The sequence below is a fragment of the Coturnix japonica genome, chromosome 3 (assembly GCF_001577835.2).
Source record: "Coturnix japonica isolate 7356 chromosome 3, Coturnix japonica 2.1, whole genome shotgun sequence".
Classification (NCBI taxonomy): domain Eukaryota; kingdom Metazoa; phylum Chordata; class Aves; order Galliformes; family Phasianidae; genus Coturnix; species Coturnix japonica.
In genome coordinates, this window is record NC_029518.1 from 84,824,225 (window position 1) to 85,398,385 (window position 574,161).

General features: G+C 37.8%; 3 protein-coding genes and 4 long non-coding RNA genes across 25 annotated transcripts in view; 1 reads left to right on the plus strand and 6 right to left on the minus strand.

Annotated features, from left to right (window-relative positions):
* PXDN (peroxidasin) overlaps positions 1–17,147 on the minus strand; it is a 71,046-nt gene extending 53,899 nt beyond the window's left edge. Inside the window, exon 1 of the mRNA XM_015859355.2 lies at positions 16,817–17,147. Coding sequence (XP_015714841.1) covers positions 16,817–17,013 — 197 coding nt within the window. The 5' untranslated portion in view covers positions 17,014–17,147. The remainder of the gene's footprint in view (positions 1–16,816) is intronic.
* Positions 17,148–30,362: 13,215 nt separating this feature from the next.
* On the minus strand, positions 30,363–308,068 carry MYT1L (myelin transcription factor 1 like). Of its 17 annotated transcripts, none has more exons than XM_015859366.2 (24): positions 298,511–299,049; positions 227,899–228,013; positions 158,381–158,560; positions 152,081–152,135; positions 151,865–151,898; positions 151,503–151,565; positions 125,402–125,775; positions 104,581–105,552; positions 100,072–100,206; positions 97,400–97,490; positions 95,023–95,130; positions 91,673–91,884; positions 85,694–85,941; positions 83,122–83,358; positions 81,393–81,514; positions 80,967–81,029; positions 80,409–80,477; positions 55,111–55,173; positions 47,984–48,067; positions 46,427–46,648; positions 37,089–37,180; positions 35,323–35,432; positions 33,494–33,637; positions 30,363–33,166 (listed from the first exon to the last, which is right to left on the minus strand). In XM_015859366.2, exons 4-24 carry the CDS (start codon positions 152,133–152,135, stop codon positions 33,026–33,028), a joined length of 3,639 nt encoding a protein of 1,212 aa, XP_015714852.1. In that variant the 5' UTR covers positions 158,381–158,560; positions 227,899–228,013; positions 298,511–299,049; the 3' UTR covers positions 30,363–33,025. The 17 variants fall into 17 exon arrangements, with proteins under 17 accessions (XP_015714852.1, XP_015714846.1, XP_015714862.1 ...); XM_015859360.2 differs by having other exon boundaries at positions 104,575–105,552; XM_015859376.2 differs by having other exon boundaries at positions 35,329–35,432; positions 298,511–299,048.
* Positions 308,069–390,694: 82,626 nt separating this feature from the next.
* LOC107312181 lies at positions 390,695–402,047 on the minus strand. Its single transcript, XR_001554425.2, has 2 exons — positions 400,020–402,047; positions 390,695–397,666 (listed from the first exon to the last, which is right to left on the minus strand). It is a non-coding gene; the product is annotated as an uncharacterized LOC107312181 (long non-coding RNA).
* Positions 402,048–447,190: 45,143 nt separating this feature from the next.
* On the plus strand, positions 447,191–448,320 carry LOC116653179. Its single transcript, XM_032443656.1, has 3 exons — positions 447,191–447,301; positions 447,490–447,569; positions 447,775–448,320. Exons 1-3 carry the CDS (start codon positions 447,214–447,216, stop codon positions 448,318–448,320), a joined length of 714 nt encoding a protein of 237 aa, XP_032299547.1. The 5' UTR covers positions 447,191–447,213.
* A 34,960-nt stretch (positions 448,321–483,280) lies between these two features.
* LOC107312180 lies at positions 483,281–500,615 on the minus strand. Its single transcript, XR_001554424.2, has 3 exons — positions 497,188–500,615; positions 487,167–487,412; positions 483,281–486,401 (listed from the first exon to the last, which is right to left on the minus strand). It is a non-coding gene; the product is annotated as an uncharacterized LOC107312180 (long non-coding RNA).
* Positions 500,616–505,237: 4,622 nt separating this feature from the next.
* On the minus strand, positions 505,238–522,298 carry LOC107312179. The gene is made up of 4 exons (XR_001554423.2): positions 515,003–522,298; positions 514,589–514,727; positions 509,310–509,446; positions 505,238–508,114 (listed from the first exon to the last, which is right to left on the minus strand). It is a non-coding gene; the product is annotated as an uncharacterized LOC107312179 (long non-coding RNA).
* Positions 522,299–533,920: 11,622 nt separating this feature from the next.
* LOC107312178 lies at positions 533,921–549,727 on the minus strand. 3 transcript variants are annotated; one of them, XR_001554420.2, is made up of 4 exons: positions 544,450–549,727; positions 538,325–538,420; positions 536,321–537,216; positions 533,921–535,267 (listed from the first exon to the last, which is right to left on the minus strand). It is a non-coding gene; the product is annotated as an uncharacterized LOC107312178 (long non-coding RNA). The 3 variants fall into 3 exon arrangements; XR_004306696.1 differs by having other exon boundaries at positions 536,321–536,368; positions 537,019–537,216; positions 538,325–549,727; XR_004306695.1 differs by having other exon boundaries at positions 538,325–549,727.
* Between the last annotated feature and the right edge of the window lie 24,434 nt (positions 549,728–574,161).

Genomic DNA, 574,161 nt, shown 5'->3' on the forward strand with positions numbered 1-574,161 from the left:
AACAGCCATCAGCATAGTAAAAACATTCAAACAGAGCAGAGCATGAAAATTGCACAAAAGAGGTTATATAATCAAGTCAGGGCAGTAACTGGATGATGTCAATGGCACTTTAATGCTGCTTTAACTACTGCCCTGTAAAAAAAAAAAAGTGTCACTTTGTTGAACAAACAAAGAGAAATCCACCACTTTAAAAAAATAAAACCAAAACCCACTTTCAGCTATTACAGTACTTACATTAATCCTCACTACTAGCACCATGATATTTTCTAGAATACGAAGGCATTGTTTTTGCCTGATTTTAAGATTTAACCTTAGCAATTATTTTACAAATAAAATCATGTCATTATCCTTTTCCTCTTGATTCATTTTCTGGATGAATTCTACCCAAGTCTAATTACTATATACAGTATGTGACTTCCTCTCATTTAGACTGAGATTTTATTGTATGTACATCAAAATTGAGCATGTAAAATAAAGCTGCCATGCCTAGATGGGAAAGTCTTGCACCGTAAATGGCTATTACAGTCGATAATATTTAGTATGCTATAATTTTAGTAAGAAAAGTAAGCACGAGGATCATCAATATACTGAACTCTGAAGAACTGGATGCAGAAACTTTGGCAGTACTCATTTGGATCACAAAAACATATTTACAAAAATATAAAAAAAATAAATCTGGGTGATTTTTATTTTTTTTTTACTACTATTTAAGTAATGCCAGACTGGTATGAATAGGTAAGACTTGTTAAAATTCACTCCAAGTTTATGCTTTAAAAATACATATCTTTATCAGGTGCAGTTTTGGTGAATGGAAAGCATGATCTAGCCTTCTCCAATAGCTAAGGATTTGTTTTAACTAACAATTATTTTGCCATTACAGTTGAAAGGAAAACATTTAAATGTGAATTCAGTGAAATGCAATGCAGTATTGTCTTACTAAGTCTGTAGATCCCTCTGTTGCCCTTGTTGCCAATTTTTCCAACCAGCTATGCAGAGCTTTTAATAAGACTCAAGCAGGATTTGCTGGATCAAAGTTTTGGGCAAGAATTACACATGGAAATCTTACTTTAGCATGATCTTGGCTCATTATCTTATCTACCCTCAGAGTTTTCAAAAATCATACACTCCAGAAAAACTTTACGTGGAAATTCAAAATGTTATAATTGTGCCTAACTCTCATGCTACATTTAAGGGGGGAAAAAAAGTTTTATTATTGGTAGACATAATTCTATTTGTGCATCTAACATGTAAAGGTGAAATCTATTTTTATTTCCCTCAGGCATCTATTTTATTTCTAAAACTAAATAATAAAAAAGATTGACAGTATAGTCATGACTCATAACCAATTATTTCTGACTAAATATCCCCAGCAAAGGGCTGCTTTCATGCCCCTTGTTCGTTCAGTGCCCAAGAAAATAGAGCATCATAGGTGTACATGATGCTGTGTTAACAAAAACACTTGAACAGCTTGCATCAAGCAAGGACTGAATGGATAACTGGCAGCCTGTATTGTAAAGAGATATTGCTTATTTTCAGTTTACTTCTCAATATTTACAGTTTCAAATGTACTTTTAAACTAAAAAAAGAAATAAAAACAAAAAAAAATTTACCCTCTGCAATACATTGAAGAAGATACCAAAAAAGGGAAAGTAATGAGTGCATGGAATACCAGGAGCCACTGCAACAGATGTTGCGATAATTAGTTTTACAGGTAATGGTTATCTAAACTACTACAGTGAAAATCCCCTCAAAAGTACTTTTTTAAGCTACAATCATAAACTAATCTTTTGTTTTCTTACCTACCATTTTGCTAAATGTTTTTGCATTTTTCTGTCTCAAGAGGCCACTTAAGTCTAAATTATCTCTCTGTGAAATACTGATATATTCAGAGGAAAGAACTGAAAGCCAGAAAGAAACATTATCGCCCTCAAGTTCTCACACAGGACATGTCCCAGAGGAGCTCCTGTCTTAAGACGATTATTTCTGACAGGGCTGAACCACGAGTTTGAGAAAAATATACATCTGTGATCCAAAAAGACCATCCATTAGGTTTTTGCCTGACTCGACTCATTTTGGTAGTTAACTTAGTCCACTGATAAAAATGGGTCTGATGCAGTGCTTGTGAGCTCTCAGTGAATAACATTCAGTATCTACAATGCCAGTGACCTTATAAAGAATGTCTTTTTTGATTCCTTCAGTTTAAAATGTCCTGTGATACAAGATCAATGTCAATCCAAAGAATGTGGAAAGCTGAAGAAATCACTGCAGCGAAAAATAATATCTAAACTTAAATCAAAAGCCTCTATTAATCATAAATCAACGTGCCACTCCTCCCTTTCTACTAGAAAGACTTTATCAGAACATATTTCCAACCAAGTAAATACTTTCCAATAATACAGCAATGGCCATACTGCACTCAAACATCCTCAGGGGTGTTGTTAGAATTTATCTGGATGCTGTTCTTATGGAATCCAAGGACATTTTATCAGTCATACAGAAAGCACTACTGGCTGGCACAAACAACAGAAACAAAAACACAGGTACAAGCATGCAGCTGCAGCCTGCCGCTGTCATACAAAGCGACAGCTCTTTCTTCTGCCACAGGGAAAATCCCAGGTCACCTTGCTGCAAAAGCTGCAGCTCTAGGGACTGGATTTTCTGCTTCCTGAGGCTAAGGACAGGCAGCCAGAGTAGATCAATTGCAATTTGTTTGTTCTGCCTTCGGCTCCTTGTACTCCTGGGAAGGCAAGAATGGGGAGTAACGGGGTTGCGTTAGAACTCTGATTATATTTGTCTCCTTGTTCCTCATCAGCACAGACAATCTCAGCACAAGCATCTCTGCATTCCTTTATTGAAAGGGGAAGATAAGTTCTTAGTTTCTGCCTATGAAGAGCACCATAATCTACCCTTACAAGAAAGGTTATGACCATAATACATCCAACACAATGGCTCTCTGGAAATAAAGATCATTCCCTTCTTTCTTGTTCCTCTCGGTACATCCATCCTAGCATCAACATAAAAATCATCATTAAAAAAATTAAGGCAAGTTTAGAGCTACTTGCCATATCCCCCTACTAATTTCCCACTCCCGCTTCCTAATCATTAGGGAAAAGGTTGTGTTTCAGAGCATGCAAAGAGAATAAATAAAATATTAATAGGAATTATATATTGGTTATATCAAATAAAAAGCCACTACATTTTACCTCTGATAGTAGACTCTAAGTAAAATAACTGAAACTTTATTTTCCTTTACATTATTTACTTCTTATTTACTTTATTTCTACTTTCTCTACCAAAAGTAAATTAGGATTGACTAGTTAAAAAAAATGTTGGAGTTTGGATACCTGCAAATTATAGATATGTCTGAAATTTCCAAATCAGTCTTTCTAGCCCTGTGTATGTTTCCTGTTATTTCAAATTCCAGTGGCCTCAGGAGATCACATTTACTTGTCATAAGTCAAGCACCGTGTTTCTTGCAGTTCTAATATTGCCAGGACTAAGTCAACAACTAATTAAAAGGCATTTTTTAATGTTTCTGTAATTATTTCATCATCTTCATAAAGTCCAAAAAATAGTCATGAAACAGACAAAAATGTTTTTACACGTAATTCCTAAGGCAAAGAAATTCATTTTCTGAGTACAAGTGAAGTCAATGTTCTGTTCTACAGCCACCTTCACAGTTTAATGCCATTTTAAGGTTACAATTCAAGCTGATGTTTCCATTTTGAATGTATCTGAATGTATTTCAACATACATTCTGGCTTTCATTGCCCCACTTACAAACAAGCTATAACCTCCTCAGCAGAGCCACTGGTGGGACTGCTCTTTCCCCAGATAAGTCCCTTCAAAGCTATCCAGAGCTGTCTTACTAAGGTTTTCCCTGAGATCATGACTATTTTGGTGACAAGGAGAGCAGCCTCAGGGACCAGTTCCCAGTTTCCCCCAGTGGCAGCAGTGGCTGAAGTAGTTCCTTCCCTCCTGCTCCTTTCCAGGCCATCCCCCTCCACTGGGGCTAGTACCATTGTTTGCATTCATCACAGCGTACAGAAGTCAGGAAAATGATTCAGAGGAAAGCGCTTGGTTTTTTGTCCCTTATTTTCCAGCTATTTTTGCAAAGTGACAGAGAAGACAATGGAGAGAAATGAGAAACTACAGCTGGCAGCCAGCACCAAAAAAGAACATAAGAACCTCTCATAGGGTGTTTCTGTGGTGGTGGTAAGGTGTTTCTCTTCTTGAATTTGTTTATGGTTTGGTTTCGCTTTTAAACATAAAAAGGTATAATCCCTATTTTATAAACTAATAATGTGGCAAAAGTTCCCCGACCACTCAAGAAGGGTGAAATAAATCACACAGGTACATACCATCATTAACAGATTAAATAGAAGAGCAACTTAAATATATTAGATTTACAATTTTCTGTTAATATTCACTATAAATATCTCAAAATAAATATATACATATGGATGTTCATGAGTACTGTCTGCTGAGAAACATTTAAAAAAACATAGTTGCAGTAATAGCACATACTCACTAATCACTTCTCAGCTATGAGTCATAGATCCTTAATAAGTTGTTGCCATTCAAAACTGTATTTTAACACCTCTTGGTAATGTATAATTGGCCAATATTTCCACAAGTACTAAAAAACTGTTGTAAAGTTGAGTGAAAAAAAAATAAAAAAATAAAATATTTCCTGTAAGGATTATATGCAAAATAATAATAAACAATAATAAATAAATAATAATTACCTGGAACAAGCAAACAACCAACCAAACATAAAACCCCCTAGACTCATGCTGAAATATAATTTTGGTAAGGCCAGGGCAGTCAGAATGACAAACACATCCTTTAAGCCAGAGGCATACAGATGCCAATTTAAAACTGGGATTTCCAAAGTGCTTAGGATGTCTAAGTAGAATTCAAGATGTTGAAGAGTCCAAGCCACAAACCTAGCCCTCAACCTCTCAAGAGCACAAACTTCTGCTGATGAAAGTTTCCTCAGGCAACAGACACTACAGCAGTGCTGCGGGTGCAGTCTCTCATCCTCAGGCACTGCCTGCTCATACCCTTGCCCTGGTCTCCAGAGGGGAAGATCCTTCCTGTGTCCTGTCAGTAGACCTAGAGATAGCACTATGCTGAATGGGCATTTGAGGTCCCATCCACTTAAGAGTTGCTACTCTGCAGTTAAAAACAGCAGACTCGCTACCACGTTTGGCCCCACTTTGTCAGAGTACCCCTCAGTTGCCATCTGTGAATTGGCAACAAAACGTTGCCTAGAAGCTTCAGCCTCTACTGCCATACCACCAACATCATAAAACAGGAGGCATTATTTCAGAGTGACCATCGTATCTGCCTACCTCTTTTATCTGTTCTCTGAGTGTTGTTCACATTTTAAGTTCATTGAAAATAGAAAACTTTCCCAGTGCTGTCAGTAAAGTGCTTCAAGTGATTTAACTTACTGCTGGAACATTCAGGAAGCAGAATAATCTGAGTTTTACAGACCTGCTTTAAGCAAAGCATAGTGGATGTCTGTACAAAGAAAGGTCTTCACAGAAAGCCTGTGAGTAATCAGCTATGCCTTCAATCTACACATAATGTTAGCATTAGCTATAAACTAAAGTCTAATGAGTGACTATTTTAATTGATTTGCTTCAGCTGAGTACCCTATATGAGTGCTATTGCATTTACTTAGTCTTCACCTAGGCCAATAAAATTAAATCGGCAAGTTAATGAATTCAATCTGGCCAGAGCAAATCACCTTCTCCTACAACCACACTGCTCCCACTGCTCTTGAGGCCCTGTCACAGCTCTACATTTCTTGAAATCAAACATCTGGGTCTTTCCATATGGAAACAGAGAACGTCACCTAGGTCAAAGAACTGAATTTTATGTTTCAGTTCACGTCTTGAAAAAACACCCTAAAATACTCCTATCTCTCAAGTTTCTCAGAGAACATTTATCAAAATGACAAACAAAACCTTTTTTTCATGAACTCAAATAACTATCTCCAAACAAAAGAGTGACAAAATATCCCTTAAAAGGCAGCCTCCCAGCAGCAACTTGTCACTGTGTGCTTTTCATACACACAATGCCATACTACCACACTGACCCTCTAGCTTTTTACATTATCTGAGCAAGGTACACAGGAGACATAAAGTATTCATTCTGCTTTTAGACTGGCTCTCTAGAGTTATCACTGCACCAGACCACACACTTTCAATAAGGAAAAAAAAAATTCTTGCCCACTTTCAAAACATTACAAGACTTTGACCCAGACACACTTTAAAGTTTAGAATATTGATGACAGATTAATTGAATCATATTGATGACAGACATATTGAAACGGTCATTAAATAGATTGCAACATCCAACATCAAAAAGTGTGACTTTACATTCAAGTGGCCACTCAAAACCATGGAAAGACAAAATATTTACCATCTGTAGAACAAGGTGGACCTTGGACAGAGGCTGTAAGCTTCTGTCAGGTGCTGGAACAGGCTGCCCAGAGAGCTGGTAGAGTGACTGTGCCTGGAGGTGCTCAAGGAATATTTAGATGTTGTATTGAGTTTAGTGGGAAAATACTGGTGGTAGGTGGATGGTTGGACTGGAGGATCTCAGAGGTCTTTTCCAAGCTTGTTGATTCTGTGGTTCTGAATTTAACTGTGTTGAGAAGTCTGAAAACCTGTACTGCATTTCACGCAGTCACAGATGCTTGCACTTGCCTGAAGATACACCAAACAAGTACAGACTCAGTCATGCTATATTTTATCTCCTATAAGGGAAACCCAAAGCCAAACAGCTAGCAGGAGCTGAAACCAGCAGTCTGGCTAACACACTGCTGACATTTAGCAGTCACCATTCTGCTTGCCAAAAGTAGTTATTACTCTTAAGGTAATGCCATGTACAAAGTATTATTGTTTTCATTTTTCAGAGCAGCCAGGCAGTAAGCAGTGTTGTAATAGGTGATGTAAGGGGAAAGAATGCTGAAAATTTTCAGAAAGATCTGGGGAGTGGTAATTGGAAAGAGAATAAAAGATCTGAAAATCCAAACAACAACAGATCATACCAGAAAAGGGAGCCATGTCATCACCATTACAACCAATTTTGGAGTTCAATTAATATAGATGTTTTTTTACTTAGGGAAACTCAGGAGAAAACCAAAACAGAACATTGCACTGTACCAAACTTTACTGCATTCATTCTAGAAGCTTTAACAGGGTATAAGAAGCCGTGCCAGGCACTGCCCAAACACTTAAGTATCCTAATCATTGCTACAAGTAACTAGTACACACATCTAGATTAAACAAAAGGGGGTGAAGCTGAGAGCACACACCAATCTCTCTCTGTCTTTCTCATGAGATGTAACACTCCTTGTTATTTGCAATAAATCAAACTTGCATTCAGTTTTATTTTTAAAAGACTCAATTGACTCTCATTAGCAACAGTAATAACTCCATACCAAAAATAAACAGAAAAAAAAAAAAAAAAAAAAAAAGTCAAATCTGGCAGCCAGATAAGTGAAGGAAGCAAAAGGAAATATTTGAGTCATTCTATTCCAGCTCAGCCAGCCTTCATTGCACCATCTCTCTGGATTGCCTTGAAACTCTGCCCATATTTGCAGTAATAAAGTGAAGTTATTTTTGTTTTGTTTTCATCAAATCCAAATGGAACAAATGATTGACAGTTTGGCTCAGTTGCTTCTGCTTTACTATGTGTATATACGCATACACACAGATACACGCTGTATGTGTAGCATGTACAAGCACAAATAAAACACATGCACACAAGACTTTAAAGTATGAACTGACTTTTTATACATAAAATTCTCTTACCCTGTGTGTTACAGCTTTTAAATGCCTCCTTATAAATGGACCTTTTTCTGTAAGGTGAAGAATTACTGTACACACATAGTTCAACTTGCTGGAATGAGACTCAGTAAATGTCTAAGTTCAGAAAGACTCAGAAGCCTGAGCAGTACTCAGGAATATAAAGCTAACCATAAGGTCACATTTGCAAGTTGAGAGTGTTCAAAATATTTGATCACAAAAGAAGTGGGAAAACTCAGAAATATGGATCCAACAACAAGTAATTGAAAAAAATACCATTCCGAGAGACAAATCAGGATGAGTGAAAATTTACAGTTCATTTCTCCATTGTTTAAAGTAAGATCGGGGCCTGAAAACATTAATAGAATATTTTTATTTTACACAATATGCAAAACAAAAATGTCCTGTAAAAGGATATTTTGTAATTCAAATAATAAAAAATGATGCAATTTTGCACACTGCACACTATTTCTCTTTGTTACTTTTTGAATAATTGTTATCTGCTGTTTTTCATAATAGCAAGAGCAATTTCTCCTATTATACTATGTCATCCTTCTTTCCATGCTTCCTTCTATCTTTACCTCTTCCTTATCAGCTATATTTTCTGCTTTATTTTCTGCGAGGCTTCTGTCCTTTTAATTTAAACCTAGTTTCTTTACAAGCTAATCTATGAACACACATCGACATCTTAACTTTTATTTAAAATCCAAATGATGAAGTTACATACATAAATGATACAAAATTGCACCGGGGGAGGGTCAGACTCAGCGTAAGGAAATATTTCTCTATTCTGAGGGTGGTTATACACTAGACCAGAATTCCAAGAGAGGTGGTTCGTGCCCCGTGCCTGTCAGTGCTCAAGAGGCCTTTGGACCTCAGTAGTAAGTTTTAACATTCAGGTTGCCCTGGAGTGGTCAGACAGTTGGATGCAATGATCTTTGAAGCTCCTGTTCAACTGAACTATTCAATAATCTCCTGCTGGCAAATGATACTCCCTTCTCTTCTCTTAATGAATACTGACATCACCTGGGAGAGAAGTCAGTAAAATCTACTCAGAAAAATGGTGGAGGTTGGAATATTTATTCATCGTGATTTCTCTTAGGCATGTGTTTACTACAATGTTAGATGAAACTCACTTCTATCCACGAGTCTCAGATACAGACACTCCTGATGATACAAGAGATAGGCATCTCCCTGTTGTTTTTCTATCAGTCTTCTTTGGGAATTAGGGCAAAAAGAGTATGTTAACTCAAGTCCAAGCATTCATTTCTTACTCTTTCCAATGACTAACTAATCCCATGTTTATCCCTGCTACTCATAAATTTCTTATTCTTTTCAATGTCCCTCGTGCCTGAAGATTCCCCAAAGCAATGGTGAAAAATAATACAATTCATCTCTTTTAATTTTGTTGTTTGGAAAAACTGAGTAGCAACTGAAGCACTGAAGTTAACAGTCAGAAGAACTGGGAAAACAAAAACATTTAAAACTGTGGGTTTTCAACTGGGATTTTCAATTGTGGGTTTAGACAGCAACACCGATCCACACATCTAGATTCATAGTTTTCTAAAAAGCTTTGGTAGAACAAGTGAAAAAGCTTTAGGATAACCACAGACCAAACTCCCAGTGACAATTTTTTGAAGCAGCTATTTGAAGCAAATATTTTACACAATCCAGATAATCATATAAGAAGATACTGGCAGCAAATGGTAAATTTTCATTGTAAAACGAAGTCACCTGCAGAGTTCCAGTTATCTGTAGCAAGTTCTGTACTGTTCAATATATTCAGAAGTAAAAGAGAGATGAACAATGAGACGACGAAGTTCTCCTTTTGACATTAATTTATTTTCACAAAGTCTGACTAGGAACGCCTGCCATTAGTTCAGAAATTAAAACGTAGGCCTAATGCACATAAATATAAAGTAACCTAGATGGAGAAAACAATGCAAGCTTGGCAAATAGAAGGATGAGGCTAGAATTCATCATTGCTAATTATTGTCAATAATTAGCTACATCTGATGATTCAATGAAAACAACAGTGCAAGAAATGAATATAGGATGCTGAGAATTACTAGGAAAGGAACAGAAAACAAAAACAAACCTTCACAAAGCTGCTCTATAATCCCCATTAACTCACATACCAGACATCTCCATGCAAACACAGCAGAAAGTTATAATTTCACCACCTCAAAACACAGTGGAGAGGGGAAGGGGAAGTTCAGATAATGAAAGCTAGGGAACGTTGACCTTTCAGTAACAAGAGTTTTCTGTTTTGAAAACAGGTTGGCACTGAGACAATGGAAAGGGACTGAATATTCACTGTCTTTCCCAACAGAAAAAAAAAACCAGAATCATAAAAATTGGAAAAGACTTTCAAGATCATCAAGTCCAATCATTAACACAATCTATTGAGGCAAGTCACCAACCATGACCTGTAGTGCCATGTCCACAAATCTCTTAAATAAATACCTCCAGGGTGACTACCATTTCCCTGGGCAGCCTGCTCCAACACCTAACCACGCCCTCCACAGAGAAATTCTTCATAACATCCAATTTAATCTCTCCTGGGACAACCTGAAGTCATTTCCTTGTGTCCCATCACTTGTGACCTGAGGAATGACATCAGTGCCAATCTCACTGCAACCTCCTTTCAGCAGTTGTAGATAGCAATGAGGTCCCTCTTCCGCCTCATCTTCTGCAGACTAAACAACCTCAATACCCCCAACTATTCCTTTCAAGTCTCCATTTATCAGCTTTATTGCTCTTCTCTGCACATGCTTGAGCAACTCAGTGTCTTTGTAGTGAGGGTCCCCTATTCCGGCTGGCTAAGCTACTTCTGATGCAGGCCAGGATGACATTGGCATGATCCATTGGTTCATGTTCAAAGCTGAGAGACACCAAGTGAGGCAAGCAACCTGGAGGCATCACACGTTAGAAGACAACAGTTTACACTCTGCAGTTTGCATAGCATTCTTTAACACCAAAAGCAAAGACAGGTAACAGCTCAGTTAGTTGAAAAGAGGCTAAACAATTTGTGGAGAAGAAATCCATCAAGATTTTCATGTACTACTGAAATTGTCTTTAGCTGAAAAATCCATTACCTGCAGATTAATTATAGGAATGAACCACTACACAATTGCTCTGTGCTACCTGCCTTTTTACAGACTGTACATTCAGTAGCCCTAAAAGAGCAGGTACTAGGACAAATGGATCGTTTGTTATACTCTCTTTGGGCATCTGTCCATTAAAAATATATGTGTTTAACATTTTAATATTCAAACGAAATATATTTACTAGTCATAAATATATTGTAGTAAAAAAGATGGAAACCAAAAATTGTATTTATTAACTGCAATATAATACAATGTATTCCTCAGGTGACATTGTATTAAATTAAATATACAGTAAGATACTTGCAGGAAATGATGGATATGATTTTACCCCATATTCTTCCCCCCAATCTTAAACAGAGAACTTGACAAAGGTTACCTCGGACATCTAAAATGGCTGTGGATCCCTAAGTAAAGACACATAAATGTAGATATTTTAATCTTAAACTGAATCTGAAGTCAGTAATAAAATTCCTATGAACAACTTTATTGAAAGGATCTTATACCATTCCCTTGCTTTGAGTAATTCAAGGAAATTGTTGTTGGTGACTCATGGCATCTCATGCAGCTCATGGCCTGGTCTAGAGTCTGACAAGATCTATGTCTGCATTCAGCTATTCTCAAACACTTCAAGGAAATCACCAGTATATATTTTTTTATTTTTATTTTTATTTTTTTTAACAGTAAGTATACATAGACCACCATGTTTTAAATGAAATCCGAAACCAGAGGCATATCTTTCATCTTTGTACTATGCATAAATTGATACTCAGCAGCCAAGTGATTGATCTTACTCATAGCCCCAATTTGAGACTACAGCTCTTCGTCCCTCAGGGCATCAAGGTGTAATTATTTGCTCTCAATTCCTTAGTCTAATGAAAGTTCTCTAAATGGTTTTCAAAGATCTGATTGGAAGCAAGAATCTGACATTTCTGAGATAAGAATGACATGAAGTTTTGCTGACTGATAATGCACCACTTGCAAACAAGTAGTACACATCATTCTGCTGTAATAGCTCAAAGATTCCTGCACTGACAGAAATTATACATATTGCCTATTTCTTTTCCCCAAATGCCTCTATTAGGAGACATAATGTAATCAACAAATCAATATAAAAATGCCATTAAGTTTCCATTACCCTTATCTCTTTGGTAATTCATTTACACTCCAGATGTATGTGATTGGAGAAATATGGTTTGGTTTTCTGTATCTTTCCAATTGTATTAAGGCATGTGTTCTTGAAAAGAATGGATTTCACTAGCACTCTGAATACACAGGAACTGATTCCACAGAAATTATCACATTACTCTGAAGCATTACTGTACTGTTTAGAAACTCTGGATGAAATTTAAAAAGTAATTCCCCTTTTCCCTTTGGATGAATCCTTGACATTTATACTACAAGATGGAAGTCAAAAAAAGGAAAAAGTTTCCAATTTGTATGCGGGTCACTCCAAAAGTAATGCCTCCTATTTATTTCCATGAAAACTACAATAGATACAAAGAGTAGAAACAGTAACACTGTTTCACAGAGCAAATTCTCAGCTACAAAATACTGCTTTTCAACACAGTCACCACCATTAGCCTATTCACAGAGATGAGATGAATGAGACGCTCTTCATTATATGGTGCGACATCTGTGCACATCTGTCCAGAATGGCTTGCTTTTCACATCACTATCATCACTGCTGAAACGCACCAGCCACCACCTCACTGTGCTCAAATTGACCATTTGCTCCATATAAACATGCAGCAAGCTTCATTAAGGGTCAGTGGGTGCCATTTTTTTCCATGCGGAGGAATCCAGTTACATACCTTTGCTTCACATGCACTTCTGTGTCAGAATCCATTTTGTCTGACCTCCCTTGTGGGGCCATCTGTCACATGTTAACAAAATGTAACAGAATATTGTTGGGAAGGTTCAGCCTCTACTGCCACACTACCAACATAAACTTTTGATGTCATGCACCAACATCACAAAATAGGAGGCATTACTTACAAAGCAGTCCTCATAGAATGTGTAAACTATCCAAATTGTAGAATATGTTGAAACTGTGTGACCAAAAGCATGGTGTAACAAGTGTCGCTGAGATTGCTGCCTTCAACTCAACTTCAGTGACTCCCTTCAATAGGAACTCACCCAGAATGATTACAATTGAAGAAGTCCTACAAGACTCTGATCACTTAAAACTGCACTTGCTTATTCAAAAGTGAGTTCTTCTGTTATGCTGTTCACGACAGACACAGGAGAGAGTCAAAGTAGCAATTATATTTAGCAAACACTATTACAAGTGACTTGTCTGGAATTGCGTTTTCCTTTTCTGTAATTTGTATGTCATCCTTAGTGCAGATCAAACCCACTTCCTTTTGTTACAAATGCTTTTGGTCAATTCTTACCTGCTTACTATGTAAGTGAGGTTCTATTCTTATTCAGTCTTTGAGCCTCAACTAGAGGGAATTCAATCATGCTCATAGAGCTAGCAAAAAAAAAAATGAATGAGAGAGTATCCAAGTGCTGCCAAGTGAAACTTTGGACAAATTTCAGTACTGGTCAAGTATGTGTACCCACACTTGTGGACAGGTTTGGCTTTTGGTCCTGTTGAGACAAGATGCAAATACTAACATATTGCTTCAACACTCAAAGGTCTCCTGTGAGAATTACAAATACGATGAGCTAGAAATGGCTGTTAAACCCACAAGGGATTTCTGTGTTTAAAATATCTTTAGGTCCTGGAACAGGCTGCCCAGGGAGGTTGTGGATGCCCCGTCCTTGGAGGTGTTCAAGACCAGGTTGGACAGGGCTCTGGGCAACCTGATCTAGTAAATGTGTATGTTTGGTGGCCCTGCCAGGCAGGGGGATTGGAACTACATGATCCTTGAGGTCCCTTCCAGCCCGGGTCATTCTGTGATTCTGTGAAAAGAGGACAGCAGCAGTTCTATACCCAGAATTTTACATTCCTCGACCACTTCAGTGTTCTCATACATACAACAATTTCTGTGGGTACACCAGTACTCACAGATAGAGATTAAAGGAACCTTCCACAACAGCACTGAAGGCATGAAGTGGTCTGCAGTCAGTTCTGGAGATGAGGCTTCCCTCTCAAGGAAAAATCAGCTTAAGGCCAAGGCTGGATAGGGCAACACGATCTACCAGTCTGCAACCCTGCCCACAGCTGTAGATTGGAACTAGATGATCTTCGAGGTCCCTTCCAACTCAATCCATTCTATGATTGTATCATTGGGATCCTAGAGCTCCTGCTACAAAAAGGATCACATCTTCTACACACAGGAGAAGTCCTCTCACGCCAGGTGAAATCACATGCTCATGCAAGATGCCATGAGCACTTCTGAAGCTGCAAGAAGCCCCTGCACAGAAGAAATCTAAGCCATGGATCCCAGCCTGCAGCAAAGAAGGGGATGTGCCAAAAAGTGGGGGAAGCAGGAAGAGTGAGAAAATGTACAGCCAGGAGTAACACTGGCAAGGTCAGCAACCAGCAATGTTATAAGCAGTTTTCAAAAGCGAGCCTGGGATTATGAGTAGACATTTTTGATATGTGGGGGAAAAACATTTGGCTGCACTGTTGTTCTGGCCCCACGCTGTTTTAATCCATAGAAAAAAATTATATGTGAAGTAGACCGAAGTCAACTCTGCTTCCAAAAATGCAATAGCTTTCAGAACCAAGGTTTGGAAAAACACAAAATAAATATATGTTTATAAACAAGACCGCACAGCAATGTTGTTACAACATTACGTCACAGGTAACCTGAGTCTTAAGAAAGAAATAAAGCACACACAAATATGGAATTTACAAACATCCAAAAAATGGGCTTAATCCATTAGTAACTGACAATCAAACTGGCACTGAAATACATACTCTTGATTTCACGCTTTTTTAAGTTTTCTTTTTTAAAGAAACTGCAGTTCCACAAAGCAGTAAGGTAAATATGGTCATTACACCACTTGGTAAATCAGTGAGCACTTCGGACAGATGCCATACTTCCTAGAACCAAAGGTAAGCAGTTCATAGCGTAGGCAAGCATGTTTACATACAATCATAGAATGATACCACAGAACAGCTTGGGTTGGAGGGAATCTTAAAGCCCACCCAATTCCAACCCCCTGCTCTGAACAGAGTTGCCATCCACTAAATCAGGTTGCCAAGGGCCACGTCTAACCTGGCCATGCTTGTGGCTAAAGAAGTTTTATCAGTGTTCTTTGTCCAAGAGATACATGCTGCCTGATTATCTTCCACTTCATCTCCTCCCCACTCCCATCCAGCAGAGCCCTAACAGAAGGAGTAACTTCATGTTTATAAAAGCTGTACTACTGAAGACTTCAGCTTATTTATAGCTGTCCCTTGACAGCTGCTGAAGAAAGGAAAATACCAATACCTAGATGAAAAGGCCCCATTACATTATGAAGAACAATGATCACCCACAGCCTACTTTGAGAATCACTGTTCTTCATCAAGCTGAAAAATAACTCCATAACTTCTTTCTGATTACTTCTGCTGCATTGCAGGAAGTACTATGCGAGAATGACCACTCTGATTTGGGATAGCAGACAATCTGATATATTAGCGGGGTTAGAAGAGTATAATGCTCACATTGTTCATACATTCTGCTCTGAGTCACTGCAAGATTATAAATACCCACCGTAAGGGGAGCTCCGCCCTGGCCAAAGCCATCAAACACTTTGTGCCACTGCAGCTCTTCTATCTCTCACTACCTCTAATGTGAAACAAAAGTTTCCCCTCAATACTCTAAAGTTCACAATTTGTATATATGTATCTTTAATTTATTTTTAACTTATTTAAGATTATTTGGACAACTACTTTTACATGGTTTCCTGTAATCTCCAGGCAGAAGGTGTTCTGTGAATGTACTTTATTTCAAATGTAAGAAACATTAACCACCCACTTCCTGAATTGTTCCCTAAAAGGCTTACAAGCGCTGCCGGACCGATCGGGCTCTGCCAAAAGGACAAGCTCCTTGCCAAGGAGGAACTCAGTTAATGTTAAATGACTGTACACCTCACATTAAACAACACTTGGAAGCTGAAACACACCGAGGCTTTATGGATCCCCTTTGAAAATACCTGACAAAATCAAAACTCCATTTATTACAGGAGGCCCAGCAAGAAGATTCCCAGGGCCAAGCACTGCTCAGCTTGCACGAGTACATGTGCGCAGGGATGGGCAGGGCTGGTGCCAGGAGCTCTGACTGCAGCAACAGCACAGGAGTGGGTCAGCAGAACAAACCCTTCCCTTGACAGGAACCTGCACGCAATGCTTCCTTAGAACTTTGTGTTTATTGTCAAGGGGGGAAAAAAACGGCTGGGAAGGTGACTGTCTCAATAAAACCAATGCGAGTGCTGAGTTTCAGCAGCGCCAAATCTTACAGCCAACAGAACCACAGCCACCGAATACCTTGGGTTGGAAGGGACCTCAAAGATCGTCTAGTTTCAACTTCCTGCCGCAATCCCGCTCCCAAGAGCCGAGCCCTGACCCTGCAGAGGACCGGATGGGCACTTCAGCTGACAGTTCAGTCCCTCCTGCTTAAAGCACAGGACCGCACGGTCCGTAGGGTTGCACGTCCTCAAGTTCGGTAGTGTCTCGAAGCGGGCAAGGCCAACATTTGAATCCCGGTTTGCTCCTATATGGACACCACGCCTCCGCAGCGAGCGGAGAGCCCTCATCCACCCGTCCCGTCGGTTCCCCTCTTGCCAAACCCTCCCTCCGCAGCCTCCGGGAGCTCCGGGCCGAGAACTCCGCAGCGGGGCCGAGCCCCCTCCCCCGGCTGCAAACAAAGGGCCGAGGCTCCACCACCGCCCCGAGTGCTTCCCCTCCCCGCCAGGTATCCCCTCCCGATCCCGGTAACTCACAGGATGGTGGTCTGCGGCGACACGGCGGGCACGCTCTCCAGCATCAGATGCATGCAGCGCACGGTGCTGCGGAAGCAGAGGCAACGGCTGGGGCACCATACGCTCCCGCGCTGCGGAGGGGGCTGCGCGGAGGCGGAGGGGGCGAGCCCCGCGCTGCTCAGGAGCAGGAGCAGCAGGCAGAGCCCGGGGGGGGCCATGCTGAGCGGACGGGGGAGGAGGAGGAGGAGGAAGTGGAGGAGGAGGAAGGGGTCCGGCAGCAGCTCCGCGCCGCGGCTGCCGCTGTGCTCGGCGGCGGCGGGGCGCTCCCCTGCCCCGCGCAGGCTGGAGGAGGAGGAGGGGACGGCGGTGGGACCGCCCCGGCCGGCTCCAGACTGGGAGCCGCCCCGCAGCCCCGAGCTGGAAGCAGAGCTGAGCACCGAGATCACGGGGAGGTGACCCTTGGGGGACTAAGGGGGGAGTGGGAGGGTAGGAGGGAAAGGAGAGGAAGGGGGGAGAAAATGGGAAAGGGAAAGAAAAGAAAGGGAGAAGGCAGATGAGAAAGAAAGACGAGGAGGAGACGCAAATAAGAAAATCAGTGCGCATCCCCAATACTCTCTATGACCACTGCTTGCAGCCACACCTCCGTCCTCTTTGCTCCCTGTCCACTGGGGCAAAGAGGACAGCACTGACCTCATGTTACCCCCGTGGGAACATGCAAGTTCTGTGCATCTAATGCCGTTCCTCCCATGTACACAACCCCAAACTGTCCACTCTCAGTGTTGGACCATATAAGTCTGTGGGATTTTCACAGATCTGCACTCAGCTGCTGTGTTCGGTTGAGTGCATACACAGCCCAGGAACTGTAAGACCACCAGGATGCATCTAAGCTTACAGGAACTATGTCTGCAGCCTCATCTGCTGCAATCTCAGCACCCCCTCAAAATACTCTACTAGATTCCCTTTGAGGTTTCTCACTCTCAGAATAGTGTCATTCTTTGACGAAGTCATGTCCAAAGCAAGCAAACACCTCGCCTCCAGTGTTTTCTTGGCTTTGACTCTCCCAAGTGAAGTCAATGACAAGTCCTTTCTGTGGTAGCTGTGGCCACAGCTCACCAATTGAGTATATATACAACACACTCTTACAGATGAGGGGTGTGACCAACTCCAGTCCCACCATAGAAATAACCCAGGGCACTTCTGCAGGGTTGCCTGTGGTCCTTTTCCTTAAAACAAATAAATAAACATGACAAAAGCAGAGACCATTCTTGGCTAAAACAGCTGTAGTGATTCTTCTTACTCCAAATCTCTCTGTGAGAACTTGGTTTTATCATGTCAGATAATTAATCCACATTTTTTCTTTTTTTCCCACACCAAACTGCACACCAAATGTAAGAAATAAAAGCCTGAGGAGCACTGTGAGTGCTGGAACTCAGTTCTGGGCCCGCTCTGGTGACCAAAACATGCTTCTATTCATGAGATGTTACATGTCTCTTCCCTAAAGTGAGACATGACTCCCTGTCTCTTAAAAAGGAGTTACCTGATTTAGGCACAGACAGGTTTTTCTTGTTCTAGAGAGCCCCAAGCCCATTAAGGAAGCCCAAATCTATCTGAGATAGGGGATGTTCAGTGCTGATAATTGGAGAGTCAAAGGTTCCTGGACTGCTCCTAATGCTCTGACACTGAATTTGGTACATTTCTAAACCTGAATGTAGAGCTGGGCTTAATCTGTTACTTCAGCACAGAAACTCAGATACACATCAGCTATTCTGTACAGCAAAGGATGGTAGGCTGAAGCAGAAGAGAGTCTGTGAGAGTTTGCTGGAGAGTTTGCTGGAGAGTTTGCTGGAGAGTTTGCAGTTAGAGTGTGTATCACCTCCAAGTGGATTCAGCAAGCATCTGCCGTGTGTATCACTGCCTCTGCATTTGTAATTGGTGCTGGACCATGTACACAGTCTGGAAATCACACTTATTTCCTGGTACAGGAAAAGCTCGGACACTTTTGACCTACACAGTGCAAGTATTGGCAGAGTTAGTTTTTGCTCCTGGAAATGCCACTCACATGAGAGCATCGTGACTGCTGTAAATCTGTCATCCCTCAGTGCCCATACAAAAAGCAGCAGAACCTGTGTGCTTAGATAATCAGATAGTAATACGGAGCTACTGCTAAGTGAGGATCTAGCTGCAGGTCACTGTTTATTACAGGGGAGTTGCATTAGATGATCTTTAAGTGTCCATTCCAATTCAAATGATTCTATGATTCTATATTTCATAGCATTTAAGAGAATATTATATTAGTTTATTTTGTGGCACTGTGGTTATTTTATGATGATTCTCATCTGAAAATAAAGAATGTAGTGAAAGCTGATTAAACTTCATGTAGGTATTTAAATTGGTTCTGAAATTCTTATAGCATCTGGGAACTTACTAGGCTATTGCATTATGCATTGGAAATATCTGATATACAGATAGTATTCCAAGAGTCAGAGTAGAAGTTCAGATTGGATATCAGGAAATATTTATTCTCCAAAAGGGCGGTGATGCATTGGCACAGGCTGCCCAGGGCAGTGGTGGAGTCACTGCCCCTGAAGATGCTCAAGAACTGAGGAGTTATGGCACTAAGGTTAGTGGCATGGTGGGGGTGGGCTGATGGTTGCACTAGATGACCTTGGCAGCTTTTCTAACCTTAATAATTCTATGATTCCCAGAGAGCAGATATTTTCCTCCAAATTAGGTGATTTAGCCTTGGCATGTTAAATAGCATCCTTGCCATTTACTTTAAGTTATGTGTAACCTCCAGGCTCTTGGCTAATGCATTATGAATTCCTCATAAGGCATTTCAGATGGAGTGTTCATGCCCTGCGGAGCCTGCTGGTATGTGAGGTGGTGAGCAATTAGCTCAGCACTGCAACAGCATAGAATATTATTGCTTCTAATTAAAACATAATGCAGATTAACCTGACATTCACTGAGATGCTGAGACTGCAGTCAATTCTGTCAGTACGCTGATTAAAGCTTCAAACGTAAAGGCCACGTTTCCCAAGGCCAAGGACTGTATCTTGTTTTCAGCCCATAAAATGCACACCAGCTTGGCAGGGAGAGAGCAGAGAAATGTGGGTGGGTGGAGAAGTCCTCTCAGAGATGAATAGGAAGATCCAAAAAAGCTTTCAAGAGATTTTCTCAAGTAGGAACGAGGGAGTTTAAAAAGATGTTTAGAGAGTGGGTCAAAAAGGAAACCCACTTTATTTAAAGCTGCATAGTAAAGTTGTTTACACCGCTGCATGTTGGAAATTAATCTCACTTTTGGAATCTCTCACATCTTCTTCACTGTTCTTCACAAGCTTTCTGTAGCATGTGAGCTTTTATCCCTAGGTTGTGATTTATTTTATGAATTAAACAAAGCTGTGCAAAAACATTTTATTGAAGGCTGTACCTTAATGCAGCTGCAACAGGAAGAAGATGAATTTCCTTCGTTTTAATGTTTGCTTTCTCAACCCCAAAATGCTGTCTATTTCTCCTTTTCTTCCTTCATAAGCAATATTATGTTGCAGTAACATAAAGAGACTAAAAAGTTTGTCTTGAACAAACTTGAGACACAAAGTACTTGTGACTGCTGCAGCTGAAATCAATAAGAAACAGCTCAATGACTTGAAGAAGAAAAGCGGGTCAGAAGGGCACTTCTTTGTGCATCTATGGCGTTAATGTAACACTGTAGCATTTAAAGGTTGGAGAAAGTCTTGCTCTTCCGTGAATCTGGTTCACCATTTCAAATTCACCATATTCTTGTCTTCTGGTTCTCACATGCTTTTGGTGCTACAAACACTAACATCACTCCATAGCTCGTACTTGCTTGCAATAACGCTAAGCACCCTTTTTGGCTTTTGAATGCTCTTACGTCCCTGTTCATTGCAGGCAACTTGGACTAGATGTTCTTTGAGGGTCCCTTCTAACTCAAACAATTCTACGATTCCATTATTGAAAGTTACAGAAAACTTCCTCCCATCCTCCAATCTGATTTACCTCTACCTTATTTTCTTTCCTAAAGTGCACTGTAAAAAAAAACACCGTATGCTGACTTTAATATTGACTGCACGCTATCCTGAATTGATGGCAGGGAAGTTTCTAATTAAACTTCTAAATGGTTTTCATACATCTTTCTGTTCCTGGTCAATTTTAATAAAAGCATTTCTATAAAAGGTGTAAGGTTATTTGTCTTCAACATGCTATAAATATCAGTGAGAAACTGACTTACTGAGTTCTCTCATTGAGGAGCTGGCCTAGCAAAAGATATTTACTCTGGAAATAAGAGACTTTTCTTTCTGAGTGCTGGGAGAAGCCCTTTACTCACTGCTAGATGTAACACAAAAATCTCCATTTCTTTTCGAGTTTCCTACTTATCTCCCAGACTTTTTGTCAAATACTGCCACTTGCTGGTTTTACTTCGTACTAGTAATTCAGTTACACGGCTTCTGCTTTACTGAGGTAGTAAAAAAGAAATGCTTTTTAAAAGACCAAATAGTTAATATATTTATATTTTGTTTTGCTAAATAATCATATAAGAAATATAGGCACAAGCCTCTTTGATTTCACTTCTACAGTTAGCATTCTATCTCTGGATATAAAGCAAGGCATTGAAGATATTTCAGCACATCTCCAGACAACTAATATTGGAAACTCTCTCCATAGACATCGGCAGAGACAGAACTGTGACTCAGTTTATCGTTTAGGACCAACTTAGCCATCAGTAACCACAACAGCTGAGAGGAACAGACTGTAAAATAACTAATCATTTATTTATATATCAAAAAGCACAATAAAAAACGTGTGAAGAGCTTTTGCTACAATATGCTTGCACAGGACCCTACACATATCTGACATTTAACCTTCAAACAACAGAAGCAAAATTCAAGATTGCTATGAGAGCATATGATCATGCCCTTCCTTTTTATTACACATGTGATGGTTTATCTGGATGGCACATGGGCAAGTACGCAAAACTCAGGGTATCAGACCAGTCAATTATTTACATTTAAAAACACTTATTCATAAGCTTGTCTCAGGTATCCAGGAAAGCCTATGTCACACTCAGGCACATACTTTGCTAAATACTGCAGGCTTCTCCATAGCCAGATGGAATATAATTTCTCTGACCATGAGCATTCAGGAGTTTGATATCTGCTGGCCCAGCAAAGAAGACTGAGGATGTTATCTGCACAGAAGACAGATATAATATCCTTCCTCTCTGTTGGCTGAAGGATTTGAGCTTGTTTCATCTGGTGAGGTGGGGGTAATGGCACAAACTGACAGCAGCTTACGACATTTAGAAGAAAAGAAAGAAATAAGTGATAAAGCCGAAACATTCCTTGCAGTGGAAGATGGTATACACAACAAGATGCAATGGTCGTAAATTGACACTGGAAATGTTTAGGTTGGACAGTGGGGGGAAAAAAACAACAGTTTTCTTCATGGTGGCAGGTTAGCAGAAACGCTGGGAAACCCCATACTGAGACATTCTCAAGATTCGACCAGACAAAACTGTGTCTGGTCTGAGGTAACGCTGGCAATGGTCCTGGTGTGAACAGGAGACTGGCCAAGAGACCTTCAGCCATCCCTTACAGCCAACATTTCTGACTAATGGCATAGCTGAAACAGTTACCAGATTGGATAAGATGTCTCATCAGCCTAAAAGAGGGCAAGTCATTAGCAGTTTACCAGTATGACACACTGACTCAGGAGTGGCCTTCACCACAGCTTCAGCTTCCAGTTCTTCTAAAGCAAAACTAACTTAAAGTAATTTCATCAGAGCAGTAGATAAAAGTCTCTAAAAATAAAAAATAAAGTAGTAAAGTGATCATTTAACAGGACATTCAAGTGAACTTTTAAAATCATTCTAACAGGTTTCCGCATTCAAAAATAAACCAGAAATACACAGTTCCTCAGACTTACAGGTTGGATGCCAAGCTATACCAAGACAAGAGAGTGTGTGTGTTTGGGTTATCAGCAGACCTTCTTCAGCTCACGCACTCTTCTCCTGCTGATCAAAGCCATCTGGAGGGTTCAGCTAGCTCAATCCTGTTCTCTCCCTCAGGGTAGTTTTGCTGTCCTCTAATTGCTCCCTGGGTTGCCTAATTCCTGTTTGATCTTTCTCCTTTAGTCACCTTTGATGTTCTGTTGGTGTTTGTTACAGGATCTCTGGTTAAGATGAAGTCATTTTTAGTGAGCAGGACATTTCTGCAGAGGGAAATGCAAGGAAATTAGGTGCTAGAAAGATAACAACAATAACAGAAGTGTACTTTGCTCTCAGTAGCAGTGAAATAATGGATCTCAATTAGTAATTGAGTTTCTGTTTTGTAACAAAAAATTTCATATCTGCCATGATGCTATCTGCCTACTGGCCATTGCATTTCACAATGGCATATCAGAGATCACCACAGCTCTCCCCAGATGCCAGGTTTAGATAAATCAGACCAGAACAGACAGCCATCGTATGAAACAAACAGAGAAGAAAATACTAGTAAAACCAGTAGCAGTGCTGGCTTCTTTTGCATGCAAAAATTAACATCACTGAACAATTATCTTCAATTACAGAGATAGTAATTATATTCTCAATGTTCTACTGTCCTCCAATAATCATAATGCCCTACATTCATTGACAAATATGATATTAGGCTATTGGTTTGTTTTCTTTCCATAGCCTGTGGAAGACAAAATTATTCCCATCAAGTTCTGATGAGAAGTGACAATATCTTTAAAATACAGCTGGGTCCATGAGTTAGGATTATGTTATCTACTCCTAGCATGTCCTTTGGTGTAAAATCATTGAGAAAATTGGAAAACTTCAGTTTTGTTCTTTCTTTTCTTTGAGTTGTTTCATTATCAGTTCTCATTCTGTTCCTGTTTCTTTTTTTATGTTATTATTTTTCTCCTAGCATAACAGCAGCTAAAAAGACCAACAGGAATTAGTGAGGATGAAAAGGGAAAATGTTCTTGTTTTAAAGTGTTATTTTTTTTTCTTCTATCGAAAAAGGAAATGTTAATAACAAGTCAAATGAAATTAAAACCGTTCCATTCACTTCAAGTGTTTTCTAGCAAAGAATTGCCATATTCCTACCTGAAATTTTAATTTTCTTCATCAACCACAAAGAATGAAAATATTTTTATTGCAGTGTGCACTGAAGGCTTTTCACTTGACAAACTGTTGGAATTCTACATAGAATGACAGTCACAGAACTGTTTGAGTTGGAAGGGACCCTTAAAGGCCATCCAGTCCAACTCCCCTGCAATGAACAGGGATACCTACAGCTAGAGCAGGATGCTTGCAGCCTGTACAGACTGGCCTTGGGTGTCTCCGCGGGGGGTCTCCTGCCACCTCTCTGAGCAGCCTTTTCCAGTGCCTCACCTCTCATCTTATTCCTCCTCAAGATGTTCTGAACTCTGTCCTGTTTAAAAAAAGCTAAATTACTCTTGTTCAAAACTTTTTTTTTTTTTTTTTTTTTTTTTATCTTCTGTGGGGTTCTTATCACAAGGAGAATGCATAGGGCCTCTTCAAAGCCAGCTCTGGACCTGCTATTTACTTTCATTTGTTCTCTTGACTTTAGTGAAATTGGGATGGTTGGTATGTTCAAAACATATTATTTAATAAAGGAGTACTAATAATGACATGGAACATATCTAAATATGTATTTTAGATATGGGCTTGTTTGTAATCAGCATTTAATTAAGTTTGAGATCTCTTAGGAAATAGTGGGTGAAATCAAATTACAGCTTTACAAAGCAAAGTTTAGCCAAAGTACATAAGAAAAATAATTTTCCATGATGCAGCTCTGTTATGACAGCTTCTGATCAAGCATAAAGATTATGCTCATGGGGTGGTTTGCACGATCTCTTTCTATAGGTATGTTCATACCATGTGAAATACTTAAAACCTCACCTGAATCGACACATCCAATCAGAGACACAACCTTTGCCATCAATATTGCTTCCTGATGATTTACGAACATACTCCAAAAAACAAACTTATTTTAAGTAATTCAAAAGGTATTATAACCCTGTACAATCATATAAGAGATGAGTGCACAGACTCAGCGGTTTAACTGACCATGCAATTTTTGTTTTCAGGCATTTATATATTTCACAATTTTGTTCTTTGTTTTCATTATTTTCCATCAGCTGACCTACAGGAAATGCAAATGTGTAGGGAAAAAAAAAAACACAACAAACAAACCAAAGAAAACACTCCTTTCTTTCTTGTGGAATGAAATATTCTTTCAGTAAGCACATCTTCCAGACCTCCTACCTGCTCCATAGGTTTAGCTTCATTTATTTTCAGAAATTGTCCTCACATTAATTCTGACAATCAAAGACACTGAAAATGTAGAGGAGGATAACAGGCAATATAATTCAACAGGTGAACATTTATATTTTTTCTTTTTCATTTTGAAAAAGTAATACGTAAGAGGTAAGAATAAGAAAATGTGAAACCTGGCATTTCTTCTCAAACAGACTTAAATTAGTTAAATCTACTGCTATTACTATTGACTTGCTAGTTGCCTGGGCAGAGCTGCAAAACTAGATTTTACTGTGAACATTTCTTTCTTCATTTTACTGTAAGTACCCCTGTCAGAGAAAAGAGAGCTAAAAGCTAAATTTCATTTCTTGGTCTAGGAGATATACCTGATCGTTTTTTTTGTTGTTTTTTTTTTTTCCTTGAGAAACCTGAAGCTGTGGAGTATAAGCATATTACATCATTTAATATGAACCCTCCAAAAAAAAATGTGTCTCGGTATGCAGACATGAGAGGTGAATAAGTAGTGTGTCATAGGTATTTCAGCTCCTTTAACTACACATTAACAATTAGGTATTACTCATGTCAGAAGGGAGAGAATGCTTCTAACTTGGCTTCAACATGTCTGTTGGTGGAGGTGCTTACATGTGATTTGATTAAACGTGAAAGTGGATCATATCTGGGGCATCCACCTGGGCAGAGCCTTTGGGCCCAGGGAGAAGGCCAGGGATTTGTGAGGCAGCCAGCTCCACTTTGGGATTACCTGCACTTATACATACAGTAGTCTCTTGTGTTAATGCTGCAACGAAAAAAATAAATGTAAGGTTTCATGCTTATGGAGAGAATCTCTCCTTGTAAATGCTGTGGACACTGAAGAAGGGGATAGAAGCAACTCCACATGTTAGGAGGTTATCAAATGGCTCATTCAAAAACTAGGAAAAGCATGCAGCTATTTGTACTGTTCCAACTACAAGTAGTCTATAAATCAATGACATTTTTACATGACAAATGACCAGAAAAATGACGTAAACTAAGCGTTCTCCAGAGCATAACATGAAGCATTTCATGCAGTGGTCACCCCAGTGACATTTCCTGCCTGAAGTAGTTGCAGCAATCCACGTCTACAGCCTCAGAGGCATCACAGGATGAGCAGCACTGGGGCAGACAAGAGCAAGGGACATTCTCAGTTGAGGCTACACAGCCTGATCCAGAAACCTGGCTCAAAGCTCTACTCTTCAGGGCAGTGCTCATTCTTTTAAGTGTCAAATGAACATTAAAAGGTTGAGCAAAATCATGGGAGCCCACAAGTATACTATTAGACAGCTAGAGAAAATTATTAATGTGCATTCCCAACAGTACAATTGGCTGCCTCTCAGACAAATGCTCAAAGGTGAATGTGCCTGGCCCTAATGTCCGGTGCGCATCAGGAAACTGCATAGAAATTTGCTTTTCTTTCAGTGATGCACTGTTTGACTTTTGAGTGTTAAGACATTCTTATTTTCAGATCATAAGAGGAGGATTCATTTCAGTGTAAGATTAAAGCTTCTCTCATCAGTGGTCGATGTTGTGCAGCAAGAGGTGGAAAAAAAAAAAAAAAAAGAAAGTCAGACTGAGCAGAACCAGAAGTTTAATGCAAAAAACAAGCAATAAATGCAATTGCTACCAGGTGAATCTCAAAAACAAAATGGCTTTATAACTTCTACTGGGCACATCTGCATTTTTCTTCCAATAGTACTGATTCAGTGGTACAAATGTTTCTGTCTTTTGTGTTATTCTCTCCAGCTTACGTACTGAAAAGAATGCTGGTGTATTTGATGGCCTGACTCTGCCCTATTTGCTTTGGTTTTTTTTACTGACCCTGCGTACCTCTTCTGCAGCTTTTCATTCGTTTTATTCTTTCTTACAGCCATTCTTGCCGACTACCCTCAGGAAGGAACTTTCACTGAACAGACAGTGAAGCATGGGGAATCCACAAGGTGTTCCTAACAGTCCATGAGAGGTAGTAAAAATTAATTAATTAAAAGAAATCAAACTTGCTGTTGTAATGGTTAAATGCTGTTTGAGATCGATGCCTTCATTGAAATAAGGTATCTGCAATACAAACGCTTGCTCCAGCCTTAGATTTGATTTTCCCTCCAACAAGTGTTAAGAACTGATTGCATACCCTCCATTACACATAAGCTCTCCCTTTGTCATGCAAGTGAATAATATTTGCATATATGAGTGACAAAAAGGGCTCAGAGCTACATGCGAACATAGTTTGTGCAGTCATTTTTTTTTTCCTGTATTTGGTAATTGTGGCAAATAGTCTCATTAATTATCTTCAATTAAAAAACAAATGACCAAAAATGGAAAGATTAATTAGCACCAAACTGATGTATGTTAAGAATTTAATCACAGGAAGGATTAAATAAAAAGAAGATTAAGTACATTGCTTAGGCAAAGAGAAAATGCTTGCTGTGTTCTGAAACCTGATTAAAATTTAGCAGTTGAACACAGATCTAGGAACCGTTATAGAACAAGCAAGAAAAATAGAAAATATAGTGTGAGGATGTAGCAATGTGGGGAAGGATTGGGGGGCAGTAGCAGCAGAGGGATTTAGTTTAATGTATGAAAGTATTGCTTGGTATTCTGGGCACAGTAGGGTCAGGAAGGATTAAGTTAAAGAAAGTTCAATGAGGATTATGCCTGCATACACCAAGAAGTACCTGCTGATCACAACAATAGGAAGACAGTCTTGTGAGAGTAGGAGAGTTGGGTTACATCTTTGGGCCAAGAGATTTATCAGTAGAAATACTAATACTTGAATGAAACAGAAACTGGAAGTGGGTATTAACTACTTCAGCTACCACTGATCAATTGACAACTAATGCAGAGAACATCATGCCCCATTGTACAAACTCCCTGATACAATAAATTAGGTCTCACTGGGCATTCTTGCTTTCTGATCACTATGATCCGTTTTACTGGAAATAAGGTAACAAAATGTCAGGCCTAAAAGAATAACTAAGTATATCCTTATAGCTGATAATGACTTGTCTTCTTCCCATGGAAGAACACTGCCATATTTATATATATAAATATATTTTTATATGTACATATATAAATATATTATATGTACATATATAAATATATTTATATATATATTTATACATTGCGTCCACAAACTTTGGACTTCAGGTGAACAATCTCATTCCACAAGAACAGGAGCACTAGACACAGGTCTAGAATACCAACCTATTTGACCTCTTGCTCATTGTAACACTATAACACAGTGGAAAGCATAGCAATGACAGTACAGTAGCAAAGTCTTTCTTAGGCTGTAGTAAGGAAGAACATGCCCAAGTGCAGTAGCTTTAAATAAAGAAACAAAAATCTGCTTACCTTTAGAAGGCCTCAGGTAGGCAGGGAACTCCAGCAAGATACCCTTGTCTCCTCTGCCAACCCTTAAATGAGGTCTGGGAATGGGTGGAGCCAGGATCCATTCACTCAGGTGCACTGCATGTGTTTGAGCCCCCCTGGGTTAGCCCTGCCTTCTCACCAGGTGCTCCATCCAAGTTCATGCCATGACTTAGCATTTCTGCTAAACCCATCTTTCTCTAAAAGCTGAATTTTGGCTATTATGGGTCTCCAAAGTTTTGAGAATTGCCTGCCACCTCTGTTCCATTGTTGTTATTTCATTTGATGAAATAATGCAATGAAATGTTTTAAACATCTCTGGTGATAAAAAGCATACGTGTGTTTAAATGACATGTAAAAGTACCTTGGTGCATCTAGAAGTTTCTTCATGTTTAATTTTTCTCAGAATTGCTTTAACTTTTTTTATTCCATGGCCTGTTTTGTTGATTTTCTTTAGTATAGTTCTGATACCAACAGAACAACCCATCTATTGGAAACATGCAGTAGACCATTAGTCTTCTGCACTCACGTGTAGGCCACATGTTTTGAATTACTGTTTGATACAGATCGTTAGAAAAAGATTACAGCTGTCCTCTAAATGATATTCACTTCTTTCACCTGTTCAGCCCTTGTAGTCTCTCTCTTTTTTCAAACTTTTCCATTTTGTTGTGTTTCTTTCAGAAAAAGTCTCACAAGAAGTAGATAAAATCAAGATCTGAGGTGAAAAACTTTCTGTTACTTCATTTACAATAAGCATAACAAGAAACTGAAGAGATCTGGGAGATCACGATTAATCATCAATTCTTATGTGACACTAAAAACTAAAATGGGTTTTTCTAAAAAGTTGCCTTACATACAAAAAATATAAATATTTTGCCTTGCGTAAAACAAATTCACACAGAGAATCATACTCCTTCTTGCTGTGATGCCTTCAGTTGCAGGTGTGATTTTATCTGCCTTTTTGTTTATTTATTATTTTGCATTCTGTTGTGCAAATTGCCCTGGACCCTTTGTATTCATGCCCTTCCCTCAGCCAACCAGCATATGCTAAAGACAGAGATGGCTGAGAATATGGCAGCTCCTGTTCTGGTCACTTAAGATGATCTTAAAGGAATTCAATTAAGAAGAATGGCATGCAGAATTAATTATTGATAACACTGCATAATGCTGGACATAATATGCATGCAATACAGGAACTAAGCATATGGTAAAGTAATAATTAAGCTTATAAATCAATTAATTGCTAATCTCCTTTGTAATTACTTTTGTTTGTTTCCCACTAAGATATCTTAATTAGATTGTTTAAAAGTGATAATGAATTTGAAACCAGTTTTTGCAGTCATAACATTGGTTAAGTTGTGGTGCAGATCACAGTTAATGTTGAACATGACAGCGGTTACTGAAGGTCACTCTTCCTGCCAGAAGCAGCGCCTACCAAAAGTGTCAACTGGTTGTTGTTTTCCTTTGCCTCTTCTGTGGATAGGCTATAAAAGCTCAGGTGTGAAAAGCCTTAATGAAGGTCAAAAGAAACTGAAAATCATCCCATCTCAGGTTCATGTTCAATTCATCATTTTTGAGTCTGAGGACCTAATTATCAGCGTACTTCATTTTAAACGTACGGTCCTTCCATTGCACTTATCAGGCCAGGGAATCACTGTGAAATTTCTGCCTAGGATGTTCTGAAATGTTAGAATAAACTTCTCCTTGGTTTTACAAATTTCTGTTGAGCGTAATTCAAAGAGGCAGTCATACATCCTGCCTGAAGAATTCCAGGAATCAGAGACCGTGGCTAGTAGTTAAAAATTATCTACAAAGATATCTGTGTAGATGCCATGCAGTAAATGAAGTGAAATTCGGAAACTGATCATAGAACCACTGTGCTACAAATGTGGCAACACATTTTTTTATTTATTTAGAGTAAGATGTGTTAACATCCAGCATGACAAAATTTGTACAAAGTTCACAATTTAAAAATGAAGTCTCACAGCAACTTGTGATTCCACACATTTATAGCAAAATTAAAATGTCAACAAATCCATGCCGTGTAGTACAAAAATAAATCAAACTTCAGTTCCACAGAGAGCACAATAAATAGTTTATACAAAATTCTGTCTTAATAAATGATTACTTAAATTAACTTAGAAATGAATATGAACAATAAGTTATAATAAATAAACTCTGATGACTCACAATAATTTCATATGAAAGGTCAGCATTCTAATATGTGACACTTTTGTGATCCCTATATAATAGTCACAGATAACTTTTGATTTGATATTATGTACCAACATTAGATGAGCAGCAGATTTGTGCTTAAAATCCCTTTCCATTGTACATAGGTGATAACAATAAGAATCCAAAACTGATACTATCTATTACTCTACTGAAAGCATTACTATACTGGCAAAGAAGCTGCAGACACAATGCAGTGGAAAAATGCATATGCCATTATGAACAATGAAAGCCCTAAAAGGAGGCTAGGGCAAAAGTACAATATATATGGCAGAAGGTGAACAACAAGCACCTTGCTTCAGCTCTCAAAAAGGCAATTCTGAGCATGGCAGCTACAACTAATAGCACAACAGAAAAAGGGCACTGTACAGATAAGATACTGCAGAGCCCCAAAGTAATTACATAATCTTTTCCCAGCTAGTTATTAAAGTCCTCGTGGAAAACTGTAAGCTTTTGTACAGTGAATAGTATAAAGTGCCGCTGGGATATACATATATTTATACATATATATATATACCGAGGTTGAGTATTGTATCAGAATATTTGTTGTGAGATCCCTGTAGTCTCCCTTAGCAATATTACTGGATTGGCCATAATGGCTTCCACTATAATTTGTTCTAGTTTAGTGTCACAAGGCTAATGACACAAGAAATTGCACACCTCCGTATGGATATATAGGGCAAGGTAAGTGCAAATAGTCAACTGGCACATTGTGGGGACAATGACCCTGTAAGTCCTGTTCTGCTAAAAATATTTTATTTTTTACAAAATCCATCTTTTTCATAACAAAATTTTAAAGTACTTTTGTACTTTCTGCATAACATCAAGACATGGAAGGAAAAAGATATGCTATCAAATTTAAATAAATTCAACATCCGTAAAACACAACACATCACCAAATTTACTACTTAAAAAAAGAAAAATGTAGTAATAAAAAGTGGTCTTATGCATACATATAGTGCAGTCATTTTGAAGAAAACAATCAAATCTTGAAGATACAAATAAGTTTTACCTTAAAATGATCCAGTTTAAAGCAAAAAAAAGTGCTGAAGTATATTTAGTTACATTAAAAATTTGATTGCATTCATTTTTGCAATAGGTAATAGTAGAACGAATACAAAGCGTATGTGGATGCTGCAGTAACGATTGTTCTCCAACTAAAAGCAAAACATAAATGCTGAAATATTAAAAATTGGATCAAATGCTTGGCCAAACAAAAGGAAAAGTCTTTACTGAACTGCATTCCCACTACGGAGAGCAGCGAATGCAGTTCAGTAATGCTAACAGAAGCAGATCATTTGTGTTTATCCCAAAACTAAAGATGTGAAAAGGCAATATTAATTTTAAAATATTGTCCTCCACCTTGAATTGGAAATACAGAATTTCTGAAAGATGAACTACATTGCTATAACAGATAATTCAGAGGGGCACTAGCAGTCCAGCAGAGGTAAGAGAATGTTGGCTCCAAAGTTTATTTGAAAATAAAAGCTGAAATCTTCACGTTGTCCACCTCTGATATAGTTCTTTTCATAATGGAAGTTCTCATATTCATACCATGTAATGCTTAGAAGTTAATTAAAAAGTGCTGTTTAAGCTGCTTTGAATCTTCTGTCAAGTTTCCATGGCTTGATGTTGTCTTACAATAAATTACCCATTTTGTATCTTACATCTAATCCATGCCATTTTCTTGGAATTCAAAAAACCTCATTTTATTGCCCCCACCACACACCATCCTCCAAAAACAAAAGTCACATAATATTTTCAAGCATTGTTCAAAAATAAAGCATTTTTGCAACCAATTCTTGCTATGAAACAATATGCACACAAAATGTATTTCTTAAATCCCATAAAATCCTCCAACATGAGGCAAAATGATAGTGTTTAAAAAGTGGCTGCAGACCGCAACATCGTCATTCAAAGCTGTTTGTTTTTTTTTTCTTTTTGTCCATTTCAGTTCAAAATACTAAAACATTTAATCACTAAAGCATTAAAAAGAATTTACACTCTATTTATTTTGATCAGCTTACCTCTTCAGAAATATATATACCCCAAAAATGTGCATACATTAGCAGCTATAAACATTACATGGCATATCACACTATGTCAGCTTATATGAAAACGTACAAAATGTGAATGTATTCAAAAAACTATTCTGCAGTTACTATCTTTAAAGCAAGACATAAAATCATTATGAAGTCTTGTAAGCATAACACTGTTTCAAACAGAAATAAATATATAACACTTTCTGGTAAATTACAGCAGCAAAAAACAAGAGGCATCCTTTTTTTAAGCAAGACTTTCACCACTATAGCAGCTGTTCAGACCTGAATTCCTCTCACAGCCTGCTTTATATTTTCCAGTAGGGCTTTATTTTCTGGACTCTGATAACGATCTTGATTTGTATACATGTCCGTCAAAGTGGTCACGTAAGCATCAAAATTTTGTTCATTGATTGGTTCCTACGAGATATTAAATAGTAGTTCATATACAACTTTTATTTTCTTAATTGTATATTCATTTAAGCATAACATATTATCAAGGCATAACTGCCACCATTTGTTTATAATATTTAAAATGCCTATTTAGTTCTTACTTAATTTTTTTACAGGATACACCGGAACGGGCCCTCCATGTCTTTGTTAGCAGTTAAATGTATCTTTATGGTTTCAGTGCTGTTACCACAAATATCCAACCGGTTGATGAAACGTAAACATAAAAAAGACATCTATTGTATGAAGTGAACTGAAGATCGCCAAATTCCTTAACTTGTGCTCTCAATCACTTACCATATGTGGTAGCTGGATATTAGCTAGACTATGAATTAAAGACTGGCTTAAATTGGCCAATTCATGAAGAAGAGACTCATTTTGCTGTTCAATTACTTTGTTCTCCTCTTCTATCGTCTTCAGGTTGCTCTCCATTGTGGTAATCTAAAATGGACAAATTTGTGTACAATGTAATATAAGGCAAGCTGTTATAAAGCATGTGCTCTTCAAAGGGAATAATAACAGCAACACCAGAGAAAGGAGAAAAATATCTGTTATTGAAACTAAAATTATAACTCAATTATACCTATTTACACTTTGTAGACCTGTCCTAACTTTACACACTGGATGACAACTGTTAACAGCTATTGCAAACTGCGCAGTGTGTGTTTGTGTAGGTTAAAACAGAGAGTAGAAAAAGAAATCAAGTGCTTGTTAGAGTCAGTCATGCTCCAATATTTACCCTAAAAACTAATTTTATGTTAGTGACCAGTATGAAGAGCCTGCTGTCAATGAAAGCTCAGCTAGGTATGGCATGGTGCTGCTGTCTCACAATAATTTAAATAGCTAGAAAATCTATTAAAAATTATAATTGAGTGTTGCCACCTAAACATTTTTTTTTTTCCCTTGGGCTGTGTCATGTGAGATGCTGACTATTCGAAAATTAATTACTTGCAGATTTTTCTTTCCCTATCTTACATTTATGTATTTCTACTCCTCTCATATTTCTGGAAATGCATGTTAAAATCAACAAATTTACTAGAAGATCTTAAATTTAAAATGTTTTCTTCCAAGTCTTATGCAAAAATGCAGTTCTTGCTTTACATTCTGGCATTTTGTCATCATTTCCCTACAGTTATGCTTTATCTCACCAGAAAACTGTAAAACATCTGTAAAATCCTATAATGATCAAATAATGACAGAGAGCCCTGAATAAAACTGAAATGAGGTATCAATATCAATTCTGCTATCATTTGGAAGTCAAACAAAAACACTCCAAAAGACCACATCCTTTCTCTATTTTTGAGTATACAAGAGGAGGAGCACAATGGACATTACACACTTCTCCACAAGCAGCAGGTAAAGAAGTAGCAAGAAACAATCATCTCTACTTCCGTTAGGATCAGTGGGCATTTAATGATTACTATCATGGAACTAAAGGCTGAAAAATACTGGGAACTGCAGTAAAGCTCACTGTTTCCATCTGTACTCAAATAAAACAGCACCAGAAGCTATGCTGGGCCATGGAAAATTTTCAGGGAAGGAATTCAATTTATTTCCTTCCTTTGACTTTTCCATCCAGCATTAGGACTGGTGAGAAACGAGAATAAAATGAGCTTTCAACATCAGCTTTCCCATGTTTTCAACAGATTTATAGGGAACCTAAAAGGAATTAAGCTGGATCTGTGAAACACTCCTGCTGCCAAGAGCTGCTCTAGGTGATGAAGTGTAATAGGTACTCTTTTCCATATCTAAATTTCCTTTGTAAAGCAAACCTGAAAAAAGCCACATTGTACATTTGGGCTCCTTCACCTTGTGACTTCTGTTAATGACTCTGATCTAACCTAATAATTTAACCACTATTAGAAATGTATACATAGCTTTATCAAGGGGAAATAAAAAGCTGATGGGTCATGCTTTTGTCATTGTTTTTGAAAGTATAATTAGCTAGGGCTCTTTTTTTTAATGGTGGTAATTGATGTGGAAATTGCATTCTGAATATTGTTTTCTGATTTTACAAATGGCTCACATATTAGTATGTGAGGAATACGAAAGACTACAATATATCTCCCATATTTCTTTTAACCAGCCACGTAGAAAAAGCACTTGAATTTAGGGCTTCATAAAACTGTTACCTGAGTTCTGAGTTTAATCATGTCAGCTTCCATCTGGGAGTTGGATTCATTTAGTTCTTTGATTTCTTCATCTAACTGTTTAATTTCTTCATCATTTTCTATACCTATACCATATAAAATAAAAGATGTATTAAAATACAAAGCTTTAAATCAGAGTTCAGCAAATTAATTACTTCCATATTTAATTTACTTCAAGTAGAAGTATTAGAGAAAAAAATACAGAAGAAGGAAATGCTCTTCAAACTTGTGTTTTCAAGTTAGAAAGTTAGATGTATTTTCCACAGCTTTCAAATCTGCAATAATTTTCCAGCATGTGTTAGGAAAATGCCTAAAGAATCAGTAAGTCACAACTTTCTTTTTACACATACTGATTTTAACACCGCATTACAAGAAAGGCACCTGTAACAATGAATTCTGCTCCACAGTCTCATGTAACTTATTTGAAGGACTAGGTTAATTTATAGATCTTCTGAAGGTAAATATCTTAACATGATAATTTTTTCATAACACAATGCTGACAAAATCATTTCCCAATGTAGTAAAATTTTGTTGATGCATTAGGATATATTGTGATTCTGCTGTTGCTTTTAATATTTGAATAGTTCAGAAGTGTTATATAATGATACTCAGGGCAATTTGCAAAATGGAAATGATGTTTTAGTTTTTTAAGAACTGGCACCAATATCTTTAAGGATTCAAAGATGAATGAACTCTGTAGGTTTTATTTATTCATTTAATTATCATAGCAAAGCATGTAACAGTCCTAGGAAGAAATATAGCTGGTTTTACTGAAGTAAAAGTCCTAAGTCCTAAAGCTAGAGAGTTTGTGTTCCCATTGGCTTGCTCTTACATATCTTTTCCCACTATGCCTCACAGCAACAAGAAGGATGCTGTGTGCCTCCGAAAGCATCCCAAATGTCTGTATCCCATTCCTGAAGCCATTCTTCCTGGATATGGCAGGTTGTAGAGGAAATTACGCCCAGATCTTTAACTCCCTGAATACTAGCAACTGAACCAACACGTTCTCCAGCTGTGCTGGCAATGTGTGCTGCAATGGCTCTTCAGAAAGCTTTTTCTATAAATGCTTCTTGGTTCTGAAACACATTTTATGCCAGGATTTAAGAAGGCAGCATATTAGGCATGGACAGTCACAGATTAAGTGACTACTTCAAGTTCTCCAAGAAAAATTAGGACTTAGGTACCTCCCAGACACGATGCTTATGTACTGCCTATTTCATCTGAAGCCCCTACAGTTTGCTTTATTTGTAGTTCAGGTGCAAGGATAGTGTCTTCACTTTCATCCAAGGTACTTGCAGCATCTTTCCTGAAACTCAAGTTTCCTTGGAAAGACTGCAGATCATTGAAGATGAAATGGAGGTTACAGAACCACAACCCCAAATGAATTCAAGGGACCTCATAAGGACTTGACACTTTGGCAATAAATTCTTTTCCTCCTTTAAATCCTGCAACAACATAAGGTCATCTATCTAACTTGGTGAATGAGATATGAATCAGAGAACCAGAAAATTACAATGCTATGCCCTACTTCGAAATATTTTAGAGTTATTTGAGTGTAACAGGCCAGTCTGACTCACTCCACTGTTGACTCAGATTTCCACAGCATAAAGCCCACTTTAAATTCTCTTGACCTTGAATTCACAGTTTATACGAAGACTTCCACGCACAGAAAAAAGAGCCTATAGTGACAACTTAAGCTACCAATGAAATATTGTACTAAAAGGTAATGATTAAAAATTTACCATTACTGGCCCGCTGCTTTATTGTTAGCATTTGTTCTCCAGACAGCTTTGCTTTCTTCATTGCTGAAGTAGCTCTGGGACATCCTGATAAACTGTGAACATTAAAAAGATTATTAATTTTGATAGATCTTTGAAACTAAATTATTAATCCAAACCTGTGACAGAAAACAGTATGAGAGATGAAGATCATGGTCATTACCTGGTACTGAAGGAGTGCGTTAGTCAAAAAAGAAAAAAAGAAATTAAGACTTACCAGTAGTTATTTCATGATTTTATTCTTTCATACAAATTCTTTTTTGTGTAAACGCTAACATATAAGTCAGATATATCTTGAACAGATAAGAACCAAGGAACAACAGTCCGATTTTCTAATGATCTTTAAAATTTATATTTTAAAAGTAGTTACTTTGTACATACACCTCCACTTAAAATTTACATGACTCCTCTTTGAGCTGCCACCCACTTTAATTAACGTGCCTAGACATTAATTCATTAATTGATGTGCATCTCATCAACTGACCCTTACAGGCTATGCTTCTCTCAGTGAATATACCGTACTGAGCAGAGTAAATTGCTATTTTTTAACTGCTTAAAAAATAAAAACACAACAGTATTTATGTGTTAGTTTTCTGTTGAAGCATAATAAAAGTTTCAGTTTGGGGCACCTCAGTACAGGAAGGACACTGAGGTCCTGGAGCAGGTCCAAAGAAGAGCAACAAGGTTTGTGAAGGGCCTGGAGAATATGACCTATGAGGAGAAGCTGAGAGAATTGGGGCTGTTTAGTCTGGGGAAAAGGGGTCTGAGAGGAGACCTTATTGCTCTCTTCCAATATCTCAAAGTTGCTTACAGCAAGAGTGATGTTGGTTTCTTCTCATTGGTGACAGGATGAGGGGAAATGGCCTTAAGTTGTGTCAGGGTAAGTTTAGGTTAGACATCAGTTATTGCTTGTCTCTGATGTTGTCAAAACATTTAACTTTTAATTACACCATACAAAATAGTCTGATGTAAAATGCAATCTCAGCAGATTTATTGTAAAAAATAAAAATAGATATGGGAAATGCTCACTATTTTTATGTAATTTTATACATCAAACAGTCTGCTCTTTAGAAGTCACATCCTTAGTGCAAATCACAAGTAAGTTTAAATATATATTCAGTCTGATTGGAACTTTTGAAACTTACTAAACAAGTCCATATTCCTTCAGGACTTATGATTCCATAAGCACTAGGACTAAAAAGTGTTACACACATGGCACTGCCTCCTGATAATATCTCTACAATATGGAACAAGTTTCTGACAAAGATGTCTGTGAGCAAAAGCATTTACTTAGGTACAGACACAACTTCCCACTAAAAAAAAAAATTAAGTACAATATGGAATAATTTAGAATTTTTATCTAAAAAGCCTAGACTACTATTATCAAGTGAAGCCATTTAGAAAAGGCAATTTTCCCAGAAAAATGTTTAAAAATTAAATTTATTTTCTCAGAAGAAAAATCAAGGTTCAACATCCAGACTTGTTACTGAGAAGATATATAATAAAACAACCCTGTCAGTATCAAGAATGAGCATGACCTAATATGTTTTCACTACTAAGTAGTAGGATGACACAATACTCCAAGCTCTGCTTCAGACTCAAGGCATGACCACTAACCAAACCTCCTCTTAAAGTGACAATGGGAGTCCTGAGGAAGATTAAGGAGGAAGTTGTGTATTTTGGGAAAAAAACATTGGTGTGGGGAAAGTAATTAAAGATAACAACAGTATTTGCATTGCAACAATTATGGCAGTTTGCTCTTATCTTCATCCTCAGCCTTTTTCTCTCCAATAGCTTTAATAGCTGACCAACCAGGGAACTCCTCAAAATGAAATTCTCTCTCAAAACAGCAAATAGGTATAGCTTATTCCAGCCCTATGCAGAACTGGATGCTAGAATTGCACCAATTATTGCACCTTCCCTGGAACCAAGGGCAGGCTAACAGGCCTGTAGCTCCCTGGATCCTCCTTACAACCTTTCTTGTAAATGGGAGTCACACTGGCAAGCCTCCAGTCTTCTGGGACCTCACCAGTCAACAAGGAGCGCTGATAGATGATGGAAAGCAGCTCAGCTATCACCTCCGCCAGTTCCCTCAGCACTCGGGTGGATCTCATCTGGCCCCATGGACTTATGGCAGTCCAGTTGGAGTAGTCTCTGACTGTTTCTTCCAGAATCACAGGGGGTTAGTGTGCTCCCCAGCCAAGACTACCAGGTCAGAGAGAGGAGTAACCTGAAGATAACTGGTCTGACTTTTAAAGACAGACATAAAGAAGGCATTCAGAACCTCTGCCTTTTTCTCATCCTATTGAGGAGGGAGTGAGTGAGTGGATGTGTTGGACATAGCTTTCTATTGTCTCTAAATCTCAACAAAGATTTAAGGAAAATGAGTCACATATATCTGAAAGGAAAAAAAAAAAAGAAAAAAAAAAGACAAACAATCTAACTAGTGATTTTGATAAAGACACTACCAATTTGAAAGCCTTTACAACTGATTCCTTTGTCACAGATTTTTCTGCTACAAGTCAAATTAGTGTGTATTCCTGCTTTGGTTTGTTTATTATATTGTAAACAACCCTTCCACTGACTTGTACACAAATGGAAAAATCTAGAGCTTATTCATTCCAGTAAAGAACTCATAAAATTAATCACAATTATCTCACTTGCCACTGCCATTATTCTCATACACATGACAAATACTGCAAGATAGAATACAAGCACTGTTGAGCTTTTCTTTTCTTTTTTTTTTTTTTTTTTTTCCTGCATTAAAAATGAATAAGGCTTTTTAACAACACTGCTGGGAGTATGCCTGTAATAAATACAGTCTACACACAACAAGGTATCGTTTATCTCTGCTTGAATGTGGATGCCACAGGGCATGAAGCTACAGCATTTCAGGTAGAGCTATGAGAAGTCCAGTACTCAACTCCTGGAGCCCTCTGAATTCCTGATTCAGCAGGAGCTGAGCTGCTGCCGCTGGTCATCAGCAACTTATCTCTCTGAGATGCCATGCTTCTTGGCTCTCACTGAGTTTCTACTATCAGTTATTTAATTTGAGAAAGTGCAGTGTGGTATATCATCCTTGAAAGCGAGCCACTGCAACAATTTACAGAAAACCTATGGAAAATGAATTAAACTGTTGGATTAAAGTGACCTGGGGTCACATCCTGCAAACCTCCTGTAAGGTACATGCTAAAATTTGAGTAAGCCTCAATTTTTTGCTGCTTGGCTATGTACATCTGACACTGCAGTAGACAGTTTATATTGGAAATTTGCTTCTGTTGGGGATGGGTGCTAGAGAGGTCCATGGTTTGAACTTAATCATGTAGGTCTGGCACTGTCAATGCAGCAGACATTTCTATACACTATACACCTGTATTAATTGGGCTTCTTTTTTTCAGGAACACTTTAGAAATGGAGGAATGCAGAGGTAAAATACAAGTAGCCCCCCAATCCACAAAATAAGCACCATCCATATGGAGCTATATTTGCATTTTGTGCCAACTTTAATGAAGAGCAGTGACTTACAGAAACCCAGTAGTGTAAGATGTATGCAAAAAACTATGTGCACAAAAGTGCATATGATCATTGAGTTGTTTAAGAGTCAAATACAATGTTAATAATGCATTTTCTTTTTCTTGTTTAGTAGTCCAGTTACACTGCAACCAATGCCTAGTCTTATAATCACTAGATTTGAAAAAAAAAAAAGTTAAATTAGTCCCCAAATAAAAGGAAAATTACTTGGGGGGAAAAAGTTTGAAGGAGATTTCTCACTAGTACTTAGCACACATTTACAAAGAAGTCCGATTTGAAACAGTGAAACATGGGCTAAAATGCTGAGCTGCAACAAGAATATACTAGTGCTGTCTTAGAGGGAATAAGGAAGAAAGGCCATCTGACTGGAGGGATCACTGACCAAGTGGGGTAATTGCCTGGGTGACTGATTTTAGCTATCACTTTTCTTAATTGGTGGTTTTTGGTTTTATTTATTTATTTATTTATTTATTTATTTATTTTGTCTCAGCAGACAGACATAGACTGGTTGCTCTTAAAGTTGAAGGAATTCTACTTGGCCTGTCAAGTGAAGAAAATGTTTTCCAAGAAGAGATTTGGGGATGTGGAAAAGTAGGAGACATGGGTCAAAATTAAATGCAGCTTTTGTATTTGGTGTGTGAAGTGTTGAAGTTTACAAAGAAAGAAAGAACAGGAAGTAAAGGAACAAGAGGATTTAACTGAAGTAATGACAATGTATCCTGAGGGCTAATTTTAGAAACATTTTAAGATGTTTATTGATTCACCACCACTGTGGGATTTTTGTTTTGTTGCTTGTTTGTTTGTTTGAAAATAAAACAAAACTCTTTTCCTGTTTATTAAAAGTAGCATCATCTACAAATTAAAGAAAGAAATATGTCCCAGGACATCTGTTAACTACAGACAGATCCAAAACGAGCCCCAGAGAAAATAGTTTTGAAATGCAGATAAATACAGATCACAGTGAAAACTACTGCTTCATTTTGTTAATGTAAGAAATCTTACTCTTTTGACTAAGCTCCAGAGCTGTTTGGTAATGTTTGAAGTTCAAGTTAAGAGATCAAACTCAATGATCAAAGTGACCCTTTCCTTGGTTTAATATTAAATCCATGAGACACTCATTTTTTTCTATGTTGAAGAGTACCAGATGTAGAGACTTCCTTATTCCCATGAGTAAATTCTCCTGCACACCTTAAAGGATGAAATCCTCTGAACAACGCCAGCAGAGATAAAGGAATCCTCCATGGCTGAGCACTCATTTTTATTTACATTCAAACATGACTGGTTTCTCCCCAGCTCCCTACTGAACTGTGAAGTAAAGGGAGTCCAGGAGTGTTAGCTATGGAGAGCTTCTGCAAACAGGGTAGTGCTGTTTGCTTGGAGATTACTGGGACTCATGTAGGAATCACCTCCTCCCCACCAGCCACACAACTCCAGCTGCCTTTGTGCTGTGTTGGAAGAAACTGTCTCTTAAGCTCAATTTCAGAATTCTTCACTCAGAAAGAATGATTTCCGATTAATGTAGTGGTTTTTAAGCCTTGTTCTCTGTTTAAAGCAGTTTTGGTGTACTTACTACTCATACCTAAATGCCAGTGTAAGAACTTTCAGTGAAGTTTTCAGTCACGATGGAAAATAAGAAGACTGATGTGTTAAGTGGCAGCTTCCAAGGCAAGCTGCTTTACAAAGCTGCTGAGGAAAGCAGCTTAGATTTAATTTCTGTTTAAATAAATATTTGCTTTGGTTTCAGAATTAAAACTTAGAACATCACCTGAGCGGCTAGAGAAAAAGTACAGCCATTCTGATTAAAAATAAAATGTAAACTTCTTGTTATCATCTTAGTGATAATTATTCACTGTTTCAGAAAGACTTCCTGCAAATAACTACTTTCTTAGTTTGGAGTGGGAGGGTTAATGTCGTACTAAAATCTGGTTGGTCAAGCCACACATAGGCTGCCATATAGAGTGAATGGCCATGATATACACAAGCTGAGAGGGCTTTAGCTTAACTATGTTTACCTGTCAGAATAAAAGAACAGAATCAGAATCAGGTAAAAAAAATAATAACATTTTAAAAATAAATTAAAAATGCAGAAATGTGAGCACTGCCAATCTGAGAGAAAAGGCTCTGAGAGTAGACTCAATTTGAAAGGAATCCCTCTGGGGCATGAATATGCAGTAGGGAAAAAAAAAAAAAGGATTAAGGAATCTCAGAATGCTGGAACTGTAAGAACACTGCTAAAGTTGGCCTTCAGCTGCACATACTTAGTCCTGTGGCAAATCTACACAATATTTTGTTAATTTAAGTTGATTAGTCAGCAGAGGCTCTGCAGGTGGGCTTCTCATACGTGACAATGAGCACTGACCTCTCAGCCCTGAACAGAGAAAGGGTTTTTGCCTGTTGCCCAATGATGAAACAACTGATAAAAATCTCTCAGTACTCTGAGGGAAAGGAGGAAAAATCAGAGCACATTACAGGTATGAAGGTGGCCCTATACATTTTGGCAACAAAGAAAGCACTTAATAGAGCAACACTGATGGGATTTTCCTGGAGGTAGGAGCCAAATCCTGGTTATCAGCCTCTCTACTGTCCCATTACAGCACATAACACATAACAACACGTCCTGAAGACTGGTGGGTTTACTGATAAGTCAAATAGTGTTGGGAAGGTGAAGACTGAGACTTGTTTATGTGTAATAGGTATCTCTAGCAACATATCTTCGATTATTTTTGGGGGTAGACAAAAAATTTCAAGCAACTTGTTTATTGACCAAGCCCAGCTAAAAGCACAGTTTCTCTACGAACTTCACTAGGCAGCAGAGAGACAGCAGGACTTGAAGAGGAAAATTTGTCCCACCTGTTACTAAAAAGCCGTGAAGCGATCTCTGCTTTTTTATAGGCTATGTCTGTAATGAGAACAAACAGGTTTATAACCAGAGAGCTTCTGCTAAGTGCCTGAAATCAAGGAGATGTCACACTGCAAGCACACGTACGAATTACTGTCTACTGTCATTTGTCAGCTCTGCACATCTAAGTGCTTTTTCTTGCTTATACTGTGCAGTCTGCTTTTTCTAATATGAATTCCATATTATTTTCTCCTTGACTTTCCCAAGGTAAATAAGCCTCTTAAGTCCTTCTAGATTAGCTCTCTGTTAGGGGTCTATCAGTTTAATAGACTGTGCATTTGATTAAAATGTTATTCCATCCTTCTTCCGGATTGTAATGAAAAGAGCTGGCAGAACTACCTGCAGTTTAAGAGCCCAACTCTTTCAAGGACCGGGCTCTGCTTTTAGTCACTTCTGACTGCTGCCAAATTTTAACTGATCTTACTGCAGTCTTTTGCAGTAGATGTCTGCCCCAGGCTCATTTTTATATTTTTTTTTCCAAATGTCATAGGAAAAGATTATCTATTTCTCAGAATTTATCTGTATACGACTGTTTTGTTTATATTGAGGAGAAAGGGGGAAAACAATAATTCAGTAAATACTTCTAATTAAAGTGAGACTTGACATTTCACAAGGTATTATTCTGAGTTTAGAGAGCAATTCTGAGTCCTCATGAAAATGAACATGGATTCGGTGGACTGACAAACCTCTGACAATCTGTCACTGGGACATGAGCAGATTATATGTGTTAGTATTTGGTGTCAGATTCTTGATTTATTTTGTCTGTATGCAAACTGGGAGCACTCTGGGCCTTTCTTTACCATCAGTCCTGTTAAGGGCTGAATGGCACAGATGAGAAGGGTGCTTGCTAGGAGCACAGCTGGTGAGACCAGGTAATCTGTTCTATCAGTGCCCAGGAGAAGCACATGGGAAGATCTATATCTAAACTACTCAACCAGACAGGGCCTGGACATAGCCTGAAGACATGTTCATATTCCACAGCTGAAACCAACTAACAAATATCCCAACATGTCTGGGCACCATTTTATTGGTTACCATTGTCCATGACCACCAAAAAACAGCTTATATGGAGTCAAAATAATTCTTACATACAGGTACAGATGTACAAATATGAGATGTTGTACCTCTTGCTCAGTAAAGGCCTGCTCTACTGCTTGTTCTGAAATAGCACAGATTCAGCAACTGATGAATAGAAATCTGGATGAGACTATATGTATTTAATTTCACATTTTTCTTCTTTTTATATATATTATTATCATATTTAATTGTCGTGATCCTCTCCCTGACATCTTAAAAATCTGCTGGCCCATTTGCATGTCCCTCATCCATCTTTAATGTCACCATGATGACACCTGTCACTGTTCATTGTAATTACTGCCAAACATAGTGAGTTTAACCAATTCTTCTGTGCTTTTAACATTGCATGACTTTCTCCCACTGAAATGAAATACAGACCTAGAAGAAGTAAGAACTAGAAAGAAGCAAAATAATTCAATGGTGGAGAGTGAACAGGCAGCCAAAACCAAAAACAATAAAGCTTTTAAAAGGCTGGACATTAGAACATTAAGAAAACTTCATTCTCTGAAAAAGCAGTTGTGCATTGGAATGGGCTGCCCAGGGATGTGGTTGAGTCACTGTCCAAGGAGGTGTTCAAGAAATGTTTTGATATTGCACTGAGGCACATGTTTTAGCAGGAAAATACTAGTGTACCCTTTGAAGACTCTACTTTGGACTAGCTCATAGTGAACTGTGTATCAGATTACAATATATGTACTTTTTTACTCATCTGACTTTACAGCATTTTTTCATTCCTTTGGTAAAGCTTCGGAATTTTCATCTTTGCACTTATTTTCAAATCTGTGCCTCAGAAACCTCTCTCCATATATACAATAATTGATTCAATAGGTGGCATAATTTTCACAAGTCACTTTGCTGTTTCAGTTTCCAAGTATTATAGCTGTTTGGATAACATAATATTAATGTATATTTACAAAAGACAGAATATAAAATCTCAAATAACGCATTAAGGACACTACTGCATCTAGCTCATATGTATGCTTAGAGAACTTTTCTGATTGGTAACAAATATTAGCTACTATGGATAAAAGAAGAGCTTTGCCCTGGCACAATGCTCACACTCAGATTCCCACCTAATGCTCCAAAAAAACCCCTTGCTTCTTCATAACCTAATGCTTAAAACAGGGACAAAATTTATCCCCAGCAGACTAGCCACTAATCTCTTAAAAGCTATGCAAAATGTTACCTCTGAAGTTCTCTTATTTTTGCTAAATTTATGTAAATTAGAGCTTTGTTTTCCTTTTGTCTAATATTTGTATTCCATTATTTTTAAATAATCTGATGTATTCTGTTTGGGTTTCTATTCTGCAGTCTCCCGACTATTTTGAGCTAACATTCTCATTACCAAATAAGTAAAAAGTATATCATATTTATAGAACTGGTCTCTGAAAATACTTTCATTGCATGCTCATTTGTGAATCAACAGTATATTCAACATCTCTGAAAACCAGGTGGATTCTGATGTGAGTTACAAAGTCTGTACCAAAGTAATTTTTTCAGTCACTCAATAAAGCAGTAGCATATTTACAGTTACTGTTGTGCACATTTTTTTTCCCTAAAATCTTCTGTGTATTATAGATTTAGATTCAGATCTCTACTTGCAAAGATTTTCATTTTACAGTTTGTGAGTCTTTATTTCCAGTTATCTAAAATGTGAATGGGAAGCCTATTTTTGAAGTAATAATGAATGTCAAAAGGAACAGAGAAATCTTGTGACAAAAAGCTGTATTCCAAATATTGTAAATATAATTTAAATAATGTAATTAAGTGAAAAATATAAACCATGGTTACTCACCTACGATGAGTAAGAAAACTACCACTAACATGTCCTGAGCCATCACATCCTGGGGTTGGACATGACATTCCTTCCGTCTTCACTGACTTCCAAGAGAACTGTGAGCCATTTAGGTACCCATCCTTTTGCCTTTTGGCAGCTAGAGGACACCCTGATGCGCTGCGATGGGATGCATATTTTCCAGTTATATGACCCTGACCATCACAACCAGGAACTGGACATCTGGATAGCAGATAGATGAGATAAACTTTATTGTCTTGCCATCATATACCTGGTAGCCTCTACAACAAAGTCAAAATAAACCTGACATGAAAAGAAAAGAACAATCATGCACTGTCGTCTTAAAAATAGTCAAGATACCCTCCAGTGAGTAGAACGACAAACAGAGCTTTGCTAATATGTAAAAAAAAAAGTTATTATTTGATAATCCTCTAGGCAGTGGATGAAGTCACAGCTGTTGATACCATGTAATTGCAACAAAAACAGTGAAAGGTATGTCTGAATTGCCAGTTTTCACACAGCACACTGCAATTGGAATGGTGGCTATGGAGCTCTACACAGTAGGGAAATTGTCCATAAAAAGTCTGTGACCACAAAATCCTATTTAGTGCCATCACTGTTACATTTTAGGTATGTATATGGATTCTAAAGCACACTTGTCTGAAGTCCTGAAAATGTTTGGCATAAACAGAGTAAGTGATGTTTTTCTGCACTAAAAGGATGTTGTCAGATTAAAAATCAAGAGTTAGATTATGAGAGATTATACAAACTCCCCATATGTTTGCCCTATATATGTAGGAAAAAAAAAAAAAAAAAAAAAAAGAAGAAGAAAAAAAAACCCACCACCACCAAAAAACAATACTCAGGGTTAGAAGGAAGAAGATAGGATCTTCAAAATGAAATGTTTAAAGAAAATATTTCAGTCAGCATGCCATTATATAGCACAGGCCAAAACAAGTCTAGTTAATTCACTTACAGTCCTACACTAAAATATTGCTGCAACACAACATGGAGGACCCAATTCTGAATGTTTCAGAGCAGTCACTAAACCTACTAGGAGCAGCAGTCACTGAGATTAGAGCACTTTGCAAGAAAAAAGCAAAGGCCTATAGGTAAGTATTTGTTCCTCTTCTTACAAACTGAATAAGCAGTTGGATTCTAAGTAGTGCTTTCATATACATATTTAATCCCTTATTTAGCATGTGTGGTTTGTCTGCAACACAGAAACGTTGTAGGGTATTTTAGGAGATAAAGATTTATGTAGCTTGTGAGTCACATATGAAAGATGCACTTAAATCGGTTTAAATTAGAGAAGATCATATCCTTGGCTAGAATAAGTCAACATGGGTCCTTAATTCATGGTCATTGAATCTGAATGGGCCAGTGGGATCCCATTCCTTGGGATTTAGAGAGCTATGTATTTTTTCTTAAGCAAAACTATTTCACACCTAAGACACATATTCTTGGATAGCTTCAAACCAAAGTATCTTAAAAGCTGAAGATATATACAACCTGTTACAGAACATGTGAAGCCCCTTAAACAATATTTGTTCTCACCTAATTGGCTCTTGGTCTTCTTTGTCCTCCTTGCTTTGTGCTATCCTGATCCCACTCTTCTTTGCTCGTGGACAGCCTGAAAGACTGAGTGAAAGGAAACATTTTAAAACACAATTTCTCACTCTTTCATACAGTTAACAAGGGATATACTTTCTATAGCAAAAACTGACAGAATGGGTAATCCTGTCCAGATTCCAAAATCAATGCTCAGTAGTTTGAATAGGAAGGATTGCAGCATACAAACATGAGGGGGAATCCAAGGAACTCTGTCTGTGATGGACGGACAAGGCTGCGAGCTCTGTGTAGACCACACACACACAGGCAGTTCCTGAGAAGGCACAGAAAATGAAGCTCCTAGCTCTCTGCCTAATAATCCCTGCAGCTGACTCAGCAGCAGCAACATCAGCTTTGTAAGAAAGTGTTTCAGTGCTGAGAGACATTATGTCCCCTGTACGGCTGAGAAGCAAGAGGGTCAGAACTCGGAGGTCTTTGGATCTGTCAGTAGGACAAAAGATTTCTTTTGGGAACACATCAGAAACACTATCAAAACTAAAATGCCATGTAAGAATCCTACAGATCTATCAAATGAAAACGGAGCATGAATTAGAGCTGTACGGTGCCTTCCTTAGAAAGAATTTAACTGCTCAGAAAGCTGAGCCCAGACAAGTTATACATTAGGCTAAAATATGTTGCTTTTAACTAAACACTAAGAACGTAGTTTTAACTACAAAAGATGGAAAAATATCTATCCATTCCAAGATCTTACAAGTTCAACTTTCTCTTTGCATATGAAAAGTTAGTTACAGAAGCAGCTTAGTGAAATTGACCATGAGTTTAAGAGATATTCAAAGATGGGCACATTTTTATTTTAAGTAGTCTCTGTTGAGGACACACCAAAAGCCATGCTTTATGCTCTCCTTACATGTTATTTCCATCTTAAAATATAAATATGTACAAAGAAATCCAGTGGTAGAGCAACACCTTCAAATGTACTGAAATGAAAGACAGCTGTATTATAAAATTTGTCTCAGAGAAATAGAGTAGATTTTCGTTTCCAGCATGACATGAAGTATTTCAGTGTTGTATGGTCCTGCAGGTCCTGTGTGCAGAAAGAAGAAACAGTGGCAGCAAAAATTTGGAATACTTTGTCTTACTAATGCCAGAGGGGACTGTGAGGTGTGAGTAGACAAAACAGCTATGCAATCATGGATGGAATTCTGTGTTGGTTAATGAAAAATAAACCATAGGCAAAAGCAGTCTGTACACTATAAAGGTGTAGATAATTCAATTAAATAGGAGGAGGAATGTTGACACAAGATACTGGCCAAGCAATTTCTAGTGATATGACGTGGCTACATTTATACTGATAAACAGAAAAAACCTAGAACTATGTCGTGACTTAAGAGCAGCAAGTTCACATCCATGCAGCTCAACCCTCTTCCTCTGTAAAACACAACAGCCACGCTCAGATTGCTTAGAGAGAATGAACTGGACACGTGTGGAGCCCCAAATAATTTCTGAGAACTGCCTGGTAGACTTTAACTGGCCCAGGGCCAGCACTATGTCAGGGCACACTATAACCATTTAATAGTGTAGACAACTGCACTACCTATACCAAGAACCAAGAACCAGCAGCGTAGCCTGTATTGTCATCCTGTTCTATTAACTAATATAAACATAGCAGGTCATTTTCCTTTTCAAAGAAAGCTGCTGTTCATTCACACTTTTATAGCACCCACCAAAGTATCCTAGTTTCCTGTAAACAAATCCCTTGCCACCGAAGAATAGCTTGCATTGAAAAAAGGCAGGAACAAAGAAACACAAGGGATTTAGAATAAGTGGAAACAAAGTATGGGGCAAGGTTGCTGTTCAGGAACAGGTTGTTTTCCTGACTCTCATGTAACACAGACTTTAAAAAGCAAAGGCAAAAGGATGGGAGTTGCAGATATCACCAGGTTATCTGTGAAATTAGTTTTACTCACTGTGTGAGAATTAGCAGGTTTTGCATCTGAAAGCCGAATATTTAAAAAAATGCCTCAGAAAGCAACACTCTTTCAGTAGGTGTACAGATGGATATGCTTGCAGATGATGACACTTTCGTAACATATCCTGAATTAAGAATTTCTTCCTTGACTAATGATTTAAGGCTTACCGCATATTAAATCAATTCAATTATCACCTATTTCTTGGTGTTTTGGTGCATCATCTTTTTGCAATAGATCTTTCTGTTTTAGCATTCTGATTTATTAAGAAATTCTCTAAGACTTTTCAGATCTTCTAAGCAGACATTTCCAACAGACAGCTTCTGAGATTATGATTAATCCATTTTTTTTCTCTCAGCTGATTCACCAAGAAGACTTATGTAAAAGATGAGACTTCATTTTAATTTTTCATCCTGTACTAAACAAAACTTATTATAAAGTAAACATGTTACTTCATTTTGATTTCAGTTTAATTCCTTATCTACGAAGATAAAAGACAATGAGAGAATTCAAACGGCAGTATATGCCAATACAACATCATGCATACATTAAATGTCTGTGTGGAACTGCAGAAAGTTATGGCAGGGTTAAATTTGCCTTTATGTACATTATACATTCAGCCATTTTAAATATAAATGATACCTAAACATCATGACAGACATCGGGAAATAAGTTTTTAAATCAATTTCTTCTAAAACTGAAAGAATTAAGTGCAAGTGCATTAAATTCTGGGCTCCCCAGTACAAAAAAGACAGGGATCTCTTGGAAAGAGTGCAGCGGAGGGCCACAAAGAAGGTGGTGAAGGGTCTGGAGCATCTCCCCTATGAGGAGAGACTTAGGGAACTGGGTCTGTTTAGCCTTGAGAAAAGAAGGCTGAGAGGGGACTCGATCCAGGTCTATAAATACCTGAGGTGTGGGAGCCATAGTGGTGAGGCTGGTCTCATTTCAGTAGTGCGTGGGGATAGAAATAGGGGTAATTGGGATGAAACTACAGCATAGGAAGTTCCACACGAATGTGCGGAAGAACTTCTTTAGAGTGAGGGTGACGGAGAACTGGAACAGGCTGCCCAGGGAGGTGGTGGAGTCTCCTTCTCTGGAGATATTCAAGACCGGCCTGGACACCTACCTGTGTGACGTGGTGTAGGGAGCCTGCTTTGGCAGGGGGGTTGGACTTGATGATCTCTAGAGGTCCCTTCCAACCCCTACAATTCTGTGATTCTGTGATTTTGTAATTAGCGAACTGTAACCTAACTGCTATACACAAAAACAGGGTGGGAAAAATTGCACAATTGGAATACTATTAAAAACAGCTACAAGCATTTTACAAGAGACAAGAAGGGCAGGAGAGGCCTCAATGTTAAGAAGTGGCAGCAAAGAGCTGCTTCTAAAAAATGACCATGATTAGGTTGAGAGCTTGTAAGTTAAAATTAGAAATCAAGTAGAGGAGGCAGGAAATCAGCATGGGAGGGATAAGAAGTAAATACACAGGCAGCAGAAGCAGGGATGTATGGCTTGGGAAGAATTCAGAGATGCTGTCTGGACATGCAGAGATAGGATCAGAAAAGCCAAGGAGTGGATGGAACTGGACTTGGCAATGGATATGAAAAATAATAAGAGTTTCTTCAGGTACACAGAAGACACAGATCAAGAAGAATGTGTCCCTTCTGATAAACGAGAAGGGAGAAATGGCAACAATGGACACAGAGAAGGCTGAGGTACTCAGTAAACTCTTCTACTGCTTGTCTTCACTGGCAGTAAGGCTTCCCACATCTCTCATGTCTCTGAACCTCTAGGTATGGGTCAGGGGAGTTAAATCTCTCCCAGTGTAGACAAAGTGCAATTTCAAGATCACCTGATGAGACTGAATGTCTATAAGTCTATGGGACTAGATGACAAGCATCTCAGGGTCCTGAAAGAACTGTCTGATGTAGTTGCCAAGCCAATCTCCATTAAATCTGAAAAGTCATGGCTGCTAAGTAAAGTTCCTGCTGACCAGAAAAAGATAAAACCCTCCAATTTTTAAGAAAGGTAGAAGAGAAGATGTGGGAAATTACATTCCAATAAGCTTAATGTCTTTGCTAGGGAAGATCATGAAGCAGATCCTCCTGGGAGCTATGTTAAGGCACATGCAAGGAGGTGATCTGAAATGGACATCACAGCTATACCAATGGCAGATTGTGCCTGATCACTCTGCTGGCCTTCCATGATGAAGTGACAGCACCAGTGGACTAGGGAAAAGCAAATGATGTCATCCACTTGGACTTCTGCAAGGCTTTTGATATGATCCCACATCACATTCTTCTCTCTGAATTGTAAATATCTGGATTTAAAGAGTGGACTATTCAGTGGATAAGGAATTGGTTGGATGGTTGTTTTCAATGTATCTATGTCCAGATGGAGGCTCATGATGAGTGGTGTCCCCCAGATGCCTATGTTGGGATCAGTGTTCTTCAATATCTTCATCAGCGGGTTGGATAGTGGGATTGAATGCACCTTCAGAAGGTTTGCTGATGACACAAAGCTGAGTGGATCTGGAAAAGCTTGAAAAATGGGTCCATGTGAACCTACTGAGGTTCAACAAAGACATGTACAGGGTGTTGTAAATGAGTTGGGGCAATCTCAGGTGTGCGTACAGACTAGAACAACAACTAATTGAGTGCAGCCCTACATAGAAATACTTGGGAGTTACAGTTGATGAAAAGCTTGATGCAAGCCAACAGCATGTGCTTGCAGCCTGTAAGGCCAACAGTACCCTGTGCTGCATGAAAAGTGCCTTGGCCAGCAGGAAGTGGGAGGTGATTGTCCCCCTCTAATCTGTCCTTGTGAGGCCCCATCTGAAGCACTGTATTCAGGCCCAAGGACCACAACAAAATAAATATATGAAGCTGCTGGAGTAAGTCCAGAAGAAGGCCACAAAGATAATGAGAGACTGGGAACACCTCTCCTATGAAGAAAGGCTGAGGGAGCTTGGCTTGATTAGCCTGGAGAAGAGAAGGTTCCAGGGAAACCTCACTGTGACATTCCAGTACTTAAAGAGAGCTTATAAACAGGAATGTGACTGACTTTTCACTGTCTGATAGTAATAAGACAAGGGGCAACAGCTTTAGATTAAAACAGGGGAGACTTACGCTAGATATTAGGAGGAAAGTTTTTACTCAGAGGGTGGTGAGGCACTGCAACAAGTTGCCCGGAGAAGATTTCCCATTCCTGAATATGTTTGAGGTCAGCTTGATCTAGTTTATGGCAAGGGGGTTGGATCTTTAAGGTCCCTTCTGACCTAAGCCATTTTATGATTCTGTATGGTATGTGCTCAGTACTGTCATAGTGGCATTTCAAATGTAAACAAATGCCTTCAATCCTAATGTACTGGATGTAATAAAAACAAGTTATTTCTGCAGTATTACTTCTTATGTCTTTAAACATATTTTATATGTACATCAAATGAAAATTTGGTCTAGCCCTCATCTGTAATATAAGAACATAAAAATTCAGTGATTAAAACTAAATAACACCTTCCAGATCATTGACTGGTCCTACAGTGACAATGCCCAGTGAGAGTTCAGAAAGTGACACAATCCTGCTAATCTTGGCAGCCTTTAGGTTTCTTCTGTTTATGACACTTTGGCTTCCTACATTTTACTGCACCTTCACTGTGCTGCCTGTTTCTGGTTAAATGACCACATGAACATATTTCTGAAATAGCAAAGTTCAGGCACCAAGCACAGTGTTGGTAGAGGTATGAACTGATAAATCCATTCATAATTCAATGTGGTTATAATTTGACCTTAAATCATTTTGAAAGTGTGATTTAATCTACACTGCATAAGTGCTTTAGAAATGTTTATATCTTTTCCTGCATAAAGCTATTTGTACTATTGATACCTCTGTGTGCTTTACAGAAAACTGGATTTTTATTGTGATCACCCATTTTTACAGCATTTAAAAATATGCTACATTCCTGATGTCTGTGTTATCTGTACTCTGACTTTAAACTTACTCATACAGGCTACAAATTTAAACTGAGACTATGTGTATTGACTATTTACAGGCAATTACAAATGTAGGGACTTGGCAAACAAAGCTAACATATACTAGTAAGCACGGGAGTAAAAAGCCTTTACTAATAAAAACTGGGTGGAATACACTGTTATTATTCAATTAAACAGTGGATAATTATTTGCAAAATATAGCGTAGCACTTCTCCACTGATTTATAGTTCCAAAATAGCCACAGAGGCATTACTAATTATACAGCCTGTGGAAAACATACCTCTAGTGTGGTACCATGGTAATTCATTTAAAGGTTACCAGCAATCTCAGTTAGTAAACATAAAGCTTCCTTTGGCCTTTGGTAAGGATCACTTTTATAGTTTAGGCAGTCAGTATGACAGCTTTTCTCCATTAATTTCTCTTTCCATTCTTCTGACTTCACAGAATCATAAGCAATTCATAGCGATTTAAAAACAAACCAATCTTTACTCTGAAGTACATTTTTTAATATCAGATGAATATCAGATGCAACAGGTACTTTGGTGGTCAGGGACATGATTTAGTGGTGGGTTGGGAGAGTTAGGGTAGTATGGTTGAGGATGATCTTGAAGGTCTTTTCCAACCTAAGCAATTCTATGATTCTATGATTTAAGACTTCAGGTGAGAGAGGCAGTAAATAAGTTCAATTCCACATTTAAAGAAATATGGAGAGAGTCTGAAATGACTGACAAAAATAAATAAATAAATAAAAACAATCGGGAAACATTCTGGAGGGAAAAAAAAATGCAGGAACAGAGTTTTAGTTCAGAAAAGCTAAGACTGCAGAGAATGGTTAAGTCATTCAGAATGTAAAGCAATATAAATTGGTAAATAATTACTTCTCTTGGCTGACAGGGAAAGGAGAAAAAATTACATTATTTTTGTACAAAGATTCTGCAAGATATTAACAAAAATCTCCCTGCCTTTTTGGATACTGAGCCATGCTGAAACAAAAATGTTACTCATTTTGTGATATGTAGGATGAGTTAGACCAACATATGTTGACATAAAGCACTCAATACTACTTCAGAGCTGAAACAGAGAAGAGAGATCTGTTGAACTCCCACACAGCCCTTTAGTTGTTTGATTTAAAGAACAAATACTTCTCTTTACATACCTTCGATGTGAAGCATAATTTCCAGTAATATGTCCAGAACCATCACACCCAGGAGTTGGACACCTAGAATAATAGTGTAAAAAGATACAGAGCAGAGTTACTGACAGTAAAATACAACTGCCCATTTTATATTAAATAAAGATTAACTATCTCAACCACTGTTTCCACAGGTGCCAGCCTTGGGGACCTCCAGCCATTCCTAAACCTAAGCTTAGTTCAACACCAGGGACAAACATACTATATTCACTCATTAAATATTTCTATTAACTACTCATTTCCTGCCCAGTCAAACACTTTCTGGATACCTCTAGCACTGGCAGATTACTGGAAAATACCAGGAGCAGCCTGACATTCCCTCACCATCAGGAATAAGTAGAGGTGACAGCAAATGCAACATCCTCAAAACGTATTCTTAGGTAATGGCTAAGATTACAGGTGAGCTGTTTTGTTTTCCATCAAGGCTTTTGTTCTAACCCCATAACACAATGTCATGAGATGTTGGTGCACCATGGAGATAACCCTCCACCACTCCAGGAAACAACGGAAATGCCTAATGAAAAGGAAATGTATAGACGGGTCTCTTGCATAGAAACAAGAACTCACCTAGCATTCCCAAACATCAAGCAACCATATACACACACCAGTGAAATTTCTAATAATACAGTGACAGAAGAGCCATCAAAGAAAATGGATGTTTCTACACTGTGAAAATGATTATGATCCCTACAGAACAAGCTAACTTACAGTGTCAGTATAATCATTAACTGGTACTTGAATGGCTACACTAAATCAGAAAAAGACAAAAGAAGAAGTAATTTATACCCATAATTTATATATTATTTATTCTCACTGGTTTACATTCATTTGAACACTTAAATGCTATGTGAATTCCAAAAATTCACTTTTCCTGTGTGTTAGTTTTGAATTTTAGAGGTGCTTTAAAGCTTCTTTTGAAGTCAGCACTCTAATTGAAAAAGCATGTGCACAATCTCAGGTGTTGCATTCTGGAACATCATTTCCATAGCATTGAGTTCATTGATTATTTGAATCCATAATTCATGCACGTTTTGGCTTTCGCCTTTTAGTTACACGTGTGCTTTCCTCAAAGTTAGCAGAAACTGATAAACTGGTTTACTAAAGTTCCAGAGACTTGAAAGTTTCTTAATATTGGGACTTCAAGGAACCTGGAATTCAGTGCATGGGCTGTCATGTTCCATTAGGCTGAACTTTAGCTCTTTAACGCCAATAAGCATTACCTACTTTGGAGGAGCTCAGCAGGGCCAAACCTCAAACATGATTAAGGCAGCTTGAAAGAGATAAATTAAACTGGAATTTGTTAAATGGTGTTCTCATATGGTCTTCTTCTGGACCAGTTCATTTATTCTATAGAAAACATAAAAATACAGTAAGGCTTCCAGGATTAAGCTAGTAAAACTTCTGGAATTCACAGGGTCACTGAAGATTCTCTTCTACATAACAGAGAGCCTGTGTGCACTGGACAAGGAACCTAAACAGGATCCTTAAGGATAATTCTCTTGATTTACATGTTTGCTTCACTTGTATACTAAGGCTTTGCCTCAATGACTCCCTATTACAATGCCTTTGCACAGGACCAAGTATGATAAGAACAGGACCCTGACTAGAAAGTGTAAGTACTGCTGGGAGTCTTAATATCTCAGGACCCACACCCACACTGACATCAAAAATTAATGTTTCTGCTTCTAGAAAGATTAAAAAAGGACTTTAAGCAGTTCCCTCTCACATACCCATGTAAGAGTACACTGAACAAATCATAGTTCTTTCCTGCACAGACCTTACCACTCATTCTTTACTGTGACTGCACATCATTATCACAGACCTTGGATTCTAGGTTGGCTACTACTTCAAGTCAAAAAAATAAATGGGAGGGGTCTTATTTTTAGTTTCTTATATTTACAATATTTCAAATACAGATATTTAGATATTATTGTATTTTTTCAGATCTACTGCGTTTTAATAATAATAATTATTATTATTTTAATATATTGATTAGGATTAAATATTTATTAAATATTTATTCAATCCCAATGTGAGGTTTAACAAGAGCAAGTGTAGAGTTTTGCACCTGGGGAGGATTAACCACATGCATCAGTACAGGTTAGGGAATGACCTGCTGAAGAGGAGCACTGCATAGAGGGACTTGGGGGTCCTGGTGGACAACAGGTTGGCCATGAGCCAGCAGTGTGTCGCTGTGGCCTAGAAGGCCAATGGGATCCTGGGGTGCATTAAAAAGAGCGTATTAAACAGGTGGAGGGAGGTGATCCTCCCCCTCTACTCTGCCCTGGTGAGGCTACATTTAGAATACAGTGTGCATTTCTGGGTTCTCCCATTCAAAAAAGACAGGGGTCTCCAAAATGAGTCCAACGGGGGGTCACAAAGATGATAAAGAGCCTGGAGCATCTCCTGTATGAGGAAAGGCTGAGTAACCTGGATCTGGTCAGCCTGGAGAGAAGAAGACTGAGAGGATCTAGTAAACGCTTATAAATAAAGGGAAATGAGAGGCAAATGGATGAGGCCAGGCTCTTCTCAGTGGTGTGTAGTGATAGGACAAATAGCAATGATCTAAAGCTTGAACACAGGAAATTCCATATAAATGTGGAAAAACTTCTTTACAGTAAGAGTGATGGAGCACCAGAACAGGTTGCTCAGAGAGGTAGCAGAGTCTCATTTTATGGAGATATTCATAGTCCATACACACCCCTACCTGTGCAACCTATTGTAGGGAACCTGCCTTGGTAGAGGGGGTTGGACTTGATGATCTCTAGAGGTCCCCTCCAACCCCTTTCTGTGATTTTGAGATCTTTCTTAATGTACAAAACTTATTTCCTACTTCCATCAAGACCAGATGCATCCCTGAAGCCTATAAATCTGTTGTACCAAAATATATGGGAATAAGATTTAACTAGATGAACTGAGTGCACTTTGACTTTAAACGTCCACTGCATGTAAATGAACAAAGTAGTTCACAGAGTCATCAGACTGTTCTGTAGTCACTCAGAGGTACACACAGATTCCTTTTTTTCTATGAATATGTGCTATTTGAAGCTTCAAATTATTACCCACAAAGGAATTCTTCAATTCTATTGAGAATAAATTATTATCAAAACAGAAGAATGTTTTTCTCATCTATTCCAATGTTTTCTCCACAGGACGGCACAATTAATAGTGTCTTAACAAAAAGGATTTGTAAGAGGCAGCAGTGTAACTGGTCAGTATGTTTTAATATTAGACAATTTCACTTCAACCATTTGGACACTCAAGAAATTTAAAAACCAGCCTACTTTTTGTGTCATTTGGAACAACAACAACAACCTTAAGCAATTGGTATTAAAGAAGAAACCATTCTGCTGCAAATTGAGATGAGAATCTTCAGAAGGCTTCGTACTGTTTACACATCAGTTTAAAATACATATTTTTGGTTAAACCAGAAGGGCTTTTTTTAAGTAGGCAAGGATCTTAGAAAGACTTTTCAGATTTTAGCACTATAAAATTTATTTCAAGTCTCACAAGCTGATACTGACTTAAATGTACAAGATGAAATGAGCATTTAGTGCAGTTGAGAAGAGTATTTCAAAACCCTATGACAGTTCTATTTACTCCTGCTTCTATTCTATGAGAACTGCTTATAGCCACTATGAAATACTAGATGCTGATGCTGACAGTCTGTTTCCACTACGATGCAACTACAGTAATTATTTGATACTCAAAATAAATTAGATAAGGAGACAACCTCAAGTCTCTGTACAGTTAGAACCATGGGACTGGATTTTCAGAATGTATTACCATACCAGGGACGTATGTTTATCCTTCCACTTTGCTATCAACTGCTAAGTAACTATAGATATCTGACTTAAGTGGTCACAAGTGCAAACAGCAATGCTTGAAAGATGCATGCATAGGTGCTCAGAAGAATAAGGTGAGGTGAGATTCGTTGTAATGGAATGCTGTAGTTAAGTGGAAAAATAGATACACAGTTTCCTCAATGACTTAAAGTGAATGTAAATTGACAGAAGCAGCTTATTTGTAGACTATCTAACAGCTCACTGAGGCAAAAGAATACTTTAGTACTGTAAAGACTGAAGTGATGAAAGGACTTTTCTTTGTAAAGAATAATGCTCAGACCATGTAATACTAGCACTCAGAATCAGAGCATCCAATAAAAGAGCTTGCCAGTGATGGGGAATCACTGTCTTGATGTCCCCTTCATTTCACAGAACATCCCAAAGAAGATCTTGTGGAAACATAAACATCAGCAGAAAGTAGGAAACACAAGAGAACAGCAACCGCTGAGGAAACTGGAATCAATATCAGCTTAGATTCAATAGCAGGAATGAAGTAAAGGAGAAAGCCAAACGGAGACAGATGACACAAAATAAAACAATTCTGCAAAGTGTGCAGCAATTAAAAACATTTCTAGGAACCTGAAGGAATGTAAAGAGATTCTCGGGACTGGCAGGGAAAAGAGATGCCCATACAGGTTCTGGAAAGGTTTGTCTAGATGCCGGCAGTTAAAAGTATTGGTGCAAGTTCAGCTCAGAAGAAAAAACAGATTACATCAGCACAGTGGACTACAAATAAGATACATACTTAAAACTCTGCTCCCAGGTTTTCATTTAGATCTATAGGCACAGTATAGATCAGGTAATGCGACATCAAATAGGTTGTTAGACAAAAGTGTAAAGGTAGAACAGAAGTTGTTTTGTCCTCATTACTTTGTATAGCTTTGGTTGAATTTTATGACATATCTCTAAAATACACCAATAAATCAAAGATATAGTAATTTGCAATATAATAAATAAATTGTCTGTTTTTTTTCCCCCCTGTTTTTACCACCAAGTGCCAGTGGCTCTTTGGAACCAGAAGAATTCTATTTTCCTTGTTAGAAGGCAGAGTTCACGGAAATTTTTTCAGTGCACAGTCTGAGCATAATCGAGGGCATGAGCTCATGCTCAGGCTCAACCTGAGGCTCCTTCTCTCTAAGAAACCCTCAGCTGAGATTTAGCAATACAATGAATTCTATTTCCATCTCAGTCAAGCCTTGTGTTCAGGGTTTGACAAGCTTATATAAACCCAAACGGAAGCCTTGGATATAGAATTATGCAAGCTCAAATTCAGCACACCACCCAGACAAAAGCCAGGTTATTCCAACATGATCACATTTTTTGCAAGTAGGGTTCAATTTAATCATGAGAGACAGTTTTAGCAACTGCTATCAGTGTAACTTCTTGTCTCCATGCTGCCCTTCCCTATGTCTCTTTCCCCTTCAACCACCCTTGGTCTCTTCTATGCCATGTGCCACATACACCTTCTTGGCTCACTGGGAGGTCATTTCAGCCTCACTGTCCTTATCACTCAGACTGATTGCCCAGTTTTCAATATGAAAAGGACATGTTGTTAAGTTATGCTGTAGTTTCTACATGATTTGGAAGGTTTGTATGTTATCTGTGTACTTGTCTTTTATCTATAGCTTTTTCACACTTAGTGGACACTCCACAGACACTCCACAAATAAAGAGGTAATAAGTCACTAATAAAAATGAAGAGGATTGCCAGTTCTGAATATGGCAAATTCCTTCTTCACTGTTCTTGTACTGAGGACACTTTATCCCATGGAACTGAAATTAAGCCATTAATTTTTCTCACACTAGCCACACCAAAAGCCATCAGGTAGTTATCCCTTCTAGAACTTACCAAACTGTACTAGTATTCAATTATAATGGGAAGATAAAAAAATATATTTTATAATCTGTTATTAGTAAGCTAGTTTATCAGCTCTGAACTCTCATGTTATTTTTATTGTATCTTTAAAGTACTTTACACACACTACACTGCGGATCCAATCTTCCCTAGTGCATTAAGTTACTACTACAATTAAATGAATAGATAGTAAACATATCCAATCAATTAGTTATTAAATATTTAAAGCAGATGTAGCTAGCCACCAAGAAGAAAAATCATGTTAAGGAATTAACCAATAAAATATACTAAAATTCAGAATGGTCCCTTAGACTGTTCTACATTGCAAAGGAACCGGAATTTAAAAGAAAATTATATCTATCTTCTCCATAGTTTTATTTTGACCACGTTGTCAATCTCTATACTACAGATATGATTTTCTGTTGGAGGTTCAGAAAGCCTAGAGAAATATAATTGTTTCCTGTGGGATTTCTTTGTAGTAGAACACAGAATATTTTTATTGTCTGGTGGTTTTTATGTATTTGGGATTCTGATTTATTTGACTGCATAACTAGGAATTCATTTTATAGGTTGGGAGGCAGGAAGACAGTCACAATATTACCTTGTATTTCTATCTTTCGTCTGACGACCTGAAAGTACTTTACAGACATTAATGGAAAAAATAACACAGTACAGCTTTGAAGAAGGGAAGGATTTAGCAGATGAAAACTGGAGCATAGAGAGGCTAAATGACTTTACACACAAGAGGCTAGAAGGAGATACTTACTCACTGTTCTGTTTGCAGCTATAAAGCTTTATCTCTTCCAAAACTATTTATAGATTCATAAACAAAATACTATTCTTTTCTAGTAAGGTAGTGCAGAAACCAAAGGTTACAAAAGCAAAAACTGTATAAATGCTTTGTTTGCAGTTGCCTGAACTGAATATGAGGAAAGAGGAGTGAACAAGAAAAGGAAGGGATAAGAAGGCTTTTCAAATTAAAAAAATTGAATTTTGTATAAGGTATGATGAGTTTATTTTATGTCTATGCTTCTATGTACTTGAGTACTTGTAAAAAAAAAAGTATGTTTGCAATACTTGACAAACAAGTACCAAGTTTATCTCAAAGAAGCAAAGAGAAAAGAAGCTTTTCTCTGTTTCCTTCCTACACCACTCAGCGCTGACTTGCATGGAGTACTGCAGAGTGACAAGGGAGATGAGAAACAGGTGTGTGGTCCTCAGCAGGGACTTCTCTGCCACAGGCATGTTGGTATCAGTCAGAGTTCTTATTACTGCTATAAAAATACCTACTTCACAGGAACTGGACTCTGGTTTTAACTGGACCTTGCTTTTACCTTCCTAAGCATTCAGAGATTGAAAGCAGTCTCTGTAAATCTCTGAATCCTATTTTCTGTCTCAGGCATTGCACTCAAGCTCTAATTAAATATGCAAAATAAAAATTCTGATGATCTTCTTCTGTATGAAGTCACAGAAGATGGCATCTGTTTTAATTGCAGTAGAAGCATGGATGCTTTCCCATTATCATTCTGTTGTTCCCACTCAGTTTTCTTACCACAGCATTTGATTCCTGAATTCCTAGAGTATTGCTACTTCCATTCACTGTGTAGATAGAAACTCTTGACGTACATGACCTATCTGAATTTGCAATGAAAACCTGTAAACTTTTGCTAGGGTGGACTTATTTTCTTGTAGTTTCAATGAAACTGCACGTCTACATACCTTTTTCACTTCTTCACTTCTTTTCATTTCTTTGTCACATTTTATTCTTTCCATTTTCCTTTTTGATGCCTCCTTCTATTTTCAACCTATTATCCTTTTCCTTCACTGGAGCAGTGACTTCATATGCTTTTGTCCACAGTTTGCTTTCCAACCATATTTCTCCCCAGTGTACCTTTTCCACATTCTACTTCTGCCTTTTCCATATCCTTTTACAAAATCACAGAATCACAGTATGGGTAAGGTTGGCAGGGACTTTTGGAACCATCTGGTCCACTCCTTGTGCATGAACATCCAGAGAAATGTACCTAGGACCATGTCCAGGTGGCTTTTGGACATGTCCAAAGAGGAGACTCCCCAATGTTTGGGCAACCTGTGACAATGCTCTGTCATCTGAACAGCACAAAAGTGCTCTCTGATGGACATATGGAACCTCTTGTGTTCCACACTGCTTCTGGTCTTGGCACTGTGAGCTGCTGAAAAGAGCTTGGCTCCAGATTCCTAGTACCACCCATTTTTCTGCCTCATTGTCATTTATGTCACTTTCCAATTTTCTCTCTGTCTCTTCAACATCTTTTATTTTCTCTCCTTTCTCTGATGTCTCCACTCTATTCCTCCTTCATCCTTTCTTCATTTCTTGATCTTTAATAACCTCAACATTTACAATTCTTTCTTCTTTCCTTCTCTTTGTTGTTTCTTTCCATTATTATTATTTTTTTTCATCGCCATTCTTGTCTTTCTGTTATTTTCTCCCATCTGAATTTATTTTTCCCTTAGTCTGCACTGTGTCTGGTTCTCTCCATTAGCTGAAATGACTGCATATACTTTGTGTCAAGGGAGAAAACACTGTTGTGAAACATATGAAACCTTAACACAGAATTTCCTGCCAAGAAACAGTGAGTCATTTTCAAAATCATAGAATCATAGTCCAGCTGTGGGCTAGACTGACACCCACCAGATCAAGGTGTCCAGGGTTCCATTGAATGCCGCCAGGGATGGGGCATCGACAACCTTTCTGGATAAACTGCTACAATGTCTCACCACCCTCTGAGAAGAGAATTTCTTCCTAACTTAAATTTTAAAGACAATATTCTTTGCCTTATTACTAATAAAAGTTGTTTCCACTCCTGTTTATAAGCTCCTTTTAAGTACTGGAAGGCCACAATGAGGTCTTCCCAAAGCCTTCTCTTCTCCAGTCTAAAAAAAGTACAACTCCCTTGACCTTTCTTCATCTGAGAGGTGTTCCAGTCCTCTGATCATCTTTGTGGCCCTCTTACGGATCCACTCCAACAGCTCTTCATCCTTCTTCTGCTGAGAGCCCCAGGTCTGGACACAGTACTTCAGATGGGTGCACCCAGACTAGAGGGGATGATCACCTCCCTCTCCCTGCTGGCCAGCCTTCTCTTCATGCAGACTGGGATACAGTTGGCCTTCCAGGCTGCAAGCACACACTGTCAACACCATCAACTGGAATTCCCAAGTCCTTCTCTGTAGGGCTGATGTCAAGAAGTTCTCCCAGTCTTAACACATATCTGTTTTCTGTACCATATACTCTTCTGTTTTCATTAAGTCCTTTCATGCTTTATCATTGGCTTCAAGAGGTGTAAAATCATGCGAGCACTAGGAGCTCCTGACAACTACTCTTAGCTTGTCTGAAGTTCATTTGGAGCATTTCAAGATGTGACAAGGACTCTCTGGGAAAAGTATGCAGATCTTAGAGGATCTTGAATCTATGGTCTCATATTCCAGGCAAAACCTGTAACCTGCTTTTCAGAAGTATACCTAAGAAAGCACGTGAAGCTACATGCTTATAAATATCAAAGTTTCACAAAGATGCATTGTAAACCAAAAATATAAACTGAACCAAATTTTGATTCATATGTTAATAAGTTTCCTATATTCAGCTTAACAAGAAGGAGTACTTAATTGCACATATTTTGCTTCAGCAAAAGTGAGAAATATTCCTTTTTTCTCATGGAAAATATTGCTAACAGTTTTTACAAAGCAAAATACTGACAAGAAAGGCATTGCTGCAGGTGGCAGGAAAATAAAAAAATAAAAATAAAAATTCTCAAATAATAAAAAAAAAGTAGATATAAAAAAAGTGTATATATAAAGGAAAACGATTTGAGGATAAACAATGGTGTCAACTCTCTCCTCCCCCAGTTGAGTTAGAATGGCAAAATGAGTGAACTGAGAAAAGTTCATCTGCTCAGTTGTCGCTGAGACTGGATCCAGGGAAGCTCCAGTATGAATGGGAAGGAGATCAGATCAGTCAAGAATCTCTCCTAGTGGAGCACTCCCAAGTCCTCTTAGAAGACACTGGGAGAAACAGAAGTTGGAAACGTGAAATTAAATGATTTGTTGTTACCACACTCACTGTGTGGTCTTTCTGTCCACAAGGAATGATGCCTAAAAAAGGCATGAGACTAAAACAATTTTGGCTCAGAAGGTTCATGAAGTAAATTCAGTCTCTTCTATCTCTGCTGAAAGAGATTCCATCTCCACTCTGTCTCTCTCCTTACCTGTAGAAATCCCCAGCCATTGAATGGTTCTGAACTGGGGGTGGCTGACTGCATACTCTTTATGTAAAGTTTAACAATACCCTGACCTTTTTTTGAACTCTGTGTGTGTGACAAAGAACATGATATACTTTTTAATTAAATGGAAAACCATTTTCCTATAAGTAGACTAAAACACATCATGCTGGCATTAAAATACTGTTGTGCAGTCACATGCACAGACACACACAAGACTTTTTAATTAATTATACTGTTTTAGAAAAAACAACAAAAAAAAAACCTGTATGTTCAGCTACCACCTCTGCATGCTGCCTGTTCTGCTAGCTGTCAGGACTTCCCAGCTTCCCCACAGCAAGTGCCACAGTGTGCTGCCACTGTTCTCACATTTAGCATCAGTAAATAGACCTTAACATGCCAGTTGCCAAAGGCATGCTAAGTGCCTAATGTGAAATCGCTCCTGTGTGCTACCCAGGGGGTGCTCCTTTCACAGAAGTTGCCAGAGGGAAGCTGTGAATCAGCTCCCTCCCTGGGCTCCTTGCCCACACTTTCTCTCTTGCCAACACTGCCTGCCTCGGAGGCAGCACTGGCCAGCTGCACATCCCCTCCTCGCAACAAGAGAGCGCTTCCTGGCACCAGGAATGAATCAGTTCCAACATATGTGAATTCAAATGTTCATTTCCAAACACATCATCCTTTGAGAAAAGCTTCCTTTTTGTAGCTAAAAAATAACATAAAATTATAGCACTAGGGAGAACAATACAGGAGGAGACAGCCCTAAGACAACATACTCTACAGCTCTGAGCAAAGCCATTCAAGTTCTTTGTCTCATAGTAGATTTCTTCAAGCCTGTGTTTGAAAGTTCATTCAAAATATGGGTAAGTATGTGTTTTTTAAAGGGCTTTTCTTCAGTAATTTGAGGTGGAGACATTTGCTTCTAAAGAGGAGCATCCTATTTCTGACTGATCTTTTAAAATGGGTAGCTCCTCAGAAGTATGTACCACTCAGCCAAGGCATGACAACATTTCCAGTCAGAGCTTGCAGAACAGCCAATAGACAGTTGATTTCACTCACTTCCTGTATGTTGGTTGGGTCACTTGAAGACAGTAGCATGGGTATTTTACTATTCAGGTATTCTTCATCAGACAAGCTGCCTTCAAAAAATCTTACAGCTGGCCACGTATTTCTATTTATGAAGTAAATGAAAGTTTTAGTGCACAATTGGATTTAAATATGTCAAATGTTGAATACCTTAAAAATAAATGATTTGAAGTAGGGATCTTTTCCCTGACAAGAGATTTACATCACAGTTAGGTCAGTAGCCTGCTGGATGCTTTGAACACCACAAAATTATCAGTATCATAATTCTAGATCTGCTGTCTCTGTGTTGCTGTGTACTCTTACATACTTTGTATCTTCTCCCCAGTGATGCTAATACCAAAGACACAGCAGTATAACCTTGAACCTGCAGATTCTTGAGTTTCCTAGAGGTTTTGGATGACTGTAAAATTCATATATCTTAAACACTCAGAAAAGTTCAGCAACTCCACAAGAAACACTCAGAAAAACTATCAGATTAGACTCCTAAAAGCAAAGGAAATAAACTAACAATCTTCAATATTCTGTGCCTTAACAAACCACTAATGTTTGGAAATGAATAGATAGAACTCAGCTTTAGCCTTTCCTTAGTTACTGTTTATCTGTTTTTCATTTGAACATAACCATTCAACTTGTACACCCTCACATAATTCATCAAGAGAAAGGCGGAGCAAGAGACAGCTGGATCTAAAGTAAAGGAGAAAGGAAAAGCTGAGTTGAAAGGATGGAAAGAATAACAGCATGAAGAGATTCAATCTGTATATTCTCTTCCAAATTAGTTCATCTAATACTGGTATGAAAGGCTGAGCCTAAAAAAGCAGTTAGTTGTGTATTTCTAGACTGTGCAATATAGAAAGAAACAAGTACCCTCTCTAAATATTTCTCTCAGCCTAGCATTATGTGTGAAAAAGCACACAATGACAGCAAATTTAATGGACTGGAATCTTCTTCACACCATTATCAGCTTCTGCTTCAAAAGAGCAATTAAGATGTTTTTCAGTGAATATTCAGTAAGTTAAGAATAATAATTTTAGTGTAAAATGTGTTTATGAGACTAACTATGTATTTAAGGCTATGATTTATCCTTTGTTCCACACACAGCCACTGTGCTATACCTGTTATTAACATGAAGAAGAGCTATTTTACCATACAGTTCCTATATAGGATGGACTTTAAAATCTCTTCTGAATGTATGGTTTCTATTTGAAAACATGTGCAATCCAGGAACAAGGACAGGTTAATATATGGAAAAGGGAGCTAACTCTTGAGGGTTTCATTTCCCCAGACAGTTGACGCAGAGGTACTACTTTCTGTTTTGGGGGTGAAGAGTCATCAGCAAGAGTGAAATCCTTCAGTTTTCATTTTATGAAAATAAACAGCTTTTTCCCTTTAGGCCCACAAACATTTGCCAGAAGCCCAAGTGAGGAAATGTGAAAATACCATGTGAATTATATCAGACTGTGAGAGGCAGTCTGGTCTAGTGAGAAGGCTAATGAACAGTATAGGTACAGGAAATCTAGTTTGTTACTGATTTACTGTTATGAGCTTACATTAATTTTTGAGCAACTTTTCAGGCATGCTGTAAGTTTTGGTGGGATAGATTCAAGTTCCATGTACGCTGACTTTGAAGCATAACTTCAGCATTTGCCTGAGCCCTAAATTACCTCAGGGCTACAATTTTCAGTGAGGTTTACTGGTACATGGAAAGGTTAGCTCTTAGTGCTAACTAATACGTAAGAGGGAACAATATCCTAAACTCTCCCCAGCACTTTGAGGTCTGTGAACACTGAGCTGCAAGTCTGTATTACTGAGCGATATAGCAGAATGGCTAGAGTCTTGGAGAACTTCACAGAAGAGGCTGCAAAAGCTGCTGCTGATTAAGAAAAATGTAAGAAACAATCTTATTTCTGTCTACAAAGACCTGGTAGGGGACTATGGTGAAAGCACAGCAAAAGCTCTCTCAGAAGTGCACAGCTGAAGGACACAGCACAGATGGTACCTTAAGCTCAGCCACTCTATTTCTATCCCTCCTTGATAGATCAACCATCAGCCAACACTTCTGTATTAAAAAGTTAAAAAATTCAATTAAAAATCATGGTTATGAAGTCCAGTTTGCAGAGCTAATAAGAGCTCAGAAATTCTCAGTGAGGTAGCCAAAGTTCACTCAAAAATTTCAAATCAGTGCAGTCAGAGACAATATTCTGAGATGATACTCTCAGTTTCTACTCCAGGCATTCATCTGCCTCCACTTCTGAGCTTCCTGTGCCTCCTGAGAGAATGTTGCAGCTGTCTGGGCAGCATTATGAGAAATAAGGGAGCTTTTAGAATGGTATTCAATTACCTGAAATGGGTGCTATTTCACCCTAGTGTGTCATACTGTATGAGGTAGTTTGCACTTAATGTGAACAAAGGAGACATCCCTTCAGTGAGGGCAAGAAACTCTGATCAGACCTTTAAAACTGTTCCAAGCTAAGTTGGAATCCAAGACTGTATTTGAACAGCACTTAAGTAATAATTCCAACTTAATAAGAATGTTCCAAGGTATCATTAACTACAGCATTTGAAAAGGAATTGTGCTTTTTATCCTCATGTGATATTCTCTAGTGTCTTTCTTTTTCTTTGGCCCTCCTTACTTTCTCCTTAAAGTTGACAAAGGCAGAAAGCCCAGGCTTTTGTACAATTTCCCCTTTTGAAACTCCCATAAGATTAGGCAGTGCATGCTTGGTTTATATTGTAAACATTTCATGAAAGAACTACTTCAATTTCTGCAGGAAGAGCTTCATAAATAGTTGTGCACAGTGCTGGAGAGGCCAGAGGTTACAAACAGGGATAAATGGCTGCACAGCACATGGGCACTGGAAGCTGCATAATGCAGTGTATAAAACAGTTTTCTCTCTCAGAAACACTTTATTCACAGTCGGGAATGCAGAGAGAAGTGCTCATACTCTTTTATACCTCAGAGTTCAGAGCTCTCATGCTCTTTAGAATTAGAAAAACAGCCTAAAGTCTGAGAATAACAACTTTGCCTTATGCACTTTTTCCCTTTATTCTCAGGATAAATGTTTACATCTTGCACTGAAACAATTTTATTTATTTCTTAAAACACTACCCTCACAAAAATTCCTACTAACTGCCCCCTGACAAGGATGTGGGAGACTAACATATGCATAGGAAAACAGCTGTCCTGATTAGCTCAGTGGAGGTATTCCTCAGCTAGTCATTACAGAGAAGAAGAGCGTCTTTTGAATTAGGGACAGGCAGAATTCCAGTCTGAGCATCCATACAATCACAGAAAATCTGCAAACTTCAAGATGACTACAGCATCTCAGGAAGGTAAAAGGAAAGAGAGTGGAACAGCAAACTGCACCTTACAAAAATATTTCCTATAGGTAGACACTTCCCAGTACTTCTGGATTGTATCTCTTACATAGAATTAGAATTATCAATAATGTTTTGAAAAGTACTGTATTTCCCTTTTTTATGCTGAAGGAAATTTATGAATGAGTCTGGTCTTAGGAAAAAAGAAATCACCCTTTCAATAAATACCATGAATTCATTATAGTTACTTTAATCTTGACTGGAAAGTGTTTTCACTGATGTAAATAAACAAAAAGTTTTTCTCTCATTTAGAAACATTTCCACTTAATTTTTGATTATATAAAGATTTATACAAAGATATAAAATGTTTGGGCTGTTCTGCATTAGCACTGCTAAGATATTTGGCACAAATTGTAAATGAATGGTCCTGATGTGTTTACCTATTACCGATTTGTAAATCAACAGCATTTCCTGTAGGTTCAGCACAGTCAATATCAACATTTGCAAAAATTGAATTAAAATCAGGTAAAAATGGTTAAAACATTCTATTTTAGATAGAAGATATGTATAGAAATTGCATTTGATCCCATTTGCATTTGATCAAATATTACTCATATTTTAGTTGGCAAAGGTTTATTCTATCAAATTGTTCAACTCAAAGAAAAGTTAAGGTGCTTCTTTACCATTACTTTATTAATTCCTTAAAAATGTTCTCTTCCAAAATAAGTAATGATTTAATAGGACTTTGTCTATGACAATATCAACATGAAACTGCCTTTGTAAAGTGTAAGGAGTGAAAACTCTGCTCATGGATCTATGCATGGAATTTGGCATTGTAAAATTGTTCTCACTCCATTAAATGCCACCTTTTGCAACTGCTGAACATTGTCTCAAACTCAAAACCAAATAAGGCAGGTGTTCCACTGAGCTAAGTGAGCTTTGGATCAGGTCTCAGACTGCCTTAAAAATACTGAAGGTCTTTTTCTGTGAATGAGTTTTGAGGATTCAACTTCGGATGTTTTTTTAAAATAAAGAAAAATAACAATTATTCAATTATTTCAGATTCTGCACACTTAAGTCACAAAGCTGACATGGGTGTTACTCAAAAACAAGGCTCTTGCCCCTCCTCCATTGTGCCTATACTTATGGAACATACTTACGCTTTCCTGACAGATGTTTCTTGATTAGTGCATCAGAGGAAAACAAATCACCACCTACAATGGTTCCTGGAGAAGCCTTGAGAAGAAACCCATAATCTATCATTTTTTTAAAAAATTATTCAGTTATTTTAATATATTGTATTTTTATGTTTTTTCCTGTTTTTTCATAACTTACTTATAACTTTTCCTAAAGGGGAACAAAAACGCAATGTATTTCTGCAGTGTCCAGCACAGACAACATTCACAGCTTTTATATCCAAACTTATTATAGAAATGCACAGTAATTAAGATAGCAAGTATTTAATTCATTTCCTTTTAAAGTATAACCTTGGTGTTACAAAAAAATATATAAATATTTTTTAAAATGGCCAAGATAGCATTTCGTGTTTCTATCTATCACGTGCCAGTATCTGCATTACAGATTTGGATCATATGGTCAAAGGTAAATTATATGTAGTTTACCTACTAAGCTGAATTCAGCATTCAGACTGCATTTAGCGCAGAGCCATTCTCGTTCTTTTAGCTTTCATCAGTTTATACAAGCAAACAAAAAATCCCTAAACTCACAGTATAGTAGGAAAAATGAGCAAGTTGTAATTTTCATACACTATCTGCTTTCAAGTGCTTTTTTTTTTATGCGTTCAAGAAAAGTGTTAGACTGACTGGCCTGGAAAAAACAGCTATTTACCTGTAAAAAAGAACAAAACAAAACAGAGAACAACTATGACTTGGTTTTTTTATAAATTGTCTATATGTTTTGATTCCTTTGCTACTTAGTGCAAAAGGAAACTGTTCCAGTATCTAATCTCTTTTGAGTACACTGTACTTATATGATCATCTTTTAAGATGACCATATGCTTTTTATAATGACACTTCCATTAAACTGCCGCCTAAAAATTTGTAAGCAAGATTCCTTTCATCTCAGCATAGTATTAACTCTTAAGTCTGAAGCTGGCATTTTAAATATCACTCTGATTGTCCACTTTACAGCTGATCACTTAAATAAGAATATGTAAATAGAATACATCTGAAAACTGCACTGAAAAACAAAAAAAGATTTTTTTCAAGGCTCTATGTTTTTTCCCTCTTGACCACAGTCCAAAATATAAATAAATAAAAACAGCAGTCCTCTTCTGTCTTTTCATTTTTAATACAGAAAACAGATACTGCTGGGGCTGAGTGCAGTGTAAGCACAGTTAAACATATAAAAATAATTAATGATGGACAATGTTAAAACACCCCTCAGAATCTAAGGCTGTTTCACACAGTATACACCAAGTAAGCTCATGCTGAAAGAGCACGGTGTCGTTATCTGTAAAAGGAGAAAAACCAGTAGACTTTGAAGCAGTGGAAATTCTGTGTGTGTTAGGGTAGAAGAGCAATTTTTACATGCAGATGAGCAAATGTAAACTCCACTTACTAGGAATACAAGAATATTGTGAAAGAATATTATGATGAGGTGTTTATGAGGGGAAGGGGAAATTTTAGGGATATAGGACATTGATAGAGATACTACAGTGCTGCAAAAAATGTGTGCCACATAAAGTCCCAATAGCACTCAGAAAGAAAATAAAGAGATGAACTTAACTGCATGGCAAAATTAGATGTTACTGTGCAGATACAGACACCAAGAAATCGAGTTAGCAATTGGCCATTCTAAGAAACAATGCAAGGGATTTTATAACTTCAAAAGATTTAAATAAGGCAATCAAACATGAATGCTAACCCAAGAGAGAAGCTGAGGGCATCTGCCCAGATCATCACTGTTGTATTTTAGCGTAACTCCACTGAAGGCAATGGAGCTATGCTAACTTACACCAACTGAGGATCCAGACAATCATATTTAAGACTTCAAGTGACAAAATTACTTCTATTTTGTGGTATATATTAAGGGTTTTGGCAAGTCTGACCAAACACAGATTGCACTTTTAATTCTCCTTTTAGTAACTGTGTAGTTTATGCAACTTCCCATGGGGATTGCCTCAGCACTTGGGATATACCACAGCATCATGTTGCAGATCTTTGCGGATCTGGATGGAATGAGCAATTGGTTATGATCTGTTGGTTTGAAGCAAAAAAATGATCAACATCACAATGGGAGTTTGCACAATAACCAAATTGTGCCAAAGAAAAGATCCCTGGATTGAATACAAGCAAATGCCAGGCTGAATGAGATAAGTGATGTGGGACACATTTAATGACAAAGAGGTACAACCAAACTCAAGGATGGCAGAGGCAACTGTACAAATGGAAAGACTCCAAGACAAGAAGGCCTTAGAGAGATTCACTGGGCATGTTAATATAACAAAACAAATTCATAGATAATCACAATCAAGTGTCCCTCTCAGAATAGTTGCTTAGGGACTGCATGGAATGGCACTGGAATGACTGACAAGAGTAGTTTTGAAAATTAAACTGAACCATCAAATAAGCATTCACACCGAAGCATTTGGTGATTAGCAAAGAGCCTAGAAACTTAGGATAGTATATTGAAAACTGCTTAAGTCATTATTGCAGATGCTAAGTTCTACTTTTAAAGACAGGCATACAGAAGTAAAAGGGATGTGGATTCCCAGTGCTTACATTCCTTCTGAAAGCAAACTTAAGTCATACAGGTTGTTTTGAATAAAAATTACTCTAATTCAGTGAACAGTCATCTGAATTGAGACTATTCCAGTTTAAAACTAAGCAGCAAATGCTTTAAAACACTGATTATAATCCAAACAGCAGAAGAAGTGTAGCTAACAATATATTTTATTTTAAATAATTAAGTGCATAAAGAAGAGGCCAGAAGCTATTTAAATATTTCAGCTGCCATTGTGCAAATTAAAGCCTCTAATTCCAGAGCATTTCATAGTATTGAAAACTTACTAAGGCCCTGATTCTGCAAGGTGCTTCATGCAAACAATTTTGTGCCTGCATGGAACATTTCACAGTATCAGAGGTACTGGTAGACAGATGGCTTGCAAGGAGCTTTTTAGAGAGTACATGCTTTTAAGACTACCTTTTAGTAATGAAAACAATGATGAAAGGGTCTTATGTAAACAGAACTCAAGTATTATTCATTTTAGAGACAAAAGTTGACAAACTTAAGTGAGAAAAATGGAATGACTCAGCCTTACCAGAGTCTGAATGGAGTTATTCTAACAGAAAAAAAAAGCCCAGCCACTTCCATATGTAAAACTTATTGCGACTATAGAGATGAGGTTGCTGCAGATGATGGGTTTCTATACAAAGGACATTATCATAACACCACACAACATGAGGTTGGAAATGCTAGGTATAACCTACAGTGCCCATTTGAGTATTGAGAAGTGCAGGAACAGAGCCCAAGGTGTTCTGTTCTGGCCAGGCATGCATGCTGCCATCAAAGATAAGGTATCCAAGTGGAAATCTGCAATAAATACAGGAAACAAAAATGCAAAAAAAACCCACTGAAACCACATGAGATTCCTAATTTCACTTGGCCCAAGGATCTAGTTGAACAAAATGGGAAAGATTATCCTTTACAGGGGAACTAATAATGGGGATCTACACTCCTTGGTTTTGTTTTTAATAATTTAAATTCAAATTGCACACTAATTTAATAACACATTATAAACCGGTTTGTTTTATCATAACATTGCAGATAAGTCAATTAAATACTGTTATTTACAAATGACTTGCTCTAGTCATTTTTAACATAATACCAAATACATAATGGCTGGTCCTTGCAACCACATTTTCCACTTAGAAGTTAGATAAAACATCAGGGAACTTAAAAATTTTTTGAAGATCCAAATGATACATAATTAACATTAAATAAGTATTGTATTATACCACAAAATTACTTACTAGACTCAGCAATGTTAGTATTCAGGAAAAAACTGAAATGACAACTTATCACACAGTAATAAATAAATGAATAAATAAATAAGAGGACATAAACAATAGAAAACTAGGGAAAGAGGAAAAGAAAGTGATAATAACAATGGAAATGGCTGTTTTTCTCACAAAAAAGGGTAATTTTCTAAGAGAAAAGTGAATTAGAACTGTATAAGGGGTCACAGCTTTTAAATGTTGGTCTTACTGAGCTCTCATAGGAGGACAGATGTAGGCTAAACAGGATACAGGGAATTGGGAAGGCAAGACAAGGCAAGGGATAGTACTCCTGTACAGGTGAAACAAAAAAGGTACACACTTCCAGAACATCTCAAGTGGACAGAGGCTGCGGGTGGAGAAACCACTTCAGCAGCTAAACAGATCTCTGCAGAAATAACTGTTCTGACTAGAAAAAGTGACTGCATACTGGGAGAGCTTGAGTATGATAGGTACTGATTAATGCCCAGTAATAATCTGGTCATCTGTCTAAAGATGGGAATGTTTTCCACAGCATTTTATTAATATATCTTATTCTTTTACATATTTTTTCTGATTTTATTTTATTTTATTTACTAGGTTTTCTTTTTTGTTTGTTTGTTTTTCCAGATGACTAAAGCGAGGAAGTAAACAGTATGTTTTTTCCGGTACTATTAATCACAGTAAATACAACACAGGTTTCTCCATCTCTGCTGAGGATATCCCTTCTTCCCAGTTGCTATATCTCATTGAGAAAATTGCAGTGAAATTATTTGGTACATCAATACAAAGTATTAAAGTTTGTAGAAGATTTTCCCCATAAGTGTAAGTTAAGAATATCCTTTCTATCCAGAAAACTATACTGTATGGAGTCATTCCTCCTTGAAGAGCTGTGGTTAAACAAGGAGAACTTCAGAGAAGATCACTTTTCCATCTAGACCTCACAGAAGACTATGGTTAGGATGACACAACTGGAAATGGTAAGACAGGTATAAAGAGAAGATAAGAGAAAAAGCAGATGACCACCAAACATATAGAAATGAGTGTAGAGTGAAATGGAAAGAAGGAGGCACAGAAATTCCAAATCTTACTTTATTATAGAGAATGTATAAAAATAGATTGAGCTCCACATTTTCAGTTAAGAAGACAAGTGGAAAATAAAAGCTTTCAGGCTTCATTGCATAGAGGGTAATGAGATTGTTCTCCACCCTGTAAGTGCCATGGGGTTATGCCAAAAGATGATCACCACAGAAACAATAATGACATGCAATATCTACATAGAGACAGGTGCTGTGGGTCTGAAATACTGCAATATTATGACTGTATCACCTACACATAAAGATTTGTTGAACTTGGTTGAACTACAAATCTTTTTGAGTTTCAGATTCTTGAGTATAAGTGTTTTCCTGGCAGAAAACTGACCCAAAGGACAAAGGATAAAAGTTGATAATTTGATAGTTAGTTTGACATTAGTCCAATCTAATACTTAGCTACCTATGGTCTCTGAGAAAGTATTGCTACTTGTACATTAAAGTAAGATGAGAATTAAATTTGTAATTTCCTTGTATTCTCTGGTAGCCACGTTCTCTGATTAGTGGGTTAACATAAATCTAAGTGTAAATGTTCTGTCAGCATGTTGCATGTTGTGTAGGATTGATTTATGGACAATCAAAATACTCGATTTAAAATTTTAATTAAGTCTTTTTTCTTTTCAATACAATTGAAAGTGTTTCAAATGATGCCTTTTTATAGTATTTATAATTCTACGGTAGGATTACAGTTCTATAAGTGAACTATAAGAACTTCTATAAGAAGTTCTATAAGAACTTCTACAATAAGCAGTTAAACAAGGAGAATTGATTAGGAAAGGTCCCAAGGTAAGATTAAACTGGATTCAACTTACAAATATTTTAATATTGGTAGCTGTCACTAGATGGGCAGTTAATTGCTTTGCCATCATAGTATCATCAATTTTTTCTTTGCCATCATAGATACTCATCAATATGTTGCTTTTCACAAGCATTATAACCGAAATATTAAAATTTGGAAGGCTTGGATTCTTGTCAGATGTTAATTTCTAAAGGGACTCTTCATCAAAATGGTAACAGAATTAAATCCAAATTATTCTGTTATTTCTATTTTGTTATGCCAATGAGAACATCGACCAGGCTGTCTAACTACTCTGACCTGTCAATAAACTGTGCACAAAGACAAAAGTTTTCAGTTGAACTTTGGGTAAATGAGGAGAGTCACACAATCTTCACAGTCTGAAATAATCAAGAAGTCTTAAAGTGAAGCATGGGTGGCAAGAAATAATTAGGATATCCCTGGGACAATTTAAGTGAGTGACAATGTCATCTTTCTGCAAGCCAGGAAATGTGAATGATGGAATGTTTAGAGGTATCATAACCAAAAGGAAAATACAGGAAAATATTTTTTTCTCTAACCTTTACTGATTCTTTAGTTATTTTGATTATGACTAGATCATAAGCATTATTAGAAGTCTCCATGGTGTGCTATTTTTTATTTCACGAAGGAGTTAAAAAAAAACCACCCTATTTAGAAAGCTGCACTATGATTTGTTTGTGTTGTTATTGTACACACAAGGATTTGTAAAATGTGATATAAAAGCTGTACTAGTATAAATGCAACATTTTCTCTGTGAGCTCTGTATAGCAAATTGAAAAAAAGTGTCTCAAATTATGCAGTAACAAAAAGTCACTACACTATACTATCAACTCCCAGCTGAACTATCAATCATTGTGTACGCTCCACAAATTAGAGAAGTATTTACCAGAAATTTTGAAGACGTTGAACTCTTTATGGATGACTGGAAATAACTGCATGAAAACCAGAACAAGGAATAAAAGATGAAGAGACAGGAATAGTAGAGATTGGAATGAGCAGGACAGAAGGGATCTCGGCTCGGGATACAGATAAAAATGCCTTTATATTTCTCTCTAAGGCCCAGGGCAGTAGTCAAATCTGCTGATTCTCAGTCCTCTTCTGCTGTCAGCAAATATCTATGAAATGCATTAGCAACATTCCCCACCTCCTTCTGGTGCCAATCCATTCAGAGTGCTACATCTTTCATTGCTGTTTTCTATCACAGTACTTCAGGTGACCTACGCAGCAGACACCAAAAGACTTGAGATGCCGGTAGGATCCCACATTATGGAATTTCTGCTTCTTTTCAGCTTGCTCTTTTTAAAAGCAAGGAAATTGCTCTCCCAAACCTCTCACACAAAAAATATAACACATGTAAATGAAGTACTTTGCAGTTTAAAAATTCCCAAATCAAAGTTGCTTATGTAGCTTTGGTTTAGCTGCTTTGTGTGCATATGCATTATCATTTACATGATCACATCTTCTCTCCTCTTAGGCAGAGAACAAGAGCAGAAATGAGAGCTGTATAAAGGATGCTATCATCCATAGGAGTCCCACATCCCTGCTTTTGAATATATGCCATTGTACCAACTTCAGTATGATGGCTGAGTAGCAGAGAACAATAAGAATATTAATGTGATGGAGACAGGGGATGGGCTGATGAGACAAGGAGCTTGAAACATGGAGAAATGTAGAAAAAAATGATAAAGAAAATAAGAGTGAATGGATCGAGTGAAAGGTGGGACTGTATAAAGAGTTTTGGGGGAGGAGAAAGTAACTGCTGTTCTGGATCACCAGACTCTATTCTGTTTTCTCTGTACAGCTCATTCCTTTTCACAAATGGTGAACCATTCGTTGTGTAGAATTGCCTAATTCCCACAGCTCCAAGAGAATTCAATGGGAAGTTGGACTTGAATATACATATAGTTTTCTGTAGAGTGAAGAGCTAGGTGAGTCCTGTAAATATCAAATTGAGCAAGTAAAATGATACAGGTACATTTTCTCACTTTAAACTAGTGTTAATACCAACCCTGACTTATTTCAGTGTATAACTGTAAGTGGAAATAAAATAATTCCAAGTGAAAATAAATGAACCCCCTTATAACCAAGATATATTAATAAGGAAACACTCAGGTGTGGTGTTAGTGACACATATGCGAGTGAATTAGTTGTCATATCCTGAAAGTACAGTTTGAGAAAAGTGCAGTGAAGAACAAACGGGATCACACATGGGATAATGAGGAAAACAGAAGAAATCCATTAGTTGTTTAGGAAGTTATTACTACCTGTTCAGTGCAACATACTATTTGTTATCCAATGGAAAAATAAGTGATCAAATAATGAAGACCTGCCTTGTAATAAAGACGCAAAAGAGATCTGAGTTAAGATAGCCTGTTTAAAATTCTAGCTTAAAATTCAACTTTCTGAAATTTGTACTAATTTAACAGAGTTTTAATGTGTTCAATAGGTACTACAATAATAACTCCTAAGTAAATAGGAACTATAGGTTAGGTAAACCTATATCTGTAATTATTAGTATAATTTAATCTTGTTTTCTTTACTTGCAAAATAAGTAGAGAAAATGGCAGAGAAAGGAGTGGGAATGAAGTTCAAGTGATCTTCCATTCTCTCTACATGAAGTAGGCTTGACTACAGATATTTAAGAAAAGTGGAGGAATAGGATAATCCTGGAACACTTTCCCAACTTAACTAAACTTAAAGGGTTAAAGCAGCAAAGTATATGCTTAAAGTATTATGCCTGCTGCCCCAACAGTCTTGTCTATGTAACAGCTTTATCTATGTAATTGCAGCTCTCTGATCATCTACAACACATGCCAACCAAAAAGTCAAGCCCAAATCTGACTTTCTCTGGGGTTAGTTACCCATACTCTGCCTATACTCTGATTATATATATATATACATATATATACATATGTTCAGTGATCTTATTTATAGCCTTTCCTCTTGCATATCACATTGTCTTCTAGCAAAAGATAACAATACGATCTGAACTGACTGTTCAGAAAAGTAATTTAAACTGGAGGGGTAATACATGTCAATTTTGTACCTCTTCCTTGCACTTAGTGACTAAATCAAATAAGACTAGAGAGATATCTAACTTCAGTAAGTTTCTCATGCTTGCTTTTTTATCTTTCCCACAAGTTAAAGTTTGTTTTTTCATCAAAGAACTGAACTCAAGAAATCCTAGTTAAGTCAGTAATGTATGGTAAAGACAGAATAATTCTTAGCATAGCACCGTAAGCTACCCATTTATATTTTTCCTACTCATTTTTTTTATTTGTTACTTAAGAAAATCTTTCCATGTTAACCATACAACCATCTCAGGAATATCACTAACTTGTACCACTAACAAACCCTACAGTTCTTCAAAAACAGAATTCCAATCATGCACATGGTGCAGGAAGACAGATCAAACCTGTCTCACAATTCTCTAACTCTCGAGACTCACAATTGTCATTTTAAAGAACTGAAAGAAAATTGTGAGGAATGCACTTTAAGCAGGGGAATAACTCAGCTGACACTAAGAAACATAGTCAAATGAGAAAATGCATTAAGCTGTTAACAGTGATATAAACTTGGGGAAGATTATGCAAGCATTAGGAAGAAACAGACTGTTTCCTCTCCCCTCTAGTCTAACTCTGAGAAATACCATCTCACTAGTTATGTAGTCAGAAGTACTTCATCAGTGTAATCTCGTGAGAATTCTCTGTTCTACCTAGCAAATTCAAATGTTCAGAAAAGAACTGGAGTTCAAACATCTAGATGAAATTTCACCGCTGTCACTTAATGAATACTCAAAAGAAAATACTTCATCAACAGATTTACACATAGACCCAGCCTGTGTGGAATTTCTAGAGAATTCACACACTTCTCAAGCACGGATCAACCACCTCTGCAGCATCTAGCAGCACTCCAGATAGACTGCATTTCTAATTTCTGATGCAACTATACACTGGTTTTGGTCAAATAAATATTTATAAGGAAAATATTTGTTATTTATATCTTACTTGAGTTCTTGTGAGCTTGTGGCCAGCATACTTCGAATGCTTTTGTCCGCCAAGGGGCAGCCAGACAAACTGTAAGACATGGTAGGACAGACAAGTAAGTTAATCTTCTCATTAACTGAACACTCCCAACAAACACAACATAAAAATTAAAAAGTAAAAGTTTGTAATGCAGAAAAGCGATGGGGCAAGTGCTGTAATATTGAATTTTGTAATATAGTTAACCCTCTGAATATATTTAGATATCAATGTTACTTCCAAAATTACATACTGTAAATGTTATTTTTTTTGTTTCTCTATGAACTAATAAAATGTAACAAAAATATTTGTGGTTCCTGGGTTAACTACTTAAATGCTTAGAATGCTTTGGAAATTTTAGTAATCTATTTAAAAATAAAAGACGCTTATACAACACACAAATTAGCATGCTTTTAAGATCAACATATACTACTCAAAGGGTTAACACATAGTTCAACGTTTTACTTTGACAGCATTGTTGAGGTAAGCTGAAAACAATAAATTGAAAAGACAGAATCCACCATGAAAAAAATGAAGTCACACCTTCTATGTGAGGCGTAATTACCAGTCACATGACCACTCCCATCACACCCTGGTGTTGGACATCTGCCACCAAACAAAAACAAAAACAGCCAAAATAGTAAGTATGTTTAAAAAAAAAAGCTTTTAAAAGTTTCATTGTTTCCAGTTTAGCTGCAATGACTGCAAGGGGTTTTAAGCATCCTAATTGAAAAGCTGCAAAATGAACAGGATTAAATGAAAATGGCGTCTCAATACAATATAGCATCATTAAGAACAAGCAAATACACATTAACTTATCACTTTACTTAACTGGCAGTTTGAAACATTTATATGCTGCAAATGTTGCATGCTCATACTGCAAGGCGTATATGTACTTGTTTGTTTAAAAAAAGACAAAAGGGAAAAGGTTAAAAGGAGAAAAATAATTTCACCTCACATTATGCTTACGTTATTAAATCCTTTTTGCTCTCTTTGCATTGAGGGTATTTGGGTTTAGGACTTGGGATTGTAACTTCACCAGGATACCTTCTTTCTTCTAGTGCCTCTTGGAAAGGATCCAAATCTTCTGGCTACAGGCAAATACATGATAATTAGTCTCAGCCAGGTTACAACAATATTATGAATTAGAGTCACCAGAGATTATCTCTTTTTTTTTTTTTTTTTTTTAATCCTACTTCATCAGAGAAAATCAATGACATGATTTAATATTCTTTTATCTATCAAACTTTTAAATAGTCCTTGCATACTTTGATGCAGTCTTTGCAGTGTGTGGGAATTAATTAGGCTAAAAGACACTGCAAAACTGGGGGAATAGGAATAAAGAATAAAAGTAGCATCCTGTTCACCAAAGAGCCATCTGATGATTTTAATAATTTAGAATATACCAAACATGAAATAAGAATGAATGTAACAAATGTAAGTTTGGGTAAAACCTCAATGGATATGTCTGAAAAATGTAATTATATAATTTAGAATTATACTCAGTAATTCAAAACCATCTATTGCAGCAACAAAGTGGTTGAATGCATTGATTTAGAGATTCCTGCAGATGGTGCTACAAACACCGCAGCAGAAATGTATCATTATGTTTGCTCTGAGAAACATTTCATATTGTATATTTTACCTTATGTTTCATTGATAAAGATAGATTTCCTAATTCCAGTGAAATTAATAGCGGAACTGTGACTAATACCAGAGATAGAATGCATGCAGTACACAGAGGAAATGTTACTTTGTTCTTAGCGTCAAAGGTATTGAGCTTAGTTTTCGGTTTTAATTAAGAGAGGCCTGAAACGTATCACACACAAATTATTAGCCCAGTTTTATAGTTTACACCAAGGAAAAACAAAGAACAGTGTACTGAAGTCTCCAAACATCTATTATATATTGAATGTAGCATTGTAAGCTTTACAGTGGATAAGAGTTGAAGCCTGACAAACAAAATCAGTGTCATTAAAACTTGTCAGCAAACTTTCTTCAGTGTCTTGGCTCACACAAGAACGGATCCCATGTGATCAATGTTTTATACAGAAAATAAGTTACTTTACTTGCCTTTTCTGTTTAAAGGGTCTTGCTGTTGTCTTAGTATTCTAACACTAACTTCAAATATCCCCTCTCTGTATAATTCTTTAAACAAAGTATTTTATTAATGCAGGCACTTTCACACACAGAGCTAACAGTAGTACATATGTAATCTAGAAGATTAGCTGAAATAGTTGAAAGCTTACAATACACTCTGATGCATTTGTTTAAATTGATTTCTCAGCAATACATACTTTCAAACATTCAGCACATCATTTATGGTTTTCAGATTCAATGGGATATCTTATCTTGAGAGCTGATTATCCCAGTATTGCACAGTTCTGCCAACTTGCTTATATAGGATATCATAATCTGGATAAAGTGAAACATCTTTACTGCAGAAAATATTTGTTAAAAAAATGATATTGTTAGAAAACATGATTCAAATTCATGGTTCAAATGCTATCTTATGCAACTTAGTCACAGATCAGATATGTGTCAGCATGATGTATTTCTAAAGATTAACCAGCAGAAGATGTTTGGTAGAAAGGCACCCTTTTAACATCTATTGTTTCCTCTTTCCCTCCAAATACAGAAATACAGTGGATTACAAAAAGTAGATTACAGTGAGAACGAAAAAATGAAGAAGACATACATTAATCTCTTTGGAATCATCTTCATCTATCCTACTGGGCTTCATTTTAGTGTAGTCCACCGGTAAGTCCCAGCAGTCACCCTCATTCAGTTGGTAACAGCGGTTGTTCATCACTGCTTGTCGTTGTGGTGACATTGGCTCCAGTGGTGTCAAAATGGTACAGCAACCATCTCGCTGCCTCTGCTTGTTCATACTCAGGTCCAACGTTCCATTTTCATCAACTTCCATATCAGGATTCTGTCAAAAGAAGAAAAATTTTCTTAATTTAGATTCACACTATCAAACTGCTACCTCTGTGTTCTTCAGTATATTTGATTGCCTAGCAGAATAATAAAACGTGTTTCCATGCCTGTATAGATTGAAAGCATTGAGCCCCCTCCTACACATAGCATGATGCTATTACACAACATTAATGCTGTTCTAGTGGATTTCTTCCTGAATGGCTAATCTGATGTTTAGGAGAGCAGGGCAGGAGCCTTCTTTATGCTCTCCCACTACCCAGAAAGAAAACAGGTGGAAAAATCAGGGTGGAAATAAGAAATCTCTAAAGGTATTTTCTTCTTGTTGTCTTTTTCTTCTTGGTCTACTCTGTGACCTCTGAGTTAACATCTGCATAATTCTTGTTGTCCTAACACCCATCTAGGTGTAGAAAAAAAGGAGATAGCATCAAATAAATTTGTTTCTTTGTGTATTTAACATTAATAGTCAGTTCTTAAATAGATACTGTCAGAGAATTAAAAAGGAACACAGGACACCAAAATAAGTCCTTTTGGACACTACTTGACAATGTTACAGGAACAGGAAATACCTATAAATTTCACTGTTCCCTCACTGCAGATGTAAGAATATCAGCATTCTGTATATCTGCCTTTATAATGAATAAATTTTGGTAATGCAATAGTTGTGACAATTTCTGTGGCAAGTGAGGCACTTAGAAATACAGGGTGAATACAGGGTAAGCACTGACTTATTCCTTTACAGAAACAAACAAGTGTTGTGTGATATTTTTGAGTGAGAGGAAAAAAGACATTAAAATGAAGATGAATTAAAAATAATAAATAAATAAATAAAGAATTTTAAGAAGCAAATAAAATAAAACTGCCCACAAATATTCAATTATCTGTTCAAAAGTGAAGCACAAGAAATTTGGTTTCAAAACTAGTATGAATGCTACTGACTCCTTCTATGCCTAGTGACTTTCTAGTAACAAAAGAGCTGCAGGAAAGCATTGTGAATGCAAATCCCTTTTTGATCAATTACTGCTTTTTCTCATAACATAAATACAGTTGATACTATACTCCTATTTTTATCTAGAAAATATTCGTTAATTCCCTTGGTGTCATTCTTTCTGTTTTTAGATAGGGCAAAACATTAGGAAAGAGGAACTTTCTGTTTCTAACATATAGACAAAAGGTATTTTATTCCAGCTTTTCACATCATGTTGATATAGAATACAGCTGTATTTTTTTACATTCCTAAAAGAGATTTATCTCTTCAATATTACTAAAGAAGTTAATGTAGAAAGCAGCATCTGAAAACAACGATTTCAGATTAAATTGGGTTTTATTGCTAGTATCTGCTGCTAGGGGCTTAGTTTCCTGTGAAATTTCTAGAGGCCTTTACATGGTGAGAGCAAGGAAACCTTTGTCTACATGAAGAAGAAAAGATGTCTGCCAGCTCAAATTCTCTCTTATAAGCACAATAAAAACCTTCCCACCGCACTGCATCTGTCTACTCAGCCATCTAGTGGTCTCCTATAGGTATCGCTGTACTGCTTGTTGATGTATATTAAATACTAATCTTTTAATAGCTATCAGAGTCAAAAAGTAATGTTTAAAATTAAAAATCAAATCTACTAAATCTTAACTGAACACTAATAGTATACTGTTTTTCTTAGTACATAAAGCTTAACAACAACGTTTATTATTAGTCTCCACAGTCATTTCATAACATACTGAGACTACGAACATGCAGAACACTGGTGACTCTGCACCTGCTAAACACCTTTGAAATCACAATCACTGGAGGATTTATTGTTTGTTTCAAATGCCTAATGCAATGAATTAAGAATTGTGATAGCATGCACAGGCAAGAATTTCTAATATACAAGCTGCATAGATTTCTTTTTAATAGATCTTACAACCTTAGGTCTCATATACGACTTTTAAATGAAATTGTATCATTAAATCTTGATCTTTTCACAAAATGTATGAATCAGCCAGTGCTTAGCAAAAATAAATAAATAAATAAATAAAATAAAAAATCTGTAGTGCAATTAATACCACTTGAGCAATTCAAACATTTTTATAATTACAGATCTCACTACTAAGAGACAAACTATAAAACGAGGGAGTACATGCTATAATGCTTTCGGTTTATATACCGATCAGGGTTTCCCACGATACTTGAGAGCAATTTCCTTTTCTTTTTCTGCTTTAACAGAAACGTGAGATTATTTTAATTTTGAGTAAAAGAAAAAAAGAAAAAGAAAGCATTCTTCCTCCTATCAGAGGCACAAAGCTAGTGCAGTAAAGACGAGTCTTCATCAACAAACAGAATTACTGATTTTTACCCTTGCACAGAGATCCTGAGGCTTAGTGGAGAGGTTCTGAGGCATCTCCCTGCAGCGGGTGGAGAGATTCAGAATAGCAGTAGCAGCCATGTGCGCTGCCTCCATGTCATGAGTGTAGTCAAAGCTGCTCTTGCTGCAGGTACTGCTGGCACTGCTGCCTCCACCACAACTCATATTGCTGCTGCTGCTAGGGGCATAACTGCTTGTTGTGCTGCTGGTTGGACTTGAATTCTTACAGTAACGTTTAGCTGTGGGAAGAAATATGACAAGTATGACTCAAAAGAACTAGCATTCTGCATAAGTGAAGAGAAAAACAAACTGCTGGAGGTGAAGTTTATAATGAGCAACAGTAACCAGTACAAAAAAAAAAACAAAAACAAAAACAAACAAAAAAAACACACAAAGTGATAAGGATGATGGCTGTATTTCTTGATTTCTGTCTGTGATTTTTATATGCTAAATATGAGATTGTATGAAATAATCCCCCATACAAATCTGTATGATGTGATCATGAATTCTTCTGACAAACAGGCTGGATTTAGAAAACAATAAAAACACAAAGAAACACTGCTTTTACCCACATATAGAGTCAGTCAAAAGGTATGATCTGCTCAGGTTGTTCAATTTTACTAATGAGGGCCAACATAACATTATAGGACCTTTCATAGCTACATGAGCAAGTATAGTTTTAAGGTCTGCACTCCCCAATGCTACTGGACATCAAGCACACTGAAGGGGCTTGGGATTCTGGACCAAAGAGCTAGCCGTATATTCTTAAACACTTCACACTTCCTAAAAGGATTTTCCTTCCTACACATACAAGCAGACTAGCCATTAGAAAGGAGAGGAAGTCAAGAACATGATGAAAGAAGAAAGTAAGCAGCCACATGTAAGTTATACCACCGATCTCACAAAGGCAAAAGCAGTGGCTGCATAAATGGAAACAAAGGTAAGTGAATCACCCCCAGCTTCAAACACCCCAAGAGCTTACAATTGTTTATAAAAACAATAAGGGCCAAAAATCCTCATTACTGCTCATATTGAGACACGGAGCACTGTATTCTGACTGACAGAAAGCACTAACACACTGACAAAGCTCACTTCCATTCTATTTAAATACAATGTAGAACTGTTGCACTGCATTAAGACATGATCCTTACAGCCATATGTATTATAATAATAATGCAAAACAGTCCTATTAGTACTCTTATTTCTCCAATACTTTCCCCAAATAAATTATTTAAAAGCACTTCTATAAAATGCACTAAGGTGTCAGCTAGACTCCAAAATTTAAGTTTACATGTTCTCATATAAAAGTCAAGGTCATAGGATATATAAATGGATATTACCGTGACTATTTCCCCTTAAGATGGAAATGTATACTGCAGAGATCACACCATATAGCACAGTATAACAATAACAAACTAGCATGCTGATTAGAGAGCTGTACAAAAAAGGTCAGACTCTAGCTAGAGCTCTTCTGTGATGGGTTCCATTTAAATGCCAGACTCTTCAGGTGCATTTGTCTGAGCAGACATACATATAATAATCTGCTCCCATGAGCACAGCCCATTTGTGAACCACAGGCTGCTGTGCTAGGCAGGTAATATTCAAAAGAAGAATCAGAAAGCAAAATATCTCTGCTACAGCTTATGTCGAAAGAAAGAAAGAAAGAAAGAAAGAAAGAAAGAAAGAAAGAAAGAAAGAAAGAAAGAAAGAAAGAAAGAAAGAAAGAAAGAAAGAAAAAGAAAAGAAAAAGAAAAAAATCATGGTGTTATTTTTACTGTAAAGGAAACAGTGTTTCACTTAATTCATAACAGATGGAATTTTCTCAGGAAAGCCACATAATGCACAGGGTGTGATTTTTTTTAAGTGAAGCAAATGATGAACATTCATCACGTTTCTTAAACACATAGTAGCACTTTTGCAGGGTATCCACTAATTATAAACCTGTAAACAATTTCTCCAGAGTTTCATTATTAATACAGTAGTCAATGGCAGTCATTAAAAAATCAGCATTAATCCATTCTTACTTTGTAATGGCATCCAAAACACACGAGATTTTTTCTATATTTAAGGAAGGAAATAATTGAATAATTCAGTTTCTACTGTGTTAACACAGCAAGCACCATGTACAGCTAAGCATGTCAAATTAGAAATATCTTTCAAAATTTATATGAACAAATAAAGTTTATGTTACTTGCAAAAGAATGCTGGTCTTCTCACAGGAGGTCACACTTAAATGAACATAAGAGATATACTACATGTGAAATCATATATGTAACAATGTGTGCTAAAGGGAGGATATAGGCAGCTTTATACACAGGACTAACCATCAGAAACTCATGCAGGCTCTGATATGGACTCCTCTGTGGCCTTGGTCAATCTATATTATCCCTTGAATTCATTTTCCCTATAAATAGAAAATTGCTTCTAAAATTTAGTTGTGTTGTGATTCACTTGCAAAACACTTTGAAGGCTTAAAGTGCTATATGCATGCCACACAGTTCTTGGCTTTTAGATAACCAATAGTTTAAGCAAAACTCAGAAAGAAATGGCCACGATTATTTTAAATTAACTATAAGTGCACATTTTAAAACAAGTCATATAGCCCAGACTGCTCATCCCATGTTAGCTTTTCAGGAGAAACAAAGATCACCAATTTATAATGAATTAAATCAAGTCCATTGCTAAGGAAGGGGAAGCTACACAGCTTCACTATCACATAATTCTGCTTCCTACATCACCCAACTCTGTGAAACCAGATTCTGGAGCTCTTCAGTCCACCTGTGCTTTAAAATCCACCAGGGAAACCAAACACAGAGGACACCTTTTCCATCAGTAATAGATACAAGTCTAATCCACTGTATTTCCATCCTGTATATTGGCTGTCTATCAGGCATGTCTAGGGGCAAATTACAGAGAACATCTCTAAGTCTGCAGGCTCCTCTTCCTAATTAACAACAGAGGAGTGGGAAAGACCTCAACAACTTAAAGGAGCAAACTCTGATATTCGGAATGGAACTTACTCAGAGAAGCCCATCCCCAGTATTGCCTATATACTGAACTTATTAAGGACATTAATTATAGTTTCAATGATCTTTATGACTTGCGCAATGAGATATTCATCACACCTTATTTCAGGTATCTGATTAATCATTACAAGCTTTCTCTATCAGCAACAGAAAAAATTAGAATTTTTGGGCAATGATGCACCTCATTTAAATGTGTACTTTAGGAGATGAATGGCATTAAAGAAGCATCTGTCTTCCTCTATGGATTTGAAAAGGGTGACTAGTTCAGATATAGGTGGTATACATAATAGAATTCTAGATATGGTCAGATGAATCCCACCCCTAACTTTTTCTCAGTGTTTTGACATAAGGTACCACCATTATTGTTGGGTTGAGAGTTCTGTCATCATCTGAGAAACTGGAAGGGCTGCACGCTGAGTCTAACTGTTCTTACATCTGTTGCTGTATACCAACAACCCAGCAAACCCCAAGATGTGGACAACCATGAAACTGGTATAAAAGATAAAGCAAATGCAGAAACACAACAAGGGCTTATTCTTCAGGAGTTACTGGAGCATCCTATCTCACAATACAAAGTATCCATTGTTGTTTGTTTGTTCTTAAAGCTTACTGAATCAAACAAAAAAAAAAAAATCAAGAAAACAATACAAAGGAGATACTTATGTTCATGTCACTCACAACCATACACTTCTTGAACATATAATGCCTTCCTCTGATGATGAAAGTACAATGTTTGCTTATGAATAAAAATAAGACTGAAGCATGAAGTTATTGATTTTTTCACACCCTTAAACTGTTTGTCATATCTTATATGGTCAGGAAAATTGACTACTAAATAGATGCAAGTTCCCCAGAAAATTTAGGCTTTCTTTCAGTATTTTCAAGATGAAAATACTTCTCAAAACAGAATCATCTGCTCTCATATAAAAGTGTATGTGCCGACACACACATAAGAAGTGTACACCCAGTATCTCCACAGTGGTCTTGGTACAAATAATTAATAATTTATTTCACACACAATTACAAGATCATTTAGAAATGCTTCAAAATTTCTCAAGGAAAAGTGGCTCTTTTAAGTTAAGAAACTCTTCCTAAAATTGCCTCATATTCAACTATTTCCAGTAGCTGTCAGCAAAATCTTTGTCCCGCTGAATATCAGCCAGGATTTTACTTCATCTTTAGGTTATTTTCCTAAGGAACTCTGAAGCCATTTGTCCATTTAAGACAATAATGATGTAGTGATTATGTAATATTAAAGATCTAGGGATTCTAAATGTTTTGTGAATTTCATTGATTGGGTACAAATGAAAACTCAAATGATGCCTGGGATCAAATCAGCATATTTGCCTGGTCAAACAACACACACATCACATGCAGCTACATTGTGTGCCACTTCCTGCAGAGGTAGAAGTATGGAGTAAATCCATTGGAAATCTGCCTTTGTCAGACAACCTGCTTTAGCTATAATGGGCAGCAGCTTTTCTCAGTACACAGGAATAACGTACGCTTGCTGTACTACCATGTATCATGTGTACTTTGTGTTCCTCTGTCCCCTGTGGCTTAGATAACTCAGCAATGAAACAAGCTTGTCCCAATACAAAAAGATTCCCAATCAAAATAAAACTCTAATTCGTATCAAAGGAAGGTGAGAATGTAGAAAAATAGCTACATTACCCAAATATCTCATTATTTAAGACCACTGTTGAACTTGTGTTTAAAGCTACTATGTATTTTCAAGTTCTGATGATTTGGAAAAGAGTATCCTTTCTAATTCTTTGCTGAAATAGTGTCTTAAATGAGAAAAAAAATATGCATTACTTGCTCAAACATCAGTAATTCAATCCATACATATGCATATTCACAGGCTCTCTAGTAACACACTGATTCTTGCCCTTTACAAGAGTAGACAGAGCACATATGCAACAGTTTTTCTTATATTGTTAGCTTACTAACCACAGTTACAGCTAGTGCATTGTCTTTAGTAATCCCCAAACCTTTACTCTGACACAGGCAAATGTGATGAGTGTATGAAAGAAGAAAAAAAGGCCCCTTTCACTCAAAAATGAGTTGCCTTTCATGGTTCTTCTCCTTTCTGATATAGTGGAAAAATATGCCTGTTGATTCTAAGAGAAAACAAAATATTCAATAAATTAGAGATATGAAGATGGGAGCTGTGTAAATGTTCCCTTTCTCTACCTGCCTAGCTTCAAATGTCAAAATCTGTGCTCAATCAACAGCATAAATTTTTTTTATATAGTATATTTATTTCTGTTTTCCTAACAAAAAAACTGGCACCTGTTTGAAATTTCATATGGTAGTAAGTGTAGTTAATTTTCATCCCCTAATCAAAATCCTCTTGCCTGATGGACACTATTGTATTCACTTGAACTGAAGCCACTTTGAGTATAATTCTACATGTAATGTGAGGTTTCCCCGAGAACTCTACAGGTGTATTCGCAAGGATAAAATGAGCACAAATGCCTCATTAAGTAAGAAGCAGAGATTTCTGAAGTGCAATGAGGTCCAGGTTTTCCACTTCCACATCCCCACAGAGTACGTATGTTATCTTTATGAGTTACTTGAACTGCTGTACAAAAATGAGAATCCTAATGTGACCCATGAGGCCACGTCTCCCAGACAGCAACATAATGCAGTGTTCCTGCACCACAAGAACTAGTTCTATTCCTTAGTTTTACTGCAGTCACAGCACATCCCAGGAGCTTAATAGCTGGAGATGTTCTTTTGCCAGTGCAACAATTGTGAAGCAAGCACCGTATAAAACAACGCTTTTTAAAAAGGCCTTTAAAAATAACTCACACATGACAGCATTCCTCATAATACTATATGAACATGAAAACATGTCTTATTTATATGATGTTTACATATACAACAACATGATTAACTGCAAACTTGTCTCTCATGTATAAGAGTGTGCACCTCCTACCATCATATCCTTTGGGGGATATATCCCTGGATTGCACCTTGGGAGCTATGGCTCTCTTGCCATAGGCATGGTTGTCATAACTGTTATATTCAAACGTAGTCTTAGAGTATTTCTCTAGTTCCTTGGCCAAGTTGGAGCGGGGTGTGGTGGTGGGGACATTGTTTCTGTAGCCATACTGAGGGATCTCCAATTGCTTAACAAAGCACATGGGCCTAGAAATTAAAGATATGTAAAGTTTGTTAGATGCAGTTCAGTTTACTGTGTTTGTGCATAATTTATAGTTCAGATTAGAAAATCTTAGTTATTTCTTGCACTCACGAGACAGCAATATATTATTGCATTTTCTTTGTTTGGTTATTTTCAGCAGACAAACAATACATATTTTCTTGAACAAAGCCTAGACAAAATTAATTCTAATACAGCTAAATGTATCCTGTATCTAAAAGTATTTTAAAATTCTATTTTAAATTACCACAGGGTTTTGCTTTCCCCTTGTAATTGCATCACATAGCAAACATTTTCTCTTTTGGGAGGTGAATCAAAGAAGGACAAGTAGACTGACAGCAGAAGTTTGAACAGATTCCTTTAAATGTCAAAAAACAAACAAACAAGCAAACCAAAAAAAAAGCACTTGAAGCTCGATTTAATTAATGGAGATTCCTCTAAATCTTTTTCAACCGAGTTGCATGCTGTTCTCCTGTACGTTTTCCATAGGAGTTAGCCTGGTTTCATTCTTCAGCTTAGAGTTCCAGGTTGATCTTGAGAAATACACAAGAGACTCTCATCATTTCTGTGGACTTTCAGCTGCCTCACAGGTCCTGCTCACCCTTAAATGCAAGGTTCGGGCAGGAGCTGCAACTCTTGCTACACAAATACCTCAAAGAAAGTTATCTGAATGTTGCTCCCCTGTCATGGGTGCTGATAGATTTTCGGTTAACCCGTGACAGAATGAATAATAAATGGGTATCAGCTAAATCTGTCTTTCCTTTAGGATCAGGGAGATCAGGAAAAGTCCCAACTGATCTCTTTTAGGCCCTTGAAGAAAGTTGTGAAATCTCAGTGAAAGAATGCTGCAGTGAACTCCTCTACTGTCACATGTTCTTCTGCATGTGGGAGCAGAAGTCGACAACTTTCAATGTATAAGGCAAGGTCAGATCCTGGAAACCTTTCCTATACAAGAAAGTGTTATTTAAATGGGTCAAAGGAAGCAGGTTCTACGCAGTGATGCTTGCCTACCTACTGCATTTAGCAGGAGGTAAAGATGATGAACAGTACACCTTAGGTGCTTCTGCTGGAACCAAGAATCATACTGTCAAGTTTTTCTCTCTCTCTTTTTTTTCTTTACTGCATTTACAACCAGAGGGAATAGAAAGAACAGCTGCAAGATCAGAAACTGAGTCAAAACCAGAAGAAGGTTGGCAAAATGGAATGTGACATCTAGTAAGAATTAGATTTTGAATATTATGCTTTTCTGAATAAATTAATTTTCATATAATTTAGGATATTTATGTAAAGATCACCCAAAAAATCCTATTAGTCATACTATTTCATTTGATTTATGTTTGCTCACTTTGGATATTTATTCCTCCAAAACACAGTGGGAGCATCTACACAATGGATATTATTTTGATTCTACCTCAAGACAATCCATGTTCAGCTAACAAAAAATGTAATTCATTTCTTGTACGTTCAAAGTAAATCCAAAATTTCTGTGGAACAGAGGTCTTATGAATTTGATTTCTCTTTAAGAAATTCTAAATGGAAGTTGGATGGAAACTGGGATGAAGACAAATATTCTCAGTTCTGAGTTCTCAGAACATCACTGTCTCCCTATTAGTTGCCTGCATGTAAATATGGTAATTAACTTCCAAGTTCTTCCTCTCAAGTACTTCAGTGACTTAAAGGTAAAAGGGAAGCAGGAGATAAGATGAAAGTGTTATCTGAATTGCTGATAAAATGTGAAACACAGGGCAGACTCACAAGCAACATTAAGACTGCAGTGCAATTTCCTAAGGAGTTTTCCTGCAAACTGGATGCTGCTTTTGAGAAGTTGCCTTCTTTGTATGTCATTCCTAAAGAACAGTGATAAAAAACACTGCATTTTTTTATTTGCCTTTTTCCACCAATGAGAAACTGTTATTCTCTTAAAAGGTCTTGTTTATCAACAGGCTTTAAGAACCTTTTTCTAAGAAAACTGCCTAAGATGCTACATGAAAAGTAGAATAATCTGAATTAGGGGCAGTTAAGAAAAAAAAACATCAAAAACAATCTGAGCAAAGAAGTCAGTAGGCCCAAGAAAAAAAGGTCCACAGATGTGAGCAATAAATCTGTGTTTTTAGTTCTACCAAAATAGTGCTTTGTTTTGTTTTTAATATTAAGGCTATATGAAGCTTAAGAGAATAAGCAAAAAATAATCTTGATAATACAAATTTTCATTTTAAGCAACCCTATCAGATCTAAAATCAAGAAGATAATCCAATACTAAGAAACTAACGGGATAAATAGGAAATGCTGGGAACTAAAGCTGTGGCACATCCTCCATGCTCCTAATGACAGCTGAGAGGGATGTACCTATCCCAGCCCACAAATACCGCAGTATCTGCTGAGAAATTCTGCAGCTCTTGGGGCATCATCAGTACAAGGCTGGAATAATCATGCAGAAGTAATATTTTTTCCACCCATATATCTCAAAAGAGGAGACAATAGTGGAAAGCTAGTTATAGCTTTGAATTAATAAAGAATATTATATGTATGAAGAGGAGTATAATTATGTCAAAATGGTTCAAGATCATATAAAATTTAGGACAAATTTTATATCTTTCCACCCTTCCTGGAAGCGAGTAGAGGAACAAAGATCTACTATCTAACCTTATTTAGGGATCTAAGCTGTATTCATCATTTTTCAAAGTGTCCTGGCAAAAATGGTCTACAATCATTTTTGTAATGCAAATAGGGCTTCTGGTTTAATTTAAACTGATATTTACTAGTAAAAGCCTGCTGAAAAAACCAAGACTTACCGGTAAATATTAGTTTATTCCCAAAAGATACCAACTTTTTTCACACTGTTCTTAGACTTTGCACTCCAGCAGTCATCTTTACACCAAACAATGCCTAAGACAAAAATGAGCTTTTCAGCTTTACATGTATTTGTCAAAATAATTACCAACCCTCCCCCATGTAAATTGAGTGGGAAACATACTCTGTAAGAATTGGATCCAGAAGCCCTAATTCTAACTCTTCTTTAAAGGAGATATATATGTATATACAATGTATATAAATATAAATTCTCAGATTAGGTGAATGTGTGATGAATTCTGCATAATAATAAGTATTATAGTGATTTCTAATACCTTAAAACCCGATCTGATGCCTGGTTTGATTTTGACACATCACAGTTCTGATGCTTCTCTTGAGCTTTAGCCAGTTTCTCTGCTGCAGCAATAGGACATCCAGAGAGGCTGCAATTACAGAAAGGAAATTTAATTTTCTTGTCCTGCGTAGTTTCACATTATAGCACTGATCCAATTACTCCTTCTCCTCCTTAGTCTGTATCAGGATGAATCTGAAGGAAAAGCCTTTCCAAAAGCTATTTGTTCATATGTACTTTCTCTAGACTCCCTTTCTTCTGTTTTCAAAGTTACACGGTAGATCTTAGAACTGTTCTTCTCTGACTGTATGTGGGTAGATCATTTATGGATGTCAGCCAGTGAACATATCAGTAAGAGAGGAGAATATAACCAGGGATCTAATGTGCAGCTCTGTCAGTAGACTTGTAACCTTTATGAATCTACAAATGTTGTCAATGAAACGACTTCTAAGGATGATTAAACACCATATAGGCCAAATTCTGCACTGCTTCACACTTTAGTCAGCTTCATCAAAAGCAAGTTATATAAATGAGTGCAAAATTTGGCCTAAGGTCTCTAAATATACATCTCAGGTATATTATTCTTTGTGATTGTTCATGACATTCAAGCACTAAGGTATGTTTTCTAATAATAGATGATGTAACATGAAAGGAAATTCTGCACTTGAAATTCAATTAAATTTGCAAATGCTAAACTGCTATTGCAGTAAGTAAAATAACCCTTTAAAAAATATTAAAAAAAAATAGATGCAGAACAGTAAAAAAATAAGTATATGATGCCAGCAGATGGTGCTCTTAGTGAAGCTGTAAAAACCTGTGACCTGACAATGGAGGGGATCCTTTCCTTGTCACGGTCTATTGCGTGCTTATGTGACCGCAGTTCTCTGTGCTCTCCACAGGAAAAGAAAATGAAAGGCAAATCAGCGCATTCCCAGATGTTCCCTTCTCTACGGGAAAAAAAAATATATACAAAATAGTGAAGCAGAGCAAAATGCCCCAAAAGCTGCAGAAGGAGGTGAGCAGAGACTGCAGACTGCTCCTTTCAGCCCTTCTTCAGTTTCCTGGCTCTGCAGAAGGGTGAGGGGGCTCTGGAGTCGTGCCAGAGGGCAGCAGTTCTCTATTGACGTGCTCTTTTCAGACACCTCTAATAATCTAGTGGATATTCAACCAGAAGTGAATGCTGCTTCAAGCAGCAGTAAATCCCATAACGCCTTCTTAGAGATTTTTGCCGCATCTAACAGCAGCATCACTACAGAGAATAAAGGGGAATCAGAGCTTATTGTACAAGGTAAGTCACCCACAAGAGTCTTCCAGGAGGCATGCAGTAAATTAATGGGGCTCCAGTAAAACAGAGCTTGACAAGACTGAGAATTCAGTACCTGTGTAGTCCGTTATGCTTTGAATTAACGATAAAAAAGGAATTAAATAGGAACCTTGCATCCTTATACCCTCCACCCACATTTCCTGGATTTTTTAAAAACTGTAAGGAATAAGCAAGACCTTGTATTTTGTGAGAATACTATGACCTACTAAAAGTTACAGCAATATTTTGAAAATTTTGATATTTATCTAAAAAAAAAAAAAAAAAAAGGGAAATTTCATCCATTCTGTAAGATTCTAATACTAATTTTAGGAAACTGCAGAAAAGTTACCTTTTTTCTTGATCTCCTTTTGACTATTTATATTAAACATTATTAGCTTTTATTTTTTAAATGTAGTGAGACATTTTCATAATCTTCCATAGATGTGAATGAGTACTTCAGGGTCAGAAGTACATTTTTAGTAGAAAAGTTAACTCTTACAAGGCTTGTGTACCTAAAATGCTGTTTCTCATGTATAAAAAAGAACCATTTTTAGAAGCAGAGTGGAAGTTTTCGTGTAAAATAATCTCTGAAGAGAGTGAAGTGTGAGGACAAGAACTCTGCCCTAGTCTTGATGATGTTGGCAGATCCTTCAGTCTCCCTCTGACATGCCCATAAGGGAGGCATACTCATTTTGTATCACTGCTAATACCAAAACAGAAAGGAGGAAAAAAAAAAAAAATAACAAACCAAAACCAGCCAAAACAAACAAACAACAACAACAAAAGAAATACACCCCAAAAGCTAAGGGTGCTTGAAATGTATTCTGCAGATCAATTCATCCATTCTGAGGCCAATGCACATTTATCCTCCTCAGAAAATACATGAAAAAATATCACTCTTTAAAGCAGATAAAGCACATGATGCACCATCTGTCAATCTCAAAAACAACACAACAGAACACACACTCACACTCCCCCCCTGCCATGGACTGCTAGAAGGGCTGCAGTTTGGAGGCACTGTTCCCTCTAGGTTGGTGTCCAGTGATGGCATCCTTACCTTCGGTGGGAATTCCTGTTGCTATTTACGTGGCCCCGGCCTGTGCAGCCTGGTGTAGGACACTTAAGAACATTTTCATGCATGGCAAGAACTTGACAAGGAGAGTAAGAGAAAACAGCAGAGTATGAAAACAAGAAAAAAAAATCAAATCCCAGTATATATGAAACCATTTTAAAACAAAGCAGGATTCATTAACAACCAGCATTCCTCAAAATACACATGACACACATAGCCAATAAAGCCTGATGAGGGAAGTAAGTATTGTGACCCTACACTCTAACACAGGGCAACAGTGGAAGTTATGAAGGCTACGGAACCTATAACCAAATGTCTCTCCAATGCAACAAAGAAGTGCAAGACTACCCACATCCTCATACAAAAACACAGAGCAAAGTTCTGCTCAACAGCAAACAGCGAGCTAGCAACAGTCCAATAAAAAATTATGGACTACAAAAATTCTTCTAGGAAATGTATGCAGTCCTAATATATGACTTTACACACACAGTATCAAGCTTGAGAATGAAAATCTGCTGCAAAGTTATACTGGTGGAACACTGGATTACTTGAAATACATCTCAATGCAACACTGATTAGAATTTGATACTAACTACAGGACAGCCCAATCAACCTAGGGCTCAGTTCTGCCCACATCCACATAGATACCTAAGCCTACAAGATAAGTAGAATTGGCCCTTTCAAGTTTTAACTTGTATTTTCCACAAACGTAAAATTGAGAGAATTTTTGTTAAAAAAGACTAAAAATTAAAAATAAGCAGGTAAAAAATTGAGGGATGGTGGAAAAATAATAATAATTTTTTAAAAAGCCACAACAAAACAACAACAAATAATAGTAATAATAAAGAAACAACCAGAAAAAAGTAACAACCCAACCTTTGTAAAAAAAAAAAAAGAAACAAGAGGAACAAGCTTAAGCTAGTAAACTGATTTACATCTGCATCCATTGCAAACTGGATGGAAAACTTACTCCTGCATCTGATTAGAGCAGGTCTTCTCTGAATCAAAACTCAAGCTATGAAGTTCCAAATTATCACAAGCTTTTTGGTAACATGAGACAGTTCCATGCTATGTGAGACATATCTGAATCCACATCTCAGAGCTGGATGACAATATAACATTCCATGGAAAGAGGCTATCCAACTCCTGCAAATTTTTTGTTTTCTCTTCCAAGCACTCAGTCTGGAAATCTGCATTCAGTTCTCGCTCACAACAAAATTCTAACAGAATCAGTGAATTCCTTGTCTAAGTAAAAAATGGAATAAATACTGTTTAGAGACTTGAGAATTCAAACCACATATACTGATTAAATGATAACCATCATCATCATCCCATCATCAGCATATTAAAACATGTATAGATGCAGTTTTACTCTGAAATTCCTACTATTTAAAGCTGTTCTTGAAACATGCTTCACAAGGCCAACATCACAGGAAAAAAATAAAAAGATGAGCTCACCTTTTCCATTTTAGTAGGTACAAGAGCATGCAAACAGTTTAAAGCTATATTCTTCTTTGATTTGCATAGTCTTCTACAGGGCTTTTTATTTACCATTTATAAAAATTAGAGAACTTTGAGCAACTGAAAGAAAACTTGTGTTACAGAAACTTACAGGGTCTTACAAAGTGAAAAATAAACCTATCTGTTCTACTGTGTTCAGAGATCAACCAAGATGCAGCAAAGTTTCCTAAAGCACTTCCTCGTTATTTCTGGAAGTCTACTATGAAAGAGAAGACTTCTTATTTCTGCTTCTCTTGTTGTGTTGATCTATTTCCACTTTCCTGTCCTTCAGAGTCTAGTTTACCTGGGAAATTGGAGATCATTATAGCCCTGTCTTAAAGTTTCCTTTTGCCTCTTAAAACTCTGTTGAAGTTAGGTCTGTAAGTGCTAATGGACAGTAGAAATTTTAGGCCCATACGATTCAACAAAATAACTCCATTTTGAAATTAGTTTCAACTTTAACTGGATCTTAGCAAGACGCCTGGGGTGCAGCAGCATAGACTAACTATCTTCAAGAGAACTATGCCATTTCTACCAGTCAAGAAGGTGAAATAAAAAAATGGAGCCCACTTCCTTATGGTTAGATCTGTGTCTGGATGGGTGAACTTCCTTTGCACAGAATCCACTGATGTGACAGGAAATTCCACCCATGTAATTCACAGGGGAATATTGCTCAAAATCCTGAGTTTTATAACTAATTAGATAGCCAAATTGTTATTTTTAACAATATCAATTAGTTTAAGATAAATTGTGTTTAAGATACAACAATAACAGAGAAAGGGGGTTGCAATTTTTTCAAATAAAATTATTCCTGTACAAAATAATAGAGACGATGTGACATTAGCACGTAGAAGTAAAAGCAGTGCACATCTTCGTGAAACCTTTTTGTCTGTTGGCTAAATAAATCTAGTTATGAATGACCTAGCATTATTAAAATCAAAGAATACAGCTTTAAAAGTTGTTGTTTTAGTGTAGAAGTTAGTAGAGAATGGAAATGATGGAATAAAGGAAAAAAATTGTAACACAGAACAGTTGACTAAGTTGAGACAAACCATACTGGAAAATAAAATTAACTTTTAAAGTAAAAAGTTTTAACAGCATGCCAGAAAAATCCTTGTAGTTTTATCCCCAGTTTCCATGAAACAATGTGAACTTACTTTCTGGAGGGACCCTATCTTTGTGTGGGCATCCTGACAAACTGCGGTGATGGGGGTAAAGCCCCGTTACATGGCCAGTTCCATCACACCCAGGGGTAGGACATTTGCTCTCTTTCTTTTCTGTTCTTGAGGGATCTATAATTTACAACAAATGTGTCAAGTGAATGATGCTTTCCACATTTCTGTAAGAAGGTTCATTTAATCATCTCATTTACTCTTTGGTAAATGTTCATAAGAAAACTAGAAGAAAAAAAAGAAACCACTACTGCTTAACACAGTTCTGGAACTTTTATCCCATTATATCATTTTCAGACTGCAGAGTCCTATGATCACAGCAATACCCATCCAGAGTGATTGGAAAGCGACCTTTTATAGCAAAGCCATATTGTCGTCTATCGATGTTCCACTGGCAAGCATCAGCTCAAGGGTGTAAGGTCATTTGGAAACTGTCTTTTTGGACTTTCCCATCTTTACATTCTTACTTGCCTGATATATTGAAGTCTACAAACGTACCATCATAGAAGTTCAGTTCCTGACAGTAGCAAACCCAGCTCCTTAGCATAACGATTCAAAGATTCTGCACAAATAAATCCCTTTTCCAAGGCTCTCTGAGTGAATTACTCTATTTTCTTTAAATTCCTTATAAAGCAGTATGAATTATGTACATAATCCTTTCTATTCAATAAATTAAGGAGGGGCAAGCATTGTAATCAGAATTCCAGAACATAACATTTGCTGGGGAAACTTGGGCCATAACAAAAATGCATGTATGCTGTTTGAATATTCATAACTTTAAAAGGTTAAGGATCTTTTAGAATGTTGTTGGATCTCCTGTCTACAAATCAATGAAAAGTCAGAAGAGACTTTTTTTTTTCCAACAAGATAAAGTTTTCTGCCAAGTAGCGGAACTGCTGGTGAAATTAATCCTGAACTAGAATGTGTTCACATACTTCATCAGCTGGTTTCCTTTTACAGAACATCTGTAAATAACATTACTAGCCTTCCAGCCCAGCACAGCACATGATAAATATCATATCACATCATCTTGACCACAGTAGTCAAACTTTGAGACTAGTACAAATGTTTACATGAGTATCAAAGGAATAAAATTCAGAATACTCTCACTGCTACCATTTTAGGTCAAAGTTAACCAATATTCCCTTTCCTTTTTTCTTTTTTTCCAGTTCAGCATCCTTTCAATACCCAGTCGGAGTTATCCTCATTTAAGTATATTTTCCTGTTCTCATCATTGCTCTGCTTCAGGATTAATGCTTTTTCCTCTGGAAAATAAAATTTTACTGCACATTTTCCATGAGATCTTTCTTACATTGAATGCCATCCCAGCTTTAACAAATGCAACCCCTCAGTGCAATTAGTGGCAATTTCAGTACTTGCAGATCTTCACACACAATCCATTTTTTAAAGCTTTAGTAAACAGAATCCAGAGCTTATTTTTCCTTGATTTCCCTCTGGTAGTTTTATGCAAATAAACTCTTATACTCCATGTCCTTCAGAAACGCCTTCATTTTAACAAAATACTTCAGCTCACTGTAAGTGATTCTCCATGTTTTAAATACATTCTTCAATTATAATACAATATTTAAAACTTAACTTTTGCAAATGGAATCCCTAATTGTGAAAGTTTTATTTTACTTAGCCTGTATGTTGACTGTAAAGTACAGTTCTTCATTTTATTCTCTTTGTTAATAAATAAATGTACATACAAGCCCATCTTCAAAGTGCAACAGAGTTATCACAACACTCCTGAAAATACCATAACCTTGTACTTAAGGAAATTGAAACAAAGAGATCAAAAAATTAAAACCAAGGCCACAGAAGGAGTGAATGTCAAAGGAGGGAGTAGAAGTTTTGCCAAATAGGCCTGTGCTGAGACCACTAGAACATCAAGCCCACAGCTACATACATACACAGTTCTAAGCAACTCTTCATGTCAAGAACTTTTGAATGTATAAAAGTATTAGATATGTGAAAAGGTAACATAAATGAAATACAAATTATGTAAATATAACAACATTTGAGGACTGTAAAAAATGTAGATGATTAGTAGACCATAACGGCTTTTTATAGATTTTAATATAGAAGAACTTTACCTACTTCATGTTGCCATAGCTCCACAGAGGTTAATGAAGCTATTCTAGTTTGGAGCAATTGAGGATCCTGACACTTAAAGTGTCAAGACAATTCTCTAATGCATTCAAGACTGTGCTCTAAAGTTATTGCACGTAACAGATCCTTAGGAGCCTTTATGGTCTAATGAGCCAGAAAAGATGCTGTATACTCTTCATAATTATTTCAAAACTTACATAAAATTGTAAAAATTTCCCATTGCTTTTAATGGAAGACATCTGATTAAACTTTCCATAACTTTTTTACAGAACACTGGACAATCTTCTGCAAATCCTTTATTGACAAAGGGGAGAAATATTGCATACTGATATTTAATTCTGCAACATTTTTTCACTCCTTGTCACAATGGCTATTTTGCCTGAGTGATGGTTGTTACAGGACTCAAAAGGTTTTTAAATTCACTAAATTTCAGACAAAAGCTCTAAACTGCAGGGAAAAATTAGTTAGCAGTCCCTTAATTGTTCAAGTCAGAAGTCTTGAAGTATTTTTTATTGCAAACCTGGGTACCCACAAAGTTTCCACTTCATCATATCATATATCTCTTTGGATATCTTTTCTAGGAGTATTTGGAAGATTATATGTGAGTTGAGAACAAATGATATAAGCAGCTGTCTAACTTAAAGCTTCCTTTCTCAACAGCTACCTTCTTAATGTAAGGAAGGAATCATCTTTTCTTTCTTGCCTTAATTAAAGAAAGCATACAACTAACCACTCCAATATGTTTCTCAGTCCAAACTTGCACTACATATCTTGGTCCAAACACAACATTCTTTGGCCCAAACGACCACAACACCCAGCACAGTCTTTTGGTTCCCTGGCTGGGGTCTGGACCTATTATCATTTCAGCCTGCAGCTCCTAAAGGGCAGGATGTTTCAAAGAAGCTCAATAATTTACTGGAATATTAAGTCCACACTACTTCTTTTTCTTTCTTGGGAAAGGGCACCTAGTGTGTGATATATGTGAACAATATTTAAAACAACATCCACGTAGAAATGCAATAAACTAAAGTTGTCTTTCCCAAATACCCAACATCACAATAGCCTGCACCAGACCATATATATGTATATTTAGTTAAAACCAACAACACTTTGCTACAATACATCTCACAAGAGTATATGACTAGTAATTTCCATGCTTATCTAAGAGACTGGACATTACCTTTCTTAAAGTTTTGTTAAAAAAAAAAATATCAAAACCTTTCTTGGACCAAGATGTTTTCTGACTACCTGAATGTCTCAGGAGGATATTAGTCTTTCAAAAAAGAGATATATAAAGAGTAGGAAAATGCTCAACATCTCAGTTCATTTTCAGAAATGAATCTATTATTACAGTAACAAATAGAAGTCCCTACTTAGCAGCTCCCAAGAAATAATGGCATGTCCTCAACTTCCACTAAAGTCAATGGGAATTAAAGGTGTTCGGTGAATTTCAGGAGGTATCGAATAATTTATACAACACAGCACTGCAGGTACAGCTGTAGATATGTTACAGAGGAATGTGGTAAAATAATTACACCATAACGAGGATAATCTCATAAATTAAAAGTATTCCGAAGTTAACCTTTAGTTTGCCTTTTTTGATGTTTTTTATTTTATTTTATTTTATTTTTCTTCTGTGTGTATATACTCTGTGTGTGTGTGTCTGTCTTTTATATTGAATTATGGTCAAGGCAGCACCTTAACTGTTTCCACAATGGAATGAAACCAGTGAAGTGGAATGCACATAAGAAATAAATTGCTATTGATCTCAGCCCAGGCCACACCATGCCTTGCATAGCAAATGGTTTCCATTACCTTACTATCTTAAGATAATTAATGTGCAGTCACTGCCCCTATCTCATGTTATCGGTCATTCTGATACTGTTCAATTTCTATCAGGCAATTCTACATTTTAGATGGGAGAGGCTTCATCAATAACTGTCATTTGATGATAATTTTATAAATCACAATGCCACCTACCCAATCCAACCTGTAAAATATGCACTTCAAAGCTGATTGACTACCTGCTACCAAAACTCCACTCTCTCACATTTTTAATAATCACTATAAAATATATTAAATATGAGAAAAATCTTTGCCTCTTTCAACATGATCTCTTGTTTATTTCCCTGAAAACTTATTTTTTCAGTTTAGCCAAATGATATCCACTGAAATACTGTGCATATTTCTAACATTGTAGAACAAAATAATTTTTAATATTCACAGCATGAAACTAATTTACAATCATGCCATACTACCACAATTTAAACAAATTTAGCATTTTGTGGAATTAATAAATTCATTTCAGAATTCTATGCAAAACTTAACATGTTCATACTTTCTCATGACATAACATACGGTATATAGAAATATTACCTTTACCATAATATGGCTTTTTGACATGGCCGTCACTGGGTTTAGGCTTCCTGTCATCCCCAGAAAGTTGTCTTGGAGATTGTTCCTCAAATGATCTCATATTATCCCTCCTTCCAGCTTCCACTGCCATTTTTTCTCTCATGGCTTTTGCTCTCTCTGTTTCCAAAGCAATTGCTTTCTCAAGCAGGGTTAAGTTACCTTTTGTCATATCAAACACTTCTTCAGACCTATCTGAAGTAACAGAGGTGGTATCATCGTCTCTTTCATGACAACCATCCTCCTTTGCACAGCTAGAAAAAGTCCTAGATCTGGGGCTCAACTGTTCTTCAAGCCTCATTAGGTTCATCATATCAGAGTAATTCCGGTCTGGTGTTCTTCCTTGGAAGTCATCTTCTTGCCTGACATGCTGACGAGTGTTCATGTTTTGCTGTTGATTTCTTTCCTGTGGGTTTGTCTCACTGAGTTTCCTAGCCAGATCAAAACACTGGTTCCTTAAGCACTCCAAACTGCTGAGACACACCTCTTCATCACTCTCCTCCACCATTTTTTCCGTAAGTCCATTGTTCACAGGCTTCCCTAACATTACAAAGTTCATATTCCTATTATCTTGCTGAGAAGTATTGTCTGCATAATTTCTATCATTAATGTTTTCTGATAGCACTACACCATGTCCTTGTGCTAGTAATTTAAGGGAGTCCACTGTTTCCCTAACAACATCACTGTCTAAGTCTAAACTCAGCTCACTTTTCCGACCAATATTTTCATTTTTGTCACTATCATCTTCCAGACTATTAGATGTATTGCTGTTCATTTCTGATTCTGTCCTGGCTCTGTATGCTGCATCCTCAGCAATTTTACCAAGATTTAACAATGACTTGGCCACCAGTTCATCGTAATTATCATACTCATCATTATTGTTATCGTCTTTTTCTGTGTCTTGCATTATTCGAGTATTGTGACAATTCATTTGATGGTCTTCTGCATAAAAAACAGAAACAAAGAAAGAAACAAAGAAAGAAAGAAAAAGGAAAAGAAAAGAAAAAAAGTGGCTACAATTGGAACTGTTGTTGCAATCACATGGACAGAAAACAAACTGCATGTCAGATATTGTTAATTACACAGCAATTCTATTCAACTAAGGCCCATGTGCAGTTAAGTTTTATTAAGTGAATTTCTCTATAGTCCATAAGGTTATTTTTGTTTTCCTGCTATTCACAAGAATTTATTTCACAGTACTGATAAGATCAAGACAATCAAAATGCTGATTACTACTACTGATAAAATATTATGGCATACAAACTTCAGCTTCTCTTTCACACCTCTAAATTTAGTCTTATGGGGTTTACTGCAACCAAGTTACTAACAGAACATAATTGCCTAGGTTTCAAATGTTTCTCACTCCTGTATATCCTGTAAATATGGTAAATGGGAAAGGAGTGAACACTACTGGTTTTATTCTCTTAATGATGAATAGCATTCACCGAAAGAGAAAAAAAATATACACCAAACAGGAAACGGTAATTTTTTTTAACACCATACACACCATTAACAGTAGAACCGGTGACTATATGCTAAGATCAAAATAACATTTTACTTAGTGGATCCAACAGTAGAAATCACAATCTCTTAGTTTAATTCCATCAACTGTGGAGGAGTAAGAATTTTAAAAGAGCTGTTATAGGAATGGAAGACAGAAGCAATTATATGCATAATGCAATTTTAAGTTAATATGCTAGCCCAAATTATATGGTTATACATGTATGTATGGTAGGGCTGCCAGCTACGACCCTGTGTAGTGTGACGTAGAGGTGCAGAGGTATTAAGTTTTTTACTTAGCTTTGCTTTAGTAACTGTTGAAAAGTAAGGGGAGAGTAAGGATTAAGACTGATCCAGTGCAAAGCCCTAAGGGTGAGATTCATTTCACCTAACTTTAGACATGAGTAAGGCAGGCATCTGTATCCCAGAAAGCTACTCAATATTCCCATCCTTGATCAGTAAAAGAGGCAGACACTTTAAGGGTATAATCCACATGATCTGGCTAAGGTATCTTCCTCAGAATTAAATGAATTACTTTCTGGAAGTGCCTGTTTCTCTTCATTGACAACAAATGGGCTCAGAGCAGATGCCTACCTTAAAGATATCTGTATTTGGTCAGATGAATATCATCCAGAGAGCACTTTCTGATATCTCATGTTCACTCAAAAGTTATGTTATTATTAGACCCGTTCTTAAAACAGATACACAATCACCAGGGCTTATTAACAAATATCTCAAGTTCTACTTTTGATTATCAACTACTCAAGCAATATTTAAATGTTTAGCATCACAAACTGAAAGGAAATTTCCTTAGTCTGTCATTATGTTGACGTGTTAGGCCAGTTTTTCAATCTATTGCAAACTCAAAGAAATCAGTAGAGATACGACCATTAACACCTAGTCAAATGCTAGTTCATCAACTTGTTAATATCGTATTTTCTGTTCAGATGTATTTGCATCAGTGGTACACCTAGATATGGAGCACTTTCTAAAGTGTGACTTTATGTTTTGGGCTAAGCAAAATGAAGAGGAAAAAGTTCAGGTAGTAGGTGGCTTGTATACTAACATTTTGATCACAGAAAAATAATTTTTGATAAAAGTAATTTTCAAGTCAGTGGACAAGAGAGTAAATCAGAGTTTTAAATACAAAGGTTAACAGCACAATAATCAATAATTTCAGCCACAAGATAGTTTTGCTTCTACACAGTGGTTAGGGATCCTGGGATGATAGTAGGCTGTAGTTAAGCAGCAGACCTGATATATGACTAGGCTACATCTAGGTAAAGGAAGCTCTACATAGAAATTACTATATATTATCTGTTATCTATTTGAATACAGTAGGAAGATAATTAGCAGGAAAGTGTATATGTTATTTTCACGTAACAAGCCAGCAGTGAGTTACCTATTTACCATCAAGGATGGTTTTATTTTAGTTGCTGTTATTCTCAAGATAATCATTATTCATATTAATGTTTCTGTCTACTATAAACTACATATATCTGAGTATCAGTTTTTATCAGTATGGGATGTCCCTTATGCTTCCTATGTAAAAAAAAATCACCCTGAATGTCTGCATAGAAGTATTTAAGGATTACTTGATAATTAGTTTGCTTTATCAGAAAATCAAATTTTTCAATATACTACTGATCAATTTCTAAAGCAAAATGTACAAATGAATACCCCTATTATTTAGGTTTAAGACTAAAATCTATTGCCAAGAAGACTGTTAAGTAGAAACTGTTGCATTTCTTGTTGCTAGATCTGATGGGCATTCAGATGTAGAAGAAGGAGTATCAAAGTAATTAAAGAAGCAGTGCCTTCAAGCTTAGCATGAAATGTAGAGAAAAATTGTTGAAATCAGTCCAGATTTAACAGAATACTGAAATAATGCATGGGGGAAAAAAAAAATAAAAAATAAAAAAAAAAATCCATAGAACTGTTCAGGTAAGAAGTGACTATTCTAAGCCAACTCCTGAAATGTTAAAAAATACATAAATAAAAAAAAAAAATTTGAGGGTTTTTTTCCTACCTAAAGTTATTTTGTGTTTTTATTTTTACATGAGTAAGAGTCATGTAAATGATTATCAAGGGAGGAATGTGTTATAGCTTGCCTCCACAACAGTAAAAAGTCAAAATATGAGTCACATACTGTATGAATGAAGACATGTAAATTCCTTTTGAGTAGGTGAAGCTGGGTGAAAGCTGTAACTATAATATTTTTTATTCTGTTTGGTAATATCCTTTTCAAGGCTCCTGCCCGTTCAGTCCTAAAAAGAAGAAGAAAAAAAGGTGGTGGAGGAGAAAGGTGTAAAACACAAATACTGGATGAGAGAGGAAGGAAAACATATTTTAATCTAGATTCATTCCTCCTCTTTCTATTTTTGTCCTTTTCTTAGATCTGCTACTTTCTTTAACAACCATTTTTTCACATGTTTCTTATCACTATGAAGCAGTTAATTCCAACAAATACACTGTTTATGCATACTGTATCATCTCCTCAATAAGTCTGTTGTATGCTGAGGCTTCTGACCTGATCTAGTGAGGCATCCTTGTCACTTATTTATTAAACTGAAAGTTTAAGTACTAAATTAGATTGAGTCCTAGTTCACTTCTACAAAATACGCCAGCCTATGTGAAAATAAGTATCTTTTATTCAGTTGTGTCAAATCTAATCTTGATTATACCTCACATTTCTATGCTTCCTTAAGAGTTAACCTGTAACTTCTACCAACCTTTACGTGATGTAATTTAATGGTTGTTCGTATAGGACTAAAGTATATAGGACTAAACAGCCTAATCTATTCCTTACAGGACTTCTGGAACCACTGACTCAAATGGTTGTTTGTTTTTTTTTTCATTTGGAGAAGCATCTAAGTGTGTCAAAAAGAAACAAGTCAGCTAATTAGGTGAAGAGCCGCTAAAGCAAGATTTGGGGTCGCATGGAAAAAAAAATATGCAACACAGTTTAAAAAGAATATTAGATTATTTTAGCCCTCATTCCCAGAATACTACAGCAATTTAGATACTAGCGAATGCAAAATTTGTTTTGTTTGACTCCCAGTAGATAAAACAAATGCTAGATCGACAAATATTAGTGAAGAGTATGTGAAATAGATTTAAGAGCTGTAAGTCTTTAGCCATCTGAACAAAACTGCACTCTTCTATTGCAGTAAAAACAACAACAAAAAAAAAATAACAAAAAAAAAAAGTAAATAATTTGATTTCTTATCACACCTTTCATCCAAGGATCTCAAAGCACTTTACAAACATTAATTAATTAAGCCTCACAACACCCCTGTGAGGTAGGTATTTTAAGCCCATTTTACAGATGGGAAATTGAGATACAAAGCAGGTGAGTGACTATGTCATACAAGGAGTCACTGTCAAATAAGGGCTGTAGCCTCTATATCCATGCTACCTCCTTTTGTTTCAATCATTTATATATGCAATCATTTTTATTTATTTTTTTTTTTTTTGACAGAACAAATGGCTTGCTATGGTTTTAGTGTAAGGAGTAATGCAAAACAGTATGTTCATTTTAGTATGATAATATATAGTAGTTAGTTTGAGAGATTCTGCAGAGAGAGGCAATGATACTCCAGTAATAATAACATCTATACTCCTATTGAAAACCAAAGAAACAAAAATTTCCAAATCTGTGGTCTGTGTATCAAATTACTCAGTTTCTCCTAAGCATGGGAAAACATGATGGCTAACAAGCTGAATCTACATGTGGTCATATAGGCTTCCTGCCCAGATAGATGGCTTCATTATCCATACAGCATCACCTGTTGTAGGACAATTCACCGCTCTTGCCACTGATTCTTAGTTCTTAAGTGCTCAGCATATGTCACTACTATGCTACCATTTCACCCTTCACCTAATCTGTAAAATGAAGTACATGCATATTTAGCAAATACCCTAATTTTACACATTACATCATATGGGATAAGGTTCTTCATACACTGAATGTACAATTGAATGGAAAAATCTTGAGAGTAAGGAAAATGATAATGTGGAAAACTTTGTGACCTTACAGCAACTTCTGTTTTGGTTACTTCTTCACTCCACACTGAAGAAAAACAGAACACATATGCAACTCTACTAAGCAAAATCTCTAGAAGATTGAATACTCCTATTGATACGAGATTTGGATCAGAGCACAAGCCTTTATATTTGCCTATTTGAGGCACACACTGAAAACTGAAGTCGACCTTGTGCAGTTTTTCGTATCTTGCAAAAACTCCTGAAGTTCTTTTACACTGCCTTAGGTAAAGACACAAACTGTTTATCTTTAAAGCTGCTGATTCCTTTATGGACCTTATATTACCTATTGACAGCAAAAAGAAAAAAAAGAAAAAAAAACCACAAAAAACTAAAAACAAAAAAATCTGTTCACTTCTGTATTTGATATACTTTGTTTATTATATTAGACATGTGTGTATCTAAATCCACCCCCTCAGACTGCTACACTTACTTATAATAGTTATAATACTAGGCTTTACTTCTTTGAATCTCCTGTAATAACTACAATATTCAAATAATAACCAACGTTCAAAGTAAAATAAATTAAGAATAGTAGTAATTAGTCATGGCAAGGATGGTCTGAGATAAAAGAACACAGCACATCACAGTAGGATTCAGTATTATAAAGAAAGTGCAAAGAATACAGAGCAAGCCTGTACAGACATTCAAAAATAGAACATAGTTTACTGGCTTACCATGTATTTTCTTCTTCTTTCTTTCTTTTTTTTTTTTTCTTCTTTTTTCTTTTTTTTTTTTACCTTGTTACATTTTTAAATTCTTATTTTCTACGTGTTCTACATTTTACTTGTTTTGCTCACTGGAAAAATAAGTACTATTTTTTTTTTTTTTTTTCTCCTAAAGACTAAAAGGCATTCTTACGGATCTGAATTATTTTGTTTGTTGAGGAGTGGTTTGTATTAAAAAAATATTTGAAACAATCAATATCAAAAAAATACTTCAGCATAGAAGGGTTTTTTAAGACTTTGGTTTCCATACAAAGCAGTGTATTCTCATCTCAATGAGATGAGACTCTCATCTCCTTAAGTCATTCTTTCAGTTTCTTATTATGCCTTATGTATGTTAGACTTACATGATTAGCACTCTAAACTCCAAATATTCACATGAAGTATTAGTAGAATACAGAGGTTCGTGGGTCATTCCCATTAATAACATAAAATCATGTAGGAATTGCGATACAGAATCGGAACATCCAGAAGAATGAATTTACAACATATTTTTTAAAATACAGTTATTTTGTAATCATCCATGTTTTCCTACCAAAAATACCCTATGAGCTACTTGACACAGGTATAAACTCTACAGTTTTGGAAGATAATCCTGAAGGCACTTGATGAAGCTCCTCTAACAAGACCACATTTGTGATATTTTTACTTCTGGTAATAGTCTCACCTTTTTTTATTTTTTATTTTTTTTCATTAAATTATCTAATTTCTGGCCCACAATTATGTGCTCAGCTTAGGATTTCTTCTTTACATCTCAAGATACTCCTTGCCTTTCTTTGATCTTAGAGCATCTCACATACCTCTGGATGCCATCTGATCCAACCCTGGCTGAAAAAAGGGCTGACTTAGAAGTTCTTAGGGTTTTCATGTCCCTGTCCAGTTGGTCCAGTTATGAATGGCTTGCAGCATCTGCAGTATTTGGTATCAAGGCACATGTTTTGGTTTGAGAAGGAACTCATTGAGAGTACCTGTGATCAGAAATGGATACTTCGAATTTGCCAAGACAATACAATATAGCCAGTGAACCTCCTCAGATCACACTTATTTGAGGACCATAATTGGGCTCAGTCAGTCCCTAACTTTTTTAACCTGATTCACGATGCAACAAATTATGAGACATCTTTAGCTGATGGCTGGTACTCATTTAATCCTATTTTTGCTCCCCAGGAAGTATATATGAGGGAAAAGAGATGCTCTCTCTCATAGATTCATAATGACTCAGTGAAGTGCAGCAGTTTCGCTCTTTCTCTCACGTTTCCAGAACTCAGCAGGGCAGCACACAATGAGGCAGCCAAAGCTATTCTCCAAATGCTGAGATACAGCAGAGAGACAGCAGGGGAGCAGAGGACCGGCTGTACTGATGGGAGAACACCCACTAAGACAGCTCTTGATATGGAGCTTCTCATGGAGCTACTGCAGAGGTTTCTCAGGAAACAGAAACCCCTACCTACATCCCTATCCAATATTATTGTTTTGCAAACGATGTAGTCTGGAGAACACATTTTCCGTTAATGTTTTCTTTTTCACGTACAAATTTGTGAAATACAGGTTGGAAACTGTTACTGTAGGCATACATAATCTCTTTTCAATAGTGTTGTTCAAGTATCTGACTGGTGTCCGTACTGAACATGTTTTCATGTGAACTAGCCATTGAGATTTCATCTACAGGCAGAGAACAAAAATAAATATGCATCCTGGGATGTGATTTTTCTTATCCTAAGCTAGAGATCTGAAATATATTGGTTTAATTATTCCCTGCAATGTATTATTTTTCTTGTCTGGCTGTAAATGAAGTTGATGGAATTTATATCTAATATGACACAAAAGGAACTGCAGGGAGGATGGAATTAAGGATCCACCCAAAAAGAATCATCTTTATATTGTAATCGTAGACAAACTTATACAGGAACAGGTTGATGGGGTATTATGGATGCTTTAGATGGGATGGATGCTTGTGATTGCATGAATTACATGGACTGAGATGTATCCTATTGGATTAGCCTGGCGTCTGTTATAAATTTAATTAATTATATTTGATTGTGCTTGATTATGCAGATTATGATAATAATCTGATGTAACTGCCAGAGGAGATAGAGGCACATCTCACTAAGACTCTAGAGAACAGGAGAACTGCAAAATGTAATATTGCTGAATTTTTTTCTTCCTGTCTCTCTTTCTATACCCTCAATGATTTCAGTGGCAAGGGACCTGGAAGGACAAAGATTTCTGTGTGAACGAATGACAGACTTCACTTCATTTGAAACGTAAGTGCTAAGTGGATTGTTCCTTTTTTCCCTATCACTTTATTTAGCTTCTTCACGTACATTATTCCATTTTCCCATCTTTTAGCAGCAGAGAAAGGTGAATAATGCCATAAAATAAGGAGAAAGTAAATACAAAGTGGAATTCGCCACTCTGGTTACAGTCATTCTAGTGTAATCTAATCAGGGGCAGGACAGGCAACCAAGCACTGATGCTTAATTATTCATACTGTTAAACTTCTATTGAAGCCCTGGCATGATTTTGATTTGAATTACCTAACATCCTTCCAACAATGTCCAGGGACAGTACAGTGGTACTGGTTAGAGATCATTCCGAGGAAGCAATCCAAATGTAGTCGTCCTATTTCAAAATGCTAAAGCATAACTATATGGACTCAAGCCATGCTGCAGCAGCTGGACACAGTATTAAATGAGTAGACTATGGCCTGTTTTATTCACAGACATAGATGTAGTCCTTGATTATTCCAGCTGAAGAGAACTGGAACAAGGCAAGGGAGTTTGTAAGTTGGAATTTTTGGAAAGCGCACTGACAGCTGGAATTTCAGAAGGAAAGACTAAGTCAAACTGGAACCTCTTATTGTAACCACACTACTCTAAACAGTCAACATCAATCATGTATACAGTGGTTCTCACAAAGCAGAAGATGGTGAGTCCATTGTGCAACTAGCTGTCAGCTACCTACAGAATCATTATATGTCTTGTTTATTTACCATTTATACTATGTAAATGAATGGTGTGTGACACTGGACATGTTTAGGATGGAGACTAGAGTACCAGAGATCAGTCAAAGGCAGGAAATGTTTGCTATGGTAACAGATCTATAGAAGTTTTTTTTTCTGTTGCTACCATATCTGCAATGATATTTCCAGTTAGGTTGTTCCAACTATCCTCCCACCTTAAAAACATACAGTCAACTTAGACAATAAACTATTAATATAGAAATTGCCACTTCCTCTTTCATGAGTGATTTCCTAATGCTGTTCAGATCTGCACTGGAATACATGAAAGATTGTCTCTCATAAAGAGAAAAGTTACGCTGGAAAAATGCAACCATCTACATATTTACATAAATCTGAATAAATTTCTAACTAAAGACATACCTTCGATCTACAATAGCAGTGGTTTCATAGACTACAGCATTGCAATCTCAGCACGTGACTTCACTGCTGGAACTCCTACTTCAGCTGGCTGTATAGAAATGACAAACTTCAAAGTGGATCAGTCAAAGTAACAAATAACCACAATAGTTGGTTTTCAAGAAAACACATACAGAAAATCTGCAGAAAGATAATCTGAACAAAACTAAACGCAGAGTCTGAGAATGGACTCAAGGAACACTGCAGGAACTATCTAACTGGAATTCACACATGAAAGTAAGGCACATGAGATTGGAGTCAATTCTGACTGAAATTACATTTTTGTCTCCAAGGATTCACCTGGTGAACCACAATGAATTCCCCCTAACACACAGTTCCCTCTCAATTACATCTTGTATGATTATTTTCAGTCTCATTAACTTGAATGCACGCTGAAGTGTACCTGAGCTACTTAAGAACCAATGGAACTAATTTATCCAACATGATTTTTTTCCTTCTGACATAAATGACAGAACATGGAATATGGTTTAGTGATGGGACACTGTTAGGCTAATGCTTGGACTTGATGATCTTGAAGTTATTTTCAAACCTAGACTATTTTGTGACTCTGTATCTGGTGTTGTATTATGTCTTCTCATTTCTAAATAATTTATTAAATGAAACTACACCAAATACTTTAATAAAACTCAATTTGTGTACATTGTTTCCACACTGCCTCCTTCTCAGTGATTTGCAACATGAAAACATCAAGCAAAACACATATTTGCAAAGGCCAGTCACCTTCTCTTTGGCCATCACAGAATCACAGAATGCCCAAGTTGAAAGGAACTCAGAAAGACCATCAAGTTTCATAGAATCAGAGAATCGCAGAATCACAAGGTTGGAAAGGACCTATAAGATCATCTAGTCCAACCATACTCCCTTTACCATACCTACAGAAAACCCCTAACCATATCTCCTAGCTCCCTATCCAGATGCCTCTTGAACACTGCCAGTGATGATGATTCCACCACCTCCCTGGGCAGGCTATTCCTGTGCCTGACCACTCTCTGAGAGAAAAGGTTCCTTCTTATATCCAGTCTAAACCTCATCTGATACAACTTGTGGCCATTTTGAGGAAATGGTCCTGTTTGTTGCCTGGCAGAAGAGGCCAAGCCCCTCCTCATCACAACCTCCCTTCAGGAAGTTGTAGAGTGCAATGAGGTCTCCCCTGAGCCTCCTCTTCTCCAGGCTAAACAATCCCAGCTCTCTGAGCTGTTCCTCGTAAGACTTGTGCTCCAGACCCCTCACAAGTTTCGTTGCCCTTCTCTGAACACGTTCCAGGGCCTCAATGTCTTTCTTGTAGCAAGGAACCCAAAACTGAACACAGTACTCAAGATGTGGCCTTACCAGTGCTGAGTACAGAGGGATGATCACCTCTCTGCTCCTGCTGGCCACACATTTCTTATACAGGTCAGGATGCTGTTGGCCTTTTTGGCCACCTGGGCACATTGTCGGTTCATGTTCAACCAAGCATCAACCAACACCCCCAGATCCCTTTCCTTTTCACAGTCATCCAGCCACTCCGCCCCAAGCCTATAGCGCTGCATGGGGTTATTGTGGCCAAAGTGCAGGACCCAGCACTTGGCCTTGTCGAACCTCATCCCATTCACCTCAGCCCAGCAATTCAGCCTATCCAGATCCCTCTGGAGGGGCTCTCTACCCTCAGGCAGATCAGCACCACCTCCCAACTTGGTTTCATCTGTAAACTTACTGAGAGTACACTCAATTCACTCATGTAGGTCATCAATGGAGATGTTAAACAAGACGGGCCCTAGAACTAACCCCTGGGGGACACCACTTGTAACGGCCCATGACCACTGCCCTAGCAAAACCATTCCATTGCCCAATCACTGTCAGGTGAAGAACCTTTTCCTAGCACCCAACCTGATCCTCTCTTAATGTGACTCCACGCTACTCCATTAGTTCATTTTATGAACACATTATTATTGCTTCTAGTTGTCTATTTCTAAATAATCAGTAATTTTGGCTCATCACTGTTCCAAAGATCAAGTTAAGTTGAGTAATCTTGGTTTTCCATGTGATTAATAAATAGTCTCAGGGAATCAACACTTACTGATTTTATATGCTTTTAAAAACATACTGCATTTCTCTCATCATAATTCTAATATCAATGCTATAAAATGCTATCAGTATGGTATAAAGTCACACTGCTACAACAGATGTTACATTACATCACATCATGAACTGCAGAAAAATGAAAGGAAAAATGTTACAATAGAATGGGCTCCATGTGAGTGTGGATATTTTGTCTAACCCTGATCCTGATCCACTATACTGTAAAATGACCCATGCTTCTTACAGCTTATTTTAATGATTCTGCACAGTACAGAATCTAGACTGCTGCCTCCATGTCTTCCTCATTTCTTGCTGTTCCAGGAAGGAATTTTAACATATTTCACTTACTCTCCACTTTACTCCCATGACAGTTTCCTAATAATTTATTTATGCTTTCCTGAAATCTTTTTTTCCTGTGTAAGTCCTTTACTTCCTTTTACAGTTGATTTTTTTGTTGTTGTTGTTTCTGTTTCTGAGTAAGATCCTTTGGCTTTTGGAGCAATATCTCTCATCATTCCATTTAATTGGCATTCCAGCTGGAAACACTTAACAAATTATTATGAATAGTAGCAGATATTTTTACACCAATTTCAAATGGAAATTCTCATGTGACTTGTATAGGTATAGTCACATTTCCATTTCTCTTGGTGATACAATTACTTCTAAGTTCGAAATTTAAACCTAGGACACACCTGAACTCTGAACCCAAACACCGCAAATACATATCAGCTGTTGAAGGCACTGCTTCTAATTCCCCCCAAATAACTCCAGTCTTAAGAAACTGCACCTATGTCCATTTAAGCCTTGAAGAATTTTAGATACTGGCTGTTTTCATACATGAGTTCCCCCCAAAAAAACAATTTGTCCGATACACAGCAGACAGAATAAGGCTTTACCATAAGCTGTTGCTTTGATTGGCTTGCTTTAAGTTACAGTTGAAGGAAGAACTCTTTCCTTCCTTCCCTCTCTTGTTCAACCCCCACTTATCTCACAGAAGGAAAAAAAAAAACAAAACAAAACAAAAAAACAAAACAAAAAAAAAACCCACTGTTTAGTATTACGGTTATTAAGGAACTAAGAGTAAAAGCTCTCCAACTTAGAACAGGTACAATATCAAATGCACTAAAAAAGTATGTTAGTCACCATATTAGAAGACTCAATACAAACTGACTAGGAAGCAGAAAACACAAGAGAACTACACGACTTTCAAGTTATTTGGGTCATGCAAAAATGTACTGCCTTCATTGTACTTAGTATACAAGGGCACTCACCTACAAGGAAAAAATGGTGTTTCTGATCTCTGCTCCCAGGACTGTTTTTGTATATTAAGCAGTCAGTTCATAATATGGTTAGAGTGTTCCTGGAGCAAGAAAGAAACACATAATGTCCTGCTTTCCCAGAAGTATGACATTCTTTGGTTTGCTACAGTTCTTGAAATTTTTTTGGAGCTGTGACAGAAGTTCTTAAGCAGAGTGCTTAAGAGTAATGCTAATCCAAAGCAGTTTCTGGCTTAATTGCTAACTTTCTGTTTTGGGAAAGAAGAAAACGTGGTGTTGAACTCCTGCTTCACTTCTTACACTCAACTCAGCTGCCTGATCTTATGTCAGTCCATCAGAATCATGCTACACAGACTTTACACCTATTGCTTTCATTTATGCACATCTAGCAAGGAAAAAAAATGTAGATATGATTTCTTTTTTTTTTTTTTTTTTTTTTTAAACTGTAAATGCAGATCTCCCATGAAGTTTCTTTGGTGTCACAACAATACTATTACTAATACTTTCTATTAACAACATAGCCTGCAAAACCAAGTTTTTGGGATAACATAAATATACACCTAATCAACTCACGTTAAGTCTGGAACTGTCAATTCTGTTAGCTAGCACAACTTCCTCTTGTAGATCCAATGCAAGTTTCTTTTAAAACAGGAACATTTAGTGCACAGAGCATATAGCATCTGCTATGGGCTCCTTGGAAATAACATAATAAAAAACCCAGCATCTCTGGCATTATGAATTCTTGACACACTTAATATTACTGACTACTTTCAGCACTTTCTCTGTGAAGTTGCTCTGTTCCAAATAATTCTGAGGATTATGATAATAACAGTGAAAAAAGCAAGTCAACTCCATCCCCACATCCATGGTCCTTCCTAACTACTATTTTACATTCTTTACCAAAGTACTTCAGGTGCCATCTTTCTCCACATTAGTCCTCTTTGCCTTCTAAGTAACTTGACCATCCTTTCTGTCCAGCTAGCTAACTGTAGCTCCAACAGGTTCCTCTCACAGACTATCCATAGAATAAATTAAATCAGAGAAGAATCTCCCATTATATAAAAGGACTATGTTATCTGTGGCAACTGAGGAATTTGCCAGGACTGCAAAATTTATTCATGAGAACAGATATGCATCAGAAGAAATGATCAGTCCAGTATGGACTTTTATTTCATTTTTTTAATCTCCTGGAGGACATATTATAGTGGAAAATTTACACCTATAAAAAACAAATGAGGTTCTCTACTTTTCAGTGTGAAAAATTACCACGTGTTCACTCTTTGGACAAATACTGTAAGTGTGGCAGGAAAAGTGAATGACTATGATGATTAAAGTTTGTCTTCAGTGCTACAATCTAAATACAAGAGGTAAACAATAGCCTATAACACTCACCAAGTGAAACTTATTTTTTAAGAATCCTTACATCTGCAGCATCAAGAAGGATTCACACAGGGTCAGTAGTCTCTGAGACATAGTAAAGTTTGGAAAATTGTACCATTGAAGCAGCACTGTGAAGGACAAAGGATTTCAAAGAGAACATAAAGAATTCATTTTTGCACAACCTGTGGGTATGTTTCCCAAAGTGCTATGTCCCACATGTGAGACTTTATACAGCAACATCAAATGATTTTGTTTGCAAATATAGGAGCAAATACCATCCATACTGAGTACACTAGTGGCTCTTAAAAGAAAGAAACAACATAAGCATCTAGCTTCTTGGCACAGTTGTGCCAAAAGTAAAAGATAACTGGAAATTAACTGTTTATTGAGAATCTGAGAAAGACTAGAAATACAGTTCCAAGGCTATAGTACTTTTCACTCTGAATCTCTTCTCCGACCCACTTAATTTCAGAAATAATTAATTTTTACTACATCATCCTGCAAGATAACAAAAAAGGGGATGTCAAGGATCCACTCTGCATTTATTTGCAGACAGAAGGATGTAAGAGAGATACAGAAAAGTCAGCCTCTATGCAGCCTTTTCTTGAGGACTGTAATATTTGAGAAACCTAAGCATCACTGCTGAGATAAATGGTTCCTTTACAGATCAACATCTCTAGCAAGATTAGATAAAGGTTTAGTCGCATATAAGCCTTGAAATGACATTACAGTAGTCACAACAACTCAAATTCAGGTAACAATGAAGGAAAGAGTCTATGTATTAAAAATACAAGTAAGCAACCCCATGCACAGCAAAAACAAATTCAGAACAAAACAGCATTAAAATCAGATGTGCTGCTAAATGTTTTGTGTGATGCTCTTAATACAGCCTTTAGTTCAGACTCCCTAAGATCCTTTACAGAATTTCTGCTTATGTCAACAGAAGTTGTTTATGGCATAGATTTGTAATCTGTCTCATCAAAGGTGAATGATTTTCCTACACTGCATAAAGCAATAACTGAATCATTTGCTCTTGAAGGATCAGAAAGTTCACATCTCATTTAAGGCCTTTTATTTGTAAAGAAAGGAGCTAAATATGCAAATCCCAATATCAGAAAAGAACTAAAGTACATTCCTAACTTTCAAATGACTGACTGCTAAAAGGTGAGAGCTTATTCTTTATTTATCCTTGTGCAGACATGTTCAGTCACAGGCCCTATATCACTCAAGAGAAGTAAAAATAACACTTAAAGAATGCCTTATCATACTTTCTTATCAGCAGCAAAGAGTAAACACCCTGAGCAGAGCAACAAGCAAAATGTACTATACTAGCATAGCAGCCGTATTAAAGCAATTCACCAACCAAACAACTGCAAATATACAAGAACTAAAATAAAGAGATTAAAATATTTTCCACAAGAACTGGAGTTACCCACTTTTCAGCTTTGAGCTATCTGTTCCAAATCTCTTAATTACATTATTTCCAATCAAAATTTTCAGAGAAAACAACTGATCTGAATGTCTCCACATGAAATAATATAAACTACCAAACATCAGATCAAATTCTAGTCTACATTAGTATCTTCAATGAAGAAAGAAGACAACAATGAAAATAGTCTTATGTGGTTGCCTGACCCAACCACTTCCATGCTTGTGTCCTTCATAACTAGATCATTAAGGCAACTTTAACTACTTATTTAGAGGAAATCAACATGACAGCTAGAATTAATGACTTTCAGTTGCAGCTCTTTCTTTCTTCTTCTTTATTTTCTGTTCTTTGTTATTTGTGAGACATCCTAAGTACAAGGTATCTTCTTTAATAAAGGAGATGAAATGATATAGCAGAAGAGTCTATTAGCAGATGGTTAATATCTGCTTACCTTCTTGAGGTTATTAGGTATTTATTAATTCTTCCTTGGCCCTAGAAAAAGCACTTCTAACCAGGCACATCTTTCCAAACAGTGAAATGGTGGTTTCTGGCCTCTTCACTTAAAGCTACAATTTTCTTCTATTAAATGTTTTGCTTATGAGGTACATGTTCTCTCTGTTCTGTTTAATTCTGAACATAATGTTTGCTAAACAGATAACCACTTTCCTGACAACAGTTTAAATATTAAATGATTAATGACAAGAAGGCTGGACAGGCCATCTTGATAATACGGAGCTGTCATCTTTATTTTATCAAGATGTCAAGTGTCTTCAGTTGCAAGGACAGTTGGAAAGCTATATGCTACCACAGCTTCCTCAGCACATGACTGGTGTTTGTGTCTCCCCTTGTTTGAAGGGACATACATAAGAACTGCAGAAGCAATCTGATGAAAGTAGCAGAAGACAGAGGAAGCATTAACTACAGTAATAACACTGATTTCAAATTATTAGTGCCTGTGTATCTGTCATGTCTAGCTCATGCAAGTGGAAGAAAAATGGAACATTCTACTACACTGTTAAAATTAATTCCATAATTTGAAAAGAAATGTGAAACCTGCTACACCACCTCTCTCTAATTTCTTGTGCTAGGCTTCATTAAAGAAATAAAATAAAACAAAAGAAAAAAAAAAAAAAACAATTTTATCTCCTCAAATTTACACTACTTGTGTTTTACAGCTCATTTTACATCTGTATTTCACCTGATAAACTAGGTACTGTATCACATATTGCTATATTCTGTATGCCAACTAACTTGAGTTGATTAGAAAATGTAAGGGATAGTCTAAAAAGTTAATACATCCTAACATTTCACTTCCAGGTAAGCTGTATTAATTTTTTTTTTCCTACCATTTATGAAATGGATTTGATTGATGAATCAAGTGTCTTTAGACCCAGAATAAGTCTGCCTCCTCCTGTCCCTAAGTCTGACTCCTCCTGTCCCTGGTGGATTATGAAATACCTGGAATACAAGCCATCTTGAATGTCTTCATGTGATATGGACTAACTGGTGCCTTGGAACATCTGTTCCGGAAGCTCCTCCAACGGAGATTTCTTTCTATAATAGAAAAGCTTTATGAAACATCTTTGGGACCCAACTACCTGAAGTGAGCTCATCTCAGGAGGAAGAACTTCCATTTGCCTTGAAAATCAAATGTGCCCTCCAGATTTTAATCCAAAGTTTCAATAGTTACCATCACAAAGAAGGGGCACTCCAAAATCAGCCTTTTCTCTTACTCTTTCATACGTTTATTTCCCATTTGTACTACAGCTTACAGATTTGCCTATCTTAACAAAGGATATCTGTTTGCCCTTTTTTTTCTTGAATATGAGGGATTGGAAAGATTCATCTTCCCTTTAGTGGTGGAGCTCAATGAACAGCCATTCACAGACATACAGATGTTTTACAAAGACACTGAATGCATTTAATGGAAACTGAAAGATGATATGTTGGCCACCGCTAGAAAATTTTAAGAATTAATTTTGATTCCATGGATTATATAGAGAAATACGACCAAAGAATTTGGGCCTCACATCTAAAAGATTATTTGAATTAAAAAAAAAATAAAAAATTGGTATTTTGAGATTTGTAAGAGTGTTTAGTGCTTTAGGATATTTTCTTATTTTTCAAGTTCTTTAGTTTTTCAATGACAAGGATAGGAAGATGTGATTTCATCACTTTACAAAGTACACTTTACTTTAACGAAAAAATAGAGCAATAAGATGCCAGTTGAGCCTCCCAAGATCAACAGTTTCTATCAGAAGATTGCACTTTTCCTATGGAATGGTAAAATAACTTTCCTTTTTTTTTTTTTTTTTTTCCCACTCATGGCTGGCTACTAGTCCTATACCTACTGATGGAATTCTATCATCAATACTTATATTATTAGCTTTTAACCTTTTTCTTCTCTTAGACAATACTTACGGAAGTTTTCTGAACTGCTTTAATCTACAGCACAAGTTGCAAAGTTTTGTTGCATAAAATTGCATTTTGTTTCTATGCAAAGGAACAGTAAGATACATTGAGACTTTCTGCTATGGTATCTTAAAAGGTGGATGGCAGTTTACTACACTGTACCAAGTAGTGACTGATTCAGACAACTCACTTAGGAACTGACAGGCCTAATTTTCTTATCTACTCAACAGACAAAGGAAGGTGCTATATTCAGTCTATGTGTTTTCAGAATCCCTAATCTTACGCTTTATTTCCCTGGAAAATCAACAGTCCAAATTCTACCAGTTTTTAGTATGCTATGAGCAGAAGAAAGTGAAACATCAAGATCCCTTTCAAAATTAATAAGAAAGAAACTATCTAAAAAATTCTGGTTTATTAATTAGCTTCTATACCTTAACAAGAACAAACTGTTTGTCACCTACACTCTTCAGCCTAGCTATTAGGAACCCCGAATTACCTTCCTCACGAATTGATGCTAACTCTATCTTTTATCTGATTATCTGATATCTCTAAGTTTGTCCATATAGTGATTACTATGTTTACTCTCAGAATATCTTATAATACTTTTCTTATAAAATTATATTATCATTTTTTCACATTTTATGAATCTTTTTTTCCTAATGACTAATATTTGTCAAAGTACTAATATACAGAGATGTTTGTAGAGATCAGCAAATTTATGTGTTATTACTGGAATAATACGTGATCCTAAGAAAAACTTGACCTGTGTGAGTTTTAATTCTAAGTAATATGCAAAGCAGCTAGCACCTCTGTAATATTCTTGCTATTCTTAACCACAGCCTACTATACATGGAAGGAAAGCAGTCAAAGAGCAACGTCAGCCATTTTTGGTTGATTAGGATGGCTAACTGCATGCATGACTGTGTTGGAATACATAAACCACTGTGTTCCATAATGACAGTATTCATATGCTGAGTATCAAGTCTGCTGGCTTGCCAAAAGCAATTTTTTTGAGCTCTTGAGTTTTGCTTTTTTTTTTCTTATATCATTTTTGATAGTGTAGATTCAGAGTTTCTCATGATAGCTGAAACCATAGAAGCAGTTGCACCATAACCTAAGTACCAGCAAGCTCAGTAACCATTATTTCTTCAAGAAACTGCTCAACTTCCTGCATCTGCCCATCAGGAAAACAATAGCAGTTGCACATCAGACTGATCTATCACAGCGTCTCATCCAGCAGAGTTCACTGCAAAATGAATTGGCTTCCTTATTGCATCAAACTCACTTAGCTGTGAAGACTGGCTATATATGTTCCAATTCTGTTTGCAAATTTAAGTAATTGAGGAAATGCTACAGGTTGAGATATCTTAGAAAATACTAATAGTCACCCAGCTGGCCACCATCTTGCCCAAGTGGAAAGAATACTTCCAAAGTCTTTCTATGAGATTTAAGATCTGACCTTACAGAATGCTGAAACAAAAGTCATACAACTTTCATACCTGGTTCCTAAGAGGAATCCAACTGAGGAGTGCTGAAAGCTTTTCTTATATTTTTATTGGTTAGAAAGGTGAATCTACCCAACCAAAAACGTGTTCCCTGGAAATGGGAACAAAATATTTTTTAGATAGCTCATTAATTTTTGCATGATTCTTTAATTTCACCCCAGTGCATTATGATGTCTGTCATCAGCATATGGACTCGTGAGTAAAACACTGATCATATATTTTGAAAACACTGGTTATATAGAGTCCAAAATCCCAAAAAAAAAGAGAAAGCTGAATCGGTTAATCACATTACTACTACAGTAATTTGGTTACTACCAGTGACCTGTATGTATAATGGGCATTAATGCCAAGGAATCATAACTAATAGATATAAATTTTAGAAGAACTTGATGTAAACCTCCCTCTCTTTCTGTAGTTTCAGTACAATCAACTAAAGTACACAGCATCCAAGTCTCAAAGAACCAAAGTATATAGTTACAGTTAATTCTGAAAAGTTTCCTGGCAGAGGGTGGGGCTGGGAAACGTGGGGAAAAATTTCAAAGGGAAGAGACCCATTTTTGCTCAGAAAATAATACCTGAAAACTTGTGACAGGTTTTATGTGGGCAGTCATAGACATTATATAAGCAGATCCAGCAAAAACACTTGCAAACAATCAGTGCAGGCATCCAGCTGTAGCTGATGCTTTGCTTGTACCTTTGTAAATATTCTCCTGGTAAATGCATGCATTAATCCACTACTACAATTATATTATATGCAAGTATTTTTTTGCACAAACATACCTCCACCCTCCTTGTTTGAAATGTGAGTGCTGGTGTATTAAAAAATATTCGGAAGACAGACTTATTAAAATAAATGTTAAGAGAACACAGTGGGGTATATTTTCAGTGTGGAGCACAGAGATTTAACTGCATGACTTCCATTAGCTTTAATGAGAATTGCACAGCTAAATCCTCACACACCACACTAGAAGATTAACCCAGAAAACACAGTGTTTACTTTTTACTAATACTCTGATTATTACCACGTTCTTCCTCCTCCTCCTCCTCCTCCTCCTCCTCTTCTTCCTCCTCTTCTTCATCCTCCTCATCTTCACCTTCCTCTTCATCCTCCTCTTCTTCCTCTTCAATCTCCTCTTCTTCTTCTCGATCTATCTCCTCATCATCCTCCTCCTCATCACCTTGATCATCATTGTCATCAGAATATTCCTCCTCTTCTTCATCCTCCTCTTCCTCTTCTTCTTCCTTTTCATCCATCTCCTCTGTTCCATCAGTTTCGTAACACTCATCTACAGAAGAGTTGTCTGCTTTAACCACAAAAGGTTTTCTTTTGGGAGCTGGTTCTTGGGGTTGCTTATCTTGCGTTTTTCGTTTTTTTGCCAAAGGACAGCCATAAACACTGTGCAAAAATAAAGTATGCAAATTAATTTATTATTCTACAGATTTCTCTAGGTCAGATTGTATAACACACATCATTTAGTCATTTATTCTAAATTCCACACCATAATTAGCTGCTGTTCTCAAAACATGTTTTCAAATTACAATACTTATTAGACAATAATGAACAAGGTGAAGAAGACTTACAAAACCTGTGAAGTGGTAAATGATTATTATTGATAAGGGTCACATCATATATGTGCCAGCACGGCAGTTACAGAACACATACAATTGTGTGGGTTTTATTTTTTATTTTCTTCTTATTTTGCTCTTTTTTAAGGTTGAGAAATTTAGTTAAAAAAATAAAAGTAAAAAAAAAAAAGCCAACAACAAAGCAGCAGATTTATCCTACCTATTAGCCAACAATACAACAATCAGGTAGAAAGCAGTGCTTCATAATTCTGTACTATTCACTAAGGTTTTGACTGTTTACAGTAAATATATGTTTGAGTGAAAAATGACTGAAAATATGAATGAAAATATTCATTCTTAACAATATTGTTTGTTGTTATTACAAATGATGAATTGCTCTTAAATGTTCAATTCTTCATTATATGTTATGAGGCTGAATAAATGGGAATGAATGCTCACCAGTGCAACAAAAACTAGCAGTTTTTACAGCCAATGTTGGAAGTGTTGTCACATAAAAAAATAAAATAATAAAATCGTTTGTCAGTACAGGAGAAACTCTTCAAAGCTTAGTACACTTTCTTCTTCAGTCATGTTAATACACCGTAACATAAGTAGCACCTTAGAGTTTTGCTCTTCTACCACAGTAGTCAGTCACCAGTTTATCAGTTGCATGACTGTGTTTCCTGAATGTGGTCTCCCTTGTTGTAACCCCTATCACTACACTTAGTGACAGCACACAAAAATTATTTATTTGCTGAATAGCTTTTTAGCCTTTTTCCTCTGATTAAGTAATTTTGTGACATTTCCACTGCTCTTTCTAGCTTTTTATACCAAGCTACTTATGTCTCCTTTTACATTATATTTTCCTACCCTTTAACGTGATTACATCTGGACACAGCATTCCCAGAGACATGTCACCAGTGCAGAGTAGAGAGGCAGGATTACCTCCCAATGGGGTTTGCTATCACCCAGGTGCAAGATCCTGCACTTGCGTCTGTTGATACTCATCAGTTTCAGCAGGGCCCACTGCTCGAGCCTGTCTAGGTCTCTCTGGATGGCCTCCTGTCCTCCAGGTGTGCTGACTGCACCACACAGCTTGGTGTCATCTGCAAACTCAGTGTGCACTCAATCCTACTATCAATATCCCTGATGAAGATGCTAAAGAGTACCAGTCCCAGTTCTGAGCCCTGGGGGACACCACTCATCACACTTTTTTGTCTCCTTTTGGACACTGGGCCACTGACCACCACTCTCTGGACATGATTTCACAACCAGTTCCTTGTTCACTGAACAAAAATCCCTATCTGTCAAATCCATATATTTCCAATACAGAGAGTTCTATGGAGGACCAGAAGGCTTCTTTGTGGTGTCTGTATCTCACTGTGGCATCCCAACAGTTACGTATCACAATTACTAAACTGCTACTTAGACAACAAGCAGTCAGTTTTATCTGGTTGCCTAACTAAGCCACAGCCTTACATAAATCTTAAGGTACCTGCTCATAGGACAGCTGGTTCAGTCTGCCTGGCACACACACTTGGGGATCATGCAAAGCCACAAAAAAATGGGTATCCATGTTGGAAAACTTGTTTTGGGAGACCTTCTTTGAGTCGCAGACACCTCTTTCTTTGCAGGAACTCTAGTTCTCTTTAGAGTCTAATGCAGTGTGTCTAAATTAGATTTCATCCTCCTTCCATTAACACTATCAAAAAATACAGAGTTCCTCCATCTAGATAGATTCCTGTCATCCTCATTTGGGTTTGGGGAATGTTGACTAGATTACATGGCATCAGGGCCTGCAAGGCCCCTCTGCGAGGTGAGGCTGATTTCAGCTGGCTCCAATGACCGCACCACAATGTTCAGCTGTCCTGCAGCCAAGATGGTGGTACCTCTTGGAAAGCATATTTAATAGAGTGTAAAACATGTGCGCTGCAGTGTTAGAGAAGAGTACAAAAAACAACCCTACACCCAGCAAGGTCAGGAAACGTAGAGGGGAGGAGGTGCTACAAACATCACAGCATGGCACAGCATGGGGATGTGCCCTGGAAGAAGCTGAAGCCTGTGGGGCAGCCTTTGCAGGGGAGCTCATGCTGGAGCTGGGGAAGAACATGAGGGGTAATGCAGAGCAGAGAGGAAGCCATGTGAACTGATCTCAACTCCTCACCCCATCCCTTTGCAGTACTTCAGCACCACAGTATGTGATAATATACATTAAAATTCAGGAGATGCATATCCAAACCATCTACAAGGAACTCTGAGAGAAGGCAGGAAGTTCTTGAGAATTGGAATTTCAAGGTGCTGTAGTGCCCAGGGAAATGGCTGGATGGTGACAGAGGAACCTGTTTCACTAAGGCGCACAGCAGGTTGCAACTCTGAAATATATGTATGGATCATGGCCTGGTTTTAGAAACCTGTACATCAATTCAATGCAATTTAAGAAGTAACATTTATTGAGTGGATGTGTCATGCCTTCTTGTCTTGACTTCCATCTTTTTTCCTTATGATGTATATTACCCTTACTGTAGCTTCTTTAATGTCAGTATCTTTAAGTGATATTTTCATAAATTCTTGATCTTTATTTCCATAGATGGGAGTAGGGTTAGCCTCAAGAATCCCCAAGATTTCATTTCTTTCTCTTATCATAACTTAGAACAGAACAAAATGCAACAGAACAGAACGGAATAGTTGTATTTGGAAGGGATCTGTAAATGTCACTGAGTCCAGCTGCTGGACTACTATGGGGCTGCCACAAATTTAAAACATATCATTAAGAGCATTATCCAAATGACTCTTAAACATGGACAGGGACAGGGCAATGATCACCTGTCTAGAAAGCCTCTTTCAGTGTCTAACTATCAATAAGTAAGCCTTTTCTAATGTCTGGTCTGAAACAGCTTTGAGCAATTATCACACACCCTGTCACTAATAAGAGGTAGAAAAGATAAGCACCTCTTTCTTCACTCCTTCTCAAGCATTTGCAGAGAGTAATGAGTTTGCCTCTCAATCTCCCCTTACCAGACTAGCTAAACCAAGTGTCGCCAGCCTCTCCCCACAGAACATGACTTCAAATCCTTTTAGCAGCCTTGTCATTCTCTGGACACTTCCAAGGACCCTAACTTCTTTTTTATATTGAGGAGCCTATAACTGTACACAGTGTTCAAACTGAGGTTGTACCAACACTAATTATAGTGGCAGAATCACTTCTTTTGATTGGCTGGTTTTTGATTGGTGTTTAATGCACCTCAAAATACAGCTTGCCTTCTTGGCTGCCCAGGCATACTGTCGGCTCATATTGAGCCTGCTGTCTATTAACACTCCCAGGTCTGTTTCTCCTGAGCCACCCTACAGGCAGTTATCTCCCAGTCTGCACCTGTGTTCGGCGTTACTCCATCCCAAAATCTAGTAGTCATTCTTGTTAAATTTCATGCTGTTGCTGATCGTCCAATGCTCCAATATACCTAAACCCCTCTGCAAAGCCTCTGGTCCATCAAGATAATTAATAGTACCTTTCAATTCAGACCTTTAAAATTTTCAGTAGTCTGGGAACTGGGGAGGAAGACAACAGAATAATGACTACATCTATTCTGATTTGGACTGTTGTTTAAACTTTGCATATAAATACAACCCTAAGAATTTTAAGGTACATATTATTAATCAAAGGTAAAAATAAATAGTCAGCATGATTTCTTGTCATTTGTAATTTTTTTTAATGGCTTTACGCTTTTTTCACATTTATTTAAAAGTATATGAGAATGTAAGATATTACTCAGGATTCAGGTCCCACTGGAAGGGCATAACCGCAATGGAAATCAATGCCAGCCAGTCAGCTGCTGGATCTGGCATGATGTTGTTATAATTACTATTTGCAACTTAGATATTCAGATAACATTGTGAAATGGACATTAGTTTTTTCATGTATCTATTCTTAGTGTCTTTGCTTGTAGAATTACAAGAGAAATGAACAGTTGTATATTTTAAGGGTGGGACTGACACAGAAGGAATAAGGAACACAGCACTTTTCAAAGGAAATCAGTTAGGCTAGGTACTTCTGATTCAGCTTTTGACCACTCTTTCACAATTTGTACAGTTTGTTGTCCATTTAGCCTACAATCCTGTATTTGGTTTTTTGCCTGTGCTTGGATTATTAGTTTACAAAGCTACGACTGTGTGGACAATTTTCATAAAACCTTTAAAATACTGTCTCTTGTAAAACCTTAAAATACTAGAGTCTTCTTCAGCTAGAAAACCCATATACCTCATATTTATCTCATATACTATAGACCTCAGAGTCTCTGAGTGTTGAAAAGTTATTACTGAAATCTTTCAGAAAGCTGGGAAAGAGGACACCAGAGCTGGAACCTACTATTTAGCTGCCCTATTTTCTTTTTCATTTTTAACCTGTTCTGCTATCACAGCCTTTGTTTCATTAATTTTTCAGATTCTGCCTCCAGGACACTTCTCTGTTTCTGGCATTTTCCCTTTGGTCTCTTTGGAGAGCATGCCGAGGGAAAGGAAGCATTCAGCCTCCCAGCAGTCTCTGCCTCATCTGTCACCGACTTCCTCTTGCAATCACATACTGAGAATACAGTCTCTCTCACTGACCTCTCGTTCCTCATGTATGTATAAAATCTGTTATTTTTTATCCTTATTAGCACCTGCAATTTTCTCCCCATTTTTAATTTTGTCTTTTGTGATCACTTCCTTTTATACTTGTTTTTAGACTTTTTTTATCCCTGCTCAAAGCAATGACTTCACTGATTTATCTGCTGTGTATGCCTTTGTCCATTCTCTTTTTTGCTCACCTTATTTCCCTCGTCAGCAATGTTTGTCTTATTTTCCCCTCGTGCTTTAACTCTCTTAGCTTTCAGTGGAATATGTGCTTGGGCTTTCTGAATATTCCACATTTGTTGACTGCATGTCTCAGTCTTTCAGAATTTATCATGAATAATTCTAGTGGAAAGAACGTTACTGAATTTCATAGCGATAAGCTCCAAGAGAACATATAGATATTAATAATTGAAGAAATAATATATGAATTTATATTCCTTAGTTAGAAGATGATTTATGGGATGTTTTAAACTCTCAAATGATTTTGCATCATTAAAAAATATAGTGTCACTCACTGTTAGATTTCTTCAACAGAAAATACACATCACTTTCCCAGAGTTGAACTCCTTGATTGCAAACATATTGTTTAACCAATACAATTTTAATGTCAACATAATTAATATAATTAATATTTTATAGCTATGACAACTAAAAATACCTGATTATATATTGTATAGGACCAGAGAAATGCGTGAAATATTACAAATCAGATTAGTGAATAATATTCTCCTTTGGATTATACACTACCACACATATGAAACGTGTGACATAACACCTATATTTGGAGGAAACATTCCTCTTAGATAGTCTGTTTCCCTCCATAGATTATCAAGGATGCTAATAACGAATCTTAAGACAGTTGTTGTAGTCGTTGTTGTTTTTTTGCAATCTAAAAAGTACCCTCAGAAACAGTGCTCTCATTGTTTCCTTTCATGTCAGAATTCATTTTAATGTAAAGCATAACATTTGGTTGGTAATAGAACCTGAAAATGTACTATATACTACATCTTCTAAGGTTATCAAAAAGCACTTAATAAAGCATGTATCTGAAGTGGCACTGAAGTGAAATTTTACCATACACAATTTGATGATAGCAAATTAGAAAAAATCTGCTTGGAAGCAGACTTCTACTTAAGGCTACAGGCAGAATGTTTCCAAAGCACTTATATTTGTCCTATTGAATAACATAAGTATTGTTTTGGTTTGCACTATACAGCTCCCAGATCTGTATGTGTTGACATTCAGGGTATTCAGAAAAAAAGGCATTTTGCAGATAATTCCTCTAACAAATACAGTCTTCAAAGAGTGTGCAAACCTAATTAATTTGCGTAATACTTCATGCTATTAAATCACCCTCAAAGGAGTGTTTACCTTTAGCTTTAAAGGACTTATACTATCAGCTGGTAACAGTTGACCAGAAAAATATGATACTTAGGTTCCACCAAATCCTATGACTTGAATATACACTCCTTGCCCTTCAGGAGGATGCCCTACCCAGCTACATGCTATTCTGAGGAAGAAGAGGAAGCCCTCTCATTCAAGCTGGACCACTGAATTGATAGCAATGAAAGAATCAAAAATTCAGAAGAGATTAACTCCAGCCTATTGATTTTCCTGCTCAACTGCAAGAACAAACTTTTTCAGCCGAGGACAATTTTCCTTTTCCTATTTAAATGACTGCTTACTGCTTATGATGACTTACGGCACATCACTACAGACAGCTATAACCTCAGCAGACAGTGACGACTGAGCAACAGTTTTCTTCATAGGAAATCATTTTATTCTCCCTATGCCACATCATCAGGAGACTTCTCTACCCCCCAAAAACATCCAGTGTAGAGCCCGAGACAAAGAACTTTGCACACTAACCAATAAGCTGTAGAAGAGAAAATAAGAAAAGCAACAGGTCAAAGCTCAAGATGGATGTGAACTTTTTTGAGATGTTGTTTCACAGAGATGGCTATTTGCAGATTACAAAACAGAGCTACGACATGTTTTGGTGCTTCCAAGCAGCCAGATTAAAATTACGCTTACTCCATCTGCAATGAAATTCTGCTTTCCAGGAACCTGCAGGCAGCTGAACCAGACTCTTGAATACTGTTCCAGAATCAGGTATCCTTCTTGGAACCACTGCACTGCTAAGCACCTTAACATTTAATGCTGCTTTCAGAACAACTGTGCTCACCTCTGTCTTTCCAGTGGGAAACAGGCACTATCTCAGAGTCATTGCATTGGAAAATCTGTATAACCATCTCCATTTTACTTATTTTTATATATAAATTTTTAAGTGGGACCATGTTACTGTGAGTTTGCTTATTTAAACTGTAAGTTGAAAAACTAAATTTAAAATACAGTAATCTCATCTCTGCAGCTATGCTGTACTTCAGGCTTTGCTATGAGCTTCTGCTTCTATTTCAATAGATCATATTATCATAGGCAGGAAGTGCTTTTTATGTACGAAGTGTCAAGAAACACCATATTTACTTCATTTTGTTGTACAGATTAGGCACGTACACAACAGTATTAGAGCTAAGTGAAAATCATTAGTTTATCTGAACTTGTCTGAACTTGACTTATACGACTGAGTGAAATGGATTGCATTCTATCATCCTCTTCTTTCTTCTAGAATTTCTAATATTTATGTACTCCTTTACTGAAAAGTAAGAAAAAATATGGAAATAATCAAAAATCATTGAATCATCATAGAATGGCCTGAGTTGAAAAGGACCACAATGACCATCTAGTTTCAATCCCCTGCTATGTCCATGGTCACCAACCACCAGACCAGGCTGCCCAGAAACACAACCAGCCTGGCCTTGAATGCCTCCAGGATTGGGGCATCCACAACCTCCTTGGGCAACATGTTCCAGTGTGTCACCACCCTCTGAGTGAAAACCTTCCTCTTAATAGTGAACTTAAACCTCTCCTGCTTTAAAACCATTCCCCCTTGTCCTATCATCATCCACCCTTGTAGGCAGCCATTCCCCCTCCTGTTTAAACACTCCCTTCAAGTATCCCCAGAGCCTTCTTCAAGCTAAACAAGCACAGTTCCCTCAGCCTTTCCTCATAGGAGAGGTGAAACTCCTCTCTCTCTATAGGAGAGGAGCATACTGGATCTCAAAAAGTAAAGGTAGCAGATGTGCTATTTACTTCACAGAGCTATAAAATCCTACTAAATCCTTGTGCACCTCAGAGCCTTTTTAAGGATATGAATAACCACAAATATACAACAGATCTACTCAGGTATATATAATGATTTAACTAAATAAGTCCTAAATAATTAGTGTCTTCTAAAAACAGTATCACAAAAAGTGCATTGGACTAACAACAGGAATATAAAACACTGGGCAAAAGTGAAATGAACTGGTATTTTGAGCTCAAAATTTAAAAGTTTTTTAAGGAATTAAAAAATCTAAATGCATACTGTTAAACAAAACCAAGTGAACTTTTTGATGTAGTTAATACAGACACAATAACTTAGTTCAAATTTAAAATATCTTCTATTTATCTGGATCCTATGCATCCTAAATGTTCAGCACCTTTCCAATCTAACTCACTAAGGCCTCAAAATGGGGTAACTGAACCACATGATGAACAGCAGCAAATTACTAGAAAGTCTACCCTCTGACTGAAGAGATCATTTCACCCATCATGAAAATCTCTGCTTACAGGAAAAGAAAACTGCCAGGAAGTTTTAGTTTTGCAATAATTGATCCACTTAAACAATAGGTTTATTCAATTAGTTAACTCTAATAGCTGTTAAGTGAAGAAAAACAAGGCACAATGGTGGAGCACAAATATGAAGGAAAAAGCTCAGCTCTGGAGAGTTCATTTAAAGCAAGGTGCAAAAAACAAATGTAACAAATCATGAGCCTATTTGGCTGCACAGGTTATCAAAGTACATGCCCTACAGTTGTAAATTATTTAGAACTATTTATGTAAATAAATCAATATAATACCTGACTGCTTCGTGAGTTAAGATGTCATGGATGGGCTTCATGTCTCACTTCCCTCTAGGCTGCTAAAATCTAAATCTATACAAGTCATCTTAAGCTCCCTTTTTAGTCAGTCCAGAGAAAGTGGAATCTCACATTTCTTAGACACTTTGAATATCTCTTTTCACTAACAATAATGAGAGTTAATGGTAATTTAACTTACATTTCTACCACTAAGGAAACTGACATATTTGATAAATAGTTTTTACTACTGAATGTCCATCTCCAACAAAGATTATACTTAGCAGATTTTAAAAACAGGCTACACAATACTTTGATGAAGAAAAAACCAAAGCTTACCTTCTCTGCACAACTACTGTATCACTTAACATGAATAATTCTCCTTCCTCCAGCACCTATCTTTTCAAGAACAGCTGCACGATATGTATCAGACAAAGCAATAGATGCACTCAAATCTTACACCCAACTCGACTGCCCAGGAGCCAAAAGCCACAACGGACTACATCTTACTACTAGACCTCTGAATACAGGGACTGATCAAAGACACTACGATAGTGCAAGAACAGGTTTCATGTCTTATACTGATTCATTAGATTAATGGACATAATCAAGTTTTTCTAAGTGGCTATTGATTCTGAATACTTCGATGTTTATGTTCATGTAACCTAAATATGTAAACATGGAAATATGCCAGTGACCCTTTTTGCATGAACTCAGAGAACACTGATTTGTGTAATAATGTCAAATTGTAAACTCCACTCCAGTTTATATTCCAGTTTAGACATCTAAACTGGAATAAAAACCCTCTATTTTTTCCTCATATAAAATTGAGGTTGGCTACCTTGAGCTAAATCAAAGCAGTATCTAGAAGCTGCCATGACATCCAGATTTGTGTGCCTCCTGTGTTTTCAACTCAGTGGTAATGACAACTCTGCTTTACAAGCAGAGGGCAGGGAAGGTTCCTTTTTCTTCATGATAACATAATATAAAATGGGAAAATTTCAGCATAAATCATTCACCAATTTGAAAGGGTTAGAAAATGCTGCAAGAGTACATACATCAGTTATAATGTATCTTTGCATAGTCACGATGTTTGAACCTTGGACACTATATGAAACATTTCTATTTCAACAGGTTAAAAGCAATTGCTTTTAAGAAATTCAGCACGCTATGCTCAAGCAATCACAAATCAAGAGAAATAAACTGCTGGACATCAAAGATGATTCACGTTGTTATACTGTCAATCATTTAACAACACGGTCAGACACACATTAGTACAATCAACACCCTCAGACACCAACTTGTTTGATCATATTTAACAACAACACAGCAGGTCCCACTATCATTCTAGCATGTACTTATGTACTGAGTAACAGAGTATGCTATCAGTTACTGTATCTCTAGTATAAGGCTAATACAATGTAACTGTCAGCTCCTGATTTCTATCATACTCCCATCATCTCTACATAAAAATACAATAGCACTGGCTCCCAGCTTCATTTTACGAGAATGACACAGAAGTAAGAAATACTGTACACTAATTTTCCTCTAACTATATCAGTAAGTTTCTTACTTATCCAAAAAGCTAACGGCTAGGGAATATGAAAAATATATAAATAAATAAATAATACTGCAGGCCAGCCTTCTAATGCAAGCACGTGTCTGTCATCAGTTAACTTCTGGAATACAGGAAAAATAAAAAAAATTAAAAAAATGACAAAACCAAAACGATACAAGCTGCAACCACTTCAGTGCTTATGTACTGGATTCTCACCTCCAGCACAAGCTACAGAACACTGGTCTTTGTACTGCATGGTTGGTAAGGAGTCATTCAAGTGTGAAATATTCTACGTTCTGGTTGCAAGAAGACTGAGATGTTTAAATCTTTTTATTTTGAAAAAAGGAAAAAGAATGTGGGTTTTTGCACACGGACAACATGATTAATCTAAGATAGAATGGAAATGACAGCATTCCCTGCACTTCACTGCATTATGAAGCTGCAGCTATAATTACTTCTCTTTAGAAAAAAAATGTAAACCATTATTAATATGCATTTAGCAAACAATATGATTAAGAAGGAGCTAAAAGGTTACTCTCTACATTATCTTTGGAAGGTGCCTTTATTCTTGATGCGTTTCACATACAAACACACACAAAACAGCAACAACAACAAAACAACAAATAAAGACTGGAAAAGTCCACTAAAATCATCTACTCCAACCACCAAACCAACTCTCTCAGTGCCACCAACCTCCAGCAACAGTGACTCCTCCACTTCTCTGTTCTAATGATTTATTACTCTTTCTGAGAACATTTTTTTTTCCTGGTCTAATGGTTGGTGACCCTGCCCATGGCAGGGAGGCTGAAACTAGATGATCTTTGAGGTCCTTTTCAACCCGTCATTCTATGACTCTATGACTCTAATATCCAAACCAACTCCCCCTAGTACAGTTTCAGGCCATTAGCTCTCATTCTATCTCTAGTTACCTGGGAGAAAAGGTTGACTCCCACCTCAGTACAACAAACTTTCAGATAGTTGTAGAGTGATAAGTTCTCCTCTGAGTCTCTTCCAGACTAAACAATCCTAGTTCCCTCAGCTGCTCTTTGTAAGACTTGTACTCCAGACTCTTTGTCAGCTGTATTGCCCTTCTTTGTTAAAGATCATAAGCTTGTAGCCCTCTTGGGCACAGACTACTTCAGTATTATTTAGTTTTCAACTATTGCTAGAACATCAGCAACTTCTATCAGAGATGCTTTAGAGAAATTCAAGGCTCCTTCTAAGCTCACACATTAGTCCTGCCGTAACTTTTGCTCTGTGTGGCAGTAATAGGGCACATTCATCAAGAGACATAAGTATAATGGCTTAGTATTTTCAACCATATAGAAGTAGAGGGCCATTATTGGGGAGCATTATTCTTCCCTCTGAGAAAATGATGCTGCATCCACCCACCATGACTTACACCTTGTAAGGTGTGTATTTGCTTGTGCTAACAACCAACCAAAGTAGACTCCTTTTGCAGCACACGGAGATTGCTTTCTTATAGTATCAGGGAGTCCTGCAGGCAGTTTTTCCACTAAGATACAAGCTCACCTATCTCAGATAAATTGGTTGAATGTATTGTCAGAATTAGAGAACAAAACTGTCTCTCTGACATTCAGTTCATTTTTTTTCTCATGGCTTTATTCATGATTAGAATAATTAGGAAAACTCTGGTCTAAAAATGAAAGCTTACCTACTGGCTTAATCACATTACTCCAAAAGCCAGATGCCTAGATAAGAGCCTTTCCCTTAATTTAGGCATTTTGATATATCTGATGAAAGGAAAGATGTCAATTCAGGCCAAAAAAATTATAATTAAATTCCATCACATTCCAGTCCAGAATAGTGAGGCTTCAACTTGACTCATATCACAATTAAAAAATATATATATATATATATTACGGTATATAACATTACTTATTATATCTGACAGTGAATTCTATTAGACTGGAGAAGAGTCTCTGGAGGAAAATGAAAATAGCCTCCCAAGGGAGTGGAAGCCCCACACAGCGTGATTTAAATGTGGCAGCTGGGCTGTGGGTGGAAATGCGGTTTCCATTGAAAATCTGCTGCCAATATACCTCCTATGGCTAGGTTTCACAGGAAAATAAGGCAGTTATCCTTCTCTGAAGATCAGCCATCTAGTTTTGAAGACAAAGAGACAGGAAAGGTAGCAAGGATCAGTGAGTGAAAAGAGAAAGGTCCAGAATGACGTACTGTCCAAAAGTGAAAACATAAAACTGGGAAATGGCTGGAAGAATAAGCGTATAGCGAGAATATGGCAAGAACATAAATAAGATTTTTTGTTCTAAAAGATGAAAGGCAAGTTTTTAGAAAATGTATACCACTCCAACAACTGCTTTTAATTATCTGAATACTTTGATGTACTGGATGTTTAAAACTTATGTCTCATTGAAAGGCATTTAGCAATGCGTTAGTCATTTTTGAAAATGGTCCCTACATAACTTGGGGCACAGATCATCAAGGGAAGATGTTAAATGCCATCAAACTTAACTTTAAAATACTTAAGCTTAGATGACCAAGTTCCTCACTGAATAAATTACCCAAAGGCAACATATAAGTATGTGACCATAGGGGTCACAATGCTCACTGTGATATAACTATGCTAGGAAATACAAAGCACCATGAAATGAACACTGTTGAAATCACTTCCTCGTTGTGGCTGTAAATCTGGTCTCTCTAGAGGATTCTTTTAATCACCAGCCTAGTTTGTTGTTGTTTTTTTCTCTCTCCTTTTCTGTTCTTTCTATAAAACCTAGAACTCCCTCCTGTCCACAGCATAGGCAGAAGATAACCTCATCCTACACAGCATTCACTGTCTTTTTAGCAAGACTCTGGCTTGGGAATTAGCATTGCCCTTGTTTCTCAGGCTGATGGAGAAACTCATGGAGTTTGTTGCTTCCTGGGTTAGCCGGTCCAGAAAGGGGACATGATGGCTATGCTGTAGAAATCAGTTATGTCCTGTATGATAGGGTGACCAGAGAAAGCCTTCTTTGTCTCTGGATTAGGAAATTCTGGGTACAATATGGGCCTACAAACCCCAAATGTTCTAGACAGTAAAAAGCACTGAGCTACACAGCTGGCAGCACCGCTGAGCTTTCATAAATGGGTCTTCTATTACCAGTCTTATCAACTGCACTCAGGATTTTTACAGATCTTTCTTTTACATTTCAGTACCAAAGTTCTCATTCAGTTGCACTCTAGAGGTTTGTGCTTATATTTTGGTTTAGACAAGTAAATGATTTCTGTGCAAATCAAATACAGAAATGTAATGGTGGAATGCTTTTCTTCTCTCATTCTGTAGCAGGTGTATGTTCTAAATAGAAGGTGGGGCAGGTATCAAAAAACATTTTAGTGTCCATAATGCTCAGAAGGTAAGAATGATCTCCTTCCTTGGAGATGTTCCAAGACTGCCTGGGCACCCCGCTCTCAGTGTCACTGCTTGAGCAGGGGTTGGACCAGATGGACTCAGAGATTCTAGTCCTGCTTATGCAAAAGATGCCTTTAATCCATAGTCTACACAGAAAAGTGTGTGTGTGTGGGGGGGGGAAGTGGGGGGGGGGGTGAAAGTTTTATTACCAAATTTAATTAACCATGATTGTTCTGATGTGTTTCTACCCAAGCAGTCCAGTGGACCATGATTTCTAAATCTGACTGACAGCTGTAATTTTCATTGAACAATCACAATCATAGTCGATACTGAATGCTTTCCCCATTTTATAGTACTGCTTAAATGCTGACATTTTAAACAAGCTAGTCAATACCATTTTAACTGTTCAGTCCTTCCTCCTACATCCTTTTAATAACTGGAAGCAGCAGGCCTGATATCTAAGACATGAAGTTTAAAAAGTAGTCAGGTTTTATTTGTATTCTTTCTAAAATGGTATTTGTTTTATAATTGTGACTCAATTCCTGAGTCTGTCTTTCTGTGTGATTTCTTAAAGACTCTTTTTAAGTCACGAGTTAAGCAAAGCCAGGGCACGTCAGTTCTGAGTGTGTCAGTAAATCCAAGGAACACCGAGGTGCTGTAGAGACAGTACTATGACTCAGAAAGTAATAGACTTTCCTTGCCAGTAGCACTAAAAGAAATTTTTAGCTCACCATTGGGGAAGGGACAGAAGACCGTAAGGACAGAAATACCTTATACTGCACAAAACTAAAAAGGGCTAAGTGTCTGTGGTTTAAAAAACAGAACTGCTAATTCCAAAGTCCTTCTTGAAATAAAGTCATGCAATTACATTGTTGGAGTTATTTCTATATCTTCAGAGATTTTCAATCTCTTCTTTTCCCTAAGCTTTTTCTTTTCCAAAGTTGCTATGACCAGTTCTGAGTCAATGTGTTATTGCAAATGCATTTCAACATCATAAGCAATATGGCCCTTAGTGTCATTTGAAATAGAATACTTAAAATCACAAGATGCGCTGAGGCCACTGTGTTAACATTTGTCAATTGATTTCAAATTAACAGTTCAAAAAGCTTTATAATGATAAAATATAGTTATTGTAATACTGGATGACTGCAGAGCAGCCACCGATCTACTTGGGAATTTATATCTTCAATTTCCCTTCGTTAAGCAGAGGATATCTAGAGAATTCTCAAAAAAATTTGCTTCAAAAACTTTTTCTTTATGTGGTCACTAGTGACATGCAAATATCTGTAAGACTCATGTCCCAGAGCATATTTATCACATATGTCATGATAAATGCTTGTAGAGGTGACTATTTGCTTGTCCTTTTCTCCTGAAATACCTCTTACAGTTATTAAGAAACAAGACACTATTAATCCTAATTGACAATCTTAGAAAATACCATGACCAAGCAAGTCCTATGAATTAAAGAGTGCATCATCTTTTCTAGCATATGCTTATTGTCACTACTGATACTCAATAACAAATACTTACTTGTTAATATTTGTATAAATGAACTTTCAACATGAGATGGATGGTCTAATGTAAAAAGCACTGGAGTAGAATTCAGAGGCATGACTCAACTCCTGGCTGTGACGCAGATTCGTCATGTGGTAGCAAAGTCATGAACTGCTGTTTACCAAGGGAATTAATACATTACAGCTCTCAGTTTCTATGCAGAGCTGTACGGTGGAATTCTAACATCCCAGTGAAGTACGATAGCTCTTTGCCTACCTAGGGAAATGTAAGCACTTACCACACAGCAGAATTTGGATGCAGAATTTGGAATGGAGGAAGCTATTTCCTATACTGGGGATTTTCCACTCCTCGACTCTATAGTTACGCGTCTGCTTTGACTTTAGAGTTAGACACAAATAAGAGAGGGAACTTGAGGGTCCTCATTTTGGACTTGAAGACTTAAAAGGTGAAGTAAAATGCATGACAGCTTTTAGCTTTAGCCTTTATTCTGAAGGCTTACTCCCTGTTTGAAAAACAGGTAAGATTTTCCCCTGGAGACATTATGAGGATGAAAATCAGTAGCAGGTGCATATTACACCTCATATTACCTCACTGAGCACCAGTTGGAGAGAAAGCATTTATTCACTATTTGTTCATCCAATTTAGTGCCCAGCTCATTACTTTATATTAAGGAGAAAAAAAGAAAAAAAAAGAAAAAAAAAGAAAAAAAAAGAAGGGAGGGAAGGAAGGGAGGGAGGGAGGAAGGGAGGGAGGGAGGGAGGGAGGGAGGGGGAGGGAGGGAGGGAGGGAGGGGGAGGAAGGAAGGGAAGGGAGGAAGGAGGGAAGGGAGAAGGAAGGAAGAAGGAAGGAAGGAAAGGAAGGAAGGAAGGAAGGAAGGAAGGAAGGAAGGAAGGAAGGAAGGAAAGGAAGGAAGGAAGGAAGGAAGGAAGGAAGGAAGGAAGGAAGGAGGAAGGAAGGAAGGAAGGAAAGGAAGGAAGGAAGAAGGAAGGAAGGAAGGAAGGAAGGAAGGAAAGGAAGGAAGAAGGAAGGAAGGAAGGAAGGAAGGAAGGAAGGAAGGAAGGAAGGCAAGGAAGGAAGAGGGAAGGAAAGGGGAGGAAGGAAGGAAGGAAGGAAGGAAGGAAGGAAGGAAGGAAGGAAGGAAGGAAGGAAGGAAGGAAGGAAGGAAGGAAAAATAAAATAAAAGATGGCAGAAGTATCTGTTCTAAGCCCCATGGACCTGAACTTATAGCCAACCACTATAAAGGGCTGATACTGGCTCTTAATGACAGTCACATCCTGTTCTATCTCATTTAGCTTTGCAACATTACAAATTTTACAATAAATCATTGACTTAAGACTGAAGCCTGAATTCTGTCACAGGAATCTTACTCTGTGGCATTATGCCACTTCCCCATACCTACCACTTGTACTCAAAAGTGCAGCACTTCTGATTCATAAAAATAAAAAAAAGGTGTAGAGTTCTGTAATCCCTCTTTCATGTAATCAGTCAATTTCAGAATTTGCCTGGGAAGGTGATTCAGGTGAGTAGCCTGATATGGTAGGTCTACTTATCTGGTTAAAGCAATCAGACTTTACAGAGTCCTGAGCTGTATAGTGCTAAAGACATCGTCAGGAGATATCTAACCTCTGGGCATTTGTCTTTGTACTGTGGATATATTTACTTAGATTTATTATTATCATCAAAGATGTCTCAGGACTACCTCTCCTTTCCCTGTCCTGAGCTGACACTACTAGAAGCAGTACTTCATACCAACCACTAATAAGAAGTGAAGTCTTTGAAAGAACTGTCTCAACTTATTGAAGAACTTCAATGTAAGTCTTTAAAGACATATCAGTGTATTTTTTTGGAAAACAAAAACAACAACAAAAAACACGAACCCCCCACTATTCTTTACTGACTTTTTCCTATAAGTGTGTTTTTATTCTCTTCTTCACAGTTTTAGGCTACATTTCCGTCCTTTATCACAAAATTGAAACACATATGAGGTTGACAGGGACCTCTGGGTCCATCTTGCTAAACCTCTGCTCAGGCAGGGATACACAGCAGCAGCTGTATAGGCAACTTTTGAAGATCTCCAAAATGGAGACCACACACCCTCTCTGGGCAGTTTGTGTCAGTGCTCCCATCACTTACACAGCACATAAATGCCTCTTGCTCCTCTATTTCAGTTTGTGGCCATTGCTTCTTGTCCCGGCAGTGGGCATCACTGAAAAGAACACGGTCCTATCCTCTTTGCACACTCTTTTTAGATATCCATGTATAAGATCTCCTCTGATCTGCCTCTTTTTAAACTAAATGGTCCCAGCTCTCTCAGCATCTCCTCCGAGGAGCTGTGCTGCAGACCCCTTATCAACACTGTGGCTCTGCATATCCATCAATGTGGACTATTCTGCTAGCATGGTCTAGTGAAAACCTCATGCAGAAGTTAGACAGAGATTCATTTCTAGTTTCTTTGTATCCTAGCAAGCTTCTTGATTTCTTGTTACCTTTATATCCTTTTGTTAGCTCAGGTAATACTGAAACATTTGCTCTCTTAAAAACTGAATACTTTAAAGAAATATCTTTTACCACTCTGACCCTGCCAAGTATTAGTGATTCTGGCAAAACTGAGATCATTCTGACTGAGGCAGAGCATAAGGTTTTAGGGCAGTGGTATTCTTCGATAGCATGCTTCCACCAATAGAAAATTTATTTTTTTTTTCCAAGTCATCTATGATAGTCATATTAGTGTGGATATTGGAGCAAAGAACAAAATTGATTTCCCTTTCAACCCAGCTGCCAGCATACATCAGTTCTTTTCCTGTCCCCAGAGCCTTGACTTTCTTTTTTGACTACACCATTTCTCAATGATACAAAAGCTGCTCAGGAAAACATGATGATAAGGAGGATGTAGGCTGCTCCACAGTACCCAGAGCCCATTGTATAAAGCTACTCGTGACTCTTCTGTTTTAGTGTAAGTCTAGTACCTATGACTGTGTCATCTCTAAAATGCACAATAACAAACAGACGCCTTAAATACTCTGAGCTTTTTAAACCTCAGACTCAGTATTTTTATAGAAGTATGTGAGGTAGAAATTCACAGAATAAAAAGAAGCAGTTCACAAAATTTGGAATAGGGGAACTGGAGCTGTTTCTAAATGCAAAACTGTTATATCATTACAAATCAGTTATTTTTTCTCTATCTTAAAAAGAAAGGTTTTTATTCAGAAAGTATGAGGTTAGAATTCCTCTGATGTCAATGCTTGCTTAAAGCAAGCATAAATATGAGAGACAGAGTTTTGGGTCCCATATATGTTTCTTTGTTTGCATCTTAAGATGCTTGAAATTATCTCTTTGTTTATAAGTGGAGTAACAGAGGCATATGTAGATGAAATGTAAATAAACTCTGTAGATCCTCTGTTCCATCAAGAAAAGCACAAATTATTCAAACAATTTATCTGCTAGGAGAAGAAAACAATCTTAGCAGGCCAACTAAATAAATTTCCCATAGGCAAAAGAAAAATGTATGTCGCTACTTCCAAGATCTTCCTGAGGAAATTATCTCCCCAGTACTATTGGGTGAGCTCAAAAAAAAAAAAAAAAAAAAAAAAAAAAAGACAGCAAAGCCTCAAAGTAGACCTTTCCACAGAAAACACTTCAGCTGCAAGTGGACTGCTGCCTCAATGTTCTCAGCACCCATCACTTCAATGTCATTTAATAACGTACAAGCCTAGGGATCCATAGCAGAAAGCTATGTGTTGGGGCAACACTCTCCTGCCTTTCTTTTGTTCCCCCCCTCCAACACCCTCTTTTATTAGGCTAGTACTCCTGGCACATGAAGACCTGGAAACCTGCCGCCACTGAAACTGCTATTCCCAATACAGAAAGGGTTATGAGGAATTAAGCTGTGGCTCTTTCGTATAGGAAACACTAGACAATGGCTGCCAGCATGCAGACCCACACACCAATTTCTGGTATATATCTGGTTGATATTTCAGACCCAACTTTGTACCTTCCTAATCATCAATCAACAATCAGACAAAGAATATATTGCCGAATCCAGACAGCAGCCAATACAGATCTCTAATACATTATGGATTCTCTGTCAGCACCTTTATTTATTGTTTGCAGCGTTCTGCTTGAAAATCCCCATGCTCTTTCATTTTATTTATTTATTTGCTTATTTAATTATTTTTCTCTAGTTGGATTTAACAAAGCAATGAAGCTCCATTTATTAACGTTTTTTACAAATCCTGAATGGTGAATTACATTACGTAAATGAAAGAAATCACCTGAGTACGTTTTTATCCTTAGGTAAATATCTTGCAGATCATTTTATCATTATTTAACATTATATTGAAGTTTGGCTATCAGCTGAGAGAGAAATAAATATACATGTTTCAACACTTCCAGTATTCAGTGGGATTTTTTACAGTACCATAAGGGGGGAACAATAAGGACCTCATTGTTTTGTGGTGTGGCTTTAACATAAATGCATCGGTGGACCTCGGGTTTTGCACATCACGCAACCATGCTCTACTATCGAATTAATGTTAAAATATGTATGTCCCCATTTCTGATTTATAATATTGTTGACAAAAACTAAAAAGGACAAGCATGCCATAAAGTTTATGGATGGAGTGATGGCATGCACAATGATATCCTCATAAAGAATAAAGGGGGAAAAGGAATTTATTCTTGCAGATTCAAGAACTAAAATACAGATAGACTGGCTGCGTGCACAGAATTTTTCATAAATATCCCACAGTGCACCCTGTTGTACAGCAGCCATACATTAATTAGAGCATTCAGCAGACACTGCAATGTGTTACACTCACCCAAGTGAATCTTCATTTTTCACATGCAGGGCCTTACTAATTAAAATCAGCTTTGCAATTAAATGTGGAAAATTGTGTTAAACTTTCAAGCATGGTTTAAGAAAAAAATGCATTTATTTTTAGGGTATTTTATTTTGATGCAAATGAATTTTCCATCAAAGTGAGACTAGTAAAAGGGAGGTATGAGGATTTCTCTTTTTTGTATTATAGATGCTCCTCTCAGTTGCAAGTTGCAATGCTCCACTATCTCTCTGCCAGTACCTGGCCCTGTTCCAATGCTTTTAGTGAGTGCTATCTGTCAAGGCATGAATAATACAGCCCCTAGGCTGTCGGCAGAATTCAAATGAGGCATACATCAGGAAGCAAGCACTCGACTTTAGCTCCAGAACATGCTCCTGTGAAGACAGGCAATTATTCACCCACGGCTGCAGCCATGGCAATCAAACTGGTGGGTGAAAAGGTATATGAAACGAAAAAATCTGAATAAGAAATATGGCACAACAAGCCAGAGAAATTCAATAATTTTCTAATAAGAGAGAGACATTTTAGTCTTTTAATTTTGAAGTTTGGGAGTCGGAATTATTTCTCTCACTCTGTTCTAAAATACAGATGAATTTTAACTACGGTATATAATGCCAAGGTAACACAAGGGTGTGGGGGAATTTTCATAATCAGAAGAATGCTGAACTCTAAGGTATTTATAGATTTAGATAAATCTGTTGTATCGAGTGTCAAATCTCACGCTCAAAAATTAAAAGACAATCAAAACAATTCTGTCTGCATAATGTATTACGTAGAAACATACAGCCTCAAAAAGCAACAAAGAGCTGGCTGATCTCAAGACATTTGTTGGTAAAGTAAAATGCAACATGTTTTATAAGGCTGGGGACAATTCAAACACTACAGATCCAGGCATTGCCCTCCTCTCCTCACTTATGAGACTTGCTTCTTTTCACCAGTGATTAATGAAAATAACCCCATGCAAATGTAATGTGAATAGAAGGCAAGTTGGGGACAATTTTTTGGTAGGTGAAATCTATGGGTTGCATTACCTCACCTGAATTCTTATTTTCATCAAATTGAAATTCATTAAATAGCGAGAGCTCTATTAGTATTTCCATTTTAAATTTGAAGGGTGTGTCATTTGGCACTAATAATTCATTCTTCACTTAAATTTGATACATAACATTTCAGAATAAAATTTCAGACAACGGTTCTTACCTGTTTTCAAATTCACACTTACACAAAGTATATGCGTTAAAAGAATCCTAAATTAATGCATACTGTTCCACATACCAGCTTTAGATTCTTTTTAGGAATCACATTTATTAAAACGCACTTTTGTCTAAGGAATGTCGTATTTTGCAAGTGATTAGTCCACTACAGAATCTAATTGCTTTTGTTACTGGAGAAACAGTTTAAACAACAACATTAAGAAGCTTTTAAAATAGGCCATTGCACAAAAGCTAAGTGCATCACAACACAGTAGTGTGCAGTGCTTACAGTCATCAGTCACATCTACCTGGTACATAACAGGCCACAGTTGGTGCTCAGTTACTTTACAGTACCTCTGGGTTTTTTACCTGTATAACTTGGACACAAAGTTGGACTTGCTTTTACATTCATATTTGTATACATAGAATGTGAATCCTTTCGTCTTTGAAGTTGAGTAATGAAACTGGCCAAGTTCCTTCTAATCACAATGCAAGTACACTCAAATCTTATTTTTTTTTCTCCAGACATTTAACTGACACACATACTGAATACAGTTCTGACAGCACAGTCCAAGTGGCAATGTTTACCTGCAATATACTGAGATGGGTTGATCACAGCTAAAAGTATTCAAAGGATGTGCAACACATTTATTATTCACAAATAATACACAGCTTGGAAAGCATAAGAGCACTGTTCATTATCATGCCACTCTCCATAGTGGACCTGGAGAGCTACTGAGGGAATAAAATAAACACTATTAGGAGTATGGCCCAGGGAGAGGCTCTGCTTTTGTGCAATTTGTCTCCACAATTACCAGTATGGGTCTATGCCACTCTCTCCCTTCCTCCCTCCCTCACATATCTTCCACAACTCATGCCTTTCTTGTTGGTTTTTCCCGCAATGATAAGCCTTTCTTTAACTGCATATTCTAGTTGATCTTAGGTGCCTGAAAATACAAATGGTACCTGTGTGAAGTGCAACACTGAGGCAATGCCTCATGCTGTTCATCCTAGATAATGCTGAAGAACCCATGGTTCTTCAAGTTTCTAGGTATTACTAAAATGCAAAAAATGATAAGATTGCTCTTAACACACTTAATTCTGGGAATTTCCCTTTAATGCCCAAAACTGGGATGCTTTTTAGCTTTGTATGCAGTCATTTGGGAGAGATGCTTTCTCCAAGTCAATTTTAAAGACGCTAGCATCTTGCATTTAAAACTGCCCAGCAGAGCAGCCTGTCTATCTTAGCTGACTTGATAGCATGACCAACTAGCAAGCTAAATTAAACACTGCACTTAAGAGCTCAGAGCAAAGCATTCACTGTCATGCAATGTTTAATTATACAGTAAGATCTTCTACAAAGAAAAATCCAAAAAGATGGAAATGATGCAATAAGCCATTGCCACTCTTATCCTATCCTAAAACCACAATTCTGTTTGGCATCTCAATGGCTTATAAGGCCTGCTTGCTTCCTTGGCCAAGTCTAGCATTGCACAGTTATGGTGTAGACCTGTGAACTTGTCAGCAGCCCATTCATAATTAATTTCATAATGAAACATTGATAAAACTTTCCCATGACTTCTACTTGATATTTTCCCAGCAGAACAATGTCTCATACCATAAATTTGCCTGAAAATCTGAAAGGATCTTTTTGTTTCAGTTGAAGTTTAACGTAGGATCTGAACACTGTTTTCACTGTAATATTGGTATTACAAAATTATATTAACAAAAATAAATTGAAAATGAAACAAAACCAAAAATCACACAGACTTCATAATGTCATTAAAAAATACCTCAAAACAGAATAATGTTAGAGAGCTTTGAATGCATCTAGTGAAAGCAAATGTATTTCATTTCTTATAATGAGTTAGTCTGATGTTCTGAATGGAAAGGTCTTAACCTCATTAAAATACTATGTGGGCCTAAATGGAATTGAGTTAGACAGCACCTGAACACATAAAATTTTTAAGATAGTTTGATTTCTTTGGAAGAAAAGTTGGATGGTTTTTCCTACCCAAACAGAAACTTAGGGGGAAAAAAGATAAATAATAAAAATTCAAGATTTTTTAAAACCTTTAATTATGAGGTAATCGGACTAAGAAAAGAAAAAATTTCTGTTTCAGGAAATAGGTGTATTGTAAGGTAATAGGTGATTATAAATACACCTAGCATATAGGTGTATTTATTTTATTAAGAAAATAAATTTTGTTTCTACACCAAATGAGACATATGTTAGTTAAATACATTTTGATTGGTAGATGGGCAATCGGAGAAGTAAAAAAACAATTTAAAAAACTTAAGAATTCTTAAGAAGAAATAATTTTTGATGAATTTCCAATTTTTATTTTTTCTACATCCACCCTATATTTTCATTTAATTAACAATTCCAAGATTCTGTCTGTTTGTGTACTGGCAAACAAGAGTCATGTTAAGAAAACAAAGTATGGAATTGATGCCTCAAGCCTGCCTGTAATCCTTTCAAACTTTCTATCTTTCCCTTCTCCCTACCCCAAAAAGCTAATATCAGACAAGCACAGGTAAAAGTTTGTGTAATTCAGAAGAAAAGTTATGTGTGTGCGTGTGTGTGTGTGTATATATATATATATATATATATATTTCGCTAAAGAATTTTGTTCTGTGTGGTTTCAAAATTATTGGTTTTGAAAACAGCGTGTAAATCCCATGAAACATAAAGAAATGAATGTAGTAGCAATCTTGTAGCCAGAAAGGACATTATAATCATGTCATTTAACTGCTAGTTCTTTGTTAAATTTCTGAAGGAATAGAAGGATTTGGTGCCATTCATTAATTACTGATGAAGGCTGTATTTACATGAAGAAATTGGAGAAAGAAAAGCATGATTTGAAATGAGAAATCACTAACAGTTTCAAAAAGAGTGGTTTTGGCTCATCCTCCTATATCAGAGTTTAATTTAATCAAATCCTTCAAACTATCACAAAAAGATTATCATTTTTTATGATTAAAAAAAAGGATTAGAAAATTAAATCTAAATAAAAACATGAAATGCTTCATATTTTAAAAATATAATTCAAAATAATTTTAGTATCAGAAACACCAATTTCTTGTTTTAATTTTGGAAGTATTTTCTTGATTTGTTCCTAAGCTTCATTCATTGTTAAGAAACAACATGTCTAGCACCAAGTGGACTGATAGCTCACTATTCTGCATTGTTCACATAAATGCCTCAAACATGAATGCATAGAACAGGACAGAAGAGGATAGGGCAAGATAAAACAGGAGAAAACAGAACAGAAGTTGGAAGGAACCTACAAATATCATAAAGTCCAACTATGTAATTTCCATTTAATTCATAAAAAACATGTCCCATGTCCTCACTATGAATCAGCTATCAAATCTGGCACTAAATATGCATTCTTCTAAGTGTAAACACCATGAATGCTTTAAAATCTGAATAAGTCAATAGTGAAAAAAATCTTAACAGTTCCAGGAGAAATTAACAGTAGTTCAAACACATTTCTCTTCACATGGCCAAGACATCAGCCATTTAAAACAGTCTGCTGTCTAAAATATGTTAAATGAAATGCACTACACACAAGAAAAATTAATGTGTCCCTGAGCTTAAACACTGATATTTTTTTTTAAATATTCCACGAGAAGCCAATATATGAACAATTTAGTAAATGAATACTTTTTTATACAGAAGTGCAAGACAGTGTCAAACATTCACATTGCAGATAAATTTAAATACTGAGTTCTAAATTGATTTAATTTAAAAATTAAAGCACATGTACATATGTGTAACATAATGCTATTATTAACACAACTGTAAACAGTAAACATTTTAATATATTTTCTTAATGCAGAACTCTCAACGTATCATAGTTCAGCATCTTGAGTAAGTATATCTATAACTATAGTGCAGTATTTGAATCCAGTAATCTTATTATCAATGGTTTTGTCTTACACTTCGACCCTTGAACCTAACCAGATGATCAAACTCACAGTGTTCGGAAGCTCTCATTTAGCTATGAAATTCATTAGAGAACAGAAATCACAATGGCACCAACATGTCAGCAAGGCCAAATTTTACTTGGTAACACACGATCAAGAGAACTGCGTGAAAAAAAACTGGCAGAAGACTGGAAATGGAACAAGATTTTTCAGTAAGAACTTGATTTAAGTTTTACATGTGAAATTCACCTCCATGGTTAAGATGGATAGAGTTGTCCTGTGAGTATTACAGGAGGGTTTAGGACCTGTCTTCATTTGCATTTATGAAGTTTTTAATTTATGTGATGTTTAAGCATTGTAGAAATTTCAAAGGTTTTGAAGAACACAGAACAATAAAGACAAATTAAAAACACTGCTTTAGAAAAAAAGAGAGAGAGAGAGAGAGAGAGAAGAAAAAGAGATGAATCCAGATAGATTCTAGGTCTGATTTCAATTTTTTATCCTTGTTTGGTTTATCAAGGTCATGCCAACTGACTTGTTTACCAAATATCTTCAATAATTATGAAAAATTACAGATATTACCTTCTGTGCCTTGCATATTTGCCACTAACATGACCACTGCCATCACAGCCAGGCGTGGGACAGCTGCAAAAGAGAGAGAATTAATTATATAGGTGCGGGTGTGCTGCAGAAAAATTATACTAAAAGCAGGCAGGAGGTATTACAGAGATGGAGGGCAACAAAGACAGAGAGAGAGAAATCAAATAACTGAAGGGAAAAAAAGAGGGGATGCTTTTTATTAGCAAGTCTCGAGGGAATTAATTTCATCAGTGCAGCAGGGCATGAGCAAACCACCAATGAACTTGAAAGTGCATTATACCCATTAAAAGGCATGAATTTTCTAAATTGCTAATGGGGATACATTTTACACTCAGAGCACTAACCTGAACAGCTCTTGTATGGCTGGTTCCACGGGAACTGCAGAGAGATGGAAAATATATAAAGATTTATCATCTATTACAAGTACCCCTCGTCTACAGAAAATTACCAGGAAGGTTGTGTAAAAGCAAGGGTCAGAATGAATCGTGCAAAGAGATTCTGGAGGATGAAGGTCACCCTGAGCGGGAGCCTTGAGTGATTTACTGAAGCAGGAGACGTACCTCGAACACCTTTGGAGCGTGTGCGATGGCGCTTCTCGTCTGCATCCACCTCCATCTGGGAATAGATTAGCAGGCAGTCAATGTTCTTATCCTGCATGCACAGACTATCAATGCAGAGACTGATACAGTCTCTCACACAATTTATTGACACTGTTTTAATTCCATTTTATCCCGTAAGGGAAAGTCCACCTTACAAAGGATTTTTCGGATCTTTGTGTTCGCTTAAAAACAAGAAAATGAAGTAATTTCTGCTTTAATCCATCCATTTGCATGCCCTGATTTCTTAGCACATTTTGTGCAACAAAGTGCTAGTTCTTACCTTCTAAAGGGTAATTCTGGTAGAGAGCCCTGGTAACATCCTTATTTTGAAACAAGGGTGCAATAGATTTCTGTACAGTTTAAAATTAAAAGTCAGTGGGTTCCTCACTATGGATTGCTTTCTAACCAAATATTTCACAATGGGAGAGGAAAGTATAGTGACAGAAAAGGAGATAAAGAGTCATCATTAGAACTTCACACATTTCATGTTATTTTGTATGGTGCTACGACCTTGGCATGTTTCATTGTTTAGATGAGCTTCTCTAGATTCAGGAATGTACCACTTGATAAAAATGGCTAAATCTTTACCTTCGTTATAAAAACAGTTTCTATCAGACATGACTCCTTTTGCAGGGATAAATATACAGAAACCCTACATCTTTCACAGGTAGGGCTGCTGATTAGAGCTGAAAGTATAAAAATTGATCTGTAGTAGTTACCATAAGGCCACAAAGATTCTTCCACATACTGCTGTCACCAGATTTCACAGGTGAAACTGCACAGGCTTAGTAGTGTTTATAATTTTGTACAGTGCAAGCAGATTGCACTGAATTCTGTTGAGAGACCATGTCCCTGAAAATCTATGCAGCATCTGCATCAACAGCTACTTTGCATGTAGAAAAAAATGGGATGGCAAGATGGATCTGTGGTAGTTTATACATAGAGATGATACTAGAAAGGTCAGGAAGCACATATGCTGACCTTGTGGCTCAGGTTCTCTCAGGAAAAAAATAAAAACAATTACCAGTTTAGAGCTCCCTTGACTCATTGTATCGAAAGGAAAGAGACAAAGCAATAAAACTTGTGGGTGGCAGGCATTTAGTGGAAAGAAAGGACCACTTTCACAAGACTCCGCACTGCCACTTTAGCTCTGCTTCTTGGTATTCATCACCTGGTTCCTGGCAGCATGATTTATTCCACTCTTTAGGGATGACCTTCTAAAATAAGCACAAATCACAAAAGCTACTATAGCAGCAGCCTCTACTTAAGGGGCTTCAATTCCAATTTGTACCTCTGCATCATCTAGAGTGTGTTTCATTAAGATACCTCTGTATAGCTGTGCGAATATATATATATCTTAGGCTCCCATCATAGTCTACCAATTGTATTATCTGAGGTACTGTAAGGTAACATATCAAGCCTCTAATTGCCAGTCCAGGAAGATACAAAAGGGCACATGCAGGTCCTCTGCTGTATTTGCTGACTCTCTGCATATGTTTTAACCTCTTGTATCAGAAATGGCATTTGCTGTTTATGCCTGCGTAACTGAACTTCACCTTGTCAGAATCGCCATCAGAGCTTGGGGAACAAGCCTTATCACTATCCAGAGGTACAGCTTTAGCACGGGCTCTGTCAGCCTGTAGGCACCTCTGCCTCCACTGCAAAGCTCTCTGTTCATTCTAAGATACCTGGCATACCTCTGGATACATGCTATGGATGCTTAAACTGAACATAATCTCTGTCTATTCTACACCTTGAGTTCACACTGATGGATTTCAACCCCTAAGTTTGATGTGCATCAACTGTATGTCCTAATTCCAAACAAACACTTCCAACTTGAGTTTCAAACTGTTCAGGGACCTACTGCATTCCTGCTGCAAAGTGAATGAGTGCCACTTGCAATTTCTGTCACGAAAATATTAAACAAACTAACAAATGGAAACAAAAATGAACAAAGATGGTTTCCTCTGCAAAGAAACCTATGTATGCAGGCCAAAAGGATTCTGTAGCAGGTTTATGCCATTACCTCACAGGAACCACCAAAAAAGGAGGGTTGTGGAGGTGTGCACACAATGTGCAGTTTAGTTCTAACACATCAGTCCTTGGCATGGGACTCTCTAAGTCCAGTTAGCCAACAGTTCTGTGTAAGAAACAAGGTTTTCAAGTTGCCCTGTCAAAGCAGATAATAGCACCTCTGGAATGCGCAAATTAGCCATCAGATTATGATACCACTCTTTTCATTTCATTAACAAGAAAACAGTACCATTCTGTAACTCATGTAACGCATAAGGCTACGTGAGAACACCAAAATTGGAATTACTTGATCTTTAGCCAATTATGTTTTTAAAAAAAAAAAAAAATTAGAAAATGTTATCTTGCATCATTTACCACTACCAGAAAGAACTCTTATAAACAGAACCTAGAAACGCTCCCCCAGCTGTTAAGGGGCACACCATGAAACAGATTAGCGTATCTTCCAAAACCTAAATAAGCGCTCTAATTCAAGAGTGCAGAGCTTGCTTTTAACTATTCTGGCAGTCAAACAATCACAGAATCATAGCATGGTTTGAGTTGGATGGGACCTTTAAAATCACGTAGTTCCAACACCCTGGCTATAGGCAGGGACACCTCCCACTGGACCAGGTTGCTCAAAGCCCCATCCAGGCTCACACTAAACACCTCCAGGGAGGGGGCATCCATGACCTCTGTGGGCAACCTGTCCCAGTGTCTCACTGCCCCTACAGTAAAGAATTTCTTTCTAACATCTAGTCAAAATCTACCCTCTTCAGCTTAAAGCCATTTCCCCTCATCCTGTCACTAAGGTGGAAAAGCCCCCATGTGATCCAGATCTACAATAAGGTCAAAGACATGAAAAAAAGACTGAAAAAGCTGCAGGCATGCATGTGTATCCTATGTAACCTGATGTTCCTCCAGAAAGGCATAAACCTGTATTTCTGACCTAGATGCCTTTTCATATATGGTAATATGTCTTGGATGCTCTAGGACATCTCAAAGGATGGTAGGTGTCTACATTTAGGCAATGGGATTTTATTTTATGTTCACTCACAGCTCTTCAGAACTCTGTCATATTGAATCTTCAGTCTTTTCACCCCAGTGTATTCATTTGATTCTGGGAGCAAGCCGTTTCTTGAAATTCTACATGACACCTATCTCCTACCAGAGGAAACCCTGAACGCACTGCTGGAATTTCTGTGGCCAGTATTCTTCTCCAAGGCCTACTATTAGCTCACACAAATGAAAACTTTCTCACAAATTTCACATGTATGTTATTCTGCATTTCTCAGAATCAGAGAATTGTAGGGTTCAAAAGGGACTTCAAGAGGTCATGTAGTCCAACCCCCATATATTTCACATGCAGATTTTCTCACATTAAACACATAAAAACATTTTATATTAAGCTTAATTGTTTAGAGGTTTTTTTGTTGTTTTTTTTTCAGTCACTAGGGTACAGGCAGTTAAGACATGTAGATAATTAAATGCTACTATTAATAAACCCCCCAAAAATAAAAGACAACAACAAGCAAGCATTTATCATTTTAAAATCAGCAGTCCCAGACATTATCCCCTCAAATTAACCAGGACTGATGGCTCTCCTAGGCATTGCTATTGATATATAACAATGCTGCAATACTTGGAAAATGCTTGGGAACTGTAGGAAAATTTTGAAATAACTACAACTGCAGCAGTCTAAACTGAGCTTTACTAAGCACTGAGAGGATGGTGTGGCACACTTACATAATTTTACTGAAATTGACCCTTAGCAACATCATACAAGAACTGATATAAGATTCAAGATAATGGCATAATTAGCACCAGCCAACACTTTATCATGGAAAATTTGTAGTCAGGTACAACTGAAAATGCTTTTTGATGGTGTTTCTAAATCTGTTGATAAAGGTAGCTAGGTTAGGATATTGTGTACTTAGACACATTTTAAACATTTCACAGTCTCTTATGCAATATTCAGTTAATAAGTACTTATAACATCACCATATTCATAATGGTTAACAAATATTTCTCCAGAAACAAATAAACAAATAACTACTTTGTGCAAAAAAAGTTTCTTTATGAAGTAATTGCAAAAATTAAAACTACATATTTAGCCTTTCAGATATAATCCCACAGTTATATGTTCTAGCCCAGTAATATTCAGTATTGTCACTGGTTCTCTGGAAGTTTATATGTTACTGAAATATGCAGATATTGCAAAAATTAGTGCATTGATAAACAATGTTGGAGACAGGCCAATTACATATACTGGCCTGAACTGCCTGGCAGATTTAACTCATATAAAGAACATGACAATTCCAAAGTGCTTTATCTATGAAGAAAGAAAGTAGACCATTCTTGAAAGACCAAAGTTCATAACCTGCAAGGCAGTAAGACTGAAGAGGATCTGGACCACCAGACGATCATGAGCAATTACTGCTTTAGCTAAAGGGCACAGTGTGATCTGTAGCTGTTCAACCTTAAAGGCTATAAGAATTTTCCAGAAAGCCACTGAGGTACTCAGATACAGTCAGCAACTTTGGTAACAGGGGGCAAGTTTTCATCCAAACCATACCTATTTTTCTGTTAGCTTGCTTGATGCCCTGTTAGAGACTTCTCAGTATATAGATTTAAGCCTGCGAGTCTCATCATACTTGGGCTGCAGATAAGCTCCCAAAAGTTTCTACAGTCAGCACCACTTTACCTATCTCCTAGCTGTGCTCAAATAGCTACCATATGTGCTTCCTCAGGGTTGCCAACTGTGAGGGATCCAGAGCTTTGGGCTCCACTCCAGGACAAATGGCAAGTTTTGTTCGCTAGCAAGGAAGTAATGCAGACTTTCTTTCCCAGCAGACAGGTAGACCATAAAATGATCCTTCTTGTTAAAACTGCCAGTCTCTCTGAATTTCTTGCTAAAGGCATGCAGCATTAGAGGTTCAGTCTGAAGCTCCAAAACTAGTTCAGATGTGTGCTTAGTGAAGTATTCCAGTTTCACTATAGCTGTAATTCACTGGATGTCTGAAAAGACATGAAGTTGCTAAGAGCCTTAAATCAGGTTTTCTTCCTTTCCAAGCTTGCTACTGTAGTGTTATTATAATGAAATGCTTCAGAAACAACTCACCAATTCCTGATATACAGCTTATTCCATAAATAACGTATTCTAATTTGCATTAAGACAGACACACTCAGCTTCTAACAGTACCGATTGAACTGTTCAGAGAAGCAATCTCAGAGAGGGTGTTTGAATACTGAGAGAAGTCAGGAAAGAATCAAAGCAATAAGATGGAGTCTAAAAGATTCTGATACTTTATACAATACATGGAATATAATTTATTCAAGAGAAAATTAAGAATATTTACGTGACCAGGGTCTGCAAATGCCCACAGTGCACAATGTTTTCCAGGAGGGGAATCAACTTTTTTGAGAGAGTAGATGTTAGCAGCGTAAGGGAAAACTATTTTAAGTTGAAGGAGGGAAGATTTAGGTTGGATATCAGGGGGAAGAATTTTACAAAGTGAGTGGTGAGGTGCTAGAACAGGTTGCCCATAGGTTGTGGATGCCCCATCCCTGGAGGTGTTCAAGGCCATGTTGGATGGGGCCCTGGGCAGCCTGGTCTAGTGCTAAATGTGGAGGTTGGTGGCCCTGCCTGCGGTGGGGATGTTGGAGCTTGATGATCCCTAAGGTCCTTTATAACCCAAGCCATTCTATAATTATATGTGATCTTACATTGAATGAACCAAGATTTAGGCTTTTTTTTTTTTTTTTTTTTTTTTTAATTTCCCTTTTTAATTTAAACTAAGTTGAAATTATAAACTATTTGACCAAACACGGCCATGGATATATTGTTTCATCTGGAGACGCTACCATTTAACAGAAGAAGAAAATAAGGTGAAGATTTTGGGAAATTAATATGTGCAGATCAAGCTAATGTAAACCTGATCTCATTGGGTATATATAAAACTTTAACTTTGCCCATGACACAAAACCTTACTTGCTTTACTTCTAGAGATCTAATCCCTTCAGTCAATGCAGAGCTTCCTACTCAACTGAGTTTTCAGTTGGAGTTAGTGAGACAAAAGTTATAACAGATCTCCCTCTTCCCCAAGTTTCAGTAGCATAGACTAAGCTTGATCTGATAATAATACCTGACCCTTAACTTATGCCTTATTAACCCCAGTCCAATAAGTAATTGCATTCTGTAACAAAACGGCTGCATTTGTGGATGAAAGAAAAGCAGAAGATGCCATTTACCTCAACTGTAACAAGACTTTTGATACAGTGTTCTTGTATCCCGTTATCACTCTATATGCATAGTCAGTCCTTTGAAATCTGTTCTCAATATTTCAGTCCTCTCATTCAGGATCTTGATTTTCACAGAAAACTTGAAAGATTCACCCAAATTTTTAATGCACTTATTTTTGATGATTGGATCTACAAGAAAAAACAGAGAAATAAAAATGTAGGAAAGAAAGTCACATTAAGAAAATACTTGAGTACTTATGGAAAGGTCAGGAAAAAGGGAAAGCACTCCCACTGTCCTTTCAGACCCCTTTCCCACCAATCTTTGTGCTTTCTTAGCCTAGACATCTGAAATTTAGTTCGTATATTTTAAAATACCCTTTCCAAATAAAACAGCAAGTTTTATAAACAATTATCAGATTTTAATCTTTCCCTCACAAAGATAACAACATACAGTTAAATCCTCTTAGAGCAGAGTTCCAGCAGATTGTTTGAGAAGACAAAAGAAGTTAAGGGCATGAATTACAAACGGACACAATAAGCATTTGATGAGACTGATGGCTAGAACATAAATTACTCCTTTGTGCAAACATTTATTAATATCAAGGACAGTTCTTCTTGCCAAAAAAACAGTAGAATATATCCTTGAGACTTGCTCACTAACTTTGCGTATGACTCATTCTCCTGCTGTAGTGCAGAGAAGGAATCCCATCCTTCATTCACACAAACACTGCTAGCTGTACCTGAATCTGTAGATGCAGACCTGAATGAGAAGACTTTGGGTAAACTCACATGTTCACCACATATTCCTTTTGTAAAGAAACACATTTAGGATTAACTGAAATATCCTGGAGGGAAGATAGGAAACACCTTCAAGTAATTCTCATTGGCTTCCTATCATTTAGAAGTGAAAAGAGCCAAATTGCACACAACTATTTTAAGTGTTTCTTCTTTTACTAGGGTGGTTTGTTGTGGTTTTTTTTTTTTGGTTTGGTTTGGTTTTTTTTTGTGTGTGTGTGTTTTATTTACCATTGATTGATATGAAGGATGAGAAAGTAAAAGGGTAACAAAAATCTGTGCCTCTTTACACTGGAGCTAGAAATTCAAAAGCACAGTTCTTGATTCAAAGGCCTTATATTAATTAAATTAAATAAAAGGGATAACTGGTTTGTATACCAGTCAGGGAAGCGGGCAGAAGTACAGATTAAAACTGAGTGTTACATTTGTGGGAAGAATGAGAAACAATAGACCAAAAAATATTTGGAACTTTTAAAACCACAACTTCTTGTGTTCATGAACAAAAGTATATAATGACACTTCTAAAGTGGGTAGATAAGCATCTGAAGCTTTTGTGAACTTTAAGAAAGAATGCAATTTGATTTGTTGATGGAGATTCTGAACCAAATTTGCACCATATGTGAGTTGCACCTTAAGTGAGAACACAGGGGTGGGCAATGGGACTGGGGGAGTCTTGGCCAGCTGTGCGCCCATACATGTGTGGGGGATATATGTTCCAAAAGACAAGTTAACATTTAACTCATGGGGTTTAAACATTAATAGCTGTCCCAGCAGGGAGACCTTGCTAGGAGTGGGCATGGTGGGGACAGTTGGACTAGATGATCTTTGTGAGCTTTTCCAACCTGCATGATTCTATGAGTTTATGAGTCTAAGAGCAAGGCGAATTTCACAGAAGTCTGTGTTCTGAATAAGCATCAATACATAAACGTACATTTACTTAATATATATACCTTGTGGTCTTTTGAGTACAGTACACCTAATGAAAGTATCTATATTTCTACTTGTCTAATATTTAGAAGATCTATTACTGTAAGCACTTTAATGGCTGAAATGTAACTGTTTTTAAAGAGCCATAACCCAGTCTCTTCTGAAATTCTCATAGAAGGTATTAGCAATACACATTCTCAAGTTATCATAAAACCCTATGAGAACAGAGGACAAACCAACTGTGGAACACTCAACCTGCAACAGCATTGAGGAATACGTAACGTTGTACCTATCATCATACACAGGACTTAGACCACTGAACAAAAATCCAAAGCACAATTGTGGAAATGCAGGTCAAAGTGGTGATAACTTCAGAGTTTTTGCTTCAGCTTTGGATCTCCTAATGACTGTAATCTTGATCACGCTGTGTTGCAACCTCTTTGCTAGCCTGAATCACACACATTCAGTTCAGGCCTAGAGGCCTTTTGATCACACCTACAAGGGTTGTGCCTGGCAAGCCGCCTGGAAAAGAGCTTACAGCTCTGCAGAATCATAAAGCCACTGATATGTCCCCACAGTTCAGCAAGCAGCAGAGTTGTAAGAGCTGTAACTCTTAGCAGCTGTAAACCAAACGATCATTACAGAAAATGAGAGAGAAAACAAAGACTTTATCTGCCCCACTTTGCTTGACAAATTTCACTTCTAGCTCTGTCACAGCAACTGAAGGACTCTGTCCTCTGAAGAGGGAATTGGACTACTGAAGTAAAAAGATGTTGCCTGTTTGCTTATCTAGTGCATGTTTTTAATCAGGTTTGAATTTACCCTTCAGAACTGACCTACATTATTTGAGCCTGTAATTAAATTGAGAAATCTGTTGGTTTGCTTTCAATTGACTCACCTTTTGAATAGGGAATATATAAAAACACTCATTCTTCTGAAGCCAAGAGTAGATGAGCTTTGAACACACAATTTAAGCTTATCTAGGATGCTCATGCATAATGTTTTTCACTGAGGAGCTCACACTAATATGTGTGATCAAAGATGTCCACAGTGGGCCTTTGTATCAGCCAAGTCATAATGTGTGCAAATAGATAACAGTGAATGTAATTATGTGACAGCATACATGCGTGTAGTTTGTGTGCATATAAAAACCAGGATAACAGCTTTTTAAATGTGGCATCTAGTATCTAAAATTCAGAAATATACCATAAATGATTCATATGCTAAAGTTCGCTGATCCAGTATAGAACCCACAGTAAACAACAGTGGCACTGATTGAGACTGACAATAACTGAAGAAAACTATGAGCATTTTAGATTAAAAAAAAAAAGCAGACCAAGGCTCCATGTGAATTGAAAACATTATTAAAAAATTTAAAAAGATGGGACTTATGCTTAAGATTTTGATTAAACGTATGTCAACTCTAGTGAACTAAGAGCATTTTAAGTATAGTGGGTATGTACAATGCAAAAAACCACAAGTATTTCACAGAAGCAAAGAGGAAACGCTTAGGAAATGACAAAAGAAAAGACCATAAAGAAAAAAGAAAAAAAAAGGAAAACAACCTAAAAAAAATTAAGAAGAAATGTTAACGAACTAAAAAAACACAAATAGTAGTCCTATCCTTGACACCCTGAGTAGAATATTCAGTCTTTACAACAAAAACAGGACAGTAACAAATAAAAATTAATTGAAGTGATAGAGCGAAATTAATTGATTGATATTAAAATTAAAGGCAGTAATATTAGCCACTCTTTATAACAATAACATCATTACATACTCAACACTAGTGAATGCCTATTTTCTGTTTTCTAGTTCCTTGTCACTTGAGAGTTGACAGCAACTAACTCAAAAACCACATGGTATCAGGAAATGTTTGCTTCTGTCAGTGCGCATTTCATTCTGCTTATCAAAGGTTATGTTATAAATAGCTTGTAGCTATTAGAAATGCAAACAATTAGTTGATAAATTAATAAGGGAGACAAGTAAAATATCAATCATAGCACTGCTAACATAATTAGCATACATTAAACTGGATCACAGATTACTGCAGCTGTTGCATAAAATGAGCACCTACTTCAGTTCTTCAATACCTTGCATACTTTTAACCCCAAAACAATACTACACAATACTCAAAATGCAAATAAATAAATAAATAAATAAATAAATAAGAAAGCAATAGTGAATGCTAATTTGTAAATCTTTGCCCAAGACATACATATAACCCTCAGCAAGTTTGCTGATGACACCAAGCTGAGTGGTGCAGTCGATACGGTGGAGGAACAAGATGCCATTCAGAGGGACCCTTGACAGGCTGGAAAACTTGGGCCTCGGGTAACCTAATGAGTTCAACACGGAACAAAGTTGCAAGGTTTTGCACTTGGGCCGGAAGAACCCAGGCACCTGTACAGCGCTGGGAGGAGTCTGTCCTTGAGAGCAGCTCGGCTGAAAAAGACCTAGGGGTCCTATAGATGAGAAACTTTAACATGAGCAGCAGTGCGTTCTGGCAGCCCGGAAAGCAAATGGATCTGGGCTCCATCAGGGAGGGGTGGTCAGCAGGGATAAGGGAGTGATCGCTCCCTCTCTACTCTGCTCTTGTGAGGCCCCATCTGGAGTACTGTGTCCAGGTGTGGAGCCCTCAGTACAAAAAAGATATGGAGATTTTGGAAAGGGTCCAGAGGAGGGGCCACAAAGATGATCAGGGGGCTGGAGCACCTCCCTATGAGGGACAGGCTGAGGGAGTTGGGTTTGTTCAGCCTGGAGAAGAGAAGGTTGCGAGGTGACCTCATTGCAGCCCCCCCCATTTCAATACCTGAAGGGAACTTACTCCAGGAGGGGAGTAAAACTCTTCGAAAAGGGCTGAAATAGCAGGACCTATGGGGAAAGTTTAAGTTGAAGGAGGGAAGATTAGGTTGGATGTTAGGGAAAGTTTCTTTACTAGAAGGGTGTTAGGTCCTGGAACAAGGGCTGGGGGGGGGGGGGGGGGGGGCCCAGGTTGGGGGGGGGGTTTTTTTGGGTGGATGCCCGGTCCTTGGAGGTGTTCAAGACCCAGGTTGGACGGGCCCTGGGCACCTGATCTAGTAAATGTGTATGTTTGGTGGCCCTGCTAGGCAGGGGGGTTGGAACTACATGATCCTTGAGGTCCCTTCCAACCCGGGTCATTCTGTGATTCTGTGATTCTGTGATAACACAAGTACAGAATCACAGACTTGTTGAAGTTTGCTGCATCATCTGGGTCCATCCAGCTCAGCCCCTGCTCCAGCAAGGATACCCACAGCACAGTGCCCAGCATCAAATCCAGATTTCTGTAGATCTCCAAGGAGGAAACTTCACAGCCTCTGGGCAGTCAGTGCTCCAGCACCAATACTGCACAGAGCTGCTCCTGGTGTTCAAGAACAACCTCCTCTGTCCCAGACTGTGCCCATCGTTTCTTTTGCTGGTGCTGGGCACCACTATTTTCAGAGCCTGGCTTGATCCTCTTTACACTGTCCCTTCAGGTATTTACAGACATTGATGAAAACCCCATGAGCATCCACTTCTCCAGACTAAACAGGTCCGGCTCCCTAAGCCCTTCCCCTCGTACAAGAGCTGCTCCCATCCGTTGATCATCTTGGTGGCTCTGTGTTGGACTTTCTTCAGTATGTCCATGCTCCTTTTGCCCTGCAGGGCCAGAACTGGACGCAGCACTCCTGGCGTGGCCCCACCAGTGCTGAGTAGAGGAGAAGGATCACATCTCTTCTGCTGACACTTTGCCTAATACAGCCAAGAATGCAGTCATCTTAGCAGCAAGGGCAAAATGCATTACATTTTTCTGTCTGTAATTTCTCTTATTTCATATAAAGTTGTTTTTAAAGCAAATTGAAAAATATAGTTTTTCTCAACTAGACATAGAAGAGACTTCATGCTTCAGAAGTTTATGCTGTCTGAAAGAGTTTTAAGATCTAGAACAAATTTTGATGATACTGTAATTCAAATCACTTAAAGCAAATACTTTTTTGTATTTGCTTTATATAAAAGAACTGCCTGTATTCTGCCCTTGGTTGAGATTTGCCTCCTGACTAAAGGTAATACAGTTACTCAACGAACAGTGGGAAAGAATCTGTTTCCTATGATATTGGAATTAGGATATTAGAATTAAAACTGAGGCTTTCAAAATTATAATATTGCATGCCTAACGTTAGTTTTGTGATATGCTGTCCTACTATACTATCACCCAATCAAAACCAATGGTGTAAAGGCTTTATTTCCATTATACATATTGTAAAAATGGGAAATTGTATCCCTTACTTCTAACACATCAACTGCACCACCCATCTAGACAGTATCAGCAAACCAGCTGAAGGTACAACATAATCCCATCATGTGTATCATTGATAAAGATGTCTCAGAGCACTGATCCCAAGATGGACCCCCGTAGGACACAGCTTATCACCAGTCTCCACCTGGACACAGTGAAGATTTCAAATCCAAATTTTCCAATTTAATGATAAGGAAGTCATGCAGGAACATCTCGAAGGCCTTGCACAAGTCCAGGTCCATTGATGCCATCTCTCCATTGTAGAAGGCCACCAGACTCATGGCTAGCAAGTCCTTGCTCAGCCATGCTCTGCTTGATTTCTCATGTTTTCCCTTCCAAGCCCTGCAATTTTGTGACCCTGTGCAATTCTGTGATACTGAGCTGTCTGGGTGAGAGAATGTTAGCAAATGCAGGTAAACTATTAACTTCCCAAGACAGAGAAAAAGGACACCCAAAATTCTGTTTGTTCTTTCCACCTATGGAAAAGCATAGAGCTAGCAACAGTAGGAAAATCTGCCTTTATACAACTTGCAGCAACAAAAAAGGCTTAGTGCTCCTCATGCTTTAGCATAGAATTGGATTAGATGATCTCCAATCCATACGATTCTGTGATTCTTGTTTTCAAGACTTTATGACACTCTTTTACACAAACCAACAGCTACCATGTCTGTAGAAGACCTTCTGAACAAGGCCTACAAATTCCTGAAGGGAGGTTGTGATGAGGAGGGGCTTGGCCTCTTTTCCCAGGCAACAAACAGGACTCGAGGAATTGGCCACAAGTTTCTACGGAAACCTCCCACCAAAGGAGGTTTAGATTAAACATAAGGAAAAACTTTTTCTCTCAGAGAGTGGTCAGGCACTGGAACGAATGCCCAGGGAGGTGGTGGAATCACCATCCCTGGCAGTGTTCATGAGGCATCTGGATGAGGAGCTATGAGGTATAGTTTAGTGGCTTGAGGTAGCAATGGCAATGGGAGGATGGTTGGACTGGATGATCTTGTAGATCCTTTCCAACCTCGTGATTCTACGATTCTATGATTCAATATAATGCAAAAATATTTCCTTGAGCTGTACATCTGTATGACTGGATACATGACGCAGTTCAGTAAAACTATCACACACACAGAAAGCTAAAACTAAGCATGTATACAAACTCATGTTGTAAATACGCATACATAAATGTATATTACAAATGAAACAGTTAAAATATCTGAAATGCACGGTATAACTAATATACTATGAGTATACATTATGCCAATAGAGTTATGTATGAGTGTGATTTTTTAGATTAGATCATACCAGTCTACATACTATGCAGATCCCTGAGCACATGACATGTCCCACTGACATAAAAACCGAAACATGCTTATTTGTTTAGACTGTAAGTCTTCTGTGGCAGTGCATATGTTTGTACAGCATTTGGCAAAATAAAACTTCTGGTCTGTGATTACAGCTCATGTGCACCAGAGCACCACAAGTATGTGTACACACATATACACACGCACTCATGTTTTTGAAGCTGAGCAGACATTTAGACGAACAACTCCCGAAGACTATGGCAAAGATGAGTAATGTGCATCCCAGAAGAACTTCACATGACAGAACCCTACTGTTCTCATGGAAACAGAGAAGAAAGCCACTAACAGCAAAAATGTAGCTGGAGATTGGCTACAGCTGCCTGAAGACAATTAAAGACAAAAACACTATGGAGAGACAGAGTTGTGAAAGAGAGGGAAATACAAATAGCCTTGTCAAAAATAGATTTTGCTGTTTAATTGGTAAGAAGGTGTTATTCAGACTGAAGGAAAAAACAAAACAAAACAAAACAAAACAAAACCAATATTGGAAAGAACTGATTCAATATAGAAAATAATTATTTTAGAAGAAGCTATAAAGTCTCCTCCAAAGACTAAGAGAAGTCTGGACATGATGGTCTTATTCAGCCTTTCCTACCTAAACTTTTCAGCGGTTTTACAGTTCAAAAATACACAAAGCGTAATATTAAGAATCCAAATTAATGAAGTGTTTCCAAAATAGAATGACATCATACAGAAACTTGTTTTCTGATGAGAAAATGTCAGAAGAACATGATCTCCTTTTCCCAGCTCAAACTGCATCAGTTGAGATCTTCAAAGACACTCCAGCTGAGCTCAGCTCAAGCACTGATCTCTCTCTCATGACTAACAACAGCATGTAAGGATATGGCAACTCTACTTTGTACTTTCTTTGTATTTAATCCATATTTTCTGTATCTTTATTTATTTGAAATCACTGAGGACATCTACGGATATTTTATAAAATAGCAGTTTTGCAAACACTGTTGTTCTTCCCTCTTTGAAGCATTCATACCCTCTTGTAAATCACAGCATAACCAGTTAAAAGGAGAAACTGTCTTTTAATCATACAGGGCATTTACAAATTGCACTTTTACATTCCTTCAGTCATAACGCCCCAATCTCTGTGCTTTTGTGGATGAAACAGTAATAGAGTATCATAGGACAGATCATTTCAAAACATAATCGGATAATCCCACTAAAACAAAAAAGGAAGGACTAACAACTATTAGCAGAGTTTGGAGAACATCACAGAATCAGAGTATTGCCATTATATACTACCTGGAGTTATCAGCTAAGTTTGAAAAGTTGCACAGAGAAAGGACAGGGAGAGTAGTACTCAAAATGGTTGTTTTAATCAGTTCCGTCTTCTCCTGATCTGTTTATTCGTGTTTTTATTCACTAAATTATTTTTCACCTCTGATTTCATCATCTCTGTTGGATGTCTACAGTAGTGCACCAGCCTCCTCGGGGGAAAAATTAGATAGTTCTATTTCTGAATTTTAGTGAAGAATACATATTTCTTAGGCTATTTCATTTAAAAGTATATTTAGTCTTATTCAAAGGTATTTTATTATTGATTGAGGAACGCACTAAAGCATTGTCTTTTTGTCTTTTGACTAAGAAAAGTCTTTGAAGTAAAAGCCATTGCAGTCATTTTTTAAGCCAATTCTACTCTTAAAGATATTAGTGGTTTTATTTTTTATTTTATGTGCACATCTGTGTGTATGTATATATAAATGCATACGTATATATATATGTACAGATATTTATTCACTTACATGCATGTCTGCCCTTTCTTTTAATGTTAATGAATCTATGTATATAGCAAGGCGTGTTTACTACATGAAGGATGCAAATATAAGTTTGAATAAAAGATAACTGTAGAAAAGAATTTCCTTAAAATATAGGTTTTAGAATGCAAATTCAGTCCTAAAACTATTTTGGTATTCACAGGCACCATGGTGATGTCTGCTTCTCTAAACAGTGCAGTACTGTAGTACAGCAATAACTTCCATGCTATAATCCTCCAGATTCTCAGGTTTCCATGGAAATGAGTGGGAATCCCAGCACAAGGGAAAAGTAACAGGCTATCCATCTCACACCATGGTGCTGGATCTCTGAACAGCCGCTACATAAGACAATTGTGGCAAGAATAAAAATATGCAGAACACAATAACTACACATAATGCCAGAGCCAAAGAAAACAATTATGACTGTACCTTAAAGGAACTCATGCAAACTCCTGCCTTAGCTGAAGCTGCCCAGGGTACTAATATAGATGCTATATGGTGTTGTGAAAATAACAATTAAGCAAGTTACAGCTAATTAAATCAAAATCTGATTTTCCTGTTACTGATTCCCCTACTTATTAAGAAGCTTATACGTTTTAAATTGCAATTTAAGTTACGGATGGCATTAAAATTCTAATTCTAATGTCTAAAGACCCAATGCCTCTGTTTGGGTTTAGAGGATTTAGACCAGTTCTTCTGTCTTGTTGCAGAGCCATGTGATTTCTGACTGTTTGATAATCAGGATAAAGAGTATTGTTGGTATGGACACACTTATGCTTTCAGTGTTAACAAACTACTGAAAAACAGAACTAGCACAATGCTTAAAGTTTCCTTGATAAAGGGAAAAAGAGTTATAGCCTGTATGACTAAGTTTTCTTACCTGACAACAAGCAAATGTGTTTCTTTAGTTGGTTTCACCAGAATTGCTCCGCTCGCTGCTGGACCGAACACACTATTCTTTTCAGACCCTGTGTGAATATTGTTGTAGGGTTCTGCAAGTATTTGGAGTACTTTTTATGAGGAAGAGCTGAAGTGTACCAAAAAATATGCTAAGCCCAGCAGAGACGCTGGCAGATAGGATGAAAATCTTTTTATAGAAAAATGCCTACCCATTCAACACTCTCCATGATATTCTCCATGAGGAAAAGAATAGCAGAGCATAACATGGAAGCACTGAATTTCAACAGAGACTGACGATAGGGCTTAAGCAAGTACCCAACATTCCTACTAAAAAATGACAAACTTTAGCCCAACTGTAAGCAGACATATGAGGCCGTATGAAGTGCAGCTTCCTTTTCAGTAGCTGTTGTTGAAAGCATCTCTTAAAGACATGGTCAGCAGACCAAACATATTATGATGTTATCTCAGTTAAATGACAGTATAAAATAGTTACCAAGTTGCACATTTATTTGAAATAGGCAGGTCAGTGTGTCAAGAACATCACACTGAGCTTTGAGCATTGCCCCACCAAGCAGTGGTACCTCACGAGCGATTTAGCTGACAATGGTTTATGGATTCATTAATGGTTTGGTTTGGCCAAACCCCTCAGCCTTTCTGAACTTCATTTACCTTTGTGGCAGGTGATAATTGCATCTCACCAAACTCAGAAAACACTAGCAGCTCTGAAATTAGGAGGGAGCAAAGACTGCAACAGGAAGGTCAAGAGCTTTTCCCAGTAGAGATAAATCAGAAGTGAAACAGATTTAAAAAGTCCACTTCTAACCCCTCATTTCTATACCTGTGCTGAATTTTGATTATATGAATACTTGCAGCATTAAGCTGTAAGCACAGTCATTGAAATTATCCCCCTTTTGGAGGATTATTTTCATTCTCAAGTAAGCATCACCTAGGTGAATTAGTGTAACTGAAGGGGGAGTGACCTGTGGTACTTCTACCTTGTATGTTTTATGTGGAGTTTGTCTCTGCTTTGCAGAATATCTATCAACCTTAGCAAACAAAGTTTTTATCACTGTCATATGGAACAAACTACTTGAAATGATATCAACGCTGTTTTCACCCTTACTTATTTTCCAAAAATAGGTAATTTGGGTATAGTAAATATGCTTAAATGCAGCGAATGAAATTGTCTTATTTTTCCTCCCAAAACTGACTTAATATTAAGAGTCCATGCAAAAGTAAAAGATTAGTAAAGTCATCAACAAGAAACATCCATGCATAAGAAGTCCCCTTGAAACGCAAACGAGTTTCCCTGTAGATAAAGCAAGTAGCATAAGATCTCATCACAACAGAGCAGAGATGGAAATGAAAGGAGAGAAGGGGGCTCTATTTCTCTGATGGTAGCAGTAGATATCCCTGCTGTCACTATGCTGATCCGGGTCACTGCCATATGTCCTTAGTTCACTAGTGTACCAAATTTATATATTGGAAGATGCAACTGTGCAACCACAGGCCAAGGGTGACGTATAATATCCCTAGAAACAGTGAACCACGCCTACACATTTTTATTACATTTCCAGCTTTATCCGGAACAGGCTTCTGAAAATTCCTTTCAATACTGAAACCATGCTTTCAGTTCTAGGCCTATTTTGGGAAAAAAACAAAAAACAAAAAAAAATAACCAAACAAAAAACTAAACATGTTTTACTTTTTTTAGTATATAAAACATTTGATTGTTAATATGTTTCTGTATCTGTCTTCATCAATCATATTCCCACAATCTCTCTATACTACAATAAATGATAATAATAAAGAACAGCAAATTATATCTACAACGGTAATTACATCAGAATATTTAAACACTGGTGACAGAAGTATTAATTACTGTATGTAACTTTTTTATATATTTTTGTACAATTAACATAAAAATATCAGTACTTGCTAAGTAAAACTATGCGCAATGAACAGGATATGATACATTCCAAAACCTGTTATTTTTAATTGCTCCTTTATGATTTGGTAGAGTCAGAGCTCTTTCTGCTGATTTAGCAAGGGACAGTCACACAGTATTTTTGAGATCCTTTCCTGTGAGCTTCTGAACACACTAGAAGTCCCTAAACTGCACACAAGGCTGTTAAAGAGAAGAATGCTTCAGGTGGGCAGGGGAGATCAGGCTGTGAGACAGAGATAGAAAACATGAGGACCTTTAGTGTATCTATTTCATGACGAAGGGAACTATGATATACTGTATTCTTATTACAAGCAAATATATAAATATTAAAATTGGGGGTTAATCAGAGTTTTGATGAGTTTATGCAAGAAAATCTGACTGGAGCCCAGGCCAGCCTAACCTCTAGTTTAGGCTGTGGCTTTCTGTCCCGTTCTCTGTCTCCCTAGTAATGCAGATGGTATCCTCTATTTTGGTTGTTATCAGCCTAAATTACTTTCTCAATTTTTCACTTGTCCCATGGTTGTGGAACAGGCAGGAGGTCAGTGATATGACCCCCTCATGTCCTCACCACTTACCAACATTCATCTTGTGCCCTCAGCAAAAGATATAAACCAGTAAAAGAGACAAAGAGGGTAATGTATGGCAAAAAAGAACAGCAACGGACTGCTAAAGTACTGAGAAGCAACCTTCTCAAGAGCACTAAGAAGAAAAGCTAGGCACAACCAGCAACGCAAGTGAAGAAGGGGCTGGCACCAGCAGCCATAAGTACACACTCTTGAACTCAGCAAGAAGTTATAAACAGAAATGTAATAAAATGTCTCTGAGGCAGGCAGGACCTGCAGTAGCAGGCAGGGGGTGGCTGACAGATAAACGGAAATAGGTTCAACTGGGAAGAGCTTGAAACAGAAAAGGACAATTTTGCCCCCAGTGGAAGAGAATAGGCATGTGTGATGACATCAAGCATATGCCTATGCTTTGCAGTACACTGCCACAAGAAGTACCCAACTCCCTCCTCTGAGATATCACCAGATGAGCTAGCTCTGGCACCAAAGGCAGAACACTAATAGTATGTTCTGTAGGGCAGTCAGACTACTTAGAGTAATCAAAGCAGGGGATAATTAGCCTTTGCTTAGTCATGGTAACACAGTTATGATTTTTCTGGATCATGAGCCTGCACAGTATTGCAGCAACATACCGTGTAGGCACGCAACAAAAAGTCAAGCATATTTCCTAGTAAAAGCAGCAAATACAAATGGTTGTTTACTCCTAATATGTAATGCAAACAGTTGTAGAGATATTTCAAGTTCTGTGCAGATGATACCCAAGAAACAAAAGAGAGATTCGTCAGCCTACAAAGACTGCTTTACCTTAAGAAATTAAGTACCTTCCCCTTGTTTCTGCCATACAGGAGGTCTATATCTTGTACACACATCCAGTGCACTGAAGTATATGAAATCATGCTATGAAATCATACTGGATGAGTTCAATTTGAAAGTACAAGCTGGAGGCACTTCCACTGCAATTCAATATGACTGAATGCAATTAATACTAGATTATGAAGTAATTTCCATGGAGTTACATGCCATTTCAAAATCAAGATGATCTCATTGTGCTATTATTCTACTGCACACAGGAGAGTAACTGCAAAGTATATTTTGTTTTAATAAAATGCTTACAAATGAAATTAATGTGTTATGCCAAAAATATGTCTTATTGAACTACAACACAAGATTACCTTCCTCTGGGTGGTTCAATGCGTCCTACTGGAAAACAAATAACATGAAACTGAATAAGGGCTGATTTCAGATGAAACTAATTTCACATGAAAGAAAAAAGACTGATGGAGTGAGGATGTATAGGTACATACATAAAACGTATAGCAGCTGCTAGAACAGACAATTTGTCCATCTACCCTAATTCTATTCACTGGCTAACATCTTGTATTTCAGAGAAAGGGATTCCCATGACCCTAACACTCCTTCTAATCTCACGAATATTTTTACTGGCTACACTTGGTGATTAACCTGGTTCATACAGCACAGCTTATAACTCCCACAATCTTTAATTTTGGCTGTGTACCTGCTAATTAAACAACCATGCAAACAAGAATATTTTCTTTTCTATTTCTTTTTTCCTGAAGTCATGCTTCATACTTGTAGCAACGAAATAAAAGGCTCAAGCTTCATTTTTCTGCAAGTTCATTTCTTCTCATGTATCTACTTGTCTAAATTCTGTAGCATACAATGAAATCTAAAATAACAGTAAAATAGTTTTATCAATTAAATTAATCATTTTCAAAGGATAATAAATATATTTAACAGAATGCCTGCATCACCTCCTGTACACACAACATGAATTGCAATCATACAGTATCACATTTTATGTTCTTATAAGCTTTTCTTGCAAATACAGCATGTCTAGGCACTTTTACAGGCCATTCTTTTATTGACTGAATAAGAAGAAAGGTGTCAATCCAGATACAGACTTTCTTTCAAGGCACTGGTCAGCAGATGGTAGGAAAAGCAATTCAATCCTCAAAAGGACCTGATGTTCTTGTTTTCTCTCTATTTTAGGATGCAAGCCCTGTTATCACTGAACAGAATGACACTTGCAGCAGGTACAGCTGACACATGGAAATATGTTGGATCAGTCTCACTAATAGGATCTATGCATTCGCTAAAGAAATCAAACAAATATGGACCATTTGGACAGGCAGGTTCAGAACCTTACTCACAGTCAATTTTCTGTGTGAACATTTGCAAGTAAAGATACCAGATGGCTTAGGCATGTATTACACTGACATGTACATAAATGTGCATGGGTATACAGGAAAAAGGATGAGCTGTGACTAAATTAGGGTACTAGATTACACATGTACTGGACTGGGCAGTGTCAGAGGAGAGGAACCCTGTAAGACAAGGAGACAGGATGCTAATGCTGAAAGAAGCTGATAGTATATACTACCTTTTCTTCCAGAAATCCATCCTCCCCACACAGATCTACTGTGTTGAGGATTTATGTGAGAAGCTCTTTAAAGCCATCAAAATTACATGCTAAAATCCTCCAAATGCTGGCTGGAAGGCTGGCTCCATTGATCACAGGTTCTGATATTAAAATTTCTGGTGGGAGTTTCATAACTGATGTACTGCTTCACTGGGTTTCACTTTGCCTGCCCAGCCAAAGTAAAAGTGCTATAGCAGCAGTCACCAGCACAGAAGGCTGCTTAGAAAGAAAACTGACAGCCTCAAAATTGAGAAATGAGCAGCACCCATGCATGGATGTACTGGTAGGAAGGCAATACACAGAGAAGAAAAGAGCACTTACTGATAGAACAAAATGTAAAAAGTCATCCTAGAATATGCATTTAAGCCAGCAGACAGAGCCAAGTTCTCCTCCCACAAGAATCCTAAGGTCTCTGAATCCACTCCAAGTCTTAACAGAGTCCTTAAAATGAAGACTTATTTGTTTATTTATTCTGAAGAAAGGCAATAGATGTTTTTTTAATAAAGGACAGCTTACTGAGAATGGGCAGAGTATGTGTTTAAGAGCAACTTCTTGGTATTAAGTATCATCTGCACAAGAAAATTGTTAAGGATTGGTGTTTTACACATCAAAGAGGTTCTGTTTCTTTATTGCTGTTTGACCTCACCCAGTTTCATGATTCTGGCCTGCCAGTCTCCCAGAACACATGAGATATGATGAGTTCCTCATGACTTCACCTCAGTGAATCTCTTTACTAACCAATCATCATGACCAATACATGTGACCGACTAAATAAACTTTTCTTCTACTGTGAATCTCCAAATATTTTTGCTTTGGAGGGGAGTGATATAGACAAAATGAGACTTCATAAGCCTCATTTCCTTATGAAACCAGTTTAAAATATAAATAGTAGAAAGGAATTTAAACAGAGACAGGGAAGAAGGCACATTTAACAATACATCCTACATAAACTGTGTGAAATGCCAGCCACAGCAGTTGTCTAACTGAATTTCTGTCCTTCCCTCCACCTGCTTTCCTTTTTCTAGTAGTCCCAGTTTATAGGATTTGAGTGAAGTGAAAACAAAGCAGCACTGTTTCCAGGTAAGTCTCAATAAAGGCTCAAGCTTAACATATGCATTTTTATATTGCTTTTACGTTATTTCTGATCCAGTCCTAAAATTCTAAGAATACACTGATGCCTACCATACAATGCTCAAGAAGGATAACGTATTACCAACCACCATCTAATTTATCCCACGCCATATGACCTCACTGGAAAGATTCGCAAACCTGAGTGAGATTTGGGTTTATCTTCCAAATGGGAGAGTCAGTGCAGAACAGAGCAATCAGAACTAATTGGCACAGCGCTTGTTTTCCTTACAGAACAATGTGACCCACAGAGCACAAGGACTCAGGAGGTGAGAGTTCTAACTTTCTTTTCGCAGATAGATTCTAGGGTCACTAATGATCTCACCTATATAACAGTGACAACTTTTTCTATTAAGTGCTTCAAAATACTAATAAAGAACTTTACTTAAAAGGTCAACTTGTGTTGCTTTTGTTCAGTAAAGGAAGAGACATCACCAGAAATTCTTTCCATGAAAACGCAAATGCAAAGGTAGGCTGAAATGAACATGAGAGGAATTACCACAGTACACTCAGAGGTCACTGTTTATTTTGGAACTTTTACCCTTATTGCATGTGTGAATCAATTGAAGGCTTTACCTACTTAAAAATAAGTAAATAAATCCTGTAGTAAACTCCACATATTCTTTTTCCAGATCACTTATTTGCTTTACTCTGTGGATGACAGGTGCTTACTTTCCAGTTAAGAAAAGACAACAAAATGCTCGTCGTGTTTATTTTTAGGTGTCTTACCCTCTGTCAAAAGCTTCTACTTGGTACCCACAGAAGCAAACCATAAATTAACTCAGAAAATATTATTAGTTTTTAAAATTGTATCTACCAGAGCTAGTTGTCACGCATAAGGTACCAGGTTGAATCCCAAGTAGAGAGAAATTGGAGTGCCCAGCATCTAAAAGCAAGTCTTCCATTTATGCTCATGCTTCTGATAACTTATTAGAAGGTATTAGTCACAGACTTCAGGGAATCAGTCTTTTTTTAATATGGAAGATAAGATCCATAGGTAAAGAAGTCATATTTTAACAAGCCAAACCACACTGCAACCAAAGGCAGTGGTATTATTAATAGTATAATGGGGTTGTATGAGGAAAGCCCAGTCACTATCTGCCAGCAGAGTACATGACTTGCCAAGGAGAGGTTTTAAAAGAATTAATTCTATTCTTTCTTCTTGCTGTTTCTTTTTTCTCCCATTAGGATTATCAGTTTTCAAGTGCATTCATTGTCCCCTTGTACTTGTCCTCTGCAGAAGGTATAAATAAGGCTATCCAAAAGACCATTAATTAATGTTTTATGTTTCATGTAATGACCTACCTTGTTTCCAAAGCCCAGCTAAGAACATTTGTGAAATTAGGGAAAGGAAGAAGTCAAATCAGTACCTACAAATAAATCAGATCTGTACTCAAAATTTCTTGGCTTTTTTTTAATTATTTTTTATTTTTTAATTTAACAGTAGGAGTGGCTGATTCACCAGAAGGCCACGCTGCCATTCAAAGAGACCTGGAAAGGCCAGAGAAATGGGCTAATGGAAATCTTTTAAAGTTCAACAAGGACAAGAGTTCTTCACCTGGGGATTGAACAAAACTAAGCACGAGGACATGCTGTGGGCACCCAGCTGCAAAGTAGCTCTGCAGGTAAGGCCCTCATATTCACCAAGTTTACCATGAGTCAGAAATGCATTCTTGGCTGCATTAGGCAAATATTGCCAGCAAATCAAGAGATGTGATCTTTCTCCTCTACTCAGCATTGGCAAGGGCACACCTGGAAAGATGTGCTCAGTTCCGGGTCCCAGATGTGGTGTCAATTCTATGAGCTAGAAAAAAAAATAAAGTCCACTGGATGCAGATTTTTGTGAGCTCAGCACTCACGAAAACACAGATTATGTTGGAGAACAGTGTTTCGTAAGTGTGAGTTCGCTCTAACAAATAGTGTTACTTTTCTCTTTGTATCCCTGGAAATAAATAAGAGGCATCACTTCCAGATGAACCCACGTACATAGATGCTGAGGTGGTTTGACTTGATACTAACTTCAATCTAGAAAACCATTTGGAAAGATCTACTCCTACCTTACAAAATTTAACAATATTCAAACATTTCTTGAGCAATTATTGAAAAACTAATACATTATACTAGTACAACTTTTAAGCAACAGGTACACAATGCAGGTATCTTCAAATTGCATGTTAAAAGGCTTATGAACTATAGTACTGTACAAGTATTAGGAAGTATTTGCTCAAAGGGAAATATTTTTTTCCAGATTGGTTCCCAGTTTAAGTCTATCCTCAATGAAATTCCTCCACAAAACATAATTTATCATAAAAATGAATTATCAGTCCAGGTTTTTTTCTCTTATTAGAAGTATTCTAAATTCTTAGTAGTTGTCAGAAAGGTTAGTTTGAGATGGCTGGAACAAATGTCATGTCCCAGTGAATGTTACCCTAACTGGCCTGTCACAGTTGTACTGTTGCTCTCCTGTGAGCCTCACTATGGAAAGAGGTCAGGTTAGTGAGAGAGACTGAGGCATCAATTGCATCAATTTCATCTAGTCTACTTAGCCATAATAAAAAGGCAAACACTACTTCTTGCTGCCAAGTTCATCTGTCTTGCTGAGGTGTATAATTATGGTCTGCCATTTCTGACAATGAACCAAGGGCAGATGCTGTTCCCTCCATGTACTTTGTAAGTACCCAGCAGAGCTGAAAAGTGTCCAATCCGAAGCACAGCTGGGAGCATGCTTTCTCCAGCCTATCCCACTGAGGAATAGTTTGCATCGGTCTCATTACTGCCAAGTCTAAGATAAGGATAACATCACATAATGAGAATAAGCAGTGATTATTGGATACTCTCAACAAAGGGAGCACAAAATGGAAGGCTCCTTATGCTACACGATGCAGACAGTTTTCAGTATGGTTTTGAAACTGCCCTACTGTGAATGGATCCCATAGAAACACATGTCCACTCTAAGTACTTTACAAGCTCAGAAGCAATCAAGTATTTCCAATGGTGTGAGTGTGAAACCACATACAATACCACAAAACCTCCTATTCCAGTCAAATAGGAGTATGTAATAGCACATGAGCTAGTAAAGCAAGATTTCAGCTTGATCTGTTGTCCTCAGAATGAGGCCGTTCATCTACTTCCAAGCTTCTTTGAACTTATGCTTCCAAAATTCTAGACAACAGAAAAGATGTGATTCTTCTCTCTTAGCATTTACCATATTGTTCCAACTAGTAATTCAGACACATACAAGAAAAAAATCCAGTATTTTACCTAGATTAAGAATATGTATTTTTAATTTCCAGCAGTGAGCCCAACTACACTCACAGAATAAAAGAATGGCTTGGGTTGGAAGGGACGTTGGAAGGAAAGATCATCCAATTCCAACCACCCAGCTATGAGTGGGGAACAACTCCCATAAAACCAGCTTGCTCAAAGCCCCATCCAACCTGACCTCAAACACAGGGATGGAACATCCACTGTTACTCTACGGAACCTGTTCCAGTGCCTCAGCACTCTCGAAGAATTTCTTCCAACTACCTAATCTAAAATCTACCCTCTCTAAGTATATAGCTATTACACCTTGTCCTGTCACTCACTGATAAAGGACTGCTACTACTTTTATACTTGACATACATTCTTCTGCAAAAATTAATCTCAAGTGTGTTTTCTTTATAGTCTTTCACAAGTCTCAACAGATTAACAGCTGCGTCCTCCCTGCTCTGTTAGACCCGCTAAGTAGATTCAATCTTACTGTATTCAATTACATGTTTTATTTTCTATGTTTACATTTGAAAACACCACCTCGTCTTTGAGGTGAAGGGAATTTTATGTGCTGAAGAAAATACCCATGACAGAATTATACGCTTCAGTGCTTGAATCTCTCCTTGCCTCAGAAGTGGAAACCCAATTTACATTTGTCACTTTTTTGTGTGTGTGTGTATTTCATTTCTATTTGCAGAGATAGATAAGCATTTATATGTTTACATAATTTATTATTTTTTCATTCATTATGTATTTAACAAGACCTGTGAAACCAGTTTGTACCTGAACAGATCCTTAAAGGGCTACACATTTTGCATACACAAATGAGGCAGAAAAAACACAAATTTGCATCATGACGTGCAGTAGCTTATAGAGCCAGAAGTCACTACCAAAATAACTACCTTATTAAAATAAGTTCTAGAGGATAGACAAAGTCTCCCAGTTCCAGAATTCTCTTCTTAACGTAGAGACTTTTGGGTTCTAAGATAGAATGTCTCCTGTATTCCACAAGAGTACCTCCTTTTACTTAAACTAAACTAAGTATAAATAAGTTTTTGTCTAGTCCTTTCTCGTGGAAAACTTTTGTTTGCTTTTAAGTTTCAATTATTAATTTCTCAACTTCATTTAATAGCTCTGTCAGTCCTCTGTCTAAATTTGGATTTTACTTTGATTTGAATAATCTTCTGAATCTTGCAATTAGATAATACTTAGTGCCCTCTTACCATTACATCATACTGGGAACTGAGACACTACTACCATGGCTTCCCCTCTCACCATTACAACAAAACTACTTTAGAAGATGTTTATGCGACAGGTACCTTTCAATCACTGTACATGGCTTACAATGCACATGCACTTTATTATATGTGCTTCTTTTCTCATTACTTCTCTAACACACTTGTATTTACCATTTAATAGATTGATGCCTTAAAATATATCTATGTGTATACACATACTCTATAGGTGTTTTTGACATGAGCTCCTCAACAACCCATGTTTTCCTTAAACACTAGGCTATACAATCAGCTGAAATATCATTAAGATGATATGACATGGAATAATTTTCTACTTTGAATCAAAAATGTGAATTTTTTGTAAAAGGTTTTTGCAACATCTCTACTGCTTATGTGGTTTTCTTTTCACATCATCTTCTGGACTGTACTACAAGCTATTGGATTTTTGTTTGTCTGAACCCATTCATATCATATACTCATATCATATTCAGTGTCAACTGATCCTTTCCTAGGTAGTTTATTCTGCCGCCTGATCTTTTCAGGATTTCTTTTATTCTTCTAACCGGTGATTATTAGTTTATCTACTTTGCCATTCTTGAATTCGCTTTCACCGACATCAGAATTTAGTATGTTTTCTTTTACTACAAAAGAACACAACTAAAGTACCAGGAAGTACAAAATGCACCCTAAATTTCAAAAGAAATCACAACATATCTCACAAGTTAGGAATAAGGATTTCTAGGACAGCATGTCAGACTGAAGAAGTAGCTTAAGGAGCCACAGATGCTAAAATCAGCAGGGAACTCTCATGGTGACTGTATGACCTCAATCAATATTTCAAAGAAACACAGAAGAGCATCAAGAACAAACCACTGTGATCTTCATAACATTTAGCAATGCTTTGGATATCAAAATTATTTACTTTGTTTTAGGTTCAGTAAACCAAAACCCACTAATAATTTTTATTTGTCATTTAGATCAACTGCTTTGGGGCATCAAGGCCCTATGGAAATTACAGTCTAGCTAAAATCACTGCTCCTTGGAGGAAAATGAAGTTACATGTTCAATAATTGTATTTATTTTGTGGCAATATTTAATAACTTCATTGCATAATTGAGGATTAACAATATGCTATTCTTTGTAAAAAGCAAATTCTATCAGAAAATAGATTATATTCACTTTGTAATGGTTGAAATCTCAGTCTCTGCTATCATAATGAAGCAGTATTGACAGAAGTGAAAGCAAAAAATTCCTAAATTTAATCCATTATTTGTAGAACACACTGTGCTAAGAACCGATGACAGCTATTCTCATGACTATTTGTACATCAGTGTGGTTCACTGAGCTCTGTGACCGTCTGCCATTTTAGGGATTCTAGGGCTCCAACCTGCAGATACCTAAAATTTACCTTTAACGTGGCTGTAAAGAATTAATGATAATAAACTAAGCAAAAATAAGTACACCTGCCAAAACTTGAAAGAAAAAGTACTAAAGGTAAAAACACAATAAAATAAATTGATCTGCAAAGGCATATATTTCTGTTTACATGTCTTGTACCAATTACAAGACAATAGCCCTTATTCAGCAGCTATTACTCCCATTGATTTCAGTGGAATTTATGCATGTAAAGCCATTCTGGTGCTGGACCACAAGACCTTTGCTGTTGAATATCTGGTATTCAGCTGTGCATGAATATCCACTGCTGCAAGGAAACTTAATCTGCTCACCCCTCTTGTAGTCTCAAACACAATTATAGGTCAGGACTATATATAATTTTAAAAGGAGATGCGTATAACTAAGATTCATCTTCTTAGCCTGAGCTTCCAAACGTTTAACATCCTCAACTATGCATACAACTGAGTTCTAAAATATAATCTGAACAGCAAGTCATAATTTTTTTCCATTTATAAATCAGTTGTTCATAATAACCTTGGAGGATTAGGAAGAAATAAGTTATTTGTTGTTACTTTATTGCTACTTGTATTGTCCTAAATTTTATGTGCTTTAAAGGCATTTTAGCCTTTAAAGCATTTTAGCATTAGCATTTGTCTGCTTGCATTAACAGGTACACAGTTTTTGTCATAGATGCTTAATGTGTCTTTTAAATTAAAAAGAGTGTATAGACAATATCCATTCAAGTAAGAAATACTCTAGTTTGCTATTTTATTCACTTTATGCACATAAATGTTACATAAATGTAACAGTTAGTTTCATTTTTCAATGAGACTACCATCCCTTAGGTCCAGGTGCAGTGGAAGTTTCTTAAAACACCAGAGTTTTTTGAAACTGGTTTTGAATAGAGAACCTAACTGTGTATCTTCAAAGAGAAAATAAATAAACAAATCAGTGAGTAAAACTAACTAGACATTTATATCTTATTACTATGCGTATAAAACTGATCTGCTCAGTAAAAGCAAACAATTCATTTCAGATAGATAAAAGGTATTATAAATAGTAGCAGTGTTCCATCTGGAGATGAAGTAGTTAACAATACCATAGCAAGAACTAAAGAGATGACACAGCACAGCAAAGGTAAAGACTGGTAGGTTACAACTTTGAACTCTCTTAAGGACTCTGCAGTATTGGCATCACTCCAGAGTTTAATTTGGGTATATTCTGAAAGCCTAATAATCTTCAGGGAATCAACCCTTGACCACCACGTGGCTAAATTGTAGTGCTTCTGCTCTGCTTTCTGTGTCTGATGCTTTTATTTTCTTTGAGGGAAACGTGACTTGTTTAATTGGGCTAGGATAGTATGCCTTACGAATCCTACACTGCCTTATTTGAGGTCTTTTAGTTATTTCACATGGACCACTGTCACTATTATCACTAATAAAACCGCAGCCCGCGTGCTGGCTGTTTGTAACATTTAGATGAATTGTCTCACATACTAGTTATTAAATATTGCCAAATTGCCAAACATAAACACTTAAAAAAAAAAAACCACCAAAACACAAGCATCCCAAACTGCCTGCCAGTAACTCTGAAAGAAGACTTAAATTGTTTTCTAAAACAAGTTTTGTGCAATTTTTTTTGTCTGAAGACTACTTTATTAAACATATTCCATTATAAATATTTGCTTATAAATAAATTCCATGAACTCTCAGTGCCAGCCAGCACCCAAGAAAGAATAATATATTTTACACGTATTTAGTAAAATGATTTTTTAATTAACATTTAGTGAAGGAAACAAGGAATCAAAATACCTTATCTGTACTTTCATTAATCTACTAATGCAAGCTATGATTATGAGAACATATTTAAGGTTATGTTTTCCTTGTGATAGTAGGATGCTGTTATTGTTTATTTGCTTCATACAAGTTTATTTTCATAATGTTTTAAGTAGCAATGTGCCATAGTGACACACAGAATAGAACAGAAGGCTTACTGTCCTTATTACATTTTTGGGTGTCGCTGTGGAAATAAATTCCTTTGTTCTCACTATCCTCAGCAACAAACATATGCATTGTTATACAGCCAAGGAGCTAAATTTAAACTAGAAATCTCTATTTGAGCAACAATACAGATTACACTCCAAGTTACCTTGAATCACAAGTACACAAGTGAACTTTCATGTGGAAATAAAGTACACCTACATATATTTTATTCCAGGCTTAAGCCAGGAATATTTTCTTCATTATGAAAACAAAATGAAAGAAAACAACAGCCCCAAATTCTAATGCATCAAAGATCAACTTTAAAAACAAGGTTAACTGCAGTATTTTATAGTACTCATCAACAAAAAATAAGATCTTAACTTAGCAAGCCCTAGTATAAAAAAAAATGTACCATGTAACACCTTCAAAGCATTATAAGAAAAAAAGCAATGTGTCTTCCTTAAATATCATGATCTACATGCAAAACTGATCTGCTGCAAGACACCTGACTATCTTAGCACAAAGGAAGACAGAATGTATCTGCTGCTTTACAACTTTGGCTTCCCTCCTCACTCATCTCCAGTCAGATGGAAATCCTCGTGTGAAGGCAGACTAGACAATTACCGTACTTTCTGTACTAGTGTTTGGGTGATGCTTCCTCTTTCATTGTATGAGGGACAACATTCCAATTACAAGAATGTTTACTATTTCTAGCTCATATCTATAGGAAGGACATTCTTCAATATCATGTAGATTGCTTCCCAGGTGAGCATTTCCCATCTGCATTGACATTGCAGTCATTTTCAGGACATGCAGGAATAAAGCAATACCAGGTATGGTACTTGTCTTTTCCACATCCAAAGCCCTGAACCACTTACCACTTACCCTGTCCACCTCTCCTCTCAGCTAGCTGGCTTTTCTTGTGCAACAGTCCGATACTTGTGATGTGAAGACAATGCAGAGGCCTCACTGTAGTCTAAGCAGGGGTAGACTGAGCAACACCACAGTTAGTGGTGCTATATCTAAAAACACTGTTGATTTATCATTACATGTGCTCTTTGTCCTTTAAATGAGTCACTAACTTCAGAACATGCAAGATCATCTTTCTGGCCCTTCACCAAACTTGGCAGTAGCTCTGAATACAGCATGCCTGCTTCTGTATCCCATCACAGTAGAGATGAAAGTTGTATTAACCCCTGGAAGCTGATGGTGACAAAAACGTTTGAGTATGGAAAACCCACAATCAAACTCATCACGGAGAACTGTAGGACCCTGCAACAGCTAGCTGAAACCAGGTGGCTGTGTTAGAACAGCACACAGCATTCAGGTACCAGACACTATCCCATACTGCTGAACACCAGAGAAGTATCACACTTTGTGCCCTCTATGATCATCAAGTGAGATCTCACATGTAATGCTGACCACACAACTGCTTGGAGCGCTGGCATCCAGGAGCAGCTGAGAAGTTACTCTTCCTTCACAGCCACAGCAACTCTACTCCAATGACTTTCCTGTCTGCATCTACCCAAACAAGATCTGAACTATTTCTGACTGACAGACTTCACAGCAAATCTTCATGTTTCAAGACTTGCTAGCACTCCTCACAAGACAGACTCAACATATGATGGACATTTTTTCAGAAATTAAAACCCAAACTCTAAGTACTTTGGGAAAAATCATTCCACCACATCCATACCCACTAACACTAACAATTCTCAACTTACCTTCTTCAAAGCTAACATTCTCTTTCATTCTCAATTCATCTCTCTCATTATTACTTTTAAAACCTCATTCCTCTTCTCCTAACCATCACAATAATTTCTCCCCCTCCCACCCCCCATCTACTGTCCTCTAAGACTAATGGACTCTTCCAAGTTTTGCCATAAAATGCAGAAAGTACCCTCCAACCCACGATGAAATTCCCTTTTCATTCATTAGGAGGACTCAATATAGAACAATTACAACTGTTCTTTCTTTTCTGTACTCTTTCCTGTCTGTCTGCAATGGCTAGGACACACTTTACAGTGCAAATGGACAGATTCTCAGTATATGAAACTGCTAGAAAATGTTAAGTTTTACATCACACTGTTTAGCTGTACCCTAAGCTTCTCTGCATGAAGGCTTATGCCATCTCCACCATCTATATTCATACACATCTTTCCCTACCCATCTGTTCCTGTTTGGCCCTCCTCCAGTAGTCATGCTAAAAGTATGACTATGAACCTGCAAAAAGCAGTGAGTAGGCACCACTGCTGTGCTCACCACCTAACATGGAGCAGTAGACAGTTGCCCCATGAACCTGCCAACTCTGAGTGCCTCACTGGAGGATGCCACTCACACAGTCTCCAGCATTTCACCTCCCTCAGTATGCTCACTGGCTCTGACACCAGATGCCTCTGCTCTGTCTTGCAAATATACTCATGGTTCCATCAGTCTTTCAGTGTCATTTGAGGATGCTTTTTTCACTTTAGGAGGCAAGAACCTGACCCAGAATAAGGGTACACAATGGTGGCACATGCCTTCCAGGCAGTAAACAAAAAGGGTAAATTTTATTCCTGTCCTGTACATCGTGGCCTCCAGTTCCTTAATCTGAAAAGATATAGAAATATTCATCAATGTTCTGCTATGTCTTATGGCTTCATGTATGTAGGTCTTCTCTATTGATACTAGAGCAAGAAATCTAGGAAGTTTGTGCGTTTAGTTCGCATCAACTAAAGTAGCAGGGGAACTAATTTCCCTGAAAATCCTGCTATGAGTTAGTGGATACATGCTATGTGATGGTGGTCTGAGATTCAGTTCATCAGGTGGCATGATGCATCTGAGTAGACCATGCTGGAGCCAGGTAGGGAAGACCCTGGACAGAAAGCATGGTAATCACCTCATTACGGTCTACATCTGCTAATCACCTGTTTCTGGAAGAAGGCATTTTGCTGTTTCTGGGTGGTGTCCCCTAAGTAAGTTAGTGTTATGATACTAGCAGTACTTTTCTCTTGTTTGCATATAGCATGAAGATGATGCATTTATGTCACCATGCTCTTTAGAGAGATTTTTCATGTCCTCCACCTCTTTCTCCCTTCCAGTTACCAAGCTAATTTCTTTCTCAGGATGTCATTTTGTCACCGTAGGCCTGTTGAGGACTTCCTGTCTCACATAAGCGTTGTCCTTCCTGACCTACTGTGTTCCCATTTATTACATAATCCCGGATTAGTCAGTTGTCAAATATCTGCCATACTAGGCTTAGCAGACAAGTAACTTTACACAAGAACTTGCTTTGCAGGAATTTGGCATAGGTCTGGAACTAGCAGTTCTCCAGTGATAGAGCATACTTATAACTCCTCCAGGGACAATAGGGACAAGGTGTTCTGGGCTAGTAGTTGCTGCACTAGCAGGCCTGACGCAGCAATGTTACATGAGGATAAATGACATACCTCATTCTTTTCTTGCCTAGACTACAGATTCTTTTAAGAAGGTTACCATTCATAAAGGCATCAAGTGTCTTAAAATAAATAAGTACTGCATGTCATGCTATCTGGACTTGTACTGGGCAGCGCATGAGGATCTTATGTTAGATTCCTTAAAAGGTACAAAAGGGTGCAGAAGGATCACAGTTTTGGTGGGGGGGGGGGGCGAAGACACAGGGATTCAACAATGCATCCAGACAGTTTAAGAGGACAACACAAAGGCCTAGACAGGCTATTTATCCTGAGGAGTGCTGTCAGAAAGTACCTCAAAAAGTAAAAACTTTCAGCCTTGAGATTATGTATGTCACAAATTTCAGGAAGGGAAAGTATCTTTCATTGTAGAGACTGAAAGAGATGGGACTGTTGGAGCCTGAGAATGAGAAGTTTCAAGGAGGATCATATCACTGTGTATAAATGCCTGACAGGGAAAAGAGAGAGAGCCTGACTCTCTTCAGTGATATCTAGCGATACGAAAATAAGCAATGGGTACAAACCTGAGTACAGAAAATCACATATAAATATCAGAATTGTTATTTTGTTTACTAAGTGGGTGGTCAAACACTGGAAGACGTTGTCCAGGGAAATGTGGAACCCTACTCTATGGGGATTCAAAGCCCAGCAGGAAACGATCCTGAAAAATCTGTTGTGGTTTGGTTGCTTTGAGTTGTGCAAGTGGATGAGGTCTTCAGAGCTCCCTTCCAAACTCAGCTCTTCTCTGACTCTGTAGTTACATATTTGGAGACAGAAAATCTTTAAGAAAGCTTCAGAGAATAGATGAGTTCCAAATAAGATTTTAGGTAGGTTTAGAAATTGTCAAGATGGTCTGAGGCTTTGAATGAACTGTAAGTATTCCATTTACCTATTAGTGTATTACTATACATTTGGAATATAACCTATATAACAATATATTCATAAACAAAGGAATGGTTAGGTGAGAATGTAACTGTTGATAGCTTCAGAAACCACAGCAAAAGTCTCAGATTAGAAGTGCAAAGATTCAAATCTCAGATGATGAACAGTTAATAAAAAACAGCATTATATAACAGCAATAATGAGTACACACATATACATGGTTTGAAAAATCAGAGGAAATTTTAAGTCAGGACCACATTTCTAGCCTGGAAATAAAAGTACTGAACTAAATATGCCAGTCAGCACAATGCAACTGTGGCATGTATACTGTGATCACTGCTCACAAATTTGACCAAGGAAGTATTCCAATTTGCTCAACTTCATCAATATGCTTCTGAGCAGCTATACGGTATCTACAGACCTACTCCTTTATAGTAAGGACTGTATTTTGATGTATCTTTGACCCCCTCCCCCAGCTGATACCAGCCTTTTTCCACAAATCAAGACTGAAATGCCACTGAGTCAGTAAAATTAACAAAAGTTATAATATATATTAATTGTTTTTATTATTTAAAGACGAGTGGCTGCTGCAGAAGAGTCTATAAATATTTCTGTGCAAAAATCTATGGAAGGATTTAATCCTAAAGCACGTTACAGCTGCTACCTACATGCTTTCTTTTTCTTCCCAAGATTGTGCTTATGAGCATTAGCCAAATACTCTCTATTCTTGCAATAATTGAGGTATGCATACCTGTTAAAACAGGCAAAAGCATCAGAATAGAAAGCATAAACACGAAGAATTTTAGTCAATGTTAAAAGGACAAACAAAAGGTTTTACAAATAGATAAGGATCAGGAGGATTTTGAGGGAGACTAGTCTCTTGGTGTGATGGATGGAAGCAAGTTGATGACAGATGAGGCACAGAGCACTGCAAAGCTAAAAGATTTCTTTGTCTCAAGTATGCTCACTAGGGAGAAAGAGGGAGACGTGCCAGAATCAGAGTGAAGTTTCCTGGAGGCAGAAAATGAATAATTAATGAAATCAAGAGTGACACCAGAATAAGTAAAAAGGAACCAGTCAGTGAAAAGGGATGTGCATTTCTAGTCCTGAATGGCTGGCATTGCAGCACTGAGAAAGAAACTGCATTTATACCTTTTAACTAATTTTGAAACTAAATTTATTAGCATCAATTGAAGAAGCATAAGGAACGAAAACAGGAACAAAAACTAGTATAATTTACCACACAGCATAGCTTATTACAGGCTACAGGTGAGTAAAGAGACGATTCAGGAGGTAAAACCTTAGAATGGTATGGATTAGGGCATGAAGAGAAGGCAGCTCTGAAATAAGTCTGTGTTGCCTAGCTGCAGAAGCCATCATTTCCATCCTGACTGCCTGAATCAAGGTAAAATGTCATAGATTAAAAGTATGCATACATCAACATGCTAGCAAGGGTTCCAATACTTGGACTTAAACTATCACATTTAAAATGATATTTTTTCCTTTTAATTTTAAATGGAAAAGTATTACACATACAATATGTATGCATTATCCTTTAATATTGCTCTGAAGTGTAGTACCAATTAAGCTAAAAAACAAACAAACAAACAAAAAAAAACCACAGCAGTGAGCTTGTAGATCAGGATTCATTCAGTATCAAATAAAAATGGATATGTATATATCCATATATATATATATGGGTATGGATAGTTACACCAGACTGAGAATATGCCAAAGAAATACAGAAAGCCCAGTATTTCAAAGTGAGATTTAAATTAGCAGAGCTCCAACACGTTTTCATCTCTTTGAAGTACAGAAAAATGTTTCTTCTCTTATTTTTATTTGCTCATATCATATTGGCCTGCTCTCACATCAACAAGTACAGCCAGTGAAGCAGGCCCCAAACTAAACACAGATTTGCAAAGGTTTGTGGCAATCCTTAGTAAGAGTTTGCCTCCCAGTTCCAGATCAGCCCTGGAAAAGACACGCTCTCTTTTACCACCAAGCACCACGTTGCTTGCAGAGTTCCTTTGTGCCAGAACTGCTCGGTGTAACTGCAGAACTGTAGTGTAAGATGAGGAAGTGTGGCACTCAGCCCTGCGTTTAAATTCACCAGGCAATCCCTTCCACTTGACAGAGACAGCCAAGAGAAAAGCTAGCAGTAACTGCTAAAACATGCCAGCTGTTTATTTGGCTTTCTTCCCTTACAGATTACTAAACAGCACAGGCTGAAACAAAGCATTAGGAATATTGGTGATTTCGTTTTGCTAGAAATACCACAGCTAGAGAGGAATATCCTGTATCACGGAGCATTTTAAAAATGATTTTATTTATTTTCGCCTACTTCTAGTAGGACAAAGAAAAATCGGTTAAATTAATGTAACACAAATAAATGAGAAAGGATCATGTTTCGAGGTGTCACAGTCTGAGCAGTCACCACATCGCTCTGTGCTGTAGAAACTGAAGCAGAAACGTAATACTCAATTTTTATTTTTTTTTTCCCATTGCTTGGTTATCTTAGTGCTCTTTTTGCTTCTTAGCAAGTTTAAAAGCAGAACACTGGAATTACTTGAGAGCTATCAGTGCATACTGTGTATCAGAATCAAGTAGTGGAGAGTGTGTAATCTTGTGCACCAGACTGACTGATGATGCAACTCGCAGCTTCAGGCAGGCAGTTAAGGTAATTGCCCATCTCAGAGGCTCTTAACACTGATTGCACTCAAGAAAGAGGCGGCAACTGGCAACATTCTCTCATTTGCTGATGTCAGCTTTATGTTGCTAACACGAGATGTATGTGAAACACACTACTCTCTACAACCCTGTTTACATGGCACAAAACGATTTGCTTACTACATATATTTTAAACAACTTCTAAATGTTCACTGGCAGCAAAAAAAAAAAAATCCAAAAACTTCCTTATTAACTAATATTAGAAGTCACTTTAAGCAACAGAATAAGTAATTTATAAACTACTTAAAAGATGTGTTCCCTTCTCCAAGCAGCTCTTGTTGCCCTAGAAGTGAAAAATGCCCAGACCTTAATAGAAATGAACTTCAGCAATTTGCTTGCTAATTGAAGCAGAGATGCCACTAAAACACAGCTTTTCTTTGCTATGTTGAAATTAAAGCTACTCTTTAAGTCTTTACGTATGCATGTGCAGTAGGCAGCAGGATCCAAAAATCTACATCTAGAAATGAATGGAACACTGAACCAAAGATGGCTGTGACACTAAGCCTTTTAATGAGGACAAATATACACATAAACGGTACGGCAGCAAATAACCAATTCATTAGTCTTTATCCATAGAACAGATAAAGCTAAGATCAGAAACAAAGAAAAAGGTTCTCATTTAACCTTGAACAACATAACTTCTAAGTTTTACTGCTACTGTTCTCTCAGTTCTGTCTTACACCTGGCACTGCCAAGAGCAGTGCCCCTTACAGCCACTGATGTTTGATGAAAACAGTTCCTCTAAGTACAAACACACAGTGGCAGCTTTAAAGAGAGACTTTCATAAACTGGCCTGATACACAGAGCCAAGTGTTCTATAGCCTTTTACATCAAACGTTACACCTATTATTTTTTTCAGACTGCTAAGATTCATTGACTGAATGAAGATACCTGTAACACAGCAGATACTGTCTATAAAGGAGGCCCAAGGCATTTTGTTCAAATGTAGGTGTCTAGACTGCAGAAGAAGCAAATGAAACCAGCCCATGCATCTTCTAGCACCCATCTTAAAGGAATTCTAAGGTAAATCCTAATTTTACACTGCTGAGGCTTTATGACTCAATAGGCAAGCAGAGCAAAGAACACAATTTCAGAAAGAATTCTGCTCTCAAGGTTCTTACACCAAACTGTTTAAAATTCTATCTTCCCTAAAATTAATCACATGACAGAGCATAGGCCAGCTGCTACACTATGTTCCTAGGGCTGTTTTCGCTACTCTTAAACAAAACAAATACAAATTATATATGTTGTGTAACACAGTAATGTGCTTAGATGACAACACTTCTCTAGTGTAGGTAAAAACATCTCTGAAGTGAGTCTGTCCTACTAATCCAAAGAATGCAGCAGCTCATAATGACTTCATGTGCCATTATATAGAACTATCACATCAGAAGATTTGGGTAAATTTAAGCACCTATTTAATACCAATAACTTCCATGGAGAGAAACACTTCAGTGCACAGCTGGACAATGGCACCAATTGCACAGAAGTGGAAAACACAACAGATGATGCTTGCAGACAAGATGTGTCCCCTGACAGGTGAGAGCAGAAGCTAACAGAAATTTTGCTTTGCTAGGGAACAGTTGCAGGAATGTCAGATAGCTGTGGCAGAGGTTAAAGTGTCACTCATGTGAGGGAACAAAGAAAATACCCCTAAGAATAGTAGAGCCTTGGTTTTACTCCTGTGCTGTCAATTTTTAATTTGGCCTGTTTTGCCAGTGATAAAACTCTCTTGATTCAAATGATCACTTCCCAGGGACTAAATTACTGCTGGTATAGAACTGACCCACAAAGCTGCTATTCCTCATGTGTTTCTAGTACTTTGCATCTATAATTTTTGCTAAATGCCATTCAGATACAAACTTTAAAAACTTGGAGTCACCTTGCTGGCACTGGTATAAAACATGGCTTTTTACAACCAGTTTTCATCCTGGACACTGCAGTTTCAAGCAGTAGAAAAGAAAGCCAGGTTTGCTCAGAAAGACATTAGGAAGCCTCTCCAAAATTATGTCAGCAGGATGTTATGCTCTTGAAGAATGTCCTATTGATGTGAGAAAACGATTCAGGCTTCAAACCTACCTCAGTCCCTCTTAGTGTAATCTTCCAGGGCCTTATGTATCATTTCACGTTACCTTCCTATGCCAAATAAGCAACTTGAATTAGTTCAAAACCTCACCTGATCTGGTTTTCTACAAAGAAATATCTGAACACTTAGTAACTCAGAAGCAAGGTCCCCACGTTAAGCAGAATATCTCTGCTCCATCTGTAAGCCCAGCTTCTACCCACAACGCCACAAGATGGCTCTGATGTGTTTGGAAGTATCCCCTGGTCGCTTAGACCTGCAGATGACAACAGGATACTGGGCTTACATGGAACAGATTGCAGGCACACTGAGGGCAAGAACTGCCTAGAAGACAGCCATCCTCTGCAGTCCTTTTTCAGGATTCTGATTAAGATTCTGTTTCTTTGTTAATTACGATATATTATAGATTAATATATTAGTTTCACAAATAACAGTTTTATATGAAACAAGGGCAGAGAGGATAAGACTATACATATATGGTACATTCAGGGACACCACAAATGATTGACAGCTCAGCCATCCTGGAGTAACAACAATGAAATTAATAGAAAATGCAGATATTTAGACAATATTCACATTTTCTCTACTCAGGACCATCAGGTTCCTCATCCATCAGCTTTTAAGTAGCTAACAGTAATAACATGTCAAGTATGTCTATCTGAGCTGTGCTGAAAACAACATTCACTTGCTAGGTTAGAATTGAAATATCCTGCCAAAGATCCACCCAGCACTGCTTGAGCCCAACAGTTAATATTTGAAAGTTACCTCCTTAACCACTTTTTGAAGAGAAAATTTTAGTTTCTGTTTCCCATGTAAGAATCTCACAGATGACAACACACAACCGCATCACAACTTCTACTAAAAATTGAAACTTCATCAAATAACAATCTCACACTTCAGGAAAAGTTAACCATATTCATATGTATATAAAATATGTATAAATTATGCATACATATAGGTATATGTGGGTCTTGCTACCAATGTTTTTCAACCATTGAGGTGCTCTTTGTCTTGATTTATGTATTCTTTTCAAGATACTTTAATAATGAGAGCAGAAAATGTCAAAGACAGATTTGTGGGGAGTGGAGATGTAGCAGGACAAGGGGAAATGGTTTTAAGATGAAAGAGGGAAGATTTAGGTTGGATGTCATGTGGAAGTTCTTTACTAGGAGAGTGGTTAGGCCCTGGAACAGGCTGCCCAGGCAGGTTGTGGATGCCCCGTCCATGAAGGTGTTCAAGGCCAGGTTGGACGGGGCCCTGGGCACCTGATCTAGTAAATGTGGAAGTTTGGTGGCCCTGACAGGCAGGGGGGTTGGAGCATCATGATCCTTGAGGTCCCTTCCAACCCGGGTCATTCTGTGATTCTGTGAAGATCACTAAGATTCATATATCACGTCACACTTGCACCATATTTTATACTTGCAGAATACATAGAAACTACGATATAATTGCAGAAGCAGTCTGTTAAGTCTAAATATACAATCTCATTAATGAATGACATGGACTGGAAATGGGTTTTATAAGTCTGTCTCCTGTATTATATTTTTTAAATGCTAATATGATAAAGATAATAATTTACATTTATATTGCAGCTTTCATCTTGATAGACTGCAGAATGCTTCCAATTACATGCACACCACAGCACACAAATCAAGCATGCAACAACAAAACAGAGAGGAAATTTAGGATTTAGGGCAAACCTTTAAACTTAAGCCATCATCATAGTGTCTTTATGTCCATACATGATAGAATAACTCCGTTTTAAGATAACATCAGAAGCCCTGAACCCACAAACTTAGTCTCCGATCATAATAGAAACTTTGTTCTCTTTAAAAATATATATATATATATATATTTATAGGTTACACAAGTTAGTCCTGCATGGAGCTGAGCTGGCATACCCATCAGAAGTACCACTACTCAAGTACTCCAAGAAGAAAAGAAAAAAAAATCCTTGGTTACAAACAATCCCTTTTGGGTACTGAAAACATAATGAAATACACTGTTCTCTTTTTTTCAGGATGAAGAGAATTGGAGGGGATAGGTAGAGAACAGAGGGGAATGGTTCAGAGAAAGTTGATTTTAATCCAAAATAAGATTGGAACAGTTCCCAGTGAAGTGATTGGTCTGATTTCTATTCAGTTTTGCCAGCCTGAGTGGGTCCCAGCATCACTATTATGCCCCAGTATCATGTGATAAGTCTCATTGAGAGAATACAGTTTACATGCTGAAAGCTGATGGTATGAAGCCTTTAGCAAGAATAATTTGTACACCTGTTTTTTCTGGAAACATTTCAAAGATGTTTCTTCTCATATGGGGGAGTAGGAAAGTGAAGCCCTGTTAAAAAGAAATGCCTTTTGGGGGGAAATGTTTTTATGAAAGGAAAAGGTAAAACAGCAATTTAAAATGTTACTCCTTCTATTGATATAAAATTTGATTTCTGCAGCAGAAAAGCTAGCTATTCCCAGATTTCTGTTCTCTGACACAGAAGTCAGTCTCACAGAGATAAGCCTTGAAATCAGAAACTAGAGATCCTAATGCAATTGTAACTTGGAATCACATTTCTGTAAGCTTACTATAATCTTGATGCCAGATTTTTAAAGAGCTTAGCTCTCATTTAGTAAGTAAATGAAGAGGTCAAGAGCTACCAGCTATTTATTTATTTATTTTAAATCAATCAAAGATGATAGTTGCAACTGCTCAGCACTTTTAAAAAAAAAAATTGGCCAAAAATTTATGAGAAAGAGCCTGGGGTAAAATGCTTTTCCCATGGGGATAAATTCTCTCCATCTGCCTTGAGCTTATAATGAGCTGCGCAGAATTTTAAAGGGGCTATGATTATTGTTTGCTTTGAGTTCTCCAGCTGTTATTGCAGGTGTATTCCTGACATCATCCAAGGAAATCATATATTGTACTTTCTTACTGTTAGCTGCTACTGGGAGAGGGTAATAGACATCATAAGCTAAAATATGCTAGAAGAAATTATCAATATAAAGAAAAATAAGCTAACTGTACACCGAAAAAAAGAAAGAAAATTATGGCTATGCATCACTTCTTCCTTCCTCAACAATTTTTACCTGTATTGATTAAAAGTAAAATTTTGTGGTCTCATCAATGTGATAGCGAAACTATCTTGAAATTATTTACACAAATATTGATACAGGCAGACTTCTTTTTAAGAGACTGGAGGCCAGTATACATAAAAAGAAGTGTTTCCATGCAATAATTCTTCATCTACTCATCATCTTGGAAGCTAACAGCATGTTAAGCACTTAACTTCTACACGTAGGGTCTTCTCAGACAAAACAGCCTGCTATCTCTATAGAGTGATTTGCTATTTATAATGTTCATTGCCGTTTTATAACATTCACTGAGTAGATCTCAACATCTATGCTATCTTTTTTTCTTTCTTTTCCCCAAACAGGATTCCAAAAAGTGAAACCTGTTGAAAAGAGGCTCCCCAAGAAACAGATGCTTTTTTGTTTTTCCAGTTAGTTTTGCCTGGAGTACATCTCAGAGATAATCTACCTGGACACCACAGCAGAGATAGGAAGCCCTAAGTACAGCAACAAAAAAAGCAACAACTATATAAAACGCAGATCTACCTCACTCTCGCCTCAAATAATGAATGCAGTCCCAATGAGCACTCACTAATTTTCCGAAGAGGTCATACAAACAGCCAAACACCCAACAGACTTTTAAGCAAAACCTAAAACTGAACAGTGCAACCACTTCTCTTAAACATTTTCTATCACATTTTTAGTACAAGTTTAAAAAGAAAGAGAACAGTACGAACTCATCCTGCAAACATTAGCATAAATAGATGTATAACTAAACCAGAACTTATTGAAATCCACCTATTACTGCTATTATTAAAAAGACGTTAGTAACAAAATTACCCATGACTTCTTATTCCTATTATAATGGTGCTTAGGGACCAGTTTCCTCAGTCAGAAGAAATATCAGATCACTGATAGAGTCCTTAATTTTTAGCAAAGCTCCTTCTGTCCTATAAAAGACAGATGTTTGATCTGAGAATGCATTACTTCAATGATCTTCCTGCTTCAATACTTTTAAACCTGTCATATTATTCTAAATACATTATCATTCACTAATTGCTAATGTATTTCTAGTGAGCACAATCAGGACAGATGTCCAGAGGGAAGAGAGGGTTCCAAATAAGTTTTGTTTCTTAGCTAGGACCAGGAGTTAATGTCATTTTCTTGTTAATATGCCACAGATTTGATTCCAAACAACTTGATGGCCATTTATAGACAAATGGATATAATAACTTCACTTTCAAAGCTTAGTTATTAAACATTATGTAGTGAAGATACTAGCACTAAATTACCTTACTCTGTATCTTTGGGGTATCAAAGTTCTAGGTCCTGCTTTTTCAGTTTCTGTTAGCATCAATAGACTCCATAAGACCATTTCTAAAAGAGAGAGTCTATATGTTCAACGATTTTGGAAAGTTATATTATTATGGAAAGCCACTATCTGCAGCTGTTATAACAGGTAACTTGCAAAACTAGAAAAGGATGCCCAGAGTAGCTGTGGATGCCTTATCCCTGCAGGTGCTCAAGGCAAGGTTTAAATGAGACTTGGGCAACCTGATCTAGCAGGTGGAAATTCTGCTTATGGCATAGGATTGGAAGTACATGGTCTTTAAGGCCCCTCCCAGTTCATACCATGCAATGATGCCAGATAGATTTCCTCTCTACTTTAACAGCAGTGTTAAATAACCCTTCATTTTGACATGACTGAGACTGCATCAGATGACACACAAATGCATTCTTATAGGCATGAGAACTGACCTAAATTTTATCCTCACCTCAGTGAATACAGAATCAGCATAAGTAATTAGTCTGTTTATTAAGAGGTTAAAAAAAAAAAAAGACAATATATAATAATCAGGTTGTATTCTCTCTTCCCTCCTACCTTAATACATCCCAATGTAATTTCCATTCCATTCAGTTTCCAAAGGTAAAGCTAGTTTAAAAAACAAATAAAAAAACAAACAAAAAAACACCCTAATCCTCTGTTTTTTGCCTTTGAAATAACTTTGTTCTCTGGTATAAAATGCTAAGGCAGGATGGGTGTCACTCCGACTCTTATTTAATCTTTACATACAACACTCTATACTCAATCTAAACTGAATTTATGTATGTCTCACTGTAATAAAATACACTCAACCTTATAGAAAAAGTAAGCTAATAAATGTTCAGGCTGGAAACTCTTCTGAATCATGAAACCACAGATTTCAATTACCCTTTTTTCTTTTTCCCTACCCCCTCTGATGAAGACCATGTTTGAATCATTTGATCATTACAACTTTACAACTGTTGAAGTGGAAAGCATCTACTTAGCTACAGCTTGCAAGACAGAAAAAAGAAGTAAAGTTGTTCTTATGTATGTTTGCATGCAATGTAAGCCCAAAGACGTCTGACCAGAAAGCAAGGAAGGGCTGAAAAATGAAAAGGATCTACTGCAGATTCATCGCTTTGTTTCACTGGTTAACTATACGCATGTATGGCAAATACTGGCTAATGAGGAGCAGACATATTTCTATGGGAAAGAACAGACCATAGGAATTGAACACGTAAGAATGATAAAGGTATTGTAAAAACTCCACTTAATAAGGATTTTCCTAAAGCAGTATCAGAATGTGGCATAGTGCTTCATTACAGTATTCGAGGCATGTTTTTCACTCCAGAACTCATTTATTATTATGCCATTTATTCATTCTGAAGACATTACCCTTGATTCCCTTGAATCTAAAGGCTGATCCCATAAAGACCCGACTAATTTGTATCCAAACAAATTAGCAGTTACAGCTCTTGTTGGCTGTATTGCTTCAGCAACTTCTTTGCAGACAGCTAGCAAACTGAATAGGGCCAGGGCACTATGGAACACAACTGTCCACATTACTTAATTGCAAGTAGTACACTACTTGGCATAGATTCAACTCATGGAAACTAGCACTCTTCCAGATAAATCCTGAACAAGTCTGGAGTGGAAAGCAAGGCTCAGATGGTTCCCAAATACATAATACAGACAAGATTGACATGCTTTGCAAAGAAGAAACTTTAGTCCTGTGTACAAAAGCTAAGCTTTGTCACTTGTCCTGCAGGCTAGACAGTGAGCCAGGGCACTTTTTATTAATCTTGCACAGACACAGATATTGAGACCAGTTTTCTTCTGACAGCATTATGACTCACTCTACTGAAGTAAAGAGATCTACAGCAGATGTGTAAAAGTGAGAGAACCAATACACCTGTTTGGTGTGTATTTTGGGGAGTGAGAAGACAGAAGATATGGCCATTATCTTCTATTAAAAGTAATACAAGTGGGGTTTGACCTACTTTCCACTAGTAACAGCATCTCCTGCATTCTGATTACCTGTCTCTTCTTGTTAAACATAAATGAGTAACATAGATTAGAATGTAAAGATTCAGTTTTAAAACTGTGATTTTTTGACCCATTAGTACCAAAAATCACAACGCAGGCAGTCAGAAGCTCATAATTTCTGTTTCCTTTTAATTTGCTGCTTGAGGAAATCAAGTTTTTGAACCAGTTTACTAGGCTTGGTTATTAGGAGCATGGCACAATCCAGTATTACAGCCCACGCAGGAATGAAAGTGCACACAAAGACCTGCTGGCTTTACATGTACCACATTGGAACGTCACCCCTTTTTACCTGTCACACATTCTGCTCATAGCATATACAAGTGAGCAGTATCTACTTGTTTGAAATTCCCACGGATAAATGAGAAAACAAACATTTCACAGCCCAAGGATACACGGTTGTTCATCATCTGGAAAAAAATAAAAAAGCAATCTGTTGCCACGAGGGACAATTCCCTATCCTGTTACACTAACATATACTACATTGCTACAGGGCTAGCAAATCACACTTTTTGGTGTTTGACTTTGTGTGTGTCTTACCTTAATGTTGTTAAGACAAAATCAGAAAGGAAAAGACACACTGGAATGAGAATTACTCTTTTACCTGTACTGTTGCCAGTGTGTCATGTATCATCTTCCTAACATAGCAAAAATAAAACACCTTTTATGCGTGTATCTATGCACAGAGTTTTATGTTGCTCATTTTCGCATCCTGAGATTTTCTTTGCAAAGCTCTTTATACATAGCTGTGATGTTCTCATCCCGACTTGTATATTTTTATGCTTTGATAGTTTATTTGGTTTTCCATTCATACGATTTGAATTACCTGGCTCCCTTTCAGGCTCAGAAGCCCTGCTGCTAATGTGACACAGCAAGTTTACAATGCTCAAAATAAACACAATAGAGCTGGGAATTACATACTCTCTACCTCACACAAAATCCAGCCCCCAAAATGAACTATCTTTCTCCTCCTCCCAGGCACATACACATAACCACACACTGTTAACAACTGTTTCCATAAACTCAACCAACTAAATCATTCAGTCCTTTAGGTACAAAGAAATTCTGCTGTGTTATCAGCTTTTCTTCATTGATTCCGACCACCTGCCCAGTCCTTCAGGAAGGTTTGTGTTATCCTATTATTTGTGTAGGACCAACCCCATCTGTTCATAATCAGCCTCTCTAGACAAAGCTGTTATCCTGCCCCACCAAAATCATGAGGAAGAACTGCCTTCTCTCTCTGACTGCTTCAGCTCTTCATATCACAATGCTCATACACAAAACTTGTCTTTACAGAGCTCTACACAGACTTTCCAGGTTGTCCCACTCTGCCTCACCAAGCTGAGCACCTGCTACTCCCAGATGTAGCAGATGTCTAAAGGCAGAAGGAGTTTCCACCCACCTAACCTATTCCTTCATCCCTGTTCCACACGTACACCTGAAAGTCCTCCAATAAAGCACAGCATCCTCTCTCCTTCTGCTCCAGCATTCATACTTAATTAATACCAAAGAGAGACAAGTTATGCTTAAAGAGCAAGATAGATAGGAGAGGAAGAGAGAACTGGAAAGAAGGGAAGACATAACAATAGACTTGGGTCTATAAAGCACCAATAATGCCTCATATTCCTTTGATTTTCATGTTGGAAGGAACATTTAGCTCATTTAGACTGATCAAGATGAAATAAAGATGAACTTCCCTGTTCTTTTTAATTCCTTCTTCTTTACCCATCTTTTTTTTTTTTTTTTTCCTTCTCTCTATCTAGAGGGAAGAAGTATCATGGATTGATATCATGATGGCTTCTAATTATGAAATAAATAAGTACATTTCGAGAGTATGTTATGATAAATTTATAAATTAGTGTTAGTTTTCGTATGCCATTTTGAGACATACCTCTTGTGTCATAATTTATTAAAAAAAAATTAAATATAATTATAGTTAAAAGTGGCATTTATTTGAAGAGGAATTATATAAAAAAGAAATAGGGAAAATACCAATATGCTTACAGTTTAAGGTACCACCTTATTTTTTACAAAGAAAAGCATGGGGAAAAAAAAATCCTACATTGTTACTTTCACTAGAGAACAGAGATTTTTGGATTGCCATTGTTACTGCCTTAACAACTAGGTTTACTTTTCCATGATCGGAATGGAAAAACTAAGTTTACACTAAGCTTAATAATTAAGACCACGAAGACCGAGAAATGAAAGATATAAAATAATTCTTTTAAAAGGCTTTTCCGCCTTTAAACATTTTCTGTTTTTCTGAGCAAATAAAAAACTCTAGAATTTGATCATATGGCCTCCTATTGTGAAGACCAGTTATCTTACCTCTTCTACTGCAATAATTACTACCTCACAAGTATGTGTAGTAACTGATGTCAGCATGAAGTCATCATCCTCTGGGTATATCAGAACTAGAGCAGAATAACGCAGAGCAGATAAGTTAAGGTATCTGAATTCTGCCTGAAGACTATGCAGCTGGTTCTGCCCCTTCTACAGAGATCCTAGATCATGACTGTCAGCTTATTTCAATCAGATGCTTAGCAGGTGATACTAACAGTACCTGGTACCATAGAGATGGTACCTGGAACCACAGAGCTTGGTTGCCAGAAACACCAGCATCAAATACTGTTACTAAAGGCAACAGAAACATGGTTTTGGTCCACCTATTGCAAGTGCTCCTATGTAACAACAATTAAAAGTGAGAAATAAATTAGAAGATTAATAATTTCATCCTCACTGGAATGTTTCAAGATCATAAAATGTAAATATTATTGCCTTAAGACAGCACTACATGATGTATATCACTTGCCTGGTCTTGAATGCCTCCCTTGAGGTGTTCCCAGGCTGGATGCGGCCTTGAGCAACCTGGTCTAAAGAGAAGTGTCCCTGCCTATACCAGGGGGTTGGAACTACATGATCTTATAGGCCTCTTCCAACTCAAACCATTCCATGTACTATGTGACACAGAGGCTGGAAAGAAGAGTACCATGATCAAGAAATTGAAGATTTTCTCATATTACTTTAGTAAAAGAGTTTTAATTGTAGTTGCATAAGCAGCTGGTTTGGGCTTTGTTTTTTTGTTTGTTTGTTTTATTGATTTGTTTTGGGTTTGTTTGTTTTTTGCTATTATGTTCTAACTGCTCAGTGTTTTGCTTTGAAAACAGTCTATATAGTACAGTTTCTGTATACTACTACATTTAAAATATAAGTAAGTAATTACTCTTGTACTGTCTAGGTACCTGAGCAAAATTATAGCCTTCACTCAGAGGGATGTAACTCACATTCCAGAAAGTTCATTTGCTTGCTTAACAGTTTGCATGTTGCAAAATCACAGAATTGTTTATATTGGTAGGGACATCTTGAGTTCATCTATTCCAGCCCTCTAACACAGTCAGCTACAGAAGGTGCCCAGGACTTCTGTCCAGTTGGGTTTTCAATACTTTTTAGAATGGATATTCCACAACCTCACTGGGCAACCTGTGCCAGCATAAGCACCTTCACACGCTTGCATTCAGATGGAATTTCACGTCTTCTCATTTTTGCACATTATTTCCCATCTTGCCACTGAGAAAAGTCTATCTGCCTCTTCTTCATTCCCTCCCCATATAGATTTATTCACAATGGTAAGTTCCCTTGAGCTTTCTCTTCCCTAAGACTGTTTCAGTCACTTCATTATTTTCCTGGCTCTGTATTGGATTGTACCAATGTCCTAGGGAGCCCAGAACTGCACAAAGCACTCCAATGTGGCCTTACCAGTTCTGATTAAGGGTATTACCTTCCTTGACCAGCTGGCAACCACCCTCCTAATGTGCCCAGGGTTCTGCTGGAACCTTGTGCCACAAGGGCACACTGATAACTCATTATTAGCTTCTTGTCCAACCAGATTCCCCTGCACTTCCCTTCAGAGCTGCTTTTCAGACAGACGACATTCAGTATATCCTGGTGACTGTGGTAACTGCTCCCTGGGTGGAGGATTTGGCACTTCCCATTTATGAACTTCATGAGATTTCTTTCTACACAATTCCCTTCACTGTCCGGGCTTATCTGAATAGTAGCACAGCCATCTAGTGTAGCTACCATTCCTCTCCAGGAAATGGATTCCCAGTTACTGAAGTTAGGCTGACCTACCTGTAGTTCCCCAGATCTTTCCTTTCCTTTTTGAAGGCAGGAGTGATACTGGCTTCCTTTCATTTTTCTGGATTTGACACAGACACCATAACATTTCAGTGATAATCAGGAGCAGTTCAACAGTAATGTCAGCCAGATCCCTCAGCACTTCTGGGTACATCCTGTCATGTCCTACACACTTATGTATGTACAGTTTAAGTGCTCTCCAACAGCCTCCTCTACTGCGGGTAAATCTGCCTTGCTCCAAATGTTTAGATTGTACACTGCCTGTGGAAAGAACAGCTTCCTAATAATAATACCTTGTGTTAATGCTGAATAAGTAATACAGAATAATACATCATTAAAGATAAAATTGGGGGTTGGACTCGATGATCTCTAAGGTCCCTTCCAACCCGCACGAGACTGTGATACTGTGATAAAATTAACGTTTATTTGCACATTTTCAGTGCCTAAACTACACAAAAACCTTCCTTAGGTTTTTTCATCACAGTGCCTGTGATGAAGTCTGCCAGATTTTATGGCTGTAATTCATGAACAAGGAAAAGCAACTAAAGGAATGAAATTTAAGTCTTACTTATTATGTTGTTGTTACTGTTGCAACACCTATTAATTTTATTACAGATAAGAATCCTCACTGCTCTAAGCAAATATAATACTATGGATTACTAGAAATCCTAATCATATGCCACATATGCAGTGAAAAAAATAACTGGCCAAAAGAACTCACAGATCACAGATTAGAGGAGGAACGACAAATATATTCTACTATATCCTAAAGAAAGTATGTCATATGAGAATTACAGCAGCTCACAGGTTTAAAAACAAGCAAATAGATGTTAAGCTACTAAAATAAATTGAGAGATATGGAATTTAGGAAAAAGAAGAGAGAAACATTGAAAAAGTTGCTGTAAAAAAGCTGTCAGGTGAGATGGAATTCAGGGGAAAAATGTTTGATGTTTCGGATATAGAAAGTGTGTGATACCAGAAGAAATATTCTCAGATATAAATTTGTTTCTGCCTGACACAGACCTTTCCCCTAATAATGATAAAAAACAAATGACAAGAAAAAGGCCATGCAGAGAAAATGTCTTACATAGCTTCATACCCAGAAAACATTCAGCCTAACTTCTCCGCTGTAATTTTGTTCTTGTTTTCTCTTCCACTTAGTTTCTTAGTCACATATTTTAAAGACCACTGTCAGAACCATGTTTATCTTGGCAGCTTTGCAGCTCTGAAACCAGAGGCACTACAGAAGTCAGGCCTACAGTCTCAGGCGCAAAGGGAACAAGGGGTTGCTTGCTGACTGCAGCACTCTTTGTCACCCCCAATAAGGAGTTCAACAAAGCCCTAGGGCCTGCCAGCCTTCTTGGAAGCAGTGTTGGTGTGACACTGGGAATTGTGGAAGCTGTGAATATAAGAATGTAAGACGTTTTAGAAAGAAAAAAAGGCTACTAGGCCAAGCATACCTGTCTGCTTTGGTTTCTCTTGCTTCTGTTGTGTTGTTGCGGTTTCTTTCCCCAGTATCTATTTCAATATTCACTTTTTTTTTTTCAGAAACAAATATATTTTTCCACATACAGTATTTGCTTACTTTCTAAAGCTCATGCCTTCTCTTTTGCAGACAAGAATCTGCTCAGAATTTATTATTTTTTACAATTCTGCCTTGTTTTGTTCTTTATTTTTTGTAATCCTTCCCAGTACCCAGGGTGTATTTTATCAATTCCTTTCATATTTTAAGATTTAATGGCTCTAATTCTCATCCTGCTGTGGGAATATACAATTAACCTGCCCTCTGTACAGTAAAGAAAAAATTCAAACACTATACTGAACAACTCTGTAAATAAAGGGTAAACACGCAATGCTAACTGATGTAGAATGTACACCTGAACACTGCACTTCATTTTGTTCCTTTCTAAAGAAGAGTGCAGTGAAGAAACATGCAGCCTTGGAAATGACAATGCACTATGAAAAGACTGTTAAATTCTTATTAGACTGTGGGACCAATAGGTGCATTTGTTTCAGAGAGGAGATGGAAAAGACAGAACACGAGGGGGACATTTTTAAAAGCATTTAGCAACTAAGATAGATTCTTAAAAATATTTATCTGTCCATACACTCAGTTCAGGGACAAGAGTATATTCCATAACATTAAAATGAAACAGTTTTACAGTGAATTAAACTTTTCAAATGATGTAACAGTAATTTTCTCCTTAATTGCACGGACGACCAGAGCAGTGAAGACGATGGCATCACTGTGCACACAGCACAGGAGTGAGGAGCATCAGGCAGCACTTGCCAGGATAACTGAGAGTCTGGAGAGACAGAGAAGGTGAAAGTTGGCTGAGGGAGCACACACAGCCAGACTGACCTCAGGGAGGCTTGGCATGGACAAAGGAGAGCAATGGGAAAAGGGTACAAAGGCTGGACCCTGAAAGCAAGCAGGGAAGTAAGGAAAGTCAGAGAGCAAAACTGATGCAAGGAGTCAGTTAGGGAGGAAAGGAGACAATCAGAACAAGAGTCATTCAGCTCCAGGCAGAGAATGCCCGGTGATAGCTACATGAAGGTCACTTGCTCTGGCCGCTCTGCAGCTGCTCCTACTGCCGGCGGTCTGTCTCTGGCTGCTCTTCCAAGCCTTCCTTAAGGCCTGCTTAGAGAGCAGTGGGCAGGGGCACCACCTGGGTCCCAGTGCCCCTGAGAAAAGTGGCCTCTCCAGAAGGCTGATGGACTCAGGCAGCACCAGGGCAGAGGTGACCATCCTACAGAAGCGCTCCCTGGCTTTGATTTTACAATCTAAAATCTGTACAGAGGAGCTTTGGTACGGTTCCTTTCTTAAGTCTTCCCCCCAGCTAACCTCTCATGCTTACTGCAACTAGATGTAGGGATTTTGACAGGAAAAAAAGAACTACAGCTATGTGTGATAATTAAAAATGTTACACCAAGTCAAAGTAAGTAGCACTAATAGTCCCTGTGTTATTTTTTTATCATTCTAAAAAGTATTCCAGGACAAAAGCAGAAGGGAAATAGTTTGATTTATCTGTGAAAAAAACAAGCTTCTTAGACATGTAAACACTCTGTTCCCTAAGATTAAATGGTAAGGCACCACAGACCAGTGCAGTTATCACATTAACCTGATGATTTATAACATCTCCTGCAAGTGGGAAGTTGTTTTGCAAATGACCAGGGAATCAGCAAGCTTATTCTTACATCTAGCAGATGTTAAATGTATATTTTTATTTGTTCTATCCTATCTCCATTTTACAATGTCTCATGATATTTTCTTTTCTGTTTGTTTTCCTCCTTTGTTGTAGGAAGGCTTAGAAGAGAGACCTCAAAGATCATCTTGTTCCAACCCTCCTGCCAAGGTCAGGATTGCCAACTACTAGATCAGGCACTAGATCAAGCTGCCCAGGGCCCTGTCCAACCTGGCCTTAAATGCCTCCAGAGAAAATAACAACACTAGCAGTACTTTGACTGCTGCATACAGTAAAATCCTGTGCAATTTTGTCATCAGTATATTTGACTTTCTACACAAACCACTTAATCACAGAATCATAGAACCACTGACATTGGAAAGGAACTCTAAGATCATCAAGTCCAAGCACCAACCCATTACCGCTATGTCCCCTCAACCATGTCCATAAGCACCACCTCTGTTCTTTTCCTGAACACTCCAGGGACAGTGACTCCACCACCTCGCTGGGTAGTCTGTTCCAGTGCTTAAGGCACTTAATGAAGGCAATGAATAAAGGAATGTGTATTCAGTAGCTCTAATATCCTGAGTTCCTGCAGGGAGCATATTAAGTAATCAACATTTCACAAAGAGTATTTTGCTTTCCTTCACAGGAATATCAGCAGAAAGGACTATGGGCTGCTGTACAGGTTTATTTAAGTCATGAGCTGCCTGAACAATGAACCTGCAAGCACAAACCCAGTTGGTGATTCTTACCTCTCTTCCTTGCTCTACTTGTATTAATATATCTGCATCTGAGAGAGGAGTAGAGTGATCTGGGCAGAAAGCAGTAGAACGTTTTCCAGCTAACTATCACTATTTTGATTTGGATCCTGGATCCTATTAACCTGTTTGCCTGTAACTGCATGCCAAGACCCATTAGCCTTTGTACTAAGTAGTTTAGGTCCAGTGTCAAACAACATGGTGCAGAAGCATCCTGGCAATGCTCTCTTATATATTAAAACCAAGCTAAGACTTCATCTAAGCTGCTTATCTGAAATCCATATTGTGGATCTGATGGAAGGATTTAGGATGAGTGAGGGCTGGAAAATGTAGAAGCAAACTGACAATGAACCAGTTTCTAATACTTTTAATCACAGACAAGGAAGAAGCTTTTAAGAAGCAAAATGTTTAAGAAAGAATGTGAAACAGAATACAAAGGATAAGCTGGTGAATAGTAAATCACACGCTGTTCAACCTACTGGATAAATTGGTGAACAGTAAATTACATGCTGTTCCACCTTCTGGGTGAATCTCTCCCTTCAGAACAGAACAAGAAAACCTAATTTGTAACTTTTTTGGAAGACACAGCAACGAGCTATGCGCATAAGCCATATAGCAGAACCACATCTGGTATGTCACATCACATGGAAGGACAAAAGGCTGTGACTTTGTCCTATAGACCTTGCAGGGAGGGAAGTGGGGCAAAACTTAGCAGTAGTCCTTTGCATGAACAGCCCAGTGTGACCTACTTCACATCACATCATACAGGCTGCAGATTTCAAGCTGTTTTCAAACCAGCTATGAAAATTAGAAACAGAATGTTTTTCTCTACAGTTTGGAACATTTTCTTCATGTGCAGCCAGCTACCCTAACTTTTGTGGCGGACCTTCTGGCTTCCAGTGGAGCAAGCAACTTTTAAAGAAATAAAAAATATTAATAATTATTTGTCTAAAACAAACACCTAACATGTTATCAAAGTGCAAACAAAACCACTAAAAAAGAAATTGTATTTAAGCTTATCAGATTTCCTGTGGTGGTTCTCTTTAGTACTTTGGAGTAAAACTGTAACTGCTGTATAATAGACCTGTACTATACAATGATGATTATGAGAGTAAATTAATGGTCCAAAGAGTTTCTGTTCTTTCTGAATATGCAATAACAATGTAGGTGTGGCAACTGCTAACCCTTCTATAAAAATAATATGACGCATCCAGCAACAGAAGCATATAGTTTAACATTACAGTTGTATAAATAACTGCAATGGCAATAGCCATTTACGTCTTGACTGAGGGTAATAAATATTATTAGAGAACTAACAACATACTAGACTTGAGAATCATACAATCATGGAGGTCAGAAGGAACCTCTGGGGATCAAGTCCAACTACTAAAGCAGGTTCCCTACAGCAGGTAACACAGGCAGGTGTCTGGATGGGTCCTGAATATCTCTAGAGAAATAGACTACATGTCTTCTCTACAGCCAAGCTACATGCAGCATACTAAGTGAAAAGTAAATATACTCCAGATTACTACAACAAATAGCTACTCTACCCTGAAGGATATCCCTAGCTCCACTCAGTCTGAGCACCCTAAGTGACTTCCCTGACTGACAGATGAATGTTTCTGATCTCTTTCAAGACTAAGACAAATAACAGATACATTTCTCCCCTCTATAGCTTATGGCTAAGACAAATATACAGCATTGGCTATCCAGGAAAGTGCTTTAAAATAAAGAGTCTAAAATGCCTCAGAGAGCTTAGAGAGCAAGAACTCCAGAATGCCAAACACTGAAAATATTGTCCTAATTAATTTAGGAATGAAAATCACTTAATTTTTAATAATTGAAAGCTAAGCCACTGACAATTATTTTCTTTTAAATGGCCTATAAACAACTTTTTTTTTTTCTTTTTTTTTTTTTTTTGACATGGAATATGAAAATGAAAAGACAGATAAGGAAATCAAAGTTACAGTCAAAAGACATGAGCAGCACCAGATTTCTCACAGCTCCCTGTAACCACTGTAAATTCTCCTGTGCTTTTGCTTCTTCTACTCCTTTTCTGAAGAGAACTCAGAGCTCACTGCAAAGTCCATATCAGACTGGCACTAAGAACCAGCCACAGCTCCCAGCATCTCCCAGCAGCAGCAGCTTTCTGCATGTCTGACTGCAGCACTGTTCTTTCTTTGATACAGGTCATTAGGCTGGGGCTCCTGTTGGAGCTATCAATGAAATGACAGCCCCCAGGGACTACACTGCTGCCAAATTCAGATCAGGGGAGTGAAAAACACATTTTCAGATCTTTTAAAAAGCAGTTTCAAACTCGTGGTTCAAACACAGATTCTCATTATGGTTCGTGGTTCTGTTCTGATTGTACATAGACAGAATCCAGCCACGGCTCTACGGCTTAAATTCATCCTCTTGAATACATTCAGTACACCCTCAGAATATCACTGTAAGAATAACACTTTGCATGTGCATTCTAAATCTCATCTGCAGAATTCCAAGGGGTGTTACAAACACCCAGGGACACATCCTGTTCTTTCTGCAGCAGCCAAAGTGCTTCTCCAGCAGAACGCCGCCAGACACACAGAGCACAGAGGGCACTACGCTGTGCAGCGAGGCGCCTCGCGTGACCCTGCACAAGGAGGTGGAAAGCGGAAGGCCCTGCCAATATAACAGAAGCTGTGGGAGTTTATGCAATTTGGGATCTGCGGAATGATTGCTGCCAACCTGTTTTCACCAAGATGATTTGTTTCGCCACCCAGCTCTCCTTCTGGGCTTAGTTGTGCATATCCAAGGCTGTAACAGATCCTAGCTCTTCTGCTCATGCTCCAGCCTGGCCAGCTACAATGCAGATTTAGTCAGGGATTAATTAGCTCAGACAGAAGATTGTGCTAACTCAGCTTTAGGAGCTGTCGGCCAGACCTGGCTTCTGGCCAGCCAGTTTGGGCAGCTCTCAGAACCAATCTCTGCCTGCCTGCACCTGAGCATGCAGCCTGGCGTCCCTGCTCCACATATAAGATGGGATGCAGTGCCTCACTACTACATACATGTAAATAATACGCTCGTTAAGTAGACTAAAAAATCAGAATCAAAGATGTTAAAAGATAACCCAGTGCTGACAGTGACAGATCTGAGCATAAAATCCAATATGTAAATGGTGCTCTGACAGTGGATATTTGCTAACAACAGTCAACACAGTCTAACAATTAACAATCACCTAACTGCAGTCCTGTTTTTAAATCCTTATGGGTAGCTACAGAAACAGCTCCCTCCTGAAAAGAGGACACTGCTTTTTCCATCAACATGCACATTTCATGACACTTTCAAGTAACGAGGTGGGAACAGTGCAGGTTTTCATGGTGTGTGTCATAGAATTACAAAGATTGGATTAGACCTCCAAGACCACCTACTCCAACCATCCACCTACCACCAATATTGCCCACTGTGTCAGTAGAGAAAAGATTCAATTGGGCCCATGCAACTCTTGGTTGGTTAACTCTGTATGTCTATAGTTTAGTGCTGGATAGAATTTTTGCCATTAACTGCCCTTCCCATTTCATCTAATTCTCTGCTGCATGAGCTAACTGGGTGTGCAGCCAATTTTCACTGCTTTTGGGGTTTTACGTGACTTTTCATGCTGTAGAGTTACAAACTACTCTTTAATTGAATTAAACACTTGACTGTGTTCATAAATGTGGAAAGAATACACGCTCTCTGCAAAGAAACAGGAATAGATACTGAATTTTAAGCTTGAAACCTCCTTACAATGCTTTTGATGTTGGTTTTGTTGTTACTAGTGTAGTGGAGATTCTGAATAGTAACTGTCTGGGGCTCTGAAAGCAAAATTTAAGACAAGAGACAAAGGAGAAGCAGGAATTGATAATGGTCCACAAGGCCTTTCATCTTTGTGTTACTAGCTCAGATTCAACGTTGCTAAAAGTTGGTAAGGTCTCCAAGCTGCTCTGCAGCTATGCAGAATTACTGCGATCCTCTGGCCCCAGCTACACTTCACTGAATGAAGGCTTTCAGTATACCACTATTCCAGGCATAAACTAAATATATCAGCAAGCATTTTTAAAAGCCAGTGCAGTTTTACATTTTTGTTATATTAGTGTATATCAATACATTGCTGGTACAACTACAGTAAATTCTACTATCGAGTTCTGCAATAGTTTCTCAACACTATTTAAGTCTTGAACTGGCCCTCACTCATGCAAAGCTTCAACTTCTGTCCCTGTTGAGGAGTTCAATAGGAATGAGTCACCTCTGCTCTGCTGTACGATACCAAGTAATCTGTAGATCAGTACTGCCACAAATCCTACCACACACATGTACATACTTTTTAAAAATGAAAAAAGCTTTTCCAAGTAACAACAGTTTGCAAGCTGACTACTCTGTCCTCCTCTTTACCCCTTCTCCCTCTGTGTCTTTCATACAGCCAACTGTCTGTTCCAGAAATCAATACACATATGCTTAGATCATGACACAGTGAAATTAGTTCTGAGCATTTACTTATGTTTCAGAAGCTCCATTGGCTTTTGAGTTTGGAAATGTTTTACATTTTTGACTACATAACTGGCATAAATGTTGATGTATCTAGGCTTATTTACACTGGAATAGGCTCCCCAGGGAGTTGGTCAAGTCACCGTCCCTGGATGTGTTTAAGAGCTGTTCGGATGTGGTGCTCAGACATATGACTTAGCAGAGGGTTGTTAGTGTTAGGGTACTATGGTTAGGTTGTGGTTGGACTTGATGATCTTTGACGTCTTTTCCAACTTGGGTAATTCTATGATTCTATGATTCAGCCTCAGATGCATATTTAATTTTGTGATGTAGAGCAAGCACACCAGGTGAACAGCATGTAAATTTTCAGGATTCTGTCTGCCTTACAGTGTGAGCGATTTTTTTACTGTATATTTAACATGGCAACACAAATCCAGAGCTACAACACTGATTAATAGATGTCAAAACACAGAAACTATGAGCAAAGGATTCATCTTTAGTTTCCTCTGTTGTGCAACTATGTATTGTAGCACCAAACTATGTAGCGGTATTTGAAATAGTGGCTAAACATTACTGTAGCAGTATCTACTTTACACACTGACAACAGATGAAAAGAAAGAAAGAAAGAAAGTAAGAAAGAAGTAAAAAAAAAAAAAACAAACAAAAAACAAACACTGATGGTGAAACATAAGACTTATTATGAAGAGGACTTCCTGCGATCTGTTTACATACTACAACTTTTCCATCTCTTATCCCAAACTCTATATGAATTGCATTATACTCACACATCCTTAAAAAGTCCCACAACCCATTCATATATGCTATTTTGCATAAACTGTTTTTCTTTGAATGCAATCAGAAGTGTCTAGCTAAAATCTGTGCAGACACCTTGCTAGGTCCTGCATAGATAAACTGTAAGAGTAAGCAAGCAAGTATGGGATCAAGAACTACACTTAAGATGTGTTATGAAGATTGGAATCTGAAAGATGGAGATATAGCATTGTTATGATAATCTGAAGAAGTCTGGGTGAAATGGAACACCCATATAACTGGCTTGACAGACAAGATGGTATCTCAAAAAAAAGGTAGTAAGAGGAGCCCAAGAGGGAAGCCCTGCTTAGATCATGCCCATCTTCCAAAGATGATCTCAAGGACTGAGCTAGGATTTATGTGTAAAGGAAAAATGGAGCCAAAGATACACAGGGATGGTGATATTCAATGAAATCAAATGTGACCACAATAGGAGGATGAACAATTGTCCAAGAGAATCATTAGGTAATTTGTAAAGAGTGGTTTCAGCTAGCAGCAAGGTCAGAAGTCAGTTTGAAGGGGTTTATAACAGCACTGAAGATCAGATGCTTCTAACAGAATAGAACATGGATCCATAAATAGCACATTCTGTGATCTTGGAGAAACAATGGGAAGTAACAGAGAGGGAAATAGGATGATTTTAGGGATTGGCCAGGTTAACAAATATATAAATGAATTAGGAAATGAAGTATGTAGATAGATATGGACATCAGAAAATCAGTATACGATGACAGTAAGCGTGAAAGAGGTAAGGAAACAGGGTAAAAACAAATCACGGGGAAAGGGAAATTTAAAGAGGAATATGTGAGAAACATCTGTATCTGCCTCAAAAGATGAAAAGAACGGTGGCATATCTAGCAGGCTGTAGGGAAACAAAAAAACACACACACACACTGAGAACAGATAAGCACTGGAAGAGGATATTTGAAAAGACTGGATCCCGTGGAATCTGGAGTCTTCATCATTCGAGGCATTTAAAGCTCAGCTGCACAATACTCCAAACAACCCCACCTACCTCTGACAGCTTTGAGCAAGAGTAGATGACCTTGAGAATTCCCTTCCAATGTTAAGTACCATGTGAATCAATGTCAGAAGGATAGAAGAATGCTGGACAGACAGAAAAACCAAGTCACAGTTTATATGGTTGTATACGTGAAGCAATTACCAGGATTTAAATATAATTTAATGTATTTAGAGTTGTTAGAGTTAGGATAATATGGTTAGGCTGTGGTTGGACTTGATGATCTTCAAGGTCTTTTCCAAGCTGGGTAATTCTATGGTTCTATGATTCTATGAAACAGGCCCTTAGGAACAGATATTCAAATGCACTTTCGCAACTGAAACTGCAGGAAGTATATACTGGAATTGCCAGGAGTGCTTAGATCTAAGTCTCAGCAATGGAGGATTTCCTATATAAGCTGCTTAACAGTCCATGTCTTTTACAAAACGCAGGCAAGTACAGTGCATGTGTAAGTCTACAAATATCTGAAATACGTATTCACGATAGGAAGGCAGAACAAAACTAAAGGACACAGACAAGAAAATTAAACATAAATTACAATTTAGTAGTTATATTTCACAGGAAAATTAAACTTACTCACGTCCAAAGGTTTTAATTACAAGGGATGTTCCAAAAATAATGCCTCCTACTTTATTATACTGGCCAACAGCAGAAGTGGATGCTGGTGTTACGGCAGTAGAGGCTTAACCTCCCTGCCAGCATTCTGTTACATTCTGTTGCTGTATGGTAGCATTCTGACAGAATGGTGTCTGACACGGAAGTCTGGATGAAGCAAAGATGTGGAACCAAATTCCTCCAGGAGAAAAATACTGATGTTTATTGAAGGTTTATAGAGACCAGAGAGTGGGTATGAGCACAGTGAGGCGGTGGGCAGTGCATTTCAGTATGTATGAAAGTAAAATCTTTCTTAAAGTCTCTTCTCCTTGAAGTGTAATAAAGATTTGATATACAAAAGATGAAAATTTCTTATGCTAATCACGACAACAAATTTTAAAGTCCTTTGTATCTCTGGAACTGAGTGAACGGGATAATAAAATAGCATCTAGACAAATTTTTCAATAACAATTGATTAACTTAATATTTGACATCAGAAAACAGAGAACAAGGCATATGAGTACATTAAAATCTGAGCCTCTATAAAGATTTTAGAAGACTATGAGAGGAAATGTGGCATGGATGCCAGGAGTGTGCTCTAACAGAATTTTAGACTTCAAGACTAGTTAACAGCATTATTCCAAAGAAGAGAATAGAAGCAGAAGAACTGAACATCTAATGAACTTCTGCACGTAATACAAAATCACAGAATCATAGAATCAGAAAACAGTTTGGGTTGGAAGGAACCTTAAAGATCATCCAGTTCCAACCACCCAGCTATGGGTAGGGAACATCTCCCACCAGACCAGTTTGCTCAAAGCCCCATCCAACCTGACTTCAAACACAGGGATGGAACATTCACTGTTACTCTAAGGAACCTGTTCCAGTGACTCAGCACTCCCAAAGGAAAGAATTTCTTCCAGCTACCTAATCTAAAATCTACCCTGTCTGACTATATAGCTATTACACCTTGTCCTGTCACTCACTGATAAAGGACTGCTGCTACTTGAATACCTGACATACATTCTTCTGCAAAAATTAATCTCACACAGGCATTTTTTTATAGCCTTTCACAAGTCTCATCAGATTAACAGCTGTGTCTTCCCTGCTCTGTTAGACCCGCTAAGTAGATTCAATCTTACTGTATTCAATTACGTTTTATTTTCTATGTTTACATTTGAAAACACCACCTCGTCTTTGAGGTGAAGGGAATTCTGTGTGCTGAAGAAAATACCCATGACAGAATTATACGCTTCAGTGCTCGAATCCCTCCTTGCCTCAGAATTTACATTTGTCACTTTTTTGGGTGTATTTCATTTCTATATAAATGCTTACCTATCACTGCATATGTTCACATTATTTAGTTATTATTTTTTCATTCATTATGTATTTTAACACAACCCTATGGAACCAGTATGTTCCTGAACAGATTCTTCAAAGTCTGTACCTTTTTCATGTATAAATAAGGCAGGTGCACCAGGAGGTACAGTGTGCTACATAGCCAGAGGTCAATGTCACAAAACAACTCCCATATTAAACCGAGTTCTTACAAAGGACAGACAAAGTCTCACAGTTCCAGAATTTGTTTCTTGAGCTGGAGACTTTAAAAAGAGTCTTGTGACTCTCAGATAGTGTGAAATACAGATGAGGAACTGATTCAGTGACACAATGCTATTACATTTCTCTTGCTTGTAACATAAACATCTCTCTTTGCAGAATCACTTATCTGAAACAAACAGCAGGCATAGGCATAATAAAATGGTTTTGAACATTCTACATCAAAAACGATATCAAAGTTGTTTATTTAGGTAACAAAAGGTTGATTTTCCAATGTTAGTATCTCCTGTCTTTCACAGCTCAAGTATCTGTGTGGGACTCAGTTGTATGAGGGACTACTCACTAGACTGTGCTAAAAAGATGAATTTGCTTTATAAAGGTTTACGCAAGTACATGGAAAGGAAAGGAGAAAGGCAGGAGTTGCATGAAAAATCCTATAGTAAAACACAGCCTTGAAGATAATACCATGTTTGTGTCGATATGTCTTTCATTTTCCTTTCCCAATTTTAGTCTGGATTGTGTGAAAGTACTCATTATGCATCACTCAACAGGAAGAAAACATATAAGAACGTTACACATCATTAGGGAGTGTAAACTCCATCATGGACAAAGCCCTAAGCATCCTAAAGCCTTACTGAGAGCTGAAAAGAGATTTTCGTGAATTCAGATAACCTTGGCAATGATAAATACAGTAGTTACTCTGAGGTTAAAGGCCCATCATTAATAATTAAAGATAAAACAAAACAAAACAAATCTTTCCTTACTCAGATCAAATAAGTTTGGCTCGACTTTCTAATAAAAATAAATAAATATGAACCAGAATATGCTTGTAAAGCCAAAAAAAAATACATCAGTAAAAAAAAATCTGTAAATGAATATTTTTATTTGAATGCAATAAAATCTCTTTCTCAAGTACTTAGAATCTGTTTCAAGTAATCAGTAATGTGATCACTGCACCACATGTGAAATACAACAGCCACAAAGGGTCCTTTCTTGCATGTACACTTAATACATAGGTTTGTACGAGCCAAGTGGGAGGACAGCATTTACTAGCTCCATGAAAATTCTTTATGTTTCTACTGCAATCAAAATCCCTGGATCACATGAGCATTTTAAGCTGTAATTTGACATGAAATGCAGACAGCATGAGACTGTCCCATTTTCTTGAACTGTATATGAAGTAAACTGATTTTCCATGTCTCTGTACACTTCAAACAGTTCAGTCTTGTTTCTTATTTTTCTGAAGGCCCATTTTTCTTTAATGGTGGCTTTCATCAGCTGAGATCTAGAAAATTCCTACCTCCTGGAGAAAGATCTCTGCTATTTGTCTTTGCTGTCCAATGTGATCTAGTATGGATAGCTCCATATTAGTCCATGTTCCGGACTACCTCTATGAAATTCTCTGACCTGCCATGTTAGTCAGCATGTACGACTACCATGTGAACAGGAAACTGCACCATGCGTTCAAAGCTGAGTGAGATGGTAGTGGCTACAGAGGCTGTGGCTGATCTAATCGTTACAGTTTTGTCTTAACCTGTCCTAGGAAAACCTGGGAACCTTGACAGTGCCTAAACCTAAGCCATTAGAGTTCACATGCTTTACAATCTAGACATGCTTTAATGCAAGTCTTCTATCAAGAAAGAAAACGTAACTTCCTTCCATGCTGTTTGAACAAGACAGATGGTTATTCCCCTAAAAGGTAGAGCTAACTTAGAAATAATTTTAAAAGATACAAGCACAGATGACCTCAGAATATGTCCTTACATACATATACCAGAGTGTATATAGGGACAGTGTGTTGAGTGATGATAAAAGTAACCCGCCCAGATGTTACTGGAATACATAGAGAAGAGCACTGTAACTCAAATGACTAATATGTGTCATTTCAGCATTAATTTCCAGGCTGCATCCAGGGAAAATCTCGGAAGCCTGGATTCAGGCAGAAGAATCTGTTTAGATTCAAGACTGATGATCACATGGAAGTGTACAGCAATGGAGAGAAAAAGTGCAAAAGCAGAAGCAGCAACAAAGTAAAAATCTAGCAGGATTAAAAAAGATTGTCTGCAAACAGAATAAGGACTTCAGTACCAGTCACTGGTGCATCACTTCTGCTTGCTATATATTGGATAGAAGTCCAAATCACAAACAAAGAAAATGAATGAAGTGCAACTTCATTCTCGAGTACTCGTAGGTTCAGTTGCAGACTTTACATGAAGAGAGTTCTGAACAACTGTACAAGGGAAAAGGAAGTGGCAGCGAGGAAAGGCAGCAGATAATGTTAGTATTTGGAACAACTGTGCAGAGAGATGAGCAATGGGCTCTTGAAGGCCAAGTAACTGAAAAAAAAGAGCCTGATAATGGATTTCTGGCTTGGGAGTCAGTGGGAATGAGAAGGATGTACAGAAACCTGGGAAGGCAGCCCAGGAAGAATGAGGGATGAAGTACAGATACTGAAAACAAGAAGGTAAAAAGTAACCACTAGGGCTAAACACACAGTGAAAAATAAAGAAAGAGAATCATAGAATAGAACCACAGAATCACCATGGTTGGAAAAAAACCTCCAAGACCCTCCAGTTCAGCCATCCACCAACCACCAATACTTCCCCACTAAACCACGTACAGCATCTAAACATTCCCTGAACGTTTCTAGGGACAGTGACTCAAGCACTCCTCTGGGCAGCTCATTCAAGCAATTGGCCACTCTTTTGGAGAAAAAAACTTTCTTAATATCCAACCCGAAAAAAAAAAAAAAAAGGTTAGCCTGAAAAAAAGGACATCAGGGGACAAGAAGTTAGTGAAGAAGAATATTAGGGCATAGCTAGAGTTACAACAGCTAGAGAAGAGTAAACAAAATCCATCAGATTTGAGCAGAGAGTTGCTAAAAAAAAAAAACATTTGGGGGACTCCTGAGAACCAAATTTTAGTCTGTCATGACTCCTGTGTCATCAGCAAATATATGTGGGGCATAAGAGAAATTTAAAAAGAATGCTGTATTTGGTTCCTCCAGCAGTAATTTTCTCAGAAGATGATTCCCTGCATCTCTTTTAATAGAAGGATACATAATGTGGGGGATTTTAAGGTTCCAAGCATGCTCGTAATCCAAATGGGTGTTAAGATATTCTTATGAGTGTGTCTTTTTAAAATCTTAAGTGGGTAGGTACTCTCTCTCTTCATACGTGGGTACTGTTTCCCTCTCTTCCTGTATCTAATTCTACCTCTGCCTCTGCCTCTCTCTGTCCTTCTCACTCTACTTCTNACTCTCTCTCTTCATACGTGGGTACTGTTTCCCTCTCTTCCTGTATCTAATTCTACCTCTGCCTCTGCCTCTCTCTGTCCTTCTCACTCTACATTTTTGCATTAACCTTTTTAACACAACCAAATCAAGGACAAAGATGTCAGAAGTGTCACACTGCCTATGTAACCTATCTTTTTCTCATCTTGAGAAGAGGAATCATGATGGAGACTAATTGTGTGACTCATATACCATTTTTCTCAGAAGACACCTGCCTCATACAGTGCACAAGATAGCCTTGCTATAAGGATGAATCAGAACAATGCACTTAAGAAGGTTCATTTAGTGAAGAATTTTGAAGAAATACGCTAAAAAATTGGGACAGCACTGGAAGATGAGAAAGAATGGATGAAGTAATGGATAGTTAGCCTAGAAAATAGGATTCTGTCCGGTGTTGCCATAAAGTCCACATGGTACAGCTGGTCACTAGGAGTATGTCTTTTATTTTCCATGTGAATTACTGAGATGAGACATATGAGTTTGCAGAAGTGATAAATGCTGGAATAAGTATGAGATGAGAAAGTTCCATATAGCAGGAAAAAGTTGAAGATTTTGGACCTAAGCACCAAGACTGGTCTTGTAGATTAGTGGCAGCTTTTGAACACAATTTCTACCTTTTCTATCTATAAAATGGAAAGCATATTTTCTTCCCATCTCAGGGGCCTGCAGTAAAACTAATTTAATGTTTGTTCATCATTAAGATGCTATAGCAATGATCACTAAGAAAAAGCCAAAAGGAAATTATTTATAATTCTGTCTTCAGAGAAGGGCTTAAATACTCTGTAGTAAACAAGGTATGGGGTCACACACTGAAAAATATTCAGAAAACAAAATATTAAACAGATGCTCATTAAGTGACTGTCACATAATCTATGAACTGAATGGGAAAGAGATCTAAGAAAAATACGTGGTCATGCAATTAAAGAACACTTCATAATACATATGCATGGGGCAGGTTAAATTAAATTGCCCTAATAAAGTTAATTCTGGCATGCATTAGCTTTAGAGTGCTTGGACTACTAAATGCAGAATTTCAATTTTCAAAATATAATATGAAGAAACTAAAAATCCTGATGAGTGAGATCTGATTAAAAGATGTACATTGACCATCTGTATTTTATTCACTCAGTTCAAAACAGAATTTGACTACTGTAATGCAATATTGGAGAATTTGTGACAACTGGAAATATTAGAATGACTGCTTCACTGCCAGTTTGTCTTCTCTAGAAAAAGAAAGTGTGGATCTTTGTTTTAGCCAGGATTTTCCTTTATCAACATAAACACCAGTAGCGGCACATTAAAGTATACAGACTATCCATATAAAATGCCACACCACAATACTTCCAGATACTTATCATTCATTATCATTTGAATCAGTGAAACTGCATGAATTAAACAAGCAATTTCTGACTTGATTCTCACAAGCAAAGAGTATATTCAGCTTCTGTTCACTTCAGCGTGCTTCCCAGGACTCCAGATAGTAGAACTGTTAATAAATGTAGAGATGAAGAATACCCAACAGTGCAGAGTAAGAGAGCTCCCTCAATGCAGACTGGATAGGACACAGAAAACAGCAATGAAATATTTGTCTCTTTCAGCAAGACTCCAAGCCTCCACACTAAAGGCTACTCCATTATTGCACTCATTACTGGTGTCACAATTTAAATTTTAATCAAACTGCAGCTTTGAAAGCCTGTAAATAAGAAAAAGACACAACCCCATAAATATGCCACAATTTTGTTGTTCTTCCTGTTGAATGAAATACAGAATTTTTTGGTGGACACCCCCTTACTGTAGAGATTTCTTGTTTTAACTGAGGATGGGTTTTATGTAGTAATACTCCTTGAACAGAATTACTAAATTGATCTTTATAAAATACTTTAAGAAAATTATGTAGACTCCATCCTGTGCTGAAGGGCCTTCCCTTAAGAATTTAACATTAACTTTTGCAACACAAGAACTTTCTTAAAGAAAGCACAGCTTGATTCACCTTAGAAAAATGAATTTAAATATTACAATATTTATAAATATTTACAGGAGGAAATGTCCAGAAATACAAGCATACATGTAACAATTTCCTTGAAATACTTCACTGAATTATTTACCTAACTCTTTCCGACAGTTGAACACTTCATTTCCATGGCAACTTCTGTGAATACATTTAGATGTCCACTTTTACGTAACACCTTCTAAAACTTCAGTTCAAGTATGTTTGAAATTCAGCACTCTGCGCAACCCAGAATGAGTTGTCCCTGACACAGGAAACTATTCAAAACATAATTTTTTTAAGAAGTTTTATAGGAGCAGACAGATTACTTTCATTACTTGCACTAAATTCCAGATAATTCAGGGACTGAAAAGAGTAGTATTACAAGAAGGAAAGATGAAAGATTTAGATATTTATTTGCTACCCCTGTCAAAACTTCCAGTGGAGTCAGTTATGCTTGTGAAGACTAGAAAGAGATTCAGCCTATCAGTCACTTTAGTGTCCTAACTCCACTGACTAAGAAAGCAGCAGAGAAACCTGCATGTAAACATCTATACTTCGTCATTTTAATCTCATCTTGAAGAAAATGCCACAATAAATTTTGAAAACAAGCTATCATTTCTAAGATATTTTACACAAAAAAGCTAGAAAGAAGCAGCTCAGACAAATAACTAGTAAGAATCAAAAAGGTGAAGCATCAAAACATATATGTTTTCACTAGCCCAGTTCAAATACATTAAAGATGAAGACTAATCAAGCTTTCACCTCTAACTTTTCTCATTGATGAGTGCTTTTGTTTGAGAAAACCATAGACTCTTTGCACATGCAGGTATTAACTATACCTGGTTATCTGATTAATAAAATTGCTCTGATTAAATATATGGACAGTGTAAAAAGTACTTAAGAACAATGCCTCTTATATCGGCATATTGATTCAGAGATGACACCGTGCTCTCTGCTTTCATTTGCACTCAAGGACATGACCTATCACATTTGTAAAACATGGCTGTATATTTAAGTACATACTGAAAGTAAAATATAATAATCATCACTGATCTTACACTTGCTCTTCCAAATTAATTGTTATTGTTATTTACACATTCAAAACTATTACAAATGTAGGCACTTAAATACTATAGCTCTGAAAGACAGGGGAAGTGAGGAAGGGATATTTAAGCCAATATCTGCATGTGACTCAAATGACTCAATTACATATGGAAATTCATCTGCTCTGTGGAATCCATGGTAGTTTTGCCCCCATTATTTTTGAAAAACGTCATCAAATCAAGTGTCAAAGTACAGATTTTGGCAGAAAAATATCAATACCTGAGCACAGTTAATCTGTTGCAGAACAGAAATCTGAACACTTCTCTTCCAGTTCATAGTTTCTTGCTTAAACAGTTGTACAGATTATATCTCTGAAGCCTGTTTGGTTTTTTGTTTGCTTGAGTTTTTCAGGGGGGAGGGAATGTTCTTTTTTTTTTTATTTGGTGTGTTGTGAGTTTGGGGTTTTTTCTTCATTTGTTGACTGAAGTGCATTTGAGATCATTTTTTGCATCATTACACTGGGTCATGAAACAACATGTCTGGGCACCTGTTAGCCTCACAAGCAATCTGCTTATTCCAGGCTGTCATCCTTGTGCTGCTCCTGGGTATGCATCTGACAATAGTCTCACAGGTTTGCTGGGATCTAAAGTTTTGCAAACAGTGGAAAAGAGAGGAATGTGAAAAAGCTGCATAGGGACTCAAGTGACCTATTGATTTTGTCTTTTAAAAATGTAAAAATGATGCTGTTCATTCCTACATGTTCCATTGAATTGCTTGTGGTTGACATTTAAAGCCAACACAACTACAGAGATCCCTTCTGCAAAATTTGTTGTTAGCACTTGAAGATACTCGACGGGGGGGTTTTCAGTTATATTGCACTAACTACTTCATTCAGTGGGAAGTTTAGTGAAACTCAGACACTAAGAGTAAAAATTATAATGATGATATGTCTTAAATTAGTCTACCAGCTTAAATTAACTGTCCAGAGCATGGCCACTAAGATGATCAGAGGGCTGGAGAACCTCTCCTAAGAGGAAAGGTTGAGGGAACTGGGCTTGTTTAGCTTGGAAATGAGACAGCATTGTGGCCTTCCAATACTTCAAGGGAGCATATAACAGAAGGGAGAATACCTGTTTACCAAGGTGAGTAGTGACAGGACAAGGGGGAATAGTTTTAAACTGAGACAGGGGAGGTTTTGGTTAGATATGAGGAGGAAAGTTTTCACACAGAGGGTGGTGACGCACTGAGACAGGTTGCCCAAGGAGTTTGCGGATGCCCCATCCCTGAAGGCATTCAAGGCCAGGCTGGACGTGGCTCTGGGCAGCCTGGTCTTGTGGCTGGCGACCCTGCACATAGCAGGGAGGTTGAAACTAGATGGTCTTTGAGGTCCTTTTCAACCCAGGCCATTCTATGATTCTATGGTTCTATATGTTCAGTTCTCAATCTATGTGCAGAGATTGTAGGTTGAGAAGAAAAGCATTTGGTTTTGGTTCTGAAATGGTTTACAAAGACAGTTTAGAGTGATGATGAGATCCTTACACACAAATTATCCACAGACGCTAGTAAAAATATGGTAGCATGGTAGCAATGTAGAATCAGTGGAATTGCTGATAATTGATGTACATAAATTATCCATTCACACAACAGAATCTACTCAGTTTTCACATCTTAAAATACTGAGAGGTGAGTGGGCAATTTTTATTTAATTTAAAGCCAAGTGACGTACGTATGAATGTTTAACTCAGAGACGTAGCCAGAAGCTCGAAAGGAAAAGGTACCTCTTAACATTATGACATTTTCCTCTGATGTGGCACCTACAGACATAGACTTCCTTTCACTTAATTTGATTTTTCCAATATATGAGCATCTAAACTGATTTCCTAGGTTTCCTTCATTCTCACTAGTATAAAATACTATTCTGAAGTTTGATTCATATGACCTATTTAGATGTGTACCTTACAAAGAGATGAATCATGCCCTAAAAGTGTCTGTTTCTCTCTACTGACTATAAAGACAGTCTAGCCAAACCAAATTGGATATAAAAGACATCTACATTAGGGCAGACAAATTTCACCCTAGAAGCCAGGAAAGGGAGCACAAAAGTGAATGCTATTTTCAGCAATATTTAACTTCTGTAGGATTCTGAAACAGAAATCACAGAAATCTATCTGCAAGGTCATCTGAGGACAATACTACCAAGAGCTGCTGAGAAGCTCTGCTCTGCACTGTTCCAAACCACAGTGGAGTAGCTCCCTCGTGAAATCTGCAAGGTGACCGAGAAATGGCACTGCCTACTCCCGCTGCTCCTTCTTGAAAATGCATTTGGATGAAAAAAGGAAACATTCAAGTGTCCCTATTCCTTCTTTATATTTTGTTTGCAATAACATTATTGAGGACCTATTACAGAGTCAAAAATTGTATTGGTATTTGCATACAGAAAGCACTGCTGAGCTTATATGAATCCGCATATGCTTTGTCCTCCTATCACGTTTCAAAAGAAAAAGAAACTAAAGTTGCTTATTATAGCCTTGATTGTCCAGAATACATGTATTTCTCTTGAATCTAGCTACTTACTGGATAAGATTCTTCCTAGTTTTTATCAAGGATATTCCTTTCCTCAGTCTTCTTCAGTATACTGACGATTAATGTATGACTGTAGAAATGTATCTGTGTACCTATTTTGTCTCATTGTATAAAAGCATTTTCATCTCTAGGCATTTTAATAAGAACTTTATTTCTGCAGTATAAAAAGTATAGTTCTGATCTAAATCAACCCCGATCCAAACTCTACTTGATCAATGAATTATTCCTATTAACTGCAATTGGCTTTCATATTAGTCTTCTTTGTCATCCTTGGCTTCAGAAGAAATAATGCATCTAGCAGCTAAGCAATACCTCATCAATCATCTGAAGCAGAGAAGGGTAAAATGAGCACATGGGCAAAAAATTTTTTTGCCTACCAAAATTTGCAACCAATTCATCAAGACAGAAGAATTATTTATGACCATAATTTAAGAAAATGGAAATCCGCTGAAATAAAGCTGAGACTACCTTCCTTTATAAAATGATAAGAGTAGTTATGACAAATGAAATTCAGCCTTAAAAAAACTATCTAGTAAATTTATATTAAAAAAACTCATCTAGTAAATTTATATTTTTCATCTTCTAATAATCCAATTGCTTCAACACATCCTAACTGTCACAAAAATTTTCGACTCTATCATCATCAGATGTCTTTTACAAAACATTATTACCAATGTTATATTTGCTCTTGATATGCAGGGATTTAGACATAACTTGTGGGGCAGAGAGGGAAAACTGTGCCCTTTGATACTGTGTTTAATTTAATTTTACATCCCACTTATTTTCAGGATGATTTATGGATTAGGTATTCTGGAAGGCCTAGCTATAGCCTAGAAAACAGGAAACATCTTTTTCTTGCTTCTTATTGGTGATATGGCCCTGCCCTGATGTTTTCAGCTTTAACATAACTGTTCTCTTTAGCCTGCTATCATCAGCAGAAGTCTGTGACAGTTGGCTGGTCCATGCAGTATAAACAACACACCTGTTCACAGGAGCAAAGATGCTGCCTAGAGCCTGCAGTTCAAAGAACTTAGTGTCTCATTTTTGAAACCACTGAGGTCTGGAGAGAGAGAAAAAGAAAAGAGTACAATTCTATGTGATGATTTCTACTACTTAATTTTACAGTGGTAATTTATAAACTGCAAATTTAGCAATGTGACATTTTGATTGATGAATTTTGCTTTTTTATAAGGTTGTATTAGGAAGACTTACACTGCGAAGAACTAATATGAACTTGTCATCATGACAGCCTATCTGTAAAACTCTGTCTGAACTAAGATAAGGTATTATTTGGCTTTCTGTATCCCTGCCATTCTACCAATTTCCTTACATAAGAATAGTATGATAAAGAAGTTGATTAGGTAAGCTAAGATTTATGACTTCTCAATTATTAGTGGAGTAACTAAGATACTGGAAAGACACCTGATTGTTCAAAAGCAGACAAAATCTCTGATCCTTAGGTCTTGCAGAATTTTACTCTATGCTTAGCCAAGAGTCTTGCAGGAAGTTTGTAGCACAGACAAAGACTGAACTCATCTTTCCCAACTCTGAGTTAATTCTCTAATTAATGGACCAGACATTTCTCATTCCCTGAGGCACTGTAGAACAAGCAGGAAGAATATAAAGCTGCCTAAGAAGAACACTGAATACCAGGAATTCTTACGCTGCCTAATTAGGATTACTTTACTATCACTTTTCACCATGGTGGTAGGGAAAAATGAATAAAACAACAGGAATAAAGTGGCTTATGATCCCTAATCTATGGTATTTTTTTCTACGGGTCTGCATCCTGTAAGGGATTAGAGTACACCCCTAAAGAGGTCAAATAAATACTTCAAGGTGTCAAGTAAATTAAAAAATACTTAAGATGTTATGCCTTTCTTGGATCCATAATACAGTACATGATGGAACTTAACATGAGACTCAGAATGCTGTTTCTATATATCAACAGCTGTAGTGAGCAATACTCAGAAAGAATAATCACACAGAGAAATGAATTTACATGAGGTTTTCAGGGTTAGTTCCTAAGTTTTAAACTAGCATATTCATTTATGGTAAGTCAACACACAAACCGATGTACATAATACTTAAATATAATAATTAATAAAACATGAGTATCTGATATTCTTCTGCACATATAAAATCATTTTTTAGATATATTTCACATGGATAAAAAGAAAGTAGTAAAAATCACATCACAGCAGGGTTAACTCTGTAAGGTTATGCCCTTGCAGAAATCTAGCAGTCAATAAGACTATGCAGAGTCCTATTTATAAAATTCCAAATGAAAATTTTTGGGAAAAAAACAAGTTAAATATTTCAATTGAGAATCTCTGGGGCTTGGGTAACTGCTTAGGCATTATCTGTCATTTATGTTGGGATAGGACTGATTTCAGTTATTTTATTACTTCTTGTTTTTTCTCCTAGACAAGTGGTTTTTTAATCGTCTTGTTCGTGTGCAAGAGTCTGCCACAGAAATGTCCTCTCACTAAACCATTTTGTTTCCTCAAACTTTGAAAGTATTTTATTTAGCAGCCCAATAAAAATTACCATGCAAACTACACAAAGCGCAGCACAATAAGTTCTATGACTTCAACTCACACAAACAAAAAAGCCTTATCCATGACTTGCACATTCTCATCCCACCTTCACTGATTATTCTACTGCATTCTTCTTAACATTCACATTTCAGATTACTATTGCTTTCCACTAATGTGTTGTGTCACATCAAATTCTCACAGTAGAATGTGGGTGGGGGGGAGGTAAATCAGTTTTCTGCTGTACGTAAGATTTTCTCTACACTAGTTTAAGTACTATGTAATTGAGTAACTGATTCACACTTTATCTTATTTGAGACAAAAATACAGTACTTCTCCACACCTTTCCTTAAACAGTATATTTCATTCCTTCTTAACTCTAAAGAACAAAAAATGCCAACATTCCTTCAATTTATTTTTTTCTTTCTTTTTTTTTTTTTTTTCTTTAACACAGTGTAAAGTTCAACACAATGCCTCACAAAATTTTGTCTGAAGCCTAGAGAGTGCAATGCACAGTGAGGAAAACTACTTTGTTAGACTGTTCTGAGACATCACTTTCACTATAAAATATGTGCTATACACATAAATTTTGACATTAATACCTGCCAGAATAAAGGTGAGGAAAAATAGAAGTTATACACATTCCTGTTTTCATTTCCTTAAAGCTTTGGTACATCATTTAAAATTACATTTAAATTTCATTTGCCTCAGTTTCCTATACTGGAATAAAGATCACAAAATTCACATCTGGATAAAGCCCTCTATTACTATAGGGAAAAATCTAAGTCTTCTACAAAGGATGGAACTAATCAGAAGAGGACTGGCATTTTTCTGATTAATATCAAATTCAGACATTCCAATTCGTTGCACTTTAGAACATACTGTAGAATTCCTGAGTCTAGCTACATTTAAAACTGACATCCACTGTCATTAAGAGAATCAACACAGACTAACATACTGTACGTATGTTTTTACCTTATCAATTATTCAGCTTTCAATTGAACTTTGTGTTGATGCTCCTTTGAGGAGTGAGACCTACGATTATTTGTGGAGCTTATTACTCAAACAAATTAGGTATTTTGATGTTCTCTTGGGAAAACATAGAAAAAAAAATACGCAGAAAAATAACTACCACAGTTGCATCTTACAATATTAGTTCACAAAGCTCTGTAAAAAATGGCTCTCCAACAGCTGCACAGCATGGAATCTGATACTAGTAGTATTTTGGATTTCTGAGCAAAAAAGGGACTTTCCAAATAAAAATTCAGTAAAAGAAAAAGGATGCAAAAAAATCTCTATGATGAGCTCCAATGGATCTGCATGTTCCATACAAATGGAATGCAACTCTACCCAGCACTTGGCAAAAGTTTGCAGGAAACTCTTAACAGATATATATATATCAAAATTAAAGCGGGTTGTAACATTACCAGCATCTGAATTTGGTTCATCTGCTTTCTGTACACTTCTAAACTTGGTGCATATACTCATTCCTTTTCCAAGTCAACAAATGATAATTGCCTGTAGGTAGGATGTCACTGAAGGAAGTCTTACTTCATGGATAAATATATTTATACCAAAGAAGTAAATTGCAAGTCTGTCAACCCCACCATTATGCATAGAAGAATCTGCTGTTACAGTTTAATGAAATAAAGTCTTCTATTTATTTAGGGTTAACTAATACTATTTTTCTGATTTTACAGTGAAGAATCCCAGCACATTCAGGTCCACATGGATTCAGGAACTCATTCCTGCTCTGTGCAACTTCAACAGCAAGAATAGTCATTTAATTTAACTATAGATGACTCTTCTAGCATGAATTGTGTGCTTAAAGATAATGCACAACAGAAATATCTGAGCTGCATTCCAGAAGTCACACAGCACCAGATAGATAAGATCACAGTGGTTACCAGGAGTAGTAAATGGGAAAAGTACTACAGGAAATGAACTCTTGTCAATAATCTAGAGAATGCTACATTTAGGTCAATTGTACCTGAAATCGTTTGGTGGGGTAATTGCTCTTTGGTCCAGACTCTGCTCTCTGAGCCTGTCAGAGTGCTTCCAGGTCCACTGGGTTGGATTCACCAATTTTCTTCCAGATTCATTTTCTAAAAGAAAAAAACAAATGTCTTTACTATATGATAGCAAGTTTATGAGGAACAGAACAAAGCGCTCACATTATTCTAACTTTTAAAAATAGGCATTTAATAAATGCATTTAACAATAGCTTTTTAAAAAATCTAATAAACAACTGAATTCCTTAGTTCCATGGAACATAAATTCATTCTCAGACTCAGACTTTTTATTTGGTCCTGCAGAGACTTTCCAGATCAGTTAGGTATTCAAGGTGATTTGGGGCAATCTTTTGCTTTTGCTGGTCACTCAATAATCAGTAAAATGTTAGAATGCCATTCTTAAATTCTACGATGTATCCTAGTGCAGCATTATTCCGGATTTCAATCCGTTTGAGTCCTGTTTGTCTGATAACACAGCTTACTGTTTCATAATTTAAGATGTTTTATGCATGTATTCATAGGACTGTGATAAATTCAGTTTTAGGAATCCAATCTAATGAGCCACATACTGACCCTTTACTGCAGTTGGCTGGATTCATACAGGTACTGGAAAACAGCACCTAGCCTTTCTGTCTTCTGATTTCTTAGAAGTAATATAATATTCTGCTTTGATAGCAAAAAACTTCCAGCAGTACTATTCCTCCTTCACATTAAAGTGTCAGTATTAATAGAAAGAATTTTAAAGTGATTAAGAGTCTCCTCTAGAAGCTATCCAGCATGTGTTTACCTTTTACACAGACAGATAAAGCATCATACTTGTACTCAATACTCAGTGCTCATGATTAGCACCTACCATAATTAAAGAAACCATTGTGATACAACTACACTGCTGAAGAACATGAATGTACTTTTCCCTTAAAAAATACAAAGGGAATAAATACTTTGCTGAAAGCTGCAGTAGGTACATCAGTTATTTTAGCCATTGTTTCTTGTGTAGAACTTCAAATTCAAAGATCCTCATTAAACTAAGTAGATGGCAATAACAGACGAAGTGTTAATGGTGCAGCAGTGGAGTGTGTCAAGAAAATAAGAGACCCTGAGGGGCTCACCATGCTTTTTATGCTCAGCTAAATTCATCAGCATTACCATAAATCTTCTAAAAGACACTGTACTTGATGTCTTACGTTTTACTTTTCAGGCAAGAAAATATTCTACAGAATTATGAAAACGTAAACAGAAATATGATTACAAACAATTATTAAACAAACTATTTTCATGAAGATACACTAGGAAGTATTCTTTTATTAGTTTTTTTCCACATTTTAGAGATAAATAAAAAGAAGGCCTTTTCATCTTATAAACAATGTCAAAATCTATGTCAAAATTTTGGTAATTTTATGTAGAAATGGAATCTTTTAACAAAAGAACCAGAGTTTACTTAATAAAATTATTTTATAAATCAAAAATATGGTGTCATTGTAGAATTATGTATAAAATCATTGCACAAGGATTCAAAATTCTTGATTTGTAGCTTATTTTCTTTTTTTCCCTTTCCAAGATGGTATTTTCTTCTGTGTAATCATTAATTCCAATAATTTACTTTTTTTAAAATACCCAGTGTTTGATATATATTTACACACGCATCTTCATGGTGGCCTTAATGCGGCTTTTCTCTTTGATTTCAGAATGAACTTCTCTAAAAGTAGGGCAGACTGATGTATTTAACAATATATGGAGATAATGACTATAATGTAATGCGCTACTTCAATTATAAACTCAACTGAAAACAATTATAAACTCAACTGAAAACAAGAATTAGCCCCACCCCACTCCCTTTCCTTCCCTCCCCCCCCCCTCCCCATAAAAAAAGGCCTGTCAAATAATGGATATGGTCAACTTTTCTGTCTACTTTTCCATTTTTGCTTAAGCAGCCTATTGTCATTTTGCAACGCAAGATGCAAGCATCGCAGAGCTTCAGCACCACGGCTAGCAGCCAAGAGCAGGGCGACGACAAAGCACCACACACTCCTCCTTGCCAGTTTGAACTCCAGAGTTTTTGCTTTCGCAGCAAAATTTGCCATACAAGTTCATTTCTCAATGCCATAGAAGCATTCAGGTCGACATACAGCAACATCAGTCTTGATTATTATAAACAATTAGTATAAACATATGAAAATGCATCACAGAACTGCTGGGGTTGAAAGGGAACTCAACAGATCATTTGAGTTCAACCCCCTGCTAAGGCAGGTACCCTACAATCATTCACACAGGTAAGCAACCAGATGGGTCTTGAATATCTTCATAGAAGGAGAATCAGTTACTAACATGCAGAGGTAATGGCTTCCTCTATGCACTCTCCACCTTCTATTTCAAATCTGAAAATTTGATTTCCCACAGCTCTCTTGCATTTATAGGGAGCTTTGCATATACAAATCAAGTTTCTCCATACGCATTATCTGTTCAGAGACCTGTGTTAATCTAAGCTTCATAAATACACGCACAGCCGCAGGCAATTTATTTGCCCTTGAGAACATGGGAAAAATGAAGTCCCCATAATTTTCTGTTAAAACACTGTTAATGATAAATATCCTTTGTTTCAGGAGCTCAAACGAAAATTCAATTACATCTGCAAAAGTAGAAATACAGAGCATAAATACACACCTGTAAGAGGCTAAAGCTGCTTACCACCTAGGAAAAACATATTTAAAAGACCAACTGAATGACTGGTCTCTGAGATGCCCTAAGCGATGAACTTATCTGACAGTGTCAAAAATGTAACTAGTAATTTATCCTTATGGGTAATACTGTTTCAGTAGCAGAAGAAAATTCCCACCAAAAAGTTAAATTCTAAATGATGCTGAGAACAAATGCCATAAAGACACCTTAAGTGTTATTAAATCTGAAGGTACAGAAGAAAAACTGAAACAGTAAAACAGAAATCTCAAGCAAACATCCAGCTTTATCCCACTCTCAAGTACACATCATCTGCCTTTAATGGGCTGTATACTTTATTTCAGTCTAACTGAATATTTTAACAGCAGCAGTCACATTAAGTTGTTTCTTGAGGTGATGTAATTAGATTTACAAGTTTTACTGGGAGAGGTGAAATTATTACAACTCTTTCCAATAGATAATTTTTTAAACCGACTTAAAGAATGAATATTAATTTATGAGACATTTGTAATGATGGGCAGACTTTAGAAGGTAACAGCCTACATGAATTTACAAATACAAAGATACAAAAGAGATACAAAAGTGAATGCTTCTCATCAGAGGAAGGAAATATCCAGCATTGTCACCTAGTGCTCTTGGAAAATTTGTAATGTCTGCACTAAAAGCAGACGGTCCATGAGCATCCTGGCTGATACTGTATGTCATGTTTTCCGATGTCAAGTGTAGCATAGGTAAGATTAATAATTAAAAGAATCAGATGCTGCTAAACAAGAAGTTAAAACTAATGAGGAAAATGCACAAGTAGCACACAGGAATTAATGGGTTGGCTGAATGCATATCTCAACAGCAGATAAACAGTTCTCACTCTGACTGTGATGAATAGTGGAGAAAATGGGAAACACCACAAACAGCTGAATGAAAAACTTCTGGACCTTCTTGACTGCAAGAAGCAATGGAGATGGTGAACATGGAAAGAAAATCTCCACAGCGTTATTTGTAGCTCTTTCGAAATGTCAGAACAGTCAGGAATCTGAAAATCTTTAAGTAAATAGCACCCCAGCTGTCTGGATGTCTAGGCTATCATCTATCCAAATGGTGTCCTCTATCTCAAATGTTTAAAATACTACAAAACAATTTATGTTAAGAGAAAGGCTATTACATTCAGAGCTGCTGATCTGGAAGCACCTCAAAAGACAACAAATAACTTTTTTGCATTCAGACTGACCTCCTCAATACAATATTGCTTAGAGAGCCACAGCAGAAGAAAGGGCAGGTAATCAAAGCAGCCTGCTAATTAAACTAAGCGTTGGGCAAATAAATGATTTTAATTTCTGGATCTTTCCTGCTGTTTTCTGAAGCAACTAGAGGTAGTGAAAAGTATCTTAAGAAATACTGATAGCCATACAAACGGAAGTGTGAAACAGATAGCACCAACTTATATATTATAGACATATACACCACACTGTTGGTTCACGGAGGGGAATGGACAACATCCAGAGAGATCCTAACAATGCAAGAGGTGTGCCCATGCAAACAGCATATGTTCCCACAACTTTCTCAGTGTAATTGCAAACAGGAACACAGACTGGGCAACGAGAAGGCCATAGGGGGTTCCTGTAAATTGAAAGTTTGACGTGCACTCACAATGTATGCCTGCAACTCAGCTGATCATATCCTGGGCTGCATTAAAGGAAGTGTAGCTGCAGGTAGACGATTCCCCCCATCCAGCCTACTCTTGTGAGACCCCACCTGGAGAACTGCATTGAGCTCTGGGACCCCCATGACAAGAAAGACACGGGCTGTTAGAATAGGTCCAGAGGGGGGCCATGAAGATGATCAGAGGGCTGGGGTACCCCTCCTATGAAGAAAGGCTGAAGAAGTCAGGGTTATTTAGCTTGGTCAAAGATCTAAGGAGTCCTTAGAGCTGCCGTCCAGCACCTCCTAAAGGGAGACTACTGGAAAGATGAGAAGCAACTCTTTATCAGGGAGAGTAGTTATAAGGTAATGGCTTGATGTCAAAAACAAACAAGCAAAGAAACAAATTTAAAAAGTATAATTAGATAAAACGAAGAACATCTTCACTGTGAGATGAACCGGAATACTTTTCTAAGAAGAATTATGTATGCCCCTTCTTTAGAAGTATTCAAAAAGAAACTAAAAATTCTTGACTAAAAAATAAAATGTGCTAAAATAAATAATTTTTGTATTAAAAGATAATGCAAAGTAAAACAAGATTACAGCTTTATTTAGACTCAAAGAGAAATCAAATAAGCCCACAACAAAATGAGATGCTACCTTACAAGATGGAACAAAATTTACAGGAATACTCCCATAGTGAATGGAGGAAAATCTACCCTGTGCCACAGGAGAAAAAGTCATCTCATCATTAGTCTAAAAACACAGCACAAGATGCGTATCCTCTTTTCTCTGGTTTTGAACGTTTTTCTCTGGTCTTTACTCTGGTGTGCCCCGGTGGCGCAGTGATAGGAATGCCGCGTTGCAATACTGGAGGACCAGGTTCAAATCCCCCCTGTGGCACAAGTGGTAGAAGTGCCGCTCTGCTACACAGGGGCTCGAATCCCAGGGATTGGACTCGATGATCTCTAAGGTCCCTTCCAACCCGCACAAGACTGTGATACTGTGTGAAGGGTAGATGAGTATAGAAAATAAAAGCAAATTAAACATCAATTCTGAAAAGAAGTGGAAGATCACAAAATGTTCACATTATCAAGCAAAAGACACAGAGTAATGTAAAAACAGGAAATGGTGAAGAATGAAACAAGATGTTTGAGTGTTGGGTCACTAACACAAGTGAGAGAAGTTAGAGGACAAGAACAGATAACAAAAATGTTGGCACACATGGCTACAAGGGAAAATCTTAATAACAATCTTGTTGTGAAGGTCACAGGAATGATAGCTGAATGTTTTTCATAATTTTTAGTATCTCAACTTGAAAAACATTAAGGTGATTCACAACATTACAGCTTCTGTTATATGCTAATACTATCCAAAAATGGTCTTTAAAATGTAATATTTGATTGTCATTCCTTATACACCCAAAATGACACTAAAATTAAGTGAATGGTATCGGGCTGTTTCTTCTCTTCCACTCAGCAAGTTTCAAAAGCACCTGCTTACTGCAGCATTTCCTGTTTCTGTGCCTGTTGCTTCTATCCCTTTCATCATAGTATACCGTACCGTCACAGACTGGCAAAGAAGTTAAAATTTTTCATGATTTTCTCAGAATGCTTTGCTTTGATCAAGGTCTCATTCTCACACAGGAAAATCTGTTCAATGCCAAATATCCCAACTAAGGATACAGAGCCTGACATCCTGTCCATTACGGACTACGTGTCCTAGACTGGTATGGTTGGTTTGTCACAGATATTGAAAAATAATGGTAGGTTTCCCTCCTGAGACTGAGTTACCACTCAAAACTTAATGGAAAACAATGTTCTGTTGCTGGGAAAGCAGGGAGACAAAAGGCTGCCAGAACTTAGATATGTGTCTCTAAGACTTCTTCAGGAAGATCAGCAAGCACAAAGGTGTCCACTTGCATCTACCCTACAGTAATAACTGTAACAGATATGATTAAGAACTGCAGACAATTCTTGTTCTTAAAAACCTGAATATGATTGTTTTCATGGCTTAAAAGACAACAATTGACCCAAATTATCACTCTCTGAGACCAAAATTCTCAAGATTTTTGAGGATATGAAACTGAATGCATAGAGTTCCTAAGAAACATTTAAAATTAACAACAGAATTTAGTGCCAATATTGAGAATGAATTAGGAGTTCTACTATGTGTGACTAAACCATGATGCATTTACAATTTCCATCTTCTTTATGTTGAAGTCAATAGAAAAGAAAAAATAAAAATCCTAATTTATTTAAATGTCAGCAGCATAGCAACTGTAAATTTAGGTAAGACACTTCAAAACTCTCCACTTGTGCTACCCAATTATCTGAGGAATGTAGTATAAATTAAAACAACTGTCAGCAGTTTCGATTGATTCTCCTCTTGTTGTCATTTATTAATATTGATATAGAGATCTATTACTGAAATGAGGGTAAGTCAAGCTCTTAAACAATAGGTGGTTTAACACTACCAGCATAGATATCTGTTTTTTTCCCGTATATTTTTTAGTAATCTACGCTACTCAGAAACAAATATTTATTACAAAAACTCAAAGGAATTCTCACTTATTTTTTCCTGGGGGTTAATCAATAAGTCTAATTAAAATTTTAAAAAAATAAAAAAAAAAAATTACTTGGGGAAAAAAGCCAACAAAAAAAACCCCAACAACCTAACATTCAATCAATTCAATAGCTCAGGACTTTTGGTAATACTGAATGCAAGGAGGAGAGGCTGTCTACTTGCCATGATTAAGAACCTTCAAGAATTATTAGAAGTTAGATGTAGATATTTCTGCTTGCCAGACAGACAGCAGTGAGGAAATATGTCTGAATCACAGCAGCTATGAATTTTTACATGCAAATTAGGTGACAGCCTAAACAGCTGTGATTAAAGGTCACCAGAATTCCATAAACGTTTCTGGTGGTTTAGGCAACAAACAGAGCAACAACCAACAGGTAATGATCAAAGTGTTGCTGTGTTAAAGAGGAAAGAGAAACATGAGAGATTGCTCAGAAGCAATACATAGTGAACATACAGCCAGAGAGGACTACAAAGGCAGATATAAGGAAAGACAATGCTTGTCATGACATGATGCAAAATTTCTGTATGCAGTTCTCATGTGCAACATGCAATGCACCATTCACTGAATTATGTAAAGATCAGTACAAAAATCATTACGGTTTTGTTTCAAACTACGATCCAATTTGCAATTGCTGATCTCTATTTCTATTGTAGAAGCCTCTGTCACTATTTTAAATGAACACTCATTTCCATTCAGGATGAACAAAATATGCTGTAGGACAACATCTTCAGGAAATAAGAGGATTTTTATAAAAGCTTTCATTTTCATTAATAAGTATCAGCTAAGAATTTTTAAATAGTTGAAAGGTTAGGGAAACATAAAAATATGAATGAAAATGAGAAAACAATTTTCCATCTCATTTACTAAGACTCCTATTCAAACAAACAAACAACAACAACAAAAAAAAAAAAGCAGAAGAAAATACTGCTTGATGAACTTCAATAACTGTATTAATCACAAATTAATCACAAAATCTAGTTAGGAACAAGCTGCTAACATAAGGTAAGACAGGTTGCAGACACTGGTCCTTTATGTAAAAGCAAATGTCAAAAGAAAAGCTCTGATATTTGGTTGTGGGCTCCCACTTTTCACACAGGCATTTCCTAAATCCATGCTTGATGAGCTTCTCCAGCTATAAATTCTGTAAATTCCCTCTGGAGCAGTGCAGAGTGTGCTTCATGAAAATGTCATCTGCCAGCGCTGCAATTACTCACACTCCAGCAATCATGTGCACAATGCAGAATGGGTCGAATTCAGGTGAGAACGAGAACCAGCAATCAAGCCTCTGGAATTGAGAACAAAGCCATTTTCTTTCATTTGCCATCAACACAACCATCAAGGCCTTAATTACAAGGCAAGTGTCAAGCCTGGCTGCTGAAAGGCTTATTATTATACAGCTCAGCTTCAAATCAGTTTTGTATTGATGAACTGAAAAAATGAGGAAGCTAGCTTAGCCCCACAAGAAAAGAAACAGGGACGAACTGATTATGTGATTGGCAGGAAGAAACAAGGCCATTTAAAAACGCATTTCTAGACAGTAAAAGAATTAGTGAACAGCACACCTAAAACCTTTCCATAGACATGTTTTCCACCTCAATACCAGATCTGGGCAGTCTGATAATTCAAAGGGCACCTTCTTCACTTGAAATTATTGTAGTATCCACACAAAAAAAACCTCATACTGTCAAAAGTCACTCCTTTGGCCACACATTTTGCTTCTATTGTTGTGGTGGTTTTTATTTTTTCTGACAATAATACATGATAGTGAATTTTCTAATTGCTCCCTTAAATTAATTGCATGTCTATCTACTGAACAAATAGAGAAATATGAACCTAACTGCACATGTATTCACAAGTCCTTGCCCAGCAATTACCTACCCACTCCAGATTAGTTGTTCTCCTATTAAAGAGATGAGAAATTATCGTTTCATAAGCAAAAATATGAACTCACATTAATTCAAATGAATTATCAATAAGAAACCTGTTGTAAGTCAAATGTCACCCTTTTTTACCATTTTCTATATATGAATTTTAGGCATGATAAAATAATGAATGAACCGTTAAAACAAGGTCTAAATTTTTAAATGGCTGTTGATGAAATATTATGGATATAATGTGTTAATATTTTTTTTCTATCTTTTGGTTTTCTCCACACCTATTTCTGACACTTTGACACTGCATGTTTAATGTGACTGGATATGTGTTCAGGTCATGGATCTGCCCTTCTGAAACCTAGGATTAATAGGCAAATTGGATCAAAAGAACTTTACCACCTATTTTACATACTGTACTTAAAATGCTGACAGTCCATAGCTCTTTCCTTACTGATATCCATTAGATATTCAACACAAAAACATTTTACTTCTTCCAGCACACCAAATCCTAAAACTCTCCATGGTCCATGCTTCAGCAGGCTATTCAAAAACTTCAATAGGAGAAAATAAACTTTAACAGAAAAGAGATGAGAACACATGACAATGATAGTCACATCTGCATTTTGGTATCAATTTCAATGGTTACAGGTAGGATTTATTTTCACTTGATATATTGATATATGTGTTATATTGAAATTGCATATAATTCATAAAAAAATCAAATGCTAACAACTCAGTTAATAACAGGATAATATCCACTGGGAGAAAAAAAAAATATATATATATATATATATATTTTACTAGGAAAAAAAAAAATAAAAATTCCAGATGGATATTTTTATTTTTAAGGGGGAAAAATAGTACTCAGTTTTCCAGGGAATATATTTGAGAAACCTTCCAGTGATTTCAATGGAGATTAGGCAGCTTTACTATCTGCTCACACTTGTACTGTATTTCAACAGTTGTTAGAATTTTTAAGTATGTGAAGAATATTGAGATACTTGAAGACACAGGCAAATGGAATTGGTCCTAGTATCGTATCTGAAGTTTACTGACATGGTTTGATGTTCTTGAAATGGAAAGACCTTTGGTTATGTAAGGGCAAAAAGAAGGCACGGTAGTAAGAAGACATGGATATCTCTAGAATGTCTGGAATAAGAGTTTCGTGTCACATGTTCTATGTACTGAGTCAAATACCACATAGCAGAATGGAATACATTATAAAAACTGAATGTAAAGAAAAAATATTAATTTTTAATAGATAAAGGACAGTTGCTATTCTAAAAATATTTACTCCAACATTCTATTCCTACAGTTAGGACAGCATGAACATTCACTTGGCAGGTAGCAGGAATACAGAGGAACTGTAAGCCAATATCTTGGATAGATACACACACGTGAATGAGCCACTGACATTTCTAAACTTGAACTTTATCATGTATTATGTACTTGAGTAAAGGAAAACAATTTTACTTGCCAAATCCCTTGATAATGCATATAATGTAGAGGGATCAACAATTACTCCTACTTGTTCCTGAAACTTTCTAAGAGAGCCTATGAGATTTCTGGAGTCTACAAAGATGAACTCAAAATGAATAAAGGAAATGGACATAACTATAATTATGTTACTTTCTGTTGTTTGAAGGCCTTCATATAGATTTAATTCTAAGAGATAATGACTGTTGAATGTTTGTGATCTGGAGTCTCTCAGTTTTGACTATTCAGCCAAAGATGCTACTGAGATTCTGAGACAACTCTGAGCTGCTGCCATGTAGAAATAATATTAATGATTACTTATGGTGGAAATCAAAGGTCACTTATCACTTTGGACAGGCTTAGTCATCCCATACACTCAAGACCTTAGAAACAGACAGCGAAGATTCAGCTAAACCGGATCTTCTCTGGAAGCATTAGATGAATGACGTAACTCAGATGAAAGGATGCTATGATCACTTTGGAGAATTTTTAAGGTATAAATTCAGTAAAATAGCTGATATATTTTGGTTTCTAAATTGTCTACCACGCTCATTCAGCCAGGTTTCTTTCATAAAATGTTATGTGGATTTTATGGCCCAATTACATCTTCACATGATAGAACTCATTCCAAAGGTCATAATTTCAGTGCATAATTACTGCATGGACAAAAAAGAACTCTATCAGATAGATGTTTTTATCCAAGTTTTTTAAACTGCTCAATATTATTTTTTCACATTTTTTTCTAAACTATTTTTATATTTTGAAGCAGTTAATGAAACTTTTATTATTAAAAACAAAAACAAAAAACTAAAAGGCACATCTGATTCTTTTTTCTCTACTCCCATCTTAAATAAGGCATATTAAGGATGGAGTACACAATATATCTTAAAATAATATTTTAGGCCTTTTATTACCACAACACAGTGCATATTAATGTAATTACAAACTTCTTTAAAAGGTGATAATAATAAACATTAATTAGAGAGCAGAGAGAGAATAGGAATGTTGAGTGGTGTGTCTTTTAAGCAAGAGGAACTGGATGAAATTTTTTAAGTTCTGTTGGACAAAATAAAACTCGAGTCCCGGAGAACAAAGTTCAGTGCAACTGCAATGCAAACTCTCTTCTGCAATATTTTCTCTCATCTTGTGTCATCTTTTTTTAAGTACTTTTACATATAGATAATATAAAAGACTTCAAAACTCTGTAAAGGCTAAAAAAAACCTTCAAAGATCACCAGTTGTGCCCTTCTGGAAGACAATGCAAATGGAATTCTTAGCCATAACTTTCTATGGACATAAGTTAAGTGCTTTCCCTCCTGTTGTCTGAAATCAATATTGGCCAATTTCCCAGCTTTCTAAACCTATTACTTCATAGGTTACTATAATGTATTGCTGTTGCATATATCATTCTTCTTTACTAAATCATTCTCTTGTCTCAGAGATCTGCATAAGCAGGGCAGCCCAGAAACAAAAATAAATAAAAAGCCTATAAGTTTAAGCAAAATGCAAAGTATAAGCTAGCATTTATGTATGCTATCGAACAACAAAATACAAGCAAATTTCAGGCTGTTTCAGAAAATATTTTTTTTTATCTCAGATTTCCAATTTGTATTACTTGGGATGAAAATGCTACACCTAAGGCGTGTAATTCAGTATTAATTCCAGGTATGTAGATACAAATTCAGTTTTGTATGTATAAAAAATAACAGCTTTTTCTACCATTGCTGTCTTTCATGAATATCCATTCTTGAATCTTTTTTTCTATAGAAAGTGACATGCTCCAGATTATAATAAGTTATTTATAAAGTAAACTAGCTCTTACTGAGTTCATCCTTACTAACATTTCACCTTACATTCTTCTACCTTTACAAAATATGAAAATATATTGGAAAATAATTAAAAATAAATAGTTGGTTTTGATGCAGTTATAATTATGGCAATTTTTCCTAAATAGAAAACCAAACAATAAAAATGCATTTTAATCAAACCTGGGATAAAACAAATGAACTTAGTAATTTCTAGGTACTTCATCCCTTAAAGTTCTTTCCTTGATCTGTCCTGTTTCTTTCTGGCTCTTCTGGTTGCCCTGTCCCAAGACAGTGGCAGTTTTGACAATACACTACCAGGCTGGACAGACAACATACAGATCAAACTCTAAATCAGCAACAAACTGATGGCACAACTGGACTTTTAGAAAGTAGGCATTATGAGGCCCTAAGAAGTATCCACCCATTCTTAGGATTCACCAGAAAGGTGCTACTGTCTATAGTACAGAGAAGTCTTTCAGTTATTCATACTATAGGCCTCTAGATACCGTACATTTTGGTAATCCATTTTTAGTATGATTTACATAACTAGCCTTACTGTTCTTCAAACGGAAGGAGCCAAACAGCTAACATTTTCTACTCAGCAGGAAGCAGCAAAACTATTACCTTTATACAACTATTTTGTTTTGATGGAAAAGAAGCAATTGTGTTCAGTATACAAGAACACAAGTACCTTTGGATAGAGGTCTCTTTGGGTTATATTCTCCGAGTTTACCATAGTAAACTGTACTTTGTTGTTTTTCATCTAAGTGCTGAACTCATTAGCCAAAGTGATAAATGAGGAAATCTCCCACAGGACCTGAGCAGGCCTGATCTCAATGAATTGTTCTCCCAGTCTGTACTCATATCAGAGACTGACCCAAGAATACTGCAACATTAGTTCTGCTAAGAACACTGCCATAGTTTAGTACATGATGAATATATAGAGCATAAAGACATAAACTACTGAGCTATGAACTTGGAGGGAACAGATTATTAGGTGAGGCACAGTTAGCCTCTGATCAATTCTGAGCAAATATCTTTATTTGAGTGATCTTTTTTTTTTATTTATTTTTTATTTGCTCTGGTCAACAATAACAGCATTTTTTTCTGTCAAAAAGTTTAGATGGAGCATCCACCGCAGTTCTACTTGCAAGTCATCTTTGAGGCAGTAAGCAACATCTACACTAAAATGAGATACATGTAACTTCTATGAAAACAGGTACAGGTCCAAAAAGCCTTCTGAAGATAGTGAGTGGCAGAGAAATAAAGTGAAATGAGGTCCATATGACTGAAATGGAAACCACATTAAAGAATCAATCCAGGTCATGGCTTTTCAGATGTTAGTGAAGAAGAGCAACCTGAACTACTGCAGTGCCACAACCGTACACAATGTGTACAATTTCCACACAGATATATCAGCAATACTTGGCTAGCTGTCTATTCTATCAGCAGTTGAGTACTAGCCATTATAGGACTCCATTCTCTGGAGGAACATAAAGGTACACTTGCTATCTTTCCTCTTATATTAGGCACTCAAACAACTTGTTTGTTTTACATAAATGTTGAACACCCTAAAAACATCCAAATTATTTTAAAAAGAGAAAAAGTCTTTTCTACAGCAGCAAGAAATGGTTTAAGGCATAATGACTGAATACAGAAAGTGAAGTATTTTACTCTCAAAGCATGGCATCTTTCTACACTTCTATCAAAGAGAAAATTGAAGCAGTTATAAATTCCTTAAAATTTCAACAGCAGATCTTTTACTTATGAACCATCAACTTTGAAACAAAATTTTAGCCCATATCAAGAGTTACCACAGTAGCAGACCAAACTGCAGAAAAACAAACACGTTTGTTCATTTATTCCTTCCAAAGTTCCAGTCTAATAATTCCATCAATCTAGTGTTCCTATGGCTAAATTAGAAACAATAACATGGTATGCAGCTCACTTCAAAAATAATGTCCCCTATTTATTTCCATGCAAACTATAACAGATACCAAGAACAAAATAACACTGTTTGGTAGAGCAAATTCTCAGCTACAAAACACTATTTTTCAACATTGTCACCACCGTTAGTCATGCATTTTTGCCAGGGATGAACAAGAGCACATAAAACTCTGCATGGTTGTTCAAAATGTGGCTTGTCATTCGGGTCTCTGTTATCACTGCCTCACTGCACTCACATCCACTGTTTGCTCTCCGGAAACAATCACCAAGTGTCAATGAGTATCAGTGGGTGCCATTTTTTCCTGTATGGTATAATTCAATTCTATACTTTTGCTTCATACACATTTCCATGTCAGACACCATTTTGTCAAAGTGTCCTGCTGCTGCCATCTGTCACACAGCATCAAAATGCAGTGGAATACCGATGGGAGGGTTCATCCTCAACTGTCATACCACCAACACTCATCTCTGATGTTAAGGAACAACATAATAAAATAGGAGGCAATGCTTTCAGAACAGCCTTCATGCTTTTTTGCCTCCTGTGATACAACACCATTCAGAACACTTCTAACCTTGACTGGGGTTACCTACTGGAAACGACGTGTCAGTCATTTTTAATGTTGTAGTATTAATCCCTACAGCAAAGACTTTAAGAGTTGAAACCTCTGGGCACAATCTCAAAACCACTGTGGCTCCCTGTAAAGGTCAGGAATCGCTGGTATAGATATTTCTTTTAAGTAGGGACAGACTGTCTTTTAATCATCATGGCATTTTCTAACTTCATCATTTCCTTTAATATTTGTTTCTTTTTCCACACTCACTGTTTTACAGGATCAGAGAACCAAAGTTATTAGGTTGAAAAGGTCCTCCAGAGGATTCTAGTCCTCCGGCTCAATCCTAGATCAATTTTCAATCTTGGCCAGGTTGCTCAGGGTTTTTTCCCATTATGTCTTGAAAACCTTCAAGGATGGAGATCCACCACCTCCCTGGAGAACCTGTTGCAATGCTTTTTCCAAACTTTTATTCTCTTAAAATGCACACACTCAAAGCTGACACATACATCAGATTAAACAGATCTGTGACCAAGACTTTGCCTACTCCCACACTTCAGGAGTGGGATTTTTAATATCTAGAAAAATAGATTAACAATTATGTTTCCATCAAAATCAGGATTTCACAATATTACGGAGTTGTGATACATACAACTGTCACATACATATAAACTTCGTTTCTTAGAATTGCTGATGTTTTGAATTTGATTGCTAATATTCCAGTATCTGAAATTGCTTGAATCAGTTAACTGACAAATTATAGACTTAAGGAATGAAGTTACTTCATTCATTCTAGTTTTATTAAAGTTTTTGCTTACTTCTGACTTTATTTAATATAAAGAAAGCATACACAAATACTGGAGAAAAACAAACAAACAAACAAAAAAGAACACTAAATTACTCCCGAAATTACTTGATAATGATCAGAGTTTCTAAAGGTCTCCTGACAGGGTTCAACACTACTTTACTATCAGATCTGAACTAATCTATCATTTTGTAATTTCAGCCATAGAATTGTTTGTCCAGAACTAATAAAGGGTCAGCTCATTAGTCTGAATCAGCTTCTTTTAGAATTAATGAAAATACATCGTGAAAGATGACTAAGAAACTATGGGAGATCAAAGAATTCAAAAACAAATAATAGGAGGAAATATTAATTCAGCCTGTTAACTGAATGAAGTCCCACCCAGTGCAGCCAGGATTTCACTCAAATATCCTTTTACAGTGCAAGACATTGCTCTTGGATTTGCTGAACCTCAAGAGGGTTACAGCAGCAGAAGGGTTACAGCAAACAGCTTGCCAGATTTTTAAGACTTTTGCAGGGATTCTGTTTTTTTTGTGTCTCAAATAGTTTCTGAATGTATTCAGAAATTCTGCGAAGTGCTTTTCTGATCATTTGGGAGTGAACAAAAATAAACCAAACTCATTCTCGTAGAGAAAAACAAAATTCAGATTTGGGTAAAAGATATATATATATATATATTAGTTGAAGAATATTTGTATTTGAGGAAACAGCTCTCCTACATTTGTGATTGCAGGCTGCAAATTCTCCTGTTCAGATTACAGACTTTCTTGTCTAAATAGTACTTGCACGTGCAAATTTAGAGTTAAAAAGTATCTAAGGGGTTTACTGGTTGTACGCTTGTGGCCTGTTCCAGGCTCAACATCCATCTGTTGCACATGCATTCAGACAAAATAGCACCAGAGGCACTATGCCAAAACAGGGATAGCAAGAGCTCACCTCAGACCAGACACTGGCTTTGTTTGTTTTTAATTGATTCCACCAGCTGATGCATTGTGTTTAATAAAAAAACAAAAAAACCAAAAAAAACAACAAACAAACAACATACCAGCACACGAAGAAAGCTATCCTCAAAAAAAAAAGTCCTGTTTTCTTTTGACTTCCAGGCGCAAGAAAAATAAGTCAAACACTTTGTTTTGCCAAAGAATTCAGTATTTCACACAAGCAGCACTTCATTGCTATTATTACAACTCTCAGAAATCACCAGAAGAATTTTTACTTTAACAATGACAACAATAAGGAAAGCATTAAGGTCATGTTTCTAGCGATTACTGCTAATTAGTTGAGAGCTCAAACCATCCTTCTAACTGTAACAGAAATAGGATTATTGTCAGTACTCTGCACTGTGTTCTGTCTCAGCAAACAAGGGCAGCTTTTACTTGTGCTGTACTCAGAATCACTAACCCGATGACCCTGAGGGCAAATTTTCATCAGCTTCACCATCATCAAGTTTTGTTCCTGGAACGTATATGATACAAGGAAGAACAAATAGACATCCTGCATACAACTCCACATTTGACATGGGTTTTGTATACGTGTATGTGGATATACTTCTCCCTTTTGCTCAGTAGAACAGTGAGAGAATCTAGAAATAAATGGCATGTATAATATAAACATGCATTCTTAAAGAAATAAATGGTCCTGGTTTGTTTCTTGATGTATTTTTCCTCTTTAATACTTGGCAGGCAGAACTCAGCTTAAAAACAGTCATGACAATTTATTTCTAATTAACATTAACCTCAGCAAATCTGACTTCTTGTCCATCCCAAACAGCACAAAGGAGGCTCCCACTCCAACGTGACATTCGGGCCATCACAGAATCCAGCTGCCAAGCTGCAGCAAATATTCATTCCACAGCAGCTTCTGGCCCCTTGGTGAGCTCCGCAGGCAGTGAAGCTGACAGCTCTGAAGTTGCCTGTGGGTCTGTCATGCAGTTAGGCTGCCAGCTGAGCTGACTTATTCTATTCAGTGCCATTTTTCTTTGACTTACCTTTGATCCTGAGATATTTGCATACTGTTATGTGCTTGGGAGAAAGTTCCCAAGTAAACCTCTTATGAGCCCTTTGTGTTTGTTCATTCCTAAAGTAAGAGGTGATATCCCACAAATCTAGAGCCATGATGTACATTACTTGTGATGTTGTCATGAAATGACCTCTCTCAATACTTACATAACAGATCCTGCAGATAACACAAATTGATTTGAGATATCCTGAGAAACTGCACAAGATCTAATAATAACCCTACAAATGATACCATACGTAACTACAGGCAGCTTTGAAGCTACACGTTAATGTATTCATGTGTAAGTTTCTTAAGAAGGCTGATTCTACTTTTCTTTATACCCTGATTACCTTACCCATTAGCAAAGGACTATCACACAGCTGAATCTCAAGCAAGCAGAGCACTGGCACACTGGGAGGGTAGTAGGAGGGGAAGACAGCAAAGAAGAGAAAGAATGCAAGCTAGCCTGAACAGCAGGAACAGGGACTGGGGAAAAAACAGCAGAGACCAAATGATGGTGAATCAAGTTCCAGGAGCATTACTGACAAGGCTAACTCTCAAGAATTCATCTAGCCTCCACAAACCATTCTGCTACAGGTAGGGGGCAACTCCTATTAGCTTTAAGAAAAACGTGCTTTTTATTTTCAGCTTGCTGTTTCATTTCTGGAAGCTACTTGTCTCAAAGAATCTTTTATTATAATACATTTCATGACAATAAAGTGATGACTCACTTTTTTTCCCTAAATATACATATTAACAATTTCCAGTTGTTATGAGTCTCTATAGTAGGTTTTAGTATGAGGTTCTCTTAAATTTCTTAATGCCAAAGTATGTAATAAACTAATTAATTCAATAATAAAATTTAATTCTCATTAAATCTGGAAGTAGCTACCTCTAAAAGATGAAGATGTTCTGATTTGTAGTGGTTTTAGCATATAAAATATTATAGGTTTCAATTCCAGAATTGAGTTCATGAATAAGTTAAAAATGAGATTTTTACTATATTTTACCAAAACTAGCCCAAAGACAAACCTAACAAAAGAGTCCAGGACTGAAAACAACTTATTACTAGCTGAGGCTCATCCAGTAACTAATCACAAGGCATCAAGTCTCTCCCTTCTAATGACTTCAAAGCAAATCATGGGGTGATTCACTACAAATCCAAAGAGATGACAAACTGTACCTGTGTCAAAATAAAACTTGTTCTGTATGCAAATATCCAGATTTCTATCAGAAGACAGAATAGACTGGAAATAAACTGGAAATTGTACAAAGTTTGCTTTGTAAAGGCTGCCAAAAACTCCATTAAACAACTACTACATCATTTGCAGAGGCTGCAACCAGCTCTTCTGCCATGTCAGTTCCAGCCAAAGGAAAGCAAGAGCATATCATGCCTTCAGTTCTCACAAGCTTTGCCTATTGGAGAACCTTCCTTAGGATGCTGAAAGATAATACATAATAAAAATACGTGCTTATACATATTGTGTTTAACATCATTCAGAGTGAAAAATCAATCCAAAATGAAAAATCGGGGTCAAATTTTTGAGGACCTTTTCATTTCATTACAATTACAGAGTCATTTTATGGAAAGACCCACCTGCTTAAAAGCTTTTAACGTATTTGTGTAAACAGTTACTTACTGCCTGACAAAGATTGCTCTAAAAGCATGTTAAAAGATACAACTGAAATTGTTCATATGCTTCAGCTTTTATGCATAGATTAAAGAAATTCCAAAAAACAAATACGTGTGAAGCTCAACAATCTGTAAATCTGAGTTCTTTTTCTCATGCATCCCACCTCCAAAAAGACTGTTACCTCTACACAGCACTGAAGTTGCAAAAATTTTTTTTCTAAAACTCCAAACATTCACAGTCTTTAAACTACACATAATTTTACCAAGTTTTACTGATCTGTCCTTTATAAAAAAGAATAAAATTTTCTTGCTGTATCTTTTTTACAACTGTTAACACATCTTAAATATCAAAGGCAATTTTCAGAAGTGACATTTCATTTTGTAATCTGATTTTGTTTAGCTCAGAAAACAGAATCACAGTCCTTAGCACTGGATCACTTCGGAATATAATACTTCAAATGAGAAAGGAACTTGTAATTGCATTTCTGTTTAATTACCTACTACACACAGTGCTTTGTTTGTGTTGACTTCATGTGCTCTCTTGTTTTTCTGACTTTCTGACAGATGCAAAGAAAGGAACGTAATTTGATCAAACAAAGCTAAGTTAGGATAATATGATTCAGCAAAAAGTCAAATTGTATGTACACCTTGAATCAGCTGACTAAGTGATACCAATTCACCATGTATATGTTTTGCATTAGGTATCCCACAAATAGATTTTCTGTATTGTTGAAATGAAGGTTTGAATGTTGAGTTTGTGATCTAGGTGGTACCCAATCCAATTGTGGAAGCAAATTAATATACATTGTGTTAAAGTGTTGTGCCTCTTTAAAAAAGCCCAGCCTACAGTGTAAATACATTCAATCTGAGAAGTAGTCTAAGTAAGTTTAAGTGTAAGTCTACATGATTTTCAGCAGAATTTGGCTTAATAAGTTAAGAATACACATCAGTATTTTCACTAGCAATTCAGCTCCTTGAATACTGAATAAGTCTTATTAATTTTGCAGCCACTCAGAAAAAATCTTTAGTTTAATAACAATAAATCCTAACACTATGGCATTACTCAAAGATCCGACATTTCTCAACTTCTAAAATCAGAATTAAGTTTAAAAAGACAGTTACTGTCACTGTGATTTTTAAATGATGCCCAATTTTCTATGCACATCATGGACAACCAAGGAAGGAAGATTACAACTCCTAATACCTTAAGGTCTGGTTTGGCATAATATGCAAATTTTTCAAATGAGCATTAGCAACAAATTTGCCAACAGCCTTTGAAACACAAGTTCAATTGAAAACCTAACTTTGCTTTACTACCTCTTTTGAACCACAAGTCAAAACAAGGGCTGTGGTGAAGAGACTGTGAGGCTACAGAGCTAGCAAACAGCAAGTTGTAAAATTTCAGTCTGCTGAAAGAAACCTACAAAACACAGCAACAGGTTTCACAGCAATAGGATACAAGAGAACTTCTCATCATGAAGCACCAGGGTCCTATTACACAGTACTGAAACAAGCCCTAAGAAGCTAATAATAAAACATACTCTGGACATTTTCAAGTATTCAACAGCTTTATCAGTTCTGTCGAAACAAAACAAAACAAAACAAAACAAAATGTAGAATACAATCTCATAAGTACATAAATCAATCAGATATATTATGCCAACAAATTAAGTGCCTTTCAATTTCTCTCTTCACACTACAACGCTCATTTTCTTCAGTTGGCTGCAAAATGTTTTCTTCCTTATTTTCCATATCTGTTTTGTCAAACTGCCAAAGGCTCTCTTGCTCTTCTCTTTGCCTTCTCCTCCTCCTATCCATCACCATTTCCTTCTCTTTCCCTGTCCCTCTGTCCCTCCCTCCCTCCCTCCATTCCCTCTCTCCCCCTCCCTTCCTCCTTTCCCTCTCTTCTTTCCTTTTTTCCTTCTCACTGAAGCCTTTGCTCTACTGGCCTTCCTACTGGTGATCCTACTCACTCTGCCTGCCTGTCTCACCCTGTCCCTCAGGCAGAGTTGTATAATCTGTATAACTGCTGCAAGGTTTCCCCACCTCCTATTTAAATTCCCCCCTCATAAATCCGCAGCTTTCCTTGCGTCAACTCTAGACCAGATCTCTCATTATCGTTCTGCTTCCCTGAGTATTTCCCCTTCCCAACAATTTACTTCCTTCCCCTTCCTCTTTTCCTCTTGTCTATCTGATCTGGTTAGACTGTTTGGAGAGAATGAGATCTGTCAGACAATATCCTGTCACACACCCATCCAATGCCACTCTTAGAAAAGGCAGTATTTCCAGTGAATTCCACCCATGAATAAGTTGCTTCCAGCTGAAAGTTATGACCCACCAATTCCAGTAACTTGATTATTTTCTACAATGAAGGCTTCCCCATGCCCAATTAAAATAGCTCTTTTCTGGTGTAACATAAACAAAGCTGAGCTGGAACAGTTCTTTTGCTGTGTGCAGACAGGAAGATTAATTAAGTTCTTTAGATGCAATAATTACACTATTTGTATTGCATTTGACTTTGTGATGCAAACAGACACGGTATATCATCAGAGCTTCTGAAAGCACATGAATCATCCAGGGAACCTCTGGCTACTGCACCCAATTATAAAGAAACAAACACATAGCTTACTTTTAGAGCATTCGTGCTATTGAACTGATGCCACAGAAAGAAGCCTGTTACCCTATTCCAAACAGCATCTAAGATGAAGACATTTCCTCCCCTGCTCCTCTTCTAGCATCACTTACCAGTTTTTAAAATTCACATCTCATTTACAACTATCATGATCTGCAGTAAGAGAACACATGGCAACTCATTTCACCATCTATTTTGTGCTAGTTCTATCCAAAATTGCTTCAGAAGATATATGTATATGAAAAATGAATTTTAAAAAAATCCACAATGTCTGCTTCATATCTCTTAGACTAAGCTTAAGTTTCGACCTTCAATGCTATGCTATACAGAGGAGTTAAAAGCCTAACGTAAATACTGCAGACATCACTAACTCCTGTAACACACAGCAACGCTTCCCCAAGGTTTACAATTTTACAGGTAGTTTTTGATTTAATGAGTGTTTCTCCACAGCTTCCTTTCAGTAAATCCCAGAAGAAGAGAACAAAAACCTAATTTTCATGAACAACTCCAGCAGAAAGTTAACACGCTTGTTTGTTTATGCTGATCAGCACAAAAGAATATCCCAGGTTTACCTGGGAGGAGACAGACAGAAGAGCAGAAAAGCTAGAAATACTCCCACAGATTTTATCTGGAAAGTGTGTCCAGCTTTCCAGTCTTGCTACATTTTGTCTCTGGACTTGGAGATTTATGTGCTTTCTTTCCTAGGTATCTCTACTGCTAAAGGTAAGGGAGAAAGCAATAACAGATATGTCCTAGATTGACCCAGCAGTAAGAAACAGGTAAAGAATATCAGTTACTGAATTTTTTAGAAAGCAAGACTACAATAATTTCAACATTCTGAAATAAGACATCATTTCATTCATATTGAAGGATTTGCATTAAAAATCTAAACAGTCTGAGATTTTCTAGTATACAGGACAATGAGATTTAACTCATTCATTCAGCTGTCTCACTCCTCACACCCCCAAAAAAATGCTAACTAAATAAAGAATGCAAGAATAGCAAACGAACAAAGCTAAAGCAAATAATGTATTACCAATACATTACTATATCATACTACCCTCAGTCTTGCTTGAGTCAAAACCAACATACTCTCAGTAAAATAGCCACAGAGCCTATGTTTCCAGCAAAAACAATTACTAGCATAGATCTACATAACTCTTTAACCACATCAACCAGATTTTCACCTGCCATTAGATATTAAATGATTTATCTCCATCCAATGTAGATACAAACATCCCTGGCATATTTTTGAATGTCAAGAGAGTCTTCAGCGAAGATACCCTGAATGTTTGGTTCGGGTATCACTGGTCAGAACTCCAGACAGACTTTGTAAGTAAATAAGTAGTACCTCAAAAACTTTTAGAGAGAATATTTTTCTATCTGCATGAAGAAAAGAGCTAAAATAAAGGTGTGCAAGTGTCTGGCAAACTAAGTGCATGGCGTCACATTGACACTATGTCACTTCACTGTATGTCACTATGCGTATCTCCCCAGGAATAAAATACATGGCGTAATTTCAATAGCAGAACTCAGACACATACTGATTTATGCTATATATGAATAATACCAAACCACTACCCTTTCAAACTGACAAACTCAGTCATGTGCCCAGCTTAAATAGACTGTGAAAAGCATCAGAAAAACCTTTTTACTGACATCCCCTGTAATCAAGATCTGTAGAGCAGTGGACAGCATCTGTATCTCAGGCAGACTGATATTAGTCAACCACTACACTATAGTTTGCAAGTAAAGAGACAACACAGTTGTCAGAAGAAAGTACAGGGAATGGCATCCTAGAATTTAAGTACCAACAGTCAAATGTAACCATCATTTACATCTTGTTTCTCAGACAAGCCACTAGAGGGTGAGACAATTGCAAAATTGATCAGATTTGAACAGGTCTGTCTGGCAGAGGGCACTAGTGCATGTTCTGCTATATAAGCAAGCAGTGCAATGCGAGGAAATGAACTCTTGATTGCTTGCGTGATTTTACAGATTCTTCTTTTCACAGGCTAAGACACAGTCAGCATTCACCATCAGGCAAGTGGAAACACGTGTTTTATGACCACAAAGCAGGGATTTTTGTTGAAGTACCAGAGTTGAGAATTCATTATAAGCACACAAAAAGATCACTTCAGTGAATTGGTAACAAGTCTGTCTTCTTCAGGTCACAGATTCAAGTGCTGAGCAGGTCACTAATGACTAAATGTTGTTACCATCAAATGCTAACAATGTACTCAAGGCCTTCCTATGAGGAAAATAATTTCATGTCTTCTGTCCCTGCAAACATTGCTACAAACCTCCATCACAAACAAATCTTATTAACATTTCTGTCAGATCTGAATTCACCATACATGATAACAGAAGCCCACCTTCCAAAGGAAATTTCAGTCTCCTAGTTGACAACATTTTCATCCCTGTAAAATCAGATCCTGACCTAGAAGTGGTTCTAGTCTCAGGGGAGTCCTAGATAAGAGAGTTGCATTGTGCCTTGCAGCTTCAACATTTATCACGGAAACGCTCTGACAGAGCAACTAGGAAATTATCCTCTGTGCAGCTGAACTATGTGGCACCCAACTATGGTTGAACAGCCTATCTAAAGAGCCTAACATTTCTTCTATCAGTCCTAGATATTCCATATTCACTGGTATTTTTTATGCAACTCTGTATTGTCAACTGCAATACAGAAGCTCCAGTTCATAGAGAATGATTGAGCAGATATTGCAGCCATCAGAATAATCTCAGCAAAGCTGCAACGGTGGCCTATATGAGTTGTCATTCATGGCTCTGTCAATAAAGAAACTGTAACAGAATCAACGTCACACAGAGCAACTTCTTCCATAAAGTGTGGCCCCTAGATTACAAAATAAATAACAAAATAAAATTCAAACCATGTTTAGAAGACCGAAGATATCTTCAAATCTGAAACAGACACAAGTGGTGAGATCAACAGCTGTGATCTTAAAGATCAGAAGACACTCGTATCAAGACAGGAAGCTATACATCAAGCTTTGAATCCTCCATGCTGAAACAACAGAACAGATTTCAGCATCACTGAGGCACTATAATGGAATGCAGTAAAATATATAAATAAATAAATAAAGAGAATGGAAAGAATTCCTACTCTCATTTATCGTGCGATCATTCTGGGATGTACTTTTGTTCACTCATATTTTACGAAAGAATGATGCATTGGAATGCCTAAGTGCACTGAGCTAGCATGACAAAAGAGACACGGTAGCTCTCACTGCTGTGGAGGAACTGCAGTGATTGATTACAGTCTTTCAGAAACCACTTGTGTGTGTGTGTGCATATGATCATCTTTCACTGCTTTTCCTTCCTTATGCAACAGAAGCATTTTTCTGTGTGTATAGGTAAGGCAGAGGAGGATGATACATTTCAAATCCCAAAGCGATATTATAGACGTGCTGGGAAATCTTACCTTGCATGACTCCGTACTTAGCAATTTTTTTCTTACAAATGAAGAAATTCAGTCTAGGGGAAATATGTGAGCGTGGATTGGTGAAATAACACAGTCACAGGACAATTTACAGGCTAGCAAATTCAGAAATTGTTGTGTTTATCTTGTATCTCACAACAGCAAGACTGTTTTTGATTGGAAAAGCCTCTGTTAAGCAGATACTTGCTTCTATACATTGTGGAAAATGAGAAGTGACCTTCCCAGCAGGGCATAGAATCGCCTGAGATCTGCAAATCACATTTTTTTCTAAAACTATTTCTTTTTTCTGAGTAGGAATCTCCCTCTGTGCATTTAGAAACTGCACTTTTAATTCTGCTGCTCCATGCAACTGTAATATCTTCCCTATCTCCCTAAATGAACTGCTTTCCATGAATCTTAAAAGCATTCCTTATCTTCAGTTTTAATTGCTGCTTACTGTTAAGCATTTTGTGGTGCTCTGGATGAAGGACATACTACAGGTGTAGGTAGAGCTGTTTGGTGGTAGGCATTCAGAAAATCTGTACACAAGACCACTTTCAAGACTAAAATGCTCGGTTCCCTCGTTGGCTAGTGAGTTTCACCAGAGCTATCATAACCCACTCATCCTCCATAAATGTTTTTGCAGAACATGGAAGGGTATTATTACAGACTTTAAAAAAAAATTCTGCCTGGATTTACAGTCAGGAATCCTGCCATAATAGCTCTGCCCAGCACTGCCAACTGATCATGCTGTCAGCAGTGGAGCACTGCAGGGGAAAAGGGATAGCAATTAAAATACAAGCACTGGAAGTAAAAGTCTATACACGAACTTAGCTGCTAGGAACATCAAGACCACAGACTTTCAAATACATTACATACAGAATTCTATTAGAAGACAGAGGAAACACTGCAAGAAAAATATATACACAAAGGTTGCTTTGAAAGTAATGCCTCCTATTTTATTACATTGATCTACATTATCAGAGGCAGATGTTGGTGGTATGGCATGAACCCTCCAGACAACATCCTGTTACATTTTGTTCCTGTGTGACAGATGGCAGCAGAGGGGCACTCTGACAAAACAGCATCTGACATGGAAGCACATATGAAGCAAAGGTATGCCACTGAATTCCCCCATGCAAAAAAAAACAGCACCTACTGACATCAACACTTGCTGAACGTTTCTGGAAAGTGAAGCGGTGGGTGGTGCATCTCAGCAGCGGTGACAGCAACGTGAAAGACATGCTATGTTCTGGATGGCCATGCACATCTGTCGTATCATGAAATGAGGAGTCATTCAGCTCATCTGCACAAACCATAGAACCCTTAGAGCTGAAGGGGACTTCTGATGGCCATCCAGTCCAACTGCCCTGCAATGAATGGGGACATGCACAGATAGATCAGGTTGCCCAGGGCCTGATCCAGCCTCAACCTAAAGTCTTCATGGATGGGGCATCCACCACATCTCTGGGCAACCTCCTCTAACAGTGCCTCACTACCCTCACTGTTGAAGATGTTTTCTCTATATCTAACCTAAATCTACCCTCCCTGAGCTTGAAACCATCTCCCCTTGCTCTATAACAAGACCCTGATAAAGAGTCTGTCCCCTTCTTTCCTGTAGCTCCCCTTTAGATACTGAAAGGCCGCTATGAGGTCATCTCACAGCCTTATCTTCTCCAGGCTGGACAGCCCCAGCTCTCTCAGTCTGTCCTCGTAGGAGAGGTCTTCCATTTCATGGATCACTTTTGCGGCCCTTCTCTGGACACACTCCTACAGGTATATGTTTCTCTTGTGCTCCACATCTGGACATAGTATTCCAAGTGAGATCTGACCGTCACAGAGTAGAAGGGCAGGATTGCCTCCCTCACCCTGCTGGCCGTGCTTCTTTTGATGTAGCCCAGGATATGGTTGACTTTCTGGGCTGTAAGGGCACACTACTGGCTCGTATCCAGCTTGCCATCCACCAGTACCCCCAGCTCTTTTTAAACCAGAGCTGTGCTCAATCCTTTCATCTCCCAGCTTGTGATGATAATAGGAGTTACCTCAAACCAGGTGCAAGATCTTGCACTTGCAGAACCTCATGAGGTTCACCTGGGCCCACTGCTCAGCCTGTCTAGGTCCCTCTGGATGGCATCTTGTCCCTGTGTGTCAACCTCATCCCACAGCTTGGTGTCATCAGCAAATTTGCTGAGGGTGAGCTCGACCCAACTGTCATTGTCACTGATAAAGATATTAAAGAGTATCGGTCCCAGCACCAAAGTCCAGGTAGATTATTATGTCGGTGGCTTTTCCCTTGTCCACTGATGAAGTTACATCATCACAGAAGGCTACTAGGTTAGTTATGCAGGATTTGCCCTTGGTGAAGCCATATTGGCTCTCCTGTATCACTTCTCTGTCTTCTGTGTGCATTAGCATAGCTTCCTGGAGGATCTGTTCCATGATAATCCTCAGCACAGAGGTGAGACTGACAGGTGGATAGTTCCCGGAGTCATCCTATTTACTCTTAAATGGGATGATGTTACCTTTATTCCAGTCAACAGACTTCAACTGATTGCCACTGCTTTTCAAATATCACTGAGAGTGGTTTGGTGACTAGAGCAGGTAATTCCTTCAGGACTCTGGGATGCATCTCCTTGGGACTCATAGACTTGTGGATGTTCAGATTCCTCAGGTGCTCACAAACCTCATCTTCACTTACAGTGGAAGGGACAGTGTTTCCCCAGTCCCCTCCTCCTACCAAACCAAATGCTTGAGTGTCGTGTGGCAAGCAGTTATCAGGGAAGATCAAGGTTAAAAAGCTGCTAAGCACCTCAGCTTTCTCCTAGTCTATTGTTACCAGCCTGCCTCTGTCACTCACTTTGGGATACACCCTCCTGGACTTTCCTTTTCTGGTTGAGGTACTCATAGAATCCTTTCTTATTATTTTTAGCATCCCTAGCCAAGTTCAGTTCATGCTGGGCCTTGGCTTTCCTGACCCCATCCCTATACAGCCTAGCAGCTTCCTTATATTTACCATGGTACCAGTTCTTTGTTTCCACTGCCAGTGCATTTTCTTCCTGCTCTTCATTCAAATGAGCAGGCTACAACAAGAGAACCATGTACAGAGCTGAATATCAGCTTCAATATGTTGGAAATGATGGTGGCAATGTTGGAATATCACAAAGTTTGTGCCAGGTGGGTCCCATGAATGCTCACACAGGAACAGAAAGAACACCATATGCAAGTTTGTCAGGACCTACTGAACCAATACAAGGCTGAAGGTGACAGTTTCCTGGATCACATCATTACCAGTGATGAGACATGGTATCACCACTATGGTCTGGAGTCAAAATGGCAATCCATGGAATAACGACATTTAAATTCCCCACTGAAGAAAAAGATGCAGCCCCCATCAGACTAAGTGATGTGCCCTGTCTTTTGGGATAGGAAAGGGGTGATTTTTACAGATTTTCCGTAAAACAGACAAACCATCAACTCTGACCATTACATCATGATGCTGACTAAACTGAAGGCTCAAACTTCCAGAGTCAGGCCAGAGAAGATGACAACATTTCTCTTGCAACACAATAACACCGGGCTCCATACTAGTTTGAAGACTGTGGAGAACATTGCAAACCTTGGCTAAATTGTCCTACCGCATCCACCATATACTCTAGATTTGGTGATGGAGTCAGACCTTCTGACTTATATCTGTTCAGGCTGATGAAAGATGGACTGTGTGGGCAATATCTTCCCAGCAACAACACCAACATAGTTGCTGTGAAACAGCAGGTCACCTTCTCGGGTTCCGATTTTCACAAGAACAGCACACAGGCTCTTGTTCATTGATGGAAAAAATGCATAGCTAATGATGATGACTATGCTGAAAAATAGTTTCTGGTAGTTGAGACTTTCTCTATCAAACAGTGTTACTGTGCTTTATGAATCTGTTGTAGTCTCCATGGAAACAAATAGGAGGCATTACTTTCGGAGCTACCTACATACTGAGTGGATTGCAGTGAAATTCAAGATATATTAACCTTTTGAACATGTAGACCTATCTTACTAGGTTCTATATTTATTTATTAAGAAATCTTGTTTCTGACAAATGTCTTCAGAACTAATTGCTACAAAAGTCATTCTAAAGATCGAACCTAATCTTAAAATACTAGGAAAGCAAGCTCCTACCAACATTCATTTTTAATAAATAAGTATGACAGGAGCCTCACCCTAGGGTCTGTCCACATTTGCTGCAGGGATTTCATCTCCAGTTCTAGACTCTGCTCAAAGAAGACAAGCAAAACCAAGCCTAATTCACTTTATTTGACTGAAATTAAAAAGAGCAGCTAGCCCTTTATGGTTTGCATCAGAGAATATGTCTGTGCATAAACAGCCTTTGCAATCTTCCATAGGCTATCTCTGTTTTTGGTCAAAGGGAAGAACTAAAATACAGCTCTCAAGGTGCACTCTGATATACATTTTCCTGGCTAGGTGGGGAGATGATATAGAGAAACAGTAGTAGAAGCATCTTAAATTCCAGTCTAATCTCTAATATCTAGCTTGCCCAGTGCAAATGAACATTGTTCTTTATGTGGGCCCATCCCACTTCAATTTTAATGTAGCCTTTGTGTATGTTGTTAGCTTCCTCAGCCTCTCTCCATTCCCCTGCCTTCTTAAAAGGCAGCACAGAGCAATTTTTGCTTGCGTAACAGAATTTTGAGGGTATCACTTAGAAACTAGGAAGCATGGAGAGGATGAGAAGCGCTACCAGATCTGAATGCTAATTGGTATGCAAAAATGTGCAAAAGCAGACATTCTAAAAACACCTGTCTGCAGCATCCAGCAGCTATTTAATATTCTACTCAGTAAAAATGCAACAAGAGACCAAATCCTATCCCAAACCAAATCTAATACATTTAGATTTAAAACAGTCAAGATCCTTCATATTCTCAGAGACACTCTACATGTTTTAACTACCAGGATAATACTTATTTTCTTTGCTTTTGCTAGTGTAGATTTTCCTTCCCTATTCAAGGCTCCTAAAAAGCAATAGGTATCTAAAAGTCAGATATTTAGGCTACGCTATTAACACAGATAGCTGCTTATATTTCCATTGTAAGGAAGAGCTTTTTTAAGAGTCTAACACAAGATAGTTCTTCATACTAAGCTTAGCTCATTTATGTCCTCAGATGACACGTATCAGAAAGCCAGCTCCAAACTAAGCTAGACAAGCTTTCTAAAAGCTTTCTTTACTGTGATTGGAGAGATACATGATAATACAGGGCAATTTAATTCCATCCTTAAAATAGAGGTCTAAAACTCTGAACAATTAACATTATTTGAAGACTAGAGCAAGAGTTGAAAAGCATAATTCTTTCTGGAAAAGATCACTTCAATCCAATTCACAAAATGAAGCTAAAGGGATAGCACCACACTCCACATCAATTCAATACAAGAACCAAGTCATATTAAACATGCTCACATTCAGCTTGAAATGAAAATATGCGGTAGGATAATTTCAGTGTTATACATAGATTTTTCCAAACTTGTACTCCAAATATACTTCTTCCACAATCCTCATAAAGCTTCTGGTCAAGCAACACATTGTTCTGAAACAACCATGGCCAAAATCTGAAATTTTCTTTACCTAAGCCACTTTAAGGAAACTGACATTTCCTATATTTTCTTTCAAGATCAGCTTTAAACTTGCATAAATGCTAATGGTGTTTAGTATAAAACATACCTTTTTACTGCCTTCTGTGTAGCCAGTGACTTGCAGGGTCATACTATTTTTCAACACAGTTACCACCACTCGTTATGCGTTTTTGCCAGCAATGAATAAGAGCCTGCATGCCACACTTCTAATAACCTACATCAGCAGAGGTGACTCGCTGTTGTCAGTGCTGAAGCGCAGCACCCACTGCCTCTCTGTGGTCACATCCACTGTCTGGTCTCCATAAATGTTCAGTAAGCAAAGATGAATGTCAATGGGTGCCATTTTTCAACATGGAGGAATTCAGTTCCACATCTTTGCTTCACATGTGCTTCCATGACAGATGCCATTCTGTCAGAGTGGCCCTCTGCTGCCATCTGCCACACAGCAACAAAAAGTAATGGAATACTGGCAAGAAGGGTCAATCTCTGCAGCCAAACCACCAATATCCACCTCTGACATTGTGGACCAACATAACAAAATACAGGGCATTACTTTTGGAGAGGCCCTAGAACTTACTCCTGTTTCTTAGAGTAAAATGATTTAGAAACTTGTCTAAGTAGAAGAAAAGAAGCATAATACAGTAAGAAAAAGAGACATTTCAGAATTCTAGCCTGGCAAGTAAGGACCATAAATGAGGCTCACACAGTGTACCTCCCATTCAGATGAAGGTGAAAGTAGCAGAAGGCCAATAAGGAAAGTCTCAGCAAATAGATGCTGTTCTGGCAGTACTGAACTTCAGAAGAGAGACTGAATAATGGGAAAAGGAAGTCCAGAGAGATTCATTAAGACATGTACCAAAGAGAAGAGACATCTGCAGCACAGATAACCCTAAGGACTTCATGATCCTGCCTAGGGAACTACTATCGTAACCCAAGGGCACAGTTCCTCTACAGGAGCACAGAGATGTCTAAGCCTTAACATAATGGGGTAGTTTTAATTGATATTCAGTTTGAGCTAACACTGCTAGGAAAACAAGAGCCAGACCCTTCTCTAAACATCAGAAGGGGATACATGTGTACGTACAAAATGTGGTCACCACTGAATACCTCATTTTTTGCCTTTAATTAGACCATTCATCTAAGATTTTTAATGCATCCTCTTTAGTTCCATAGAGAATAAAATGGGAATGCACCTTAGTTACAAAAGAAATGTGTGACGTAATGTACACACTCAAACTGAAATACAAACGCTCCTTATTACTATCTGCTTGTGATTGTCATGTGGTAATTATCAGGACCCTTGTAACTTACTGCACTGTTCTCAAACTTTCTTGTGCTGCACAAAGTCTGCTTTTGAGGAAACAACACAGAGGCAATTTGCTTGCTTGTCAAACCAAGTATGTTCACAGAACCTCCCTGCTGTTTTAAAGGCTGATAGCGGTATCTGAGGTAACCTAGCTACAGCTTTAAGATAAAACTTCTCTGTATTTCACTAGAGTGCATCACATCCCTCTGACTGCAGTACAGATACATCCCAGCCATGTTGCTGTCTGGATCTCCCAATCTAGCTATGAGAATGTCAACCTTTTTCATTGATCTCTGTGAGGGCATTCCCTTCAGTTGGTACATCGTGGCTGCATTTCAAAGGTGAGCTCAAGGATAAATTATACACTCCAGCATTCATATACTGAAGATTTCTTGTTACGCAGATGGGAAAGTGTGATATTGACTGAAGTAATAAAAGACTACTTGAGTTTAGAATAGACCACAGAAGTAGACATTTTCCTCTACAAAAGACAATTCTTCTTCCCCCTCTGGAGTGTGAGTGTGCGTATGTGTGTGCGTATGTCCACCCACCTTTCCTCTTTCTCCAGCATTTTCTTTCATTCGACAATTCAAATCCAGAAAGGTTTCTTGTTGTGGATTTTTTTTAAACTAGTTACCATTCTTATCCTCCCCATTCATTCTTCAGTGACCTACATACTATATAAACTTCTCATATTTATTGTTACATATGGATGAGCAGTGGTGCTTCACTAAATTCTTCTCAATATTAAATTGCATTTCTGTTCCTAGCCATTCAGACTTACTTTCTTCACTGAACACCTTCTAAGAGCTACTCAGCTGCAGACTTTCTGTGAGCTAGAAGTACTTAATTCATTACTAAATGTTGTTATGATTGTGAGAAGTGATTCTATCTGGTAAGAATTTTAATTAGGCAGCTTCAATAGGTTTCACTTTCAGTATGTTGCAGCACTGAGAAAAACACTCTTGTCTAAACACAACAAATATTGCTAGGGACAATATTTAAGACAAGTAAATAAACATGCAACCAGAATTTACCTCCCAACACACATTTTACATAAGATTCTATTTAAAAGAAACTAATCCCAGTTCTCTCTTAGGTTAACATCTAGAGAACACTGATTCATTCTGTAGCCAGTAACACATGCCATACTTAAGTAAAGGGCTTAGATGCTTTGGAATATCAGAACTAAGAAATTTATCTCACTCTTACTGAAGTATCAGTTTTTTGAAATGCTGCTGTTCCGAAATGTTTATAATTATAAGGTATTTTATACACAGATACATACATATTAGAAACATAAAACATACAAAGAGGCAAATGCTCCATTTTGGTACTTAAGGGATACAGATACCCATCTCCTCGTTAATTCTACTCATTGCTGTGTGGATAATGTTTTCTAATGAAGAATTAGGAACTTTTAAACCTGAGACGTTATTTGATTACCAAATTTCCAAACCTTCAAGACATCTGCAAATAAAACAAGCTAACACAGATAAAAAGAAAAATAAAAGTGATTTTATTTCTGTGCAGACTGCATATTCTGTTTTCAGCATAAATTTTGTCCTTCAGAGAATTGCTGTGAGTGGCGTGCATCAATGATTTAGTGAATCTGTTCTTTAACACTAGACCTTTAATGTCAATGAAAGGTCAACAGTTAGAATTGTATTCAGCCATTTCTGAGCTGTGTGAGAAGTGTGGATAAACCTGGCTTTCCTTCTTAAGAAATAAAGGAATTATTCATCAACAAAAGCTCAGAAGACCCAAAACGCTAGACTCCTTTAGATTTAGCTCAGTTCTCTCATTCTGATTTTGTTCATTCCTTAGCAATTTCCTATCTTCCTATCCTGATTCTTTAGTCAAAATGGAATATATATATATATACATTTAAAAAAAAAAAGAAGATAACCAAAAGGTTCATTTCATTTTCATTAGAATGTTCGGATTTACTAAAATTGTTGACATGTGTATGTGCACAAAACAGAGCATATCGCTGAATACATTGTTGATATTTTCTAAGTAGGGCAAGTAGTGAAATGAGAACAGACACTGCTCTCATTTTCATACTGGGCTATATCAGAAGTTAGAAGGGTTAAGCAACGATTAAATCAGGGCACAACTTGACCCCAGGAATGTTAGAAAGCAGAAACTGTAATCAGCATTTCCTTACATACAGCCTCAAAACCACAGTCCAGTCTCAAGGCTGCTCAGTGTCAATCCTTACGTGTTCACTTAAAATTTAAACACAACATAGAAACTGATCTGTGATGTACTCAGAATAGATGTTTGTCTGGAATATTTTCTTCCAGATTCAAGACTTTTTTTCTGCTTTTTGTACTCCGTGACATAGACCAACGCATAAAAACCACCAAGTGGGTGGACCACTAGCTCTCCTAGAAGAACAAATTTGATACTCATGCTTTTAATAAGATGCATTAGAAGAAGAGTCAGGCTTTCTCCTGGAATTTACAAAAGGATCCACATCACTTGCAGCTCTAAAAGGTTGAAGAAAGCAAAACTGAGGATTACAGATTTTTTTTTATTTTTTACTCCTTTTATGTCCCTACAGAGAGTTCACAGCAACCCTCTGACACCTAACTGTGTAAAAACCTCTTTTCCAGCAGACTCACAATTGTCACCCAAACAGGTATGCTAAGATGGATTTCTCCCTCTAACCCTTGTATTGTGAATGTATCCAAAAAACAAAGTCAGGGCTCTTCCCATCACCCCCATCATGACAGTTGTTACTGTGGGTCCCGATGAGATCAGGTACAACTTTCAAACTCCACACTTATTTGGGAGAGAAGAGGAAAGATGGATCAGGAAATAAGGTAGACTGAGTAGCATTCTAACCTAATGGTAATTTAGAGTAGAAAATGATGGGAAGTCCAAAAATTTGAGGGAAGAGAAGCAAGAAAAAAATGCCCAAATGCTACTTGCACAGAAGGGAGAATTCCACAGCGTAAAGCTGTAAATATCAATTCACAAAAAGCACAACTGTGGCACCAGAATCCAATCTTTCTCCCTAGTCTGAATGGTTAAGCTCCTACCAAATATTAGAATAGGAGAACTTAGAGGAATGGTATTCTTGCTTATCTGATTAACTGTTCTTTACAAGTACTTTTGTATTTTCACATCTTAAACTCTAAGTAACGCAATATTTAACCTACTTTTGGGCATGTCATCTCAGTTTCTGTTCTTATGTTCAAATCTTCCCTGATACAGTCTCATAAGTACTTCAACTCATTATCAGTCAGAACTGAGCAAATGAAAAAGCAAGTATACCTTCTGATAGGTACAGATCATGAACTCTTTCAAATGTGCAGGGAGCAAGAGGACACTGCTCTCCTTACAACCTCTGTAAATGAAATACTTCCCTCTGATCTGGAAGGAAAGTGGGCCTGGAGAGGCACTTCTTCAATTCATCCAAATGGAGCACTGAAAATGGCAGGCTGATGCAGCAGAGCACAAGATGAGAGCAGAGATACCTGGCACTTTGCACAACTTGAGGTCATAATACAGCTTTATTTGGCTACCTTTGTCTACGAAATCTTATGTAAAAATACCTTTCCTCATCTTAAACCTCATCAGATCACTGTGGTGGTATCCCATATAGACACAATACATGACAGTCACTCTATTTTCTTGTGAAGTCAGGCACTTCAAGAGTCTTACAAAAGCACAGAAAAACTCATAATCTGTCCTGTGTTCCATATTTTGTCTGTCAAAAATAGGATACACATCCTTTTCTTTTCCCTGGCACAACATACTGAGATCACTGTTGTACAACAAAGAAATTTGTTACTAAAACTGCAGGTTGCATCCTTTACAGAAAAGTATCTTCAGACTGAAACCATTTCATCTCATTCACTCGTGAACTCTGCTCACCACAAATTGCTCATAACTGAGCAAAACAATGCACTTCAAAGAACTGCATCCTGGTTTAGCACATTTTGTAGGGCGTGCTTTGGTACCGACTGAAATTAAACTAACACTGTAAGTGGATTACTTTGGCAGTGCCATGCCTCAGTAGACAGTTCAAAAGCCCCATTCACTTTACAAGGACTTCTCCAGTAGTGTAGCTAATATTTCATACCTCTCTCACATTTAAAAAATAAATAAATAAATGCTTAATATATAGTACAAATCTGCCATTTTCCTTTACTGCTTCTAAATCTGTTTATTACTTGTGCTCATTCCTCATTTGTACATAAACTCTACTACGCGTTCCTTACTATTAACACAAGTCAGCATATAAAACATATTTTGAATTAATGAATTTGAGAGCTTAAAATTAGTACAACTGTACTTTTCCACATCTGTTAAGAAATACAAACTAAGAGAATGATACCATCTCCCCAAGATTCTCCAAAGGCAGGATACATTTCATCCTTCTTTGCATGATTTTATGAACAGTTTAGAGCAGTTAATACTGAAAAAAACATCTGCATCACATGCTGATGTAAAAAAGGTGTATCTTACTTCTGTAAGAGGTACTGACCAACTGCTGGCTGCAGTGAGCTCAGAAACATTTAAAAAAGCAATTAATTGAATAAATTATTCACTGCAAATTATTCTCCTGTAACAGTGTTCAGTTTTGATCTTAAACTATATCCCATACCAGTTAAAAGTGACCAATTGTTACAACTTATAGTGATAACTCACTTGGAATTACACTGGTCTGCTTTACTCTAATACTGTCAGCATCACATTTGGGGAAAGAAAAAAAAAAAGACAAAGAATACATAATCTCTCCAATTTTAATAGATTTTCCATTGTCACAAATCTACACAAAGTCCCCGAGTGCTAAATTTTACATTCAGCTCTCTGAGCTAACTGAAAGATATGTAAAACCATGAGTAGGCAGAAGCTCCCTATTGTCTGTGCCTCCAAGAAGGCACATTGTTTATTCCCCAAGTGCATGAAACAGTTGCTGTCATGAAATGTGGAGCAGCTCCAATGGTTGCAAGACTTGTTTGAATAACTAATATACAGGGCCTAATTCTTCCAATTTATGACAGGGTACTTCAAATTTTTTACTATCATTTTATAATCATTGTACTGTGCCATACAGGTATCAACTAAGCAATATCTCTGTGCAAAACTGTCATGATCATATCACATGTCATGTAGTAAAAAAAAAAACAAAAAATACAACAAAAAAAACACCTTGAATTCTTTTATGAGATATCTATACACTGAAGTAGGTGGTCTGGTGTGGGTTCTAAGACTTTGGGAAGTATCTTTCCAGCTGCGTGTCTTGCAGGGGCTCCTAATCTAGCACGAGTTTTGGTCTGTCAGTGCGTATCAGCTTTCCAAACCAGGGCTGCAGTGACATGAAGCGGAAGAAAAACAGGCAGCAAAGATTCCTGCAAAATCCACATACTGTGTGGGTTTCTGAGACGCAAAACATTTATAGTGTTTTGAAGAAACCCTACATACATGTATAGACACACCTAATTTTAGAACACTGCTAGAGTGGAAAGGTGAATGCAAGCCCCCAAGACTCACAGCTATTCCCAAACACACAATGGCTACAGACTTTGGAAGACAACAACATATGTGTTTGGTATCAAATAGTGCAGAGTGCTGTAAGGATTTGGAGTAGGTTCTGAGCCCAAAACAAAGACATAAGAGGAAGGGTTGGCAGACACAAGGCAGAGGCAGGGAATGTATCAGGATGCTGTTGCAAGAAACTGTTCTGTTGTAGAGCCCTGTGTTACCCCGGCTACCAGCAGAGCTTCTCAGCACCCTGCCGGTGCAATACTTCATGGAAGACAGCACACACAGCTTTTGCAGGATTTGCACTATTTTCTCATTTGCGATTTTTTTTTCTCCTTGTTTTCTGGGATCTCAGGAGATGATATGACCAAGAGTATATATTTTAAGGAGCAAGATTTAGCAGCCAGAGGAGAGGGATAAAATCTGAGGCTTAGTATTTCAATTGTTGCAATGTGTTAGCCCATATGTCGGTCCTTTCCTTAGCAGGACATCACTCTGGATTCATAGCTTTAGCTATATGGAATAAAATGTAATATATACACATTACTTCAGCTGGACTTTATGTGGATGAGCCTCATCAGACATAAGCTGCATGCAAATTAATCCGTACGGCAGCCTCAACATAATCAAAATACAGATGAAATCTAGTTATCGACTAACAAATGACTCATTATGTGGTGTAATCATCTGAATTATCTGAACTTCCAAGAGATCAGGCTAGACACTCCAAGCCTTTTGTCCCTCAACCACTTCTCTTTACACGTGCTTAAGCACTGCTTTTGAATGAAGCTGGAGAATGAAGAGAAATTCAAGGCAAACGCCTCTGACTTCAAGACTGCATCCTGTTTCTCACATCAGCGAGCTATGGCATTCCCGAGACCTGGTGCAATACTTGCTTTACATTTCATTTGGAGAGGTAAAAAGTTCTGAACGCTGCACAGATTCTTAATCCTTATGCGCACCCACAGGCAAAATTCTGTGTGGGTAGATAAAAGCAAATTGTCTTACGTAATTCCTTGCCTACGTGACGTTCTACCAGCAGTCTTTATAAGGACAAGTAATTTTTTTGCTCCTGTGTTCTTCCCCTGGATCCTAACTTCCCTTCTACCTAATCTTTCCAGCTTGCATTAACTCGTTATTCATTGGTTTTGAGCTATGAATTTCTATCCACTCAAGACGACGTTTACTTCACACAGCGTATTTCACCTGCGCTTTTGGCATCACACAATTCTAAGCCGGTGGCTGACAGAGCAGATCAGCATATTAGTACATGAACTCTGCCTGCACTATGCCATGATTTCTAGCCTCTGCCTACCAGCCAGCTTGGGGAACCTGCTGTGCAGCTGAAAGGTGCTGCTCTTCTGTGATCATAGAATCATAGAATGGCCCGAATTGAAAATCCATCATCAATCCTCTTAAAACACAGACTGAGTAGCTCTGTTATCAAATGGTAATCTTCAAACTAGCAGCATTCCAGCACTGATTAACTTTACACCTCTAAGCACTATGAGGACTGTTTTACAGTAACATTTTGCACTTTCCTTATATTTTGTTTTTAGAGTTTATAATATTCTTTCCGGTATACCCTGCAGATCAAACATACTGCAGCGTGACTGAAACAAGCTCTCTGAGTGCATTTTGAGACTTGTTTCTGCAGTTTTTCTCATGAACCAGATCTCCAAAAGCAATAGCTGAGATTCAGTTTAAATAATAAGACAGATGTTATTTTCAAGCTAGTAACCGTAATATGTTTGTCTTCCACCAGACCTAGCTCCAGTTCTTTATGAAGGTCCTTGTACTCTAGGTCAGTTCCTGTGGTATCAGGCAGCTGAGCCAGGGGCACCCAAGCAAATGCAGGTCCTTGCAAGTCCAGAGAATCTTGTTCCCTTTATGACATTAATTGGAAAATTACTAATTATTTTCTTTGACACTAATGGAAGTGAAAAGGAGTGTTACAGAAAATAAAGGCCTTGACAAGGGGAGGCACAAGGAACATGTTAGATGAAATGAATATGGAAAGGTACAATTACTGCAACACATCAGCTCTTCTATTATTTTTCCCATTTTAATTGCTCTCTTCTTTTACCAAGCTCAATTTTACCATCCTGCCTCTGCTTCCAGTTCAATTACTACCCAGTTACCCTGATTTTCTGAGAGGAGCAGCACTTTTTCCATCAGTCTTTACTGCATTTCTTTTCTAGTTCAAAAGTCAGTACCAATGCTGATGTAAGTAATATTCAGAAGGGACTGATGACCATTTTGCAAGAATATTTGTTTTTTTGTAAGCAGTTATGTACAGCATATAAATGGATAAATGTGAGAATTTAATTGCACCTATGCCACAGGACTCCTTATCTCATTGTTTTTACTATATTCATTATTCCTGGGTACTTCAGAACAGATTATCGGAGTTGTAAGCAGAACCCATAAAGCCAAGATGTTGCTCCAGATTATTACTTTAGGGAACAATAAGTCTGGTAAGAGAAACATGAAATATCCAACAGAAATCTATGCATATGGGTCTGACAGCAACAGAGTCTGGGGTTCATCTTTCAGGGAAGTGCTGTTTGAGCCAATATTCTTAAGGACACTGAGTAAGGTTACTGTTTATAGTGGCAACAACCAAACACATCCCTGTGAATGTATGCGTAACACAGAGGCCTACTCCTACCAGTAACAGAAATCAGGTGTAACTACAGTAAAGCTGGTGTAACATGGTGGGTCAAAGGCTGTTGACTCCTTGGGTCAAAGGCTATTCATTCAGGAACTGATTTAATATGAAAATCGAGTAAACGCTGTGTAAGGAACTTTCACATACTAAAAGATACTGGCAGCAACTGTGTTTGCGAAACCCTTCAGGCCTCAGAATCTCCTCGTTTTAATTGCTAAACTACACCATTCTCTTTGCACTAATTCCAAATCTTCTGGTAGAGACGCGAAACAGCCCTTATTTCACCCTGTAACACAGTCCCTAATCAGACTACTACTTCATTTGGAGGGTGAAAATCAGGCTGTGAAATTCCCAAGTTTACATGTTTTTATTAAATTGGGATTATTATTTATGCGTGTCCAAACATGGATGAGATTTAATCTGTCCCATAATTCCACCAACCGCATGTGTGTTTGCTTTTAGTGCCCACCGGTTTCTCATCTTCACACAGAAGAATATCATAGTATACACATAATCCCTGTGCAAGCAAAATCTTAAAAAGGCAATTCCTCTAAAGGCAGGCAAACAGATTGAATCTATAGCCATCCTATGAGGTAAAAAATGATAGCTGATTCATGAAAATATAGCAACAAGAATGAGGAGTAAAGTATGAAATAAAAAGCTGCAGAGCACTCTGAGTACAGAGAAAAGAAAGCTCCACTGACAAGCTAAAGTGATAAATAGGGAGGACTGGTGTCTGAATTACAATGTGTGACTGGAGCTGAGGAAATATTTAGGCATAAAAAGGACAGTACCTGTGACTTATCCCCCTATGTTGTCATTAGAAGAGGATGGGAAGGACAGACCAGACAGACAAATTAAGCTAATTATCAGGAAAGAAAGTGGACAAAAGGTCAGATGGGTACAGAAAAGTAAGCAGAGACAGGGTCTAAAGAAGAGAAGCAGAGCTAGATTTGGGAAAGATCAGATGGATTAGCCAGTGAAGGTGACACAGGATGCAATGATATGGTCTTGTTTCCTGGAACACAACAATAGCATTGCCACAGCAGTCTGAAAATCTAGACTGACCAAGAATGCAGCTGAATAAATAATGAAGCTTTTAATCAGATAGAAGCACAGAAACGATATATGCAGGTCTCTTTGAAAGTAATGTCTCCTATTTATTTCCATGGAAACTACAACTGAAACAAAGAGCACAATAACACAATTTGATAAAATTATCAGCTACAAAACACTTCTTTTCTACATAAGCACCACGATTAGCTGTGCATTTTTGCCAGTGACGAACAAAAGCCTACATGCCAAGCTCGTAAAAGTCTACACCAGCAGAGGTGACCCACTGTCACCACTGCTGATACGCACCACCACCAACTTCACTGTGCTCACATCCACTGTTTGCTCCCCAGAAACATTCAGCAAGGATCAAGGAATGCCAACAGCACAACTTTTTCCCCTCATGAAGGAATTCACTTTCACACCCTTGCTACAAACGCACTTCCATGTCAAAAGCCTTTTTGTTAGAGTGATGCTATCTGTCACATGCCAACAAAATCTAATGTAATGTTGGTGACATGGTTCAGCATCTACTGCCATACCACCATCATATGCCTTTGATGTTGTGGGTCAACATAATAAAATGGGACGCTACTTTCAGAGCAGTGCTCGTGCACTGTCTTAGAGCTCAATGTAGAAAACTTTAGTTCTTCACTGATACTTGTGGCTGACACAAAGATAGCATTCATATTTTCCGTCTTCTTTTGAGAATAAATGTAAATTTGAGGCCTTTCTTATTGTGAAGAAAACTCTTGCAAGAAGCCTGCAATACTCCTTACGGGAATCTGGTCCAGAGACTCAAAGATCTGCTAGTCTGAAATTCTCTTCTCATGTCATATTAATTCTTGTACCAGCACTGCCCCTTAGCTTAAATCATCTTCTCCCTGCCTGTTCTATGTATGTATTGTATCCACATACTGGCATATTCACCCTAGAAAAAACATTGCTATGTAGCAGCTGTTATACAAATGTTCTTGAGCTTCAGTTAAGAATATCAGAACCATGACAACCATTCTTCTTTCAGTTATGTGTGTCAATGACAGGGCCTATGGAGCATTGTTTTAAAGGTGTGAGAAATTAAGGTCTTTGAGATCATGTCTGAAAGCAAATCTGCTCCCCAGGAGTTGATACACTCCAGTGAACAGTTTCTCCAACATACAGCACGAGATAGTAGAAGAGCAGTTTCAGTGAGGAAGTGGTGTTAATTTAGAATTGCTTTCCTAAACAAGCTCATCACAAGTCAGACCACAAAACCCTTTTGTCCTTCCTGACTTTCTCCCAGGTGTAGGATGAATGAAAGAGACTGAAAGAAAGAGCTAATTTCAAGGAGAATCTCGGAAGATTTTACTTCTGATTTGTAGTGGCATTTTACTGCTACCAGTCATGAAGTAGATTGATCTATCTTAATTAAACACAATAAATAAACCTCCCTAACGAGATTAAGTCAAATACGGGAATGAAGCACATATATCTCAAAAGGGGATTGTTTCATAGCCTATAAAATACACAAAAACGGTGTCCACCAAGCTGCACACCACGAAGATTCACTTGGCAATACTTTAAAACCAGTTGCTGTGCCTCTCAGCTGCCTGGCTATTGGTATTACATGTTTACTCATTCAGATTAATCCTACAGTTTTATTTCCTTTTCCTGTTGTTTTCTGGCCATTACGCCCTGTGGAAGAACTATATTTAACCACTAATGCTACTTTTCTAAGGACTAGGACAGTCTTGTTAATCAAATAATCACTGTAGGGTTTCAATTCTCTTTTCACAACCTTTCTATTCATTTTGCTTTTATACATAAATGTAATTTCCATAAAAAGTACAGGATTGGCACTTTTCACTCAATATTCAACATACATTATATCAAGCCTAGGTGCCTCATGTGTTCTGGAGGGTGCACCTCCAAGAGTGAGAGGCTAATTCATTCATCATGCTTACTCAGTCCTTGGCCTTTCTGCTGATACTTCCAACAAGGATGCCAATTAGCACTAATTAAAGGTTGTGGATTTTGTGATATGGAAGCCTTTACTAGAAACTGGACTGACATCATCAGCTCTTATCACGGAAGACAGCAAACAGCTGTCAAATGCTAACTCCTAGTGGTAGGCTCATAAAGAGTAAGCCTGGATTGTCTTTCAGTATGGACAAAAACACCTTCAAAAGGTCTCTAGTTTGTCTTCAGCTTACGAAATGTGGGTTTGTGTCTTAGTTTCAGCTGAAATGGAATTGTTCTCTTCAGAGTGTCAGGTATGACAGTATGCTTTGGTTCTAGGAGAAATGTAATGCTGACAGCACACCAATGTTTATAGTTTCTGCTAAGCAGTGTTGTACAGAGCCAAGGCCATTTACATCAAAGGGCCCTAGGGCCTGGGAGGAAACAGAATTAGGACAGCTGACTTATATTTGCCAAAGGGATATTCCAAACCTTATGATGTCATGTAGGATTCTTTAAAGTTGGGAGTTAATCTTTTTCTGTTCTGCTGCTCAGAAAGCTAGCTAGGTATTGGTTGGGAGCGGCAAGCAATTCCTTGCGCATCACTTATTATATAGACACACATATAAATTTATCGTAAGTATTATCCTTTTGTCTCGGTAAATAGTTTTAGCAAAATCCAGGAGCTCTACTTTGTGTTGTGGGTTGTTTGCTTTTTTTCCCCAATTCTCTCCCCAGTCCCCTGGAAAGGAGTGAGCAAATGACTGTGTGAAGCTGAGCCACCTGCCTAGTTAAACCACAACAGTTCGTAACCTAGTTAAATAGTTTTCCACACAGGTGATAGAGCCAAACCTCTCAGACAGCAAAAAATTACACAAGAACCTGCACAAAACTCATCTGATCTCCCCTGTCCTCTTGCTGGTGGATAAAATACAGCAAGAGGAAAGCAGTCTTTGTGCATGCACACATACAAATTTTGGTGGTGTGCTTCTTTTTTCAAGTAATAAATACTGCAATGAAACTCTTCAAGAGAACTTTTTACACAAATGCATGTGTATTTGTTTATCAAACCTGCTGCAGGAGAGTCTATGTTTGTTATTTAGTATTTTAAGACAATTGTGCTCTAATTTGATTTATACGACAAAAAGAGAGGGATCTCTAATTGGCTGCAGCTATCCAGTCTTGTCTATCCTTAACTTCAATCAAACAATATGAACTTGATGTCAATAGCGACAAATAGAGCGGAAACAAAACTAAACAACTTATTTTCATCTTTTACTGTGCTTTCTAGGCTACATTTCGTTCTCCTTTGCTGTCATAAGTTTCTTCTAGACAAGCTGACTTCCTCCTTTCATTTTCTCAACCCAAAGGGAAATGTTGCTATGTAAATTAAAGTGCAATAATATATTCTTGAACTTTGACTCTGAAAACTCAGGCCTGTATTTCCAAGAGCCTCAAATACACTCCATAACCATCCTAAAATGCTAATCAATTTAGATCATTAATATGCATATACATTAACACCACTTGTCAGCAGGAATAACCAATCCATTGTTTCTGACACATTACTTTTGGAAACATGAAATAACAACCTATTTGTACCCTTATGCAGTGAGTTGACCTGGGCTGAATGCCTGATGGCTACCCAAGCTGTTCTCTCATTCTAGCTCCTCAAATGAACAGGAGTAGAAAATAAGATGGAAAGGCTCACTTAGCTGAGAGAAAGATAGATTGCTCTCCAATTACTGTCACAGGCAAATAAGCTCAATTTGGGGAAAATTAATTGAATTACTTTCCAGTTAGAGCTAGATGGTGAGCAACAAGGACTACATCAGCTTTCTTCCATGCCCTTTTGTCCCAGGTTGAATATTACTCCTTCATTTTCTAATCCTCTACCTCCTTCCAGCTGGAGCAAAGGGAAAGGAGAGAACACAGCATTGTGGACAATCTGCAACAGTTCACCTCTCCAGCTACTTCATCACCATCTTCCCCCGCAATAAAGTGTTTTCTTTCCATTGACGGCCATACTTCATGACAAACTCACTCCAATACGGACTCCCTGTGGGCTGCAGCCCTTTCAGGAAATTTTCACCCATTCTGATGTGGGGTCCTCAATGGGTTGCAGCACAGATATCTGCTCCACCATCTTCTTCCCTGCAGTTCCGTGAACTGATTCTATTGCACCTTACCACCTACACTCATTGCTAAAAACACCACTCTTACAGCCCTAACTGTGAGACACTTGACACTGACTGTATTACGCAGGCTTGCTTTCAGTTTAGAAAGACCTAAGTCCTATTTATCTCTCAATAAAGACCATAACAGTCTCCGGGGAGACTTCATTGTGGCCTTCCAGTTCCTGAAAAGAGCATATAAACAGGAAGGGGAACAGCTCTTTACAAAGGAGGACAGTGATAGGACAAGGGGGAATGGTCTTAAACTGAGACGGGGAGGTTTAGATTAGATATTAGGAGGAAGTTTTTCACCCAGAGGGTGGTGACGCACTGAGACAGGTTGCCCAAGGAGGCTGTGGATGCCCCACCCCTGGAGGCATTCAAGGCCAGGCTGGATGTGGCTCTGGGCAGCCTGCACATAGCAAGAGGGGTTGAAACAAGATGATCACTGTGGTCCTTTTCAAACCAGGCCATGCTATGATTCTAAGATAACACTTTGTAAAATTGCGTGAGACAACGGAGACTTTCTATCAACAACAAAACAAGACCTAGCTGAGTAATATTATGGTCTTTATTGAAAAGAATTGGTCCATTTATGATATTAAAGACCTCAATAACAGTAAAGCTGATCATGACAGTATAGTGTTTGATTTTTCTGGTACTTATCTGTTGTCCTTTAACAGATCTTCTTCGCTGTGTCTTTTATACAAAAGTTACACCAACATAAATGCTAAAATCTATGTCAGCCTCTGCAGTACTCCTACAGTAGCATCTGTGAGCTCAGGACAAAAAAGACTAAACATTGTATTCTGTCCTTCTGAACAAAATTAATTCTGTAAGCAAAAAAGCCGTGTTAGAATCACCACAGCTAGTAGTACTCCAGTGGAGCATCCAACACGTTATTTGTATTTCTTCAGTAACTGAATCACAGAATAGACCAAGCTGAAGAGATATTTGAAGGTCATCTGGTCCAACCCTTCTGCACTGAGCAGGGACACCTACAGCTAGATCAGGCTGCTCAAAGCCCTGTCCAGCCTGGCCTTAAATGTCTTCAGGGATGGGGCATCCACCACACTACCAAACCATGTTTTCTGTGATATATGATATGTTCTATATTTTGGCCCCGAATATCTATCTCCTCCTTAACATTACTTGACTGAAATTAACAAGTGTAGTAAACTTACTAATAAAGTTCACACACTGGTTTGTTAGTATTTAACCATAGCTTAGATACATAATCACATACAACTACTAAATATCTGAAAGTTTGGCTCCTCGCATAAACAATGCTTATTAATAATAAATGTTATTAGTTTGGAGAAGGCTCCAGAGAGACCGCATTGTGGCCTTCCAAGACCTGAAGGGAGCGTATAAATAGGAGGGGGAACAGCTGTTTACAAGGGTGGGCAGTGATGGTACAAGTGGGAATGGTCTTAAACAGAGACAGAGGAGGTATAGATTAGATATTAGGAAGAAGTTTTTCACACAGAGGGTGGTGACACACTGGAACAGGTTACCCAATGAGGTTGTGGATGCCCCATCCCTGGAGGCATTCAAGGCCAGGCTGGATGTAGCTCTGGGCAGCCTGGTCTGGTGGTTGGTGACTCTATACACAGCAAGGTAGATAATCTTTGATGCATTTTTCAACCCAGGCCATTCTGTGATTCTATGAATACACTGACCACTGTTATGAAGGTGGGCAGAATAAAGCAAAAGAGACAAGGCTTATGCTAAGGTTACAGTAATCATTACATTTCTTAATCACCAAATTTTGAAACTTCAACTGCATGGCCTTGTAACATCCTAACAAATATTTTCACATTAAAACACAAACATGGATAAGGCCATGATGAGGAAACAATCCACAGGGTAGAAAAGAGGGTTACAGCATAGACCTATCTACCCGTTAAAGTGTATTTACAGTGCCTACAGTTAGCTAAGCTATCCACTGCAAATAAACTGTTTAGACAATAGTCCTTTTTTCTGTCATGCAAACTGACCTCAACCCTATCCTAAGTGTTCAGTATTCCTAAATCTTACCAGAGATATTCGTAACAATTTTATCCCCATTTTATTCTCAAAAACTGCACAGCAAGGAACAAGCAGCTGAGAGTGGTCACTCATGTCACACAGCAACAGCTCAGTGCCCTGAGCAGAGGAGGAACACAGCCAGCACTGAATGGGCAAGGCCATCAGCCACCTAACAACAGTAATGAGAACACGCCACAAAGTCCACCAGCAATGCACATGTTAAATCTGTTCACAAGATATGTTTGTTGAATAGTTTTGAATAGCTAAAAATTGAGAAAAATCTGTTCATACACAATTCACAAGGAGGGAACAAGGACAAATTTGCCAAACAAACTGTTTGCTAAGCATAGATATCCCAGCTGTCCTCATTATCGTATTTATCCTGTTCAAATCTCCCTTCCACTCCTGCCTTCTAGCTTGGTTTACCCATTGTCATCTCCGTCTATACTCAAAGTCATGGTCATTTCTGTGTCTAAAAAGCTTACTCTTCCACTGCCACTTGTAAGAAAAAAGATAAAATATCTCAGATAGCTTGGAATGCAATTGCAAAGGTGTTAAAAGCTCACAGAAATCTTCATATTGAGTGTCTGACATTAAGTAACAAGTGCAAGCAAAATGGCTGCTTTCTCTGTAAATAGACACAGCGATCTGAATGTTAAGGGCACAGAAATTAAAAGTACCCAAATCTCCCATTGTGTATGATATTGCTACCAAAAAGAAAAAGGAGAATGTATGTACACCGACTCTGCCACAGTCTTCCCACACAACTTCAAGAAAAGGCACACTGGCTCCCATATGTAATATAGGATAACAATACATGCCTGTCTGGAAAGATTGTTGTGAAAAGAAACACACCAAAGACTGCCAGGTTACAAAGGAATGATCTTAATGGGGATTACATTGAACATAAATAGATTACAGTTAAGTACTAAGAGCAGGAACACACAAATGTAAGGTAAACGAGAGATAAGGGAGGATATGCTTAGAAAACTGAGACTTTTTGAGACGCTTTTTAAATTCTGGAAGTCTTGTTATATTGGAAAATTAAGTCATCGGTCCCACTTGGAGGCATTTGCTTGATAGAGAAAGCAACAGAACTGACTTCAGCAGTCAGTGGTACCGTTCATACTCAACATGGATTTGTTGCAACATCTGTGATATATATAACCTTACAGCCTTTCTTTCTGCCTTCCCAGTAGTTATATGGTTCTGATATGTTTTGAAAAGGGGGAAAACAGGAGTACTATGTGGGAGTCATACTATGTTATAACAAGGAGAGCAGCAGGGGACCGAAGTCAGGAGACATGTCATGCAGGCTGTTCACCCCACCGGGACTGCAATAGCTGCAAACACTACAGTCAGAATACAGGGCTTCACTAATTCTCAGAATATGAATAGTAAATGCTTTCAGTCTGAAATGATATTTACATGCAATTTAGCTGCATCAGTTCCAATCTTGCTCTTTTATTTTTTCTTTTTTTTTTTTTTTTTTTCCATAGCCAGCCAGCTTTATTATTAAAAAATAAATAGAAGAAATGGTAGGGCACAAACATACAGCAAAGTGCACATGTAAGTTGTAAACAAATGTTCTGGAACACCTCAGAATGCATCACTCAGCCCTTGATGAAAGAAAAGCACTGCTCTAGGTTAATAGCAAAGGGCTTCAGGAAGAAAGAAGTCACCTACTAAATCTTAGCTGTTCTAAAGAGCGGGACTAACATTTTGCACTTTAAATGGGTACCAACAGCTTTAAAATGATGTTTCTGTTAGAGGATTTTATAACCACCATAGTACAAGGAGCCCACAAAATTACTCTGACTATGTAACATATATTACATACATATATGTTTGAGAAAATTAAATATACATATATATATATACATATTTATATATAAGAAAATATAAATATACTAAATATAATATTTATTTTACTTCTTTCTTTTTTTTTTCCCCAAATTTCTTACTTTAAGAACATGGCAATCTGCAGGGCAGTTTTTCTAAGTCTATTAAGGTACAGACAGAAACTTAAAGCTTTCAAAAACTGAAATACTCAAGTTGATTATCATTGATTACCCTACGCTAGTTGGTGCAACTATTCATGTTTTCAGGTTAAGCACCATGGCAAAATGTAGTATCGGGACATTAGATGGCTTCTTCTTGTGCAACTACATGTTTAGTAGAACAGAAAATGAGTAATAAGCACATTCAAGTCATAATAAATAAAAAGTAACTTATCTTCCCAACAACACTTAAAGTTTGTTCCTCTTTTACCTTCTTGGTAAATCCAATTTCCATACACACTAAGTAAGCTAGAAGCATGGTTCCTTCTAAAAGCATCACCTACAAGATACTACATTTAGAGTATGTCTTGAAAATAAACTTAATGGCACGTTTTTTACTTGATATATTGTAGGTTAACTCATTACTAGTTTAGACTGTCTCAACCCAAATCTTGTGGACAGCTACTGTTTTCTTTGCATGCTACCACATAAATCAACCATGGTTCCCTGCTCTTCCCAAAACGTTCACTGCTCCCTTCAGTCATGTCCTCTACTGCCTGTCTTCAAGGCTCTAAATTCTCTCCTCCTCCACAACTGCTTTGCCAAATATAATCAGGCCACTTGTACGAAGGCACGAATCAGTGTAGGAGTACTCTCTCCCTGGCCTCTTCGAACCAGTATGAATGACAACTTTTTCTATCTCCAGACATCCTCTAGAGGCCACTGTCTGCCCAATCATCCATATCCAAGAGGTCAAGCAATTTCTGCGCACTCCATGCACGCTCAATGAACGGTGCTCCTTCCCCAGATACCTGAGAATCTGATATTCATGGTGGTCTCCTATTATTAACAGATCACTTCACTGATCTGCTGCTAGTCACCAAAACATATATAAACATTAAAATTCACTGCAGGTTCTTCTTATCTACCAATGCTGTTTATCTTCATACCTAAATTTCAATATATATTCAATACAAATTGTTGAAAAGGTTCAAGATCAACTTATCTCAGTATTGTTTACAAAATCCATATGCAAATTATCAAGCAACAAGACATTTCCGGCTTACCAGAGGCAGTTTCTTCAAAGACTTAAGCTGTACTTTTGACCTGATACAGGCTACTACGCACGAATGTTAAATATAGTGTTTTGTGTGTGTGTGTGAGGGGGGGGAGGGGGGGTGGGGGGAACTAAAGCTAATTGCAAGATCTTTCCAATGAACCAGAACAAAAGTACAAGTCTGACCAAGAAACTATAAACTATTAGCATCCAAACTGCCGAAAGAGTTCAATAATGCTACTAAACAGGTAAGGAACTGTAATATAATGTAGCCTAAGCTCGGGCTTATTACTGTGCCACCAGTGATACCAGACAGGTAACAGTATTTCAACTTTCTAAACCACTTTACATTACAGTAAAATAGAAAAGGCAAGCCCCAAAGAAATCCTCCGTATTTCCACCACAGAAGACTCTATTAATGGCACTGAGAGAATTCCTCTCTGATCAGCTATTTCATAATCATAATTTGACCTTGAAACTGTGAGCAAGATACACCGACATGTCTTCTTATACAAAAGAAAGAAGTAATAATAAAAATAATTAAAAAATAAATAATAATTTAAAAAATCCATGCATTGGTTGAGAACACTGCTCTGTCCTTTAAAACATCCTGTCTTTAACTGTGCCCAATCATGGATATCTCAAGAGACATTTCAGAAAATATTTGCTTTAATCAAACATTTTCAAAAAGAACACAGAAAGGGGTAGCTATTTTCACTAAGTACAGTAGTGTGATACTGCAGAGTTACAATAGCTGAAATAGTCAGGATGAGATGCAGACATCTAGCATAATCCAGGAAGAATATGAACAGAAAAAATTTAGCTTCTCCATTCCACATACTAATCCATTATTGCCTCTCATATCTTTCACAAGCCACAGTACATATATATTTATTACATAAGCCAGAGAACCTATTCCAAAATTATTATCCAAAGACTTCTTTCAGTTCCTTCCTAAGCAATCCTATAGGAATAGTATTCCTTTGTGTTAACTGGCATTCGATTAGATTCAAGTGCATTTTGTTTCATGGTCACTATCACACCAAGTAATTCCAGTCTCTATAGCAGCAACCTACCTTCTGCATTAATAGCTAAAGTGCTTTGAACTTTCTATCAGGATTGATTTTGTAACCATCTAAGAAAATGGTGCAAACATTAAAACACAGCAGATAAAACATGTATCCCTTTCCATCTCTTCCTTACAATAGTCTAAAAGTGCCTATTACTCTTGTTGTATTTAGACTGTAATAAAGAAATGTAATCAGGTCTTGACCAGAAGCACTTTGGAAATTACTATTTACAGAACAGTGTGTCTTAGAATGACACTGAAGAGTGTTTTGTCTATAGGAAATCTAACATGGAGTGTCTGCTATTATTTTAAAAATACTCTCCTAAGAATTTCACCATGCCTAGAAATTGTATCCCAAGTTAAATCACTACAAAAACACTTTTATTTTTTTTCTTTCAAACAGACATTATAGAAGAACTGTATAAGTACAAGACTTTGAATCCTCCATCTTCAGTGTTATTAGCAGGTCTTATATACACATCATACAAGTAATGGGGGATGCTTAAGAATATCTCTGATTATTATTATTCTTTCAAGATCTAGTGATGATTGTAGGTTTAAATTCTAAATGGCTATACTCATGAACAACTTGCTCTGGAATAAGTTAACCTGACCCACAGCAATTTTGTGAATGGTAAGTTTTACTTTACAATTGTAAATTAAGATAAATCATCCCCATATTGAATGGGCTGATTACTCACCCAAGAGAAGTTAAACTACTTGGATTAACCTCATCTTTGACAGAGAAATGAAGCATACACATATAAAAAAACGTAGCCCATACAAATTTCCTAAAAATTTCCTTTGATGGCTCTTCTATTGTTAGTTGAATTGTCTGGCCCCTTATCTTTCTTTTAAAACACCAAGGAATACAAAGAAGATAGTATGTATTTGTTTCCACTGAAAACTTATCTGGCTATTAAAATGATAAAGATCTGGCTCAGGTTCAGATTTACTCAAGAGGAAAGGAATAAGGAAAAACAAATGGTCTGTAGTTTCCCAGTTGCTGCTGCCTGGGGCGCTGGTCATGTGATGCATTGCTGACTATAAATGGTTGCATCACTCACCTACTCGCAAATACATCAGCATTGCATCAGCACTTACACTCATGCTTACCACTTAAGAAGAAAAAAAAAAGTAAGACCTTGAAAGACCTTGACATTTGAGTATTACAGTAGTTGGTGTCTCCCATGGATAAATCATTGTTTCTTTCAAGGCAGACAAACCTTGGAATCGAATGCTCTGTGCATTCAAATGGGTAGTTCAGAAAGGCAAACTACCCCAGATCACTCTGGAACAGATCACTACGTAGTAAATCAGCAAAAGGACATAGAAACTAGCCAAACTCACTGACAAATTCATAGTAAATATATCCTGTGTACATACATACGCTTTCTATTCCAAAAAATACAAACAAATCACATGAAAGAGTAAGAACAACATACATTCCATGTTATTCAATTAAATGCAACCATTTATTTATACAGACAGTATCCATTAGATATCTATTTTACATTATCTTTCATCTGCAGTAGAACTACAACCCAGGAAAGCAAGCTAAAAGTATGCAGCTGGAACTTGTTGGGTTCAAGGCATGAAATGTTATGTGAGGAACTATGCTGTGCACTATACAGGAAACTAGACTTGGGACCTCATGGTCTCCTCCTTACCTTAAAAGATCTGAACTACAGCAAGTACTTGAAGACTTCTGGGGTATTTCTTTTTTGGATGTAAAGAACGCAGGTGTAAGTGCTTTGAATAGAGCATTCCTGGAAACAAAGTTCAGAGATAGCATATTCTCTGGAAAATCAGTAACAACTCTTCTTTTCACCCTTCAAAAGGGGAGATTTGTTTCCAACCCTACTGTGCCAGGTGGGGTTCAGTGAGTACAGATAGTGTCATCCTGCAAGAAAGAAGAATGAGTCCCCTTGGCTGAATGACAGTCTTGGATGTAAATAGGGGAATTATATCACCATCAGGCAGTACAGAAATACAGCTTTTAAATTCAGTGAAAGAAGGGAACCAATGAGACAGGAAGAGCCACCACGAGACAGCTGAGGCCAGCAGCCTCTCACGACAAGACTGCCAAATTCTACCCACTGCAGGCTTATACTGAATCAAATATTCATCGAGACTTTTGTGGCTTCCTGCCAACGCTAATAGCCTTTGCTGGGCCCATTGTGGCAAACATACAAGTATCAAAATCCTCAGAGACATGCCACAAATCCATATTTGAAAAGTCTTCTCCAGACTACGCTCTTACCACACTACCTGACAATGATGGGAATATTTCTGTAAGAATACAAAATTCTGCAATGATTCAGAATTTGGACTTCACAAACGTAGAAGCAATCAGAGCTGCCCCTGTTACCACAGCTGTAATCTCCCTCTTCTTATAATCAAGCATCAGTTCAGAATGTCGGAGGACAGAAAACTCTCTACTGAGGGTCAGCGCCATCATGAAGGCTCTGAAATCTCTGTGGTATAGCAATGTAATGGATTGGTGTTTGAGGTCTAAACATTTGGCTGCTGTCCAAATTAGGACAAAAGATATAAGTGAACATAAAGATCTTATCTATAATCCTTGACCTTATCTCAGTCACAGAAGCACTACTCGGTTTGCAGCAAAATTACATGTGCTATTGAAAAGTGGCATACTAGGGAAACTGCCTTGCCAGCATTACACTGCATGAGTGGTACTGGTTCAGAGATTGCATACTCCCACCTGCACTATACTTAGTTCTAGCCAACACTAATCATTTCCTAAAGACATCTACTGAAGTACATTTCCTCTCAAAATACTGACTAATGGTGAATATCAGTACAGCAAACTTATACAATATACAGCTTGGCTATACCTCTTGGACATACTGGAAGAATTTAAGGAGTTTGTGACATATAAATGGTTTACTGAAATTAATGGTTAACAAATTACACAAGTGCAGATATTTGCTTCAATTACATTGTTAACCTTACCGCGATGCTAAAGCAAAGCACTGGGCTTCCTCATGTGGGTTTCTTTTCTTTTCATTGCCATTCCAGGTCTTTTTGTGTATTTCAATATTTTTATTTTTCTATGGGAGCAGTATAAATCATTCACTGCTTAATGCTGGTTTCTCTTCTGGGGCCCTCTCTCACACATTTGCAGTGCCCCTTGACCTTAAGCATCTGTCACAGCAACACCTATGCTCAGAGTAGGGGAAAAGGTGAAGGGCGTCATCAGAAGCAGATGCCAAAACTCTCCTCGCGTGGGCTGCAGCAGAATGATTATCCAATCTCAGCTGTGGTATGACCTGACTGCTGTCCTGGAATCTTCCCCAACCACAGGAGGTTCAAGGACAACATTCTGTTCAGAAGCAGAAACCGTGATTCTGCTGATCAGTCTGTCTCCCACACAGCACAAAGTGCTGATGGGAAGGCAATCACACAAAGCTCTACAGGCCAGATTGTGCCCTTTGTTATCCTTAGGTCATTTTAGTAACAGCTATTGCATTATACAGGGCAGAAAAATGACTTTTTTATAGCTGTATTTTGTCTTTCATTCAACTGTTTTCAGCTTGCATTCAAGCATAACTACATTGCAGAAACACATCTGATATCTGCAAATGGCAGTTCTGAGGAATAAAATAAATACATGGATAAATACCATATTCCTAATGTATCTGTGTAAGAAGCCTGATCTTGGAGTTCTTCCCAATAATGAACGACCACTGCATCAGACAAAAAGAAACAAAACTGGGATTACAGACATCTTTAATGTGCCTTGTAAAATGGAAAAAAAATGCAATGCCATCAGAGAAAGAAAGGAACGGGAGGATTTGGAAAAATGAAGATACGGATGGATGTGAAAACAGAAGAGCACGCACTAAAAGAAGTGTCTAACAAAGTCTACAAGTTTGCTTACAAACCTTCCTGTAGTTTATCTTTTACTTACTCCTCTCTGCTTACTTCCAGTTTTTTTACAAGATCTCAAAGCATTCATTTAAGCATGACAACATTAATTTAGTTCTAATAGTTTGGTCTCTTGAGTAAATACTATTCTGACTCCTGTGACTTTATTGTTACGTCTATATTTTATTTACCAAAGTTTACAAATTGCAACAGTAGTCCTTCTACTAATGTCAGCATCTTCTGTATGTGGAACAGATGCCAAAGAAGGTGAACAATTTTCCCAGTGATGCTAACACAGAATCATAAAGGTTAGAAAAGACCTAAGATCATGTAGTCTAACCATCCACCTACTACCAATCACATGAACCACTGTGCATTTTCTTTTCAGAGTAATCATCATAAATTGGTCAGTCTGATCTTTAAAAGATGCTGGACATGCTGGACTCCAGTTGAAATGCTGATAGAACTGAAGTCAGTATCAAAACTACCTGCGACTTTCAGATTTAACCATGATTTTACCAGCTCAGGTCATGACCATTACATGCAAAAGCCAGAAACAGCTGAAGAACACAGGAAGCAGTGATGAGCTTTCTGGGTGGTACAGCTTAAGGTATCTGAATCAAGGAATCTGTCATTAGAAAAGGTATGTAACAGCCAACAAGGTACATGGATTTAGCTATTCCAAATGCAATTATCTGAAATAACTTAATATGAGTATGCAAATACCAGTACTCTCAGATAAAAAATAAAAAAATAAAAAAATGCAAGGATTTCCTTTTATTGCACTGTTGCCCAGCAACAGCTGCAGTCTGCAAATGACTATCAGCCTCTTGAAACCAGTCAAAATGCATTAAATGGCACAAGTGAGGATACAAGTTCTGCAGTATTTACATATACAGCATGACAGCAGATTGAGCATCTGAAGGCACTGAGTTTCAGCACAATTTTGGCACAGAATTTCTTGCAGTGAGCACAACAGCTCTAACCAGGAAAGTTCTTTGCAGTACTGTTAGACTACTGACTACTGTACAATACTGTTTTAAATCAACGGCATAGAAAAGTACGTTCATTTACTACTAGAGTTCAACCACAGGATCTTCTATCTCATCTAATAATCCCTTCAGTTGTCTGAAAGCTCTTCCAACCTGTTGCAGAAATCCTTTCTTATGCATATTCACCACAGCCAACTTAACATCTTGTGCTCCATGTCTCTTCACTAGCTCAAACTATTTGCCCTCAATCTTTGTCTAAAGAATAAAGGGTAAGTCTTTAAATACTGAATATCAAGTTTAGAGTTTGCCAGTCTCTGAACATGTTTAACTAGGACCTAACCAGTAATCAAAACCAGCTAGCACTCCACAAGCAATAACATAACTTCCAACAGGTATAGATGCAGAGACTTATATTGCGTTTGGTTCTCTAAATTCACATTGCAAACACTGGATCTAAAAAAACTGTCATCTTTTGCTGGAATAGAGATAATCAAACCACCGAAAGTTCAGTTCTCACAATACCTCCATTTTCATCCAACAATTCTTGAGTATAAACTGGGAAAGAGGACATTTACTTAGTATATTTGAGGAATTTCCCCAAAAATCCTAACTTGGCTGACACCTTGGGTACTAACAATGCAAATATTAAACAACCAGTATGACTTTAGATAGCTCTGGAGTTCATGTGGAGATTGACTCAGCAGGACCATCATACCACGCTTAAAATTTGTATGCTTTTAGACAACAGCTGCTTCTATTAACTTCCAAAAGGGAACCTTCTTATCCTGACTCAAATAAGGACTTCAATTTTCAAAGACTTGTCTATTTTCAGAACACATTAATGAATACTAAAGGACAGTCACCTCCCTTTCTGAAATTTCATTATGATTATCCTAGACAATCACAGCTACCACAATGCAACTGATTCTGCTAAATATGTACAAATTTGTATATGTTTTATTACTATAATTTTGCTTGTGGCCTTGTAGCAGTATTTTCCCTTATAAAACTTACTTCTTTCTCAAGTTTTAGCTTTCCTAAGTGATTGCCCCAATCCAAAGGTCAATTTAATCAGAGCCTAGACTTGTTGCAACTTGATAAATTAGTCAGCACCAAGTTCCACACTGCTGTTATTAGATTATCACTGGTATCACAGCAGTCACTGGCTAGTCTCAATCTGCTCTGCATTTACTGAAAGATAGGATCAACTTTCTTGAATAGTCAAATCCTTGAGTTTCACTTCCTTGTACTGCTTCTCTGTAGTTCTCTGTTTTTCATTTCAAGCTATGACACTGCAGGAAAGAGAAATTCAGAGGACCTCTAAAGGTCACCTTGCCTATCCCTTTGTCCCAAAGCAAGACCAAATATACCAGATCACATTAACTCATTACTAGAAGTATTACTTTTTCTGATTTTGAGATAAAACCTTTTTTCCTTACCATTCATCTATAAAACTGAGTAACCACATAATTTTTCCCTACAGTACAGGAAGCAAACTGGCTCACTTATTCCATGAACAAATAACTGCAGCTTTTAACTATGCAGACTGACATATTCCTACACTTCCATTTCAAGAGGTTTTTTTTTCTTGTTTTTTAAATCAAAACCATTTATTCAGTAATCTTTTCAAATAGATAACACTACTGCCAAATATTCAGCTTGCCACAGATCCCCACTCCCAAACATTACTGAATTTGTCTGTAACGATTACTGAACTCCGAGTCTTCAGTACGGGCTACACTGTACATCAAAAACATGCTCCTGGTCTGGAGCAGTTTATCTTCAGCCACCCTCTGCACAGGACTATTCACATACCTGTATTTGAAGCAAACAGGAATTGCGTCTTGCCTACAACCTTATTAGTGTTATCCTATCAAAGTGGGCCTGATTCTTATCTTGATGTAAATCATGAGAAATTCAGTGGTATCATATCAATATAGAATTATAAGACTACACAGTCACTGGTTTTAGCTTTCTGATAACAGCAAGTACAGAGCAACTACACTGTTTACTCTTTTAAAACATATCATTTAACTCTGAAACCCACAGCGAGGAACAAGGCCTCAGTTATATTTCCCACAAGCCAGTGAGCTAGGTCAGCACTACATTCTCCACCTACAGCTCAACTGGACTCACAGTAGAGTAACAGTCTTGGCTCTTCAGAGTATCTAATATGCATATGTTACTAATACTAGTAGCCAGAGTCCTGAAACTCAACACCTGGTGCTAAAAGGAAACAAAAGAAAAGGAAGGTCCCAGTAGGAAAATCACATCTGCTTTGTCAATCACAGTCTTAAAATACAGCTTCAAGTGACGCTATCCCCTATGACTCTTTATTATCTTGACATTGCTGAGAACGATCTCATTTTGACAAAGTGAAAAACAGATGTCACTGTCTGTGCGATACCATGTGAAAAAAAAAAATACCCAAACCATAAAGGTGACTGAAGATTCTATAAACTGCTAAATCATGCCAAACCTGAGAGTATTTTTAAATTAGAAATGCACCTGAAGGATGGCACTGAAAAGTTTATGGGGGTTTTCTGGGTTGTCTTTTTGGTATTTTTATGTTTGTTTTTAAGTGAAAGAAGCACTGTCTCTTTGAAAAGACTTCCCAAATTTTCGAGTTCTGAATGTAAAAATATAAAATACTGCTTTTGTTCACTTTGAATTAAAATTGATAACTATAGATTGTCTTCATACCTGACGTTCTGCCAGGTCTGGAGTGCTCAGTAAGTTAGCCAAGTTATTCCTACAGTAGTAACCAGCTACACTCAAAATGAGTAACAGCATTGGGAATGCTGAATTTCCACTATTGTTACTTTCTGAACTTCATGAGGTACAGCTGGGCCCACTGCTCAGCATATCTAGGTCCCTCTGAATGGCATCCCATCCCTTGGGTGTGTCATTCTCACTCACAGCTTGGTGTCATCAGGAAACTTGCTGAGGGTGCACTCAACCCTGGTTCTGTTTTCAGTCTGTATTTATTGAAGTGCACAGCTCCTTATTTCATGGCACTCCTCATTTTTTCAAACTTCGGGAAGGACTTATTTGGCCCGTTGCAGTCTCTTCCCATGGATGCTGAATTGCTTTTTATTGTATCTTTTTTAACTTGTAATACAAGTGTGATTCTATGCTTTAAAATATAATTTCCTTTTCCAAACGATAGTTCGGAACAGAGAAAGGGAAGAAATAAAAATCTTCTCAACCACCTTTAACTCCTACAGCTATTACAGCACAAAGTTAGTAGAGTAGAAGTACTGATTTATAGGGCTATGTATAGAGAGCAGGTGTATTTGCACCCCTTTAAACTACACTTGACCAGTTTGATGGAGACATACTCTTACTGGCTTATTACTAAGTAAGCAGACGACAGAAAGGATAAAAAGCATGCTGAGTAGAATAGGAATGTAATCACACTCCAACAATCAGTTCACCAGGCAAAGGCTAGTGCAAAGACTGATCTAACACTTTTGCACCTGTTACTCTTCCACAGATTACTTCCCAGCTGGTACCATGAAAATGAAATTCCTTCAAGCTGCAGAGTCTATCACAGTCAAAGTAAAAAAAAAAACCAACACCATTATATCTAAGTCCATCAAGAAAGACCTGTTCTTCTCTGCCCTCCTAACTTTCTTTCCCTTGCTGGCCCAGATTAACTGTTAAAAAATAATAACGCCTCTAACAAGAGTTCCATGAGCTAGAAATGCTAGTGGTCGCATCTGCAGATCTGCTCTCGTGCCACATCAACTATTTGCAAAGTGACTCTTGTATTAGAAAAGATGTAATGATTAGCTTTAGTATAATGGTTCACTGCAAAGCAGCATATTGCTAGTTCACATGCAAAAGCATTTCACAAAACTAAAGAACTTGCACAGTATTATTCAAGTAATGCAGTGCATCCAATTCTGTTCTCTACATCTCTGCCAAACAGTGACAAGCCAGGAAATTCTGACTGTAAGTAAATGTCAAGTGATTAGGACTACTTTGAAAATAATCTTTTGACTATATAAGCCCAATTCAGAAGCACAACAGTGAGAGAATTCCCATTCTCTGATGTGTCCTACCTACAGACATGAAGCTTTCAGCAGTGCCTGCTGAGCACTTGGAAAAAATGAGCCACTTTAGCAGACTTCAGAGATATGTGGATCTGAGTCCTCTTAGAACTAAGCAAACTTGAAGGACCTAGTACCACATAAATCACTGCAACTGCAGCTTGAGAAAGGTTTTGACATACAAGGTTAACTTATTTGTGCTTGTTAATTTAAAATGAGATGGTTGGCAAATCGAATAGTATCAAAGTCATGTGAGTTCAATCGGACCACATGATTTAATCAAACGTATTTGGGACTTCATCGCAGCTGATTTTCTAAGATAAATTTAAGGAAGTATCCCAGAAGCCATTTCTAGTAGAAAATCAAAGTGATCAATTTTGGAAAAATAAATATTGTTGTTTTGTGTTTGTTTTTTTTTTCTACTGTTGTCCCACTTACAGTTTTTTTTGTAACAGGAACTTCTACAGTTCTTCCATTCTGATGAATGTGAAGTTTCTTTTGTCTTGAAGCTCCACTAAGTAGCAAAACTGATCTCTGACTTGCATGCTTAGACTCTAATTTGGTAAATATTTAAGTTTAACTTCAGAAAAGCAGATGAATATTCCCATGAAGTTCATCAGAAGCACCCAGGTGAGTACATCATTCAGGAATCAGGACCTTATTCTGCTACAATCTGTCTGCAAGCAGCCATATAATTTCCTAAAGCATAAAGTTCCTCCCAATGTACCTAGCAGACAGCTGCAATTATTAATAAATAATGCAGGATGTTCTCAAGATTTGCAGCAATATATTCAGACTTGTGTATTGTCTCATATGATGCATGGAAGGGTTTATGTACTTAAAGCAGTTGTATGCTCTCCATTTCCATGCAGATTTTTTTTAATTACATCAGTAAATCACTGTGCAGAGTTCAAGGCAGCAAAAAAGCTTGAAGGTAGCTGAAGTAAAAGTGGCAACCACTGAGTATATTTTAAAACATAATATTCCAGAACTATCTTACCACCAGTAAAATCAAACAGTGACACAGAGCATTGTAAAGAGAAAGGCTGCTTAATAAACATATCCTGTCCCTTTCACTCTGATCCTGTTTTGATCATCAGTGCTTCAAGACACCTGTAAACAGGTGCAGCAACATGCCTCTGGAGAGGACAGTAAAATACTTCTTGGCTTATGTCATGGGCATGATGCCTCTTGGGGAAAGACTATTTTCAGTCTTACCACAACCAAGATTATAGAATCATAGTTATGGCTATTCAAAAAACTACCTACAGAAATGGCATGCCAAACTCAAATTTACTATTCAGACTTCAGGGCAAAATGAGAAAGCAATCAAGAATTCAACCAATTAAGCAAAGATTAATATAATAATAATATAATATTAATATTTTAAATGTAATTGCTTTGAAAGCCACATTGGGAAAGTGTGTAGGTTAACAACTGGCAGACCTAGAAACTAATACAAAATGCATTATTCCACTGAAGAAACATTGAATGACATCAGTAGGAACAGGATTAGGCCAACGGCTCTGTAAACGTATCCATGCAAATGTACTGTCTCCTTGTTCTAATAAAGCTGTCTGGCAAATTCTTTTTGCTGTTACCATGGCTCTAACATTTTGATGTTTCAGCAGAAAAATAACAGCTAAGAGTATGTGCGAACACTATCTGAGACACTTTTAGTCATTTTAGGGTTAGCAGTCAGGTCAAAGCTGCTTCTTTAGAAAACGTTAAGCTATGATCTGAAATCTGTAAGTCTCCAAGTAATATCTATCAACTATGTATTTGTCATGATAGGCACTGATTCTGTCTTCTCAGTTTTCAGTCCTCAACATTCTCTGCCTTCATCCCTCAGCTGCTGAAAACAAGGGACAATACAAATCTCATGACTTCTTTGCACTAGTAAGTCAAAACACTAAAAATAAGCAAGAAAAATAGTTACAGGAGAAATAGGCCTTATTTTTAAGTCCTGTATATAGCAGAAACCTTTCCAAGAAACAGCTGTGCCACACTATAGCTCTTGGGAACACAATGTGTTTATGATTTGTGCTAGTCTGAAGGCTTTTACAAGTACCATGTTCTCCAGAAATGACTCCAGTAGGCAAAACTATATTGGAATTCTGAGTAGTCAAGGCAGTTTGCAGACATTTTTGGCAAAATAACTGGCAATGCAATGTGGGATCCCACTGCTCTGCCCAAGCAGCGTTAAGAATTTAGACTCAACTTCCCTTAATTCTTAATTTCCCAATTTTCATGCTTCCAGTTTTCCATACTGAGTATGCAACAGCATTAGAAATATACAAGAGCCAACTGAGCTCTTATGTCTGTTTCATAGGTTTGCATCTATTTTCTCCATAAATACAGTGCTTAAATTTAATCAGCAGATTTTCCAAGAAAGGAAGAAAATGAGGAAAAGCAGATGACAGAGGCAAAAAATAGATGCGGGGATAAAATAAAGGTATTCACCCGGCAGGTAAACACAGTATGTTTTTTAGCCCTTGAAAGAATCATGGTGCAAACTATTCAAAAAAAGGAAAAATACCTCTTTTCTCTTTCTCTGAACTTCCATCTGTATAAACACAAATGATACTGTTGAGTTGGTTAAGTAATGATGGCTCACTGACTGCAGTACAATTATGAAACCTATGTAACGCTCTTATATTTTTTTTTTGAATGCTTTAGCAGTGTAGTAATGCAAAAACCATTTTTAGACCATATGATTTAGAATTACTTTACTTTTTACTTTATTAACTACAATTTTCAAAAATCCAAAATATCTTTTCTTTCCTAGCTCCTGAAGTACCATCTGGAAATAAAGATACAGGAATTGCCCAATGGCTTCTGATGTATATTTGGCAGATTTAAAAATGCCTCTAAAACAAAAAACGAAGATGCTTTCAGTGAGAGTAGAAAGACTGGTGATTTTGGATGCAAAAGAGCAACTAAAGGAGCCAATGTGAATATAATTTCTAGAAGCTTACAAGAAAATACTCGTATCTATTACTGGCAATGCTGCTTTAGATCTGTTTGTTCTGCTCTTAGAGTAAGCTATACCTACACCTGCTAAAAAATTTAATTTCAAGTTAATCATATTTTACTGAATTTGGTGACACTGCATATAGCTGGAGGGTTGAAACTAGATGATCATTATGGTCCTTTTCAACCCAGGCCATTCTATGAATATGTAGAGGGAGTTGGTTTTGTTTAACAGACCAAATAACCACAGTCTTTACATAGTAAAACTTCATTAATCATAACAAATACGTAAAATTATAAATAAGATCATGTGTCACTAACATGAGCACTCCTGTCACACACTCTTATTTTCTGCTGGAGTTGACTGGAAATTACACTACGGCAATCTGCATTGGCTCTTTGGCAGGAAAGAGGTAAAAAAAAGAAGGTATACAGAACGAGACCTTGGTCCGCAGATCTGTCTATAAAGCAAAATGACACTGCACTGAAATGACCAAGTGTTTTGGTCCACACTGCTTTGCAGTGCCTGTATTTGCTGAATCAGGACACTCAGACTTCAAGGTATACCATTCAAGTGTGCCTTTTCTCCTACCTACTGTGTCACCTGGGACAAAGAGATCTATGGAAAAGATCTAACCTCTTCTTTAATTCTTTAATCACCATCTGTTGCTTCTTGGCCAAGGTAACCAATTTAAAAAAAAAAAAAAAAAAAAGACATATTAAGTTGGATAGATTACAGATAAAAGTCTTAATCTATCCTCCCCTGTATATTTTTTATTGTGAAATATGAAATGAGTCAGACTTGCAGATAGTTCAGAGAGTCCACCAACAATGGCTGCTCTATCACCTTGAAGAACTGGCATGAAGTATATGGACTCACACATAACAGCTGTAAAACCATGGCAATAAATATGACTGAAGAGGAAATGGTCTGTTAATGAAGTGCTGAGCCCCTGAGAAGGTTCTTCAGAGCAGCTGGAGTTTACCCAGGCATGTTTCCAGCCTTTCTGCAACAAGGACTGCTCTAGAGCTAGTGATGGCGAGGCAGTATAATTTGCTGTAAAAAGAGAAGCAATACAGGCCCTCCCACAAACCTCATGAAGTTTAAAGAATGCATGCTGAAAAATGGTGATGGTGTCCTAAAGGTAAAAGGGAACATTCATGGAAAGATTAACCTGAAACACCACTGAAAATGGATGGCAGCTATTGTTTAATCCAATGAGTATTGAGTTCTCCAACCAACCAACCAAGTTTTTTTGTTTCCTCTAAGAAAAATGAAGAACTGCATGTATGGAAGGAGGTTCACATTACATGCCTGCATTTTATTCACAGAAAACACAGCTTTGGTGACAAGATAGCTTACAGTCTTATCTTTCCCATCTGTTTTAGTGGAATACTAGATATCTCTTTCAATGCCACTGTTTTTTTCCCCTGCACAATCTACAGAATTTAGAAATTCCACATGCCCACACACACACACATATATATATATGTGTATACTTAGCACACGCATTCATGAATACAGGGTGGGGTCCATTCATCCTATCTATATTTTACATATGACTGACAGTTCAGATGGAAATGTTGAAACAAACTATTTGAAAGGCACATTCTTTGTTCCCTATCCCCATAAAGACACCAGTCTGAGACAAGGATGAAGGAACTGAGAAGCAGTAAGCTCCTAGAGTTGTGAAAAAACTAGCTGAAATAGCACACGTGTGATTAAACCCACCTGAGCTTTCCCTGTTTTTCCAGCTGGTCTTTGAATTGATGAAGTATACTCCTGACTTTAAATATCCCTCCTGACTCTTCTAAGAACCTCTCCTCAACAGGTTTGCTGTCCATAACCATCTCTGAAGTCCTCTTCTTTGTTTTGAGGTCATATGCCCAAAGGATCACAGAGTTCTCACCTTCCTTACTATCAAATTCCTTTTACTGGTCAATAGGACCTCAGTTTCTTCACTGGCAGCTTCCTTTGAATTGAACTTTTTATTCTTCTTCCTTTATGACTTGTTACTCATTCCTCTCATCACAGACTCTGCATCTTTTACTTTCGATGCCCCAATATCAACTTAATTCCTAAGAGAATGCTGTAGCCTGACCTGCACCTAGTGTCCTTGAGGAAAGACGTATGCTACTTTCACAGAATACAGAGATCCATTAACTCCCCATAGAGTAATGCCTTAAGCTCTGGCAGATCCAAACACACTGAATAACTTAAAAGGCTGAGAGATGTGTTTTTTTTCAACACTGGAAAACAGTCTGAGACTGGGGGCAGAATGGTCAGCATCCAATGGGTCAGAGTATTATGAAATTTCTTGATGAACATATTAAGTTTGTCTTAGCAAGCAAGTAGTAAATATACAACCTGTGCAGGCCATCTTACCAGTGCTGGAATAGATATTTATCTGTCTGTGAAGTTAAGTCCTTAAATTGCATCAGCTCTGGATGTTTACTAACAAGACCCAGAATGGTCTCTGTGTGTTTACGTGCTGACAAAACACAAGCATTACTTTGTAGCATCAACTAAATCTAGTCTTAGTTATGCAGTCCAACTATGCTGCATAACTAAGTCACTGCAGAAACACCATTCTGGATTCATAGCAACTTGCCTTAAACATGCCAAGAACAGTAGAAAAGATGCACAGGGGAAAAAAGAAAAAAGAAAAAAGCCCTGTACTCAACCTTACCATTTTCTATGACATAACAGCTTTATTTCTCACTAAATATGCATATATCCAGAAAACAATCCTAGATATTTACACATGGGATATGACAATCACAAGGTATGCAAAGGTTTTATAAACAGTTTCTTTTTTAATCTCTTCCCCTTCAGACAAGAGAGGAAATCCTCTGAAAATATGTCACTAAAACAAATCAACAATGTTTATGTAGAAAAGGGACAGACATAAGTTACTCAAAAAATCAGAAAATTAAGACATCCAATTTAACAGCGAATTGTGAGGCCAGGGGAACCCTTTCTAAGGGTATTCCCTGATCCTTAGGCAGAGAACATCCCTGCTGCAGCTCTGAAAAGAATGCCAGAGCATCTATGCAACCATGCCAACAGTGAGAAGAATCCCTCTCTGCAGTTCATCCACATAACAAATCTTGGATACTCCCTCTTCCTGAATTTTGTCTCTTTCATTTGAAGTGGAATTGCTCAGGAAGTGACAAAGATGGACTGGCTTAAATGCTGTAACATGGTACTTATTCACACCACATTAGGCAGAGGAACACTAAAATTAGGCATAAAATTTTATTCCCTTGGTAATATACTCTAGTACTGGCTGGAGACAGAAGAAGAAAAGGGAATTTCCCTTGGAAAAAAAAAAATGGAACAAGCTAATTATAGGAAAGATAAATACATGAGATATTACATCTTTCAAGAATCACCATTTATATGAATGCATGTGAAACATCAACAGAAAAATAAGCTACTCATTGACCAGGTTCTGTTGAATGGCTATTATACTCCCTTTTGCATCCTGTCTGTAAACAAACTTATTAATTTCAAACATACGAGACAGTGAGGAGATGTTCTCTTTTGTACTAGAGCTGCATGAGATATATGTTTGGCCTACCACTCCATAGAAAGATAATCCAAAACTCACTGCTGCCTTTCATTTAGGGTCAGGATCAGGTTCATGCAAACTAGGCACAAAACAGCATCTTTCTTAATGCCTATCACAAAAATATTTAAAAAAAAAAAAAAATTGCTACTTTATACCGATTCTCTTCAACACTGCAGGTAGTGATGGAGAACACTTGCCAGATTCAGACTGAAACAACTGAAGTTATGCCATGTGAACAAACATTCATAGTATGCCACATCCTCTTTAATCAATTTCCTCTGCTGACATAAGGTATGAAGAATGTATACTTTCAATACTTCAAAAAATAGGAAGCTCGAGTGCTTGTTACGCTGAAAATCTGTGCTTTTACAGATGTTTATGAGTTTGCCTGGTGCAGAGCTATAATCAATTTGCTTATGATGGAGCCTCGAGATATATAGAATTTATCCTGAAGGAAACTGGTTTCTGAAACCAATTGCCTGGATGCATTAGGCAGGTGGGAGTTTCAGCAAACCAAAGGGTCTACTGGCAGACGCAGCATTGATTTCTTAATGTTTTCAACCTACCAGACAGTTCTATGCCAGACCTGATTTGATGGATCTCTATGGGGTGCCCTGCAGCCTTGATTATTTCCACAACCAAGTTGGCTAGTTCTGTTACTTAGTGACTGAGCTCTGCATCTGCATCTTCACTGCAAACATACTGAACTAGCATGCACACTGCAAATCTGATCTGAGATCAGATTTTAAATCCAATCTAATAATAACATTTACTGTTTTCCTGATCCCCTTTTAAGGGATCAAAAATCCTATTGTGTCTGCCTCCACATCCTACTCCCCCTCCCAACTTAACACATTCCCCCTTCATTTCTGTTTCATCGCTCACATTTTGCTGCTTTTTTCCCCCCTATGGTTAAAATAGTCAGTATGGTTCTAACAGAAGAAAAAAAAATACTGTGAAGGATTCTAAGGAGATAATCTTTGTCAATAGTCTACAAAAGCTTTGACTTGCTCTCCTTGTGACTTCTTAATCTATAAGATATGTGGAGATGATGCTATTTTGTCTGCACTCATTTTCATTCCAAAGAAGTCTGGCTCCACTTCTGTTAAAAGCATTATTCATAATCTTACAAAAATTTCTCATGACTCCTTAAATGAGAAAGAAAAGGTCAGTAAGTAACATAAAGTCAAAGTTTTCTTGCACCGTGCTACCAAAAACTTCACATCTTTACTGGAAGCTGATCAAAATGACACAAAAATGGTATTAAATGATATTAAAATCACTACTTCCATAAAGATATTCTTCAGTATTGCATACGTGTTTAATAGCAAAGTGGTTTTGCACCACTGACTCTCTCAACAAAACAACTACTGTGCTCAGTCTTCATCAAGAAATAGGTTCAGTCGCAGAGAACTTGGTTTCACAAATGTGTTTGTACTACTCATTTTAAAAAGAAATGCCTTTGCTGATTTCCCATGGACATGCTGAGGGATGAGGATTATATCTGCATTCTTCTGGAGTCTACATAAAGCCTGACTGCTGCAGAACAGTTCTCAAAACAGAACCCTTTTTGCAAAGTTTCTATGCCTAGTTAATAAATCCCCATATGCCCGTTTGCTTGTATGTATAATCAAAATACTAATCTGCTAAGGCATATATCTTGTTCATCTCCTCAACACAAAAATTAAACAGCAATAAAGGAGAACCTCAGAAATGGTCTTTAACAAACATGATAAAATAATGTACCTCCGAATACACTGAAGTAGCTCCTCTTCTTTCTTGTCTTTGTCTCCAAATACAGTTAGCCAGTTCTATAATATCTGAGACACAAGACTGCAGAGTAAAACAACAAAGTCTTACTGTGAACTAACAACTACTACGACAAAAACTGCCCTTCCTGAAAAGATGGGTTCTTGAACCTAAAACAAAGAAACCACTTCCAATGTTTAGTACTAAACTATTGCCCTCCTTGGTTGGAATAACAAGGAGGGAAAAAAACAACAACACTGCCTCTCCAGAAAGTTCAAGCTGCAAAATATACAGACGAAATTGAATCCTACTCTGATTCGTTTAAAATGTGCTGAATTCTGCATTTACTCACTGCCATCATTCGCTGTTCTCTTTGTTTCACTTGATAAATCCACACAGTTTTGTACAAATGCAGTCAGTGCTTTTCACCCCCCCCCCCCCACCGAAAAATCCTGTTTTATTGTGCATAGCCTCACATCCCTCTGTATTTCAAAGGCTAGGAGCGTTATGTTGCCACCTCGTTTGTTTTTAAACATGCCATAATGCAAACAACTAGTCACATCCACATTCACCAAGCTACAGCACAGCAACCAAGTTTAACCTTATCCTTCCAAACTTAAAGAACCTTGAGCAATCAGCAGAAGTACCTGCCCACTGCCTGCAAAGGGTTAACAGCATATTGCAAGATTCTTTTTTGTTTGCAGAGAGACACGACAAAGAGTTTTGCTTGGTAATGTTTGGAACTAAACTATGGTGCAAATCTGAAACGTCGACTAAAGGGAAAAATAGTGGGAGAGAGGTAAATAGAGAGTGGTAGAAACTAAATACTGTTTCGAACTATATAGCGCTGTTCTCCAAACCAATATCATTAAAGGCACAAAAAAACCCTCACACTTCTCAAATGAAAAGCAATCTGCCATCAAACTGTTCTAATATTATCAAAAAAAAAACGACACAGAGACCATTAAAGGGTAATAATTTCTACTTAACCCCAACCTTAACTGCAGCTTCAAAATTAGGTCAGTTAAAACGAAAAAAAAAAATAAAAAATCACCATTTTTAAGGAGATTAAGAATCATTAAAATTGGATAAAAAACAATCCCAAATGACTACAGAGAAAAAGCAAACGTTACCAGATGTTCTAGCATCCCTTATTTCAGGCACAGCATCCGAATTATATAAGAAATGCCCATCAATGGATGCTGTGTTCGAGAAGTGGGATTCCAGTCTGACTCAGTGTTATCATCTGGCAAAAAGAAAAAAAAAAAAAAAAAAGAAAAAAAAAAACAAAAAACCCATGGAATTCAAAAATAGCTTGTTTATTTTCTTTTGTTTTCTCCCTTCGCTGAGGCAAAAGGACATACATACGGTGGAGATACATGGAGTGGAGACTCACTTTAATTTCTCAATCAACAACTTCAGGTTTTAGAATCACTGTGACTTTGTGTTAAATAAGCACATATATATTTCTTTTTTCTTTCCAGTCAAGAAAATACATACCGTGCCAACCACAAGTAATCACACCGAGGCTTTCACCGAAGCAGCAGTTGTTAATTTTACAGCTCTACCCACATTGTTCTGGAAAATAGGCAGCAGTCGTTCCTAAAACAACAGCCTCCGAGGGCTCCATCCTGTTCGCAGGGAAGCAATGTCAAACTCCCCGCAGACTTCAGTAGGAAGAGGGCCCTGAGCAGCTCCGCGTCCCCCCGGCTCCGAGCACGGGAGAAGTCCGAAGCCCGGCTATTCTTTAACTGCCCCAAGAGTTGAACTTTCCATCACTTTGTCAACAACTGCAAAGTGCCTGCACACAACAACAGCGACAAAAAAAAAAAAAAAAAAAAAAAAAAAGCCATATTTACCTTGAAGGAAACCGCAAAGGGAACGCCGCAGAATCGCAAACCAAAGTAGTCCAAAGGCACCGGCCACACACGATCCAACCGCACACCTCCAAGTAGGCCACGCTCCATCAAGCAGCCGCCTCAGCGCCAGCCACCCTGCCTTCCATCTTACCACGTTCACCCAGGAAACTGACAGACCCGCTCCACGACAACAAAACTCTCCTAATGCTTTTGAACGCCCACCATTTGTTCTCCATTCATCCAATCAACTTTGCACTGCACATCTTCTCCCGCAACTGAGGCTCAGAGGCAGGATCCCTTCTCATCTGTATGCTAATTATTTTTGCCACATGGACAAAAGTAATAACGCCTTTCAGACGGCAAACCAACGGGCTCGCTCAAAGTCGGGAGACAGAAATTAATAAGTTGACACCACCACCGAACGCTGAAAAGATGGGCATGCGTGCAGCCCCGTGCCTGACGGATCAGCTGGAGCCTCCATTTAAGAGCAGAGCGGAGGTTTCAGGCTGAGAGCGGTGTCCTCGGAGCCCCACCGCTGCGGCAGCCCTGCCCCTGCCCGCACACTTACCCTGCCTCCTCCTCCCTCCTGCCACCAGCGCGGCGACCAGCCCCGCACCCGCTCCCGACGCGCGGCTCAAGTTGCGGCCGCGCACGCCCAACCCCCGACGGGGGCGGACGGGGTCGGGTCGGCGCTGGGTGCCCTCCAGGGGTTCCCGGCTCGTTTCCCCGGCGGGCAGCGGACACGGCGCGGCCACCGGGGAGGGGGAAGCGCTAAAAATACCGCCCCGCCGCTGCTACCGGCGTAAAATGGTGTCTCCGCCGCGGCGCGGCGCGGCCCTCCCACCCCCGAACCGGTCGACCTCCGGCTGTATCTTTGAAGGGAAATAATGAGCAGGAATAGGCATCGCCTTGCCTCTGGGGTGTCTCTGCGGGGTCTGCGGAGGTAACCCAGGGGAGCTGCTACAGCCTCGCTTATTTTACCTGCTTGGCACCGTGAGCTGCCTTTTGAAACAAAAGAAACGAACCGTCGCCGGCTGAACACCGTTCAGCCTTCCACCATTAGCGCCTTGGCGCACCTGATGTGATCGCCAGCCCCAACGTAAACAAGGGCTCGCACACAAAAAGGGTTTGCCCGATGCCTCTCGACACCGCTATTCCTTGGCAATTGGATTTGCGGTGTTCGCCGCCCCCGCTCAGCCGCGCACCGCGTCCCTACCCGCAGACAATAGCGGGGAGCGGCCCCCGCCGCCTGCCGCAGCGCCCGCCCCCGGGCAGCTCCCCGCGGGTCTCGCCCTCCGCCGGGAGCAGGGTGCCAGCGGGCGCCGCTTCCTCCGACCCCGTCCCCGAAATGTCATTTCGGTGGCAGAGGGAGGGGCTGTGATCTTTACGCGGGGGCAGCGCTGTGTGTGCGGGCACGGCGGCGGGGGGAGGGGGACGAGAAGCCCCGCAGACTTGGCCTTGCCGTGCCCGCTGTCTGCCCCCGGCATCGCCGCCTCTACAGGGCGATGCCCGGAGCATCCCACCCTCAGTCCCCCATCCCCGCAGGCGGGCGGGCTGCGCTCCTTATGGGAAAGACCGCAGGCAGCGCGCACGCAGCGCACTGCCCTCCCCAAGCACCTACACCCGCCTTAGTGCCATTGTGCTGCTGCAGCCCCCCCCACATCGCCGCACCGCTCTCCCCGCCCCGCCGCCGCAAGGGCACCGCGGGCACAGCCCGGCGGCCGGGGCGGAGTGACCCACGGTCACACGGAACCCTCCTCCAGCCTCGGAGGCGATCCCTCCCGACCCGCCTGCCGTGCGGAGCCCAGACATGTCGGTCACTACAGAGGTTATATCCCGCCTCGCAGGAATCGCACCGCTGTCGGAAGGGGCCAGCAGCCCTTCGCAGCCGCGCTATGATGGCGATGGCAGAAGAGGGGGGCTTTTTCGGGGAAGTTTGTCGTGGGAATTCAGAGGAGAGCCAGCCTGCAGGGGCAGGGACTAACAATAGCTGAGCCCTCAACGACTTACACGTTTTTGGTGGAAAACGAAGTGTTTCCCTCAGATAGAAAGAAAAAAAAAGAAAGGAAAAAAAAAAAAAGGACTTACGTGTCTCTTCCCCCGCCCCCCATCCCCACCTCGCTCCTTTTTTTTTTCTCTCTCTCTCTCTCTCCTTTAATTTTTCTCTGTCATCTCTGATTACATCTCCCCGCACTCGCGGGGCTCCCCCGGGGCCGAGGCGCGGAGCCCCGGGAGCGGTCGGGCCGCAGGTGCGGGGGTGCGGGCGGGGAGAGGGCGGCGCGGATGGGGGGCGGCAGGAGAGCGGCCTCCTGCTCGCAGCGCGGAGCCGAGCTTCCATCTTTGCTTCATCCTGACTGCATGCAGTCTGGGGTTGGGTTTGTTTTTTTTTTTCCACTTGCATCAATGCTGCCCTAGAAGCAGGCGCGCACCTGGTGATTCAAGGTCCTTTTTATATGGGTAGAGGGGTACCTATACCCATATAGATTAACCTGATCGCTTCCCAGTGTAAGATTTAGTGCAGAATCTTTGAATAAATGCATTCTCGTTTCAGAAATCAAGTCTTGCCTTCTCCCTCCCAATCTAACCTCTTTATGTTAGATGCTACCTAGCCCTATAGGGTTGTGAAGATGACTATGGGGCACACATATCATAGCAGGTGTTATCAAACTTTTAAAATAGCTCGACAGTGATTTAGCTGGAAAACAAACATAAACATTCTCATATTTTCCAACCTTTAGGATGACACAAAGAAATATCCCAGTGCTTTTCTCACAGAATACAAGAACAATACTTGCCTTAACCGGGGGGGGGGGTGGAGGGGGGGGGAAGAGATATAAATTCTGCGTTAGGGACAAAGGGGCTAAGCGTAAATTAGAAACATTTACAAATAATAATAATAATAATAAAATAAATGCGAAAAACAATTTTGGGAGACTGGTGATTCATTGGCCTAATTATCCTCTGTAAGACGTTAAGGTATGGGTTTAATGTTGTGGGATGGATTCTCCCTCCCCCAGCCTGTGTCTCGTCAACGCGCATTATCCATGGGGAAAAGGAGATGCAGGTCATGTTTAAGCAGTGTTAATGAGAGCACAGTATTTTTCCTGAAGGTTAAGTTGGACAGGTTAGCAAATTTCATGTAAAGAATGCTTGAAAACCTTCAATTTCTTTTACTTTCTCACTGGTAGCGGTTTCTAACGAGACTTGGAACATTAGACAAACAGGGAAAGCATAATTCAAGCATCAGACGAACCCACTACTGTCAATAAGGGAGTGCAATTTCAGCTTGACAGGAGTATTACAAGAATATACCCGCTAACGAGCAGCCTTAATTGGCCTGCATATTGTGGCTGTCACTGTTAAAACCTGTTCCTATACAGTCCTGTTTTATACAGCCTTGAAACGTATAGCTCTGAAAAGCAGTTAAAGAGACAATGCTTTACTCACCGGGCTTTTGATTTTGTGTGGGAAAGAAAAGGGAAGAAAAGCAAATAAAAAGGAAATAGGAAATCTTATTACAAATATGGTATCGGTGACTGTAAAACTACATAAAAGTCAAATGTATAGTAAAGCAGCAATCAGCCATTTTCAGTTTCAATGTACTCTGTAAGTTCTGAATGCAAACATCATTTATCCATAAAATACAATGGCTAGAGAGAATTCACTGATATTTACTATATTACGTCTTTTAAAACAGAGTTCATTCTTTAATAGATCCCACCCTTTCCTCATCAAGACACTTTGCCATAAAAAGTATCCTTAATTCAAGTATTTGAGAGAGTTCACCCTCTGTCCTGGCAAATCCTTTACACAATAGAGTTAAACGTGTAGCTTGGCAGTTTCCAGTACACGGTCATGCTCATAAAGAATACAAATGAAAAGGAAGATGTATATATAAAAAGAAAGTTACTGCGCATGTGCAGCTGGCAGTTATTAAATGATAACAATGTAACTTCTAGATAATAAAAATCAAAATATCAAATAGGACGGAGCAGATCATGCCCTAATGTTGTGTAAAGTGGCTCACTTTTAAGTTCTTCCTACTGTGATTTAAAACTGTCTAACCTAGAAACTTGAATATTAAATACTGCTGCAACTGAAGTCTGCAGAAGTCATTCATATGCATAATGAAACATTAAAAGATCCTCCAGATCAAGTTCTAATCCATAACATGCCTACTATTTTCAAACTCGGGGGGGGGGGGGGGGGAGGAAAATGGATGTTCAGTGCACAAGGAGGAAAGACCTCAGGCACAGAGGGTAAACAGTCTTGAGGTGGTAAGCTGGATGCATTGTTTATCTGTCCAAAACATAAAATAATAAAATGAAAATAAAATGAACGAAATGATGTACCTCAACAAAGCTCTCTCTCTCTCTCTTTTTGTTCCCCCTGTGAAGAAGTCGGGCTAAGTATGGCAACAGCTCTAACGTCCCTCATGTCCTGAGAGTTAAATTGCATGGCTGCGAGGAAGTTCTGTCTAAGCTACACTGCCCTGTAGATCTCCGAGAAAACAAAACGCACGCAAAGACAGCTTTTAAAAAAGAAAGGCAGAAGTAGTGAAATGCAGAGACTTGACGCTTTACCACAGCCATCTTCGCATCGCCTAATTAGAAGGCATAAAAGCCTCTCCTGCCTTTACCTCAGCGAGCGGAATCATTAGGGTGATGAAAGCCAGCCGTCTCCACGTTGCCAGCGAGCCGGTGGGAAGCCGGGCGGCGCTGGAGGTAATTGCTATCAGCGGCGGACAGCTCCCGGTGCTGAAAGGCGAGGCGCGGGCACGGCGCTCACAATGGCTCGCCCCGCCGCCTTTGAAAAATCACAGCCAAACTGAATGAGGTGGCAAGTGCTCGGGCTGAATAGCACTGTCTGCAGAACAATGGCAGCCAACTACAAATCCCACTATAATCACATTAATGAGATTAATCAGTGAATTAGCAGCAGTCAAATGTCAGGGTGGCAAGGAGGAATCCAACCAAGCTTGGTAATTAACTTTTGGGGGGCAAGGGAAGAGAACCGACTGTGTTATCTCTTAGGCTTTTTCAGAAGTTTACCAGTTTTTTATTCACGAGCCTCTGGAAGATGTTGACAATTCAAGTGAAGGGGGGTGGAGGGGATAAGACAGAGACCTCAACCTTTGCATGCAGCCTGCTAATGCACAGTATCCTATTACATCGAGCTGAAGTCCATTGAGGAAACTAGCACCATTTCAAACAGTCTACCCCAACTGCTAGAGTACTTCACTGTACTGAACTTTGGGTGTAAAATTAGTTTTGTAATCTAACTTCAACCGCAAACTTCACTAGGCATGATAAATATGGCCGATGCCAAAAGCAGTACTAAATCTTATTTCTTTTTAAAAATCTACGAGAAATATCCTGTTTCTGAAATCAGAGGGATAAGAGAAAGGGAAAAAAAAAATGCCCTTTAAACAGCTATCAGCAATTGATAGCATGACAAGTCAATGCTAGATCTGTTTCAGAACATTTTCAAAAATAAAATTAAAAAAAAAAAAAAAGATTTTTAATCAAGTAATTTAGAGTAAGTTACTTAATGTAGGCAAGGCAGACACCTGATCTCTATCTGACCTCCATAAAAGTGAAACTTCACTCCACCTTTAATTTAGCACCCACAACCATTTCTCTATTGTAAGTATAAGATAGAAAAAGAGATTCCCTGTAGACTGTAAATAAAACACAACTGCATTAATTTGCAAGAAAGAGGGGTCTTGTGTATGTCCTTTTCTATCTTTAAGAGGAGCACTGTCAACCTTGCAAAAACATTTATCATGTAAAAACTCTGCAGTAATGCACACATTACTTCTGTAGGAAAGAAATAAACACTGCTTCTTAAAAATTTCCTCTGTGGCTAGATGAGGCAATGTATGTTGTTCAGTATGCAAAAAGAAATGGCATGCTTCTGTACCATTAAGTTTAATTGTGACAAATAAAAGACTCAAACCTGTGTAACATCCCCTGTATTCGAGGCTAACAAGCTATTTCTTTTTTACTAATATAATTCATTTTCTTTAATACTCCTCAGTTAGTTTTTAGCACTAAATTAATAAAATTATGAAATTCACTTCAAATTTGTGTGAACTATAGTCATACTTATCTGAACTACTTTAAAATTGAAGTACAGACTTAGAGGGTTAACTGAATTAACCATGCCTTATTTACAGACCTGTTTCTCTTTAAAGAAAAGGAAAAACTGTTGCAGATACAAAATATTTAGGATAGTGTTCTTTGTAATTGCTACTCTCCTGTGAGTGCTCCCTTTTAAAGTACAAATCCACTGTTTTCAAATGTAGGTTTACCGTAAAAACATATTATCTAATAATCTTTTCTTTAATTGTCTTTGGCTGTCAGGAGACCTGAGCTTTCTAATCTGAGAAGTTTTTGTCTCTGACTCTCCATACCAAACAAGTACCATCCAACATGCAGCAAGTTTATATAAACAACAACATGCTTAAAGCATGCAACATTATGCGTTCATGTAGTAAACACACACTTCAGGATTTTTTATAAGCTATTCTACAGCCCAGTATAATTTCAGCTGCACAGCATTATTGTCAGAAGAACTTGAAAAGAGCAAACAATGGATGTTTAAGTACAAGCTACAGAACAACTGCAAAAAATCACAATAATCTTTCCAGTTAGCTACAAGAATCAACCCCCACCCTACAAAGAACACATCCCACACCTGCACCGTTAACCATTTACAAATTAAACATAAGAAAGACATTTCAGCACGGTTAAGAAACATCCTGTCTTACTACAACTTTGAAAGGATGAGGAGTAAGAAGCATACCACAGAGACCCAGAAAATGCTGCTTTTTTTCTTCATTGAACACTGAAAAGATACCCCATGTTCCAGGGAATTCAAAAAATAGATATATATTAAAATACACCCACCAACACTGAGTAAAAAAAAATAAAACAAAATCAGGGGGCTTCAAGAAGACTGCAGGGAAAAAGCTCTCACTCTCTTTAGTGTGCAGAAGCTTAGGGGGAAAAAAATGTCGCCCTGGCAGGAATGACAAATGCAGTAGGATAGGCTAGCAGGCCTGAGGGATCTGTTTTACTTCCACATACATCCTCTAATGCACGCACTCCCACTCATCCTCTCGAGATGCCTTTTTTTTTTTCCTCCACTTTTTTTTTTTTTTTTTCAGCAGCTCCAAATCCCCGGCATATGACCTTCTGTTAAATAGATAAAAAAAAATTTGCTTATCAGTCATGCAAATGAGGCTGAATTCATTTTCCACAACAGATGGCCTCATAGATAATGATGATGGAAGAGAGAAAATTGAATGTCTCTCACAAGGTGGTCATGGCAACCGAGAGCAGAATAATATCAATAATAAGCTCACTGCATAATAAGGTTGTCAATCCCACAAATCAAAGTCTCCAGCTAAATCAGGTATCCCACCCCCAGCTAGTTATCAGGTAAATAGAGAAATAGAGAGCATCCTTTTTCTTTTTAGACGAGGAGCTGTGAAACGAAATGGTGGCTCCAGCGATTCCAGGGTACAAGGGGAAGGCAGGAGCAGAAGAGATTTTTCTCTCCTAATTGTATTTTATTTAATTATTTGGGGAGGGTGGGGTGGAGGGGGACTGGGTTTTGGGGTTTTAACTATTTTGTTTTTAATTATTCCCACAGAGTTTTTATTTGGCTAGGGGTGCGGGGTGTGTTTTAGTTTGTTTTTTAATAGCGAGGCTGATATTTTGAACTCATTCTGCTGCCGAAGCCTTGTCTCCCCTCCCTGCGACTGATGTGAAGTGCTGCATTGATGCAATAGCAGCTCGCCTCAGGCTTCCACCTTGGCTCCCAGGGGGCCATCCCGCAAAATGAATCAGCAGCCATCCTGAGCAGACTGATTAAAATGAAAATGGCAAGGCACATGTCTGGGCGGAACTAGAGCTTGAGCTGCACTGCCTGTCTGGCAAGCATGCTCAATATAGCTTTTGCTAATAATGGCTTACCGCCTTTCATTTTTTAAAGGTATTACCGTCACCCCTTCCCCCACTCCCCAAACAGTCAACGGTGCTGGGGGATTTTCCCCCCTTAATTGTACACTGCTTGCAGTGATATTTTGCCAGAATGACATACAGTGATTGTGAAAAGACATTTTCCTTGCAAGGATTTTCTTCGCAGATGTGCTGAAATACAAAGACGACATATTAACATGCAGCTATAAATTATTCCCAGATATTAGCTGGGAAAGAAACCTCAGAGGAAGAGGAAAGCTCAGTCACTACCATAAACATCATTTTTTTCCCCCTGTTTTTACACCTCAGCCTGCAATGGCACCTTGTGCATTATGCATCACAAGAAAATGACTGCCAGTAAATGCAGAGCAGCTTCCTGGAGCTTTGTGTGTGCTGCATTTGACAGACTCTGAGCTGAATTTCTAAAGACCACCACCCCACACACACACCCCAAACAGATAACTGGGTGCACAGAGAAAGAGCAATTTAAAGCGGGCATCTCCTGTAGTCCTTGGATGAAACACTTAACATTTTGCAGACAGCTTCGTTGTGCAAAGCAGAACAGCGAGAAAACATCGATCCGAGCATGCACAGGATCTGAAACCTTGGAAGAATGTTGTTTCGTGGGGATTGCTCTGCCTGTTTTTGTTAAGGTTGGTTGTTTTTTTCTTCTTTCTTTTTTTCTTTCTTTTCCTTTTTAAGCAAACAGCACGGTGCCACATCTCTGGTAATCGGTGAGTATGTGCTGTACGTATGCACACACAGCCTGATGTGCCTTCCATTAATTTCTGTTTTCAAGTTGTCCTGGGATTTTTTTCTCTGTCTTTTTTTACCCCAATGCCCCCTCCCTTCCCTCCCCACCTTCCTCCCCTCCATCCCCCCTTTCTCCCCCCTCGCACTCTAGCCCTGTTACTGCAGTGTGAACCAGAAATCAATAGGGCTGCTCTAATGGAGGTTCCAGCTGCAGTTGGCTGTGCAGACACACGCACACGCACACACACACCCAGAGACACTGACGTCTGTGCAGCTTTCTCAGCCGATTGGGCACCACATCGGATGTTCTGTGGAGCAAAGAATAGGAATCATTTACAGTCTGCTAAAAAAAAATATGGTACCTTGTATTTTCCTGTCTCCAGGAGAGCCTGGCTGAGCTCGCCATCCAGTCTGGCTTCAGCGCATGAGTGAGAACACCTCTCCAGTGTATGTGCAGTCACCGCAGAGTAAAAGATGACACCCCGAGATTACCATGTAGACTGCTGTAGCACGGAGCCCTGCAATTCGTATGGGATGTTTTCATAGGGTTAAAAATTCATATCAGAAAAGATAAGAATGTGAACACAGGAAAACAGACATGAAAAATCAAAGTGGTTTAATTGATAGATTAATGGAGCTCTTGTGCCCTTTGATGCGTTCGCAAGTATTTCTGAGCTCTGAAGAGTGTTTTAATGAAAGCTGATTTTTAAAGGCTTTGTTAGAAATTATGCACTGAAAATTTACTACTGCACTGTAAGTTGCTGCTTGCTTCTCCTTCCTTCAATAGAAGAATATTTCATTTGGTAACGATTAGCTTCAAGCTTGATTTCCGAAAGTCTTTAAGTAATATTTTTGTATTCAAGCATAAAACTACCTATTGTTACTAAAACATGTTTACTTGAGTTGTTCCCCTTTTAAACAATAAAAAGCAGGCTGTGTCATTTACCTGATCTTGTAGCTGTTTATCTCTGAAACAAGAAACCACCATGTTGGTGAATGTATAAAAATAATCTAATTCTCTGCTCCCAAGATAAGCTATTCCTGGGATCTGCAGCACTGCAGAACACCTCCCCCACCACCCTGTCAATGTATTTCAACTTCAGTATATTGACAGCAACTGCCCCAGCCTGAGTCTGGCTCCAGTGAAGCATTTATATTCCTTCCACTCAGCCCTGTGTGTCTTTGCAGGGCTCAGGATGCCAACCCAGGACCAGCTCTGGAGAAATAAAGGCTGGGAAAATGAATGAATCATAAAGCCATATTGCATGGCAGAGTCACATCCCAGTCTGTGTGCTACTGTTCATGCTTATGCAAGCTTTTAAAAAATGTGGTTCAAACCCTACAAATGATGGCACGTGTCAGGCTACTAAGTAATAGATTGTAGGACACCATCAAACAAAGGGGGCCAGGAAGCACAGAAGTTCACCTCTCTTCAACATCAGCGATTACACTATCACAGTAACCCCTCCCCAAATATTTATCTAATCTCTGCTTTAATTATTTATACTGGTTGCTTTTTTCTGCTGTCCTTGGCAGTTTGGAGCACAAATTAACCGTTCTCTGTTTCTCTGTGTGGAGACATTCTGCCTAAGGTTTTTTCATATTCTTTCTGCCCGATCCTTATTAAATATTAACCCCTTTTCTACTGGATAGAAATCTCAAGCTGCACAAGGATCATAATTTCTCTTCATTCAAAATGTCTCTGCTTTTATAAGCTACTAGATATATTTCACAGCCTAGCAGCACACTGCTTACCAGACTGGTAAACAGAGCATGATAGGGAAAAGTTAAAGCTTACAATGCAATTATTGTCCTGGAATATGAAATTGGAGTTTGAAGTCTATAGGTTCTATATGCTGAACCTATATACTCAAATGTGTCTCTTTTGTATTATTCTTAAGAAGCAAGCAGACATCCTCATAATGAAACAGGAAAAATGATACTTCTTGGTTGACACCGTATTAATTAATAATAGGGAAAATAAATGATGGAAAATGCCCAGGGAAAGAAAGCACTTACAGTGCAACTAATCCTGACATTCTCTAGTCTTTCCCATCTTTTCCCAATACTGGAATTTAGCATGCTTAGAAACACCAGTCCAGGGCATAATGATAACCACTGAGCATGAGCACTTACTGAGTATGTGTGGATTGGGTAACTTCTTTTTCCATCTCTAGTTGAGAATTGTTCTGACTGGAACAGTTGACTCCTGTGAAATCTCCAGTAGAGATGGAGGCTGGGCACCACAGGCTAATAGTTAACTAAGTACTTTGTAAGGATTAGCCACAAAAAAAAATGGTCCTAACAAAGTGTTTAGCGCATACTGGCTATTCCAGTAGCTAAATCTCCATGTCACCATACATGAGAGTATCTGAAAAACAATCTTTCTCATTCCATTAAAAGTCTTGCCTTTTCACTGATAATCTCTGATATTTTCCAAAATTTGTGACTTTTGTTAGAACAGCAGGTTACTACTGATCATACCACATTCACTAAGGCCGTGTAAAGATCACTCTGATGAAACTCAAAGGAACATCTTGCAGACATTGCTCCAGCACAACAAAGCACAGGGACATGGTGGAAAGTACACCTTAATAAGAATAAGTGGGCTTCACTAGAGAAATCAGACAAAAGATAATGCAAGTAAGGCTCAGAGAAATACAAATTATTTTATTTCAAGCAAATCTTGTCTCAGTCATAAGGTTATTCACAAGATACTGCACACATTGTACCCATGCTAGCAATGCACAAATGGGGCATAAGTATTTTTCAGTGTATGTAAAGTGGTAGTACAATACTTTCTTCCCAAAGATATAAAGTTTTCCCACTATAACGGTCCACTGTCTGGTCACAAGGAACTACCATACAAAAGAACGTGTATCTGATTGCATATGTATGTGAAGAAATCTCCTAAAATATTGAACTGAAAGTTTGCTGCTGGTCTCCAAGCATGCATTGTCCAAAATGTCAACAGCTATTAGAAACATAGGAAGAAATGACAGGGATCAAATATGCAACCCTCAATGAAATGTTGGTGACTCTTTCTAAACAAGCTAACCCACATAGTTACCCTTCCTGAGCATTCTCTATTAGAGCCATACATAACAGGGAACCGTTTTGCCATACTGAATGGTACAAACACTCTTTCACAGGAAAAGCATCTTACATATGACAGCTTCAGAATATTCACTCTGCAGCTTTCATGTGAACTTGGAAGCGATACCTCGGATATACAGCAAAGAACTCTGACTAACTAGTATTTTATATCCGTGTTGCTGTCCTCGTATGCTCAAAACTGCTGATGCTGTTCTGAGGGTGTTTCCATGCAGGCACGTACAGTTGCAAGCAAATTCTGCCCATGTTCTAAGATGACTGAATGCAAATCTGACCTGGAAGCTAGTTAGATATAGTCAAGTTAATAAAAGGCCCGCCAGCTATATGAATGGTTTGAGCTAGCTGATGACTATATGCACACAGGGTAGAAGTTTTAGTCCCACTAGATAATGAAACACTAATACATTTGACATAGGCGAAGGAATTAAAAAAACTCTGACTGTAAAAATGGGATAAAATTGCAGAAGACAGTTCTGAACAACAACATACTTCAGTTTTTTTCTCATTGTCATCAGCCAGGAAGAGGAGCAGGTCCATAGAGATGTTAAAAACTGGAGAATTCACCAAAAAGATAAAAATAAAACAATTAAGGAATGGGAGAGAACAACTCATGGGAAAAGATTAAGAACTAAACACACAGACCACAGATATGAACTGAATGAAGAAAAGATAAAGCTGGTGAAAGATCTAAAACTGTCAAAAGGGTAAAAAAAAACCTGCTAAGGGTCCCCAGAAGGGGGATACTCCTACCCATATGTGAGGAGTCAGGGTAAGTTAAAATTACCAAATTTAATAAATGACCAAGAGGCACCGAACATTGTGATAGCATTCTTAGTAGAATAATACAAAGAAATAAAAGTCATTTACAATTGGACCAAATAAAACACTGGAAATTATACTATAGGGAACAATCCTAAAATGGCTGGGGAGTGGTTTAAACAATGTAGTAGGTCTTTTCAGCTTCTAATTTTAATGATTCCTAGTTATTATTAGTTGCTATCCCTATTTAAGTGATAGTCCCCATTGTAAACTCTTTGACTAAGTAAGAACATATAAAGGGAATTAGAAATCTCAAATGGTTAAAAAATGATAAACAAAGCTCCTTATAGAATGTTCAGATTTTTTTTCTAGTTTAAAAGGGAAAACAGAAAGGAAAAGAAATATCTGGGAGAAAGTAATTTTCTTCATTATTTTACAAATTATAAGCTTAAGGCTTTTGCAGCTCTTGAAAAACATTACAGTCCAAGGTACATGTTAAATACATGGGAGATCATTTCACAGGAATGTACAAAACTGGGGTGCAGTTTTAAATTGAAAAACCCATTATGTGCTTATCAGTCCTGTGTGCTTTTCCCAGTGATGACTTTTCTTGGTCACAGAAACAAATGCTTAAACTCTTCCCTGAATCAGGACCTAAGCACCTATTGTTATTGATATTTCAGTATGATAATAATTCTGTAGCCTATGGAAAGTCTTGCTTCCTATTCCATATATATATACATAAAATTGTATTGCTGCAGCAGTTTGGAGCTTAATCAAAGACTTCATAAAAGAATTCACAGAATCAACACTAAGATTAAAACTTATTTCACTGCTTTTACTATCCTAAGGTGTTCATAGCACACTTTTTAAAAGATATGACTTTGGAGAACAGACTTCCAGTAATAGAATCATAGAATCATAGAATTACCCAGGTTGGAAAAGACCTTGAAGATCATCAAGTCCAACCACAGCCTAACCATAGTACCCTAACTCTAACAACCCTCTGCTAAATCAATATCCTGAAGCACCACACCCAAATGGCTCTTAAACACATCCAGAGATGGTGATTCAACCACCTCCCTGGGGAGCCTATTCCAGAAACTACCCTTTCTGTAAAGAAGTGTTTCCTAACATCCAACCTAAACTTGCCCTGGCGCAACTTGAGGCCATTTCCCCTCGTCCTGTCACTTGTCACCAGTGAGAAGAGACTTGCCGCACTCTCACTGTAAGCACCTTTCAGGTACTGGAAGAGGGTGATAAGGTCTCCCCTCAACCTCCTCTTCCCCAGGCTAAACAGCCCCAGGTTCCTTAGCCTCACCTCATAGGGTTGATTCTCCAAGCCCTTCACAAGTGCATCTTCTAAGGGTTTGTGAAGAAATTTGGAGAGAAACAGCAGATTATAATAGGATGGGCCATAAAATGGGCATCATAGCAAAAAGGTGGTAAAGGAATGATTCACAGAGGGAAAAAATTCCAACAAATTCTTCATGGTAACTGCAGTTGAAAGGAGGATCACTTCAAGGTAAAGACACATACATGTAGGTAGGTTAAGTCCCATTATAATCAGTGGAGATTTGGTCAAGACAGTCAACCTTGCTTGAAAGAAATTCAGCTGGTCAGACAGGATGCGCCTCTTCAGAGAGAGATGAACAGCACCCCAAGCTCCATCATGTTTCCTCAATCTCATTTTGTTGCAAGAGGAACTAAGATGCTGAGTATGTGTTCAAGACATTCAAATTAGCTTTCAGCTTCAGAGCAAGAGAACTTCACATAGATTCCTTCATCTTGCAATAAATATTACTCTTTATGGATGACTTTCTTTTGTAAGCAGAGATGCCTACTGCTGCCTGACACAGCCTTGGCTTTCAGCTGCTGCTTTGGAGGGCACAGGTGTCCCTGTAGTTAGTTCTTCCTCAAAATTTTTGCCAGCCCTTTACAATTATCTAGGAGTGTCTTGAAGTGGCTAAGATTCCTCTACTTGTGTGACTGAATGCAGCCCATAATGACTCTCAGTATTTTTGCACTTGTTAATAAGGAATAAAAAAACAAAAGCAGAAATCTTCTGCCTCATTTTGCATATTTCTTCTGCTTTGTTTCCTTCCCCCCAGAGCTATTTCATACAGTACCTTTCTTTTCAAATATTTACTGTTTAATTACTAAGCTTAGTGTAAATCTCAAAAATATTCAATATTGCAAAAATATTCACAGGAAAAATGTACCAAAGACTTTAGTCAGGACACAGTGTAACACTACTATGTTTATAAGCTTAAGTACAATTTGATTCAGTACAGTCAATACTCTCTTCTGAGTTACAGCTAACATACAATTAGGAAAATAAAACAAGAGTAGATAATGATTATTTCCTTGGCATACACAGCACAACTCTGCCAGCTTGCATTGTAGGGATGTCCTATACAAAAATTTGCATTAGTATCATCATGCTCAATAGATAGGGAAAAGGAAAAGGATAATAGGACTACAGTGTGTGAATGTATCTAACGAGTGATGCACAAGCAATTACTCACAATCCTCAACTGATGCCCAGCTAGCCACCAGCAAGCAGAGGAGAAAGGTGAGCTCCCACCCCCTTCAGGATGCCTCTGCATGATGTCAGATGGTATGGAATATCCCTTTGACCAAGTTAAGACAACTGTCCTAATTCTCCTCTCTCCCAGTTTCTTATGCCTTTTGCTGCAAATGGCCTTGGCTCTGTACAACACTGCTTAGCAGCAACTAGAAACACTGGTGTTGTCAACAGTGTGTTTTCCTAGAATCAAAAACTTGGCGTCATAACTAGACACTCTGAAGAACAAATCTACCCCAGATGAAACTAAGACACCATACCTCCATGCTCTATATCTACCCTTTCCTTAAACACCTCTGGAGTGTGGTTCCGCCACTTCCCTGACAACCCATTCCAATACTTAACTATCCTTTCAGAGAACAAATTCTTCCTAATATCCAATCTGAACCTCCCCTGGTGCAACTTGAGGTCATTACCTCTTGTCCTATCAATTTCTTTTTAAATCAGTGCATTCTTTTCCTATTGCATGCTTTTAATGCCATAAATATTGTTCATTTGTTTTTGTAGTAAAATACACGTATTTAACAATGTCTTTTTGCTTGCTTTATTTCTGACGTCTGGTAATCTCACTAGGAATCTTAATATGTATATTATATTGCCAGTCATTCCTAGCCCATTTCCATGACCTTCACACTTCCATATGATCATCAGTAGCATAACTCCCCTTCCATTATTTTTATGCCAAATAGAGAACTTCTGACTGTGGAAATCCTTGCAGGGAAACTATTGCTTACCTCTGACACCAAAAACACATGCAGCAGTCAAGGATGTGTTATATTTATATATATGCCTGAAGGTATAAGTGTGTGTGTATAGATATGTATGCACATGAATATGGATACACATACAGTTACCAATGGCAGAATATTTTGTTTTATTTCATTTATTAATGTGATATTTAGATATTTTTAAGGTCAGTTATAGGCACAGCTGTACATACAGACATATAGGACATCATGACTTCTTTACTACTGCATTTAATTCCATTTCTGGTACACAAGCCAAAAAATGTCATCCCCAGATCATCCCATTAGCCATCATCTCATGCTAAGAAAATCTCATAATCTTAAAATACGCGTTGTTTGATAAGAAAATTTTATCTTGAACAGCAGCTGGCATTTTGATCACTATTAGAGTAACTATATGCCTTATTCCTATGGAAACCTAAGAAAGTAGTAAGGACAGGGAAGATCTAGTTCAGGTGGCAAAAAATCAAATGTTTTAACAAAGCACTCTGTCTTCCCTCCTTGTCTTCTCAATACCTAACTGCAACCATATTCTTTAAAAGAAGAAGCTACAGAAGGATGTGGTTCTTATCCTTGCATGGCAATTTATTAATGAGAATATTTGCTCAGGGTCTAAAGGTCTAGGGGGCTAAAGATGCCCTTCTAAGCTTCGAAATGTCAGATTGCTACGCTCTACATCTCCAAACAGAGGTGCTAGTTACTCCTAAGAAACACAAAGATTAAGTGGTATTTTAAAATAGGCAGACAGCATCACTCATTATCATACTCCTCACCTCTCCTCTCCCCAGTGCACATCAGTGAAACTATCTCCATAAACAACAACAACAGGCTGGAAAGTACCCTCAGCAAATGCTTGAGTGACACCATATTGTGCAAGCATTAGAGTCAGTCTGCCATTTGGAAAAGATTTCAGCAGGCTGGAGAAATTTGCCATGAGAAATCTCATGAATTTAAATGAAATAAATGCATGATCCTACATCCAGGAAGAAATAATTCCAAGACATTCAGATGGAAGGCTGAAAGAAGTTCGGAATAAAAGGGCTGGAGGTCTTTGTGGACAGCCGAGCATGAGTTAGCAGCACGTCCTTGAGGCAATTAAGTTTATCTGCATGCCAGGCTGTATTAGAATATGGACAGTAAGATGATAGAAAGGATTATTCCATTGTGATTGAGCTGTTGGAGGTTATTTCTAGAGCAGTTTTTATTTCTCGCCAGGGCAAGAAACATTTCCATAAATTTGAGCAAGTCCAGAGGAGGGTCACCAGCTTAAGAGAGCTGGAGCACAGAAAATATGGGCAGAGGCTGAGACGTGTGTGTATATTCAGCTAGGAGGAAAAATGGCTGATGGAAGATTGACCCACTGCCTTCAACAATTTTAGAGGTGGTTACATAGAAGACAAAGTCAGACTTTTCTCATAGATGCCAAAAATAGCAGAAGGGGCAGTGGTCACAAATGGCAACAAGGGATGATCCCATTAACCATAAGGAAAACATCCTTCATCAGGGGAACACTTAACACTACAAAGATTTCCCCAGAAAGTTCTAGGATTTTCAACTTTGAAGGTGTTCAGAATTTCACTGTGAAAGCTGTGAGCAAGTTGTGCTAACTGAAGCTAGGCCATCTTTGAATAGGGGGTGGAACCAGGTAACCTCCTGAGATCCCTTCCAACCTAAATTATTCAGTGATTCTAATCACATATTTAAAATTAAGGTACAAGGGCATTTTCAAAGTTAAAGTTCAATTTCCAGTTCCAAAATCCCTGTGTTAAACTTCAAAAAGATGTACAACTGTTTCTAACTATAATGCACCTGCTAGATAACAGGTTTGTAGTAATAATGCATGTAACACATGAAACAAACAAACAAACAGAATATTTCTATATAATCCCAAACTAAACATAATGAGTACAGACAGAAAAAAAAAAAAAAAAAAAAGACATGGTTGTGATATAACTTGACCAAGATTTTATATATATAAACAATATGTAGAATATATCTGAACTCAGATGTTTGTACTCAGAATGAACCAAAAGACAACTTGTCAACACTTGTTAACAAAAGCTGAATTAGCATAAGAACTTCCTGCTTATACAGTTCATATACCATGATGTTATTAAACGTGGAGAAAAAAAACTCAGCCAATATTCCTAAGCAACATAACAAGGTATGTTGTGTGAAAGGAGCCAGGGATAAAATCTGAGTGTTAAAGGAAAATACATCTTTCGAACAAAAGTGAAAGAAACATATAAAGAAAGAGAAGCGAAACAAATATATAATTGTTAAAGAAATAATGAGTATTGTGCTCAAGGGTAAGGATAAAGATTCCAGTACAAGCACATGATTCAAATGTAAAAGGTTTTCTAGAGAAGTGAAAAGTGTTTTCAAACCATTTCTATGTTTGAAAATGGCATTACTTGAAAAATGAAATAAAACTCTACAGAGTATCACATATACATAAGGCATTTTTTCATTCTGTTGGTTGAAGTCCATCTTTTAAGCCATCCACTATGCAACAGAATCATTTATTTTTTGCTGGATACTTTGCAAAAACAAGGACCAGAGAGGGAAGAAAATAGCTGTTTTCTCTAAGCATTGAAAGGAAATTGTTTTTAGACAGATCTGCACAACATAGTAGCTCAGTTTAAGCTCCTATATGACTATTGAGAGTGTGAAGGAACTTGGTGGTTACCCTAATAATTAAATAACTCTTGATTGCATTTACTATAATATCATGGAAGAAAGACCATCTAAGTCTGGTGCTTTTCCCTTCCAATTCCTGATGAAATTGTTGGTCTTCTCTCATCTAAACATAGTTTACAGTTATTTTTCAAACTGTTACAGAAAGGGACTAAAGAAATTCTAGTAAGATACTTACAGGTGACCTTTAGGTGACTCATTCAAACTAATGGTAAAAAGACAAAATAATTCCAACAAAATAAATGGTGGATTTGCCATGGCAGTCAGGTTGGTTTCTGTTTCTTGGATCTTTCCTTTTTTTCCTTCCTTCTGGAAAGTATGAGCAACAATTGAACATAAACTGACAACAGCATAAGAAATACACTCCAATTGTGTTTTGTTACAATTCATATGAAAACTTTTAGCAGATAATAAAATAACGTTACCTTTTACAGAATGATTAATTGAAGTTAATTATGTGGATAATCACTTATCCAGGAAAGACCTAAGATTCTGGAAGTCAGACAGAGCTGGATATCTAACTAATACCCTGGGATCTGGAAGTGAATAAATATTTCATCCATATAATACTTCAGAAAAGAATAAACTCCATCCTGGATATCAGTGAGAATATACCTGTTACAGAAGTCCTGAGATGGTGGAAAAGCCTGATTTTTAAACATATCAGACACAAAAGAAATCTGCTTTGTGATGTATACATTTAACATCATCTTCAGAGTCCTGCTGTGATCCATCAAGATTTTCAGTGCAAAGTATTAGGAAAATATTCCACCTACCAATGGAAAGATAATCTGAACAGGTAAAACTAAGTTGATACTTTAAAACAGCATCACATTGATGGTTTAGGCAGAAGTTATTTGGGAATGCAAGTTCTCATTTTATTTATTTATTTATTTTTAAAATAAATAAAGTTTGCCAGTGTCTTGTGAAGAGTGTTAAGTTTCCCCTATATGATGAAGGACTAAGAAGAACTTAAAAGCTTAAGAAATATTTAACTTTTAATTATGGTAAATTATGGCTTAATTGGTTATGAAAAGCATTCCAACTTATTAACTCAAAGTAATTGAACTTAAAATTGGTGCAGATTTTAGTGGGAGAAGGCCCATTATTTAAGAACCAGTAGATTAAGAGGAAAAGCATTTGATCAAAACTGATCATGTTACCACAGGCAAATAACTTACCAGCCATCAGCAGTATTACTGTAATTTGCCATGTGCTCTCTTCCAACTGCATCTAATTAGCATTTTATTTCAATATTCACAGTAAGTTATTATGATATAGCTTAAGTGAAGTGAATACAATCTATACTGCAACAGCAAACTAAAAATACACACACAGTAGATTTAGCTGAGGTCCTGAAGCTCGTTATGTTATGGTAATCCAACCATTTGCAACATGTTTAATGTTAGCATGAATCTGGTATGTCTTCCTTGCCACATCCTCTTTCTTTTCCCTTTCCTCCTTAGGCAGAATTTCAGAATTGGGAAAATCAAAGAGGAGATAAATCACAGAATGACCATATGACCAGGATTTCCAGATGCCTGAGGTAAGTAAGATCTGGACATGCCTTGTGGAGATGATCTGTGCAATTGCTAACCATCTGCATCATGTGCGTGTGCTAGATCAGATGTGCGCATATGTAGCAAGTTCAGTGTGTGGCACACAGCCCACATTTCCCTCTGAGATTCCCTGGATGTGTGCCCATCCCTTAGTTCTGCATACCTCAAACAACTCCCTCCATTCCCTTTTCTTGTGGCATACAGAAAATTAAGAGAGTTCCCCTAAAATGTGAAAAGCATGGTAAGAGGCAGCAGATGAATATTTTTTGAACTTCATCAAAAAGATTGTCAACAATATTAGTTGTGAATTATTTACTGCAAACAGCAGCAACCTACTACGTACATACAACGGTACAACCAGTTGAGAAGAAACACCATACACTTCACCACAGTGAGCATTTACATAATATGGTGCAGGCACTATTATATCACTGATGTGACGCTTTTTGTAGTCCCTCGAGTGCTTCTGGCTTTGCAAAGTGCATCCAGCTAAATAGCACTTGTATGGCCCTAGGACATATGCCGTCTGGCCTCCTGCAGCCACTGCTCAATTGAATATAATGGAGTCATGCTAAATGACATAGCCCTCAGCATGGTAGTTGGAGGGGGCAGGCACAAGCACAAAGAATTAATCAAGCAAGCCAATTCTAAATTGTACAAATTCTGTCAAGCAAATATCTATAATATATTCTGTCATGGAGACTGTCAAAATGGGCTAAATCCACAGCTCAAGTGGAAACAGTACAGATACTCTAAATTACATCAATTATGGCAACATGGACTAACAGGGGATCTCTGCCTTATTTTACAGGGTTTAAAAAAAACAACTTGATTCCACAAAGAGGCTTAGAAGCCACATTTTCTGCTCTACATGTCTTCCTCCATTCACTGAACTCCTTATTTATGTGTTTTGGGTTTGCTTTTTTTTTTTTTTTTTAGTTAGTCTTTGGGTTGGGTTGTTTGTTTGTTGTTGTTTGGTTGGCTTTCTTTTTTTTGCCCAAAAGTAAAAGCTGGTATTGTCCTGTTATTTCCTGGGCTGTCACTAGTGCCAGCATTGTCAATAGCTCTGGGAAAACGATTTGTTATTGAACACGTACCCTAAGGCTGTGCAAATGATCTGTAGCAAGTAGTTGGCAATTTTTTTCCCTTCTTCTTCTCCATAAGAAATAGTTTCACAATTTGCAGTTTCCCTCAATTTCTTAATACATACATTTTCTGTAATTAATGCAAGTATCCAACACAGCAATATAATTATATATGAAATAAAAACTGCATTCATTTGATCAGGAATTCGCTGTACCAGAAGATTACTACAGTGTTTTCTGCAAATCTAAAGCACTTCAAATTACTTCACACAGTCCTGTTCTCCACTCCAATGAAATTAAGGTAAGAATTATTAATAAAAGCCTCAGAACATTGTTTTCAGGTTTTGTAATGGAGCTACAAAGACTTATTTTCAGTTAATGGGTAAACAGATGAAGAATCATTAGAAAATATTAGGATGGCAGATTTTCCAGTGAAAGAAAAAACGCATCCAGGTATAAATGAGATATAAATTGAAAGTGAACAGAACAGGTTATAATCCTATCTCTGGAATGAACTTTTTATGCCAATGAAAGAGTTTATTTCTGAGCTTTGCTTTATTACCACCTATATGTAAAATAGTATATATAGATATTTACTAGTATCATTCACAATTAGTTAACAGTATTTAATATTTAACAAGTATCAGCAGAAGTGCTAATAAAACTGACTTCTTGCTGTTCTCAATCATCTGCTGGTACCAACATTGTAATATATATATGTTATATATATATATATTATATATACATAAATACGTATATATATAAAGAAGATATTAACAATCTGACTGGATTTCTGAACTCCTTGCATTTTAAAAAACATCTTTAAGGAAAACAAAGTAATCAAACTCTGGCTCAAACTGTACAGGACAAGTTTTTTCTGAAGCTGGTAAGATCTACACTGCCATCATGTCAGAAATACATAACAAACTGAAAATAAACATGAACAAAATCAAAAGCAGTTTAACATCACAAATACCATCTTGAGTTTTCTGTCTAAGAATAGTAAAATAGCACGTGATTGTACAACAGTGAAGAAGGTCAATCAAACATGGTATTATATGAAAATCTTCCATAATGTCCTCATGGTTAAACTCTCCTCACTTTATTACATAAATATATTGGTTAGTGTTCGTGAGCCTGTCTTGTGCAAAACAGACACAGGAGGCATATTCCCTCTGAGACAGGTGCACAGCATGTGGCTCTCAGCTGGGTAAAAAGAAAAGCATGCATATGCATGTTGCTGAGCATAGGGAGGAAGGAGAATGGATGAAAGTTGATCTGATGTAAAAGGAACATGAAATGAAAAGACATACAACGCATGAAAAAGGGACAGATGCATGAGCGTAGTAAGTGGAAAAGGAAGTTACGTGCATTGAAATGGAGAAAAATAAGTAGTAAGCAAAAAAAAAAAATACTCTCCTCTTTACAGATATTAGAAAGATTGTTTTCTTCAAGTTGTTACTGGTTTATAGGGTATCATTTTTCTCAAATAAAACTAGAATCTTTCCCAAAAAGGGCTCTTTTGTGAATGAATTGAAAAACAGATAAAAGAGCTGAACTCAGTGCAGGTTCAGAGGGAACTCAAACAGAAGATGTACTAACAAGTTAGAAACGAAATCCTCTGATGCTGTTTACCACTTCATCTTCTGTAAAGTCCATCTGTACAGGAGCTCTCATTTCTGTACTAAAGAAGGGTTATACGACGATTAAAAGTGATCGTGTAAGCATTTTCTCAGTTCACTCGCAGCAGAAAATTTTCAGAAGAATTAGAAAGACAAGAATACTTGCAAACTGTATTCATTTGTTAGTTCTCTCCTAGGTACTCTACCTTTATTTATCCATGTTCCATAAGCAGCATGCTGTTTTTCTCTTATACAGTAAACCTTTCACTGCTTAAAGATCTGTGAAGGAAAATTAAGAGCCTATAGTTTCAAGTGAAGCTAAAATTCACCTTAAAGTCCAGTTGTGTCCCATATTTGTGCAATTTGATCAGAATCTATGAAGAAATTGCTATGTTCTCTGCACTGTTCTGTTGAAAGTATATGTATCATACCAGAGTCTATAAAAGTCATTAACAACAAAATAAAATATTTGCTAAAGTCACCATAGGAAATTACAGAATCAGTTGAGCTTCTTTATCTATTTTTAATAGGTAACATGAAGACTGAGATAGCCTCATACTAAATAAGCATTCTGTACCTGTAGTTCTTCACAACTAAATGGCAATTTCATTTAAAATTCAAGCTAAAGAAAATTCAAATCAATGATATATAAAAGAAAGAAGCAACAAGAATATACTTTGAAGTAAATCTCTGTTGGTGCACACTTTAAAGATACTTCTAGAAGCATCAGCCACAGACATCAGATTCTCTCTTTTAGTTACTTTCAAGTACAAATTATTTGTAATGTTATAGAAATAATAAAATAAAACAGATATTCAAAGAACCATTTGCTGTTTGTCTCAATTTTGCAGATTTAGAAAGATTCTGTTTTTATTAAAAACATTAATTTTTCTGGATATGCATTAGAAAACCCATTTTACTTAAGCAATTTTTGCAAAACTGTACAGGAAAAGAACTGGCAGATACTTAGATTAAGATGATGTTGTCTAGTTATCTAAAAAAGTTCAACTTTATTTTTTTCCATAAATTACATACCATCCCCACATGAACTCTCACATCATATAACATAGAACATTACAACAGAAGTTTAATGTCTTTTCATAGAAGTTAGAGTTAATGGGAAAGAAGTTGGCCACAGGGAAGACAAGAAGTGGGATCAGAACTGTTCTTCTCTAAAAAGGCCATTCACAGAACTAAGTCTTCCAATTAAATGTCCAGGTAGTATATAGAAAAATAAGATAGATAAGCATAAAGGATCCAAACTGAAATTGTATGTAGTGTTAGCACTATTACAGAGAAGCTGCTGTGAGATCCATGTTCAAATTTCTTGGGTTCCTCTAAGAAACTGTTTGCATAATGAAACTTCTGTTGGCCATATAAGCAATAGCTTGCATAAAACCCACAGTTTCATGGGCTCGATGGAGAAAATATTCATTGACTTCCCTTTTTCTTTCAAACCTACTTCTTACCTTACGTTGCTTTCCTCTGCCCTTCCCACACACTCTTCCCTCTTTCCCCCAGCACTTTAGAGTACACAACATTACTTTCTAAACAGAACTGCTATCCTCCTTTTGTCCTCCACTTTCCAGGTAATGGTATATCTGTGTTTTCTTCTTCCTCTGTCAATTAACAACCCAATTTTTCTCCAGGTTCACCAAGATCCACAACACAAAACCTTCAAATACCATATCCCTGCTGCTCTCCTGTATGAGCAATTCATTTACAAGGATTAACTGTGATAAATTGTGTACTAATGGGAGAAAGTAAAGAAGGCAGAGCTGGACTCATTTCAGTGGTGCTTAGTGGCAGAGCAAGAGACAATGGACACAAACAGAAGCACAAGAGTCTCCACCTAGACATCAGGAAGCACTTCTGTGCTGAGGATGAATTAGAAGATACAATGTCTTTGCTTTATATGTGCGTTCAAAGGACGAGCAGGTAAAAAATTTAAAACATATTTCAAAGAGAAGCACAAAAAAAAAAAAAAAAGTGACAGAAGGAGAATGTGATGTAGCAGTTTAATAACTGTGGGTCTGTGAGGAAAGGAACACACTTCTGTACTGGTTCAGTCTCAAATTACAAAGTGATTTCTTCATTTGTGGAATAGAAATAATGCAGAAAATGTTAAATGGCAAGATCCTATTTTTAGAAGAGTAAAATACTTGAAAAAGGGTGCAATACACACGAAGAGGGAGATATGCACTGACATCACATGATGCAAAAGACTGAGAAGAGCCTAACAGCCTTTTCCTTTGGATAATCTATGATGAAATGACCATGCATGTACACACTTATCCAGAAGTTACATAACAAGTCAGCCACTCAATAGAGGTTACCATTTAAAAAGAAAGTAGATGTGAAAGCTTGCAAGCATTACTGCATTATCCAGAATGATTGCATGCACTTTGACAGAAGTCAGATACCAACACTCTGTACATATAGGAAAGGGCTGTGAAAGAAACATTACCCCTTTTTCTCCACTGCATATTATGTTCAAAGTATGAGAGTGGAGGATAGTCTTATTACCAAACCTAAGCTATTTGGAAAGCTTTTCCTTTCTCCTAGCAAAGTATTTTGGAAGCGTTGCCTGGATCCCCTGAGGTTTTGACCAATGTGAGCATCTCTATCAGAAAACAACAATTTTCTCTAGAGATATAATCAGACGATCAGTTATAAGAATTTCCACTGTCAAAGCTTTTCTTGTCTACTCAACTATTATTGCTTTGATTTTAGTCATGACTGAAACTTGCTATAACCAGCCTGTCAGAGCTACTTGTTTCCCCACACCTACAGTTTGTGGAAATGGGTAATGGCTTCGTGTTTGTTTGTTGATTTGTGTGGTTGTTGGGTCGTTTTGTGTGGCAATGTTATGACTAATCATAAAACATATAGTCTCAAATCTGGGAGACTGAAAACACAGGACATATATTTCCTAGAAATTCTAGCTATACTATGCATCCTGGAATATATGACTGTAATAAATATCTATTAAAACCTTTAAAGATGCTGTATTTTAATAGCAAGTGTTTTATGTAGTGCGAAACAAGAAAATATTTTTCCAGTAACAATATTTAAATGTATAGCCAGAACTGTCCTGTGTTTACAAAACATATTTTTCAAATGCAGACAAGTTTCACAATATTTTCTAAATAATGTAAAACTCCAGATACTTAAGAAAAAAACTGTGCATCTTAGTAAGAAATTTAGAATCACACAAGATTTTTCCACTGGGATTAATCTTTCTTTAGATTCACTGTGGGGTGTGACTGACCTCGGTTCGCCCGCATAGGCTTAATCACATATACTGGGGAAAACGATCACGAAAACAGAAAAGAAAAAAAAAAAAGACATATGGCTCCAGCAATGGTGCAAAGTGCACTTTAAGTCAGCAACATAGCATCTGCGGTGTCAAAGTATCAGGTAGCCTTAGGGAAAGCGGGCAAGGAGGATGAGAATGCCTTCAGCAGTGGGTGAAACGGCCAAGAGGAGCAGGATTCCTAAGGCAGTATATACTAAGTGGGCTGGAGTAAGGAGGCGCTGTTGCCCTCGGAATGAAGGCACAGCTGAGATGGTTTCGCCGGGTGAGGCGAGCGGGCGACAGGTCGTTCATTTAATGTGCTGGGGACAGCGGCGCGTGGATGACGGCCAAGAGCCTATGCCGGCTGTACGATAAAAGCGCCCACTCCGCAAGGTGGGTCAGGTTCAGCTTTGATGGTGATGCCATGAACATACCGGCCGTTATCCATCTCTTGGAGCTGGCAGTAAAACTTCTCGGAGCCTGACCCTCGTGGTGACAATAATTATCCAAACATGTTGCCACTTTATGAACAGTGTCCCTTCCGGGGGGTTTATCTAGGCGAACTCACGAAGGTCATTCGTGGACTATATTTTCAATACACTACAAATAGAAGATGGCATGCAAGAGTGTCACCTGGAAGGGACCTTTTTAATAGATAGCAACCGGTCCTACAGACGTTGCATCCGTTTGTAGACTTGAGATGCAGATGGAACGTGGTTGTGTGCTGCCTGCTACTACAAATCTACACAAGTTCTCATTTATTTGCTTTTTCTTTTTTTTAAAGAAGTTCAATGTCTGTCTGATTAAATACGAAATTTTTAGTTATATTTGGAAGTTGCATATGGAATCTCTCAGTTTACAAACTAGTTGCTAAACCCATTCTCCTCTCCAGCCTCAAAGAACTTTTAAAAATTATTCCAAAACAAAGGATGAAATTGGGAAAAAAGCAGCATTTTAATTTTAGGAGAGAGCACCTCTGCATGTGAGCTTTCTACACTGTAACAGCCAAGATGCTCTTCATTTCTGCTGATATAGTTGCCCTGCATTGTTCAGTACTGATGTGACTTGCTAGCTTTACCCACATTCAAAACTTCACAATACCTGATATTACACTTTAAAAGCTGGATCCTGCAGGCAAAGAGATGACTCAGATTCTTATATTTAAAGAAATCTGGCAGGATTGGTCACATTTTCCGCTGAAATAATTTTGGTGGGTTACAGATAATAATGCTCAAGCCAGTCCATAAAAGAAGAGCTCGTGCAATCCAAAAGAGCACTTCGAAAAGCTTTCAAACTCCTAACTAGAAACTACTCACACCTTTACTTTTCCTTCTTTTTTTTTTTTTTTTTTTTTTTGTTTTTTTTTTTTTTTTCAAAGGCTCAGAGTTTTATAGAAAACAACAGCAATAGCATTTTAACATACCAGAAAGTTATATTTTTAGGAAACTGGAAGAGAGGAAATTAAAGAGTAAAAAATGCTAAAAAATTGTGGAAATGTTTTTTAATTTTCATCATGATCTTACGTTCTGGATTAGAAGTAATACACCTTGTGAATAGATAGTGTGAAGGGTAAATATCAGTGCTTCAAGATCAAACTCATGCACGAAGAAATAACTTTGTTGTTTTGTTTGTTTTTAATCTCCTCAATTACCTAAAAGAGCCCGCTGACAGAATTACTGGTTTTGGGTGGAATAAAAAACGATTTGCCACATTCGCTCTGAGCTTTATCCCAACCTTCCTTATCTTCACTTTACCTACGTGTGCATACAAAGAAAACATGCCAGCCTATGGAAGCAGGCCAGAGAGCTGCCAAGCCTTTTCCTGCTGACTATAATGGACAACTAATTGTATTCAAATACACCTGCACATGGACAGGGATCCTCAGAATTATGCAAATAGCCCTGAGACACATCCACCAAGCTGCTTGTAGAAAGTCAGATTTCAGCAGCAGAAGGTATCGCTTGTGTCAGAAAAATATGAAGAAACAATGAATACCAAAAACATTCCACCAGGAATTGAGTTAAATGAGGGCAATAAGCAGCTGGCATTGCTCTCATGGGCTACAAGCATTGAAGAAGCCATTAGGTTATTTGAAGTCCTCAGCTTGGTTTCCTCACAAAATAATGACATTTTGAAGAGTTATTCTGGCCTCCTGAAGAGGCAAAACTTAGGGAACTAAATTTCTAAATCAGACTGAAAAGTCATTCAGAATGTCTTCTTACACTGTATGTTATCAAGAGCTTCACCTAAGAGAAAGTGTGAAAGGCAGAAACAGGCAGATGCTTCAGAATGACAAATGAGCACTTGCCAATTAACTTACTTCACTGATAACAGGAATGCACTGACTCTGTTAATTGGTACCTGACTTCTATCTTTCTCATATTAATAGGTCAGGTTTCTCACATGATTTTAGTCACATAGAGCAGGAAATTATTGCTCACAGAGACAGCTGTAGGTAAGCACATTGCTTGTTGGGCCCACTCCCATCTCAGCACTAACCCTTTTTTTCCTCTTAATAAAAAAAATTAGAAATCTCTCAGGAACATATCAGGCACAGCACAGTCAGTGGAAGTATTTATTATTAACCTTCTAGAATCACAGAATCATTGAACTGTTTGAGTTGGAAGGAACCTCTGAAGGTCATCCAGTCCAACTCTTGGTAGAGATTGTTTTCCTCAGACCTTTGAGCAAGTCTGAAAATGCTCTTTCAGACAGCAGCACAGCTTTCTTTCCTTGCTGTTCCATCAATCTGCCCCCATCACCCCTCAGAGGCCTCTCTTGGTTGCACTTGGTGTACTCTGAGGCCTGCAAATGGAGCTCCTGTTTCTCAAGCCTCAGAGCCAGAAGTGGCACCTGTGTTAGGGCAAAGTCAAACATTGCGCTGGGGGTTGTACAGAAGATGCTTGGCCCTGTACAAGGTTCAGAATGTTCTGGAAGGTGAAAATCATCTCAGCAACTTGGGGTTGCTGGTGCTCTGAGTTTAACTCAGGCACCCCCCACAGCATACACGCTCTCCTCACGTAAACATTAAACTTCAGCTCAGCATTGCCTCAAGCAGCTGTGAAACAGAAAACAAAGCCCCAGCTGTGGGAAGCACTCTGTTCTGATGCACACTGTAGCTCCAGCTCCTCATTCCTCTGAGGCTGTCCATGGTGCTGGTGTGAAGAGTGCGTGCTAAGTGGAGCACTGACATTGGCCTGTGGAGAGAGCAGCCCAGTGGTAAGTAGAACACACAGAAAACTTGCAGCACATAGTAGCAAGCAGAAGAGCTAACCAGCATCTCTTTCCCTGGACGGGAAGAGTCCTTCACAGGAAGAGGCTGGTTAGGCCATGGAACAGGGCTGCAGGGAGGTTGTGGATGCCCCGTCCTTGGAGGTGTTCAAGACCAGGTTGGACGGGGCCCTGGGCAACCTGATCTAGTAAAGGTGTATGTTTGGTGGCCCTGCTAGGCAGGGGGGTACTACATGATCCTTGAGGTCCCTTCCAACCTGTGTCATTCTGTGATTCTGTGACAGCAAGCTGCAGAATGGGCATACCTGCTTCAGGCTGCTCACTGCAATGCGTTAGAAGCAGCAGCAGTCCATGAAGACAGGTGCAGTCTACCTACTGAGGTATGAAAGATTTTAGATGTCCAAAAGCCCAATTTAGACGCCTTATTAATGTGAACATGCTCCCATGTTCTAACACTGTACACACCTACCCAAGAACCTCAGAATATGAAGTCATCCTTTCCATGAGACCATGTACCATACTGCCGACTACATTATATAGCAGGAAATCTGAGGTGCCTCATGATACATAATTTTCACATTCCTTCCACACCTGAGAAAAAAACTTAATTCTGTAGCAAATGCTGAATATTGAGAAAGATCCTTTGGCACCTTTGCATTGTACAGAAAGCTTCTTAGAAATTATATTTTATTTATTTTTTTCTCCCAGTGAAAAGGCATAATTCAAAGCTTTGCAAAGTTCATGACAGTCTTGTTTCTAGGGGGTACAGAGTCAGATTAGATTAATTTAGCTCACTGCCCATCCTGATATCAGGTTACAGATTTCAATTTATTTCTGACTTCCACTTTCCCTTGTTAATACCTTCATTTGTGAATCCTTCCAACACACAGGAGCTTGAGGTATTCTTGTTGTAAGATCTACCTCAGATTCCTGTATTTTTAGTCACATGGTACATGTTTTTCCAGATTTCAGTGGCTTCATTCAAGCTTCCCCTTTCTTGTTGGATTTAGTTACCTCATTGTTTCAAGAATCACCCACACCTGGGTTGGGAGGGACTTCAAGGATCATGAAGAAGAACGACTCTAAGTGTGGATTATTAAGTTGGGCTACTGCATAGAAGTGCCATTTCTTCATTTGCAGTTCTACCATATTTAGTCTCAGAAGAAAAGTCACAGAATCTTACAATCATTACAGTCAGAAAGACCAATAAGATCTTCTAGTCCAACTATCAACCCATCATCAACCTGCCCACTAAACTATGTCCCTAATTGCTGTATTTACACACTTCTTGAACATCTCCAGCGACAGTAACTCCACCACATCCCTGGGCAGCCTTCTCCAATATCTCTCTACTCTTTGAGAAGAAATTTTTTTCCTAATGTCCAACCTCAACCTCCTCTGGTGCAACTTAATACCATTACCCAGCAAAATCTAACAAAAATGCCCCTTCTGGCCTCTAGACCCCCCCATCACAATTTCTCAGTAAGTTATACCAAGCTTAATATCTTGAAGTATCAGAACAGTAACAGAATCGAGTGACTGAATATTGTAAGGATGGAAAAAGATTGCTACAACAATGGTAAGCAGCTAAAATGATCTTGAATGAGCAAGCCAAAATCCTAAATGGGTGCTCATGGAGTGTAGTTTAGAGTGAGAGGCCTTCCTGTATCATTCTCCCTCATGTTATACGCTGCTTGATGAAAACAGGGAAGGAGAGCAAGCCCCAGCTCAGGACATGTCTTTTACATTATTTGTGGAATGTTACATCTGTCTTTGACTGTCAGGACTGTTCAGGGTCATCTTTTCTTTAAATTTGTAACTGACTTTCACATAATAAGTAAGCCAAGAAATATATCAGATTATTTTTATTAATTTCTTAAGCTTTGAATAAGTATAAGCAACAATTACAAACCTGTGCAGTTCTCTTCTATAATATTCCAGAAGGGATTCAGATAGCAGGTATGTGTATATCTGACACAATGAATGTCCTATGGATGCAAGATGCCTAAATAAAGAATATAAATAAAACACTCTTAACCACCCAACTTTGTCTGTCTTTGAATATTTATATGTTTGAAAGCTTACCAGGATATACATGCTCAGAATGCAAGCTAGATACCAAAAACTGAGATAATATACAGCCAGAATTAGTTAAGTATGCATCTTAAATATTTAACTTATCCTTAGCTCTGGGTATTTTTTTTTTCTCCAACACGTGGAAAAAAACCAACCCAAATTTTTAGAAAATACACCGTGGATATGTTACAAAATGGTGGTTGTAAAAGGAAAGAACTGAAGTGTCGTTTTTGAAGACTATACATTCCTGAGAATTAATAAAAATGTTTCTAACCTTAACGTCTTGCTTTTGATACATTAAGCTATTTATAATTTCCTTTAGCTTTTCCTTTAGATTCCCAGCAGCAAAGATTAGGAGGAATCAAATAAAGAAACCTTGGTCACTTCTCTGACCCCTTATATCATAGTGAATCATAGTCAGCTCTGGTAAAATGAACATTATTAATCAATATTAGGAAGTAGATGAAAAAGAAGCAGAGGAATATCTGTATCTTGCAGCAAAAACTAAGGGTTATTTTATCTGGCCAGGATGTACAAGACCAAAGCACTGTAGAAAAGGGAAAACGACAGTTTTAGCTGCATGATGTCTAAAGGCCATTTGTATTGTGCTGATGGCTTTTATATATCCACCTAAATCAGTATAATCAGTATTTTATATAGCCTGTTTACTCAGTAATACTTGACTTACTGCCCTAGTCATTCTGCCATTCATTGGTGTAATTTTTCATCACAAAAGAAGGAATGTACCAATAGTACTTTCATTTTTTTCATGTGGAAAGCTGTAGCTTATTATTAGGAAGTGAGATGTTCAGTGAAAAAGACTGTGGGATACTTAAAAGTACTTCTGAATTTCCCTTTTGGCTCTGGTTCTCATCTTGGGAAAACAATATCATTTCCAATGCATCTTCCCTTTTCCTTTAAAATAGTTTGAGTTAAAACTGCATAGATTTCTAGCATTCTGTCATAGTCTTCCTTTCAAGGCCTTTCAAGACCACTGCAATCTTTAATTTTATTTATTTATTTATTTATTTTGCAACTCTCCTACATAGATTTGTGAGTAATTGAAGTTTTATAAACAATGCTGTGTATAAATATAAATACATATACATTATAAGAAGCTTCACTTGCAAAATAAAGGAGTGACCCAGTGACCCTTTTATTTCCCTAAAGCTCCTCCTTTGCTGGAAAGGGATTAAAAAAAAATAAATGGTGTGTTTGTCTTGCAATACCATGGGGAGGGAAATTTGTAATATGGTACCTACAGAGAACAAAAAGAGTAGTACTGCATAAATCCAAGACTATGTTTTACACAGTTTCCCATGCCTTAACATAGGAAGAAAATGCATTATTTTATTTGCAGACTTCAGATCTTCCTCATACGGGACATACATAGGTGTTAACATTTTGTGTGTACCATAAGTGTGTTAATCATATAGAATGACTTGCTAGATGTAATGCTTTCATTTCTCAAAAGTGAAAATAAAGAGACAAACAACACCTCTATTAAATACTGATAAAATAGAAAGGATAATGTTTACTGTAAAGAAGAAAATATTTCTAATTAAGCTAATGGTGGAGCAGAATGAATTTACACAAAGAAGCTTACACAGTATATACAACAATGGTGATTTCTTTCAGAATAAAATTCTGCTAATATTCATAAAAATAATTGCATTCAATATTTGTCATATGCTAAGGGTTCATCACAAGCAACATTTTCCAATCTACAATAACCTGACCAGAAAAGCTTTTATAGCTGTTGGAGAGGAAATATAATGACATAAGATCTCTTTCTTTTTTGCCCAAACCATCTTATCTCTGACTACTCTCCTTGTTTGTATTTAGACCTTAACCTTTCTGTTAGGTTTGCATCATACCCAGTTCAATAGCACCATCACCAAAGGCTGCGAGTTCTTCAGCACCTCCACATTACAAATTTTAGAGCAACTGTATTTGCAAGATAAAATGAAACAGAAACGGACAGACACAGCCAAGCAAGTAAAAGAATAATATCCTGCACGCAATCTTACAAGTCAGTGAAAACATTTTTCCTGTCTAACTACACCATGGAATTCTCATAGCTAGATTACTTAATATGTCTCTAGTCTTCATAGGACTGCTTAGGAAACTGTCCTTGGTAATGATTGTGACATTGATCTAGTAATATTTATGATAATGACGGTACTGCATTGTTACAGTATTCATTATTTATAAAAATAATTACATTACAGTATTGTGTAATACAGTAACAATTACCTTGATTAAACAACTTATGCCTGTGTACCTACTTTGCAAGATAAACAGTGGTTCTATAAACCACTGCTTGTTTCCTTTAGGAGCACAGCATACTAACCAGATTTGTGGCAAGTTAAAGAAGAAGACGGGCAATATTTTCACCTTAGTGTACTCACACAAAAGCTGGCTTTGATCTGTAACATCATATGAAATATTTCTTTCAGGAACTTGGAACAGAATGACAATGCTGGGCACTTAGTGTCTCAGCTCCCCCCACAAAGAAGAAAAAAAATAAGCAGTACTGATAATAAAATGATAGCAAGGAAAAAAAGCTGGAGGAGCAGGGATATGTGAGGGGTAGGGGAAGAACACATCCACACCGTATCTTCAACTCTGAAGTCATGTACATCCAGTAACTTAGTTAGCCATTAATCAGAATAGTTTTTTTGTCTGTTTGTTTGTTTTAAATTGTGTCCAAACTAATAGATAAGCATAACAAATCAATTAGATAATGATAACTTCAGAGTTCATGCAGCACTTGAATTTGATTCTGCTTTCTCTCTCATCTCTTTTTATTATCATTAGTGAAATCCAGGATCAAAATTTAACTGCAGAATAAAGGAAGAAGCAACAACCTACTCTAGAAAATCCACACAAATAAATTAAGTTTCCCTGAGAAAGAACTTCACTCCAGCAGTCTGAGTACATGGCACAGCTGTTAGGCCATAACTGTACATATGTTTCTCAGCTATGAAAATCACCAGTTTGCATAATACCTGTTTACAAATAAAGGTATCATTAAAAAACAAACAAAAAAACCAAAACTGTAAGACTATCTACAGATTTGTTTTAGAAGTATCCTTTTTATAATTTGTAAGTTAAATTCAAATGTAATGCTAAATATTTGGTGAATCAATCACTGTAGCTACTGTTCTCCCCAGTTACATCCACAGCCCAACATAAACAATTATTTTTTCCCTTTCAGTACACACAGACATACACACACACAAACACACACACTGACATCTTGCCTCTTATCTTTTGTTCCAAATGAAGTTAAGATGTGTATACTAATGTTCTAATTAACTTCACTCATATCAAGTTGTATTATATCTTAAAATCTCATCTTCAGGTTTCAGTAGCAAAGCACTGGCTGGGAAACAGCGCCAACTGGTTGCCAAGAATTAACTTTTACATAATTTTCAGCTTGGGCAGAGTCTGTAAACTTATATTTGGATAAGAGAGAAATGGTTAGAATTCAGCCAAACTGTTAAAATCTATTCTGAGCTGATATAGTGCTCAAGCTGCTTAATAAAGCAGATTAGATGAGGCACAGTATTAGACACATTCTAAAATATTTTAATTTCCTTAGAAACTCTTTTAGTCCAAAAAGACCCCTTAATTGTATGGGACATTAAGTGCAATGTGATCTAGAATTTCTCGTATAACCTTTTATTTTCTTCAAAATTGGTTTTCTCTGTAGATGTCACTGAAATTTAAATTTAGAATCAGACGATGTGATATCTACATTTTGCACTAAATGACTTATATGAGGAAAATACATTCCAAAAATAAAATACATAAAATAGAGTAAATTAAGCCATCCTTCCCAGCTTTGCATCTTCTGCTTCTTGAGTATGCAATGTTGCTGCATAATGATTTTTTTTTTTTTGGTCTGGAATATCATCTTGGAATTCTGTTCTAGCTACGTACAACCATTTTCTCATTCCATGTTATTACTGGCTTTTAGCTCATGCACTCAAAATAATTCCCGATTGGTGAAAAATATCCATTAGCTCTAGATGAAGAGTATATACTTACATTTGTTCTAACTTATACGTGATATATCACTCATGATTAAGATTCACTGAGAGGTTATGTATTGCTGCAGCAGTGGGCTTCAAAGTGTCAGCTCTTAAGCACCAAATACAGCAGAACTTGTCTAGCTCTTAGGTCATGACACATGAAAACAGCACAAAACTCCTCACATCCTCCTTCTCATAAGGAACATTACAAGTTACCTTCAGTGGCTCCAAGGCTCAGGTGGATACCCAGAGGTATATCTCCCAGGTTGATAGACCTGGGACTTTCCCATTTCAACCAGTAATGAGGCTGAGCATGCGTCCTAGAGATAGCCCCACACAGAGAAAACAGACAGGTACCCATACATAGTACCACAGGCAAGCTGCCACTACTGCCAACAGTATCAGCATGTGCCGCTGCAGCTAAATTCCTTTCCTTCTTTTCCTCTCATGAGGAATGAATTTCACTCACAAAAGCACAAATATCTACTCTCTACACCCACAAGCAGATGTGCATTTGCTGATCCCTCACATGTGATCACAGCCTCTTCATCCACGTCCATCCCTTTCCCAGATACCAGGCTCTTATAGATGCTTCAGGGGCCTCATCCTTTTTGGGAAGACCACCTCAGAACTCACCTGCAAACATGTATTTGCATTCACAAATTTATCTCAAAGGCATTTCACACACTTGTCCATGCTTCCAAAAACCAGCACAGACTCTCTGCCTATCATTTCCCTGATGTAAGGGCAGAGCAAGTCTAAGACGACCTCATGAGACTGAATACATACAAGTCTACAAGACTGGATGGCACATATCCCAGGGTCCTGAAGGAGCTGGCTGAGGTGGTTGCCAAGTTGCTCTCCATTGTATTTGAGAAGTCAAGGCTGTCAGGTGGGGTCCTGGATGACTGGAGGAAGGGTCACATTTCTCCCATTTATACAAAAAGGAGCAAGGAGGACCTGGGGAACTACAGGCTGTTGAGTCTCACCTCTGTACCCGGGAAGATCACAGAACAGATACTTCTAGACAGCATGCTTGATTACATGACAAATGAGCATGTAATCTGAAGCAGCCAGCATGGCTTCACCAGGGGAAGGTCATGCTTGACCAATTTTGTGGCCTTCTGTAATGGAGTATCAGGATTGGTGAACAAAAGGAAGATGACCAACGTTATTTACCCAGACTCGAGCAAGGCCTAGACATGGTACCCCGCCACATCCTTATCTCCAAATTGGAGGGATGTGGATCTAATGGGCAGACCACCTAATGGATAAGGAATTGGTTGAAAGCCAACAAAGTGCAAGGTTTTGCACTTGGACCAGAGGACTCCAAGGCACTTATACGGCCTGAAAGGAGCAGTCCTTGAAAGTAGCCCTGCAGAGAAGGACCTAGGGATCCTGATGGATGAAAAATTTAATATGAGCCAGCAGTGTGCTCTTGCAGCTCAGAAAGCCAATGGTCTCCTGGGCTCCATCAGGAGAAGGGTGACCAGCAGAGTGATTGCTCCACTCTGCTCTTGTGGGGCTCCATCTGGAGTACTGCATCCAGGTCTAGAACCCCCAGTACAAGAAAGACAGAGAGCTGAGGGTCCAGAGGAGGGCCACAAAGATGATCAGTGGGCTGGAGTACCTCCCCTACAAAGACAGGTTCAGGGAGCCAGGCTTGTTCAGCCTGGAGAAAAGAAGGCTGCAGGGTGACCTCATTGCAGCCTTTCAGTACCTGAAGGGAGCCTATAAGCAGGAGGGGAGTCAACTCTTTGACAGGGTAGATAACAGCAGGACAAGTTTGCTACAGTAGTTAATCCCAACTGATAAATGAAATTTAGTGTAATCAGAGAGATTAATGATAATGTAAGTACTCTTCATTTTTACATTCACTCCCTGAAAAAGATAAAAATTCTTGAATGGGACTCAAGTCAACAATGCTTCAGTATCTACGTGAAGTCAGTATTTCATTCATTTTAGAGCTATTTGACTATTTTGTATGGTTACCCTTGAGAAGAATTGAACCATTTGTCATCATCATCTTCATTACTAGGTATTTTCTGTCTTATTGAAAAAGTTAATTTTTCAAATGTTAAGAATCTTCAGTAACTGAAGCAAGTATTTATTTCAATTCTTCACATAACAAAAACCCCTTATTTGTGAAAAACATATAAGCCTTTACAAGATAAGTCCCCAAGCCAGAGTACATTCTCAGAAACACATCAATAAAAACAAAAGACTACAGTGAATCACAGAAGGAAGACTATAATAGATAATAAGAATGGGAGCATAAACATCTGAGAAGGAGCTGTAGTAGGCTATCCAGATGCAAGTATTTGAGTTTTTAAATCACAGTTTTAATTTGAATGTTTTCCCCTGCTTTTACAACCACATTATATTTTTTGATCATACTGCTGGAAACTTTACATTTCATTAAAGACAAATTTAGATTTAAAAATATATATATTTACTGTGGTTAATTGGAAGTCCTGAAAGATGCAGTATGTGTCAAGAATATTAAGGAGTGAACAGAAAGAAGGTAAGAACAGTAATTTTCTGTGCTCTTCAGCAGGGTGAATGTCATATCTGCTTTAGCAGAACATTTTAAAAGATAATAAGATAAGAAACTAATGCATGCAATATAAGTAGCATGATTAGAAATATGAGAAAAAATAGATGCACTGCACAAATCAATAATTTTGAAGTTTAAGATGATCAGCAAGCTATGATGCTAGAACAGACAGAGGATACAGCCTTCTGAATATTGTTAATATATACTTAACAGAAGTGTATGTAAATTTCAGGGAAAAATGGGAAGCTGTATTGAACATCTCAGCAAAACTCATACTATTAAGGTTATTGCAGTCAGGAAATACAGAATAGGTGAGAAGGATAAAGAACAGTGATCAGAGAAAAATGATATAAGATTATACAGTTTTGGGAAAGCCTAATTTAGAAGGAACAATATGGATGTAAAGAAGATAGAAATATTTCCTTTATTGTAAAAACATTCTATAATGTTTTGTTACAAGCTGTAACGTTTTGGAAGAACAGGAGGAAAGAAATGACTTTCCTTCCTCCATCTACATACACAAAATTGAGCACAGCCACAGCTCAGTGGTCCAGGAACTATCTGGTTCTCCAACTGAAGTTATTGGAACGTGACCTTATAATGTCAGAAAGGAAAAGGACAGGAAAGAATAGAATGGATAATAATAAATATTTGTAAATAATTGGCTCCCTCAGCTAATCCCTGCTGCACCATCTCCAATGTATTTTCTTACCCTCATTTGAAAAAAAAAAAAAAATAAAAATAAAAATAAAAATAAAAATAAAAATAAAAATAAAAATAAAAATAAAAATAAAAATAAAAATAAAAATAAAAATAGAAATAAAAATAAAAATAAAAAACGCTCACCTCCTATCTCAAAAGTCTACATTTTATCATTTAAAATGGGTGATTTTTCTGCTATTCACTCCCTTTCTGACACTTAATTTAATCTCAACTTATCATTTTATCTCTGTGTATCACATTCAAAATTCCTCCTTCCTACTTATCTTCTCTTCAAAAACTTAAGAGTTTTTGTCATACTGCTTCATCAGTGATTGATTGTAACTTTGTTCAAGAAGGTTGGCAAAATGTTTTAACCATGAAAAACGTAAGAAAAAGTTAGGTTAAGTTGTGCAGTAAGTATTGCAAAAAGATAAACCACATCCAATACAAGCTCAATTAGAAGTGGATCTATATCATGCTGTAATCATATCTTTGCAAAGGCAGAGATATAGCCCTATTTAGTGTAAGTACAGAGAAGCTGAAAAACACTGAAGTAGGACAAAGATAAAACTAAGAAGCAGCATTTTGATTAGAAGGTGACAAGAAAATGGTTCAGACCTCCGGAAAATGAAGCTTCTCTCATTTTCATTCCTGTTGCTGTTAGTCACTGTGGAAAGGGTCTCATTAGGAAATAATGTGACTGCATGGGATCTCCTTATAAAACTGACTGCAAAAATACTGTCTAACTGTTAAGGTTAGAAATAGGAATTTTTCACTTTGTCATTGGTTTTTCAAGACACAGCAACTTATTTATTTATTTTTCCATTATTTACTGCCTTACACTTTATTTTCTCCACTACACTGACTAGTGTTCTCTAAACATCTTATGGATCTCAAGCATTTCTTCTTATCAATATGCTCAGTACTCATCACAACAGTACCACCTACCATTTACAGGAAAAGGATATCAACCTCTGCATGCCATGCCATGCTGCATATGGATTCTGAAATCCCTGTTATGCTTGTACTGAATCTGTCATGTATAACTATCCTTATATTTCATTTATCACTATTGTTTTCTAGCTGTAATAGAAGAAAACTCCTGGGAAAGTAGTATTAGTACTTCAGTATGCACTTCCTTACTTTCAAAAGTTTACATTTAAGACACATATTGTGATTTATACCACCACTTCTGTTGTGGTAAACCGCAAAACAAACAAACAAAAAAACCCTTCAGTATTTTAGTCAAAGTACAGTAAATGTAGCCCTTTCATTCTCAAAATGAGACTTCATTCTGTTTTGGTGATATAACTCCCATGGAGATACTCAAGACCTCTTTCACCTGCTTGAATTTGCTGAACTTTTTTTATTTTTTAAAGTTTATTTCAGTGATATTCTCCTTTTCTAAATCTCACATCTTGTTTCTAATTTACCTCCTTTTAATAATATCAGCATGCTCATGGTTTTATTTTAAAGCTTTTACTTATGATTCTGATCATAACAGAGCTCCTCTCAGAAGTAAACGCTACTGGTAATTTTTCATAGAGCTAGTTTTTAGATAGAAAGACAAAAGAGGACTACTCAGTCAGCTAGTCTGACCTACTGTACCTCAACAGGTCATTACATTTTACTCAGTAATACTACCTAAAAGACATTAGCTTTCACATAAGCTTGAATGTATTTCTTCTAAAGTCAATATTGGTCTAGGGAACTGTAGCACAATAGGAAGCACAGCAACAACAACTTAGCTGTAAGACCCTGCTTGCTACAGCAAGTAAAGATCTGCTCAAAAGAAACAGCTGTAAACACAGAAATAAAGTAAGGACTCCACTTACCATTAGAAGGTCTCAGGTACACAAGGATTTCAAGAGAGATTCCTTTCCTCCACTGTCAGCTCTTAAATGAGGTCTGAGAAGAGGCGGTCCCTGACTCCATCCCTTCTGGTCACTCTGGTGCACCACATGCACCTGAGGTCCCCTGGTTTGTCCCTGCCTTCCTACCAGGTGCTCCATCAGTGGTTCAGGCTGTGACTTAGAATTTCCGCTACAGGAACAAAGAAAGAATTACTAGCTGTAGTAACTTCACAAAAGTTATTCACATTCCTTTTATCTGGATTTACATTGCTCAACTTTCAACCACTGGTTCTTGTCATGAGTTCCTCTGATTACTAAAACCACTTTCTTTGTATGGCGTTTTTATACGTGAGTGGTAACTAATCGTTGAAAGTATGTGACCTCACAACAATAGTTCTTAGTAGACCAAATCCATGAAACTGTGTAATTAAACGTGAAGGATCACACTCAGACTTCCAGTCATTTTTGGTTTTCATTCCCTTTCCCACTGGTTTGAACATATTTTGTACATATGCATTATTTTCAAGAATGAAATAAACAGTTTAAATTTCAAATTTTGTGTTTACTGCTACCTTGCTGTTAATGGCACAGTAAATCAATATCGTTCTGTGCTGAAATTTTTAATCTATTCCTCTTTAGTGCCATCTTCTATTCATAGAAGGTCTTTTCAGTAATTAGTCCTTGACTAACTCTCTTATCCAAGATGATTCGAATTCAGTCTACAAGAATTAATAAGACTATATTGCTAATATTGTCTCATTCCATTTGAGTTTTCTGCTACCAACCCATTATATCTTGCATTACAATACAACTATATATTCTAAGTTGGTACAGCACTTTGCAAAAATTGAGTTCATAATGAGCCCTCCTCTGTTATTAAGTTTTTTGATAGATCGTCTTCAATACATACGGGATGCATATTGTATGTACTTTCTGTTACTGATGTGGCAGTTCTGTTGAAAAGCTGAAGCCAGAGGCCAGATATTCCAGATACTGGGAAAGGAATCTCAGCTGATGTAAATAGTGACAACTTCATTACCCATAATAGAGAGATGACAGTTTATTCCAGTGGAGTAACTGACCATAAGATCTTGAATCCCTGAATTATTCTGTTATCAGGAGCTTCAAGTCTCCGTGAAAGGACAATATTATTATTCTTGAATGATAGTGTCAGGGGGATTCAATTTGCTCCAATCAGACCAGGAGATGTGCTAGCGCCTCTTTGAAATTAAGGTCATGCTCAGAAAGAGTCTGCAGAAGAGACCTTAGGAGTGAGATTGGGGTATAAATAAATTATATTATTATAACTTACTTACCAATGATGGACATATCCTGCAAATGGGTAAGTGCAGTACCTTGATGTATTTATTTGGAGTTTTGTGGGAACAAACATTTTATGGGATGAACTGTTCCTAATTTTTCTTTCAGTGGCTTAATAGTTTTTTTTATTTTGTTTATTTAAGACATATAGTCTGTTATTTTACTGAGAATTTCTGAGCCAGCTCTGTCCAGCACAGGGCAACCCCTGTAATCTTTTCACAAAGGCCGCTCCTGCAGCCTCCCTGGATGCCAACACCTTGCCACAAAAACCCAAAACAGTATCTCTCTATTCTGAGGTATTTTTCTTCACAGAAATAAAAGTTAGAGATGGAAAGTATCTGACATTTTATTATACTATATCGAAATTGCTTATTCATATTTAATGCATTTTCACTATTTTCTTCCTTTTCTTCTTCTTTTCAGCCTCATGTTCTCATGCCAAGGAATAAGTCCAGTGGATTCTTTAAGACCTTTTTGGGCAAATCACAGCCATGCTTCATCTCAAGCAGAGCACATAATGACTTAAAAGTATTCCATCACCTTTGGTATTTCAGCAGCCTCTCCAGGTTTGCTGCTTTGACCACATCTCATGGCTGCTCTAAAAGGAGATGTGCCCATCCCAAGAAGAAAAAAAAAAAAAAAAAAAAGAAAGAAAAGAAAGTAACAATAGCTTTTATAGAAAGAAAATGACTTGTTTCCTGATACGCTTTTGTTCTGTCATTGTAACAGTACTTGAGAGCACATGGAGCATGCGCAGAACTTGTGAAGGCCTTCATGCATCAGGTAGAGGAACAATGAATTGCTCACTAAAGTAGTTTTGTCTATTTATTTACTGTAGAGCTAGCTCCTAAAGTACAACCCTTAATGACATACCGTGACAATACCACACCATATCCAACCTTCACCCTCTCTTCAGAGCAGCATATTCTTCATATTTCTGTTTGAACATTTATATATTTCCCACAGAACATGTGAGAAGACAGACAAAGTTTCCAGTACTTCAGCTTACCAAAATACTAAATCCTATTAGGACAGGTTTCTCACTCCTCATTTTAGCAAGCATAGTGGTGTGCACAATACAGGTGAAGAATATACGTAGCATGAAGCACATGAAGCAGCCAGTTGAGATTAAAAGCGAACAAAACTATGGGTTTACTTGATTTCAGATGTTCTCTTGACAGTAAACACTTGTTCCTGTTGACATGGATTTCAAAAGTCTATTAATTAATATGGCTTTTCTTTTTTCTTTTTTTTTTTTTCTTTCCCTATAACCTAGTTTTCTAGTGCAAACATTTCTGAAGGGAAAAGCCAGAGGCTGCACCAAAGTTCTTTGGGAATTTGTCACTGGATTAAAATTCACCTTTAAGTAAATAAGGCACATCCTCAGAGAATTACATTTTGTAACATAGTGCATTTCCTTTATGCCTTTGATACTGATGGCAAAGAGCTTCCTATTTTGACTGACTTAGTGAGTACTTGTGTATGTGACAGGTATGCTGCTATGAGATAGTAGAGAAACCGCCAAACAAATGTAGAGTCACGATGAAGAGTACCTACATTCTGTTTTATTCTTTGTGATGGACTCCAGAGCGCAAAATGCTTCACACTGAAGCCCTGCATCCTCTGTAGATCTAACATGTATGTAATTTCATTGTAGAAAGACATTGTGTTTCGTTTCTTGCAATCTGTGTTGCACCACAGGCATGGAGCTCTTTTCAGTGCAAGAGAAATGGCTGTGTGGACATTAAGAAAATGTCTTGTAATCAAATTCAAAGATATGTGTAAATTTGGGGAAAAATTTATTAATCACTTCTGTTTGAAGTCAGGGTTGTGAATAATGAGTGTTACACAAATACTGTTGTGGATACACAGTAATACATACACCTGACCTAACAAACTCTCAGTTAGGCTCCTGGTCTGCCCCCAACCAACATGAGCACATCAGGGGTTGGTCTTGGTACCAGTGCTCTTCAGCATCATCAGTGACACAGACAATGGCATCAAGTGCATTCTCAGCAAGTTTGCAGATGACACCAAGCTGAGCGGTGCAGTCAGTACATTGGAAGGAAGGGAAGCCATCCAGAGGGATCTGGACAGGCTGGAGAAGTGGACCCATGAAAACCTAATGAGGTTCAGTAAGGCCAAGTGCAGAGTGCTGCATCTGGGTCAGGGCAATCCCAGGTATTTATACAAACAAGGTAGAAGATCTCCTTGAGAGCAGCCCTGGTGAATGAGAAGGACTTGGGGATCCTGATGGACAAGAAGCTGGATATGAGCCAGCAGAGTATGCTTGCTGCCTGGAGGGCCAAGAGTGTTCTGGGCTGCATTAAAAAAGGGACGGCCAGCAGGGAGAGGGAGGTGATTGTCCCCCTCTACTCGGCTCTTGTGGGGCCCCATATGGAGTACTGCGTCCAGGCCTGGGCACTGGAACACGCTGCCCAAGGAAGTTGTTGATAACCCATCCCTGGAGTCATTCAAGGCCAGGCTGGATGTAGCTGTGGGCAGCCTGGTCTTGTGGTGGTGACCCTGCAGACAGCAAGGGAGTTGAAACTGGATGATCACTGTGGTGCTTTTCAAACCAGGCCATTCTGTGATTAGCAACAAGATGTGGTCTAGTGGTTTGTTGTAGCTATGGTAATGGGAGGACAGTTGGAATAGGTCCTTTCCAACCTTTCCTTGTAGGTCCTTTCCAACCTTGTGATTCTATGGTTATATAATTATTTAGCTATTTCCAGTAGGGACCCATGAAAAGGAGGAACAAATCTCCCCTTAAGTCATTATTTTTCAGATTAGTAAAATCTTAGCATTCTTGGTGTCACTGGAAGCATTTTTATGAAGTCAACCTGTTACTTTTACCATTGAAACACATCTTAGCAGATACAGGTAATAGAAACTGACTTGGCAGGGATGACTAAATGGACGGATGGAATTGAAAAGAAGCTCAAATAACTCCTACACAGAGAGCATTTACACGTATGCTTTAGAAGTCTTTCTGAAATCCTATGTCCAGGTGAATAATAAATAAAAGCATTTGTTCTTTTGGTGGTTGCTGGTGGCTCTATTTTATTATTTTCATGCTAGATGGTGAAAAATTAGAAAGCATGGCAGCAGGACATCATTATGATTGGTGAAGATCTGACAATTTGCAGCTTTAGGTACTTACCCATAAGTTTTTTCCTTGGCCAATTAAAAGTTCAGCCTTTGGTATCTAGTAAAATTTAGATGAAAGTTTCATGTGAACAGCCTGTCTGTCAGGATTCCTGTACAGTATTTTCTGCTTTTGGTCAGGCTGAATAGGCACTGAGAAAAGTAAAGACCGATGAACACAAGGGTAAGAGTAAAATAGCTAAAAAATATATAAATACAGTAATTTAAGTAAAAATTAAGTAATAATAAAAATAATAAGTATCAAAACACTTTCCTTCTTCTGTCCTTTGTCCTCCAGAAGTCCTTGGAACTCCTTTTATCTAAAGTCCTTAGTCTCACTCTTCTTATGCTTTCCAGTGCTCAGTAATATATGTTTCCTTTGACCTTTATTTGTAAAGCTAGGCCAATATTTTTAATCAGGTATTTACAGTCAGGCATCTAAATCTATATTAAGTGTCTAAATAAGGCTTGCATTTTAAATGAGCCAGGCATTAAGTCAATAGCAATTGTGGCTGCTCACTACTACTGAAAAATAACTCGTCCCTTTACTCACAACCATTTTGGTACAACTTTTACTTTCACTGTGCAGTATATACCTTATGTTAAATAAAATTCTGCTCTCACACAGCCTTTGGCATAAGAGCAGAGCACTCCATACTGACCCAAATGACAGAACATAACTAAATGATGCACAGACGTTTACTTATTTTGTGACTATTTCTGCTGTTATGAAACCACCTGACATTTTCCAATTCTCTTGCATTTATTGTTCAATAAAAATCAGCTATACAAAAAAACAACAAAACAAACAAACAAAAAACCCCACATCATTAGTCTGCTTTCCTTTATGTTAGGGAAATCATAGATTATACTGGCGGAAAGACGCTCTGTTTTGGATGAAAATGCTTGTTCACCTCTTGGATGTGCTCCTCATACTATCTGTCTCTAGGCTGTCGGGTCTGGATTCATGCAGAGCTCACGGGAGGTGGATGTCTGGAGGATGGGAAGCAGCCAGGTGATTGACAGCCATCTGGGCTGGGCGCAGCATTAAGGGGTTGGGACAGAAAGAGCTGATCCTGAAGGGGGAATTGATTGCTTTGCTGAGGGAGGACTGCGGAGGTAGGAAAAATCTGAGGGATTTCATTTAGAGAGAATTTAAGGTTATTTCTCTACCTCTCCACAGCTCAAGGAGACTTGAGAGCGAGCAGCTCCCAGCAGGCTTTATCAGTTCTGCCAGCACAGTGAAGCTGATACAGTTATGCTCATGTAACAACTCATGTGATGCTCCTATTCCAGAATTAATACTTCTCTTTTTTTTTTCACCCCCATCTTGTGTAAAGCTGAACCGTATTTAAAACAAAACAAACAAGGACAAACAAACCACAAAAGAATTTTTTCTAATATACCTTAAGCAGTTTAATTCAGCCCTTGCAGTGTCACGGTATAATTCCAGCATATGCTCAGCTCTTCGTGAACTGTTTCCCTTGCTTTAGGGCTAATATTGGCTAGAAATGGAGACCTGCAGGAGATAAACAGCAGTAAAGCCAATTGCAGATGAGCTTAGCTAAAAGCAAGAGATACAGTCTCAGTGCATACCAAAAGACAGCGTGAAAGGCTAATATATCATGCAAATGGTGGACTAGGAGCATTTAGGCACGGACGGGCTGTGGGCTGTGCAGAAGGAGTGAATCTCTCTGCATTCAGCTACGCGCTTGTGTGTGCGCGTCTCACTCCCCCTCCGCCCGCTCCCCCCCCCCTCCCCTCGTCTCCGTCTCTCCCAGACAGGCAAACAGACCCGCTTCCTCCTTTGTGCTGCCAGTCAGGTCCTCCCTCTGCAGTCCTACACGGGAAGAAGATTTATAATAGCTGCATGCCATGCCAGTGTCTCAAACAGACAGCATCACGCCATGTGGAGGATTTTTATATGGGGTTTAACTTTGCTCCACTGAATTGGAAAGGTACTTTTTTTTTTTTTTTTTTTTAAATTTCTTTCTTTTTTTTTTTAATCTCAATTATTTTAAATACTTAATTCCTGTAACTTTTATCTCCTGCTGAATTCTGACCTCCAAATACCAGCATCATTAAATCACGATCTGCTGTCTCAGTGCTGTAATGGCTGTGATGTCTTAATTGAAAACATGGGGATGTAAGGAATTCAAAAGTATAATTAGGGTACGTTTCATTGTGAAGCTGTGAGGGCTGTTTTGTAAGATGGGCATCTGATATTTCTGACATACCGCATCAGAAATATAAGATTCAAACCAGAAAATGAAAACGCAGCACACATGCAGTGCAACTGTACCATATGCTAAGAAATGTGCACCTCATAAACAGCGGGCTAATTAGCTAGAGAAAACAGAGATGACTGAATGATGATGCTAGAAATAAAAAGGATAATGAAATCTTGAGGCAGACTTGTGTAGGAGACCCACCTGGCAGCAACTTGCCAGGTTCATGAAATTAAATGAAATCAAAGGAAAAATTATAGGTGGGGAATAATGAATTTAACAACAATGCTTCCCTTTGTTTTAGGCTCTTAGTTGCCTGACTCTTACCTCTCTGACTGCTGGTTGTGTAGGAATGTTGAGCAAAGCATCACAGACAGAAAAGACCAAAACCTTGAAAATTTCCTCAGGCCTATTTAAAATCTCTATCAAAATCTGACAAAGAACCACTTCTTGGGATACCTCTCTTACTGTTCCATAAAAGGAATGCAAGACCACAATGGACTTCTGTCATTTTGCCTCTCATCCTCCCAGTTTCGCAAAAAATAAATGCATAGAGTTGAATAATTTGATTTCAAGAAATCCCTGAACTGTCATTGTCTGGGTTTGATATCAGCAACAGTTTCCCTCTGCAGATGAACTTAAAATATAAAAATATAAAGCTTAAAATATAAAGCCCTGGCACTTGGAAGAAAAATAGAAGTACTTAGCAGGGCAGGGCACAGAGCAGAGGCAGAATCTCTCTCTTCTGACTCAAACATATGCATTAAATAACAACCAGTTGTGTTCCTTCCTCTATCCTACTTTCCCTCATCCTAAAAGCAGCAACTGTTGCTTGGGGTTTACTCAGAACTTTTTTTCCCTCATGGATCAGTGAACTCTGTAAAATCATTCACTGCATTCACTCAATCTAGCACGAAATCTAAGATATCTCAGCCAATAAAACCTACTTCTACCACTGAACTGAGCCCCAAACACTTTCTCTGATTTTTCTTGGATGTTAGTGTTCTCAGAACCATTCTCTCTGCATCTTTCTTGAGCTTCTTACATCCAGTATTTTCAGAACACTCGCTTCTGCCACTCCTGATATTGACACTCTTTGTCATCCAACTTCTACAGCTGATCCATTTGTAGTTTTTGTTGATGGAGCAAGCAAACAGACTGACATAAAGGATTCCTATCCCAGTGGTGTGTTGAGATTTTAACTGACAGCTATTTAATCTGTAACACTGACTACATCAGTTGCAATGTACTAGGAATACAGTGCTTAACCAGACTGAAGGAACATCAGCAAAAATCCCATGACATTCGGGAACTCCGTCTGCTCCCTTGCTACTATACAACTGTTTGCATTTGTTGAAACAGCCTTAAAGCTGATCGGTGGTAAGGCTTCCACAGAATGAACTTGAATCCTAATGGTTAATGGAAATTGTTTAAAGCTCTGTGGTATACTTTTAGTAGAGGCTCAAGCTTTCTGCACTGCTAATGAAATGTGTAGCATCTGAACTGAAAGACTTTACGGCAAACTCTTACCCAACAGGTGCATTTGTGCACATACTGCATGTATGAAAGAAAATTTTAAGTCAGCATGTACATCACTACAGTTAGAAGTTCATTTGGCTTTAAGTTTTGTTATTTTGGGTTGTTGGGTTTTTTTTTGTTCCAGAGAACAGTATCTCTAGATTCTGATGCTAGGTAGCTATCTGTGACACAGTGCCCAGACATGGGAATAGCATTTGCCAGGGATCATTCCCAACACCCAGCATCAGCCTTGGTTCTCCGTGCAAAAGTATTTCCAAAGTATTTGCACCATGTGACCCCTCTTCATACCCTGATGCTATACACTGGAACATGATGCACATTGTCTGTTTCATACTAAAGTCCCCATGCCAAAAGTTTGCAATACGACTCTCACATTATTTCACTTTGTACTAAAATGGACATGAACCCATGGCTGTGTCCTGAGACTTCAATTTAACAGCAATGACCTAGGAGACACTTAAGTCCAAGTGTGACACAGTCTGCCTGCAGTTACTCTGTGCTGCTTGACCTCTGGGCTAGAAAATAGCCATTAGCCCTTTTTTATTTAGTGACATAGATAGCCAGCAAGATCCTCTGAGATAGAGAACACTGAATGAGCACAGTGTTGAGACAGGGGAAAGAAGGAAAACAAAGACAAATGGCATATGTCTCACGTATATGTCAGCAAGATTAAAAAATAAATAAATGTACAAACCATACGAGAGAGAAGTATTTGCTACCCTTTGTGCCTTAGAGAACCAAAATATCTCAGTGGGATCAACTGAGTTTTTCTACAGACTTGTCACACCACAACAAAATGCTGAATCTCCAGAGAAATCACAAGCAAGCAGCTAATGCTCAGTTGACTAGGTGAATATTCATGTTGATGAACAGAAGGGTAGTTACAGAGCCAGAAAAAAGACCTTCCTCTGCAGCGTATGTTATTGAATTAAACTATACAAGTTCCCTCTTTCCATATCAGAGATAAATCTTATTTTGAAAAAGGAGCAAGGAAAAAAAAACAAACAAAAAACAGAAAAACAACCTACAATAAAAATCTAAACAAATGAAAAAGAACAAGAAAAATAAACAGAACTTAAATACTTATCCTGTAGGAAGTTGTGGGATTTAGGCATTAATTTAAATAAATCCAGCTATGCGAACATCATTGACGCCAACAACCCACATTATGGGAGAGATGGAAATACTTAGCCTTTAAGTTAAGTTGCAACCAGAGGATGTGAGCAGGATTTTGCATAAAAATAAAAAACACAGCTTAATGTTAGAAATCAGGGTTCTGAAAATTCTACCTAAGAGCAAAAGGTCAAATGAGTCCAGATAAATGTAACAAAAAGCACCACAAGAGTTGCAAATAAGAATTTTAAAGTAATGAATTAAGTTCTCCAATAGGAACTTGGCAGCTTATTGAGCTGAACTATCAAGACTGAAAGCCCAAATCGGATGTAGCCAATTCAGCTCAACAGAACGTTATGCTAGGACAGGCTGATGTTGACACAGAGTTTAAAACAATTTGGACGATGGCCAGAAGACAAAATTTGTTATAGGCATTAATGAGTTCTCGAAAACAAATGGTGTTAAATATCATTGTAGAAAAAACAGTATGATTATACATCAACATAGAAAATAATCTACGTTGCTCATAAATAAAACTGCAACCACTGTTCATGGAATTGCTAGAAGTAGTATGGTGAGATCTTCATGTCAAGTGTAATGTTTATACTATAGTTTCAATTCTGTAATCTACAACTTCAGAGGTTAAAAAGGGCTTCTTTCAGAAACACCCATGAGTAATATTCAAAGCCTGGATTATCAATGCCTTCATTTTTTGTTTCTTATAATATAGGTGGTTCCAGTGTATTAAAATTAGTTGGGAGTACTAGGACATCAATTACTTTTAGAAAAAAGTTAACTCCAGTGAAACACTAAAAAAGTGTATTTCTCCTGGTTTTAAAAAGAAAAGGATTTTTCCTTTACAGAGTCAAAGGATAACCCAGGTTGGAAGGTTCATCAGAAGTGTTTAAGGTAAATTCCTACACAAGGCTGCGTGGGGGTTTACACAGGGTGGGAACTGCACAGCCCCTAGGACAACCTACTTCACTTTTTGGCTGTTCTCATGGTGATAAAGGATTTTAAAAAACAACCCAAAGAGCATTTGCTAGAACACACTGAGTAAGTGCTGTAGTGACTTTATTTCAAAATACCTTTAAAAAGGCAGTGAGCAACTCTTTCTACTTTATTATGAAAATGAACACCTAAGAGATACTGAAATATGCCCATGTAGTGTAGTGGCTTGCAAGAAGGCTATACAACCAGTAAGAAGAGGATTACAGACCTAAACCTTAGACTAACTATCATAAGCTGCTGACTTAGCTGGGGAGACTCAGATATTTAATAGATTCACAGGAAAACTGAGAAAGTAGTGTAGAGGGTATCGGTATGGGGTAGGTTGAAAAATAAGATGAACATGTACTCTACTTCCATTTTCATTTAGGTTCTGGGAGTAGATTAGTGTAGTTTGCACAGAACTACAAAGGCTGCTCTGAAAGTAATGCCTCCTATTTATTTCCAGGGAAAATACAGCAGCAATAACACTGATAGAGAAAATTCTCAGCTAAAAAACACTATTTTTCAACATATTTACCAATATTAGCTCTGCATTTTCAACAGTGATGAACAAGAGTCTACATGCCACCCTTGTACACCAGCAGAAGTGACCTACTGATTCACAGCTACAATTATGTCATGGCTGAAATGCACCACCCACCACTCACCGCCTCACTTTGCTCATATCCACTGTTTGGCCTCCAGATACCTTCTGCAAGCATCAATTAATGCCAATGGGTACCATTTTTTTTCCACATGGAGGAATTCAGTGACACACCTTTGCTTCATAGACACTTCCATGTCAGACACCACTGTCAGACTGCCCCTCTGCTGCCACAGCAACAAAATGTAACAGACTATTGGTGGGAAGGTTCAACATCTACTTCTTTACTACTAGTATCTGCCTCTGATGTTGTGGGCCAACATAATAAACAGGAGGTATAACTTTCAGAGCAGACCTCATTTATATTTAGCTATAGCCACAAATTCTGCTTAACAGAGCATTTCATGGTTAGTACAGCCTCATTCCAGTAGAGATTATAAGTAAAGAATAACTGACTAGAAGAAACATAGAATCACCAAGGTTGGAAAAGACCCACAGGATCACCCAGTCCAACCACCCACCCATCACCAATAGTTCTCACTAGACCACGTTCCTCAGCACAACGTCCAAATGTTCCTTGAACACCTCCAGGGTCGGTGACTCCACCACCTCCCTGGGCAGTCCATTCCAGTGCCTGACCACTCTTTCAGAGGAGTAGTATTTCCTAATGTCCAGCCTGAACCTCCCCTGGCACAGCTTGAAGCCATTCCCTCTAGTCCTATCACCAGTTACACGATAGAAGAGGTCAACCCCCAACTCACTACAACCTCCCTTCAGGAATTTATAGAGAGCAATAAGGTCTTCCAAGTCTCCTCTTCTCCAGACTGAACATTCCCAGCTCCTCCAGCTGCTCCTCATAAGGCCTGTGCTCCAGACCCCTCACCAGCTTTGTTAGCTTTCTTTGAAAATGATCCAGGGCCTCCATGTCTTTCTTGCAGTCAGGGGCCCAAAACTGGACACAATACTCAAGATGCAGCCTCACCAGAGTACAGGGGGAGAATCACTTCCCTGTTCCTGCTGGCAACACTGTTTCTGATGCAAGCCAGGACACCATTGACCTTAGAATCATAGAATCATAAAATCACCAAGGTTGGAAAAGACCTAAAAGACCATCCACTTCAACCGTTCACCTATTATTAGCTCCCACTAAACCATGTCTCACAACACAACATCCAGTTATTCCTTGAACACCCCCAGGGTCGGTGACTCCACCTCCCTGGGCAGTCTATTCCAGTGCCTGACCACTCTTTCAGAGGAGCAGTATTTCCTAATGTCCAGCCTGAATCTCCCCTGCTGTAGCTTGAAACCATTCCCTACAGAATTGCCAAGAATGCCTGGGCACACTGCTGGCTCATGTTTAGCTGAGCATCAATCACCCACCCTGCCCCAAGCCTGTAGTGCTGCCTGGGGTTGTTGTGGCCAAAGTGGAGGACCCAACATTTGGTCTTACTGAACTTCATCCCACTGGCTTTGGCCTGGATATCCAGCCTGTCCAGATATCTCTGTAGGGCCTTTCTACCCCCAGGCAGATCGATACTTCGAGACAACTTGGTGCTGTCTGCAAACTTACTGAGGGTACACTCAGTGCCCTCATCCAGGTCATCAATAAAGATATTAAGAAGGTTAGGCCCCAGCACCAACACCTGGGGAGCACCACTTGTGACTCGTTGCCAGCTGGATTTAACTCCATTCACCACCAGCCAGTTCGTAACCCAGCGAAGTGTCTACCCGTCCAAGCCACAGGCTGCCAGCTTCTGCAGAAGAATACTGTAGGAGACGGTGTCAAAGGCTTTGGTGAAGTCTAGGTAGACCACATCAACAGCCTTTCCCTCATCCACCAGATGGATCACTAGATCATAGAGGGAGATGTTGGTCAAGCAGGACCTGCCCTTCATGAACCCATGCTGGCTACCTGATCCCCTGGTTGTCTTGTACATGCAGCATGATCGCCCTCAAAATAAATAGCTCCATAAGATTCACTAATATTGTTTGGTTCTTCCTACAATAAAGACATGTTCATGATCACTGATATTCCAAGGACAGATTGGCTATCTAATCACTGGCATGACTAATCAGTAGGGGTAACCACTTCAGTGACAAAGATTCTTGTTTTCTAGAGTACACTATTGTTCTGTTATATGTTCTACAGATTCTTTGCCTTTAACAGACAGTCAGTTGTGTTACCTCTCTTGATATAAAAGGTTCCCAATGCATAATTAAAGATGAGGTATGATAACAGTCTTCAAATGAAAAACTGACAAGAAGAGAAAAGGAGCACCTTGTTCTTTATATCATCAGGAAAATAGGCTGAGAATTAATGGGCTTAAATTAGGCACTAGGAAAAAAAAAGTCAGTGATATGGATAGAGAGACCATGACAGGTAACACTGGAGATCTTGAAGTCGCCATCACTGGATATTTTTTAGACTACCTATCAGTCGGTGTAGTTGAGATTATGTTAGCATTGAGAGATGGAAGAGATAGCCTCCTGAGGTCCCTTCCAGGCCTGTGTTCTATTATTTGAAGTCTGACTTAAGCAGTCTGTAGTATGTTTCAAGTGGAATTTCATCTTACAGAGTATTCTAATGAAACATGAGACTCATTAAAATCTGAAAACTTGAATGACCCCACTAAATTCATTTCTGAAGTAATTCTTTGACCTCGTTTATTTCTCCTTTTCATTTATTCCTACCACTGTGACTGAGAAAACTGCAACCTGATAAGAAATATGAGACAACTAGCAATAACTCAAACTCAATCCAGTTATGCTCATGCTTGACCTGCCTTTTCTTAAGCAGAATCATCCCATTTGTTGCCTGTTCTTAAGCTTATTGATTGGACTTCACATGCCAGGAAGTGAAAAGCTTGAAGTTAGCAAGTCATAAAGAAAATCGGCATACAACTTCAACTAACCTCTTTTTGTATGGTAGTACTGTCTTTTTGTAAAATAGTTGGCTTCACCCAGCCTACTGGGTGATTGTATTTGAATAGATTTTGCTGAGCAATGACATACTGACATACTATGGAACTGGGCCTTTCCTAAATAAATATTCACTACTACTTTCTCCCTGGTCCCAAATAAGCCGTAATTCAATTTTTCTTGTTTTCATTTCTCAGCTAGTAAAATGCTCCATGCTTTTCTTCCTCAAGACTCAGCTATAGCAGTCATGATTTACTTCTCAGCTGAAGTCAGCAGCAGGGTGGCAAGTTTCTTCCTTGCCATTAGATAATACTGTAATCAATAGGAATCATCTGCCCTCTTAACAATAGGGAGACCTTCCCAGGAGAAAAAAAATTTAACCATCCATATCAAATTGAAAGCAAATGCATAGCTCTTTCCAGGTCAGTTAAGCACAGTGGGTCAATATCCATCACCTTCTACCCCTCTCATTAAGAGACCCCTCTCTGTCTACCCTTGATATCTGTAGATAACCTCCTATTGTATTAATGAAGATTTATTTAATATTAACTTTTAATATGTTTCACTGAAACAAATGCCACCAAAGGAAGAAAGACTTTCCCAAGTCTAAATGGAAAACAATTTTAATTAATGATGAAAAAAATTATTTCGATTTAAGGCATGATGAAGTAAATAATATAATATCAAAATCAGATATTTAGTATAAAACCTTATGCTACAGAATTTCCAGAATTCACATATTATTGATCCTCTTTTTATGAACAGCAGAAGAAGTCAAGACAGTCCTCCATTAACAGCAGTGAACTTACACCTCTCTTAAAGTCTGGAAATTTATGACAAAAGGAAATCACTAAATTCACAGTAAGAGCTGACACAGTTACACAAAGAATGGTGATAAAGACATCAGTTTGTGAATATCTAGGTATGTACTTAGCAGTAGGAGTATGAGAATCAATTAGACTTTTCAGATTTACCAGTTCAAGGTACTGTGCTAACCCTAATCCAGGTTAGAGAAGTTGATTAAGATGAAGTGAAATATCAGATTTTAGGAAAGTATTCTGAAAAAATGGTTGGATGAGTCCAGCCAGAAAATCCCACATATTCTATCTGTATTGCCTGCTATAGGAAAAAACATATTGCCACAACAGTGTGTAAAACATAGTATGGAGAATAACAAAAAATTACATGATGGAAAACTCTTCTATCTCCAAAATAAGAAAGGAACAGCATTTTTAAAAGGAAACAAACAAACAAAAAAACAAAACAAAACAAAAGGACAAGAAATATTTTATCATTAAAAATATTTATGTTTTTTCTGCAAGGTTCCCATCTGTATGTGTAAGAAATTCTGGGTTCTATTTTCTGTTCTGAAAATAAGTCTTTTTTCAGGTAGTGAATTTAGGTTTAATTCAGATAAGAATAATTAAAAAAAGAAAAAAACGTCAATAGTAGATTCCCACTCTCATTGGTAAGTTAATACTTCCAGAATATACTATACCACCCTTTCTCATACTCCATTCTTTGATCCATTTATCACATCGTGGACCTTTCCGTTGTCTAAGGAGAATATCTAGAAATTTAGCTTTAGCTGAATACATATAGTAATGAAGGACAGCTCTACAGCTCTATCTGTAACTGCTATTATGGACAGCACTATGAGATTTCACATCTATAGCATCTAATTGATTTCCATGTATTTGATAAATACATTAAATATTTGAGATATAAGTTTTCCATCACTAGCAGTCTTGCAGACTCAAATTTATGCCTCTTTGCAATGAGATATATTAATTGTGCTCATATATATTTGCAAAAACAACAAATAATCTCATAGGCATGCCAGTAATAGAACACGAAGGAAATTGTTAACAGAATGCTGTTGAAAGTTAAACATGTTTTAGAGAGAAGTTGGATCTTTATATGGCAGAATACAATCTAGTATCTGATTACTTCTAAGCAACAAATTTTTGGGAGAGAGAACAGAATTCACATTTTGAGCCTTAAGCAAATCTCAATCATAAGGGGAAGTGTTAAACATTACATTAAGCATTTCCCATGGTTTGCTTCCCACATCCTCCTGTGAGAAGTTTTTTGCAAGCCATCAGGTTGAATGGTGGGCCTAGATAGCCACTGTACACACTACAGTCTTCTCTAGGAAGGCGATAGATAATCTGGGATGAAAAGAAAGCAGAGTTCCTTTTCACTCTTACTTCAGGAAGACACTGAAAGCCTGGCGCTAAAGTGGTCTTTTACAGTCCATGTGACGTGATGCAAATGAGAAAAAAAATTCAAGGGATGCCTTACAGTGGATCTAATAACAACACCATTTTTTGCACTCTTAATACATAAGAAAATGCCTTGATATCTTAGCTACCCACAGACCTTTTCATGTCCTCATCCTTTCTTACAGAAACCATTTGCCTGAACTATCATATGGCCTATATAACACCTCAACTGTAATGCCTTGCCTGTTGTGCAGGGATTTCAAAGACCTCATTTGAATCTCTTTTCTACATCATGACAGTTGTTCTTAGTGATTATTTTCTTCTTGATATACTGAAAAAACTTTCTGATACAGTTTGTTTTCTCCATCTATTTTGCATTAATTCAAGAATAATGTAACTCCACACATTTACGTGTTTTTTAATATTTCTGCTGGAAGTGCATGCCTGAGCTTTCATCCTTACAGACATAAATGTTTTTCTTAGTTGTATAAAATCTGTTAGAAAGGTTGCAAAGAATAACCATCTGTAACTTGGGATGTGGTAAAAATGTTATATTTGTTCATGTATGTGTAAGGTAAGAAATAGTGTAACAAGATTTTAATATTCGAATTGCTTCACGGTTAGATTGCTATAGATTATGCTTAATCATATATTTATCCATCCAGATAAGCAAATAAGTCCAAAAATTAGATAGCTAAAGAAATCAGTGTTTGCCTCTCATTTCATAAAGGGTTATTAATTCACAAGACAAAATCTTTGAAATACTAAAAAAGAACCTACAAGAAAAAATACACAACTTCTGATCCCCTGGTGACAGAGAGGCCAACTGAGCAACAGCACTGTTGATTGATAATCACTTGAATAATTATGGTATTACTTTCCAAGATCTCATGCATACTTTGTTAAATAAAATTCTTTCTTGGCAGATGAACTCTCATTTGGTCTCTCTAGAAAGTGGAAAGATCATACCAAAATTTCCCATCATCAAAAAACAAAAAGGAAACTTCAAGATACAGATAATAGTTGTACTATTCAGTGTAACACAGTAATGATAGAAAAAAATTAGTTTTTGGTTTCTTTGCATATTTCTTTTACTCTTCTGGAAGTCACATTGCCAATTCTTATTTCCTTTATTCTTACATTTCTAGAAGAGCTTTAGACTCTTGTGTCTGAATCAACTTACCTATGGTTTGAAAAGCACTCAATGTTATCTCTTTGGTCCTTGGGAATTGATGGCAATTGCTTTAGTATATACTAGGGCTGTGATTGCAGTTACAGAACTTGAGTCTGTTAAGAGAGTTCTCATGAAAGTATCAAAGTACCATTTGTCTTGTAGTAGTTAGTCTGTAAGGACTGTGAAGGCACCACTAGGCCTTAATACTCTAATAAGCCTCACCTGACACCTTCAAGCTAAAGAAACAACATTTAAACTCACAAGTATAAGAGAGATTCTAAGTTAAATTTAAATATAGCCCAACTCAGATTGACAAAGAATTCCAAATTCTATATGACTGCGATGAGGTCTGATAATTGAAAATTAGCAATAAGTTCATTTTTTTCATATATACATATTGCACTTATATGCATTAAATATAATGTCTTTAAAATGTATCTAGTTCATGCTTTCCCCTTCGTTGTACACAGATTTCTCTAATGAAACAGAATTCTTCACTCCAGACAGAATAACCAGGTAAATCTGACAATGACATAAATGGTATTTTATATCTATCTATTTATCTCAAATATATTAATATATATGTTCCAATCAATTCTTTAATAGGTTATATATTAACTTATGTAATAAAAATACTATATGTGTGTTCTATAGAATGTTTAACACATATCTATTTCATTTCAGATACAGTAATGTATGACTCACGACATTATAATCAGAGTAAGAGCTTGTTGGGCAATCAGGAAGCTAATCTGTACACATACAGCTGGAAAGAGCCGCAGCATTTCTGTAAGTATTCTCCAGGTTTAGTTGCAAAATAATGGAATTTGTTCAATCAACAGGTAGTTGGTTAGACACTAAAAGCCTGGTGAAGACAAGACCTGCCACCTGGCTGCTCAAACTGTAAGCAGCTGTGCCAGTTCTTCTCTCTCAAACTGTCTACTCATTTTTATTTTTCAATTTTCATAAGCTCAAACAATTCAGATGTTCTTTCTTTTTCTCTCTCCATGTCTTTTTCATTGTACAATTCTCTCTACTTTTTTTTTTTTAATCCAATTTATTTCTCTTTTTAAAATTATCTATTTTTCTGTACTGTCGATGCAAAAAATAGTCTAAACTGGATCTCCAGTTACTTTGTATTCTGCTGCTTCATCACTGGCACTTCTTGATTTAAGTTTATCAGTTTTATCCTAAATACTGCTTTAGTAATCATCTACGTTATGGACAGCTTGTATTACGATCTATTCATTAACCTTTCGTTATCTTCATTATCTTCATTCCTGACTTCAAAACTGTGTTCTCATTAGTGGTTATTTTCTCAGCAGTTTCTTAAATCTGTCCTTGTTTCTTTAAGTTAGATGTCCTTCAGCTTCTTCCTTCATTTATGTTTCTAGCGCTCAAATTTTGAAGACTTTGGATTTCTGAAACAATGGTGAATATTCAAGAGTGAAAATGCTTGCAGTCAGATAAACTTCTCTAGCATAAGCAGTCAAGAAGACCTTGGATTGAATTTTCAAAGATAATCTTCACACTACCTTTTGAATTTTCTGACTAGTAACTTATTTAATGTTTTTGATTCCTAAAGTTCTCAAGAGTTAATAAAACATGAGCAAGCATTGTTAGCCTCATTTTTATAGTGGCTAGGCAAGGTAAATATAAGGTCAGGAAAAGGTAAAGGTAACAGTGATCCCTGATCTTATCTTGCTAAAGGTTAAATGACATGTTAATAGCAGATAGTTAGTGTAATATAATAAATGTAATAGCATATACTCAGAACTGGGACGACAATCCTAGGCTGGCATACACTGTCAGTTGTTCATGTCAAAGAAATACATTCTTTCCTACTGTAATACAGCAAATTGTGGAACTGCTGCTCGTGCTCCATTGAGATATATTGATAAACTTGGATAAACAGGATATTCATATGTCCAAAGCTAAAAATATTTTCTTCTGAAGGTGCTGTCATGGAACAGAAACAGAAACAAAACTCACTGTTGAGTTCAGTAATAGAAAAGAAGGTACTTTTTTACAGTTGAAAGGACTCTTTTCATCACTGCAACTGCAGCTGAAATAGGTGAACCAATAACTGGCCCTCAGATACATTAAATTATGCTTCATTGATGGCAAGATCCAGTTTCCAGCTAATACTCCATTTAGTAGATGGCTTAAAGTGCACCTTAATCTGCATTGTGCCCCAAGTTTGACATTATTTGTGTAGGGTGACACAGGTTGATAGTATTTTTTTTCTGCTGACAGGCACAGTTCTCTTCTCCATTAAAGCTTATGGATATTTATAACTCAAAGTGTTCTTGTAGTAGCTGGTAATATAGAACACTTCTCTGCAGTCTACTATTTGACAGCTTCTACTTACTGAAATCTTACTGATAAGAACATCTATAGCTCTTAAAGTTACTAGATAATTCTGCCAAGGTGATTCGGATCCCTTAACTGAAAGGTGAAGAAACAGAAATCTAGTTTTTTTACCCAAAGTCTTCTGTCACATTCTTAACAGCACTAATAGATTCTACCCTACTTAGACAAACCAGCTATACTGCCACAAGAGACTGCAAAATCCTTGCTAAATTATTTTATATCCACCACTCTTATGTAGTCACTTCATCTCTGAAGGCAAACTGGTTAATAAACACAGTCAGTTCGTGATAAAGCTTTGTTACTTGCTTGCCCTTCAGTGCTTAGAAAAAATACTCTAAGAATGTTTCCAGGGACTGAGATGAATTTCACTAGCCTGCAATTGCCAGATGGCTCTTCCCAACGTTTGTAAAGCTTGGCATTATATATATGTGTATATATATAAATATAATCATTGTTTTTCATTTGTAAAGTACTTCTTCAGACTGCATTAGCTATGGGCCACAAATAAGTCATGGCTTCACAATAACCTCAGCTATGTGCTTCAGCAGTTTCAGACCAATCTCGCCCAGCCCTATGGTTTAGAGTATATCAGGATTCTACAAGTGCTTCCTAACTTGCAGCAGTTCCACTCTTGACTTCTTGCTTTTGCAGCCTTTTCCTATAGGAACTGATACTGGGAGACTGGGAAATACTTCAGACTTAGCCATGTCATCCATCACTAGGCTATCTCCTGTTCAACAGCAGATGGTTTTTATTCTGAACAGAATCTCTTTTTGTTTAATCTCTTCATGCTGCTATACACTTTTAACTCCATTAGTCTTTAGCCTTCCTGTTTTCCCACAAGTGAGCCAAATTTCTATTTTGTGCCCATCCTTGTTTGATGTATCTTCCATGTTCATCTAACATCAATTTGATAATCATTAAAAATCTATTATTTCAGATGTTACAGTATTGATACTTGCATTGCATTCGTGTGCAAACTGTGCTTGCAACTGATGTTTTGATGCCATGTACAACAAATTAATAGTGGATTAATGTAAAAATACATACATTTGTATGTACAGAGACAGGCAAATAAGTACAAAGGCTCTTGTTAAAGCCCATCAAGAGAAGCATCTACAGTGAGCTTATGAGAAAACTGCATTACCAGAATACCAAAGTTACATTCTTTCTCAACAGGAAGAAACTAATTCTCAGTAATTTAGGTAGTTATATTCAAATCAAAACTTATTAATTGTATCCTGTTGCTGTGACACTTATAAAATCTCTCTCATAGTAGGAACTACCATCTCTTATTTTTCACACCCACCTTAGAATATACAAACCATTATTCTAGAGTCTTATTTTTTTAATCCTCATTTTCTGTATGCCTTCCTCTTGCCAAGCAACTTATATGAGAGACTTTCAGGCTTTTTCCTGATCCCTTACTTCAAAAATAGCATCCAAAGGAGACAATTAATGATTCATTCACCCTGTAAGTGTTAAAACCACATTTTCTTTAAAACAAACATTTTCTTTAGATTTTCTTATTAGATCAGAACACCTGAATGTTTTTCAGTGAAACATTTGTCTAGATTTTTCACTTTCAACAGTTTAGTAAAATGCATTTTCTATTTTAGAGCAAATATCCCATCTTGAAATAAATCTATCACTATTTTAGAGTTTAAAATTTCAGGACTCAAATTGAAAGAAAATGCTTCAATTCTTTCAAGCTTTTTATTCATTTATTTGTTTCTTAGATATATTTATGACATGAAAACTTAGTTTTTCTGTCCCTTTCAAGCCAAGGAATAATCTTAGGGAAGAGTAAGAAAGCACTTCCATTCACTGCTTAAATCAGCTCAACTACATGAAGTTTGTATATTTTCTATGTTCATACTGAATTTATCTGTAGTTAGTATAGGAAAAGAAAAAAAAAAAAACGAACAAAAAACAAAACAAAAAAAATACCAGAAAATATAAAAATGTTGAATTTCCTGTGTACTTAGAACCACCTTGGAAATAGAATTCCCCCCTTCAATTTACACAAGTTCTTTAGACAGTGGACATTTTTCTCATACTTGAACAAAATACGCTGAAGTTCTTTTTTCCATTTCTCCTGAGAAGATGTAAGCCAGCATTTATGAGGTCTTTTATGACATCTGGAGGAAATGAATTCTTGGAAAATTACAAGAAGGTCATGCTTCCTGCTGAAATACAGGAGGAATCCTACCTGTAAAACAGAGTTCACAACTAAACTTTTAATATTACTGCTTTACATTTACACATTACTGCTTTACGCTCATGTGTTTTTCTCTAACACTACAAGTATCATTTTAAAGCTCTGTATTTTGTTTGTTTCATTGTTTCAGTCACTGTTATTTATATGTGAGATGCAAAGTTTTGTAATTTTTATTTAATGGTTGGATTGTTTCATTATTTTCATGTCATTTTAGAGCTATTTGCCAGGTTTTTAAAAAAATCTTATATATTATATTCTTATATTAAATAAAAAGAGCTATATACACTATAAAAGTGGTGCTGACTTCATACTAGAGAAACAAAAATGATTTTATTTTGTTCTAATTTAACTTTTATGGTCCTCTGATAGGGGCAACAGAGTTGATGAATGAATGTTAATTGCCAGTATATGTCTCAGCAAAATTGAGTGGAAATCAAGGTTAATGTGTCTTCTCCTAAACTTTTAATATTGTTCCTCTGGAGGATCAAGTTCAAATCACTCCAGCCAGCAACCTCTGCACAAACAGGTTAATTTGTGATTCAAATGTATAACTCCACACAAAAGGAGGGATAAACAATACCTTTAATGCTTATTGATGAGCAGTAAATTTATGTTTGAGAGGAAGATACTAATTTCAGCCTTTCTTAAGAGAGCCTGATTTTTCTTGTATCACAAGCATTGTTTCTTACTAAGTCTGTGGAGCCTTAAAGCTGTTAAAAAAATGAATGTATCTAAGTATCTGAGTTCATAATTCAAATCAGATTACATTGAAAGCTTAACATTGGAGATTCTAAGGACATGGCGACATGGAACAAAATCAGTACAAAAAGGTTATTCTCTAAAGAAGGCATCAACCAGAAGCAGTCAGATACCAAGATCAGAATGAAAATGTTGTGTGGGAGCCTTTTGAAGAGAGCAGATTTATTATTATTACAATTTTCATATATTGCCAAAGGTACAGAGAAAATGAGGTCACAAGAGACAAGAGTCACATAACTGTGGTTCCTTTTATATCAAAATGACTCTCAAAAGCTTTCTTGAACAAGAGTGGAAGATGATGAACTTACTCATGCATCAGTCTGTTAGGATTCCAACAAGGTAAAGACAAGTAGCACATAACTAAGGAAGAAATGCTTTCTTTAAAGAACATATTAGTGCTTTGCTGATGCTTTTCACAGAGTGATAACACATACTTCCAGCAGTGCAAGATAAACTCAGTTAAAGAAGCTCAGGACTCTGTACCTTCAAAGGAGATTCCTCAGAATAGATATGATGAAGGTCTGTAAATTCCTGTTCACAGTCTCCATGCTACTCATGAAGAGACTACTGGCTAGTACTCACAATGAGGAATAGGAATAGACAATAAAAATACTAGCCAAAGTGTGCCAGATAGGCAGAGGAGACTGCATTTGCATGGACGGCATGATTATGCTCTGGAACTTTTCTTCTAATATTGTCTATGTGTGCAAAAAACAGCAAAGAGAGGTCAGACAAATTTTGATGAAGGCTGCATTCTCTCTATAACCACATCTCTTTTTTCTCAGGTGATAAGTGATAGGATGTGAGGAAGCAGTCTGAAGATGAGACAAGGGAATCACAGATTGGATATTAGGAATTATTTCTTCATGGAAAGGTTGGCTAGGCATTAGAAAGAGCTGTCCAGGAAGGTGGTGGAGTCCCCATCCCTGAAGGTATGTAAGAATTGTATGAGCATATGCTTGGAGATGTATGTTAGTAGTGGATTGTTAGACTGATGGCTGGACTTGACCTCAGAGGGTCTTTTCCAACAAGATTCTATAAAAAAGCTGTTTAATGATCAACTGTGAGTACAGTCCTAAGCATGCCTAAGTAACGTAGTGCCAGAAAATGGGAAGATATTAGTAGAACTGTACAAGTCTTCCTATAGAGGGGTTGGTCCAATAGAGGCTTACTATCAGAAACAGAATACTGGTCAAGATGGACCTTTTGTGTTGTTTTTTGTTTCTTTGTTTCTTCTCCATGGTGTGCTTTTGTTTAGAGGTGAATTTCTCAAGGGAAGGATGAAAAGAGGTGTTCAGATCTCAGTGGCTGTCAGTCATATTGACTTTTGTGCCTCTGAACAATTTTCACTTAGCTTTTATTGATAAGCCATTATTATTAGATCAACATTGTTATAGTTGCGTGCATAACATTTCACTGTTTGAAAGCATTTCATTTTGAATTCCAGTGTTGAAAATAATTTTCAAACAGGCTAAACCCACTGAAAGTTTGGTTTGCACCTCAGGAAGCTTGATCTATTTCTTTTTCTTTTTCTTTTTTTTTTCCCCTGAACATTGGAAAGGAAATGACAAATGCAATTAAAAAGAAAGACTTGAAGGGAGAGGAAAGGATAGCCAGCATCTCCATTATGCAATATAGCTTCTATACAAAAAAACCCAAAACAACTGTGACCCGATTTGTCTCTAAATAATGCTTATTCAGTATTCAGTAGTTTTCAAAAATTTCACTTTGGAAAAGTATTGTCAAGAAAAGGTAAGGAAATGTTTTGTCCAAATATTGTGGTTTTGCACAGAATTAGCATGTAGCTCCTAAATTTAGACCTCTGCCACTAAACTACATTAACCTTCTAAATTACCTTGTAATTTTAGATAAATTCTGCAATCGTATTCAGTAACATAATAATAATGTCAAATTCAGACAATACTTTTTAGGACTTCCCTGTTGCAGCAGGGCAGGGATTAGCACTTTAGTTTGTCCATAGTTTCCTATTATACAGTAATATTTACAGTGTGTTTGATTAAATATGTAAAATACAGGTGCCAATGGTGCCTTATAATTCTGATGGCTAATGGTGCTTTATAGATCCAGAGTATTTGGAAACTCCCATCTACATGCGTGACTTTTCACATGAATGAATATGACAGTACATGTTTATGACTATATATATAGAGGATATTACATATATGTATATACACAATCATAAAACACACAGTCATAAATAACGAGTGATGACTGTGAGGAAATTACAAAGCTTCATCTGAAAAAAACACACTGTAAATCAAATGGATTATTATGAGGTTTGAAAAGATGATGAAGATTTTTTTAATATGAAACTGTCAGTTTTATGCTAAAATCTAGTTTGAGGTTTCTATAACAAATCTATCATTGACAGTTTTACTCTTTTTTTTGTGATAACTGAGAATTTCTGACATTTTTGCAACTAATTTTTTTCAATTTCTTTTGAGATTGTTGAGACACTAATAACTGTGGTCTGCTTTTAGTATTACTTAGAGACATCTTCTGCTCCACTTTAGAATAAAAAAGCCAAAGGATAGTCACTCTGCTGCTAGAAATTCAAATCCAGTTTCCCTAGTCTGAAGACACTATTGTCTTCTGAGATCACTGGCACCCTGAGGCAATGGGCCAGAAGCAATAGTGTCTGCAATTAGTGTCACATTCAATCCAGACCAGGAGGGTAATGTGTTTTGTTTTTGCAGAAATCTTATTGGCTATGTAACTCAATTTTATGATGATGTTTTAAGAATTCCCATGTTATATACTCTGAAAAGGTCTGAATGCTCATTAAAGAACTGGTCAAATGGTATCTTAAGGAGTCTGAACAGAAGTTGAATGTACATTTAAAGACATCTGCCAGAGGTTTTTTTGTTTGTTTGTTTCTTTGTTTGTTTAATTGTAGTGAAATAAAAGAATGGCATCTCAATGGGATGTCTCAAGAGGTGTTAATGTATTAAGATGGCAATACAACCTGCTTATTGATTGCTACCATCGATAGATTATTGAAACTGCTGAGAAAGCTAATGATTTCAATCAGGATCTCAGCCCGTGAATACCTGTGAAGAATCAGTATTTACTCACATGGGTCTGGCATAATATTCTGGGTAAAACAGTAGTCGGCAGTAGATATCAAAAGAAAAAAAAGACTATAATTTATGGAATTCTAGGATGAAATTCTGCCTCAAGTAAAGACAAAGGGGATTACATTAAGCCACAGATTTCAAAAATAGTAGAGGTTTTTGCAGTAATTTAGGCTGAATTAGTGAAAATGGAATGTCTGCATCAAGTCCAAAACATCTACACCTGCTTAAATGATAGGCTTCACAGTCTGCTAACATCCTCTGTTAAGCAGTGTCTAATTGCTTCCATTCTTAAGAATTACCACTAGTGATGACATTTGCTTTAATGACCTTTCAATTTCCTTACTGTAGAGCATCATCAGATTTAGCTGTTGCTTCTGAATGAGTCTCCTCTTGGGAATGTCCCAATCCCCCATACTCTGCAACTGCCTCGATGCTCTCAGTTCTCTCCCGCTCTTAGGTTTATAGAGACCTACCTGCTTTTACAGTGAAAGGGAAAAAAAATGCATATTAACATGGCTTATACTTATATGTAACACACTGACTGGAAATCTAAAGCAACAGAGAGATTATGCTCTTTAATAGGATAAAGATTTTGGAAAACGTCAGCTGGTAAATTCTGTACAGCGAATATTTTATTGCAGGCCATTCTTCTATGGCATTCTTTACAGTCACATACAGCTTGAACAGCATGAAGTTGTTTCTAGAACTGCAGCCAAAGCAGACTTCCAGAATGGATTTGAAATAACAGGGACAATAACAGGGAGTTATTAGTAATAGGTGAACGGTTGGACTGGATGATCTTTTAGGCCTTTTCCAACCTTGGTGATCCTATGATTCTATGACAATTATACCAGCATCTCTCAATCAATTTCTGATCTGAAAAACAGATACAACTGTTTTCTGAGAAAGTATGAACGCTTTTCACGGCATCACCTAAAACACTGAAATACATTTAAATAAGTCATGTTTGGTAAGGAAAAACTGCCTTGCAATAAATAAATGAATAATAATAAATTAGTAATCACATAATTTCACCAACTTTTGGAAATTAATAAAAACTTAATTCTCACCCGATCTGTTAAACAAAAATGTCAAAGTAAAATAACTGCCATTACAAAGGACTGTGCAGAATAGAACTTTCACAAAAACTGCTGTACAAGTTTCATGCTCCTCAGTCCACAAACTCTTCACAGAGTGCCTAAATTATACAGTTAACTACAAAATCCATAAGAAGATGTTAAACTGATAACAATTATGAAAGAAAAGGTATCTGTCTTTATGTAAGCAGAGGATTTTATCTGTTATCTTATCTGTTTTTTAAAATGCTGGCTTATGAAGTCTTCTTTGAATTTTCTGATTAATACAGATTTAGTGTGCTGCAAGATATACCACCTGGTGCTAAAATGAACATTTTGCCCTGTTTACATTAATAATAGGGCAGTAGAACCATTAATAGCATAACAAAACAAAACAGAAAATATTTTTCAGAAATAAAACACAAGGCTTATTACCTTCATAGACATAAGTACTTCGAATTAGTAGGAGCAGATTAGGTTTTAGAAGTTAACTGGAAGGAAAAAGAAGATTCAGATAGCACTGGATAACATGAGCACTGAATAAGAAAACCAAATGTGTTGGAACCAGGATAAATGATGTAGAAAACAGAAATCCTAATGGCATTACTACTTTTGGTGAGCCAGAACAGGAAAATTTCATCTGGGAGACAGCAAAAGAAATAATAACTTGAATAGAGGAAACTGAATGTTTTAAATTATTTAAAGGAAAAAAAAAAAAGAAAAGACACAGATACTAGTACCTCATTAAAGATTAAGTTTTCTTATTTTATGTGTTTAGAAATATTTTGTATTGTAATTTGTTCTCGTTATTCATTTTAGGTGCTCAGACTACATGCTAGCATTCTTTAAATCCAGAAGTGAAAATGAAATATGAGTCCTCCTGACTAATAATTGCTGTATGAATTCTGTCACCAGACATTTTCGAGGATACTTTTAATTGGCCCCAGGAATCTGTGCAAGAGCAGGTTACTACACAAATGCACTGTGAAATGGGCTGTATTCTGGGCTTATTTATTGTTTTCCAAGTTCAGAAAATGCGCTCATTTTCAGCAACCCACTGATTTTACCCACCTGGCCATCACTGATGTTAATGTTGTTGAAAAAGTAAGCCTAGTTTCAGCTTTGCCTCCTGTGCATTAGAACAGATGTCCCCGGACTGAAACTCCTTCAGAAACAGGTCAGCCGTATCTCAGTCTTACTTTAAAGATTATGTCATCAGCAAAGCTTCTAATGGTAAGTTGCTGTTGAAATAAGAAATTCATTTATTTGAAAGATTTTAATGATTTATAATCATGTTTTTACTTCTGTCGCAGGGTGTTGTTGATAGTTATTTCCCATTGGAAAAGAGAAGACAATGAAAAGGGGTTACTTCAGTGATAATACAGGCAACTTAGGTTACAAATTCTCAAGAGGAGAGTTTTTTATCATAGCCTCAAGGGAAAGCAAACCAACTGTTAGCTTGAAGGAAATGTTGGTTGAATTATCTCACAGAAAGCTTTTGTTAGACTTCAAGTGCAGTGAAACTCTGAACATCCTTTTGCATGCACAGATTGTACAAAGAATCATTTTTACGTACCATTTATGTACAATCTGTTCCTCATAGTCCTACCTCACCTGCTAACACAAAGGACTCTTAACTCCTCAGTTTCCTCCAAGTAACACCGTCCTCAGTCATTTTCTAATTTTCTGTCCTTTTATTCTTGTCTTCACTTAGTCATACTGTTCATTCTGCTTTAGTACTTTGCACACTGTGAACAGTCGACATTGTTTTACACTCATTTTTAATTCCAGCTTTTTGTTCTGCTTGAGCAAATCCCACCAAACAATGAACAAACCTACACTGTGATACAAACTAGATAATTTCTAAAAACAAAGAAACAAAAAATCCAGAACATCATCATCCTTGATTTCTCAAAAACAAGTTAATCAATACAAAGTGCCCTGTATTTGTATTTCTTTCCAAGTGAAAAGCAAGTCTTTTGTTTGTATGCTATTAGGAGTTTCTCTCATTCGTGTTCAGCTTTGCCTTAAGCATATTTTCTTGCTCTTTCCTACTTACAGTTGTTTGTCCATCCTTGACTGGCCAAAAAAGATCATAGAATAGTGCACTTCAGAAAACAGAGGTCCGAGATTCTGTTCACTCTCAGACCAAGCTTAGCATGAGAAGCCAGAGGAGTAAGATTTCATCCAGGCCCAATGTTTTCTACAACTTCACTGAAACTTCTCCCTTCTTGAAGAATCTTAAAATCACAGAATATCATTAACTGAAAAGACCTACAGGCAATCTCAAGTCTAGCTCCTGCCTCCACACACTACCCTATGTCTGAGAGCATTGTCCACACTCCTTGAACTCTGACAGCTTGGGGCCCTGGGCATTGGCCTGACCACCCCCTGGTGAATAACCTTTCTCTAACCCCCACCTGCCCTCCCCTGACGCAGCTAAATGCAATTCCCTCAGGTTCTGCCACTGTCACAGAGCTCAGCACTGAGCTCAGCACTGAGCTGAGACCACTCCCTGTGAGGAGCTGCAGGTTACTATGAGCCCTCTCCTCAGCCTGATTTCTCTGGGCTGAACAAACGAAGTGACCTCAGACACTCTTCATACATCTTGCCTGCTTCATCACCATAGCCCTTCTTTGGAGACTCTATTATTTTTATGTCCTTATACTGCATCACTTAAACCCACACCCAGTGCTGGAGGTGAGGGTGCAGCAGTATAGAGCAGAGGAGAACAGTCCATTCCCTTATCCACTGGCAGTGCTAGGCCATGATGCACCCCAGTACATGGCTGGCCCTTTTGGCTGCCAAGGCACACTGCTGGCTCAGATTGAACTTGCCATCATGTAGAATCCTCTGATCACTTTCTGCAGTGCTGCTGACATGACATCTTTAGGTTATATCTTCCAAATGATGTGAACTGCATCCTATACCTGAGTTTAGTCCTTAGGACCCATACGTTTTGTGTCAGTCCATCACAAAAAGCACTTTGCATCTCATGCTGAGGTGTGCCTTAATAACAACAGGTTGCATTTCAGAATCCCGCAATTAGTGTTCTTTGCTGAATAAATTCACTTAATAAATGCATGATCCACAATGAATGAACAAACTAAGTAATCATTCAGCGCATGCTTACTTGGATTTCAATAACTAAACAGGCTATCTTTTTGAAGGCTTTCTCAGTTACAGAGTATTTTCTTCTCCTGTTGTAAAAGTTGTGGATTAAGTACTCTTCCCAGCAACATGAATACTACTTCTTTATATTTCTGCTAGTTCCATGTATTGCCATTTAAACACCTCCCTTGGCAGAGGTGGGCATAGACTTGCGCTCCAGGAGTCCTCAAGGTCTTCTGTAAGGCATTCCACTAAACAGTTGTCTTCAGGGGTCCTCATGAAGTCTCCTAGTGGGTGTCTAAGGTGGAAACATTTGAAATAGTCCATCTAAATTAGTCTCACAATCTCCAGAAAGAAAACTACCTGCATCTTTTTTCTCAGGATTGCACAATGAGATAAGTCAGCAACTGAGTCAGAAAAAGGCTATCTCACAAGCAAAGGCAGCACATTAATCATGTTGACAGTGAGAGCTGCATTTGGTAGATAGCTATTCTGTGCTTACTGTCATTTTAGGTATAGATTGCATCCTTGTCTAAAGAGGCAGCTGTTCATGGAGTAGTAATTGTGAATCAGAATGAAATCTGTTAGTTTCAGAAAGGTGTTTATCTGGGTCAAAAAAGCGTCCTTTGGAAGTGGAACAGGTCTTCATCCCGAAACTTCCTAATATTGCATTGTGAAGTGATTTCCAGTCATGGAATTATTCTTTTCCCAACTGTTGCCAAGACATGACATTCAACACTATGAATCAAGAGTGAAACAGATCATTCCAACTTTATTTTTCAGATTCCTCTATAATTCTCAATGGTGAGTTAATATCCAAAGCCTACACCTAGCTATGCTCTGTAGGAGCAGAGACACACCATCATTTCATAACCACTGACATGGGTACACTGACAAGGGTAGAGAATGTACTGCCTGTTTCAGTTTTGGATTTTGCAGACCTATTACAATTTCAGGTTACAAAAGAGCACTTCTGTGTTATTAGCAAACAAATAAACAGACAAAAACTCAGTGACATTTTCTTTTCCAGAGGACCACAAAGAAACCAGTCACTGTCTGGCTTTATATAATCAGCTGATATTTAGATTGACTTACTGAAGTACAGTAAGGAATTCCAGAAGCATTAACAAGACGTGCTTCTACTCACACTCAGGTGATGTAGTATAGACTTCTTCTGTCAGCAGCCTGAAAAGTGGACTTTCCCACTCAAGAGGGAAATAATGATATTATCTCTTAAATATAAAGCTCTTAAAAAACAAAAGAAACTCAGGTTTTTATCTGCCAATCTCTTGGAGAGGGTCTGTTACATATGCACATCTAAGAAGCACTTATTTTTAACTACATCTTTCAGAAATGAAAAGCAACAGTTTGGGTTTTTTGCAGCTGACTATCCATGGGCTTCATCTCAGTTATCCTTATAGAACTCATCAGTAAGCATGTCCTCACCCTGCACAGGATTACTGCTGTTACAGCTTACAGGCATACAACAAGGACTGTCCAGCTTGAGCCCTTCACTCTACAGGCCATCAGCTCAGTTGGTCAAGCAGATGGCTGCTGCCATATATTCACTGAGATGTAGAGCTGTTCCTCTCAGCATGCAGGGGAAATGTTGTTCTCTGCTCAAGCCTGCTAAATCTTGCTAAGCTCATTTTGTGGCTATGAGTGGATCCTTCATCCTGTTGATTCTATCCCATTGACTCTATACAGTTCAAGTGTCCACAGCAGATAGATTTGTCTTAGAAATAGCTCTACTCTGTCCTCACTAAAAAATGCCCACATCAAAAAAACAGTCAAGAATTTAAAAAAATCAGCAACGATCATCTGAATTTAGCAAAATTAAGTAACCCTTCCCATTCTTTTTCTGTCTGAAGTAGAAGGGCTTCAATAACAGTTGCAGTTAGTACTGCATGTAACAAAAACTGTGCTTCTCTGTGAACTACATATAATAAGCTATGGATCTTCCTGTTTTGCTTTTTAAAATTAAAATCTACCTCATCCAATTAAAAAATAATAATAATAATTAATAAATATCTTCTTTCCTCATAGATTCCAAACTGTTTCTTCAGAAATCTCCTAAACTGCAGTTTCACTCGACAGTATACCAACACGTCTTTTGTTCCACCTAGTGCTAATCTCACCCTTAACTTCACGTTCAATTTGAAATTCAGTACTTAATGGAAGGTGGATTATGTAAAGAGGTATACATCTGGCACTTGAACACTTGCACCTGGCTTCCTTCTATAGTTCACACATACAAAGGACTGAGCGAACGCAGAACTACTTGATGCCTCTGTGTTTAAACTCACGGTTAGGCTGATAGGCAAAGCAGCTTGAAGCTTCTAAGGACTAAATTTTAAGTGTGGAAGCTTGCACATTCACATGGATCATAATGTGCAGTTCATTTTTTAGCAAATGTCAGTATAAATAAATAATGATTAAAAACCTGTAGCAAGTAGCTATCCAAAAATCTGGAGAAAATGATTTGGTCTTTTGCAATTTGCCTGTGTTTTAACTGGACAAAAAATAATTTATCCTTGGCTTTTTAATCTCAGTTCACAAAATAAGAACTCACATCTCTGCATAAATTACAGCAACCACAGAAGTTTTATTCAAGGTAGCTTACATACGAACATCCAAATAAGGACAAATATGATTCTTTTTAAGAGATCTGCAAAAACTTGCTGTAGGATCAATTGTATACATATATACATATTATTATTATGTACTATTGTATAATATATTTCATCTTCAGTGTATGTATTATATACATTTTGATTAAATTTCTGAATAATCTGCAATGATGTTCACAGCAAGTAATAAAATGTCCAAGGAGATATAAAAAAACCCACTAACTTCTATTGTACACATTAAATGTACACTTTCAAAACAGAAGTATGCCCTTTTTAAACATACTTCCAATTACACAAAAAAAACAACTCACACCTGATTTCAGAAAGATAACAATATATAACCAGGTCTATTTATTTTTTGCAGCTCAGAGAAATATTCTCAATAATTAGTCACTCTATACTAATTTTTACCTCCATCTTTTTACTTATTAAAAGATTATGGATAGAGAATAATTGTATTTGTTCAGTGTTTATTGTTGTTTCACTTGTTAAGAGATAAAAAGCTGCAAGAACTTTAAGTGAATTGAAGCATAACACAGTTTAGCCACAGATTTCTAAAAACAATGAAGCCAAATACTACTTTATGCATCTAATTCCCAAGTACTCTTCTTGTGAATCTCTGTATCACCCTTTCTACAACAAGGCATTCACGAACCTATTTATTTCTCTTCCTTGAGGAATCAAAGTATTCCACTGCCACAAAGTTTGGCTCAGTGAGGACAAGAATGCTTTCTACAGTGATGTCAACAAATGTTCTTCAAATGCTGACCTTTAAAAAGAGCGTTATTAAAATTAATACATTATCTTACAGAGACCGTAGAGGAAGCAGGAATGAGACTTCTCTTTAACAGAAGAGACACCGTTGTGTTTCACCCAAAGCTTCCAAACTTTGTGAAAGTGCCAATTTTTCATATTTAAAAACCATTCTGCTCTAGCCTTGTTTGCCATGCCTGGGTAAACGGATCTGCAAGTTTTATCCCATTCCCAGATGAGCTGAGTAGCACAGCTGGTTGAAGACAGTTAATTGCTCTTCATGATGATTAGAATGTTGTTAAGGTTTTCTCAGAGGGAGAGAAAAGAACATGCATGTGGTTTGAAAGGTCATGGTGGAAACAAGATATAGCAGTCACAAGATAGTGTTTTATTGACAAGTGTTTATCATAAGAAAACACACTCAGCTTTAAAACCTGCAAGCTCTTCCAGTTGATTACAATGTAATATAGTTTCATAAAATAATGCTATGACTGCATGTCCTTTTGTAAAATCACATTGCTCTTTTTCTATTCTGCTGAAGTTCATCATTTTGAAGGGTTTAAAAGCAATGCAAATATTTCAGAAAGGGTTTTAAAAAAGCAACTAATCTGCCATCCTCATTAATTTGCTTCTGAAACAGAATGTATTATGTTTTTATAACTATTTTTACTGTATACATAGAAACCACATGCATGTTATATTTCCTTTCCATTTTACCAAGTATAGATATTATAAGTCACACATGGTGGATTATGCTTTATGAAAAGGACACATGCTCAACTGTCCAAACTAACCTCCAGAGTTGGGCTGCATTTAATATCCTCTTCAATATCCAGGCACAGTGGTCAACCCAAAAGAACTGCAAAACAACACTGACATGGCCTGATGGATGCACGCGGATCAATAAAGTTCATCTCCAGAGCAGATGTAGTACAAATAGTGGAACTGTGAAGAAAGACTTTGATACGATTACCCTGTATACAGTAAAGGGTTAACTTCTTTAAATGGACAAGGGCTCTTTATCCTATTTCACTATCCTATACATTAACAATGGCTGCTCCATCCATTCTTGCAAGATTTTTGCAGTGGTTCACATCTACCTTTTTTTCCAAGAGACAGAGTAATACAGTGAAATAACACACATACTGCTTTTGTTTTGATTTGATTTCACTGCAGCTGGCCAATACTTTCCAGTGAAAATGGAAAGGAAATTCAGGATCATATTTTCACAAAACGCTTGCTCACTCATTTTAATTGCTCATGATTTTCTTTGTCTCCAGATATGTGTATTTACTGAATAACATTATCTACGTTATGCTGAAGCTTAACCCTTATTCTGGTCAGACTTCCTTACTCAATGCTAACATTTCCATGTATTTCTGGGAATATTGTTCAGGAATAATTTTGAAGAATCCATGTTCTACCATACAACCCTAAAGGAGATATCTGTGGATACTATTCCCAGTCTTCTCTGACTTTTCTTTCTCATGACTGACACTTCAGGACAAGCTACCTGTTTTCTGTGTCTATTTCTGGTGTTGAGCCCTCTGAAAAGTCAGGCCATTTGTACATAGCTCTATCACTCAAATTTAGAAAGTACTGGTACATGACCTTAGGTTACCTTGATGAGGGAGGTGAATATCTGAAAATAATAATAGTAATAAAAATAAATAAATAAAAAGAATAAATAGAAATGTAATCTTTCTGGTGTTTGTTCAGTGCTTTCCTAGTTGCTGCTGTTTAAATTAAATTCTTTGAACAGCTTTTTCTTTTCAGCAATCATATTTCAGCATCCACCTTCATTGCTGCTGGATACTACAAATGCACAGAGCATTTGCGCTTAGTGAAAATTTACCTCGAAAGGAAAGCCTTCAAGTTCTGCCATGCTGTATTTAAAGTCTTGCAAGTGTTAGGACTACAAATTATGAAGTTCTACTGATGTATCAAATTAAAAAATCATGATGATACTGGTTCAAAGTGAGAATGAGCTCAAAATTCTTCTACCTTGAAAGAAAAAATACCACCAATAGTAATTATTAATTCTGTTGGTTTAGTTGTTAAACTAAGAATTGAAGTTGAGAAAGAATAACTGGCTTTGCTTAACCTGTTAGGTATAGAATTTTTTTGTAAAAACAAAGAAGAAACAATTTTATGTAAGGTAAGTATTCCACATGCTCAAAACCATATGATTTGGGGATCATAGAATCACTAAAGTTGGAAAAGACCTAAAAGATCATCCAGTCCAACCATTTACCTGTTACCAATAGCTCCTACGAAACCATGTCCCAGAGCACAATATCCAGTCGTTTCTTGAACACTCCCATGGTCGGTGACTCCACCACCTCCCTGGGCAGTCCATTCCAGTGCCTGATCACCCTTTCTGAGAAGTAATAATTCCTAATGTCCATCCTGAATCTCCTCTGCTGTAGCTTGAAACCATTCCCTCTGGTCCTATCACTAATGACATGGGAGAAGAGGCCTACTCCCAGCACACTACAACCTCCCTTCAGGAAGTTGTAGAGAGCAATAAGGTCCCCCATGAGCCTCCTCTTCTCCAGGCTGAACATTGCCAGCTCCTTCAGCCTCTCTTCATGTGGCCTGTGCTCCAGACCAGCTTTGTTGCCCTCCTTTGAACACGTTCCAGGGCCTCAGTGTCTTTCTTGCAGTGAGGGGAAGAATGTAACAACTAATCAATGTAATAATGAATGTAACAAATAATCAAAGAAGCAAATGAAAATTCAGTTTTGCTGGACAACTTGCAGGTTCATACCTTGTCTTCTGAATCTAGCTCAGATTAGACAGGTACCAAGTAAGACTTTTTCAGCTGATGTTTGAAAAAATCGAATCAAGCTTGGGGAATGTTTTTAACTTGTTTTCTCCCCAGTGCTGAACTGTATTCATACAACACAGCTTTTAAAATGTCCTTTCTCTTCTAAAAGTATTTTGAAGAAATTATGATATTAGACCCAAAAACACTGAGTTCAATGGGTCAAATGTATTGCCAGGGCAACATCTGACTTCAGTGTTGAATTTCAGGGTTGACTTCAGGATTGAATTTGTCTCAGTGTGTCTTCCGTGTTTGCTAATCACGGGAGCTGTATTCTCCATTTGAGAAGTGCTGTGTAGAACTTTCATTACAAAATAACAAAGCACAGCTAACTCAACTTTGAATTTAGTTATGGCTTCATTAAAATTTTGCAAAGTTTCTGACTGAACATGAATTTTTATAGTTGATGCTTTATGGATTCAGCTGAGTTTCAGTGTGCATTTTAATCCTAGAGTCACAGTGAAATACAAAGAAATGCAAATGGCAAACAAACTTCGATATAAATGCCAACAAGACAAATGCTTTAGATTTTTTCAGTTCTAATATTGCCAGCACTGACCTCATCCCACATACCGTAGCGATCTTTAACTAGATTCTGCTTTACTTCTTCACTGCATAGAGAAGGATAGGATGATTATTAAAATGAGAATGTCTAGGATGGGAATGTAGGATCTTTCATAATTAAAAATTAAAACATTTCAGTGAATACTAAGTGCTACTAATACTAATCTGATCATTAACTCATGTTGTGATTCCCTGAATCACCCCATAAATGCATCCCTCCCTGTTGTGACAAGAGCTGCATCCTACAGGGCATTGTACAGTCCCAGTCACATCTAGATTAGAAGACAGACTGACACATGCACTCTGCCCACATGGGATGTAGAGGAGGGCACATGAACAGGAGCACAGTATTCACACCAGGACTCAATATGCTTTGGACCTGAGGTCCATAATGTACCGAGGCAATCTGCCCTGCAGTCAAGAATATATTACTTGCATACCCAGTGAGTACAAGGCATACAGGCTCCTGGAGTCATGTTGCATAGTATCCCATACTGTGTACAGTATTGTTCTGGGAGCATGAGGATGACATGAGACAGTAGTTTGGTAAATCAGTATATTTCAGCATACCAGCATACTCTGTATGTCACACTATAGGGACTCTGCCTTTCTGTCTGAAAGATTTCAAATTCTCGGAGGGTCTGTTTGATTCCATTGAACTGATCTGATCAATTGTCAGCACCTACCTCACAAATGTATCCTTCCTACATAGATATACATAATGCGTGTGTATGCTAGTTAGTGCATCAGGAAACAAACAAACAAAAAAAAATAAAAACAACAACACATAAAATACAGGATAAAGATATTTTATATGCTTATCATATCTTCTCAGTACTTTCTAGGCTCTACCTGAAGCCATTTTAACTTTACCTGTCTATCCAGAGAAGTTTAAAAACAAACAAGAGCAAACTTTGCTGCTGACACAGGAGGAATACATGCATGGATTACCTAACCCACTATTCTTGGTTGAAACCAGCAAGTAACCTCAACATGGTATCAAGGGCATTGCACAGAAATGAAAGATATATATTGTTTGAAATTATTGTAATCTCAGGAACCATCCTGTATCTTCAGGCTGGTTCCTCGTTTCCATGTCAGCTTACCACTCCCTAGGGATCTTGCAGCCGACCTTTCCCTTTGTGCTGGAGTCTGTATATGTAAGCAGCTCCTCTGGGAAGAGATCAATAGGAGTCTGCAGATACTGCTTTCTACAGGGGAGAGCATCCTGTGGGAGCTCCTCAGTGCAGCGCTTACACCTTCAGTTTAAAGGAATAGGCATAGAGCAGGTTTCAGCTGGTTTATTGCTCATTCTGCCACGGTCTTATTCTCCAGAGGTTAAAGCAAAGCTAAATTTGAGCCAAGCACTGTGCCTCATGCTCTCTTTTCCCAACCCTACAGCCAATCTTGAAACCCCAGGAGATCGGTATCAGTAAACCTTACATGTTGTGCATGCCCTGGCATGGATGTGTAATCTGGAGGAGTCAGACAACTAAAACAGAGATAGGCTCAACATCTGCCTTAAAGACAGCATAGAGTTAACCACTGCAACAGAAAATTTCAGAAAGCTTTAGCTGCCTAGAAAAAGGCTATGCAAGTTGAGAAAATGTATATAAACAACAGTGCAATAGGTGTGCATTTCACTTTCAGAAAGATGAATCCAACACAATAAGAGCCTGAAAATCCAACTGATATTTGTCAACAAGCACTCACTCAAAACTGAAAATGATAGAAAACGTTTTTGTTTCTCACTTTGTGTGCTGTAAGGAAGCTCCAGGACTGTCTGTGTAGTTCAAGATTTGTAAGACCATGATTGGCACTGGAACCTTCGTGGCACCCAAGGGATATCACTCTGGCCACTGCCTGTGTGGAAGATGACTTACTGAATGATCATATGTGGAGGCAGGAGTTGGATTTGATGATCATTATAGGTCCCTTCCATCATGAGATACTGTACTATCATTCTATTACAATTGCTCACCGCCTAAAATCTCCAACTAGATGACTTGCATACCTGCTAGAGATTTCATGCAAGTTGTTGCTCTTTGTCATTAATCCAGTTTGAATGTGAGCATGAGGATATATTTAAAATAGGAATACACTTCATTTCTGCTGCAGGTGGGAATCCAGAAAAACCATCATGATGACAGCAAGATGTCTGGATATGCTTTCATAATGTGAAGTCATATTTAATGCTCTGTGTATTGAGGAAAAGCAAGCTGCACAGACCATTCTACAGAAATAGTGTGTCTTACAATTGAATAGCTGTTACTGAAAGCACAGTGCTGTGGTTTGATCCAGCAGGTAGCTCAGCACCACACAGCAATTTGCTAAATCCCCCTATCAGTAGGACTGGGGAGAGAACTGGGGGGAAAAAAAGAGAGGTAATAATTGTGGGTTAAGATAAAGATGGTCTTGTAGGAAAGAAAAGAGAGAAAAATGAAAAGAAAAACATTCAAAGAAAGTAGTGCACAACACAGTTGTTTCATGAATTTTGTCTTTCCTCATGATGCCACATGGTATGAAATATCCCTTTGTCCAGTTTCTGACAGCTTTCCTGGCCAGTTTTAACAACATCACTGGAATTTTATGCAGGAACTCTGGTAAAGGCAACTTCAGAAAACCTGCTAAAATCACAGAGGATTTCCAAACTGTTCTTTCAGAGTTGCAGAGGTGCAGTGCCTAGCGGTCAAACTTTTGCCAGCTCTCTTCTGGGACAGTCCCTGTCTGTGCTTGGTGCAGGGATCTTCCCCTTCCATCAGCAGATCCAGCCTTGGGTCCTACATCAGGCTTCTTTCTCCCCCTCCCAGATGCTTTTAGTGCACATTAATTACCAAATGTAGTAGATCTGCTTACATCAGCAACTACAGCATTTGGAAGTCCAAATTCGCTCTGCAGTGCTACATGTATGCTTCAAATGAGTTAATATAATTTTGAAGATCGTGTCCAGCAGGTCGAAGGAGGTGATCCTCCCCATCTACTCTGCCCTGGTGAGGCCTCATCTGGAATATTGTGTCCAGTTCTGGGCTCCCCAGTACAAAAAAGACAGGGATCTCTTGGAAAGAGTCCAGCGGAGGGCCACTAAGATGGTGAAGGGCCTGGAGCGTCTCCCCTATGAGGAGAGACTTAGGGAACTGGGTCTGTTTAGCCTTGAGAAAAGCAGGCTGAGAGGGGACTTGATCCAGGTTTATAAATACCTGAGGAGTGGGAGCCATAGTGGTGAGTCTGATCTCTTTTCAGTAGTGCGTGGGGACAGGACTAGGGGTAATGGGATGAAAGTACAGCATAGGAAGTTCCGCACAAATGTGCAGAAGAACTTCTTTACAGTGCGGGTGACGGAGCACTGGAACAGGCTGCCCAGGGAGGTGGTGGAGTCTCCTTCTCTGGAGATATTCAAGACCCTCCTGGACGCCTACCTGTGCGATGTGGTGTAGGGAACCTGCTTTGGCAGGGGGTTGGACTCGATGATCTCTAGAGGTCCCTTCCAACCCCTACAATTCTGTGATTCTGTGAACTTACTGTATTTTGTTCACTGGAAATTCTCCATTGTAACATCTGGTTAGAAGGGGTGGGCTGCTTTTTAATTTCACTCTGATGCATGCTACACTTTGAAAGTACTGCCATACTGAGGGACATCTCTGTGCTTTTTGTAGGCAGAGCCCACTGAGATACTCATATTCTTCTCACTAGAAAACTGGTAGGCCAGATGCTACTATCCATCACCCCCCTTTCAGCCGCCCTCTTGGAACTCGACTGCCTACCTCACCAATGCTGCCCCATTCAATCTTCCCTGAGGAACCTCAGTGCCTCACAGACCTCCCTCTCATTACTGAAAATCTCTCCATAGCATTTCCCAGATCAATCATGTCAGGGGAATCTGTTAAACTCTTCTGGAAGTGGGGAGAGCAGGGTACTGCCATGGACTGCCATAAGGCAAAGAATCAAAACTGGAGGAAAATACTGTTCTTGTTTGGGCTACTGCAGGCAAAACGTGATACCACCTTTGAACCTCTGCAAAATCCCACTGAGACTAACAAATTTGGGTACAAAGAGATCCAAGTTCAGCTCTTCCCCGGTGGAGCACTGAATTAATACCACCATCTCATGGCACACTTTTACATTTTACATTTTTTCTCATTTCTCTGTCCTGTAAAGAGCTGCTAGGACTCAGAGACAGTCCTGTACTTTTGCCTCAGAAAAATAGGATTTCTTAAGGGAATGGAGAATAATGCACAGAGCTCAATTCCTACACCAGGTTTACTAGTAACAGTTCTATACTAGTGCAAATGAAAATTCTTGAATGTTCTCCCAGCCAGACTGCAAGAATAACGACCTCATAAACATTTATTTCCATCCAAACAAAGCCACCACCATTCAAAGCTGAATATTTTCAACTAATTTGCAGAGACTATGGTTTATAGCTAATTTTCAACTCTCTCAATAATTGTTCTCGTTTTCAGTAGAACACTTTGATTAAAATATTTCTCAACTTAGTAAATGCCTGATACATATGTTATAATCAACTGTACAGTCATCAGTGTGTATCTCAAGAGTTCATGGCCAGTGAAAAAGACTATGTGAATGCAGTGACAAAGAACAATATATATAGCATACAGGGAACTCCAGAAACAAGAAGTCCCTCAAACACACACTCAAGCACCAAAAAAAACCACCCCATGGCACGCTGCTAAGTGTGGTACTGAAAGTTCCCCGTTCAAATTCAACTCAGCTGTGAATTTGAAGTGTAAAGTAAGCGTAGTTTCATAGTTTAAATGCTTAACGTTTGTCAAGTTAGAGAAAAGAACATAGAGAGGTAATTAAGCATGTTTTAACTGCATATTCCTTATTTGTTATGCTGTAGATATAACTGGTAATTTCAGGGAAAATGAACAACTTGCAGATAAAAGGTATTTGAATAATTATGCCATTCATGAAGAAGAAGAAGAAGAGACAGTTCTACTTCAGCCAGATTTTGGAGCAGACAGAAGACTGCAAAGCTGAACAAAATTGTTCATTTTGGGGTGCATTTTTATATGTCTTAAAAATGTGAATAATATAAAAGTCATCAAAAATCATAGTTCATGGAGATGATGGGGCAGTGGAGAGACGTGTAAGAAAGTACAGTACCATGCTAGACATGACACTAACCCTCACCTAGATTTCAGAAGACACAGATCTTCAATTTAAATTATTTAAACCCGTTGCCAGGAAAGCTTTGCTTAATTTATACAGATAGGCAAAAATAGTCCACATTTGCTTAGGCCCAGTTCAAGTGAGAAATGGAGAAATGAACCATATGTCTGAACACATAAAGAATTATACAGAGATGCTCAGCAGCACAAGTGTCACAGTTGTCTCCAGCATCCTGGAGAAAAGTTACATTTTATTGCATTTTACCTTGCACCTAAATAATGTGGATCAGGTTCTCTGGTGTTCAAAGAAATTAGTAGAAAATGACTGAGTAGTATTTTATAACATCTTATTTCCTCTTTATTTTGGGAGAGTGACATTACAGAAATGAAAATAGCACCGTAAACCTTCAATGAAAATAAACATAAAAATGAAAAAGTTCAATGTGAGGGAAGAAAAGCCATATTAACTGTGAAACAAACTTTCTCTACATGAATTCTTTTCCTGCCCAAGCTGTGTGAACACAACCAGTATCTTTCTAATAATACAACAGTGGTATATATTTATCGTGTAGTGGAAAATTTATTCATTTCAATCATACACTATAAATTGTATCAGACTATGGTATTACACAGTTGTCTGTATACATCTGACACTCAGGCAGATAAGCATTACCTTTTGTTAAATAACTGTTTATCACCAGATATTCCACAGTTTCTCATAGCAAGGAACTATAATAGTTTTCTGTGGTTCTGTAATTATGTAATCATATTCAAGAACCTTACAGAAGATGAAGTAGCTATGGAAGCTTTCTAGATAATTTTCAGAATTTCTTTGCCTATAACATACAAAGTCTTTCATACCACCTTCAAGGAGATGAGAACAAGGCACTGTGACAGAGGAGAAACATTTGCTCTAAGGAATATGGTCAGTGGGGATGGCCTTATTATAAAAACCATACAGAGTTAAAGCATCTACTCACCAGCAGCCATCCCCAACTCAGCATCTCCTACCTCCTAGCGTAGTGGCTCATGACTGGGCTTCAAACAAATTGCTTAGTTTCCTAGGCTGTTTCATGTGCTTTGCCTTTTATTGAATGAAGCAGCAAAGAAGAGCCAAAATTCCCTCCTCTCACTGAGGAACTTGCTGTCTATTCTCAAGCCATATTTCTTTCTCCATTAGAAGTTTCTGAGCTCCTGTAACTTCTATTTTTCTGCAGTGAGAGACGGGGAGGAGAGCCCTCATCTCTTGAGTTTGTGCACCAGACTGCTGAGGTTTGGGCAGGGAAGCAGGTGTCAGTCATTTCAGCTTGATGGCACTGAGCTCCAAAGGAGTTTTCTACCTCCTGGGTAGAAAGCCACTGAATTGTAATAGGAGAAAGAGGAATGGCATCCTTCTCTAATCTAAAAATAAGGCACTGCTTTGCTCCTCAAAGGCAAAGATCTTGTAAATAGTGTACTATAGCCGATCTGATGTATGCAACTAGGCTGTCTACCTATCTATAGGCAGTGTAATCTGAACATTACAGCAGTGTCCAAAAGGTGCTGCAGTACCTTTCCTGAAGCATGTAAATCCTTTACTGGGTACTGGGTTCTGCCTGCAGTCATGCTTGATATGACTGTTCAGAGCGATGTGGCCTAGGGAGGAACATTAACTTGGCAGCAGGCAAGTAGCACAAATGGCTAATCAGAGCAGCACAGAGATTCCCCATCACCCACAGCCCTGTTGAGTTTTATGTTTTATATTCAGTGCACCAGACCATGAAGTAAGAAAAAGAACAACAAAAATCACCTTATGCCAGTGGTGTACCCCACCTTCCTCCCCAGCCTCCTTTGACAAATGAGACTCCATTATTAACGGTAGGCTTGCACATTAATGATCTGACATGCAGGATTTATGCCAGTGCTACAACCTATAATACTTTGATGAAGACTTACTTCCTACTCCTACGACTGTACTATATATTCTGCTAACGCATGCTTACATATGGAGCCATTAGAAATATATATATATGTCCCACACAGAGAGTGGGTCAGTAAACAAGTTTCAAAAGCCTATTTCTTCTTCTTAAGGCCAGGTCAGCAAGTGACCTTCTTGAACTTCAGTTCCACGGAGACCACATGCTGCAGTTCCTGCTTTAGATCAGACTTGAAGAAGAGGAGAGCTAGTCTTACCTGCTCTGTGAATAGAAAACACTCCTATTCACTGTAATCACTGCTGGTCAGAAAATTTCTTTTGCACTTTTCCATTTTCCCTTGTCTTTCCTTAGTGTACAAAGAGTTTGTATTCCCTCCACAGTACCCTATGTTGTTCAAAAAAACCTGTATTTGCTACAGGGCATTAGGAAATATATTCCCAGATTGCTAAGAATTCATTTTTGTTTGCTTGGAATAAAAGCACAGGAGCAAATAGAGCTAGATTAAAATGAAAAGCATTGCTACAAAGAAGAAAGCACATATAGTGGTTTTTCTTAAGTAGAAGATATACTTCTAGCAGAAAACCTGATGGGATTGCTTTAGGCAATAGCCTCCACCAGCTTAGCTCCTTGGAACTTTCATCTTAAAAGGGCTGCAGTCCTAATGTGTAGCACTTAGGTGATGGAACTGAGAGTCCAGTGCTGCTAACTTTTGGGAGAAAGGAACAAGATTTAAAATGATACCTGGAAAATCAAAGTATACTTTGTTTTCTTCAGAAATTATCTTTTAAGGAGAAATGTAAGTACCTAGGAAATCTACCAGATTACCTTTATCTGAAATAATGTTAACTGGACTGTTACAGTCACTTGATTGTCGCAAAACTGAGAGTCTACATTCTATCATTCAGTTATACAAATGGAGAGGGTAAATAGTTGCTCCTGCTAATATTTCAGCAAGCTAAAATATTCCAAAGCAGTATCTGGATATACAGAAACCCTACTTCTGTGAAATGCTGCCCAATGCTTCTCTGCTGCCTGGGTTCTTGCAGGTAATGCTGGCCTTGCCCAGCTCAGGCATGTGGTTCTTGGCCAACACCAACACTTCCACAAAGTTTGCCTCCCTGTTTACATCATTTGATGAAACTATGAAGTATAGTCTGGGATTTTGTTGGAAGCAGCCTTCGTGTGAAAATCACTGAAATGAGCATACTGGAGCATAACTGGGAAAAAAATACAGTGGCTCTGTCTGCAGGTAGAGTTTAGAGGTTCATTTAACTTTTTTTCAAGAAAATTGTTGCAAAAAAGAGAGCACCTCTGTCTTACACCTGTGTCAAAATCTGCACTCAGGTTCTTCAGTTGAATTTCATAAAGGACCACAATTCCATTCAATTCAGTGTCTGAGATATAGATGCTCAGCAGACATCTTCACCCTACTCTCAAGGCCTGCTGCATTTACCATAGCATTGGAACAGCAAGAGCCTGGAGTGCTGGGACTATAAACTGTGAAAAATATTCAAATTCATGATATACGTCAGTTTCTACATAAAGGGACTTCAGGGATTTGATTTTAAAAAATCAGTGATGTAGACTAAGAGAAACTCTAAAAAGCACATGTGACTTAACGATAAATGATATGGAGAAGACACCTCCTGTCCTTCAGTCTCCTGTTCTTACATAACACCACAGCAGCCTCACACTTGCAGTTCCTATGGTTGTAACTGTACCCATGTGCACAGTCTTTAGTCTTCCTATAAAACGATCAAGTTCTAAAATACATGAAAGAAGATCTGCTACTCCAGAAAAGAGCTTCTGGTCCCTCTGGCTGCATCATAATCTTCTTTACTGCAGGCATTAAACTCAGCAAATGTTCTTACCTTAGAAACACAACCATTTGTGATATTTGGAGTATCTGTGGTGATAAAGCCTTCATTTTGATTATCATTTAGTTTCCTTACCTCTATCACAAACTTTATTAAAAGTATAAACTAAAACATTGCACTTTGAAAAGCATCACAGGTAAAAGACCACAGAGTTGAAACCAGTGGAATAGAATGGCAGTAACACGTGCTTTGAAGTCATCTAATGAAATCAGATGAGTAAATTTTAACCTAGGATTTTTCAACACGAAGTGTCTTCAAGCAGTGTTAATTTAAATTAGTAAAATATTTTATTTCCCCAAATACTGTCTTGAGGGGTAACTGTAAAATTGCAAACATCTCATCTGTTGTAAGTGCTACAATTATTCTGTTCTTTTTATAGCACCCCTGTCCCATTATGGTTCTGTTGCAGTTTTATTAACTTGATTTGGAAAATAAAAAAGAAAAATTACTGCCAAAAATATCAAGATAGCTAATTTAAGAAAGACAGCAGCTTTTCATTAGCACTCATATAACTTGTGACTTAATAGTAATTTTATCAGGGTTAATACTGGCACTTAGAAAATCTTCTAATTGGCTTTCATGAAAAAGAACGGAGCATGATAAAACAACCTAAAAGAACACTATTGTGTTGCTAGCCAACATGAACAAGAGTCATCTAACTGAGATGTATACTCATTTATATTTAACATCTCCAGTCCTAAGATCCCAGATCACTTAAAAGTTCCCCATGTTTATGACCCCGTTATTCAGAGCTGACTGTAATAACGCTCATTTTCAGAGGTGAAATCTGGAGATCAGAGAGGTTAAGTGATTGTCTATGCTCATAACTGAGCTTACTTGAAGGATCAATTGTCAGTTCTCTGCATTTGTATGTTCATCTTTCCCAGATCAGGAATGAATTTTTTGGAAAAAAAAGCAAGATGTTTTAAAAACATGGCTTTATGGGTTTACTTCTATTGGTTCAGTACTCTCCTTCTGTGCTTTGGAACAATTTACTGTGTACCAGATGAGAAAGAGTTGTCCTGGTTTCAGCAGTGACAGAGCTTCACAGTGTTTGATATGATGCTATGTTTTGGCTTTAGGAGAAAAATAATGCTGATAACACACTGATGTTTTAGTAGCTGCTGAGCAGTGCTGTACAGAGCCAAGGAACACTGTAAAACTGAGAGGAGCTGTTTGGGGGAACTGTAGCTACTCAGGGACTGGCTGGGCATTGATCAGCAGGTGGTGAGCAATTGCTTGTGCCTCCCCTGTTTTGTAAATATATATATAACTGCTGTCATTTCTCTTTTCCTTTTCTGTCTTAGAAAATATCTTTTATCTCAACCTATGAGTTCTGCTTTTTTTGTTTTTAATTTTTTTTTTATTATTATTTTTTATTTTTCTCACTCTTTCCCCCATCCCAATGGCTCAAGGCCTGTCTCTAGCATTTTAACTTATTATTTCTGTATTAATTAAAGTTTTTCTCTATGTCCTGGTGATGCTTCAACCAGACTGCATTTGCTTCTTAAACACATTTCAGAAGGATCACATAAAATTTGTTATATTTCACACTCAAAACTTGGAGTTACTGAGACAATTATTTGTGGCAAGGAAAGAGGCCAAAAGGTGAGATGATGTTACAGAAAAGTCAGGAAAGGACAGTAGAGATCTTGCTTCCAGGTACATTACTCTTCATTATCATCAGTTCTCAAAATCAATTGAATTGAAGGTGCCCGAAAAATTCATCTCCCTCTAATTAATTCCTCTCCCAATATATGTTACTAGTGAGTTACTTCAGATGTGAATTTAGAGGAGAGTAATACAGCTCAGTTTTGCACTTTCAAAGGCACTTTAAAATAAAAATGCAGTCCCTAAAACTCCTCAACTCTGACTTCCATGTTTTTCTGTTGGTCACCTTATTCTCCTGCATAAGAGAGACAAAGTAAATGATAACCAAAAGTGAATCTGGATACCAGACTTTACTTAGGAACCAACAGGATTAGAGCTTTAGCTTCATTATTTTACACTCACTCCCTCACTATCTCGCTGTCATGCTCACAAACACCTATCTTTCCCCGGAAAGGAGATTTCTGCTGGCATGGGAAAGTTGGGCAGAAAATTGTGTTGGCTCCTATTCCCTATTCCACATCTGGGCAAGGCCTCTGAGCAACTTTTGGCATTTGTCTATATCTATTTGTGACACACACATTTGTGTCCACCCCTCCCATTCAAGATGCTTACCTTATTTCCTGATCCTCTTCTCTCTAAGGCTACGTTTTCTTTTGGAAACATTTCATTTTTCAGCCACTCTTCTTCACAGGCTCCCAAGTTTCGTTTTTTTTTTTTCCCATATACTTTACATATAGAAACATGATCAGCCTCCTAATTGGTGATTCTATTATGTGTCTCTTTAGTAATCAGTAATTTCAGAGCTCAGGACATTTTGCTGTTATTTAGTCCATGTATTATCGAAATTTGCAACCAGCCTACATTGCATGTAACTAGCAAGCATCTGGCCTCTGCTTGAAGCTTCCAAACATCCGTTTTGGACATCTGCCCCTACACCCTCACACACTTGATTATCTGTCAACTATTACCCTTCAAAATTTAATATATTTTTCACGTATGATACCCACATATCTGTTCTCTTTTTCAGAGGGTTCTCTGTCATGAATCAGCTTTATGCACTTAGTCCCACCACATCAAAAAACAGAGAAAGGGCTCCTGCTTCCCAACTTGGATACCCTCCCACACTTCTGCTAGGCTCTTATTTCTTTATAAACATTTTTAAAGCATTACACTTGCTGCATTCCATTTCCTCTCTTCTTCCCATTTAATTTGCTAGTTCAAAATAGATTGCTATGAAATTATACTAGTTGTATGTTTTGTAATGATCTCTTCTCAGGTAATGAAAAGTAAGGGTAAGCTCTGTCAAGTGAGTCATAAGATAATGCTAGGCAATTCTCCACCTGAATACAATTACTTAATCCAAGTGCAGATACAGATCACATTGCCACACAGATATTTTTTTTTCCCCAAAATAACTGTGGAAAGAGACATTTAAATTTCATTTCTGACCCTCCCAAGTTCTTTCCTTTGCTGCTGTATTAGAAAAGGCTGTTAATCAGTTGCCTCTTCAGTAGATCTGGAGGGGTACTTAAATGATTTATTGTGCCCTTTAGAAGAAAGGATATACTTTAGAGATTTATAATTTTTAAAAAGGGTCATTTAAAATTTGCGATAAAGGTAATCATTATGTAGGGTGGTAATAATTCTCTTGAATTTCATGTAAATGCAATTGCTAATTTATTGAGTGCTGAATGTCCAGGCTATTACCTGGTAAACAGGCAATTACATGCCTGTGTGGTCACAAAAATACTATAAAAGAAGAGTAAAGAGATTATTTATCTATCTATCTATCTATCTATCTATCTATCTATCTATCTATCTATTTATTTATTGTTATAGAAAGTACCACCTGTAAGAAAGAATAATTCTTCCATTTTCTTTTAACGTCACGATGATACTACTTTGTTATTTCTTGCTTTCTCTACCTTCAGATTTCAAGATAAGTGGCAAACCGTGGAACCTTTTAACAGTAGAAGTCAGTGAGAGTTGTTAGGAAATCTGCGTAAACTGAAACACTGCTTGTAATATATCTAACCCCAAAGAAGTGGGATGCATGTTTGCATACATTTTTTATATTTGAATAACCATATGGACTAAGTATTATTAACATAGATTATAGTTTAAATTGCACTGCAGCAGAACAACAGTTTAGAAATATTCCTTTATTACTCTATCTCTCATTAAACATGCCCTAGAATGTTTTTTAAATATTAACAAATAATTCTTAAAAGAAGAAATACAATAATGTTTTTGCTCCTTGTCTACTCAGACCTCATGGTGAGTGCCAAATATTTTCTTGTGTAAGTCTGAATTTTGCATTTGTGAATGACTACATGGACGTGACTTCACTGTAACAATTCCAACTGCGAGCTGAATGCAAATAAGTGGTTTTTCCTTCAGTACTCCTGTACATAGCACAGCAAAATTGAAGTGTGGATGGACTGGAGAAAGATTTTCTGATGAATTTCAAATATCTTACCTTCTGCTCTGTAACTTTAGAACACTTAGAATTCCATTTTAGGGGACAGTTTGGTATTTGACATCTTTAAACACAAGTCAAGGCACTCTCTTAAAAATCAAATAGTAATTAACTAGTCTAGACTAACCACGAAAAGAAATCTGAAGAGCTCAAATATTCCTGTGCTCTGCCTTTCTTATTACAGAATACGGAGTTACAAAGTTTACAAAATGAAGCATATCAAAGCAGCTTCACTTCTTTAACAACTCTCAACCTGAATTTGTGTTGGGTTTTTTTTTCAGACACGGAACTCAACTCTAACTGGAGGGTGTGTGCTCCATAAATGACACGTAGAATATCCTTCACACATTTCTTTCCTTTCCTGAACTCATGATTTTTCTTTGAGAAAAACCCATGCCTTTTGTAAATCTAAAAGAGCACTGAGTAGCAGTGAGATCATTTTTATATCATGTCAAAGTGATGGACATCACTTTGTAATTTCTGCCATCAAATAATAGAAAAATTCCTATGAGGATGAATTAAACTATTCCATTTACTGAATATTGAATTCAGTGGCAGTGAAATGCAGAAGACTTGCACAAGTCTCCTTGTACTTACCATTGGAGACAAAATTCTGCAGAGAAACAATGTCAGAATACTTACAGGTTGCTTCAGTCAAGTAATGCACAGACCATTTCACCTCAGAGAAATCAGGTTGAACACATCTGCCTTTACAATAAAACATCAGGAGACTAAAACAATCTTTGGTGAAGTCAATGGTACTTCTTCAATTGATTTGTTTTGTTTAACTGTTGCATTAGAACAGTATTTGGGCCTCAACAGCACTTAATAAATGCTCAGATCCTGTAAAACATATTGACTTTGTCTATATTACAGTGCAGGCAGTCATGGAGTCTAAAGAAGCTTTCTATCAGCTTTAATATCAAGATGGTCCTTGGGGTTGGCCTAATACCAAGACAGTGCTTCTTTCTCTTTAAGAAGCTCCAGGGGATTCCTTATGGCACCTTCTAAGAAGACACTTCTATAGTGTGGGTGGAGCTAGATTCCCATAGAGAAAAGTTTTAGGTACCAAACTTTTTGCTGTGGCTGCCATAATAGAGAAAAATATAGAAATTCTAGCTCCAACAATTCCAGTCCTTTTCCTCTATGTACTTTCTAAAAATACCTAAGGCTACTTCTGAAAAAAGAAGAAATAAAAAGGAAGAAATCACATTCATCACTTTATTGTTTTTGCTTGAAAATGATTCTTCTGCATCTGAAGTACAGAAGGACTACTATAAGAATGATAATTAATACACTTTTGCACATGGAGAACATCTTCATTGATGTTCTTGTTGAAAAGGCCTTAATAGGCTTGTAACTTCCACAGGAAAATGTTTGAGTTTCAGCATCCCAGAGCTTAACTCTGGAAGCACAGCCTAGCAGAGGATCCAAAGCAGGAATAACACACTAGACTGCTCCAAATTTGTGCACAATGTGAAACCATTGAGCACTTGAGTGCTGTGAAAGTATCCATGCTTCAATGAAGTTTGTAAATAAAGCAGATAGTAATAAACCTAGTCTGTGGTAGAACATCAAACACCTACCAGGTCTGGAGCATCAAAGGCAAAAAACATGAACTCTATTGCCCTTCAGTTGTCAACAGTTTGTTGTAAGTTCTCTGTTGCTCCCTTGAAGAAAAAGTGGCTATGAAACCAATTCAACCACTCTTCCTCAATGACTTGATACCAACGTATGAGCCATATTTTCATTTACAGTGAGACCACTTAAATCTTTCTCGTTGTGAAGAGACTGTAAAATGAGTGGATATCAGGGATGAGAGGACATAGGATTCGGGTCCTAAAAGTTGAAATTTATTTTAAATTTCCAAGTGCAAATAGACAGTATCTTCAGTCACATGGTATACAAGACATACATACTACAGCATTTTCCAAAAGCAATTTCCATTCTAGTGCCTTCTTTCACAGATTGTGTTATCAAAAAGGGAAATGGAAAATACATAGAATTATATCTTTCACAGATGAAGATACAGTGTTTATTGTGCAAAGCAACAAATGCAGAGGTAGAAATAAAAACACCATAACTGCAACATCTTCATGCCAGAGGTATGAGGATTCTTGCGTAGTTCACAGTACCTGGGCAGGACAGATTGTCATCTGGGACACTGCTCTAGGCTTCACTACTTCAGCAAAGTTCAGGAAAAATTGTGGGTTTTCTACAATACAAAAACAGAAAATAAAGTAATTGTATTTGCTTACTATGCATCTCCACTGAGAAAAGCACAGGTGCAATATCTGATGAAAACCTTGAGCTAAGACGATACGAAGACGAACAGTAGCATGATGTCTTCAGCTACAAAAAACTGCACCTAATCCTATTGCATGTGGTAACAGAAGTATCACTCAGGAAAGGTTATCCCACCTGCTTCCAAAAGGTATGTAGGACCTGAGAACTGTTGTGACAAACTTCTGTTGAACTTATTTAGGTTCAGCTCTTTTTGCTGCAACTAAATCCATCTATATGCATAAGTGTAAATCAAGTGCACTGATGATTTGTTTTTGCGCAACCTGTCCTCTGATTTGTTTCTCTGCTTTCAAATACCATACCAATAAGGAATTTTAAGAAACACATTCATTCCTGCCTAATTCTTTTATTATTGAATTTAAACGTTGTGATTTTCCAGCCCTTCCAGAGCTACCTACACAACCACATGTATATAAGTAAACATAGAATGACAGCATCATAGAATGGCTTCAGTTGGAACAGCCCTCCAAGATCATCAGCATACACTTGTTTTCATTCATGTCTATTGCTTTAAAACACTCAATACAGAACATTTGAAGCTGGTATTTCAAGTTTTCTGTCTTACCACTGCAACTGTTATATCTTTGTTGAAGATGGATAATGATTCCCAAAGCCCTGATCATATATCATATTTTGATGGTTCTTCCTCTCAACACATTGGATCACAACCGTCAAAGAGATCAGAAGAAGTGCAGCCAGAAGCAAGATAAGGTTTGCTTCTCTAACAAGAGAATCATAAAACTTGACATACCTGCAGAAAACAGAACAGGAAGGGGCCAAGGTGTCTGAATCAGTCTCCTGCTTTCTTGAAACTTTTAACATAAGTACTATTCATCACTTCCATCATTCCAGATAAATAAATAAATAAATAAATAAAATCCCATGTTATGAACTACTCAGAAGCTGCTTCACGAGCATTTAAAGCCATCCCTGTCACAAGTGCAGCACCTCTTAGGAGGAGGCCAGCAGACAGAGAAGGGCAGAAATCTTGTAAACTGTCTGACTGCAATCCACGAATGCTTTAGAGTCAAAACTATAGCATGTAATTTTTATTACAAACAAATGTTTGATATACAGTCAGCTCTCTATTATCCCCCTGGCAGATTATGCAGTTTGTTGATAAATGGTGCCACAACTGCAGGCTAGGCCAGGTCTGGCAGAGCTTATTAGCTTAAGCTCTGCATAAATACTTCTGTACTGCTTCCAGACCCTGTGCTCGGGTGCCTTCACATCATGTTGCTGGAACCAGCAGACTGGGATGCAATGCGGATACATCCAAGTGGCTCTGCGGGAAGCCAGCTCATGTCCAGCCAGGCTTTGTAGTTTGCCAGCCCTACATTAACACTGGCTCACACAGGGGTTAAAAAGACAGATAGTTTTCTGTAACTCACCCTTTTCCTGCTTGTTCCCATTAAATCATTAGCATAGTTATTGTGAGTTCAGCCTTAGGCCACAAGAAAGCTCCCAGAAGATTTCAGTGTTTGTTAGGGAATACACTAAGCAACATCTAATTAACCCCAACCAAAAGCAGGTCCTGGGGACTGTGGCAAACAGGGAGATCCAGGGCCATGTTGCCAAGTAACTGCACAAAGTCCTGGAGCCATCTCAGTGCCTCACTCCCTGCATACCTGCTTTTTCAAGCAGAACTCCCTCTTTAGGAAATTTTAAATAAAAACAAATTCAGTCTTCATGGTGTCCTTATCAAGTAGAGCAATTCACTGGATTTAAGCAGACCTTGGCTTCTAGTATTTACAGGATGATCTACACTGGAATATGTCTTAAGTTAATACATTATAAGATGCTTTGGGATTGTTCAGGGTGGGAAATATGAATCCACTGTTATTTTCAACTCCCCGTGCCCTTTCAGGCTTTGCTGTTTGCTGAGATATCATAAAAGACATGCAAATTATTGCACAGATATGGTATTTTTTTTCCTCACCAAATTGTATTGATATTATCAGCTCACTTTATTGATGCAACCACATGGCTGCCAGGTGCAGAGATTTGTGATTTTATTATTCACCTGTGCTGGAGTCAGACTGGTGACTAAGAGGTTAAAGGTCCCACATTAGATTACTGATCCCAGGAGCCAGCCAGTCCTTCAGTTCAAGCACTTTCTAATGCATATTTTGCACTGAATAATCAACTTATTTTCAAGGTGACACAGTCATACTCTTAAAAGAGCCTCCCCCCACACTAATAAAAAAGACAAGACAATGCTCACCACTCATCTCATAGCTACAGTAGCCTTTTTCCCTTTTGTTTCACACAGTAAGTAAGTTTCATCTTAAACATCTAGGGCTACTCATCCCCTGCCTAAAACACAGCAAAGCCTCCCAGGTAAATGTCACTGAGGAAAAACATATGTGAGCTCAGGTGAATTTATGTGGAGAGACAGAGAGATGAACATTCACATGTATAAATTAGCATATGTACATGTATTTGTACATGCATATATGCATGCATACACATTTGTCTGTAATGCAAGTATTAGGATTTCACAGAAGTTTTTCTTAAATTATTTATGTTAGCTGTGTAGGAACAAATGATTCTGCCAAAACCCAGAAAATAAAAACAAAGTTGTTTGTTCCAGGGTGGTCTCACCAAATCAAAATGCTTTGGTTTACTGAGCAGAAATGTTTGATTTGAATCATTCTGATGTCAAGTTGCATCTGCTCAGCACCTCGTGGGAGTCCCACTGGAACTGTGATGCAGATGCTACATAACTCTGTGATTTCACACAGACTTCCTTGACTGGCAATATATTCAGTAAAGCTGCGCATCTCTCCACACGACCAAGTCATGTAGGATATCCTGAGTCACGTCGTTTACAAGACTGATGATAAACATACTACTGCCAATTAGACCTTTCTGTAAGGCAAGGTAAAAAAAAGACAAGCAAATTACAATGCCCTAAAAGTTTTTCTTTGGAAACTGAAGAGTAACTGTTCATCAACTGAATACTAAACATTTCAAACTGATTCAGTGCACTGAGATGAAATATTTCAACCCAAGACTGAAGAAATAATTAATTTCAATTAAAATGCTACAGAAGGTATTCCATTATTTACAAATTGTCTGTTACAACTTTCCAATTCACAATAAATTTAGATATTTTGACTTTTAAGACTGCAGAGGGAAAAACAGGCTAGAAATTACTAGGAGAGGGAGGTTTTTCTGTATTAAATAATCTAATTCCCACAATGATATAGCAGAGAACACTCTTTTTTCCTCCTGAAATCTATGCTAAGACATGTGGAAGAGAAGGAGACGATACATGACAACTAACATGGCTTCACCAAGGAAAAGTCCTTCCTGACCAACCTAGGGGCCATTTATGATGGTGTAACTGAATCAGTGGACAAGGGAGGAGCCACTGATGTCATCCATCTGGATGACTGTAGTGTCTTTGACATGGTCCTCCACAAAATCCTACCCTCCAAATTGGAAAGATATGGATTTGATAGGTGGACTCTCTGATGGACAAGGAATTGGTTGTGAGATCATATCCAAAGAGTGGTGGTTAATAGCTCATGTCTGCTGAAGATCAGTGATGAGTGGTGTCCCTCAGGGTCAGTGCTGGGACCACTGATGTTTAATATCTTCAACAATGATGATGACAGTGGGGTCATCAAGTGCACCCTCAGTGAGTTTGCAGATGACACCAAGCTGTGGAGTACAGTCAACATGACTGAGGGACAGTTTGCCACCCAGAGAGACATAGACAGGCTTAAGCAGTGTGCCCAGGTGAACCTCATGAGGTTCAACAAAGCCACAGAAATGATCCAAGGGATGGAACACATAACCTACAAGGACAGGCTGAAAGAGCTGGGGCTGTTCAGCCTGGAGAAGAGAAGGCTCCAGGGGGATGTAACAGAGGCCTTTCTGTATCTAAAGGAAGGCTGTAAAAAGGGACAGATCTTTAGCAAGGTAAGTTATGATAAAACAAGGAGAAATAGTTTCAAATTAAAAGAAGATTTAGACTAATATAAGGAAAAAAGTTTTTTATGATGAGTGGTGAGGCACTGGAACAGGTTGCCCAGAGAGATGGTGGACATTCCATTCCTGGAGACATCCAACGTTGGGCTGGACAGGGCTCTGAGCAACCTGATCTAGCTGTTGATGTCCCTGTTCAGTGCAGGAGAGTTGGACTAGATGATCTTTAAACGTCTCTTCCAACTCATACGGTATTATGATTCTGGTAAAGCCAAATAGTAACTTGAGAGTAATGTAAGACACAAAATGAAAAAGAGAAGAATTTGGGAGAGAGCACTAACACATCCAGTATTAACTTATCTAGGAATTTCCCTGCAGGTCAGACAGGGTTTGATGCCACAGAGAGTGTACAGCCCTGGGCAACAAATATGTGTCGGTTCCAGCCTCACTCTTTTCATATTTGCCAAGCACACACTAAGCAGCGCAAACTCAGAAGCACTTCACAGTCTAGGAGGGATCAGGAAAGAAAAGTAATTACTCTCATGAAGATTCCTCTTCACAAAACATTTTTTTGGCTGTTGGGGTGGTTAATATAGCTCTAATTACTTAAATAAGTCACTGGTGTATAATTTAAATTGGGACCTACATACAACTGTCTGTTTTGACTGTTTACAGTGAAAGTAAATGCAGCTAAGAGTAGCACATCCTTTCCAGTTTGCCTACGGCAGTGAAAACCCCTCAAGCCAGCCCTGTCAGGAATGGTGCTGACATGCATTAATGGTACAGTTACCACTAGATAATATAATGCAATTAACAGTTCTCATCACTAGTCCTGAAGGGAGTGCAGCACATTGCAAAATTTTGATCCGCATGTCACCACTGCTGCAAAATTCATTCAGCCCAAAATACATCAGTTGTTCTGATTTAATATCACACAGCCTGTGCTAGATGGTACTATACCATAATTTTCTAAAGATTGTGATCCTGGACCTAGATGACCTCCTGCCCTCACACATTCAAAGCCTCTCAGCAAAGTTGTTGGTCTAGCATAGCTCAGCCTCATGGCCAGAAGCTCCAGAGGGGAAAGAAGATTTTACTCCCTCTATTGGTGGAAAAGCAAAAAACTACATGGAACATACTGATCAACATGTCTTATTTTGTAATACTTTTTGTAATCAACCTATTTCTAAAGTAGATTTTAAGACCCATAGAGCCCACAAAAGGAGCCCGTAAAGAAGAGGAAGAATGCATATCAGTGATATCCCTGGAAAAGATCAAACAAGCTAGTCATTCTGGACCATTCTGAGTTCTGTTTAAACAAAACAGTAACTTGCTCAAGCTGTGTCAGGGAAGGTTCAGATTGGATACTAGGAAAAATTTCTTATCTGAAAGAGTCGTCAGGCACTGGAACAGGCTGCCCTGGGAGATGGTTGTGTTACCTTCTCTGGAGGTGCTTAAGAAACATTTAATTGTTATAGTAAGGGAAATGATTTAGCGGAAAAATATATTGGGGATAGGTAGATGGTTGAACTGGATCATCTTGGAGGTCTTTTCCAACCTTGGTAATTCTATTATTCTATGATTCTGTGAAAAAGTTAAGACTCTCCCATACTTAGTAAACTACAATCACAGTCACAAAGAATCAGACTTCTTGACTAGTTTTAGAGAAGTACAAACATTTCCGAAGTGGCAGCCATTGCTGTAGTAGTTGGGAATGGGATAAACCCCCTTGGAGAGTGGCACTGTCCAGTTCACTGCAAGATCAGGGCATTCTGCTCTCCATTTCTCATTTTTCTGTTGTCTGCAGTATGTCTTTTCCTCCTGTTTGTTATTTCCTGGCAGAAATCATACACTACAACAGTTCCTCTGCATGCTGTTTGTGGTTGATGGAGATAGATAGTTGGATTGTACATCGAAATGCACTCAGGTTGTGGAGGCTGGAAAACAAATGAATATCCAGAAAGCTAGACAGAACATCGGTAGTTAAAACTACTGAGAATCAAGCAGGTTGTGGAACCATGATGGGCACCTGTGTGTGCATGGCAAATTATCTGTGAAGGCAGCTCCCTTGTTAATGACCCTCAGCATGAAGTCTTGTCCTTTTCAGATCTTCTAATGAGAGGGCTTGTTTAGGACTTGAACTTTTCATGGACATGTGCTTTATTGGTCAACATTATGGGAAGAAGCCAAGACGTGAGGCCAGGGTCTTGTTCACCTTGCTTCCTATGTGCACTGAGATGTGACAGGATGTTCCTTTCTATTTTAGTTTACTTGCTTAATTAGAAGTGAAGGGAAATTCATCCTCGTAACTGGATGTACTTCTCCTGATGAAAGCATAATTTTAATATCTGCAGCTAATATTAGTTATGGCAATGATGGCTCTTGCCTGCATGCCCGTTGATTTCACAGGAAGACTTCTTTCTGTTTTCACCTGGTGTGGTTACTTCATACATCATCCTTCTGATCCTGCATCATCTGCCTTTCCAAGGTGAAGGTCTTCAAAAGTTCAGCTTATTCTATTCAGTTTCCCATTTATACCAGCTGCAAACAGCCATGATATCAACTGGAAAGAAAGAAACAAAAGAAAATATATTTTTCTTCTCCTCAGCTAAACCAAATAGCATCAACCTATCCAAAAAATAAGCTCCTTTTTGCTTTCATTCTGAATGATTAAAACACCTTAAATCACCTAAATGCACTCTATATACTAGTTCAGTAGATGTGCATAAGATTATGATCTACTGTTCTTTTGAGAACTGGGCATCTAAATCTAGGGGTTGATTTTGTCAGCAAATGAGTTATATCAAATCACAGATACATTTTCTATATGCACATCATTAATAACAGTGGCTAAATTTGCCAAAGGCAGAAGACCAGGCATAGGTTTCACAGAAAGCCTTTGTGCCAAATGATAAAATACAATAATCCTGACTCTGGTGAAAATACACACACATGTAGGACGATAGGGGCCAAGAATTGAAAACAGTAGAGTGCACTGTTGAAAAAGAATAGTCAGCTGTCTTCATGATTTAGGAAAAAAAAAAGAAAGAAAAAAAAACCCCACCTTAATACAACAATTATCATTAAGAGTGATTTTTCCACCACATAACTGACAAGTAAATTATCACGTCTGTACCTGCATGTTGAGTTACTGCTTCACCTTCACCAGTAAACAAAGGGGGAAAAATTGCTTTCAGCGACATTTTTTTTTCCCAAAGAGCCAAGCTGTTTGTGCTTTCTTCTCTTTTTCTTTTTCTTTATGTTTTGTTGTTGAAAAAAAAAGATCAGATATAATTAGATAAAGTGGTTGTATAAAGCCAAGAGAGCTTTTTCTAGAAACCAGGGAAACTGTGTCTCATTTAGTGTTATCCCTTTAGTTATCTTCCTCCATCAGTGTTTTATTCCTATAGCCTTCCCTAAAAATATTAGAAGGTGAATTAATATTTAATAAAATAAAAGCTTTTATTCTGCTTTATTAAATGCTGAAGAGGTTTAATGAGCAAACGGCAAGTGTGTCAGGTCACAAACATACAGAGCCTAGAGATCCATCTAAATTCAGCTCTACTGCTCTTCTTACTTCCTTGTGTTTCACAAAAGAGAAACTCTAAATCTTTTCTTATGGCTCTTTTATGAAACAGACATCTGGAGAAATTAATTTTTTAAACGGGAGGACACTGTTATTACACCAGCTTTATCAGAAGACAGCAATAATTAGGCATCACCAATAAACATACCAACACAGCGAGGACAAACAGTAAAATTTTAAAGAGCTTTTAAAATGCTGGAATCATCGGTCTGATGAGCCACATTCCAGAAAGGCCCATTTTAATCAATAGGAGCCTGGTGTGGCCAGCTCATATATAAACAGCATTCACAGGACAAAATCTAAAGTTAGATGAGATTAATCTAGGTGACTGTAATCCTGCTTCCTTCTATATCTGGAGGTGTCTTGGCTTTCAACACCCCTTATATATTTCCAACTAGGCAGGATCCAGAAACTAGCAGCTTCCTTGCTCCTCCCTACAATGCTCCATCCTGCAGGTTTTGTCAGAGCCTTCCCAGCAGACTGGTTTCTGCGTACAGTCTCTACCTCGTCCCAATTAGACTATGACAACAGATGAGCCTGAGCCACCAAGTTGCTCAGCAGACTGCTCTGCTTTGCAGACCTGGGCAGGTCCACCAGGTGCTCCCCACCAACACTCCCTGCTCCCACCCTGGGGGCACCAAGCGGGTGTTTGCTGTTTGGTGCCTGCTGTTCACACACCAGGATCAGAGTTAATGGCCACTGGTCTAACAGTGTAATGAAGGAGGTGAGGAGCTGACAAATCATCATTTCTCAGTCTCTGCCGGAAGGATAGGGCAGGCTTCTTGCTGTGCTAAGCTCTTAAATCATTACAGCAGGAACCACTAAAGCTCATGAGCCAGCCAGCTCAGTAGGTAGGAGCTAGCGTGGGAGAGTCCCGAGTTTGCATCTCTCTTTATTTAGATTAATTTTTTGCCCATTCTTAACAGCCACTCAGTAATCTATTCCAGGGTGAAGCCATCCTCGCCATATCCTGTAAAAGCTACTCTATTGTACAAAGAGAGAGCTCAAGGTGAGAGGGTCAGGAAGGGAGGCCATGCACTGCTGTGGCCTTCTTGGGGGTCAGTGCCAGACCCTTCTCCCAAAGATATTTACGTCCTTTATGCAAAAAGCCATTAGAACAGAGTCCAATAGTCGTAACAGGAATGTGTCTCTTTTTATTCACAGCTGACTGTAAAAGCAGAGAATATCTAGCAAAGGAGCAAACAGAAAATGCTGATAGGAGCATACCAATGTATGAGAAAGGAGAAAGAAAGAAAAAATAAAAGCTTACAATCAATTTACTCTGAATGAGAAATCCGTGTCGTACTTATATCACCATTACCCCACTTACCTTGCACAGGTTAGAACTGATGCACTGCCAATTAGGTTTTTCTCCCAGTTCTGTTATTCTGTAGATCCCAGAGAGTATTTCCTGTCACCAGATGCCCATGACCTTCCATATATGCCCAGGAGGCATTTCTCTCCTCCTTTGTATTTAGCAGCCTCTTTCTTCCAGGTAATCCTGAGAAGAGCAGTGAGAGTCATCTGAAGTCAGGACTGAGAAGCATCCTCTCAAAATACAGTGAAGCACACACACTGATGCAGCTGTAGGACACAGTGTGTGCTGAAGGCTGGATTTAGATTCAGCTTCAAAGAGCATTAAATTCGTGCAGTAAAGTTCGAGCTAAAACTTTTTTCATCTTTTACACGATCTAACATTATTTAGATTTCCAAATGAAATTTCAAACAATCCCCAGCTCTGCTCAGTGCATACAGCAAGCTTTGGGCATCACTTTCAAAAGCATTTCATTTGCATCAATCCAGCTGATCCCTTCTGTGTTTGAGGAGATGAAAGTGTGCTTCTAGCCTGTATTTCCCTCTGCTCAGACAATGAAGCACTCATTCTTTTCATAAAAAGAACTAGATCAGCAATCGTGTTCTCTCCTCTTCCAGTTTCTTTAGCTGCACCACTGAAACCTAGGGAAAAAAAATGCATGAAAGCAAGATGCACAGATGTTTACATCACAGGTACCTCAAAAAACTTGGAAGTATCCTAACTGTGTATAGCCTATGCATACATTTCATGCCTCACTCACTGAGAATTAGCATTGAAAGTCATCACAGTGAACACAGGGAACTGGATGAATTTCAATCTACTGCAGAAACCAGCCATTTATGTTGTTTGATGTCATCTGCAGTCACATCACCACAGACATCTTTTGCAAGACTAGTAAAAGAAACATTGTCATTTTTGACATGGCTGCCTGTCCCTCTTCACTGCTCGAGTGACAGCATTCATAGCACTCTTCCCGTTGCTCAGTGCATATAACAAACCCAGGTGCAGAGATGAGTCTCCCAGGCTTCCCTTTGAAGAATGTCAGATCAGCTCTGTTTCTTTTAAAACTGCTCCCTTGGACCAGCTGACATTTATGCAAGCCACACAACACCGAGGAATCAGGATTTCAGGCAACTGATACCACTCTGGGGACATACAAACTGTAATCTAGATGCAAGCTACAAAGCAAAAAATTAACAATACATGCAACTGGATGTCACCGGGGTAGGAAAGCACACTGTGCCATTAAGAGAGTTAAGGACAAAGCAGGTATCAAAGAGGTGAAATAATTCACATTGAGCAGTAATCTTATTGGCCTTTTAACTTGCCACAGAACATCAATATTGCATTAATCTATGGTCCTGTGCAAGCTGTACCAAAGACAAAACATGGAATTTGCAATGGCATAAAGGAGAGAAATAAGCCTACCTATTTTTTGAGCACTCAAACGGCAGTCTCATCACCTTGGGCTCTTTATACAGCAAATGAGGAGTGACGGAAGCACCTCCAGGGGATGCTCCTACCCTCTTGAGGTCTGAATTGCCTTCTAGTGGTGCCTCTTGCACTTAATTTCTCAAAAAAAAAACAAACCCAAAAAACAAACAAACAAACAAACAAAACCCTTAATTTAAGAATCTCTGAACTCATCCAAGCCTAAACCTCCCTTCAAAGATCCATAATGCTTTGAAAACTTGAGAGCAACAGTCACATACTGGGAGGCAGCGTGCTGCCTGGGACTGAGGCTAAAGTAGCAGTGAGATACACCTCTCACACCTTGGGCAGTTAGGGCTTCTTGTGGGAAAGAGCCCACAACTTCCCTCAATTACCTAAAAATTATGTGCCTGCTAAATTGAGCCAGATGTGCTTTGGGAAATTTCACCTCATGGAGTGGATCTATTTTCCTTACAGAGAAATATAGCAAGATTTAAAGCCTTTCCCTGGAACTACATTTCTCACACTAGCCCAGTGGAGAAAAAAGAGCTGAGGAAAACGTGTATATGTCAGTGCATTTCAGATTCTCATGCTTCAGAAAGCATTTTCTATCCAAACATATGCAGCTAACTTTCCAGAAACCAACCTCTAAAATTAATACCCTTTTTTTTTTTTTTTTTTTTTTTTTGTCTGCATATACATAATTGGGGGTATTATTTGTTTACGACACAGAGATTCTAACTTAATGAAATGACTGCGTGAAGAAATGCCTTGATGTATACAAAGGCAACCACATACATCAACAAACCAAGTTATATTTTCTCCCACACTGATGCCTAACAGACTAAACACTGTCTGTGAAAACTTGTAAAAATACATTCACACTAAAAAAAATAAATTTACACTACAGAACTGACACACATTCCTCAACACATGAGCAAGCAAACAAAAATAGGGAGAAGAAAGAAAGAAATACAAATAATGAATGAAATTTAATTCAGCCTTTTACTTTCTTCTAAATAGAAATCACTGCAGCAGTGCTGTGATAATCAGTGGATTCTTTTTCTTTCTTTCTTTTTTTTTTTTCCAAAAAATGTAAAGTGGGCCTTGAAGTCAAAAAACTGTTAAGAAATCACTGTTCTTGGCCATGGTAAAGGAAAGCTGTTAAGCATTGTTGGGTTTATTCTGTGCATAACCTGCTTTCCCGAGCCTCTCTTTTGTGACATGAAAAAGCTCAAAAGGGTGAAGGAACTAATATGGTGATAATACTTTGTCTTTGAGTGTGAAAGACTCATGATTCAGAAATCTCCTGTCAGATTCCTCCTGACAGAATAAAGATCCCCACCTCACCTGAGATCTCAGCTTCACAGCCCGTGAGAACTTCACAAAGCAGAGAAAAAAAAGTGAGCCAAGAAGAGGTGTATGAGGCTTTATTTTATCAGTGGTGTTCACAGATAACAATCTTAAAAGACAACTGATTTTTTTACTCCAGATAAAGTCCATATTCCCTTCTGCTTTCAATGACTGGGGATCTCTAGTAAATGAAATTTCAATTCAGCCTGCCCACGATATCCATGCACTGGGAAAAGGTGGCTTTGGGCCACCAGAGAGCCTACAAGAAAAGGCATCAGTACAGGCCCTGATGGTTTAATGTTGCCTGGCCACAAATCTCCATTTGCAGGCAGAGCAGCCATGCCTGGGCAGTGTGCCAGGGGCAGGAAAGGATACTTACAAGAGCATGGACCTGGTAGGAGCCAGACAGCCTAGTGAAAGGCTACTGACAGCAGCTCTGCTGGGGTTAAGTGGCAGGCATATACTACACACACACACATATATATATATCTATACGCATATGTATGCAAACTTCTCTGCTTGGGCTGAACTTCCTAGCTCCCATCTGCTGTGTGCAGCATGAAATGTCTCCCTGTGCTGGAGCCAGAACAGCCGTGTGTTCTGCAGAAATCCCACTCGCACTCCATTTCGGTACGTCTGCAGAGGCACAGCTTGTGCTGACCCCACGAGCAGAAGTGAGTTGCATTCACATGTGAGAATCAGAGGCTTTGCTGCTGCCTTCTTCATTTTTTCCACCTGACCCTCCATTCCTCTCCAGTTCAGCTGACATATATACCACATTATGCTTCCGTTTGCAGACAGTACATTAAGATTCAGGGGATTCTCTACATCCTACCCGCATTTTTCATTACAGCTATTGATATTATGTATTAAAAGACTAATGACTTGGAGCCTCTAATATCAGGAAATGATGTCTCTAATGATACATCTTTGACCTCAAGACTGAAGCCTGCAGTGCAGTTTCGTCATCTGTGTGGCTGTTTCCTAAAAGCCTGTCTGAGTAGTTTGTTGGCTGGTACAGCCGCTGCTTGAGTTTTCACCTTTGCCACTCTATGGTACTCGCTGTTCTTTGCAGAAAAAGCACTGACTGCCTGGAAAACAAGCCAAGGCAATGCAGGTATTCAAGTCAAAGCATGTGGCTGGTGATGGGAGCAGCTTCATTCAGTATGTAACATGTCCATAAAAAAGAAGTTGTATCTACAATTCCACTACTCTGCCAGATGCACTGAATTTTGTATCAAGAAAGAGCAGCTCAAATCCACACTTTGCAGGCAGAAAAGGAGGAGGAGGCTGATAAAAGCAGATGATTGGTCTAACAGTGCAGCTCTTACGATACTGTATTATTTCAGGATAGAGTCCTGTAGTGTGCTTCATATGAGTGGAAATCATTGTATGACTGGGGCCTCAAGAGACATAAAAACATAAAAATCCCAGGGCTCTCAGTCTTTTCATGCCCTCAGCCAAAGCCTGAATATTCAGCCCACTCAGACCTGCTGTAGTGCTTTGTTAGTGATTTGATTTCCTGAATTTTCCCTGCCTCTTGTGTTGTGGAAAATATTTTGTAAAAGGAGTGCTAACATGCATCTTCAGCATGCAACTAATAGATCTCTCTTTCAAGGATGCCATAAGAAAACATATTTAAGTAAATAAGCATTTCAGAGGCCAGTGAAAAATCAGGCAGCCAGAAGAGATTTTATATTTAACAGTGGTTCAGCCACACACATTTTGCCTTCAGTGGCAAATGTGTCCATGTGTAAAGTTTCATTATGAAACTTGTTTCTATAATCCTTTTATTGGCTTGGATTTTACTCTCTCTAAGCTTATTTACTGTATACAAACAAAATGATGTAAGACCTGCCTGAGGGAAGTGAACTAACATCATTACTCTGTAGTTCTCACTTTTTATTAAGGTTTTTTAAATTAAAATTGTCACTTAAAAAAGACCTGCTTCAATTCTCTTCATGAATAAAGAGCTTCATATGTGAGTAGGTCCTCCAACATGTGAATTAAGTACTGATCCTGCAAAATCATAAGCCTGTCATAAATGTGCTTACTTTTATAAAATTTAAGTGACTCCATTCAACTGAGTATGATATGACACATACGGTAAGATGCAACTCATTAGAGTATTTAGGCATTTGCTTAGAGCCACCTTTATTCAGAGAAGTCCTTCAGTAGGTGGATTTGCAGCAACATATTCAAACATATATTTAATATTAAGCAAACTCTTAAATGCTTTATTGAGTTGGGAACACTGCTTCTTGAATAGATCGTACCAATAATCGTATGTAATATGATCTAGTGCTTTATAAAAAAGGTAGTCAAACGCGCATTTCCAAATACACAGAATACAGAAGTTAGCTAGCATAGTCCTAACTTTTTTACCATTCTAATCTGTATGCAATTTGTCAACAGGAACAGAAACAACCTAGCCTGACCACCAAAACCTCTTTTTTGTTACAGCCTTAAGCTGTAGCAAAATGCAGTAGCTGTAATGTCCTCACAGGTATTCCTATGCCACCCGGAAGGACACAACATTAGACCACTTCATACACTAAGGCAAACATTGTTTATAATTTTATCTTCATGGAATCATTTGAGTTGGATGGGACCCTTAATGTCCATCTAGTCCAACTCCTCTGCAGTGAACAAGGACATCTACAACTAGGTCAGCTTGCTCAGAGTTTGGTCCAATTCAGTAGTTCCTGTTTCTTTTGACCATGGTCCAGAAGCCCAAACCCAGTCCTCAGGAATCCTCAGGAAACTACTGTATAGTCACATATAAAAAAAAAATTACATGGCAGAACAAGAAGGTTTCCATAAACGCTGTCAAAAGACATCAATTTATCCTGGAATAAGCTCTGCTATGTGGCAAACAGATATAAAAGATGAAAGAAAAATAATCTTGAAGCAGCAAGATTGAAAAAAACAACTATGCAGTAATCTTAAAATAATATACATGTGCAACCTGGAACAAATATGCCACGATCTGGTATGAATGTTTAATAACTTCAGGTGAACTGCACAGCTTACTTTGTGACTTTACCACTGGAGTTTAGAGGCCACTTCAAATCCATGCCAACAAACCTTTTTAGTACAGCATCATGCATTCTTTATTAATACTGCAGACAGTTCTGAGAGTTTCAGCCAGAAAGATACGGACAGAGCTGAGGGAATTATGAGAGGGAGGGGGGAAGGTTGCGGGGGGGGAGTTGGGGGGGGGTGGGAAGACACAAAATTGATTAAATGGTCAAAAAGATGAATATGTGAAGAAAGATGAAAACAGTCAAATTTGCATCATTTCAAAAACAGGAAAGTAAAGGATGTATTTAAAAAAAAAAAAAAGAGAGAGAGAGAGAAATCCTTAACGTTAAAAGCTAGCAACATAAGTATAATGAGATAAAAAAGGAGAAAGGCAAACTGTAGCTAGCCATTTCATGCTGCTACGACCTATTATTTCCTAGAGAAGTGGCAGAAGCCCTAGCACTTATTTAAAACTAACTGGGAAAGAACGGAGAGCACACTGCTGAAGAGCATCACTCCCCGTGGTGGTGTGCTGGATGATGAAAGAAGTGTTCGCCCAACATCCAATCCTACAGTTTTAATGAATCTTCATTTTCTGAGTATTCCCCCTTTAGAATGACAATATGCAAGTTCTATAAAACATTATGTGCTTTCTTGACCACTTGAAACTATACTGATGTGCAGGCAGATGTTTCTCACGTGGTCCAGAATTTTTTTTCTACCTTTTTAACTCCTGCAGCTCTTCTTTTCTTTGGAGGGCGGTGCGGCAAATGGGAGCCAGGAGTACACTTGTGAGAGAGCAGCTGTTTTGAACTGGAGCAAGCACACCTCTGCCAGGGTAATACAAAGAGCAGTTAGAGAGCCACTGACAGTTCAAAGTGTCTTGCTTTCATTATGCTGCACCTGACATCAACCCTGTTACATCTGTTAAATTCCCTTCAGAGAAATGTTGTTTTTATGAGCAAAAATGAATTGCTCCCTTTTCCTGGATGAAAACCTGTAGGTGTATGAACCTAAGACAATTATTAATATTAAACTAACATCTACCATTTAATAGTAGCTTCTCCTGAGACAAAAGCAGTGACATGAGTTACTATTGTTGCAGAAGGAGAGACTTGCAGTGTACTATAAAAGTAATGCTCTGTTTGCGTGTGCAGAGCCACATGTGACAAACTACAGCAGCTTTCATAGGTTTAATGAGTCTCTTTGGAGTTCTTCTCTCTCTGGTTAGTCATAGCAAAGCAAGAAAAAAGCTGTGTGCGAATACATACCTCATGTGAGAAGATGCACACTGAGCAGCAGGAAGCATAATGAGCAAAGAGATGGGGTTTCCTGTGATCTCTTCCCTTCCCTTCATGCATGACTAAAGAAAAGGATAGAACACAAAATGCAGGCTGAGATTTTTGGTTATACCGAAACTCAAGAGCTCAGGGCATGGTATGCAGTGGCGGGCTTCCAAATCTGCTTTTTATTCTTTGCTGACTGCTGTGAGCAAGGAAAGTGCTAGGAACAAGTGCTCCCAATATGGTTTTGCAGTATCAGAAAGCACAATGAGAAGTTTAACGTATCCACAAGACAGAATTGTGACACATTTTCTTTCATAAATTTGTCCCCTGCCTATACTGCACTGGAAGCAAGACAATGTGTTAGTATTCTCACTCTCAGCTGCACAGCAGCCAAGTCAGCTGTTCCCTGGGGTCAGCCTCTTTGCGTGTCTGGCTGGAAATGTTGTGTCTAAAGTTCACCGGGCTGTAAGATGGCTGTTCTTCTGAAGATACCCCACTAAATGGTACAACAGTCCAGTATTACCTTACAATGCTTGTATGGGTGTGTAATGATGAATGTCATTACCTGTGAGAAATACAAGTCCTTGAAGTACCCTAATATCACAGATTATGTGACCTTCTTGTAACTGTTCTGTAGTTTTCAGAAAAAGCTTGTCAGAAGTAACAACCAAACCAGGTTCCCAAGCTTCCTTGATGTGCTGCTTTATGATTTTACATTAACAAAACAGAGAGCTTTAGTTTATGTTTAGAAAAGTTAATTGCTCTCTTATGCTCATGTATGAAGTTATACACAGCCATTCAGCTTCACAGGTCACTTTTCAATCTAGTCTACAAGAGCCTTTACAGTCTGATTAATTTTTCCCAAGATTAATCCAAAGCAGTGTCCAAAAAACATTGAAAATTTCAAATTTTGATGCCCAAAGCAAGGCACTTAATAAAGAGAGTATGTTGTTCACAAATATTTGTAGCTCTCACTAAGTGCTTAACTCTTCAAACACAGATGTGATTTATTTTTAATTGCCTTGTATTATAGGTTGTCATATCTGGAGAAAAACGCTTGCCCATCAGTTAGCAATTTATGAGTGCTACCAAAACCAAATAACTATTATTAGTCATCAGCAGTTATCTCAGGTTCAAGAGTTATTTGGCAAAATGAAGCTGCTTCAAGTTGCTTATTTGCTGCTCTTGTTCAGTTTCAGTTTTAACAATTCTTCTCTGTCCTTTTTGGTGCCCTGCTCATTTACATCACTTTCTATTTCCTTCCACAAATACTCAAATAGCTGTCTTCTCTAAGGTTATCTTGGTTTTTTATCCACATGTGCAAAAAGCATAACTCCTGAGTTGTCTCAATAATATTTCCTGGAACATACTTATTAAAAAAGAAAGAATTAAAAATATATAAATATTTATAATACTCAAGACCTGTTTGGATGCCTACGTGTGCAGCCTGCTGTAGGAACCTGCTTTGGCAGGGGTGTTGTACTCAATTATCTCTGGAGGTCCCTTCCAACCCCTACAATTCTGTGATTCTGTGGTTCTGAGAATTTTAGATATAATTTGCACATTCCTTAAAAATGTTGTAAATAAAAGCCTCCAGGAGTATAATTTTTACTTCTGACCTCATAAGAAAATATGCTTTAAGTAATAATTCTGTTTGGGAGACTTTCAGTGTATTTATCATTCTGCTACTTCAAAACAAATTGACTGCTGTCCAGTCTCCAATGAAATCAACAGAAGTTCTCAGTTGTCATTAAGCTTCTACATGAATAAAAAAATAAACTTCTTACCAGACAGAGAAGACTAACCAAAATATTCCTTCTACCCTTTTAACCAGAAAGAAGAGCAGCACAATGATAAATTCATACAGATTCATATGAATTCACTGGGATTAGTATGAAATCCCACTCACAGGAAAAGTTTAACTAGAGATAATTTGCACAGAGGTAAGAATTTACCTTACAAAGCACCAGCAACTGAGCTTTACAAGTCATGTATGTTCACCATATGGCTAATTGTTCATTTCCTACAAAGGCAGGTTATCTTTGAATCACTAGTTATATTTTGATACTTGGTGTACGTTTCTGCTAAGTTTCTGCCCCAGCTACCTCCTTTTTTCTAATAGTTTTGAGGTATGTGCTGAAGACTGCCTTCATTAAATCTTGCTGTAAAGTGCCTCCACCTACTCAGTATAAAGCATTGCTTCCAGCCATAAGTAAACTCAGTTTCAGTTGACTGCAATAATGGATTTCAATGGAAAATGGAAATGGAAATACTACCACAGTACCTCCTACTGAACTATGTCCCTTCGTAGTAAAGAATATCTTTAATTGTCTTTTCACTCTGAGGTTAAAAATATCACATTATTATGAGATTCTGTAAGAGGATGCAAATGGCATGGTGAATCACAAAATCATATAATGGCTTAGATTGGAAGGGATCTCAAATGCTATGGGCAGGATTGCCAACAATTAGATAAAATACAGAGAACAACAGAATCATGGGATGATATTACGGGTCATAAGTATCTGCTTAGGTGTGTCATCATGGAATAGGAACCTGCAAACAAAAAAGACTTCTAGGATATCCAGTAAAATTAAAGCATCACTATGATCTTTGAAAATAAAGCATTCTACGATCTTTGGGTTCCTCACTACAAAAAAGACATCAAAGCCCTGGAACCTGTCCAGAGAAGGGCAATGAAACTTATGAGGGGTCTGAAGCACAAGTCTTATGAGGAACAGCTCAGGGATCTGGGATTGTTCAGCCTAGAGAAGAGGAGGCTCAGGGGAGACCTCATTGCACTGTACAACTTCCTGAAGGGAGGCTGTGATGAGGAGGGGCCTGGCCACTTCTCCCAGGCAACAAACAGACCTGAAGAAATGGCCACAAGCTGTATCAGATGAGGTTTAGACTGGACATAAGAAGGAACTTTTTTTCTCAGAGAGTGGTCAGGCACTGGAATGGCTGCCCAGGGATGTGGTGGAGTTGCCATCTCTGGGAGTGTTCAAGAGGAGTCTGGATAGGGAGCTAGGAGATATGGTTTAGTGGTTTTCTGAAGGTATGGTAAAGGGAAGACAGCTGGACTAGATGATCTTGTAGGTCCTTTCCAGCCTTGTGATGATTCTATGATTATTCACTGCTACAATCAAATAAACATCTACTCACCAAATCAAAGCAAATTTATAAATGATAAATGCTACTGGGAGAAACTTGACTAGGAAATGAAGATTACTGCTTCATTTCACATTTAGGTCCAAATTTTCAGTACTGGCCCACTTAAGATAAATAAATAAATGAACAACTTTTAAAAATGAAGATCAAAGCTTGATGGTATAATTACTAAATAAACTGCAGTTGTAATATTTAGAAAGGTGATCCAAAGGACATTCAAAGGACATCATTTGGGATAGCAGGAGAAATTTCTTCTCCAAAAGAATGGTCAGACACTGCAATGGGCTGCCCATGGAGGTGGTTGACTCACCATTCCTGGAGGTGTTCAAGAAATGTTTGGATGCTGTACTAAGGGATGTAGTTTGGTGGGGAAATGTTGGTAGTAGGTGGATGGTTGGACTGGACAATCCAACCTTTGTGATTCCACAGTTCTGTGATTCTACGTATCTGAGGTAGCAAGCTTTCTCCTTCAGCAAGGATTAAGGGAAAATAAGTACAAGAGCAAAGCTATTGCATTTTAGAAGAGGGGCAGTGAAATTTCATGTTACTAGTAGTTCACTCATAAGGCAATATTTTGGCTAGATTGTAGTGCACTTTGTGATCTAACAATGAATACTTAAATAGAAAATATGCCAGTGTAATAAGCCCCCACAGTAAAAACAAAATAAAATAAATATTAATGCAATGAAAAATTTTTCTTCCTTTTGAATTCAGTGAGGACTGCAAAGACAGTGATTATTACAGAATTTAGCTGGTTTCAAAATTGACCTTAACCTGGAAAAAGCTAGGCAGAAGCAAAGAGAAAACAAATTAAAAATTCAATGCAGCATGTCAGGGCCCTGGTAACCTGGGACTGGGATACTCAAGAACTACTGACAGCTTGCATTTCAAAGCTGATTTGTAAAGTTGCCAACAGGTCAGTAATCAGTAACTTTACAGAGCATGCAGCTGACACAGAAAGCCAAAAAGGAACAACAAAAGACATAATTGGATCTTAGGGCCCAAAAGATGCCATGAATGCATTCATTTTTGGCACTATGCATGCTGCATGTTGCGACAAGATATGGTTATAATGAAAGTGATTTGCATATTTTTCATGAAGTTCGGATGCATTGAATCATAAAAATAACCCCCCCTAACATGAAGCTATTTCACTGGCTCTTGGAAATCTCATTTGAGACACAGACAAAATCACAGAAGTTAGTAACAAAAACAAAAAGCAGGAAAAAAGAGTCTGTCAGGTCATTGTAGACATTTGCCTTTAAATACAGAATTATTTCCTTCAGTTTATTTGGAAGTTTGTTTTTTTTTTTTGTTGTTGTTGTTTTTTCAGGCTTTAAAGGGCTCCAGTAAGTTAAGCCTGCATTAGATTCAGAACGAAACTTTTAAGCAGTATAATGAAGTTCATATTTGCAAAAGGAAACAAACAATAAAGGAAATCAACAAAGTAGCCACAGACAACAAAAAACTTCCCTGTAATTAAATCTTTAGACCCAAACGTGAAAGTTCTTACCCAGCTGTGGCTGATTTTAGTGTTAATAGATTTAGAAAGATCTAAACATAGCACATCCGGGCCTTCTGGATAAAATTCTTTTCCTCTTAATGTCCTATAGCCTTTTTTTCTCCCAATTTTTCATTACCCTTGATGACCATACAAAGAATCAGAGCGACGTCATAAAGTCTAGTTCTCATAAAACTATTTAGCCAACATTTTTAGATTAACATTTCAACTGCCAGCTTTACCAGGCTTTTGCTTTGGTAGATGCTGGACCAGATTTCCATGTATTGAGCTTCTGGAAATATTACACAGACTTGGCATGAACAACTACTCACTTCAGATATCTGCTTTTGGTCAGAGAGGGAACAGTGCCGACAAAATGTTCCACTGCTCCCAGTTTTCCATCACAGTGGCAAGAGTGCAACTAGCAGTTGAGACTCAAGTGAAGCTAGTGAAAAACTGTCTGGTGGCTCCATTCTCCCTCACAGAAAGATAACTAGAGGTCTCTAGTTCCTGTTTAAGTGTATATGTAAGGTCCAAACCCAGGCATGAGCAGTCACAAAGTCCTTCCAGGAGGTTTATCTGTCAGTACACTCATCTTTGGCAATATTTAGCATAGAGGCTACAAGATCTGAAGGGAATTAAACTGCACTGTGTGGCTCTGGACAGCCTGATCCAGTGGTTGGCACCTCTGCCCACAGTAGGTGGGTTGAAACTAGATGATCTTTGAGGTCCTTTAAAGCCCAGGGCATTCTATGATTCTATAACATGGACTGTTATTACCATGGCCAGCCTTTCAGCACTGCCTGCAGCAAGTCAATCTCACCACCATGAAGACAACCCTCACCCTTCCTAATCCTACGTATGCTTCAACCAACCTAGCAACAAAAGCCATTCTTTGAGAAATCAAAACATGAAGACATGTTTGCAGCACATGCCCTCCACTGTGTCAGACCGAGAAAGTAATATATTTCTGATACATTATAATATTAAAGGTTGCTTTTTGTCATGACTGCAGCAGTCATGTCAAGACTTCTTGTTCTTTTACATGAAAATTGCTGATGCTTTTGCACTTTATCTTTCTAACATACAATTGGAAAATATATACTTATCTATAGCTATCAGGTATTTCCATAGGTTTGCTGTAGCTGTATGCACATATGCACACACAAGTGCATATTTATTTGGAAATTTATCACTATTTTACACTTCTCAGTACACTAGTTATAACCACGTGACAGCTGGAGGATTAAATAATTTATTTTTAGGGAATTTCCTAAAGAACTTCCTACAGGTTTCCTACAGGATTAAACTATGAATATATAAGGACTGTTCTGAAAATAACACCTTCTATTTTATTATGTTGGCCCAATGTCAGAAATAGATGTTGTTAGTATGGCAGTAGCTTTCCTGGCAATGTTCTGCTATGCTTTGTTGCTGTGCAACAGATAGTAGTAGAAATGGAAGTGTACATGAAGCAAAGCTATGGAACTGAACTCCACACAGAAAAGAACCCAGCATCCATTGACATTAATCAACACTTGCTGAATGTTTATGGAGACCAAACGTTGGATGTGTGCACAGTGGGGTAGGGGATGATGTCTTTCATTACCTGTAACAGTGACTGAATGACAAGGTCCAGACAGTCATGCACAAAATGAAGAGTGTCTCTATCAGCTCATTTGTACGTATCAGATAATGGTAGTAACTATGTTGAAAAACAGTGCTTTGTATCTGAGAATTTGCTCTTTGCAGCTGTTACAGTATCCATGGAAGTAAATACAAGACATTACTCTTAGAGCAAAATACATACAGAATTTGAACATGTAATCAATCTAAGGATTTGTGGGTCCTCATTTATCAGAACAGCAAGCCACCTTATTGCGGCTTCACAGCATGTAACAATCAGCTTTAGGTTTTTGCTCTTGAGGAAATTTTCCTTCAGGTTTTTGGAGAAAAATCCTGTTTGTTGTTACTAGATAAAAACTGCTACCTTCCACATTTCAACAGCAAATGGCAAACGCTGTAAGATCAGTGCTGATGACCTATTCCTACTGGCATCCCTACAACTTTATACCATATCACTACCCATGAGTTTTCTAGATGTAGTTTCTTCTTGCTTTCTCTGCCATATAACCTGCAGCAGAAATGGGAGACTTTTGTACACAGAAAGAGGAAAATGACAGAGATCCTCCATGGTAACACACAGGTTTCCTCCATGTTTTTCATAAAAAGGTGATAGTTCAGGGAAAGACAAGGCGGGGAAAGGAATCTACATAACCCTCTACAGTTGTTGTAAATTGAGTGGTTATAACAATGTGAAGTGCCATGAAAAGCATAAAAGTAATGCTCTTCTGTCTTTACAATGGAAGATCCCTCTTCTGTCCCCAATAACACATTTTGAATGCAAATTTATTCATTCCAAGCTCTTGTGAGGGAAGAATGTGATTTATTTTTGAATATGCAAATACAAAAGCAAATTGATTTTTTTATTGGTCAGATCTTCCTGGCAGTAGGAACCTTGTACTACTGTAAGTCACAAGTGCAGGCCTGGATATTGAGAACATCACTGTCTCTGGCATTAAGGAAACTGGCATAAATAGTGAACTGAAGGTACTTAAATACACTCAAGGTTTGAGTTGAACAGGTCATAGAACCGGTTGGGATCTAGGGCAAATAATTTCTCATCTCAGAGGGCAACTTGTTTGTACAAGGAATAAGAAATATGGTAGCAATTTGCTGCCTACCCTATTACCAAGTCTGATGCTTAATTTGCAGTGACTTGTTAGCTCTTTCCACCAGCATTTGGAAAAAAGGCATTCTGTGATGTGTGCACATGCACTGCTAACTTCGCTACCTAGGAGATGTGCATATCTTGTCAGGTGCTCAGTGAAAGAGTCAGGAACACACAAGAGGTATTCTTTGCTTGTCCCATAATTTAATAAACCAACGACCTGTCTCTCTCATTTCAAGCAATGTTATTATTTCAAATTGTTAACACACATATGAACAAGATTACATAAAATCTTGGAAACATGTTCAAGCATGCAAAGCCCCTAAGATACTAATTGATGTTGCTAAGAGACAATAGCCATTGCATCATTTCCAAGGTCAGACACTTAATGGTTCAAAATCTCACTCCCATATAATAAAGTGTGAAAATACAATTCCTTTGGAAACAAATGCATTACAACTTCTCTTTAACTCTGACCCTAAATCAGTACTATCAGTTTGACTTTTCAGGAGTACTTAGGTCCTGAAGCTCTGCAATATTTCAGAATAAATTCTTCATGATTGGTTTCTCAGAAGAAAAGCAAACAAGTTTTGTTTTCTACAGGCAATCTAAATGAATGCACTTCTTGGAAAGACAATGTGAGAAAAATTGATAAGCACATTAATGTTGGATACTGATCAATCACCTAGTCAATTTGATTATTATCTGATATTGTGATCACTCATTAAATTCCAGGTATATAATGCCAAAGATATAACATTCATCAAATTTGAATGAAATAACATATGGAGTATTGACTACCAGATATTTTTTGAATTGAAATGTATTCCTTGAAAGAAAAGATTTGGAAGAGATTCATCTCATCTAATTTTTAAGCCATCTGATATTTGGGCGCTTAACCTAAGCTAGTTGCTTAAGTTCCTGTACAAGCTATGGAGACAGACTGTGATAGAAAGTGTGATAGAAAGCAATTCATCCAGCCTATATCAGACACCTATCTTAAAAAGCAGATGAAGTGCCTTTTGGAGGAACCTATCTTTCTCCATTTGCTATACGGGGAACCTGGACAAATAGCTTGAATGAAACCCCTAACTTTAGAGGGCTAACATGTAGTGAAGACGAATTCTACTCTAAATCAATATAAAACAAATAATACATAAAAGCCACAATGCACAAGTCAGAGTTAAGGCAATTGTGATGAAATACACATTTCCTTGTCCTTGCTAAGAAGAACCTCGGGGTTTTGTGTGCCAAGAACTTGAGATTTACAAGGACCTTAAACTATTCATTTTCCTGATTTTGAGTCTGTTGGTTTAAGCGGAACAATAAGCATCCGTACTGTTTATCACTAAAGTCTTCCACATAGTTTTTCAAAATAGTATCAAGTATTGCTTTGGTTGTGGTTTTTGTTTGTTTGATTGTTTGTTTGTTTTGTTTTGTTTTTTTTTGTTTTTGTTTTTTTTCTTTTTATGCACATGGAAGCAGTTAGAAGCCCTGAAGCAAGGATAGCAGTACCTCTCGGATTACCTGCCAGTTAAGCTAAATACAATCTCATCTTTTCAGGCTTTGTGGTTATTTCACTATCCACATTTCCTTTCAAAATAGTTGTGTGTTTGTTTTTTTTGTTTTTTTTTTTAAGCATATTTGTTCCTTCAGCTCCATTTGTGTGTGTGTGTGTGTGTGTGTGTGTGTGTGTGTGTGTAAAAAAGGACTGTTTCTATATTATTAGCTTGCTTCTACACAGCTTTCTGCCTCATTTGTTGAGATGTCTTCCCTGTCTTGGCTGTCTTCTCCCTGAGACTCTTATCCTAACAAAGTGGTCTCCCTGGACTCCAATAACCCTGCTGGTCTTCTCATGTTCCCTACTTAATGCAAACAATGGCAGAAAGCCATAGTTCTTCAAGTACAATGGGATAAAAGAAGCAGTAACCTGTAAGAGTAAGTTATTAATTGCTGTTTCCAGTGTGTGAGAAATGCTCAAAGTCTAAACTTTTGGGTGAGGCAAGGATCTTAGTGATAGCAGCAAAATTTATTCATTATTGCAATAACAGGCACACACCCACTGTTGGCAAGGGAGAAACTGTGCACCGATCAGTGAAATCCATCCCGTTATATACTCTAAACCCAACACAAGTGATGCTCCTGGCGCTCAATCATTGGTTGAAAATCTCAGGCTCACCATCTTCCCAAAGCTGTTGCTTTGATTAATTTTCCATACACAGTGGTTACCAACTTGTTTTTTATATACTGCCATCATGAGGCAGGTAGGCTGTTTTCTTAAGGCACATTCACTTTGTTCTGTACTAGGTTCTCCACTCTCCTGCAACCGTCTTGTCTTGTACCTGCACTCAATCTTTCCCATTCAAAAATATCCCACTAGTGGAAGAAAAACAATCTACCCCTGTCAGTGCTCACTGAACTAAAGGAAGAAAAATTACTCACCTAACTGCTTTACTGTTTCACGAGAGGGTTCAGTAAAGGCCTACACTACATACAGAAAATGTTGGTCCCACAACAAAGGCCTACTCTACATACCAGAAGCACTTGCTCCACTGCAGAAACACAATCTATCTCCCTCAAGTGGAAATCAGAGACACAATGGTCAGAGCAGCAGGACCTGCAGGATAATGCAAAAGATATACATAAAAATGCTAACTATTTTCCTGGCTCCCAAAAACTCGTATCATCTGGAAATTTTGGATGGATTGAATCAACTACCTTAACATTTAATTTTATCTTAATGTTTAATCAATATTTCTTCTGTCATATTACCATTTAGGGGTTAAACAACAAATCTGAAGTTTTAAGATATCTAAGTGAATTTAAAAAATAAAAAAGGTTTGATCAGAACAGAGATTAAAATCTTTATCACCAGCTTTACCAACTCCTATGTGATAGCTCACTCTGTATTCACGCTACTGTGCATACTACTGTGCTGCCCAGAAAAGCTGTGGATGCCCCATCCCTGTAGGTGCTCAAGACCAGGTTGGATGGGGCCCTGGGCATCTGTAGCAAGTGAAAGGCAACGTTGCCCATGGCTGGGAGTTGGAGCTTGATGATATTAAAGGTCCTTTCCAACCTAAGACATTCTGGGACACTACAGTTATGGTTTGTTTTTTTTTTTAAAAGTTTTATATGTTCACCCTAAATACTAGCAGGTTATGTTTATTCAGCAATACCTCTTTGTGCATTTTTCAAATAGACTAAATATACATAGATTATAGTTAAATATAAATAGACTATACTTAATAGACTAGAACGGTCTGGACTAAGCTACCCTCTGATAATTTGTTGTAGATTGAAATTTAGACTTTAAATTCTTCCTTGAGAAGATTTTTTTGAACAATAAAGAGCATCCAGAGAAGATTCACAGCAGCAAAGTAAAAACTGTTCAGTGCAGCAAATTAAAGTTTGCTATTAAAAAAAACAGAGTAATAAAACACAGCAAAAAACAGCAGCTTTCTGAAATTTCACTACCACTTTACATATTCCAAAAGCTGTAACTCTTGGCCAAGTCCTACTCAGTTCACATTCACTGAATATGGAAAGCATATTATCCACTCCTGCTCTCTCATTAAGGTGATCATAGGTGACTCTCACACCTCAATAGAAATCATATTGTTCTAATGCAAAGGTAAAGGTGGTGCAGGCTGCAAGCAGTTTGCAGCCTGCCTAAGGCAGGGTGGGTAGCAGCTCACACATAACCAAATGCCTTAAAATAGAGAATCAGTGGAAAACACACACAACAATGCAAGTATCCCTCTATGTTGACCCAGTGACATTATTGTGAAAGGAAAAGAAATTTAGATCCACTCCATAAATATCAAATGTTTACAAAAATACCTAAAAAATTATTATTAAAACATACGTGGCTAATGAAGATAAAAGGAACTAGAATCTCTGTGAATTCTTAATCTAAAAGTTAAATCTAATTAATTAAAATTTCTTTAATAACTACATGCTTAAATTTAATTCATATTTAGCATTTGATTTTTAGCTTTAATTAAAAAAAAATTTTTGTGCTGTGCATCTTCAAATTGTAAGCAACTATTATAATAAAAAATCTTGGACAAAAATAGGAAAAATTCTTCCTGCCTGAGACACCACTGATTCATTTGTCCCAGTACACAATTCATCACACTGATTGAGAAACCCTATTTGGATTATCATCGGAAATATTTCCACTGTTCAATTTTATTGTATGTTAAATCCCAGTAAACCATAGTCCTCAGAAACCTTAAACAATCTTCAAGACTCAGATACTAAAAACATAGTGGTAACAATAATTAAAATAAAAAATAGGCAAGCTGTGAGATTTAAATACAAGTTTTTGCTAAATATCAGTTATTCCTCTCAATACAGGGGTACCTAGCTGAAATTCCATGACCTGTTTTATGCAGAAAGTTCAGACATGATGATCTAATGGTCCCTAATGGCTTAAAAATCTATGAAACTGCTAAATGACTTCTCCAGGGCCAAAGGGTGAATGACTGAGAACCACTGAATTGTTCACATCAATAGGAAACAACTGTACAATTACTGTGTTCTCCTCTATCAGCGTAAATACCAAAAACAGCAGGAAATAATTTATTAGGAAAGAGTTATTGGGCTATTATGCTACTTTTGATTATGATATGCTATTTCCGGGGGAATTTTTCTTAACAGGAAAGTGTATCTTTGAACTGTTAATACTGAACTATAGTACCTACTACGTGATGGATTAAAACCATTTTGACTTGACTCAAAGTACATAAATCCAACATTAGAAATGATTAAATAACTACCTGGATGTATAATCCCACTGTCCTAATTGCAAAGCAAGTTAAAAGAAATCTCTGCAGAAATTCCTTGGGATAAATGTTTTACAGAAAGCATAGTCTCTAGTGCCTGGAATAGCCAGATGTTCTGACAATATCAGACATATAACAAGATCAAAATGAAAAAGAAAAGCATTGTATACTAAAAGAATAAAGCATTTAAGGATATATAATTTATAATTTGCACTTTAGATATTTCATAATGAAAACCTGGTGTTGATTATTAAATGCACACTATATTTTACCATAAGGATTACCACAGAAGACATCTCACCTACTTCAGAGGGCTATATTGGGTTAAAGTGTTGAACCTGAAAACCAACTTGCAATTATTTTTCCCATGTTGCCTCCCAGCCTTAGGATGAACTCAACCAAAAAAATAAATAAATAAAGTAAAAAAAAATAAAAATAAAAAATAAAATCACATATTTATGTATATATTTATATACATAAAAACAAAAAATGCAGTTCCCCGGACAAATCTTTATCCCCATTTTGAAATCTTTAGTGAAAGAGGGCAACAGCATAGGCCATCATTACGGAATCCTCAGGTTTATGCATTATGTCGATTCTATTTTCAGGTTCAGTTTCATATAGGCAAAATAAGACGTTATACTAGCATATAACAGATAGCTATGCAGTTGTGATTCTACTTTGACTGTTACACAAAATATACTATCCTGTTTTAGCATGTGCTTGTTCTAAACCTTGGGTCACGAATATTACATCTCTGCTGGAGAACTGCACCTTGAAGAACAATGCTCAAAACACCTTGTGAACAGCCTAGCCTGTTCAACCTACCTGTGTACAAAGCTGACATGGTGCAATCCTTTGCAGATGGCACAGATGTCCTCCAGTTTCAGAAATAAAGTATACCTTCAGAAGTCATAGAAGGCACAGTGTTTTGTTAGGTCCAGTGATTAGCTTTAGGTCATGATTATTTTTCCACAGTGTGTAGCAAGAAATATCCAAACAAAGTTGCCATCATTTCTAGTTTTTTAAATATGGCTGTCACAGAAATGGCAGAAACTGTTCCAAAGCATGGGAATGCTTTCCCATGAGGAGAGTATAGTCCCATTAAATTGAGAACAAAAGCCCTATTCAACACCCTTACACCTCCGCAGCTCTTCTGGAGGACCTGTATCAAGAGCCTCACCAACTTTTTTGTTTCAGTTCAAATCATACAATACTTTGAGCATTTAATAATAATTGTCATATCCTAAAGATAAGCAATAAAATATTAATAACTTTTTAGTTTACACAATATTGTGAAGTTTGATACTAAGATGCCCTCCATCTCCTGTTAATAACACTGGCACAAGGATAAACCTGATCTTAGAAGGTTGGCTGCCAAATCCATTTAAAGTTTCTGGGTGAAAGTGAGGGTAAACCAGTGAAGATGGATGCCAGTCCTGGTTATCTGCAATCGGACAGAAGACAGGATGCCATCAGGGAAGCTAATGGTCCGTTAGCTTCTATGTGATGGCCAGGCAGGGGAGAGGAGAATATGGACATGCCAGAGACTGTGGGAGCAGCAGGGAGGGAAAATGCATTCAGAAACGGGACAGCAAATTGAGTGAGACTAATGTAGAGACCAGGAGGGATGCAGAAGAGGGGCAGACAAGCGTGAAGATGAGGCCACGGAGTCAGAGTGCAGGGAATGTGCTGTAACGGGATGGAGGAAAATGCCAAGTACGAAACTGTGAGACAAGGAGGAAGGATGGAGGTCAAGCAAATGCTGTGGCATGGGAGCTATATGAAAAGAGAAAATCTGAGCAGGTGCTCCTCCTGCAGCAGAGGGAAGTCATAATCTCAAGGGGTCCTGGTAGATGGAGCCTCTTGGATCAGTGAGCGGAGAGGCTGCATTTCTGCAGAGGTTTTCAAGGGTAAATGTAAAATGTGCGAAAACGCTGCAGAAAAAGAAGGGGAAAAAACAGGAAAAAGAAAGAAATCCCACTAACGTTCAAAAGGAGAAAAAAGGGAAAAAAGTAATTTTGATTTAGGAATAAGACTTTAGAGATTTTAAGCAGGCACAAATATGGGGGCTCAAGCTCAGTGCTTTTAAAGGCCTGGATACAGCAAAAACTACATCATCATTAAAGTTATTGATCCTTTTGGAGGCTTAGTTTTACAGATAAGACATTGCTCTGAGAGCAGAAATTGCCAGGTTTTGTTTAAGAGCTATCATTATTGTATAGAGGCCAATACAAACCAACTAAGAAACTGCCATTGTTGCCTTTTTAGGAGCTCACTAAATATATATCCATCGACACAGTATTGTTGTAAATCAAATTAAGCCAGATGGATTCTTAAGGTTAGACAGTCTTCTTCATTCTGTTACACAAGAAAAATAATTTTTAGGATCCTTTTCTGAGGTTTCAGAGATCCATTGGTGTCTGCGTGCTAATATTTTACAGTCCAGTGGCTGCCAAGATTTATCTTTTAAAGGTTTGCTAGTGTCACAGTGCACTGCTATTTTACAGTCCAGCTATTTCCAAGGCTTATCTTTTTGCAGAAGCCCATGTAAAAGCCACAACATCTCAGACAGTTTTGATAGGAAGCATCCATAATCACTGAAAGACTAAGAAGTGTTTGAGGCTAGACACACTAATAATCCTCATTGCTTTCACAGGAGATGACACCTTTTACTTTGCAAACATTTCACGTCAGGAGTCCCACAGAAAGGGAATCAAAACTTCTGGACAGGTGAAAAGCACCAAACAGGGTTGTGAACAAATGGTTTGGAAATTACTGCATTTTAGTTTATTTGTTTATTTCTTCTCAAAAACAAAAGTTTTCACATAGCTCCTTCCTAACCAGTGAGATTTCTACTGCTAGAGAGTAAAACCCTTAAACAACCCTCATCATGGCATCATGAGTCAAGTAGAAACCAGACTGAAGGACACTGCATCTTTCTCTAGAAAGGAAGGAAGAGAACAAGTACAGGAAATCTTTGGTTTCAGTTTATTCTCTCCTTTGGCAGACTTGTACCTCCACAAAAGGCCAAATACTCAACACTAAAAGGTCTGGTGTAGGATGTGCTTTACACTTTGAGAAAATGAAATGTTAAGGTAAAAATCAGGTAACTATGTTACTGTCACCGTACATAAAACATAGAATTTGCACTCCCCAGACAGAACTCTTACTTTATAGTAAAAATTATCTATTTTTTCTTTAAAAAATGCAGGCAAATGTACTTTCAAGATTTCAAGCTTTCAGTATGTACTGCACATAACTGTTCCAAGGAAGTTAGCTCAGTCATGAGTTTTCCAGGATGACTCTTGATTTCATTAACTTCTACAGAAAATGAAAGTTACATAGAATATACTTCATCTTTCTCTGCTCATGCAGTCATTCATGAAGGATGGACTTCATTCTAGTTAAGGAGTAACTTGACTTGCTTAAGGACTTCTCACAGTCCTTTAATAGGAAGTTTTCCAATAACTTCTGAGATGCAAAAATTGAATCAGACAACTTGACTTATATACTCTAGCATTTGTAGTAGGTTTGAAACATAAGCTTCACAAATACTTAGCAGAGCAGTGAAGAAGGAGGAGTTTATGAACGCAACTGAGATTGACTTGGAACATCAGTAGAATTCCAGAAGCCCAGACTCTGATGTCAGCCCACAGATAATATATACAATATATATGCCTTCTGGAAAATGGTGAAAACAAAAATGAATGTGAAAGAGGTGGTATTATTAGAAGTGATAAGACATCTCATTACTCTTTTGGAAGAATTCTAATAGATCCAATAATTTAAAAGGTACAAAATAAAGACATCCAAATTCCTACAACATCTGTTATCTCAAATGAGGTTCCCTGCCATGTCAGAGAATAGATGTTAACAAGGCACTTGCAGAACTTTCTGAATTTGCCATAGTCACTGAAACCAGAGAAAAGGGGACAAACTGTAGAAATGATGCAAAGAATGAGATTACTGAGGGGTATCTGTACAAGATGTTGAGATGAACAGAGAAGGTACACAGCATGGTTGTCCTTTGAGACTCAAACCATTTCAAGCAACTAAAGATACCTATGAAGAATACTATCAGTCAAAACCATATCACAATAAAGCAAGATACATATAGTTTGAGACATTAAATTCAAACAATATGCAGAAGCCATGATCACTGTAGAAGGCAAATATCCTTGACCACAACAGAAAAACTTAATCTCCAAAATATACAGGTTTACTTGTCTGAAGTCTCTAGTACTTCAGCTGCAGTCCTTCATGTTTATCCACTGTCCATAGTTATACAGTAATTCAGCGTAAATTAAATCCTTTTCTTTGAAGCCTGTTGCCAACTCATTAAATGTTCCAAACTTTCCAGTACATGGATTTATGAGCAATTAAGAGTTTCTCAGACTCAGTACTCAGGAAATATAGCTTATTATCTGCTGTAAAGGCATTTGGCCAATCTAAGGAAATTCTTCAATAGTAAATTTGTTGTTTCCTGTCAATGTTGCCCAGTCTCTTCCTTTTTAGATATTGTGGCCTGAATGCATTTCTTTTTTAAAATACATACCCTACAATGGCACAAATCTCCACTGAAAAAAAACTGTTATAGTATTCCTTAGTGTCTTCAAAAGTAAATTTACTGAGCTCATCTAATGGCTCTAATAGAACAGATAGAGAAACTCCATTGTCTGAGTGCAAGTCTTGAGACACATATCTAGACAAATGTTTTACCTTATTGCCCTTTCCTCCTTACTCCTGGCAAAACGTACACAGCCTGTTCATGTTAATGCATTTTCTCCAAAATCCAAGGTCCTCCAGTTCTTTCTGCAAACTCTGCCATTTGTTCAAATCTCTATTCTTAAACAGCAATTTCCATTTTAAACCTACAGGAAATGGATCTGAGTGTACCACTGTAAAAAAATTAGATTTTCTGAACCTTTCATCTTCCACCTCTTGGTGAATTTTCCTACTTGTGCTAAATTAGTGTCATTTCTATCAAAAGACTACTCTTTTGAAATTTGTCACTGGGTGGTTCTCTAAACTTTATTAGCAGTTTCTAACAGTATATTTTATTTACTGGACAATTTTTTGGTGCTTTAAGTAGCTAGTGCTGCAGCTAAGCAATTTCACACATAGTTTTGAAAGATTTATTGTCTAGGTGCAATTTTTTGTGAATGGACTTGCTGCTCAGGTTATTTACAACAGTGCTCACAAAAGAAGAAGTGGATCCAACTTTGAGACTGTGGGACGCCATTTTAAATAATGCTGCAAAACAGACAGGGCCAACACTGATAAGAGACCAAAAGGTGCAAAGCAAATCCCATACACCTACTAAACCTAGCTCAAATCTGAGTAAAGTTATTCATGCAAGGATGTTTGTTGTTTGAAGACCCACTCTTCTTGCGTGTATTTACCACGCTTATCCACAGTCCCAGGTACAACAAACAAACAAAATATTAGCAAAAATAACACAAAAACTAATCAAACTCTTCTTCAACTTAAAATTAATTATTGTAAATTTAGCGAACTAGTTTCTGTAAGAAATATAAAGACTAAAGTAAAGAACATCCAAGGGAGGGCTATAAAGATGGGGAAAGATCTGGAGAGCAAGGTATGTGAGGAATAGATGAGGTCCCTTGTTTTGCTCAGCTCAGAGAAAAGCAGGATGAGGGGCCAAGGACAAGTTCTGCAGTGGGAATGGAACAGGCTGCCCAGAGTAGCATGCATGGTCCCACAGTGCTAGAGTTCAAGGAGCATTTGAACAATACTTTCAGATAGAATTTGAATTTTGGGTGACCCTGTGTGGGGCCAGGAGTTGGTCTCAGTGGTCTTTGTGGATCCCTTTTGACTGACTCTATGATTCTATGTGCACATGTTTATACATGTGTACATGTATTCTATGTATGCATCTACAAGACAATCAAGCACAACATTTATTAATGGTTCTCCAACCCTTTGCATTATGCACAGTGAAGTGTACAACCACCAACTTTTAAGCCTGTCCATTCTACAGAATATAGCATTCAGTGTATTATATTACCTTGCAAGGTAGATTCTCTTTACAGCACTTCTCACTCAAAACTCCGTCCCTCACAATAAGATCTCAGCCTGGCACAGCCTGCCAATCCTGTCCCACATATTTCTCTCAGAGTATGTATTAATAAAAAGCACACATCAAGCAACAGCATTTAGTTAATGATCTTATATCAACTGTGCTTTTAAAATAATTTTGTTTTGTGTTTCTCAATCAAATCCTTTGAAAACAGGAAAAAAAGAAATGCCAGAGGAGATGCATTTTAATTTGACTTAGTTACTCTATCCCAAAATAAATGGACACCAAATAACAGGAAGACTAATGAAGCAAGTTTTCAATAGAAAGCTGAAATCTCCCATTAGTGGGGTCCTTAAGGGGCAACATTTTTATTTGTCTGGGATATACATAACTTTGGAAAGAGCAAACATAAAACCACTGGTACTCTGATGGTGAGCACAAGCTGGAGAACCAGCCACACATATCTGCCTCCAGAGCAAAATGTGCTTTAACGAGTGAATGTCAGCTAAAAGATATTTATTTATTTTTTTATTTTCAACATGCTATTGGTCTCCTCACTCCTTTTAAGACTTGTTCCTCTCCCATGACAGTCTTAATTGTAACATTTTTGATGTCTATGAAAAAGGTGGTGCAGACTTGACTTGCACCCCAAAGGGGTTAGCATAGTGGGACCCAGTTTCTGCAGAGAAAGCTTCAGCCCTCACTGAACAAACAACAAAAGGTAGTTGTTAAGAAATTTAGGGTTTCTTTTATCATTAAGCAAAAGCACAGCACTCTGGAAACCACGTTCACTGCAATTCAAGCAGTTAAGTAATATAATTATGCCAATGCTTACCAAAGAATAATATAGCACAAGTCAATTTTCTGCATAACCCTGACATTGTATCCTGTTCTTTTGGTGATCTGCATAACTTTCAGCTTTATCACATTTGGCTGCTAAGCCCTCTCAAACAATTACACAGTTCAGTTATTTTAAGCAAAATAGATTTGTCACAATTCTTGCTCCCTACTGGCTGCTTTGCAGATGCCAAACAATGGCAGGTGTGCAAAGGCAGGAAACTGCTTCAGATACCACCTTGGCTCAACAAAGGCTGCATAGAATGAAAACTGAGAGACAGAACCAGATGCTGCAGAGGTAGCATCCTCTTTCCTTTATCGTCTCATCTCATTCCTCACGGCAACCAATCTACTAACCCCTCTACATCAGTGACAGTAATCCTGCACGAATTAGAGTCGCCATCTAACCATTAAAAGGAAACAACAGTTGCAATAATGCTCAAGGTGCCTTTCCTATCTTTCCTTTTAAAAAGATCAAACTTTGGGACATTCTCGGAAACAGAAATGATTAGATGCTTTCTGTGAAATTGCATCTTTGTTGAGATAGCAAACAGGCAGAAACAGAGACACTGGTAACTGTTTTGATTTAAGAAATTATGCTGTAAAAGTCACAGGGAAAGATTACAAGTAATATATGTACAAACACACAATGTGTGTTACATGTATAATGTTTATTGTGTGTAGGAGCACACAAACATGTAAATGAGAAAATGAACACAATCTTTTTTTTTCCAAGAAGTACTGCATGGAAAGGTATGGAGTTAGTAGTAGTAGTATAGGGACTACTTGTCCCTATATAAACGCCACACCTGGTAAGCTGCAGCTCCTGTCTGCTGTCCTTTCTTTCCTCAGCACAATTTTTATAGTACAGAAACTGAATATATTAGTGCCATCATCATATACAAGCAGACAAATGGGAGTTGGATAACATCTCTTCAGGTCATCTGCATGAACATGCAGCATACCCACATGCAAAGCTAACACAAACTCAGAGACAGGGACAAAGTATGAGCCTGTAAATTAACCACTGGCTTTTCCTCCAGCTCCTTCCACTTGACCTCCTTCTTCTAAGACTACTTCAGCTGCTGTTGCTCCACACTGCTAGAAGCCTTCAGCCTAACTAGAGTTTTCCCATGTCTTTCTTCTTTTCCTAGAAATGTCCATGGGCTTTATGTAGAGCAGTGTTCCATAAATAATATTGAAACCACTAGTCAGTCTCTGGGTTGACAGTCTTCTTTTAAAATCTATTTGCATCTACTCCAGCGGCAAATTTTATCCCTTGCTACAACTTACAGGTATCATCCTTTCTTAGATATAATACTTAGGATTCAAACATTAGTCTCTATGAATATAGACTTCAACTGCCCATCTATCTTCTTTGACAAGAATGACTTAAGTGATAAGATCTTGAAGTTTAAACAACCAGAAGACAGCTTATCTGAACATGCTAAATAACATATTTCCTATCAACTAAAAATTGCTTTTCCACCTGTGTGGAATAGAGGTAAACAGATCTAAACTCCTATGAAAATACTGGAGCATAGTCTTGTGAATCAGTTTAGAAACAAATCTTTCCAGCAAACGCTTTCTACAGAAGGGCTCAGACATATCACAGAATCATAGGTTTGGAAGGGACCTCCAGAGATCATCGAGACCAACCACCCTGCCAAAGCAGGCTTCCTACACCAGGTCACACAAGTAGGCATCCAGGCGGGTCTTGAATATCTCCAGAGGAGATTCCACAACCCCCCTGGGCAGCCTGTTCCAGTGCTCTGTCACCCTCACCATAAAGAAGTTCTTGTACACATTTGTGCGGAACTTCCAGTGCTCCAGTTTCTGTCTGTTTCCCCTTGTCCTTTCTCCACACACTGCTGAAAAGAGTCTGGCCTTGCCACTTTGCCCCTCACACCTTAGATGTTTATAGACCCCCTCTCAGCCTTCTTTTCCGAAGGCTAAACAGACCCAGTTCACTTAGCCTCCCTTCACAGGGGAGATGCTCCAGGCCCTTCACCATCTCTGTGGCCCTCTGCTGGACTCTTTCCAAGAGATCCCTGTCTTTTCTGTACTGGAGAGCCCAGAACTGGACATAGTATTCCAGGATGAGGCCACTCACTCTAAATAATGCCTAGCTGTAGTCAGTCAAGAGCCAAACTTTTCTGCAGTACATTCAGTGCTTCTATTAGGTTTGGGAAGAACATTCTCAACAAGTTAAGACTCTAAGTAGCTGAATTCTTTCTAGCCTTTTTACTTTAAATACAATTTAATGTTTAATTATTTTCACACTGAGGAAAGGTAATAAATACACTGCTCTCCAGGGAATTATTTGGTTAGATCATCAATTTCAGAGGCAGGCAGCCTCAGGACTTATGACCAGCCAGTCAATCAAAGTAGCTACTTCATTTGCGCACAACCAAAGTTCAGATTCACCCAAAAGGGTTATTGGAAACATTGCTTAAACACTGAGATAGGAATCCTTGATCATCCCTTCTGCTTGTACTTACCTTCTCCCACTAAGAAGCAATCCCACAATCACTGCTGCTGGCCTAGTGATGACATTCACTGATGCAGGCCAGATCTTCACCCTTCTCAAAGCTCCCAGGGAGGATTAAGAGTACCACAATTCTTGTACTAAAAACAATAACAATTAAAAATAAATACGTAAAAAATAGAAGGACCCAAGGGGTAGAAAGCAGATGTCTGTACCTCCCTTTTGAATGCCTTCACTTCTGAGACAAGCTCTGAGTCTGACCGCCACCTGGCACCATGACTTACTTCCACTAAATGTGAAGCTCAGAAACTTCCTAATCAGAATAAGCATCTCTCAATTTATTATCCCCAGACTGTTTCATCTTCCATGACTTTTTGCTGATTGATTACAAATGTACATAAACTTCAAACAACAGTGACTTCCTGTGCCAGGGAGTCCTTCAGGTGAAGTGTGATTTGATGAATTGTACCTCTTGCATCTAAAAGATTAGTTCCAGGAGACTGGTCTGGCCAAATTTATCTTTAGTAAACCTCTTTGCCTAACATTTACCTCCATGCCTTTGATTTTTTTTCTTCCTTGAACTCAGACAAAACGTTCTGTCTGTGTAAGTGTAGGGGTTACATTCGCTATTCTTCAAACTTTTCATACAATCCTGCAAGGCTTAATAATTTTTACAGGCTCAATCAGACACAACCCCACTTCTGACTATGTGTCAGCTCTTTCAGACTGCTGAGAATATTCAGATCTCAGACTTTACTTCCATGACAGACAGATAGATCAGTTTAATCCTCATTGATAACTAGTTCCAGGAGAGGTGGAACTACTGAATCTTTGTCTCCTAAGGCTTTGTCAAACTCAACGTTAAGATCTCATGAGCATTTTCTGATGTCTAATAGGTGCTCAACTCAAGTTGCAGATCAAGAGCAATAACAGACCTTTTCAATTTTATTAAATAATCTAACATCATTGATAGTTCTGTTCTCCTTTTGTATGTGCAAGAAGTCAGACAGTGGATTTGAAAGAACAGCCTTACAGGCAGCTGGTGCCAGGCAGAGGACATAGAAATTGCAAGACCCGTACTACTTTTCTTTTAGCAAAGGTAGAATAGAGTTTTGACTACTGTCACTGGGAATTCCTTTCATCATTCCATTCTTTTCCAGATTTCAGACAAATTATTTATATTCCATTAACGTTAGCAATAAAAATGATAGACTTACTGTAAAACCTGAAGTTTATATATTCAAGAATTATAACTTGGGACATTCAGAAGGCTTATTCTTAAAAAGTTTATAGTCAAAGACAAGATTCAAGATTTATATCCTGCACAAATTTCTGATCAAATATTAGGATCATCGTTTCATGGAACAAATAAGGGGAAGTCTGAACTGTGTAAACAGGATATCTGGTGAGAACAATTACGTTATTTATATCAAATCTTTACCATAGTCTGTCTAATAAACAACCCTTCAGAGGATTTAATCCATCTCTGAAGTATACATCTCCAGGAACTCCTAGAATACTGGTCTAACATAAAATATGAGCATAATTATTAGAAGTGTTTGCCTGATACCTTCCATTGCCTTGTCACCTACTCTGTATTATTTTATGTGCCCACCCTTGGGCTGAGGGTAAGTTAAAATGAAAGTACTTGAATTAAATACACCATCTGCAAGTACAAAGTACTAGATGCTCTTACATTAATGCTGCTAGAGTAGAACAAAAATAACCTAAATTTCATTCTTATTTACCTAGGATATAGTAGACCCAAGGACTTAGTCCACATTTCACTGTTAAAGTGATATATTACTTCTAGGTAACTGACAAAGGTATTATTTGTATGTTTTTAGTGATACATAAACAATGACTCAAACTTTCATCTTTCACCTACTGGAATATTACTTTAAAATGGTAAAAACTTCTGATTATTTCTTCATCCATTACCCAACACATTTCAAAAGCTACATTATTCCCAGATCTGTATGGAAAATTCCCATATAGCTGTGGATGGAAGGATAGAAGCTTGTTAAGTAATTCTGAGTTCATTTTAGTAAACTTGTCTTTTGCTACGTAGAAGCATATTTATGCTTTTAATTAAAAAATAAAGAAGCTGTAAACTGCTGGTCAATTTTGCAATGTTTTGTCACTTCCCATTAATGCAAATAAAGAAGATATATTTCAGAAAATAAATATATAGAGCTAGGATTCATTTGGCAGGCTGATAGTCTCTTTTTACAGTACCCAACATAACAGAGCTATAACCTAGCTGATGTCTCTCAGCTCTACAGTAGCAAAAACATTAATAAATTCCATCAGTTAAAAGGCAATCACATGAGTAGGATTACAAACAGGTACTTACATGAGTATTATCAAAGAGTTGTACCTATTTTACATAACTGATCAGTCATTAAACACAATAAGAAAAAAAAAAAAACAAACCCAGAGGTCTTGCATGGTTTTTCACTTCTTTATACGTAACAGTGTGGATAGTATTCAGAAGAGACAAAGATTAATCAGGATTTGCTTTTTCAGTGCTGTCACTTTTGCTGGGTTAGCTACACATCAGACCTTTCATTTCACTGTCCATCTCACAGATGCTTCCCTCCCAGTAGGTGGAACATCTTCATCCCTCCTGAGTCTTGCAGTACCCTGAGTTTAAGTCTTTTAAGTTATTTCTCAACAAGGAACTCCACTAAGTAACATAGGAAAACCATTTAAAAATACATTTTCTTCTATATTCATCCCATCTTAAAGCAGCTATGCATCTGTAAAGTTTACTACATTACCTATTAATCATTCCTGCAAATGGAATGTGTGTTAAAAAAAGCTGTTTAACCTCGTACAATGCAAGGATGAAAACCATCAGAAGGAGGTCTAGAAGAAGCATCTCAACTTGAAAAATTTCTAAAAGCAGGGAGCACAGTCTTCTTCAAAGGCCAAAATAAGAGAGGCTGATGAATAGGAAAGCAGGATGCATCTCCAGGATGCTCTTCAGCATCTTCAACAATACAGTAATAGAATATTTTTTTCAGCCCCCCTTTAGATACAGGACAGGAATTTCAAACTATCGTTTACTTTACTGCAGTGGCCCTCCCTTATCCATTCACCCCAAACATTTAAAAATACAAAGCACAAGTAGCCATGACATATTTAATGATGATTCCAATCATGGCCATGCTCAACATTTAAACCACTTGACTGCTCAAAGAATATTCATAAGGGAACACAGTAGTGCTCTTTTTCATATCTCCATGTATTGTTATGCATCATTTTTTTTGCTAAAAATGACTAGCAGATATAAACGGTGAATAACTGCCCAAAAGGCAGATACTCCTATAATTGATCATTAATGTGTTTCTTGTACTTTCATTCTGTTGCTGTCAGGGACATAATAATCTATTAGACAAACTTACACCAGTCCAGTGTAACAGCAATTCCTAAATGTTTCTGCTCAACCAAAACCAGAATATTAAGTACTTAAAGACATACTCAGGCAGTGTTTGATTATACCCTATGTAGTTCACAGAGGGATGAATTTGTTGTTATTGCTCTTGTTCCTTGTGAAGGTTTCTGATGCCACAAGATATCCAGTCATTTTCCATCTCTTGCCCTTATTTGTACCTCTTGTGCTACTTCAAACAAAAACCACAAAACACTGACCCCCCAGAAATAGAATGCCACCCAGGATGATAAATTCTATCATCATATTGTTGCAAAGACAATTTAAGAGTTAAAATAGAAATGCAAATTGCAGCAGCTAGCATTCAGAAACATGCCTGCAGGAACATCATGTAGGTGCAATCAAGGAAGAGAAGTGTTGCTGTAGTAAGGGTAGCACCTTGAATTTAAAGACAGGGCTCCAGCTGAGGACTGCAGAATGCAAATTCCTTTGTTAAACTGCTCATTTATATACATTTTGAAAACATAGGCCATAGCTCAGAGAAGCACTGTAAATATGCTTAAGATCATTCCCCTTGGGAAGGAGGGAAAGCCATTCTCTACATGCCTTCCGTGATTCTGTCAACAAACCTGCGCAAGTCAGAATGGGAGTAGGGTTATTTGACTGGAACAGCTTTACTGGCAGTTGCTCCTTCTAACTGACATATCTACCCCTCCTTTCTACTGATATAACTTCTTTTTCCTAGACTGTGACTTCACTAATTCTGTGAGGTGTGAGAATCTGAATCCCACTACAACAACACAAACACATCAGCATCTTTGTCTTAGAGGCCTCTTCTCAAGTAGTTTGCTATGTAAAGATGCTCTCCAGAACAAGAAAGCAAAAAATAGAACCAGGGAGATAACAATGCTTTGTTAGTTAATACCCATTGAATTACATGGATAAACTTAAGAGAGAACAAGTTGCTTTTATGTGGTGAAAGCCTTCCAGTTGCCTGGCAGAATTTTCCTACGGAAAAATAATACACATGTAACAGTTTCATAATTTTTGCTATTGGTATTCTACATTGCCACATCATGCTTAATATACATGTATATATACACAAAAACAATAATTAAAATGCATTATACATACAAGTCTATATACATATATATACACACAGAATTACTGGCTGCACTCCCCCAACATCAAATTCCCTTGTGGCACAGACTGAACATCACCATCTTTCTGCATCACCCACAAATGGGTGGGTGCAGGATCTCCAGGATCAGTTCCATGGAGAGGTTTGCCCTTTCCAGAGGCTGGAAGGACCCAAACTGCTTTTTTCCAACATGTTTTCTACATGTACTACAAGGACTTTATCTCCCTCTGTGGTATGTAGGGGGCTGGACTGGGTAGGTCCATCACCATTGACAGATCCTCAAGTGTTGACCAACCAGGTGGCTTCTGCCAAATGCTTCTCCCAGTGCTTAAATGTTCCACCACCTATTGCTTTCAACATACTTTTCAACAATCCATTGTATTGCTCAATTTTACCAGAAGCTGGTGCATGGTAGGGAATAGGATAAATCCACTCAATGCCATGATCTTTAGCCCAAGTATTTACAAGAGAACTTTTGAAATGTGTCCCATTATCAGACTCAATTTTTTCTGGGGTGCCATGTCACCACAGGACTTGTTTCTCAAGTCCTAATATGGTGTTTTGAGCAGTAGCATGCGGTACTGCATACGTTTCAAGCCCCACATTGGTTGCCTCCACCATGATTGGCTTCCAGCATCTGACACAGCTAAAGTAGTTAATCAGTAATACATAGATTACACTGAAATTAATGCCTCCTATTTATTTCTACAGAAATTACAACAGCTACAAAGACCACAATAACACTATTCAATAGAGCAAACTACAATACACCATTTTTCAACAGTCACCACCACTAGCTATGTATTTTCACCAGCAATGAACAAGAGCCTGCATGCTATGCTTATGAAAATCCACACCAGAAGAAGTGACCCACTGTCCCTACCACCAAAATGCACTAATCACCACCTCACTGTGCTCATACCCACTGTTTGGCCTCTATAAACGTTCAGCAGACATCAGTGAATGTTAACAGGCAGCCATCCTGCTTATGAAGAAGCAAAACAGCTTCTGACAGGTCCTTAGCAATACTAGGCAAAGTACTCTCACATAAGCCAACAGTGATACAAACAAACTAAAGAAAGCAACTCACCTAACTGGTAAGCAGACTCTCAGGCTACATACCTACACTTCATAGGAAACAGCCTCAACACACAATAGGCTCACCCTGCAGCAGGTGGCCTTTGATAATTCCAGGGAGGTTCCACCCTGGCTCCACCTCCTCTGCTCACACAGGGACTACAGGTGCAAACAATTTGCCTGCTCTTCCTAGGCAAGCCACACTTCACCAGTTCAAACCACGAACTAACTGTTCTCCTATGGTGCCATTTTTCCCTGCAGAGGAATCCAATTCCACGTCTTTGCTTCATATGCACTTCCATGCCAGACACCATTGTGTCAGGCCATCCTACTGCTGCCATCTGTCATATGGCAACAAAAAATAACAGAATATCGGTGAGAAGGTTCAGCTTCTACTGCTATACCACCACTATCTGCCTTTGATGTTCTGGGCCAACATAATAACATAGGAGGCATTACTTTCAGAGCAGCCCTCATAACAGTGATTTGAATTAAACCATACATAAAAGCATGTCTGCAGTCACTATATTCTGCAAGTGGCTTCTAAGGAAACATTAAAGAAATTGTCACAGTAAAAGTTCTTTCCTTACTGTCAACAACTGCAATAAATTCAATTTACTTAGGAGCTTTTGTCAAAAGCAATTAATGTAATCTATTTCATTTTTCGCTTAACTGTGTGTTTACAAGACTTTTTGTATAGAAAAATACAATTTGGTTGGAATAAAGTTTTATAATTTGAGAATTTTCTATATAGTCACTCAGTCTTGCAAGCTGTGGCCAAGCTATGATTGAAGACTTGTCAAGTTTTAGTGCATTTTAATGTTTTGGAAAGGTTGATTTGCAACGTTGTGTGCAAAACAGTATTAGTATTGCACATTTAACAACTTGAAGAGACTTTAAAATCTAAACATGGAAAGAACTCACAGATAAGAAAGACTCAGTTTCCTGAGAAGGTATGTACTCACGGATGTAAAGAATATGTAAACAAATTAAGTTTTACAAATTGAATTAGAATAATCACAGGAGAAATAAAGGTAGCAATAAACATTATGGCAGTGTGTGTCTAAGTGTACATATGTATGAGTAAACATATACTTACAGATAAATTCCTACAATTTATTACCTTTCCCTTATACTCAGAAAGTCATAGGAACTCCTAGAGAAGTTAGAGAACTGGATAGTGCCATCAGCAGCACTTGTTGAAGCTGCACTGTCAAGGCTTGAAGAAAGCCGAATATTCTGAGAATAGAAAATAAGGAGAAAAAGACAATAATTTTAAAATGTGTTCTATTTTTTCCCTTAAAAGATAAAAATATTTACTTCTGCTTTATTATTTCAGTTAGTACATTACAAATTATATCACACACAGTATGTATTGACCTTTGAAAACCAAACATTTTAACAACTTCTTGTGAGACTGTATTAGGTATACATATATATATCCCTTGCAAAACCTTCCAACTTTCTTCAATCAACACTGTCTGTCAGAAAAGCTGTTCTGCAAAATTATTTTAATTAACTGTAACCCCAAATTTCACCCATATTTTAATGGGTGAGAAAATAGAATGCCAGAATTATTCTCTGTTGTGACAGGTGTATGCCAGGCAGGTGGACAAGGAAGTAGAAAGTGCATAGGTTCATGATTTTCCTTCATTATACCTGTAACAAATAAAGGGTAGTTAAATTACTCCAACAAATAATGCCCCAATGCCTTCTTAGGCAGGAAAAAATAAAAAAAATAAAAGAAAAAAATGGAAAAGCAAACCCAAACCAGGCTACTATTTTGTTCCTATAGGGTAGTGTGGACTTGTAAATGATTTTATCCTGACTACTGGAGGTTGAGTATGTCACTGGAGAGTTGAGAGTGAGATGGAATTTGTGTGAAATAGTATAACAGAAGTGTGGTATAAAGGACAAAAATTATCTGGCTTCTCTGCACGCAGACATCATCAAATAGCAGCTATTCTCTTGTAAGGTCACAAGCTGACATGTTCTGAAATTCCAAAGTCCTTTTATTTCGTTTTATTTTGCTTTATTTTACTTTGTTTTTTGTTCTTTTAGGCAAATCAGAACTTCCAAATGGACATAGAACTGGTGATTATACATCACACACACACACACACACACAGAAGTCACTCTGAGAAGTTTAAATTCAATTTCCTTCAGTTTCATGAAGCTACTGCAAGGCAGATCCCCAGATTTTGCAGTTGGCTTTTCCTTTGCAAAGCACAGAAATCTCACAGTTATGGTAGCACTGCATCTTTATGGGGCAGGATGGTATAAATGGTCTCACCATGGCACACTGATTCTGAAAATATCACAGAAATATGCTGAAATATCCCTAAAATATTCAAAGCACATCAGTGAATTACAAATGAAACACATGGTCTCAGCCCAGACATGTAACATCTAAAATTTCTGTCTCTTTCTGGAGACCTGAAATCCAAATCAGCTCAGTCAAATATAGAATACATACTTTTTTTGTGTGTGTTCTCACACTGTATTTGCCTAGTTGCATGAAACTGACTGTAGTAATGTAGAGAAGCCATAAAATATTATCTGCAGTCCATAAGCAAACTATAATTATCATAAGGATTATTAGACATTCACCTAAACATGAAGTCAGATTTCTACTAGCATAATGCTGCTTTTAATACATCAGAGAGTCTGTTCTCAAACTTCCTTTTTCCTTATTGGATTATTTAAAATACCCATTAGAAATACAATCCTAGACACAAGATATCTTAAGTACTTATTTTGATGGTTGGTCAATTAGTTGGTTTTGTATCTTGAAGTATAAGATTTGCCCTTACATGTTTGTTTTTGGGTTTTTTTCTGTGTCAGCATAGCTAAATATATGGATTCAGGTAGCTAGATCTTCTGGTCCAGCTCTCCCTTGTGGGCACAGCTACCTGGAATATGAGTATTTTAAACCTCTTCACATCACTTGAAAGTCATTTCCCAAGTGGCAAACTGAAGTGATGGGAGGCAGCTCAGTGCCTAAAGAGTAAACTAATTTTAAATTTTTGTCCTGCCTATATGATTTTCTCATGTAGAAAAAGCTCTTGGGATAAAAGTGCTTTAAAGCCCGTTCCATAAAACTTACTTCAGTATAATTATTCTTAAATGCTAAGCAAGTCCTCATGAGGTTTTACCCCAGAATAGTAATCTCAGACAATATGCAAGTGCATATATGTATGGACACTTGTTACCCTTTTCATAGCTAATGAAGGCAGCAAGGTTTTGTGGACTATAATACCAAGGAGCAGATGCTGAGCAAATGTAACTTAACAACCATCTCCACTAATGATATATGATGAAATGAACTAGGCTAGCTAAAGTAAAATAAATCATGTCTACATAGATCCAATTCTTGTAGTGCAGACTCTCACCTTGTACTGGGAATTTAAAGCCTTTGACAAAACCTTCATAGACTAATAAGAAAATTGGATAGTCTTTGGGCAGATGACAAAGAACTGCTACAGACTAGACGCTGCCAAAGTAACAAATAAAGAGTCAATGTTCACCTTAGCAAAAGCTTCTATGCTAAGTCAGTGCTGAAAATATTCATAAATAAATCAGGAATTAAAAAACGGCAAGATGTAATCGCTGTTGTAATGCAAATAGCAATTAACAATAATATTTGCATTTGACACAAAGCTATGAGGATAATAGAGGTTGGAAGTGCCTGTAAAGAATCCCACAAGTAGACAAATGGGAAGCACAGTGGCAGATAAAATCTAACACTGACAAATGTGCAGCACTACAAACCAGAAAGAACATCAGTCGTGGGGAATTAATTGCAAACATAGTAACACAGCAGATTATCTCAGCCTCTCCTGATGCAAAACGTCCATGAATGGCTGGGTAAATTGGGACTGCAAAAGTTATGGCACAATGTTATCTTTGTTCTTCACTAGCAAAATGGTGTTGGAAGATGCTAGAAATAACCTGTGTGAAAAGACAGGCATTAAGTAGAGTTCAGTAAAGAGAAAATCTATTTAAGCGGGAAGCATTCTGAGAAGAATAGCAAGACAAGAGGTCTACATGACTCTGACAGCAGAGAGGGACATGGCAACAGACAAGCTAGGCTGAAAGTAAAGGTAAAAGTGATAATAAAAACATTTAGTCTCCACACCCCCACATACCACAGACATACAGGTGGAACTCACCATCCTAAACTGCCGTCTGATGTTATTTACCTCGTTTTCCTTTGGAAGGAGATAGGCAGCACAAGCCTAGGGAGCAGAGGGGTGGCTTCCCACACTGTGGAACATGAAGGACACAGCTGAAGGGAGGTATGGGCACCATCACTTCAGGCTGATGGGATTAAAGAAGAAATTTTCTCTTTAAGTGATTCCATCCAGTGTCTGTGATAACTTCTCTTGTATCAAGCAATGCCAGCCACAATGCTGACTGAAGGAAGATCTGTGCCATCAGTACCATATTCCCATCATGAGAACAATGACATGAAAATGTTGCAGGTCCCTGGGGACATGAGGATTACTGCCAGAAGTCATTCTCATTCTTGCTGGGAGCAGTGACACCAGACACTTGCCATTTAGATCAAAAGCTAAGCAAAGAAAACTGTCAAAAGTCTCACAGGCTGGAAAAGGCTAAAGTGCAACTTCACCTAATTAAAAACTGAGAAAAATTAATAGCCTTTAGTTCCTCCAGTAGCCCTTTGATTTTTAGACATCTGAAAAGAGTATTAATTTTGAGAAGTGAGAAGTCTAGCCCCACAGAGGGCAAACTGCACCCCTTGAGGTGGGAAGCTCCTTTCTCTCTACCCTCTCTCCACTGCCTGCAACATCCCTGTTCATATGTTAAACTGTAAATAAGCACTCTGGAAAGAGAAAAATGTCAGAGTGCTGACATCATTAACAAACAACTTGAGCTGGCAATGAATGAAATGGCAAAACTGCAAGGCCTCCAGTTTCTGGGATTTTAGTAGTGTTAGACCTCTCTGCTGCATGTGAATCTGCATATGAATTGGAAGAAAAAAACATACAGATGTTCAGTTATTATCAAAATGACAAAAGAAAGCCCCAAATAAAGCTTTATAAATATTCTGCAAGCATATCACATCTATCAGAGAGCAAACAGCTCCCTTTCCTCCCACCATGTGTCCTAATGCCTCATTTCTTCCCCCAGCCTCAGGAAAGTAAGATTGCAGCAGCACTGCCATTGCCAGCACTGCTGGGCTGCCCAGGGGGGAGCTGCTTGGTTCATCCCAACACTGTGCTGCACAGAGCCTGCTTGTCAGCAAGCCACAAGCCAATACAACTCAGCATCAGGAGAGATGAGTAGGTTGGGATCACAGAAGTAGGAATTAAGAAGGCTGCCTTGTTAGATTGCACTCCTCCCCAGGTATTCCCTGCAAGAGAGGAGTAAGATTCAACCTAAGGTGGGAGATACCACACAGGGCACGCGTTGAATTTTAAGGACCACACATCACTAGGATTCAAGAGTGCAGGAGAAATATAGCAGCTAAACCAGGAAAGCTCAGAGATCTGGAGAGAGGCTTCCAGGAGTGAAGCGAAACATTACTGAGGGGAAAGAAAGAAGCAGAGAGCATCAGAGGGAATAACAGTGGATAAAATAAGCTTCTGCTATAGTCCATGTATAACAGCCAGCATAATAGAGCTCTAAAGTGAAGCTGAGTTTTTCCACATGACAGAATGAAGTATTAAATAATGTTTAAAGAAAAATGCTAGGTAAAGCCATGAATTAAATCACACCTCTCTGTTCTTTATAAAAATGTAGAAGAGGGATCCCTGACCACTGTTCACGATACCTAAAGATGATGTTGACTGTGTTCAAGTTGCATAGGGTATTTACATTTGACTCCAGGTAGAGGTGGAGACAGAGAAATCATCCAATTTCTGAGACTTACATTTTGTTAATTAGTTTTTAAGGAGGTTATTTTGTGTGTGTGTGTGTGTGCGCGTGCTGCTTTGTTTGGTATTTTTCAGGACATATACTTAATCCAAATATGTAGTTTAAAAAAATCCTCCTTTTCTAGCAGAAAACCCTTTTTAGAAAGCAAGAAAGAAATGTTTCACCAGCTGAACCCTAGTGCCTCCTGCAGCTATTACCCAACTGTGTGTTTCACCTTTTGCAGAGGTTACCCCCCTGCGGCAGAGAAAGCAGAAAAGGAATATGTGTTGGTGCCCAGCACCAACAGCCATGCTCTCACGAGGAGTGAAGAAGAATCAGGGTTATGCCACGAAACTTCGCCTGCAGCAGCTGAAGTGTGGACATGCAATCACTTCTGCCAGCCCTGTGATGGGGACATGATCTCCAGGAAGGAGAAAATTAAAAATAGTTGGGGACTGAACCATAAAAAACTACAGTTCATAAGGTCTTATTCTTAGCAGTCATTCATTCACTTGGAGGTTTTATTTCATTTTACATGTTGCTATTTTTTATGAATAAAAAACACTCACACTATTCCAGTAGTAACGTTTAACTCTCACTGTCAAAAATGCTCTTCTGTCTGTATTGGCAAGGAACTCTTCTGCACGGGTCTCCTCTATGCACAGCCTTCGTTAAAGCAAAATATTTTATAAATTAAGCGTAACCCTTACCTTGCCAAGATAAAATATGTTTTTAACACTTTTTAATCTCCATATAGACAGGGCATTATTCATTTTGACACATTTCATCCAGTCAAAGTAATTGCAAGTGAGGAACCTAACACCAGGCAATTGATGGGTATTAAATTACAATCCATGTGTCTACCAACAGATTATAGCATAGTTAAAAACATACCTTTTCCCAGGGGGGCTTTAGGACAGTTCAAAAATCAAATTAAGGCAGCTAATGTGTTTCAGTGTGTCAGCTATAGCAATTCTTCTGTCTGAGCCTTGACCAGGCCCTGGGGAGGACAAGAGGTACCCCTCCATCTCTGCTGAAAACCCTTCCTTCCCAGATGAGGCAGTCAAAGGCAGGCAGCACCAAAGGGCATCAGGCACTGCCATCCCCAGAGGACACAAGTCTGAGTTCTCCTGGCTTTCACCAGCCAACTGTAAAGCCATCACCATGGCAAACCTAGGGATCTAGCTTGCTGGAGCTGAGCTGCACACAGAGTTTTGACCCTTTAGTTCCATTTCAGCAAAAACACCTGTGCCTGTTATATTAAACCAGTTTATACCTGGCTCACAGAGATTCGATTGAAACCAGGGAGAAAGTGGGGAAAAGATTTCTTAGTATGTTTGGCACAAGAACATCTAGGGGGCAAATAGGTAATTCCAGACTGGAAATGTGAATCCCCCTTATAACAGTCAAAGCAACCACGGGACAAAAGGGCGCTGTACCACTTGAAAATTTTGAATAAGGTATCTGCCTCAAAGATATGCCCTACTTTTAGGCTAGATGTGAGAATTTCTGGCTGAATTTTCCAGGCTTCTGTTGTTTAGAGAACTGAAGAATCATTTCTCTGCCTTTGAAAATCCACATATATTCATAATTGAGTTAAGAAAAAACGAGGCAGTCATAAGTTGATCTAAATGTGTCCATAAAAGGTCATTTCAGGTTTATCTGTGTACTTATGAATAAACTTACATTCTTTTGTAAAATATCATTGTTACGGGGGAAAAAAAAAAGTATTCACCAGGTACCTTACCCCTGGTAGCTGGTTTATGAAATCATCTCCACCACGACCTCATGCGCACTGCAAATGTTTATACATACGCATGCTATAATACATGGTGGCATAGAACAGTATTGTACGCTAATCTTAGATTTTACTGTGAGGTAGCCACAAGAGGGTTATTGAAATGATGGAAATGCTTGTCACTGTCAGGACAGGAGCCTGAGAACTGGCAATGCCTGCACCTTCACTCCTCCCCAGCAGACAGCTGGACTTCCCCTGGGAGAGTCAGTGCTATAAAATATTCATCCAAAAGTCACCAAGCAGATCTGGAGATAAGGGAAAAGCACTCCTTTCTCATCCTCCCACACAACACAGGCCATAGTAACACACATTGTCCCCATCACCTCCTGCTGTTAACTGTGCCAGAAGTAGGCGAGGAAGGGTACCTCTGCAGCCCTGAGGTCCCTGATGTCAGCAGCTTTCTGCTCTGATAAAGGTCAGAAGAGCTCAATCCTGAGCTGGGAAGGTTGGCTAGCCAGACTCTGCTTGAGGGAACAGCAAGAAGCACTGCGAGGCACATATGCTGTTGTTTACTGAACTCTTCTTGCCCATGACCCACTTGCTTCTGCTGCTCAGGCAGGCTGTCTCATCCCAAAACACCATATTCTCCTCCATCAGCCTCAGCTTCCTACATACATGAAAATCAGCACGAACTAAATTTAATCATATTTATACTTTTTATTTTATTTTATTTTATTTTATTTTATTTTATTTTATTGTTTAAATTTTGGGGGATAGGAATTAATGGTTTTGTTCTATATTATGTCTTTTCTCTATGTATTGCACAACACTTTAGCTTTAGACTCTTACAATCACATGCCCCAGGACAGTATTGCCCAGAGACAATCAGAATTTCAACCCCTGATTGGAAAATAAAATGAAAAAACTCTGCTTAAAATTAACTATGGAAATTCAAATTCCTTTGATACAATGGAAATAAATGGATAGAGACTAAGACTCTCCCTCAAGCCCCCCAAATGAATATTTGTAAATATTACCCCTTAATAGTTTCAAATGTGATATAATAATCATAACACTTTCTGTTACAGAAAGCCTGCTTATTTGATCTATTTTCATATTGCTTTCAGTCCCTACTTTATTGGGAGAATGGTTGAAAGAAAAAAAGCCCACTGAAAATATTCAAAACAATACCCTTGATACTATTGAAAACTGCTGATAACTGTTCTGACTTGTCTCACAAACAATCAGTAAAAAGGGAGTAAGAATGTGCCACAGGAGCCCTTGGTACCATTTTTAAAAATATATTTGCAATCTACCAATTTACAATGAAAAGAAAAGAAAAGAAAAGAAAAGAAAAGAAAAGAAAAGAAAAGAAAAGAAAAGAAAAGAAAAGAAAAGAAAAGAAAAGAAAAGAAAAGAAAAGATGTGGTAAAACCTGCAATATTATTATTATTATTATTCAGAATCACTCTCCATCCTAAATCCTAAAATCTTCTTTATAGAACAGCATAGACCTATCATTTAATCCTAACCCTTTTAGTGGGTCTAGGCATAGTATTTAATTTACAATAATATAGGAAGCCAAATATGATAAACATGAGAGATATAATAGGGTAAGAATACGAATAGCAGTTTAGCATATGTGAGTTACTATTACAGGCAGTTTAGGTCAATTTAGCATTAAGCTAAGTGAAAGTTATAGGATTAGGAAATGTCAGAGGTGTAAAAACAGAGATATAGGACTTTCTTTAGGGAAAGCAGGAGCTTGTCTGGCAAATAGATATTAAAGATCATTTTTGCCTTTGCTCTGCTGAGACAATGTCAATTGTTTATATTCATATATATGTTCAGGCTGAAAAGTTCTGTTCATTGACTAAAATAACAAAAAAGGGGCTCAGCCTTCCTCTGTGTTCAATCTGTCTTTGAAACTTAGTCACCGAACACAGGTAAAGTGACTAAAGTAGGGACTCCTTTCTTAGATGCTTTGTAATTATCTTCATTCTTGATCTTGGGTATTTTCTATCTTTTATGCACATTCTTCTATTCTGTATTCACATTATGATTACTGGTATGCATTTTATATCAGAGTTGCTATTAATTTTCCATTTCACATCTCCATGTCACTGTGTTACATGATATAGCTGTTCAAGAGAACTTTTCAATAGTTACAGCGATAGCCTGTTCGCTGCTGGTTTACTGAACTCCCCTCATTCTCCATGTAATGTCTCAGGGTCAACAGGATAGAAAAGCAGAGACAAACATGGTCATCGCATTTTGTGCTATTTGCATTTCCCCAGCCAAAATAAGCTGTCCATACTACAAAATTGAAATTCCTCAGCACAGGAGTCACTCACTACCACTATGCAATGACTCCTCTGTTGGGGGAAAAGTTAGCTCACAACAATTAGGGCAATTTAAAAACAATATCTACCCTAATGCCTTATTTTAATTGTCTCTATACGGAGAAATATATAATAAACATTTTAAGGTGTATGCCAAGTACTGCTTTAAGAAGGAGCTGTAATATACTCTTTACGTGTCATTTCAGAGGTGAGAATCACAGCAGTTTTCAAATAGCTGAATGAGAACTGTCATGTAGCACAAGCAGCATTTCTCATGCATGCTACCCATGCTTCAATTAAAAGCAAAATAGCGACAACAAAAAAAAAAGAAACCCACAAGCACCTCAAAACTGTGAATAACTTTGAAGTCGGTTATTATTTCTGCTGTCACCATCTGAATATTCTATTTTTTCCTCCTTTGCCGTTGTCCATTGTCACTGCTGGCAAGAAACCGGGAGAGCTAAAGAAAGCAGAACTAAGACAGATAAAAGGGTCAGTTTGCTGAGACAAAAGATGATATCACGTCGAGACAAATTACAGAGGTGCTGTGTCTAAATGTGTTGAAGCAATAACTGCTATACAACAGCCATATCAGCAGGGCTGCTCTGTGCCTCTTGCTTACGCACGCTGCATGTAAACGAGGGCCTTCAGCCCAGGCGCTGCAATTCAGGTCACACACAAACGCAGCTCCCCGGCAGCTCCGGAGACATCTAGCTACTGGGCCACCTGCAGGCCATCCTCCTCAGCCACAGAGAGAGCTGAAAAGGAAGTCATTGGAAGTGACAGGGAGCCCGAAACCTGCAGGCGCAGCCCCAGCCTGACAGGCACGCTGACCTTGCAGTAATGCGCCCATAGCCTCATGCATCCCACCCAGCTCACCCGCCCCAGCACCCGTGCCTGCTGGCCTCAGTGCCGTCACACACCCTGTCCTTCTGGGAGCTGAGGGGTGATGGGAAGGCTATTTTATTTTAAGAGCAGTGAGGCAAAAAGGAGGAGCTTTCTGGCATGCAGGATGTACATCGGGTCTTGCAGAACTGCTAACCAACTGAGCAGCGTGACAGGTGAAGAGTAGTTAGCACCTGCAAAATGGAAAATACTGCTAGCAGGCATGCTGCTCACCCTGGCAAGGGAAAAATTGAGCGGTTAGCACTCTGAGAAGAGCAAGCTGCCAGCTTTGTTCGCAGAAACAAAAAAAAAACACCAACAAAAAAGGGTAGATACATCTATAGATTGATTGACATCATAATACACTGTCACCAGCTTTCCTCTCTGTTTGGTGTTTGAGGCCTCTCTTTCTAGAAAAATAAACAAATTTCAACAGCAAATGGTTATATAGGTGAGTGTGACTTGCTAGGGCATGGGAACTACCTGATTCAACCTCTGCTCCAGCAGGGACACCCAGAGCAGGATGCCCAGCACCACATTAAGGCAGCTTTCAGATATCAGCCAAGGACCAGAATCCACAGCCAGGGACTTGTTCCAGGGTTCAGTCACCCACCCAACACTTAAGTGCTCCTAGCTTTCACACAAAACATCCCAGGTTCAAGTCTGTGTCCATTGCCTCTCACCATAGCACTGGATACCACTGAAAAGAGCTTGTTTCTGTCCACTTTTCAGTACTGTAAGTTTCAGTACTTATAGACATTCATGATTTTTTACAGTCCTCTTGATTTCTGCAGGTGCTAGAACTGTTTTTCAAATCATGTGCAATAACCACGCATTATTGGAGACTGCTCTTGGACTTGAAGTAACCAGAACATTAGAAAAAGAGAAGAAAAGGATCTGAAAGTTGGGTCTAGAAACAGACTTCTAGTGTTAATGACAAACAGTGTTGTAGTCCCAGGAGCTTAAGTCAGTACTCTTCCAAATCGCAGTATTTAGTCTGAGAAGTTCATTTTGAATTTCTTCAGATAGCAACAAATGACTCCTTCACGGCTTCTGTTGGAACAATTGTTTTGTATCAAAAAATTCTGGTAATCAGTTACTAAATGAGACTGATTCTGTAGCCAAGTGATTAGAGTGCTCAGAAATAGAAGTTTTTTGCATGGTTCCCTGCAATATTTAATAAGAATATAAATAGCCATAAAACAACAAAAAATAAAAGCAAAAATGCATAAAGCATAAAGTGAAGATGATCATTTCCTGTTTTACTTACAGACCAGTCATATTCTCATTCTTGAAGAAGTGTCAATAGGAACGAACAGAAGTTTCAACATTACTAGTAAAGCTCAGTTTTGACCTCTAGAAATAAAATGTGAACATTGACGCTCTAATAAAATTGAGTAATTGAGGAAAATCATAGGGACTGTCTTTACTCCTTACTTCTCTTGAATTTTTGTGATATCTGCTATGTGAAAAGGATGGGAAACCAACAGTCCCATATCCCATAGAAGAGTACATGGTGGTCATTAGAAATTCATGGAATCATTAAGGTTGGAAAAGACCTCTAATATCATCTAGTCAAACTGTCATCCCACCACCACTGTCCCCACTAAACCATGTCCTTCAGTGCCACATCTTCCCTTTCCTTGAAAACCTCCAGGGATGGGGATTTCACCACATCTCAGGGCGGCCTGTTGCGATGCCTCACTACTTGTTCTGAGAAGAAATTTTTCCTAATATCCAGTCTGTACCTCCCCTGGTGCAACCTGAGGCCATTACCTCTCATCTTGTTACTAGCTACCTGGGAGAAGAGGTGACTCCCCACCATGCTACCATATCATGACCCTATGTTTGGTGCAGCCCGCATAATATACATCCTCCATCATATCTGAAACCATGGCTGTCCGGTGAAGTCCCCAGTGACTGGAAAAAGGGAAACATTAGCCCTGTTTTTAAGAAACTGGATTGTGTGGGTCTGGCGAAGAGCCCCTGAGCACAGCCCCAGTCGTTTCTCTGATCCTTTGGCAGCCCCGTGGCTGCCACATCCCCAGTCTGAGCCTTCATCCCACGGGATGGAGAACCCCCAGCTGCTCCAGCATGGCCGGGGAGGAGAGTGGGGCTCCCCAGGACAGAAGATCTCCAGCGGAGCCCTACCAAGTGACCGAGGTCATCCCTCTGCATGCTGGTGAGTGAGGGTCCAAAGCGGGGTGGGCAGGGCTGGGGCAGCGAGTGCCCCCTGCTCCACACCAGGACCCCTTGTCACGGGCAGACTGTGCCAGGGGAGCGAGCCCAGGGCCGGAGAGGGCTGAGCTCCTTCTTCTGCTCCCGCCTGCCTTTGGCCCCTCTATAGCACTGCTCTCTCTCCTTGGTCAGATGCTGAATTGCTGCCTCTGTCTGATGTGGAACAGGAGGCAGTGGATTTCATCCAAGCCAACAGCATCAGCAAGGAAATGGTAAGAGCAGCCATCTCCATCGTGGCTGTACCTGCATCTCCAGACGGTCCCTCTGGCTCTGCCTTCAGGCTGCAGGAGGGCTGCTGGCCGGGCAGAGCTGCTGCTGTCCTGCAGCTGTCCTGCACTGCTCCACACCCCGCAGTGCCTGGTCCTCCTGGCCATGGCTGTCCCCACTCACACTCCTCGGTCTCTGTGTGCTTGCCAGGATCTGGTGCAGAAGCTGCAGTTCCTCAACAGCATTTGCATACTGTGCAGCACCGCTGGACAGAAGGGCCTCACACTGAGCCCCAATATCTTCTGCTTGCTCAAAAATCTGTGCAAGAAGATTGAGGTGAGGGGACATGGCACCCAGGTAGCTGCACCCTGTGAGAAGGACAGGACAGGGGGAGAGGGAGGCAGGGAAATGACGCACAGACACCCAAGTGCCCCAGATGGGACTCCAGGTGCTGCTGAGAGCTCAGCAGTGGAGGTGGACAGCAGCACCAGTGTGCCAGTGTTTGTCAAGGGCCACTGGGGCGACTCAGGCCCTAGCGGCCGGTGGCAGGTTTGCTGTTGCTGGGTGCTGGCAGCTGCCAGGTGCCATCCTGATTGTGCTTTGCAGGTTCTGTTGTGTGAGGAGCCCATGGAGAAGTTGGTGGTCCATGATGGATGTTCATATCCAAAGTCTAATTTTAAATACTTACTCAGGAGGCAGATTCGGGGGTTCCACTCTTTCACACTTCCACTGGATGCAGAGAACAGAAATTTTTAACATTAGGAACAAAGTACTTAATTCAATATGTCAGATTTCATTAGAATTGGATGCTCAAATGTTATCTGTGACCAGGCCCAGTGTTGTCTTTTAAATTATCCCAGAAGTCTTCACAAAATGAAGTCCCCTAAATTTCAACACACTAGACACAGATATAATGTTATCCTGTTATCTGGAGTTATGCAAATTAATTTTTTTTTTAACATAAATTACAGCTCTAAATAAGTCCTTTTAGATTTATGAGATATCAACTACAAGGGTAGAAGTCAAGAATGAGGAATTTTAACTTCCACTTTCCTTGGAATATTATGGGCTTCCTCTAGTCCCAGGACTGTTCTTATTCACCTTGTGAATTGCTCTTATATTATACAAGTACATACATCACTTTGAGCCCTATTTCTGTATTTCTGATTGTAGATCTTCAAAGAAAAAACAAACAAACAAACAAACAAAAAAACCTGGAATTATTATAAACAAAAGAAAGGACTGATATTAGACTTTTCACCTTCCAGATAAGTAAAAATATAACTTGGATGGATTGATTTATGACACCATGAAAGTTTTAAATGGTTACTTGTAATGAATATATGTCCTCCAAAATAATTATGCCCTTTAATTGTAGTAAATTACTTGACTAAATAGTTGTGTTGGGTCCTTTGTAGGTATTATTGATAGATTACTTACTGTCAGTTCCAAATTGAGATTCTGAGTTCTTCTCAATTGCAAAGGGATATCCTTACCTCAATAAATTCTCTTTATCAACAAATTGTGTCTGAATAAATAAGAAGGAAAGGAAGAAGGAAAAATAAGATTCTTTTTTTTTTGTTTGTTTTTAATCTGGAATGTTTTCACATTAGTTTCAACAATAGGTTCGTGGTTTTTGTGAAACTGGTTATAATTTTCTCTTACTAATGAGATCAACAAGTATTTTGACAAGTATTTTGACAAGTTATTGAGAAATACATATATAAAAAGAAGTGTTTCTGGACATTGTAAAACATTTCTGGATAACGATGGGATTTTTTTTTCTGTCTCTCACATTTGTGTCAGTAGTTAATTTCCTCTTTATTTTTATATGTGTACCTGGTATTTTAATCCTGATTTGTTCTTTAGTTCTCTTGTAGGCTGAAGACATACAGACAAATTCCACAACTAGTAGCATAACTGTGTCCTTCTTTTGTTCATTTTTCATGTTATGATATGTCTGTCAGTTTTGTTGATACACACTTTTAAACTTTGATAAAAGTAATGTGTTTGATTGTGATGGGTAAGAGTAAGTATTTATTACATCACAGGCTGTTTTTTTTCCCTGCTTTTCAGTGCTTAACTTTTGTAAAGGGTATGATAGTGAGTAGCTGGGCACTCAGCATCTTTAAATGCTCTCAATTACTTGGACATGGAAATGACTCCCCAGGTGACTGGTCGCAGCACCAAGCTGCCAGTGTTCAGGAAGCATCTGGACAATACTTTCATTCTCATGGTCTGTTTTTTGGGTGGTCCTGTCTAGAGTCAAGAGTTAGACTTGAAGATCCTAATGGGTCCCTTCTAACTAGGGACAGTCTATGATTCTGTGAATTAAAATTTTGTTTGATTTACACGAACATTTGAAAAGTATAAGTACAAAACTTAGCACCATACTTTCTCTTTCAAAAGGCAAATAAACTCATACCAATGACAAAGGGGGATAATCTTGCTTACCTTGAATTCAAGGGCAAGTTTCATGCTGATTTCAGAAGAGCTACAATTTCATCTATAGGGTCTTGCAATGATGTGCTCCACTACAGCTGTTTGTCTATGCATTTTCCCTTCTCAGTAGCTCACCTTATGTTCACAGTCATTGCATTAGGTACCATGACAGCTTCCACTGGCAGCTCCAGGCTTCAACCTCCTTTTGTTCTTTCCTTACCCCCAGGCTCAACAGCTCCCACCCTGACTGCAATTCTTCACTCAGCAGCTGGCTGACATCCCTCATCCAATCTCTCAGGCATGAGAGATCTTGAAAAATGTATAAAGATTTACAAAGCATATGCATATTGCAATAACTGTAAAACATTATAATAAAAGAAAATGCAATATCAAATTTATAATAACAATTAATGATATAATAATCCTAATTATAAGGATCTGGATATACCTTATAATTAATCAGGCAAGTAGCCTGTCAGAGAACACTGGATTTCTCATGCTTTGCCCATTTTATTAGCTATAGTTTTCCCCAGTTTCAATAGTACTGAGTTTATTGTCCAGTTTGTTTGTCATGTGTTCAAAGCCAAGGCTCTGCTTCTGGCTAGGACTGTATAAGCATATTTATAGTTGCAGATTCCTTGTCTGCATTCCTATCCTGAAAGCTGAAAGTAAAGGTCCAGCTGCTTGTCCCTTCTCATACCCTTCCAATGCCCTAAACTATCACTAAGATTTCCAGGCACCCATGTGGACTGTGTTGTCATTTCTCTCTTCAGGGACGTGAGTCAAGGATGAAAGGTCTTCATATTAATCTAAGAAACGTTTCTACATTCTTGACGTAGGAACACATGAAAAAGCATTAAACTGTTAAGATATTTCAAGCCACACTTCACTGAATATCATTCAAATCAGTGTAAAGGACTGGCAAGGGTAGGGTGAGTTGGTGAAAACTCAACCAAATGTCAGACCAGGATTGTCAGGGTGAGGTAGAGCTTGTTCATGAATAGTTTGCTGCTTTTTACAGATATGGTGGGAATTGTTTTGGGGAAAAATTAAATTATTCATATCTGGTTATCCAACTTCAGTTATAGCCAAATCCAGTTTCAACTTTTAATTAATTCACTGGCTCCTAGTCAGTTACCTGTAGATCACTCTCAACTTTTATATTTAAGAAAATTGAATTGTACACAAATAATCCAACTGGAGAACACAGGGATTAGGGATTAACTCCAGATTTTCCAGAATTGTTCTGGATGATCAAAATCTCCCTCATCATTTATTAGCCAGTTTTCTTGGTTTTGTTTTTTAATAAATTACAAAATTGCTAATTTTATAACTAGCCTTCCCCTTTCCTCCTGCAAGTCCATTGAAAATACTAAATCTTCATTTCTTTTGTTTGCAAAGTTTCAGGTCAAGTGTTTTCTCTTCCCTTTAGTCTCATGAATGTATATGTTCTAATTTTTAGGATATGGAAAGTATATGAACAAATGCCTCAAATCTTCCATGGAGCACAGATCATTTCTACAAGCAACTAATCTTACAATGCTTAACATCATTACTCTTTCTTTAAAAATGTATCTGGGTCACTACGAAAGTGATGTGCTTCCTATTTATTTCTGTAGAAATCACAACGGATTCAAAGAGCACAATAACGCTATTTGATAGAGAAAATTCTCAGCTACAGTACACTATTTCTCAACATAGTCACCATTATGAGCTATATCATTAGTGATGAACAAGAACTTGCATGCCACACTTGTAAAAATCTGCTCCAAAGGACATGTCCCACTGTTGCTCTCACCACTGCTGAAATGCACCACTCACCATGTAATGGTACTCATGTCCACTTTCTTCTAGGATATGCATTTAAGTACAGTTACAGACTGATGCTATGAGGTGCATCGGTGCAGATCTGTGAATTCTGAATGTGTAAGAATAGCAAGGGGGAGGAGAGGGAGTTGCAAAGACAGAATAAAGTCTTCAAATTTCAATACTTCCTTTTCAGCCTTGCTTTTAAAATTCAGCCACTCCCCACCCTGTGGTTTCCCATCATCCTACACCTTTATTTTTTAAACCCAACCAACCTCTACCTTGTTTTGACAACACAATAAAAAATCGTGCTAACTTAGAAGAGGAGAATTAAGTTTTATTTATAATGCCAAGGTGACTCTGATGGGACACATACAACTTGTACAAACAAGGGCAGGATTTAGCCCTTTGCCATTATCATTTAGAATCAGAAAGATACAAATATCACCTGCCATGCTATAGCAGCTGTTTTCTGCCTTTTTGCCCTCTATACTTATTGTTTGAAAAATTAGAGGAAAGATTCAGAACACATTATCACTTGAAAGAACCCCAGGGTCATGAGCAGCAGTGAGCTCCCATTGGCAGCCTCTCTGCAAAGTTTACAGAGCAGGTGATATCAGGCATTACACATTGTTAACTTCTTGAATATAGCTCTGGTTTCAAGCACTCTTACTAATACTACTTTTCCTTCCATAGACTTTTCCTTTGCAATTTTTTCTGAGATGAAAATCTTTTGCAAGAATACATGATAGCTCCCCTTCTCTCCCTCCTCTTAGTCAGATTCTGAGATTCCTGAGATAACCTTGTACTCCTGTTACTGCTGTCTCCGATTCACTGCTGGCACTAGAGAATAATTTCATTGAATAAAGCTTATGGTAATCATTTTCCATTCACTGTTCTTCCATTACTTTGTTTCACTCCCGTTTTTTCCCTTCCTGAAAGATACTTCCTATTTTACTTAAATACGCAACTAAGCCTTTTTCTCTTGCAAGTCAGCAATGGGAAAATAAATAAATAAATAAATAACAGGATAAATGAATTCATATATACCACAAAATTTTACATAGCTTGAACAGTCATAGTCTTTGTCAAGTCTAGTCGAGTTGTTCCAAAAATTTTGGCAGATGGACAGCTGCAATACAGTTGTTTTCCTTCTTTCCTTCAAGCTAATCTAGTTCATTAGACTTGTCTCTGTTTAAATATTAGAACTTTCTTTGTTTATCTAGTTTATCTTGACTGAAACAAGCAGATTTTCACAAGTAGTTCCACCAGTAGCTTTGAGTCTGTCCATTACAAAAGAGTGGCAGTGATAAGTACTTGAAAATAAGCTAAATGGTGGGAGCAGTGTAGCACGGCTGGAGAGAGATATGTCCACAGTCAAGTATTAAGCTATATATTGGAACACTCATTGTATTGAGAAAAATAAGTATTGACTATTCTGACAAAACTAAGATATCACATTTTCCGCTACAGTAGGAAACTTTTATTCTGTGTGCATGTTTGAATACAAATGATTAGGTAAACAATTTGACTGATGTGGTTATAATATGATAACTGATTGGCTGGGAGCCCATCAGGCTGATTGAATTCTCTGACCATTTTGGAAAGTAAGATAACAAGATCACCAACCCTTTGAAGGCATTTTCCTTTTGCTTAATTATAATAATCACCAATTTATTTTCTTATCAGGGGCAAGCACCCAAACTCTGATTTAGTTTTCATATACTTAGTTATAATGGCAAATAGAGGTGTGGCTTGATTTTGGCAGAACTTCAAGGGATACAAAATATTAAGTAAACACAAACACAATACTAATGTGTAGAATAATAGCTTCATCATTAAAAGAAATGAAATTATTTGTTAAAAAAATAATATTCCAAGTCCATATGTGACAGATTCTGATTCAACATGACAAAAATGAAACATGAGTTTAATATTTCAATATATATTTTACAAAGGGTTGGAATTTTCTATTAGAAAAGCCATGTGGCAGACAAAGAAATATGCCAAAAGGCAAAGCTTTGGCATTATTATAGTAACAACTTAATGGGTAGTGAAATATGTGGGCTTTAATCAAGGAGATGGACTGAAATCAGGCTCTGAAAAGTTGTGTACGAACATCTAAATTACTCACTGAAATTCTACTGTGCATGTACCTACAGACAAATATCAAAGCATATGGAAGGTGTCTGAAAATGACTACCATACCCTGAGTTGCTGATTGCAATCAAATTCTGTATAACCTTTTAAAAGCAAATGCTTATCAAAATTCAGTTCATGTTTTGGCACTATCTAATCTTTCTGTCTCCTTAGATGAATATAACCCGAAGGCAGTCACTCTACACCAAGAAAATGATCCAGACTGAGGTGCAACTGATTGTACTGGTAATTCACTCAGCATCTAAAGAACAACCTGGAGAAAATGCTTATTGTCATTACTGTTTCCAATTCCAGTTTGTGTTCTCCCTGCTTTCCTGTTGTTTGGCTTTTCTGAAACATTATTGGTGCTCTTCCCACTTCTCTGAAAACACCAGTTTTCTATAGGCTCACCTTTGAGACTGGCTCTTGATCCTTTCTTATTCTGCCTGAGACAGATTTTGACAGCTTTTGTCACTCACTGTTGCATCCTAATTAAATCTGACTCTATTGATCCAGTTCAATCCTTTAAGTTCCTTCTAATCAAAGACATGGAAGCCCAAGCCAGCCTTTCTTGCAGACTGTCATCCTCCAAACATGGCTAAGAAGTGAGGCTGCCTATGGAGGCCAATGGAAAGCAACATCTGTGGGACAGTTATTGTCCAAATAGATCCATTTGTTCCCTGCAGAGAAAACTTGAACGTCTTTGTGATGAAACAATAGCTTTTTAAAATCAGGTTGCTCTTTTTCCTACATGAGCTTCCTATGCAAATATGTAGGGCCTGAATACCAATGGCTATTTAATTGGGCACTGTCAAACAACAGAGAAAAAATTGTATGTTTTAAAGCAAATCTTATTTTTAATTAATTGAACCACCTCCCTGTCATATTAGAAAAGACATGGCAGTGGACTATGCAGACCAGTTAGCTTGTGTGTTCAAGCCGAAGAAAACAGACAACATGAAGCTGTTACCATCACAGTAAAGTAGGCTTGGAATTTGTTTATAGCCCACCTATGTCAATGTTAGCATCACAGCTATAAACCGTGAATTTTGGATGCTGCCAGCGCTAGCTATACGTTGGCTTCCCAGCACCTCCTCCACTTGGTTACTGCTTTTAAGATTCTCACCTTCAAGAGACGAGAGCCTTATGTTTACCCTTTAGGCAGAACAAGTGCCTGCATGTGTCTGTGTGTCTGCTGTGTAGGTAGCAGGTGGGTTTGGTTCCTAGCAGTTTTTAATTTAATGCTCTCCTTGTAATGCTAGCTGCCTCACTTCTGACACAGATAACCATGTGAATTTTTGCAGGTGTCCAGCAAATCTTTCAAATTATCATGTTTTTAAATCAGTAGCCTCTCTGATTCTGCAGCGGGTTATCACAGAAACAGTCACAGAGTAATCTCAAACTTCTCCCCTCCTGCAGCACATCCCCCAAAACACATAAATCCATGTCTCCAGGTGGATGAAATAACCTTGCTGTTGCTGATCCAGGGATGATGGAATAACCCCGAGGTAGGAGGGCACTGCCTGGAGTTGCTTTGTTTCCCAGCACATCCTGCTGGTTGCAACTGCTCTCACAGTGCCTCCTGTCTCTTTAGTCCTGCCTGCTAAACAAGCTGAGTGATCTAGCTCAAAATTAAATGAAAAAAACATATTGCCAAAGGATTTTTTTTTCCACCTGTGTCAATTAATCCAGACTATGCAGACACAAAAAACAAAACAAAAACAAAAAACCCAACCACAAAGCAAAACAAAACAAGCGGGGAAAAAAAAAAAACAACAAAAAAACAAAAAAAAACCCACACACACACACAAAAAAAAAACAGATGGAAAGAAGAGGGCAGCCATCCCCTCCTAGAGAGAGATAACAGCATCTGCTGGGTTAGTCTGCTCTAGGCAATGCTGTAGGCACACATTGACCAAGTACCAAGGACATTAAAGAAGAGCTCAGGTTGCTGTGACACCAGTGGTCAGTCTCTTCCCCTATAGAGGTGACCGACTCTAAGTAGACTTGGAAAATCACAACATCAGCAAAATCACACTAATTTGGAAGCTGTTTCTTCCTTTCCTCCCAACTGCCAGCTTTTGTATTGGTCCCACATGGCTGCCGCAGTGTGCAGGAAAATCAGCACGCTCTCTGCAGCATTTCAACTGCTAGCTTACAAGCTGCCTAGAATGCACCTATGCAACATACAGGCATCCCTCAGGCTTTCCCAGCAAGTACCTTCTTTTTCCTTTGTCCCTGGAGAGCTCTTGATGACTGCCTATGACACAGAGTGAAATCTGTCATTCTGCACTCAGCCCTGATCCCAGCTAGAGCTATCGTCTGGATGATTGAATTCAATCACTAATGGCCCATTTGCTTTAAGGAGCTCATTTTGCAATTCAGAAGGATATCTTGCCTTCAGAGGGGTGATTTTGCCAGGGAATACATCTATAGCTCCTCTTGTGTTGGTATGCAGTAGGAAAAATGATTTGCAGCACTAGTTTAAATAGCTTGTAAAATCTGAGATAATACTTGGCCACATTGTCATGAATTCAAAATAATTGCAATTGCTATCTCAGCATTTTCTCATTAATGACATCTTTTTTCGCTACTGTCTAGAATGCTGTACATATAAGTTCTGCTGTTTGTCAGTATGTCTTCTTCCTATCTTCTTTTCACTTATATGTCTGGAAGTTTTCATCTCATTTCCTGAACAGAAGCTTCCTTTGCCAAGCAATATCCTTTATCATAACTGGGTGCAGGACCCAGAGCTCTAGAAGGGAGCCCTGACCCAAGGAGGCATCTATGTGTCAACAGTTTGCATCACTGTTCTGCGTTAACCCTGCCAGTTTGAAATGGATTGAGAACCACAGCAAAGTATCCACTCTCTTTTCTCTTTTGTAACCTTAAGGGCAGCAGGAGATAGCACAAGACACACAAAACAATTTTCTTTTTTTTTTTTTGTTTTCTTTTTGACCACAGCCTAAAACAATCCCTTTGGATTTTGTTCTTCTGAAAATTGCTGTTAAAATAAAAGAAAAAAATAAATAAATAAAAGAAAAAGAGGAAAAAAAAAAGAAGAAGAAGAAGAAGAAGAAACAGTTCAAACAAATCAGTAACTCTGTGGTTAGGGTGCGACGAAGGGAATGTTATTTTCTCCCCAGAACTGTATCTGTATTTTCATAGAGCCATAGAATGGTTTGAGTTGGAAAGGACCTTTATAATCATCTGGTTCCAGCCTCCCTTCTATAGACACATAGACACAGACACCTCCTTCTAGATCAGGTTGCTCACAGACCTGATGAGCAGGGAGAGATTATTCCCAAGGAAAAAAGCCCTCTGGGTAACTGGAGCCCTTTCGAGGAAGTTGGGGGGAAGGAAAAAAAAGGATGAATCTTCTCAATTTCTAAGTTCCTGTATAAGTGTTATGACCAAGAATCTACTAGCAAAGAACCTTGCTGTGCTTCTCAGGCCATGGTACATCACAAAACCCCGTCTCTTTGTCGGCTGGAGCTGAGAGGCCTGAGGAGATGAAGGCAGAAATTTCTGCTGGGGCTCACACACAGACTTGATGCTTCTTCCTGGATAGCTACAACCAACTGCTAAGCATGCACAGTACAGCATATCATATGTTCTGCATCCCACCCAAAAGCCCTTGATCTCCCCACCCATTGTGTATAAAGGGACTGGGAAGGGAAGGAGGTGAACAAGTACTTAAAAATTACGTACTACATCTACTTGCAGGCATCTAATTTCTTTTTTCAGCAGCTGCACTTTTTAAATAACCTGTGATTAACACTAGTAACTCCAGCAAATAACATACTAAAGCAAAACATAAGAGCTATCTTGTGGTGAACCGTGATCCCTGTATTCTGAAGTCTCTTCAGCACAAAAAGGATTACCAGAAGCTTTCCTGCATGGCTGCACGGAAAGCTCTTCTTCCCACCATTCCCTTCTGTAAAAATAAATAAATAAAAACATTCCCTGGGTATCTGACAGCTTGACTAATTGCAAACCAGTTCTCAAATGAGGAACAGAACAGCAAGATTTTCAATCAGGTCTCTCCACAGTACATCATTTTAATTTGAAATTTATTGAAAATAAATTAGCGTAATTATCCACTGAATATAGCATTCATTGGCAGCGAGTGAGATTTTAGGCCAAATGACTAGAATTCAGTATTTTAAAAAATAACATTTCCTGTGCAAAACTATAATACAAGTGAATGTACTTTAACAATCAGTAGTGGCCTCAGGTTTAAGCAGCCACTGTGTGTGAGTCCCTGAGTTCCCTAGGTTCCTTCACTGCACATATTTCTTGTTTTGCCATTTGGCTATAGCCATGATCTCAAGCGCACTGACCTTTTTGCTATCTAACCTAATACTTATATCTGCAACCTGTGGCTACGATTAAATCCTACCTTGCACTCATCTCTGCTTGAGAGTTTTAGCCTCAGACCTGCTGCCTGGTTTGCAAACCAGCTGCAGTCCTCATAACATTTGCGTGACACCTGGGAGTGATAAATGCATGAAAAAAAACATTACTAATGTATCAACCAGCGCATCAGGAACTGATGAGGCACTGAAATGAAATAATGATAGCAGATCACAGCCTTCAGTGAATTGTTGAGCAGTGACATGTTTCACATTGCCTAAATTAATGCAAGCAGCTCCGGTCAGACAAAAGAGATCCCTAAGAGAAAAGGTAACTGGATGGTGAGAGGAGACTGGCTCAGGCTGCAGAGGGCTGCTTGAGTTAGGCAGCTCTGCAGATGCAACTCAGTCCTAATACTGCCCAGTAAGTCTTGCATTAGGCTGATTCACAAAACAGCTGGAGTCGATTCTAGTTCCTCTGCATGCATTAAAAATTTCCAGTGAAATCCAAGATGACAGAGGATTTGGGTGACTCAGTAGGTGACACTCTCCTTTCTGAGTCAGAGCAGACACAACAGCATGATGCTGGAGGACACTGCTGCTGGACAAGATGCAATGAGATCAGGAACACTGACAATCCCATATTGCTGCTTTACAACATTATTCGCTCAGTTATCCTCATCAGATTCTCACAGACCAAAGTCCCTCTCGCAGTTCTACTGCAAGTGACATTGATGATAATGTTCCCTCTAAAAATTTATACATAAATTCTAAGTCATTGCTTAATTTCAGTCCAGAGATGACCGCAACTATACTCAGCTAATCCTATATATTGTTTGTAGAATGTTGGGGACCCCGAAAGGTGAAAGAAACTATAGTCAGAATTTTATTCTATTAACAATTCAAAAAAAACTAACAGGGGAATCAAAATGTTTAATAATTTTTAAAAGATAAGTTCTTTAAAAAGAATAAGAAAAACAAACAGACAAAATGACTATTACATTCCATCTCAGAACAGTGTCTGGCTCGAAAAGCTTTGGAATCTTCCACGGCCAAGGAATGACATAAAAACTGCTATTGGTTGGGTGATGTTATAGGAGTAGATAAGATGAAGACTCTCCATCTCAGGATATTGTTATGGATAGTCCATTCCCTGCAGAACTTGCTTTCTAAATCCCAGCAATGTGCAGAGAGTAGAGAAGAGGCAGGACTCACAAGGCACAGCAAATATCACAAATGGTGCAAATACCCCATTAGTTTTCCATTACATTTAATTTGGGATTTTGGAAGTTATTTCCCCAAAGCAAGATCAGTAACCCCACAATGGCTAATGCTGACCTTTTGAGTGCACTGACTGTTGAGCACACATACAATGTGGATGAAACACTACAGGAGCAAACTTGATTAGGTTTGCTAGGCTGGTTTCTAGCACTTGGTCTCTAGCACTTGCATACATCCACCTCTGAAATCCTGTCTGCATTTCAATACTGTGTTTCATTATTTGCATCTTCAAGCAAAGTATTTGTTTAACATAAATACAGACCAAATCTCTTCTCATGGTTCTATGCTGAGCTTGGAGCTGAAAGAGCAATCTTTGCTGTCTCCACTGTGGCAATGACTCTGCTCTCCCAGCAGAATAAATGGGAATTTCTGCTTCAAAGTCATGGAAAGAAGGGTGCAAAAATGCGATGATAGCAGAACCAGGCCTCTGTGTCTCCCAGGAGAAAAGAGGAATTTAAAAAGCAGCACAGCAAAGGAATGTACCAGCTACAAAATTTGCATTGAACATGTCTCCAGGCATTGCAAAAACTCTGCAATTACCACAGATACGGAGAGTATGAGCTCTTTCAGATTAAAGACAATATTGTCCTGTGAAGAATAACAAGCATGTGTTACAGTATATGAAAAAAAAAAGTCTTTAACAAAGATAGCCAGAAAAGAAGATAGAGCAAATGAAGTCTGTGCTTATGAAACAACCAAGGGAAATGGGTGAATACAATATAAAACAGTCTCCTACTGAATCAGAAACGGCATATCCAGTTTCCTCAGTCACTTAAGACAGAAATAAACCAGGTGGGAAAGCTAAAGAGGACAAAAGAAGAGACTACTATTTGTTCAGGAAGATGAAAGACATCATGAAAATAAAGTCTCCATTTAGATGAGAGTTGGGTGGAATAGGAGCAGTGCAAAAACCTTAAAGCTCATGATTCAGAAAACAGGCCAGTTCTCTCTATAAATTCTTCCCAGACAGCAGCATAAATAAGAAGAATGTAGGGCTTTATTTAATCTGGTAAGAGTTTAGTCCTTGGTCTATTTCTAAGGAAGTAGAAAGCCAAGCTACTGTTCCTCTCAGCATCATGGTTGAACTGCTTATCTTTCCTACATAAATATTTGCTTGGAAAATTTAAGCTTTCACATCAGAGATGTCATGCCATCCTGAAAATGTAGAATGCATACTGAAGCTGGCAAAGCTGACTGAAGTCCAGTATTTCACATTGACTACAGGAAACCAGTAGTCTAGGAATGTTTTCTTAGATGTGCTGGAGACTTTATGGTAATCTAGGTTTTAATTTGGATGTGCCTCAGTGTCTCCATGCAACCTTATCCTGAAAAACTGCTGTACACTAGCTGGTTGTAAAGAGTTTAGTGAGCTTAAGATGAAAGCACTTCATATAGAAGGGACAAAATGCTGTACGTAGGAAAATAGTGGTAAAATGTCAAGTTTTTCTCCCAGGTTTAAAACATTCTGCTGTAATTTCAAATATAAACTGATGAGCATATACAGTGCTTTAAAGTAATTTGTCATAGCATTATTCTCCTTTTGACCCATAAGTTTTAGTGCATAGTTGAAAGTGAATTACTTTTTAACAGATATTGTCTTCATAACTTTGGCTGATTCTTTTGTTTTGCTTTTTCTTTTCCACTTAAACATAGTAAAGAACAAAATGTTACTACACAAATATATATATATATATTCCTTACCAATGAGTTCTGAACTATACTTATTTTGCCTATAATAGGCAAAATTATGAGATAATTACTCAGTTGTAGAAAAATGATCATGTGACTTTGAAAGCAGTTATGTACATGTCTTAGAGTTTGGTTGTTTTTAAATAGCAGACTGCCAGTACTTAGATTTCAAGTGAATGATGAAGGACTCTGCTGTGAAAGAACTGACCTGTCATAAGACAAGAATTCGTAATAAAAATTTATGAAAACCAGCATTTATTACTATAAAATTATTATTTAGAAGTTCCCAGGATTTTTTAATGAATCTGCCAGACTCAGATCCAAGCAACCTTCCTATGAGGAAAGAGGCTATCAGGAATACAAAGAATCTCAAGGTACTTTGCAAATCAGATATACATCCATTGTAGAAGCACCAGTGCATCCTCTGTGGTAGAGAATATCTGCTGCCTAAGAACATGCCAGATCATCAGGACAGGAGATGAAACATATCCTGTAAGATTGCTAAGGCTAACTAGTTAAATATAATATCATTGCACTACTCACTACTCAAGCAGGCTTCAGTCTGGCTCCCAGAGTAAAGCCTGTTTCTTTGGGGGTAAGGAGGAGGAAAAAAAAAAAATATATATATATATATATATATATATATATATATATATATATTCATAAGAAACAACAGAACTACAGGCATTCAGCTCCTCCCATTTCAGATCCATGCAGCTGCAACTCCCTGAGACCTGTCTTGCCTTGTGGAATCCCATCAAGAGAGCACACCTTAGCGCAGACATAGAAACATAATGTCTGACTGTTTCCATATGCCATCCCCCAGTCTGTTTAACCCATGAACGACAACCTAAGTCCCTGACAGCTAGGCAAATAACTCAGCATTCAGCAGAGTTGGGTCAGTGCAATAGGGAGCCGATGGAGCAGCAGAAGACCCTCAAGCTCTTCTCCCTCTACTACCTGGGAAATATCCCTGGGTTTGAAGGAAGATTGCACTGGTGCTCTTGAGGAGGGATCAGGGCACAAACTAATTGCTTCAAGGAGAGAGAGAAAACATAACAGCAATTACCCCCAACCTCTTTGTCAGCACCAGGAACAGCAACTCTTATTCTGCAGCTTTTACATTCAGCATTCCCACTCTGTCCTGTCCTCCTTCTTGCCTTTCTTCTCTGTCAGCAGGTGCATAAACTCAATGTCTCATCCTAAAAGTAGAAAAAGTACAGTTTACTTACACAAACGAAGAGCCTAAAACATTTGTCAATTCTTAGGTCAAACAGGACGTGAACATTTGCATATCACCATGAAAAAGGCTTTGGCAAATGTCTCTCTGGCATTTACAACAATAATTATGTTTGTGTTAGGACAAAACTGCACATTCAGTTGTTCACTAATCTGATATGATTCGCTCTGTCTGAACTGACTGTATCCTCCCACCAGCACTATTCTGACTCTCCAATCTGAGAGTGGCAAAGCAGGCAGATGAGCGCAAGGGCTCCCATGTTCAAATCTAACAGATGTATGTGGAAGGATTTGGACACTTTCTTCTCTTTGTTAACTCAAGCTATCAAAAAATAAACCTACTTTACTGTGGGACCTGAACCAACAGTGATAAATCTAATCCACTTACACTACAGAGTAAAAATAATTGATGTAATGTCTTTGCTTCTACTGTTTAAAGAAAAATCTTTGTGACTTTAAATAGCTGGTGTAACAGAGGCTTAAGGTCTGTTAATAATTTATATATCATAGCAAGAAAAAGTTGGTAACAGATTTTAAATGAGTCATGAGGGTATGGTCTAACTCTGGCAGCTGGGTTACTGAATGTGAAAATGACACACGATCCCATTGGCTGGGAAAAGATGGCTTATGGTGGGCAGGGAAGTGAACAGCTTAAGAGACAGAGAAACGGCAAGTGGTGGCAAAGAGATGATGCCCCTTGAAAAACAGGCAAAACTAAACAGTCTGTATGAGTAAACATTTCTTTATAAAAGTGTTAAAGTAATCCCTTCCCCACAAAACAGTGAACTCTGGGGACAGCCAGAACTTGATGGTTTAAAGAATAAATATTTTCTTAGTAAACAAAGGACACTGCAGGGCTGACCAGGCTTCTTTTATGAAATTCACAGCGCTAACAGAGTGGGAGAATATTGGATTAGCCATCTCTTTATGAAAATATATATATATAGAATATATATATATTGTACATCTTTAATAAATATCTTACTTGCATTTTTGTCCATAACTAAAAAAGGTAAATACTTTGGGTTTGTTTGTTTGTGCTTTTTTTTAACATTAAAATTCAGTAATGGCAAGCAGGTGGTAGGAGTATTGAATCTTGATTTCTGAATCACAGTTATGTTTCATTGTCTTCAATACAGTTCAAAGACACCTAAGCTAGCTCCTTAAAAGAAGACTTTTCATACACAGAATGGCAGCACAGAGCTTCCTTGAAAAATATCACCTGGATAAAAAGCTCTCTCAGCATCTCTACATTGCAGCAAAGTTTGTTATAACCATGCCATCCATTAGGTGCAGAAAGGACAAAGGAAGGAATTCCATAAATTTAGACAACAGGCTTAAAGGGAATAAGCTAAGAGTGGATGAGGTGACATCTAGAATACAACTAGAGAATTTCAAATCCCCATCCTTTCTCATTAGCATCCAAACAATATTGTTAGCATTCTTAAGGACTTTCTAAGCCCTCCCAAAATAATAAAGAGATACAATCAAACACAAGGTAAGAGTTCCTCTGGCTCAGATAGAGAAGACTGTAACATTCTCAGACAATTTATGTTGCTGTTCTATGAATTCATTACTTTGATTCTGTTTTTTCCTTCCAGTCCCTGTGCAGCTCTGATCAGTTCTTGACATCAGCTTCAAATATGAACACCAAGTCATCCCTGTCACTCTTGGTGTCAAAATCACAGAATTACAGAATTGAAGGGGTTGGGAGGGTCCTCTGGAGAGCCTATCCCTCCAGACACCATCAACTCCAAACCCTCTTGCTAAAGCAAGTTCCCTAGAGTAAGTTACACAGGAAAGTGTCCAGGTAGGTTTTGAATATCTCCAGAGAAGGACATTCTACTGCCTCTCTGGGCAGCCTGTTCCAGTGCTACGTAACCTTTGTAACCTCCACAGTAAAGTTTCTGCTCATGTTTGTATGGAACTTTCTGTGTTCCAGTTTGTGCTCTTTGCCCCTTGTCCTGTTGCTGTGCACTGCTGAACAGTGCCTGCACCCATCCACTTTACTACCACACCTTAGATATTTATACACAATGAATGATAAGATTCCCTCTCAGTCTTCTCCAGACTGAACAGTACCAGAGTTTCTCAGCTATTCATTGTACAGGAAATGCTCTAGGATCCTCACCATCTTTGTGGCCCTCTGATAGACTGTGTCTAGAAGCTCCTTATCTTTCTTGATGTGAGGAGCCCAGAACTGGACAAAGTATTCGAGTTGCAGCCTCACCAGGTCAGAGTACAGGGTAACTTTCCACACTCTACTGTCTATGCTCTATACCATTGGCCTTCTTGGCCACAAGGCTACACTGCTGGCTCATGGCCAACCTGTTGTTCACCAGAATTCCTAAGCACTTCTCTGCAGAGCTCCTCTTTAGTAAGTCACACCCCTACTTGTACTGCATGTAGTTATTCCTTCCCAGGAGGAAGACTATACACTTGCTCTTGTTGAAACTAAGAAGGCTCCTCTCTGCTGTCTCTCCAGCCTGTCCAGGTCATGTCCCAGTCTGTTTCCACAGTCCTGACAACTGCATGCTCAGCAAGAAAAGTCAACAGTGCTTGTTACACTTCATTAACCCTAAAAGGACATACAAAATTTGTTTACAACAGGCGCTTGTCTGAAATGGAAAAATGAGTCTCTGCAATCACTCAAGGTGACAAGATGTAGTAGTTTAATATAGGAAATAAACACCTTGAAAATATTGGAGATAAATTTTAAAAAGTGGGGTGTGAGTAGAAAAAAGTACCCTTTTACAGGATTTGTGTTAGGCTCTTGATAATAGCATTTGTTCTCTAGATACTTGAAGCTTTCATCCAAGTCAGCCCTAGACAAATGTGATGCTCATACCTGGATTCTCCTTGGTAGGTGGGATTAAATCTAGAATCATGTCACACAAGTCTCTATTGCCCTGAAATAAAATATTGACCCTGTTACTGCAAGCTGGAAAAAGGTCAGCATTGAAACAGGAAAACCATATGAAACTGTGAGAGACGAAAATGTTTATGAGATATGTTTGTGCAGTGCTACATACATCTGAGTTGATTTAACACTACCCTAAACTGAAAAGTTGCAAAAAGTAAAGTCAGGTCTCCTTGAAATAAACATTGCCAGTTTGCTGTAAGGAGGAAAGAGGAAGAATCAGTGTGTGTCAGCCAAAACATTTTGCTTTGTGCAAGGTTTTGCAAAGGCCTTTTTAATAATATGCTTCTCAGGATCATTTTCAAAACTGTCATTTGGAAATACTAAAATGCTTCTTTTTGAAGAGATTGAAATGGAGCAGATTTTCCTGAAGTTTTCCATTTTTGTAGTTTAGTTTAACCAAAATATTCTATCAAATCCAACAGAATTCATAAATATTTTTGGTCAATTTGAAATCATTTCCTGGTCAATAAACTTTTCAATGGAAGAGCGATGCTTAATTCTGCTTTACCTTTTAGCCCTTGACGCTGAACTGGGAACTCAGTACACTAGACACAGCATGAATAATATCTAATATTTCTCTATTTTTTTTTATCAGTTACTTCTTTTACCCAATACTCTGTCTGTCATCTTGACTACAATTACTAGATTTTTAATTCAGTAGACTGCATATTTTCCAAAAGAGCAAAGCTCAAACCAGTTGTAACTCCAGCTATCACTGTTCAGCCTCCTTGCTGATATCTAGTTGACTGGAAATTAACACTCATTCCAAACTTCTCACTCACTGTTGGTGTAAATAAGACTGCATTCATTAAAGAAAGTAGATACAAGCCCTACTCATAAATATTTTGTCATATCACAGAATTCTGCAGTGCACAGAACAGTTTATAAAGCTAGCTATAATAGGCCATTATTTAGTAGTCCAGAAGCATATATTTCATTTGTAGTTTTTCAGTAATTGCAATATAAATTGACTTTTCCAAGAGTGACAGCTACTATTTGGTCTCCATGCAGTCTTGGTGAAAAAGACTGCTTTCCTGTGAGTTTTCCTAATAATAAATGCAACACAGTGGGTCACCAGTAGCTTTGTATATCATGACCTATAATATTTTCTGTCAAGGACATATTACAAAATTGGTTAGTACTTACTTCTTTTAATTGTCCAGGCGTATGTATAAAATAAGTACAATCTTACTCAGATTTCTAACAAAACTTGTAAAATACGCTACTGCTTTGAATAATTCAAATAACTCTCCATTTCTTTGGCTGAAAAAGAAGAAGAAATAAAAAGAAAGAAAGACAGGGAGTCTTTTGTTATCTTCTGACATTTAATATTACTTATAAAACTACTAGCAACATGGGATTATCACACTTAAATTCTCGAGCAGGCTCCAGCTATTCCTCTGAAGAGTATCAAAAGACAGCTCAGAACATCTGAAGATTTACACAGGCAGGAGAAAACTAAAGGGCTCTCTTCTTTCTTCAGTGTTCATGTTAGCTAGGCACAGAAATCCCACATATATCACCAAGAGCCTCTTGAAGGCACTGAATGAGTGAAAGAAATTTATATACCAGGGTTTAGAAAATATATAATGGTAGTCAGCCCCAAAAAGCTGTGCTAAAAACATTTTATCCAGTTCCTTGGGTTTATCTAAATTTTATCTTGAGATATAAAAGTTACTGACTTATCAAAATGGCTGGTGAAAACTAAATAGGTTGAACACCCGCCTGCTTTTTGCAGTCTTACAAGTTTTTTTCTAAGAAGCAAATATAAGGCAGTCTTATATATATATTCCCTATATATATGATATTCCCCTTATATAATATAATAATATTATATATATTATACTATTATATAATATTCCCTAAAAGGGAAGAGGAAAGACTAATGTAGTAGCCGCACTGTAGGAAAACCTTGGGGTGGATATCAACACGTGGAAGATTGATGTATATAATGCAAATGTTCGCAACTTAGGAGGTATTTGCAATAGTTTTTATACATAATTAACAACTTCTCCTGGCAATTCAGTGCAAGCTTCATTGCACCTTTGTTCGGAAAGACCTTTTGGATGCAGCTTTCTTCAGCACTGGCTACATAGAGTATCTAGGAGCACTAGACACCAGCATGAGTATCTAAATACAGTTGCTGAGGTTAGGTAGACTGGAGATCTCATATTAGAACTATAACCACTTTTACTGACACTTCCAAGGCCATTCTTCTTTTCTCTCACATTATCCAAGGATACAAGCAACTCTGAGAATTTATGCACCACTCTGCTGGTCAGATAGATATCTCCATTTTTGCTTTACAGAGATAGAAGCACACTACTAAGGAAAAAATAAATCATAAAATAACCCAGGGGAATTGCTGAAAGTAGGTCATTTTTCTACTTTTTAAATTTTTTTAAATTTTTTAATTTTTTTTTTTAAACCATGATTAATTCTACCAATGTAGACAAATATTCAGGCACAAATGATCTAGAACTGTGCTAAGCCAGTGTGTCTCGTGCATATTTTCATAAGAAACTACTTATACAGGTTGACAGCAAAAATATCCCAAACTGATTCATCTCATAAACAATTGAGTCAGAGCCTCCCTGTTTACAACAGAGAAGCAGTGTTTTATTTAGACTAAAGGTAATCAGAAGATGTTTAGAATCACAGAATGGTTGAGTTTGGAAGGGACCTTTGGAGGTAAGTCCATCCCCAAAAAAATATTTTCCTCATTGACTATTTTGTATGTATAGAAATGTAAAATGTATGTATCTGAAATTAAATACATGATAAATATTCTGCGCATTTGAACTACAGACTTCCCAAAGCTCATGTGTAAATTTGAATGTCCCTCATAAGTTCCATTTAAATAAGTTTCACCTGTACTAAAATATTTGCTAAGCAATGCCATATTTATAAACATTCAAAGAAAACTGCAGAATTTATCTGTCTTTATTAAATCTAAATTTATGTTTGATATAGAAGATAAGACAATCTTCAAACAGTGTAAACCATAATACATCACTAAATAAGCAGAAATAAATTCAAAATGGTCTGAAGATTTTAAACCGTATCTGATTTTCTAACAGTTCAGGTGCAGACCTATTGGTTGATATGTTTTGTGGTAATAAAATCATCATCCTTTATCTAAATGATGGTGTTAAAATTGGAATTGTCTCTAACACAGCTTCACATGATTGACAGCATATCAATGAAGGGATTTTTCTATTCAGTGTAGCTCTTCATACATGTAACAAAAAATAAATTCTGCCTTGTGAACACTTCTACTTTCCCATATGAGAGTAAAGGCCCAGACAAAATCATAAACTTTCACTCATTTCTTTCATTGAGGTTTTTCTGTCCATATGGGAAGCTCTTGGGATAGTCTTCAGATTTCTGATGGGAATCCAGGTATTAAAGCTTTTGGGTTGCCTTGTGAAACCACAAACTCTCTTTGTAGATCATCTTGCTCTTAGCCTAAAATACTATATTGAACTCACATACTGCCTTTTCTACTTTGAAAATGTTTATCTTTCTTCTGTACTCTCAGTCTTTGTTCATTTCCAAGTGCCAAAATCCGTGTTTTTTTGTTTCTCCCACTAAAGAGAAGCATTTAAAAAATGTTAATGATTACTGCTATTATAAAAAACTGGTCAGTTGTAGTTTATTTTTTCTCTGTGCTGAACAGTATACAGACAAACAAGTGAGGGATTCTAAAATGCTGCGTTTCAATAGCAAACCATCTTTGTTTAGAGTCTATACCTAGAATGTAAAATCCCTAAGTCACCATCATCCAATATAAAAGTCATAAATGTTTTTATTGAGAGATGGAAAAAAACAAAAATGATTGGGAAAAAAAAAAAAATATATATATATATATATATAAGGGATTTATTGTTCTTAGGTATACAGCCAAGAGCTCCTCTGTTGAAGACATTCTTACACATTTGAAATTTGAATTAATTTAACTCGTAGTACAAAGAACATGTGAACACCACTGCACTCTGATGTATATTCAGCAGGACTAGGAACTAAGCTAGAAAGACAGCAATAAGCAACAGTAAATGCAGTCGGTGGCACAGGTGGTTTAGTTTTATTCCTTTTGGGGGTCCTTTGGCAATAAAATTGCATCACTATAACAGAGCAAACAATGTCATTGGACACAGCCCAGTGGCAGATCTGATTAACATATATTTTCCAGATAAATATCTGAACTTGATATAGAAATGGCAATTCCTCCTTTTTTTGCTACTGCTTTGTTCCACAGGTTAATCAAATATGGTGATAATACTGTGCCTCATTTCCCACTTTAACTTGTCTAGTTTAAATTTCCAGTCAATTAAACTCAAGGGTCTTTACTATCTATTCTTTCTTCTTTATGATTGTCCTTATCCTAAAGGATCAGGTAACTTCTCTTTCATTGTTATACTAACAGAGCCAGAACAGTGGCAAAACACAACATGAGGCTGGGGCCTCATGAGGACAGAACAGAGGGGAACAATCCCATCCTTCACCCTGTTGGCCACCCCTCTTCTGATGGAACCCAGGATACTGCTGGTGTTCTGGGCTACAAGTGCACACTGCTGGCTCATCAACCAGCACCCATAACTCTTTCTCAGCAGGGATGCTCTCAAGGATTTCTTTTCCCAGTTTGTATACACATCTGGGATCACCTCATAGCACATGCAAAACCTAACATGCTAGCTGGCATTAGTATTTGTCTCTCAGGAGCAGTTCACTGACATCTTTCACCCCCCTGTAAATAAGCACTTCCATGAGCACAAAGAATTCATTCTCCATAATTAAGATCTAATTCAATACCCACTGAAATCAATGGAAGTTTTTCCACTGACTTCAGTGTGCTTCAGCCTGAGCCCTGAAACCGACAATCATCTGGTGGCATTTGTGTTATATTAACCCAGCCTTTAGGAACTATATTGAGGTCTCCAACTCATTTCACATAAGCCACCAAACAGTAATAATTTTCAGACAGTGTCAACCTGACCCAGATTTGAACTGGCAATCTGGAGCTAGAAAGCACTATAATCCATTACTAGCCCTGTGAACCATCTGGTCACAATATCTCAAACAACTTATATAGTACTTAGTATTGGAACAGTTTACTGAAACTTGGAGGGTAAAAAAATAGCATGCAAGTATACATGTGTCCATGTAGATATTAAAAATACTTAAGAATTTTCAAGAGAAGTACATACAAATAACATTAAGTTTCTGTCTACATATAGACTGGTGTATTAACTTCCAGTTTTTGCAAGGCAGTGATGATGAGTAGTGAAAAACACAAGAACTTAAGGTAAAATCATAATAAAGGCTTTTTGACCAATTACAGTCATCCATATGGATGCTTTTACAGCAATCTCTGCTGCTACGTGTGTGTATTTCTCTAAGCATACAAACACTTTGCCAGATGCATTCTTTTTTCTAATTATACACAAAACCTGTTTTGCTATAATCTTTTCCCACTAAGAGTTTAACTTGCTGGTCACACCCAAAATTAACTAATTTCTGCTACCATCTAAGGCTTCTATTTCATAAGGAACATAATGGGTACTGTTTTCTTGTCTTGTACCTTGAACACTCATCTATATTTAAGAAAAGATGGTGTGAAATGCTACTGGGTTAAGTGGTATTTTAAATCCATTTTGGAGATGGGTAAATAAGAAAAAGATCTAGAGGGAGCTTTGTTGGGACAGCTTGGACCCTAAGCCTGTTCATGAACGGTCATCTTTCAAAAAAATTATTTAGTTTTGAAGTACCAACAAGCAAGATCTCTGTATGATTCAATGTGTATAGACACACTTCATTTAAAATATATTTTAGAGTAGCAGTCAGGGTCAGTTTATAGAAGAAAACTCATTAACAATGTGATAGGCATGAAAATAAATATATTTCAAGAAGCTCAGACAAGAAAAGCACACACAGAAAGGCAGCCTACTTATCGAAGTCTCTTCTTTGGCTTTACAAACTTCTTTTTCTAGTGTTATAATGACAGTTTCAAATTAAATACTGATGCAGCTTGGTAGTCAGATGGTATTGCCTAACAGGTGAACATACACCACAAAAATTTTGAATAAAATTTGTGAATGTCCACCTTTTATAAAAATAAATTCCAAACATTCTTCCAAGATTCTAGTTCTTCTCTGAAGTTCTCCTCATTTAAATCACACTACACAGCACAGTTTATCCACCAGTACTAAGAATGAGCTTTTTGATCTGAATTATACTAATTTTTTAATTCATTTTTTCTGGGGAACAGAGACAAGATATAAGAAATAAATCTCTCGATTTCCCCCTTTACTACTTTTTCTCTGTGCCTAATCAAAGGTACCTGATATTCATCCGTTTAATTCTGCAAATATTTTCCATGGAAGGTATTTGTCTTACTCCATTTGCCATCCATCTCCTGATGATGAAAAGCTCTACTATATACCAAGCAAGATGAGAACCTTAGAGAGAAAACAAATAGCATTCTAACTAGAACAAATTATGGCAGGTGAAAAACATCTTAGCATGCAAGTCATTCTTCAGGACTTTACTGAAAGAGAGAAGCATCCCCAGACTCAGATGGATTCAGCCTCTGACTCCAGGGTGTCAGGAGAGTAACAACTTAGGGTTACATCTCAAGTGATTGCACATAAAGAACAAAACATGTCTGACTGTGAGAAAAGATTTAAAGATGTCCTGGCCTCCAAAAAGGATGCTGTTAGAATGATTTTTTGTAACAATATTTGAAAGTATAGCAGAAACAGTCACACAGTCTTTGTAGAAATACCAATGTACCAAATAAAATATCGGTAGAACAGTGTATAATATCATATATATAAGCAGAAAATACATCTTACTGATAGTTGCTGAAACCAAAATGCTGTTTGGATATTCAAAGAGAGTAACTGACATAAGGATCCCTCATACTTGATACTTTCGCAGACTGTTAATATGGTCGAGTTAGCCTCAATGCATTTATATCTGTGATAAGGTAGTGTAGGACATTCAAGAGAATCCCTTCATAGCAAAACTTTGAAACATATATGATGATCATGAGAGGAAAGTAGCATCCTTTCCCTTGGATCTCTTCTTCAGGTTTCTCATTCATTTAGTGGGTGTGTACACATTGCATACAGGTGGTAGACAATAATCAAGGTATTTTCTTCTATCACTTCCTGTACTAATTTGTTTTATCACCATTTTTTAATAGAAAAGCAAGAGTAGGACCCTTTTAATACAAGGTAAGGATAAGAATTATTCTAAAAATTAGCAAATGCTTTACTAATGAATTAAGTTTCACATTTCTATTGATATTTTTTGCAAGGAGGCAAAACAACATGAGATGTCTCACTAAAGGTCACCCAGCAAGCCAATGCCCTAGCTAGAACTCACTGTGATGTATGCTAATCATGAGGCAAACTTCTGCCAAGAGATTTGCAGAATCAGTGTTTCTTCCTAAGGCCAGGCTTCTACGGCATCACTGTGTCAACTGGAGTTACATCCCTGAAGCTATGCCACCTGGACTTCTAGCCCTAAGTAGAGCAGTGAAACTAGTCATTTGGTGTGTTTTGGTGAATGAAGACAGCTTTGCCACTTTGATATCAAACAAAACTTTGCAAATGTTAACTATAATTACATTCAAAGCACCTTTCTGTTATATCAGCATTCCTAAATCCACAAAGTGTTTTCTGGCCTATGTAAATTTGTAGATGTAAATATCACACAACAATCACATCATAATCTGTCAATACCAGCTCAGCTGATTAAGGCTTAAAGTCTTCTGCCATTGACAGTATTTAAGTTCTAAACAGAAAAATGTTTAAAGTCCATCAAGCACTGATTATAAAAAAACTACTTTGGCTGTGTTCCACTTTTATTTAACTTAAAGAACCATCAGTATGTTAAATTTTACCAGTTGAGTTAAAGACAAAAGCAAAACCTAAAAAATGTGTGTTAAGTATACATTGGGATTCTTCAGGAGTGTTTACTCATCAAAACCACAAAAAATATTGAGTGACTCATCTGAAAAAATCTCAGTTAATTATGAGAGAAGCAACAATATCCCCAAGCATATTCTGTAAACAGAAACAAGAAAAGACTGATTGCACAGACAAATTATTCAATTCAACTTAATCACAGATTCACAGAGTACAAGTGGTCTTTATCAGTCACACATGATGGGATCAAGTGCACTCTTAGCAAGTTTGCTGATGGCACAAAGATTAGTTGATACAGCAGAAAGAAGGGATGCCTTACAAAGGGACTTGATAAACCTGAAAGATGGGCCCCGGTGAACCTAATGAGGTTCAACAAAGCAAAGTGCAAGGTTTTGCACTTGGATTGGGGTAATCCCATGTATACAGACTAGGAAAAGGAATTCTTGGAGTAACCCTGCTGAGAAGGACTTAGGGATCCTTATTATGAGCCAGAACTGTGTGCTTGAAGCCTGGAAGTCCTGGGTTCCATCAGAAGAGGGGTGGCCATCAAGGCAAGGAAGGGGATTGTCACCATTAGGCCTCATTCATTCAGGTCTGGGACCCCTAAACAAGAAATATCTGGAGCTTTTGGAGAGAGTTTAGAGGAGGGCCATGAGGATGATCAGAGGGCTGGAGCACCTCTCCTGTGAAGACAGGCTAAAGGAGCTGGACTTGTTCAGCCTGGAGAAGGCTGCATGGAGACCTCATTGTGGCCTTCCAGTATTTAAAGGGAGTTTATAAACATGAGGGGAATCAACTTTTTACATGGGTAGACAGTGATGGCACAATGGGGAATGGTTTTAAACTAAATAAAGAGAGATTAAGAATAGATGTTGGGGGAAATTCCTTTTCTGAGAGAATCCTGAGGTGCTGGAATAGGTTGCCCAAAACAAGTTATGGATGCCCTGCCCTTAGAGGCGTTCAAAGCCAGGTTGGATGGGGCCCTGGGCAGCCTAATCTAGTACTTGATCTAGTGGTTGGCAGCACTGTCTGCAGCAGGGGTTGGAATCTGGTGATTCTTGAGGTCACTTCCAATCCAAGCCATTCCCTGATGTTATGATTCTATGAAGAATTTTGCTAAATCGAAGGAAGAACTGGGAACGTTGTAGTCTTATCGTAGTAGTGATTATTATCTCTCATTTGAGAAAAGGATAGAAAAGAAAGCTTGAGGAACATGTGGAATGGATGTAAAAGCATAAGACAATACCAGAAATTCAAGTAATTGAAAACTACACACAGAGAGGCACATAGGCTATAGTTAAAATCCACATCAAATAATTCCTGGTCAAAAGACACTTTGATCATTCAGTCCCAGAAAGATGATTGAGGTAACTGGAATTACATGGCTGGTTTTAGTGTTCATTCATAAGGGAAATTAAAACAGCTCAAAAACATCAAGTGGAAGAATGCACATACTAATGGGGAGGTGCCTACCTGTAGGTATCCAGAAGGAAAGTTCGGCCACGTTTAACTGATGCCTTGTCTTTCAGAGCTTAGTTTGACTTATTGTTCTAGCAGATGTGTGTCTGCCTGTGATTCAGGGTCCTCTTTCTTGGGAACAACACAGATCAAGGAGGAGGAAATACTTATACCTCTACCCCTAAAACAAAATGGAACCCATACTTGAACATACAGATGAAACGTGTTCCAAATACACCATCATGAGCTAAAATACCAGACACAACTGCTCCATCCCTGTAGTCTGTAAGACATTTTTGTCATTTCTTCTGCCCAATTACTGAACCAGAAGGTGTTTTCCTGTCATTCTGTATGATTTTTTTATTATTTTTTTTTATCCCAGTGGTGGCAGGGATATTTTGTAGATTCATGTTCCATCACGCTTAAAAAAAATAAATAAAAAATCAGCTGAATAATTGATTTTTATTTTACACGTGATTCTCTTTTTATGACAGCAAATATCTCAGTATGAGTTTCTACTCAGTCTACAGAGATCAGTTCTTCTTGAAAAACTCTTGAGTTTGTTTCAGCTCAACTCTCAATTTGCCTGAGGTTGTCAGAGACAGTAAAACATACTGGTCCACTAACAACTGCTATGATTTATCTAACATTCAGTTACTTTGACCACAAAAATCAGATCTGAAGAATACTGTTTATGTATTTAAAAAGTCATACTGAGATCAATAATGCCTGACTATCCACAAAGTGAATGTTACTCAGGGAAGGTTTAACCTAACAAAGTTAGGCATGTGTTTTGTGTTTCTAGAAACATTTTAAACCCATATAACTATTCTTCACTGGTCTCATCTGGAGTTATATTTATGTCTTCATTAGGTCAGTAGGGAGAGACCAAGGTCTGTCATTTAGTTCTGCAGGTACTTAGGCTTCTGATTAGCTTCATGTCTTGCCTCAGTCTGGATAGTCATCACTAGGAAACCCAGACATTGCTGAAATACATTTCATTTTTGACACTAACAAGGACATTGTTCTATTGGAAAAATAGCAGGCAAAACAGTAAAAAGGGGAGAGAGGACAAAAGCTGCTGGAAAATGTCAAGGTAACAGTTTTTCTTAGTTTGCAGATATAAGACTGAACAACATATGAACAGATCAATGGAACTGGTTTACTCCGAATTCTGTACTAGGATCTCTATGCTTCTTAAGCAACTGAGTTTTCACAATGGTACAGCTGGGATCTGAGGCAGAGCTAAAAATTGGGCTGAAGAGTAGAGACCAGTCCTGTAAAACCTGTTACAGAGGTAGACGAGCACGAAATCTGTTTACCTGAACCAGAATGAAGTGTGTTGGAAAATAAAGGAGCATTCTGCACCTACATGTAATGTCAGCATGTGAATGAGAAGGTTGAAAAATTGGAAAGGTTTCTGATTAGAGGTTAGATGATCACAGTGGTTCTTTCTGGCTTTAATCTTTGACTCTATGAATAAACAATGAGAGCAGTTAGAGTGCAGAGGGAAACAGGGAGACCTTACCAGCAGGTAGCCAGCTGGGTTAGCAATAATACTCACCGCTGGAGATCCTAGCTGGTCGGGGTCCACTGTTAATTGGATAGTGCTGAGAACACAAGGATCGGCAAGAAATGATCACATTTTACTTGGAAGCCTGTGGAGGCCTATCACCCATTGCAACTGGGGCACCAGGAAGCTTTTAGCAGAGTTGGCATCCAGGGCTCTGATTTGAGAGCTTCTGTGTTTGAGGGAATTAGTAGAGCTGGGTGGCTGCTTTTTTTGGTTTGAGGTAAAACACTTAATGGGACTTCAGCAAAATATATGAGAGATGTTTTTGCTCTTGATACTTACTGTGCTCGTGGCTGCAGCATATGGGTCTATTTATAACCATGCACTTCAAAAATTAAAAAAACTATCCAAATATAAAATTATTAGCCCAAGGTCACTGCACTAGGAAGGACTTCTAGGATCCATGAACACTCACTTTAACACAATTTTTTCACAGTGATCCCCATTTCACTTGATGATGCCATAAATAAATAAATAAATAAATGCCATTTATATAAAGATGCAGCTCTCTTGCATGTCCAGTACTTGCATCAGAATAAAAGTAATACAGAAATCAATGTGCAATGAGAGGAAAAGTAATTTCTTAAAAAAATGTTGACTTCAATTGCACACAATTTTAAGGTCATATGCAGTCTATCTTAAAGCAGATAGTATTGACACAAGAGATTCTTGTGTAATTTGCTTGTGCAAGACTGAAACCTTATAAGGAAAATAAAAGGCAAAGAGAAGAGTTAAAACAAAAATTGAGTATATTACAATCCTTTTTGGCATAATACTGCAGCCAGATTGAGTCTCTGAGCATCTATTTTTCAAAAAGCCTCCTGCAGTATTGGCCTGAGCATCTTCTGAACTAGGATATGTAAAACATGTAGAGAAAGAGGAGCATCTGCTTAGCTTTCATATAGTTCCTCATCAAAATAATTCAAAAAACTATTTTCTAGAATTAAAGGGATAACTGCTTTGACAGGGGGGTTGGACTTGATGATCTCTGGAGGTCCCTCCCAACCCCTATGATTCTGTGATTCTGTAAATTACAAATAACACTGTTAATGAACAAAATATATAGTCTGATTTTGCCATCGTCATTTCAACAAATCATTCACCTAAATGAGGTAATAAGACTTCCCTTTGATTCCATCAAAGCCTTTTCTTAGTGCCATATTAACCACTTTGTCTTTGGTTTTATGTATCACGCTTGCTGAGATTTAGCATTCACAGTTAAGAATTGTAATACCTTTGTAAATTTGTCTATAAACAAATGACTGGAAACCTTCAGCTGTTAAGGTCAACATTATGATTAATGAGCATAAAAGTCCACCCAGGAAATGCGCTATCCAATTTTGGAACCGAACATTAAAGGACAAATACATACAGAAAGTTAATGGAAAAGGAACAAAACTTACACTGACATAACAGTGTTGCTAACTGCATTTGTTGAAGATTTTTTTCACCTCCAAAGCAACTGAAGTTGGGGAAGAGTGTTTCCTTTTGCAAAATGAGGCAGATTCAGTATAGCCACATTTAAGTAGCTTTAGCTTGAGGATTACTGATAGCCTGTTCCCCATAAACACACTGAACTTTGGATATGAGTTTTATTAAGTAATACATTACATATAAGATGGTATTAAGAAGTAATACATCAATATATATAAAATAAAGTTACAGCTAACAACTATGTGAATACTCAGCTCCTTAACGTAGTAGGTACTTGATACTTTATACATATGTAATCACGGGTAGACTAGTTAACTCTGCAAAATGTAAATATATTGAAAATATAACTTTTCACAGGAGTGTGTTAGTTCACATGAAACTTTCATGGAAAAGGTTTCTTCGATCCAGAACAGAATTTCTGATAAAAAATTAGAAAGAAGACAGTAGAGATCAGCATAGTGGTTATAACAAAGCCATGGAAATCCAAGTCCCTTAACAGACTGAGGTCAGGAGATAATTGCTTCTACAGTTCAGGTTCCCTACTCAAGCACTCTAATCCTGAATCCTCTGTTATATCTTCAAGTAATGTTGGTTTATCTTGTGGAATAAGAGAAGAGTCATGAAACCAACGAGTTCAAGAAAATAGCTTTAAGTATGAAATTAATAATCACATATTAAAACAACTACTTAGGTTGTCAAATAATGATGGTTATTCCTATTTAAAGACACGCCTGTTAAACCTATTTTCCATGAAGACAGATATTATAATTCTTATATTTAGAAGTTGCCAACCTTTTATTTATACACCAAACGTTACTTAATTTAAAAGAAAACTTTGATTTACATAAACTTCTGGCACTACACTGTCACCCCTCTACACCATTTGAAATGATAAATGATAACAATTACTAACGTTACTATAAAAACATGGCAAAGGACAAGGAATATTAAAGCAAGTCATAGCAATACATAGTCTGATCAGAAAAAAAATGAGGAAGGTAAGAAGTAGGGCTTGAAAGACAAGTAACAATATTTTTTCTATTGCTATTCCATTTTAGAGTTCAGCCAGTCAATACAATAGTTGTAGCCACAGGAGTTCATCTCCATATACGAGATCAGATATTCATAACGTATCTCAGGAATGCCTCTAGCCTCTCCCTCTTTAAAATATCAAATGTCTGACTGAGCTTAGCATAGCTTCCTTGATATAAATACAATTTCCCTTTTATCCTGTTGACATATTAAAGGTAGACAATCCTAACTTGTTTCTTTGACTTAAATAATTAAAAACCCAGGTACAGTTTCCAAAAGTACCTTTCAAAACAAAACTGTATTTGCTGTGATGGTGCAATTACTAACCATCAATGAAAAATCTATTGGAAAACTATATAAAATATTTAAATTGGAATTAAAATTGAAAGAGTAGTCTAGGTATATATTTAGGTATACACTTCAATAATTTATTCTAATTGCAGTAATGTAACAGCAGAGCTGCTACTGCAAATATAGTTCTAGTATTGCTATGGGAAAGTAGGAGGAGTTTATGTAATAAATATGTTTCTTGATACAAATGAAGAAAAATATATTGTAGATGTTATTATAGTACTGTGCCCCAGCTCTTCAAAAAGGTTTTACTTTAGCCCACACAGCTAAAATTAGGTGGTTCAAGCAGAATATAATAAGTATTTCCTTTCAGATAAATGACAATTTTCTCTCAATCTCAGAAGAGACTTCCCATTCGGACCTCTCAAATGTGTGAAGCATAAGGAAAGGCAAGATGGGCAACTGCTCCAGACTCCAGAAGAGGGAAAACCACCTGCAACTCTGCAGCTGTGGCCTCCCTCCAAAGTCCCTGCTGCTTCTGCATGGCGTCTGGCACACATCTGAAATTGGAACTACAAACAGACAGGACATAAAATGAGCAAAGGTAAATCATCTTTCTCTTCTGTCCAGCAGTTGTGCTGTGGTTTAAGCTCAGCAGGCAGCTCAGCACCACGCAGCCACTTACCTGCTCTCTGCAAATGGGATGTGAAGAGAATGGGAAAGGTAAAAGACCAGTCCATGACCACCCTATGATTCTATGAAGAATCAATGACACTATGATTACTCTATGACATTATGAGGAATCTATGACAACTCAGCTATGACTCTGTGATTCTATGATGTCTTATCAATCTTTAACTACATTACATCTCATTGATTATGACTTCTTGATTCTTATATCTCTAGAATGACTCTAGAATGACTATGAATCTATGATGACTATAACTCGTGGGCAGACATAAAGAAAATTTCCTAGGTAAAGCAGAAGTTGCATACAAAAGCAAAGTAAAACAAGGATTTCAATCATTACTTTGCATCACCAGGCAGGCATTCTGCCACTTCCAGTAATGCACTTTGGCCAGTTTAGCTCAGCTGTTCTGGTTGTGTCCCCTCCCTGCTTCTAGTGTACCCCTAGCTCCTTACTGATAAGTCAATATGATAGCATCCCATACAAGCCTCTACAAAGAAAATTAACTCTATCCCAGCTGATGCACGACATACAGACAGAAAATCAGGTGGAAGATGTCCCAGGATAACACAAAATGTTTGGACAAACAATATCTGAAAGGTCACACAACTATGAAATGTCTTCAGCAATGGTTTCAGCTCATATAATAAATGCACAGTGGTTGTCCTGAGGTAAAACTATAATGATGGTACAGTACAGGAGTTTTAAAAATGAGATGTAGCCAAATCACACATACACACAATAAAACTAAGCAGATTCTTTGATCTGTATCAGACAGCACTGTCTTAAAGCTAAATACCTATGAGGAGGATGAAAATACAATACTGAAGAGATGAGAGAAGGACTGTATTTAGATTGTATTCTGGATAGATTTCACCAAAACTCACTCTGAGGCCACTTACTTTCTCCAGAAGGAGTGAGGACTTGGACAGAGGTTCAGTACAACAGTTCTACAGGCTCTTCCATTGCATTCAAAGGAAGACAAATTAGGCCTGTATCCCTTTCTGAAACTACAGAAAGGGTAACTCATTGTTTTCTTCCAACTGCAAAACTGCCAGATCTTTACTCTTTTTGAAGTTACAAAAAGCAGTCCCATAAGACAGCTAACTTCAAAATAATTCTTTAACCCACCCATTCTTAAAACAAAGCAAAATAATTTGCAAAGCAAGAAGCCATTGTCAGCTCATTCTCACTTCTTCAGTTTGATGATTGGCATGTGCAGTTCTCAGTGAGATCTGTTAGGAAAGAAACATATAGAGATCCACTGCAGGTGAAGCAGCAGGGGGAAGAAAAGGCTCTCAGGAGCAGCGTAGTTTCAAGTTAGATTGAAATGGCTGAGAGACAGTACTACCACGGTGTTTAGTCTGGAAAGAGGAAGTGTCAGTTTTCTTCAAGGAGCTCATATTCAGCCTCAGGAGCCATCACCACTTTTCATCTGGGATTGAAGATAGAGTTGATTTCAGCTGGCCTCCTAAGGAAATAAAGTCTATGTTGTCCATGTTTGACTTCTTCCCCTCAGTAGCTTGTGAATCATTTTGCCAGCTTCAGCTATTTCTGACACAGCGTTAGAAGTACTGAAGATATAAAGACTCTCCAAGAACCAAGAGAGTACACAACCAAGTGGAAGAGAGGAACTCCTGTCCAGGTCCCTAACAGTGGAACTGGCAGGGGGTCAGCTATCATTTGGACATCTAAGCAGCAATGAGATAGAGCTCTTTGGAATCACCTAGCCATAGGAAAATTTACTGCTTGCCTCTCCTGTTAGCTATCCAACAGGGTAAAACAGAACAGAGCACCATGGAAAGCCACACTGCATCTTTTTATGTTGTGTTTGTTGTGTTGTGTTGTTTTGTTTTTCAAAAGGTTCTTTGGAGCCTTACAGTTGGCAATCCTTTCTGCTATGTTAGCCGAATGAAATACCTTGTAAATTCTGTAAGCCACTATACTCTATTGTCTTCCTGTCCATCTTACTCGGTACTAAGAATCTGCATTAAATGCATACATTCCCAAATTTCACATTCGGCAAGACTAATCTATTGGTATTTACAAATAACGTAAAGAGCTCCACATTCTCCATAAACCTAGTTGTAGTGATTCTTTATATTTAGAAGATAACTTCACAGCCAGGACTAGCAATAACTTAGGTTCTGTTTAAAACTTTCTTAAACTCTATGAAATACCTTTATGACCCTAAAGTCAACAGATGTTAAATAATTACAAATAAATAAATAAAAATTCCTGCAGATTCAGAGATTAGTTTGAATGATGCTATACTGAAATCTATGCCTTCTCTCACCACTTGGCAAGCAACAGAAATTGTAATTTAGAGTACTATACTTTTACAACATAAAGCTTAAACAAGATAGTCAACATGAAATACAAGTTTACTAACATCTTACCTGGACCTACTTGGAGCAAGTAACAAAAAAGAGCAGCTAGCTATTTTTCCTTTTACTACTTCATATGGCATTATGCAAGAATAATTTCCCTGGATTATCATAATTAAGCAATACAGATTATACTTTCATTTCAGCCATAAATATTTTCACACTTCCATTTGCACCTATAAGTAGCTCACGTAATATTTATATTCTTTGCACTGGGCCATGTAAAAGCCATAATGAGAGTGAAAAAAAAAACTGTCAAGATCACTTCTTAGAGTAATAAAAGCTGAAAATCTTACTAAATAAAAAGTATGATTCTCCAGGAGCTCGCAGAGAAATCCAGATCAAAATTCTGAAAAGCCACTCTGGATTTTGGGTGCCTAATTTGCACTGCTGTAAAGACAAGAACTGACTGTATTGCATTTTAAAAATCCACACTTATCAGACAGACACTTCACTTCTGCCCATCCAAAAATGTTTTTTACAAAATAATGGGTTTTCCTAATTATCTTGATCCTGTAGTGTGTATTGCTAATACATAAAAACTTAGCGAGGAGGGAAGAGATATTTTTCTGGTGTATTTTATTTACTCCACTGGTAGGTGAGATTTGCTACCCATCTTACTTAAAACTACTTTTGCCTTTGATTTTTCACTTAGATGCTGGTTTTTCTCATCCTTTTAATCATCTATTCTAAGACATGATTTTTTTTGCTAAGATCATAAATATATCATAAAAAGCAAAGGTATTTCCTCAGCCAAATTCATCCTGTTTTTCTAAGACATATTCCAAAAATCACATATTTGCTCCTGTAAATATACATGTTCATTTAGCAACAATCTATTGTTATTCAACATCTATAGAAAAAAGTAATTGAATTATGTTTTATTTTTTATTATCCCATTTTCCATTTTCCTTCAGTAAACACCTTAGAAGAGTTGAAAGTTTTGTGTTTCTTGACTCAAATATTCAAGTGAAATATATAGTCTTCCAAGAGAAGAAATTGATAACAAAATCAAAAATCTTTTATTTACAGAAAATACATTCCTTTTCCACAATAAAAGCAATGCCAAAATTGCAAGACCTTTTCTTGGCTTACAGATTCAGGTGTTTTCAAACAATTCTTTGCCAAAAGATTTCCTTCCCCATTTTTTTCTGAGAAACACTATGGGAGGTTTCTCCCTGCCCCTGTTGTACTTAGCTGCTTCTCTGAAACATGTAAAGCTGACTTCACATCAACTCATTGACTGCATTTTTAACAAAATCCTTGAAGGAAAACATTCAGCTGAATTCTTTGTGTCATTGTCCAAATTTCTGTATGGGTAGTGGTTCTCCATTGTTTATAATTAATGGTATTTCATTTTTCCTTTATCTATTCTGAGTGAAAGGTGGTTATCAAGACACAGTACAAGACATACACACTCTCCCTTCTACCCCAATATTAAACGTGCTCTTTGCCTTCAAATAAAAAAGAACAGCAATTTCCCCCACAGTGTGATGAAAAAGGAACTTGTGGTTTCCAGATAATACAAATTAAACATCAATATAACTGCATGATGGTTCTAATTGGTTTTACAGCCGTCCAAGTATGCCTCACCGCTTCCCACCCAATTTACTTTCCACCACCCAGGATGGGCATCTTTCACTGAGCCCCCAAGGAACATTTCTTGTTGCTGTGAATTCTGCTGACTGAGACAGGCCTTCCTCATTTTGTTCTAATGGAAAATTCATCTCTGTCACAGGAATATCCTGCCATCAGTCTACACCAAGAGCTCACATTGAAATCAATGGGAGCTTCACATGTATTGTGCAGGTAGGATATCATTTATTAAACACTAATGGAGTCCTGGACCCGGACCATTAAAAATCAGCCTAGATGCAGTCAGTATAAAATCAATGACTCTTTGGGAGTGGTGGTACTTTTATTATTATTATTATTCTCTATTTCTTTGCTTTGTTTCCACTATATCTAGCATGAGAATTGGTTTGATTTTTCCTTCATTACGAGGAAAATATTTTAACTGTTTGGGCAGTCCAACTTAAAAACTGTAGCATAATAAGATGACTTCTAGAAGATGACCTGTATTAAAGGTAGAGTCAAGTTAGTCCCGTGTTGATGCCTGTAACATGACAAATTGTGTGAAAGGGATAAAAAATTTGTAATTTGTCTTGTATCTCTCATGATAGTCTCTAGAAGATCTTCCAGGACAGTTAGAATAAATGAGAACCAAAGTTTATTACACATAAAATGAATCCACCTCACCATCTTGTACAAATTGTGATATTTTTTCTTTTGTTTCCCCCCAATTAAAAACAGTCTGTGAAGCTCCTGAGTTGTCCTCAGTTTTCTGTGCCTGTCTTTGTCTGCCTGGTGATCACAGGACCTGACTAAGGTAGGGACGGAAGCTCGTGATGTGGAATCATTTCAAAGACTGTTTAGTTCAGAAATTAGTCTCCTGAAGCACTGAGATGATGTAGAGTCTCAGCACATTGCTTTTGATCCAGCCAAGTCTATGTATTCTTGTCCTGTTATTAATGAGGAAAAACAGACCTGAAGCCTTATTTTGTGCTATTGATCATATTTTGAACCACAAATCACTCCTTGTGCACAATCTTTCAGCTGCCTACTGTGAGGAATTCAGCAAGTACAGAGTGAATTTCTAATCAGCTGCGACTGTTCAGTGCTGTGGCTGATAATTATGCTACCAGAGCCTGTATGTGCAAGTGTTATACATTTGTATTTGCTTCTTGCTGAGATCACACAGTTGGGAAAGCAATCATGCTCCATTACTCCTAGTTTTGACTCTTGGCCCATATGGCTGCTTGCAGACACTCTTTCAGTGCTTTACTTCATTTATAGCTAACTTGGTTAATGACTCTTTGCTTGCTGCAAGTCTCCTGATCTGCTGAAATTTGCAGCTGTTCTTTGTTAGTAGAAATGGTAAAAGCTTCCCCTATCTTATATTGTAGGACTCTGTTCTACCTGGCAATAACTGAACTAGCCCTCTTTCCTGGAATACAAGGAAGGGAAGGACTGAAGCAAGTGGTTGCCCTTTTACTAGTAGCAATTTTGTCAGTGAATGGATTATATGAGAAGTTTCGGTTTAGCTTCAGGGAGTACCAGAGTCCTGGGATTGCTTTACTTAAGGTCACAAATGATTTATCACCAGCTGCTGATTCAAGTTAAATTACAGTACTCCTGCTGATGGATCTTTCTGCTGCTTTTGATACAGTAGATCTTGGGGCTCTGCTGAATCGCTTGAAGTAATTGCTCAGATTATGAAGCAGTGTCCTGGATTGGTATCGTGCAGAATTGATAGAGTATTATCAGGTTGTAACTTGGCAATTGTGGATCGAGTTCTGCCTCACTAGTCACATTGCTCCACAGAATATAATGTCCTATAATTCTCTCTCTTTTTCATTTGTTACAGAAGTGGACAGAATTCTCTAGCAGTGTAATATTAATTTTCACTGCAACACAAACAATACATAGATATATTTGTCGTTTAAAATTCAGTTTCTTGCTGCAGTTTAGGCCATATCTGTTTATTTTACCAAAGCATGATCTTGAATCCTCACAAATGGTTTGAAACTGAACTGAGATAAAAGATAATTGCTTTTGCCAAATCCTCTCTGTCTACTAGGTGGTTCTTTCTAGGCAGTCAAAACTATCTGCACATATCTAAAGTATATATCTGGATATCTGGAGCTGGTCAGATCACTTCCGTGACATTAAATCTCATCAAAATATGCTGCTTATTTCAGAGCCGAAATTCAATTGTATGGAAAAAACATCTGTTTAGGTGAAGTTTTAATTAGTGAGGGATTCAAGATGCAAGGCTATTAGTCAGTTCTTATGGGAGAGACAGCCCAGTTTGAAAACGCAAGATTTTTCATCACAAACCAAAATCATTTAAGAGAAGCACTTAAAAGGTTCTGTTCCCATGCCAACCAAAAACAATGATGACACCACAAGAGCTGCCATGAGGTGAATTACCATCCTCTGAAAAAGAATGCTTGAAAAGTTGTACCTGCACCATCATATCAAGATCACTGTGATCTTCCTCAGCAGAGCATATCATCCATGACACCTGGGCCCATGTGCTGAGGGCTGGAGTGATGAGGGGCTCTGTCATGATCACTGCCAGTTCACTACTGGCCCTTCAGTGCCTAGGAAATGGTAATTGACAGGAACACATGATGAGAGGTTCAAAACAAGAACAAAAATGAAAAAAAAAAAAAACCAACACTTTCCAATCCTGAAAAAAATTAATAATTCCTAGTCATAGAAAAGATAAAGATTCAATATCTAATATTTTTGAGAAATTAGGACCTGGAGGAAAACGAAATCATCAATCAGCATGTATTACTGCTTACATATCTTAAATATATTTTTGATATTCCAGGAGGTTAAACTGGTTAATTAAGATTTCAAAACTTTCTGTAACATTTTTTTAAATAAGACTTTACATTATTAAAATTCTGTAAATACAAAAAGAAATCAATAAGAAAAGGAAATGAATCAAAATCTTCCCCAGGAAAACTTCCAGGTGAACAAACGAGCATATAATAATGCTCAGTTTCTATAAACCTCTACCTGTTGGTTCATCTAAATCTCTACCAGTCTTTCCCTCTTTGTCACCACAAACCTCTAGCACTTATTCTTAGAGGTTTCTCTGTTTCCTAAAGGCAAGGACATGCCTGGCCAAATTCACACATATTTCCTCTTCTGTCGCTCTTTCAGCAAGCCTGGCTCAGTGAGCAAACTTTCATCCCTGTGGACATAAGCATGGACCCTGTGAATCTGTGTGCTGGGCACCATAAGATGCCAGGACTGCATAACACTGCATTGCTTCAGAAGCTGCGGATCTGTCTCTGAAAAATCAGCACCATCTGTTTGAAGAGGCCTCTGAGATCTTCAGGTCAGGTTCTCACCTTCAAAAAAGAAGAGCAATTCTGCTTCCCAGGGCTCTAGGTAGATTTATCTCCTTTGGAAATGGCAGAGAGCTTTTAGCAAGGCCACTTCAAGATCACCCAGTGAACAAGAAACCTGCATAGCACACACAGCTGGATGCAATTGCAGTCTGAAGGGCAGAGCTGACCATTCCCCAGAGCAGCTCACACTGTTCAGGCAAAAGAGGATACAGAGGTTCTTTAATCCCTCTTCTCTGGGTCACTTTCCTGCAGAAAACAAGGGCATAATGGGAGAAATACTGGAAAACCCCACAGCCACCAAACTTTCCCTTCCCCGGACTGGGTAGAAACCTGCAAGTTTTTGCTTTGTTGTAACAAATTGCAACATTGCTCAGTAACAAAAATATCTGTTTATTGGACTAAATCACATCAATAATTGCTGTTTGGAGTGCGTCACACAATGTGCAGTAACAGGCTGCTTGGGCAAACAGCTGCCTGAATAATTTGGTAAGACAAAGACTATAGAGGAATGGAAAAATATTTTCTCTTTACATATGCTGGGTACAATGCCACCCCCACACTGCTGCTGACGGCCACAAAATGCGCAGTTCTGCTCTTCGTTACCCATGGTCTACAGGGTCAACTGGCTGTTACGCACTGGAAAAATATTGCAGATGTCTCATTATAACTCAGTGCATTAATACCAGCAGCCAGCCACTAATCCCCAATTATCCTCATTGCTCAGCACCTGATCTTGAAAGGATTAGGAGCATGAAAAACAAACTAAAACAAACTGCACTAAATATTTAAATAAAACTATCAAAAATCATATGACCATTAAAATATCATAGGAAATAACTCTAATGCATTGTTAAGGATTCTTGTGGTGATTTTATTCTTTACATTATCTCAACTGTCGAATAGCCCTGAAAATCCTCATGTTCTTCTGCCTGACTGTGTACAAGGTGCTGCAGAGTCCATGCTTAGTTTTAGGTTGCTTGATGGCAGTCACTTCCTTCTTGTAGATCAAGATACTACCCACAGCTACTACATTAAGAACCATAACAACTGTCAATCATAGTAATGCACAACTCTTAATTAATTAGCATTTGTATTTTGTTTTATGATAGCTTAAGTAAGCATAGCTTCAACAAACACAAATTGAATGGAGGGACAGCTGTATTAGGTTTATTCAGAACACTGGAATATTATACTAGTTATAATAACAGTCCAGAGCATTTTGAAAACTTAAATGTCTTTTACTTTTCTTATTCTGCTACTCTCTATCAGGTTAATCACGCACCCATGCATTTTCTGAAGGAAACAACAAACATTTTCATTCTGTGAAGCTAATCAATCTGGCATGAGAGGAATCTTGAAGAAACATTTTTTATTGGTGGCAATTCCCCACTTACCAAGTAAAAAATGTGTATAGTCAATATATTTCCCCATATACAAACAAGTACTTATATTACATGACAGGGATTATGCATTTAATATCAGGACGGGTGGGATTTGTTATCCCAAAGACTGTAAATACAGCTGTATGAGTGGAACTAGTGAAGTGGAAGATTGCACAAATCTTCTGTTGTTACCAGATGTTACCCTGGTTCATCACTGAGGCTCATGTGTTGTGGCCTACAACACTATTTCAACTTCCAAACAGGTTCATGTCAGAGAGCCTTTGTTTTTTCAGACTGAACAAGTTTGAATGGCTGTTTTGACTGCAGACCATCTGAGTCACCTGTGGGCAGCACAGAGACATATGCATTTACTAACAAATGCATGTAGCAATGAATTGGTTGCGGATCTCGGGAAATTTCTAGCCAGCTTTGCTGCCAAAGACAACATATCATGTTATGACAGCCTCACACTTCAATGGGAAGGGTGAAAACCTTAAAAGATTTCACCTCAGTTAACCACTGGCAGAAATAGTACTTCACACCTTGAATACTTTCTTCCCTTATATTTTCTTTCCACATTCTAATGCATAGTTTTCTCCTTCAGTCTCTGAGATGACACCCTTTCCCACTGTCTGAGTTTGACTTGACAATACAGTCCAGCTCCGCTATCACAAGTACTGATTTAACTGCTATACCCAAAGAATATACTTTATTTTTACATCAAGTGGTCCTTTCTGACCTCTGTCTTCATTGTTTGTATCCTTGCTCTATTTATACAATCTATTGTTCTATTTTTATTGTTACACTGCTTAGACTACTGCAGGTAGAGCAGTCTTCCCTGTCATAACACCTTGTCTTTGCATAATTTCCTACTGGAATATGTAGGTGGGATTTTCAGAAGTGTTTAACAGTGACAGTATTATAATTTGACAGGCATTATAATTTGAATATATATATATATATATACTGTAAATCTTAGCTATGTACATACAGTCATGAACTGATCAAATCTGTATTTTGTCTTTTGTCTCACACTTTGATCCTCCAGTGAGGCACTCTGCTGATAATCACTTATTTATACAAATGACTTTTTATACATTGCCCAAAGACAGTTGTAAAGGCTTCAGGCATTATCATGCACTGCGGATGGGGAAAGGAGCTAGTAAAAGTGGACTTAGTTGCACACTGGAGATGTAGGAGACATATGCTCCTCTGAGCAAAATAAGCCTTTGACATAGGACTTAACAAAACTGTGAGAAAAATTCTGGAAACAACCTAACCAAATTCACAGTCTACTATAATTAAAGATTCACACTTAATCTTCCCTGTAGGCACTGTTTGAACTTAATTGTTTTATAGTCTTGATGGGTGTTCACTGTTCTGGGTCCTGGGGGTTGGAGTTCTGATTTTCTTTTGGGTTTCTGATGTGTTTTGTTTTTTCTTACTCTTTGGACCACAACAGATTCCCTCTGAAATTTCCTCTATATCTGCAGATATAGAATTCACACAACTACTCTTCAAGAATTTGTTAAATGCCACAAAATCTTGCTGTGTAATATCTCTGCCACCATTTTTGCTCCACGCCATTGGTCCTCATGTCAGTTTGCCTCTGACAGTTGGATGTTTCAGTACCTCAGCTTTGTCCTTTGACCCAACTTCCACCATGACATTTTAATTTCAATATTTTGGACTCTAATTTGTATAACACTAGAAATAATAGCACACTGATGAAGAAGTGGGAGAGGAGAAAAATGAGCAGGAGAATTTCCACAACAACGGGAAGAGGCTATTAGAAATGAAGTTGCTTAGAGATAAGTCCTTCTCAACCCAGGCCATTCTATGATAATTTGGGACACAGTGTTTTATAATTGCAGACCTGTGGTGTTCTGAAGTTAGCACTCTTAAAGTTCAAAGACACTGAGGGGAAATTGTACCTTGTGCCTCAACTCACACAGGTCTGTAGCAGTAATCTGCCCCCTGAGCAAAAGAGCCAGGATGAATTCATGGTGGGCATCTGGGAAAGCAGCAGCCCTGTGGCACCGGCAGAGACAGTACAGTGTAAAATGCTTCCCTCTCAGAGATTAGGGCCAGGGAAGATCACTTGATCTGAACTCCTGGGACCTCCTGCCTGTAATTAGCCTGATTTGCTGCTTTAACCTTTCTCCTTGCATATTCCCAACTAGCGAAGCTAATTAAAGATCCTGAACATGTAAGTTTCAGATTGGCCTGCAGTGCCTACAGCAGATTCCCTGCATTTATCCAGCCCTGCAGACACAGGTTAAGACACATGTGGAAAGACCCTCCTTCTAGCTTGGCAGGCCAGAGACAGAGTCTCCTCCCTCCAGCCCCTCTAAACACCACAGAAGGAGGATACATTAGCTGTGACTGGAGTGGATTGTATAATTATACTGTGCTTGGCATCCTCCACTTACTCAAAATATGGCATTTCTTTCGAGTGTGTACATGGTCACAAAAACAGAAGGAGGCAGAGCCTGTTGTCCCCACCCGCCATGGTGGGCCCATATGGCTTGCTCAGATGAGAAAGGTTAAACATACAGAAAGCATAGGAAAAATCCATCTGACATGGTTTTCCATGCTCTTCTCAGTGCTGCTCTGAAAAAATAATTATGAGGAAAGCATAAGATTTGAGACTAAGCAGCACTTTGCTCTCTTCTCCTGGATAATTTTCCCCTTTGGGATCTTGACTTAAAGACCAAAGAACCACAGGGCTGGCACTGCTTCATGGTGATCCCAGTATCATAATAGTGCTAGAGGCTCAGAAATGAATAGCATATGCCTGGCTGGATCAGGCTGGTTGAATAGCTTTGAACATCAAACCACCTGACCCTTGACACAAGACAGGTTGATTTATTATACTGTTAGCCCTCTTGACAACATGCACTGTGGGCTTGGCACTGTCTGGTCATTTTTCAAGCTCTCTGCACATTATTGGCACCTATATCCTCTAACACATTACATCAGGCAGCTCAGATACAGAATGCTAAAAGCTCCTCTCTTCCTCTATCCCTCCCTCCTTCCCTCCCCCCTACATTTCTTTCTTCCTTCCTTCCTTCCTTCCTTCCTCACTCTCTGTTTTTTTCAAATAGTGAATGAATATGTGAACCTAAGGCAAGATAAGAGGTTAATGTTTTTATCAGTGGAAAGAATAAATATACATGATGTAGATGAGGTCAAAAGGATGAAGTAGAGGGTGTTACACTATTAATGCATTTGCAGTGATGCCTATTAAGTGATGTCCAATTATTCAGAAAAGATATTCCCTGATTCAGGGAACTCATGGCCCTATAAGAAGTCATATTTTTTATCTACCACAGAATAATCCAAGCCAAGGGACAGTCCACGAACAGATCTATCAGTAAAGGAGTCACAATATCCTCCACATTTCAAAGGGCTAGAAATTGTCACTGGCCTGCAGGGATAAGAAACTGCATTTCTTCCATGGCCACAGCCACAGGTGTGGATTGCAAGGACAAATAAGGCTTACCTCTAAAGCCAGGAGGAAGAGTTTATGGCTCTTGGACTACATGCAGTTTGTACATGTGTCTTTAGTATTCATCATATGCATAGTGTCCATGTGCTACATCATAGTCATGGCTAGCAAAGGAACTACTGAAGAATGTCAGTTCACAGCTATGGGAGGAAATAAATCAGTTGTGGCTGTTTGGACCACTATCATCTTCCAACTCACTTTCCCATGACCAGACTGACTGCACACCATCACAGAGCTGTTTCCCGTGCAACCTCTGTCTAGACGAAGAACCAGTTCAGAGGCCTTTGGCTTTTCTCACTACCTGAAGCAGACTGTGGGCACCAGTGAAAAGATAAAACACTGACACTGATGAAAATTCTGGCCAAGACTCGATACAAAAAAAGACAATAACCTCGGTGTAGTCTTGGATGAGCATAACTCTGTTCATGAAGTCTTTGTCAAAGTCTTCTATAATAACAAAGTAATCTTCAACCTCCCAGTAAGAGCAAAAAAGAAACTGCAGCACTGAGGCTGGGAATAGGGAATTGTATAGAAATAAATATGCCCATTAAAGCCAAAATAAAAGTGGCAGCTGAAGGATAAAGTGCTTGTACACAGCAATGGAAACTGTTACAAGACATCACAGTCAAATCACAATACTCAGCAAAAAGATTTTAGAAGTCTTCTTATCCCAGGCCCACATGTGGATACACCAAAGAATGGTTTTAAATGAGGTGTTCCACTGAAAATAGAAGATTTGTCCAAATAAGGGAAATGAGAAAGAGAATAAATTAAATATTTAAATGCCAAACAGTGATGTCAAGGAAAGTCAAAGTGATTATGGAAGTAACCTTTTAAAAACATGAAAATTATGGGAAAAACAAACAAACAAACAAACAATTCGCCTCTTTCCCAGCACAGAACTAGAAGTCCAGCCAGTGGTCACCAGTAATGATCAAAGTGTTCAGGAAAAATAAAAAAAAGACAAAACAATAACAAACTAGTTAAATGATTGGTGTGTGTTACTGTCCATCATACATAAGATTTCCATTTTGCAGTATTTCTCTGCAGAGTGGAAACTGTTTAAGAGTGGCTTCAGGGCTGAATCTCAGCAGAGCGCCTGAACAGACCCGCCCTGACTGAACTCATCCGCATGTCCGTAAAAATCTATGCTCTGCAAGTTGTAGTTTAGTTACATTAGCTTTGGTACTGAAAATGTTTTCAACTTTTGGAAAGATCTCAGAGAAACTGGGAACTGCAGATGACGATTTTCATGCTAGATAAAGTGGTTGGATCTAGAAGAAAGCAGAGCACTGGATACAAATCCAATACAACAAGTAGGTGTAGAATTTAGTTTTGTACTAGGATTCAGTCTCAAGTGGATTGTCAGCTGAACTGCAGCGTTGATAAATGCACAACCATAAATGCATGGGAAAAACAAAAGTAATATACTGACAGCTTATATATTAACTACTGCTGCTCAAGAACATAACATAAGAATGGTCTTTCTGAGTAAGGCCCATCTTGCCTCATACTCTGTACAACTGAGGCCAATAGGATAAGTTTATTGAGAAGTATCAAAAAGGCAGTAAAAGCTCCTCAGTGAAGTTGTACATTTTATGAACACTTTATAAGGACAGTTCTCTGCATGAAGATAGCTCAGCGGCCAGCAATTGTTAGATGAAGAAAATATTATTAGGGAAAGGAATTAACTGAAAAGGTGTAGCAAGCAAACCAGAAAACGTCATTATACCACCGTGTTAATGCATGGTGCGCAGGTGCTTTGATCACTACACTCAGTACATGTCATCTCCAAAAAGATATGGTGGAAGACTGTAGGGTAACAAAGATTACCAATAGGAATTCTTTCATTTCAGGACATTTTAAATAAGATACTTCAGCTTGTGAGAGATGAGGAAGGAATGATGTGATAGAAATACATTAAAACATCTTGAAAGAGGAAAGTGTTTCTTTTTCACTTCTCTCAAATAACATTCATACAGATTAGATTCTTTTAGATTTTCAGGCAGTTATGTAGAGGATGCATCTTCAAGAAGTTGCTCCCAACACTTCATGTTTTACTGCAGGACTTCAGAAAAGTAGAGACAACTCCTAGAAGTTTGGTTAAAAGGCTCATAAAACATTTCATTAACATATATTTTAATGTTTTTTTAAATCAACAAATCTCCATGACTCACTAAGGGGATGTGCCTTCTGATTTGACAGTTCCTGCTCCATACATCAACATCTTCTCATAGTATTTCTAACCTAGCAGTGTACACAACAGTTTTGCTTTTTCATTATGGTTTGTTTTTTCTTTTTTCATTCCATAATAGACAAGAAAAGAATATTACCTGTTTTGTTTGAAACTTGGACACTGTAGTTGGATTTGGAGATTCCTAGCACAAATCGAGTCAGGTGAACCACAGGACATCAGCTAAGGCACAGCAGGGGAGCTAATAATATCCACTTTCATTGTTTAGAAATCTAGAACTCACTCAACATGAACTTTTAAACAAACTTAATTTTGGGTCTTCAATTCTGCTATTTCATAAAGAAAATAAATTGTCTAATCTACAATTCTTCTGAGGATAAAGTGTATTTGCAGTTGATGGAAGAAATAATAGCATCAAAATTTATACAGAAATAATAAGATACAGAAAACAAAGTAAACAGACAAGATAAAAATCATAGATGTGTTTTCATACTTAAATAAATATTCAAACCTTTATCATTTAGGGCTGAATTTACAGAGGAAGAGATTCAGACTTGGGAGAAGGGGGTTGTTTGAAAGGAACATCTAAGTGTCTTAACCCATTTCTATTAAAAAAGGCTTTTAATTAATGGAATTACCTGCAATTTAGAAAGCAAAGAAAGTTCAGTTTTGTCTGGATTGAGCACTGTCAAAATGCTGTAATAATTCTCTGCAAAACCTATGATTTAGCTGTCATAAACATCTTCTAGTCCATTGGCCCCATCCTACTCAAAGTGTTCCTTACTGATTTCCACTATTTCACCCCTTCTCACATATTGCTCTGGTCATTCTGTGCTGCTGAGTCACAGCCTACTTTTGCACTCTGTTCCCCCTTCTGCCCTTCAGCTTCTCTCACATTTTCCCATGGATACTTCTCACTCTCATGGATACTGCTAATTCTGACACCTAGCCATTTTAACCCGGAGTTTTTTCTATATTCATGTATGTTTCCTTTTCTCTGATTCCCTGTCTCTGTTAAGATCATTGTTCTTCTTTCCTATAAGTTTGTCCAAATTATGTCACTCCTTCACTTCCTAGTGAGACTCAGCCCCAGTCTATGAATGGTGCTTAGAACTGTTACCTTATTATCCCTGTCAGCCCAAGCAGAATATCAGCAGCTTTTCCTCATATAAATACCTAAATAATCTCTTTCTATTAAAAAACTACTATCTAAAACTTTTTGTTATGGTTCTTTGTAATTTTTTCCCTTCTTGATGCAGTAAATCTCAGCCCATAGTACACATGCGTGTGGATCCTCTGGGCAGTGATGGTTTTGAAAACCTGTTGTATGACTTCCATGCTACCCAGACACATACCTATGTTCTCTCAAGCTCTTGCTGACACTTTCCCTCAGAGTATGCAGATTTCTGCCACTATGAACATAAGCAACAACTACAGGAAATTATTGCTAAAATCTAGATTGTTTTTATCTTCTTCTGAAGTGTTATACTTCAAGGCATAAGTACACCAGGAGAGAACTTAATATTAGTAGTAGTAATAGTAAATAAAAATACTAGTAGTAATATTATTAATAATAGCAACACAGAGAAAAGTGTAAAAGAACTCTACTCATTTACACCTCTTTATCTCTGTTAGGCCACTCTTGAAAATGTTTCCCTAATTTTGTCTGGTTTAACTTTGTACAATACGTATTTAAACACACCTGGCTTACATTTCTCATTTTTGTTAACTAAATCAATTTCTTCTGGACATGATTTGTTGTTGTGGATCCTGTATTTTCTATGTGACAGATTTTGTTTAAGTTTGTGCGGTGCCCATTTCTTCAGAAGGATGTTTTCTTCCTTGTTTTTCTAGAGGGCACCATCTAAATTCACTGACGAAGGATACTGGGAAAATGAAAAAGGAAGTACCTACTTGCAACTGTGCTATGAAATAAGGACTTCCTGAAATATCTTTAAAACCCAGCTGTTCTCCCCAGAAACAAATATTCAGAAAAGAATCAGCTAAAGTAAAATGTAGCATTGTCACAATGGAGCAAGCAGAAATGTGTATGTATTTTAATATTTTTTTAAATGTAAATTTAGTATTAAATATATATATTTCTAAATCAATGACATTTTGTAAGTACAAAGTCCTAGGAAGGGAGAGAGCATACAACCAACTTTTTATTTTAAAATGAGATGTGTTTAGAATCAACCCTTTGAAACAGTACATTGTAGTCATGAAAATATGTTTGGAAAGGTTTGATTCATGTCTGATCACTGTGTGAGTGAAACAAAACGTAACAAAACTGTGTATCTTATTTTTCTTCCTCAAAAGCTACAGATAATATTAACACAAAGGTGCTCCTTCCTCCAAACTTACAATGCTTTTTTAAAATGATAAAGACTTGTGTTCATCAAAGAGTTTGACTTTTCATTAACCAATTGCCAACTGAAGGTCATTTCCATATTTGTAAACATATATAGCTTCAAAAAACAATTATGAAAATAAAACTTAGAGTCAAGACCTTGGAAATCCAGAAACTCTGAAATTCCATCAGATAATCACCCATGCCAATGATGTTTAGCATGACTACAGCTATTACTATAAACTGCAATAAATTGCACCAAATGCTTTAAGAACTGATCCATAACAAAGAGATATCAGTATTTCCTTGAGTTAATTTTGTTATCGATTTCTAACACTATATAAGATCTTTCTCTCCCCACTCTACTCAACTTTATTCCTTTTAAAGAAATCTCTACTTGTATTCATTCTATTCTTTGTAAAAACATTAGTCAAATTGCAATGGTCAGACTGAGTATCAAGACAATATTCCACTAAATCACCAACAAAGAAATAGATAGGAAAGTAATGATGATCAGAATGGAACCAATTACTCTTCAAAACAATTGCAATGTTCTGACTTTGTAGCAAAGAACAGGCACTCACCTTTATGTATATTTCAGCATCACATGGGAAAACGCTCTTGCAGCTGGCAGATGAAAGGATTTCTGGGAAGTCTGTCCAGTTGGCCACAAACCATTCAACAGAGATTTGACTTCATCTGCATGTTCTTCCATGTTCATTTGAAAGGGACATTACCAAGCTAAAGAGAGACAACTCACAGACTTCATTAAGAGTATATTTATCTAATTTGACAGATCCTGTGTAGTATCTCCATTAGCTACTTCTGGAAGAGATTAAAGAAGGACAGTTGTCATGAAATTCACTGATTAAACAAAGATAATAATCACTATCAAATCAGAAGAGTTCAAGATGTGAAGGATGATTCTGGAATAAAAAGGAAGCAGAACAAAACTTAGAAGACTAAAAACTTTTTGTATGTATCTGTGTGTGCCACTGGTCCATCAAGCTGGATGCAGAGAAAGGGAAGGACAGCAGTAAGTTGGCTAATCACAGAAATATAAACTACCATACAATGGCACCTCTTTCATTCACAGTCTACAGACAGACATTGTCCAAGGCCTGATACCCACATCCCTTCTCATCCAACAACCCTGACACCTGTAAAATGACTGTGGAAGCCCAGAGTAACCATATGGAAGCACCACACAGGTACTGCAGTGCACTCTGCAGAGACATAGAGACATGGAATTTGAACATTCTCATCCAAATTAAACCCAAAATGAAAAATTCAGTTCCCTGTCAAGTGCTGTAACTATAAAGCTACTGCTCACAGACAAAGCATCTGAAAAACATCTTTGTAGGTACCTGTTCTCATGCAAGGGCTGTGACCTGTGAATAGCAACATGATCTGCAGATGTGACAGGGACAGTTTGTCCCATGTTTTGCTGCCCTCCACCTCTCACAGAATCTCAGATGTTGTATGACATGCATGTATACAAGCAGACTCTGTGTTGAACAGTGCCTCAGGCTATACATACTCCCAGCATCCACCTTAGTAGGATTGTAACACAGGTATCCAAGTAATCATCAGGAATTGTTAGCTCAGGAGGAAGAATTATCACCTCCAACTCAATTCTATCAAAGGCAGAGCTAAACTGGCAGCATGCAGGCTGCTCATACTCAGAGATTTCTAGATGTCTCCCTGCAATGTTTTTCACAGTAACTGTGATATCCAATTCTCCAAAATAAACTCCTCATTATCAGAGACAACAGAGATTGATGCATTCTTCCAAGGAGGACAAACAAGTTTTGAACTTATTAAAATGTTGAAAAGAACAAGGATGGCAGAATTTGGGACACTTGATTTTGGGATATTATGTGTTTCTATAATACTGCAGAGAGACTTTCCTTATTAAGTGTAGGAGAGCTTGTTTACTCTGCATATGTAACACATCCGAAAACAAAATCTATCCTTTATCATATTAGATGGTGTTTATTTGACTGATGGACTGATAGCTGGGCCACAGATTTTAATACCAAAATCATTTTTAAAATCTATAATTTCTAGTTTGTCTGAAATGGGAAATTTAGAGCTCATGAATCATTTGCTAATACAACATTCTGTTGCTGTCATTGTACAGAAATGGCATGTGTTCCACGAAAAAAAGTGAGCACCAACGTAACAGTGTCTGCAAAGGAGGTGCAAAAGATGTGAATCAAACAAGTGTAAAAGAGATTGATTTTTGTGAGGAAAACTGTTTTTCAAGGGTTTGATTTCTACTCTAGATTTTGCAGCATGGTGCTGAATATCCTCTTCCAAGCTGCAGTGAGCACCCAAATGGCACAACATTCATGCAGCCCCAATTTTAAGTCTTTGGTATTGTGCCAGATCTAGCTGAATTTTTGGACAACAGATAGGTAGCTATTCACTGAAAATAAAATAAAAAAATTAAAACAGCAGAAGAATATCTGGATTTTTTTGATATCTCAGAAGTACTTCAGAAATGCATTCCTCTTAGTGAAAATACTATTTTAATTATTCGGTAGTGGGGTACAAACATCCAAAACAACTTCTAAAAGTATATTTGGTTCCCATCCAGCACCAGCGATAGAGCAGATGATCAGACTAGGCTGGATTTTAAACCAGATAAATACTAACCAGATAACTGGTGAGACATCCGTCTTGGGTAGGGGGATTTTTACTGTTTTGAAATAGACTATTTAGTTTGAGAGACAGTCTCAGTTGTCACTCAAAATTCTAGACTGGGAGTGGCAGTAGAATTTTAATTTATTTTAGATCTATGCCATCACTATCCCTATTGAAACAAATGCAAGTCAGAAACACAATAAGAAAAACAAGAAGTGCTAATAGACTAATTTGCAGTACAGCAAAGAAGACACAAAATAATGGTATTTATTATAAACTTTGATGTGAGGATGATATTTCTTTTTAATTCACAAAATTAAAGAAACTCCATGACATTATTTTCCAGCTGGGTATCTCCAGCCAAAATTTTATTTCATTTCTTGCAAAAATTCATAATTCTGTATGTCACTCCAAAAGTAATGTCTCCTATCTATTTCAATAACACTACTTGATAAAGCAAATTCTCAGCTACAAAACACTATTTTTCAACATAGACACCACCATTAGCTGTGCATTTTTGCCAGCGATGAACAAAAGCCTGTATACTACAGTCATAAAAACTTGCACCAGCAGAGGTGACCTACTGTTGCTTGCTGTCACCTCTGCTGAAATTCACCACCCAATACCTCACTGTGCTCACATCCACTGGTCTGGTCTCCATAAATGTTCACCAAGGGTCACAGAATCATAGAATGCTTTGGGTTGGAAGGGACCTCTACAGTCATCTGGTTCCCACCCCCCTGCTATAGACAGGGACCTCTAGACCAGGTTACTCACAGCCCCATTCAGCCTAGCCGTGAATGCTTCCAGGAAGGGGGAATCCACAGTCTCATTAAGCAACCTGTTCCAGTGTCCCATCACCCTAATTTTCTCCCTAATATTCTCCCTAATATCTAGTGTAAATCTACCCTCTTCCAGTTTAAAACCCTTCTCCTTGTCCTGTCGCTACATATCCTTATAAAAAGTCCCTTCCCAGCTTTCATGTAAGGCCCCCTTTAGGTACTGGAAGGCTGCTACAAGGTTCCCCCTGGAGCCCTCTCTTGACCAGTTTGAAGAATTCCAGCTTCCTCAGCCTGTCCACACAGGGGAGATGCTCCGATAATCTTCGCGGCTCTTCTGTGGACCTGCTCAAAGAACTCCATGTCCATCTTGTGACAGGGGCCCCAGAACTGGATGTAGTACTCCAGGTTAGGTCTCACAAGAGCAGAGCAGAGGGCAAGAAGCACATCCCTCAACCTGATGGTCACACTTTTCTTGATAAAACCCAGGATATGGTTGGCCTTCTGGGCTGCAAGCACACACTGCTGGCTCACACTGAGTCTTTCATCAACTGATGCTCCCAAATCCTTCTTCTCAGAGTCAGTGAATGTCAATGGGTACCATTTGTCTACAAGCAGGAATTCAGTTCCACGCATTGCTTCATATGCACTTCCATATCAGATGCCATTTTCAGACTGCTGTCACACAGCAACAAAATGTAATGGAATAGTGTCAGAAGGTTCAGCCTCTACTGTCATACCACCATCTGCCTTTGATGTTGTAGGCCAACATAATAAGTAACATAGGAGGCATTACTTTTGGAACAGCCCTCATACTCTCCTTCTGATCAAGTGTCAGCCAAACTTCTAATTTACCATTGTTTTGGTTTAGAGAGAGGTCCATTTAAATTCTTTAGGTTTTGAAGGGGAATAACTTCCACTGATACCATTTAATTTGTTTTTAAACCATAATAGAGTTTCACCGAAACCATTTTGCCATCATAACCTTACATTGTAATGACATCTTAACAGCACCTTCAAAAGGGTCCTTCTAGACTTGCTTTGAAATAGTTTTCCCATAACAACTTCATATCTCTGATGGCACTGTAATGATTTCTTCATGAGGTCATGAACTAGCAATGAATCCCTTTCGCATTTGAAATCCTACAGTTCCTCATTAAAGCCTCTGCCACTGTGGCATTGTTATGGGATCTCCATCGGATAACAATGAAACCATTTTCTTCTGATACATTAGGTTTAAGCAATATTATCACTCGTACAATACAGTCACAGGTTAGGAAAAGGTAAGCCATACCCTTGCTTATTTCAGCATTTCAGTTCAGCATGTGATTCAGGAGGCTGAGGATGTGCACTATAGCTACTGAACTAGCATCACTTCTCTCATAACAAAAGTGGATGGTGAGTTACACAGGTTTGAGCAGGGAATTTCAAAAGAACAAAATTTCAATTAAAAAATAGTTGAAGAGATGCTTCATTGTTTCTGTGCTTCAACTCATCACTGAGCTTCAATTCTCTTCAGCAGCAAGTATTAGTTTAGGTTTAAACCTGGATTCAAATCTTCATTCTGAGTGTTTTGCTGTATTAAGAGTTGGGAAGAGTTTACAGCACTGAATTCGCATTCTGATATGTTGCACATCTACTATACTATTTGCTGTAAAAAAAATAAATAAATAAATAAATAAAGAAAAAATGTGACAGAGTTGTTGATCTACCAGGTTCACTGACATACTCAGACCGCACAGATAATGATTCACAGAGAATGCTCTGCAACAGCCCCAGATCTCCTGTCAAATCTCCACTTCTACAGGTAATGATAGGTCTTTATTCACCTTTTCCGTGTCAGCATGAATACTCCTGATACATCCTATTTAATCAAGTTGAGCAAACAAAATATTGCTCCCTTTGGCTTCTCAGCACAGGCTATGTGTTGTTCTGCCATACTCCTAAAGTCTTTGCTGTCCCATTTTCTTATGAACTTGGAATAGTAAGAAGTACTAAGTAATAAGCAAGAATAGACTTGCACCTCATGCTAATGAAATACCAAATTACAGTGTCTCTGATTGATACTCCTTATGCTGCAATTAAACAAGTTCCTTCCTTCACACCACTTGCTAATTCTGACTATTCTTAAAGTGGAGGAACACTCACCTGTATTTCCAAGTCAATATACAGATTATTTGCTCCCTCTGAGAACAAGCACCCTACTGGTGTTGCTGAATGTGAAAGCACTTCATAGAATCATAGAATGGCTTGAATTGGAAGGGACCTCATGGAACATCAAGCACCATGCAAAGTCAAGGCAGCCCTAAGGTGAACCATCTCCTCCTTAGAGATACCAGAATGCTTCAAGGTGTCCAGACCTTTTTGGATGAAGCAACTCCTTTCCTTAAATACATGAAGGAACTCTCTTGTCCCTGGAACACTTAGCTGCATTATTTTTATGAGGGTGCACTACTTCATGGTGAGCATTCATTTATGGCAGATGTGTTGAACATCTTAGCCCTTTTCCAAATGTCAGCATATTTCCTGTGCTCATCCTTTACTTTCTTCCAGAAAAGCTGGGCTTCTAGGGAAGAAAGGGAGGGAAACAATCAATAAACTCTGTCTGCAGATTACAGCTATTTGAGCCCAACAGATTGCTCCTCTTCTGATGCACCACTCCAGCAGAAGTGAGTAGTTTTTCTCTGCCTCTCAGTAAAAGAGAAATAACACATTCTGATCAAACAAATGACTTCTGCTTTCAAAAATGTTTCTGTACAGTTCTGAACTTTATAATGACTTTATAGCCAACAACTTTAACTCCATCCTAATTTTCAATAATAATCAATACTGTATTATCTCCATATGAAAATAGTCTTCCTGGGCCAGCCAAGTACTTAATACAAGATCCAAACAGACCCTATTACCTTTGGCTTTATAACTCTGAATATGTATATGGTTTAAATCTTTTCCACTATCATTTACATTTCATTGAACATATGCCTACACCAGAATGGCTATTAGAAAAAAAAGGTATCAACAATCAAAATCTTTTAAAAATTCAATAAATTAAGCCTGAAGTGTTAAATTCCTCCAATTTAAGTGGAAAACGTTTTCTCTTTTTAATTTTATGTAGCTGTATTATCTCAAGTGTTAACATCCTTTTACCTTTGACATTCCTACAATTCAGCGTACAGTTCTAACACACCTAATATAAAATAAGTTAAAATAAAGTCAAGAAAGCATAAGGATGGAGCTCCAGCCGAAAAAGAGACTAGAACACAAAGGGTCAAATTAATGCATGATGCCTGAAACTTGGAACAGGTAAAATGTATTAAAAAGAAGGACTGGAAGTACTGCTATATTCCCAAGTATACAGAGAAGATCAAGTGCTGCTCGATAACAGCATCACCGAAAGAATACTGTGCATGTGATCTTAGCACCTGAACTATAGCTTAATATCAGCCTTTTCTGCAGACTTCATGACGCGCATACACAAACTGGGGAGGTAAGGCCTGATGGACAGACTGTGAAAACGATTAGATAAAGAACAGTTAGATAAGACAAATGTGTTGAAGTAAGCTATTTGCTGCAGGGCTAGGAAACTCCAGCGCCTTCCTTGGAGTGTCTGGAGGGTGTATTACTTCTATGTAATTTTGCTTGAATGTTTACTATCTTTGAGCAAAGCGGGCAAGACTTATGAGCATTTCCAGGTTACGAATTTCACAACCAGCAGAAGCTGCCACTGGGAAGTGCCCTTTGCTACCACTGAGCAATATTCTGAAAAACCACATTCCAGAATGAAAATATTCGAGACTATGTCGGGAGCTGACATTTCAGTCCTGGAGGAATGATATACCACAGCTTTGCTTTAACTCAAGCTATGCTACCAGTGAATCCAATATAAAGAATCCAATATAAACAGGCATATCAAATATGCTTTAGCAGCCCAGAAGCACAAACTTCTTAGGCTTTCAGGGGGCTGTGTACCTTACATCATGAAGTGCTTTTAAAAATCTCAACCAAATATACTTACTAGAGGCTTTTTTTTCAGGTTAGATTTGGCTTTTTCAAGCACAGACCAAAGAAAAAAATGTTCTCTTAAATATGGAAGCAAGTATATTCCATGTTCTCCTGTCTTTTTGCCCATACTTCAATACAACAGGCCTGTTCCCAGAGAAAATCAGATTGAGTCCAGTGACATGTAAGAGTTAGAAGATTGCTGACATTATAGCCATATAAAACTAGCCTGAAAACTGACACTACTGCTAAGATTTTGAGCTCCATACTGTATACATGCATTGCCACCCCTTAATTACATTCTTTTTAATCAAGAAAAGTATCAAAATGAGGAACAGGCAATGAAAATCAATCTTTTCATCTCACCCTTAAAACAAGGTCATGACGTTTCTCAACAAAACTCACATCTAAGGAGCTCAGTTCTGGCAGGTTCTTCCACACTATGAAGCTCAGCTCCTCTCTTTCTTCATCTCCCACTCTCATGCCCACTGGGAATGAGATGTAGTGGACATTAGCAGAGGCAGCATAGGAAATGTTTAGGGTGGATGAGATAGAATAACATTATTTCTTGCCTTTTCCATACCAATTATCTAACTCCCTTTTAACAGAACATAGTGATATCCCACTTATCTGAGAGGAAGCAAATTAAGACATCCATACCTTTTCCCTCATCCTAGAAAGCAAAAAATGTGGAAGGCCGAAAGAAGATCAGATCCCCTTACCTCTGCTATGTCTGCCACTCCAAATGCAATTGGTAGTGCTCTGCCAGAAAAGTACCCCACCTTTGTGCCTTGTGACAGAAATATTAGAAAGAACCCAAAACTTCAGTGACATGGTAGCGTAGGTGATTTCTATGAAGGCATGATGCTTACCTTCTGGAAGGTAACTGTTAATTACAGTATGTGGACAACAGCTAATCATTTGTTTTGGAGTTAACGTCCCATTTGAAAAGGATTACTGTTGTTTCCAGACCACAACAAGCTACTAATGGCACCCACAATGCTTAAAAAATTAGCACTGGCAGCATAGTTGAGTGAGTATTTTGAAAGGCTGGTCATTCCCTTGAGATTAATGAGCAATTTTCTGTCAAAGTGCAGAGTGCACTCTGGTAGAAAACTGACAAAAGAAGCACCATCCTAGGGGATTATTTTTAACAGTTCATTTTGTTGCGCATATTTAAAAGGAAATTTGGTAGATATCACTGCCATTCCAGAAGTATATTCTCATTTATTTTTTCCTTTTAACCATTATAAGCCAATATATAACAAGTTACAGTGGACTGGATATCTAGAATCTGAAATGACTCATTAAGAGGAATAACCAGCAAGGTGTAAAGCACTGCAAAATACTTCTTGTTTTTTTTTTCCAATTGCTTTCAGTTGGTTTTGTTAGACAAATAAGTAACAGACAGCAATGCAGGCAATTGAGTTTCACTTCCTTAGGTACTTCTAAGCAGGTATTCTGTTTAAAAGTAGGAATTTTCAGAAGAGACCTGTTTGATTAAAGAAATGTAATTGAAACAATTGTGAACGTGACCACAACTAGAAATTTGAAGTGCGTCTTTTAATAACATCCATATCTTCTTCCTATAAAGAATTACCCTACTTTATTATTTTTATTTTTTTTTAAATCAAAACTTTACCAAGATTCTAGTTTGTTTCCCCATTTACCTTGTTACTATTTGACTTGCACGTGCACAGAGTGAGTCTGTGCCACTCAATGCAGGCTTACCACAAAGTGTAGGATGGACCACATCAGCTCACAGGGATATTTCAAGTGTAAAAGAATAGCTGCATCCCACAGCTTGTGGGGTTACAGTGTTTGTCCAGGGCTGTGTCTCTTATTTGTTCCTTGCCTGAGGGCTGCTTCCTATAACCCCTCTCCTAGAGCTCACTGGGTTCATTAGCTACAGCTCTCAGTTCCACCTGTTCAACACTGAAGACATCCTCCACAGGCCTGGAACAGACTGGAACATGTAATCAGTTTATAGGTAGGAGGTTAAAAAAGAAAGAAGTTTCAGACAAGCTACTGCAGACCAACTCCTCTTGCATAAAAATCCTCACAAACCAAGCTCCTCTTTCAGCTGTGGCAGGCATTACAGTTGTTAATGATGTCCACCTGAGAATATCCCATTCTGCCATTGAAATCAGGTCACAAAAGAAACAGAAATGAAGCAGATTTTGGAGAGGGGAAAAAAAGGACCAAGAGAAGAAAAGCAACAACAGCTTTCTAGCTTTTCCTGAGAAAGATCCCACAGGTGAAGAGAAATGGGCAAGTTTAAACAAGGATGGTCAGAGCCACCTGGCTAAGTGACTTTCTTTTCCAACTTTCTGAAAACAAGTCATTTTTCCTTCTTTTGTTCTGGACTTACCTATTGTGATCCCTAAAAAGTACAGCAGTGCAGGATCCCTGACAGTGTGATTCAAGCAGCTTCCCTCTACCCCTTGCCCTGAAAGCCATGCCTTTCACTGTGAGGTTTGGCAGTACTCCACAGCTTTGTCCCAATGTTCTGGCGGCTGCTCTCTGACATATGGTCTATTCATTTTTCCCCAGCTGTTACTCAGACAGGAAGACCACACTCACTCTTAGCTACAGACCTTTGTTCAGAAACTGGGAATCAATTTTCCCCTTATTAGAGCACAAGGGGCAAAGGGGAAGTGAGAGAATACTCCCACCAACCCTCTGCACCTATGCTAAGTGCAGATTTGGAAGCTTCCTTTCACTGAATCATCAATCAAGTATTCCAAGGTTAATTCAGGCTCTTTGATGTTGAGCACTGTTTGGGAGTGTTTGGCAACTAGTCTTCCTTCCTCCCTACCCAATTCTTCCAATGGTTGTTCTGGGGGCTTTGGTGATTCTTTAGAAGCTTAGATTCCTAATTCTTGGAATAAACTGCATGGTGTCTACACAGAAATATCTGCCCGTATGCATCTTTCAGTAGTGGGCAGGGTGAAATGACCAGAAATACAAAGGTGATTCATTTATATTTGAATTGTGGATATGACTAAACAGTTAAGACAGTTCTTACCTGATAAGGTCCCAGCACTGTTGCTGCATGTTTTGACCTTAAATATTCCAAAAATAAGGACCAGCTAGTTAAAACCTACAAAAGGCAATGTGACAGGTGGAAGAGGTACAGTGAAAGATTCTGAGACTAGACCATACCTCACAAAGCCAATTCAAGAAAGAAAATATTGGGGGTGAACTGAAGTAGAAGGGTAATAAGATGACACAGTGGAGAATCAGGTAAAGCCCGAAGTAAGAGTGATTTTTACAAACAGCCACTAGAAAACTAGCTATCTACACGAGAAAGAAAGAGACTTTGTGACTTGCTGGTTTGGCAGCTTGCTACCAAATGAGCAAGACTGAGTCTAGAGTCATAGCTGGAAACTTCTTTCAGCCAAGAACCTTCTTTGTTTTCAGTTCCTTTTAATAGGGTACTGAATTAAGGAAAACGAATTGTAAGCAACAGAATAAATTTCCTCCTTCTCAGCCTCATAATATTACAGTATGTAGGATTTTGGTATTGTCTTAGACAGTGTTGAAATAGCAACATCAGCATGAAAGTCTGACTGAATAACAGGCTTAAGAACAATAAGAGGCAAAGGGAAGAGATCATAAGTGTCACATTCAGTTCATAATTAGCTGAAGTAAAATGCTACTTCCACACAAATTTGTCACACATAAATTTACCTGGCACCATACAACACAGAGGATGAACAAGGAAAGTCAAAGGAAAGGTCCCCAGCATCTTCCTTGAGCTCCATCCAAGATAAGCCAGAACATTACAGTACAACAGTTCTTCTAGCACATTGACTGCCACCAGTGAAGTGCTCCCATTCTTGATGTTATCTGTTCAGTAACAGGTAGAAAGATACTGGCAGGTGATTACTGGTCTATGATTGACTCTGCTTCTTCTTTTCCCCACATAATCATCTCCAGCATGTCCTTAGTATCTGGCCCAGCATCGCTTCCAACTTATCAGGTCATGTCACATCTGATGACATGATATTTCTTCCTTCTTCCTTTCTCTTCCTGCTGTGGGCACTAGATCTTCAACTGAAGGAGACAGCAGCCCGGAATACTGTGGATGATAGAACATGTAACAGTAAGGACAGATTGCACAATCTCTTTGTGGACAGTCATTTGCTAGATTTGCCCAGTGCTATGTTTCTCAGATTTTAATGTCAGCCCATATTTCTTTTGTCCTGAAATAAACTGAAACCCAGTTAGCAACTACATACACCTGTGTGCTCTAAGCAGTTCATTAACACTAGGCTTTACATCAAAAGTACAAAGGGATAAAACAAAAAGGCCAGGGTCAAGACAGTTCTATAAGCAGCTGCAGTGAATCATGCAATAACTCCAGAGCATGCACTGAAAGGGCATTCTGCTCTGGTTTGTGTCATTGGAAGCCAGCAAACTATGAGCAACAGTGACCAGCAGGAAGTCAGTGGGGAGGAAAGAAATGTGCATTACACAGCTCTTCTTCCAGCGTGGCGACTGAAAGCTGTTTGTCTTCTTGTTGGAGTATCAGATGTACTTGTGCTGCAAGAGGCATGACAAAGCCAGGACTCAACAGATAAGAAGTTGCTACTAGAAGGTGTGCTGGCCTCTTTGGAGGTGCCTTAAGAAATACACACCAGCAAGTTCTGCCCAAGCTCCTTATACCCAAACTAGGAATTTTGGTATCCTCTACAGGAGTCAGTGAAGACTTCAGAGAGCAACTCAGAATTCTTGTTTATGGAATACTTCTAGGTATCTATTATAATGATCAATTTTTGTCTTTCCTTCAGAGGTGAGTACTCATTCACATGCGCTGCTTATGAGAATCACCATGTCTGACTTAACAGAACTCTGGTCAGTAAGCACCAACATCAAACAGATTTCTTTTAGCTGTTTCTGAGATGAATAAAGCAAAACAGATATGAGGTAAAGCATCTGAAATGAGGATTTGAATGGCCAGCACACAAAGACATGCACATGTAGTTTCTGATGCACGAGGAAAGAAAAAAAGGTCAGAAATTTTCAGATACAGAGTAGAATTGGAGAAAAAGTGAATTTCACTTACATGTTCACTGCAAAGTAGACAAGCTTGAACACAGACTATATCCTATAGCTCCATCTGAGCAAATATGTCAATATTCAATGGGCAGGAAGGCAGGCATGGATTTAAGGGGATAAGAATAGTTGGGGGAGATTTGAGGTAAACCTCAGATAAGAATGTGGATTTCACCAACTATGAAGGTATATCCACAGGAACCACTGAGAATTCTCACCTCTGTGCCTGCTTTTGGTTTCAGTCATTTTCACATACTATTAAATCCAACTTCCCAAAGTGGACCAAGGCTGTGGAGGTCTCTCTGAAATTAGTTAGCGCTCTCTCAAATCATTCCACTAGTCTCAATGAACCTGTCTGTAAGAATAGGTGTTCATTAGAGAGAGAACAGATTTCATCATCTGAACTCTTCTTACAGAAAATCGATCCGCTGCCAGAATTATTAAAATCCCCATGCTGAGGATACAGCATAACACTGGAATCTAGAAAATCTGCTTCAGAAAAAAACAAAGATACAGGTTCACAGGAGTTATGTGAACCAACATGGAGGGAGGTTTTTTTCACCTCTTTCACACTAAACCATAATATCAAAGACAATGGCTCAAAATTTTCAGACCTGGGTATCCACAGTTTTGGGGCATATTGTCTAATTTATCCCAGTAAAGTAATCAAATAAATCCATTTTCATCTCTCTGTAGCATTTTCCCTGGTAAATATACAGAAATAATCTGAAATTCAGCTCAGTGCTCTGAGCATTCCAACACTTCTGCAAACCCCGCAGTTTCACATGAGTATGAAATGTCTGGGTACGGCATTCACTCAAGATTGGTTTCGCTCTCCACTTACAACTACAGTTTACCACTCTAACCCAGTTGCTCTGGTTCCAACACTATTCAGTGAAGGCTGCCATTCTCAGGCTCCCCTGGAACATCTTCAGCTTAGAGATTGCTACTTCTTTTTAACAGAGTGGGTATAAATACGGACTATCTCAATCCAGCAGCCTAGCTGTTTCTTAAAATACTGAATTATCTCTGCTGCTCACTGTGTCAGCAGACTCAGAGATAGTAGACCTGAGAAAATGAAGTCGATCTCAGTATAACTCTAGGTTCTATGAACTCTCAGCTGCTGGTATTTTGAATTAAATTAAAACGCACTGATTGATACTGGCATACTAGAAAAATCAATATTTGACCCAAATCCCTCTGACAGTAACATGTTCAAGTGTTACAGCTATTTCCTCTGGAGAGCACAAATTAGATTTCATATTCATTCAATTCAGAAGCCACAATATTAGGGGAACGTAAATGCTAAGAGTTGAATCCGCAAATGACAGGTAAATCAAAAGTAAAGTTGTTTCAGTCCCTGTCCTGGCTTCTTGTCAGATGTTGGGGTCTGAGAGCATGCAACCACCAACCAATAAGCATGGAGTACAGAGCAACTGAACAAGTACTAATAGGCTCACCAAGTCAACCAGGGAGAAATACAGGAGTATTTCTTGTGCTAAAGTTGCAGAACTTTGGTGAATTAGCATAGAAAGATTATTTTCTAGTTGCAGTACTGTAATAAAAATGCAAGAAGAAATAGATATATAACAAGAAAGTGAGGAGGGAGGCACAAGGGACTGCAGTGCGTGAAACAGAGAGAAAAAAATTCTCATTCTTCAATAAAGCTGCATAAAATTGCTCTGCCATCTTTTCCTTGCTGCTCATGCTGCTTTGTTTTGTCTCACACTAAAATTAACAGTTGCCTTCCTCTTCCTGGTGCTATTATTTCCTCTTTCTCTCCCATTTATGTTGCTGCCACAATGTGTAGCATAAAAAATTATGTTCCCTGAGGTTTGGAGCACACTTTTATCTTATTTCATTTTTGAGTATTCCAAATGGGGTTCTGAGTTTTCAGTTTAGTTTTTTGAGTATTCAGCTCAAGTGCAAGGCATTCACAATGCATGATACACCTACAACTTCAATCCTTCCTCTGCCCCATTCAGTCTCTCGCTGCAAAGTCTAACATATATTTATTTACACAGAATACCACAGCCTTAATAGAAGACAGCGAGGGAAGCGTCACCACCTGAGATAAAAGCAACATTTCCAATTTTAAACAAGAATTTTAAAATGATTGGCCATCTCTATTCACAGAAGGAACAGAAAACTAAATTAAGCAAGGCTTTTTCAAATCACAGCCATTAAGTAATGATTACTTAAGCTAAAGAAACTCCAACATTTATTTTTTCCTCCCTGTAAATCCTCAGGGATAGGCACACCTGCCAATTATAAAGCACCTAACGGTTTCCATGAAGTGCTTTATTGCTGTTTTTAATATCAGAAGTATTAAAGCGGGGATGTTTTCATTGAGAAGGTGCTGAGGTGCTGGCACAGGCTGCTCAGAGAAGTGGTGGATGCCCCATCTCGAGGCATTCAAGGCCAGCTTGCGTGGGTCTTGGGCAGCCTGACATTCTGCCTGATTTAGTGGGTGGCAACTCTACCCATAGCAGAGGGTTGGAACTAGATGATCTCTGAGGTCCCATGCATCTTCTGAACTCCCATCTAGCTGCTGTTTAATTGAGGATTACCCCAGAATCTGAACACTATATATGTTTCTGTACAAAGAGTAACATATTTGTTACTATACAAAGTCTGCTTTACTATAGATATTGCATAGTTACATATAAAGCTATGTATAGCAGTACACGAGTATACATATATGCCACATGTATGTCTCCTAAAACATTACGTTTACCCAGGTACCTCTGCTCTTCTCAAGAACCCTTCTTCACTGTCATTTCACAAACCTTCATCAATTTGTATCCCCTATAAAATGCATCACTTAACACTCCTTTCTTTTATAGCATTTTTGCCACACAGAAACTACTATTCACCTGCCTTTCTTTAGAATTAAAAGGTTGGCTACAACACAATCTGTTAAGAGAAATTGGTCAAGTCATCTCAGCTCTCTGTGCCAATGTAAAGTGAGGACAATGATACCTTCCTTTAGAAAGGACTTGATCCAATGCAGAAAATCTGTCTACAACTGATGCTGAAAATCGAAAGCCATTAACACAGGGGGAAAAAAAAAAAGAAAAAAAAAAAAAAAGAAAAAGGCAAATTCTACTTAAATATTTATTTTCCCTCACAAGTGCTATTCCTCATCCTCTCAGACTTTGGACTGTATTGTGGTGTAACCTTCAAAACAAACCTCAGTTTGTTTTCAGAAAGTAACTTGAAGGTTTCTCTTCCCTGCTGCTGGGCTGGCCCTGGTATTTTAACAGCTTACTCAGCTTGACTCTATTTCCTGGTCAATTACAAGTCATTATCATAGAAAGCCTAGTGTATTGGCATATTAGTACATGTACAGATCACACCATTATGCTTAAGTGCAGCAATAGATCAAGGCCAAAGTATCAGCACTCTGTAGGAACAGGGTTTTTAGGCTTGGATAATGCAGGAACCATCAAAGCACAGCACACATTTGATAACAGGAAGAAGAAAAAGAAATTCCTACTGCAGTATCAGAAAAACATTAAAATATAGTTTGGATGGACACAAAGTTAAAGATTCCATGTAGGCACACAAACAAGTTAACTAATACAGGAATTTAGCCACTATGAGAGTTCATCCAGAGAAAAGGTAGAATGAATGCCAAACCTATCAGGACATTGAACTGAGATGTAACTTGCAGATACCCATATTTTTCTTAGTTTGTTTTAAGTTAGATGTATAGATTCTTAGTGTTTTTTTGCTTGTTTGTATGTGTTTTGTTTTGTTTTTAATGTGATAAGCACAAACTAGATTATAGAATAGGCTGAGTGAAAGGGACTCAAAGGAATCATTCAGTCCAATGTCTGGTCTCACTGTTTTATAATGCCAATGACTCCTTAAAGCACTGCAGAGTTTTCCTGATTGGACAAAAAATAGTCCCCACTACTCAGGCCTTCTACTCCTGTCAGTATCAGATGTGTTGCAGAAAGAAGGACAGTTTCATATTGTTATTTTGTAGGATAAAGTCTCGTGTGCTTATGCTTTTCACAGCCTGCTCCTTAACCAAAATCACAGCTGTCATATTCAAGTATTTCTGATTATTTTGGTGAAAATAGCAATAAAACTCTAGATCTAGCTGCTGTGCCCAAAACTTCCCTCCGAGAAATGCATTACCTATCCTTCTTGCTTTTCTAAAAGTCCTCATTCTTTAGGTCACTGATGTTTCTAACAGTAATGTCTGATTCTACCAATAGTATATCTGGGTGAGGAATGACCTTCTCTGTCCCTTGGTAGCTTCAGGATTTCAAGAAATGTTCCACGTTTGAAAACACAGTTTGGCCACATACTTCTCCATAGCAAATAAGGCCAGTGATTTAACAGGACTACAAGCTGAAAAAGGAAGGACAGCCATTCTTTGTGTTTTCAAGGAGATCTGGAATGCCTGTTAAGAGTGTAGCATGAGCTATGCTATACTGAATGAAAGAGATCACAAGAAAACCTGCTTGCGCGTTTGAAATTTTACGATATCAACAAAGTGTCAATCTCTGCACTTCTGATGCAATAATACTGCAAGGACTACTTGCACTATTTTTATACAATGTCCGTCTTTCGATACTCCTACAGTGCTGTTGTATTTGCAGTGACAGACAATACAACTGCCGCTTCAGGAGTTTTCCAGCAAAATCACACACTAATAGCACCCGTCTGGCTCAAAAGCACAAGGTCATTCAGATCCTTTGCAAATATATTCTTCACCAAGGGCAACCACTTCTAGAAGCAACCCCCTAGGTCGTTAAAACAGCAGTTCATCCCGTACAGCATGTCAGAGGCACAGACATTTCGAGAAGGGAAAAAAGACATCCTTATTACATTTACTGGAATGAAAAACAAAAGCTTTTCCTTTGTGCTCCTAACAGAAATGTTTTAACTCTATCAAAGGTTTAATAACTGCATATTTTTCAGTTTTTTTATCATTTTTCCTAAGATAATAGAGCAGAAGACGCAATATGAATTTACATGCATTCAAATCACGCCCTCAAAAAGGCTGAAGATATACACAGTTCACTTTGGACAGCAGGAATGAACATTTGCCTAAATGGAAAAAATGCAGTCTTCTCACTTACAAAAAGAGTTCTTACAACCACAACAACAAAATTCATGTTCATTATCTACATGAAGAGTAAACAAAGCAAAATACAAGATAGTGGAGTTCTTTGCTGACCTTTTCATTTAGGAATTCACATTGAAAATACGTAATTGCAACAGCCAAAGTATGATTTTTTTTTAGCGTAGTGTATTTCATAACATGAAATCATGAATATCAAGACTTAAATCTTATATTTTAGGCAGAGCTGACATGGCTAGCCAATGACACCCTGGGTTTCATTTTAACATCAAGTGACGTTGTCAAAGGAAAGGCAAGAGCAGCCTGAAATAACCAAATTAGAAGAGTTGCAAGCATTTTCCCATCATTAATAATTAACTTTGAAACCCATTGTTAAGGATGAATACCATCTCTTACCAGCCCCAGTCACGTGGCAATAGTCTGTTGCTGCCATCTGCATGTTGGTCACTTGGTGTGGTTTAGAATCTCACACGCGGTGCCTCCTTTGGATAAAACACTTCTACATGCGTTATGCTTTTTTACAGACAAAACAACACTAAAACAAAGAAAACAAAAACAAATTAGATAAATAAAAGTTGTTATATTACAAAAAAAATAAAATAAAATTATAAAGAATGTTGTTAAGAAAAATTTTTCCTACCAATGGCACTTCTGCTTCTTTCAGTGCCAACTACCTACCAGCTCAGAGGACAAGCCAGGGCAGTGGAGAGGATTCTCACTCACACCACTCATCACAGAAACAGAAGTGTGAGAAGAAAGTTACAAAGAAGTGCATATATGTATATATATACACATATATATATGCATTACCTCGAAGAGTTAAGTTTTAGTCTCACGTCTGCTACAGTTCGTGTTACACTGTCAGTATTCAGTCTCAGGGGTCCCTTAAATCAGACTTCTCCTACATGACTGTGTCTTCCTTATCTTACTGTCCCCATGTGGCCTATGGGATCTGTTTAATAGAGAAGGTACATGCTTAGGATTACTCCTCAAAGTCCATGGGATTTCTGGTACCCAGTCATAATCAGGCAGTAAAAAAAATTTGCTACAAATTCTGAGGAGAAAAAAAAAATAAAAAAAAACAAGAACAAAAACCAAACACAACAAAAAACTCAAAATACCTTGTTTAAAGCATTGTTTGGAAGTCCAACAATAGCTATTCTTTTACTTTGGTCTACAATATGTAGAATAGTTAAAATGGCATGTTTTAACACAGTGACTTTAACTTGCATTAAATTAATGAACAGCTAAGAAGCACCAGGACAGTAGGCAATAGTACCATAGAAATCTACCCTTAAGATCAACATTCCTACATTCAGAATTGGACTAATCTGAAGGACCTATCTCAAATAAAGTAAAACAGAGTAAATATCAGATTACTACATATTTTGAGGGTACCAGCCATTCAGTGTTAAATTAGAAAGGGCCTGAGATAAAAATTAAATAAGATCTTGCAATTAAAGACATTTTCATGTTAGATGCACTGGAAGCAGTCATATGAAGACTGCAAACATAAACCTACTTTTGGCATTCCCCAACATTTGTATTCTTGATTTTACAGCATTAAAATTCTCCAAATATAGTCTTTTGGAATTTTATATATATTTTTTTATTCTACCTTTACAAATGCATTCATAGTGCAACACAATCAACTTTCTTTTACTCACAAGGATTTCAGCACATCACAGGAAGACTCTCTGCTTGTTCTTCTCAAAATGAGTTGAGATTATTTTGATATTCATTGTCCTGCCTACCTGGTGTTTTGGTCATGGAACTGAAATATGAAAAGCTGAAAAACTTTGAATCAATTTGTTATTTCATCACAACACAAGAAACGCAGACCCAGAGGAAAACTGATAAACTGGGCTTTCACATGCCACTAAGTATTTAAAATATATTAATGCCAACAGAAATAGTGTAATTCAGTAGGAAATTCCACCGTACAGCATGTATCCTCAAAATCACTTTGGTTCCTACTTCTCAATGAAGTCAAAGGGATTTAACATCCAAATAACTTAAAAGATCTGTGCCCTCACATATACAGGTGTATTTGCTATTTTACATTTCCTTTTTGAATAAGCAACGCAAACTAGTAGGTATTATGATCATATTAGAGGGACAACATACTATTTGCCATTTGCACTGAGATCAACATGTGACCAAATATCTTTTTTATTGGTCACCAATTTCATTTTTATTATCATAATCTTTTTGGAAGGGTACAAAAGGAGAAGGTAAGCAACCACTGGCAACGCATGAAATTAAACTTAACATAGAGCTTAAGAAGAGAGAGGGATTGAATCCTCTAATAACTTGTGGCAATCAGTTTCCTTCCTGAAGAGTGGTACTTTGTAGATTGCAAAGATAAAAATGGTAAATGTTAAAATTATCTATCTCTGTTAATTTTGATGGTTATGTTCCTGTCTATCCATCTTAGCAAAATATGCATAGTACACCTCACTCAAATTTCTTCTTTGCTTATATGTCAATGTTTGGTTATTTTATCCACATCTCACACAGAATCACAGAACGCTTCAGGTTAGAAGGGAACTTAAAAGATCAATTACTTCCATGGCTTCTGTCATGGGTAGGGACACAAGGGCTGTGCCTTTCAAGCTGCTATTCTTGGCATCCCAGATAATAAAACCATTTTCATGGCGAGGCACCAATAACATTAAGACTAGAGGGACAAAACTCATATCCACTCATGGAAAGTCATAGACTAAAGTTAAACATTAGTCCCCTAAACAGTACATGGAAAGAGTCTGCAAGCTGCAACCCTGCTTTGGGATTTGGAGGGTCAACAATTTAGTCAGGTGTCCCTTCAAGCTAGCTGATGTTGACATGGTGCGCTAAGCCCCACCTCCCTAGAAATGAAGGAACACTATTCTTTTTCTCACTTGACCTTTTCTTGGAGTTAGATCAGCCTTTTTCTCAGAATTCAACTGGAAGACATTTTTACTGAAGCTTCTGCCTCCCTCCATCAAATATCAGTGGATAAAGCATGCAGCTAGCCTGCGCAACAGGCTTTTTAGTTCATTTCTCTGTGAGTTAAGAGTTCTGAGATGAAGTCTATAATGATGGGGACACAGAACATTGTGATAAATAATGTTCATAGCACTGTTGAAGCTGCATTATTTTGATTGACAAAATATAGAAAGAGTGAGCACAAATGTACACTCATAGGAGGAAGAGCTATAAGCCAGTTTCTCCTGCTCTGAATGCTTAATATGAGACTTAAATATTAATTGAATTCACATAATATTTACGTAAGCCATTAGTCAATATTTTCCTCATTAAGAACAGCAGAATTTGACCCTTCCTACAATCAATCCAGCTGTACCATGTAAATAACACAGTGTTCTAATTCACGTCTTTCATACAGAAGGATTCCTTAAGCAAATGAAATGAAATTTACAGATGCAGCACACGTAATGTTTAGATGTAATATTAGCTCCATCAGAACATAAATCCTGAAAGTTAACAAAAATTGATTGATGCTCCCTGACTGGAAGAGTCTGTAATTTTTTGCATGATACCAATATGGAATGTTTTAACTCCATGGACACCAGCATCTCTTTACAACTGCTGTTGCTATTCTAACCACATTATCAACCTCACACATGTTTACCTCCGGGATGTTTAGCCAGCAATAATTGACTTTTGCGCAAAAAAACAAAACTGCAGGCAAGGTTTAATCCTTTGCTGTCACACTAAAATAAATAAGTATCTAAAAGAATTTTAACTAGATCAAATATGTAATTACTGTATAGGGTGAACATTTTTTCAGTCTTTTTAAGTTTTATAATTTTTGAAATTTTAATAATTAGTGTCTAGAAATGAACAAGCTCTTAGCTTGCAAGATATTACAAATAGAGAACTCAGCATTCCAACTTCCAATGACAATATTTCTCTAAATGTTAATAACACTGGATTCAATCATGGAGGCTGAGCTTCAGGCTCATCCTTGTACTGCTGTCACACTAAACTTCAGCCAGTAAGGTGAATATCAGATGGCACTGACTGCATGTGAACTCTAAGTGAGATTAATCTTGCTTAACATAGTAGGTGACTAAGGTCAGAGTTCAATAGCTACTTTAACCTGGTGCTACTTGGAAAATAAAGCAGTTTTACACTGCTTTTGCTCACCATCCCTTATTTATATTATCTTGTGTTGATGCCAACATTTGTACAAGCACGTGTCAAGTTGTTTCAAGGAACAGGTTCCCCCAGGTTACCTTTAATTAAGATCGAATTGAGAATCCAGTCTATGACACACATTGTGATAAGCACATGAAGAAGGGGGAAGACTCCAAGACTGCTTCTGCTGACAGCAAGGCCAGCTTAAAACCAATCACTCATCTTTGCCTTGTGGAATAAAGTATATACAGGATTTGCAATTCTTTTCTTCACTGATAATGAAGGAAGCTCAGAAAACTAGCTGAAGATTAAATATCTAATTGCAGACAGTTGATGTGACCCCAGTCATGAGCACAGTCGCCTATAGTAGAATTAAAATTTGAGTCAAGTTATTATGCTATGAGTTAACACCCTGTGTCAGGTTAACTGTCTCACAAGTAAATGCAATGAGTGCTAGGCTATGCTGTCTACCAGGTAAGAAAGTAGGAGACTTTCTGGAATAAAATCCCTGCTATGTGAAAACAGCAACTTGTTGACAATAAAGGACACTAGAATTTCACTCTAAGGTTCTGTTTGATCCTGCTTCTTTCCCTTGCTTGACTCTTAGCCAATCAATTAATATTTCTGTCCTTTCCCTAACTGTAAAGTGGTGATTACTGGGAATGTATTTGTAAAATGCTTTCTAACAGTATGTAAGAAAGAATAATTTCAGTGTTAAGTATATCATTACCTACTGACAATTCACCTCCTGTGCTAGGAAAGCAATTACAGAAAATGTTCTATATATTTACATGTAGATAAATCTAGATTTAAGTACAAAAATTGGAGGAGAATATGAATACTTTCCTTCCTTTGATAATTCATACAGAAAATTTTGTATAAAATCTTTTGTAAGCTTCCTCTGACCCATGTAAAGTATTCTATTCCTTACAGGGGGAAAAAAAAAAAAAGAAAGAAAAAGAAAACAAAAAACAAAAAACACACAAAACCACAAAAACACTTAACTCAAGCCATAAAGTCATACAGACGTATGGTAAACTTTCATGGGTTAAGCACTAGTGGTAGCTGTGATCCAACTGAATATATGGAAAAAAGCAGCACCTTTCAACAAAAGGAAAATTTCTGAAATATCCTGTAGATCATCATAAAGTCCTAAGAAAAATCTACGAAATATTAAGCCACTCAGGAAAATAAAGTTGGTAAAGATCCGCTTGTAAGATTTCAGGGTCTTTCTCTCATCAAGGGTGCATTAGAATTCCACAAAGATTATAAATCTGGCAAATGGAAGCTGTCAAATTCCTTATATCAGTAAGAAATCTGAATATAACTCAGTCCAACACCAGAACAAAAATTAGACTAAGTAGACTGACACTAGACTAGAGCAACTGAAAAAAAGACATTGAGCCTCCATTGAACCAAGTTCTTCATAGAAGATACGTAGAGCTGATTCCCTAAAGCTACTGCATTATAAAGGAAGACAGATTTTTCTTCATCAACATACAATGTGCCAAAAATTTTCTCATTTATTTACATAGTTGCAGACAATAAGAAATAATTTCTACTCAGACTCCTAAAAAATGGATTACTCCTATTTTGGAGTCTAAAATTATTAAGAGATGGTCACCTCATTTATCGCTACAGTGTTTCTATAGCATGTCCGTAGTACTTGCAATGCTGAAATTTGATATCATATAAATAGAAAGACAGCAGTCTTTTTTATTTAATATTCTCAACATTTAAAATATAGCAAGTCACTTCTGCATTTGTGTACAAGCTGTCAATCACTGCACTACCATTCTTTAGAAAGGAAAAAGGTAATATCTGCAGCATTCCCAGTTTGTTATCAATACTGCAAGTTAGTAGGTTACTAAATTGTTACATATTGTAATAGAGTAGACTACACACACTATCCAGATCCTCCCCAGTTGAGTAAGCCAGGCCATGAAAGCCTCTAGAGCAAACTACATGGTCCCTCTAGTACTCTTTACTAAAGCCAATCTGCTGCCAAGCCTACCTGGTTAACATGTTTAACCTGTTTAACCTGTTAACATCAGTAACACCTAAACTGAAAACAGTACAGCACTGTCAGTACTTCATTGGTTAAGAAAAAGTACTTTTTAATAAGAGAATACTTGAGGAAATTATACTTCCCTCTCCAAACCATCACACGTGACTTAGAACACACACACACTTTGATCTCAATGAGCCTATTTTCTCACATGGGCAGAAAAATATCTAGTCCATCAAGAACTATTCTGCGTATGAATAAATGACCAATTATCTGTATGTTGGTCCAATAACAGCATTATATAGGTCCACTAATGGCATTACAAACCCATTCACCCTAACCATCTGCTTAACAGCATGGTTTTCTGTGTTAATGTGTGCAAGAATTGCAGCTGACATGGCTAGGCCAAGTGGTTATGAGAGTGAGAGGAAACTCGTAGTGAAAGATCGATCTGGAATTTGTGTAACAAGCTGCACAAAGCAGCACGTCTCTACTACTTATCTATCTTTTCTTCTTCTGTAAATTTCTACCACATAGTAGACCAGAAGAGTATGCATCTGGATTCTAGTTCTCCCCATATGCTACCTAGAGCTTATCTATTCGTGGGGTGACTTTCAACCTACCCCTCCCTATGTCTTTTATTCCAGCTCCAGCTGCCTTGAATGCTGATAAGTAAGTAACCAGTCTGTGCTGCAGTCATTGCTGCTCTTGCAGAAGATATCTTTTTCTTATTCTTTTAAATTTTTTATTAACTAAATCAATACAATCAAAGTTGTGCTCCTGTCTAGCCTCCACCTGCCAGAGCCAGCCAGCATGGGGACCTGCTGGTCTCTTAGTAATGTTGATGTCAAGAGGGTGATTTTCCCCCACACTCAATTCCTCTTAATTACTTCCTCTGAGATGCTGGGGGTGGCCTTGCTTCCATCCTCCACAACTCGCTGTCTGCTCAGGCATGTCTGCTTTATAAAATGACGCCTTCCAATTTTAGGCCCATTTTTTTTCCCCACACACAAGCAGTGAATGCTCTGTTAATCTTCAGGAATTATCCTCCCAAGAAGGTTGTAACTTCTATTTTAAGGAAGATTTCAGTCTGGGTGGATGATTTTTATGACTACTATTAGTACTACCTCTAATCTGCCTTTGTTATCTACGGTCTGGGAGAAGGTCACAGTGGTTTAAATTCTGGACCACCTTGTCAGAAATCTTTTTTCTGATGAGTTTTAAACTGTCTGCACACACTGCTAGAAAACTGACTCCAGGTGCGTTCTGCATTCACAGAAACCCTCATGTCAGTGGTGAAATTTTCTGTTGATATTCTGAATACTCACAGGACTCGATATAATTCCAACTTCTCTGTACATTTAGAAAGCTAAATTTTTAATATTTTCATTATAAGCTTCTGCCTAATAGATAGCGATAATTAGCTATCTTCTAGAACATAAAAGTAGAAAGAAAAATGTATTTTTACTGTTGTCCCAACAGCCAGTAAACAAATCATCCTAAATAAAATGAGATTCAGCTCTGTTTAAGTACTGTTAACATTTCTTCCAATAACACAAAAGCCAAACTCTGAAATTAGAATCCAGATTGAATCAGTAACACAGTATCATTTCCCCTGAAAAACAAAGAAACAAAGAAAAAAAACCCACACTCATTTTCAGTCCACACTATGGAAGGCTGAAGGGTCATTCAGAGGACTTTGAGACCCTGGCACAGCTGCCCAGAGAAGCTGTTAATGCCCCATCCCTGGAGGCATTCAAGGCCACATTAGATGGGCCCTGGGCAGCCTGAGCTGCTGAGCGGCAATACTGCCATTGGCAGGGGTCAGAGCTGCATGAGCTTTAATGCCCTTTCTAACCCAGGACATTCTACAATCCTATGACAGTAAAATTTCAATAATCTAAGAAGCTAAAATTACAAAAATCTAAATTACAAAATCTAAGAAGCTAAAATTACACCTGTTGAAAACCACAATTTTATATTTGTATAATTTTGTTCCTTCAAAATTCAGTCTGACTTCTCCCAGTGTCAGGTTTTTCAATGAATTATAACTTGCTTCCAATACAGTACACTTAAAACAGATCAAGTTCATCTAATAAATTCATAAATATACTTTTTTTTTTTTTTTTTAATGGTGTTCATATTTCAGTAACATACCAAATATATCCAAGAAGATTTTGCCTGCTATATTACCAGATTAGGTATAAAGAGGTATAAAGCTATCAAAAATAAATAGCTTATTTACTACTCAGCCTTTCCTTTATCAACTTCGTGAGATTTTAATTATGTTTTAAGGAACTCACTGGATACTCTACAACTTTCCTAAAAAAAATATATCAATTTAAATCCATGTCTAATAAAAAGCAGAGCACTATATCAAATGTAGGAGATTGAACCTACTGGACATCTGAATCTAACCCAGTATTTACCTAGGAAAAAAATTACTAACCATTTATGTCCATAGCTGTAGGTACGAAAGTCCTAAAAAAAAAAACCAAATGAGCTAAAAATCTACAGTGTGGGAGAGGGGAACAGCACGCATCAACGTTAGATACTTGCAATACATGACCATGATAGAAGAAAGGCACTAGGCCGGGAAAACGTTTTGTCTCAAGCTATCTACTATCAAACTGGAAGCCCAGGCGGTAATTTGAGGTCCAGGAAGACTATTTCTTTCCATGTCAAGTGCCATACAAGTATATGCATTTATCTCAGCTGAAGTAGTAATCTATTTTGAGATGAAAAGAAGGAAGCAACCTCCAGATCAGCAGCAGATCATTTTTTTACTACACTTCACAGTAGGCACATGTAAACACCATTCAAAAATTACTGCTCCAAAATCAACTAGAATCAATCTCTAAGATTATGTCACTGGAAAAAAAAATCCTCATGTAGATCCAGACAGGATTTCCTCCAATTTTTATGGAATGGAAAGCAGCACTGTACCTAGCCTCATAAAAGCGTATGTCATCACAATGAAGAAATCTGCATCTAATTATTTACCAGAAAAATGGCCTCCCTGACATAAACAGGAGAAACTGTTTCATAAATCAATTTTGCACTAACCTCCTAAACAAAAAACGCACCACATATTTGAGATGCAATTACTTTGCCTTGTACATCACAGGATGAGGTGACTTGATATTCGAGAGAAGGAAAGGTGAGAGTTGCTCTTTGTTCTCTGCACTGAACATGACAATCTATTATCAGAGAAATTATAAACATTCACAGTAGATGCATTGTCCTCGACCCTCACACACAGGTTTCCCTGCAGCCCCTCAGAGTTGTATTTCTTCACTTCAGGGCAGGTGACAAGCTGGGCAACATCCTATAGCAAGAAACATTGCCAGTGCTTTCCTTATCCCTTCCCCTCTAATCAGAGCATATTAATAATTTAGGTCTACCCTCTCTGTTTAATGGAGGAAGATGATGGGCATTGGCACAGTGCATCCATTTATAACTTCCTGAACATAAACATGGAAACAAATGTCTGGCAAACCTTCTATTAGCCTAAACCCTAGCTCTTAAATAGCCGATATCAAATTAGTAGCAGCTAACCTAGGCAATATTAATGCAGGAAGGGTTAAACTTACACAAATGTTTGGCGTCCTCCTGACAAATCCAACAGCAGCACACCAATGAACAATTTCTTTATTTCACTACTAATTCTGACTTTAAACCATGAGGCCATGATTTCTTTAATACAGTATTGTGATAAACCCACCTCTGGTTTCAAACATTTAGCCCCTTGTACAGTTATTAAATTTGTAATTTCTAATATTAATCCTTTTAACACTGAAGATAAATTAATAAGTAACATTACTGGCATGGAGGAGGTGAGTGACAAGAGTTGAAATATATTGGTTGTGGCCACTTCATCACAGATGTCAAAGTGAAAAGCACTGTACCTTTCTCCATAGCGTCATCCTATTCCACTTTAGTCCTTATATATATTATAGCTGCCTTTTTCTTTTCTTTCTTTTTTGGCACGTGATATGCACTCAATTAAGTAATAGCACTCCAAATGTAGTAAGTGCTCTGCTCTAGTTTTACACCCCAGCACAATATGCCATGTATTACCAAACTAGACAGTGACCTGATTTACTATGAGTTTCACACTAAACATGAAAACTCTGCTCATAAATTGTACTTTTATATAGATATATATCACTTAGTTTTCTGCTGCTATTACCTGACTTTAAGAACTAGTGCAATTACACAGTGAAAACAACTTGAAAGTTCACAGCATCCTGCAGGAGACAATGCATTGAAATGCACATCCTCAATTCTCTGCAGGATTCAGCAGACTGCAAATCTGTCAAGGCAAAGTCTAAAGGGAAACCATACTTTTCAGCTGTCTCTGGTCATATAATCCACATTATATGACGCAATGAGATATAGAATTGTCAGATGAGCCTTGAGTTCTTCTTGTTTTACTTAAAATTATATGTGTGCAAAGGAGAATAAAGTATAGCTTGTATGCTTTTGTAGCTGAAATCATATTGGGAACATGAAGCACCATAAATTCTAAGCCATGAGCTGTCATGGCTGATCTTATGTAGGTGCTGAACAATAAGCATTTGTGCTAAAATAACACCATACTATATATCAGCCTGGGTAAATGTTGGCCCACACTTTTATCTAGTCATAGTAAACAAAAATAAATAAACAGAGTGTTGTGAACACCATGCAGATACATCCTTAAGTAAACAGGAATACTCAAACATAACATCTTAATAATACTGACTTCAGTAAATCAATAAAGAGCTACATGTATCCTGGACAGATGGCATCATCTTAAAACACTTCTTCAGAAAGCACACTGACGCAGGCACACGCTCATTGTGACAGAATCATCAGCTCCAGCTATAACTCAGATTTTGCTCCTTCTTCCACTTCCAACCACAATCCCTGGTTTAAGGGTATTTTAAGTAGGAACATCTCTCACCCTGGTTGGAAATCACTCTGACAAACAGTAAAATCCAGAGATCTATGACCATTACCTTTGGTATCAGGAGAAGAAATAAGCAGCAAGGGGCTAGCAGGAGACTGTCACTTCTGGGGCCAGCCCTGCTGCAGCCAGAACAGCTGTGCTTTATGCAAAATTTCAAATTCACATTAGTTGCCTGACATGGGGTGGGGTTGTTGAATCTATGCAGAGTAATTAAGTCAGAGCACAAGAGTTTCAATTCAGGCAAACCTGTCATCCCGCGTAAGATCCGAGCTCCTCCCACCACCCAAATAAAACACAGTGCAGAAATATCTTACTTCCATTATTTAGACCTAAATGGGGAGCATTTGACACAGAAGAGGTACCTGTCTGTTTGTAGGACTCATTAGCTTAACCAATACCATTCTGATTTTGACGACTCTTCTAGAAATGCAGGGAGCTTCATGCAAGCCCCTAGCCCTGAAACACGAGAGCTTGATGATTAAACAGATCATTAGATGTAACCAGCTTGCCTATAGGTGATCAGATCTGAGGAAATATGTACATGTAACACATACAGTATTGTAAGAATGGGTAGGTTTTATCGAAGTTAACATCTGCTGCTGTTTGAATAATAAGAGACAGGAAAAAAATGAAGGGTATTTTCTTAAAATAAGAGTATGCTCTTTAAAAATGTATCTTATCTAATGGCAACCATGTTTCAGTTCAGGGGCTTTTCAACTTCTTTTCAACACAACTGAATAACAGAGTTGCTGCTTTATGTATTTATAACTTGACAGATGTAAAACTCTTTATTTGAATGAGTTCATATTTGTGGCCATCATTTGAGGGTTAGAGGTGCACGGGCCAAAAGGTGTCAACTTCCATTATGCTGCTATTATCCACAGTCCATGCAGAGAAAGTGACTCCAGAAATGAGAACCTCAGGGTCAGACCATGCACCTGCCTCACTGTCCCTTCTCAATGCCATTGCATGTGACTTACAACAGAACGCCACAGCCTAAGATATGTTTATGCCAAAGGAAAATCTCTAGCTCATGTACTCTCTCCTTTTAAACATTTAACAGTGAGTTAAGTGCTTCTCAAAGTTACTGTATCTGCAGTCCTTTCGTAGCCAGGTCATGCATCCTGGCTGCAGGATGTCCCCACATCTCCATCCTACTCAATGGTCAGGTGTTAGTGTTTATCAGGCTTATTCAGAACAGGTGTAATAAGCTCTCTTGCAGTTTAGAAGTAACTTCTGATTTCACAGAAGACAAGGATTATTTGGTTATTCTTGCAACACGGACCAAGATTTCACCTTATAAGTTAAGCCACAATCTTTAATTGACTGGTGGCCACAATAGAAAAATCAAAGGATGACGAGCAAGGCCAAGTCCATGACTTCTAATTTTGTTGTAGCCTCTGGGAATGGGTTTGGAGCTGTCAGAAGCAGGAAAGCAGTGCCTCAGTCCCTATTTGCTGATCCCCTTCCAGATGGTGCTCTGCTGGATGTGTAGTTCTGATCCCAGCTCCCCTCTGCAGCAGTTCTATGGTAAAGACCTTACAATACATAGAATCAAGAAGCATAATGTTTGTTATGATTATGTTAGTTATGTTATTTTAACATGGCCAAGTGCAATGTTTTGCATAAGGGTCAGGGAAATCCCAGATACAAATACAGACTGGAAGAACTCATTGAGAACAGATCTGTGGAGGAGGACTTGGAGGTCCCAATGGATAGAAAGCTGGACACAAGCCAGCAGCATGCTCCTGTAGCCCAGAAGGCCAATGGTATCCTGGGCTGTATTAAAAGAGGAGTGGCCAGCAGGGAGTGGGAAGGGACTGACCCCCTCTACTCTGCCCATGTAAGGCCCCATGTGGAGTACTAAGTCCAAACCGGTGGCCCTCCACACAAGAAAGATGTAGAGCTGTTGGAGTGAGTCCAGAGGAGGGTCACAAAGATGATGAAAAGGCTGGAGTGCTCCTCTTATGAGCAAAGGTTGAGGGAGTTGGGATTTTTTAAATTGGAGAATCCCAGAGAGACCTCACTGCAGCCTTGAATTTGAGTACTTGAAGGGGGCTTCTAAACAGGAAGGGGACCACCATTTTACAGAGTCTGATAGTAATAGGACAAGGGGGAATGGCTTCAAACTGAAAGAGGGGAGATTTAGGTTACATGTTAGGAAGAAATGTTTTTATTCAGGGTGGTGAGGCACTGGAACAGGCTGTTCAGAAAGGCTGTGGATGCCCCATCCCTAGAGGCATTCAAGGCAAAGCTGGAAGGGATCCTGGACAACCTGATCTATTGGTTGGGAACCTTTACCATGGAGGGAAATTGGAACTAGATGACCTTTAAGGTCCCCTTCAACCTAAACTGTTCCATAACTGGCAAGCTTACTCTTCTAACATGCAAGCATAGAGGCTCCTGTATGCGTCAAGCCAAGAACTTAGCATAAAAAGATTATATCCTACTTGTACAACAAGAAACGGGCCATTCTTTACTTTCCTATGGCATTACAATTGCCAGCCCTCATTGTCTGTCACTTTTTGGGTAGGAAATTAATGCCTCTACAGCATTAGATCCACTGGCTCTTGCGGTTCCCTTTTAAGCTGTCAACAGCATAGTTAACCTAAATCATATAATAAAACTTAAGCAGTGTGGTAGTGCAAAGTAACAGTGACATTATTTCTACATCACCAGAAGTTTTATAAGAAGTCATTCTCTAGAAGGATTCAGTCACTGAAGTTGGTAGCAACAGGCAGCTATCATAAACAACAAAGGAAGCCTGGCTGAACTCTTGGAAGTCTCGGCTGTTCTACTCTTAGTAGCATGCACGGAGCTTCAGCAGCTATAAAAATGCATGTGCTTTTCTCAGAGAATTTAACAAGGTAATCCACTCCCCAGTGAAATGAAATTTAAACTTAATTTGTGAGAGAGATCCTGGGTCAATACCTCAACAGTGTTAAACCTTTGACTTCAGCTGAAAAGATATTAACTATCAGAAAATAACCAGATGCAGATCCCAATTCTCCTTTTCTGCAGGTATGAGCTGGAGTGCTGGTAAAGGTTGCAATCAGAAGGGCAGGAAAACTCAGAGCGTTTTTTGGTAATAGCAACAGCAATAGCCACAGCACTGGTTTAAAACCAAGAAGAAAAAAATCAGCTTGTAAGAAGGTTATGGTTGTTTGTGCTGGAAGGGAACACTGCAATCCAAGAAAATGCTCTCAGCCCAATCGCATTTTTATCTGTTCAAGCTTTAATTTGCTTACCTTGAGTCTGTGAGCAAACTGCATGAGCACTGTAAGATGAAGACCAATAGGTTTGATTCTTCTCCTCTGAAAGGCATCAGCAGACCTTAATGACTTGAATTCACACTTGAATAGGAGTCAGACCTAAGTTACTAAATCAAGCAATCCTTGGGAGATTTGCAGAATGTCTATACATATATATTTCAAGAAAACAACTAAAATAATCATAGAAACAGGCAAAAAATTGCCAGCAGCTATGTTATATGCAACCGGTTTCTCTCTTCAAATATGGACACTTCAATGTCTAGCAACATTTTCCAAACAATTTAAGTGATCCAGGAACTTAAGATCACTACCCGGTTTTGACAAACCTTTATCCTAAATCAGTTTGCATAAAAATCTGTGAAAGTTTAAACAGATGGCCAAATAAGGTTTTTTTCTGCATTACTTCCCTGCAGCTTCTCCCTCTGTTAGCTGCCCTTTTTACTCTCACATTTTTTGGAACTAAAAAAAAAGAAAATGAACAAACAGAAAACAAAAGGAGCACTCAGACATGTAGCCCACTTCAAAGCTCCAGTGGGAAGCAGGGAAATACTTTAAAGATCAGGTAAAATTAATTCAAGATGAGCAACAATGGTCTCTGGTTCTGCTCTGCTACCTTTTACTGAAGAATCACTGCAGAGACGTGAATCATCTCCATCTACACAGTGCTTTGCTTCTCGCAGGCATTTTTCACAGATCCCTCCCCTGCTTCTTTTGTCTCCTGGTGTCAGATGCAATGATTTTCCATTGGTCACTGTGGCATTAAGGGTTTTATTACCAATAAGGATAAAAGAAAGTTAACCTACTGAATAAATACAGATAATAGAGATAAACCATGATAATGATGATGATGATAGAATAGTAAAATCATTATAGTTGGAAAAGGACACAAAAATCATCTAGTCCAACTGACCACCTATCACCAACGTTTCCCAATAAACAGTGTCCCTTAGTACACGTTCCTAAAACACCTACAGGGAAAGTGATTCCACCACCTTCCCAAGCAGCCCATTCCAGTGCCTGACCACTCTCTCAGAAAATAAGTTTTTTCTTATATCCAACCTGAAACATCCCCTGGTACAATTTGAGACCATTCACTCTCATCCTATTTCTAGTTACATGGGAGAACAGGCTGACCCCCACCTCACCCCAACCTCCATTCATGTAGTTAATAGAGAGCAATAACGTCTCACCTGAGCCTCCTCTTCCCCAGATTGAACAATCCCAGTTCCAGCCACTCCATAAGACTTGTACTCCAGACCCCCTTCACAGCTTCATTGCCCTTCTCTGGACACACTCCAGGGCCTCAATGTCTTTCTTGTAGTGAGGGACCCCAAACTGAACACAATACTTGAAGTGCAGCCTCACCAGTGCTGAGTACAGAGGAACAATCACTTCCATGCTCCTGCTGATAACACTGTTTCTGATGCAAGCCAGGACGCCATTGGTCTTCTTGACCACCTGGGCACACTGCTGGCTCATGTTTAGCTGAGCATCAGCCAACACCTCCAGGTTCATTTCTTCCACACAATCTTCTAGCTGCTCTGCCCCAAACTTATAGCATTGCCTGGGATTGTTTCGATCAAAGTGCAGGACTCAGCACTTGGTATTGTTAAATTTCATGGCACCGGCCTCAGTCCAACAATCCAGCCAGTCCAGATCACTCTGTAGGGCCCTCCTACCCCCAGGCAGATCGACAATTTCTCCCATCATGGGTGCACTCAGTCCCCACATCCAGGTCATCAATAAAGATATTAAACAGGACGGGTCCCAATGCCAACTCAAGAATGACAATTTGTAACAATTAGGTAATAAAGTCAGGAAAAAAATGGCAAAGCAGAGATTCTGTTCACTTGGATTACAGGAAAAAAACAAACCAAAATAAAACAACAACAACAAAAAAGAAACCAAACTCAAAATCAATGAAAATCTAAAAATCTCTGCTTATGCTAAAACATACAATATAATTATATTCAGGTAACTGGGCTTCCTGTCTTTTTTGCAAGAATTCTCCTTTCCAGATAGAATGTACAATAAAACAGAAGAGAGGAAAAATGTTTTTAAGAAACCATTAATAATCAGACCTAATTGTACACAACACTAATAGAAGCTGCTGTTGAGAGAAGACAAATATCAAATATAATAAACTGTTTCCATAATCTATATGAAACTTCAGCTCACCTCTCCTAGTTATCCATTGAAAAATAAACTAAAATCACACATTGAATATAGTAACTATAATTCCATTTAGAAAATCCAAAATACAGTTTTCCCTAGAATTTCAGAAATCTATGAGTGTGGTCTGCATTCTTACATTTGATTTCTTACTCTGGGGACTGAAGCTAGTTTATTTATGATAAAATAGATGGCAGAAAATATCAGGAATAAATGGAAGAAATGTACAAATATTGAAGTTACTTACTCTACCTGAAAAGGAGATTTGTCATTGTCATTTATGTATAGCAACACAGATGATTCCCTAAGGGATAATAAAATTATTAAATTTTAAATATTAAATTTTAACTGTAATAGTATGCATAGTACAGCACTTACCATTAACTGTTTAAGCCAGTTCCCAAGCTATCGATGTTACAGTACAGAACAAAAAAAGAATCAAAACCAAATGCTAAGAACCTCCCTTCTCTTTTCTGCACTCCGTATTTAATCTAAATGCTTTCAGAAACGCCTCTGAGATCTCTTAAACACTCCAAAGAGAATTCAGCCAAACAGGCTGTGTCAGGGCCTCACTGAGAGCACTAAGTATAGGCGAAAAAGTAAAGTATGCAAATATTTCTGAGAATTCTTTTTTATTATTTCATTATACAATAAAACTAAAATTTGGGATAATATCAGGTGCCACTCCAATAAACATGGGGCATTCTCATACTGTTTAAAACACATTTATGATACGTCAAGCACGCATTATATGAAAAGGGAGAGTGCTGGAGCATTATTAGTAAGACGACCATTACTTTCAGGGCTACTCACTGCTTTTGTGACTGTCCTAAGCATGTTTCCTGAAATACATTATCCATACTATCATCCAAGAAACAATTCCAAGAAATTTTAGAGGTATAAAACAAGCCTCATTTCCATAGGGCTTTTATGCTTGGAATACTTGAGAAGTATGAATAATCCAAGGATTTACTTTATTCTTTCCATAAATTAGGTGAGGACCACCTTTCATTAAATAATTGCAAGGAATCTCTAAAAGTAAAGTTGCACTAGAAGCCAGTTGCTAAACTGCTAGACTGATCCTTGTCTTGCTTTGGGCACAGGCATGACTCAAGACTTAGAATCAGCTAAGACACTTTCCAAAGATATTTGTGAAGCAGCCTCTGTTTCAGAAGGTGGACACAGACATTGGATGCATGGTACATCTGATACCTTCATCACCAAAGAACAGTCTCAAGCATGTTCCTCTTCCTAACTGACACGCAGCCAGGTTCCCACAACCACAGACTGTGATGTCCCTCCTGGGAAGAAGCTGTGTTGGTCCTCCCGATAAGCAGTCAGACCCTTTCCTCTGAGGACTACAGTAACCATTGCTGAAAGCTAGCACTTTGGATTCCACTGTGGAGACAGATGTGAGGCTTTTGTTCAGTCATTGAGTATATTGTTCCTATTTTAGGTAATTTTCAAATAATTTCCTAACAGGAGAAAAAGCAGAAGATGGAGACTACAACACATGGCACATGTCTTTCAGTCCCCAGGATCCCCTTTGCAAATGAGATCTTGTACTTTATACAGCTTTGTTTCCCCAGTAGTAAATTATTTAAATGAATAACCACATTTATAAGTTACTCCTGGGGAAAAGCCAATTTAAGAAAAGCCATCCAGGAATTCACTGCAAATGAGTTGCCTCTCCAAAGACTCCATTCCTTACCATCACAGTGAAAGACTTAGAATTGGTTTCTAACAGAGAATATCAGAAAGCTGGGAATTTGCCCATTAAAACTCAAAATGAAGATGGCTTGAGTGGCACAGACAAGAAAGGGAGTCCACCCAAAAATATATAAACCAATAAAATATAAGTGTCTTTCACACCAAATAAAAAAATGGCACAGTTAAGTAGTTGAAGTTGTATTTTACAGAACCTTTCCTTAGAAAATGAAAATACGCAATTAAGGTGCAATTCTTGAGAGCAATGAACTATGAGGGATTTTGTATTGCATGTCAAGTTTCTTTCAATATTTTTTTTCATTATCGTTATAACAGTAATTTTAATAAGCTATAATTGTTACATATTTATATTGTGATAGATGTCAGTGGCAAAGATGCTATTGATTCAGTACCTGGAGACCTGAAACAGCTTTGAGACTACTTTGTATCAACAGCGTCACCTACTCACAGCTGATATATAGACATCAGAGCTTAAGAAAACCAGCACTGACAAAGAAGTTCTAAAAAGCACTTAACTACTCTTTTCAGGATCTGTCCATTCAGATTCTCACCTCTGCGAGCTGCTACAGCGCAGGGGAAAATGTTGCTTAAGAGAATCTAAAAAGTAGTTCCAAGCAGTAGCTTGACTTTTATTCTGGGGGAACAAATGTCATGTTCCTGGTGCACTGTCTAGAATCAATTGATCTATACTGAAGCACAAAAAGTCTACACCAGTGGTACACACCCATGCTTGCAAAATTCATCTTCAATGGGTTTAGCTCATAAAATGAACTGATGCACAATGATCTTTTAGGGACCTGGGGAAAATACTCTATTAAGTGCTGTTTTCTATCATCATTTCTTTGGGTCTTCTCTGCTCAGTTCAGCTTGCTCTTGCTAATCTAATGCAGTGGTGAGGTTCCTCAAATTAGCCCAACAACTTCACTTTTTGTTATGGTTGTTCTAAATTCAAAAGCCAGTCTCAATGAATATGCTTATTTTGGATAGATTCAGTAATCATTACCACTACATTCATCAAACGCAGGCATATCAAGGGCACTGAAGAGTATTAATTGCAACAGGTTATATCAGCAGCTGCCTATAGAATTATTCCTTTTCATTTTCTTTCTTGAACTAGTTGGCCTTGATACCTTCGATTAAATCACTTGAATAGTACTTTATTGGTATTTTTAATTTATGCCACTATTCTGCTAACATCCATTCATAAATGATCAGGGTGAATTTCCATCTGTGGGCATTTGAGAAAGACTTGTATATTCTTTACTGTTTGATCTTCAAAGAGCGAAGGTGCTTGTATATCATATTGCTAACGCTGGAATTTTGCCAGACTCACAAGAGTTTTCAGCACCGTTTACATGAAGAAGAGTTGGGAGTACTGAATAAATATACACCAAACTGGCTACAGTTTGTGAAGGAGGTCCATCGAGATTAAAATCATATAGGTCATATGTAAGTAAGTTGAACAGTCTTTTATTTTTGCACTTTCAAGTTGCTGATTACAGCCCCCTTATGTAACAAACTTTAATCCAGCTTGGTACAAACAGGATCCGAAAATGTGGAGCTCCTACTTGGTATACATATAGTGTTTTCCTGTCCTGAGCAACTACTGACCCGCTGGCCCTACTGCCAGAAAGAAATATTAGTTATATTCCTGCTTATAATAGCATTAAGTTAGAGGTCAAATTTAAGTAGTAGCATAAACTGCTTTACAGAAATCAAAGCCTTCATCTTTCAGAACTTTAAAAAAAAAAAGTTAAGTAATACCTTCTCAAAATCTGCTTTCTGTTTGATCACAGTGGAAGTTTGGGAATGTTGCTCCCCCACTGCAAATAATTTGAACACTGAAAGTACATATTTTTACATCTAGAGTGTTTGTCTACTGGTATGCCATGACAGTTAGCTAAGGATTCACCAGCAGCCTGGACACGGGCAAGAGCCATCTTGTAATTTAAGAAACTTTTTGATGTTGCCATTTAACTGACCTTTCTTGTGTTCTTAATGTCACACCAGTCAGTGAACTGAAGTGTAAAGTTCAGCAATTTCAAAACTGTTCTAACAGCATTATACATGCACTTCCTTCAACTTGGTTTTCTTGCTGTCGAGCATGACGAATTACAGAGCACTCTGAAGTTTACTGATGCAAAGCAGTCACTTAGATTCTCTTCCAGATTTAAATGAATCACGTTCTTCTCTTGATCGTGACAACACTTACATGAAATTATTAAATGATTATCCTTCTGGTTTCTCCGAAATAAAGGTGAAACTAATTCAGGAATACCCTTTGGTGTACTATGTTAAAGCCAATCAGCCTCTCCTGTCAGTTAGCAGGGAGAAAGCTTATTTTAAGACCTCCTATATAACTTTTACTATAATAACAGCTTACTCTTTGTCAGATTATGATATTTGGGGTTCAGCTCTGCATACAGGTACAGACTTGTAGAAGCAATCTTTATACATGCACCTTCTTGTCCAGACACAAATCACCATGATACAGAAATGATACAGTCATGCTAATGATCAGTACCACGTTACGCCAGGACTAGAAAATCTTGAGTGGAAATGTCACTGTTCTTCAGTAGTAGTTTCTTCTACAATATCATTTCTGAAAGATTTTTTTATTGATAATTCATTGATTCAGATATTTTAGTAGTTCCACAGCCTGAAAACCATTTTGTTTTTGTGCTTTTTCATTTCTTCTTCTTCAAAAGGTAGCTGTGATACAAGAAGAAACACGATCAGACACACTGGTCCACCAAGATCACAGAGCTTCATATTCATTCTCACTGAACTGCAAAAGGCTCCTGTCAAGAAGGTCAATTGAAGATGTATAAAAATCAACTGGTGAATGCCAAACTGGTACCAACAGGGCACATTTCCCTTGTTAAAATTAGGAAGAACTTATCTGTTTTTATACTTCTTATAATCCATGTAGGTGTTAATATCTTAATTTTGCAAAATACATTGAAAATCAAGCAGATATTTTTCAAAAAACTGTATTTAAAATAAAATAATTTCCTTAATAGTGAACTTTTCACCAGCTTTTGTGGAAGTATGCTGGATTCCTTGTATAATGAGGAAAAAAATGAGTGGGATCCAACCCATAGAACACAAAGAAATGCAACACTAAAAATACTAGAATAATAGTCATAGAACATCCCAAATTGGAAGGGACCCATAAGGATCACTGAGTCCAACTGTAAGCTACGATAAGGCCTTCCCTCAGCCTCCTCTCAGATGCACAAACCAACCAGGGGACCTCAGCTACCCCTCTTATGTTTTGCCCTCCAGACCATTGACCATGTTTGTAGCCCTGTGTCACAGTTCTTACATTGAAACAATCTAAAGAGTTCCAGTAAGGAATATAAAGTCAGAAACTTTCCATTTACTTCTCAATTCTTTTGCAGCATTTTCAAAAAGGTTGAAATGAGAAACAGTGAAATCATTGCCTTAAGTTTCCATCATGAAGTCATCATAGTTAACATTTTCATTCATACTTATATATATAAATATATATATATATAAATATATATATATTTATATATTTATATATATTATATATATATATTTATACACACACACACATATATATATATATATACACACCCAGATACTGGGACTTGAATTTGAGTTCAGTTGGACTAGGGAAGACAGGGAACAGGGTTGACTCCCTCCCAAAAGCATTAGTTGGGCATTTTGTTATGGTTAAGGAACTTATGTTCTACAGAAGTTACAGTACGGTAAAACCGTATTGCCAGCACATTAATGCTCTGATTCTTAAGTGTAAGAATCTTAGTATTTCATCTCTGTCCTCTAAATAATAATAATAAAAAAATTAAAATCCATGAAAACATTACCGTTTTAAGAGGAGTCAGTAAGATGGTGCTCAGTGATTGGGAAGAGTCCTGAGGAAAAAAAATAATAATAATAAAGACCATGGCTACGTAATTAAACACTCTTATCAGGATGGATATCCACACAGGAACTGAGTTAAAATTGCACAGGCAACCTTAATTATGATTTTTCCTGACTTTGCAATCTTAATCATGTTCTTTTAATCTACTTCTGTATTAGTAATTTTAATGTCATCTGGCAGTGGCACTATGAAAAACACAAAGTTACAATAATGAACTTGACCTCAGCAGAAAAAAAGAAACATACAACAACTTCTTTAGGACACTTGAGGTTTTTTTTTCTTTTCATAGCTGCGCATCTAAGTGAAGCAACTCTGATTACACAATTTAAAATCCATCTTGAAGTTATAATAATAAATAAATAAATTCTGCTTTTTCCATTCTCAGATCTCAGTTATGAATACAGGTTTTTAATGAGAAGCACCAAAAACATACAAATTAAAAATAAAATAAACTTTAGTGAAACAAAAATGTAGTTTAATTCCTCAAAGATTTTATTTTCTGAACCTGAATTGAACTGTTTGCCAATCATAGCTGCTCTTTTGGCACAGCATAGTCTTAATCCTGATTGAAAGTCCTACCTACATGTTAAATGATCTCCACGTCATTCCTGTCCTAGATATTAAATGGTATTTCCAAACCTTGTGATCCTGAGTTCAGTCAGCAAGAATACCAGTGAAGGGGCAGTAACCATGTTTCCTGGATAGAACAAATCTTCCCACTTTATTTCTTGTGAGAATCTGTGTGTGATGGGCCCATGCAAACAGCCTGCAAATGGAGAGCCTGTTGTGGCAACTTGAGCGTGGAAGCAGAAAACGTGGAGATTTGCAAGGGAGTGTCTGAAAAGGAATAAAAGAAAACACATGAACACATGAAGAACACAGAAAGCAAAGATGGCTCACGTTTCCTGGAAGAGGAAACTGCGCATTTTGTTTCCTGCCCTGCTCAGGAAACTGTATTCTTTGCAAACAGGACTGAACAGACATAGATAACTTCGTACTATCAACGCAGCCTTTAATGGGAAGTGGCCAAGGCAATGGTACTGCAGCGTGATCTCACATCTAGGAAAAATATATGAATTTATGTCTGGCAATTATTTCCTTGTTTTGGTATTACGTATATGTGAGCTGGAGTTTGATGGACTGGGAAATCTGCGATTGGTTTTAGGATGGAAAACAGCTTCTCCAGGAAGGTCGTTAATAGCAAAGGGCACATTTCTTTCCTGGTATCAGTTATCTGCTACTGGTGGGCCTATAAACCGCTCTAGAGATTAATTGAGCTTAGGTAAAAGGCAGATATTTTTTAACAAAATATATCACCTTGTATCAGGGAATCCATTCTCAGGCATTATCTGAACCATACTGGAAGGTTTCCAAAAGCTTCAATGAACAATGGGTGAGTTCCTCAGTGTTTGATACTAGCAGAAACAAAGTGCAGGACATTCCCAGCGTGGTCCTCAGCTGCAAATTTCTCCCAAGTCCTTTCCCTAGTACCATTCTGATCATGTGCAAAATGCACATGTCCCCTCTGGCTACCCCCTTAATTTGGGCATAAAGCTGCTGAGGAGAGGGATGGAAATCTATTTCACGTTGAATGGATGACTTTATAGAGGAATAAATTATTCAAATTAATTAAGCGTTGTATTTTGTTATTTTCCCCCCATTTGTGAGTTAACCAGGAGTAGCTTGCAATCTTCATGATTTCATATAAATCACAAACGTATTCATTATTCACTAAGCAATTTCTATAAATCAGCCCTGAGCCTATACAGTTTGATTCTGAGGTTGTTTACTTCTTTTTTAACTTCTCATTGGTTACAAATATCAAGTTTTGGTTTTTTTTTGCCTGTTGCCTGTATGCTTAAACTTAATGGAACAACTTTATATTTGTAAGAGATGAAAATAAGATTTTCATAAATACTTACATGTATTTAACATTTGGTCTTACCATGAAAAATTCTGCCAGCAGAGCCATTCACAACAGCACTTTCCAGAAAGATGTCCAAAGTAAACGGTGGTGGAGGGAAGGGCATAAAATATTTACCTGCATTCAAAACTTAGAATTATTTTTATGCTATTCACCCTTATGCTCTTATTTGTAAGGGGAGGGAGTACCACTGCATCAGTTCTGCTAAGTTTGGAGACAACATAAAGTCAACAACAATTAAATGATTAAAGTAATGATTTCAGCAAGGGCATATATTCATGTTATAAAATGAATCTTCTGTTTTAATCAATGTGAAAGGGACATGTGCATGAATCAGCAGCAGGGCCTACATCCAGCTTGTGGGCTGCTTTCATTGAAAAGATGTAGAAATGAAGGCAGAGTGACTAGACGCTGCTATTATAAAATTATCTCCTCCTTTATGAACAACTCATATACCAAAGCCTGCATACTCACCAGCTGTACCAGAATTAAAGGCATAAGCCTGAATCTCTCCACAGCCCAGCTAAGAGCTATCAGCACAGCTTTAAGGAACCCCAAAAGCTAACAAGTCAGGGCAAGCTGGGTCATATAGAGAACATGCACACAATCAGAGCATGGAGTGTTTTAGGATGCAGACTTGGCAGAGTTCAAAAAGAAAGCCCCTCTGCCGTGCTTTAGTACTATACATTAGTGGGGTGGAACATGTTTTCTGGGTCAAATTCCTTCAGATGATATATCTGAACTCTTTTAGCACAATTTCCATAGTTAAATGAACTGCTGGATATTATTTATGATTTTGTTTCTACAAACAATCTGCTATTTTGATATTTTGTTAGATGTGGTCATTCTCAGCATCTCCTATAATGTATTACCATATTTTTGCTGGTGACACCAAGCCTTCCTGTCTCACTTGTGCTTTCACAGACTCTGTTTTTAGACAGCTTATTACACGGCATTATGAATCACATCGTTCTTCCCATTGCTTAACTTGATTCTGTATCAGCAAGATTAAACAGCTGTATGAACATCTCATCTTTTAAAGCCATTTATTGTCTTTATTTATTCCTATTTGATTTATGTACTGTAATTACTCCACCTGAGTACTTTGCAGCAGGCTGCCTACCTACTTTCAGTGAAACTTCAAACAGATCTTCGCCGCCAGTCTGTTCCTGTGGCACACGACACTGAGGTATACTTTAAAGACTTTCAATTTTCATGGCTTTCCAACTCACAAATTAAACATTCGCCCAAATCCTTATATCACATAGCCATACTTGCTCATTACCTAACGATCTGCATTAAACTGCATTTCTTATATGAAATAAAAACATGTTATTCCAGCACTGTGGTTACCGTCTCCTAGCAACAGAACTTCTTAATAAGGCACTTGTTATTTGCTGGGGTCTGTGTCATGAATACTTTAGAAAGCTTTAATTTTCTGTATAGGTTCCCTAAATTAATCAATCCTTTTCATTATAAGCTTGATGACCTATGAAAACGGTTTATTATTAACATAATACCACAATAACTCAATCTCCAACATACGATATCTTTAAATCTCTTTGTACTAATGTTTCACTTCAACATCGCATTTAAATTAAATGGAAGAAAGTTCCTTTCTCACATAACCAGAATTTTCTGTCTAGACAGTTTTATGCCCACGAGAGCAGGTTCTCATAAGCATATTTGTAAATTACTACAGTAGATCACAAATAAATATATCACAATAAAAGAGTTACATGTTGTATAAGTTCTTTTCTAATAAGAACAATGAACTTTTTGGCTATGTTCAATACATAAAAAAGTGGATTTTTAAAGAAAGCACAAATCCGAGTAAATAATGGGGAAGGCCCTATTGAGAATACTAATCAATTTCTTTTAAATTCACCAGGTTCCTTAGACTTGCCATTATCTAAGTAATAAAACACAATATAGCTGATATCTGATAGGTAATTTATTTCTTGTAAACTAGTTCATTTCTTGTCTATTTTACAAAATTACATATTCACAGAGTAATGCTTGAAATCACACAGAATCAAGGGAAGATTTGCTTCTATAGACAAATCATTCATTTATAAGAAATTTGTTTGGAAAAACAACACAAGCATTTCCTACTTCCACAGTTTTGAAACAGGTCAAAGCGTTCTAATGTTTGTATTGTTGGTGACAACATATTACAAGAGTAGTTTGCAGAAAATTTAAGATGAATTTCAAAGATATATTTTGTTCATGTACACAATTGCAATGCCAGTTTGCAAGCCATCATTAATACACCATAAATGAAGACTTAAAGTATGTCACCAGAGATGGACGTAAGAAATAACGTGCTGAAAGAGACACCTGAAGAGAAAGAAGTGAACTAGAGGCCAGTCCAAACTGCAGGTGTGAGACTAAGTTATTGAAGCATTCATGTCAAGATCATGTTCACTGAGTATCTGTGCTGACGAGCAAGACACTTTTTCTACCTTCCAAAAGTAGAACAGAAAAGGTGAGAAAGAGCCATTTACCTGTCAGTAAGCCTCAGTTGTTGGTACTTTGGATGACCTACCAACCTGCAATTGACTAATCTGGGAAGAATTTCCAGTTATTGAAAATGAATATTTGGAAAGTCGTATCATACATGCCTCTTTTCCCTCAAAAAGAAGTAATGAGCTAAATCTGTAAGGCAGGCTACATTAGTGAGCTAAAATGTTGATACCAAACGGTACATTTTGATTGGTTAAGTAATGGGAAGTCTCTTCTGGAACCTCTATCATGCTTCAGTTGTCCCTGTCTTTGTAAAACATTCTTTCTTTGCAAGAATAAACATGGTCAGGTAATGAAGAAGGTTTTTCATTCAAGAGAGAAATAATGGTTCAAATACTATTATGTAAGCCACTCTCAACATAAATACAATCATAGCAAACCTCTGAAAGCACATGGCTAGAAGAACTATAGTTATTTCACATAGAGAATAAAGATAAAGTATGAGAAATATTACTGAAGCCCAATGGAATGGATCATAATACTAGAATACTGAAACAAGTTTATCTCAGGGCCTGTATTATCTTTTCAGCAGATAAATCAGAACGTGTGAAGTCTGATTCACAAATTCCAAGACAGGATAACTGCAGGACATACACTTGCAAAAATAGCAAGTAGGCAAAATTTTCAATTAATGGATGTCAGCAAAGTGTAACAGGTTCAACAAATTTACTTCAACAATCTAGAAAATGTTAAACATTTATAGCTTTTAAAAACTATAGCTTTTAAAAGTACACAATAACTGATTACTGAGCATGCACAGCAATCAACAGAGATGTGACTTGATAATGACCTTAAAGACCAAAGAAGAATTAATCACTAACTTTAAACTGAAATGGATACCTTGAAAAGAGATATTGCATTTCATCTACTTTGTTTGCACAATATATGGTGCAATGAACAACATTAAATATAACAAGAACTTTTCAAAGTGCCAGTTTCTGAAAAGTTTACGCAACTATCACAACCATGTTTTAGAATTAAATTAGAGAAGTATTAGTGAAAACTGGTAGCAATTACTAGCTGTCCCCAAATGGATAATGAAATAAGATCCTGACAGCAAAACATAGATAATTTCTAGCTGATTACGGAAATGTAAATTTGGATCCATAGTTGAGAGTTTCTAAAAGTACATCTATGTAAAAAATAAGAATCCAGTGTCTGAGTAACCTGATATGGCTCCTAAAATACCTAAATACACTGGACAACAACACACACCATCAGCAAAGAGACAGATGCTAAGGAATAAAACAATTTTTGCCAACAAGTTTCATGTAAATGGGTCTTGTAATACAAACTATTAATGGTATTGAGAGTATATGATGTTTAGATGTTAAAAAAAAAAAAAAAAGCTTTTGTTGATGGAGAACTTGGATTTTGTAACCTTACAATTTAAAAAGATGAAATGATTAGGAAAGCGTTAATGAACTGAGCAGCTAATTGTTGAGGTACTTCAAAGATCATTTTTGGTCTAAATCTCGTCAATATTTTTAACTGATTATCTGGAGATATTCCTGATGGTTGAGAATGGAAAATCTTCAGTACCTAAGCGTTTCAATCGAGAGATTCATGGAACACTGAGAAACGAGGGAGCTGGTTACTGCCACAAATAGTCTGAATCACTTGGCTAAATGATCACACGACAAATATTCTTAATAGATCCTAAAACGCCAAAAATATCTCTGTGAAGAATCAACGAAAGTTGCACTCACAGGACAGTATTTTATCAATGGTCTTACTGAGCAGAAGACAGAGAGAGGATCTGGATTTACAGGTATGTAGGTTTTTTTGCTGTTGTTTTAAAAATGAGCATTCTGTGAGGAATTTAGTTTTAGACAGATAAAGACAAAACAACATTCAGTGACTTAAATCTGAAGGGAGATTAATGTAACTCAACCGTTTCTGCTTAACAACGCAGTTGCATGAGTGTGGTGGTTTTACTGTGACAGGTAACTAGACTCCACACCGCTCTCTCACTCCCCCTCCTCAAAGAACAGGAGAACATAAAACAGAAATGGGCTGGAGGATTAAGGACAGGAAGATTGTTCACCAATTACTGTCATGGACAAAACACATTAAGCACAGGGAGATTAATGTACTTTTTTTTACCTGCGGCGACTCTCCATGGGCTGGACCTCCTTCAGGCATCATCCACCGCTGCACTGCAGGTTCCTCCATGGCTGCACATGGAAATCTACTCTGCATGGTGGCTGCGAGCTGCAGGAGAGCCTGCTCCTCCACGGGCCTCTGCTAAGCTGCAGGGAGCTTCTGCTCCACATCTGGAGAACCTCCTGCCCTACTCCTGCACTGACCTTCATGGCTGCAGGGATGTTTCTCACCATATGCCCTCCTTCCCAGCTGCCGTTGTGCAGCAATTTTTCCCTTCCTCAGAACTGCTCTCATAGCATATCCAGCATTGCTCACAGCTCAGCTCTAGTAGCAGCAGATCCCCTTCAGGGATGGGATGGGACAGTCAGTATTGGTCTCTGCTCACCCATTAAAGTCTCCTGGTACTCAGTACCAAAACCTTACTACAAAAACCCAATACAATAAGCTTCCAATTTTCTTGAAACTGTTGACACAGGATAGTATGCTTACTAGTATGCCTCTTTCTTTTGTTGTTTTTTTTGTTTTGTTTTGTTTCCTGTCCTCTGGAGGAGAGGGAGGCAGGGCAGAGGGAAAGGATAGATTCTCTCACTTGAATGCCTGGAGCTCTTCAGCTGTAATGTCAGTTCTGCCCAAACTCCTCATCCAGTGGCACAAGCCACTGGCACACTGGCAAGACTACAGTGTGAGACAAAAGTTCAGAGCAATTCAGACATGACCGCAAAGAAGCTAAGTGCCATAAGGAGGATGGTGCAGCAAGGAGATGGTGGAAAACATATGGTGGCCAACATATGGTGACCAAGCACAAAAGCTCACCACAAAAGTAAAAGCTCTCAGTGTATTCAATCCAGATGTATAAGATAAAAAGTGTTTAGGAAACTGTGTGCTTAAAATATCACATCTGCTATATTTTCTAGAGAATGGCAAGGATGAAAAATAATCATCTTATGTATGCCAGCATCAACACTTCGTACAATGAAACTTGAAAACCAGAAAAGAAACTCAACCATGATGAGAGACTGGGGAAACTGGCCTCTTAAGTATTTATGACAAATTCACACTTCATGCTATGGCATAGAACCATGGAATGGCTTAGGTTGGAAGGGACCTCAAGGACCATCAAAAGTTCCAATCGCTCTGCCAAAGGCAGGGTTGCTAACTGCTAGATCAAGTACTAGGTCAGGTTGCCATGGGTCCCATCCAACCTGGTCTTCAACACCTCCAGGCCAAGTCTAATTATTTACCAACCTCTGAACACTGTCAACAGCTTTGAGATCTTCAAATGAGAAAGACATGGAAGCCACACAGCATAACTACAAAACGCACCAGTATAAATACTGGTAAGTATGTCTACAATGTGCACAGATCAGAGTGGATGACTATTTGAGCAAATAGGTAGCCATAATCATCTATTTGTTCTGAGCAGCACAATATCACACAGGTAAATCAACCTAGGGCCAGAAGTGTCCAAGCGGTACTTCACTAGAGCTAATAAATCTATAGCAAAGATCACTCACCTATGTGCAGAACTTATTTCCCTTCCATTTCTGGTAATAACCCAGATGTGATTAGACGAGGCATCTCTGTACTGTGAGATATTTATTGGCTTGATCAAGAGGCGCTATACTATACAGCATTCTGCTGTGAAGTAGAAGGATGTGGTTCCAGTCCTCAACTTAAAACTCAAGTCTGTTTCTCTCTACTTTTGCACACACTGCAAAACAAACAGACAAAAAAAAAAAAAAGCAATCTGTGTTACACCTGTGTAACTAACACAAGTAACTGGACAACAGCACGTACACACAGATGGAAACAATCATCATTAACAGCTCGATACATTCCCTTCTTAAATTTATGCTAACATTTGATTTCATTCCCATATTTGAACATTTCTTCATCTGCTTCAAACAAACATAAGACATCCCAAGTTAAGATGGACCCCCAAGAATCACAGAGTCTAACTCCTGGCTCCACACATCACCACCGAAAATCCAGCTCTGTGTCTGAGAGCACTGTCCAAACGTTCCTTGGACTCCAGCACTTAGGGCCATGCATACTGCCCAGGGCAGCCCATTCCATACCCACTGCCCTCTGGCGCAGAACCTTTTCCTATCCCCCACTTACCTCTCTCCTAGCACAGCTCCAGGATGTCAAGGTACACTGCTGGCTTACGTTCAACTTGTTGCCAGCTAGAATCCCCAGATCCCTTTATGTGGGGCTGCTGTCCAGCCTTTCATTCCCCATCTTGTCATATATACAAGGTTGCCCTTTCCAAGGTCCAGAATCGCTCACTCAGATGCAAGAACTCACTGATAAGAGAACTTAGCGAAAACCTGGATCTGCTAATAATTAGTTCATTAAAAATAAGCAAAATTGTGAAATAGGCACATTATACCACATATTTTTCTATACTGGATGAGAACCAGTAAAGAAATATTCATGCCATTGAAGGCAGTGGAATTTTTTTTCATTGACAGCAGTGGGACCAAGGTTTAATTCCAAATGTCTATTTCTCATGTGGACATAGTATGATCTATCACATCTTTAATTTCTCACATTTAAGACTTTGAGATTAGTTGTTGAGGAAGACACTCAATTGAGGGAAAACTGTTACTTAGCAACCTTAATCATTTTAAAACAAAGCTTTAGCTTGCCTTTTTTTTTTTTTCCTTCCAGTGAGGAAATAATAGATCTCTGTCCCTAAGTGTTTCTAACCAAATTAACAGAGTGAACATCTAGACTGAACATCAATGGAAGGCCGTAAGCAAGCTGTCTTTCGAAGCAGCATCCTTTCATAGCTCAACCCTTTCCTGCTTTTTGCATTACTGTCAAAGAAAAACCTCAGCTTTTAAAGAAGAAATAAATTCCTCCAGACACACTAGCTTCTGGCTGATGTAGAGAAGCCAGTACCACAGGCATGAAACAAAAATGATGCTTTTGTAAACAAACAGAAATAAACACCTGCTGGTTTTCATTCTCTGCAATAAAAGTGCTCAAGAAAAATGCAGAAATGTGATGGAATTCACCCTCAAAATCAAATAACAGATCCAAATTAGTTTCTTACTATACCATCTAAGACTCTGGCTTGAACAGACCCCACAAAGCTCCCAATTACACTCAAGCTAAGCTGTCCCCAATCACACACTCTGAAAGATTTTGGTGCTCCTAATTATTGTAAGTAACATGCTGAGCTACCCAAAGGTTTCAAGAAAAGGACAAGGCAACAACATATGGCCTAAGCAGATTGTTCATGTCTTTCCCTAAACAAGACACAGTTTCACCTTAGACTGACCTTGCAATTACAGGCTACTGGGAGTAGTTATGCACTTGAAAACAGTCAGTACAACAAATGACGGGCACAGGAAAAGCCTCAGAAAATACTGAACGCAGAGGGCTCTCAATAAGCAAGCTATGTATTCTGGCCACATTGAGCCAATTCTCCTCTGATGAAGCAGGCTGCTACCTGAATCTTAAAAATGAAACATGCAAGTCAAATAACCCTTCCTATCACTTCCTATGCATCTGAAACAATGATAAGAGCTTCTCCAGAGGTGCACTTATAGCAATTTGTGGCGAAGGTTCTGAAAAAAACCATCTCCAAAATAATAAATTTTAGTAACTGCAAAGTAAGCAAAGTGGATTAATGTGCCTGCCTCCTCCAGCAGAAAGAATGGAATCTGAATAGTTTTTTTCTGAGCAGGTTTTAAGCAGCTAGGGAAAATTTGCATTGCCACCTGAAATAATTCATGCCTATAGGACTCAGTTCAGTAATATTAATAACATTTAAGCCCAGAGTCTGTACTCATTATAGTTGAGGAAACAATGAAATTTCAGCAGTAATCCACCAAGTTCTCCCTAACTGTTCTGCACCTACTCTTATGTATGAGGGGCAAGAATCATTTGCCATATTGTTGACAAATGCACAGATCTTAGAAACCTGCTAACGTTAGATTAAAATATATTTTGGCTTTTTTAATTACCCAGAAATACAAAAGCTTAAGAACATGTTTGTATCACTCTTATGTGTCACAAGCTACAGTTGACATATCATTTCTTTTAAACACCTGTACATTTGCATACACGCACTTGATCTGAACAGAAGATAAACATAAATATTTATTTGCAAATAGTTCAAAATCCACAGTGTCTTTGTAATTTACTAAAGGAATTACATATACACTGACTAGACTAGTCCTATAGACTACAACTAGTGACAAGCATTACAGATAATTGGCATTTCTTGTTAGGGAAACCCTAATACGTTGATTTTTTTTCCCTTTAAATTAGTACTGGCTTTGTATCAAGCATGGATCTCAACTTGTTGATATCCTTCTAGGATGGAAGCGGTAGATCAACAGATAACAACAGCAAGAGAAACAGACATCAAGTTTACTCATTAAAAGAAAAAACACTCTAGAGATGAGGAGAGCTAAAATATGTTTTCCTCTGTATTATTCTTGTGTTTGATTGTTAAAGGGCTCTTCTCCAAGTAACACAGTAACAGTCACTGACTCTTCTTCCTCCACAATCTCACGTGATACTTTTCTCACTGGAGCTCTTAGCAGGCTACTCTCAATGCCTTGCTGCTCTGAGAAAGTATTTTTAGACAAGTTGAGTGCTGTATACCTAAAAATTAGACTTGGAGAGGGGAAAAAAATCCCTTAAATTTAACAGGCTGCATGAAACACCTCTATGCCGGAGTCATAGCTGGATTTCAGGGAAGTGAAGGTATTTATTTATTGCATTTTTAAAGGTATAATGTGTGCTAGATGATGTACTCATGGGGAGACTACTGATTTAAAAAATGCCACTCAGTTGCCACCTCCATCAGATCAGGTCAAGAATGTAGGAGATTTTATCTCAATAAGCTAGGAAAGAGGTCACACCATGTGGGGAAGCAAGCCCTGGAGAAAGACTGTTACACAACTGCTGCTGCTGCTAGCAGTCAGGGCCATTAGCCAGGGTGTGCTTGCATCTGTAAGGCTGAAAAACAAGGAGATAAAATTCCATCACTGACACAGCACCCTGATTTTACTTTCATGAGTTGCTCAATTTAAAAACAGCAAGTGTCTGGATTCTTACATCCTAAAATTAAAATTACATCAATTCAACTTTGAGGACTCAGAGCTGTCGCAGCCAAAGAAGAGAAAGGAGCCCCCAGGAGGACTCCCAACAGTTACTTGTTCATTCTAAATGCGAATGCTAAATCTTATTGATCTTCTGATCACTACAAATTATTGGTAAGCTATGCATTAAAACAGACTGCTGTAAATTGGAGTTGACAGTATTATCACTGAAAGAAATGCATGAGCTCTGTGTTTGCCAAAGTGTGACCTGCTGGTCTAGTGGTGCAGCACTGTGGCACTGCAAGAATTGCTATTTCTCATCCAACTGCTCTTCTCAAGCAAATTATTTCATTCACGAAGAATTAACTTTTCTTAAGAGCATTTCTTCAAACTAGGCATGCATTACCACTTAGCAAAAAAAAAGAAAAGAAAAACAAAACACAAAGGATATTAGAACACCAGTTCAGTTTCACTTGTTCCCCAAACTCAGGTGCAACCACGCAAGAATCTACCGCATCACGGCACCTTTCCAAACAGCTTCATTGAGTTAAATCAATCTCAACAGATATTATGACACTAGTACACATGCAGGCAGGTCCCAGGAATCAAACTTAGGTGGTAGGACACTGGAAGAACCCTACCATGCTATACTTTGTTGACTGGAACAAAGGCCTTCTATTGTTTTTCTCTTATTTATTTCCATGGACACTATAACACATACAAAGACCACAATAACACTATTTGATATAGTAACTTTTCAGCCACTAAACATTATTTTTCAATATAATAACCACCATGAACTACGCATTTTTGACATCCAGCCCTCATTTCATACTTGTAAAAATATGCTCCAGTGGAGGTGACCTACTGTTGCCCCTGCTGAAATGTACCACCTACTGCCCCACTGTGCTTAAACGTCAATGGGTGCAACTTTTTCACATGGAGGAATTTTCAGCTCCACACCTTTGCTTAACATGCATTTCCACGTCAGATACCATTGTTAGACAGCCGCTCCGCTGCCATTGTCGTGCAGCAATGAAACAGAATATTGATGGGAAGGTTCAATCCCTACTGAAATACCACCAATGCCCGCCTCTGACACTGTGAGCCAACATCATAAAATAGCAGGCATTACTTTTGTAGAAGCCCTTGCATCTTAAAACAGTTTGCTTAAGAGAATTTCCTTTGGCTTTTCAAATTTAACCTCAAGAGAGAGATAGAGCTGAACTGGAAAATGTTGCCATTGGATTGCAGATAAGAGATAGATCTTCAGAATCCAACAATCAGTAGTGCAACTCCTAGTTACTTTAGGTTCCTGTGCCACAAAATGGAGACGAAGATCTTGTGGGCATGCTTCCCTTCTTCCTGAAGAGCAACCTAAGCAGAGCCTGTGGGCAGATGTTCCAAAAGGCACTCAGTGGCAGCCCTACCACCATGTAGAAAAACTGCTTAGCTCTATGGGCTACAAACAGAGCAAACAGAGTACAACTCTCAGATACAAAGTGTCTGTTGCTTTGATTTAAAGTTCAACTGGTTTAAATAATCTATTTCCCGTTAGGTCCAATAGGTCATAACTAAAGGAAAAGATGAAAAATGGGACAAGAATAAAAACTAACTCTCCTGGACGCATGCTATTGGCTGCCCAAGTTAGGAGGGAAAGGGCTTTCTGATGGTTGTAAGCCCATTATTTTGGCTCTCAGATCACTTTATAGCCTCATGTACCACAATTTCATCAGTACATGGCTATACACACACACACACACATATATATATATATATATATATATAAAATTTGTTTGCCTCTCAACTCATGGCAAGTAGTGATGAAAAACCATTTCCTTGTATGTTTTCATAGGACCCACTCAAGTACAGCAACAGCTCCTTAACTTCTGATCATCTGCTCTCCTTCCAGTAACATCTTGTTTTGAAGCAGGGAGATAAAAACTGCATATAGCATTCCAGATACAATGAGCCCCAGGTTTATACAGCGGATTGATACGGTTTTCATTTCTTAATATTTCATTCACCTTTTAAACCCATTCTGAGCCATTAGCTGAAGTTTCCAGAGGAAAAATAGTAGATATAAAGCCTAAAATTCCCTTTTGTTTTACTTTCTTCTTTTCCACAGACACCTTTATTTCCAGAAAGCAGAACATAAAAGAAAAAAAAAAGTTCAGAAATTCACTATTTGAATAATCAGCCCCACAGGTTGGAAAAGAAATAATTCTGATAATTTCATCAAAGTAAGGAACAATTTATAGTGAAAAGACAACACATTGATACAGCACTATTGTATAGTAAAACAAGAATTCAACGCTCATTTTCCTGAGGAAAAAACAAAGGCAAGTAACCTAGCCTACCATTCATGACGGAGAAGACTAAGATGCCAGGCACAGGTGATGCCTGGTTTCCAATGACACCAGACCAAAAAAAACTTCAGGAGATATCACTTCAGATTCATCCAAATAATTAAAAATAAAATAAAAACAACAACAACAAAAAACCACAACTCCTTTTCAATTAAGCCCAACACATCAACCATGGGCTTTACTTTGCAGAAAATTTGGCAGCTTTTCCAGTCTCTTTACAGCACTGCTGTGAAAAGGCAAGCCCTGGCGAGATTAGGCTGGCACCTGGAGCCATTTGGAACATAACAACTCTATTGAGTCTGCACACTTATGGACAATGCTACATATATATTCTCTCTTTATATGTCAGTAGATGGCACTCTATATTTATTATGTATATATTTGCCACATTTACCAGAAGGGGAAAAAAAAAAAAAAGCTTCTTTTTAGGGAAGTACAGTAGTAGATCCCACATCCATATATAGCATCCCTTAGTGTGGAGCCCTGTGTTTTGCCTACTGCTTAGCGCAGATTTGTTTTCCCTAGGCACACAAGCTGATCAAATACACTGATCAGAGCAAATAAGTCTATGGAAACATGAACCCTACATACAAACTGTACTTTATGCAATTAGTAGATAATCCATTCTCCCATCCACACCATAATAAGCCTAACAATGTCCCTTTCTATAACAGCCTATAAATTTTCAGCACTGACAAAATGTATGCATATGATATCAAAGAAAGTTCTAATCACTTACCTGGTCAGTTCACTATTCACTTGCAAACACATTAGCTTAATTTAGCTGCCTGTCCTTCACATTTCTATAGCCTACAGAGTCATCAAAGGCAGAGTCAATTTTCTTTCTATAAATACAATTCTCATTATATTTATTCATCTCTATTAAGAATGTGAAAAATGCTTAAAATACCTGTGGAAATACTGGAGTGAGACAGTTGTTCATTTTCTTATGGCTTAAGTTTGCCAACATTTGAATGTTTTCAACATACAGGGCCCTCTAACCTTATGCTTTGTGTACATCTCATACACAAAGTTCCTTTATTCTTAAAGTTTATTTACCACAAGAACAGTAACAAGTTTGGGGTAAAAGCAAACAGCTCCACGTGGCACACTACTGTAAAAATCATTTAGGATATAAAATACATCTAGGGCTGTTTGCTGAGGAAGGCAGATGAACTGAAACGCTTACGAATTCTTCCTTGACCACCATCCTGCTGCAAGGTGTATTATTCTGATTACACGTTTCACAACTTTCAAAGAGTCTCACACAGAGGGACTTGGCAGCTGTCAGACCTTATTTTATAAAGCAAGCTAAGAGTTATGCATACCGAACAAGTCTAAATCCTGCTTATCCTCGCAGATCAGATAAGAGTGGAAACAGAAACGAGAAGAAAACAAACGTTTCTTCTTCATCTTATACTAACGACCACCCCTGTCAGCCCAATGGTATGAACACTTACCACTAGTATAGTCCGTTAAAACTTCCTTTTCAGCATACCTTTCTAGACTATAAAATATATTTAATTTGATAAATACAATTACTACAAACATTTAATTGATTCTTGATTACAACCAATTATGTTTCTGAAACAATCAAGCATGCTATAATTAAAAACAATTGATTCATTAGCATACCCCTACCAGACAATTACAAAAATGCATTATTTATGTAATTAGACACATTTACAGTTCATTATTCCACTTTTTATTCTATTGTTGCAAAGCTGCAAAAGTACAGCCTTACTTTCTAATCTTCCTTTGCCTTCTATTGACAGAGTTCATATTTATTTTTCAAAATTAAGAAACCAAGGCCTGAAAGAGACTCAGTTCCTACAAAAGCAATAATTAAAGCTCATTTATTTGTCATACAGCTGAAAAGTAAGAGACAATATTTTCCATGAGAAATCTGCTTATTGCCTTTAAAGAAAGCAGCTGAAAGCAACAAATTCTTGGAGGTTTGAAAAACATAAATTAAAATATCCACGTCAGGATCTTGTTTAAATTGGAAATCAAGGCAGAGCATGAAATTGAAGCCAGCTAAAAGTTACTGTGAACAGAACCTCCTTCCAAGGCCAAAAGTACCTAAAGCCATATATTTGTCATCCCATCATGGCATCAGTTCAGAAGTCTTGACAGAATTCTGACTTTATAAGAATGATCTGATATTTAAATTTCTTCCAGATGTTTTACCTATTTTGCTTATGGCTCTTACTGTTCAAACTTGATACAAAAAGTTAAAAACAACCCAGTTATCTAACTGCTGACTTGCAGTGCCCTATGTTAACCTAACTATACTCTTAATACAACTGAGAAAGAACATTTTGAATTGGATCAGTAAGCGTCTTGTTGATGAATTTTCCATTAATACTTCCATCAAACTCAGTTGACATTTCAATGCCTTGTAAATCACTGGGGCTAACAAGGAAGTCCTGCACTGCTCTGAATGGTGCATCCCACCAGAGAACTGAGAATATCTGGTGCTGAACCTCTTGCCCTGCTGCTGCTGCTACACTACATACCTGACTTACCTACAGTCCAAACACCCAACTTTTTCTTTGCTCTGTTTCTCTTTTACTTCTCCCCTACTATTAAAAGTGTTTTTTTTAATTATTATTTAAGAACAGCCAAATCAAGGACAGATGTGTGAGAATTGGAAGAGGCACCTCTGATCTGAGATAGAGGATAGTAGACTGGGGCATGCTAGAAGACCACAGAATAATGTATAGAAACTGCCTTCTAATTGAGCAGTGCTGCAATTTAGGAGAGAAATGGATAAAGAGAAATGCAGCCATTTTTCCATTATCAAGCACCCTTGTGATTTCTCAGATGCCATCACAAACGCTTCTTTCCAACTCTCAAAATGTTCTGACAGTGATGAATCCTCTCACTAAATCACTCCTGTAAGCCTTGGTGAGCAGTCTATGCTTTGGGCATCCTCCACATTTCTCATTTTCTGACATGAGCCAGTCAGCCACAGTCAGATGCAGACACTCAATGAAGAAAGCAGCTGGAACACCAGGTGGGGAAGACTAAACTGTGATAATAATTGCTCTCATGGCTTTTCCAGCAGCCTTGATGCTGAAAAGATATGCCCCTATTCAATTTGACAACAAAGCATCATGCCAAAGAGAATCCCACCAGCTGCATTTTGTGCAACAACTGAAGATGTTCCCTTAGATCCTGAAAAATAGAAAAATATCACACCTACTTGAAAAATATAAGGTACGTATAGCTGAATCTCTCCGCATTCAGGCACAATGATTCTAAAATAGCAGAGTCTGCAAAGGTAATCAAGAAAATCCTCAGGGAAAACAGAATTTTTTGGAGGTTCAACTAACTACATTGTAAATCAATCACTGACAAACAAAACAAAAAGTAAACTAGAAATATCTAAAATGTAAATGCATTCAACCCTCTGGATTGAATTCAACTGACACAGACAGAAGTCATGTTGGGTTTGCCTGCATGTTTCAAGCTTTTTGGATTGATTTCTTTCCTCAGTTTTCCCAAGCTGAAAGCTTCTCTTTTTCTTATTTAGGCCTATGCTTATTAAAGAGTATAAAACAAAGAATATCTAGCTGACTATCACTGTTCTTTAAATCTGCTGTATTCCTCCTATTTAAACTGATGGGGAATTTTTAAGGTCAACTGAGGTTCAGAGTTGCATAGCTCTGAAGAAAGTAAAATGTGCTTGTCTCTCAAAGAGCTCAGCGTTATTCCCCATTGCGTTTGCATTTAGGAAACACTTTTAACAATCTGCAAAGAGGCGAGGGTACCTTCAAAGTCATTGCCTCTTAAAAATCAGAGAAAAGTTCTTCTAAGTGTGTTTTTTAATCTAAAACATTAACACGCTGACAGCTGTTGAGCTGCTTCATTTAGCTGTCACAACAGACCATAAAGCAACACAGTCAAACGGACACTTCTGCATATGACATCTGTCACTCTTCTATTAACTGCTGCTCCATAGCAAACATTTTACTAAATAATTAATTTGGCTAGGTGTATGCAACAGAGTGTATATTTAATGCTTTAAAACATCTGGCTTTTTGCACCGCGAGGTCCTGCCTAACATAACAAAGTCCAAATTGAAGATTTAAAACTACCATTTTTTTGGCTAGGACATGAGAAGGATTCCCACAGAGAGATAGCACGACTCATCTACTCAGAAAAGCATACTTTCTCCAACATAAGATGAAAAGTCTTACTAAAAATATTAACACCGTAAGTTTTAATAGAAATAAAAATTCATAGGAAAGCTTCATCTCTACAGTTATACCTGAATCCAAAGTATCTGCACCTCAGTGGGAACACTAGTTATATGAAAGGAATTTATAATGTGCAGCAGCACAGGCAGAATAGGGTACCTTGAAATCAAGGAAAAAATAATCAGAGTAGACAACTTTGTACATTTGATCCTGTGAAATGTAGAGCAGGGCCCTCAGACAAGTCCATAAGAATGCCTATGAAGAAGCAGTTCTGAAAAACAGGTTGAATCCTCCTACAAAAAAAATCCTAAACATTGGGGTTGTCATTTGAGTTTTATTTGGTTCCAAAGTCTCCATGAAATGAATCAAATTGCTGAAATTACAAGCTAAATCGAAAAACAATGCCAACATTGATGGCACTACCTGCAAACCTTAAGACTGCATAAAGATGAACAATATTTTTATTTCAACAAAGAAATGATTGAGGTCTATGAAGGCCGTTCTGCAAATGCCTTCTTTTTCATTGCATTTGCCCACAATGCCAGAGGAGGATGTTGGTGGTGTGGCGGTAGAAGCTGAATCTACCCATGATATTCCACTACATTCTGTTGCTTGTTTGACAGATGACAGCAAAAATGCTTGCTGACAAAATCATGTTTGACATTGGACTGCCAGAGAAGCAAAGATGTGCTACTGAATTCTTCCAATGCATAATGAAATTGCACCCACTGACATCCATTGATGCTTGCCAAACGTTTATGGAGACCAAAGAGTGGATGTGAGGACACTGAGCTGGTAGGTGGGGTGCATTTCAGCAGAGCCAACAGTGGGTTATGAGTGCACTTGGATTGCTGACTACAATATAGCACACAGAAACTTTTCTGGGTCAATGTGACGACACCTTGTACTCACCTGGGTTTGTGAAGTCTCATATTTCTGTTAAGTCTCTTCTGCTCTGGGCAGGAGATCAGGGTGGATGATCTCTGACCTCCCTTCTGGAAAGCATTTCAAAACACGTACCAAGTGTGGAGGTCTCCAAACAGGAGCTATTCTACTTACAGTAAAATCTAAAAACTTATTGAAGAGCTGATTTTACATCTGGAGTCACACATCCTGTTGAATAAAGATACAAAAAATACGTACAGAAATATCTGAATCACTGCATTCCTGTACATTAATAGGCATCAGCAATTGTTTGATTCCCAACAGCTTCTCATTGTAATACTTTTTCATTCATTTTACATAAAAATTTCTAATTTCCAGTAGATAGTTGCATAAGTTTCCAATAGAATCACAGGAGAGAGACAAGTACTTTCACTAGACAATCAACAACCTGAGATAGATGTGATGACATTTTCCAGCTGTCCCCAGCAATCTGATGTACAATTAGAAATTGCTAGCACAATCTAGAAATCTGGTTTTAAACAGTCTAAATGTAATGGCAAAAATTCCACTTATTAACCAGGAAGGAAGTAGCAGCTCCTCACTGCAATTTGCTTCTTTATCTGACCTGTCTGCACAGACAGCTCTGAAGCAGTGAAACATAAAACCCAGTCTAGGGCCACACCTAGCTTCTTTGTTGCACAGGGTTAGAAGTAGGAAGCATGGCTGCGGTGAGTGCAATTCCTGAAGCATTTAAAATGAGTACAAGGTCAAATTTTTCATATGTACATCTTCCTTGTATGTCCTGAAAATAATTTTCAGGCTGCAATTCACCAGTGATACAAGCAGAAACAACCCCAAATGCATGCTTAAAATCTCCTAAGACCATTATTCTTTGTTCTTACTTAAGTTTTTCTCAGTGGAACCTGAGCAGGGATGTTTGGTATGTTTTGCTTATGACTTGTTTCTTAATTTACTTCGGTGCTTTTGAAAAATGACAAAAGCAGACTGGGCATTGCACGAATGTCTGCACCTTCTATTGATAATTGAAAGAGCTGCTTATTTTGGTACAGCTATAACCTTTGCTTAACTTCGGTTTTGCCACACTGGTTACTGTCACTCAGGAATAGATACAGCCCCAATCTAAAGGGAGCATGCCAGGCAGCCTGATGCTAATTGGACAGCTTAACCTTCTTAGTCATCCCCTCCCCCATGAATCCACATCTGTTTTGATGAACAAAAACACTGTTTCACTTGCACTGATGAAAACCGTTCCACAATCACCACCGAAGTAATTCTAGATTTATACTGGCACACAACAGAGCAAAAATCTGCTCTCATATTTTTTCAAAGCAGATCGACAGAGCGGAAGCTCCACATTCATGCATTTTCAAGGCCTGAGTGGGAGTTTGCAGCAGCTGCACAGAACTGTAACTTAGTACAAACTCCTGCTACAGGCTACATTCAAAATCCTAGTTTAACACTGATGGCAAGCTACAATTAGCACAATTCCTACACTAAAGAAAATAATCTGTGAAATCCATCATTTTCATAGCCATGGAAAAGTTTAATATGAAAACGTTCAGCTCTTTGGACTCATGCTTGCTCCTGCTAATTTCTTTCTTCAGATTTTTATATGAACAGCTATCTCTTATAAATGGGAGGGAAAAAAAAAAAAATAGAAAAAAAAAAGAAAAGAAAATAAGCCAGAAAATCAAAATTTGTGCAAAATTTTAGGCTGAGACAAAACATGTAATTTTCAATTCCTCGATGCATTTGTGGAAATACCAAACATATCTAATTACACAGACTGCAATCCAAATGCCAACCAATGCCAACTAAGCATTCTGTCTTGAAGATCAGTTGGTATCAGATATTTCGAGAACAGAAGAAACCTATAGAAGTACAGACACTTTGTCTTAAATTCAGTCAACTTCTGTGCCCTGACACAAGGAATGTATCCAATGTGAATGTTCCCATTTTTCCACAGTGCAACACCCTTCTGATTTCTGCTTCAATGTCTTCCTGTAATGAGCTTCACTCCTATAATACACTATAAATATATTCCTCCAAAACACCACAGCAGTAGATATTCTATCTTAGTTGCCTGTTCAAATCCTTGGTAATGTACCAAACAGTCATGCACTGCATCACACAGCGCTTTGCACCAAATTGCTTTCAACACAAAAAGTTTGCACAGTAAAGGACTTCTGTGTGTTATTTGAGTCTCTTGAAATAGCTAATTGAGCTAAAGTTCCAAATTAGATTATCAAATTCTAGGACTGAATATGTTCTGTGCTTAGCAGCTCTCTTTCAAGATTATATGTAGAGATTCAAAATTTAATTATAGATTTTACTTAGGAGTCCTCTCTTCTACATCCTTCACCAATACAGATGGTCTTATCTACTAACCCACTTTCTCTCTTCTTGAGCATACAAACAGGTAGGACTCAGTATAAAATACACAGTCAGAATACTCAGAGAGGGAGAACAAAGGAAATTCAAGAGCTTGCAATGCTGACATTACTACTTTCCATATCCATGTTCATTCGAGCAACAAATAGATGAAAATCCCAAGTAGAAGAACAGTCAGTAAGGGTTATAATACACAGAAAATCAATGAAGACATCCAGTACAACCATAACCATCTGTTCTATGTCTACTTGCAGCTGTGAGTCATGTCCAGTTTGGAATCTTAATACCTTGGCCATAGCGTTGAACTGTACTTGAAAGAAGAGACAGCTACATTTGTCTCCCAGAGAAAATGTCTAATTCAATAATGCCTGTTGGAATAGTCTTTTAGGAAGCCAGAAGGAGAGCTAAAGGATAAGATCAGAGATACATCTGTGATCATGAGGATTACAAAGGACACAAAGGCCACTATAACAAATAAACTGGTGAACTAAGTAGACCAGTAGTCAGCAGTAAAGAACAGCCTGGCAATCACAAAGGGAGGAAGATGGTTTCTAGTATCATCTGAAGGGCAGACAATGTTACAACCAGAAGTCATGAGATCAAGAGCAAGAAACCCCTGGAAGAAGTCAGGATTGAACCATATGGAAGGATCTAGCAGTGCTGCTGTTCCCAATGTACAAACAACAAAAACAAGATAGCATAGCAGAGAAGCAAGACTAAGGACAAACTCTACCTGTCTCACTGCAGAAGGACAGAAATCTTTCAGCAGACTATCCTTGCTAAATAATGGATTACCTCAAACACAGGAAAGAAGCTTACCAACTAGGTCAGATCACTAAAGAACGGCAAAAAAAGATGGCACAAGCAGAAAGCAAAAAGAAACACAAAACACGACCACAAGAAACAAAAGAATTCCACAACCACTGCTGAGCAAGAGATGAGGCCAGGCACATTTCTGAAGCAAAACTGCCCACAGCTTGCCTTGAAAACAAACACTTCAGAACATCAAGGTGCCTGTAATTTCTTAACATTAAGTAAAACAATCTGACTTTTGAGCAGCAAAGTCTTACGTTGGTAAAAAAAGAAAGAAGTAAAAAGCTTTAGAAATACAGCTCCTTTCTTCCTACCATGTCAATACAGAGTAGGTATTCCCTCTTCAGTCTTGTTCCAATCCAGGAGCCATTACAGCCTTTCTAGTGCATGAATAATGCAGCCTCCTCCTGGCACTGGTATGGTTTGAGGCCTTGCTATCTTGTCTGATCCCTTCCTGTGTTGTAACTTTCTCACAGTATCCTCATTTGCTCTATTCTAAACCCTGCTGCTAACATCTACTTTCCAGAAATATGTCTTGCTTATCACACTCTTAGGAAAGGAGATGTGGTAGGTGCCCACTCTATCTCCAGAGACATTCACAGTCCGGCTGGACCAGGCTCTATCTGTAAATGTTTCTTTTCATTGCAAGGGAGTTGGAACAAACAATCTTTAAAGGTCCCATGCAATTCAAACAATTCTGTGATTCTAAGAAGCAGCTACATTTCTATGCACATATCTGTGGATGCAAGATTTGACTGCATGAAAATGTGCTTGACTTACCTGAAACTTGCAGTTTTACTCTCCTTGCTGAACAGATTTGGCTCATATTTCTGAATAATGAAGAATTAACCTGTCTTATTTTCCAAAAACATCATGACGCTTTTCTCAAAAGAAGCTGAAGAGTGTTTTCAGTTTGTTAATCAGGCCCAGAATGTTCAGCCTGCTATTTTTATGTGCTCATGACATGGGGATCTAAGTGCATTTTCCAGATGTTATTTATCTACACATTCATCATCCTCCTGAAACAGTCACTCCTAATCTGCATGTTAACATATATTGGTGAAACAAGCCAAGTAGTTTAAACCAACACAGTATCAGAAGAATGCTGGTTCAGTCTTCATACGACAGTCTAAAATCTCACATTTAGAAATGTGATTAGATCTGATACTACATTTATATTTATATGATTTTATAGAACTTTGATAAACTTCCCCCCCCCCCCCTCTGTAAGTTTAACATATTTGAATGAACTTATGAGTACACTGTGCTGCTCAGTAGTGCTCATTTCTTAGCTTAGAAAAAGATTAATCTCACTGATGCCTCAAAGTGAGAATTAGAGAGACATAACTACAAAGATGTCCACCTTTCCCATTTTGTTCATTTTCTTTTGGACAAAATCAGTCATATTACAGTAAAGATCTGCTTGAGACTTTGAGAAATCTTTACTTTGACACACTGATTTGTTTTACCTCAGTGTGTCATTATAAACGCCACAATTTAATTCCCTAGGCAAAGAAGCCAATTCAATTCTGACCAAAGACAATAATACCGTTATTTTTTCTACCACTTACATCTTGCAACATTTTACCTATTTGAAGGAACTGTATTCCAAGAAGCATTTTCTCAGAAGCAAATTTTTATGTACTTGCATAAACAAGAAATCACCAATAATAGATAATCCTTTAGAAAGGGATAAATCTACTTTAAACACTATCTTACAAATCTCTAAGAGGAGAAGCATCACTTACATGAAGATAAGTAGTAACTTAAATTCAACTTAATTCTGAACATAAGAACCCAAACTTTCCTCCTGTTCTATGAAGAGGAATCTACTAAAATTTTTTTCTGACTGATTGCCAAAAGCATTTCCAGGGGCTGATATAACATTTTAGTTACACTAAGTAAGTGGAAAACATAATTTGAGATATCTAATGCTGCCACCCACCTTCAAAGTACACTCTTCATGTTGCTTCTTGAGAATCCTACAGATTTCTGTAAAGCATCAGCATTCAGACGATTGTCTTACAGATAGAGTCAGGCAACTGAATTTGACCTATGATTAATCCTACTGACCATTACCACAAAATACTATTTTAATCCATCTCTCCTGATCAGGAGTTTAAGAAATAAAAACTTATCTATTTAATGTTTTCTGGTGATCACAGCAGGTATACACCTTCCTATTAAAAACTGTAGTATGTAACAAATATTAATCTAGATACATAAACAAAGAATTGATTATACTAATCGGTACCCTCCTTTCCCAACTAAACTGGTGGTTTTAATTCGTTTCAGTATAGACTATATGGTGATTTAAGAAATACCCTGTTAACTACAAGACCATCGGCTGAAACACAACAAGCAGCTTTCGCCTACAGTGGCTGCTCTGAAAGTAATGCCTCCTATTTTGTTACACTGCTCCATAATGACAGAGGCAGATATTGGTGGTATGGCAGTAGAGGTTGAACCTTCCTGCCAATATTCCACCACATTTTGTTGCCATGCGACAGGTGGCAGCAAAACGGCACTGACACAGGAAGTGTGTATGAAGCTAAGGTGTGACCCTGAACTCCTTCATATGGGAAGAACTGCATCTATTAATGCTTACTTGCTTTCATGGAGACCAAGAAGTGAATGTGAGCAAAGTGAAGTGATGGGTGGTGCATTTCAGTAGTGGTGGCAGCAATGTGAGAGACAAGCCACGTCCTGGAATGTTGTGTAGATTTCAATGCATGACATTCAAACTCCTGTTCACTGCTGGCAGAAATGCACATCTAATTATGGTGACTATACTGAAAGTGTTTTGTAGCTGAGAAACTGCTCTACCAAACATAATTATTGTGCTCTTTGTATCTGCTATACCTACCACGGAAACAAATAGGAGGCATAACTTCCATGGAAATAAACAGGAGGCATTACTTTTGGGGCCATCCAATGCTGCAGCAAGGTTGACAAACTTTACAAAGATGGCACCGTAGAAATACACTATAAAGCAGCATCAAACATACAATTGCTTTCAGTATAACCTCTGGTGGCTAAGGGAATAGAGGCTAGAGAAAGAAAAAGGAGAAAAGTCTCAAGAAACGTTTCCTCTGACTCACTTTGTCAGGGACTGTACCTCAATATACTATTATATCTTCATTAAAAAATAACTGAAGTCAGAGTGACTGCTTAGATCACTCTGAATTCCTACACTTATAAATTTGGCACCCATCTATTTACTGCAAAGGCATGCAGTAAACATGCAAGCAACCAAAACTAAAATGTGAGCGGTGCCTAACAGGCAGGGAGTTCTGTATCTCAGCACAGGATGCCCCAACCTACTTATTACCAGTGTTATTACTTCAGCCTCAGGAAGGAGCAGCACTTTTAACACTGCAGAAGCCACAGAGACAAGACCTATCTACTCTGCACATTTCTAAGTAGTAGCAGCTCCCACTTCACACCTTAATATCACTCAAACACACAGATGACCTGCACCACCCCATACAGGACCAAACATCTTACTTTTATGTGAGACAGCACCACCTATGTGACACCACCTCCATTCCTTTCCCACGTTCCAGGCACTGGATTCATCTTTATCACGTACTGGCTTTTACATACATAATGACTTTTGCAGGAACAAAACCAAGATACTAAACAGAATAGTTAAGTTCGTATTTCAGTGATTTTTCATTCATAACCTAACAAACTCCCATACCTCTGAAGCAGTAGCTGTTCTACAGATTCTTCTCAGTTTCTTCTCCACTTCTTGTCATCCCCTTTCACAAATGGACTGTGCTGCAATAAAGGCATCGGTATAACACCTAGGATTATTTGACAACACTGATGAGAGAAGATGAACGAAATACGATGCAAATATTAAGTACTGACGGTTACCATCTTTATAGATTATTCCATACCTCAGTATGACATTAAACATAGAAGATCTCACACTTAAAATGTAATAACAGTAGAGAAAACATTCATCTTGATGGAGTCTAAAATATTCCTAAGATATCTTGTCCGCAATTGCATGTTAAATACTGTTTAGAACAGTGGTCTCATTTACTGGTGATGACAATTTAACTGATCTGAAGTTTAATTTCTAATATATGGACAACTAAACCTAAATTCTAAAAGACTGTTTCAGCTTGTTTGCTAGGCGTTAGAACCAAAGCTTACTGACATCACTCAAATTACAGGCATGTCTTTTTTTTTTTTTTTTCCAAAATGAACAGTCTAACTTTTGCAAGGTGAGACATGTCAGCTTAGTTTATATTTCCATGCTTAACCCAATGATCTTTACAGTCAGGTAGAGAAATGGTGCCTCCAGCTGTAGGTTTGGCTCTGCATCTCACAGCAACATCCTCAGGGCTAGAGAAGGTTGAGCTAGGGTGGTATAGTTGACCAAGAAGTATAAGCATTCTGACTGGGAAACACTGAGACCAAGCTGATATTGCATACACAAGAAAATAAGCATACGGTCAGATTAAATCTGTCAAGCTCAGCAGCAGGGAAAGACCTGCATTTTGTCCCCCAAGTTTAAGGTGCTGGTTACTAACTACTGCTGCTGTGAAGACAGAAGGGAAAAATAAGAAGCTAATTAAAAAGAAGATGGAAAGCCCTAAAGAGTTGAGCTTGTTACTCTGCATGTGGGAACAAGAGAGGGGTGCAGGCAATAATCCCAGCTCTGGTACCATCCTGCCTTTGTCCTCTTAGTGAAAATGGCCATGTCTCAACTCAGCTTTTCCTACCAAGGGGAAAAGCAAGAAGCCTGGTTGTCATGGCCCTGGGCTACACAACTCTGGCAGGAGCCACAGATTTCAGTAGTCACAGGCTCTAACAGCAAAAGAAATGTCTGCATCTAAGTACATCCTACTACAGCCTTCACTAACTTTTAAGACTGGAAGAGGGCATCCAATACAAACCTGTGCAAATCCTTCATCTTAGATCAGGTATAATTATAACATTCATTTTGACAATGTGACATAGAGGGGGCAATAAAATATCCATTTCTCAGTGAGGCTAGTATGACATGGCTACTACGGATGGTTAGACTACTTAATTTATGTTTCAGAACTCATTTGAATTCATTAAGCCTTTTCTACTACATTCAGCCTTGCCATAGGTAGCTACTTACAAAGGTTATAAGAAACAAACACTTTAGACATGGGCAATTTATTTCTTCTTTCGATTTGCCTACCTTTTGTGAAACTGTATGCTCTACAGCAATGAATACAATAATTTCTAGAAAGCACAAAAGCTGAAGGCTTCAAACTGCTGCGGAATGTTAAAGTGTTGCAAATATTCTAGTAGAAAAATGAAAACAAACAAACAAACAGCAAATGTTTAAGACACTGAAGGTGTTCTTAGCAGTGAAGATTAATGTTGTATGTTGTTTACGGATTTTTGAAGAATGCTTTCAAGAAAGTCACTTACCACACACAGAGATTTTTGCATTTGAAAAATAATTAGTTCTGGGGTGGGATTTTTGAGGAAAGACAACAAGACAAACATTACCTTCTTTCTTGGTAAGAATTAAGGAAAATACATAAAGACTTGTGGAACTAAATTGAATCCCTCACCTCTCAGCGCACCGTTTGCTGTCCTTTAAAAACAGGCTAACCCAGTGTGCAGTTCATTAGTATTCTAATTGCCAAGTAGTGCTCAGTGGTTGTCTCGGGCTGTCTGATTAAAAACTGAACAAAATTAATTTTTTTTTTCCATTGCCAGATGCACTGAAGTCTTTTTTTTTTTTTTAATTAAACTCCCTTCCAAACACTTAAGATCACATGTCATCACAGCGGAGCAGTAACTGACCATACACTGTAAGAATAGATCATGAAAGACTATTAAATTCCAAATTACAGTGCAGAGGTTTTATTCTCATAATTCTCTTCTGTTCATTTCACCTGATCTTTAATTCTCTGAAGGTGAAAGAAAACCTAATGGAACTATGACCAGAGTATGGAAGTCATCACCAAGACCTACAACAAGCTATGGAACACACAAGACAGCTTCAGTGCTTGCTTCCACTTCTGCTTTTTCCTGCACTGATCTCCAACTATTAACTAGAACTGTGTGCTCTGGGTGGGATCTTCAATGTGATTTTGGTTGCCAGACTGACTCAGGCACTTAAAAGCAACATCAGGACATCAACAATTTAACTATTTTCTTCCAGTTATAAATTTACCTAACATAGAACTACATGAACAGGTACCTCCTTGAATTACCACACCATTATTAAGTACAAAAGATGCAATGCTTCAGTAAAGCTAAAAAGAATGACCTAGCAACTGAGTTTCTGGACAGAATCCTCAAACGCAGGGTAAATTTTCAGGCACATCCACATGTATCATCTGATTTACCTGATTAAATGTCTTAAGCTACCTTGTTATTACAGTAGGGATCTTTATTTTTCTTTGTTACAGTTGGATACTACACAAATAAAATTAATCATATTATGTGTACATACACTGCAGTTCTGGAGGACAAAACAAATTCTATATGCAGAACACAAAGATTAACAGGCCCCAGGGCATTCCCAAGTCAGAAGTAAAACAAAAACAACAAGGTGTCATTTTAAGCTTCAGCCAACCACAATAACACATCAATCACCTTGATCAAGGACAAGAGAAGAATCATGTTAGACTCAGGGTATGCTGAAGATCAGACCGTGCTCCCCTGTTTTGTTCACATTCAGTATGCACTCAGTGACACTAACTATGGCATTTGTGAAATCTGTCTAAAAGCAGCAAAAGCAGTGAACATGCTACAAAGCCGTAGGGAACATGCTAGGATTATATTTAAAAGCTTTAAGAAAAACTTCAGAAGTACTGAATGAACTTATGCCAGTCTTTAATACTAACAGTTTTATGTAAAAACAAAGATCAGATTCATTCTCCACGTCCAGCTCCTCAAGTCAAAGAAATCGAATACTTAGAAAGATCATCTTTCAGTACATAGAATGCTTAAAAATCATTTTATAAAGTTTGATAAGACAATATTAGGATTTTTGTTATGAAACACGGAGAGGTCCTTCCTCTCTTATCGTATTTGGTTAGGCATTCTTTTCCATTTAAACTGCTAATCAAAATGATGACTCTCTAAAGATTAACACAAACCTGCAGTTGATATTTCAACATCATCAGTGAGCTCTGTATCAAGCTCACCTTCACTGAGTTTTCCTTGTACAATGACAGTAGTTCTCATACATGCCCCACAGATATATAGCAATGTAGTCTGATGAACCACGCACACATTTATTAAGTTGCTCAGAAACTACTTAAAATATTTGAAGGGCATAGCTGTAAGTAAGGAGATGGCTATTTGTGAAGGTCAGGCTGCAATCCTAGGGAAGACACAGAACTGCCATAATACATCATATTGAAATTGTATCTAACCTGTACTTCAAATCCAAGTTACATCAGTAGAAACACCTTAATAGTGTGCAAGACCACAACCAGTTTAGTGGTGTGTGATTGTTCACTCACTTGCTGAGTTCCCAGCAATCCAAACTAAGGACATCCTGAGGCAAAAATACTCTCAGATATATGGTCTGATTTTTGGGTGGCCCTTTGTGAGTCCAGGAGCTGGACTCAATGATCCCTATGGGTCTCAGAATATTCTTTGATTCCATGATCTTTTTAATTCCATTATTCCTTTGCTTTTCATTCCATCAAGTGAAGAGTTCTACCACAAAAAATTATGTGCCATAAGAAAAAGTATTTTTTGTTTGTTTTAAACTTGCTAACCTATAGGTTTTGTATTGTGAAACAGGCAAAGACTTCTTGCTATTCATTTTATTCCTCAGTATTTATTTCTCTTAAAGTAATTCAGTTTTATGAGCTGAATCTTCTAGTTGCAGAGGTAGCTAATATGCATCTGGGGATATTGTTAAAACTGAGAACCAGTTTTCTATATGTGTGTAGAGAGAATTAAAGTTTGTTTTAGCTGTTCTTCAGTTTATTTGACATTCTCCTCAACTTTTCAGATCAAACAATTTGAAAGCATTATAAAGTACTTTGGAAGCAGGAATTTAAGAAGAAAACTGAACTGCAACTATTTTCAGCAATTAAAAAAAAAAAATCTTGAGTGCTTTGCTTTGTGTTGAAGTGTGGATGCCATAGGTGAAGACAACCCATGCAGTAATAAAAGAGCAACCTGTAGGCTGCAGAGATGATTCAGTGACCAAAGGCATCTGTGGATCAGAAGCTTACAAAGCCTCTATCACTGATAAAGACCGACACTCAAGATCTTTTAATAATTACACAGGTAATATATCAGGCTCATAGTTCAGTATTGAAAGATAAGGAGATTTTATAATGGAACTATTAACAAAAATTCACTCGTGATATTTTGTGATACTTTTTCTTTTAAACTGTATTTATACAAAAACACCTTAGTTATGAATAGCCGTGCATGTGTCCTAGTGGTTCGAGTTAAACATTTGATTCAGAGCTCACAGAACCAAGCATCTCCAAAGACCAAAATATTGCTGATTTTAAAGGAATAGTATTATTTCTCTGCAATTAAATAGTCTCACTACCTTAAAAACCTTTCCCAATGTTACCTACTGTACTTAAACACAGTGTAACCAACAGCTGAGTAATGCAAAGTACAGAATCCAAGCATGCTGAACCTTAAGCTTCATCCAACTCTGACTTCATTTACCAGGCTGTGACTTTGCAAACCCTTTTTCATAAGTCGAACTGAAGCGAACAGCAGTGTTGGATTTGTAGTAAAGGGCACCTCTCCAGCATTACCATTTTTCACCAGAAACACGTACAGCTTCCCATTCCACTTCTAAAGGAAACTGCCTACAGTGCGGAGGAAGAACCAAGAAATATTGGCTTGCCCTGATGTTAAATCATTATGGCTATGACAGGCATTCCTACACATGATGCATGTGTAGTTGCGAATAAGGTCACTGCATTGTTCTCCTTGGCAGTTAACACTACGTGCTGAACACCTCAGCTTCCATTTTAAATTTACACTGCCTTTACTCTCTCAAAAATTAGATGAAAAATTTGTTAAGCAATTATATTTCTATGTCTAATTAACAAATATTTAATTCACTACTGTTATATATCACCTTTCTGAGAGCTATTTCAAACATGAATTTTATGTATCCAGAGCTTCTCATACCACTGACTCCAAGCTAATTTACTATTTGCATATTATTATGTGTTGCAACAGTAAATAATACAATTATAATAGACAAATTGTGAGGTGTGTTAGATACATGCTTCCCTTATATTACTTATAAAAATGAGTGTTACCAGATTAACATCACAGTGATGGTATACGCACAAACCAGGTCAGCACTGTGTGCACAGCCCATCCCACATTTCCAGCAGCACACCGCCCACATCAGCAGCCTGGCATAGATAACACCCTAGTGCCTCCTAGCCATTATAATTACTGTGAAAACACAAAACACCTGGCAGTATATACACAAATTTCTGTCATTTGTTACAATAAATTAGTATGGCAACAATAAAAGTAAACTGCAATGATTTTATTTAGAAAAGACAGCAACACAGTCTCAGAGAACCTACATTTGCTAATAAAAAAAATAAATGAATTCATCTGAGCAATGCAGCACTGTACTTCAAAAATGCTGCTGGCATTAGCACAGTATTAGTTTGCCTAAACTTGGAAAATTAGGACTCACTGCAGTATTAGGAGAAAAAAGACAGGATTCACAGAAGATTCTTAAAAAAATCTCACTACAAGACAGCATCTCTCATCATGGATGCTGGACAAGTGCTTCCAATATTTTGTGAGTTAGTGCAGCCAGAGGCAAAAACAAACCCAGTAGTCAACAAGAGAGTTCGTGGGGTTTCCCCTGGTAGCTTCCCATCCAAATACTATGTATACTATGTGAGATCTGATACTATATGTGGCAGAGCTGTTGCTAAGGGGATCACCATGGGATTATTTTAATGTTCAATGAAATTGAAGCAATTTATTACGTATCGCAGTAGCATCACTTTCATTCAAATTATAAGAGGTTGCAAGTAGCCTTTTAAATCCGCTTTGCCTTTCCCTCCGGTATCAGCTTACCTTCAAGCTCTTGGAAAGATGATGCTGTGTGAAACAGGCGTCAGAGGTTATACAAAGAACAGAGCATTCAGTAAGCACCCTGCTGACCTCCCAGAGCATGCATGGTTAGTAACATCCATCCGCATACTTAAATTGGGTTTCCCCTATGGCCTAAGAATGGGATGCATCTGTGGAGCAAGCTTTGCACTTACTTGAATATTATCATAAAACATTTACATGATTTAATTAGATTATGTAAATGCTTTACTCCAATTTGAAGCTTTGAAAATCATAATGTCATGCTCTAAATTATGCAAGTATTAAAAATGATTTTCATAGCAGCAGAGCAAAAACACCAGTGAGACAGTACTGCCACATTCCCTTTTTCTGTTCTCTGCACACCAGCAAAGACCACACAAAATGCATTAATCTTGACTTCTTCTATTAAAATTTTCTGCATATAACAGTTATTTTGTGTTGTAATTTCATGCTAAGTCCCAAACCCAAATTTGATTTGGTTTACATCCATATCCCAACTAAGTAGAAGATTTTTCACTACGTCTTCATCGCCATTCTAAGGCAGAGTGTGTATTTCATGGTAAGCAGACCTCAGTAAGGAGACTGTAAAAGAGTTATTCATGGAAAAAGCTTCCTACTTGCAGAGCAATTGAAGAAAAACATAAAGTCTTAAAATATCTATTTTGAAGTTAGTACTTATACTGTAACTTACTCTTGTGGTACTCCTGGATTGTGGTGCTGCCACAGTAGCGAACACATCTCTAAGAGATCTACACTCCATAGGACATTTTTTAAACTGTTCAAAAAAGGATTTTGTACAACCTACAGTAACATGATATAGCAAGTAGGGATTGTAACAAATCATGGTGCTTATTTTGTCTACAAATAAGCGATGAAATAAACTATTATGAGTTAATTCAAGGAATTAACACTGTACTTAAGTTACAGAAAGTGAGTAGCTGAATTTTAGTGGAATTTGTCATTCTGAGTGTCACGATGCAAACTTTGTGCACCAGCTTCTTCTTCAATACAGCTGCTCAATGCCCCTGAAAAACATACGTTTTGATTTTCCTTACCGTACAGATTGTCATAATGGGCTCTGAAACACTGCACCAGTTTACACTTGGTTCTCAAATCTTTACATGTAGCCACAGTACTTCATCCCCAAATCCTACTGGTTCCTTCAATTCTGAAGCCTCCATCCTCCTCCTATAAAACAGAATGAATAGACAAAATTAAAATAAACACTAAGTATGTAAAAAATTATCTACAACATTAAATTTCAAGGCAAAGACACTGAGAATAAGAGCTTGGAGAAAGACTTGGTTATTCCTGTTCAAGCACATGGCTGTTCTTCACCACAAGGTGAAAGGAGCTACCCAAAGGCTCTTGAGCCATGTGGGACCAGATAATAAGGTCATATGCAGGCCAAGTTATGTTTCACAAGCATGGGTATAGTCATGCTGATATAAACCACCTACGGTTTTCTAGAAAAAAACATCCAGAATATAATTTTCTGGGGGTATATGGAGAGGCAAACGAGACCTATGAGCTGGAGATATATTTATGTTCAAAACTCTAATATCAAGGGATACATTGAAGCTCCCTTCACTATAGGAACAGAATTCCTATACTATATATATATATATATATATATATATATAAACACTACTCCAGGAAAATTCACAAAATCCAAAAGTGAAATACTAATAAAACTTGTCACCTGGAAGTAATTTGCAACATACAGATATAAACAATCTCCCTCCCCCCAGACAAATAGCGAAATGGTTAGCAAACTCTAGGTAGTAAAACTCATTAGCTTTCCCAGCAGACATTATTTCACAATGTACAAACCAGAACTGCCTCAGAATCAGTCATGGGCAATACCAGAAGAGCCCAGAATACTTACTCTTCAGTTCTGATGGGTCTTAAATCAGTTCATAGGACTGTCATACAAACCCAACAGCAAAATTAAGTTGCTCTTTTCTAGGTTCCACAATGTCTTTCCTGTGATAGGAATCCTTGAGATGAAGCTCCCAGTGCAGAACTGCACCCTCCTGCGGTTACTGGGTAAAATAAATTGAGCACAGATGACTGAAATTATTCTGATTCAATTATTTCACAAACACTTCAACTAACCATATTTATCAGCCTCCTAAACTCATAAATCACAGCAATCTCTGTTGGGAAATTCAAAATTGATGTGGCCCCACCTGAATCAGAAAAGGCAGTAGGCATCTGACAGCCTTGAGAAGCAGCCTTGTGCGAGCTGATTGGAATTTCTAGCAGTATTAATCTTAATAACCTCAGGTAGCTTCCTCCCTGCAGCCTATGTATTTTGCACAAGCAGTGAAGGAGGGAACAATCTAACAATTACTCGACTCATCCTTTCCTGCTGACTCCATTTTCTGATGAATTTAAACATGTCAGTCACACTCAGGCTTCATCCATAGCTCTTTTCAGCAATGACCAGTCCAAAATCAGTAGAATTGTGGTTTAAGCATTGAGGTACAGGGCAAGAGAAGAGAAACCTCAATACCTCCTGATAGAGCAGCATGAATGCTTAAAAATAAAAGCAGCTTTTCCCTCTGTTTTAAAAGAAATGTCTGTGAACTGCTGCAGAAAACTGTACAGGATTTCTGCAAGTTACACCAACAATAGACTGAAAATATTCAAGCAGTATTAACAGTGAAAACAGATGATTAAAACATAGATCAGAAATATGCATCCACCTAGAAAGCTGAATCCAAGCAACTGTCAGTCACAGCTGACAGAGTGGTCAGAACAGTTGTTGAAGCCCTCTGATATTTGCTTTGCAATGGATTAAACAGATTCCATTGTGATGAAGCTCTCATTTGTGCTTTTGCTAACAGATTGTCCTATAATAATATATCTACCAGATTTTTCCTGTTTTACCCAGATAAAATGAGATACAAAACAAACAAAAAAGCAATGGCATCAAAGTATCTATGGCTCCATCTACCTACCAGTTCCTACCAGCAGCCACATACGCACCCAACTCTCTTTGGTAGTTTCCAACTGATGTGTTATATAACCAACTTCCTAAAGATAAAGAGACATTATTAATTTTAAGAAGATACTGTCCCGCTTTCCCTTTCTTCATTCAAACATATTTTCCTCACTCAACTCTCTGCAAACTCTGCAACTCTGATCCAAATACCAAAACCATTTCTTTAGTTTTTCACGTCTCTCTCTTGCCTCAGTTGTCTGCAAATTTTTAAAAACTGGAAGAGGTTCAGAGAAATTGACTGCCAAGTCTATTATCAGCCCAGGGTTCAGCTCATATAGACTTGCTTATGTGAATTATTAGTATGCGGTATCCCTGCATTTTCCAATGTTTCCTATGTTCTCCTAAATCCATTCTCTGCTTAAAAGCTTTCCCAAGCTTTTTCTCTTGCCAAAATCCTGCACTCTATGCAGAATCAAAATAAATGGACAATTTGCTGAAAAGGTACATCAGAGGTCCTCCCTGCTCAGCCCAGCTGCTTGGCAGCTGTTGCTGCAGCTCCAGGGCAACAGCAACTCACATATTTGCCATGCATCTCCACATAGGGAGCTTGGCTCCTGGATTCAGGAAGACTCATTCATCTCTTTCTCCCCAAAGTTATCTTCTGTGCTGGAGCACTAAAAACCCTTCTGAAGTTGTGGCTGCTGTAGCACTAAAATGTAAGGGCTCAGTATTTTCTCTAGAGCAGCTCAACACTCTTCTGCAGTAAGGTCGGTAAGGAAAAGAGGATATGCCTCAGATATATTATTAATCACATCTAATTATCTTGACTCGTTCTCACTAGGACATTCCCTGTAAGTCATAAACAAGATACATTTTGCAGATATAGGTAGCATGGCTCAAAAGACAGCCAGCTTGAAATCTTTTTCCTGCCATCTTCCACACAGCAAGATGTATGGACATGGTACAAAATTGCACTGAGGTGGTTCAGATTAATGAAAAAATAAATTTTTACTGTGAGAGCGGTCAAACACTTTCCAGAGGTTCTCCAGGCTTCCCATGGTTAATGGGAAGCTGACCCATACCTGTCAGCTCTCAAGAGTCATTTGGATAATGCCCTCAATAATATCCTTTAACTTTTCATTAGCCACGACGTGGTTGCACTAGATATCTTTGTGCATCCCCTTCTTCCAACTAACCTACTCTATCCATTCCAGCCTCTTAAGAGTGCTGTTTTCTCAGGCTGATTATCCCTTCTGAGAACTGAATTGTAATGAAACACAACTGTTCACAGACACAGTTGCAACCTGAAAAGAGAAATAACTGGATGAAACTCCTGCCCCTACACAACCAAACAATTAGGATCAGTCAATTGTGGGTCACTGTTTCTTTATAATCAAACTTGTCAGCAGCTACCCTCCATGAACTATCTCTAATGACAGAACTAAAATAGCTTATAAATATAAGCCAGCAGTTCTCTAGCACTTAAATCACTTAAGGCAGAAAGACTAATATGGAAAATTTTAAGGAGCTTTTATAACACAGCTAAAACAAACAAACAAAAACTCTTCACCCTTTCTCCCATAACTTTCTCCTCGCTTATTGCCAATTTCATCTGTCCTTCCCATTTCTGTTTGCCAAACTGATCTTTCATTGAACTTGTCCTTTTCAATTCACTTTTCATCCTGTATTTGTCAGTCTTCCTTTTACCTTTTCCTCCCCTTTGTTTTGTTCCTCCAAATCACTTCATGTCATTTTCTCTTCACTTCACTAGTTCCTCACTGACCAAAGCGGCAGGTGGAATTTGCAGAAGCAATGCACAAATTATTCTGGAGAGTATCCATGGCTTCGCACTCAGCAATTTTCTTTCTATAAAGGCTGGACCTCCCTTTTCCTTGCTATTCCAGCAAGTGAGGACTTTCTGCAGTTTCAGAACAGCTCTCAGACCACAGGTTCCTCTGTAGTGTTAAATGCCTTCTTTGCATCTGCCCCATAGAAAACTTTCAACATATTCTGTAAAAGCAAATAGCAATTCTGTAGCAATATAAACTTGTATCCAATACTGATATTTACAATTATCATTACTCTCTTTCCATTGCTTCAGACATAGCTACCACAGCAACAAACCAAGTCAGATTACATCCTTAAACAGCATAGCTCTGACTACCTTAAACTGCAGGAATTTCTGTCTCAAATACTGTAAGAGGTCCCAGGCTCTAAGATTTGGAAATTCCAAACAGAGACAGATACAGAGTCAATACTTCCTGTTGTCAGATGAAAAATACATGGGTCAGAAAGCTTGATTCTTTCCAACTGTTCTCAGCTAATTTTAGTGTTAAGCATAACACAGGTGATACTTCCACTCATCTTTGAGAAATGAAAAGGTAAGAGGTAAGAAGAATTGGCCCAGAACAAATGCCAAGTCTATCCATGGCATCTAATACTTATATTTCATTAATTT

Excerpts from the sequence above, each read along its gene's own strand:
- MYT1L (XM_015859360.2), bottom strand. The coding sequence starts at position 152,135 with ATGGAGGTGGATGCAGACGAGAAGCGCCATCGCACACGCTCCAAAGGT. Across the intron at positions 80,478-80,966 it reads AATTACGCCTCACATAGAAG|TTTGTCTGGCTGCCCCTTGG; the intron begins GTGTGACTTCAT and ends CATGTCTTACAG. Across the intron at positions 48,068-55,110 it reads AATTATGCTTCACATCGAAG|TCTTTCAGGCTGTCCACGAG; the intron begins GTATGTAAAGAG and ends CCTTTCACTCAG.
- LOC116653179 (XM_032443656.1), top strand. The coding sequence starts at position 447,214 with ATGGCCGGGGAGGAGAGTGGGGCTCCCCAGGACAGAAGATCTCCAGCG. Across the intron at positions 447,302-447,489 it reads GGTCATCCCTCTGCATGCTG|ATGCTGAATTGCTGCCTCTG; the intron begins GTGAGTGAGGGT and ends CTCCTTGGTCAG. Across the intron at positions 447,570-447,774 it reads ACAGCATCAGCAAGGAAATG|GATCTGGTGCAGAAGCTGCA; the intron begins GTAAGAGCAGCC and ends TGTGCTTGCCAG.